A 556,243-nucleotide genomic window follows, 5' to 3' on the forward strand; every position below is an offset into this window, starting at 1 on the left:
GCATGGCCTAGGTGTCTTGCCTTGGAGTGAAATAATGAAAAAGGAATGGTGTTGTTTCTGCACTGTGCATAGAGAATTAAGAAGTGATCTCTTGTAGTCTCTTGACCATAGTGATATGTTGAGATGGGTGGGCTCTGTGAGTGGTTGGTGATTTGTTGAGATTTTTGTCACCCACATTAGCAACATATATGCTGTAGAGATGTATATGTGTGTAAGCAGTATCTGAAGAAATGTATCCCTTACAGCTACCTGGAAGTGAGGAGAGTCCCTGGGTGTGTCTATGTAAATAAGTGTGTTCCTGCTTTGCTTAGATGTACTAGATATTCAGCAGCTGGAGTGGTATTTTGCTTATTGTAATCAACTTAATTTGTGATCCAACATCAGCTATGTTTGTACTAAATGCAGGGACAGCTAAAATATGGTTAGCAATGTATGTAGTTTTTGGGGGAATACAGAAAGTGTCCGTCTGCTATGTACATTGGACAAACATCTCAGACACTTCGCCAAAGGATTAATGCCCACAAAACAGATATAAGACAAGATCACAAAGAGAAAACAGTTTCTTGCCACTTTAACCAGAAAGGACACTCTCTCAATGACTTAGCCACCTGCATTCTGCTACAAAGACCTTTTACATCTGCACTTGAAAGGGAATCCTCTGAACTGTCATTCATGTTAAAATTCGACACTTGTCACCAAGGACTTAACAAGACTTTGAACTTTCTCACCCATTACCAAGACAGTTTCCCCAATTATCACCTGTAATACCATTAACTCACAAACATCCCACTCTCCCTACCTTTAATATCAGCAATTCACAGACACTTACCTTCCTTCCTCCCCCTTCCCACCCCCCCGCATCCCCCTTCTGTTCTGCAATGTGATTTGTCCTTTTCATATTTGTTCATTTTTTTTAATTGTATCCTTTGGTATATATGGTTGTGACTACTTTCTTCCACTATTTGATCTGCGGAAGTGGGTCTGGCCCACGAAAGCTCATCATCTAATAAACCATCTTGTTAGTCTTTAAAGTGCTACATTGTCCTGCATTTTGCTTCAACTACCCCAGACTAACACAACTTAAGAACCTGAGAGTTCCCTCTACGATTTTCCATTCATGAGCCAAGTGAGTTTTGTCTTATGCATCAATATTGAGGTCACGTGCTTGCTTAGATGTGTGCCACCGTGGCACCCACCAGTTTCTAACTAATTAATTATATAAAACCCACCCACCCTGAAAAACACCCATCTTGGCACCCAGTCTCACTCCCACCCACCCTCGCTCCCACCATTCCTGCATCCATGGGTTCCCCAACCCCTTCTTCCCCATCCTGTGCATGTGCACCCTTTATCACTAACCCTGCATTGTGCCCCCTTTGCCCCTAACTTCCACACAGTGCCCTCTTCATCCCAACCCCTGCACTTTCCTCCCAGCTGTGCCCCCAAACCTCAAGCTGCACTTCCAGCATGTCCTGCCACACTGCCTCCCTGCCCAGCACCATCCACCTCGTTTGCCCTGCAACCCCCATGCCCAATTGCTCCTTACCCTCTGGCTATGGCACCCTAGGCAAGGGTGCAGTTTGCCCGGCCCTAAGGCCTGTCCTGCCACAGGGCAGTCACCAGCCATACGGCCCTGCTGGCCACCACCACGCAGCTCACCCTGACTGCAGCTCCAGCCCTGGCAAAGGACAGAAGCTAGGAACAGAGCCATATAGTGGCTGCCCAACTGCTCCTGAGTAGGGGTAGCCAACTGTCATGCGGCCGATGCCCCGCTCTGGAGCAGCTGAGCAGCCACTGCTGAGGAGATAGGCGGGGTTCAAAATCATTGTGTGTGCCCACTCAGGCACACACCTTAGAGGGAACTATGCTGCCCAATCTATTTACATAACCATAAGAACATCAGAATGGCCATACTGGGTCAGACCAAAGGTCCATCTACCCCAGTATCCCTATCTTCTGACAATAGCCAATGCCAGATGCCCCAGACGGAGTGAACAGAACAGGTAATCCTAATACGATGCCTCTCCTGTCATCCATTTCCAGGCTTTGACAAACAGAATCTAGGGACACCATTCTTACCATCCTCACTATTAGCCAGTAATGGACCTAACCTCCATGAATGCCTCTAGGGGTATGTCTACACTACCACCCTAGTTCGAACTAGGGTGGTAATGTAGGCAACCGGAGTTGCAAATGAAGCCCGGGATTTGAATTTCCCGGGCTTCATTTGCATAAAGCCGGGCGCCGCCATTTTTAAATGTCCACTAGTGCAGACTCCGTGCCGCACGGCTACACGTGGCATGGAGTCCGCACTAGCGGACATTTAAAAATGGCGGCGCCCGGCTTTATGCAAATGAAGCCCGGGAAATTCAAATCCCGGGCTTCATTTGCAATTGCGGTATGCCTACATTACCCTCCTATTTTGAAATAGGAGGGTAGTGCAGACATACCCTCTCTTCTTTCCCTAACCTATTTACTATTAACTATTTACATCAGGGGTGGAGACCTTTTTTTTGGGTCGGGGGCCACTGACCCACAGAAAAAAATCAACCAGGCAAGGGGCAGCAGAGGCTAGAGCACCAACGCGGGCTCTCCATATTCGGGGGGAGGAGACCTGAGCCCCAGAGACCAGATCCAGCAAGCCGTGGACCACATCTGGCCCCAGAGCGTAAGGTTCCCCACCCCTGATTTAGATAATATTCCTTGATACGCCTACAAATTTGACTACTGCTAGGTGGGCAACAGCGGCAGCCAGTGTGGCTGACGCGATAGCCATCTAAGCAGTTGGCCCCCACGCCAACTACTTGTCAGTCACTAGGGGGCCAAATAGAATTGCTGGATCCCTGGACAAGGTGTGTTTTGGGGGAAGAGGGAGCTCTACAGTCCCAGAAGGGGCAGGGCCTTGCGTGGAAAAAGCGGGACTGGAAGCAGCCAGCCCTCAGCGCTGCCCAGACTGTGCTGTGTCCCCCTCCCCCACTAAGTGTCCCTTAGTGCTGCCTGACATGCTCTGCCCAGGGCTCTGACAGCAATTGAAAGGGCCATTAAAGTAGCAGTAGCAGCAACCATAAAGCCCAGGCCCTTTCGAATCTCTGGATCCAAGGCAATTGCCCCTTTTGCCTGCTTTTTCCTCCCCTGCCCCACCCTTGGCAGCTCTGTGAGTCACATTGATCACTGCAGAAGTTATTGTTTGAACTTCATGAAAAACATGACTTCCACGACCTCCGTGACAGGCAGGGAGCACTATATTACACCATCTACTGGCTGTTACGGAGCCCAAAATATTTGGCTATGCGTTCTTTGCTTCAGAAATATGATTTTTAGGTTTTCACAGATTCTGATATGTGACTCACATTGCTTTCCTAATTCTGATCAGATGATTATGTCACATCCTTCAATTCTGCTTTGCTTTTACACGGCCAATAGGACTCTCCAGCAACAAAGAATTTTGAAGTTGTAACGCATTGCCTTTGCTCAGCAGTATAATTTCCCTCTACTATGTAATGAAAATATTTCATTTGCACTTTGTGATCTGTATGGGATGATGCCAGATTCTCCTTGTACAGTTATTACATTTGATAGGATTTGAACAATTTTACAAAATATATTGCTTCATGGAAGTAAAATGGGCCATAAAACTACAGTATCTTCCGAGTTTGAAAGGTCTCTGTCCTCATACCAACTGCCCAGGTATTAAATGTCCTTTATTTTATGCTAAGAAACAACACACACAGCAAAACTTCTGGACGTATTCCACTGTGATTTATAAGTATTATGCTGACTCTGCAACCCTGATAGTAGCATTTCCCACATTTCACTGACAATCTGTATTTAACTGTAGTTTCTAAGGAAACTATCAACTGATATAAATCATTATAAGACTGTGGGCTAATCCATGTCAATGGTGCAATCTGGAGCAGATGTTCTGAAGCTTTGTAATTTTTCTAATAAAGGCTCATCTTCTTAGAAAGCTCACACACTTCGCTGGAAGTCTTTAAAGTATGTTTTAGGGATTAACATCATGATTATCTGCTTTAAGAAGTTTCTGAAAAGCTCAGTGCAACATTTTAAAATCAGGTGTCTTTACGTGGTGAAAAGTTCAGATATATGATTGCTATAACTCAGTGATGGAAAAAAATGTATCACAGTTAAACTTCCTTTGTGGTGTGTTGGCCCTTTGCAGAATGTTGAGCTGAGCTAAATTCAAACTTCTGAAAACCAGGAAATACCCATGAAATCTACATTCTGTCCTCCTTCAGCAATATCCCAATGTGCCCCTTTAATGGGGCAGACTCACCACCACAGCACCTCCTGGTGGTGGTTCTGAGAATTACTGCAATTCAGCTCCTGTGCACTCTCTCCAGGCTATGTTTCACCCATTGTCTCTTCTGCTGTCTCCATCTTCTTCAGAATCTTGGATCTGCATCTCTCCCAGACCATGGCATTCTCTTCAGCATTCAGTCCTCTACCTGTGCCCCAATTGCATTCCCTACACTAGGGAACCTGCAGTTCTCAGTCATTGGAAGGGGGGTTGTACAGGTAAAAACAAGTATTCTACAGGTAAAAACATTTGGATTAAAAATGTCAGTGTCCAGGATGTTCAGCAGGACAATAGCACTAGCACATTCCTTTGAACTATCCGGCAAGCATAGAGTAAGAGCACTGAAACACTCTCATGAGTTTTTTCTTCACTGATTCGTATAACCTGCAATCCTTCCAAACTGCACATCCATGCAAACAAAGAATATGTTCTTCAATATTGTTCATAATTTGGGTCAAAATCTTGATGGAGGCCATTTTTTACCTGTTACTGCAATAGTTTGAACTCAAGCTTGGGGTGAGGGGGGGGAACCCCACAAAACCCATCAAACTAGAAACTTTTGGAAAATTTGATTTTTTTTAATTTATTTTTTTAGGATTTTTATATCCACAACTTCTACCTCAAATTACTATAAATTTGTGCCACTAATCTTGCACCCTCCTGAGGCACACAAAGGAATCCTACTAAGCGTATCACTTTCAAGGATTTTGAAAGGTCAACCTTTAAACAGAAGTTGTGAATCTATCTTATTATAGTGGTGTTCCTATACTATGGTAATCTGCAGGTAAGGTGGTACAAGGCCTCATCCTATTCCTTCTGAAGTAAAAGGCAAACCCCCCTTTAACTTCAGGTGGGAGGTGGAATATTAACATATTAACAAACAATGAACTACCAACAGCTTTAATCATCTCATCAACTGATGTGGGATCATGAATTAAAATCTCAAGAAATGTATTTCACAATGTGTTTGTTGTGTGAAATATTTTGCTGGCTATTCAGAGAAACTGAGAAATTGGGGGTGGACGTAGTAGGAGGGAAGGTGTTATGCAAACATCTAATATATAAGATGTTCACTACAAAAGAAGAGCAATGAAGGTTCACTCTCCCTTGCCCATTTAGTCTTTGGCCTCTCTAAACATGTTGTCAACAAAGGCCAATTACTGTCTAACGTGGTATTGTGGAAATTTGTTCATTTTAAAAACTACATCCAGACGTCAAACACTACCAGACATCAATGTGAATTGCCTTTCAATATCCACTGACTTGGGCTGAATTCAAACAGTGTTCTGGAAATGAAAAGTTCCAAAACCTTTGAACTATCCAATTCTACCGTATGTATTATAGTGTTCAGTTAGTGGTGAATACTGCAGTAATGGTGACAAACCAGTTTTAGTTATATTTTCATTGATTGTAGCTGTCCGTAATATTCTTTCTGGGACTGAAATCTTCCTTTAATTTCAGATAGACAATTTGAGAAAAATCCATTTATATGATTTATAAGTTATGGAAAGCTGGAAAAAAACAAACAAAACCTCTTTCTAAAGTAGAAAAATGCATTATTTTTCATACAGGGTGTGTCTAAATTACAGGGTTTTGTTTTTTTTTTAATGGCCTTTTTTTGAAAAAACTGTACCTGTGTCTAGACTACCGCCACATTCTGTTGACAGTAAATTGAAAGAACACGGTGGTTTTGTCAACAGTGGTAAACCTCATTTTATGAGGAATAACGCCTTTTTTCGAAAGTCTTCTTTTGAAAACAGGTGCTATTACATGAAAACAGGGCTTTTTCGAAAGAGAGCATCTAGACTTTCTTTCAAAGAAGCGAGCTGCTTTTTTGAAAAATCTTCTTGTTGTTTAGACATTCTTTTTCGAAAGAGGCTTGCAGTCTAGATGTAGCCACAGATATCTGAAAATGGATGATCTTTGAAACTTACTGGCATGAAAATGGAATAAGGTCTAGATCTTATATAACTTCATCTAACTTTAACTATACTGATATTGTAAATGCAGCGTAATTGTTATGTGAGGAAAAGCCCTCAAAAGGACAGATTCTGATACATTTACTTACCTAAAGCCTCATCCAGAGTCCAGTGCAGTCAATGGAAAGATTCCCTTTGATTTCAGTAGGTTTTGGCTTAGCTCTTTAAAGTAAAGTAGTACGTTATTGTTTTGAAAGCAGCTCTATTGATTTCAGTGGGTTATTTAGAGAGTGTCCTGTTACTCTAGGTAAGAATGACAAAATCTGTTTATTAGCAAAAAAATATATTTGGAATCCTAAATTACATTTCCCTGTGCCTCCTTGATAATCCATGTTCACTGCAACACCTAAGAAGTAATATGTTATTAGGTAAATAAAGATTTAATCATAATGCTAATGAATAATAAGAAAAAATTAAGACTGGACATTCACCCTTTGGTATACTTGACTTTTGAGATTTTAATAATACAGTGTTAACTTTGTCATAACATAGCTTTCTAAATGTAGTTCATATGTATTTATATTAGATAAGTGTGGTCCAATCGTCCAACAACACCCCCCATCCATTCTCCACATACAATGAGAGTGAACATGTCAGAAAAAATCTGCATTCGAGGTTTAGTGTTGCTAGTTTGTTCTAAATAAATTTCTATACAAGTCTGTTCAGTGTGATTGGAACATTTGCCACATTTGCAGACCTAGTGCAGTGTGTAAATCTGATTTCTGATGGGCTCTCTTCAGAGAATTCTAGATATTTGACTTTGAAGTGAAGATTGTGAGTTTCTGTGGTGTATCTGATTTGCCTTTGTGTCCCTACAAAAGCATGTAATAATATTCATTCATGCTAGATTAATGGCTTGATTTGTTTTATTGTGCAGAAAATCTGAGAAATAGTAGGCAATGTCTTGGGCTACTGGTATTCATTTCAATTAGCTCTGCCATGAATGTCTCAGTGGTTTTATTGCACAAACCAAAATCACCTCTTTCCAGGCCTCCACCCACAAAAAGAAAGACTGTATTTGTTTTAGTGAAACCTTCAGTATTTTCCAGGTATTATGATAGTGTTTTTCTGATACAGGAAATATAGGAGTCAGTTTAGTGTTCTTTCCTCAGGTAAAAGTTCCAGTGAAAGGAAATTCAGTGGGCAGTCTGCCCGACTAAGGACTGCAAGACTGGACTTGCTGATAAGTGCTGTGGCTAATGACATGCGTGATGAGTTCTATAACCAGTCTCCTGTTAGCTCTAGCACTAGTGTTAATTAAGTATGTGTAAAATGATGTAAATGATTGTTGGGCTGTAGGAGTAAACATAAATAGGGTTTCTGAGCCTTTACTGCTGTGGTTGCCCTGCTCTTATTTTCAGGCATGGTCAGAAAGTGAAAATTGGGATAAAGGAAAATACATTTCAGCCTTGCTATAAGAAATACCCAGGGATATTGCTGTCACTGCCTTAGGTGGCATTCTTTGAGTGAGCTAATCTTCAGGTTTGAAATATCTAGACTTCCTACAACTAGATTCCTATAATTCAGTGTTGCCAAGATCAATTTGGCCTTCATTCTTCCAAAGGGGATTAAATGGATTTCCTATGCTTTGTTATGTGTAGCTCTTTCCAACAAAATGTTAAAAACCAAGCTCCTATCAGCCTACAATAGGGGTTTCCTCCTGTGTTCTGGCCAAACCTGCCTTTCTCCTTATTGTGTGCACAGTACTATGTGCCAGTTTTTCTGGTAGATGCCAACCTCAGTCTCAGAGGCTGTTAGATTACAGTGACAAGTGAAGTGACTCTGGATAGACCCGTATTTCAAGCCAATCTGTCATCCATTGCTCATGGAAGGACAATTCATGTGAGTGAAGACTGATAATATGATTAAGGCTGCAGGATCACACCTCTAAAATTGTAAAATGCTTTGAGACCCTTCAAGAAGAAATATGCTGCATTCAGGATTTTCTTTTGCTCTGTGTGGCTGTAAAATAAAATTCCCGATTGATTCTTTTTTTTTAATGATGTATATTTAATTTCTGCCTATAGATTTGGTTCTCCAGGGAATCATTCTGGCTTTGGTTGTTCCCCCATATGGTGAAAGCTGAATGCTATCTGGACAACAAAGGAGATAAATATTAATATTGATGAGGATTCAACTTCTGCCTTCTGCTAAGCCATTTCTTTTGTAATGATTTAATAAGACCAGCCAAGTGCTGCTAACTAGTGATGTGAGTATGGCTGCACACAATCATCACTATTATAGACAAGCTTTTAATTTCTAATTATTTAGAGACATTTAGTCAGGGGCAGAATACTTAAAAAAAACCTGAGGACCTTCAAGCCCTACCAGCAGCAGGAAGAGTTGGACGTATAATAAAAAGGAAAATGGTTATTTCTAAAGAATCACTGGACAACAAAGGACTTAGTTATTTACCAGCCATATGATGGGGAAAATGGCGTTTACTATGGGAGAGTAGCTCTCACAAGTCTTTTATAATTATGCAGATTCTCAGTAATACTTTTTTATTTTTCTGATAGTAAAGAAGGTCTTTTCAAAGCTTCACAGAAGAATCTGAATGCAAGATTTAGAGGTTTTCTCTTGGCAGACATTGCTATTTATTCCAATCGATTATGGAAAATTTTATATTTTTCACAACTCTGCCCTGAGGAGTGAACTTACTAGAGGGTCCCAAAATATTGTACTTAAAATTCTTATCCTGAAACAAAAAATATGAATAATTCACAAAATAAATGGCAAAAGAAGGCAGTATGAATGGTTAACGGTGAGCAGTGGCCAAAGCAATTAAAACAAGCATGCCCATCTATCTTGCTACCCATGGCTTGCCTCTAATAAATCAACACATATGTCATTGGCATAGGAGGCTGCAATCAGATATATTTATAAAAAAACACTTTTACATAAAAAATGCTGAGCAAAGAACAGACTGAAGGCAAGATATGAATGGGACCTCTTCAGTAAGGGTACGTCTACACTTGCCCCTACTTCGAAGTAGGGAGGCAAATGAAGGTGACCAAAGTTGCAAATCAAGTCCTGTGGCACCTTAAGGCACGTCTACACAGCAAGGCAAAAGCCAAATTAAGATACATCTTCAGCAACGTCAATTCTATGGCTGAAGTCCAAGTAACTTTACTTGGCTTTTGGTGCTGTCTACACAGTAGGAAGTCCAAGGTAGAACACTCTTCCTTTGACTTTCCTTACTCCTCATGAGGGTTACAGAAGACAGCGTAAGAAGCCTATTATTTCGAAATTATTTGCTGAGTAGATGCACACTGTTATTTTGAAATAAAGTCAGTTATTCCAAAGCTGCTGTGTAGATTTATTTGGTCATAAGCTTTTGTGGGTAAAAACCATTTAGTCAGATTGGACTCCTTGTTTTTGCAGATACAAACTAACATGGCTACCCCTCTGAGAAATGTTTTAAGAACGAGTCATACTGAAGTTCATAATTTAATCAATAGCTGAAACTATCAAACACGTAAAACACATAACACATACACAATTTATTTCAGCATTTGTGATGTTAAAAATACATTAACATCTGGTGAGACTATTCTGTAGAGTATAAAACTCTCTTAGTCCTGCTTTATGTGAAATCATAAGGAGACTTCATACTTCTTTCTTCTATCTGAAGCCAAAAAGAGAAGTGTAAATAATGTTATTGTTGTCTTATATTTCAAGCAATCTTTCTCGTGTTCACACTCTTAGACTGCATTGACAGATACGCATATGCTTAACTAAAAAGGCCACTAGAACATTACAGTTCAAACTAGAAACTGGAGGGGAAAATGAGAAGTCAGTCAGTTTATAATTTAAAGTAAACCAAATATTCATAAATGCCAAGGTCAGAAGGGGCTATTATGATTATCTAGTCTGACTTCCTGTATAACACCTATCATAAAATATCCTCAATATAACTCCTAAAGCATAGCTTTTAAAAAATATCCAATCTTGATTTAAAAATTGACAGAGATGGGGAATCTACCTCATCCCTTGGCAAACTGTTCCAAAAGTTCATTACTCTCACCATGAAAAATGTATACCTTCTTTCTAGTCTGAATTTCTCCAGCTTCAACTTCCAGCCTTGAGATTGTGTTATACTTGTTTCTGTATGAGCCCTGTAATGGGGCAGTCATCCCACTCCAGGGAAATAAAGGTTAAGCTCAGCCCTGAGAGAGAGATGGGACTGTGGACCAATCAGAAAAGGTCTAAAGACAGCCAATCAGAGGCTGGATAGGCTCTATAAGAAGAGTTCCTGGAGAGAAGGATCACACACACTCTTGCTCCAGCTGCGGAGCAGGAAGGACCTGTCTGCCTGAAAAGCTAGAGAGGGTACCTGATGCAGAGCAGTGCTGGGGAAAAGGCAGGCGAGCTGGAAAGCTATAGCCAGGCAACTTCCCAGACTGAGGCCTTTCTTTCAAGGTCTGAGGGGTATTAGGCTGCAGGAAGGCAGTAAGTCCACACCAATGGTAGTATGGCAGTATTTCAGATTGCAGTTTGCCTTTGAGGCAAGGGCTAAGTGATGACTGGCAATGAGTCACTGAGGCAAGGTGGGTATAGTGGGTTGGGGTTCCCTGGACGGGAAGGACCCCAGGGTATAGGGCACTGCTGAGGGGCAGTATCTCAGTGGAAGGGGCATTGTGGACTGGAAGGGACATGGGGCCTGAAGTGGAGAATAACACAGGTAACCAAAGGTGAGACACCAGCCAACAGGAGGTGCTCTAAAGCTGGAAGAGCTAATTCTCAGATAGACCAGCAGAAGGTGCTGTTCCTGTAAGTCCTTGGACCATTACAAGCCCATTATAAAACATTTGTTCCTTGGGTAGCAAATCACTGTAATCAAGTCATCCCTTCTCTTTGTTAAACTAAATAGATAGAGCTTCTTGCATCTATCACTGTAAGGCTTTTTTTCTAATCCATTCTTGTGGCTTTTCTCTGAACCCTCCCCAATTTATCAATATCCTTCTTGAAATGAGGACACCAGAATTGAATATTCAAGCAGCAGTCACACTAATGCCAAATTGGCAAAATAACCTCTTAGTCCTACTCAAGATTCCATCTAAGGGCAGAATTAGGCCTTTTGGCCTCACCATCACACTGGGAGCTTGTGTTCAGCTGATTATCGAGCATTACACCCACATTCTTTCACAGTCACTGCTTCCAGGATAGTGTCCCCCATCCAGTAAGTACTGCCTACATCCTGTGTTTCTAGATGCATACATTTACATTTAGCCACATTAAAACATGCATTTTTATGCATGCCAATTTTACCAAGTATACAAATTGGTCTGAATCAGTAACCTGTCCTTTTTGTTATTTACCACTGCTTCAATTTTTGTGTTATCTTCAAACTTTATCAATGATTATGTTATAAAGCATCCACTCAATGAAGAGTCTTATGTTTTGAGACCTATCAGTTAGCTGGTTTTTAATCCATTGAATGCCAAGGAGTAATGGGCTTAAAGTGCAGCAAGGGAGGTTTAGATTGGACATTAGGAAAAAATTCCTAACTGTCAGGGTGGTCAAATATTGGAATAAATTGCCAAGGGAGGTGGTGGAATCTCCCTCTCTGGAGATATTTAAGAACAGGTTAGATAGACATCTGTCAGAGATGGTGTAGACGGAGCTTGGTCCTGCCTTGAGGGCGGGGGGCTGGACTCGATGACCTCTCGAGGTCCCTTCCAGTCCTATGATTCTATGATTCTATGAATGTGTATCACTTTAATTCTATATCATTCTAGTTTTTAATGAACATGTGCAGTAGCAAATCATGCATCTTTTAGAAGTCTAAATATATTATGTGAACATTCTTATCTTCATCAACCAATGTGTAATATTAAGGAAAAAAAGATAAGTTAGTTTGACAGCATCAGTTTTCCATAAAATCATGTTGATTTGCATTGATGACCCTCCTTTGTTTCTTTATTAATCAAGTCTCTTCATTATCTTCCTGGATTTAATATTAGCCAGACAGGCCTATAATTATCCAGGTTATCCCATTTACCCTTTTTAAAAATTAGCACATTACATATCTTCCAGTCTTCTGAAATGTCCCAAGTGCTCCAAGACTGATTAAAAAAATCAGCATTAATGATCCAGTGAGCTCCTCTGGACCGCTTTTTTAAAACTCTTATATGTATGTTATCTGGACCTACTGACTTAAAAATGTCTAACTTTAGTCGCTCCCATTCAACATCTTTCAGAAAGATACTAGTGCAGTGGTCCCCAACCTTTTGAGGTTGTCGGGCGCCAGGGGGCGTGGCCGTTTGCCCGCCGGGCGCCAGGGGGTGGGGACACTAGCGCCCAGGGGCGGGCCCCCCCTTGCTGCATGCCCGGGGGCGGGCCGCCCCCTTGCCGCGCGCCCGGGGGCGGGCCCCCCCAGCTGCGTGCCCGGGGGCGGGGCCCCCCATAGCCGCATGCCCGGGGGCAGAGCCCCCTCCAAGGGCCACGTGCCCAGGGCCGGCGCTCCCGCCGAGTGCCGCGCGCCCGGAGCCGGCGCTCCCCCCACCGCGCGCCCAGGGCCGGCGCTCCCCCCCGCCGAGTGCCCGGGGCCGGCGCTCCCCCCCGCCGCGTGCCTGGGGCCGGCGCCCACCCCCGCCGAGTGCCACGCGCCTGGCGCTCCCCCCCGCCAAGCGCGCTTCCCCCGCAAGCGCCCGTGTGCCATGTGCCCGGGGCCAGGCCAGCCCCGAGCACCTGGCGGGCGCATTGAAATGCCCCCGCGGGCGCCATGGCGCCCGCGGGCACCGTGTTGGGGACCACGGTACTAGTGGAATAGAAAGTGTTATCATCAGCATATAATTTAACTATATTATCTGGCTTTCCTCCAAATACAGAACAGAAATGCATTGAATATTTCTGCCTTTCCTACATTTCTGCTAATAAGTGTACTGTTTCCATTTAGTAATGGACCAGAATCATTGTTAGGATTATTTTTGTTCCTAATCTAATTTTGAAAAGTTCTTATTGTCCTTAATTTTTCTGGACCTAGATTTTTTCCCCTTGTGTCTCTTTGCCTATTTTATAGTTTGTCTACACTAACTGCTGATTTATATTAATTACCATAAACTTTCAGCCAATTAAACAGTCTTGTAATCCTTTTTTGCCTACTCTGAACTTGAAAATGGGTTGTCCTAAAACTTTTGAATGGGTTTTGTATATTATTTTGAATGAGAACTGAAGAAAAGAACTTTTGATAAATTTCACAAAAGCATAACCATGTTGTATAGGCATAATCCTGGTTTGTCACTATAGGGTTTCTGTATTCTAAGTAGAAGAGTAGAATCTCAGTACATGGAGAGTGTGCTGCAACTTCTCTGGTGTGATCTCCATTTCTGATCTTTCTCAACCATTGCAATCAAGCACTGTTAGCCCATGTACTCTACCAATACCTATTTAGAAACATGGTGGGGTAATGCACCATAGAGCTATTTGATTTCCAAAGCACACTAATATATTATGCACTAATTGATCCGTGTAGACCCTGGTGGTGCTTACTAATGGTTACCTAGCATACTTTACCTATTTGAAAAAGCACCACATTAAAGCACACGAGACAGCTTTTAGAGCAGATCAGCAGGGTCTGTAGGGAACAACTGACAGACAACACATTTAGTACTCTTTAGAAATTACTCTATTGGCCACATCACCCTACTGTGTAAACATGCTCATAACTACATCTACTTCAGTGTCAAGCACACTGACAAAACCAAAAATATCTGCACAACCATTTGATCTCTGCCCATGACCAGAAAGCAATTAATGACCCACAAAACAACTCCAGTCTTTGACACGTACTCCAGCCTAAAACATCTAAGATGGTTAAGCAGACCTAAAAATCTGAGGAAATATGCTTGACAACATTTTCACTACAGCCTTCTCAGTAACCTTCCTGACTTAAGGAAAATTTGTGATTTTTTTTTTTTTTTTTTTTTTTGTCATTGAGTGGTTTATTCAGCCAGCCTATAAGTGTCTACATCCGAATGGGTCTTGCATTCTTTCAGAGAATGAGCACTGACATCTCTAACACCATGGCAAAGTGGCAACTGGTTAACACATACACATTTATCTGAAGACTATTCTGGAATTCTCACTTTTGATAAATACATTCACATATAATCAATTTTGAAGTAAGAAACAATGCATTTAATCAAATACAGCCAGAAAGGCCACACTAGCTGACAGGCCAACAGTCTGCTCATGACAAACTGAATATCTGTCAATAGACAAGGAGGATAACAATGGCTTTGCAGGTCTCAATAATACATACAACTTATAGGCTTCATTCATGATCACGTTATGAAGAGTTATAATCCTCAAACTGTATTCTTAGTAAGGTATGGTTTCTCTCAACAAACATTCCATACGCTTGCAATCTCATTCAGAGTGAAATTACACATCGTAACCCGATTAAGTTAAAATTCATGATGCTTCATAGCACTAGCTGACCAGACAGGACTAAAGAGCTGTGTGATTTGACTAGTGATTGAGCTGAATCAGTACAATTTTGGCTTAGCTGGAAAGATAAACTAAAAAAAATACAGCTTGTGAAAGCATAGTATTAGTGTGGCAGTGACAGCTACTGTATATAAATCTGTAAATTAGAGCTCTCACAAACAAAGCTATTAACCAGGAAGATAAATTGATTTCTAATACATTTCCAGCTTGTCTGGACAGAATACATTGGGAAATCAGTTCTTGTAAGTAGAAGGTTGAAAGATATGGATTAAAATACGGGAACTGGTTATTGCAGTGACTGTAAGTATAAATGGAAAAGGGTTGTTATGTAATCAAAATAAGAAAGTAGTCAATAGTAAATAAGTACCATACATTATACTTGAAATCCTTTATATTCATACTGAATTCTCTAAACTGTGTGATAGATTAATGCTGAGACCTTTGTACAAACTCCTGCTTTGTATGTGTTCTAAAGAGTCTTCAAAGTCTCAATGCGTGGATGAGACGATGGCATAGGGAAGAGGGATTTGGATTTATTAGGAACTGGGGACACTTTTGGGAGAGGGGGAGCCTATACAGGAAGGATGGGCTCCACCTAAACCAGGGTAGAACCAGACTGCTGGCACTAAACATTAAAAAGGCCGTAGAGCAGTTTTTAAATTAAGAGATGGGGGAAAGCCGATTGGTGCGGAGATGTACATAAATCAGATGGAGACTTCTCTTAGAGGAGAATCCATTGATAGAGATTCTCTAAGCTGTAGTCATAAAGAGAGGAGGGGAAAGGACAAACCATGGACCAGAGCAGACAAACAACTGCATATAAAGGAATCCAATGCATCAGGGAAGGGCAGACAAATAAGCAGTGGCAAATTTTTAAAGTGCTTCTACACAAATGCTAGGAGTCTGACTAATAAGATGGGTGAACTAGAGTACCTCATATTAAAAGAGGAGATTGACATAATAGGCATCACTGAAACCTGGTGGAATGAGGAAAATATGTGACACACAATCATACCAGGATATAAAATATATCAAAAGGATAGAGCAGACTAGGTGGGTGGCGGAGTGGCACTGTATGTGAAAGAGAATGTAGAATCAAATGAAATAAAAATATTAAATGAATCAACATGTTCAATAGAATCGCTATGGATAGTAATTCCATGCTCCAATAATTAGAAATTAGCAGTAGGGATATATTATCGACCACCTGACCAGAACAGCGAGACTAACATTGAAATGCTGAGGGAAATTAGAGAGGCTACCAAAATAAAGAACACTATAATAATGGGGGATTTTAATTATCCCCATATTGACTGGATACGTGTCACCTCAGGAAGAGAAGCAGAGAGAAAATTTCTCAATGGCTTAAATGACTGCTTCTTGGAGCAGCTGGTACAGGAACCCACAAGGGGAGAGGCAATTCTTGATTTAGTCCTGAGTGGAGCGTAGGATCAAGTACAGGACATAATTGTTACAGGACCGGTTGGGAATAGTGACCATAATATAATAATATTTAACATTCCTGTGGTGGGAAGAATACCTCAGGGTATGTCTACACTACCCCGCTAGTTCGAACTAGCGGGGTAATGTATGCATACCGCACTTGCTAATGAAGCCCGGGATTTGAATTTCCCGGGCTTCATTAGCATAAGCGGGGAGCCGCCATTTTTAAATCCCCGCTGCTTCGAACCCCGTGTAGCGCGGCTACACGGGGCTCGAACTAGGTAGTTCGGACTAGGGTCCTATTCCGAACTACCGTTACTCCTCGTGAAACGAGGAGTACCGGTAGTTCGGAATAGGCACCCTAGTCCGAACTACCTAGTTCGAGCCCCGTGTAGCCGCGCTACACGGGGTTCGAAGCAGCGGGGATTTAAAAATGGCGGCTCCCCGCTTATGCTAATGAAGCCCGGGAAATTCAAATCCCGGGCTTCATTAGCAAGTGCGGTATGCATACATTACCCTCCTAGTTCGAACTAGGAGGGTAGTGTAGACATACCCTCTGAAGTCCAGCACTCTGGCATTTAATTTCAAAAAGAGGAATTACACAAAAATGAGGAGGTTAGTTAAACAGAAATTAAAAGGCACAGTGACTAGAGGCAAATCCCTGCAAGCTGCATGGAAACTTTTTAAAGACACCATAATAGAGGCCCAACTTAAATGTATACCCCAAATTAAAAAACATAGCAAGAGACCTAAAAAAGAGCCACCGTGGCTTAACCACCATGTAAAAGAAGCAGCGAGGGACAAAAAGGCATCTTTTAAGAAGTTGAAGTCCAAACATAGTGAGATAAATAAAAAGGAACGTAAACACCATTAAATCAAGTTTAAAAATGTAATAAGAAAAGCAAAAAAAGATTTTGAGGAAAGCTAGCCAAAAACTCAAAAATAAATAGCAAAGTGTTTTTTGAAGCAGGAAGCCTGCTAAAAAACCAGCAGGTCCCCTAAACGATTGAGATATAAAAGGAGCAATCAAGGACGATAAAGCCATTGCGGAGAAACTAAATGATTTCTTTGCTTCAGTCTTCACGGCCGAGGACGTTAGGGAGATTCCCAAATCTACACTGTCCTTTGTGGATGATGAATCTGAGGAACTGTCCCAGATTGAAGGGTCTGGGAGGAGGTTAGGAGGTCTGATTAGAGGAGGTTTTGGAACAAATAGAATAACTTAATGTTAACAAATCTCCGGGACCGGATGGCATTCATCCAAGGGTTCTACAAAAACTCAAATGGGAAATTGCACGTAGAAGAACATAATTTGTTGGGCAAAAGTCAACATGGTTCCTGTAAAGGGAAATCATGTCTTACTAATCTATTAGAGTTCCTTGAAGGGGTTAACAAACATGCAGTGGTGTCTGCAGTTCTTCCCTCTGCAGGGGTTTATTCTCCAGTACCCATACTGGACACTGTTATAGTATACTTAGATTTTCAGAAAGCCTTTGACAAGGTCCCTCACCAAAGGTTCTTGTGTAAATTACATTGCCATGGGATAAGAGGGAAGGTCCTTTCATGGATTGAGAACTGGTTAAAAGACAGGAAACAAAGGGTAGGAATAAATGGTAAATTTTCAGAATGGAGAGGGGTAACTAGTGGTGTCCCCCAAGGTCAGTCCGGGGACCAATCCTGTTCAACTTATTCATAAATGATCTGGAGAAAGGGGTAAGCAGTGAGATGGTAAAGTTTGTGGATGATACCAAACTGTTTAGGATAGTCAAGACAGAAGCAGACTGTGAGGGACTCCAAAAAGATCTCACCAAACTGAGTGACTAGGCAACAAAATAGCAAATGAAATTTAATGTGGATAAGTATAAAGTAATGCACATTGGGAAAAATAACCTCAACTATACATAAGTTTGATAGGGGTTAATTTGGCTATGACAAATCAGTAAAGAGATCTTGGAGTTATCATGGATAGTTCTCTGAAAACTTCCACACAGTGCTCAGCGGCAGTCAAAAAGGCAAATAGGATGCTAGGAATTATTAAGAAAGGGATAAAAAGTAAGACACAGAATATCTTACTGCCCCTGTATAAAACTATGGTACGCCCACATCTTGAATACTGTGTACAGATGTGGTCTCCTCACCTCAAAAAAGGTATTTTAGCCTTGGAAAGGGCTCAGAAAAGGGCAACTAAAATGATCAGGGGGTTGGAACGGGTCCCATATGAAGAGAGGTTAAAATGACTGGGACTTTTCAGTTTAGAAAAGAGGAGACTGAGGGGGGGATATGATAGAGGTATATAAAATCATGAGTGCTGTGGAGAGGGCGAATAAAGAAAAGTTATTTATTAGTTCCCATAAAAGAAGAACTAGAGGACACCAAAGGTACATCTAAACTACATGCCTCCGTCGACGGAGGCATGTAGATTAGACAGATCGGCAGAGGGAAATGAAGCCGCGATTAAAATAATCATGGCTTCATTTAAATTTAAATGGCTGCCCCGCTCTGCCGATCAGCTGTTTGTCAGCAGATCGGGGCTGTCTGGACGCGCCGCGTCGACAAAGAAGCCTTTCTTGATCGGCACAGGTAAACCTGGTTTCACGAGGCATACCTGTGCCGATCAAGAAAGGCTTCTTTGTCGATACGGCGCGTCCAGACTGCCCCGATCTGCCACCAAACAGCTGATCGGCAGAGCGGAGCAGCCATTTAAATTTAAATGAAGCCGCGATTATTTTAATCGCGGCTTCATTTCCCTCTGTCGATCTGTCTAATCTACATGCCTCCGTCGACGGAGGCATGTAGTCTAGACACACCCCAAATTAAGTTAATGGGTAGCAGGTTTAAAACTAATGAAAGAAAGTTCTTCTTCACACAGTGTGTAGTCAACCTGTGGAACTCCTTGCCAGAGGAGACTGTGAAGACTAGGACTATAACAGAGTTTAAAGAGAAGCTAGATATTTTCATGGAGGTTAGGTCCATAAAAGGCTATTAGCCAGGGGATAGAAATGGTGTCCCTGGCCTCTGTTTGTCAGAGGCTGGAGAAGGATGGCAGGAGACAAATCTCTTAATCATTGTCTTCGGTCCACCATCTCTGGGGCACCTGGTGTTGGCCACTGTTGGCAGACAGGATACTGGGCTAGATGGACCTTTGGTCTGACCCAGTACGGCCGTTCTTATGTTATGTAAGAACACAACCTTCTGCAAAACTAAGATAAGAAGCTTGTAAAATAATGCAACAGCTTCCAGGTGTTGTGTTGTACCTGGACACTACATTATACATTGAGCTACATGAGAGAAAATCTATAAGACAGAGGTGGACAACTTGCGGCCCATTGTGGTTTTATGTGTGGCCTGTGAGACATCTTGTTTGCCACTGCCCACATGCAGGGTTGCCAGATTCTGCTGGTTTCCATCTGTGTAGTTTTTTTTCCTCAGCAGTACTACTAAAGTGACATGCACATAAAACAAGGGTATGTAAAGTAAGGTGTGTGCTGATTTCTAAAACATTGATTGTGAGAACCATGTGCTCCTTCTGCATCCAATCAAAGCACTGCTACGGTTCAATCAACACACTCTGCAAATTCCAAGTACACAAGCATAGTCAGCAATACTACCTTATCCTAGGAGACCATCTTAGTTACAACAACCTTGTAGACACTGAGATGAAGGAGGGCCACTCATGTGGCCACTCACTAGTCTAAGTTGCCCATCACTGCTGTACAGTGTATATTGTTGGCCAATGTTAATAGTATGGATCATATTAACATTATATAAAATATTACGTTTGTTTATTGAATTGTCCTCATGTTAAAATCTTCCCAATATAGTCTCTCTTATGTTAAACTGCCTAATCAAGGGAGATGTGAAGTGTTATAATTTCAAGGCTAGATACAAAAGCAAATACTTGTTAGCTTAGTGATATCTCTAATACTATTCCTACATTTTCTAAATAAATTATCTTGTGTCCGCGCAGCTCTGTTTCTGCATAATGTAGGTATAAAACTGTCAACGTGTATGATATATGCCAACTAGAAATTTACAATATATATCACAATTCCCGGTAGGCAATTATTGATGATTTACTGTCTGTGAAAAGCATGTCAGTGAAAATAGATAAGAAATAGGTATTAGGTAAAGTAATACAATCGAAAAATACAGGAAAACACTTCCCAGACAGGTATAAATACAGAAGGGATAACTTGGCCTCCAGACAGTTTGGTATGGATTGTTATGCATTCTTCCTTGTGCTGTATTAACCTTTGACTAATTCTCTGTATGAAAGGCCATCTGCTCCGCACTGGGCCTACAAGGACTAAAACCAGTCTAGGGAGGCTGAGTGGCAGGCAGCCACAAACGAGACTGCAGATAATTAGGGAAAAACTGACCCTGATAAAAGGGAAGCTGCAGACTAGGGCAGGAGAGCCTGCTGCAAGGAGCCTGAGAGGGAAAACTGGCTTTCTGGGTGGCTGCACAGCTAGCACTAGGAACAGCCTTGATCATCTGGCAGGCCCAAGACTCGGGGAGGAGAGAGCTTGGGGTAGGAGCCAAGGGTGCTGCTAATGTGGGGAAGTGGCCCAGAGAAGCAAGGTGATGTTAGGGTTGGAGGAGAGGCTGTCACTAAAAGGTCAGTGGGTTGGGGCCCAGGGTAGTGAGTGGGGCTGAGCTCCCCCTTCACCTTCCTATACTTGCCAGTGATGAAGGTGACTAGGATAGACTGCAGTTTGCCTTTGGAAGGAGAGGCTAGACTGAGGACTGACGTGGGCCTCTGTGGTGAGTGAGAAGACAGTGGGTTGCTGCTCCTCCAAGAGAGGGAAGAGGCAATAGCAGTGGGTCTCACCCTGAGATCTTGTGCCCTAAGTTGGATGCCAGGGATCGGGACTGACACAGGTTCAGACAGGGATTGGTATAGAAGTGATGGTGGTGAGACATCGCTAACAGAGGGCGCCCTGAGGGGTCGATAGAGCTAATTCCCAGCACAACTGGCAGAAGGCACTGTGGCAGTGAGTTGAAACTCATGCCACTAGTGGAGAATGCAGGCAGATGGTCATCCCTGATGTGAGGAGAAGATTGAGAACTGTGAGGGCATTGCACAGGAGGAACGGGTACAGAAACTCTGAGATGACAGAGGCACGATGTGAGGAAGCCTACTTTGCGAAGAGTTTACATACTCTCCTGGTATGGGCACTGGAGAAGAAGCCCCTGCAGAGGGAAGAACTGCAGACACCACTTCGGCAATTACGGAGGGCCTCGCACAGCTAGTGTGACCTATATGACCTGGGTACCGAAGCAGCAGCTAGCTCTCCTCTGGCTGCTAAGACAGGAGATTTTTTCCAATTTCTCTATCACAAAAGTTCTCAAATTCCATTGTGTCCCCAACCCACTTCAGGCAACAAAAATTACTACATGACCCCAGGACCAGGGGAGAGGCAGAGCCTGAGTCCGGTCACTCCAGACTGAAGCCCTCTGACCTTAGCTTCAGCCCATGGTAGTGGGCTCAGGCTTCAAACATTCTGCCCTGGGCCCCAAAAAGTCTAACATTGGCTCTGGAAGCCTCATTAAACTGAGGTCATGATCCGTTGAACCACAGAGTAGGAAACAATGGTCTATCAGCATCTCTTCAGCAGATGTCTTCAGGTGCAGCCTCGGAATCAATCAAAGATAGGCTCTCAGAATTCTAGAACCGGAAGGGACCTTGAGAGCACATCAAGTCCAGGCCCCTGCCCCCACAATCTAGGGACCAGATTATCCCTGTCAGGTGTTTACCTAACCTGCTCTTAAATATCTCCAATGATGGAGATCCCACAACTTCCCTGGACAATTTATTTCCAGTGATTATTCATCCTGCAGTTAGGAAGTTTTTCCTAATGTCCAACCTAAACCTCCCTTGCTGCAATTTAAGCCTATTGCTTCTTGTCCTATCATTGGAGGTTAAGGAGAATAATTTTTCTCCCTCCTCTTGTAACATCCTTGTAGGTACTTGGAAGCTACTATCATGTCCCCTCTCAGTCTTCTCTTTTCCAAACTAAACAAACCCAATTCTTTCAGTCTTCTCCCATTTTTCCAAACCTTTAATCATTTTTGTTGCTCTTCTCTGGACCTTCTCCCATTTCTCCACAACCTTCCTGAAATGTGGTGCCCAGAGCTGGACACAATACTCCAACTGAGGCCTAATCAGCACAGAGTACAGTGAAAGAATGACTTCTCGTGTCTTTCTTACAACATTCCTGCTAATACATCCCAGAACGAAGTTTGGGTTTTTTGCAACAGTGTCACTGTTGACTTGAATTTAGCTTGTGGTCCACTATCACCCTTAGATCCCTTTCTGCAGTGCTCCTTCCTAGACAGTCGCTTTCCATTCTGTATGTGTGAAACTGATTGTTTCCTAAGTGGAGTACTTTGTATTTGTCCTTATTGAACTTCATCCTGTTTACCTCAGACCATTTCTCCAGTTTGTCCAGGTCATTTTGAATTATGATCCTGTCCTCCAAAGCACTTGCACCCCCTCCCAACTTGGTATCATCTGCAAACTTTTAAGTATACTCTCTGTGCCATTATCTAAATCATTGATGATGATATTGAACAGAACCAGTCTCAAAACTGATCCCTGCAGAACCCCACTTGTTAAGCCCTTCCAACATGCTGTGAAGCATTAATAACTACTGTCTGAGAACAGTTATCCAACCAGTTATGCACCCACCTTAAAGTAGCACCATCTAGGTTGTATTTCCCTAGTTTATTGATAAGAAGGTCGTGTGAGACTGTATCAAATGCCTTACTAAAGTCTAGGTTTACCACATCCACTGCTTCTCCCTTATCCACAAGATTTGTTATCCTGTCAAAGAAAGCTATCAGATTGGTATGACATGATTTGTTCTTGGCAAATTCATGTTGACTGTTACTTATCACCTTATTATCTTCCGTATGTTTACAGATGAATTCCTTAATTACTTGAGTCATTATCTTTCCTAGCACACAACTTAAACTGACTGGTCTATAGTTTCTTAGGTTGTCCTTATCTCCCTTTTTATAGATGAGTACAATATTTGCCCTTTTCCAGTCTTCTGGAACCTCTCCCATCTTCCCTGACTTTTCAAAGATACCTCCTCAATCATCTCCTTGAGTATTCTAGGATGCATTTCATCAGGCTCTAATGACTTGAAGACATCTAACTTTTCTAAGCAATAATTTAACTTATCTTTTTCCTATTTCTGAACCTACCCCCATTTTCATTGTCTTTGTTGAGCAATGAGCCTACCCTGTCCTTGCTCTTTGTGCTTCAAATATCTTTGTAAAATATTTTCTTGTTACCCTTTATGTCTTGAGCTAGATTGAGCTCGTTTTGTGCCTTTGCCTTTCTAATTTTGCCCCTACATACTTGTTATTTATTTATATTCATCCTTTGTACTTAGACCTTGCTTCCACTTTTTATAGGACTCGTTTTTTATTTTTAGATCACTCAAGATCTCCTGGTTAAGCCAGGATTGTGTCTTGCCATACTTCCTATCTTTTCTTTACAGTGGAATACTGTGCTCTTGCACCCTTAATAATGTCCCTTTGAAAAACTGCCAACTGTGTTCTATTGTTTTCCCTTTTAGTCTTTCTTCCTATGGGACCTTATCTTCCAGAATCCTAGGGTGTGTCTAGACTACAGAGTTTTGTCGACAAAAGTGGACTTTTGTCGACAAAACTATACCTGCGTCTACACTACCGCTGAGTTCTGTCGACATAACGTCGACAGAACTCAGCAGTTTTGTCGACGCTGGTAAACCTCATTTTACGAGGCATAACGTCTTTGTCGACAGAGTTCTGTCGACAAAAAGGGCAGTCTGGACGCAGAGGTTTCTTTTGTCGACAGAAGGAGACCTCCAGGGAAGCCCCCTGCTGGAGAATCCTTCTTTAGGAAAAACCTCTTCTTGGTCCTGTCTGTAGCCATGTTTTAAAGGCACAGACATCCCTGGCAGGCATTGTGACAGGAAGCTGGCCACAGAGAGATCCTGTCAGCCCAGAGCTCTCCCAGCGTAACCTGCACGTGGCCATGTGTGCAGCTCCAGCGCCACGAGGCCCCCAAGGAGCTTTGAGGGAGCCAGCCCAAGTTCTCTCAGGTGAGAAAAAGAGAGCCCCAGCCCGGTCAGGGACAGAGGTCCTGACACTGTTAGAACTGTGGCGGGAGGAGGAAGCAGTCCAGGCCCTGCACACCCGGCACAGGAATGCCAACATCTATGGCCGCATGGCTCAGGGGCTGGCCGATAAAGGGCACCATCCCAGGACACTACAACAAGTCCGGGCAAAAGTAAAAGAACTTCGCCAGGGGTACATGAAGGCCTGAGAGCAGAGCTCGGCTTCAGGTGCAGCCTCAGTGCACTGCACCTATTATGAGGAACTGGACCACATCCTGGGAGGCCAGGAACCAATGTCTGCATCGGTGCTCGTGCAGACAGGCTTGCACACACCGGTGCAGCATAGCTGGCAGGAGGTCCCCAGGGAAGATGTCAAGGAGGAGGAGGAGGAGGAGGAGGCAGAGGAGCAGATGGAGGACACTGTGACCCTGACTCTGCAGCCTGTCCCAGAGACAGAGGAAGCCTCGCAGGCACCGTCCGACGCTGGAGAAGGAACATCAGGTGAGTGCAGGCAGGGTCACAGACACAGCACAGGGGAGGTGGGAGCAGAGAGGATGCAGAGCAGTGTTCACATCTTGGTCCTCCCTCCTGGACAGCTTGCATCTCTCTGTGCATGTACAAGTAGGCGGGCAGGTGGTGGGTATGTAGGTGGGGGGCATGGGAGACCCAAGGTGCAGCAGGCCCCTGTCCTACTGTGGCTGCACATTGATCTGGCCTGGGCGGTCACAGTGGAGGGCGGGAGGATCTAGGGGGTGGAGGTGGACAGTGTCCTAGCCACAACGGGTCCCCTGCGCAGCCGAGGCGGCTAGCAAGGCCAGAGGTGGCCTACCAGTAACAACATTCCCATCCCTTGTTGTATGGACTTGTGTGTGAATTGCTAACACTGATCGGTTCTCCCTCTTCTTCTCCACTGCTGGACCTGCTGCTGCTGTCTGCCGAGCAACTCCTGTGCCACCACCCACCCGGTCCCACAACACCCGCAGGCATTGGAGGACCTATAATGACCTCCTAAAGCGGCATGTGGAGGCCATGGAGAAAATGGAGAGGACCATAGCCAAAATGAAAGAGACCATGGCTGAAAGAGTGAGGGAGGAGGCTCGGTGGCATACTCGCCTGCTGAAGGACTTCCTCCCAGGGTGTGTCTAGACTACATGCCTCCTTCGACGGAGGCATGTAGATTAGCCAGATCGGAAGAGGGAAATGAAGCCGCGATTAAAATAATCGCGGCTTCATTTAAATTTAAATGGCTGCCCCGATCTGCCGATCAGCTGTTTGTCGGCAGATCGGGGGAGTCTGGACGCGATGCCCCGACAAAGAAGCCTTTCTTCATCGACACAGGTAAACCTGGTTTCACGAGGCTTACCTGTGTCGATGAAGAAAGGCTTCTTTGTCGGGGCATCGCGTCCAGACTCCCCCGATCTGCCGACAAACAGCTGATCGGCAGATCGGGGCAGCCATTTAAATTTAAATGAAGCCGCGATTATTTTAATCGCGGCTTCATTTCCCTCTTCCGATCTGGCTAATCTACATGCCTCCGTCGAAGGAGGCATGTAGTCTAGACACACCCCCAGAGTGGAGCAGTATGTGTGCCACCGTCCGGGAGTCCCTAGCTGTGCTAGGTCCTCTCCCCCTGGGGACTCCTCCTGCCCATCCAGCTCCAGCCCCCTCTGACCCCCCATTCTCCCCCTCAACCCACTCTGACCCCCCTTCTTCTCCCTCTGCCCCTGCCACCCCTTCCTCTCCCTCAGCCCCTGCCACCCCTCCAGCCCTGCCCCTCCCCCCCACTGCTAGGGCAGAGTCATTGTCAGCCCCCACTCGAGACCGAGGACGGCTGGGTCCATGGACCAGGGGTGGCAAAGTCTTGCGGCCCAGGCGAGGCCGCCATTTCCCTTAAGGTATCTGCCCTCCCTCCCTCCCTCACTCCATGTTGGAAATCCCTCCTCCCTCTCTCCCTCCCTCCCTCACTCCATGTTGGAAATCCCTCCTCCGTCCCTCTCTCCCTCCCTCCCTCCCTCCAGGTTGAAATCCCCCCTCCTACCACAGTTATAAACACAGGTTATTAGTTAAAAAAAGAACTTTATTTTTCACTGTTGTTGAACAACTTTATTTTGTATAACAGATCTAATTTCTGACGTTACTCCTTGATAAACATATTTTTCAAGTTTAACATGGTGTGTGCGCCTTAACTGTTCAGAGGCTGATGCAGGGATGGATTGTGGGGAAGGTTTTGGGATGGGGGGGAAGGCCCACAGACCCCATTGGGGTTGCCTAAGAGGGGTTGCCTAAGTCCATTGGCGACCCCCCTCCCCCAGTGATTGCTCCCAGTAGTATGATGGTGTAAGGCAGAGGAGCCCTCCACCACCTCCCCTCCATTGCCTCCCACCCACCCTTTTTTGGTTTAAGTCCCCTTACGGACTGCCCTTCCCCCATCCCCAAGGGACTTACCTCCATCAACACAGCACCAACAGTTGATCTCCCCACACCAAACTGGTGTCCCACTGACCGGTAGCTATCAGGAGTGGCCAGCTTCCAGAGGGCAATAGCTACCCTCCTCTTCAGCGGGATGGCAGGGCGCAGGTGGGTGTCCTGTCGTTGCAGCATGAAGGCAAGCCAGTTGCAAAGCTCCAGGAAGGTGGACTTCCGCATCCTGAAGTTTTGGAGCCAAGCCTGATCATCCCACTGCTCCATTACGAGCCAGTCCCACCAGTCCGTACTTGTTTCCCTCCTCCAACATCGCCTGTCCGGGAAAAAGTTCGGAGGCAGGAACAGTGCTGCTGCATCCTGAAGGAGGGGCTCCAGTCTGGGCTCAGGTTCCGTACCAGGCATTAACAGCATGAAAGTCTCATGCAGTTGCAGCAGCATTTGAAGCACCGTGGAGTGGGGCCAGCGCCTGGCCAGGGGAAGCTCTTGCTCCATGGTAAACAAAGGTTAGGAAAAACCTTCAAAAAAAAAGAAACCTCCACACTGCTGTGCTGTGCCAGGAAGCAGGGCACTCCAAACAGGCACTGCAGAACCTTTGCTATCCCTCTAGGCAGCTGCAGCACCAGAGCAAGGGCTAGTCGGGGGGGGGGGGTGTCCCTTTTAGCATACGTCTCTGCAAAGTGCAGGCAGCAGAACAAGGAAGTACATGCTGCCCCTTTGACCTGGCAAAGCAGTTCCAGGTACTTTCTTCTGTCGACAGAGCGTCCTGCAGTCTAGCCGCTCTCTGTCGACAAAGCAAAAAGTTTTGTCTATAGTTTTGTCTATTGCTTCAGTAGTCTAGACGCGCTTTGTCTACAGAAGTTTTGTCGACAGATTCTGTCTACAAAACTTCTGTCGACAAAACCCTGTAGTCTAGACGTACCCTTAGGGTGTGTCTAGACTACAGGGTTTTGTCGACAAAAGTGGATTTTTGTCGACAAAACTATACCTGCGTCCACACTACCGCTGAGTTCTGTCGACATAACGTCGACAGAACTCAGCAGTTTTGTCGACACTGGTAAACCTCATTTTACGAGGCATAATGCCTTCTGTCGACAGAGTTTCTGTCGACAGAAGGTGTTATTGCATGTAAACTGTCCTTGCGTCTACACTACCATGTCGACAAAGCAGCTTGCTTTGTCGACAGAACTCAATGTAGTGTAGACACTCTTTGTCGACAGAAGTTTTGTCGACAGTATCTGTCGACAAAACTTCTGTCGACAGAAGCCTGTAGTCTAGACGTACCCTTAGTTTGCTAAAGTCTGTCTTCTTGAAATTAATTGTCTTTGTTTTGTTCTTCTCCCTCTTCCAATTCCTTAGAATCATGAACCCATCATTTCATGATCACTTTTACCCAAACTGCCTTCTACTTTCAAATTCTCAACCAGTTCCTCCCTATTTGTTAAAATCAAATCTAGAACAGCCTCTCCCCTATCAGCTTTGATATTGTTGATAAGATAATAATTGCAAATGTCATAAAGCTGGAATTGCTACAATCAGTTAGCTAAGGCTTCTATAGCATAAAGTTCAACCTGTTGTGCTATTAGTTCAGGTTCTGGGATGTCCTTTGTTGCTCTAATCCAATGCAAAACAAACTTTTGAATGCTTAGTGGCAATGTTAAAATCACTTTTCCTAATAAATTGAGGCATATATTATCCCCCAGGAAATCAAATAACTGTGAAGTTAAGATTATAAAGTGTTCTACTGTTTGCCTTTTACATGGTGCTTCTCAAAGTGCTATCATTTTGACTTAGGGATATAATAAGAATATGAAATCAAGGGGAAAGCTCTCATATTGGACTAAGATGTGACCAGCACAATGACAGTGGAACAAAGACAAACATATAAGAAAGCAACTGAGAAACAAGACATGGTTCAAAAAATCATCTATGTGGCTGCCAAAGAACTGCCATCCTTATGTAAAATGATAAAAGTTCAGCACCATCCCAAATAAAAATAACTGTTGAAATTAAGAAAGATACTGAGTTCTAACTGGAATGAGACAACTTACTCAAGAATTTCAGACAGAAGATGGTATGACTAAAATTCCTAAATCGTGGGAACAGCTAGCAAAGTCTGTATCTCAGATACTCAAAATATTTGGACAACTCCAGATACCTTAGCACCATCACCTTAAACGCCATTATTCTTGGCACTATAGTTTTTCCAATGATGGAAATTATGGGATTGACTGACTACTATGACATTGCTCCTTGAGCAAATACACTTTAGAGGAGCTAATATAAGGCTCACCAAAAAGTGAAATCTACCCAGTCTAAAAAGAGCACTAAATTGCCACAATGCTAGGAGAGCAACACCTCATGATCCCTTTATATCGCTTTAGGGAAACATCATCATTTAATGAAAACAAAGAATGATAAAAATAGGTTTATGAATCACAAACAAATGACAGCCATAGCATCCCCAGTGGTGAGCCAGGAATGTGGTTTACTTGGATATTGTAATACTTATTCACCCCCTCCTTGTAACTCCCTGGAATATTATTTATAAATGAAGCCAGAGGGTATTGCACTAGACCCAATTACTTAAGAAAGATAGACATAAAGAAATGCGAGACCTACAGAGCACTTCGATTAACCTAGCATTGGAATGATAAAGTACTGATGCATGCCATTCAAGATGACAGCAAGAGAAAGGAGGAATCAGAGTTGCTGTTAAATTGGCAGAATTTGGAATAACATTTTCAGAGTTTGTGACCAGCATTGTTTTCATGAATGTACACTGCTCATGCATTCACTGGGAAGAATTAATCTATTCTTGAATATATAATAATTTAGCCATATACAGGATTTTAAAATATTAATAGCTATTTGTTTCTTTCCACCTATTGTTTTTCTTTAATAGACATATCTACTGTAATAATTTCAAGTAAAATTATACTCATCTTTAATGCTGGATTTCCCTTCTGTTCCAGGTTGTGACAGAAAACAGTCAGTGGCTGATCATGAATAAAGCCATCAAAACCCAAGAATTATTGAAGAATAGGCATGGTGAGTTACTAAGTGCACATTGTATTTTTGCGTTTTAGGGAATTAAAAATGGAGTGACTATTTTTTCTTGACCTGTAGCTATCTGGCATGCACTTCTGTTCCATCTGTGCTGGGTAAGTAATTTGCAGTGAATAATTTGCACAGAGCATCTAGCTTCTACTTCTGCTCCTGGAATGGCTTCAAAGAACTCCTTGCCATATCTATGTTTTGTATTTGAAAATATTTTATTAGTTGTTTTTACCTTAAGAATGGGCATTGTGGGATCCGATGGGCTTTGCTGTATCTATAAGAATTATATAGACCGCCCTGCACTGTGTATCAGCCTCACTCTGCCGATCTTGGTGAGAAAAGCCCAGGGCTATGACTTGGCCTCCTTCTCAGTCCTTCCTGCCTTTTTTGGGGGGAGAGGGTGGGGAGTAATTTCTAGGAACAAAAACTGAGCAGCTTCTGCTTTTGGGGTGCTATTGCACACTTCCTTGGAATAAGCAGCACAAAAGGGTAAAAATGTTTGACTCTACAATCAACTCCAGTGTGAGAGCAAACATCCTGGCTCAAACACTCCAGCAGATCTCATGTAATGCAACAAAGGGCAGTGATGATCATACCCATCTTTCCACTTAGGGGAAGAGGGAGGTTCAGGTTTCATTAGAATCATTACTATGGAAAAATTCTACTGCCTATTACTTAGGAAATCAGTTCAGGGAAATTAATAATTACAACTTTGTGTCTGAAATTAGTACTAATTAATGAATAGTTACATTCATATATGTCATGAATTAGTGCACAGTTGCATTATTTGTTTATTCTTTAATGTACTTTCTTATTATACATTGGTATTCATGCAGACCCAACCCTTTGTATTAAAAAGAAAAATTAAATAGCAGAAAAAGAAACAACGCATTTAGTATGATTCATCACATGCCAGATTCCTCTGTGCTCTCACAATTGATGTCATTTGAGTTATGAACTGGGGTGAATTTGGCCCTTGGCATTATTTACTACTAGTCTAAAGATGACACTTTTTTGTTGCTCTAAAATTCCTGTTTCTCTTTGTTAACACACTCTGATTTTACAGAGTATCTAATAAAACATGTAAGCAAAGATTTTAACAGTTGTCATACATATATGCATGTTTATATGTATGTTTGTAGATGAGGAGGAATATTCAGAAGGCTTTAGCTGAAATATCTGCAAAAATGTGAAGCATTTTGCAAAAAAAAGTATCTGTCTTAGTTACCTATCACAATACAAAAATATTTCATATACATGAAACCCATTGTAACAGGAATTATAAAATAGTCTTAAAAAGAACCTTATTAATCCCTGTTTGATACAACCTTCCATTTCCCCACACTAGAGACAAATCATATTGCAAGAGTAAGATTTTTTACAACTTTAGAAAGCATTAAAGAATAGGAAAATTACAGGCACAAACTTGGATGCTTGGCCTTCATTTTTGCCATGAAAAATTATCTAGACTATATACAATATTACTTACTAACTACTGAAAATATAAAATGCATAGCTATTTACGAGTTAGAATTTATTATTACAATTATTATTATTGACTATTAGACAATAATCAATGGTAGGGAAAGTTTGAAAAGCTACCTCCAAAATGTCCCTTTGAATTAAACATTTAATCTCCTTACTCAAAATCCTTTTAGCATGTTAACACACCCCACTTTCAAGTGAGAATCTGAGATACAGACCTCTGGAAATATTTTAGTTCTGCAGAGGGTACTTCTGCAATCTGAGGTTATACTCTCTCAAAATAGAAGGGGGGACCAGATACTGAGATGGCCATCAGTCACTATACGTGTGTCTAGACTACCTGGCTCCATCGACAGAGCTATGTAGAGTTGTTTACTCGTCAAAGAGAAATGAAGCGGCAATTTAAATAATCGCCACTTCATTTAAATTAAAATGGCTGCTGTGCTGTGCCGATCAGCTGTTTGGCGGCACAGCGCTGTAGTCTGGTATGCCTCGTGGGATGAGGTTTACCAGGGAGATCAACAAATGCCTTTGATGTCAACCGCGGAGCATCCAGACTACAGCGCTGTGCCGCCAACAGCTGATCGGCACAGCGTGGCAGTCATTTTAATTTAAATGAAGCAGCGATTATTTAAATCGCCGCTTCATTTCCTTTTGCCTACAACCCTAATCTACATGGCTTTGTCGATGGAGCCATGTAGTCTAGACGTGCCCTATGATTCCAAAACAAGATTATAATCAGTCCCAGAATGCAATCTGTAAAGGCAGACTGAGATTCTACATGAGACTACTAACAATACATTGAGGCTACATCTAGACTGGCATGATTTTCCAGAAATGCTTTTAATGGAAAAGTTTTCCGTTAAAAGCATTTTCGGAACAGAGCATCTAGATTGGCACAGATGCTTTTCCACAAAAGCACTTTTTGCGGAAAAGCATCCATGGCCAATCTAGATGTGCTTTTGCGCAAAAAAGCCCCGATCACTATTTTCGCGATTGGGGCTTTTTTGCGCAAAACAAATCTCAGCTGTCTACACTGGCCCTTTTGCACAAAAGTTTTGCGCAAAAGGAACTTTTGCCTGAACGGGAGCAGCATAGTATTTCTGCAAAAAGCACTGATTTCTTACAGTAGGAAGTCAGTGCTTTTGCGGAAATTCAATCGGCCAGTGTCGACAGCTGGCAAGTTTTTCCAGAAAAGAGGCTGATTTTCTGGAAAAATTGGCCAGTCTAGACACAGCCTGAATGTTTGTGGTCAGTGGAAAATGGAGAAAGGACAGAAAGTTCTTCAACAAATAGCATATGTAATACAAGTACTAGGGCTGCTAGGAATACATAGGTGATGTATAATGGAGGCATGTAGGATCTAGTGCCCTCTTCCAGGTTTCTGCTTGGCCTTCAGGAGTGGGAGGGACAAGGGTTCCCTTCTCACACTGCACCCATCCTCCAGTTTGTTCAGCCAGTAGGCAGTCAGGCCCAGGAGGGGAGTAGTGGGGGTTGGGCGTGGCAGGCCACCACCTCAGCCAAGCTTTCTCAGGCAGGTGCTACCCTGGACAAAGTCAGCAACACAGTGGTGCCAGCTTTAGCTGGTGTGAGAAGTGGCTCCCTCACGCTCCTCACTGGGCCCAACATCCAGGGAGAGGGGACAAATATGCCAGAGGGCGGCATACCAGGAGAAGGCCAGAAAGTAACTCTGGTGGCACAAGGAAAAGTATGGCAGGCCTGAGCTGGGCATGGGGGGAGATTGCTGGGCAGAACAGACATGAGGGTCAGTCACGTATCCTCCCCTTTAAATTGTGTGCTCCTAGTATCAGGAGGCACAAGTAATTGCTATAGTAATACAAGGACTACAGTTGGGATCAAAACTGGAATGAATGAATGGCAAAAAGCAAACTATACAGGAGATATGCCTACACATTTTCCGAGAACTGGGTAAGCTTTAAGGGGAGTACAAAATACAAGCAATGCCATCAGCAACTCCCTTTGCTCTCCCAGCGACATGCTGCATCCCCATGCCTTTGCAAGGGAAAATCAAAGACAACATGAAAAAGAATGGGAGATATGGGAGTTATTTCCCAAATAGAAGAACCCACTGATTGATATGTGGGCATGGTTGTAGTACTGAAACCCAATGGCCAGATCCTCATTTGTGTGGACTGTACACCTCTTCATAAAAGCATGTGTAGCAAGACATGTTTCCCATAGCTGACCATATGTTAGCTCAAATTCGGAAGCCAACGTGTTCTCAAAGTGAAAGACTGGAGCAGGCCTCTGGCTAAAGAACTTACTCCCCTTGCTAAAGAACCTATGCCACTAACTACATTCAGGCCCCCATTTGGAAGTGATCATTTTAACTGGCTTACATTCAGCAGATTGTCAGCAACAAACTTCCATCCTTGGCTCAGAAACAAAACACTCACTGAACCAAGACGAGGGTACAAACTTTAGCTTAAAAGCACCCAGACATTTGGATCTTGACAAATGGTTCCTAATTCAGACTCCAAAAGGAGTTGCCCAACACAACAGGGGATCTGAGACTTCTACATACTCTGTCAGAAATTGGGCCCCCATCCCGAAGGATCTCCATGTACAAACTGAACTCAAAGGAGAACATTGATCATATCCCTTCAAAGACCTGATCATTAGAATACTTCTCTGGACAATATTGATGCACTTTATATGATGGGCACATAATACAATAAATATCTCTAAAGAATTTTAAGTTTATTGTGAATTATGTATACACACACAGAGAGACACACATAGGCGACCGTTACACTACGAGTTTTCTCTACAAAAAATATGCTAATGAGGGACTTGGGAAGGCCTCTTATTTCAATGGTAGTATTTGTTTCTGAAGAGTAATGCAAATCCCAATGCAACAATCAAAGTGGTTCTTCAAATAGCAAGCTTAATTAATGGCAGTTAATGCCACATATTCTGCAGAGCTTATTTAATTTACAGGTACAGGTAAACAACATCTGGGCCTCTGAAGGATGTAAAATGATTTATTTTCTATAGTTACTGCAATTTCACCTTCAATATACTAATTGTAACCTCTAATTTTTGTTGCAAAATTATATGCCTTTGTGAGATGAAGCAAAAAAAAAAAAATCAATCCTTTAGTTTCTTAGGTAAATATTCCTAAGCTTCTTTTGTTGATATTTTTCAGTTAAATTTAAATAATGCTACATCATCACTACTGATAACTTTACCCTATAATATTAGCTACTGTTTGCCACTCATGTATACAAAAATCAATTCTCAAATGAAGAGGTGGAAAATGAAGGGTGAAGTCTGAATATCAACTACATCATTAACTTTACCCTTTCCTAGATTCCTTGCTAAATGAGTTTTGGACCAATTTTAATATGTCAAATAAGATCTATTGATGGAATAATGGGATTTCCTGTGGTACTTAGTAGACCATATGTTGATGTGATGCAAGGAAGCATTGCCTGAAAGGATATGGAGAAGCACCTCATGAGTGTGAATAAAGAAAATGCTTCCTTGTCCTTGATGCCCTTTGATAGTTTCTCAGATTCAATGATGCATGGATTATTATTATGGATTATAAAGGGACCACTGTGACCATCTAGTCTGACCTCCTGTATAACACACCCCGCAGGACTTCTGTGAATTAATTCTATTTGAACTATGTAGTGGGTAGACAAAGAGCCATGCCTTAAGCAGCAACTAGAAAACTGAATGTGTTTAGTAAGCATTCCCTGCAACACAACCTGGTTATCTCCGGTAACTGAGGACAAGAAACCCTATAATTAGTCTACAACTCCCCTTTTAAAAAAGATAAAAGATTAAAATCTAAATTTTAAACTGTATGGCTACATCTACACTATGCATTTTCTCGGCAAAAAGTATGATAATGAGGGACTCATTTGGATGAGTCGTGATCTCATTTGCATATTTTCTCCTGATCCGTTTTTGCGCTATTGTTTTTGTGCAAAAACAAGCAGTGTGGACCTTTTCTTTTTGCACAAAACCCCCTTTTTCCACAAGATTGGTAAACCTCCTTTTTTGGGGCATAAAGATCTTGCGGAAAAAGAGGTTTTTGCACAAAAAGAAAACATCCACGCTGCTTGTTTTTGCGCAAAAGCCCTGTTGTTGGCTCCTGTTCAAAAAGTGATAAAATGGTTGGCTGGAGGGGAGGTTGCAGTGGAAAAAAGATAAAGGTATAATATGACTGACAATGGGTGCCCCTATTTTTATTTTATTTCTTGACCCAAAATATAATATCTCAGCCTTTTGCTCATGAAAGAATGACCCATGGGGCAAATAAGAACTTGAGCTTCCATTACTAAGATCAATGGGAGTTTAGCCATTGATATCATTGGACATAACCAGAGAGTCATCAATTTAACTGTGTGTTATCTTTAAGCTGTCAGCCATTGGTGTGGGAATTTGCTTTCTCCATTTTTCAACAGCCTAACTCTGAAGATTTTCAGTCCATGGTGAAAGACTAATTTATTTGCTCCAGTTGTTCCCTGAGAGAGACAAACTTGATTGTGATGTAGCTGGAGTTTCTTTTTTGGTTTATTTTGTGGTTGTGGTCAAGTGGTTGTGATTATGGTAAGATAACTTGGGTGAATTTAACAAATTGAAATATTAATTAAATTAAAATGTTAACAAAATTAAGCAAAATACAGGACTACACCAGACTAACATGGCTACATTTCTATCACTATTCAATAAAATTAAGAGTTGCAATACAATACAAAACAAATATTGGTATTTTGTTTTGTTTTGAAATAACAAATCCCTGCTATGATTAAATAGTATAAATTTGTGCCCTTTCTGCAATGGAATCCAATGTTTTTATTCAATAAATAAATTGTATATAATAAAAACTGTTTACATTATGAAGATTAGGTAACAATATAATGTAAATTTGACTAACACAGAAAGCCTACTATAAAAGAACATTAACATTACAAAGTCAAATTCTCAAAAGTATGCTACCTTAATTGGCCATTTCATGGACATGAATTATGACACCATCTTTAATTACATGACTGCATAATATTTCTTCCATAAGACCCCCACCTCTTTCAGGGCACAAGATGGATGGTGTTCACCATCTATTAAACAGCTATTCAATATTTAATTTCTTCCTTATTATTCAGTGCCTGGCCCAGAGCTTGTTTAATGCACACTATTAAACCCTTGCTCTGTATACAGACTTCATTTTTTCATGGGCTTTTCTATGGGGCTCATAACTATCCTGAGGTATCCCGGAAAAACTCCGCTGTGTCCAAGGAACACATTTGCTTTTCCACTTTCTTTTGTGGAAGAGCAAACGCACTCTTTCAGGGAGCCCTGTATTCCTCATTCTACAAGGTATAAGGGCTCCTCCAAAAGAGGAGGCTTTTCTGCCATTTGACCCCATCTAGACTGGGAAAATAGTGGAAAAGCCTCTTCCGGAAAAGAGATTGGAAAAAGCTAAGCAAATTGTGGAGCGCAATTTGTGTAGCTTTTTCCAAAAAAAGCTTATAGTGTAGACCTAGCCTGAGATAAGGAAATATTCTTACTCCTATTTTATAGTGGGGGAACACAGAGCACACATGGAATAAGTTCAAAAGAGTACACTAACTTGAGGTTCCTAATTTGAAATACCTATTTGTCAGAGCACTTTCTATGTTTGAAGCTCAGACCCAATTAGCTTCAGTTACAGCTGTGCGTGCGGAGCACTTCAGCAAATCAAAAGCCAAGATCACAAGTTTGAGGCCCAAAAAACGAAGGCCATGTGATTAGTAACCACCGGTGAGAAGTTATCGGGTGCAACCTTCCCCCCGACACCACTGCAAGATCTCAATGCCAATTTACTCCTTCTGCCACTACCATCACCATCTCACCAGTGTTTAAAGTAGCCTGAAAAAGTGGTGCTGTTTCTCATCACTGTCACATCTCCCTACCCATCAATTAATTCTGCCCCCAATACCCAAATAAGTTCTATCCCATACGTTTTGCCACAGTAGGCCATGTCTACAACTACAAGATCAGATTGAATTTATTAAAGTCTATTTCTTACCACAGGATTTTGTAAAGTCGAAGGTCCATGTCCCCACTGTGCACAAAAATTCAACATAATTCAAAGTAACGTGTCCAGTAGGGAGACTGCCATCAACTTTGAGAGTGATGCACTGTGAGTAGCTATCCCTCCGTGTCTGTACCACTTTGCATTCTGAATTATGCTCCTGGTGCACTCTGGGACCAAAATTGTGCAATAGGTGGTTCTTGGTTCATGTCATCAGTGTCCCATAATGCACTCATCTACTCCCTCCCCCGTTATTTGACATCATTGGGAAACAGTCTTTTCACACCCTTTTGGCCCTGGTTACCCACACAGACACCATAGCAGCACAAGCATGGCCTCCCTCATGAATCCCCTTATGCAGCAAATGATTGTGATGCTGAGGTCTACTTTGGTGAGCCTAATGGTGGAATATGTTGAAAGGATATGCTCCGCTCTTCACGAAGAGGACAAGGAGGAATCTCAGGGTGCCATGGGCATGCTTTTCAAGCAAGCCCTTGAGCTGAGTGAATTGGAAATGCAGCCAGCAATCGATCCTCTGGACACAGTGGAACACCGGTTGTGGTGCCATCAGACAAGCACAGACTGGTGGAGCCGCATAGTGCTGCAGGTATGGGACAATTAGCAATGGCTGCAAAACAGCAGAATGTGCAAAGTCACTTTCATGAAACGTTGCAAAGTGCTTTCCACCCTCAAGTTCAGGGACACCTGACAGTGGAGAAGTGTGTGGCTATTGCCCTGTGGAAACTTGCCACACCAGACAGCTACCGGTCAGTCGGGAATCAATTTGAAGTGGGAAAACCTACTTGTTATATAAGTAACCATAGCAATCAATACCATTCTGCTAAGGAAGGTAGTGACTCTGAGAAACACAGATGCCACACTGAAGGGCTTTGCCATGACGGGGTTCCCTAACTGCATTGGGGTGATAGGAGTACATAAACCACAAGGAGTCTGTCAATGATGCTGCAGAAATGAGGGAGGGGGGGGGTCCAAAGGACTGTTTCACTGACATCCATGTAGGATGGTCAGGAAAGGTGCATGACATGCATATTTTTAGGAACACCTGCTTCTTCAGAAAGCGGCAAGCTGGAACTCTTTTCCCAGACCAGAAAATTACCAACAGAGACATTGAAATATCAACAGTGATCATTAGTGACTGAGCCTACCCCTTGCTCCTGTGGCTCATGAAGCCATACATGGGCAACCTGGACAGCAGTAAGGAGCAGTTCAACTCCAGGCTGAGCAAGTGCTGAATGGTGGTTGAATGTGCTTTTGGGCATTTAAAGGGAAAGTTTAGGAGTCTCCTGACTAGGTTAGACCTCAATAAATGCAACATTCCCTTTGTGGTGGCAGACTGCTGTGTGCTCCATAATATTTGTGAGAGCAAGGGGGAAAGTTATGTGGCAGAATGGGGGGGCTGAGAAATTTTGAGCAGCCAGACAGGGAGAGCACAGTGAGTGGCAGTGAAAATCAGAGGGGCTTTGAAAGAAAGTTTTCTCAATGGCCAGTTTTGAGAGTCACACATGTTGGTCTCAAAGAGGTGCCCCTGCATTCAGTGTGTTTGCCCATAATCCCCCACCACAGCTCTGCAATACAAGCAATAAAGAGACTATTGTTCAGAGATCATGCATTTTCATTTAGGAAAGACAGCAGGGAAAGAAAAGATGCCTAGTAGGACCCAAAGAGGGGGGGGATCAGAAATGCAAGAAGGATGGCATTTTGCCTCGCAAGTTGAGGCAAGGAGTTTGAGTGTGAAGCTGCCCTTGAGTTCACCTTACCCCCATGTTTTGGGGCACCTGGGAGTGGAGACTATGGAACTGGGGAAAGTTATTCTGCAAGGGTTAGAGTGGACCCTCTCCAAGGTTGCCACTATGTCTCCAGCACAGCCACGAGGGAGGGAAAGACACAGTCCTGGTGCTTCACTTGCAGTTCCCTGCACATTCTCCTCTCCTGCTGCTCTGCTTGCATCTCCTGCAGTAACATCCCTCTACTCCATTTGCTCCTTAAACATGTCTTCCCTTGTCCATTGTTTACTGTGAATGTGTACGAGCTGGACAGCTGCTGGAGCTGGGAGAGTATGCAGCAAGCTCCTTGTTGTTCCCACTGTAACAAAAAGTTACAAGGGCACACATTACAGGAGATACATTATGGGACCTAAAACCTAATCTGTTAACATACAGTGAAGGTCTCTGAGAAACATAGATGAAGACATAAAGACAATGGAGATGTGTTCTGTGCAAGGCCAAAGTTACCTCAGGTACACAACAGACTTCTCAAGGGAACATGTGGACTTATGGGCTATGACTATACTGCCCCTTCTTGTGCGGATAATATGCAAATGAGGCAAAGAATGGAATATCGCTGCATCTCATTTGCATAATTAGTGAAGCTCCATTTTTGCGCAAACCCCCCTCTTGCGCAAGAGCCATTCTTCCACATTTTTTTCAGGAGGAACAGCTCTTGAACAACGGTGGGTGGGGTGGGGAGAGTGATGTGCAAAAAGGAGCCATGTAGATGGCTCCTTTTTATGCAAAAGCCTCTTGCACAAAAATGGAGCCTCATTAATTATGCTAATGAGGTGCAGCAATATTCCACACTTTGCCTCATTTGCATTTTTTTTCCGCCAGAGGAGGCAGTCTAGACATAGCCATGCAGTTTTGAGACAGGGATGGTAAGAGGTATGCCAGGAAATGATCCTCTGGGTGGGAAAGGGAACGGGGCCTGGTTGTGCCACTGGGAGAAGGAAGCAGCTCATGCAGCTTCCTTACTCTATGTCTGCCACACCCCACTGCCTGGGAGAAAGCTACTTTCCCATCCCACAGAAGACTGTAGGCGGGCGGGGGGAGGGTCCAGGCATGCTGGCAGGACAGGGCAGTGGCTTATGTGGCTTCCCTCCTCTGTGTCAACCACAGCCCACTTCCAGGGAGAGTGCTGCGGGTGGGAGTGAAAGTAAGAAATGCTTTACATCAGTAGTTGGCAACCTGCAGCCTGCAGGCTGCATGTGGCCCACTCAAGTTCTATGAGTGGCTCTTGAGACATTTTGTTTACCATTGCCCATGTGCAGGGATGCCACATTCCTCTGGTTTGTGTGTAGTTTTTTCCTACTGGTATTACTAAAGTGGCACACAAATAAAGCAAGGACATGTGAAGTGAGGTGGGTACATGCCGATTGCCCACAACATTGACGGTGAGAGCTGTGCACTCCTTTTGCATCCAATCAAAGTGCTGCTATGGCTCAATCAGAACACACTGCAAATTCTAGGTATGCAAGTGCAGTTAGTAAAACTGGTCTATCCTGGGAAACTGTCATAGTTATGACAATCTTGTGGCCCACTGTGATGGGCCGGTGGCGGCCCGCACTAGAGTAGGGCGGGCAGCGGCCCCAGCCCCGGCAGGACGTGCCAACCGAACGCCGCCGGGAGCAGAGTCCTGCGGCGGCGGAGAATAGAGCCAGCCGACGGGCCGAGCAGGATGTGCGCGGCCCCAGCGGAATACGCTGGGGCACGACTCCACCCTCTGTGTCCCGACGTGGGGACACCCGCAACGGCGGAGGCGGGGGCAGGAGACTCAACATGACCTCCAGCGGGAAGTTTAAAAGAAGGCCGTGAGCCATGGCCAGAGGAGGGACGCCGCAGAGACGATCCCTCCTCCCCCCCCCCGGTGGAACCGGACGAGCATGACGCCGGAGGAGCAGCGGACCAGAGACCTCGGCACGGCAGACGAGGAGGTGAGGACCGACAGCTCAGGCATGGGAGCCACGGCCTCGGGGTTGGCTAGGAAGCAGCCCAGGACACGGCCCTTCTGGAGCCCATGGGCTGACGCGCTGCGGGTCGGAACCCCGTCAGCCGGGTGAGGGAGTAGTACCCAAACCCTTAGGGTATGTCTACACTACAGCGCTAATTCGAACTAACTTAGATCGAATTAGTTAATTCGAACTAAGCTAATTCGAACTAACGCATCCAGACTAAAAAACTAATTCGAATTAGCGTTTTGCTAATTCGAACTAGCATGTCCACATTAAGTGGACCCTGAACCGGGTTTAAGGATGGCCGGAAGCAGTGCAGGCAGGGCATCAGATGAGGACTAAAGAGAGGCTAAAGAGACTGGGACTTTTCAGTTTAGAAAAGAGGAGACTGAGGGGGGGATAGGATAGAGGTCTATAAAAGCATGAGTGGGGTGGAGAGGGTGCATCAAGAAAAGTTCTTCATTAGTTCCCATAATAAAAGGACTAGAGGACACCAAAGGAAAGGAATGGGTAACAGGCTTCAAACTAGTAACAGAAAGTTGTTCTTCACAAAGCAAAGAGTCAACGTGTGGAACTCCTTGCTGCAGGAGGCTGTGAAGGCTAGAACTAGAACAGAGTTTAAAGAGAAGTGAGATAAAGTGATGGAGGTTGGGTCCATGGAGTGGTATTAGCCAGGGGGTAGGAGTGGTGTCCCTGCCCAAAGTTTGTGGAAGGCTGGAGAGGGATGGCACAAGACAAATGGCTTGGTCACTGTCTTCGGTCCATCCCCTCCAGGGTACCTAGGGTTGGCCGCTGTCAGCAGACAGGCTACTAGGCTAGATGGATCTTTGGTGTGACCCAGTACGGCCATTGTAAGCTCAGAGCTCAGGGTCGGGGGTCTCAGTGGACCACCTTGATTTTCATGCACACCTGCTCCTGGGTGGCCAGGTTGGCAGCTCTCGTGCCCTAGATGGCCACTTTCCTGTGCCTAGTGCAGAGGTCCACAATGTCCGCACTAGACCAGGCGGGTGCCCGCCTCTTGCGGTCCCGGGCAAGCTCCTGGGAGCCGCCAGCCTGGTCCCAGGAAGAGGGGGAGGGCTGGGGGGCATCGAGTGGGTGGCTCGAGCTGTGCCAGGTGCAGGGTCTGCTGGCTGGGTGCTGGCAGGCTTGCACCTGGCATGGGCACCGTAGCCAGCCCGTGCCCCTTTAAGGGATCCGGGGCCAGGAGGGGGGCAATAGAGTTTCCCTGGTGTTGGCCAGAGTGGCCACCAGGGAAAGCTGGGGAGGGCTAGCCTCCCACTAGTTCGAATTAAGGGGCTACACAGCCCTTAATTCCAACTAGTAAGTTCGAACTAGGCTTAGTCCTCGTACAATGAGGTTTACCTAGTTTGAACTAAGCGCTCCGCTAGTTCGAATTAAGTTTGAACTAGCGGAGCGCTAGTGTAGCGCCTATCAAAGTTAATTCGAACTAACGTCCGTTAGTTCGAATTAACTTTGTAGTGTAGACATATCCTTAGGGTCCCGGGCTGGGACCCAGTGGAGAGGGCGGGCCCGGGTCCCCCTAACCCCACCCTCCAGCTCACTCCACAGTGTAACCCCAACTGGGGCGAAAGGCGGGTGAGGGAAGCGGGAGATATCCCACACCGCTTGGTGAGGGAGATTGGTCTGTAGCCCCGAGAGAGGGGCGGTGAACACCGGTCTCGCAGGGCCCCGCCTTGCCCACCCCCTCCCGGGGGAGGAGGGGATGGTGGGAGCTCACGCCCATTAAAACACTGAGAACCAAAGGGACAGACGAAGGGCTCGCTGGGCCATGACCCCAAGAAGGGGGCCACGGGCTCGCGCCCATAACCAGAACCGTCACACCCACCTAGATGAAGGAGGGCCACTCATGTGGCCCACTGACAACCCTAGATTGTCTATTGCTCCCTTTTATAAAGTGAAGATAAAAAAAGAAATGTCTGGCAATATGGAAAAACAGCAAGAAATATCAGTGAAACATCATTCTTCTTTCCCTCTCTTCATCTCAAGTGGTCCATGACAGTTTAGAAAGGCAGCAGACTTGTCCCTGGTATCAAAAAATCTTGATACTACCATCATCTGTTACCTATTTCCTTCTACTCAAGTCAAACTACAATCTATATTTGGTCACCTAAATAATTGACTTTGGTTGAAGTGGAAGGCTCTTAGCTCCTTCGGAAATCAAACCACTTATCTAGATACTTAGTGACTATTCGCCAGGTATTCATGATTTATCTAGTAGTTATGTTTGTTTTCTGCAGTAGAGGGATGTGTTATAGATCAAGTGATAATGAAGGCTTGGATGAGAATACTTCGATGAAAGTGCTCTTCCTAGACAAAGTTACTGTGCTGTCCTCAGCTATGCATGTATGTATTCCCATCACTCATAGCTCTTTATTATTTTATATTCCAAAACTGCAATGAAATTACTGTGATTTTACAGATCCTGGAATAAGTTAAGAATGAAAGTTATTGCTTTCATATATATCTGGGGTTTTATCTGTGTTTCTTATCGAAGTGTTCCTGATAAAACTCAAGCAGCAGCATTGGAATCTGCCAGCCAGATTTAGTCTAGAGGAGATTAACATTATCAGTTCTACTTCTTTCTTGGTTCCTCAGCAGCAGATATCTTCCTGCTACTAGATATGTTTTCTTTTCATTCCCTCTTAGTAACATATTGTTTTGTTTATCTGTGTCTTGATTTCTCTTATTAATCTCTTATTCTTATATTTGAAATGTTAGTGGGTCAGTAAATGACAAAAGCCACATTCAAGCAGTGATTTTTGAGGGCAACAGCTTTATTGCAAATATGTATTCATTTTCTAATCTGTTTTCCATTTTGACTTTGGATTGAATATTTGCGCTCACAAGGATGTGTGAAGGTTCCCAGGACTAGCAAATCAAGTCTTCTGTTTATGTTGAATAAACACAATTGTGCAGGCTTAGTGTAGTTTAAGATTTCACATATTTACCAATGACCATATCAATCCCCACTTCAGATTAGTTGTGCAAGGTGTTAATTGAATATTAGAAGCTAAGAAGAAAAAATGCATTATGTCTCTGTCCTGAAATCTGCTAACAGCAATAGAATATAGTTAGTGGCTAGTAAGTCCCCAAACCATTTTCCCTAGAACATAAATTTTGCTGTTGAAGGTAGGCCAAGAGAAAGTTCAAGGATCCAACCCTCTGGATTGAGATATACTTTTATTGGCAAGACTTTTGTTGGTCATGAGTATGAAAAAATACTCCAACAAATATAAGTTTTGCTATCAAAAGTGCTGGTCTAGACAACTCTAAGTCAGTAGGAGATACTCTCTGACATAGTTACCATTCCTTGTGGGATGCTGGTTTAATTATGTCACAGGAGAGCTCTCTCACACTGCCATAGAGCAGCTACACAAGAGATCCTACAGTGGCACAGCTGCAGAGGCAAAGCTGGGCCACTAAGATCCACAGTGTAGACATAGCTAATTAAAATATTTGAGGATCTGAGCTAATATGTTTCAAATAATAAACCCCCTGCTCAGATTGGTGATCCAGGTTCTCTGTTCTGTCTTCTCTTAAAGGTAGTCTGATACTTTGCTTCTGAATTTGGAAGGCCTCATATTCTTAATCTATAAAGTCATTGTTTATAGATTAAGAATATGCTACTACTGAGCACATCTCAGTGTTCACTCTATCTCTGTATAGAGTTTTGGGATAGAGTTAGAAATTTTCAAGTGGACCAAAGGTTCCTGAATTACGATACCTGTAAGAACTATGTTCCTCATAGTTCAAGTGACTCCTAATATTTTTTCTTTTGGGGGGGCTAAGAGGGTGGAAACACCACATTTTGGCATTTTAATACAGGATTTTACAAAACTACAATCTCTAAAACTGTTCTCTACTTTTATTTCTGTATTCAGGTCTTTCAAAAGTGCTGGAATTCTAGAAGGACAATCTTCCTCAGAAACAACAAAGGCCATCAGCACCTGGCTACTGTTGGTCTGCAGTTCTGCAATCCAGAGCTGTGCATTTCAAACACCAGTAATGATTCTTTTAAACTTTGAATAAAGATACTGGAAAGGAGAACAGAGGTATAAAGTATTAAATGGGGATTTTATTTTAAGAACATGCCTTCTCCCTTTTTACTTTTTCTATAGAGAAGTTTGTTTTTAATCCCGTCTTTTGACAGTCTGTTAAATAGTAATAATTGTGGTATATTTGGGAAGTGGAAGGGGTGAAAAAAAAAGTTAGTCCAAATGAGCTGTAATTGCTGCTGCTGTTAAAATCTGATCCCACTTCCTAGAAGACATTAACACACGAAAGAAAAAAGAGAAAAAAAAGAAAATGCAGCTTCTTTCCCTGGGGTTAACTCTCTTTGGTAGCCACACAGCTAGAAAAACACGGACACAGCACATGGTCTTTGGAGCCTCTTTAAAACTTGATAAATGTGTACCAGAATCATGATAGAAATGTAGCCGTGTTAGTCTGGGGTAGTTGAAGCAAAATGCAGGACAATGTAGCACTTTAAAGACTAACAAGATGGTTTATTAGATGATGCGCTTTCATGGGCCAGACCCACTTCCTCAGATCAAATAGTGGAAGAAAGTAGTCACAACCATATATACCAAAGGATACAATTAAAAAAAGTGAACAAATATGAAAAGGACAAATCACAAAGTATTACCAGAATCAGACTGTTTAATACTTTCTACTTAACTTTGCTGTAAGCCTGGGACCAGTAAAGCAGCTGAGAACTACGTAGTCTTGGCCAGCTGAGTCAGATGTTTATTAGCCACTTAAGCAGGGACTGAATGAGCTCTACTGACATCTAGTGATAATGTAAGGAAGAGGATTCCAGGAGCTAATCTTGTCTTCATAGGCACACCCACTGTGCCTAGGTGCTCAGCATCATGGGGCTTCTTTGCCCACATGATCACTTTTGGCTGGAGTTGAATCCCTCATCTTTTTGTTATTGAGACAAGGTAATGAAGTGGTTTTATCCCCATTGAGTGAATCACGGGCAGCAGAATTGTGTGACACAGCCTGGTTGAGGGATTCACCCTCAACTTTATTGCACTTGCTAGGCAAGTGATATGGGTGCCAAAGCCCAGTGAGTTGACAGAGGGTAGAGGAGGTTTGTGTTTTGTGGTGTGGGCCTTGCTGAAGGGTCTCCTTTGGTCCTGCCTCACCCCACTGTGTAACTTTTTTTTTTCTACACTCAGACTCTGTGGCTATGTCTACACTGGCCCCTAATTCCGGAAAAGTCATGCAAAGCAGTTAAGTCAGAATAGGGAAATCCACGGGGGATTTAAATATCCCCCGCGGATTTAAATAAACATGGCCGCCACTTTTTTTCCGGCTTGAGGAAAAGCGTCTTGACTGGCGCGATCCTCCGGAATAAAGCCCTTTTCCGGAGGATTTCTTATTCCTACTTGAAAGACAGAAGGGGAAAGGACAGAAATAGGAAAGAAATAAAATAGTAAGGAAAAGGATGGAGGGGGAAGGGAGGGAAAGGGGCAGTGACAAAATACCATTGTGGAGGTGATATTTGGGACTTTGTTAGAGCTGACAGAGGTGATGATCTCATCTGGATCCCTCTTTCTGCCCAAATCTGGTTAGGACATCTCTCAGCACCAGGAAATAAAATGTTACACAGCATCCCTGAGCTGCAGGATACGGATGTGGTGGCAGCCCTGATGGTGAAGAATCATGGAAGATTAGAGTTGGAAGAGATCTCAGCAGGTCACCTAGTCCAACTCCCTGCTCAAAGCAGAAACTACCCCAACTAAATCATCCCAGCCAGGGCTTTGTCAAGCTGGGCCTTAAAAACCTCTAAAGATGAAGATTCCACCACGTCCTAGGTAACCCATTGCAGTGCTTCACCACCCTCTGAGGGAAATATCCAAATATTTTCCAAATATCCAACCTTAGTATCACCCATCACAACTTGAGACCATTGCTCCTTGTTCTGTCATCTGTCACCACTGAGAACAGACAAGCTTCATCCTCTTTTGAACCTCCCCTTTCAGGTAGTTGAGGGCTCTATCAAATCTTCTCCTCTGCAGACTACACAAGCCCAGTTCCCTCAGCCTCCCCTAATAAGTCTTCTGTCCCAGTCCTCTAGCCATTTTCATTGCTCCAATTTTTTTACATCCTTTCTGTTGTAGAGGACCCAAAACTGGACTCAGTACTTCAGATGTGGCCTCAACTGTGTCAAATAGAGGGGAATAATCACTTCTCTCAATCTACTGGAAATGCTCCTACTAATGCAGCATAATATGCCATTATCCTTCTGTTGACTCATATTCAATTTATCATCTACTGTAATCCCCAGCTCCTTTTCTACAAAACTGGAGAACCACTTCTCCATTTGGTCCCAAGGCAGAAGCACAGCATGGGATTTTTCTGTCCAGGCGTGCAGTACTCTGCATTTGGCCTTGTTGAACTTTAGCAGATTTATTTTGGACCAACCCTCCAATTTGCTGAAGGTGTTATCCATCATCCAGATCATCGATGAAGATTGTAGTGGGGTCAACTCACTGTCATGGAAGCAAGAGAGGTTAGGTATAGAGTGCTGCTAAGGTTGTTTGAAGGGGATATCAAAAAGAAGATTTGTGAAGATAAAGTATTGTTTGCTAGATGTTACTTAGTGTGAGAGAGAGTGAAAAACAGCCATCTATGGGTGTACACATAACATATAAAGATTAGAGACTTCAAGATATGATCCAAAACTGCTAGCAATCTTTCTGGGTTAAACCCTGTAATCTCCCCACCACACACACACACACACACATGCAGACATCTCCATCCCCCATCACTCCCCATGAGATGCTGTAAGAGTCAAAGGTTGGACATGTAACTGCTATGTATAAGGGAACTGTGAGGTGCAGTAAATGTGGAGAAAATCACTCATGAGAACAGGGTAATAGAAAGCACAGAACCTAAATGTTGTAATTAATGGGGAAATATGATTAAACATGTCAAGCATGTGCAGGAGCAGAATGAGCTAAAGAAGTATAAAAAAATCATTTTTTTTTAAATTATATATGGAGGCTATAAAGGGGTATCAGAAAATAGAAAAAAAGCAAAATATGCAAGTCAGAGAATACACAAGTGGGACAGCAGAAGACATCTCTGGTCAAGGAGGGGAAAATGGGAGGAATATGAGATGATGGATTGCTTGTCAGTAAAGAAAATGTTATAGTATTCCTTATAGAAATAATTAACCGCACTTTGCAGATACGAGGGAAAACTAAAAGGATTATAATCATAACAAAAACCACAAAAATAGATCTAAAGATAGATAACCTCTCAATGAACCACATTCATGCATCTTAAATGAAGGCACTGATACAGCTTAAATAACATGGTTCTAACAATCCCTAGCCAGCATGAGCATAGTTTAATAATACATGGATAGGCATTTCAGAAAGTCATCTCTGAAATAGGAGGAAAGCCTAACTTAAATATGTAAGCAAGAAGCATGGCTAATAAGTAAACCTGTGTTCAATCTAGCAGGATATCATAGGATCATAGAACTGTAGAGCTGGAAGAGACCTCAGAAAGCCATCAAGTCCAGCCCCCTGCCCAAGGCAGGACCAATCCCAATTAAATCAACCTAGCCAGGGTTTTGTCAAGCCAACACTTAAATACCTCTAGGGACTCCACTACTTCGCTAGGTAACCCATTCCAGTGCTTCACTACTTCCTAGTGAAATAGTTTTTCCTAATATCCAACCTGGACCTCTCCCACCACAACTTGAGATCATTGTTCCTTGTTCTGCCATCCATCACTACTGTGAAAAGCCTTTCTCCATCCTCTTTAGAACCTCCCTTAAGGAAGTTGAAGGCTGCTATCAAATACCCCCTCACTCTTCTCTCCTGCAGACAAAATAGACCCAACTCCCTCAATCTCTCCTCGTAGGTCATATGCTCCAGCCCCCTAATCATTTTGGTTGCCCTCTACTAGACCCACTCCAATGCATCCACATCTTTCCTGTAATTGGGGGCCCAGAACTCGACATGATACTCCAATTTGGCCTCACCAGAGTCGAATAAAGAGGAATAATCATATCTCTGGATCTACTGGCAATGCTCCTCTTAATACAACCTAATATGCCATTAGCCTTCTTGGCTACAAGGGCACACTGTTGACTCATATCCAGCGACTCATCCACTGTAATCCCCAGATACTTTTCTGCAGAACTGCTACTTAGCCATTCAGTGTCTAACCTGTAACAATGCTTGGGATTCTTCCGTCCCAAGTGCAGGACTCTACACTTGTCCTTCTTGAACCTCATCAGATTTCTTGTGGCCCAGTCCTCCAATTTGTCTAAGTCATTCTGGATGCTATCTCTGCCCTCCAGAGTATCTATCTCTCCCCCTAGCTGAGTGTCATCCGCAAACTTGCTGAGGGTGAAATTCATTCCCTCATCCAGGTCATTAATAAAGATGCTGAACAAAATCGGTCCCAGAACTGAACCTCAGGGCACTCCGCTAGAAACCAACTGCCATCCTGATGTCGATCCATTGATCACTTCCTGCTGGGCCCAACCTTCCAGCCATCTTTCTATCCATCTTACCGTCCATTTATCCAATCCACATTCCCTTAACTTGCTGGCAAGAATATTGTGGGAGACCGTATCAGAAGCCTTTCTAAAGTCAAGGTATATCACATCCACTGATTTTACCATATCCAGAAAGCCAGTTACCTCATCACAGAAGCTAATCAGATTGGTCAGGCACGACCTGCCCTTCATGAATCCATGCTGACTATTCCTGATCACTTTCCCCTCTTCCAAGTGCTTCAAAATGGATTCCTGGAGGATCCCCTCCATGATTTTTCCAGGGACTGAGGTAAGACTGACCGGCCTATAGTTCCCTGGATCATCCTTCTTCCCTTTCTTAAAGATAGGCACTTTTTCCAATCATCTGGGATCTCTCCCGATCTCCACGACTTTTCAAAGATAATGGCCAAAGGCGCCTCAATGACATTTGCCAAGTCCCTCAGTATCCTCGGATGCATTAAGTCCGGATCCATGGATTTATGTACCTTTAGCTTTTTAAAATAGTTCCTAACCTGTTCTTTCCCCACCAAGGGCTGTCCACCTTCGTCCCATATTGCATCACTTAGTGCATTAGTCTGGGAGCTGACCTTGTCCGTAAAGACAGAGGCAAAGAAAGCATTAAGTACTTCAGCTTTCCCCACATCATCTGTCACTAGTTACACCTCCCTCATCCAGTAGGTGCCCCACATCCTCTCTGATCACCTTCTTCTTGCTAACGTGCCTGTGGAAACCTTTCTTGTTATCCTTTACATCCCTTGCGAGTCACAATTCTTATTATGCTTTTGCCTTCCTGATAACTCCACTGCATTCTCAAGCTATACATTTATACCCCTCCCTAGTCATCTGTCCAAGTTTCCACTTTTTGTAAGCTCCCTTTTTGTGCTTAAGTTCACCAAGGATTTCCCCGGTAAGCCAATCCGGTCTCCTATCATGTTTGCCTCTCTTGCTACACATCGGAATGGTTTCTTTCTGTGCCTTCAATAAGGCTCCTTTAAAATACTGTCAGCTCTCCTGGGTTCCTTTCCCCTTCATGTTAGCATCCCAGGGGATTCTGCCCATCAGTTCTCAGAGAGAGTCAAAGTCTGCTTTTCTGAAGTCCAAGGTGTATATTTTACTACTCTCTTTTCTTCCTTTGGTCAGGGTCCTGAAATCTACCATCTCATGATCACTGCTTCCCAGGTTGTCACCTCTACTTCCCCTCTTAGTTCCTCCCTGTTTGTGAGCAGCAGGTAAATCTGCGCACGGCCCCTGGTTGGATCCTTCACCACTTGTACCAAGAAGTTATCCCCAACATTCTCCAAAACCTTCCTGGATTGTCTGTGTACTGCTGGGTTGGTCTCCCAACAGATGTCAGGGTGATTAAAGTCCCCCATGAGAATCAGGGCCTGCAATCTGGAAACTTCTCTCAGTTATCCGAAGAAAGCCTCATCTACTTCATCCACCTGATTCGGCGGCCTGTAGCAGACACCAACCACAACATCACTGCTGTTGCTTACACCTCTAAACCTGACCAATAGACTCTCAACAAGCTTTTCTACGATGCTATATTCTGGAAGGATAGCGAGGCTACTAAGTCAGGGGGTGTCTGCATATTTATGAAAAAGGAGCTCACTTCAAATTTAAAGTGTAGAAACTAAGGGTATGTCTACAGAGCAAAGTTATTTTGAAATAACTGTCCTAGCGTCTACGCAGCCATTCAGTTATTTTGAAATTAAGTCAAAATAGCAGAGAACTTATTTCAAAATTGGTAAACCTCATTTCATGTGGAATAACACCAATTTCAAAATTGCTATTTAGACACTTATTTCGAAATAGGGGGCCTCCAGCCTTTCCAGGGTGCTCTGGGGGCCTCAACCAAGAACACTCCTCTTCACCTCCCCGGAGCCTTCACAGGGGCAGACTCTGGCCACAGTGCCTGTGCCAGCTCCAAACCTGCCAGCCCAGAGCCAGCAGTCACTGCCCCAATGCAGTGGCCCTAAAACATGAGCCAGCAAGCCACTGGCAGCCAGCCCTCCACCACTCCCCAGGAGCAGTCTGCCAGCTCCCAGGAGCCTGCCAGGGCCTGGAGAAGGCAAGCACCTTCCTGGTCCAAGGTGGAGATCATGGACTTTATTCAGGTTTGGGGGGAATGCCCCCAACGTCCATGATCTCCACACTAGATAGAGGAATGCGACCATCTATGGCAGTATAGCTGCCAGCCTGGCCACCAAAGGCCACGAGAACCCAGGAGCAGGTTCGCATGAAAATGAAGTTGGTCCAGCGAGACCCCCAACCCTGAGCCCTGAGCTTCCCCTCCCCTTCTTCCCCTTGCTTTCTCCTTCCAGGTTTCTCCCTCCCCTCTCTCACTCTCTCTCTTCCCCTCTCCTACCTCCTTTCCCCAGTCTCACCAGAATTCCATTCCCTCCCCCTGGTCTTGTTAAATAAAGAGAGTTTGTGTTCATGAAAATACATGTCTTTTTTTTACATCAGGAAGGGGGGTTAGGGAGAGGTAAGTGGAAAGAATGGGAGTGAAAAGGGGAGGAATGAGGCACAATCTCCCAGTGGGGCAGACAAGAGAGGCTCTTAGTGCTCCTCAGGGTGGAAGCTCTCCTGCAGGGCCTCCTGGATACTGACAGCCCCCCAGATAGACCTCCCAGATGGCAGCCTGCAGAAAGTGCAGCCAGGCTCGCAGCAACGCATCCACGAGAAGCATCAGAGTGCCCAGGGGTAGCTCTGGCTCCATGTTGCAGAGTGCTATGGTCTCCCAAGTGAGGGCAACCAGAGCACACAGAGACAAACTGCTTTGCTGTCCCTCATCGAGGTATGCAAGCAAGCAGGGAAACCTGAGAACTGGCTTCTCCAGGGGGGGTCCCTTTAAGCATAGGCCTCAGATAGCCTCAGACAGCAGCCACACAAAGTAACTCTTGACCTGATGCCCTGATGTACCTGGTTCCTGCTGGCCTTAAATGCGATTCAGCATGCACTCAGTGTGTACACGCTATTTCAAAATAGCAAAATGCTATTTCGAAATGCATTTTTGTATAGACATGTTATTTCGAAATAAGCTATTTCGAAATTAGATATCTCAAAATAATGCTGTAGTGTAGACATATCCTAAGTTTTGAATATAGTTCTGTTGAGATTCTCATGTAGATCAAAAGCCACATACAGATTTACAGTGTTTATAATCCATATACAAATTTGTTTTAGTGTTAGAATACCTAGTGTAAAAGCCCATTAATAATGTGCAGTGATTTTAATAGTCATAATGAGCTATGGGGAGGTAAGAAAACTGACTTGAATAGCAAATGCTTAGAAAAAATTTAGAAATATGAATAACCAGTAATATTCTAAAGCACCTACTAAATTTAATGTAGCGTTTGAGATCCTTTTCTGTTTTGGATTTGGGAATCGCAACAGATTTAAAAAAATAAAAATAGTAAATAAAGAGATGGACTGGGCATTGATCACTTCTTTGGCCTTGGTAATCAGAATAAGGAAGTGTCAGAAACACAAAATTCCTAATCAGAATCTTCAAAAAAGGCTAATTGGGCCTTTCCAAGATTAAATGTGATGAATATTTATGTACACATGCCAATCTAGAAGTCTAAAATATAATAAAAGAAATAACAGTACCAGCTGATCCGTTCATTTGAAAAACATATTGTCCCCAACTTAGAAATCTGCTTCTCTAATGGGAATGAGTATTGCAAATTAGCAATCAAGAAAAGACAGAAGGCATAGAAGCAAGAAAAAACACACAAATAATAGTAAAGACTTACTGAATTATAAAAGATGCAAGGTGCTGGCACAGAGAAGTATAAAAAAATAATAAGAAAGTTGCTGAAATGGAACAAAGATTCATCACTTTCAGAAGTAAATGTATACCTGGGTTTATTCTAAAACTGAAACTAAGGTCTGTACCTAAGGAAATGCACATATTTTACAAAAGAATTCCAAGAGGTCAGCAGTAATATAAATCAAAACAATGAGTTTCAGGAGTAAAAAAGGAGGTTTTTTGAGGAAAATGGTGAACTATGAAACAGCTAGAGAGGATATACTGATGCATTAAACAAAAATATTTAGTATGCAGGAGCTTGTTGAATCCCTTAGAAAATGGAAACATTCAACTCCAGGAAAGATAACATAAGTAAGGACATGCTCCAACATTAGTTGTGCCAGGGCAATGGGATGTGTCTAGAATGCAATTGTTTTTCATAACATGGAAAAGGAGAGGGCTCCTAGCAGAGACAGTTATACTGTGTAATGACCACAGGGATGGCAGCTGGGTCAGCTATAATCTCCATTGGAACAGTAGGGAACAGGGGTGGTGATAAGTTTCCCACCTGCTGCCTGGCCAGTGCAGCCCCCACTGTGGCCATCTCTGGGGAGCCACTGCCCAACTAGCATGGCCCCCCACTGGCTCTTGCAACCCCATTTCCCCAGTCTCCTTCTCTGATCCCCTCTTCACCTCCAACCTTGACTCCAGCAGCCCCAACAAACAACAACCCCCTGCCCTAAACTCCTCCTCTCCCCCAACCATGATGCCCAACACCCTCAGGCCCTGCCCTAAGCCTCTCTTCACCCCCAAACCCTGACTCCTGCACCCTCCAAAGGCACCCAATCCCCTGACCTGAGCCCCCCCACATCCTCAAGTCCTAATTCTTACACACACACCCATACACAGCCCCCTGTCCTGAGCCTGTCCTCACCGCTAACCCTGACTCCTGTATCCACATGCCCTAGCCCACTGCCCTGACTCCTGCACTCCCCACACTCCCCTCCTAAGGACCTGAGCAATGCCGGGTAAATCTTCTAGTAATGATACATTGGGTCGAGAGGTCTACTGTCAACAGAATGAAAATAAGCTTTGTGAAACCAATTAGGAAAACAGGCAACGTACAAAAAAACCTGATGCTTATTGCCCTCATATTATGTATCGGGAAAAATCTAACTGTAAGTCTAGTGCAGTACTTAGGAACAAAGTAGTTTTAGAAAAGGAAGATGCACAGTTGAGTATATAGTGAGTCTAAAATTTGAGGAACAAAAAAAGCATAAGAAATTCATGATAATCTTCTTAGATCCTGAAAAAGCATAATATGCTATGAAGAGGAGGTCTATAGAAACTTGCACGAATTGGAATAAAGTAATTTTCAAGTGACAAAACTCTGCTACTCAAAGTGTAAACAACTTGCTCAAAAACGTAACTACACAAAGGAGTGTATAGTGGTGCTGTAGCCCACTCCAGAAGGAAGATGGTTAAAAGCAGGCCAGAGGAAGTCCATGCAAACCTGGCCAATCAGGATGAGGAGCAGTCAGCCAATCAGGGCCAGACTGGGTCTTATAAAGGACTGCAGACCAGAGGGGAGCTCACTCTTCCCCTAATCAGCTACGGCCATGGTGTCCAAGCAGTTCTGAAGCTGTAGCCACTATAGTGGCTACTGCTATAGTGAATTAACCACACTCAACTGTCCAAATAGCCACATTGTTCAAGCCAACTAGTCACACTCAACCAGCCAAATAGCCACACATGGCTAGTGGCTAGTGTGTTGGACACCATGGAGCTTCGGAGAAGGAGCTGGATCCCAGTATGGGAGAGAACTAACGGCACGTTGGACAGAGCAGTGCTGGGAAGGCTCAGGGGAGCTGAGAGAAGCTCCAACCTGATACCTGCCAGACTGCAAGCCTTTATACAAGGGCTGAAAGGTACAAGGGAAGAGGCCCAGAGAATGGAAGCAGCCAAGGAAAGTGAAAGAAGGCAGGACATGGGTAGTGTCAGAGGATTACTGGGTTGGGATGCAGAGGAGTGAGAGGACCTGGGTCCCTCCCTTTCATTTTGCTTGCCCCTCAGGTTAGGGGATAGGCTTTGGGGGTGAAGTTGGCTGCTGATGCAGGTGCATGTACTAAGGGGGGGAAGAGTGAAGTGCTGGGCACTGCTGGAAGGCAGTGTCCTGAAGCTGATGCTACCAACCATGGGAGCAACACAGGTTCAAAGCCAGAGGTAGAATTCAGATAGCAACATACATTTTGGAACTAGGAGGAGTGTGTGATGATAAATTTCCATGGAAAGGTCACACGGATAATAGTATATAGAAATGTAAAAGTAGGATGAACTTAACAGTGTAGCTGGAAACAAATAGGGTACAGGCAAGAAGGTATTTATGATGATGTACAGAGCATTGGTAAGGCTAGTTTTAGACTATGAATGCCAAGCTTTTGGTTCAGCCTAAGGAAACCTCAGTAACTTGGAGCTGCTCTAAGTTCTGGCTCTGCAACTGATACGTGGTGCAATGATAACACCACCATTGTGTGTGCTGCAAACCATCACTGGAGAAGCATCTGTAAATCTAGAGATTTAGATCTAGCCTGTTGGGCAAAGGTGAAAGGAAATCACAAAAACAAGAGTGCATAGACTTATGAGGATTGCTAGGACCTTAGTAGACAAAAACATATGGAATGCCACAGACTATTTCATACTTTCATGGTCTAAATATGGATAAAATATATGTGGAAAAAGAAATTGAGAACTAAAAATATCAGGCATAGGGCAGTCACTTGGACAGTAATTCCACTATTCTTGGTTCTGGACTTCTACAAAAAAAGAAAACCCAAAACATTTATGACCTATGAAATTTCTGATTTTTTTATGATAAATGGGGCCAGCGTTGCCAAATCTAAAAAGGCAGAACACAAGATTGCAGCATAGGCAGAGTGGGATCAGACTTCTGTGTTCCTAGTCTTAGAATCCAGAAATCTAAGGTTCACAAATTACGCAATTGCTCTGACAGCTGGACTAATGGAGATAACGTTGGCACTAACCTAGATTAGAGATGTACACTTGGTTGCAGCTGTAATTGTATTTGATTTCTTGACAGGAAGTATGATAAAAACAAGGACTTCAGAAATACCATATTAAATGTTCCTAACTGCAGATAAAATGCAAACAGGTATTTGTGCAACAATAGCATGGAGTCTGGTGCTCATCAGAATACATGGAAATTAAAAGGCTGACAAAGCAGCCAAACTAGCTCTTTAAAATGATCTTAAGCTATTGTTAAAAAGGCAACAATTTACGTATGGGCATTAAGGAGCTTGCAAAAGAATGGTAAGAACTATGGAAACAAAGGGATGAACGTCTATGATGTAGGCTTAAAAACTGAAGATAGTATATTCCAGAGTCATGATAAAAACACAGAAGTTACTTTTAAAGTATTAAGAGGTGATTGTGCACTAAATAATCTTAAACCTATCTTAAGAAGAATACGGACTTCAGAAAGATGGGCTGTGAAATGTGAGCAAAACCGTTGATAATATTCTATGGCACTGTGGACAATGCTCTATAGAGAAAGAGATTCTTTAAGAAAAATGGAGTCAGCTTGGAATTAAAGATTTTTTTTCTAAAGAGGCCATAGTGAGAATGTCAGAAAAATGGAATGGTTTAAAAAATAAAAAAATTAGGTTCAATGAAAGGGGGCAAAAAGGAACTTAGCTAAAAAGTGACACCCCACCCCACACTGCCTATCTCTACCCCCACCTCCTTCCTCCATTCCTACACCTCCATCCTTCCCTGACCCCTCCCACCCCCACACTGCCCATCCCCCTGCCTCCATTGCTATACCACCCTCAACCCCACCATCCCTCCTTACCTCACCACCTATCCCCCCTCACACCCTATCCTCCTTCCTCCCTCTCTACATACACCCTACCCCACCCCATGAATTCACTGAGCTGTGCACCCCTGGGCTGGACAGCACAAATGGCATCCGGAAACAGTTTTTATTGGGGCGAGGCAGCAGAACTACATTGTGCAAGTGGGCTTTGGGCAGCGTGTGTTGTGTGAGTGTGTGTGTGAGTGAAGGGGCTCTTGGTGGGGAGTGCGGAGGAGCTGCAGCTGGTAGGGGTATGGGAAAAGAGGCTGGTCAGTGGGAAAGACTTCAGGCAGCAATGCATGTGTGGTGCATGAAGGAGCTTGGCTGGGGGAATGACTGAGGGGCTTTGGATGGGGTACAGAGAGGCTGCAGCTGGCAGGGATGTGGGTGGCACACAGAAGGGCTTGGCTGGGGGGTTAGGGAGTGGGTGGCGAGCAGAGGGTCTTGGCTGGGAGGGGAGCCAGCAATAGTAGTGTGGTGTGAGGAAGCTCTGCAGCCTGCAAGGGAAAAAGCCAGTCAGTGCAGAAGGCAGCCAAGGCCAAGGTGTGGGGGCAGGAACTGGAGGTGGGATCTAGGGTGCTCCCCCAGGGGAGTGGTGCAAGGGCCACAGAAGCAGCCTGGAACTGAGGGCGAATAAGCCAGAGGGACCGCGCTTTGGCATGGACTTATGGTACGTGGAGATGATGCACAGAGTGTAGCAAGACCCTAAGAGGGGCTATTGCGGCGCTGTAAATGCAGGGAAAATGAGGAAATGAAACCATTAAAGCACACCCCGGTCTGTTTTGTCCTAAGGGAGCTTTATAGAGAAGGGCAGTATCTCCCAGCCAGGCTGGCTCTGAATACCAGGCGCTCACTAAGAGCCTAGGGGAACTTACGTGAAGTACAGCTGCACGGCCGAGCTTCTGCAGCACCTTGGGCATCATCTCCCCCTACCTATCCATCACTCCATCGCTCGCCGGAAAGCACCATGCCTGGCAGTGGCAGGGAGCATGGGGAAGTGCACGAGAGCTCTGCAGCCGCCCGGGCAGCCCTGGGTCTTCCCACTCACCCTGCGTGTGGGCGGCTGATGCAGCACAGGACCGGGAGCACTTCAGCATGGTGCCGTGGCCCATTGCATAGAGGGGCTGAGCGCTGGCCCTTGCAGACTGCCAGTCCCTGTGGACTGCTGGGGTCTGGTGGCTGAGGTGGTGTGGAGCTGGCAGCACTGTGCACGGGGCCAGGCATACCCCCACCAGGGGCAGAGAGCTGCTCCCAGGCAGTGCCCCACTGCATGTTGTGAGAGCTGCACCAGGACACTGCAGGGATGTCTGAGCTCCTCTTCCCTAGGGCAAGCATCTGCAGCAGCCTGGGAGGCAGCTGGGAAGGTCAAGGAAGGAGAAGAGAGAATTTACCCTCTGGGTTTAGCTACTTACCGTCACCTCTGTCACCATGTCTTTTTTTGCAGCTACAAACCCGTAAGCTGTTTGCCTTGGCAGTCGCCCTCTGAGTTAATGGGGTTAGCAGCAGGGAGGCAGGAGACAACGAGGAGGCTGGGCAGCTGGGGGGGGAGGGGCAGGGAGACGCAGTGACATGGTGACACCACTGTCATCCCACAGGAAAAGTAGTTTTCTATATGTATATATATAGAGAGAGAGAAACACATTTGTTTATTATCAAGCTCAGTGTAAATAATTGTCACTGAGGGGAGGAGGGGAAGGGAACTACTGTGCATCTCTCTCTTTCACTGATAAAGGGGGCTGATCTTATGAGCTTTCTCTGTAAAACTTTCTCACAGAGTAAGATCGATTTATTCGGGGGGTTGGTTCTCTTGGGGGCTGGAGTCCTGGGGGCTGCCAATGGCTGTATAGCTGAGCCCTCCCAGAGCTTTCGGGCAGGGAGGCCACTTATCCATGGCCAGCTACATGCAGAGCCCCTCTGTGGTCATGCGCCTCCTAAACAGTAAGAGTTAGGGCCACCCAATTATGTATGCAGCTTCTTATTACTGAAAGCAAGGTAAGTATTTGATTGTGCCAGGTCAATGGGAAGTGTTGCTTCTCATAACATGGAAAGGGAGAAGTCTACTGGCTGGGACAGTTACACTGTAGAATGACCACAGAGAGCAGCAAGGAGCCAAAGATGGGAACCAGGACAGCTACAATCACACTGAGGCATTAGGGGCCAGCGGTGGAGAAAGAGACTATTACCTTCTATATATTTGAGAGAGTTTGTCTGTTTGTGTGTCTGTCAGTCCCACAGCCAATGGACATGCCCCTCTTCCCAGTTACGCCTGCTGCAGCAGCCATGGACAGGTACTTCTCACCTGGCCCCACGCTTCTGCAGCGAGAGAGGGCTGGGGTCTCCCCAGGACAACTTGCATATTGAACCCCTCATCCTCAGCCCCACCCCAGAACAATGGTTTAAGTGAAGTCAAACAAAAATGAATTAAGGACCAGAGCAACACCAGGTAAATCTAGTTATGTATATATTAAATGTGACCAAAAACATCAGCAGTATAAAAAATATTCTGCTCTATAGTCTCCTACTGTCATGTAACTCATTCTTCAATACCTACCTTTCTATACATAGATTCCTATTTCCACCAATCTTCACTCCAGTGGGCACATAAAATTATTTTGTATTCTGAAATACTAATTGATTTTTTGCTGTTTCTCCCTTATGATACTGACTAAAATGTTGCTACTCTACAGTCCAACCACTTTAAAGTTCTCACAACTCTTCTTTACCCCATACCTAATGCACATATAGGTTTTTACTGTAGCGGGCTGATTGAAAGAGCATATTAGATCATCAAAAATCACACATGAATTTCTAATGCAGGTTATTAACCAATGTTTTTCTCGTGTTAGATAAAGGACAGGAGTTTGGATCCTTGCTTTACTATAATGTGGTGATTATGGATTTTGCATAGTGAACAGATAAGATCAGAAAAGACAGAGGAAGGAAACAGAGTCTCCTCTGAATATGGGACTTTGGAGTAGAAGCTACCTGCTGTGATTTAGAAATTTGGTTAATGTGACTATTTTGCTCGAGGTTATGATTGCCTTGTACTTTTGAGTCTGAGAATTGCCATTCATAATTTCATCCTCCCAGCACTTTCCTTGCTCCTGGAACAACTAATTGAAGACTACATTTTGTCCATTAGAAAAGTAATTGTTCCCAAGAAAATAGCCTGGCTTTTTCCCACATTTCTTGGAACAGCACATTCAGGTTTCATTTTACATAGTTTGTAGCACTGTCATATTGCTCTAATACTATGGTTGAAAGAATTTTCTTAAAATCATCTGGATCGTTTATTAGAAATGAATTACATCCTGAACTCACCTAAAAGTACTAGACCTAAATCACAGCTTTCTAAATTTACTCTCCTAAAAAGAATTAGGTTTGTGAAACTCTAAAGATGCTTTTTATTGTGTAAGCAATTGCAGTGCAAGAAGATTAAAATGAAAGAAATGCAAGGTACAGCACAGAGCTATTGTATTATAAAAATGAAAAGATTAGTGACTACCCAGCAGTTTTAAAATTGAACAGTACATAATGAACATCATTTTAATAACTGTGCCAAGAACATTTACTTTAAAAATTAATATTTATTGGACCACATTCCCAAAGGGATTTCAACCCAGTGAAGGTCTCAGAAATACACTACACACTCAAATTAGGCCTACAGGGCTAAATCAGTAACTACTGAGAGCTAAATTGGACTCTTTCTGTGGCTGTATGCAAGTTGCTCAATCTCCATTTTCCCATCTATAAAATGTAGATATTTCCTTTCCAAACACACACAAGCCCACCACCAAGGGTGGGGTTGGGGCGTTAAATTGCCACTTGAGGGCAGCGTGAAGGGCCGGTAGGCACCGGTGGGGGAGGGCTGACTATCCCCTTCCCTTCTGTCTGAGGACCCATCCCTTCCAAGAGCACAGAGCCTCACTCCCCCCACACACACACCTTGTCATGGGGCCTAAGCAAGTCTGTCAGTTCCCCTAACAATACATTTGTACTAAAAATGTTACATAAAATCTTAAGAGGCATTGCAGAGCTAGGCAACTGAACATGGGATTGATCTGGGGCATCTTATTTTTCTTGATAGTAGGTCCACTCCCCACATTTCCATAACTGCAGCATCCCAGATATCACCGTAGGACATTTGTTTAATCAGAAAATAAGAAGTAAATGTAATCCAAGTCAAAAGAACATTGCACACAAAAAATCTTAGTTGACAATAATTGTTACAGAACTGCAAGCTGATGTCCATGGGCCAAGATGCTAAAAAGGTGACCTAAATCACTGGCCTGATTAGCAAAAGGAGACTTAGTGGCTGTCAGGAGTATGTGCAGGAAAAATGCAGGCCACTTCTATCAGCTAGAGGAGGTACACTAATTTACATTGATTTAGATAGAGGTATGCCAGTCCACACCAGCTGAGAATCTGACCTAGAATGTCCAGAACATGAACCTCTAAATTCTAGTGTAAATATTAAAGGCTCATGGCTTGTAGTTTAGAATAATCTGAGCAGACTGCCTCTTGGGTGAAGATGAGGTATCTTCCAGACCCCAGGGCTACCATTTACAAATCTCAAGCATCTTCTCCTCATCTCTGAAGTGCTAATTTACAAACTGGCACAAATATCTATTTATCCTAACTTCCTTCTTAGAAAGGACTCTAATGTTTTCCTGAAAAATTAAAAAATAACAGTGATTTGAGGCATGGTCCAGCCATGTAAAACTTCAACTGAGACAGCAGAAGTTTTGCAAAATTAAAAAGAATAATAATGAGGGTTATTATAATGGCAAGTGTTAGGCAACTTCAGCTTTAGTGCTATGTACTTCCCACAATAAATCAACAAAAGATAGCAATGTAATCTCTTTATTGGTTATCTGCTAAATGTTTTTTGATTGGCAATGTTTCATAGAAATCTGATAGAAGTGGGTCTGAAAGGAGGCAACAGTTTGCTTAGCCTACCTGAAGAGAAAGCTCACATTGCATTGTGTTAGTATAAAGAGTTGTATAATTATGTCAGTGGCTAGAGGTGAGTTTCTATTTGAACACACAAAGAGTAGCTTGCACACAAGGAAAATTTAATCAAAATATTTTACTTTTGAGTGACCTGAATTTCTACTTCTGCTTGTGCCATTGAAGTACCTCATGCCCTCATCCTCCTCTGTAAGATAGGTTGGACTATATTTTCCATAATGTGTTGCAGTAACACAGAAAGATCATGGTGCATTATGGGAGATGGTCTCACTGAGGAGCATGGCCCATAGGGAAGAATGAGGGCTACTCTCACAGGGCACTGCAGTGACTCAAGCAGATACAGCTTAACATCAGCCCAGCCAAAACAGAACAAAAATGTGTCATTTCAAGTTAACATTTCAGAATCAATGTTTGTGAATAAAAAAATTTGTAATTTCTTAATCTGAACAAAGTTTTGATACTTTACTCTCCAGCCCAAATCAGGATGAAAAGCATCAAATACTGAAACTTCCTAAAGGATCGTTTTCCCTTGGCTCTATCCTTCATTCTACTGAAGAAACAAGACCTTTTTTAAATGGAGGTAGAATGCCACATTTTCCCTCCTTCCTCTGACCCCATTAGAGAGGCTAATGACTGACTATCTTGCATCCCTACCCTAATCTATTTCTCCAAGAGGAACATGAGCTTCTGTTCTCATAATCCCTGATTACCCTTCAAAGCCAGCCACAATATCACCCTTGGGCTAAAGAAATTACACGGTATGATCTAGTTGCAAAAGTGTAGGCCAGGAGGACCATTTGATTTTGAGGTCCGGCATTACAAAGTAGTTAAGACTTTTAATAACACGTGTTTATAAAGGAAAAGTATTTAATACCCATTTTAGTTTCTTCAGTGATCATTCCTAATTTTAAAGTCAAATTAAATTAATAAATAATTGGCTTCAGTGAAATTTGGAACATGGAGTGAATATGGATTTAGGCACCTAACCTGGCATGCAAGTATAAAAATTGTGCTTCTTGTACGAAACGCAAACCAGAACAATGATTAAGGGTCATTCTTTTATAAATCACTATTCAATAAACAAAAATGGGCTCTGATCTTGATTGTGTCCCTAGGGTTGTGATAAAATCCTGAGTTGCCAATAATGAGTGCAAGTCTGAGGAATCCATGTCACAGAAGTGACAGCGAGTCAATTATTCCTGACACGTGGCCCACCATAGGCATTCAAAATCATAACACCTTCAAAATCATTGTGGGTTTTTTTTCTATCTCAAGTTTCACCTGCCCTCTCACTCTGTTCATTCAATTTCTGAATAGCAGGAGGATGAAGTGGTGATCACAAGCATCCAATATGAATTTACTGAGAACAAATCATGCCAAACCAGTTGTATTTCTTTCTTTGATAGTGTAACTGATTTGGTGGATGGGGGAATATATGGACATAATAGACCTGGACTTTGGTAAAGTTTTTTACTTAATCCCTCATGACATTCTAAGGAGCAAGCTAGACAAATGCAGGCTTGGCAGAATATAATTAAATGGTTATATTATTGCTTAAACAACCACAAAAAAAGAGCAATTATTATGTAATGTTGGATTGGCATGTGGGCTGAAGAGTGTCCACCGGGTTGTGTTCTGGATCCAAGGTGGTTTACTGTCTTTATTAATAACCTGAATGTAGGTAAAGAGATCATATTGATGAAACTTGCAGATGAGACAAAGGTTAGAGGGGATTGGGAATACTTTGGTGAACAGAGCTAAAATTCAGGAGCACTTCAGAAATTGGAGAACTGGGCTATAGACAACAAAATGAAATTAAATGGACAAATGTCAGGTGTTACACCTATGAAAGAAAAATCAAATGAACAAACACAGAATGTGGGAAAACTAGCTTGGCAGCAGCACTGCTGAAAAGAGTCTGGGAGCTGTGGTGGATCACAGCCTCAACAGCAACACAATGCTGTTGCAAAAAAAAAAAAAAAAAAAAGCAAATGCATGCTATGTCTCTAGTGCTATCTAAAACTGTAGGTCACAAGAGATGGTGGTACCGCTCGAGTTGGCACTGGATAGACTTCAGCTGGTAAACGTCATCTAATTTTAGTCACCATTATATAGAAAGGATGTAGAAAACTGGAAGGGATCCAGAGGTGAGTGGCAAAGATGATCAAAGGGATGGAAAACAAGCCATATAAGCAAATATTGGGAACTAGGTATCTATCTTTTGGAAAAAGAGATTAAGCGGGGATATGATGGTGGTCTTCATATACTTGAAAGGCTGTAATAAAAAATGGAGAAACGCTATTCATGCTTGCCACAGAGGGCAGGACACGAGGCATTGGGCTCAAAAGCATAGCAGATTTAAATTAAATCTCAGGAAAAACTTCCTGAACTATAGGACAATGAAACAGACTGCCTTGGGAGGTTGTGGAAGTTTCTTCACTGGAGGCTTTCAAAAGAAGGCTGGACAGCTACCTGCCTTAGGTGTTTTAGACACAACAAATCCTGCATATTGGCAAGTGTGCAGGATACACGACCCTTGTGGTCTTGTCTATAGTTCTATGATTCTATGAATTCCACCTCAGATGTGGTCATTTCTATTTCTGTATCCTCACTTCCAATAGCCACTGTGCCACTCCCCTTAAACTCCTCATCACCCTTATTAAAAACTGAGGCAAAGTATTTGTTGAGGTATTGGGCTATGCCTAGATTATCTTTAATATCCACCCCCCTCCTCAGGGCTTACTGGTCCCATTTCTTTCCTTGTTTATGTTTATATATCCAGAGAAACTTTTACTATTGGTTGTAATTTCCCTTAAAAGGTCTAACTGTGCTTGGCTTTTGGCTGTTCCCATTTTTTCCCTGTACTTTCCTGGCGGATCCATCCCATCTTCCATTTCTTGTAGGTTTTCTGACATGCTATTGAGATGGTATCACCCGAATAACAATACAGTGGGATCCAGGAGCAAATAGGCAACATCTGGCTCTGCACCTGCTTGTATACAGGGGAAAGGTCTTCCTGCAAACTTGACAACAAATCAGGAAGGCATGTAACAAGTGGACAAGTCTGTAGCATTCCAACAAGTCTGGGACAGTTTTTGAAAGCTTGCAAAAAGTGATGTGTAATGGGGAGAGAGGGGGAGAACTAATTCAATTTGAAATAGTCTACTTTGCAGAAGGACTCCAGAAGTTAGTGCACAGCGATAGGTTGCATTGTTTGTATGGAAGTATTAACTTTATGGCTATGTCTACGCTACAGAGTTTTTTTCAGAAAAACGGCTGTTTTTCTGAAAAAAACTTCACTTACTTCCACACTGCAATCGTGTTCTTCCAAAAAAAATTGAAAGGACAGAGGGGGGTTTTCTGACATTAGTAAATCTCTTTCTATGAGGAAGAAGCCTTTTTCCAAAAGAGCTCTTTCGGAAACAGGCGTGTGAGAATGGGGAAGAAGGAATTCTTTCGAAAGAAGAGGAAAAAGCACTGGTGCCCTTGTGGCCACTCCGTCCATCATAATCACAGCTTACATGCGAGAGCATCCATTCAGTGAGGATGCTCTCTTTCAAAACAACAGATCACTTTTTCGATGCACTTTGGCAGTGTAGATGCTCTCTTTTGGAAGAAGTTTTTTCTGAAGATCTCTTCTGGAAAAACTTCTTCTGAAAGAAGCCTGCAGTCTAGACATAGCCTATCTGACCTGGTTTAAAACCCCCGTGTAGACAAACCCTGAGTCTCTCATATCGCCTGTATTATAATAGTAAAAGTCTACCACATGTGTATGACAGTAAGGGGAATACATGCTTGTCTTGCAGTATTCATACACGGCACTACAGTCTCTTTATATAATGATATAACCTGTACTTATCCTTCCAAATGGTATTGTTTTTCCTCTATGGCTCATCACACCAGGAGGCATAAAACTTCCCTCCAGTCATCTGTTCTTTGGCACCCACAAGCCACTCAGTTTGTACAACAGAGACCTGCTTGTGGTTAAAAAAATTTTTTTAAGGTTTATTTAATAGGAAAATCAGAGTCACAGGTGAAATAGCGAAGACACACAAATACATACGTTTACACAGAAAATAAACAAGGCTTTACACTTCTCTATTAGAGAAATTCCCTTTTTTAATACAAGTGTCTTACTGTTTTTGAACATTTTCCCAATGTGCCCCTGTCACAGAGGGATCTAGTGTCTTTCAGACATTTTCTCCCCCACACACTCTTCAAGATTGTTCTTCACTTTGGGATGAGGCTTTCCATTTCAAACCCCCTTATAAAAAGGGATTTTTTTTCTTTTCCCCTTCTCTCCATCTGCTTCCTCCCCATGATGACTCATGATTACTTAGGGTGGGTGAGGTAAATCTAGCTGGGATATCTCAGTGTCTTCCCATTAACCCCAAGAGTCCATTTCTTGTCTTTTCCTGGATTGCAAAATGCTAGATGCTCCTCCTCCCAGCCTGGTAGATCACCACCCTATTGTAAAGCAGAGCTAAAAGTTGCAGCAATCACATATGAGCAGCTTTACATATACACAAATACATAAATGCCTAGTGACTATAAGAATAGCCATACTGGGTCAAACCAATGGCCCAGCTAGCCCACTATCCTGTTTTTGGCAGCGTCTGATGTTTCAGAGGGAATGAACAGAACAGGGCAATTTAGTGAGTGATCCAGCACTACCCGCCTGTTGTCCAATCCCACCTGGACTATAGGGGTTGCATCCATGATCGCCTTGGCTAGTAGCCATTGAGGGACACATCTTCCATGAACTTATTTAAGTCTTTTTTTTTAACACAGTTATACTTTTCACTTTTGCAACATCCCTGCCAATAAGTTCCACATGTTGACCGCATTATGTGAAATACTTCCTTATGTTTTAAACGTGCTGTCTATTAATTTCACTGGGTAATCTCTGGTTCTTGTATTATGCAAAAGGGTAAATAGCATTCCCTGATCACTTTCTCAAAACTAGCAATGGTTTTATAAACCTTTACCATATTCCCTTTACATGGGTTTTATAATATGCCATTTTGATTGTAAGTTACAACCATCTGTATCATGGTTGGTGTGATACTTTAGAGATTTTTCCCCCTTTAGTGGGTAGAATTGTTTCTTTGTCATGATACCTATACAATGAAATAAGTACTGGCCAAGATCTATTGCTGTATGAAGGATCTGGTGACAGAGTGTAGTGAACATGTTCTATATTTAGATTCTTTTTTTTTTTTTTTTTTTTTTTTTTTTTTTTTTTTTGCAGAGACGTCAAGCAATGTGGGCAGCTAAGCTTCAGAGAACTCAAAAGTAGCTGAATGTTCTCTTTTGCCTGGTTTAACGCATCACCAGCACTTTCATGTAGCCATGAACATTTCTTTCAAGATTTATAGTTCTGTAATTCCATGCATCTTCAGTCACAGAAAGGCAGGGTTCTAATTTAGCCATTTTGGTATTGTCCATCCTCGGAAGATTGCAAAGCAGCTGAATTTTTTAGATTTTATTTTCCATAACAATAATGAGGTTGAGTTCTTCCTTACTGTGCTCAGCCACAGCATCCCTTTATCCATATCCCCAGCCCTCCATTCACTCGTCATGCCCCCCCCCAGATTTCACAGCAACAAAGCTAGTATGACTCTCAGTTTTCTCCTCTTTACTGACAACTAAGTTGGTAGAACAGGCATTCAGCTCATGAGAAAAGAGAGGTATATACTCATTTTGTAAAGGGGGACACGCATGCTCCCACACAAGCTGATCCTGATGCTCCAGACGGGAATCCTTTGGTTCAAGCTTGGACCTTAATTTGGAAAGAATTATTCTCATGCAGCTACTACTACTGAGGTGGTGTTGGAGCAGATACTGAGATGCAAATTTGATTTGGAAAAGGAGTCCTTCAGATCATGTTTCATCTGCCATGGCAGTTTCTTAGTGACCAATCCTGCCTCAGAGTGCCCTATATGATATGTTAGATGAAGTTACGGGAGTCCCAAACTGGGCAATTCTGGAATAATTTACTCACTGGGGAATGTTCTTCATAATCCAGTTTCATTAAGGAATTAATTATCTTTATTTTTAAGAGTTTATTCTGTCTGTAATTTTAAATTGTCTCCATCTGAACACCTAATTCTTTTTATAATCCAGCTAAGATTCTGGACTCAAAAATATATTGTGGTAGTAAGTTCAGCTGGTTAAATGTATGGTATGTAAAATGATACTTTTATTTATCAATTTTAAACTGGTTGCTTTTCAGTTTCATTGACTTTTCCCATCTTGTACTATCAGAAGGCAAGTAAGAATATCTATCGTACATTCTTATGCTATACATTATTTTCTGTCATGTCTTCTCTTATTGATTTGCATTCTAAGCAGTCCCATCTTTTTCATCTCCCTTATTTTCCTTTCCTCTGATAACTCTAGTCTTCTTTCTCTATATCTCTCTTTTCTATTATGTCTGTGACATCTTTGAGGAGTTAGAATAATGTGTTCACTTCTGATCACCCTAAGTGACCATATTCAGTTGATTTAATGGCATTGCAGTATTTTTTACTCCATTGTTTATATGTAGATGCACATATGCACACATATACCAATTTTTTGACCATTAGCACTGTGGCAGGGTCAGATCAGATGGCTATAGAAGAGTAATTGAAGAGATATATTTATTAGCCCTAGATTATATAGGTCTCTATTTCCTGGGTAAACTGGCAGGGGCTGGCCTAGAACCAGAAGGAACTCTCCAGAAGCAGTCTGTACAATCAAGCCAGTTAAAACTCCTGAAGCCAATTAGGAGCCTTCCCTAGCCAGGGGAGTCAGGCTAATAAGACCACCTGGGGTCAATTAAGAACCAGTTGAGGCTGGTTCAAAAGGGCTCCTCTTCTGTTAGTTCAGGTGTGTGTGAAGAGGAAGGAAGAAGCCAAAATACTAGGAGGAATCTGGGTGAGAGCTGGAGCTAGGCAGTGTGGTGGAGGAGCAGGATAAGCTGCTCAGGTACCAGAGGAAAGGTACTGGGTGGGATCGTTTGGGGGATGTGGCCCAGGGAAGTACTTACCCGACAGAGAGTAGAACAAATCCCATCTATTGCTGCTGCCTTAGGGTGCCTGGGCCAGAACTCAGTAGTGGGTGGTCTAGGGTTCCCTTCACCCCTCCTCCCCCATTCCACTACACAGTCTATTCCTGGATAGGAAGGCTAGGACTGTAAAGGGGTTTCACCCTCATTATGGACTAGCCTGTGATGAGCTTAGCTCAGTAGGCTGTGAACCCTGCCTGTAGTAAAGAAGAGGCCACATGGTAGGATACAGCGAGCCTCTTAGATGGAGCACTATTTGCCAGAAGCGCAGTACCCATGAGCACAGGCAGAGCTCTGCCACAGTACTCACTGAGAGGTGATCAGATTATTTTCTTGTCTCTATTGCTGGCCCTGCCAGTGGGTTAATGGAATGGGGAACAACTTGTAGCAAGTCGAAACTGTGTATGCTAACAATGACAGACTGCAAACATTGTACTCCTAAGAGAGATCACTGAATTAATTGACTGAAGTGGGAAAGAGTAAAAATCCAACTTTAAAAGACTCAAGTTCAGCAAGCCAAGAAAGGAGTTACATTTATATGGTTCCAGACTGGCCTCTGTCCTGGTGAAGTCTTTGGTGCAGACTGGAAGTGGATAGCAGGTGCTGGATTAAAAAGGAGCTATCTGTTTGGTCCTAATATATAGAATTATGGTCACATCATTGTATCTGGGGTAACTCTAGAAGCTGATTTGACATGAAGTAGCAAAATGACAGTGACATGAGATTTAGCACATAACAGCATGAAGAAATATGAGCTGACAGGAATTTAAAGATACTATATACTTTTTCAGACCTGACAATGGATTTGTCTGTAGCTGCAACTGCCTCAAACTTTTGCTTGATTGATTTGCCCAATGTGTGAACAAAAGCAGAAACAACCCTCCATCAGATCAATTACTATTGGGATTATATCTAGTCATCCAAAGATGTAAGCAAAACATTCATTATACTCAATTTAGATTTTTAAATAAGTTGTTTCATTGTTCTATAAGAAAATATGTAAGATCCAAAGTAGTGGACATGATCGAAGCCCAACTAGTTTGAAGCTTTTTAATTAGATCAAAATCCTATTAATCTCATACACTTATAGGTAGACAACCCATAATACAAAGCATTACCAATATTTTGGATTTGATCATATTCTATGGCAGTAAAAAGCTTATTTAATCCTTAAAGACAATCAGATGGTTGTTTAGTGCACTAAATGCCCCAGTAAGAACTAGACTATCCCTACACTCTCAAGTGGTCTCACAGACAAATAATAAAATACAAAGAGCACCGTATCTCCCAAGGGTGAACTCTTTTGCAAAGATTCTGTCTACACTGCAGGCTGCTTTTGAAAGAAGCTTTTCCAGAAGAGATCTTTTGGAAAAACTTCTTCCGAAAGAGAGCATCTACACTGCCAAAGTGCATTGAAAAAGCAATTTGCTTTTTTGAAAGATAGCATGCACACTGATTGGATGCTACTCATATATAAAGCCACCCGGAACCAGTTCAACCAGGGCATTAGATCAGCAATTGCTTCCAAGTGCTGTTGCCTAAGCCTAGCTGAGACCTGCCCTTAAGGGAGCCTCCTGGACAGCTGCTTCTCCGCTTCTGCTGCATGCTTGCCTGCCTCTCTGAGGGACAGCAAAGCCTTAGCAGTGCATGCTGTAGGTGCCCATCTTTTGGACACCACAGCAGGAGCCAGAGCTGCCCTTGGGCATACGGCGGCCCCACATTGCCATGCTGCAGTTTGTGCAGGCTTCCTTCATGGCTCTGCATGAGTTCGACACCAAGCTCATCCTTGAGACCCTCTCCCTGTGTGGGGGAACAATACCCTTGTACCCACACCCCATACCCTTGTACCCACACCCAGTGGAGAGGTGTTTCTGGAGGCTGGACACCAGTTCTGACTGGTGGGACTGGCTGGTTATGGAGCAGTGGGACGACCAGCAGTGTCTCCAAAACTTCTGCATGTGGAAGGCCACCATTTAGGAGCTGGGTTAGACACACAAGCCTATATCTGACACCTCAGTCCTCATGTTCAAAGGAAACCTGAATAACTGTCAAAAGATGAGCCTAGAAACTTACATTTGTAACTTTGCAAGACTAAAAATCATGGACTTAATAAAGACATTGGATTTATGACTCATTACAACAATTTGTAACCTACTAACACTTCTTTTTGTCCTATTATTGTAGAAATGTTAACTGGTCATTTCCCTTAAACAGAACAATCTGCTCCAGTTTATATATCACTACTGTGACATACTGAATACCTGAAGAACTCTGTGAAAGTTACAAATCTTGTCACTTTCACCCACAGAATTTGGTCCAGTAAAAGGTATTACTCACCCACCCTGTACAGGTCCAGCGATAAGTCAGACAGACACTGTTTCACTCCAGGTTATGATAGTGATGCTTTTGCGGAAAAACTTGCCAGCTGTCTACACTGGCTGCTTTGAATTTGCACAAGAACACTGACGATCTAATGTAAGATTGTCAGTGTCCTTCCGCAAATACAATGACTCTCCCATTCGGGAAAAAGCTCTCTTGAGCAAATGCTTTTGCACAAGAGGGCCAGTGTAGACAACTGAGAACTGTTTTGCACAAAAAAGCCCCGATGGTGAAAATGGCGATTGGGGCTTTCTTGCGCAAAACCGCGTCTAGATTGGCACGGACGCTTTTCTGCAAAAAATGCTTAAAAGTGCTTCCGTTAAGAGCATTTGCAGAAAATCATGCCAGTCTAGACATAGCCCAGGGCTACGTCTACACTGGCCCCTTTTCCGGAAGGGGCATGTAAATTTCACCAGTCGTAGTAGGGAAATGCGCGGGGGATTTAAATATCCCCCGCGGCATTTAAATAAAAATGTACTTCAAAGTAGGAATAAGAGCCTCCGGAAAAGGGCGCTTTTTCCGGAGGATCGGGGCCAGTGTAGACGCTCTTTTCCGGCTTTTTTAAAAGCCGGAAAAAAGCGGCGGACATTTTTATTTAAATGCCGCGGGGGATATTTAAATCCCCCGCGCATTTCCCTACTACGACTGGTGAAATTTACATGCCCCTTCCGGAAAAGGGGCCAGTGTAGACGTAGCCCAGGTGTATTGTTAAACACTGTTACTATAAATCATGGGTGGTGGGTATAAGAGGCCAGAGGAAGTTATGCCTCCCCAAACAAGATATGGCACACCTCCCTCTGGAGGTGAATTGGCCCACTGCCTGTGGAGCACCACACAAAAAGCGCACCTGGACCATAGCCCCACCCATGTTCTGCCCTGAAGTTCCTCTGCCACTTTTATCCTCATCCCCCTCATAGGTGCATGTGCACAGCTCCCCTTCCTGTTCCCTCTCTCTCTTCCTGAGTTCCTGCTTTTGTTCCACTCCCCTCTGATTCACCCTCCCCCTGTTCTGTTTGGAAATGCACTTTTTAAACAAGATCTTTGAAATTATAGGGTTAATTTCCATGAACTGTAATGGAACAAATAATGTTTTTAGTATTTGAATTTCCTGACGCTTTTTGCTCTTTTACATTTTCTTTAATGACTCTCCTCCTATTGCCCTTCTTTTCTGGTAGCTCATTCCTTCGCTCAGCCCAGAGCTAGGTGCCTCTGCTGTGGGATCAGAGAAGGGAAAATTTGGACTGGTGCTGAGCTCTACACATGAGCTGTTCCAACAGAAAACTACATTACAGGGCACCATGGAAGCAAGAAGGAAAGTGGAGATTTTAAAAGAGCTTTTGCTAGGGATAGGTTATTTCATAATTGCCCTTTCTTAGGATCCTAGCATCTTACACTATCCTGTCATTAATTGGAGGCAGATTACTGGCCCAGACATTCCAGTAGTATGATTTGGTATGGCAATTTCTAAATAGATTGTTGAAAAACAAACAAATAGTAAATTATGTTTTCTATTTAGGGAAGTACTGATGAGTGAACCTAAAATTCAATCCATACTGACCAGTTCCCACAAACTAGCCAAAGTTTGGTCAGTTCAAGTTTTGATGTTGTGACTTCAGAATCAGGCCCCTAATTTGAAACACTATTGGTCACTGACCTGTGTTTGGTGTAGCTAGAGGGAGAAAGTGCTAGAAATATGAAGTGAAGATTATTCTATTGCTTAGCAACTTAACAACTGAGTCCAAACTTAATGGGTAGTGTGATTTCATTCCCAGGAGTTTAACAATTGACATCTGGTGAAGAGAAAGTTCAGCTAATGGGGATATAATGAGATCCAAAGAAACTGAAGGTCAATAATAGACAACAGAGAAGGTGAGGGGAAAGACTGAAGATGAAAAAAGTTAAAATGACCTCAAATGAGGCTGCTCTTCAGAAGCAATCTTAGGGACAGTGGACATGATAAGCAAAAAATGAGTGACAGACATGTCAAACAGGAAACAGAAGAGAGAATAAAAAACTCAAAGGAAATCTCTCAAGCACATGCATTATTGGGAATTTCAGCAAAGTAATAACAGGAAAGTCATTTTTAATTTTATAATTTTCACAGACACATGGCATTTGTTTCTCGTGCATCTACTTTTGAATACTAAAACTCTTGTGAATAACTTAAAATCAAAGTTTCAATCACTCATTTTGGTTCCTATAGGAATTTATCTACAGATCTAGATAAGATACTCTTGCCCTAAGAACTGAGAACACCAGTAATGGGGTCTGGTGGTCACAAAGTTGTCTCTTGAGGTAATAAAGTGAATTCTACAGAAACACCTTTTCATTTCCTCTCCTTTTAATCAAGGGACTGATAATGCAGTAGTATCACTTAGAGTTGGTCTTTTGGATATACATATTCCAGACTGTTGTAAAGCTTTATATGTCTGAAACTAAAACTTTCAGTTCAACCTGGAGACCACTAGTTAGCCTTGGAAATGACAAAGCACCTGCCTACAAATGTATCTGTAAGAAAGATAACACAATTAATAAACTGACCAACACATTCTGCAGCATTGTAAGTTTCCAAAATGTTGTAGGGTGTAGCCCCAAATACAGTGTGTCTCAGTAGCCAAACCTCAAGGTAGCAGAGGCAGAAATAGTGAACATGAGATCCACATCCAAAAGAAAAGGGCATAATCATCTGGAGACTAAAAGCACTCTTGTCCATTTCTTGTTCTTCATCATCTAAAATCACTTAAGGGTCTAATAAATCACCCAAATTGCAAAATTAAGTAACAAATAATGGATGTACTCCTCAGGCATAAGGATCAGTATAGTCTGTCATATCTTCTAATTGCTGTCCCTCACCTACTGCCTCACCTACTGTATCTGGGTTGTGTAGTGTGGTTGAATTACAGCTGCTGTAGAAGCCAAATTCCTGACACTTGTGTATATATATATATATATATAGTTTCATATATATATATATATATATATATATATATATATATATATGAAACTAAACAGTACATTACCTACACCTATATGTACTTCAGTGGGAAGGGACTTTGCGTTTTTAACTGAAATCTTATTCTATTTTATAATATAATTATACAATGTTGAATGAGGAATTCCATGCCTTCCTAATTTCATACCAATGAAGCCTATTGATTGACTGGGAACTGTCCTGAAACAGTTCAAAATGTGCATACAATCATCTCCAAGGTTCAGAAATTCAAAAATGTAAGCAAAGGGAGGAATGGTAATGCATTTTCTTACAGGTCAATCTACAGTATCATAAAAGGAAAAAGATAATGGACAGTTTCTAGGGACACTAGCTTTTCTGAATCATTACTATATGTAGTGACGTTGCCATGTGATATCACCAGTGAATCCTTTGGAGTTGGCTTCTGTGTGGTGGAGCTAAGGGAAGTATCATGAAAATATACTTCTCTGGGCTATTTTTCTAAATATCTTCCCCACTTGATAATTATAACTTGATCAACTTCACAGTGACACTTCTAATATACACTGGGATAAGTAAGATCAGAACTTGGTCCTTGATGTGCTACTCTAACTCAGATCTGCTTCATCAAATAAGTAACCTCACTTTTTTTCTTCCTACTTTGGCATTGCTTCTGCTAAGCACATCCCTAGTGGAAACTGCAGGAGGCTTTGCCAGAATTCCAAACTGGTCTCTACTGGTTTTTCCAGATCTTTTGCTTTCTTCTGGAGAATCTGCAGCCACTAGACCAATTGCTCTGTTTAAAACTTAGCTATTCAGCTGGAACCAGATAAAACTGTCCACAGTTGAGCTGTGTCCCTTGAGGCACTTATTTGAATAGTCCCTCCAAGATGTGCTGGCTAAATACCATGTAGGCATTACCCAGAAGCAAGCATTTTAAATACAGAGAGCCAATTCTCATAACTTCAAATACAAAAACAATACATGCAAACAAACTGCATAACCATATTCAGTAAATACCTTTTCATAGACATCTAAAATGTCAGTTTGTACAAGATTTGTTGCCAGTATATCAGTGGTTGCAACATGGATCTACAGTTGAATTTTAATCAGATAATGTCAAATGCAGTCATAAGGTATAGTAGATCTATACGTACACACTGGCACAAGCGTTGGTGGGATTGTGTTTGGGTATGTCTACACTTACACCCTCTTTTGATAAAGGGATGCAAATGCAGACATTCAAAATTATAAATGAAGCCGGGATTTAAATATCCTGCACTTCATTTGCATAATCGCAAAATAGCGCTACTGTATTTCGAAATAAAAACGCTGTGTAGATGCAGTTATTTTGAAAGAAAAATCTTCTTCCAAAATAACCCTTATTCCTTATAAAATGAGGTTTGACAGTTATTTTGGAAGAAGGGTTTTCTTTTGAAATAACCACATCTACACAGCGCTTTTAATTCGAAATAGTGCTATTTCAAAATAGCGCCATAACACAATTATGCAAATGAAGTGTGGGATATTTAAATCCCTGCTTCATTTACAATTTCAAATGTCTGCCTTTACATCCCTCTATCGAAAGAGGGTGCAAGTGTAGATATACCCTTTGTGACTAATACCTAACATGTGACCCAAGGCTGAGTACTGTTAACAAATTAGAACGTGTTCTGATAAAAAGTATGCACTCTTACAGGCTAGCTTCCTTAGTAAGTATTCGTCGTATTAAAAGAGAAAATGTCACGTAGGGACTCCTGAGTACAGTACAACACCCTGTTGCTCACAACTCTTCATATTCTGTACCAGGAATGCTTAGTTAGAACTTGTAGTACCAGAATAGGTAAAGATACAGCAAAAACAAAATGTTTCTTTAGTTCTGTTAGTTGAGCTATAATGTTAGATATATCTTTATTTTGAATTAAGCTCCAAATCAGCTAAATACAATCTGAATTGCTCATTTTGCTATTTCTTACCCTTCATGGTCTCTTATCGCCAGCCTGTGGTATGAAATAAACTATTATGATATTTGCAAAGGCTTTCAATGTTGCTGGCAATTAATATAAAGCAATCTTGCATCAGATTGTCTCAATAGTGAGTATATTTTGAGGGTTTATTTTTTAAAATAAGTCATTTTTATAGTTAACTGTTGTGATTATATGAACTGAATGAATAGGGGTCAAAGACTTTTGGTGCTAGTACACGTAGGAAAACTGAATAGGAACATGTGGTCCTCTGGCAATTACTGACACGGGATGTTTTTTGCTTCATGGCTGCAAAACAGGGATAGATTAAATTGCCAGCATTTACCTACCAAAAAATTGCATTCCCCATTGAAACTCAGAAGTGGCTTTAGAGCTGTGCCTTTTGTATCTTTCAAAGTAATTTCTGCCTATTGGTACATTGGGTCTATTTAGATAGGCGAAATGGCCAGAAGAACACTGAGTACTCTGAAAAATAATTTTGACAATTTTTGATCCATGGCTTTTTCTGCTTCTTATACCTTTTACAAATAAAGGAAGTTTTAACATGGAATGTAGGGTGCAAAGGCATCAAGTATTTTCACATAAATCACGTATTTGTGGCGTTCCACCTGACCCACTGGAAGCACACTTGGGAGGCTAACCTGAGCTGCCTCCCATGCTACTGTAGCCATGCTGCTCGCTATTTTTAGCACGCTAGTTTGAGCAGAAAGTGCATGTAATCCCATACTGGGAAACACACTCACCTGTAGTGTAGATAATACCTCACAGTATAAAGGAATCTAGAGCTGACAGGAGAAGCGGGTGGAGGAAGGAGAATTTAAAATATTTTAACAGGTTGACGCTTTGCCACCCTTAAAGTCTACTCTATACTATACTCACCAACAGCCTCCAAGGAACCATTCCAGCAGCCAGAATACCTTTCCTTATCTAGCCAAATCATAATGTTCCCAGCTCTATAGAGTTGCCCCAGGGATGTGGAAGGGGATGATTTCTGTGAGCAGCCAGTAATGGGGCTGGATATCACAAGGCCGCCCTTCAAAGGAGCTCTGGGGCACAATTATCCTTAACCTATGTAAGCAGGGTCAGGATAAGCTCTACCCTGACATCTGTTGGTGAACTGTGGCAAGTCAGGGTCAGGATAAGCCCTACCCTGACATCTGGGGGTGAACTGTGGCAAGTGATGCAAAAAAACTTCAGGGGCTGATTCATTTGCATAGGCACGCCCACCCTGCCTAGTATGTGCTCTCAGCAGCCAAATGGTCACTTTGGCCACTGTGGGATCTCAAGTTTCTCTGTTATTGAGGCAGGGGGGATAAAGTGTTGTTACCCTGATTATGTGAATCAAATAGTGGAACTGTTTTGCCATAAACTAAGTAGCGCTCGCTAGACAAGGGGTATGGGTTCCTGACCCAGTTAGACAGAGAGGCTGGGAACAGGGTCTTTGTATCTGGTGGTAGGGGCTTTGTTTGAGGGTCCAAAACACACCAATTGCACTGCCTCCTCTCTTGCTGGTTTCACTGTGGGCTCATGGTGCACTTGTATTGAAGCTCTTCTACTTCAAGCTGAAATCACTGGGTACTGAGGGAAGCCTTTTGCCTTCCTGCTGAAGAGCTGAAATCACTGTTCCTGAGCTACTAGCAAAGCAGATTATGGGATGGCTAGCAGAGCAGTTTGTGGAGGCGACTGGTGGACCCAGGCAAGCAGCTGGCGGGGACGACCGACAGGCAGCCGATGGAGCAGCTGCAGGACTTACTAGCTGGTGGCCGAGGAGCGTGGACCGAGACGGGCTGGCAGAGCAGACACTGCTCTGTGGAGCAGCTCACAGGACAGCAGGTGGAGTGTGGCGGAGTGATTTGCGTCAATCAAATCACTTATTTAGCGAACATGAGAACACAAGATAGTATAAAAGTTTTAGCTGCATGAGTTAGGGATGGCTGCATTACTCAAACACGCAAATGTGTCACATTTGTTACTACTTGCCTACAACATCTGCACACGACAGCATTGCCTAAAAACCACAAGACGTATGACTGATTCTCAAAATACTGTCAGAAGCATATTGTTAACAATCAAATTCTTCCCCTCTCCATGCAATATTGCTCAAAGAATACAACCCCAACTGCATATGCAATAGACAATTTTAAGCCAGAACTATCAACATTAGAGCTGACTGACATTTTCGGAATCTTGCAAGTTCAATGAAATATTCTGTTGCAATTTCTTATTTTGATGAAAACTGGCCAATAATTGAACCCTTTCCCAGCCTTTCTAACCTATTTTGATCTGTTCTTACTTAGACATTTAACCACTATTTTTGTATCCCTCTCCTTATAAAGTCAGACTGACAGGCTTTTTCTAGATGTCAGTTGGGCTCATTCATTTTGATAAGCTGATGTTAGTACGAGTCCAATTCTTCACAGATGCTAAGGCCAGAAGAGACCATTATCACCATCCAATCTTAAGTACGAGTGAGAGAATAACTAGTGCATTTTCGAGCCTTTTAAAATAATCTAGGATAGTGTTTCTATTAAAAAAAACATATCTGATTTTAAATCTGTCACTGACCAAGAACTGCATATGCCTATCCTGCAAGCTTAAGAACACGGAGATCCTGCAGCATACCCTGAAAGGAACAAACCCAGCAAGCTCTATCTGTAGCTGTGGCAGTATAAATATCCTTCACTGACAACCTGTTTAAAGATCCAGTCCTGTTCTCAGTGATGCAGCATCTTGCCCAGTGAATTTAATAGAAGCAGGATCTTGATAAATCAGGCAACCCTTTTAGCTCAAGCTCCTCAACTAGAGAGAAAACGAGATTTTTTTAAAAAGAACTAAGGACACTAACTATAAGGGTTTCACAGATCAAATACTCCTCTTGAATTGCACAAGAATATTAGGGGCAAAATTGAAAGCTCATTACAGTTAATGGGAGCAAACAGTAAGGTAAATGTTAAGCAGATCCCATAGTGTACTGTAAAGCACAGCTGAAAAGCAAGGGACTGATTTAATGGGAGCCACAGACTTGGGATTAGATTTGTCATCTATATTAGGTTATAATTGTTGTTTAAAAGTATTGATCAAAACTTGTGATAAAGTAATTGCTAGACATTGTTGAAGTATTCCATGAAGATAATTTCCCCTTTTTTATTTAAAAGATGTTTTATAATTAAAATGTGCAGCCTCAACGTTTTTCTGCACACCTGGAAAGCCGTGATCAAAGGAACAAAAAGGTCATGATACTGCAAGGGAAGCAAAATGCCACCATATTTTGGGAGTCTGCATTAGCAAAGCTAAATTTAGCACTAGCACACTTATGTGCTGGCTGCATGATATTTTCATCAATCATTTCAGGCTGTTTTTTCCCCCACTTAGTGACCTCCTCCTAGCGGGAGCACCTGCTTCCTTGAAATCTTGAATTTATTAGCTGCCTAGTAAAGCTGTGGGGATTACATTTTCTCTCTCCCTTTCCCAGGTGATGTGGAGATGAGGCACTTCCATCTATCTTTGGAATGATCATTTGTTGTTGTATTTTGTTAGCAGGGTCTGGGTATACCAAAAGTGAGCCATTAGACTATAGTCGTATTCCTTTACAGGCAAAATGAATATTTAAAGTACATCATATAAAGTGAAAAAACCTCTTCACCTTTCAATCCAAGGCACATTACTTTGATCTTGCTTTATTTTAACAATATATAGCAACATGTCTATTAAACAAAAGTTGTCTATCAAAACAAGACATGTCATTGTATACACACTTCCCTCTGGGGAGAAAAAAAGAACAAACACTAGCCCAGTGCAAACCACATTTCTTAATTATAGAAATATAGAACTGAAAGGGATCTTGTTTGGTCAGCTAAATCCATTCATTCCCCCCGCCCCTAACGATGCAGGACCAAGTGTACAACAAGAACATAAGACAAAAAAGGAGAAAGAACAAGTTAAAAAATATTTAGATAAGTCAGTTATATTTAATTCTGCAGGGCATGATGACATTCATCCCGGGATATATAAAGAAATAACTGAAGCAAACTTGGAACTATTTGCAATTACCTGTGAGATCAGATGAGGTTTCAGAGAACTGGAGAAGGACAAACTTACCTATTGTTAAAAAAGGAGGACATGGGGAAGTCAGCCTTACTTCAATACTTTGAAAGATACTAGAACAGATTAGTATGCAATCAGTTTGTTACCACTTTAGATGATGACAGGGTTATAAGGAATAAGCTTGTATGGATTTTTCAAGAACTGATCATTTCGAACCAACCTAATTTCCTTCTTGGACATGGTTACTGATCTACTGGAGAGAAAAGAAGCTGTAGATATATATCTTCAGTTTAGTGAGACTTGACGCAATCCCACTTGACAGTCGTATAAGCAAGGTAGGGAAATGTGGTCTAGGTGAAGTTACCTAAGTTGGGCAGTATAAGTGGTAGAAAAACTACACCCAGACAGTAGTTATCAATGGTTTGCTATCAAAATAGGAAAGAATATCTAGTCAAGTACCCATCCTTCAGGGTATCTCGAACTATTCAGGGTCTGGTACTATTTAGAGTAATCATTAATGAATTGAAGTTTATAAAGTTTGATTGTGACAGCAAGGTGGAAAGGTTGCAAGCACTTGGGAGGACAGAATTAGAACTCAAAATCACCTTGATAACTTGGAAAATTGGCTGTAAATAAACAATATGAAATTCAATAAAGGAAGAAAAAAAATCAAATACATACCCTCTAACCAGTTATTCCCCAATTTGTGGTTAATACTGCTTGGGGGTATAGTGGATCACAAATGGAATATGAGCCAACAATATTCTACAGTTGCAAAAAAAAGTTGATATACTGGGAGGAGGATGAGCAGCTGTGTCATATGGAAGACATGAGAGGTAATGGTCCCAAGCTATTTATTGTACACTAGTAAGACCTTAGCTTGAGTACTGTGTCCCATTCTAAGCATGATTCTTCAGGAAAGACATGGAGACATTGGGAGAGAACTCAATGGTTTAGTCTTTCTAAAAGAAAATGGAGGGTGGGGAAGACCTGGTAATTGTTTTAAATATGTTTAAAGCTGCTATAAAGAGGACACTAATTTTTCTCCATGTCCACTAACTGTAGAACAAGAAGCAATAGGGGACTTGATCTGCAGTAATGGAGATTTAGGTCAGCATTAGGGGGGAAAAAGCTTTTTCTGTGTGCGGGGTTTGTTTTTGTTGTTTATTTGTTGGAAACTGCCCATCCTGTTCTTAAAAACAGCAAGTGATGGGGATTCCACAGCACCTGTCAGGGATGACCTAGGTTTACTTGGTCCTGCCTCAACACAGAGGGCTGGGATGGCATCTTAGAGTTCCTTCAAGCCCTACTTAGCTATGATTGTGATTCTATACATACACCATTCCTAACAAATGTTTGTCTAACCTGAAATTGATAGGGATTCCACAACAGTCCTAAGTAACTTTTCCAGTGCTATTCATATTGTTGGCATTCCCCCCCCCCCCTCCACACACACACAATATCCAAGTTTAATCATCCTTGTTGTCAATCCTAAATCAATTACATCCTATCCTACCCTCAGTGAGTATGGGAGCCACAGACCACTGTCTTCTGTATAACAATCTTTTACATATTAGAAGTCTCTTACATTCCCCCTCAGCCTTCTCTCTTCTAAAATAAAATGTCCCGTTTTCACCTTTTCCTTATAGGCCACATTTTTTCTTACTCTCTAATTTTTGTTGCTGTCCTCTGGTTTGTATTTATCCACATCCTTTCCTAAAAATACAGTACTTAAAACTGGAAACAGTACTCCAGATGAGACCTCACCTGTTTGAAGCAGAGCAGCAGAATTGCCTCCCATGACACTTCTGTTAATTAATACATTTGAGAATGACATTGACTTTTTAAAAACACCATCAAACTGTTGATTCATATTCTATTTGTGATCTATCGATCCTGTTTTGAAGTATGGCTGCCTAGACAGTTATTCTCCATTTTTGAATATATGCATATAATTTTGCCTTCCTAAGTGTCACACTTTGCACTTGACTTCAGTAAACTTCATCTTACCAATTTTAGACTAATCTATCAAGATCATTTTGAAATCTACTCATATTCAACACATTTATAATGCCTTTCAGCTTGGTGTTGTCTAAATTTTATAAGCCACTCACCACTCCATTATCTAAATCTTTGACAATTCTGTACTAGTTCTCCAAAAAAAAAAATCATACTTTTATCTCCTCCCTGTTTGACAAGCATGAAATAAAACTATATGGAATAGAACCTTACACCACGTCTACTATAAAGGTCAGTCAGGGCAAGCTATGTCAGCATACAGCTGCCATTTTTTGTGTATCACTCGGGTGCATGCACACCTGGCTGTTTATGATGAAGTTGCATGTACAGCAGAACCTCAGAGTTATGAAGTGACTAGTCAATCACATATATCCCTTTTGGGATATTTTTGCAGAACTTTGTGGGATAGTTCTCATTTTCTCTGCCCTGTAATACTTTTCATATCCCATAATTTTAATGTTTTTTAAAACTACCTTGGTCCCAAGCAATGCTTTCCAGTCTCCACCGTTTCTCTGACAGAAGCATAGATGCCGTAGACTCAGCAAAGTTCTCCTATACGCAGCTGATGCAGATGTACAATTCTGCAGTGATTGCATAGGAGTATGGCTACAATGAGGATTGTGATGAAGAAGATGCAGAGATGATTAAGCACAATAATTGGGTATTGCTGGACATAGTGGAAAATAATGCCAGCTCTATAAAGGGGAGTGTGTGTGTGGAGACAGCGGGGGGGGGGGGGGGGGGGTCACAGAACATCTCAACACTGCAGATCACTGCTCCTGGGCCTGAGAAACTAGCACTGACTTGTACAACTGTATCATGATGCACATCTGGGATAAGTGATTGCAGAACTGCTGGATGTGAAAGGACACATTCATGGATCAGTGTGCTGAACTCATGCCTGTTCTCTGTGCAATGCCAAATTGCTACCATCCAGTGTGTAATCATTTTGGAGTTGGAAAATCCAGACCGAGGGCCACTGTCATCCACGTGACATTAAAAAAATCTGATACATAGAACTGTGACTCTCAGTAACATGCAAAAAATAGTGGATGGATTTCTACCAACAAAGTTCCCATACTCAGTACATCTACCAAAAGTAGTATTTTTCCAGTTACATAAATACTAGTAGATTACTGGGGATTCTTCACGGATATCAATATGGGTACATGCATGACACTCACTTTAAGAACACAGGATTAAAAAAAAAAAAAAAAAACCCTGCAAGCAGTGATATTCTTTCCCAGCCAATGGAATACCATTGACAATGTTGAAATGCCAGTACTGATTCTGAGGGACCTAGACTAACTCTTGCTCCCGAGGCTCAAGAAGCTGTACACTGGCTACCTCCAGCAGTGTCAAGGAAGACATTACTACCAGCTCAACAGTTGCAGGATGACTGCTGAATGTACTTTTGGTAGGCTGAAGGGATGCTGGTGGTGTTTACTCACTTGATTGGATGCCAGTGAGAAAAAACATCCCTGTTTTGTACTGTATAACATATGTGAGGTGAAGAGGGGAAAGTTACCACGGGAGAGGAGAACGGGTCAAGGTAGACAATCTGAATCAAACAAGATGTTAATGCTTCCCTTGCCCAGGAAGCAGTGCCATTCTGCATGAAATAAATCAGGGAAACATTACATGCAATTAACATATTTTGTTAGCTAGTACCAACTAAAGTTTTATAAGGAATTGCCACTTGGTTTCCTAGAAGGCCTTAAGAAGTCTCTAAAAAGTCACTGCTTCACTGGGCTAGGCACTGAGGGACAGATACCTAGTAAGCAGTGTAACTTCAGTGCAACTGGTACTGTGTGGCCTGTGGGGTAGCTACATCTGAAATCAAAGGGCTAGTTGGGATTACACTATTGATATTTACATCAGTACAACTGCACTACAGCTTGAACCTCTCCAGTCCTGCACCCTTGGAACATGACTGGTGCCAAACCAAAGAATTTGCTGGACCATAGGAGGTCAATATTACAGCAAGTAGGTCTCTCTATATTGCTGTGGTGAACAAACAGAACAATGTTGCTTAATAACACACAGCTGTACTGACATGCCCTACATAAGCTTATGCCTAGCAAAGGCTGATCAGTTCTCTTCATAACCAAGTGTTAATGGAGTTACACACTTTTAGGCTACGTCCACACTGCACATTGTTGCCCAAGAAGATATGCAAATGAGCCATGGCGATATTAATTTGCATACCTAATGAGCTGCCATTTCTGCAGAAGGGGCTCTTACACGAGGAGCTGTCTACACTGCTCCTTCTTGCGCAAAAACCACCTCTTGCGCAGGAGCCGTTCTGCTGCTTATTTTCAGGAAGAATGGCTCCTGCGCAAGAGGAGGTTTTTGCGCAAGAAGGAACAGTGTAGACTGCTCCTTTTTGTGCAAAAGCCCCTTCTGCAAAAATTAGGTATGCAAATGAGGCATGGCGATATTCATTGCCGTGCCTCATTTGCATATCTTCTTGTGCAACAATGCGCATTGTAGACGTAGCCTTATTGTATTGGCACAAGGAAAGAAGTAGATAGAGCATAAAAACCATGCTTACACTTAGCAGCATTACCAACACTTCCACTGCTTGCTGGGGTCTCAGACATTTAGGGTTAACAGAACACTGAAAGTCAGGATGGGCAGATGCAAACAAACTTTACGGGGCTGTAGGAAACTTGGCCACATCCAGGATAAGTGGACATCCAGCTATCTAAAATCATGCTGGACCACAGATGTTGCCAGACTGGAGTGGTTCAATACATAATCAAGTCACTTTGGTGTAAACAGTTGGATTATTTCTTGTTCGTGCTTCATCACGTGGGATAAAGGTTTGACAGGCCAAGCTCTATGCTCAGTAACATCCAGGAAGAACAAGTTATTGAACACAGAATTTGGCTTGCAACTGCAATTCAACAACTATTTTGACACAAGCCAGAAAAGAACTCAGCTCATGTTGTTTTGTGTTGTGGTGGCTTTTTAGGACTAAAAGGACCACTGAGCAGAATTTTTTCCCCTCCCACTAAAGTCAATTGCTAGGCCTCAATACAGATCATACAGCAAATAGACCTTTGAGTACAATACCAATTCCATAGTCACTTTGAAGAGTGGCAGCACACTGCATATTTCCCCCAAACTCAAATAATTTATATGCATGTATTCCATCTTAATGTTTTCTTCATCTGGAAATAATCCATTAATTTCAAAAATTTCAATCCCTTTTCTCCATTAGAAGACCAGAGGTCCAGAAACCAGAGGTCCATTTGAGTAATAGACAAAAATTACATACAATAAATGATTTCCCAAAGGCTCACTGAAGCAGTGTGTTGACCTGAAAAGTACAACCTTGAGGCAGATGGTTCTCTTCCATAAATGCTCAACCAGCTGAGTTGCACACACTTTACAAGCTGCTGAAAGAAAGGCATCAATCTTTCTAAAAAGGAGTGCCTTTTATTGGTAGGCTATAGATGTTTGTTTCTAGCCTGAGAGCTAAATGGATCATGCAATCAAGTAGAAAATGTGAAAAAGACATCAGCCATTTAAGAGTTAATAGGATGACATTAATATGTAAAAGATAAACAACTGAAATATATACATGATATTTGCTCTCTTATCTTAACCTTGGTCTGCTCTCATATTGCAGAATTTGTAGTTTTTCATTGCTGTTTAGAAATATTGGTAAGAAAGCAATATACTGCACCTATTACACAGGGCTAAAATTGACTTATGTTTCCTCATATAGTTTATGTTTAAAAATAAAAATAAGCCAACAGTAAAAGAAGGAATGAAGATGAATAATAATGATTTTGGGTCCAAAATCAGGTCACATTGATTTTTAAAAAATCTTAATTTGAGGGCATACTTAATCTAAAATAAGGCATATTACCACCAATATGAACCATAACATTTAATGTCTTGCTTCTAAAATAGTAGCTTAAAAGCAAGATGTATGTAAAAATAAATTAATGACTTTGAAATTTAACTGCTATTATCTTGAAGTGGTAAAAAAGGCAGGATTTGAAAATTCCATTTTCCACTCCATTGCAAATTTCACAAACAGGTTTTCAATATGCAAGTAATATATGGCCCTCGTTATGTAGGAGTTGTTTGAACACTGTTACTCAGATCTGAAGTCACAATTCATCTTCTTCACTGAAAGAGTAACTGAATTGCAGGGGCCTGTCCATACTACTTACATTTTACACATTCTTTAAATAGCAAAGGTAGCTTATTAACTGTGTGCGCAGCAAAACACAATACTGATCACTTTCTTTTTGTTTTAAGTTGGGATTTCAGAGGTAGTGAAAGAAGAGAGATCTATTCAAATAGATTGGCAGCACAAGATATTTTGTGAAGACAAACTGACTTTACATTAGTATTCAGCCTTTAGGAATACATTTCTCTTTAATTTAAAGCAAGATATTTTACAAACTCAGAAAGTAGCATGCTCTTGTTTCACCACCACCCATTATTCCATCTCAAGAAGCTATGAAAATAGAAGACAGAAATGAAATTTTACAGCTTGCAAAGCACTGATAACTGATTGACTAAATTGATGGGAATTGTAGGGTAATAATGGTTAGACTGGGGAACAACTGATCATGACTAGATCATTGGGATCAAACAGATGATAGCTTATCTGTAGCTCTGGGCAGATCACCAGAGGATTAGCACAGTGTTTCTCAACCAGTTGTACGAGTACCCTTAGAGGTACTTGAGAGAAGTCTGGGGGTTACACAACTGAAATTTGGAGAAAACTGAATTTTTGTTTTAAGTTTTAGAGCGCTTTATTAGTTTGTACTTTTTAGACCCCAAAATTTCATCACCCACCCAGCTACAATTAAGTTGTTTAAACAAACGTGTTGCAACGGTAGAAAAAAAAGTGTGTCTGAAAACTGTAGGTACTAGAGGTACTTATAATATTTTTTTTAAAGGGGTACTTTATAAAGAAAGGTTGATCAACACTATATTAGCACATAGAGCAATGGTGGGCAATGAGACATTTTATTTACTGTTGCCCATGCAAAGGGTTGCCAGATTCTAAAGGTTTTCAGCTGCATAATTTTTTTCTGTGTTAATAAAGTGACATTCACATAAAGTAAGGACACATGAAGTGAGGTGCCTGCTGATCGCACACAACATTGACCGTAAAGGTTGTGCTCCCTCTGCATCCAAAGTGCAGCTATGGTTCAGCTGGCACACCCCACAAATTCTAGGTACTCAAACAGTTTATATAAAACTACTCTATCCTAGGAGGCCATCTTGGTTACGACACTTGTAGCTCACTGAGATGAAGGACGGCCACTCATGCGGCCCACTCACTAGCCTAGGTTGCCCTTGCTGACAGAGTGTCACCTCATCTGACTTTAAATGTCAACATAATTCTACGCTCTCTCAATTTCCCGAGCTGATTGCTTACTTTCCATAGTGTTGAGTATCTGAGGGGTAGCTGTGTTGGTCTGAATCTGCAAAAGCGGCAAGTAGTCCTGTGGCACCTTACAGACTAACCGAAGTGTTAGAGCATAAGCTTTCGTGGACAAAGACCCACTTTGTCAGATGCATGCATCTGACAAAGTGGGTCTTTGCCCACAAAAGCTTATGCTCTAACACTTTGGTTAGTCTGTAAGGTGCCACAGGACTCCTCTCTACTTTCCATAGGTTTCCCACTTTAATTTTTAACTTTTCAGACAAAAGAAAATGAAGTTGCTGGTATCAAACAACTCCATCTTGTATAAAGATAAAAGATATCCCAAGTTCTTTGGGCTGTACTATGGACTGCTTGCCAATTAAACTTTGCTGTGTAAAGAGGGAAGTGAGAATTGGAGAGAGAATAAGATGACAGTCAATCATAAATCAGGAAAAAATATTACCAACAACTGTTTCTGCAAACCCCTCAGATTTCTATAACTTAGTGATTAAAGAAAATGTCTTATTTCAGTTTATTCTGTACATTTGCCAGTTTTATCATATCCCCAAACAGTTGGATTGTGCTGTTTTTGTGGGAAGTAGAAGCACTCCAAAAAGGAAAGAAACAAAATATTCAAGTACGAAAAAATCATTGTACTTCATTAGCATATTAACTGGGGCCCAAGAGCTGCTACACACTAAAATTATCCAGTCATTTTTTAAACTGACTAGATTTAAATTTACAATCTTTTGCTGTCCCCATTAAAATCTACATGAATTCTGTCGAGGTATGAGCCTCTGAAAGATGCAGTTTACATTAGCTCAAGACCAATTTAGCAAATAAACTCTCCAAAGATCCCATATATATTGGGGATACTCCTAAACAGAGGGATAGACAACTGAGCAACTGGTTCCTGTTGGCCATAAGGGAAGCTGCTTTGGCACTGAGCAAAAATAAATAGCAATGAAGAGGTAATTTAGCGCAACTGCAATGCAGAGAGGTACCTGGAATATGGACAATGACCCCCTGGAAATGCTAGAAGTGGGAATGTGTGGCAGGAGAGGGAAGATACATAAGTGTCTTGGACCTCTAGAAAATACTCCTCATAGAACTTGAATAAAACCCAAGATTTCTGAGAACATTTCAGTGCTGTCAACAAATAAGTGTGTAACCCACTGGAAAATCATGTGCACCATTCCATTTAATGCTCAGTTAAAACTTTATTATGAGTTAAAACGTATGTTGTGGTTTTAAGGACTTTAACCCTGCTGAAGTACAAGGTGGGTGTCAATATGCTCTTTGTAGATGGGATTTTATTACCATTCAGAAGTTGTTTAAAGGCAATGTTAAGATTGTCCATGCATGCTTAATTTGGCCTCCTTGTACATTATGACCATTTTTAGTCAGACGCTGCACATGGCCAACACACACACACCCCACAGTGCAAAAAACCCAACTTTTTCTATTCTATTTCTTAACCCTTCTTCCACGAACTTTGTCTGTCAAAGTGGAAGGGCATATTTTCATACATTTCCCCTAAACTGTTTTACCAGGAGGGCTTTTTTTTTTTTTTTTTTAAATCAGCTATAAAATTATCCACCACTATCCTGCACTTACTCAGCTTTTCCTTTTTTTTTAAATAAACTGGTGCATTTTTAAAGTAAATTTGATCATGATTAAATCTGTAGAAGACAGAATAATGTCAGTAATCCACACAGGTGAACAGAACCACATTGCAAAGGTACTTAGAAAGTTAAAGATCAACATCAGAGCTGTGGGGAACAAAGAGATTTGTTACTTATAAATGTGCAGTAGGATTAATCAAGTGTACAGAATTTCATTTTGAATGGCATTTGATTGTTAGGCAAGTGAAAGAAATATATATCCAAACCTTGCTGTATGTCTTTGATTAACACATTCATACCAGTTGTTCAGCCAGAGTTACTATTTCTACACCCCCCATTTGTTAATGCTTATCTATATCCAAAATTCAGTTCCAAAGTCCCTGAAGTCCAACAGTGAATAAATGCATACACAAAAATGAAAAACCATGAATAGATATGAAAATTACATATTTTCATTTTGTCATATTAATACTATTAGGTTTTCCACTACAGTTACTACAGGAAAGGTGTACATTAGATATTGAAAGAACTGGGCAAGGAGAAGATCACTTTCATATTGTGGAACTTTTAAATTTTGAGAGCCAGTAGCTTAATACAATTAAAAATGCAAAATAGCAGTGAATGGTTTATGTACAGGTAGCAAATTCTGTTCTTTCAAACTCATCTGGAAAGCCAAAATACAGGTTCTCTGTACAATATTTTACATCTCATCAAGGCATCTAATTTAATTCAAAGCTAATCAAAATCCACTAAATAGTGAGGTCTTCAGATACTCTATTACAGCCGTTATAAAAGTGTCAGTTTTACAAGCATCTGTTGTCTTATTACACACCCATTATGCTATACTATAAGTTGCTTTACTGTGCTGTGCAGCATGACCATGATACGGCTGAAAGAAAATCTAAGTAATTTGACATTAAAAGCACATTTCATCTTGAAAATCATTTCTACATAATAAAAAGTTGATCTTACTGACAAGATGAGAAATGAAATTTCCTCTGCTTGTAGCACAAGGTTTCGTCTGAATGTTCCATGGAGGAAGCTCATGGGAGCAAGTCAAAATTTAACTGCACTTAACAGAAGCAACATTTTCTTTTCAAATAATTTATTTCAACATTTAGAACAACCAACACAGAATTATACAGCTTGGGCACAGAAAAAAATGTGTACATTAATGCAACTGTAGTGCTCTGGAATGGTACTAGATAGACATAACTTACAGCGAGTGAGTGTTTGCATTTCCCTCTTGCCTACCATATAACAAGCACAGACAATAGCAGCCCTATTACCTCATTATTCTACCAATATGACTTAACTGTTTAAGTTGAATTGTGTATAGAAATTTTATATTTCTATATTTATTTTCCATCTTGGTCAATACATTAGGAAGTGTTGTCTCAAAACATTACAATTTTCCAAATCGTATGTTTTTATCATATGATTATAGATACAAAAGGACAAATCCTGATGTCTAGTTAGCCACATCAGAAAGCCAGTAATCAGTATTAGTTTTACATTTCTTGAACAAAAGACTGTTTTAATTGATTTCAACTAATTCTGCATTAGACTGCCTTCTAGTGGCAGTCTCCTATTCTGGACATTCTTATCCACAGATGACCAGCATTTCTCATTTCTAATCACAAAAATTAGTTGGTCTAGAAACATATTTTGATACAAAAAACTGAAAGAATTCATCTTAATTCATAGTTAATTAGCTCTAGAAAAGGAATATCAATAGGTTAAGATAAAAAAGGAATTTTATATGAAAGCTGCATGGCTCCATACACACCAGAGAATTATTAGCAGAACTTGTTTTAGATATTATGCCATTAAGCTTTTTAACATGTTTTACCTTGCTGTTATAGGCTATAGCATGTTTTTTTTAAATCTGTGTTGAAATGGTTATGTCTGGTGTACCAGAAATCAAGTAAAATTAACTTTTAAACTATTTTCTTTTTATGTTAAGGTTGTTGGGAAAGTAGCCTGTTAATAGAGCTATGCGTCATATGGTCAAAAGCAAAATGGAAACACTAATAACTTTCGTTTCCCATGGCAATCAAGTGTTAAACAAATGTATTGGCCAATTATTCCAAATGTAGTAACTCTTATGGAAATCTGTTTGTTTTTTAAAAATTAGTTATGACTAAATTTAAAGTATTTAAATGACCACCAGAGACAGATGAATAAATGGTTCAATTTTGTTTTTTATTATAAAAACATTTAGAGACACTTTCTAAAAAATGTGTACAAGTGAAACTATATTAGAAATTTAAACATAATACTTTTTAACCAGTTTTCTATTTACACATACTAAAATTCCCAAATTGGAACAACAACAAAATGTGAAACACATTATAGGAGTATACAATATATACAAACTTTCAGAGATTTGTTATCTCTGAATCCTTTATACTGTACATACAATTATTACAAAAGAAGCAAATTTCTGCTTGTCTGATTTGAGTAGTTTCATTACATTAATGGAACTCACAATAGGTCTCCACTACTGGAGTATTTATCCAGCAGGGCTCGAGTTAGCAGCTCTAGTGAAGACCCTGCTAAATTGACTGTCAAATGCACTCCTGTCAACTGCGGTACTCCGTTGGAACAAGAAGCTTAAGGTAATTCAAACGGGTGAGTTTCTCTTGTTGACTCAGCATGGTGAAGACGCTGCATATAGATGACCTAAGGAATGTTGATTCCAGCTAAATTATATATAATTTCCACAGTCTGCAGTTATGGCAAGTAGACAAAAAGACAAGAGTTTTGGTAGCCTGAAGCTCAGCCAATGGAAGACCTATCAAGACAGCACCTTTCCATTTTCATAGGCTCAGGATTTTTCTGGTTTAAATAGTCAATAGCATTAGTGTAACCTATGAGTTACATCAGAACACCACCACCACCATCTGTATTTCATGTCTTTCTGCAGCAGAGAGGGCATAAAAATACTTCAGAACCTATTTTATTATTTATAAAGATGTCTGACCAGACATCTATCTAAATAATAGGTCCATACGCTTCCCACCTTCCCCAAAAAGAAAGCACATGGCTCTTTTCCTGATTTTCTCTCTTCATATTGTTTGTAACTTTCATCCCAAAAAGTATCACCTAATTTTCATCTAATAAAAGGCACTTTTTCTGTAGATGAGACTACCTTCTCCTCTTACTGTAATTCTACTGTGCACAGAGAGCTAACTTCAGATATGCCACTTGTGACTGCAGATGGGATACTATTAGTAGATGCTGTTCTCCAAGCTTGGATGGTCTCAACAACTTCTAATGGATTGCTTGGACCCAAGTCGAAGAGTGCATACACTGCTGCTAACTGTACTCCCCAAGGAACATCTGCAAAGATTTGGTAAATTAGTAATTAGGAAGGAAATCCACAGGGGGGGGGGGGAAATCAGTATTTAAAAAGATATTTTACATGTAATAGCCTTTTCATCATTTAACCTGAATTCAGAAGATTATTAATTGTCAAATTAAAATAATCTATGAGAAAAAAAAATCAAAAGGAAGCCTATAAACAGAAGTACAAGTGTTACTTGGAAAATAGGATTAATGTATCTGCTGTATTCCAAAGCATATCTGATAAGCAAATGCTTATCGGATAGTTGACACACTAGTCAACTAGTCGCTTCATGCTCTCCCCGCCCCCCGTTACCTCTATCAGAAAGAGACAGGGGAGAGGGATGAGGAGGGGGTGCTTCAAAATGACAGTGCTGCGTAGAGTGCCGCTGTACTTGGCGCTGTCGCTTTGAAAAGCCATGTGGAGCCTGACGCCGGGCTTCCCAGTGTTTCGAAGTGGGAGAGCTACATTTAGCCCAGGGACTCCCACGCCAGGGCCCTGTGCTCCCCACAGCGCTTTCATGTTTCAAGTGTCCTGGAGTGCCCTTATCAACTAATTGAATAGTCAATGCAAAATAATTGAATTAATTCAATTAGCCAATTAAAAAAAATTTTACATCCCTATTTCAAAGATACCGTCACACTGTGTGTAATTTAAGACATCTGATTGCCCATTAAAAAAAAAGTGTCAATGTCTTAGAAAAAACTTCTAAATTCAGTGCAGCTATGATTTTCAAAGGAGCACCTAAGGGCGTTAAACATGTAATTCTCTTAGCCTCCTTTGAAAATCTAGACCTACAAACATAATTATTTCACATCCACTTTGACTACAAGGGAAACACCATCATTTAATTTCTCATATCATGGGATCTCATACCTTTAGCATGGTCATGCCTAACTCCAAAGCGAATGCCATCTCAAAGTTATTATAGCACAGGGCTACTCAACTTTGGAAGCCCCAGCGGCCACAATGATACTCACAGCATATGACGAGGGCCACAACTTAAGTGTGGTTGCATATACATGCCAATATATGCAAATAGCTTATTTCACACTGACAGGCATGAATACAAAGATTAAGACAAGACTACACAACACACAGACCCATTTAAGTCAGTGCTACTGATATTAATAAAATGCAATTCTACCCAATTTCCACCTATATGACAGCACTTTTAATGAGCAATGACTGCCCAGGAATTTAACTACTAAAATGCATATCAACAAAAGACCATTATATTGACTACTTTTTTGTTTTGGCTCCCACCCACAGGTCATCTGTTGAGCCCTGCGTAAACCCAAACTGCACCGTGGGCCACAAACAACACGGACTGTGTGTTGCATAGCCCTGTTGTAGCAGCTAGGAATCGAGGAGCTGAGACATATATAGCATCATTCTAACAAAATCAGTTATATACTTGGTCAATTGTCTCCCCTCAACAACAACTGAATAAAATCAACTCCTCATCTGTCAGACATATTTAGAAGCCATTTTGTATGCCATTTGTATGCCACTGCTAATTGATTTACGTAATGCTAAACCTGGTATTGAATGATAAGTTATGTGGCATGATTCTGAAAACCTTTACGAAAGTGAATAACCTTCCCATGTGAATTGTCTTCTACCTCATGCATACAGAAGGACTGAGTTTGAAGGACTGAGTTCATAGTTCCTATCCTTCATTAACATACTGGCAAAACCCCTTGATTTAAGAATCAGCAGTTACGTTTTCTACATGAACGTTACCTACCTTCTTCTTTCGCATGCAGTATAAAGCGCCCAATGACAGAACTGATATTTTTCACAACAGACAAAAATCCTTCCTTCAATCCTATTTGGCCTAAGCGACCTAAAAGAGGAGAAAAACATTACAGTGCTTCTGTATAGGTGATCACGATAGCAGCTTTATTTTTAGACATAGCCTTCCTTACATATAACAGAATGTACAGCACAACAACCTAAGAATTATGAATACCAAAGTTATGAAGTGACCAGTCAATCACAGACACTACTCGGAACCGGAAGTACACAATAAGGCATCAGTGGAAAGACACACACACAGGCAAATACAGTACAGTACTACATTAAATGTAAGCTATCAAAAAATTAAGGGAAAGTTTAAAAGAGAAAACAGTTTCTTTGATTGCTATATTTAAGATAGTTAAACAGAATTTTCTTTTGAATTGCAAAGCTTCAAAGCTGTATTAAATCAATGTTCAGTTGCAAACTTTTGAAAGAAAGTAACTCTGAAAATGTTATGGTTGAAGGACCTTCATTCCTGAGGTGTCTAACAACACTGAGGTTCTACTGTTGAAACCAAAGTCTTGCCTATGTACAAGATGAACAATCCTATTTCAAATCTGAAGCCACAAAATATTGGACTGTGGACTAAAAAGAGGGACTATATTAATATACAACTTATGACTAAATTTAAAAGCACTTTTCAAATTTACCAAAATGTATAGGAAATCACACTCATATCAAGGTAATGTTTCTGTTAGGAATGTGGCAACAGTTTAACAGTGCACAGCAACACTACACAATAATTTAAAATGAAGGAAAACAGGAAGTTACTGCCATATAAATGAAGGTTCTTTGAGATGTGTGGTCCCTATCTATATTCCAAGTGTGAGGATGTGCAATTTCTGAAAGGAAGGAGTCCCCCTTGCTGCGGGTAAGGGTTTGTCACATGGGGTAGAGTATGCATGGTCTATACTCCACTCTTATCCAGATACCAGGCTATGAGGTGAAAAGGGTTCAAATTTGGATGACAGAGCCTTCTCTCATCTTGTATAGCAGATTCAGGAGTGTTTACGTGCTGAGCGGTGTAAGGGTGGAATATCTGAGGAGGTCCAGAACCAGAACTGATGGGGCCAAAATGTGGCTATGAGTATGAGGGTGGCTTTGTCCAAATAAATCTTCTATAGCACCAGTGGCAGGAGGAGAGGGCGTAGTGAAGGTCATCTGTTCAAGGGAGGAAGCAAGCATCTCCCTGAGAGCCCTCCCATAATGTTCCTCTCGAGCAACAAGGGGCAAGCTTTTTGTTCTTGTGAGTAGCAGAGGTCCCATTGGTGGGTGTGGGTGTGTGCACTCCACTTCACAAAGTAGTGCACAACCATGTTATCACGTAACTCCAACTTGTGATTGAGATAGGGAGTCCCGCCGAGTATATTGGCCAGGGAATTGTGGGTTCCAGTACACAGGCAGCTTAAAACATTGTATGGTTCTTGATGCACGAGCTACAGAGCCAGATTAACTCAGAGCGGTAGGCAGCAGACATGATACAGTCTTGCTTGTTGATGTATATGACTGTTGCAGTGTTGTTGGTGAGCAGTTGAAAGTGGAGGGACCCAACAAGCAGGAGGAAGATGGGACTGTGGAAGTTAATTATGTACATCCTGACTTCCCAATACTGTCCAAACTCCTTGATCACTGTGCTGGCCTAAGTGGGCCCCATAACCTATGAGAGAGGCATTTATTGTAATGGGGCTGTGTAGTGTTGGAGGGAGTCAGGGGGTGTCAATCATGAACTTGGAAGGACTAGACCACCGTGTAAAGGAGAACAACATAGTCTGGGGTACAATTTAACCTTAGAGTCTCTAAGGTCTCTGTTGGGTCTATAGATGTAGGAGCTGCCAAGCTTGAAGACTACACATATGAAGATGTGTGTGCAGGCTGCCATATGGCCAAAGAAGGAGAGAGATTAACAGACTAAATGGTCTTTGACATGTTCAATGAGAAATGTCAGTGCTACAAAGCTATCTGCTTGGAAAAAAGCCCTTCTATAATGGAGCTGAGTTGTGCCCAATGAAATGTATCATATAAGCAAGAGTTCACACTGACTTTTTCCTCATTGACACAGTTAGATACCTAGATACCTAGCAGTGCCTGGAGACCAAGATGACAGAGATTATAAAGATGGCTTCCTGTCACGATAGCATCACTGGAAGCCGATCATCAAAGTAAGGAAATACTAATTAACAGAGGCAATGCATCACTACATGGTTTATGTGAACACTCACAATGCTGTCATGTCACTGTGACGAAACGAAGGACCCAAAACCGATAATGTTGCAACCCTATCTGAAAGAGGGAAATTGTACTGGGCCAGATGAATGCTGGTGTGGAATTAAATGTCTTTCATGTCAAGAGCTGGGATAGTGAGGAGATAAGAGGCCAGCATGACTATACTGAGTTTGTACTTTTTCAGGTGTTGAGCACATTTATCCAAATCTATAATAGGGCAGTGCCTTCCACACTTCTTCAGGATGAGGAAGTACATTAGGTGGAAGCCTTGTCTTCTATAATGAGGTATGATAGGCGCTAACACCTCTTCAAGGAGCAGATCATCTGCTTTTTGTTGAAGTATCAGTTGATGGGATGAGTCCCAGAGGGAGTCAGGGATTGGGGGAGGAGGGTGCAGCTGAGCAGCAGGAATGAGAGGAACTAGACAGAATATCTGAGATGAATGATCTCCAGGAAACAACTCTCTATGGTGATCTTGTCCAATTGTGGGCAAAAAGGGCATAATGGCCTCCAAAGATGATATGGGGTGCTACAGGTGACACTGATAGACATTTGCAGGTCTCGGACCAGAAGGTCAAAACTGTGATTTGGTCTAATATCCAGCTTAGATATCTCTCTCACTGCCACTTGAGACCATCTATCCTGGTTCTGGCATCTGTCAGGCTGCTTCATTGGGCTGAGGAAGGTAAGGCTACTCTAGATGGTCCCTGGGGGTGGAAGCTGTCCAGGAGTAGATGTTGTGGATTCTGAACCTCCTCCAAGTAGATGCCAAGATCTGACTATACCCTTTTTAGCAAGTCCTGGTATTGGCAGTGACTATCTAATAGAGAGAGTGGAAGGAGAATGATCAACTCAGGCAAGCAGGATACTATACTGGGCTGTCAGCTGCCCGTGTGCTCCGCGGCTTTGCTCCCTGTCCCCCTGGTCTGCAGACCAAGGGGACGGGGAGCAAAGCAGAGCAAAGCCGCGGAGCCTGGGGTTCTTAAGTTGAATCTGTATGTAAGTCAGAACTGGCGTCCAGATTCAGCCGCTGTTGAAACTGATCAGTTTCAGCAGCGGCTGAATCTGGACGCCAGTTCCGACTTACATACAGATTCAACTTAAGAACAAACCTACAGTCCCTATCTTGTACGTAACCCGGGGACTGCCTGTATGGCTAAAAGGAAGGGTCCTTCAGATGTGGTGGGCCCCAGAGGAAACAGTACCAAGGCCTCTGTTAAGTCATATGCCAGACAGCATGGGATGTAGGTCCAGACTACACTGTGAAAACAGTGAGAAAGTGGGTTCTGGCTCCAAAAACTCCTTGGACGCTGAATAAGGTTTGTTAGTGCTGGCTGTTCCCAGTGTAGTAGGTGAACAGGCATCTCTGGCAACAGCAGGACTTCATTCTCCAGGGTCAGAATGTCATGAATGAGCAGGAGATAGAGAGAAAACAGGGGAGGATCACTCTTCCACAACAGAAAAGCCTCTGATAATCCAAGGGTCCGCAGTGTGTGGGAGAAGATTCTGGATGGGCATGGCAGTAACTGCAGAGCTGGTTTATCTGGGAAGCATATGGGTACTGGTGGAGCAGGCAGCGTGCACAGCAATGAGCATGCTGCTTGCGTGCCAGGATCACTGTTGGATCCCATATGTGCCTGACCTTACCAGCCTCAAGCAAAACTCTTGGGTGTCAATCCAGTCAGATGTACATGCAACTTCTCACCTGACATGACATGGCTCCAGGAGGAAATGCTGCACTTGGGAGCATTCTGCAGTGAGAATCTACTCTTCCCATGAGTGATTTTTGCTCTATGCCGAGCATGTGTGGTCTTGGGAACAGCACTCACCACCAGTGATGGCAGGTCTTCTGGTTGAAGATTCAAGTGTGCCCTGGATCTCATTGTTTCCTCCATCAGGCATTTACAAAGATGAAGCTCGCAGGCTTCCTGGGCCTAGGGTAAGAAGGATTGGCAAATGTTGCATGCCTTGCTAAGACATCTGTGCTGCTTGTTGCCCACAGAAAAGGAGCATGGAAAGGAAACAGTTTTTGAAGCCTGGAATCTGGGACATAGTCCTTGGGGGTGGGGGAACAGTAGAGGGAATATAGTCAGTGAATGAGAAAAGAACTACACTAACTATCACTTGAAAAAAAAAAACCCTTTATGTACAGCAAAAGCTGTGTTATCTGGCCCTATATCAACTGGTCCGATCTATAAACTGGTATTTCTAATCTTCATAGAAGGTTCAGTTGTTGCCTGGCTGGTCTTGGTAGGGGCACAGTTTGGTGGTTCTGCACACTGACCCTGCTCAGCCCCAAGCATTGGCTCAACAACTCCCACTGGCTGGGAACCGCAGCCAATGGGCGCTGCAGGGGCAGAACCTGAAAGTACAGCAGGGGTGGTGAACAGTAGGCCGAAAGGCCAGATGCAGTCCCTGACTTGCCTGGATCCAGCCCCCCCGTGCCCACCACCCGACTGATTTTTCTGTGGGTCAGTGGCCCCTCACCCAAAAAAGGTTCCCCACCTCTGAAATAGAGGAAGCATGCAGATCCACCTGGCCACACCTCCACCAGGAGCAGCTGTCCAGCATGACTGCCTCTTGGATCCAGCACCTCAAAACCCCTCCTACATTCCAAACCCCCTTCCATACCCCAACTCCCTCTTTCCTAATCAGAATTTTAAAGAAAATGTTGGAGAAATAGGTGAGTGCCAAGAACATGTCAGATAAATATTTTACTATACTTATATTCATAATGAAGCAGGGAGTTCCAGCTTAGGCCATGTGGCTGTAAGAGGAACTGGAGAAACTCTGCCTTGCACTAGTTCTTATACCTTTGACTGGGAGCGAGACGAGACCACTACATACATGCAAGTGAATGGAAATGAGTAAAACAGCTTCCCGGCTCATTCACACCCCCAGATGTGCAATACACACAGGCACCATCATTCAATGAAAAACCAATAATATTGTATGTACAACTGAAACTGCAGAGTCAATGTTTAGGAATGAAGAATACTTAATTTACAGTTTATACAGGAGACTGGGGACAACATTATTTCTCTGCCAAAGCACCGTGGGATCTTAAATATCCACAAATAGGTTAGATAGCTCATGTGAAAGAGCCTCTGATTAGCGTGCTGTCTCAGTACTCAGCCAGAAAAGAGCCACCTACTAAATTAATAGCTTTTCATAGCACCTATATGTTCTTTGGAGAGGTCTCATATACATGCTGCATAGGAATAATCCTGCTTTATATGCTGTGCTATTCAGAAGACATTAAGCATGCATTTCACATAGTGCATCCTGTGAACAATGACATTTAGTGTATATTTTACCCAAATAATTCGTTAAAGAACAATAATCAAGTGTGGCAGCATTATTTTTCTTCCCTTTCTGGTTCTCTCAAACTTTAAGGGAGAACACCTATTGCAGATACCCTAATTGACTATGTCTAGACTACATGCCTCTGTCGCCAGAGGCATGTAGATTAGGCTACCAGGCATAGGAAAATGAAGCGGCGATTTAAATAATCGCCACTTCATTTAAATTTACATGGCTGCCGCGCTGAGCCGACAAACAGCAGATCAGCTGTTTGTCGGCTCAGCGCGGTAGTCTGGACGCGCGGGTGTCAACATCAAAGGCATTTGTCGACCACCCAGGTAAACCTCATCCCAGGAAGCATACCTGGGTGGTCGACAAATACCTTTGATGTCGACACCCGTGCGTCCAGACTATCACGCTGAGCTGACAAACAGCTGATCAGCTGTTTGTCGGCTCAGCACGGCAGCCATGTAAATTTAAATGAAGCGGCGATTATTTAAATCGCCGCTTCATTTTCCTATGCCTGGTAGCCTAATCTACATGCCTCTGGCGACAGAGGCATGTAGTTTAGACGTACCCTTAGTATTTACTGAAGAAATAGCTAACATTTGAGGGAAGAACTTGATCAAAAGGATTTATGGAAATGTAAAAGTTGATCTAAAAAGCTTGCTTCTTCCTCCATGTAGGAGATGCATGAAGACACCAGAAATCAGCTACAATCACCATATCTGATGATTAATGTTATTCCAAAAAGCTAAATCAAAACTTGCTCCCCTACTTCAAAGTGAATGTAAACAAAATTCTGTTTAAAAACAAAATGACATTAAAACAGGTGGATAAGGTAATGTATTTTATTGGACCAACTTCTGTTGGTGAGACACACAATCTTTGAAGCTTACTTAGAGCTCACTGAGGAAGAAGAGGCTGGTGAGGGTAATCTCTCCTTCTGGACTAAATTGAACCCAAAAAAGGTATTATCTTCACTGTGTTCCCATATCTTGATACTATTTTGTTTTAATTAGAATAATTTTATTTTCTACAGTCACTCTTAATGTGCTCTATACACTAACTGCTAAACTACTGTAGCAAGTTCCAAGACATTTAACATATTTTATAAATACATTAAAAGCAAGAGGAAGACCAAGGACAGGGTAGGCCCACTGCTTAGCGAGGAGGGAGAAGCAGTAACAGGGAACTTGGAAATGGCAGAGATGCTCAATGACTTCTTTGTTTCGGTCTTCACCGAGAAGTCTGGAGGTGTGCCTAACGTAGTGAATACAAGCAGAGAGAGGGTAAGTTTAGAAGATAGGATACACAAAGAACAAGTTAAAAATCACTTAGGAAAGTTAGATGTCAGCAAGTCACCAGGTCCTGATGAAATGCATCCCAGGATACTCAAGGAGCTGATAGAGAAGGTATCTGAGCCTTTAGCTATGATCTTTGAAAAATCATGGCAGACAGGGGAGATTCCAGAAGACTGGAAAAGGGCAAATATTGTGCCCATCTATAAAAAGGGGAATAAGAACAACCCAGGAAATTATAGACCGGTCAGTTTAACGTCTGTCCCAGGGAAGATAATGGAGCAGGTAATTAAGGAAATCGTATGCAAACACTTGGAAAGTAATAAAGTGATAGGGAATAGCCAGCATGGGTTTGTGAAGAACAAGTCATGCCAAACTAATCTGATAGCTTTCTTTGAAAAGATAACGAGCCTTGTGGATAAGGGAGAAGCGGTGGATGTCATATACCTAGACTTTAGTAAGGCATTTGATACGGTCTCGCATGATATTCTTATTGATAAACTAGGCAAATATAACTTAGATAGGGCCACGATAAGGTGGGTGCATAATTGGCTGGATAACCGTAGTCAGAGAGTTGTTGTTAACGGTTCTAAATCCTGCTGGAAAGGGATAACAAGTGGAGTTCCTCAAGGGTCTGTTTTGGGACCCGTACTATTCAATATCTTCATCAATGATGTAGATATTGGGATAGAGAGTACTCTTATTAAGTTTGCAGATGATACCAAACTGGGTGGGGTTGCGACTTCTTTGGAGGATAGGGACATAATTCAAAATGACCTTAGCAAGTTAGAGAAATGGTCAGAGGTAAACAGGATGAGGTTTAATAAAGAGAAATGCAAAGTGCTCCACTTAGGAAGGAACAATCAGTTCCATACATACAAGATGGGAAGCGGCTGTCTAGGAAGGAGCATGGCGGAAAGGGATCTAGGGGTCATAGTGGACCACAAGTTGAATATGAGTCAACAGTGTGATGCTGTTGCAAAAAAAGCAAATATGATTCTAGGTTGTATCAACAGGTGTGTTGTAAGCAAAACTCGTGAAGTCATTCTGCCGCTCTATTCTGCACTAGTTAGGCCTCAGCTGGAGTACTGTGTCCAGTTCTGGGCACCACATTTCAAGAAAGATGTGGAGAAATTGGAAAGGGTACAGAGAAGAGCGACAAGAATGATTAAAGGTTTAGAGAACATGACCTATGAAGCCAGGCTTCATGAACTGGGCTTGTTTAGTTTGGAAAAAAGAAGATTAAGGGGGGACATGATAGCGGTTTTCAAATATCTAAAAGGGTGTCACAAGGAGGAAGGCGAAAATTTGTTCCTCTTGGTTTCTGAGGACAGGACAAGGAGTAATGGGCTTAAAGTGCAGCAGGGGAGGTTTAGATTGGACATTAGGAAAAAATTCCTAACTGTCAGGGTGGTCAAATATTGGAATAAATTGCCAAGGGAGGTGGTGGAATCTCCCTCTCTGGAGATATTTAAGAACAGGTTAGATAGACATCTGTCAGGGATGGTGTAGACGGAGCTTGATCCTGCCTTGAGGGCGGGGGGCTGGACTCGATGACCTCTCGAGGTCCCTTCCAGTCCTATTATTCTATGATTCTATGATTCTATATTGTACAAAAGCAAAAAGTCACTAAAATTAAATTAAAAAAATATATTAAGCTAGAAGTTTTCATTCTTCAGAGGTCACAGGTGTTCTCAAATTTTTTTAAGCCCATTTCACAATCTGATCCACTGGGACTCCACCCAATTCCTATTCTTGAAGCCTCCTTTCACACACTGATATATTCTTTACTGTTTGTTCCATTTCCCAAAGCAATGAGTAACTTACTGAAAGTCTCAGTTTACGAGTGTTTCATGGTACTACAACAGGAGTCTAATAATAGTTTCTGCTATAAACACAGATCAGAACACAACAGGGGAAAAAATGCAAAAAAGTTCGACACTACAGGTATGTAGACTTCATTATGACTAATATTTATATGCCTTTTTTCTCCGTCGGCCACAGGGCTGGGGTAGGAAGCAACCCAGGGTAAGGGGCAGGGAACCCCCCAGTGGGCTTGGCGTGTTTCGGGGAGAACCCCCCGCCAAGCCAGTGGTGGGAACCACCCACCACTACTAGGGCCCTGGGTTGGGGTCCGGTGGAGAGGGAGGGCCCGGACCCTCCTACCCCATCCCCTCAGGGCACAGAATAGGCCCCAGGGCTTGCTTTGATTGCTAGACTAGGCCCCAGTGCCTGCTTTGACTGCTGTAAGCTCGTGGGGGAGAGGGCGTGGTGGGGGGACCCCGCCTCAGCCCCTCATGTGGAGTCTGGCCAACGTGACGACATACGTCAGAGGCCATATGTCCGAGAATTTTGAGACATTTGCATACCGTCATGGTAGGAACTGATCGCACAGTCATGATAACGTCGTGAATGGTGTTGAATCTGTGTTCAGGCACAGTAGCTTTGCTGCTTCCATGTCGATGAAGGCCCCTATGAACTCCAATTTCGGCACTGGAAGTAGGGTAGATTTTGCATGGTTTATATGAAAGCCCAGATTGACCAGAAAGTGCAATGTGGTGTCAGTCATGGCTTTGGTTTCCTGAAGGGACGACCCTTTTATGAGACAGTCATCAAAGTATGGGAAATCATGACCCTTGATGCCCAAGTGAGGCCATTATGACCGCCAGGGTTTTGGAAAACACCCTGGGGTCAGTTGAGAGGCTAAAGGGAAGCACTCGGTACTGACAGTGTTGTGTGCCCACCATAAACCGCAAGAAACATCTGTGAGCAGGATAGACCGTGATATGGAAGTAGGCATCCTGGAGGTCAAGAGCCGAAAACCAGACCCCTTGATCCAATGCCGGGATGATTGTTGCTAAGGTTACCATTTTGAAATGGTGGTAGGCAATGTACTTGTTGAGTCTTCTCAAATCCAACATGGGTTGCCATCCTCCACTCTTCTTCTGGGTTAGGAAGTAGATTGAATAGAACCCCCAACCTTGGAATTCTGGTGATACTTGTTCTATGGCACACAGTTGTAGAAGGTGTGAAACCTCCTGTTGGAGAAGGGTTTTGTGAGATGGGTCCCTGAAGAGGAATGAAGTGGGAGGGTGGGAAGGGGGCAGGGAAGTAAACGGGATAGCATAGCCATGTTGAATCAGTTCCAGGACCCATTTGTCTGATGTGATGAGGGACCATTGGTGGAAAAGTGTCCAGAAAGGGTGATGGAATTGAGAAAGGCTGGTTGCAAGTGGTGGTGAAATGGCTTTCTGACTCTCGATCCGTTTTTCAAACCTGCTGTTTGTTTGCAGGTAGGTGGGTTACGGAGGAGTGCTGTTGGTGTTGGCGTTGAGGTCTACGACACTGTAGTCTTTGTTTTTGACAGAAGGCATATCTGGTCTGTCGTCTAAAGGGCTCCCTGGGCCGCTGGTAGGTCTGGTACCTCGTTCTCTTAAAGGGGGGAGTGTACATTCTCAGGGTCCTGAGGGTAGTACGGGAATCCTTCATGAAATGCAACACCTTCTCCGTCTTAACTGCGAATAGGTTGGTCTTATCGAATGGTAGATCCTCGACCTTCTGTTGTAAATCCCTCGGGACCCCGATGTCTGAAGATCCTTTGCATGCTGGATGCTGTAATACGGGCCGCGGTGTCTGCCATCTCCATAGTGGACTGTAGGACGGTGCGGGAGATGGTGTGGCCCTCCTGCATAATGTTGAGTAGAGTTGGTCTCTTGTGTTCTGAGAACTGTTAGAGCAGATTCTGTAGTTTGGAATTATTGGCGTTGTCGTAGTCCGTGAGCATCGCTGTATAATTTGCTGCTCTGAGGAACGAGGTGGCGGAGGAGTAGACCTTGCGGTCCATGATGTCAACTTTCTTGTGGTCTCTGTCCTGTGGAGTGGTTCTAAGGTTAGGTTATCTTCCTTTATGCTGAACAGAGTGCACTACTAATGAGTTTGGAGGGGAATGAGTAAAAAGTAGAGTCCATGTTTTTGGGGGCGATGAAATATTTGCGGTCAGCCCTTTTGTTTGTTGGGGTAATGGAAGCAGGAGTCTGCCAGATGTTATCGGCAGGGTCCAGAATAGCCTGGTCCATGGGGAGTGCTATTCTGGAGGTAGTGGAAGATTGCAGTGTGCATAGAAGCCGGTATTGTTTCACCTGCATCTCCGGAAGGTCACACTCCTGCGCCGAGGCCACTCTTTTGAAAAGGTCTTGGAACTTTCTCGCGTCGTCGCCAGATGGTGGGGCTTCGGCTGTGACCGCCTCATCTGGAGATGATGATAAATTGTGTAAAGGGTATCTAGCCTCTCCTTCGGACAGAGAGTCCTGTATCTCAGAGTGAGCTAGAGAGTTTGGCTCAGTCACTGAAGCAGTGATAGGAGGTGAGGCCGGTGGTGATCTCGAGATGGCCTTGGGACGTGGCTCCCATGCTTGCCATTGAGGGGTGTATGGTGGTGGGTAAGCATACTGCTGTGCATACCACAGCAGTAGAGGAGGAAGGTAGGCGTACTGTACTGAGCCAGGTTGCCAAGAGGGCAGTCTGTGGGCCAAGCTGAATTGTTGGGAAGAAAACCTGCTCCTTGATTCCATGTTGATCTCACTGGGGGAGTGAGAAACAATGGAAGACCTACAGGACCTCACCGACTGTATGGACAAATCCAGTGAAATCGGTACCATTGGTGTATGACATCGCACCAGTGATCGGTACTGGTCTCGTCCATCGGTGCCGGGTGGTGTAGCTTAATTGGTGCCGAAGGCATGTCGGTACAGGGCTTCTTTGGTGTGGATACCGGTGCTGTTTTTGTATAGTGCTTCGGTGCCGATCGCTCCGTGTTGGCCCGCCCGTGTATCCGGTGCCATAGACTGCAGTGCTGCTGATCTCGGTTTCGGCTCTGAGTGGGTTCGCTTATGTAGTGCCGATGTCTTAGGCAGTGATAAACCAGATGTTCTGGGTCTATCCTCGGTGATGACCTGTGTGGCAGTCGGTGCCGAGGGTAGTGAGCGAGTTGGGGAAAGGCCTGTTTTCGACGCCGCGAGGCTGGAGTGGGTAGAGGGATGATCTTTGTCCATACCCTTACTCTGCGAGGCCGGTTTTGGAGCCATAAGAGAGTCCTCTGAAGATGGGAGAAGGGACTTCTCGTAGGAGTGTCCTGAGTCTGTTAGCCAGATCACAACGTGCTCTTGCGGTGAGTTTAGAGCAGTGGGGTACTTTTGTGTCTGATGTGACTCCCCCAGACACTTTATGCACTTAGAGTGTCTGTCAGAAATGGGCACAGCATCGCGGCAAGACTCGCACCTCTTAAAGCCAGGAGAACCGGGAATGAGGTGCTGGGGGGAAAAGCAGCGAGCCGCAAGGAAGAACTTTTTTTTTTTTTTTAAACTGACTGGGAAGGAGGAAAAGGGGCTGAAAGAACTTGGATAATGAGGTAACTATAGGGATTAACTGGGTACTTGTCTATTTTTTAACAGAAATTTGAGAGAACGAAAGGCTACATCTGTTGCCGAGGACGGTAGAGAAGGAACTGAGGAGCTGCACCGCGCACGCGCCTAATGGATTTCAACAGCACAAGGGAGCGCTGCAGCACGTGTGCGGTGCAGTAGAAACTGCTAGAAAAAGTCTCCAGTCACTGGTGCAAGGACGCACCAGCACCCAGAGTAGAGCCCCCACAGGGACCACTTGAAGGAGAACTTGCTGCTTCCACAACAAATGACTGATGTGGTTGTGGTAGTGGAGTTTAGCTCAGAGACTCAAAATATATTTCTCATTCCCTTAATTCCCACAAGATCCCTTAATTCCTCAAAAAATGAGGTTTACAGGACCATGCAAAAAAGGGTTTTTTTCTGACAAACAGCCCCATTTACACGGGGCTTTTTAGTGGAAAACCTCGTCTGCAAAAAGGATTGGCAGAAGATATGCAAATGAGAGCACGATTTGCATATTTTCTGCTGAAAACCCCCTAGCAGTGTTAGACATAGCCTCTGTTTAAGATTTCCAAAAGGGTCCATGTGAAATGTTTTAGAGGTTTACAAATGAAAAGAAGGCTGATAAACTGCTGTGCTAGAAATTTTTACTAACTCAGAGCAGAAGAGTGTCACCTACTGGAATCAACAAAATGTAAGCGTATACAGTAATAAAATCTATATGGGATGAGCAAACGCATAGGAAATATTTTAATTTGTACAGAGATTTCCAAGTTACGGTCCACAGAAAGCTGGCTAGTTAAATGGTACTAAATTATTTTAGTTTCCAGCTGCAAAAATGTTTTACAAAACAATGAAGATATACTAAAATACTCTCCCAATATGTGTTTCCATGTAAGAAATTCCTTTCGCAGTCAATGATGTATAATTATGACAGGAGGAAGAGATTGTTTTATGCAAGTTTAGGAATCTACTAGAAAATGTGAGGGAAGTTTGAAAAACCCTAAAATATAGGGACATCAGAATTTAATGTGTACCTTTTCCACAAAGAGAAAAAACTCTTTACTTTCCAGTAATAAACATAGATAGTAATTGAGTCATTAGGAATCTACTATATAGCCTTCCACAAGGCCATAGCAATTTCTGTTCACAAGACTGAAATACAGATCAGTATCACTCATCTTCACAGTCAGAGGGAATAAATCTTCGATAAAAATTGTTGACTCAATGGTGAAATATCACATTTAAAGTAACAATGAAATTGAAAAGCCATTCCAGCTTCCAGAAGTCATCCAGGCATTTTCAAAGAGTGTATTTATAAAAAGTAGGAATTCAACCAAAACATGTTTTACTCACCAATTAGCCTGAGTGTTGATGCTACAATAATATCTGGGGTAGGTGGAATAGTCTCATGTCCTTTCCTATGCTTCACCCACTTATCCATGACAGGCCAAAGCTCTTTACTGTGGAAGAAAATTGGAGTTGAAAACATCAGACTTGAAAGACTCTGTGTACAGGTATGGTGTTGTTAATCATGTGATAAAACTGAAGAGCGGTGTGATACATTTTTATCCGCCTTTTATAATCTCACCTGCTCAATAATTCATCTACTTGGAACTTGTACATTTTCAATCCTTCAGCAGTTGTTTTGTTTATCTTTTTAATAGCCAGTTAAAGAAATTACTTGCCTCCTGAAGAAGAAACCTAAAATACTAGACTCGTCACACTGTGTCTGGGTTACAGCTGTTCAATACTGAAGTAGTTTTGGCTACAGTGCATTTCAATTTTCAGGTGCATTTTCTAGTCATTCTTTTGTCTGATGGAAATTAACCACTGTCTTTAGAAGATCAAGCATTTCATTTCCACTCATACATTGGGCTGAGGCGCTACTAAATCTATTTACAAAGCAAATAATTTTTGACCAGTTGCTATTGCTAGTATGGACTGATACTACCAAAAAGAGTAGCCATTTTACGTACAGAATCGTCATCAGTTAGAGAAACATAACAGGATTTTGTTTTTAAAGCTCATTAGCTAAAAGCAAAATCATTGGCTTTTGAATATAACGAACAAGAAAACATAAGGAGTAAGTAGCACAATACCTTATGATATTGTCATGGGTCCAAGTCCATTTCAAGTGACAGCAGAGGAGATCAATAGCAAATATATATTCCCAAGTGCTTTCACTCAAGTCTTCTCCATATTGCTCACTCAACTGGAATTCCATTTTTGGACACAACTGTATTGCCAAAAGCAGGCTTGAGACCATAATGCCTGTATCCAAAGGTGGAGTCTGGAAAGTTAAAATTGATTTATCTTAAAATAGGAAAAGGAAAGTATCCCAAACTAAGGATACTTTTCTCAGTATTTTACCTTAAAAATGGCCAACAGACAAACCATAATCCATGATTCTTACAAGAATTCACTTGGTATGAATACTGTAATTTGATCACTTTGGGAATTATAACCCCACTTACATATCCTCGGTATTTTCCTTTTCTATATATGGCACCATTCCAGACATGATTTTTTGCAATTATTACATTTTCATTTGTCTGAATTACGGTAGAATGAGAAAACGTTTTTCACTGCAAAAAGACAGTTGCTCACAACTCACATTAGTGAATTTTTGAGTTAAAATGTTGCGGTTGTCTAATCCTTACTAAATGCTAGTTTCGAAGCGAATGTGTCAAAAATATTTTAACCTAGCAAAGTAACGTGACATAAAGCTATTTAGCACATTAAACTGAAGCTAGAACTATCAGCAAATTTAAATGCAGCTATAGTCTTTAAATATCCAAAATATTTAAATGCTGCTCTCTCAGTACAAACTCAACAGATACAGTTTTCTCAGAACAGATGTTGATACAATAGAATAGCAGTAAATTCTGGAATGAGTATGCAATACACTAAACTGATACTATGACTTAGAATGAAACTGGGATATTTATACTTTTATAGACAGGGTGAATTCTGATTGGATAATAAGGATCCTTATATTAGGCACTGTTACTTACCAGAACCTATTCTTCAAAAGCTGACTATGTATTTCCACCTAAGGAATATGATGTCCTTGGCACTGAGAGATGGAACTGATTTGAAAAGCCAAATCCACAGAGGGAAGAGAAGGTGATCATGAGAGTCCTAGCATGAGGATAACATCTTCACCCTACTCCACCTAAGGGAGTGTCACCATCACCTCAATTCCTTCTTTCTATCTGCAGCACCCTGATATTATATACAGCTCCAAGGCAGAAAGGAAGATGGGCAGACAGCCTGAGTGCACAGAGGTGACTTCCAAAGAAAAAAATGGTTATCTACCTTTTCATAACTGTTCGAGATGTGTTGTTCACTTCCACTCTATCTTAGGTGTGTGCATGCTCATGTGTGCCATCTCTACAGATTTTTGCCTTAAGAGTATTCATAGGGTCAGCTCTGAAGCCCCTTTCACAGTGCTGCACTCACACGCTGGTGTATTTGGCGCCAGTAGATTAGTATAACTGGAGACCCTAGCATCAGAAAACGGAGTCTTCTGACCAGGGTTGGGGGGGGGGGGGGCTCCATGTGGAGCACCCTCAAATGAATATCCTGCTCCCTTTGAGTTTGAGGGCAAATGTTTTTACAGGTACCACACCTCTACTTTCTGTGGGGCCCCCCCATGCACTTTAAACAGCTATTGTGAATGTCACTATTAGGTATCAGCCAGTTGCACCAGCCAGGACTTTAACTGATCAACTACTCTAGCTTAGCTTAATGGTCTAAGTAGCTAACAAGGCAAAACAAAGGAGACAGAACAATGCAATGTAAGAACTGCTAATGGCCTTGTGATGCAAGACAAGGTGCTTAGACCAATGGTCACAGGTGGTAAAAAGAAACTGAAAAGTTGTGTAGGCAGGGTCAGCAGTACCTAATATACCAGCATGAACCCAGCACAAAAGGAGGCACCACAGCAAACCCTACAGATGACACTAAGACAAAAATCTCCAACTGTGTGTGTAGGCACATGCACACCTAGAATGGAATAGACATGACCAAGCACTTGAACAGCTATTGATGAGTAACCTCTCTTTTGTAATTGAGAAGCTCTGTAGTCTCACATGAGAGAGATTAGAAAGCAGTGTACTACCAAGACGACTGCAGGGAAGGAATTCTTAATTAAATATGGACCACTCTCTGCAACTGGGGAATCAGAGCACAAAGCTAAATCCAAAGAGTACTCATTGGTGAACATTTAGTCTTAATTTCAAGCTGCTGCATTATACATCTTCTCTAGGGAAACTAGCCAGAAATATGCCACTAATACAGTGGTGGCTCTAGTGGAGTCAATCTTTAAATCAGGGGACACTAGTTTCCTAACAAAGATGTAACAGCATTTCTGTGTGGTAAGGCAGTACTGCCATTCCACTTTTACAGATTGGGCATGGAAATTACAGAAAGAGTAAGTGACTTGCCCAAGTTTCACATTATGGATGTTAAATATGGGTAAACTGAATAGTCGAGTAACCTCATGAATTCTTATCGGTTAGTTGACTATTCTACAGTCGCCAAAGGTGGGGCTGGTAGTCAGTGCACTCTGGCTTCACCCTTGGAGCCCTCTGCCACTGGCGAGGGGAGCCAGTTTACAAAACAGCTCCCGTTGCAGACTGCCTGCCTGTTGCCCAGTGCTGCTGCCTCTAATAAAGAGGCAGCAGCACAGGGTGGCAGCACCCCTGTCTAGGGGATGCCTGAGCTCCCAGACTCAGTGCAAGCTGAAACTGAGCTTGGCTGCCCGCCTATGTGGCTACTAAAAACAGCCACAGCAAGTGAAGGTTGGCCTGGACCCGGCGTGAGCCAGGACTGAGCCGGGCTGCCTGCCTGCTAAAAAATGTACTGAAGGAGGCAGGGGAGGGAAATGCATGTAGTCTATAATATAAACCTATAAGGTTTTGCTTATTGGTTAATCGACTACACTATTACATCCCTATTTCACATAGTAAGTTTTTGGTACTTGAACCCAAATCTCCTAAGTTCTAGGTTAGAGCCATAACTAGTGGAGCATTGTTCACTGTCCCATATTCTACACGTAACCTATAGAGTTTTCTAAGTGGCCTGGTATTTTCCAGGTAAAAATAATCATTTTTACATCTAAAATATGCAGAGGAACATCCCCTGGCTGGGACTGGGATCTGGCGGAGAACAAGAAGTGGAGCAGCCAAAGCTTAAGCTCATTTACCCTCCTAGCAGATGGTAATTTTGATGGAAATGTGCTCAAGAGGACTTGTTTAACAACACTTGACTAGATACATTAAAAGTCCCAATCGAGGAAGACAGTTCTACTAATTAAAAACAACAAACAATCTGGTTTAGAAGTGAAGTGAAGTGAAGCTGGCTATCAAAAATAATATATTACAAATGGAAGAAAGGAGAAGTTGATTGCAATGAATATAAATTAGAAGTTAGGAATTATAAAAAGTTAAGTGAAAGAACACAAGGAGAAATTCTATGGCCAATAGATCTAAGAGCAATGACGGAACATTTTTTAAAGTATACTAGGAACAAACAAAACTCTGACAAAGGTATTGGCCCATTACTAGGTAGAAAAAATAGCAGAATTATCATTAATAATGGAGAAAAACAAGAGTGTTCAATAAATATTTCAGCTCTGTATTTGGAAAAACACAGACGACAAAAGTCTCTTCATATGATAATACTTTTTCCACTCCACTAGTACATCAAGAGCATGTTAAACAACAACTATTAAAATTAGACATTTAAAAATCAATAAGCCCAGATTAATTAAATCTAAGAGTTTTTAAAGAGCTGGCTAAGAGCTCACTGGACCAGCAAAGCCAATTTTTAATAAGTTTTGCAGCATTGGGGAAATTTCAGAGATTAGAAGAAACTTAATGTTGTGTGAATATTTAATAATTGCAAATATGATCACCTAGGTCATTTATAGGTCTATCAGTCTGACATCAATCTTTGGCGAGATATCAGAGTGGCTGATCTAGCACTTTCATAATAAAGAACTAAAGAAAAGTACGAATGCCAACCAACATGATTGGAAAACTGATCCAATTAAACTGATCCATTATGGAAAACTGATTCAGTTAAATTAACCTGATATCTTTTTCAAATGAGATTACAAATCTGGACAATAAAAGGTAGTGTTGATGTAATTATACTTGACTTCTGTAAGGCAATTTATACGATACTGCACAAAATTTTGAGTAAAGCACTAGAAAGATATGATGTTAACACGGCACATATTAAATAGATTAAAAACTGGCTAATAGGTCTCTAAATCTAACTGTAAATGGGAAATCAGCATTGAACTGGTGTAGTGGGGTCCCACAGAAATAAATGTGTGGTCCTATACTATTATGTATTTTTATTAATGACCTGGAAGCAACAATAAAATCATCACCATGCCATTTGCAATCTTTATCAAACTGGAGTGGTAAATAATGAAAACAAGTCACTAACACAGAGCACTCTGGATTGCTAGTTAAATTGTGCCTAAGAAAACACCACAATTTAATGTGTCTAAGTGTAAATATATAAATGTAGGGACAAAGAATGTAGGCCATACTTACAGAATAGGGATCCTATCCTGGAAAACAAAGTTTCTGAAAAAGATTCAGTGGTCATGATGGACAATCAACTGAACATGAGCTCACAGAGTAACACCATGGCCAAAAAAAACCCTAATGTAATCCTGGGATGCATAAAAAGGGGAATCTTGAATAGGAGTCAGAGTCTATTTTACCTCTGTATTTGGTACTGGTACGACCGCTACTGGTATACTCTGTCCAGTTCTGGTATCCACAATTCAAGAAGGATGTTGATAAACTGGAAGAGGTGTGGGAAGGCTAAGAGGCAACTTGATCACTCTAAGTACCTACATGGGGAACAAATATTTAATAATGGGCTCTTCAGTCTAACAGAGAAAGGTATAATATGATGCAATGGCTAGAAGCTGAAGCTAGACAAATTCAGCCTGGAAATAAGGTGTACATTTTAAACAATCATAAAATTAATCACTGGAATGAATTACCTAGGGTCATAATGGATTCTCCATCACTGAAAAATTTTAAATCAAGATTGGACATTTTTCTAAAAAGATATACACAACAAATTATTCTGGTGAAGTTCTATAGTCTGTGTTATTCTGGAGCTCAAACTAGATGATCACAGACTCCTTTCTGGCCTTCAATTCTAGGCACAATGTGCACCCCAGTACAGAATAAACATATCAGTGATGATTATGATTAAAAAGGGATCAGGCAGAATAAAGGATTCCTCCTTGAGAATATTATCCCTATTCTATTACCAGCAAAGCTGTTTGAGCCCTTGAGGAGCAATAGTCTGTCTCCTCTGAAAGCAATGCTTATGTTCTGCCACTTACATCTGCAATGATCTCATGTTCAGACTAGAAACAAAGTGACATAGGTCAATGAGGACATCAGACCCAGTGGTCTTAAAGGCTGTCGTCTGCACTAATTGTTCAAAAAATTCTCCTGTCCTTAACAATTTTCTGTGCCAATGGTGCAATCTGAGGGATCCACTCTCTGTCAAGACCCAAGAAAATTGTGGTCTCAAGACCTTGGGAGAAGGTGATGCTGAATCCATAGCAGAGGGATCTCTCTTGAACTATACAAGAGGATTTTTGCACAATTTCTTCTCATTCAGTACCAATAATAGACCCAGTAGAATATCAGGCTCTAGGCACTGAAAGGCAAAAGATAAGGTTGCACCCACATCATCTCACCATGGTCCAGAGAATGGAGGCAGAGCAAGCTGAACATCACATAGCAGAGAGGGCCTTTTCTCATCCATATAGTAAGGACTGGATATGGGTCTCAGATTCTGGAACAATTGTGGGCAAGAGGTACATCTCTAGCAGGCTTTAAGGGGCTCAACGTGCAACACCATCTCAGTAAGGGGCCCACACCCAGCGGAAGGCTATGACTATTCTACAATTAATTAAACTATACTACACTATTTGCAATATAATATACAAGGCTAGGGTCTCGTCTTGAGGGCAAAACAGAGCTAGTTCTATTCCCCATTTGCAGCAGTGACAAAGCAAAAAGCTCATGGAGAGGGTGCACTCCCTTACATAGAACAGTTCAATGATGTCATCTTCATGCAAGATCTCACCTCCTCCCACATTTACTGCTTTTCAAGACAGTTCAGAAGCTCAATACCAGAGGTGTCAAATCCTATGAATAGCAATTCAGAAGCTCTTAGAGTCAAAACACCATTTTTAAAATTGCCCTTGTAAGCTTAACTCTACCCTCTTCCATGTCCAATCAGTGCACTGAATGAGAAAGGTATTCTACTGGGGAAAAAATGTGTGATCATGTAATTAAAGACTGCATCATAATGCAAACATACAAAGAGGCAAAATTAAGGTTGCAAAGGAAACTGTAATCTACCATTTTAAAATTTCTGAGTACTGGACCTGTATTCTATATTTTAAAGAAAGATTTTTTAAAAAATAATTTCCTAAGGTTTGTTGGGATTTTTTAAAGGGAAAAAGATAAAAATTTCTAGTATACAATCGTAACTACTGGCCCTTCACACATCAGCAGCATGCTTGAATCATGATCCTCCAGCACTGCATAGACTCCTACAACTTCAGATATGGAATGAATAAGACTAGCAGTTAGTGTGAGTATCCTTATCTCAAAGCAGGAATAAGTCACCAGCACACAAAGGTTATACCTTTAAATACAACAGTATAAAAGCAGCACAGCTTGTCTGTAAGCAAAACCTTTATGAAGATGTAAACAGATTTAAGAGCTTATAATGGAGGTAACTCATTTTAGTATGTCAAATGGGATATAGTTAATGAAATGTAGTAGTTTTATGCACCAAAAAAACATTCTATAGTTACATTAGATATGAAACATACTGTATATGAATATAAGTGATGATGTGTTACAAAGATTTTAACAGCAAGAGTTAGATGGCTGTATTACTTCTTATAGGTCACCCCAGAAAAATAATCGCAGGATGGGGAGGACGACAATGGCTTTTATTTCTATAGAGATATATGGTGGGAGAGGTATGGAATGGGTGACAAGTTTCAGGATGCAGCAAAGAACGTGGCTATGGGGTCACATATGAAAGAGATGTTAAGAGTTAAGATGGGGGGGAGATTTTATAAAATCAGAGTTAAAACAGGAAAGTCAGGGACAAGTTAATGGACTTGCAGGCAAAGTTTTAAAAGAGAACAGGTTTAGAAAGAAAAAAAGAGACATATGTTTCATCCAGGTTTTAACAAAATGACACCTGACAGTAGTAAAAGCCAGAAAAAACAGCAGTATTAGGTGAAAAATTCAACAAATGATGTGGGGGATTTGTAGCTGTATAATTAGACTTTGATCTTTCATAGAACTCAGTGCAGACATGGGGGCCTGCCCAAACAGTAAAAGTGCAAGTTACCTTTTCCCAACTGAGATATGCACTCAGACAGGTCAGCACCTCTCCTCTTGCACGTTGTCTGACAATTAATTGCATGGCTTTGTTAATCACACCTTGGAAGGAGAATATATCAATCCACACACTTGTGATAAACAAAATTAATTTGGCAGATTCTGGGAAGTCTAGAAGAGAGAAGAGAAAGGACAAATTAAAAATGAGAAACTTCTGAATACTCAGATTATGAATGGTAGCACCTTACAGGCATTTTATCTAATTTTTGCAGCACATAAAACAGGTACATAAGATAGATTAGCACACTTTTTAAAAAGTTTGAGCTACTTTACTAAAATCATTTTCAGAAGATTATTCTTCGCATATACATAACATCTTCAAAATCATTCATCTTTCAAACAGGAATTATAGGAACTGGTAGTGTAATTTACATTAATTATTTTGGCAAATTAAAGTTACACCCAAGATTATGAGATTTGAAAAAAAAATATTTAATTTTATTTTGTATAATTGATACTTACATTATTTTCCCTTGTGTGGGATTTTATTTTTGAACCAAGTAAGGTGTCTGGTGTTCAGAAAATCCCCTGACATTGTATGGAAAAAATATGTCCTTAGGTTTGTTTTAAACTGGCTGCCTATTAATTATGTTGCATGACCCCCTAATTCCTGCGTTACTGAAGTGGTCAACACCACAAACATCCGATCTGACCCCCACACACTCAGGTCACAATTTCTCCCATGAACTGGATTAACACTTATCCTTTACAGAAGGGGTGGGCAAAAGCCTCGCAGTGGGGTAGATCTGGCCCACCTAAGGCTTTGATTCGGCCCGCGTGGCAGTTTCAGGCCCTGCCCCCTAGCATGTTGCCTGGCAGCTGCAGGGAATGCATGAGCCCTTTAAATAGAGCAGTTAAAATGGCTCACACGTCCCAGCTCCCTTGCAATGAGCTAGCAGCACTGGCAGCTGCAAGCCCTTTTAACTGATTCTATTTAAAGGAGTGGCGCCTGCCAGGAAGCTGCATTGCCTAGCAGCCATCCAGCAGGCACAAGCCCTTTAAATAGAGGCAACTGAAAGAGCTTGCAGCACCTGGCCCAATGCTAGCCAGGGACTCCCAAACCCTTTCAACTGCTTCTAGTTAAATGACTCATGCCTTCCCTGCGGTTCCCAGGCAACAGCCCTGGGAAAGGAGTGAGCCTTTTAAATAGAAGCAGTTGACAGGGCTCTAGCATCTCCGCATCCCAGGCAACGTGCTAGCAAGCAAGGCCAGGAGCAATGAACCCTTTAAATAGCAGGAACTGAAAGGGCTTGCAGCTCCTGCCCCCCACTATTGTGATGCCTGGGAGATGCAGGGGAGGCATGAGTCCTTTCAACTCCTGCTATTTAAAGGCCCTGCCCCTTCTGTGGCAGCCTGCAACCCGTTCAAAAATGATTGCACACCCCTGATTTAGAATGAGATCTAACATCACCTTAAAGACTAAGTGAAGGTGATTCCCATCACTAGCCTCTGGTAAGCTGTTCCAATTGTAAATCACTCTCAATCTTGCAAAACTGTATCTTATTTCACAGTTCAACTGCCAGCCAATTAATCTTGTTATACCTTTGATAGCAAGACTGAACCCCTGTGCTCCTATTATCAGATATTTTCCCATGTACAAGTATATATGCCTAGTAACCATGTTACCTCTCAACTTTCTCTGTGATTAGCAGAGTTCCTTAAACCTCATATCGTAAGTGTTGTCTTATTCCTTTGAGAGTCTGTGTACAAACTCAGATAAAAATAGTCATATTTGGAGAGCAGGACTGGTAATTAATCACCTTCATCTAGAAGCTAGCTGGCAAGTACACCTTAAAATCCAAGAAACCCGACTTCACCAGGTCCTTCCTGCACGGATTTAAGTTTGGATCTCTCCTCAGATAATTATATTTATGTCCACATGGGACCAGTCCAAAAGAGAGAGGATGATGAAAGTTTTCTGGAGTATGTCTATACGCTCCAGGATGTTCAACAGGGCAATGGATGCTGAAGGAAAAAAAACCTGAGATGGAGGGACACATGGTGGGGGTATGTGTGTCAGGAAGGGTGTTCCTTATATAGGCACCTGGTCCATCTATAGAGTCTCTACCTGGGACATGGGCAGTGCAATGAAGGGAAGCCAGGGTTACACTGCAACAAGTCACCATATCTAGACTCAGACCATTTTGACTTAGACTCTCAATATTCTGACTTGGAAGAGCCTGACCAGACCATGGAGACAATGGAGGAAGCCAACCAAACTGAAGAGACTCTGAACTAACCTAATTGGAATGGAGAAGGGCAGACAGAGTGGGATCAGATCAAAGAGGTGCCTAAAGATAACACCACCAGCTGTGTGGCGCTCAACAAGACAGCGCAGGGCACTCGTCTGGCTCAAGTTATAACAGAGGGCTGCCTGATGAAAGAAGAGTAAAGACTGAGGGGTTTGACCACAGCTGCTGTGGGATGTGCAGCAGGATGTTCTTGGAAATATATATAATATAGGGGGGTAGGATGTAATATTTAACTGAGAGATTTCTTGACTAAGAAAAGGGATAAGGTCACTCTTTCAATAAGTGGGGGAATGGTGTAGCCCAAGGTCTAGTGTGCTTTAGCAGCAACCCTGGGAACTACAACTGTGGACTACAAACTATGACATGTCAAGAGAACTTCCTGGTTCCTGCCAGGATGTACCCTCTGCCCCCAGCAGGGTCTCAGCAGGGCTGAGCTGGAAGCAGCACATATGCTGCATTCAGAGAGGAAAGACTGTTGAACTGTCATCTTGATTTGTGTTCTTTACAGGTAGGATCGAAAAGCTCAGAGCACCCTGAGAGAAGTTTAAGTGACACAAAGGGAGAACATGGATTTGATATTCGTGGGGCTTAGTTGCTGTGGGAGTTAAAACATGTTTGTAAGGGGGGTTGTGTTGTACGATGTACCCTTTGCCCCCAGCAGGGTCTCAACAGGGACTGAGCTGGAAGCAGCATGCAAACTGCAAACAAAGAGGAGGCTGCTGAACTGTAATCTTGTTCTTTGTTCTTTACAGAAGAAAGCCTCTTCATGGTGGTTTGTCTGAGTGGGTCTGGCCTGAGGTGCGTGTGCACGCTCACAAACTCTCTCAATGCAGAGCACAAAGGAGGCTCAGGCCTAGTCTTCTAGAGTTGTGTAAAAAAGTAAGAAGTTTCCCCTATGTTGAATAACCTCATACTAGGCCTGTGGTCACCAACCAGTAGATCGTGAGCTACTGGTAGATCTCAGGGGCTCTAAGAGTAGCTCTTGAGCCCTCTCTGAACTGCGAGCCTGCGCAGTACATTTACATTAGATTTCCTCATTTGAGGAGCAGCTACTCACTAAGCAACAACACAGGTGAGTAGCTGCGAGCAATGGTGGGAGCTGGGAGGTTGGGAGGGCTGAAACACCCCAGCCAGCTGACTGTGGCTTTCACAGCTGGAGCTAGGCGCAGCCTCCCTGGGCTGGCGCAGAGGAGAAGCTGGCTAGCCAGCTGGCTGTGGCATTCAGCCCAAAGGAGGCTGAACCGCGCTCCAGCTGATTGGGCAGCTTCCCCTCTGCGCCTGCCCACGTGGAGCTTTGTGGCACCCTGGCTGAGCACCATGGCCAGCTGGCCGGACAGCCACTTTTCTTCACTCCAGCCCCGCTGCCCTGCGGTCAGTCCGGAGGGAGCGCGGGTCGGAGGCTTCCCTCCGTGGCTGGTGTAGGGAATTCCCTGCCCCCAACCTTGTTCCCTCTCCTCTTCCCCAAACATGTCCCCCGCCCTCCTGGCCCCCTGTTCCCTCTCCCTTGTCCCCCCGGCCCTGCTGCAGAAACCTGCCCCCCCTGCAGAAACCAGTTCCTTCTGGCACCCTGTCTCCTACTACAGAAACCTGTCCCCCTGCTCCCCTCTGCAGAAACCTGTTCCCCCCAGCTCCCTGTCCCCTGCTGCAGAAACCTGTCCTGGCACCCTGCCCCCTCTCCCCTGCCCCCACTGGTACCCTGTTCCCTGCTCCAGAACCCACTAGCACTCCTCCCCAGTACTGTGCCCCTGCTCCCAAATGACTTTTCTATGTGTCAGTGACACCTGACTCAAGGCAGGTTCCCTGCCATTCTCATAAATAAAGACAATGCAGAAACTTGTTGTGTTTAACATAGTATTCTATTTAAAAATGAAGCCTGGCCAACAAACCCCCAGTTGGGGCCAAGCCCCCATCTGGCCACAACCACTCCTGCACTCCCCCTTTCCCAGACCCTAGATCTGAGCCTATCAAACACTGGAACCTCATGCCTTAAGCCCCTCACATACCCCAACCCAAATTCCTGCACCCTCACATCCGCAAGCCTGTGGCTTGCTTAGAATCCCAACACTGCCCAGCCTGGAGCCCCCTCCCCGAGCCAGTGTCCCCTTCTCCACCTCCTCCTGCATCCAGATTTCCTACCGGAGCTTGCACCTCTCACCCCTTCCCACACCCAAATCCCTCCTTCCCACCCCAGAGCCTACACATCCTGTCTCAACACAGCAAGGGTCCAGCTAGACTGCAGGAGTTTTTCAGGATTCTGGAGATATCCCAGAAAAACTCTTCTGCATCCAGGGTTGTGTTTGTTCTTCCGCTTTTTTAGTGGAAGAGCAAACAGGCTCTTTTGGTCACCCCTATATTCCTCTTTCCACAAGGAATAAGGTGGCTTCCAAAAGAAGGGGTTTTTTTTTCTGACATTTGGTCCTGTGTAGACAGGCCAAATGTTGGAAAAACCTCTTCCTACAGAAGAATAAAAAAAAAAAAAAAGCAGTAGTATAAGGATTGGGGATAGCAAGTGATGGAGAGGAGGAGAAGAATAGAGAGGGCGGGGCTTCAAGGAAGGAGCGGGGCTTCAAGGAAGGGGCGGGGTGGTAGATCTTGGCTTGGTCTGTCATTTAAAAAGTGATCTTGGGTGTAAAAAGGTTGGAGACCACTGTACTAGGCAAATAGAACAGGAGGGGTTACATTTATGAGGGCCACATTTTTTTTTTTAATACCTGTCATGAAATCCTCTCTAGACACACTTTCCCTGACTCCCACTGTGCAACCCAAGGAAAAGAAGGTGGGCAGGCAGCAGATAAACACCTAATATAGCTAGAAAATGAATAAACTCCCATCTTACAGTCAGTGGAGGAAGTTGATACTGGGAACTCCTCTTTAATCTGTCATACCAGTGACTTAGTATGATGGCCAAAAATGTCCACTCTTGCACACCAGATGTCCATACAGAGTCTGCTCATTGAATAGGCACAATCACCTGAAGAAGAGCTTGGTATCAATAGAACATGCTGAACGTGACCTTGTCTTAACAGTGTACTATATACTGTTAATGAATAATTTCTTCATACGTTAAAGACATTATGCATGAACATAAATGCTGCTAAATCATATATGAAGAATTTTAACTATAATGTCCTTTGTCATGAAGAAGCAAAGAAACACAGGTTGAACCTCTTTATCCTGCACCCTCGGGACCCGACTGGTTCCGAACCAGAGAATTTTCCAGACCACGAGAGGTCAATATTGTTTAGCAACATTACCAACACTAAGATATAGTACTGGTGGATGTAAACAAATTTTATGGGACTGTGGGAAACCTGGCCACCTGCATGAAAAGTGGACATCCAGCTAACTAAAATCATTCCGGATGACAGATGTTTCTGGACCAGAGTGTTCTGGACTAGAGAGGTTCAACCTGTACATGCACATATGGATGGAAGGGATCAGATACTTGTGAATATTAACTTCATGATCCTTCTGATTTACCAGTAAGTTATGCTGAAATATCTCAGCTGCAACATGCAAGCAAGTGCTATGTTTGTTCTCAATAGGACAAGTGAAGATGAGCAAAAAGTTTCTTGACACTCAGACAAGATTGCAGGAGGAAAGTCAATGCAAAAATAGGCTGCTGGGTAAGAAAATCCTCGTGCTCCCCAGAGAACAAGATGAAGATTCTCAGTGAGTCCCCTTAGTGATTCTGATGAGATAAATGTACCAAGTAGGACAGAGATTCTAATAATGTTTAAAAGAGAAAGTTAAGCAAAGAAATCATTTGTTATATTTCTGTATTAAAAGGATTTAAATAACTGTGTTATTTGCACACTGTTTACTCTTTGCATTTCTCAACACTGAAAAATCAAGGTTCAACATTAAAAAAATCAATTAAGACAATTTTAATTTTTTTAATTCACCTTCACATTTTTAGAACCACAGTGCATTTTGGCACTGTTTACTTAGACAGCTTTCATTGGAATTTAAGATAAATGCCTATAAAAGGTGATGAAAACAACCTAGAAAGAAAAAAAACATACAAACACAAAATGCCTATATGACACCATACCTTCCTTAAGTAAACTGTAGCAGAACAGGCGGGCTCTTTCCAAATCTCCAAACTGCCGACAGATTCCTATGTATACTCTACAGAGAGCTTGAGTGAAATTATGGTTCAAGGACATCTTCTGAATCTTCAGTTCATCGAGAATAGCATGCAGCAGTGGGTCTGCTAAATGCTACAACACACAACAGCAATTTTTACTAACATTCATTATCCACAGTACAGCTGACAGGGCTTCACAAGATTAAAGTATTACTCTTAGTGTATGCTGAGTGAACACGGTTGTGAGACTGCCCTTGAAAGAATTATCATGCTCTTTGTAATTGTACTAAAAGGTTGCATGGTGATACTTACAACCATTTTAAAAAGATAAAAAATAGAAGTAACCAAGATGAGGACAAGACCTACCAAAAAGTATAATAAACTATAAAGCACAGTGTGGCTTTCCATTGTCCTCCTTTAAATAAAATGAAAATAAATGTGTTCAAGTTATGAGATATCACAGACCTATAACAACTTAAGAAATAAGACTGGCACATAAGATCATGGAGAAACACTGATGAACAATGAAAATTTGGGTAGGCAAATTTTGGGCTACTTTAATTAACACAAGATTATTACTTCAAAAGTTTGCAGCCTTTTGCTATGGCCCATCATGCCAGCCAACTTATGCTCTCACAAGGACTATAGCGTGCCTTTGTGAAAGATTCAATCAAAGGTGTCTGTCCCATACCTGCTCTCCCCTTCCCCTATACTTCAGGATTCTTAAATGGATGGTATCATAATTCTCAGATGGAGTGAACGAGGAATAAGGAAATGCCTTTCCCCCAACATAAACGATAGTAACTTAAGGGGACCATAGTCCTGTAGAGAAGGAAAATTCACTAATCCATAATTAGCTATGTTAGCAACCACAATAAAAGTTTGCAGACCTCATCTAACAATGCTAAGGTGAGATAAATAAAACAAAACTAATTTACTCATGGTTTTGTATCTGGATACCAAATAAAACATTGTGAATGTCAAAAGCTACAAGATAAACGCACTTAACTTGTCTTTATGTTTTCTTGGTTTAAATTTCTATGGTTTTAGAAGGTGCCTTCTAATCTTTCCATTTTGGTAGTATACATATCTGCATTACAATTGGCCAGTCTGCTAATTTAGTCTAAACTTTTCAGATTTATATTCTCTCCATTTGGACAAAGGTGATTATTAAAACAAAATTCAGAATTACACTACATACCTTGTTCGTGATACTGAATTCATAAACAACTTCTTTCTCTACATCAGTCATTACCGGGACCTTCGAAATATTTCCCACAAATATATGACTCCGAATAACAGGTAACAAGTCAATACAGGATTCAGTAATTTTCTTCAATGCCAAAGTCACAGGATCAATTATACTGTCTACTGATGAAGGCAATTCTGAATTACAGGTGTTTGCTAATTGCTTAATTTCACAGTTGTTGAGTAAGACAGTTTTACTTGCAACACTCTGTACTTCAATACTGAAGTCTCCTGTAACTTCGTCTGCAACATCTTCTTTGGTCTCCAAATGCGATGATTCACTATCTAGCCTCAACCTCTTTGCACTTCTTGGCATAGAGGTTGATAATATCCTTTTTCCAACATGACTCTGACCCCCTGCATCTTTTTGATCTTTACTACTGTGAGATTCTGAATTACTCCCTGTTTTAACAAAAGCAGTAGCTGTAGAAGAAATTGCTTGAAACCCACTGAACTGACTCAGTGGCCCTGGTACATTCTTGTATTCTGAAGGAGCATGCCTGTTGGGCTGAATGTTACCTCGGAGAATATTAAGCGTTCTTGCTCTTGCTGATAGCTCTGGATACATAGTGTCCAATATTTTCACAGAGTTCTGCTGAGGAACATCTAAAGCAGCACTACCAGCTGCAGACGGAGGAAGTCTTCCTGGTACAGGAAGTGCATGCTTTGGTGTGGCAGCACAGAACTGCAAAGGTGAGGACAGGATTCTTTGACCTACTGTTGTCTCTGAAGGAGATGGAGTGGAAAAGATAGGGGGAGATTTGTACTTTGGAGCATCTGACAAAGGAGACATTAGTGGAGGAACTGGAGTTACTCTTAAAGGAGAAATCAAACCATCAAGAGGAGATGGCAGAGAAGATTGGCTAGATGAAGACATTATTGGGGAAACAGGACGTCGAGTTCTTGGAGGAGTAGCTATCAGAGGTGGGAGCAGGGGAGGTAAAGGTGGACCCACCTCTTGTCTAATTTTATTGATGATCTCAGGGGAACGTTTGGTTGGTGTAGAAGTATCAGCATTGGCTAGAACTGGCTGGTTTAATTGGGCCTGCAGAATTTTTGTTGTTCCTTTACCTGGAGGTAATTTCTGTGTTAGCCTGTCCTGGTATGCCTGGGTTGAGGTCTTGGCTGAAACATTTAAGGCATCAGATGGTTCGTGGCTTTTTGAAGTATTGTTATTTTTAGATACAAAATCTACAGAGGGCTCTGAGTCCACAATGTGTGTTTTCTCAAATATTGTTTTTGGTGATTCAGAGGTTTGACTGACTGGTCTAGGGTCAGACATTTCATCAGATAGGATTCGATGCTGATCACTTCTGACAGAATTCTTTCTACTTTTTCTCTGAAAATCTGTCTCATTAAGAAAAACATCACTGTGACTGCCACCAAAATCAGACTGACAGCCATTTTGAATAATATCTGTGTTATCTGCTGAGGCAAAAGCAACACAAGTTTCTTTTTGTTTATCATTTAATTCTTCATTAAACACTGTATGTGCTGCAGACACTTCTATGCCAGCATCACATGACACACTTTGTTCCATATTTGATGCAAGTTTTTCATCACCATTTATTTGTAAGAAATTGCCTGACTCACTGGTGTCTAATTTACCATTTTTAATAACATGTTTGTAGATTTCTGGACACTTGGCTAACATCTGCTTTGGTGATAAATTAATTTCTGGAGTAGTCTGTTTTGTTGGGAGCTTTTCTGAAACTTCAGCAAGTGTAGACGATTCTTGTATTTTTATCAAGCTATTCTCATTATCAGATGCTGACTCAATTGTTTTGGAATTTTCTCTGCTTTCAGCAGCTGTCTCATTTTCATCATTATGAAATACAGTTTCAGGTGTTGAGAAAAGTTCAGATTTAGAAATCTCTTCTGTTAAACTTGACGGCTCCTTCATAATGCTTGGAGACTGATTAGTTATACAAGGTGCTGCCATATCTGCTAGTGCATCTGAGTACACCGAAGGAGGGATTTCATACATTTTGTCATTATTTTCTTCAACAGTTGGGTGCAATGCTGGCACATCTTCTAGATCAGTCCTGAAAATTCTTGAGTTCTCATTGCAGACTAAAAAACGTTCATGCTCTTTTATATACTTGACCTTTCTAAAAGGAAAGTATTCCTCTTCAGATTCATCTGTCTCCTCTGGAACCTCAGAAGTACTTTTAGAAGATGTATTTTCATTTTTCTCCCCATGTAGCTTAAAGTTCAGTTCTTTGTCTCTGTTCTTTGTTGTTCCATCAAGTCTATGTTCTGTAGGTCTCACCTGACTTTCAAAAGAGCAAAAGGACTCCACTATGTGAGGTGAAGTGTCTTTTATTTCAGAAAGAGTTGTGCTAATTTCCTTCAGGTTACATGTTCTACATTCTGCTTCTTCAGAAACTAGACTAGCTTCCTTTTCTACATGTGTACCACTGTCCACAGAACTCATACCTAAGATCTGTGTATCTACCATTGTTTTTTGTGATTCTTTGGCATTTGGCTGCTCCTTTTCTTTTTCAGTTTCTGCTCTATTTTTATTTTCATATTTGTCATTGGGACAATCAAGCTGCTTGATCTTTTCTCTCTCATTGTGGATAGTCTTGCCCTTCACCAAATTTTCTAGGGAGTAATTAGGCACACTTTGGATAACATGATTATATTTTTCATTTTTTCTAGTTAGGGATGAAGCAGTCCTAAGTGCTATACTAGAATCTTCTTCCCTGCTAGTGTTAAATACTTGGCAATTCTGTTTGAAAGGTTCATCACGCACCTGAGAGTTGAAAGTTGTAGTCTCCAAAACAAGTGTTGCTGTGACAGGCGAGTTTATTTCTTTAGTATCTATACTTCCAGTCTTCAAGACATCTTCCATAGGTAAAGCTGGTTTTTCAATAGCATCTTTTTCTGACAGAGCCTGGTCTGAGACATCTGAAATCTGGGTTCTCATCTCTACTTCCTCCACTCCATTCTCTTTCAGATCAAGTGACTTGTGACAGTTCTGAATCATCACTCTCTCACACGGTTTGTCATTTATTTTCTCTTTTATTTCATCGCACTGAGAACTTTCAGGTATTGAACATGAAACCACAGGTTGCAACAACTGTGCACAAGAGGACTGTTCACTTTCTGTTATGACAGATTTCATATTATCCATTTTTTCAATTTCCAATGGCCCACTGCTTCTCTCTCTAAGTTCCAAGTGGTCTATTTCCATTTCAGTCTCCTGAGGTTCAAATACTCTAATGGAGGTTTTACATTCAGAAGAACTGTTCTCAGATGAAATATATGTATTTTTGGCCTGCCTCATTTCACTAGCTCTTTCTGTGACATGTTCTCTGGCAACTATTTCCTCAAGTTCTAGTGGATCATTTTGTCCTTCAATACCAAATGCTGGGTTTGGTGACATAAGGGTAGTTTCAAATTCTGTTTTCTTTTGCAATAGTTTATTAGCATCTTTTTGTTCATTATCTAGGTTAGCATGCAAATACTTTTCCTCCTTTGGCTCTTGTAATTCTCCAACTTCCATGACATGGCGTGATTTAGCAAAGGTACTTGTTTCTAGAAAGTCTTTCCCATCTACTAACCTACCAGTGAAAATACTTTGTTCAGGCTGAGTTATGATGACCTCAACACACTGTTTTCCAGTTCTGTGCTGTTCTCCATCTCCATCTTCTGCAGACACTGAGCAAACAGTTCTGCATACATCTGCAATGTGGTTTTCCCCATCCACATATAATGAATCACTGCTTCTTTCAGTGGCAAGTACAAATGAGTCATGTCTAAAAGCATTGTTTCCCAGTCCATTTTCATTTGCTCCATGTTGTGTTATATGCTCAAGTTGTTTATCCAGTGTCTCTTCATTGCTTACTTCTTTTTCAGAGCATTGTGATTTAGTGGCTTTATCTTTAGCTTCAGTATCTATTTCAGGCTGAGTAAGTGTTCTCTCACCATTATACTGGCATGACAATTCATTATCTTGCTCTGCTCCAGAAAAGTGTTTAGAATTTCTGAAACCAGATCTTGCATCTTCCTCTTCATTATGATGTAGTGTATTTCTCGTCTCTATACAGAATCCTTTTGTGTTTACTGTAGCTATTGTTCTCTCCTCTGTGGTTACCTTTTCCATGTGCTCTTCTTCACAGAGCGTTTTATTTACTACATTAGATTTTGTTTGTAGGTCACTGGATTCATTTTCCATTTCTTCATTCCCCATCACTTCCTCAAAATTCTCAGGCGTTACCAACACACTTTCAGGTGTAAGGATGGGTTCCCCGATTTGCAAGTGATCACCACCCCTGAGAGTGGATTCTGGTTTTGGTGTTTTTACTTTTTCAGGCAATTCAGTTTCCTCTGCTTCCATTAATTCACTAGACATTTCGTTCAAATTTTGAGAAATAGCTGTAGTACTTAAATTATTAAATAAAGTCTTCTCTGTCTGTACTAGCTCGCTAGATTTTTCTTGCAAGTATTGGAAGTTGGATGACATACACTCCATTGAAGAGGTTTTATCCTGTATTTGTATGTGATCAGTATGGACTTCCTTCTCATTGATGGCTTCCAGTTTAGGTGTTGCTACCTTCACTGTTAGGTCTGTCTCTGCAGAGCCTATATTCTCAGAAACCTCTTCCGAATGTTCTTCATTGGCCAGTGTGTTTATACTTGAAACAGTCAGCTCAGTTTGCTTTGCTTCAGCATCTTTCTCCTCATCTCTTAATTTTGCTGTGAAAGTGTCTATACAATTTGGTATCTCTTCATTCTCTCTCAATTTAGTTGAGATCTCTCTACCATGAGGTTCATGTGGTTTCTCATCGTCACTGCTCTCATTCATACTGACGAAGCTACAATTATTCTGAGATTCTACTTTTCCTTCTCCTAACATGCTTTCCACAAGATGAGCATTATAATCAATTTCTTCATCACTGGAATCAGTCAACTCTCCAAACAGAGTATCCTATAATTAAAAGATACAAAAGGAGAGTTTTTTCAAACTATGGGTTTTGGGTTTTTTTTCAAATTCGGTATAATTCTATGGATATTACATTTTTAAGTGAATGCACTGACAAGCACTGGAAACTTACGCAACTTTAGCATTTAAACAGGTATGCCTTAGACAGCAGAATTATATGCCTCTCTATCGAGGTTTCCTAATAATGGCATAGAGAAAAGTATGGCAAAAGAACAATTCAGTTTCTGTGTCTACCTTCACTCTAAGATACTAACTAGTGAAAACTTTGGAATAATGAAAGGCAGGGGGAAAGGCAGCAAGTAAAACAAGGAGGCTTGAATTACTGGGCCAAATTTTCAATGCTTGAGGCTTCAAGTTAAGAATTGATTTTAAGAACCTAAGTACGTCTCTAGGCATTCATGTTTGACAGTTTTGCTCTCAGTCAGATTTCTGATGGCATCCTTTTTGCAACAGGCAACGGTGCCTAATGAAGCAGTTATAGAAACTAAAAACCTTCCAAGTCCATAAGAAATATTGGATACACAGAACTTTAATGAGTGTGGAGGTGACTTCTGAGTCACTACTTATATTCTGATTGTAATGTATATTGTACAGTATATTTTTTGTTCATCATGCCATGATTTTAGTCATGCACACTTAACACATTACAGGAGATTGTCTCTCTCTCCACAAAATTCAGTGTAATTAAAAACTCATCAAAAGTGAACTTAAAATTTGGATCTAAACATTGTGACCAAGACCCTGGAAAGTGATTGAAAACAAACACTGATACTTTAGACAAGCCTCTCAAACCCCTTTAATTATTTTTGTGACACTAGAGAAGCTGAGTTATTGCCAATTCAGACAGTCTTACTGTAACTCACCTGCGTAGCCAGTGGTGAAAAACGTAATGGAGATAGAAGAGGAGGGAGAGGCCTGACCCAGTTCAATATATCAAGCAAGTTTTCACCAAGCTCTTCTTGTTCCTGATCAGAGGACTCTGAACTACTGTCCGTTAAGTCTGTCTGTACGACCACCTCTATAGTTTTGTCCTCATAAAAAGCACTGTTACCATAATAGTCCTGCAGACCTTCTTCAGTGGTCTTGCTCTCAAAGTGATCACTTCCAGAAGGCTTCTTGTCTACTTCTATCTGCAAAGCTGTTAAAGAATTTTGCTTTTTAAGGATTTCTGGTGAAGAATGAGAGCGAATCATTTTGCTGCCAGATTTCCTAGATTTTCGGGAGGTAGGTGCTTCTAGAAAAGACAGGAAAAAAATAACAGGTTTCCATTTTTTCATTCTGCTTTATCAAGTTAATAATACTGTGTGATTCAACATATATTGATCATGATTTTCTAAATGTTTTCATTTGGTGCCATCAAGGAGATTCATTTTCAAAAATATTTTTCATGGACTATGATTAAAATACAGACTTTTATATATTCTCAAATATAATTATACATTATGTCAAAAAGTTACTAGGAAAATTAAGGACATAGCTAAGGATTCGAATGAGGAAAAGCCAAAATTCAAGTGTCAACAATTTTAACACTATCCATTTTCATATGTGCACTAGAACTACATCTTGTTGAATTTCACATCTATTTCTACTCACAAGTAGCATCTTGTAATTTTCATTGTTTTAAATTAGGACAATGTGTGTAGTATAGTGTCTTTACTGATACAGACCCAAGATTCTACAGAGAAAAAGTATGCAGAGGGGATGGAAATTTGAACACTTCTGGAGAGGGAGGGAAAGGGAAGACAGTGTAATTTAGAAAAGAGGGCAAAGCCCTCTACTTGGGCAAAATTACTGTGCATTCACAAAATTACAGTGGTCTATGGCATTATTCCAGTGGTGAAATGTCTCTTTGGATGGAAAACTACTGGTTGCCTTAACTTTTCACTTCCTTCCTTTCTAGACTGTGTGTGATGTTAAGCATTGACCCAAACTTAACTGACACACAAAGCAATGTTTTAATTTATTATTTCATAATATCAGTGCCCACAGACACCATTGTGCTAGGCACTGTACAAAAAAAGCAAAGACGGATCTCTCCATCAAGAGGTCAAATGAAAGATTTATGCAAAACAATAAAATAACTAACATTAAAGTACTCATTTCACATTGAGGTGGCCATCGCTAAGGAGCCAAAACCCTAATATAGCATAACAAATGGAAAAGTTACATAAATCACAGTATTTGTGGTTCCTTAGCAATGTTTTGTACACACAGCTCCCGCTTGTAGTGCAACATCTTGTGCACGAGATGAGAATTTTTAAATAGCATGTCCACCTGCATTGCTATATGCCATTATGCCTGCATATACAGGTCACGTGGGGCAGAGCAAGCAGGACCACCCCTCAGTTTACCACCTATGGCACTAAGACAGAGCAATGTCTGCCTGCTACCCTGTAGTACCTTCAGAGCAGCAACTGAGTTAGTCTGTAACTGGAAAAGCTTAAAAAACAATAGTCTAGCACAGGGTTACTCAACATGTGGCCCGCAGCCTGTGGTGCACTTTGGATTTACACGGGACTAGACACACAGCCCATGGGTGGGATTCTTTGAACATGGTCTCCACTGAGAACAACAGCGAGATATCTCCCAGGCAGATTGAGCACTGAAAGACATAAGCAGACGGGCTGGCTGGAACAGACAGGAACAGGGTGTTGGCGTTTCTTGCCCCTAGGGAGGAGGCGCCGGGAGCATAGGGGCATTGTGGGAAATGATTTGTATTCCTGTCCTTCAGTGTGAAAGAAGCTATTTGCATATATATTTGCATGTATATGCAACCACACTTAAGTTGCGGCCCTCGGCATTTGCTATAAGTATCATTATGGCCCCCAGGACTTCTAAAGTTGAGTAGCTCTTGTCTAGCAGCACCTTAAAGACTAATAAAAAACACATGTAGATGGTATCATGAGCTTTCATGGGTACAACCCACTTTTTCAGATGAATTTGTAGTACCTTTGATTGATATTTTAACCACAGAGATACTTGCTTAATATTCAGCGAGTATTTAAGATTCAGCATAACATTTTTAGAATAGAAAATGTGTAATGTTTTGAGAAAATACAATAGTATTTAGCCTGAATAAGTCCATTTATTTTTAAATAGAAAAAACATCAAAATTCTATTGCAACATACCTTCTGTAAATAACTTGCCTGTTTCCTCTGGCGTCCTTGAGTGACCATGAATAGAAGCTGTTGAGAAAAAATAATTACTATATTTTGTTCTTCATGAGGGAAAAAAAAAAAAAAGATACTTTCAACAGCATTCCAAAATCTTTGTGTTCTCTCTCTCACCGAAGATGTAATCATGTTCTGGGCTCTGTTTTTTTCCTGTTGTGCTGTCAATGCACATCCAGAGTTCCTCCAGCAACAGTTTTATTTTTCCTGTTAAAAATAAATACTTATCAATTAAATAGCTTAAGTTTGTGAATACCATATCACTTTTATTCTAAGCATATGAACACAGTAAAATAGAGAATACTAATATCTAGCAATATATATTAACTACAGGCTTAAAAAAAAGTAAAGCAACCATTTTATCTGAGGAAAAAAATAGAATCAGAGAATATTAGGGTTGAAAAAGACCTCAGGAGGTTATCACGTCCAACCCCCTGTTCAAAGCTGGACTGACCCCAAATAAATCATCCCAACCACTGCTTTATCAAGCATGATCTTAAAAAGCTCTAAGGATGGAGATTCCACCACCTCCCTAGGTAACCCATTCCAGTGCTTCACCACCTCCCGAGTGAAAAAGTTTTTCCTAATATCCAACCTAGACCTCCCACCACTGCAACTTGATACCATCCTGGTTCTGTCATCTGCCACCACTGAAAACACTTTAGCTCCATCCTCTTTGCAACTCCCCTTCAGGTAGTTGAAAGCTGCTATCAAATTCCCCCTCATTCTTCTCTTCTGCAAACTAAATAAACCCAATTCCCTCAACCTATCCTCAATAAGTAATCTGTCCCAGCCTCTAATCGTTTTTACTGCCTTCTGCTAGACTCTCTCCAATTTGTCCACATCCTTTTTGTAGTGGGTGGCCCAAAACTGGATGCAACACTCCAGATGTGGCCACACCAGTGCAGAACAGAAGGAATGATTGTGTCCTTCCATCTCCTGGCAATGCTTCTACTAATGCAGACCAATGTGCAATTAACCTTCTTGGCAACAAGGGAACACTGTTGACTCATCCAGCTTCTCATCCACTGCCATCCCCAGGTCTCTTTCTGCAGAACTGCCACTCAGCCCCTAGCCTGTAGCATCCTAAGTGCAGAACTCTGAATTTGTCCTTGTGGAATCTCATCAGATTTATTTTGGTTCAGTCCTCCAACTGTCCTTTAAGCAGGTGCTTCTCAAAGATATCTACATAGTGCTATTGCCCAAAACAAACTGCTTCTTAATAATAGCAAAGCCCTGGCACTTCCTGGAACTGAATGTAAGTAAGTATCCATTTTACCAACAGGCACCAAATTAGAAAGAGAAGGATGAAGTGAAATACAAATTGACTAGTTTACAAAACCCAACAAGGAAACATGCCAGACTACTTGCAAGGGTGGTGGTGGTGGGGAATTGTACTTGAAGTCATATATAAATACTCTAAAATGAGAAATTTAAAAAGAGGAAAGTGTTTCCTTTTTATTCTTCTGTTTTTCTGTTCAACAAAATTCTGTCCGTTTTTTAAAAAATAAAAGAATTGGTTTCCCGAAAGAGCAAATGTGAGAGTGCATATAAGAGTTGCAAAAGGGCAACGAGTCAGGCAACCCTCACATTCAGTGTGGAATCTCTCCTCAATGATTAAATTGCATCCTGGAAGATTGTCCTGACTCTGTACTCATACTATCTGTTTGCTTTGCTAGCTCAATTATTTCCATCTGGAATTAGAAAAATGAAGAGCAGAAGGGCCTACTGAATATTCAGCAGATGTGTTAATTGCATGCAAGGTATAAAACAGAAGTGATTAGTTATGATGAAATATTCCTTATTTCCTTCTTTTAGGTAATTCTCTTTGGCCTCCTTGGGGAAGGTAGCTGTCAGTTTGATAAACAATAGCAAAGATTTTGTGACAAAGATTAAATTCCTATTTTTAATCATTTACTTTCCTCGTCATGATCTGAACCCAGGACACCGAAAAAGAGATAATCTGCCTAGCACAGCGTTTCCCAAACTATGGGCCACGGCCCAGTATCGGTCCGTGGGAAAAAAATACCGGGCCTCAGCATGGCTGCCAGGAGGGGAGCAGAGCGGGGTGCACTGGGAGGAGGAGTGGAGGAACCGGCCGCCGGGAAGCAGTGCTGGGGACAGTGGTGCTGTGCCTGTGGAGATCTGGGCAGGTAGGTAGGCGGCCAAAGCAGGGCTGGGAGCAGTGGGGCTCTCCCGCGGAGATCCGGGCGGGTGGCAAAAACAGGGACGGGAGTGGCGGAGTTGTCCCACAGAGATCCGGGCAGGCGGGTGGCAAAAGCAGGGCTTGGGGCAGTGGGGCTGTCCCACAGAGATCCGGGTGGGCGGGCGGGCGACGAAAGCAGGGCTGGGGGTAGCGGGGGTGTCCCATGGAGATGCGAGCAGCGAAAGCAGGACTGGGGAAGTGGGGCTCTCCCGTGGAGATCCGGGCACGTGGGCAGGCGGGTGGGTGACAGAAGCAGGGTTGAGGGCAGCGGGGCTGTCCGGTGGCGGCGATCGGAAAGGGCAGGCAGTGGAACCAGGGCTGCACTGGGGGAGGGGGAGCTGGCCGGGGGAGATCAGGAGGAGGAGGATGGGAGAATCAGCTGCCGGAAGCAGGGCTCGATGAGGTCAGCAGGGCTGGGGAGGATCGTCAGGGGAGCGGGGCTGACCAGGGAGATTGGTGGGTGGGGGGAACCAGCAACTGGAAGCAGGGCTGGACGGGGGAGATCGGGAAGAGAAAGGGGGGGGGGGGGGAGCGGGACTGACCTGGGCTCATGCAGACCCTGGCAGACGAGTGAGTCTGACCGGGGATTTCATTTTGCCCCTTCTCTCCTCACATACCCTCCCTGGATTAGTTGCGAACTGCCTGGCAGGTAGACACACACAGAGAGCATGAGCACATCTACCAGCCAGGAAGCTAAGGACTAATACACCTAATTATAATAAAATGTACCTAATTAGAAAATACCAGGCATTTTATATGTCTGGTAATTTCTTTCCCAGACAAAACCTTCAAATACCGGACTGTCCAGTACAAAACCGGACACCTGGCACCTACCCTTCTTTGCATCCTCCCTCTTAGCCAGATACCCTACTCCCAATCTGCTCCTGCTCCCGCCTCCTGAAGTGTTCATGTGGCGCTGGGTCCTCCAAGCCCTGGCCCAGGCTGGGTGGAGGATGCAGCCAGGTGAAACACTGAAAATTTATTCATTTTTCATTTTTTTTATATGCTTTTATATTTTTGGGCTGCAAAAGACAGTACTGAAAAAAAACAGGTTCCAACTAAAGTAAAAAGTTTGGGAAACCCTGATCTATCCAGCTTTCTATCCATTTTACAGTCCAGTTATCCAATCCATATTCTCGTAACTTTCTGGCAAGAATATTGTGGGTGACTGTATCATAAGCTTTGCTAACGCTGGCTGTGGGAGGACCAGAAACAACTTATCTGAATATTCGCCATTTGATTATTGAATATGCAAATATGCAAATGAATGTTACCGGGCCTCCAAAAGCTCATGAATAGATTTACTGGTCCCCGTGTCAAAAAGTTTGGGAACCCTCGGATGAGATGGAGGGATAGCGTATATTTATTTGATGAATTTTGTGCAATTTCTAACTGGTGTTTGCACATGAAAAATTATTTTAAAAAAGTGATTATAATTTAAAATATCAGAGACTTCTTAGCATGAAGTAATGGAAGTGAACAATTGGATATCAACTATAATGGTGTATATTCCATCAGACCAGTGAACTAATTTTCATTTCTAATGTCAATTAATTCTGCTCTATTAATATATATTCATTACAAATTTATTTTCAGTCATCTGCACTGTTAAAAATGCTGCTTTCAAGACAGTGAAATATATTCCTGCAGAATTATAGTACATTTCAAATAGATTTTTTTCAGTGCAAAATAAATTAACAGAAATGTACCTTTGTCTATGTTTACTATTGGATCTTCTCTTGTACTCTGGGTCTCTGCATGTTTCAACACTGAAAAGAAAGTATATAGTTTAGTAACATACTGAAAAAAAGGGTTTAAATACAACTATGTATCTGAAAGCAAACATACTGGATACTCACCCTTTTTGCATTTCTCTTTGGGAAGGTCATCACGTTTTTTCTGTTTAACATTAATAACTGTGTTAAACTGTTATGCAATACATACGTATTTTACAGTATTTACACTAAAAAGACCAGTGATTTTTGGTCAGTATTTATTTCAAGCACACTAATTTATAAATTATGTGTAGAGTTTGAAACTGCAATAAAAATACTAAATGTTGTAACTCAATATCCTCAAGCAAGTTCAAGATGTTAGTAGTAAACACATGAATATCTTAGGCTGAGAAATTCATGTCTGCAGTTATTGTATCTACTTTTTTTTAAAAACGAAATACTTCAGAAAAATTCACACAGACCCAAAAGTTGCCAATTACTACCTGTGCCTTCTTTAGCTCCTTTTCAAGAACTTTCTTTTCAGTCTTCAACTGTTTGAAGTCTTGCGTATGCTTTGTTGCTGCCTCTTTATTTAAATAAAAAAAAAGATCCATAGGCATGAGACTACTAAGGAACACGTCAAAGTATCTAAAACCAATATAAACGTAGAATAAATACCATGGAAATCCTGCATTTTTGGTTTGCTAAATTTTGCAAGTTTATGTGGGATTGATGTTTGCACGATTACTTCCGAAGTATTTTACCAGGAGAAGAACAGACCAGATGCATATTTATAGTTACAATAAGACAACACCAAAGCAGCACAAAATGAACTATCCTTTCAGTATTTAAATACAACCCCATACCTTCCAGATAGAAAAGGTGGGTCCAAGCTGAGTGATATTTTTCACATGCCCTAATTATCGCATTTAATGAAGCAGCTAGGGAATTAGAAGTTAAATTAAAAATGTATTAATGTTGCAAAGGTCAAATTCAGTCCTAGCACATAAAATGCAAGTTCCTTTTACTTCTATGGGAGTCATGCTCACTTGCACCAAGACTGAATATGGTCTTCTTGCAGCATTGGCACCAATGGTCTTTGTACTCAAACACTGACCTGTAGAGTTGGGTTTTTTTATTAAGTGACTTACCAAAATTGTAAGAGCTGAAACCAAAGATATTGACTGTAATCATTTATTAATTATACATCCCTACTGTAAATTCTAGCGTTATAGTCTAATTTCTGCATTTTGTAAATCATCATCTGGAACCTCTTCTCCACTATAGATGTTTGCATTATGGCTCATTCTCAACTTTATAACCCTTCAGATATTTCAGCTCTATAGCATCTCCAATAAATATGGGCAAAACAGAGGCTATAACCTTTCTTCCTAAACCCTTTTCCTACTTTACTTCTCCATTAAGACTGGCATTAATATATCCTCCATGTTGCCCAGGTCTAAACTGGAGGCCATCTTCAACTCCATTCTTTTTCTTTCCCTCCAGACCAGTTTTTTCTCTATAATACTTCTAAAATTTGTTCCTTCCTTGCTGAATATTGGCAAAATTGCTCAAACACACCATTATCTCCTCCTCCTCCCAGCTCTTTTTGATAGTAACAGTGAATCCCTCTAAATGTCAAAAATGCCACTAAAAATCCTCTCAAATCTGTTACTCAATTGGATAGCCATTCCAGGGCTGTGATTTGAAATAATACAACAACATGGGTAATAATGTGAGTAATATGAAGATCCCATAGTTTCCATGTTTAGAAGTCAAACATTTTATTAAGCAGTCTGAGTACAAGGCAGCTCTATCTAGACGTTTAATCAAATTTGGGACGTTGACCCAGGAGTAAGCTGGAACAAATGTTTAATGTCTTAGGCTAGGTCTAAACTACCAGGTTATTTCAAAATAATAACTCCCAAAATAACTATTTCAAAATAAGCTTATTCCTCTTCACAAGCAGGAATTATTATTTTGAAACAGCGGGCTTGGTGGTATGGATGCTCACCCTGTAATTTTGAAATAACTGCCCAGTGTAGACATGCCTTAAAAGTTGTTGATAACAATCCACATGAAAAGATGAGAGAAGGATTTGGACAAAAAAGGCTCATCTAGATTAGTGGGTCTCTAGAAGATATCTTCAATTTTCACAAAACCAAGAAAATGTTATAAGTTACTGGATAGACTTCATTTAATATCACTCACATTTTTGCCACTAAGGTTGCACTCTCATGGAGTACTTGCAGGGAAAGGGGAATCTATGTGTACCTGTCATGACTGTGTCCAGGAATCTGATTAGTTTGTGAGAAAGTTATTTATGAGATTCATTTTATGACAAAATGCTGGCTTCCCACAGAATCCTCTGACACACTTATCTGATACTTTAGTAAATGGGTATACATTTTAAAACAATGAATTTTTTTATTTTTAGCAGTTGGAATATTGCACATAATTGAAAAAAATGGTACTCCTACAGAATTATGATACAGTAAAATATGAACTGGCCTTGTAATGAAAATTATTTCATACCAAGACACACAATTGAAAACTCCAAACGAAGCACAGACGTTTTAATAATCAGGCTACCCTTAGTATTCTAGTCAAAGAAGGCACACTCTCCAACCATCAACCCAGAATTTTAGCCAAATTCTTTAAAAATTAACCTGATCCTGAATAAGTTCTGTAATATGTTAAATGCTTAATTTTAACTTTGTCTTAATGAAGGTTTAAGAATGATTAAGTGAACTGTTAATATCGTAAACTGACTGCAAAAGTGACAATTACCTTCCAGTTTTTTCACTTTGGCTTCCAGTTTCTTCTTCCTGATCATAAAAATAACAGAATAAAAACTTATTTTATGTTTAGATCTCTCCATGCTACATAAGATCCCAGCTGAAATACAAATCCATTTATGTGTATAAACTACACAGCACTTCATACATTATTTAAACCAAAATCTTTTAATATGGGTGCCTAAAGTTAAGGATTTAAACCGGGGCCTGTTTCTGAGAGATACTCGATGGCAGGGGGAAAAGGGAAGTGAGAAGTCAGGCCACTAATTTACATAGCCAAATGTGGATTTAGATACTTTACCAGAAGCAACCATTTCAATATTTGGGCCTAACTTGTCTGGCTTTAGCAGCCCCATCTATAAAACAAATGATATTTGATACAATAAAACAGTCATCCCCAAGCATTTTACTTTGTGCCCCCAGGTCCAAATACCAGTAAGCAGTGCTTTTTTTGTGATGGTACTGCCCAGTATGCAGTACCAGCACCTCCACACATAGCTTACCTGGAAAGAACAGAGTGTACCAGTACCTCTATAATGAAAATGGCCGACAGTCGGCTGGGCCTTAAAGAGTACCAGCACCTTTTTAAAAAAAAAAAAACCAAAAAACGCACTGCCAGCAAGGTTAGAGCCACAGTCGCAGCCAGGCTGGGAACCATGGGCAGAGGCCAGGGCCAAAGCTAAGGGTGGGTCTGGGAGCCAAGAGCAGAGTCGCAGATGGGGACCAAGGGCTAGAGCCACAGCTGGAGAAGGGACTGAAAGCGGAGACATGCCTAGGATCTGGAGCCAAAGCAGGACTGGATGGCGCTCCCTTTGGGGGCTAGCCCAGGCTCCATCACAGCTCCCCAAACATTCCTCCACCACCCAAAGGGGAGCACACCCCACAATTTTGAGACCTCCACCCTAAAATGTGGTGAAACCTTAACAAGGTTTGAAATGCTGCTAAATTAAGAGAGGTCCCTGAAAAGGGGGGGAAAAAACCCTTAGTAACTCTTAAGTCCCACAGCCTCTGACTGAGTATTTGAGAACCTAGATACGGCAGTAAGTGCTTAAATTTTGGTGCCCCAATTTGCAAAAATTCTGACTTTAGTGACTTCCCAAAATGAACAGATCAAAACCTAGTCTTCTAATGCCTTCTTTAACCAGATCATACCTCTCAAAGTTTTCTTCACATTGTTACATTTAATTATGACTGATAACTAGAATAAAAACAGCTTGCTCACCTTCTCAAAGCGGAGGCCAACAGATAACAATGTACTAAGAGTAAAGTATTTGTGCATTTCCATAAGAAGAATGTACAAGAATAAGTTTTTAGAAAAGAATGACTCACACAGCATCATTTCTAGCAATTTCTTCTTTCACCCGAGCATATTCCAGATGAGTCTGCTGATAAATCTTGAGAGAACTCTAAAGAAAACAATAATAAAACATTGTCCATATAGTAAACAAAAAACTTCAGGTTGGCATAGTTTTGCCTGTTATACAGTATATAAATGGACAGCAATCAAGGAACATACACTACCCGGGAAATTGGAAGACTAGAAAAGGAAGTGTTTCCCCTAAGATTCCTGTTCTCTAGGGTACAAGCTACAATAGCTGTATTTGTCTGTGTTTCCAGCAGCTAACTAGACCAAAAAAAAAAAAATCAATGTTAAATTGGGGAGTGCAAATACTATCGATGGAACATTCTGCCCTTGCTGAACAGGTACCAGCACCTCTTAACCCTTGCTGACATTCAGCTCATCTGAAGAACTGGGTTTTGTCAACTAACGCTCATGATATTCCTCCCCCCCCCCCCCACCACCACTCAACCCAGGCTGTCAAGCTATTAAAATTAATCATGATTAAAAATGAATAGTTATTAATCTCAATCCTGCAGTAAATAAAATGCCATTTATGTAAATAGTTTGTGTATTTTCTACAGCTTGAATTACAAAGTTTACAGTGCTCACTATTTTTTATTACAAATATTTGCATTGTCAAAAAAAAGAAATAGTACTTTCCAATTCACATCATACAAGTGTGTAGTGCTCGCTCTTGTGAAACTGTACCTTACAATTGTAGAATTATGTACAAAAATAACTGCATTCAAAAATAAAATTGAGGAAAACTTTAGGCTATGTCTACACTGCAAGTTTCTTGCGCATCCATGGCCATGTTGACACTCTCTTGTGCAAGAAAGCTCTGATGGCCATTTTAGCCATAGAGGTTTCTTGAGCAAGAAACCCGTTGCCTGTCCACACTGCCCTCTTGCGCAAGAGGGCTTATCCCTTGTGGGGAGAGGAATAACCCTTGAGCAAGAAGCCCTCTGATCCAATGTCTGACTGTAAATTTACTTGTGCAAGAATGCACGTGCTTTGTAGATGCTCCGCAAATTTTTGCGCAAGAACAGTTGTTCTTGCACAAAAAGCCTGCAGTGTAGATGTAGCCTTAGAGACTACACTCTATTCAGTCCTACTTTTAGTGCAGCCAATTGCTCAACCAAGTTTGTTTACATTTGCAGGAGATAGTGCTGCCTACCTCTTGTTTAAACTGTCACTTCAAATTCCCATGACAGTCTTATAGCTGGCACAGCAAAGTATTTATGTACCATGTGCACTAAACAGTCACATGTCACTTCATGCTTCAGCCACCATTCCAAAGGACATACTTCCATGCTGATGACACTTGTTTAAAAAATTGTGTTAATTAAATTTGAGAGTGAACTCCATGGGAGAAAACTACATGACTCCTGATCCATTTGACCAGGATTTCATGGTATAGTAGTCTTGGCATGATGACCCAGCACATATTAAGGATGTTAAATAATGGTTATTTTACTAGTCGACGGAATTTCCCTTGACTAGTCGATAGGCACTTCCGCATTCCTTCCACCTGGGGCTCTTGTACATTTCAGAGGAGGAACGCGGAACTCCGCATGCCGCCTGGGGCCAGCAGGAAGTCCAGCTGACTCCGGGCTGCAAGTGGCATGCCAGCTTTGAAATGCACAAGAGTCCGCAATGGAGGCTCTTGTGCATTTCAAAGCGGCAGCACAGCAATGAGCCCGGGGTCAGCAGGGGACTCCAAGTGCCCCATTGACCCCAGGCTCCATGCTGCACTGCCGATTTGAAATGCCACATGGAGCTGGGGTCAGCTGGGGACTTCGCAGATGATCCGAGCTTCCACAGAAATGCTGCACTGGAGCTCAGGATCAGCTGGGGAGTCCCCAACTGACCCCAGGTTCTACATGCAGCAGCGCCACACAGCTAATTCCGGGATCATCTGTGTGGCGCTTTGCCTTTCAAACACTGAGGCGGCGTTTCAGAGGGAAATATTTCGAAATAACAGGTGGCTTGTGCAGACGTGAGGTAGCTATTTCAGGATACATCCGGTATCCCGAAATAGTTGTGCAGTGTATACGTACCCGAAGAGTGGCAGAATTTGAACATTTGGCTCCGAGTTGCCAAGCAATTTGAGGGAGAGATGAAACCGTTCCAGTATGTTGCTTAGTCACAGCTAAAGTTAGGGTAGAGGCAATAAAATTCTCTAGTCTGTTGCAACAAAACTTTTATTAAAGATTTCCAACTCCAACAATCCTCCCACTTTTCAGCATACCTTTTTCTCTTCCAATTCTGCTTTCAGAGACCCCAATTCTTGCTGACACTTTTCCAGAGGAGAGATTTTTTGTAGCATTTGTTCCACTTGATGACGAAGAGTACTATTCTCTCTGAAATGGACAAAAACTACAGAACATGTAGCCAAAAAAACCATGGATTTTTGTTCAAGTGTAAACTCAGTGCTATATTTCCTAAAACAGCAACTACTTTGCTATTCCCTACAGGACAGCTGAAAATGCTCTCCAGCTACTTGCTTGCTTTACTGTTGTAGCTGTGTGTGTCTCACGATATTAGTGACAAGAGGGTTGTGGTAACACATTTTGCTGGCCCTGAGGTGCCTGCCATAAACTCAACCACTTGTCTTTCACAAGCGGAAGTTGGTGCAATAAAAGATCTTTCATTTACCTAATCCCTCCAACTACTTGAACATATCTGGCGTAAAAGCCAACTTAGCATATTATAGGGGAAAACGCTATTTTCATAAATTAGGAACAGATTCAAAGAGAAATGAGTGGAATGTGTAATTCTATGTCTCCATACTGGCTCACTGACCATAAAAATAAATGTAATTCCGCCCTCATCACTGAATGCATTTGAGTAGCTAGAGAACCCTTACTTTGAACTCATAACAAAAGGCAAGATCCTCACTTCCACGTAGGCCATTTAATGTCATGTAAAAAGGCCTCAAAATCCTGAATCTACCTATTGGAAGGATTCCCCAGCATAGACCTAGCATAGGATCCTTTGTAGCCTTGGCATAGTGGGGACATGTCTAGAGAGGAGTTATAGCACTGCAGAGTTTTCAAGTAGAAATGTGGACCAAGGGCAACCCGAGGCAGCAACCATTACTAGGACAAGGTCATTTAGGTCTAAATTACACAGGGAGAATATTGTAAAATGGAATTAGTGATCATGTGAGTATCCATTATTTTATATTGATAAATACCCCTATTTCCTACTCCAGAATATATGCCAAACCAAACAGATAATACAACTGAATTTTCTTCTTACCTTTCAGCCAACTGAAGCTGTGATATCTTGTTAAGGAAAAAATTAAAACAGTAAGTTGACCACGGTTATCTCAAAAGCATAATAAATGGAAAAATGGGTTGGAATCCCAACAACTAAGAAGAAAAATCAAGTCATTATACTCTTCCCAGGGGAAATTACTCAGAGGAACAAAACTAATGTTTAATGGTAAAACAGAATTGATACAAGGACAAGAATGAAGTGAGTATGTTGAGGAAAAAATTCAATACCTATGTTGAATCACTGACTTTGTTAAGCCCCTGATGAAATAATTCTTAATCCTTCATTACACTTAGACAATTTTTTAAAAATACTGGTGAAACAGCCAAAACTCAGGTGTATTCAGTTTCCATTTCTAAAGCCCAATATTTTTTCCATATACTCTATAGATTAAGTTGTTCAATACTTTTGAATAGCCATTCTCAAACTGTGGATCAGGACCCCACTTTAATGAGGTCATCATGGCAAGCAAACTTACTGGGGCCGGGGCCAAGGCCAAAACCTGAGTTTCTCCACTGGCAGAAGCTCCAGGTTACAGACCCCATGTCTGGGGTGGAAGGACTTGGGCTTTGGTCCCCCATCCACCAAGGGAGAGCTCACATTTCTGTCCCTGTATAGTAATATTTGTTGTCAGAAGGTGGTTTAAATGCAGTGACGTTTAAGAACCCCTGCTTTAGAATAAGCAGTACTTGCTACAAACAAACTTGTAATCTTAATTTCTAACTTCACAAATTCCTCAAAACCCTGTTAAATGAAGTGTTCACACATAAATACAACAAAATACTAAGAGGAATATAGAAACAAAGGATATCATCACACTTCTGTTGATATTCTGTCAGCAAGTGGCTGTAGAAAAAAAATAAGTTGCTTATATGGGTGATCTTTCAGTTTGTTTTTGCATCCAATGTAGACAATCAAGTTTTATACAGTAATACCACTTCTTATTCATCATACCGAAACACAGAAAGCTTTGTCTGTTACAAACCCAGATTAGCTACATACTAAAAATAAGTTTAATTTAACAATGCAAGCATCAAGTTTAATTTTATCTGACTTTGAAAATATCAAATCTGAACACAGTTCTAGGCTTGTGTATGTGACGTCATTAGCTATTTTTTCTTACTTACCTATTTAAGCTTCTAAATTCAAAAAGTTGTTAAAGGTTAAGAGATAAGAGACTTTCCTAATTAAATTACACTTTGGCTCATCTGATGTATTCATCTCATTCTAGTAAAATATATTTAACACAATATACAACTTGTAACAGGGATTAGCATCTTAATGATAGAACTAACATTTTCTTCAGAAAAAGTAGACTTCAGAAATCTTAACTGTCAGATTCTGCTTCCAAAGATGTTTTCTACTAAATTTGCTTACTGAATGCCGGCTAAAAAGGAACTTTCTTACTTTAAAACATTTGTTTGATGTAAGTAAATTTAATCCTGGGGAAATTCTGCATACTGTATCTAAATAATACTATATGATCAATTATTTCAGTAGTTTATTTCAAAATACCTGTCAGCAATTATGTCTCTAACAATACAAACAAAAAAGAATTCCTCCAAGTGTAGAAATTAAGAAACCACTGTTTCTCTACTCCCCCATTTCCAGAGCCTAGCAGGAGAGAGAGAGGGTATGTCTACACTACCCTGCTAGTTCGAACTAGCGGGGTAATATAGGCATACCGCACTTGCAAATGAAGCCCGGGATTTGAATTTCCCAGGCTTCATTTGCATAAGCCGGGCGCCGCCATTTTTAAATCCCGGCTAGTTCGAACCCCGTGCCGCGCGACTACACGGATTAGGCTTCCTAATCCGAACTAGCTGTACTCCTCATTCCACGAGGAGTACAGCTAGTTCGGATTAGGAAGCCTAATCCGAACTAGCTAATCCGTGCCGCGGGTAGCCGCGCGGCACGGGGTTCGAACTAGCCGGGATTTAAAAATGGCGGCGCCCGGCTTATGCAAATGAAGCCCGGGAAATTCAAATCCCGGGCTTCATTTGCAAGTGCGGTATGCCTACATTACCCTCCTAGTTTGAATTAGGAGGGTAGTATAGAAATACCCAGAGACACTTGTAACCTCTTCCCCTTCTAGAGCTCAGCATGTGAGAATGGCCCCCTCTTGGACCATTCATATGCATTTCCCTCTCCACCAATGCACTCGCATCTCCTCCTGACTAGAACCCTGCTGTGGGTTTGGCCCAGACACTCACACCGTCTCCACCTCCAGAGTACAGCCATGCTCCCAACACTTGTATCTCCTAACTCCCAGGGTTCCAGAGGAAGAAACGTCCTGATATCGGATTCCAGGTTTGTTTGGAATTTCCTGCATGTCACTTCCTTCCTTCAGGGCAAGCCAAGGATCATAGCAGCCAGGAATCATCCAGATTCCTTCCCTCCCTCCAGCAGTGTCTGATTTGTGAGCTGGACTCTGTCAGATCCAGCACCCCTAGTCGTGGCCAGCAGATTTGCAGCCTATTTCTGTGAGAAAAAGGAAATTCTGCACACAGCATTAATTTCTGAGCAATTTCTGCACAGGTACGGCACACAATTCTCATAAGAGTGTCGTACGTAAAAGTAAGACTAATAGCAAGTCTAAAATAAATGAAGACATGCTAGGGTAAGCGTCAATACATATTTCAGACAGTATAAGCAACAAGGAGTCCTGTAGCACCTTATAGACTAACAGATGTATTGGAGCATAAGCTTTCGTGGGCAAAGACCCACTTCGTCAGATGCATGTACAGTAGAGAACCTATCATCCAACCTAAATGGGACCGACAGGTGGTCGGATTACCAAAAATGTTGGATGATAGGGACTCTACTGTAGCCAGGGCTGCTTGTTCCCATCCCTGCCTAGCCCTGGCCCCTTCCCTCCCTGCAGCCCCCGGGCGCCCGGCACTGCACACTGCCCCATCGCTCTCTTGGAGCCGCTGTTGCCACTCCTGCTGGTGCCGCTTCATCCCTGGGAGCTGTAAGCATCAGCGGCTCCAGGAGAGCGACAGGGTAGCGAGTGGGGCCATTCTCCCTGCCCGCGCTTTATCCGACCCTGCAGCTCCTGCGGACAAAGCGGCACCGGCAGGAGCGGCATTAGCGGCTCCAGGAGAGCAACCAGGCAGCGAGCGAGGCCATTCTTCCGGCCAGTGCCCTGGAGCCGCTCCTGCTGGCGCCGCTTTGTCCCTGGGAGCTGCAGGGTTGGATAAAGCGGAATGTCGGATTACCAAAGGTCAGATAATCCGGACTCTACTTTAGTAGAAATTTCCAGAGGCAGGTATAAATATGCAGGCTAGAGACAACGAGGTTAATTCAGTCAGGGACAGTGAGGCCTACTTCTAGCAGTGGATGTGAATGTGTGAACATGAAGAGAGGAGAAATTGTTTTTGTACTTGGCTAGCCTCACCCTCCCTGACTGAAGTAACCTCGTTGTCTCTAGCCTGCATATTTATACCTGCCTCTGGAAATTTCCACTACATGCATCTGACGAAGTGGGTCTTTGTCCACAAAAGCTTATGCTCTAATACATCTGTTAATCTATGAAGTGCCACAGGCCTCCTTGTTGCTTTTGCAGATCCAGAGTAACGCGGCTACCCTCTGATATTCAGACAGTATAATTTAGGCCTGAGATCTTTCCCGAGAAAGCTATGTACAGCCGGTCCACGACTTGGAATTATGTTCCAAGCACTTGGTCGTAACTCAACGTGTTTGTAAGTTGGATTATATTCACTGACATATGGCCACGCTGTTCGTAAGTGCGGATTTCGTTCGTAACTTGGGTTCTGGCTGTATAGGAGGTTGGTCGTAAATAAGAACTGTCATAAATCAATGTGTTCGTAACTCGGGGACCGGCTGTATATTTTGCTTTTTTTGTGATGACCAACATCCACAATGTACAATACATTAAAATAGTCATTCAGCTATAAAATGCATTTTATTTAAAAAGCCTACCAACTTAAACAATAAAAATGCATCGGTGTAAATTATATCACTTGTACTTACTCTGTGTCTATTATTTTTTGCTTCAGTGCAATTAATGCAGCTACATATTCATTTAAACTCTGTAAAGAAAAAAAAAACTCAAGTTGGCAAAGGAATTTCACACCAAAAATAGTACAGACAGTACACACCCTCCTAAACTTAGGAAACTTGTTAACTATTAACATCTGCTATATATTTAAGAAAGTTTGTGTCTGTCCATCCATCTGTCTCTTCAAGAACTCCTACTAAATGGTAAGAGCAAAGACCACCAAATTTAGTGCACAGCTTCCTCTTATCATAACTTAGAGCAAGATAAAGATTTGGTTGTTCCAGGTCAATGGGATGTGCCTGGATTGGGATTGCTTCTCAAACAGAAAGGGAGGGGTCTGCTAGCAGGGATACTTATACCACATAATGACCACAGGGAGGCAGCAAAGAGCCAGAGACGCGGACCAGGACAGCTATAACCCCATTGGGGCAGCAGGGGGCATGGCTGGAGAAAGGGACAGCTATCTACTGTATGTTTGAGAGAGTCTGTCTGTCCCGCAGGTGGGGCACCTGCTCCCTTCCTCTGGCTATGCCTGCTACAGCAACCATGGCAAGGTGCTTTTCACCGGGCCCCAAGCTTCTGCAGCAAGAGAGTGCTGGGGCTGTCCTCTCTCCCTGAAGCAGCCTGCATACTGAACCTCTCATCCCCAGCCCCACCCCAGGGCAATGATTTAAATGAAGAAAAACAAACATTTCAGTTACAGTCCAGAGCAATGCCAGGCAAATCCTCTAGTTCTATATATTTTCAAGTTGACAGTAAACTAAGCATCTTTTTTCTTTTATGCCGCACACTAAATCCTGACAAACACTAAAACAACTGAAGTGAATCCTCATGCTGCTTTCCTAATTTATCTAGACCACTGATTTCCTATTTACAATTTAAATATTTCTGAGAATGCTAATGCTCATTTCCAATTCAAACTTTTTTCCAAAAACGTCCTATGGGAAAAGCTTCTCGCTCTCATCTAATACATGAAATGGATTTACTGAGCAATACTACAGAAAACGTGGGACTTCGAGTTTTAAGAAATTACAATGGAAACTTGAAGATCCATATTTCCACATGGACCATTTTAAATTAACACTTCTCCCAATCCAAAGGTATGTGAATTGAAAGGTTCCCCTTTGAAAAATGAGGGAAAGAAGACGGTTTACTGGAAAACTTCTGTGCTTTCTAGACTCTAGAGAGTTAGACTAGTTTACACTTTTTTTTTGACAAATAAATTTCAGCCTCTTAGAAATCCAGCACCACTTTTTACTTTTCAAATACTATGCCCAAGATCTACTGCCTGTGTTTGTGTCGCTTGGTCAGAAAGAATTAGTAATACTATTTAAAATTGTAACACATACAGAAAATACAGAGAAACCCAAGGTACCCTTCAAGATGCATGCACTACTAATTTAAACTATAATCTTATTGAAGGATGTAACCGGTTAACTGATTAGCTGAGGACAACCCCAGCTGGAGCAGCCCATACCTGTGGGGCTGGGTACTGGCAGCTAAGCCCCACGATCAACCCTATTTGTATATAAATATTTACATGCCTAACGTTAACACCTTCAGTCTTCCTCACTGTAACTCTTCCCAATTCTTAATTTAAACCCCAATTCTGCAATGAATTTCTACATAAAACAACAACTGTTGACACTCTACAGTCTACACAGACTGCCACTAAAGTCAATAGGAATACTGTAGGAATAGGAATACGTGCACGTAAGAGATTGCTCATGCACAGCATACTTCAAGACTGAGATCCTGAATTAGTAAAATAGATAAATTAGATGGAGAAGGGACCGAAGCAGTTTACAAAAAGAAAATCTGTTATCAAACCCAGTGGAAGAGGCGCATGTTATCCAAGAGCTTTAGGAAAACCGGACTCACAGAGGAAAGGGCGACACGAACAGAACTTTGAGAAAAACGAGAAGCAAGACCAGGGCTCTTCTCTGACTCTCTAAGCGACAGGTGTGAGGAGGCTTCTTCTCATTTGCTGTTTACTTCTGCGACTCACAGTCCTACCCGCTGTACTTCTCCTGAAATGCTACAGGTGGTGGGGAGGGCGCGTCACCTGCCGGCCACAGCACAACACCCAGATACCTACACGGCATGTTCAACTGACTCTTTCCAGGCCAGGGACCAGGGCCATCCTTAGGCATACGCAGAGTACGCAGTTGCATGGGGAACCAGAATCTCTGGGGCACCACTCTGCCGGGAGAAACCGGAAGCAGTGAGCAGGCAACAGCCGGGCTGCTGCTGGGTCCTAGAGAGAGCCCAACGTGCTGCCTGCAGCACAGTCTACTCTGAGGGAGGGGATTGGCTGCTGGGGTCTCTGGGAAGGGGAGGGGATTGGGGTTGGGGTAGAGGTGGCTCCCTGAGATGCACAAGCAAGGAGGAGGCTTCCCCTCCCCCTCACTCTCTTTGGGAGGAGATATTATGCATGTTGTGATTACATATATATTTATGTCCCTACGAGCGTATCTGGATCTTTAAGTGGTAATTGGGGGGGGAAAGGGGAGAGAGGTTAGAAAATAAAAGGAAAATATACATAATATGATGTAATTTTTCAAATATGAAGGGGAAAAGGAAGTTTGTATTAATATCAGAAGGAAAGTGATTAAAACATCAGATAAAGTTTTTTGGTGGTTATTTGCAAGTTTTCTGTCTTTTGCTAGAATAAAAAGGGGTGCGGGTACAGGAGTGAGGGCAGAGGGCTGGGAGACATGGGAAACTTAGGGCAGGGGTTGAAGGGTGCTGGAGCGACGGCAGGAGGTGGGGGGATGAGGGCGCAAGGTTTGGTGCAGGGAGTTGGGGCAGGAGTATAAGGTTGCAGGGCTGGAGTCAGGGCAGAGATATGGGGGACTCGGTAAGGGGTAAGGGTTAAGATGTGTGGGCAGGGGGCTGGAAGGTTTGTGGGGGCAGCTCAGGGCAGAAGGTGATAGAGTGAGGGCAGAAGGGGTGGATTCAGGGCATAGGGTCTGATGGGGAGGTTAGGGTAGGGAGGTGGGGGAACAGGAGTCAGGGCAGGAGGTAGAGAGTGCAGAACTTGGGAGGGAGCTGGAAGAGATTACGGGGCTTACAAGGGTGACAATACTGTGCTGAGGACTGCTCCTGGGGGGACAGAGCTTCGCTTTCCCAGCAGCGGCTCCTCCGAGGTGGGGGGGCTGAATGGGCTGGGCCTGGCCTCAAGTTTGTCTGGGGTGAGCAGGGCCAACCCTAGCCTGCAGCTGGCCCCCATCTTGCAGCTGGTGAAGGAGGGCAGGGTTCTGGGAGCCCTGTAGCCTGTCCAAAGGAACATAAGAACATCCATATTGGGTCAGAACAAAGGTCAATCTAGCCCAGTATCCTGTCTTCCAACAGTAGACAATGCCAGATGCCTCAGAAAGAGAGAACAGAACAGCGAATCATCAAGTGATTCCTCTCCTGTTATCCACAGGACCTGGCGGGGCCCTGCGGGGGAACAGGAGGGGAAAGGGCGCGGGCCCCTGCGGGAGGTCGTGATGTGTGGGCGTCCATCCAGAGGGTGTGGCCAGGCAGCCCCAGCCCCTCCCCACCTGGTCACCATGCTTGGCCGTGCAGGGCAGCAACGTCTAAAAAATGTTTATCACATCTTTAGAAGCAGAAGACACTACAGGTTTTGGACTTCTTCAAGCTCTCCTTGATGAACTAAAACGAATGGGATTGTCCGTAACGAACATTAGAGGACAAGGCTATGATAATGGTGGCAATATGAGAGGATGCATTTCTGGTGTGCAAGCTAGATTGTTGGCGGAAAATCCACGAGCCTTTTTTGTTCCATGTGCATGCCATAGCCTTAATTTGATTTTGTGTGATATGGCCAAGTCTTCTGTAGAAGCTATATCTTTTTTTGGTTTGCTGAAACGCATTTACGTGCTCTTTTCAGCTTCCACTCAACGATGGCAAATATTCAAAGCACATATCAATGGCATTACAGTTAAGCCTCTATCTGAGACACGCTGGGAAAGCAGAGTAGAAAGTGCAAAAACACTGAGATATTAATCTGAGGAAGTTTACGAAGCACTGGTTGCAATTTTGGAAGAAGTCAGAGAACCAAAAGCTAAAAGTGAAGCAGTCATTGGCCTCTGAAATATCCAGGTTCAAGTTTCTAACATCTGTCATAATCTGGTATGACATTCTTGTTAAAATCTCAAGTGTAAGCAAAATAATGCAGAGTCCAATGATGCAGCTTGATTCAACACTTAACTTACTAAACAACACACGAGACTTTTTAGTGAAGTACAGAAAAAATGGATGCAAAGAAGCACAGGTTACAGCAAGAGAGCTTGCACAAGCACTCGGTGTAGAACCAAATTGTCCATGTCCGAATGTGACGCGAGTTTCAAGGAAAAAATGGCAAGCGGAATATGAAGGAGCAGATGAGCCCATAGACGATCCAGAAAAGAAATCTGAGGTTGAATTTTTTAATGTTGTGATGGATAAAGCAATATCTGCCATTGATGAAAGGTTTAATACCTTAAAAGTACACCATGAACCGTTTGGATTTTTGTACGACATAACTAAATTCAACAACATAGGAAAACAAAAGCAGCTAATGACAAAGTGCAAGAATCTAGAGAGCCTCCTGAAGCATGGTGATAGTTTTGATTTAAATGGACTTGAACTGTACGAAGAATTGAGTACATTGTCATCAATGCTGCCATATGCAAAATCGATGATGGACACTGTACAGTTTATTCATACCACCAAACTTGTTGACATATATCCTAATGTGTACATTGCCACTCGTATTCTACTGACAATTCCTGTAACAGTAGCATCAGGAGAACGGAGTTTCTCCAAACTAAAGCTCATTAAAAACTATCTCCGTTCTACAATGAGTCAGGAACGCTTGACTGGTCTTGCTCTTCTTGCAATCGAACAAGATATCACTTTGTCTTTGTCATATGATGACATTATTACTGACTTTGCAGCCAAAAAAGGCAGAAAGATTGCTTTTAATTAAAAACAAATTCTTGTTTCAATACCTCTTCATATAAATTTCCAATAAAATGTCAACTAATTAAAAAATATATATGTGTATAATTCCGTCAATAAATCAGAATTTGTTTCTATAGTGTACTTCTTCAGTGCAAATCCATCAGCATTAAGTTAAACTGTTTTTAATAAGGTGCATGTGGCAAGTTTTCCAATAGCGTAAGCTTATGGTTGTGTTGCTAAGAGCAAGTCAGGCGTAGGGGCACCAGTTTAATAACCCCGCGTAGGGCACCATAAATCCTAAGGGCGGCCCTGCCAGGGACCCTCCCAGCCAGCCCAGCGAGAACCGATGCGGAGCCACCACTGGCTCCGCCGGGCCGGGGGTTACGCGCCCCAGCAGCCAGGTGCCTGGGCGCTACCGGGCATAACGGCCAAGGGGCGGGGCTGCCGCTACCTGCTGGAGCGCGCTGCAGTTCGCACAGGCCGTGGCGGCCTCGGCCGCGATCCCCGCCGCCGGCGCCTCTCCGGGCATCATGATCCCCGCGGCGCCGGCGCCCCGACGTCCTCCAGCCGCTTCGCCCTGCACAGCCGCCGTGCCCCGCCGCCGCGCGCCTCCATCCGCCCGCCCTCCCGGCAGCAGCGCCGGGCCAGCGGGAGAAGACGCGGCGCAAACGCAGCGCGCCGCAGTCCCGGGAAGGGCCCGCCCCAGCCTGGTGCCCGCCCAGATGCCTGTCCGGGAGCGGGAGCCAGCAGCCGGCTTGAGGCGCCGTTCGGCGGGGGTCAGGGCGGGGGCTCTCCCCTAAGAGCCGCTCGGACCCAGAATAACAAGGGGTCCCGTTGCCAGCGCTGCGGCCGGGGCAGGAGCGTATTTGTAAACCGGCTCCTCCCTGGTGCCCCACTAGGGTCCTGCGTTAGTCTGGGTCGCTGCTGGGGCCGACCGGCGGCGCTTCAACTACAGTCATTACAGGGAGGGGAGGAGCTACTGGGGAGCGGACGGTGAGGCAGTCTGAGCCGCCCAGTCTACAGGTCCCATCGTGCAACGCGCCTAGCCTTCTTGAGCAATGCATGCTGGGAACTGTAGTTTCCTGGGGCATTGTACTAAGGTTGCTCTGAGGAGCGTGGGGATCTGGGGGATGGGGTGGGAGCAGTTTCTCCCTGCCTGTGTGGCCTACGGGGGGCAGGGTCCTGGGTGTCCCGCGTGCTAGTCACGCTGGTTTCCAGCAGCCTTGGTCACTGTGTGCAGGGTGTCCCTTACACGCGCCCCGAGTCCTCAGTTTCTCCCGTTAGCCTGCCTGCTGCGCTGCCCAGCCCGCGTCTAGCCAGCTCAGCTACCACAGCCCATTGCTCCTGTAAAGGGTCACGAGAGTCTGCTAGTGTGAAAAGATAAACTTAAAAAAAACAAGGAATAGTCAGGCAGTGCTTTATAGACTCACAAAACATGTAGATGGCATCATGAGCTTTCGTGGGCATAGCCCACTTCTTCATAGTCATCTGAAGAAGTGGGATATACCCCCAAAAGCTCATGATGCCATCTACATGTTAGTCCAGTGGTCCCCAACCTTTCGTGGTTGCAGGGCACCCAGGGGCAGGGCTGCTCACGCACCACACTTCTGGGGGTGGGGCTGCCCATGCGCCACGCGCCCGGGGCCAACACCATGCATGTGCCGGGTGCCAGGGGAGGGGACAGCTCAGATGTTTCATGCGTACATAAATGCCCCAGTGGGCGCCATGGCGCCCGCAGGCACCATATTGGGGACCACTGTGTTAATCTTTAACAAGCTACCAGACTATTTGTTTTGGCGTTTTTTAAGTTTATCCCGTACAGACTAACTCAGCTACTCCCTGATGCTACTGTAAAGTGCAGGCCCAAGCTGCTCAGTTTCAACTCACCACTGGCTTAGTTTTGATAAAAATAAAACAAGTGAACTACAAAGAGACATTCTACATTCAAATAACAAGGCATTACATTCAGAAATGGTTAAAAGGAAAATAGAGATAAAATGCTTTCTATTAATTAAGTTAAAACTTAAATAGCTACTATGTTCTTCACCACATGTTCACAGCTACATGGCTGACTACATTTTCAGCTCAGGATCTCCTCAATTTCAAAGGGCTGGTTCCTTTGTTGTCTTAGGTAAAAGAGACTGGAAAGATAGGGGGTGATGCTTTGGAATGCTTTTTATCCTCACTGAATTGTTCAGTTACTCTTTTGAAATGCATTCTGCCAAGGGTTACGGCTGAAAGTGAAGCATTTTATTCAGTAAAAACGGTAATATGGATTCTGGTGGTGAACATGGCTCCATGCTTTTTCTTCTCCCTTATGAATGCAGACCTGCAACCTTGCCTTATCACCTAGCATTCCCATCTTGCTGTCTCAAGGACCCTGTTTACTATTTGCATGTAAAATAAGTTTAAACACATTTCGCTTTGTTTAGGCTAGATCTAGTTAACAACTTTTTGGCTAGTCAGGGCTGTGTGTGCTTAAACATATGCTACCAATGTCTTATGGGGCAATTCATAACTATATTCCTACATCCATTTCGCCATGGGCCTGTCTACACTGAGGAGCTATTTCAAAATAACTCCCTTTATTCTGAAATAACAAGGAGAGTGTTCACACAACTAAGCCTGTTATTTCAAAATAATGAGCTTGTTATTTTGAAATAATAGCTTCTGCTTGTGAAGAGAAATAAGCTTATTTTAAAATAGTTATTTTGCGGAGTTATTATTCCAAAATAATTTATGTCAAAATAACCTAGTAGTGTAGACATAGCCTAAGATGTTAATTACCAGCAAGTTATTAGTTTTCAAATGATACCTCACAAGCAGTGTTCCCTCTAAGCTGAGCACTTGTGTGAGTATCCAGGAGAGATTCAAATGCTGTGCATCTGTTTAGCAGAGCACCCACAGTGCCCAGAGCCAGCAGCATGTGTTTGGACTGGTGGTGAAAATCTGCACATGCCTTGGTGCACATAACATTTATTCCAGACATGGATGGAAAAGCTTTGAGGGAACACTGCTCACAAGGCATATTTTGTAGATCATAGCAATGATGTGTAGGGTATGAATATGATGGGGGAGGAGGGGCTTTCACTGAATCAAAGAATAAGATTGGAAGAGATCTCAAGAGATCACCTAGTTCAATCTCCTCTTCAAAGCAGGAGCAACCACAACTAAAACACCCCAGCCAGGACTTAATATTTTTAGATCTCACCGCCTCTTTAGGTAACCTATTCCAGTGTTTCACCACCCTCGTGACCTTCCTAGTGAAATAGTTTTTTCTAATATCCAACCTAGGCCTTTCCCACTGCTTCTTGAGACCATTGCTCCTTGTTCTGGCATCTGTCACCACTGAAAACAGCTTAGCTTCATCTTCTTTGGAACCCCCCTTCAGGTAGTTGAAGGCTGCTATCAAATCTCCTCTCACTCTTCTCTTCTGAAGACAAAATAAGTCTGGCTCCCTCAATCTCTCCTCATAAGTCATGTGTCCCAGACCCCTAATCCTTTTCATTGCCCTCTGCTGGACTCTCTCCAACTTGTTCACATCCTTTCTGTAGGGGAAGTGGGACTGGATGCAACACTACAAATATGGCTTCACCAATACCAAATAGAAGGAAATAATTTGCTGGCAAAGCTCCTACTAATGCAAGCTAATATGCAGTTACCCTTCTTGGCAACAAGGGCACACTGTTGACTCATATATAGTTCCTCATCCATTGTAATCCTCAGGTCCTTTTCTGGAGAACTGCAGTTTAGCCAGTTAGTCTCCAGCCTGTTAAAATGCTTGGGATTCTTCCATCCTAAGTAGTTTATATGGTCGTCACTCTTGACCCTATCCTTACCGCCCAGTCCTTGCCTCCTGCTTTCACAAATATTGTGAAGGACACAACATGCCATCACCCCTTGGGGGATGTTCCACTCCCCAACATCCAGGCAGCTGAGGAGGCAATGGAAGCTCCCCTTGAGATGCCGGAAGGTGCACTCCACCACACCCTGCTGATCCTGGCACTGAAGCATCCCTTGCTTTGGTCCAGGTGTCTAGTGTATGGTTTCATTAGCTAGAGGAGCAAAGGGTATGCTGCGTCCCCCCACAATACAGACCCTGGTGGTTGATGTATTCAGTTGCCTGGTGGTTGGGAGCCTGGATGGGGATATGGATGCTGTCAATAGTTCACCCACAGTTGGAGAAACTCATGGCAGCAAAACTAGCGATGATGGGGTGCATGTCACCCAGGTTGATGACTCTGTGCAGCAGGACAGCACTGATGTCCTACACCACCTGTAGAAGGAAACAAGCAGAGAATCACAGGGTTGCCAGGACCCTTGGGAAATCCATGAGCCTACCCCTTCTCTCCTTCACACACCTGGAGCAACCCCCTACTTACCTCATCTCGTTAGGGCTTTGTGAAGGCAAGACCTCCCAGAGAGGGGGCTTCCACCACCACCGCCCCTTCCCTAGGGAACTCCACTCCAGCAATTCATCCCAAGTGCACAATACCTGCATGAGCACAACCCCGATGCTCTCCCCCCCTCCCCCCACGCCAAATTGGTTCCTGATGGATCTGTAGCTGTCTAGTATGACGAGCTTCCAGATGGTGATGACAACCCGCTTCTGAAGGGGGATAGAAGGTTGCATGTGGATGTCTTGTCACCTGAACCACTCACACAGCTCCAGGAAGGTCTCCTTCCACATATGGAAATTGTGGAGCCGCTGCTGGTCGTCCCACCACTCCATGACTATCTGGATCCACCAGACAGAACTGGTGTCCAGACACCAGAAGCGGAAGTGCACAATGGGCAGCAGAGGGCAGGTGTGATCATACTGCATGAGCAGTGCCCACAGAGAGATGAGGAATTTCCCTGCAATGAGCTGGGGGTTGTGTCCTTGCAAGGCCAGGAAGGCAACCCACAGAGTGCTGTAGGGAGTACAGCACAACCTGCAAGAGCTGTCGACCGCTGGGAGGCAGGTGCGGCTCCATGGCTAGAGAGCTGTGGTGTCCGCAAGAGCAAGCACTGCAAGCAAAGGCTTTGCTGTCCCTTGAGGAGGTAGGCAAAAGTGAAGAACCTCAGACATGAATGTGCAGGGGGCAAGCCTTTAAGCACGAGCCTCAGGAAGCAGCTCCAGGAAGTAACTGCTGTCCTGATGCCCAACTACAGCGTTTCTGGGTGGTCTTAAATGCGATTCAGCATCCAATGAGTGTGGACGCTCTATTTATAAATAGCTCAGTGCTATTTCAATGGGCATTTGTAGTGTAGAAATATTTTGAAATGAACTATTTCGGAGTTTTTCTTCTGAACTAGCTTATTCCAAAATAATGCTGCTGGGTAGACATGCCCATAGAGGCTTTTATAATTAGGCCTGCTTCTTTGAGCTTTGACACAACAATTCACAAGTGTTTCTTATGTTCAGATCAAGTACATATGCCTTTGCTGAGTCTGGTGATCCATTTAACATTTGGTTCATCTGCCTCTGAAAACTGGCTCCTGCGTTAATTAACTCAAATGGAAACATTTTGAATTCATACATTCCCATACTACTATTGATTTAAAACAAATCTGTGTATCATCAAAGGGAGTTTTCCTGTATCCTTTAGCAAAGTAAAAAAGCTGGGATATTTATCATCAGTTCTAGGCACAAGCATTGTTTCTCCTATTGTCAGCACAAAACATTACACTCTTGTCTTTCTTAGGGACCAAGACCACAGGTGATGCCCAAGAGCTCTGAGACTCTTTAATTGCTCCCAGAGCCATCATCCTTTGTATTTGTGTTCATATGCTCTTGGACCTTGCCAGTTATATGGTAGACCTTGTGGGGAGATGTTTCTGATTCTATAGTAATGATCTTAAGACTCAGCAAGTGAATCTTTTCTGATTTTCTACAAAACACTCACCTGTGTTCTTGCAGCACAGATATCAACTCTGCCTTTTCAGATGGGGTTAAATCATTGCAGATATTGATGCTTTCTAGAGATGAGTCAGATTGGCAATCTGTCATCAAATCAATAAGGTGGGGTGCCTCAGTTTCCCCTTCTGCACAACAGATCATGTTCACCATGAATTCCCTCCTGTGATAGATTAAATCTGTTTACATGCACCAGCTATGGGACAGCACTACAATGAGGTCTTTTAACATGATATGTACCTTCATTCATCTGTACTTTCACCTCCAAAGGTCCTTCCCAAGAATTCTGCATATTGTAATTTTTTTTTTTTTTACACAGGACTTAATACTAACACAAAGTCCCCTATTTCAAAGGAGCATTTAATCATAAGGTTAGTAGTCTATCTTTAACTCATTTCTGGACCTTTATACCATTTCAATTACTGGGTCTCCCACTGCCACAGTATCCCCTTATCAGGTGTCTCTGATAAGATCTAGGAGTCACCTAGTTTCTTCTCTGTACAGAAGATCAAATTGAAAGAACCTTTTTCATTCCTGAATCACCTTCCAATAAGCAAATAGTTAATGACTGGTTATCTACTCTCATTTCAATACATTTCTTGCATAGAGTTCCACCAGACTATTCATCTCTGGGGATGCATCTACACAGCACCCTTACATCAAAATAAGCTATAACTTATTTCGAAATTTTGAAATAAAGCACTATTCCGACAGGTCCCTTAACACTCATGGAACGAGAGTTATAGGGATGCTGGAATAGCGTGCCTGTTATTTCAAAACATATTTAAAGATGGAGAATTGCTATTTTGGGATACTTCCGGTATCCCGAAATAGCCCTGCTGTCTAGACGTAGCCTGAGTGATATGGGGTGGCTTTCAGCTGTCTCACCCACACAATTTCCATAACTCACTGAATAACTGAGACATGAAATTTGACCCACAGTGAGAAAAAATCTCTTTAGAGAACCCAACACTGCTAAACACAATGGAAAGGGCTTTCCCCACAGAATTAGCCTTTGTAGTAGTTAGAATGATTTCCTTACCTCGCCAGTGGCAAAATCTACCACCAGGACTAGATTAACTTAGTGTTACTTGGGTCCTTCAGGTCAGGGAGCAGGCAGTGTGGGTGGTGCAGGCATCAGGGCAGATGCTTGGGAATGTGGCTATAGCAAACATTATGTCATCCTTTGCTAGATCATAAGATCCCCTGGGCAGACATAGAGCTCCAGTGGCAGCACAGCCTGCCCATCCACACCCTGCTGGCCTCAGGGATCAAGTGTCAACATGAGTGTTGGAACTCTGCTTCCCTTAGAGATTTATTGTCAGCAGCACCTGGCCACCCTCTGGCCTCAAGGATTTAATGTTTGCTGCCCTCGGCACCCACGGACTCAGCCCCTTGCCAGCCCCTGGGCTCCATTGTCTGTGGCACCTGACTTCTCCCACTCCCAAGTGACTGCAGAAATAGACACTGTGGCATTTGGATTTTCCACGATCCTCCCTTGCCTGATCCAAGGATCCAGTGGCGGTATTGCCCATTGGCCCCACTCCTAGGGCTGGCCTTATAGATCCAGCACCTGGCTGTGTTCATCCATGTCAGGGATTTAGTGATGACATCATTTGCCTGTCCTGCCTCCAGGCATCTGTGTGGCCTCAGAGATAAAGTGGTTGCTACATGCAACTTCTCTTCCTTCCCCGCAGCCAGCTTCAGAGACCTAGTGGTGGCAGCACATGGCAATTCCCACCATCACTGCCACACTCAGAGATCCAGTGGTGGCAATAAACTGCTGCCTCCACCCTCACCTGGCTCAGAAATTGCACCCAGGCAACCAAGCATCCTTCAGGGTGCCAGTGTCAGCAGCCTCCAGCTGCCCCTATCCCTCTGCTGCCTTAGAGATCCAAAGACAGTGTGCCACTCAGCTCCTGCATCCTCCACCCTACTGGCCTCTCACATCTAGTAATGGTGGAACATGGAAATTCCCCCTGATGCCCTCAGGGATCCAATGTTAGTGGCACCTGTCTGCCCCCTCCTCTCCCTGTTGTCCTAAGGGATAAGGCTGCTGTAGCATCTGGCTTCTCCACCTACCCAGTGGCTGCTTTCGGAGATGAAGTGGCTGCAGAACCTGATTGTTATGCTCTCCAGCTGGAAGGATTCTGTGAAGGGAGCACCCATCATCCCCAAACCAAACAGGCCTCAGAAATCTGTAAATGGCTGCACCAGGTTACCCTAACCCTCCAGATGACCCGATGGATCCAGTAGTGGTGGGGCACCAGGCCCCGGCCAGTGCATTGGCCAGTCTCAGAAATCCAGAGGTGAGGCACTGGCTGCCCACAATCCATAAAGATGGTTTCAGGGATTCAGTGGCATTTGCCCCACTCCACTCTCCCATACCCATACTCTTCTGGCTGTGGTGGTGGCAACCAATTGCACCCATGCTCCCCTCCATATTGACCTAAGGTATCCAGCACCTACTGACCTCAGGTATCCAGCTGAGAGGTCCAGCTCCAGCACCAGCATCTCTTCCCATCACCCTTGGGTTTTCTGTGCAAAAGTACCCAGCTATCCTCAGCTGTGGGCATCCAGTTGTGGTGGCACCCATCCACTGCCATCCACCCATTGGCCTCAAGGATGTGGTGATGGTGACATCTTACTGGCCCCCGACCGCCTGTTGGCCTTAGGGATTCCATGGAAGCAGCACAGATCTAGTGGTGGTGGTAGTACCAGGCTTCTACTAACACATGAGTCAGTCTCAGGAATTGAGTGGCAGTGGCCTCCTACACCAAACAGCAGCCGCCTCAGGGCAGTAGTGGCAGCACATAATTAACCCCCTCATTAGCCTCTATGAAAAGATGGTTGTGGCATCTGACTCCTCCCCCTCCTGTCCAGGGATCCACTGGTGGCAGCACTCAGCTACTTCTGCATTAACTCTGTGGCTTTCCTTAGAGCAGTGTTTCCCAATGGTATTTGGCCACGGAACCCCTAGAGTTGCCTTAAAAAAAAAAAGGCCTCTGCCACATTTCTTTGAGCAAAAGAAAAAAAAAGCCCTTGCCATGGCTCTGTGTCTTTAACAGGGGGCGGGGGAGTGCCGGCTCTTCGCGGAACCCTTGCTTTCGCTTCACGGATCCCCAGGGTTCCCCGGAGCACTAATTGGGAAACACTGCCTTAGAGATCCACTGGAGTCGTCTGCATTCACCTGCCCACATTACATCCCATCAGACTAATGGTGTAAGAAGAGATGTCACTGATGCTCTTTAATACCCTTCAGAATTCCATTGCTTTTTGCTCAACAATTCTGTTCTGGGGGGCTTTCTTTTTTCCTCTACAATTCTGGTACGGCTCTTCGCATTTTTTCTGCCGCTGTTTTGGCTCTCTTTGTTAAATGGGTTGGCCACCCCTGCTGTACAGTGAACACCAGGGGGCAGCAAGAGGCCAGAGACTGGAACAGCTATAACCACATTGGTGCAGCAGGAGGTGGGGTGGAAAAAGGGACAGCTATCTACTGTACATTCCAGAGAGTTTGTCTGTGTGTCTGTCCCTCAATTGGGGCAGCCTACATACTGAACCCCTCATCTCCAGCCCCACCCAAGAGAAATTATTTGAGTTAAGGACCCAAGCAATGTCAAGTAAATCCTCTAGTTATTACTATTCTTGATTTTAAATTGCATTTCTAACTCTGTGTAAGAAAATTAAGGGTGACATTTTTAATAGGTAACAGCCAACACGGATTTGTAAACAACAAATCATGTCAAACCAATCTCATAGCTTTCTTTGATAGGATAACAAGTCTTGTGGATAAGGGAGAAGCGGTGGACAGGGTATATCTAGACTTTAGTAAGACATTTAACACGGTCCTCCATGACCTTCTTATCAAAAAACTAGGGAAATACAACCTAGATGGGTTTACTATAAGGTGCAGACATAACTGACTGGATAATCATTCTCAGAGAGTAGTTATTAATGGTTCACAATCATGCTGAAAGGGCATTACAAGTGGGGTTTCGCAGGGGTCTGTTTTGGGGCCGCTTCTGTTCAATATCTCCATCAATGATTTAGATGGTGTCATAGAGAGTATGCTTATTAAGTCTGCAGATGATACCAAGCTGGGAGGGGTTGCAAGTGCTTTGGAGGATAGGGTCAAAATTTAAAAAGATCTGGACAAACTAGAGAAATGGTCTGAGGTAAACAGGATGAAATTTAATAAGGACAAATGCAAAGTACTCCACTTAGGAAGGAACAACCAGTTTCACACATCCAGAATGGGAAGTGATTGTCTAGGAAGGAGTACTGCAGAAAAGGATTTAGGGGTTATAGTGGAGGACAAGTTAAACATGAGTCAACAACGTAACACTGTTGAAAAAATCAAACTTAATTCTGGGATGCATTAATATGAGTGCTGTGAGTAAGACATGAGAAGTCATTCTTCTGCTCTTCTCTGCACTGATCAGGCTTCAATTGGAGTATTGTGTCCAGTTCTACGCACCACATTGCAAGAAAGGTGTGGAGAAATTGGAGAAGATCCAGAGAAGAGCAACAACAATGATTAAAGGTCTAGAAAACATGACCTATTAGGGAAGACTGAAAGAACTGGGATTGTTTAGTTTAGAAATGAGATGACTGAAAGGGGACATGATAGCGGTTTTCAAGTGTCTAAAAGAGTGTTACAAAGAGGAGGAAGAAAAATTGTTCTCCTTGGCCTCTGAGGATAGGACAAGAAGCAATGGGCTTAAACTGCAGCAAGGGAGGTTTAGGTTGGACATCAGGAAAAACTTCCTGCCTCTCAGGCTAGTCAACCACTGGAATAAATTGCTTAGAGGAGTTTTAAATATCTCCAGCGATGGAGATTTCCACGAGAAGGTTAGACAGGCACCTGTCAGGGATGATCTAGACAGTGCTTAGTCCTGCCGTAAGGGCAGGGGGCTGGACTCAATGACCTTTCAAGGTCCCTTCCAGTTCTAGGAGTCTATGGTTTCTTAACCATATGATAGAAATTTGCTCCTGGGCACACTATGCAATGTTTTGTAATTGTGTAGCTCCAAAGTACTCGTTGAAGGTTGGCAAGAAAAAAACTCCCTTTGAAATGTCTACATTTATTTAGGTAAAGTAGTGGTATTTTCCTCTTCCATTAGAAAACTGTGAACTATATAGATTAAAAAAATAATAAAACAAATACTGTGGCTGAGGTATAATAGTGTAAACAGGATTTTAATTATCTGTCACTGTATATAGGGAAGATTTTTCATCAAATAACACATGTGGAAAGACCGCTACCCACTCTATATGGCCTCTGTCTTCATGAATTATTTGCATCAACATCTATTTATATGACATGGTATACTATTTGGAGCATTGCGGTTTAGTCAAGGTCTTGGATTGACTTATTTATATATATATATATATATATTTTTAAATTAGCAGTTTGTAGCTTTTGCTACTACATTGTATTCAACTTGTGAAAAATTCTGTATATTCTTGTAGAAGTTATTTGCAGTTTTTAATTTGTTCCAATTTAATACCTACATAATGTAATGGTGTTCTTCCTACAACTTATTTACACCAACCTTTTCTCTGGATTTGATGGCAAAATAGATGACAATATGAATTTTTATGATTCACCAGTTTTTGTCAATTGTTTCTATACTTACATTTGAAACAATACACATAACATCAATAAAATTACTTGGTTTGTACTGATAGAGTTTATATTGTATATCTTCCCAATCCATTTTTTTCACTTCAATATCAGCAAAAAGGCATAGAACAAACAATGGTTTCAGACAGTTTTATTTATTTTTGAACATCTATAGAAACAAACAAAAACATTAAGTTATTTCTAAACATTTACAAAAATATTTCATCTAGAGATAAAATAATGATCTTACAAATATTTCATCACAAACAAAAGAACCTCAACTAAGCACAACTTAGAATATCCATGTCTGGCAAGTACTTAGGCTGTAATACCAAAATGTACCTGTAGCCATGACTCATTTTCTTAATTTTCATAACTATTAGTTTCAAGGATTGTGATACTTTATTTTTTAAAAGTACTAAGTTAAAAGACCTATTTGCATACACTGAAAAATTCTGCACACTGATATGTACCTCTAACTCTAATCAATGGCAGAGTAGCTTACAATAATGAATAAAGAAATGATGGATTTTGTTCCACTATTTGACCAGATATTTTTTAGATTCTTTGAAGTACATAATCATAATGCATATTACATCAACGTACTTTTTCATCTCTCAGTTTAGAAAACATAGTTACTTTTTAGATATATAATTATTTTGGAAATAATTGCCTCATGTAGTATGTAGTATTGGTTCTGCTTTGTTAATAAATTCAGATTAATTCTGAAAAAGTGTTTAATCACTTAGTACTTTTTGAAAAAATAGTTATGAACTAGGTTAACTAGTTTAGCAGATTATTATTACAAATAATAGGAAACGTGTTTCAGTTTTAATATTTTATGAGCTTTGGTACACAGAACTACTCTACCACATATTGCAATATTCTAAACCAGAGAACTGCAAAGAAAGCGTACAACAAAAAATGTGCAAGTTTAAGCAATACTGAAACAAAACTACTGTAGAAATCTTTCAAAAAGGGGCCTGGACCATACAGCATTTATTTCTAAAGTAGCTATAAATATGTGTAAAAATATTTATTTATAAAGACTATAAGCATAAGATAGCATTGTAGAAAGACAACATAATGTAAAATGGAGTGGACAAGTAGAATATTTCTTTAATATATTTTGTAAGCCATTTTTATCTGTGACTGAATATATACTTCATCAAGAAAATCTGTAGAAAAATTATTTAGCTGAAATGCTTACTGAAAATATATTGGCAGATCTATCATTTAAAATATGAAATTATGTACCCCAAACAGTATTACAAACATTTTATTTTACACATTACATCTTGTCTTTAGTGTACTTATGCCACACCCTTTAAATTAGTATAGCCCCATGGTACTATTTCAATATTTGTGGCCAGATATTTTCAGTATCACCAGACACTTGGCAGTTGAAAACAGTTTTACGATGCAATTTACAAACTTAATTTTATGGCCAATCATAATGCACAGAGGTGTATTACTGACAAAAAGTTTAAAATTACTATATCAAACTAATAGTTACAAATTAATTACAAACTTTAATAGTTTACGCTCAACTCAGTTGATAAAGAAATTCTTCATTTATTTATTTTAAATGAAACCTCACTTTTCAGAAAATCAGATTCGCTTTGAAGAAATAAAAATAATATAAAGAAACAGAGTGACTGTCCTTGCATTTAACTTAAAGCAGAAGAGTACTCTTAATTGGGCAAAGCGAGCCTCCTTAATTCCCACACTTCAGTTTTATCATTTGAATTTGAAAATTTGAACATGCTGCATGTTGAAAATTAATCAGCTGCCACAAGACAGAATCACAGACATGGGATACAGAAATGACCCATTATCCCTATTCTCTTTCCCATCACTTGCTACGTCCATGATCTAAAAAGGAGATGGTTAATATACTCCAGTCCTGACCGCTGTTCACAAGACTGCTCCAAAATGCAACTGCCCCTTGAAGACATTCGCTAGCTGGGGTCACTGGCACACAGTGTACAAGCATGAAAGCAATTGTGTGTGAAAGGGTAGACAGAATACCTTCATTTCTACTTGGAGATTATTCCTCACACAGCTGTAGTGCAAAGGGGTCATAGATAACTCAGTGACGTCAGCAAAGTTATCAAAATAAGTTTAAACAAATGGTAATTTCAAAGAATTATAGTAATAAGCAATGATTGAATTGTGAATTTTTATTTAACCAATTTTGAAATCTAGTAATTCTTTCAATTTCCTTTTATGTCCCATAATCAAATGTCAAATGTCTGTATATATTTCTGAATCAATATGTACCAGAAGACCCAAGATGAAACTGTGATCAGACCAGTCACAGAAGCACCGCAGCAGCATTTGTCGAGGACAACATAATCAGATCAGAATTTCTTGCCAAATATTGCATATTTTGTTCATACACTTAAGAGATTTTAACATAATTTAAACATCCTTTTGTACAAACAAACTAATACAATTAATGTTACTAAAAATGCAGGTTTCTGTTTTTATGCTGATTATGCAGATTTAAAACATGAGTTACTTTATCTGCCATAAAAAATTACCTTTCCTTTCTTGGATCTCAAACCAAGATTGTTTTAAAAATGCCCTCCTGATCCTCAGCATTTATTTAATACTACAGTAAATGAATTTCTTTTACAAAGATAAATATATAAAGGAAATAATTTCAAATAAATACCTTTAAAAGAAAACAGAATACATGATCAGAGGATTAAGCTGGTATATCATTTCAAGTACACAGGCAATTTCATTTCAATGGTCAGATTGCTGCAGTTTATCTTTTCACGTTCAGTAACAGCATTAGGAGTAAATGGTGATCACTTCACGTCCACCACCTCGCACTAAGAGAACTCTGTTCAGACCTTCTGTCAAAACTTCCAAAAACTCCATGTCTGGAGACAATCAAGTCAAGGTTTTAAGATTATAGGGGAAAAAATCACAACCCTTGAACATAAAACTATAAATACATACATACATACGTAAAACCTCAATAAATTGTACTCTTGCATCCAAAGTGCAAGTGCAGAAGCCTCATCTGAAACTTGTCTAAAGTACTGCACCTAACACATTCATCTTTCATTTGCGAAGTGCTGACTCAACATGGTAGCAAACACGCAAGTAGCTTGCTAGCTCAGATCAAGAAGGAGGAATACATGTTGGGATCTATGCATTTCTTGTAGGATCCCACAAGAAGCGTCAATCAATAGATAAAATATTAAAATATTATTAAAGTATTTTATCTAACATTTTAGATAAACTGAACCCAAAGTATCAGCGTTACCCTCACATTGCTATCATCAAAAAAATCCACTTTTGGGCTCATGAAAACATATGCTGCAAGAGCTGTTCTTTAAGGCACACTTCCCACAAGTAAAAATAAAAACAAGAAAACCACAGTCCAAACACACACACACACACACACACACACACACACACACACACAGCCCCTATACGTATACAAACAAATACGTACATCCTCATTGTACTCATTCATATCAATTGCAACTTAATTTTTGAGATTGTTAATATATATGATATTGTTACTTTTTTGTAATACAGCCTATTTTCACCATTAAAACATTACAGCATAGGATACAGTTTTCATCCCCTTTTTTGTTTTTAGGAGGTCCAGGCATATTCAATAAAACTAGCTGAGCATGTTGTGACTTATTTAATATTACTCCATTGAGCTTCACAGCAGTGTGCATTCTTCTCACATTTGACTGATTCCTAGTACATAAACAAACTTTCTTAATGGAAAAATATTATTATAACCAATAACTATTTTAATCTGTACGCCTTACTTACATTTGTGAACTATGACAATTAACTGAACATGTCATACTTTTGATGGGAGATATTTAAAAGGGTAAAACTCAGATCACAGTACAGTACAGCCTAACTTCTCTAATTATAATTACTCATTGATTAAAAAGCAAATCCAATCTTGACATTTTATGAACAGAAGGGCTGTAACTTTTAACCAGTAATGTTTTCCTTGAAAATAAAATGAAATATAAACATAAGTATTGCTTTCAGGGTAATTTTCTTTTAAATGACATTTAAGCCAAAGAGTGGACATAGATTGATAGTCCTTGATTCCTAGAAGTCTAAATTAGGGAAGAATTCAAAACCAGGATTTATAATGGAAATTCAGGAACAATCTTCGCTATAGTTTATCTAAATGCACTGTGGCAAGATTAGGCATATACACTTGGATTTTCCTTAAAATTCCTTTACAAATCCAATCATAAGTTATACTGCAGTGCTACAGGTTGGACCTCTCTCGTCCGGCACTCTTGGGACCTGGCTAGTCCAAAATGAGGGAATTTGCTGGACAATGGGAGGTCCGCTGACACCAGCCCCTCAGCTTGCTGCCCCTCCCCGCTACCAGCTCCTTCAGCCCGGCTGGGTTGTCTGTGGGCCAGCCCCAGCCCTGGGTCTGCTGCCGGCTGGGCAGCTCCAGCCCCCCGCAGAACAGCATGTTGCCTGATCGGGCTGCTGCAGCCCCAACTCCACTGCCAAGTGGCACGTGGCCACGCTGATTCTGCCAGGCTGCTGTGGCTGGCTTCCCATCTCAGGCTGCTGCCGTCACAACCCCAGCCCTGCTGCTGCATGGTAGGCAGCCCCAATCACGCTGCCTCTGCCACCACTGCTGCATGGGCTGCTGCAGCCCCGCCACCTCACAGGCTGACATGGCCCGGCCAGGCTTCTCCTCTTGGGCTGCTGTGGTCTCAACTGTGCTCTGCCCAGGCTGCTGCGGCTCTGCTGCAGGCAGACTCATGGAGCTGCACCAGGCTGCTCCACTGCTGGCTCTCCTGCCCCGGGACTCTCTCATCCAGGAACTCCTGTGGTCACACCAGGCCATGGATGTTGCCGGACGAGAGAATCCTGGAATTGGGAGGAGCAACCTGTACTATAAAAATCATTAAACGAAATTCAGTTTGTAATGGGAAACTATCTGAGAAAGTAGTAAAGTGGTTAGTTGGCAATAACACTGAAAGGCACAGCCAGTAACGTTTTTAGTTCATCATCTCACAACGGGGTTGTTATAACACCTTTTCTCCTTGGTGTTTGTCTGTCTCTCTAGAAAGAAGTCTTATGGACAGGCATTTGCATTCATTGGTGTGAAAGGACAGAAATGGGCATAATAAATACAATGACCAGATATCAGAATTTACCAGGGAGTCTTGGGTATTGCAGAGCTGTCTCATTCTTCTGGGTGGTCTTACTGAAGTCAGTTTTGTCCTGCCTTCCGTAAAAATTATTAGACAGCTTGAGTGATTCTCACTGTGCTGATCAGTGACTCCCTCTAAGTGTTTTGTTTTCCACATTCACAGCTATCACTTCTACTCTCAACAGCTATGAAAAAGCTGCTTACAGTTTGCTTACAAAGGACAGGGATACCGGCATCTAAATGGCCACAGCCGAAGCTTTAAAACTCTCGTCAGAACTCTTTCATGGACTGTGGGTGCTTTTGGAAGGAAGCCTCTTTCTCAAGCAGAGATGGTGTCTTACATCAATGGGGATACTGCTGTGCTGCTAATTTCCATGTTTTTATTTAACATTGTCATTTTAATTAGATATCCCACAGCAGAGTTGCATCTGGGTGATGAGGCCCTGGCATGCTGGTCTAAATCAATGCCTTGGCAGAGTGAGGGCTGTCTAATAGGAAGGAATAGGTCATACCTCTCTAAGGGCTCATCTACACTGCAGGGCAAAAGTTGAATTAAGCTAAGCAACTTCAGCTACCTCAATTGCATTGCTGAAGTCGAAATAGCTTAATTCAGCTTTTGGTGCTGTCTGCACAGCAGGAAGTTGAAAGAAGTACAGTCTTTCTTCTATTTCCCTTATGCTTCATGAAAGGAGGCTTAAAGGAGTCCAAATAAGAAGTCCTCCAGCTCGACAATTATTTTGAAATAATGGCTTGCTCTGCAGACAAGCATTTTGTTATTTCAAAATGTCAGTTATTCTGAAATAACGCTGCTATATAGGTGTACCCTGAGTCTCCAGAAAAGCTACATATAAAATACAGCGTCTCTCAAATTTCTCTTGAGGATGAAGTTGAGAAGAGTAAAGGAAGGGAAAGACACTGACCACTAAGGTAAATTGCATAGCTTATTTTGAGTTAATTTCGAAATACAGCACTATTCCAAAATGTCCCTGAATTCTCATGGAATGAGGTTCACAGGGATATCGGAATAGCAAGCCCGTTATATCTGCAGCAACACTAGATTATTAGCAAAGTCTACAAGTGAGAGACAGTCCCACTACTTAAGAATGAAGGGGAAAGCTGGTAAAAGAATAAAAGAATAAAATAATAAATAAATTGCTCATTCCTCACTTTGTCCTCCATTTCTTTCTGTTTCTTTCTTTCTTGATGTTTCAGTGTTCCTTCAAATATTCTAAAATCCTAGTCTCCCTCCCCTCTCATATCCCAAGTCTGGCATAAACATCAATAAAAAATAACCCCCAAGTTATTTGCCTTCAGACTGTTGAGCCCTTAGGATTCTTCTTTTAAAACTTTTCTTTACATTAAAGTTGAAATTCTCAGTTTAATCACAATATTTTAAGAAAGATACTGTATCAGAAGGATTAGCAATACTGAATCCCACAGTAAACCCTACTTTTGGGGGCAGGAGGCAGTGGGGGAGTCCACAATAGCATAACTCCTTCAAAAGCCACAGGTGGAAGTTTTGAGGCACAGGGCCTATGCATTTTGCACAGGCTTAGAGAGCCAAAATGCACAGGTTTAGAGAGCCAAAACCTTATGCCAATTCCAACTGAGTCTCCCTCCACTCACATGCCTTCAAATTACAGCAAAATTCTGAGAACTGGATTTCTCATCCCACACATAAGTTTTCCTATAAAAGGGATATCAACACATGAAGAAATTATTAACTGGGGAAATTATTGGATAGGATCAGTGATGATGACAGATGACTGGCACTTTCTGGAACAAGAAAATACAGTAGAACTTCAGAGTTAAGAGTGCCCAGTGGAGCTGACAGCCTCACCAGGCCCTTGGGCAGAAGGCCTGCTCTGCGCCTCCTTGAAGGATGGGGCCTCGGGAGGAGCAGGGCTGGGGCTAGGCAGGCCTCTGTGCTGCCTGTAGTGCGCCTCACAGCACCCTAGCAGCAATTTATGAAACAGCTGCTAAATGTATTTGCCTCTGATAGTCCAAAGGTCTACTCACTATTTTGTGAGTATGTGGTTACATTTCTGGAGGAATCCTACTGTTTATCAATTGGGAAATGAAGGGTTTTTCAATCATATAATTTTTTAAATAAATCTCAGGAGACTTTTTTCAGCTCACAGTGCTATGCCATACCATAATCACAAGTCAAAATACATTTAATGTTTTAGGATATTAATTAGAAAAAATGCAGGTCACTTACTTTGGAACCAAATACTGTCAGATTTTTAATGAAAGACTCTGCAATCGGCTATAAGGACCATCATTTTTGAAAAACTTATCAGTATACTATGAATTATTCTAAAATGAAAAACTGATGAGGTTTAGGAACAAAAACAGAAAAAGATGACAGGAACTGCTACACTAATGATATTCACATGCCAAATCACAATATGCGCACAATATGCATACTCTAAATCACGGGAAGCGGCTACTTTAAAGAAAACATGCAATAATAATAAAACACAAGCACCAGGGAACACAGCCTATATTAAATCAAATTGGACTTACAGATTTTCCCATTCTCTACATGGAAGAGAAACAAACATGTATAAATACATTGCTTTATGCTCTCTGGTACATTTTTAAATATAGCAACTTGAGCTGGTAACACACTGTACTTCTTTAATGATTTAGACAGACCTTTCCCTCACTGACAAGTAGTTTAATTTTATAGTAATACCTAATTTAAAATGTCAATCTATGTTTTTGCATGATTCAAAAGGTCTGGTAACAGAAAGGAATTTTAACACCTCCCCCCCACCAACCGTTTAAATAAAATAAAAATCAGTCTTTTCTAGAGCTTTTGAACAGAATAGAACTTTAAAGCAAAACTCTGCCATAAACAAACTGATATTCTGAATTTGTAATTGATAAAAGATTTCAAAAGAAGCCACTTTCCTAAGTGACTTAAATTTCATGTTTAATAGCTTCTTAGTCCATTTGGTTTTCAGTTTTACCCAGTATTATTAAAGGTTAGTTCTTTTTTACTTAGGGTGCATCTACACTGCACCCTTAGCTCGAAATAAGCTACGCAATAAGAGCTACACAAATTGTGTAGCTTATTTCGAGTTAATTTCGAAATAGCTTATTTATAAATTTGGTGCTGTCTACACAGCGCATATTTTGAAATAGAGCACTGTTCTGAAATGTCCCTTAATTCTCGTGGAATAAGGTTTACAGGGACGTTGGAATAGCGTACCTCTTATTTTGAAAGTTATTTCAAAATAACGGGTGCACTGTCAAGATGTGGAAAATGCTATTTCAGGATAGTGGAAGTATCCCGAGATAGTGCCACTGTCTAGTGACACCCTTGGGTACATCTAGACAACAAACACTCCTCCCGCTCCCCACAGCAGTAAGACTCAGAGTCTAGGTTACCCAACATGGGTTTCCAAAACGGGGCTATAAACAATATAGATTTCCCTGCTTGAGCTGGAGCCTGAGCTCTGAAACCTGGGCTGGAAGAGGGACTCAGAGTCTGAGCAAGGAAGTTTATTCTGCAATTTTTAACTGTGTACTGCATACCGGAGTCAGATAACCTGGCCCCTGATACTGCTGTGGCAGTTTTTTTGCAGTGTACATATATCCTTAAGGTCTTTAAGGTAATCTTTGCAGCTTACATTTGTGGAGAAAGTCTAGTACCTGGCTAGAAGGGCACAGGGGACCCTCAACCCATTGTAACATACAAGATTGGGCCTAAGTCTATTTCATTGGAGTATATGACTGAATAGGGCAATGTTTACTTCTTTACAGTTACTTTCAATTAGAACAATGTGCGTGTATGTGAAAAAGGTTCCTTTAAACACTGTCGTAAGTAATGCAAATGTGTCTGTCACCTGTGTTAGTACTTACTGCATTAAAAATTAGCCTCCCTTGTTACTTTGCTCAGGGCCTAACATTGCAGTTAATTATGTATTTAAATACTTCCAGGGACTTAGTGGCACTACTCGTGTGTATAAAGTTACTGGAATGCATACATTTTTACAAGATAAAGTCTCAAATAATACCAGAAAAAAGAGAAAACCAGAAACTTATTAAAATCACACTTGTACTTACGGTTTCATGTTGAAGATATCTTTAAAACCTGTTAAATTTGTTTCTCTATTTTTGTGCTTTTCAGCTATTAACTTTTCTTTAGTCCAGGTCATCTGTACTTTTTCAGGAGCAGCAGCAGTAGCATCACACTTAAGAACTGCCGCTGAATGAGATGCAGTGTTTCTATCATGGATTAACTGAGCCTGACCAAAAAATAAATGGAGAGAACAGATCAAAATATAGTAGCGCTAGAGCGTTAAGTAAATTAAAATCACTGATCCCTGAACACCTCAATTAATGGCAACTGACAGACTTTAATTGGAGCAGGATCAGCCCCAAGAGCTTTACAAGCAATGGTGCCTTATACTGCAAACACATGCTTAACTCTAACATTGAAGCCAACAGTACCCGGATCCTTGAAATTATTCATTTGTATTTACCAGGCTCTCAGTGAGAGGCTTACTTTTATAATTAAAACTAAAGACACTTTGCTTTATCAAAAAATTGAGTCCAAGTTACAATGAAACTTTGGTTTCAATTTACAGATTTTCTTGGGAATTTCCTTAGGTGACTAGAGTACCCATTAAGAGTGGAAAAATGACCAAAATATATCTGCAAATATTTTGCAATAAGTAGCATTAAGAGAAATAACAGAAACAACACTGAAATGGTATCTGAATGGAAAAAAAACAGTATCGCTGTTTAGAATAGCAATAATGTCTTTTATTGCTATGGAACAGAAGTAATTTAAGATCTACAATCTTAAATCTACAATCTTGCATTAAAAATGCAAAGGGCGAAACAACTTTGTGTTAGAAATACTTGAATTTTATTTCACCTCTAAATGGAAATCAACACAAATATGCCTACAGCATCTAAAGTAGGTGGAATATAAAGAAACACCAATGTAATGCCACAAACTAGGATACCCATTTTTGGACATAAACACTTAAAGTGCCATATTTTCATCATAATCAAACTAAGAAGTAAATTGATGAGTGATGTTTACAGTGTAAAGGCTCTGATGTTTCACTAGATAGATATAAATATTGATGCTTTTTTTGAGAATATAATGTATATCTTGCGGGAGAAGGGGATTACACTCCAACAGTGAAATTGACTTCAGTGGGGACCAGAATTTCAAGATAGGTTTTGGACTATTTAAATGAATTTAGAGATGCTTTAGCACTTGCTATACTCTGCCATATACACAATAGACTTGTAAATGCAATCTTTATTTTAAATATTTTGATGGAGTAAAATATGCATCTCAATCAGACTCCTCAAATTCTAGAAATTACTTAAAGGAGAAGGGAGAATTTGAAGATATCTTTGCTACTTCTAGAAATTCACAAGCATTACTTCTCAGGAAATTCTAGAAAAGAGAGATGTAATATAGTGACAATTTGTGCTACTAAGTTTATGGACAAGAGATAGTGCCACAATAATAAAAATAAATCCTAGTTGGTAATACTAAAATCTATATTTACTCAAGATTTCTTTTCAGACGAGAGAAAGAAGATGAGAAGACTGTTTTCTATCAGCATTAACTTTGTTTAACCAAGATTATTTATTTATAGGAGGAAAATGGGCAAACACGTTGTAAAAAGTTTGAAAGCTTTAGAGTAACAGTTTTCAAACTGTGGGCCAGGACCCCAAATTGGATTGTGACCCCATTTTAAGAGGGTTGCCAGAACTGGTGTTAGACTTGCTAGGGCCCAGGGCTGAAGCCAAATCCTAAGCCTCACTCCTTGGGTCAGAAGCCAAAGAAGGCTTTAGCTTCAATCCTTGGTGAGGGTATAGACCTGCTGATCAGAGATTCAGCACTTGGCCTCTGGCTTTGGTTCCCCCATTTGGGAAAGCAGGGCTCAGACTTTGCTCCCCCCTGCATGTAGTGTAATAATTTTTGTTGTCAGAAGGGGTCATGGTGTAATCAAGTTTGAGAAATGCTGTTTCAGAGAAAAAAACCCTGCAATTTCATTTCCAATCTTTAGCACTAGAGTGGCACTGTAAGTGTTATAGTGAGAATGGAATATCCAGTCAGTACTACTTTGGACTACCTCTTTCTCTGGATTGTCATTAGGCAGCAGAGCCTGTATATCTTGACCAATGGACTGAGGACTAGAGTAGCTTTTTCTTTTGATTGAGCCTCGAGACTCATCAGTGATGCTCTGAATCTGGGACATGAAGGTCACCAAGTACAACCAGCATATAAAAGAAGGATATAATTAATTATGCTACTCAAAAGGCAATTTGTCTTTATTTACATAGCTGAACGTTGGAGTATTCTGAAAACAGAATACTTGTGCTTGCCTTTCATAAACATAGTGCTCATTTTCACAAATTAGCATAACGATGGATTTCTAAAATTGATCTGAAGCACTACATTAACTTAACAGAAATAGATAAAAGAGCTATTTTGTACTCAGACATGCAGACTGTACACAAAAGGAAAAAGCTAATTACTTTAATAAAAGGTTACACACGTAAAAACCTCTCTCCATAATAAGTTAGTGGGTTTGTTTTCTTGGTAACAAACAAAAAATTTTACATTAACCCCAAAACAATTGTAGAAAGTGCACACATGCACACACGCACCATATATTGAACAGTCATACTCAAATACTCTTTATAAAGTTTTTTTAAACAATTAGCGTTATACGTTGTTATAACTAATTTAGGCTTTGTTAAGGCACATTAAGTATACGAACACCTGACTGTGATATTTAATTAAAGCGCAAGAAGAAGGAGCTTATCAATCACTTGGGACTTATCCTGACCTCACCTCTCTGCCATAATGACCTACCTATTACCCAACGATTCCTTCCAAATTCTTATAGACTACACCCAAACACAAACTTTTATCTGTTCTATAACTTTTCACATGAAAGTGAGTATTCCCTTACAATGGGCTCCTTTTCAGTACAGAAGGGGACTGGATTCAGAAGAAAGCCTGGGCATTAATTTAAGGCTCAATAGTTGCTTGCATGTGATTGTGGATCTTAGCTAAGTTCTGTACCTTGGTTAGGCTTTGAAATAATAAATCTGAGATAGATTGGCTGTGGAGTTGAGCACTGAAAGCAAGAAAGGCCAGCAACACATAAAGGATGCATGTTGCTTCTTCCCTTTACAGAGCTGTGAGGATGGCTTGCTAGTAGAAGTTATCCCACTTAAAGTTACAGGTTTAATGAAGTCGCAGGGACCCAGTCAAAATATTCTCATGTCTGTCTTGGTTTTCATTGACAATTTGCAAAGTAGCCCATCCATTATAGCTAGTATTCATTTACTTGGTGCCAGACACAACAGTGCAACCATCTTTATTCTTAATCATAACTATATTTGTGAGGTGTAAGGATTTATTGAAGGTACAGTTCTTCCTGCCTGATAAAGTTCCCTCATGGACTTGCAAAGTCTCTTATCCTTCTGAAATCAGAGACTGTAAAATACTTCTTTGATTATCTATTACCATGATAGATGATGCCCTAGATGAGGTAGCACATCAATCTGTTTTTCCATACTGAACCCTGAAAGTGGGTATTGGCTGATAAAAGAGGATCCAAAAGAAAGGCAGAAGACAGAAATTAAAGGGATGTGGCAATTTGAAGAAGTAACTTTAGGTCTGTATAATGCCCCTGCCATCTTTGAAAAGTGTATAGAGAAGGTATTGACTGGCAGCACCACAATGTTTCAACGGCTTGGGTCTCAGAGAAGCCTTCTTTCCAGACTATACTAGGCCCTGTCATAACAGCTAAGCCCATGGCAAAAAGGTTCATCTCTCTTCCTCTCCCTTTTCCCACTTCCAGCTGCTACCATACTGAGCCCTACCTCTGCCACTCTAGAAAACAGGAACCAGAGGAAGAAAACTGTGAGGAAAGGAGAAGAGAGATGTAGAGGGGGAGGAAGATGAATCCTCCAAAATGGGATTTTCTGCAACTATGCCAAAGGAATTTCCCTACCAGTTTGAAAATACCCTTTGCAAAATGTTTGATGGCCAGGCACATCTTGCCACAGAATAGTAACTGAAGCCTCAAAGGCCCCTCAGAAAACCCTGAACATTCTGTCTCACAGCTCAAGCACTTTCATAATTGAGCGTGGTGCCTTTTCAGTTATTCCGCCATCCTGAGGTGGACAGGGGAAAACCTATTAGTAAGGCGTTGCATGAATTTTCCCATTGTTTGGCTCCAAGAACAGCTCACAGACTTGCCTGAGCCCAAGAGGGAAGCATAGACAGGCCAGCACTATCACTGATAGCAGGATAAAAGGGAGATCAGATTTTGGGATTATAGAGATGTACAGGAGGCCCAGCAGCAGCCCTGCATGTTATCAAAGAGGCAATAATCCCACATCATATAATTCTGGTGCTCCATTGCTGGAATAATGCATTCAGTTGTAGGCACAGCAATACAAATTATACTGATATTTGAAGGAAATTCAAATGGGAGAAAAATATCAATGTGTTAGATTTACATATAAAGAATAAAAGAGATATGAGATAGCATATGCAAAGATAAATTGGAGATAAGATAACAGTTTAGACATATGTAAAATGTGTATAAACATCATGAATGATCATTGGATTTAGTACACAGGATATAAATACAAGTAATGGAATTAAATTTAAATTGAAGATAAAAGTAGGCTGAATATAAATTAAAACTTCCTGGTTCAGGCTCCCCCTCATCTCCTTCTATCCCCAGGCAAGTGTTAGAAGCACAAACATATGCGATTTTTAATTTTGGCAAGATAAAGCACTGGAAAATGCACTGTAGGGGAAAAAGAAAAACTGCTGATTGTCAAAGAGGTACACAGGATGACCTCAAATATGTTTTTCAGCCATAAGTCCTATCAGCATAGGCCTTGCCATGCAAAGCACCAGTCAACCAGTGACAATAATGCACTCTGCTACTTCACATGCCATTCTATCAAGGGCACTTAAAACTTTGCTGATGTTATTGTCATGTGCAATCTAGTTTGTGCAGCAGAAAATGGAAATTACATAACTCATGGCTATGACATTACCTGAGGTGCTATCTAGAGTGCTGAATACCTTTGTCTCATCAGTTATCCAACCTGGGATGCCTTTTACACTGTTTTACAGTGAACAGCCACTCCTGACCAGTTAACACACAGCCTCTAGTATGTAACTTACTCCCAGATGCACAGCATTAAGTGCCCTTGGCTAGCTAGCCACTCCTGTATTACACTGCAGAACACTAACACATTCTTTACAGACTTTCCCCCATAAATGTACATTTTGCATTGCCCAGCACACTGCTGAATAATGCAAGCTCATGGAATAGTATGTCATTTTGTCAAGGGAAAAGGATATGCAGCAGCTTTGTTATCCCAAATGGAGTTTTCCCCACACTTTAATCCAAATACACCAGTTAGATAAAAGAGTGAAAAAAGTATATTAACAGAAGAAAGAAAAGAGATCAAGTTATGACAAGTAATGAGGCATCAGAGTCATAACTGGTTACCAAGAAATCAAAAAGATAAAATGCAAACTAAATACATAACTTAACAAGTTAAATGGATTTAAAGCAAATATCTTTCTCACCATAGGATTTGTAGTTCTTTGGCTGAATTTTGTTTTACCAAGAGCTCTCCTCCCCACTTCCACACACCAAATTTAGTTCTTTGAAAGTCATTGATGTCAGGAAATCAAGCATTCCCCCCCTCCTCACACACTTTTAGAATTCAGTTTCTTGTGTTAGTAATATCCTCACTCAGTCATGTTGACCAAACAATCTCTTGTAGACATGAAGTTTGACCTATTCTTGTAATAAAACATAAATTTCTTGTTCACACCTTTCCCTCCCAGAGAACGGCCATTTAAACATTAACAACTAGTCGGGGTGCCAGTGTGAGTCTGTCTCTGAGGAACTGGTTTGCCTCATCTTTCTAACTCTGGAACATGTTACAGCAATGTTATACAGTAAAATCATATAACTTTGCACACAATGTTGGTACATAGATTTACTAGGACAATAATGTTCTGCAAATTATGAGTTTTCAATCATACCTGACAATGTATATTTTCTACAAAAGTTGTCAGAATTCTGTAAAATTGGTGAACATAATGATATAGACCAGGAGTAGGGAATCTTAGGCCAGCCCCCGGCTTTCCTGGATCCAGCCCCTGAGCTCAGATACTCCCCAGCATTAGGGAGCCTGACTGTGCTCCAGCCCCACACAGCCTCACCATGGAGCTGGAACACATGAAATCTATTATGCTGAGCTACCCCACTAAGCTCTGGTGTGCGAAGGAAATGTGGGGAGTGTCTTTATATTTCTCATTCAGCAGGGATCATGGCAGTAAGGGTTTGGGATTTCTTTTCTTCTCACTTGTGCGTGGCCCCCAACTGATTTTTCAATGGGTCACTGGCCTCTGACCCAAAAAAAGGTTCCCCATCCCTGACTGTCAGCATGACACATTAGTGTTGCTTTGTTATATGCCTAAATGCAATCATCTATTTATAAGATTCATATCACCAAGTAGGATATACCATTTTGGGAGGTGAGAGAACAAGCCATCAGGAAGAAGCAGGAAGCGTGAAATCATTTTGGGTCTTCCAGACATAATGTGTATTCACATTAACACAACCACAAATAAGAATTAAAAAAAAAAGATTGAATCTATTTTAATGCCAGAAGGGATGATAATCTAGTTGGACTTCCTGTATAACATCAGGCATAGAATTTTAATTTACATGGAATTTTTAAGATTCAATTTACAGAGGATCCACCACTTATGTAAACCTAGAAGTGATCCATGTTCTAGGTTGAAGAGCAAGACAAAAAGCAAAAAAATCAAACAAACTAGGGTTTCTGCCAAACTTAATGGTGAGGGGAGAATTCTTTCAAGACCCCAAATATGATCATCAGAGACTGAGCATGTGGGCAAGACGCACCAGGCAGACAGCTGGGAAAGAGTTTTCTGTAGTTACTCAGAGATCTCCCCAAATAGTGTCCCATCGCCTATCATTGGAGATAATTGCTATTAGCAGTCACAGGTCAGCTACATGCCATTGTAGGCAGTGTCACTGTACCATACTCTCCATACACCTACCAGCCTCCGTCTTGCAGCCAGGCAGGTTTTTTGCCCCATCCTGTCCTTTCCTCCCCACCCCAGTCACTTTTGGAAGGCTGTTCCAGAACTTCACTCCTCCGAGTTAGAAACCTTCATCTAATTTCAGGCCTAAACTTATTAAACAACTCTCCCTCCATATTGTTTCTCTCACACACTTGCTCTGTGTCAGGGGTCTCCAACCTTTTATAAGCAGGAGTTCACTTTTTGAATTTAAGTGCAATTGAGGATCTACCTCAAACCCAAACACCCTTGCTCTGTCTCCTTCCCCAATGCCCCACCCTGCTCATTCCATTCTCCCATCCCCATCCTCACTCACTTTTATCAGGCTGAGGGCAGAGGATTGGGGTGTGGGGCAGGGGGATGCAGATGCTGATCTTGGAGTGTGTGTGTGTGGGGGGGAGGGTTCTGAGCTGACCTAGGGCAGGTAGTTGTGGTGCAGGAGGGGGTTCAGGGTGCAGTTTCCAGGAGGGAATTTGGGTGCACAGGGACTCAGGGCTAGGGCAGAGGTCTGGGGTGCAGAAAGGGTTCAGGACAGGGAGCAGGGTTTGGAATGCAGGCTCCATCTGGGCACTGCTTACCACAGGTGGCTTCTGGATAGTGATGCAGGGGCTAAGGCAGGCTCACCCCTACCCTGGCCCTGCAGCACTCCCAAAAGCAGCCAAACTCTCTCCATCCTTGCCCCTCCCACCCCCAACATTAGTACCCCTTCTCCTCCTCTTCCCGTGCCCTGCACAGCAACCGGGAGACTCCCAAGAGCAGGGGGCACCTCCAAGACAAAGGGTAGGAGCAGCATGGTAGTGCTAAAAGGGACAGATAAACTTGTTAGGATCACCTGTCAGAGGCTCTAAGATCTACTGATAGATCCTGACCTACTGGTTGGTGACCACTGCTCTGTGTAAATAAATGAATCACCCCTCAGCCTCAGGCTAAACAAGCCAAGCTCTTTGAATCTCCTTTCCTAAGTTAGGAGTTTCAAATTTCCCTGATTGATCTTCTGGCATTCGATTTAGGAAGTCTAGCTAAGATCAGCTAAATCGAACACTAAGGGTGCCTCTAATCAGTGCCAGTATTCCTCGCAGTTGCGAGGAGTAAGGGAACCCAACGGGAGTATTTGCTCTCATCGGCTTCCCTCTGTGAAGACGGCGCAGAGCCTGGCTTAAGGTAAACTGACTCAAGCTACATATTTATGTAGCTGGAGTTACGTACTTTAACTCAATCTTCCAGGTCTAGTGTAGACCTGGACTAAGTAGCCCTTTTTCCCATCTGCTCCAGTTTGAATGAATCTTTCTTAAACAAGGGAGACCTGCACTGTACACAATATTCCTTGCTTACCGCTGAGGTCAAACTAACAGGCCTGTAGTTTCCTGGATAATTTTTCTCTGCTTTCTTGAAAGTAGGTACTTGTAATATTCTATATTATTTTGGTCACCACTTTTACAAGACTATGATAAATTTTGTACAAAGTATGCCTTGTGAGATATCATTTGAAACTCATAATCCGATGAATATTGTTGTCCTGATAAAATGTGTGTATCAACATTATATCAGAAGTTATTAGATTCTACTATATATCATTGTTATAACTTGCTCCAGTGTTAAGACACGCAGACACAAATCTGTTATGGAAGGATAAAGACACACTAGCATCCCACTCAGATGTTAAACAGCTATCACTGGCCTATGAAGCCATTCTTCAACAAGAAGGCAAACAGCAAAATATTTACATATCTGCACAGAGATGGTTCAACCCTCATGTGCACAAGACACTATGTGTTGCCGACACCCCAGCTCAAGTTAATCCTCAAAGAGGGGAGCATAATATAAAAACAAGAAGAAGTGGGACAGCAAGGCTCGTACATATATAATTGCCTTTGATTAAATGATGAATTTTCTCTATGAGCTTGCATTACTCATTAGTGTTTTGGACAGCACAAGATGCACATTTCTGGGGGCGGAAATCTAAGACCAAGCATTTGCAGGTATTGCTTTGTATGTAACTCATGAGTGACTGATCAGCATGAGCATGTATTTAGCTGGGAGTGAATCTGTATGTGGAAGGCTGCATGAATAGGCCAAGAGTGGCTGTTCAGTCATGAAATTGTTGGAGAATAAGGCCTACCTAGCATTACCACTGTCATTGACTTACACTTAATTTTCATTAAATTTATAGTCAAGTTAAATTGATTACCTCTCTTTCCCTTTCATTCTTAGACAGCTGCATCTGTTTTAACATTTGCGATCTCTGCTCCATCATAAGAGTCTTCTCATACGTGAACGCTGAAATATCATTTTCAAACTGCAAAAATAAGTTTGTCATCATTAAAAGGAGAAAAATCTCATTAGCAAAAAAATCCCTGTCATTTGGCTAACATACTGGGGTTTGCTTTCATTTGTGGTAATTTATATTCTAACACAGGAGTGGGCATTAAAATAGGGGCAGCTCACCAGGGTTAGCCCTTGGTGACCAATGTCACTATATCTGCCTGCACTTCTGCTAGTATGGGTGATTGCAGCGCCCATTGGCTACAGATCTCCTCTTCCCAGCCAATGGGATCTGCGGGAAGTAGCATGGACCAGGACACTGCTTCCTGCAGCTCCCATTGGTCAGGAATGGTGATCTGTGGCAACAGAAGTTGCAAGCACACATACCTGTGAAGACACAAGCAAATATAGCCATTGGGGAACCAGATGCGGCCTGTGGGCTGGTATTTGCCCACCACTCTTCTAATAGTATTTCCGAGTCTAAATATCTTGTTTTCAGTGCTTTTGAATCCTAATTTTCAAGTCTATACAGGGTAAAGAGACAACAATGCAATAAAGAATAAGCCTTGAGGGGTTGAACAAAAATGAAATGTAACTATATAACAAAATAGAGAGAAGATTCCTAATGAAAACAAACTAAACAAACATATCTATTTAAAATATGCAAATATTGTTAGGTTATCATGGATAGAAAAGGTAGCAACCTTAATCAAATTGAAAGTACATTAGTATCAAAGAATATCAGAAATAGCTAAACACACAAAAGTGACAACAGGCATTTTGGCAAATAAGGAGCACAAAGAAGTTTTAAAATGGTAATATTTTGCAAATATGTAGTTATGTGGTGGTTCTAAAGAACTCAAGAGGCAAATCACTACTCACAATGAATCTTCGAAAGAAATGGCTTTAACATGATTATGAAAGGACCACCTGACTTAAGACTGAAATTAATAAATGCCAGAAAACAGCAATTTCTTCTTCATTATTGTAAATACATTTCTAAATCTGAAAAATTCACTAAAAACTCAAAACATGATGGAGTACCCTTTCAAAAGACAGGAGTAAAAAGACTTTACAAAACATAGACATTTAAGAAGAAAGATTACCCTATCTAAACTCTCCCATCCAGTTCAATATTCTTGGAAGCTCTATATTGTAAAGATACATCAATGACAGAGCCCTCCATGTTTTTATTGAGGTTTACTTAAAAACAGCCTCTCCTCTTTACTTCTTGAAGTTTGTCGGTATCAAACATGCTAAAAAATACTGACTTCTGGTAACAATAGCTTAGTTTTTTCTATCCACCTAAATGTTCAATTAAAACTAATTTAAAAAAAAAGACTTTTCTTCTACCATACCCATATGGCCACCAACACGCTGTGACATAGTGACCATTTGGCAGCAGCTGGCAAAGGGTCAAAGCTGACACAGGGTTTATTATTTTGTGTCAGCAACTCCTATCAGACATCATGGTCTCACTACATCCGTGGTTCTCAAACGTTTTTGCCTGCAGCCTACTCTGTACAATGCAAACCTTTCTGTGGGCCATCAGCCAACTGCCCATGATGAAAAAAAGTGTCTTTGCTTATCTCTAAATACCTTAAATACTAAATTATTCATATTAGGCTAGTGGAGCATAAAAACTTAAATATGCAGCTGCAATGTAAAGTGGTGTTTATAACTGGTAAGAAAGGAAATATTATTTATCAAAATCAAAATAATTAAACAGATTAAGCACTTTAACTTTATCATGTTAGTTTACCAAACTTCATTTTAAATAAAGTAAAATATTAATTTACATCCAAAACAAAAGGTTTCAACACTGTCTTTATGTATGGCAGGGGTGGGGTGCCTCTTTTGGATCAGGGGCCACTGATCCATAGACAAATCAGTTGGGAGCCACAGAAAAATCAGTTGGGAGCCACAGAAAAGCGAGAGACAATCCCTCCCAAAAAACCCAACCCTCACAGATGTGGCCTCCAACTGAGGCACCATACTCTCCAGGCACTCCCGCCCCATGGGGGGAGGAGGGGAAAGGAGAACCTAAGTCCAGGGCTTCCCACAGGCCAGATTAACTCTTCTGGAGTCCCAGGGTAAGTAAATTTTGTGAGCCCCTCTAGGCTATGGGGTAGGACCAAAAATGAAGGGTTCAATGTATGGGAGGGAGTTGCCAGGGAATGGGATAGGGATAAGGGTGTAAGAGGGGATTAAGGGTGAGAGGTCTGGCCTGAAAGTTTGGGTGCAGGAGGCAGGAGTATGTGAGGTCTGGCCAGGAGCCAGGGTGCAGCAGTGGTCCAGGGGTAGGATGTCTGGCCAAGAGGGATTGTGCAGGAACAAGGAAGGGTTCAGGAGTGAGCTTTTGGTGTGGGGTCTCTGTGGGGGGGGGGTATGTGTGTGGGATGAGAGTGCGGAGTCTAGGCATGAGGGGAATGGGGAGAGTTGCTTACTTAGCTTTGTGCCTCCTGCCGCTTCCAGGTGCTACTCCCAGGCACCATATCCAGCTGCTCCCATTGGCCATAATTCCAGCCAATAGGAGCAGTGGGGAAAGCCTCCAGGCAGTGCATCCATATGCTGCCATTACCCCAGTCAGGGGGAGGGGGAGTGGTAGCACATGGAGCCACTTGCTCCCTTGTGAGCAAGATCTAGCAGCAAGGCTCAGGGCTTCCATGTCCCCAACGGGAAGCTGGCACTCTAATCTTGTGGTGGGGGAGAGAGTGTGGAGCTGGAGCAGCAGCACAAGCTCCCAACTGCAGAGAGGGTGGGGACTGAGCCTCAAGCCACAGTCAACCTGAAAGATGGCCATGAACCACAAGTAGTCCATGGACCGCAGTTTGAGAACCACTGATTTAGGGAGAGTTCTTGAACAAACTGACTCGCAGACACACAGACGTATTCTAACATACATAAAGTCCAGTCCCCTGCCCTCACGGCAGGACCTAGTACCATCCCTCCAAATGTCATTTATTTTGTCATTAGGCAAAAGAAATTTCAGGAGGCTGAGGAAGTTCAAGGTTTTCAGGTAATAGGTAAAACAAACAGGAGCTTACCATTTCAACAACCTCCACCTCAGCATTAAGGCGAAGATGATACAAAAACATCTGAAGGTCCTTTTTCATTTGAATACTGTTGTCGTCCATTTGGGCAACAGTGAAGATACGCATTTTGCATTTTCTCCACACCTATTTAAGGGGAAAGGTATTTTATAATTTTATATGATAAATGTAGCAGTAATTTTGCCCCTCTTATTCTCAGTCCTTTAAACAGTTAAGTAAAAATGTTTAAGAATTTATTTAATAATTTTATGTAATGCATAGTGAAAGAAAAGTCATTGCTGTTCATTTTTTAAGAGTTCTCTTTTTGAGTCATGCACTTTACCTTGTGCTGTCGAAGAAGGAAAGGAAGCAACATCAGCATGCCGCCATCATGAACAATCCACCACACATCCATGTTCCCTTCTGAAAAGCGCTCTTGATTTGCTGGGAACAAATCAATGTTTTTAGCAACCAGCAGAGCGTGTTGTGCTGCTGTTGTTTCTCGTACTGTATCTGAGGGAATAAAGAGGACATTCAACAAACAAATCAGAAAATCTGAATGAAAATTGAAGTTGCTGAAGAAGATGGATAAAAATATCCACAATATCACCATTGTGAAACAGGCTTACTTTGGTTAAAAGCTAATCCTGCTTAAGTGAGGAAGCAAAAGCAACAATCTCACACATCCACATTCACACAAAAATAATTAATAATAAAAATTAATGATATTTTCAAAATTGATTGTTTAATTTAAACTTTTAATTTAAATACATTTTTCTTTATAAAATCAAATATGACAATCGATTATAGTACCTTAAATTGCTATAATCAATTACAATAAAAGTACATTAAATTTTAAAAAAACAACCAAACAGTATACGTGTTCTGCTCAAGTTTTAAAGCAAGTCAGACCACAGAACTGGAGGAAGTTGGTGGCTAAACACCTGGAAACATTTTTTGGAGTTAAGCTGACTTTGAAAGTTGTATCCTCTTTCACATGTGTGGAACAAATATTATCTTCATTTCAGTTTATTTATTTAAGTCAGTCCAATGACTAGTTCATTCAAGTTGAGAAACTAACTGGAAGTTCTAAAAGCAGTAAAACTAGTTTCCCTGTTCCACTTTATGAATATAGAGTAGGTACAAGAGGATGAGATCAACAAGTCTGAAAACTTTGACAGGCGTGAATACCAGAAACAATTAGCTCAATTCTCTAACTGTAGATAGTACATTGTTTAATAAACCAATAAGTTTTCAATGCAAAACATGTTCTTACAAATTTACATTTTTTTCTTTTGTATTCAACGTGCTTAAGTTAGTTTTAATTAACTAATAAAAGCATTTGGAAATAGTGTTTTTGTTAATTTTAAATTGATTCCAGTTTTCACCCAAAAGCAGCTTGTCACAACTCATGATTAAAAATGTAATCATCATCTAGTAAATAAGAAATTTGTCATTCACCATTTTATAATATATAAAAAGTGTTAAAAATAAAAACCTTAATCTATGTTAAGCTATGTTACTGCTTAAATAAATGTGTATAGCTACAGGCCAAATCTATATTACACATTTTTGTTGATGTAAGTTATATTGGCATTTAGCCGTCAGACTTTGTATACCACTTGTGCATACCTAGCTGCTTGTATTGGCACTATGTGTACTCATGAGTACTTGTGTCAATCCACAGTGTACTTTGTCACAGGTACATTACAGATACATCCAGCATGCTACTTTTTTCATCCCATATAATGCCATCCATATCCCATAATTTTTGTGCTTTTAAAAGAAGATTTCCACTGAGCACTTATTGGTGTCCATCCTCTTTAACAGACACATGGAGTCCTGCAGAGCTCTGCACTATTCTCACAAACACTGGAAATACAGGACACACTATACCCCTGTGTTTCAGACCCCAAGAAGTACTGCAAGAATGGGGGATATGATGATTCTTCAAAGATAGTCTGGTCAGGGACACAGCAAACAATAATACAAGATTTTTGGAGGAGTTCACAGAGCCACTGATGACAGTGGAGCAGCATTTTGGGGCCTGAGAAATGAGCACTGACTGGTGGTTTGCATCACAATTTAGGTATGGGATGACAAGCTGCAGATACAAAAGGTCACATTCACGGATCTATGTGGTAAGCCCATCCCAGCACTGCAGAACAAGGACACCAAAATGACAGCTCCATTGATAGTTGAGAAGCAAGTTGCAATGTTGGATTGCTACTGGTCAGTGGGAAATCATTTTTTAGTTGAAAAATCTAGTGGTGGCCATTGTCATGCAACCCATTAATCATCTCCTACTACACAGGACTATGATTCTTAACAGTGTGCAGGATACAGTGGATGAATTTTCAGCAACTGTGGTTCCCGAAGTGCAGTGGGGTGACAGCATATATAATCCCATGTCGGCACACAGTACAACAAAAAAAAGGGCTATTTTACTATGGATACCCAAGTGTTGGTGGATCACCAGGGACACTTCACCAAGATCACTATGAACTGGGCAGGGAAGGTACATGATGCTTACATCTTAAACAAAGGACTAGTCAGACAGTTGCAAGCAGGGACAGTCTTTCCCAACTGGCCATCTACCACTGACAATATGGCAATGTCAATAGTGCTTCTAGGGGACCCCGCCTACCCCTTGTTTCGCTGGCTCATGAACCTGTGCACTGGCTACCTCAATAGTGCCAAGCAATGATTGAACCACCATCTTAGCAGCTGGTGCCCAATGCAGTTGAATGTACTTTTAGTAGACTGAAGGGACACTGAAGATGTTCACTCCCTGCACTGAATCTCAGTGACAAAAATATCTCAGTGGTTATTACTGTTTGTTATGTCCTGAATAATAAGCATGGGTATGTCTACACTTCCACCCTAGTTCGAACTAGGGTGGTTAATGTAGTCAATCGAAGTTGCAAATGAAGCCTGAGATTTAAATATCCCGGGCTTCATTTGCATCTTGCCGAGTGCCGCCATTTTTAAATCCCTGGTAGTTCGGACTCCGTGCCCATGGCTACACGCGGCACGGAGTAGGTAGTTCGAATTAGGCTTTTTTTTTATAGGCTATGATATCGATCATTTGGTAAGCAGGTCCCATGAAACAAAAATTCATTTTAACAAACCCAAATGTAAATGTATACATGTATGAACAAAGAACGTTGGCTAGACCTACAGAATGAATGACTGCCATAATAGTATATCAATATCTGTCTCACCAGTAGTTTACAAAAATAAATCACATACCTACTTCTGTTTATTTCTCCTTGTTTTATAAGGAAGGACTGTGTTAGCCCTTTCTGCCACAGCATCACACTGAAAGCTCCTGTTCAGTTGTTTGTCAACCAATACTCCGTTTCAGAATCACTTTTTTCCAAGATTTGTGGTATACAGTATTGTTGTAACAGTGTAAGTTCCAGGGTATTAGCAAAACAAAGTGAGAGATACAATATCTTTTATTGGATCAATTTCTGTTGGTGAAAAACAGAAGCTTTTGAGATAATGGAGATTCCCTCTCACCAACAGATGTTGGTCCAAAAAATATATATATTATCTCACCAAACTTGTCTCTGCTTTTTAGAAGACAGTCATTCATTCTGTTGGTATGGCTGTAGAATAAAAGGACAAAAGGTCTGGCTTTCTATAGAATCTGCCTGGACAGATCTTCTCAGAAACTAGACTACTGGTTCCTTGGTCCATATTGGATTCAGTGACAAGTGAACCCAGTCATCTTGGAGCTCCAGCACACTCACAGTCCCTTAAGAGTACACCCTGTATTCTGCATTTCACTTCTAAAACCTTACATTGAGAACATATTTCCCAATACAACCCAATCACTGCTCCCACCAGTACAAGTATGAAGTTAGGAGGAATACATTGTCCACAAAGTCCTCAATTCTCAGATAAGTGTGGCAAGTAATGGTACCTAATTGACTGATTGAGAAGATTTTGCCAGAGGCTGGCACATGGAAGAAAACATTCATACTCCTGCCCTGGTTTAGGTCTTCTATAGGAATCACCCTGAGAAACCTGGACTCATGTCGCCTAGAGGGTGCCCATAGGAGAGAGGGGTGATGTCATGACCAATGGATTGTGAAGACCAAAACTGAATTAAAAAGAGAGTAAGATGAGTTAATGAAGGACAGGTCAATTAACAGCTATTAACCATGATAGCGAGGGATTCAACCCCATGCTGTCAGTGTCCGTAGCCTCTGACTACCAGAGTTGGGAGTGGACAATAGGGAATGGATCACTTGATGATTGCTGGTTCTGTTCATTCCCTTTGAAAGACCTGGCATTGGCCACTGTCAGAAGACAAGATACTGGGCTAGATGGACCATTGATCCAACCCAGTATAATAATTTTTCATGTTTTCATGAGGCTTGAACCCAGAGCTGCAGGATTCACATGAGCAATTTTGCTTCAAACCTCTACCTGGCTGCCTGCTCACAACTACTTACCTACGATCCATGAAGACCAGTCCCAGTTTAAGATTTTTCCTGTGAAGTCCTACTAGTGGAGTCCAAGAACAGCTAACTGGCCTGCTTACCTTCTTTAAGCCAGTAGCAAAAGTGGGAAGCTTTCAGAACAGCTGGACTATTTCCTATTTTGGACTGTATGCCTTATGCATCCTGCTCCCCCTCGTGCAGCTTGATTTTCTGTCACCCTAGTATCTGATTCATGGTTTTTGTTTCCTATTTTCCTCCTGCCTTTGACCCTCTGGTAGCCTGACTTCTCATTTGCTGGTATCCTCAGTTATCTGATTCTCAACTCCTGTTTCATCAGCTTCTGGTTCCAAACACTAGGTCTGGCTGCCCATGACCCAGCTATGAGATCATCTACATGTTTTGTTAATCTTTACGGTGCTACTAGTCTATTTGTTGTTTTTAAAGTTTTTCCTGTTACAGACTTACGCAGCTTCTGAAACTAATAATATTCTCATTCTTTAATTTCCTGTATCATTTTTTTCCATTATTTTGTCTGGCGTTGATATCACATTATAACATATCTGTAATTGCCTGGGTCAAGCCATATGCTCTTTTTTAACATTATTAGTCTTCTAGATTTTCCTTCCTTGAACTGATAGATCACTGCAGCTCTGTCACTCTGCGGCTTTAGATGACTCATTTGTGTGTATGTGTTGGCTTGCTTTAACCGGTAACATAACTCTCATTTCTTTTTCATATTTAATAAACATTTAAATAGTTTATTTCAAGTCTGGACACAGGCACTGTCTTTGGTGTAATATACAGGTACCAATTTATCTGTTGGGACTGGTAGCAACCTGACCATGGTGTGATTTCTGGAGTAAGTGGCCATTTTTACTAGTAGGTCTAGTTTGGGGAGCAAGAAAGACTAGAGAGTCTAAGGGGACAGTCTGTAATTCCACGTTAAGATTGCTAGAGGGATCCATAAGTTCAAATGTGTTACTGGCTTTGAGAAATCACTTGTAGAACATACCTACAGTCTGGGTTGTCTGCCCTGTTTTTGACAGTTTTCCCCAAAGTAGGCACTTATGGTCAGGAGCCACTCCAAATAGTGCAAAAGGAGGCTGTAACGTAGCACCCTCATATTTTTATGGAAATATGTTTTGAATATGAATATGCATAGCTCAAATATGCTTTATGAAAAATGTGGCATTGAAAAGCTTGTAATCTGCTGACTGTGTAGATTCTATGTGTGTGTGTATGTGTAGTTCTTGCATGTGAAGTTAGAAATATGAAATACAAACCCATTTAGGTATCTAGATGTGCTAGAACTTAATTGCCCAGTGCTCAAGACAATGATTTGTGAATAGTCTTGTTTTTCTTATAAACCTGGACTATGTTGGTCCTACAAAGAAAGTCCCATGCTACCTGGTGCTGAAATCCATCTTGAATTTGGTACTTTTCCATGGAGTGGTAGGAACAAAGACTTCCCACCCTGGGGATATTCTAACAAGGAATGGGAAACAAACAATTATTGTCTTCAGCTAGCTTCACAGAACGCTCCCCACCCCAAGAGGATACACGAAAAGACCTGGAAACAAAAGAACTCTAACGGGGGTGGAGATGAGCTGCTGGACTCAGGTCAGAAAGAACAGTTCTGGGTCTGAAAAAGACTAAATCTGAAATAAGAACCAGGTTGAGAAATTATGATTTCTAACAACTTCTCTTAGTATATTAGTCTTAGATGGCATGTTTTTGTTTTAGTTTCGTTTAGTCACTTACTTTGATTTGTCTGTTATCACTTGTAATCACTTAAATCCTACTTTTTATATTTAATAAAATCACTTTTGTTTATGATTAATCCCAGTTTAAATAATTGATACTGGAGAGAGGGGTCTAACAGCAATGCTTATCTCTCTTTTACTAATAAAGGGGGTTAACTTTATGAGCTTGCTCTGTGTAAACCTTTTATGAAGAGTAAGATGCATTTATCTAGGATTTTGATCCCATCGAGTGCTGTGTCAAGTTCCTTAGCTGAGCTGTTCTCAGTGTCTGTGTTGCTGTTACCCCAACTGTATGCCTTGGCTAGGGGAAACCAGAGCTTCTGGTTCAACAGAACAGGATAGTGGATGCCCCAGAGGACAGGTGGGCAGGCTTAGTGGTATGATCAGCCCATCAGGTGACAGTCTCAAGGGAATCTCTGTGACCCAACCTGACACAAAGGCAATATTAATAGCATGAAGAAAAAGTATAGTTGCAATGGGGAAAATGGCAGAAGCTTTACATTAAATAAAACAGATTTCATAATGTGATTATTATTTCTGAAGTTTGTCTATATATTTATTTTGTCCAAGGAAGAATTACTGTTTGTAAGAGACACAAGCTTTTGAGCCGCACAGTGCTATTCTTTAGGTCTGGGAAAGGTACTCCCAGACTTAAAGAAGAGCTCTGCACAGCATGAAAGCATCTCTTTCTCAACAATAGAAGTTGCCTCTCTAAAAGACATTACTTCAGCCACCTTGTCTCCTATATCCTGGGACCGAAACAACTACAATTACATTATATAAGAAGGGATGTATGTAGGATTTAGTTATAACTTACATGATTTACAGAGGAAAAATAATAGAAGGCAGCAAACATTTCCAGAAGGTCTTGTGGAAACCTAAGTAACTGTTCAAATTTGAATAATGTATGCTGCAGACTACAGACTAGACCTTCAAACATGATATTTGTGTGGTCACTGCTTAAGAGACTTGACACCTTTTAATTCTTTTGAAGTTAGACTTAGAAGGTGAAATATGTTATGAAAAAGATAATTCCTGTGTTGAAATGTGAATTTTTACAATTAATATTAATAAGGAAAAGCATTTGTATAATTTAAATAATTACATTTTAATGTTATGTTAGTAACAGCTCCCATTGGCTGCAGCCCAAGCCATGCCGCTTCCCGCAGCTCCCATTGGCAGGAAATGGCAAACCACAGCCAGTGGGAGCTGAGGCTCTGTGGCTATGGACACTTGAATAATCCAAGTGTTGCAGGTCTGCCAGTGGCTTAGGGTCACGGGCCTGCCTGGGTAAGTTTGAAAAAAATATTTTTTTCCTAGCACCAGAATTTAATAATCAGTTCAACAGATAACGCACAAGAAACAACAGAATCCATTTGTTTTCCTCTCTTATTTTTATTGACTCAGCAGGTTAAAAGGAGTAAAGGCTGATAAAAGAATTAGGTAATAATTTGAACGCATACAAGAAGTAAATTCCTTGAATAAGAAGGGGCCAATTGTATCATTATTTAAGCTAAACTTGTCACACATAGGAGCCTGAAATTGGGCTCTAAAGTCCATATTTTGAGATCTAAATAAAGTGTGCTGATTTTCAAAAGTGCTGTGCACCTACCAGTTTTCATTCATCTCGATGGGAGTAATAGCCTATTATTTCCACACTCTTTGGGTTAAAGTATAACTGCATATAAATTACTTACATTTTACAAAATAACATTTAAAACACATTGTCATTATATATTTTCAATAAAATGGCATTAACAAAACCAAATGGATACATACCAACAAAGTTTTTCCATGAGAAAGGATTATCTGTCTGTTTCCATGACTGTGGCCAGCCCATCAGGACTGTATTATGAGTCATCCCTCCCAGACCAGCAGACTGAATCAAATGGGACATTCCAGCTCTAAGACTGGGAGACACCACGATCTGGCAAAATCCTTTGGTCTTTTCTAGACTCATTAAGGACTTAACATTCTGTGAAAAATAAGAAATTGAAGATTATAGGTGGAAATATATTAAAGGAAATAATTATAAATACCATAGTTAATTGTTGCACTAAAGTACTGATAAAATGCTGTACACTGGCTGGAATATGACAATAAGGAACATTGTTTTGCTCTTTCAACATAATGAATGAACAAGTAGTATGAGAACTACAACCCAAGTTTTTACATCATTCTGTGTACATATAACCCAAACACCTTCTGGGTGCGCTGTACTGTCCTATGCAGTGGCACTTAGACCATTTACAGAGAGAAGAAATGAGTGTTTTTTACAGCCTTAGCCTAAGCTGGCTTTTCGCTCAAACTGTGGAGCAGGGGTTGGCAACCTTTTCAAATCAAAGAGCCAAACTACATCAAGATTCAGAACAAGTGGTCAACAAAGAGCTATATAAGAATGAGTTGAATGACTGAAAATATACAACTTAATATTATTGATAATTGACATGATGATTAATAATAGCATAAACGAAACATTGTACTCTCAGACTTTATTTAATAGGACTTTTGCTGCTGCCGGGGGTGCAGGAGTCAGTGTATGAGAGGCTCACGGCAGAGGTTGGGGTGTGTGGGAAATAGAGTATGGGGGGAAGGGCCTCTGGAGCCAGATTCCCTTACCTGACCAGGGCTGGGCTGCTGCACACAGGCTGCAGTGGCTGGACAAGGGGCCAGGCCAGGATTGCCACAGCTGGATTGCGGCCTTCCCTCCTACCCATGCCACAGCAGGAGGGGGGCTGCCACGGACAGCCCTTCCTGTGGCCAGATGGGATCTAGACCACTGGGCCTGCCCCAGGATCAGGGCTGGGGACCAGACACTGCAGGCAGATGGGGTTTTGTTGGCCACGCTTCGTTTTAAATAAAGTAAAATAGTATGTCCAACACAAAGGTTTCAACATTGTCTTTATTTATGGCAGGGATGGGAAACCTTTTTTGGGTCAGGGGGCTACTGACCAGAGAAAAATCAGTCAGGGATCACACAAATAATAATAATTAAAAAAACCCTCCAAAATCCCCTAATTGAAACACCTCACTTCCCTGGTGCTTGAGTCCCATGGTGGTGGGGGAAGGGGGCAGGGAGAAATGAGGTTCAAGGCCTCGGGCCAGATTAAGTCTTCTGTGGTTCCAGGGTTAGTGGATTTTGTGCCTCCCCACCCTGGCTCTGGGCTGGGGCCAAAAATAAGGGGTTCAGTTACGGAATAGGGCTGCCAGTGAGTGGAACAGGGATGGGGTGTAGGATCTCGGCAGAAGGTAGGGTGTAGGGGGGTGAGGTCAGGATGGGAGGTAAGGTGCAGGAGCAGGCTGAGAGTAGGGTGTCTGGCCAGAGGAAGTGGGCAGGAGTAAGGGAGGGTACAGAGACTGGCTAGGAGGGAGGGTGAAGGAGCTAGGGATGGTGTATGATTAGTCTGAAAGGAGGGTGTCTGGTCACGGGGGAGGGAGGATGCAGGACCAGGCTGAGGGCAGGGTGTCTGTCCAGGGGGGAGGATGCAGGAGCAGGGTGGAGGTAGGTGTCTGGCCAGGGGGGAGGGTGCAGGAGCAGGCTGGGGGTAGGTGTCTGTCCAGGGGAGAGGGAGCAGAAGCAGGGTGTGGGTGGGGGGTCTTGGCAGGGGAGGGGGCCATGAAGTGCTGGTGGTGCCAGGTCTGGGCATGAGGGGCTGGAGGGGCACTTATTTGTTTTCATGCCACATTCTGCTCCCAAGCACTAGACGCTTTCCCTACTGTTCGAATGGGAGCAGTGGGGAAATCCTCCTGGACATGTATCTGTGCGCTGCTATTCCCCCAACGAGGGGAAGGGAAACAGCAGTGTGCGGAGCCATTTCTGACTCAGTCTTCTCCCCCACAAGCCGGATCCAGTGGGTAGGCACGGGGCGTCTGCCCCCAGCCCCCGCCTGCAGGAAGACAGCACTGGTGTTCCAATCTTGTAGGGGGGACATGAGGTTGGAGCACTAGCATGGGCTCCCTGCTGTGGGTGAAGCAAGGGGGGCTGAGCTTGCAAGCCATAGGTTGCCGACCCATGCTGTAGAGGCTCCTGCGCTAAGCTCCAGATGACCCAGGTTTGTTTCAGCCTGTCGTTACACAAACAGAAATCTTTGTTCCTTAAGCAGGAATGGAATATAAGAAACAAGATGTTTTAGTCACTTCGTCCAGTATTTGATAATAAATAATGCTGAGTGTGGGTCATTGCTGGCCCCTCTTTGCAAAACCTTGCTGGCCAGTGAAGGCCTATATTGGGTTGAGATATCCAGTATTTCTGGAAAGTGGAGAAGAATGCTGGGAGCTCTTTGGGAAAATGTTGTGAGGCCAATGCTCAAGAAAGCAACTTCTGATACAGACAATTTGGTTATCTGATGACCAGTACCCAGTCTCTGATTCAGAACGAAGGTTACTAAGATGACTGGAGCAGTGCAAATCTGAGGGCTTTCGGAGTCCTTAGATTTTCTTCTAGCTAAGTCAACTGAGGTGTGGGTATAGAGAGTAGAAACTTCATGACTACACTAGTTGTGTTAACTTCTAGAAAGGGGAAAAGACAATGTGTTTTTGCTGATTATTTCATGTCTGTTAGCAGTCTTTCAGACCACTGCTTTTATTAAATCGTTTGACCATGATAGCACAAATGGGTGAAGCCTCACTTGAGTTGCTCCATTCTTACCTTAACAAAGTTTAATTGTAATTGTTCTTTTGCCTAGAATAGCCACAAGGAAAGTGTTACATGAATATATGAGTTTGCTGGATGCATGGTCTGTAAAGGCATCCAGTGTGTTGATGACAGTCACCTCTAAGTCTTCATCAAAACTGATCTAGCTGGAGATATAGAATTACCAAGTTTCAAAAAAACTTTGAACTTGGACTGGGGCTTCTTGATTGATGTCTGGAGTCAGTCTCCATTTACTGTCTGAAACTTAATACAGACAAGATATCGGATATCATTGGTGGGCTGGGAAAAGCTGCCGAAAAATGCGGAGGAATGTATTACTGCATCTCTTATAAATAAAGGGCACCCTGCTTCAATAACATAACTGCATAATTTTTTGTTATTAAATTCTACTCTGGTTTTTTATGTGGCCAAGAGAACTTTTTTACATCTGTATCTCATGAGAAGTCATTGTCATAATTATCTGTGCTTTTGTCACCTCAATATTAGACGACAGTTATCATGCGCTGTACATTAGGCTGTCCCTCAGAAATATAAGAAATGTAGGCTAGTGAAGAATGTCATAATTAATGTATTCCACAGTTATATGTTGGAAACATATTAAACAGGTGTTTAAGATCTGGAATCCACCTGGCTTCTAAAAAGCTTTTGGATGGAATCAAAGGAATCAGTTCTGATCAATTAAGCCCTAAATGGTTTTGGACCTAGTCACCTGAGAATTCACTTTTTCCCCCATGTTGTGCTGTCACAACTGAGACCAGCAGAGGCACTTCAGCTGGAGCCCACTTGATTAAATATGAGAGAGAGCCTGCTGCCAGGGTGTCCTCCATGAAGTTTTCTTAACCTCAGAATTCACTCCTGACTGGCATTGTCTAAGTTGCTGGCTTCTACAGATATGCTGCAATGCTCATGCTTTTTCTTGTGTTTGTAAGAAGGGGTGGTCAGAAGGCTGAGTGAATCAAGTGCAGTGGTTCCCAAATTCATTATTAAGTTGACTTTCTAATCACATTTTGCCTTTTTTTGGGATCTATTATTACCTATCTATCCCCTGCTTCCTGCTCCACTCTTCCTAGCCCAGGTCTCCTGCTCAGTTTCCCCAGATTTCTTCCTATTGCTGTCTTAGCCCTTGCCCCTTCCTATTGCAGGTCTCAGCTGGCCCTTCTCTTTCCCCATGGCTGGGCTGCTATCATTCCCAAGTGGTTGACTGTCCACTTGCTGGCTCTGGCTGCTTCCTCCAAACTGCTGTTGCTGCCTAAATCCTGCTCTCCAAGTTTCTGTCTGATGCCCAGGGGAAATGAGAGTGGGATTTGAGTAGCAGCACCAGTGTAGAGAAAGTGGCTGGCGTCAGCAAATGGGCACTCAGCCACCGATCTATTTCTGTAGTTGGACAAATAAATACTAAGATTCATTTAGGGATGCAAATTGAACAAGTTTGCCCTGAAATAGGTATTTTTATATGTCTTCAAATTTTGCCAAGTTATGACAAAGCAATGACTTTTTAAAATAAAACTTTGAGCTGTTTTATTTTAAGTAAATAATGAGCCAAATGCTACATGCTATGCCATATTCGGCACTTCTATTTGTCTGGGTTTATTCATCACTATTTTTGGGAAAGATTATTTTTGAATTTTATATAGATATCCAAAATCAGGAGCTCAAGCCTATTTCTTTGTATAATACAACACTGAATAATACTACAGCATACGGCATATACTGCTATAATGAATAATGTCTTTGTAGTACAGGCAGTCCCCGGGTTATGTACAAGATAGGGACTGTAGGTTTGTTCTTAAGTTGAATATGTAAGTAAGTCGGAACTGGCGTCCAGATTCAGCCGCTGCTGAAACTGATCAGTTTCAACAGCGGCTGAATCTGGATGCCAGTTCTGACTTACATACAGATTCAACTTAAGAACCCCAGGCGTCCCTAAGTCAGCCGCTGCTGAAACTGACCAGCGACTGACTACACGAAGCCCGAGGCAGAGTTGCAGGTGTCCCCAAGTCAGCTGCTGCTGAAACTGATCAGCGGCTGATTCCAGGAAGCCGGGGGCAGAGCAACTCTGCCTCGGGCTTCCTGTAGTCAGCCGCTGGTCAGTTTCAGCAGCTGCTGACTTGGGGACGCCTGGGGCAGAGCAGCTGGGGTGCTGCTGGGTTGCTCCAGTAGCGCCGAGGAGCGGCGCTACTGGAGCAACCCAGCAGCACCCCAGCTGCTCTGCCCCAGGCGTCCCCAAGTCAGCAGCTGCTGAAACTGACCAGCAGCGGCTGAATCAGGACGCCTGGGGCAGAGCAGCTGGGGTGTTGCCGGGTTGGTCCAGTAGCGCCGAGGAGCGACGCTGCGGGACCAACCCAGCAGTGCCCCAGCTGCTCTACCCCAGGCGTCGTGGTCAGAAAAGCCTGGTCTGCTGGGGGGGAGAGGGCACTAGCTGCGCCCCCCCCCCCCCCCCCCCAGCAGACCAGGGAGACGCGGAGCAAAGCTGCGGAGGATGCCCGCAGCGGGACAGCCCAGGCGCGCTGCGGCTGTCCCGCTGCGGGCGGCCTCCGCGGCTTTGCTCCCTGTCTCCCTGGTCTTACCAGCAGACCAGGGAGACGGGGAGCAGCTTTTCTCGCCCCGGAGGACGCGGGCAGTGGGACCGCAGCTCATCTGGGTGTCCCGCCACTCCCGTCCTCCGGGGCGAGAAAAGCCCCGTTTGTAACTGCAGATCCGACGCAAGTTGGATCCGCGTAACTCGGGGACTGCCTGTATTCCCTTGTGTGCACCAGTATGGTCTACCCAGACCAATTAATGCAAATACATTAGTATGTGTTTCCATTGTTCCTCTCTTCCTCCCTCTTCTCTTTACAGAACTGCTAATCAACCAGGTTGAGAAACATTGTTCCAGGGTAATAGTATCAGAACGGATTTTCTTTTAAAGATAAAAAATAAAATTCATTAAATTGAATAAATTAATTAAAACCAGAATGCTCATATTGAGAACTCAATTGAGATTCATATACAGGTTGGACTTCCCTGGTCCGGCACCCTCAGGACCTGTGCTGTCCCAGACCAGGGAGTTTGCTGGACTAGGGGAGGTCAGTGCTCCCCTGCTGGCTGCCTGCTCTCAGGCGCCTCTCCCTGGAGCTCCCTGCCCGGTCTTGGCCCCTCTAATGCTGGCCCGGCAGAGTCTCCTCACACTGCTACCTGCAGGCTGCCTCAGCATCCCCCAGTGATCCCAGCCAGGACCACCTGGCCACTGTGGCCCCACTGCTGCAGGGTGTACTCCAGGGTTTCTCGGAACGGCCTGCCCAGCTACTCGGCCACTCTGCTATGGCCAGCCCCACTGCAGCTAGCAATTCCCTGGGGTTCCCTGATGGAGCTGCCCCTCTCCACCAGCCCTGCTTCAGCTGGGATGTTCTTAGCCAGTGTTGCCCAGTCACCCTGCCCTGCTGCCACTGGGGGTTTCCTGGGGTTCCAGCAGGGGCTGCCGTGTTCCCTGGCTGGACCTGCCACCGCTTGCAACCCCTCTGCAGCCGGGGGTTGCTCGCCTGGGGCTGGGACTGCCTGGACATCTGGCCCAGCAGATGCTGAGGATTCCCCTGCTGGGGAAGGTGCTCCTCAGTTACAGGTTCCCCAGCTAGGTTGGGGACCCCAACTGCTGTCTGGTCCAGTCTGAGCTCCCCAACACTCATGTTGTCTCCCTCTGCTGCCCGTGGTGCTCTTTGGTGAAGCAACATCTGTGGTCCTGCCAGATCACAGATGTTGCCTGACCAGAGAGTGCATGATTTGGAAGATTCAACCTGTAGTTTTACTAAGGTATTTTACAAGAGATGCATCTGTTGTTTTAAGTGGAAACCTTTATTTAATAAGATATATGAACCCTTAGAGTTTCTGAACTATGTAATTGAATTTCTTTTTGAATGACGTAGTTATTGTATTATACATCCCCAAAGTTTTATCTCAGTCCAAGAAAATAAAATAAAAAGTTAATCAGCACCATGTTACAATTAATGTTGAAGATAAGCTCTTGGCAATTCTTCCATGAAAATTTAGGTATAGCTATCGGCTCATAAAACAAAATAATACAATTAAATTAAGAAAAAATGAGAGGGGACAAAGAATAATGAAAACCATGAGCCTACAGAGAAGGAAATTACTGAGATAATTATCACCTCCTTTACCTGAAAATTAGATTTACACCCTAATACTAAAGTGCAAATTAATCAGGCCAGTTCCTCTAACAGAGAATAGAAGGAAGTACCTGACAGATGTGCCAAACCCTATTTGAGTCTATAAGTAGGATAAGTTTTATAAATATCGAAGCTGTCAGGCACATTCAAAACAAATTGCTACAGCTATGTCTACACTACAGAGCTTATAGCTGTACCACTGCAGATGTGAGTTCTCCTGCAACCATTCTATGCTGGCAAGACTATTTTCCTTCTAGCATAATTTAATCACCCCCAACAAGCGGCGGTAGCTTTATCTTTGGATGATGTGCTCCCACCAACATAGTGTTGTCCACACCAGCGCTTTTGCCAATTAAATTTATGTCAGTCAGGGACAATTATTTTTCATAACTGTGACCAACAAAAATTTTGCCAATAAAATTGGCAGTGTAGATGCCAGTGTGGCCTGGACTCCCCAGCTGCTGACCTGGTCGGGGAGCTGGGTGGCTTGGAAAGAAGAAGAGGGGAAGGGATGATAATAGAGAGGTAGCCGTGTTAGTCTGGTCTTGCTGAAACAAAAGACAGGACTATGCAGCACTTTAAAGACTAACAATCAAAAAAAGTGAACACACATAAAATTGACAAATTGACCCCGTTGCCAGCTTTGTCCACATATTTACTCTGCTGATACCATCATTGGACCTAACCATTTCAGTTACAAGATCAAGAACACATATTCCTGCTCATCCAGAAATATAATTTATGCCATCATGTGCCAACAGTGTCCGTCTGCTATGTATATTGGACAAACTTCTCAGACACTTTGTCAAAGAATCAACGCATACAAAACAGACATCAGACAGTTTCAAAAAGAAAAAACAGTTTCTTGCCATTTCAACCAGACTGGGCATTGTGTCTTAACGACCTCACTACATGCATCCTGCTTCAAAGAGACTAACACAAGACTACAGAGGGAAGCTTCTGAACTGTCATTCATGCTTATGGGCCTCAACAAAGATGCTAATTATCTTACCCATTACAAAGATAGCTTCCCCAATTATCACCGCTAATATCATTATCTCATAGACACAAACCTCTCCCCCCCCAATTCCCCCTCTGTTCTAAAATCTGATTTGTCAATTTTATATGTGTTCACTTTTTTTTTTTATTGTATCCCTTTGGTATATATAGTCATGCCAATTTTCTTCCACAATTTGATCTGAGGAAGTAGGTCTGGCCCACGAAAGCTCATCACCTAATAAACCATCTTGTTAGTATTTAAAGTGCTACATAGTCCTGTCTTTTGTTTTAGGGGAAGGGATGGGTGTGATAGGTTGAATCATAGAAATCCTTTGGGTTTGCCCCGTCGTGTGCTGATCATGCCACTGATGCCCACCTTCCTTCCCTCTCAGGCTCCCCACCACCCTGTCCTGCTAGACCAGAAGCTCTGATTTCCCTCAGAGAAGGCTCAGAGTTGGGGTTCCACATCCCTTCCCTCGCAACACCGATGCTGGACCAGTACAGCCCCAGGAGGGCTAAGCTGTAAGGGGTCAGCACATAGAAAATGATTCCCCCAAGAAAGAACCAAAACCCCAAATAAATCTGTTTTACTCTATGTAAAAGCTCATAAGTTCCACCCACTTTATCAATGAAAGAGAGACATGCACAGTGGTTGCTCCCTACAAGCTAAGAATTATTTACACTGTCCTTGATAATTAACAACAGTGTTTTTATAAAACGTAGGATTTAAGTGGTTGCAAGTGATTAAAACTGTCAGAGCAAAGTAAATTATTAAATTAAAAAGAACAAAAAAATACTTAGTTATTTCTAATCCACTAAGAAACTAGTTACATACAAATTCTTACCCTAAACAACTGTTCTTATTTGAGGTAAAAACCTTCAAGTCAGAGTTGATCTTTACTCTGGCCCAGGTCTACTGCTTCTTCAAAGTTCTTTGTATCCTCTTAGGGAGGGCCAAGCAGTTTCAAAGACCAGCTAAAGACAGAGCACTAATACCTTCCCATTGCTTAAATAGATTTCCCCCCAAGGCAGGAAGCCTTTTTTCAGCACCCTCTATCTCCAGGGAAAAATACAAGGTTCAAGATGGATTCCAGTTCAGGGGGCATGGTCACATGTCTTTCTCGGAGTAATCACGGTTGGGACTTACAGGACAAACATGATCATTCATAGGTTATGGGTTTGAGTACCAAGTCATTAAAATATGCATCAGTAATGGCCCTCACTAGCACATTTAGAACTATAAACAGATCCACACTTCATACTTTTAACTTCACACACAGGAATAATACATGCACAAAAATAGGATATGCAGATTCATCAGATTGTAAAACTTACATGAATGGTTTTGCATAAATCATCTTTGAGATACGCATATTCATATCCATATACCAATTTTCATAAAGCATGGGGGGCCCACGACAGTGGGGTGCAATGGGAAAAGTGGAAGGGCCACATTCCCCCTGGCTATCCCTGATACCTCTGTGTGATAACTTTGTTCATATTCAACTTACATCCTTCTGCTTCCCTAGATTTCACAATCAGCATGACAATATCACTTCCTATTACATGAGGAAGGTTACAGTGACCTCAGGAATGAAGACCTGGTACCAGACTAATCAGATTTCCTCAGTTTTTTAAAAAATAGCATTTTAAGAACTATTTTATAAAGCATTTGATTTCCACTATATGTTTTAACTAAGTAAAATATTAGGGTTGTTCCACAGCCAAATCAGATACATCAATATTTCTCCTAGAGCAGTATTTCCCAAATGGTGCTCTGCGGAAGCCCAGGTTTCCATGAAGCAAAAGTAAGGGTTCTGCGAGAACTCGATTGCTTCCACACCTCCCTCCCACCAAAAAAAGAGAAACCAGTGCACAAATACACAGGGTCTTTCTCTGGTTTCCAGCCGGCTTTCAGACACCTCCCTTCCTCCGCTGCCACTCTGCGTTTCCAAAGCTCACAAGTCTCCCTAGTCCACTTCACGTATTTTTTTTTGGCTAGACAAATTTTCCTGGTGGTGTTTTTGTTTTTTGTTTTTTTTTTTTTTGGCTCAAAAATCTTCTGAGTTTAAAAAGGTTCTGTGCCAAATAAAATTGGGAAACAGTGTCCTAGAGCAATATTTGCATGGCAGAGTAAAAGTCTTACACCTCTTCTACAGTGGTTGACACTAAACAGTATGATGTATCCTCATCACAAAACTTCATGTAGGAATAGGGAAGCAGTCCTTGCGATAAGGTCTGTGTCACACTGAGATACAGGAGTAAGTTACTGTGTTTACACAGTAACTTAGCATGCACAAGTTAGGGTGTACAGTCTTGAATGCATCTGCATGTCTCTCACTAATTGCCTGCATGGATCTGCATGGACTGACTTAGAACTGTATGAAACAGGACAATACCAGTGCATAATAGGCTACCTTTGGTGTGCACCAGTAGTGTTCACATAGTGAGTGACAAGTTAATTCACACTAGAATTTACATCCTACCTAGTGCAGACCAATGCACAGTGTAGACAAGCTCACAAAAACAACTTCAAAACCTTTCAAATTGATTTTTTAAATTAATTATTACTAATGAATTCTCTAAGCATTCCCTATGCTAAATCAGAGGGAGTACTGCAATAATATTATCCAGTTTTCAAAGGTGACCACAATAAATATTTACACTTTTTAAGAGTCAAACACTATATTTGAACCACTCTATGAATATCTAGGGGGGGAGGAGGACAGCTCAGGGGTTTGAGCATTGGCCTGCTAAACCCAGCATTGTGAGTTCAATCCTTGAGGGGGCCATTTAGGGACCCCAGGCAAATCTGTCAGGGATGGTAACTGGTCCTGCCATGAGAGCAGGGGACTGGCCTCAATGACCTCTCAAGGTCCCTCTTCCAGTTCTATAAGATAGGTATATCTCCATATGACATGTCTTGCTACTCCATAAGGGAGAACAATGAGCCTTCCTGATTCTGCTTTGGATTTATCCTGAGAGAACTAGCAAAATAATATTTAGGTATAACATCTTTCTAAATTGTATGAAGAATCTTCATAATTTGCTTCCAATCACTAAGTTCATTTTTAGTATTTAAAAATATTAACTTTTTTTTGTCAGAACTTAACTTTGCTTAAATATTTTACAGTAGCCAATATTAATGCAAAATGCTCGTGGCACCATTTCAATAAAACTTGAATCTAAACAGAAACAGTAAGTACAGTTGCTTTTTGCTTACCTCCTCAGCTTTTTGAGCTTCTATATATCTATCCAAGTAGATTCCCTGGAGTACAGAACCCACAATAGTCAATCCTTTACCAGCCTTCAACTGAGAGGTTAAAGAAAGCAATCTAGGGTGTTTAACTGTCTGTTCAGAGTCCAAATTCAACAAAACCAAGACTTGAGGTCTGCAGTATTTAAAAAAAAAAGGGTGTCAGAAAGACAACTGTAAAATTAAAATTATAAGAGAATAATTAAATAACCAGATGATCTAGTAGTTCAATTGTAAACCCGATCAACTATCAAACAAGGAAGTTCAATTTTTAGCATTTGTCACTTTATTAGAGAACTGATAAAGTATCTTTAGAAATATATAGCATCATATGCTAACTTTCTGTTTTGACTTGACCCTGAAAAATGGCATATTGTTAGTTATTCAGCAATCTTCTTTCCGGATCAAATCTGCTTACTTTGCTGACAAAATTATTTTTCCAACTGTGGATTTTTGTTAGTGCTATGAAGACAAAATAACTATTAGAGAGTACTTTCTTCTTCAATATCAGCCTAACTGCTAATTAAATTTAAATGGAAATAACAAATTCTATCTTCCATTACCCCAGTACAACAAAAGAACACATCAGGACTATATACACTCCACTGAAAGTCTGCTGATTTCAGTTGGCGCTAATTTGTCCTGATGTATTGAGATCAGAACCTATTCCACTGTGTTCAATGGGGTTGTACAGATGTATCAGAAGATAGAATTTGACTTTCAGAATCTTTATTAAAAGTGACAGTGCATAAACAAGAAAGACCACAGCTTGCCCTTCAGATCCCATGCTAACTTTCTGAACTTTACCCTGTAAATTCAACAAATGTTATATGAAAATAATGAGGGTAAATAGTGAATGCCACAATGTCACTTTCACAAAGCCACTTTTCAAAGTAAAACGGCATTTAAACAACATTACATCTAAAGCAATCTATCAAAACATCATTATTAAATCTAAAATAACTCCAGTTATGGTAGTATATTAGCAGTAAATAGTTTGAAAAGCTCCAGTACAAGAAAGTTTGAAGAAACATCCTCTAAATTTGTATTTAATATGTTTTGTGATCTCAACTGAACAAAACTATTTGGACAGTACACAAAATTGCTTCTTTTCCCACTGACTAAAAAGCACATATATGAATGTGTATATTTATGCATGCCTTTTTTTGGATCTCAGAACAACAATAAAAATAAATTTGACAGCACTTTCCAAGACATGCAGTGCCATGACAAATATCCTGCCTGCAGAATTATGGCTTAGTTATTATAAACAAACTAGAACTTACTTCCTATTTTTAAAAAAAGTATCTCATGATTACATGGGTCTATTTGTAATTCATACATTTTAAGGTCAACAGGGACCATTATGCTCATATAATCTGACTTACAGGAAGTAGAACTTCACCCAGTAATTCCTGCACCAAATACAATAACTTCTGGTTGAGTTATTGCATACCTTTTAGGAGACATTTAGTCTTGTTTTCAAGAGTTCAAGCAATGAAAAATCTACCCATTTAAATCAGTAAATAATTCCAAAATTAAATAGTTTAACTGTTGAAAACATGCACCCCATTTCCAGTTTAAATTTGTTGTTCCTCTTTTACAGAGAATGAAGTCACAAAGCAACTCAGCAGTTTAATAGTAGAACTAGGAATAAAACCTAATTTCCAGCTCATGCTGCCTTTTATTTGTCTATTTACCATGAATGAATCTACTGATGCACTATACGTCACAGGAAAAAGGTTCAATAATAGTGCTTTTATGTCCAGGTGTGTTTTAGATAATCCACAGACAAAAAATGGATTTTTTTTTAAATGAAATATATCCTGAAGTGCTATGTCCCAGGAAGTTCCTAAATATATTGCACTCAGAAGGCTAATATTCTAACATTAAAAACTGTCCAAATAATGTGAAATGATCGTGTATTTTATCTCAATTGTCATTACCAAAGTCTAATAATCATGACATGCGATTATACTAAAACTATTTAAAACATGGATTTGGCCATTAACATGAAGAAAAAATAAAATCACATGTTAAGTAAGTGTTGTGGACCCATTTATGATCAATTTGGAAATAGCTGAAATTGTATTAAATAAATTGGTAAAAACTCCTTGTGGCAGAGCACAGGAGTCTAAAATTATCAAGCCCTGTGGTCACTTCAGCACCAATTAGTTCTCCTGGAGAAAATTAATTGGAGAATATGCAGTTAATTGGCTGACCAGTCTGAGGAAGGGGAAATCACTTAGCCACCAGATGAGAGCTATAAAATAAGATAGAGGAAGGAAGTGAGGCAGAAGGAATTGGGTTAGTTGAGCACAGTATGTGTGAGATCCCAAAGGAGAGAGAACTCTGTTCCTCTTTGGCTCTGTAAAAAAGGCAAACAACTATTTGAAAAGATAAGAAAATATTTGGCTGCACAATTCTGCATTGGGGTTGGTGGCCAGAATATAAGTAAATAACGTGGAGGTACCACTCACTGGAGAGTCATACATTTCTAGTCATGAGCTGGTGAGAATAGAGCATGTGCCATTACACACTGCAAAGTGAAAACTCCAAGTCTAGTTCCAGTTAACTTTGGTTATTAGCTTAGTTGTTTTGTAAACATTCTAGTTCTCTATGAATCCTACTGTAGTTTTAAGATCACTGAAATCTATACAATTTTCCAGCAGCAACAACATTTCTACCCTGAAAGCTATTCATTTTTAAAATAGAGGGGCTTCTTGGATTCTTACCTCCAGTTTTTTGTGTGAGGAGGACCATGTTCAACCCGAAGTAAAGCGTAGCGAGCTGCATTCAAGGATAAACCCCTGATTCCATCTCCCCACTCTTTTTCCGCTCTTTGAGGTATAGGAAAAGAAACTTCATTAACAAAATAAGTTTTCTAATGCAATATAAACCAGTATCTTTATAACTAAGGGTACATCTACACAGCAGGGCTAAAGTCGAATTAAGCTACACAACTTCAGCTACGTCAACTTCGTAGCTTAAGGTGAAATAGCTTACTTCGGCTTTTGGCAGTGTCCACACAGCAGGAAGTCGAAGAACACTCTTCCTTCGACTTCCCTTACTTCTTATGAAATGAGGGTTACCATGAGTCAGAGTAAGAAGTCCTTCAGCTCAACATTATTTTGAAATAAAGACTTTTAATGTAGACACACATTTTGTTATTTCTGAATAACGTCAGTTATTCTCTATTCCAAAATAATGCTGTAGACATACCCTAAGTGACTTGTTTAGCTGACAGAACACCATCTAAAAAACATTCTATATGAAGGATTGGACAGTGTAACAACTCAGTAAATCGCAATTCATCTCAGAAAATTGGTCCTCTTCCTCCCATTACCTCCAGATTTAACAAACTAAAAACAATAATCATATTTCAGATAGGAGAGCTAAATAAAAAGGTTAGCTATTTGAGCACTGGCAAAAGACAAAAAAAATTATTCATCTCACTACAGAACTGGCAATAGAACCTTTGCCGCCCCATGCCTCCCACTCGAGCTTAACACAGTCATGCTTGCACTACCACATTAAAAATAATTGTGAAAATGTTGCAGCTTGAGGTAGAGCTCAGGTTCTAAAGCGTAGAGGGGAAGGGCTGTAGGGGGTTAAGATCACAAACTCCAGCCCAAGATGCAATTGCAAAGTATTGCATGCAGGGATATTTTGAGCCCCATAAGCATGAGTCTATTAACCCTGTCTGGGAAGATCGATTCCATACACTATGTTGACATACCCTGATGCATAGCAATCTGGATCACCTCATAAAGTGGGCCCAGGTAAACAATATATGTTTTAATATGGCTAACTGTAAATGCACATTTCTAGGAACACAGAACATAGGCCATAGTTCTGTGATGGGGGAGAACCCTATTCTGGGAAGCAGCAACTGAAAAGAAAAATTGCATTAGCTCCCAATACAATGCTATGGCCAAAAAGGCTAATGAAAACCCTGGATACATAAATAGAGGAATCTCAGGTTGCAACAGAGAGGTTATTTTATCTCTGTATTTGGCATTGGTGCAATCACTGCTGGAATACAGTGTCCAGTTCTGGTTTTTACAGTTCAATAATGTTGATAAATTGAGGACGCTTAAAGTGTTAGAAAACATTCCTTATGGGAATATACTCAAGAAGCTCAATATATTTAACAAAGAGAAGATTAATATGTGACTTGATTAGTCTATAAATACCTCTATGGGGAACAAATATTTAATAATGGTCTCTGCAAGATACAATGTAATCCAATGGTGTGAAGTTGAAGTTAAACAATGGCACAATTTACCAAAGGTTGTGATGGATTCTCCATCACTGACAAGTTTTAAATCAAAATAGATTTTTTCCCCCTAAAATCTGTTATACACATCATTTTGGGGGAGTTCCATGGCCTGTGTACTGCAGGAGGTCAGACTAGATAATTATATTGGTCCTTTGGGGATTTGGAATCTATGATCTATGAATGGGAGATTTGATTGGTTAAAGAACTCAATATAGAATCTAAGGAGGTACCTTTTTTACAAGGTTTTTCCTTAACAAAAGGAATGAATGGAAATAAAAAGATTTTTTCCATCAAAACTGTTATTGATATTTCTTGGGAATCACCTTGGAATAACTTTATTATCTGGGGCCTATAACTGTAAGAAACTTTTAATCTTCACTGCTCATAGAAATGAAATGATCACTGTATGCTCATTCAGCCTCCTCCATTCTCAGCTTCTCCTATCTACTGTTATATCTGAACTGTAAGAACCAGAAATGGGGTGACCAGACATCCTAATATTATTGGGACATCTCAATATTACAGGCTTTGTCTTCTATATGTAACTGTATACTCCCTGCTCCCCCCCCCAAAAAAAACCCCAAAACAACAGTGTCCAGATTTTTCATACTTGCTCTTTAGTCACCCTAACCAGAAATAAGTTTGGCCCCAGATGTGAGGAAATGATTGCAGACTTGGGCTATAGTGTGAATTTTTCTGCAGTAGGGAATTTGATTTAGTATATAAAACTCTTCTTTATTCATTCTTACTTTGGCATCAGCAGGCTCCAGATACTTTTATTCTTCTCAGACAACTATGACTTGTTTTTAATAGGGTTAAAGATAAATGTGCTAGCCATAATGAATGGATGGTCTGCTACAGAACTGGCCAAAACATGGGATTTCTAGTTTTCAGCAAACTTCTCATTGTGTAAAATTTGATTTTGTTCCAAATCAGAATAAAATCATGTATGTTTTATTTAAATTTTTCCAAGAATCAGGAATAGCCCCAAAATTCACTTTAGCAATAACAACACAAGTTGTTTCTGAAAATAAACTTTGAATCCCTAACCTGACACTGCTCATTGAAATTAATATTTTTGTTCGCTTCATTACTGCTAGCAGCATTCAGAAGCTGCTGTGGGTCTCTAGAGCAGCTCTAACTTGCAGATTGCTCTTGTCTAGAGACCTAGTCAGTTGGCCAATGCTGTGCACAAGGCAGCACTGCCCTAGAGCTGCAGATCCTGTGATCTTTTCTCTGCATTATGTGTTTGTATAAACAAACAGTAAGTATCTTGGCACTTTGACATTCTCTCTGTCTTGCAGAAAGGAATGCCCTTTTTATACATACTCAATTATGTAATTTTGCTTGAAATTTCCTGCAGAACAGGTGGAATTTTAGGGCTTCAGAAACATGTAACTTTCTTAAGTTTGCTTCTTGACATTAACATTCAAGCATAACATTTCAAATTTTCCCAGTACTAATTCTCCAATAAAAATAAATTCAATATAAGGAATAAAATACATCATCTTACCCTCTATATTCTATGTACTTGTAAATACATCCTGCAATTAGCATGGCAATCAAAGCATAGTACCAAGAGCAAATGAACATCAAGGCAAAACATAAACTCATCCCCAGGAACGAAAGAGACCTAAAAAGAAGCACATTTTCTGAGTTCATAACATGTATGCAAATGTTTTACAAAGCCAATTCTTTCATTAAACTAACTCCCAGAAAGACCCCCTAACAAAAAAGATTTCATAATTTAAATGCATTGGCAAGAACTTCAATAATTGTTCTGAAAATGCTGAAAACTGAACTCAATATTCCATGCTCGCAATGTTCAATTCAGAATCTCTCTACTTGTGCCCATAACTCTCCTCAAGTTTTAAACAGGTCTTTTATCCCTCAATGTTATTTAACACCCATAAACTTTGAAGTGAATTCTTCATTATTTATATTATTCCATATAAATGCAGGTAAAACAGCCAATATTAATAATATTCTTGTTAAATTCAAGTACTGAAGTATGATATATTTCTCTACTGATATGCTGCCATAAGTATGTTATGTGGTAATACAAATTGGTGTATGATAAGTATCTAATGTAGTAAGAAACTATAGAGAAACCTTTTTGCTACAAAGGCTAAAAAAGACACTTTAGGATTTAAAATAGTAACAAAAATAAAAAAATAAAAAAAAATTCAGGTTGAAAAAACAGAAGAAAGTAGAAGTTTTAAAAAGACAAATATACATCAATAAGAAGTGGTCATTAACTAAACAAGGAGAATTTTTTCTGTTTTTGTTTAAATCAGAGAGAAATAGTATGAGATTTATAAACAAAAGATTATATGTTGAGCACCAGCAATGACTATTTTTGGGCCGTCTACTATATTCCTTTATTAAAAATTCTTACACTCTTTTTCAAAGAGCCCTTATACTTGCAGCAAGCCTTTGAAATTTGGCAAGTGGATTGTCCTGGAGTCAACAAAATGCCTTTTGCTGGCTTCAAGAAAATCAGTTTAGATCTGGCCAAGCCTCAAACGTGTAAAAAATTTTAATTTCCCACATGCATTTCACACAAGGCATAGCATGGTTTTGGTTTGTTGCCAAAAATCCCCAGAATTGCATTAGCACTCTGGGCAACCATCTCAGGGGATCTCACTTCAGCAGCTCACACAAAGAGCTGAAGCCTCATCTACAATAAAGGGGAAGGTCGTCTTAAGATATGCAGCTCCACCTACATTAATAAGGTAACTGGAGTCAACATATCTTAAATCACCACCTACATAGCAGAAGGTCAACAGGAGCAAACACTCCCATTGGCTTCCCCAACTCCTTGTGAGGAGCAGGAATACCGGTGTCTATGGGGACATCCTCTCAGTTTGAATTAGTGGGTCTTCACTAGACCTGCTAAATTGAACCACAGAAGCAGAGGCGGACTGGCCTGGTGGGATACCAGGAATTTCCCGGTGGGCCATCCTCCGAAGGGCCAGCTGGCGGCTGCTGGAGGAGGAGGGGGATTGTGACAGGGCACCGCAGCCCTGCACTTTAAATTCCCTGGCGCAGGCCATTTATAGGGCACGGTGGGGCCGAGGGAGTGCAGGCGTGGTGTGCTCAAACACCACGCAACAGGTGAGTGGGGAGACGCCCGGGCGTGGTGTGACGTCATGGCCCAGGACTTTAAAACCGCCTGGCCAAAAGTTGCATCATGTGACCCAGCTTCAGGCCCGGCAAGTGGTCTGGAGCCTCAGAAGCAGCCAGGGCCAGGGCTGCGGGGACTTCTGGGGCCCAATCACAGACTCCAGCACCACAAACTGGAAGGCAGAAGGTGGGGGAGGGGAAGGGAGGGAGGAAAAATAGGGAGAAGAGGTGGGAGAGGAAGGGACTTTTGCTGAGGGGAGGGGGCAGATCAGGAGAAAAAAGGGGAAGGCACCAAGGGACAGAGTAGAGGAGAGACAAATGCCAGGGGGCCAAGTGGAGACAATGAGGAAAAGGGCAGGAGGGGAGGTGTCAGTGGGGGAGGGGACAGGGTTATGGTGGGAGAGGAGAGGGTAAAGGAATTGGAAGCTAGAGGGAGGAGGTGCTGGAATAAGGTTTGAAAGAAGGGGTGGGCATGAGGAAGGCGGGGATGGAGCAAGTCAGGTGTGAGGGCACAGGGGCATGAGGGGAATGGGGTCAGAGAGTTGTGAGGGGGTGGGCATCAGGGAAAAAGAGGGCAAAGGGGAAAGGGGCAGTGAGGGAAGGAGGGGCACCAGAAGGGTACAGGGGTAAGGGAAGATGCAGGTGCCAGGGGATTCTGCGGATGAAGCAGAAGGGCAGATACCTGCAGGAGAGCGATCAGCACCAGAGGAGAGAAGCAGGGCAGGTATGTGAGTGAGATGTTAGGAGAGGGGATGAGGAGGGGTATCTCACATGATCAGAGTGGGGCTACTGGAGGAGTGGGCACAGGGAGGAGAGAAGGACTGGTGGAGGGGGGCAGGTCGCAGGAGGGCTGAGGGCAATGAGGGCAGGAGTCAGGACAGCAGAAGAGGGTGAGGTTTGGTGGGGAAGCAGGCACCAGGGGAGCTGATGGAGTAAGGGGAGGAGACAGGGCAACAGAGGGAAGAAGGAGAGGTTTATAAGATCTTTTTAATAACTTGAGTACCACAGTGGCACATTCAAACAAGCCACATGAACTCAGTACTGGTGCACAACACAAAATTCATTCTGCTCATGGGAGGAAACTCTTAGAGGGAACACTTCCCCCAGCCTCTACACCCCCGAGTTAATGTCACACACATTGGGTTAATGCAATTGCAGGATAGTTGTATGAGGGGAGTTTGGTGGGGGCCAAACTAATCCCTATTGTAGGAGGATAGTGGGAAAAGTCCTTAGAGAGGGGTCACATGACACCTTTTACTTCTTGTCATGTGTCCATCTTGCCACGAGAGTGCTACCTCCAGAGGCCTGGCTAATGGGAGTCAGGGGGTGTGGCTAATGGGGGCTAGGGCATGGTTAACAGGGGCGTGGCTAATGGAGGTCAAAGAGTAAATTTTAAAAAAATTCTTTGATGTGAAAAAGTGGGCCATTCTCAACCCATTTTCCAGGCCTATTTTGATTGCCAGTCCACCCCTGCACGGAAGTTTGACCGCGGCAGCGTTAATTTTCCATGTAGTGTAGACATGGCCTGAGAGTCCAGGTGGGATATAGATAAAATACATATTGCTTTTTTTGCTTTTTGTCCCAAACAAAATACCCTTTAGCCTAAGGCAATGTTTCTTAAACTTTTTAAGATTGAGGAACACCAAACCATTTTTTTTAAAATGAGGAACACCAAGGATTTTTGTTGAGCAAAAAAGGTCGGGAGGAAAGTTATTAAGGAAAAAAAAAGGGTCACCTGCCCCTTTAAGGGTGGCCATTTTGAATTCTGTTGTTCTCTGCCGCACACCGGTGTACCACGGAACACAGTTTAAGAAACACTTGCCTAAGGGAAATTCACCATGTTTGAAGCAAGACCTTTGCCCCTAGCAGGGGAAATCCTAGCATCATATTCCCAATGATTTTAAGGGGACTAACATTTCATCACCTAGATGTAAACTCAGTACTACAACTGGGTGTTAACAGTTCTATGAACTTCAAAAAGCTCATTACTGAGTAAGGCACCACAGTTCACACAAATTGGGAATCCAGATCTCAAATACGGCAGATTCAAGCCTGAGTCACTTACCAAAGTCAGAAATTTTGCCAAATACAGATTGAACCTCTCTAGTCCGGTACCCTCAGGACCTGACCTGTTTGGAACCAGAGAATTTTCCGGACTACAGGAGGTCAATATTAAAATTAAAACTAAATAACAGCACAGAACACTGAGAGCTAGGATTGGTGGCTGTAAGGAAACCATATGGGACCACAGAAAAGTTGGTCACATCCATGAAAAATGGACATCTGGCTTACTAAAATCATTCTGGATGACAGATGTTTCCAGACCAGAGAGTTCTGGACTAGAAAGGTATGAAGTATATGTTCTTGGCTATGGTGTCTCTAAAAGCAACTTACTTCAGTACATATAACTTTCTTTCAATATGTTACCTGTCCTCTTTCAGTGGTTGGTCAAGAAAAGAAAACAACCTTTTCATACTTCCAGCTAAAGTCCTTGAACTCAAGTAACAGTGTAGCAGTACTAAGATTTAGTAGCTGATTGAGGTTTTGGGGGTGGAAGGGTGAGGGGGAAGTGAAATATTTCTTTACATTTTACAAAAAACAAGGATGTTTACTCTTAGTTTGCAGCAAGCAACAGTGTTACTATTGACATGAGCACAGCACAGTGGGACCCATTCCATCTACCACACGGACCTTTGCCCCTAACAGCAGAAGTAGCCGTCATGGGATGTCATCCTCTCTCCATCAGCACTAGGGGGGGTTCAAGCACACACTGGCAGTGAGTTTGACAGATATTTGCTGGGAATCTGCATACTACTTCAGGGCAGTAACCCACACCGTGTTAGTATAAAATTTGAATAATAAAAAGTTCAAATTCTCTAATTGCCTCTTTCAAAAGATAATAAAATGCTAAGTAAAAGAAAACCCATGTAAGGGAATAATGTAAGGAGTTTTAATCTTTGCATGTAACTGAAAAGGGTAGCACAGTACATATTCCAGATTCAGGTTGGGTGTTAACACAGTATGTTTTAAAGCACAGATTTGTGCCTTTCCTTGAAGTTTATAAGAATTAAAAGAACCATTTAGATATGAGCGCTGACTCCAAGCAACTATTCATTTTCAAAAGTATGTGCACTACCATTACCACCCATGTAATGACTGCTTAGGTAACTGCACATGCACTACAAATTACCGGTTCATGCAAATTCCAAGTTGCAGCATATATTTGAAACAAATGTATGAACAAATTATATGCAAAACTGAGCAGCACAATGTTTAAAATCAGACTTCTAATTTACTTAAGTTTAGTGAGCCAATGAAAATGAGTTTATAGCCAATTCCATTGTTCTGGAATTATAAATAGTGCATTAATGTAATTATATGAGTTTTCCAAAATAATGATGTAATAGAAGACCAAAAGCTTTCAGCTGCCACTGAAGTTGAGTGGAACTGTGCACTGACCATTAAGTACTGTAAAAATACTAAGTATTCTGAAAAATCAGAGCATAACTTCCTCAAATTAGGCATCCAAATTAGAGGACACTTTTGATAACTTTGGCCTTAATCTCTCTGTCTCAGTTTTCCATGTGCAAAATTGGGATAACAACATCATCTAACTTCAATAACGTTTGTGAAGCACCTGGCTATTACAGAGAGAACACCGAAGAGACTCCAAGAAAGAAAAAAATATTTTTTTATTTATCTTTTGAGGGTTTGGATGGTGTGCATTTAATACAACCTGGGATTACACACTGAATGATAAAGGTAAACATAAATATTGAATTAACTATCCATTCCCTGTGTCAGGCAAGGGTCCAGTTAGGTCCTGAGTTGCACCAAAATACTGTTCTGGCACATTTTTGAGCGGCCAAAATCAGTACTTCTTAAAACCATTCAGTAAACATAACTGCAGGTGAAGAAGAGAAATCTTGTAATGAAAGTGTGTATATGAATAGGTTAATTTTATGTCCAAAATTACTATTATTTGAATGGCAAAGTCATGTACTCCAGTGACTGGGAGTGTGAGGGGGAGAAGTTTAGGACTACAGCAATGGTTCCTATAGAAATGAAATTGTGTATGTAAGTATGTAATTAAAGACTATAGTAATAAATACATTAAGGGGACTGAATTAAGGCTGCACAGAGGTTATGTTCATAGATTCATAGAGTTTAAGGTCATACGGGACCATCATGATCATCTAGTCTGACCTCCTGCATGCTGCAGGCCACAGAACCTCACCCATTCCTGAAATAAACTCCCATGTGGCTTTAACTTCAACTGTCATTTTGTGGGCTCTTGTTCATAACTATTTCTGTCTTGCTTACTATCTACATCAAACTTAGAAGTAACTGAAATCAACAGGGAAAAATATTTTCCCAAACTCTCTCCTTTACTCTATTTTTAAAATTAAGCCATTCAATATTGCTCTTCTAAATAAGAAATGTACATGAAAAGATTTCCTACCAATGGTAATACTTGAAACGAGGTCTCCAGTTTGGAGTGCATAAAAGAGTTTGCACTGCACAGGCCAAGTTCACAAACATGTAGCACATTAGAAAAAACCTGTAGAGAAAGACATATCTTTCAGAGCAGAAACGAACTCAATAATCTCACATATAAAATCTATCATGCACATAGGAATACATAAATATATTTACAGAAAGTTCAGTTTGGTATAGCAACACGGGAAATACTAAGTCAAATTGGATAATAGTTTGATATTGAGATGAGAGATGATAATCTCTGATAGTGGTGAGTACCAGATGTTTCAGAAGATGCACTTTAGTAGACAAAGAATGAACCATCATTTACACTTTGAAACATGAAACAGGGTTTATATCTCTCAAAAAACTTTTATCAAAAATCTTTATTGTTGTAATTTTAGGTATTTTTTGTTACTTATATAAAACTAATCCTTTATACATTTTACTAATCTCTTTGTAGCATTATACTGTACAGCCTAAGTTCCACATGTAGTGTATTTTGTTAAAAATGTTTATTTTTTAAGTTTTAAATTTAGATATTTTTATTTTTACTGATTGTCCTTTTGATACTGTATTTTAGAAAAGATTAATAGAAATGCTCAGTCTACATTCCCTGTAGCATTATTTCACATACTTTTAGCGGATCCTGTTTATTTCATTTCTCCTTTCTAAAACAGACAAATACCAGATTAAAGATGTGCCATAAAGTGTATCCTTCTTAGACAATTTTCTTGCAACTGTTAATACAGACATAATTCTTTTGGTTTAAAGATATCACTGCGGACAGGAAAAATATTTTAAAAGAAAAGTGCTACTGATGCTCTTCAAGTTTTCAGGCAAGAGACATTTTTCATGTAACAGCTATGGTCTCTGGTATATTGTAAGGCTTAATCTATCTTAATGTAGAGGAAAAACAACCTCACATTTACTGAAATTACCTATAAAATAGGAAAGACATTTGATATTAGAAATATTTTAAATAGGAAAATATGGAAAACAGCTGCTTATTGCAACATTGTGGGTGAATTACTAGAGCAACTATCCTAATTGAAAGAAATATTAAAGAGGTTTTCAGGATGAGTTATTGAGTTAAATATGCATTACATCACTATCTTCTAAGCCTATGATGTCTTGTTTGAAGAGGTCTTTGTCACTCAAAAGCGTGTCTTATTACCTTGCCCACCTTGACTCTCTAATGTCCTGGGGTTAGGACACTACAACACAAGAAAGCCTCACAAACTGTCAGGCACTCAGATACCACAATAATTAGGGCCATGTAAGTACAATAGATGTTTTGGTAGCACTGGACTCAGGTCTGACTTATACCATATATAAAGGTAATACACTTCTCTGAATGTCCATCATGTTTCTTTACATAGACCATGTCTACATTATGAGAAAGGGTCAAATTTATTAAGGTTGACTTTTTAGCACCCGGTTCTGTAAAGTTGATGGTGCATGTCCCCACTGTGTGCAAGAATTTGACAGAGATTGAAGTAGTGCATCCCCAGTAGGGTGGCTACGGTTGACTTGGAGAGCAATGCACTGGGGATAGCTACCCCACAATGCCTGCTGCCCCTTTGGCATTCTGGGTTATGTTTCCAGTGCACACTGGGACCAAAGCAGTGCAGTGGGTGGTTCTGGGTATATGTCATTAACATTCCCTAATGCACTCATTTCCACACACCCTCACACCCAACTTGAGAGCAAGACCAAACAGTCTTTTTGCATCCTTTTTTCTCTTGCTTATCCATGTAGATGCCATAGCAGTGTAAGCATGGGCCCCATCCTGAATGCCACTGAGCATCAAAACAGTATGATGATTTTAACATTGGTGGGCCTACTGCTGGAGTATGTCCAGAGTCTGCAGGAATACAATAAATCTCAGGAGGCCATGAACATACTCTTCTGTGAAGCACTTGAGCTGAGTGACTGGCAAATGCTACAGGCATTTGATCCTCTGTACATAGTGAAATGCCGGTTCTGGTACCATCAGACAAGCACAGACTGATGGAACCTCATTGCGATGCAAGTATGGGATGATCACCAGCGACTGCAAAACTTCCGTGAAAGTGGCCTTGTGAATATGGAAGTTTGCAAATTGCATTTTCCTCCCCTGAAGCACAAGAATATCAGAATGAGACCCTCTCTGACAATAGAGAATTGAGTAGCAATTAACCAGTGGAAACTTACAATGCCAAACAGCTACCAGTTAGTTGGAATCAATTCAGAGTGAGGAAATCTCCATGCCCTTTGCAATCTTGGCATAGATATCTGCATTTGTTTTGATGGTCTGTGAGAACAGATTCCTCTCCCCACCAGGATCTCCTGCATGCTCCATGCTGGTGCTCATCTGTGGCACTGAGAACTCATGGTCACATGCGCTGACTGTTCTGAGGTCTGCTCACCTGAGAGCAGTATGGTCAAATGTCATGGCCAAACCAGTCACCACGGGGGACTGTGGGACACCTCCCAGAGCCCATGAATATCGACTTTCAAAGCGCTGCATCTGCACTACTGCAAAGTCAACCATGCAAGGTTGAATTTAGTGGTTACTCCTTGTGAAAGCAAGAGTACAGAAATTGACTTTAATGGCCCTTAAAGTCAATGCAACAGGCTTCATGGTGCAGACTTATTGTTTAGAAAATCGACCTAATGTGGCTAAGTTTGACCTAAACTCCCAGTGTAGACCAAGCCTTACATATCCAAGAAACAAAGATTACAGGCCATTCTTATTTGATGGGGAACTCTAGCCTGGGAAGCAGTTACTCTGAAAAAGATTTGGGGGTTGTGATGAATAATCGGTTGAACTTTAGCTCCTAATGTGATGTTGTGGTCAGAAAAGGCTAATAGAATCTCGGGTTGCATAAATAGGGGAATCTTGAGCAGCAATACGGAGGTTAATATTATCTCTGCATTTGGCATGTGACCACGAGCTAGAATTCTGAGTCTATTTTTGGTGTCCACAACTCGAGACAGATATTGATAAATTGGAGATAGCGCAGAGAAGAATTAGCAGAATGAATAAAGGATTAGAAAGCATGGCTTTAAGTGACAGTCTCAAGGAGTTCAATCCATTTACCTTAGCAAAGAGATGGTTAAGGGTTTACTTGATTAAAGTCTGAAAGCTACATGGGGTACAAATATTTAATAATGGACTCTTTAGTCTAGCAGAGAAAAGTATAACATGATCCAATGGCTAGAAGTTGAAGCTAGACAAATTTAGACTAGAAATAAGGTATGTGCTTTTGACAGAGTAATTGGAACTGTTCACCAAGGGTTGTGGTACATTCTCTATCATTGACAATTTTTAAATATAGATTGAATATTTATCTAAAAGATATGCTCTAGGAATTATTTTGAGATCGCTCAATAGCCTAAAATATGGCTCTGCTGGAAATCAGACTGGATGATCATAATGATCTCCTCTGGCTAGCAGTTTATGAAAGAATTTCATTTACTCACTTAGCTATTCTATCACACAGGGAGCTCATGGTTATGCACCATAACCTCTAAGCCCTTTTCAGAGTCACTGCTTGTCAAAATAGTCTTCCATGCTATAAATGCAATCTACATCCTTGATTCCCAGATGCACGATCTTGTATTTAGATGTGCTAAGTATATTTTGTTCAAGTGAACCCACTTAGTCAATGTGACCTACCCTGATCTATAGAATCGACTTGTCCCCGGCATTATTTATCATATAACCTATTTTCTGGCATCTGCAAACTTTACCATCAATTATTTTATATTTTTTCCTGATCACAAGTGAAGATATTCAATAGCCATAGGACAAGAATAGATCCCTACTGGATCTCACTAGAAATTCCCCTATTATATAATAACTCCATCATCAGAACTGATTTGTGAAATCTCCCATTTAGTCAGATCTCAGTCCATTTGATACGGCTTGTGTTGCTTTCAGATAGTGCTAATATTTTAATCAGAGTGTATGCAGTACTAAGTTAAATAAGTTATGGAACCCTATTTCAGTTAAGCATTCATTTAATTTAGCATTTAATCACATATGGTCAGTCTAGGTTCTCTTCAGGTTAGCTGTAACCATTACTAACTATAAGATCTGAAAAGTATTTCAAAGACAAGAAAAAAGTCTTGGCAACTAAGTTAAATAATTTCAATAATATGTATGTTTTTTAAAAAAAACAATTCTATGTTTCACATGCATACTTACATTGAAAGAATTGGTGCTACACTATCCAATGAAGCTATGAGAATTCCTATCTCACATATACAAGCAGTGAGAAGTAATGCCCAAGTTGGTTCACCATTTGCTTTTCCATGACCAAATACCTAATTCAATTAAAATATTCAGTAAAATGAGTAAATCTGTTCAATATATAATTCTCAAAATAAACCAAAGAGAAACCATCTTTAATAAAATCCAACACATTTACTGGTTAAAGTCATTTTAAAAACAATTTAAAATCTACATGCATAAGCAGATTCCCTTATATATTAAAAAGCAAATTTACATGCATTAAGACTTGACATAGCAAAGCTACATTTTTTATAATGCAGAATCTACATTTCAGTGATGCAGGAGACGAGCAACATAACATTACTAATCATGGGTCTAATTCTTGATACTGCCTTAAAGGAAGAAAACAACAAACAAGGGAAACAGCATGGAAAAGCTTATAGAAAAGCCTACAATAAATCAGTAGAAGGAGCCCAGTAGCTGAGATATGGGATAAGGGAGAACTTATGGCCAAATCCACTGAGGAAATTTTACTCACAAAGGTGTTGTAAGGTAGAAAGATCAAAGACTGCTTTCAATGTTCCAAAGAATACACATAACAGTATATGTTCCCTCCTCATCTCGCCACACAACCATAACAACAACCACAACAATCCAGTTTCTCCTCTCTCTCATTCCCCATTCCACACCTTGCCTTCCCTCATCCTTCAATCCCCCCTCTCTTTTATTCAAACTCTCCTTCTTCTTGTAAACCCCCATTTTTCTCAAACATATCTTGCCATATTTCAAATGTCTTAAGGTCTCTTGCACCTTTGCATATTTTTCTGCACCTCCTAATATTAGTCATTTTCCATGTTTGTCCAAAAGAGTGAAAATGTATCAAAATAACAGGAGATGACTGAGTTAACATTTTTGCATCCATTGTAACCCTGTTCTCCTTTTGATTTTTATTTGCAGTTTTTTATAGTTTTCAACATTTACTTTGGCTGGAAAAGAGACTGGCCTGTTTGGGATGGGGCTCTGCCCTAAAACACTGCCAGGGAAAGACCTCTGCTCTCTGGACTCCCACCCTACTACCCCCAGTCCTAACCAGAAATTTCCTCCTCCCCCCAAAGAGAGGTCAGAGCTGGGAACCATGCCTTTGCCCGAGACAGGCTGCAGGCTTACAGGCCATTGGGGGGACCACTGCAGGCTGGGACTGTCCCTCAGAGTCCCTGTGAACAGACTGCAGGTATTCATTTTATTTTCCAAAAAATAAAAATTAATTGAGTTAAGGATCAGAGCAATGCCAGGTAAATCTTCTAGTGTACAAATAAATGTCACCTGAACTCTAAACCTACTCTGGAATCTGAACATTAACTTGTTCATTATTTGCTGGCTTGCATATTTCCAACCATAACAAAATTCAGCGGGTCCAATTCTGCCTCAGTTTCACAGTGCACATCTTGATTGATCGAAGAATAAAGATAATAAATCTGCACACAGATACATAAGGACAAAGTGTAGGCTGCAAATGCAACTTGATTTACCTTTTTTAAAAATTAAATTAAAATCTAGCTTTGGCTCAAGTTATGTTTGTACTGCAATCCAAGGTGTGACTTCAGTTCAGACAAACATACCTCTACTAGCTTTAGTCATACTAGGTTTGCTAAAAATAGCAGTGTAGTTAACGGGTTAGGTGCAGACTTTACAAGTTCACCCATAATCCTGAATACCAACTTGCATTGCTCAAGCCTACACCACCACCTCTACCCTGATCTTTTTGGTACTGCTCACACAGGTAAAGCTAGCACCCCATCATTCTTTCATGGCTCTGCAGCACTAACAATAATAAAAAGAATTGAAAACATACTAGTGTCAACAATATACATGCAATGTAAATGTAACTGCATTTAAAATACTGAAGAAAAAAAGTAGCTCACTTGAAGAAATGGTATTATGCCATCTCTCGCAATAGCCTGCAATAGCCGAGGTGCACCAGTAAGACTCTGTAGACCAGCACCACATGTAGAGAAGAATGAACCAATTACAATTACCCATGGAGAAGGCCATGCCAGTGTACCAATCACTAGGTTTCCATTAACTGCTTCTCCAAACCTTGGGGAAAAGATAACATAAATGAACAAGAAAGAATAGTTAATGCTAAAGTGATAAGTCTTCTGCTATGCTCAATATGCACATTTCTAAATTTTTTAGCACTCGATGAATGATACTCAATACTTTAACAAGATAGTTTGGGTTTCCCTAACTGATATATCCTCTTTCTTATTCTATTAAAGAATGGAGCAGCTCAGTTTTACAATACAGCTGTGAAGTAATCAGATTTATTACTACATGTGTCTTTGCAAGATATGACTTCCATATTATCTAAGCACATCACTTTGTTTATACCAACACCAAAATATTTACGTATACGCTCTCTACTCCTTGTGGTATTGAACTCATTATCCTGTAATGAGAACCAGAGCCACAATACTAGGAGCCAGATTTTCAAAGTTCTGTGCTGTTACGAATGCTGTCAGAGACAGAGACACAATAAGGAGATACACATGAAGGCTACGTCTACACGGCAGGCTTTCTGCACAAGAACGGCCGCTCTTGCGCAAAAACTTGCGGAGAGTCTACACTGCACGCTTGTTTGTGTGCAAGTAAATTTACAGTAAAGCATCGGAAAATAGGGCTTCTTGCGCAAGAGTTATTCCTCTCTTGTGCAATAGTGTGGCAGGGCAACAGGGGTTTCTTGTGCAAGAAACCCCTACGGCTAAAATGGCCAACAGAGCTTTCTTGCGCAAAAGTGCATCCACACTGCCATGGACACTCTTGCACAAAATCACATCCCTTGCACAAAAGCACATGGCAGTGTGTACACACTCTTGTGCAAGACCTTTTGCGCAAGAACTCTTGCGCAAAAAACAGGTCTTGCGCAAAAAGCCTGAAGTGTAGACATAGCCGAATATTGTTTTGGAAATAAATGGTTGAGTGTACACAGTGCATGGGTACCAGATGATGTATGAGTGTCAGTGGGTGACGTACGGTTATAACCTGGAGATAGATGCGAACTGACTATTTTTAACATTGTTCAGATAAGCTTAAGAATCTTGGGCATGCGAATGTATGGAGGCAGCCTGCAAGCAGTCCTCCATTAATTGTTGTTGGATTAGCTATCCAGGTTAATGCAAAATAGCAAATGGAAGAGAGAGCGGGACAGAAGTGCTAAGGAAAAAATGGCAAAGCTGTGACGGTTTTCTTTGAGGTAAAGGAAAGTAAAAAACCCCATAAGGGTGGCAACTAGAATTAGCCAGTCATCTACACACCTATGCCCTTCACCTGACACACTGTCTGAATCTGTGCAATTTTTGAAAGATGTTTATCAGGAGAATGTGCAAAGGAAATCAAGAATAGGAGCCAGGTGCTTTCATAACAGCAACTGATGCCCAAGATAATTTCAATGGTTTCTTGAGATTAGTGATTCTGTCTTGCCTGTGGATCCATGCATGAGTCCCGAGAGGGCTCAGTTAAGGTGAGAGAGTTTAGGGGAGTCTTAAGAAATGAGAGATGTCATCCAGCAAAATCAATGCAGATTTTTTTTTAAAGGGTTCACATTAATTTACTTTTTAAAAAATGGCAAGTAACTTAATGTTTGAAGATTATTAGTAAAAATGTATTTCATATAAATGCATTGTATCTAGGCTATTATTTTTCATTATTTTCAGGCTTGCTAGAGCAGTTGGCAGAGAAGAGGAAAAGGTAAAGCTAAGGCAATCACGTTCTACATTATTTCTTCTCAGGTGCAAGGGCGTGGAGCAGCAGAGACACATATAGCAAGAAGCCTGATGCACTGAAGTCAGTTTTCAAAATCTTAGAATTGTGCATGCCCAGGCCTTGGATACACTCATCAACATTTTGAAGTTATAAATGCACACCCAGCTTAGAAAACAAGTCACCTAACTGAATGTGCAGAAAAAGGCATACCAGATGGTGCCAGCATATATTAACAAGCCACCCTGTAAATTGGACTCTTGGGGATATGGCACAAACTGAAGGGACAGTGGATTTAGATTCTTTGCTCTGTGTGCCCCTGTTCAGTGATCTACTCATGCAAGGTTGGTGGATTGGAAGGGCCTGTGAAAGACTGACACACCATAACCAGGTGAACAAGGGGCTGTAAGTCTGATGCAAAACACTAGGCACCCTGGAGTGTACTTAGCATATTTTTGTTATTTTTTCATCTTCAGCTTTGACTTATCTGTTTTAAATTAAATAATAGGATGAAATTAAGAAAGTTAGCAATGTTAACCATCACATAAACACTCACCATTTAAATTAAATTTCCAAAATAAAACCTATTCAAACATATTTTTATTCCAATATAATCATCATTTATGAGCGTACATAAAACACGTATATTTTATAAAGATGAAAATTAAACATACATACTTATCTCTTAATATTACACCTTCTATACATGCACCAAACAATACAATGCAGGATAGATCTAATATTGAGACTGAAGGAAAATAAAAACACATTATATTGTTGTATAACTTGGAGAAGACAAACACCACATTACATAAGAATCTGTAAAAAATTTAAAAACATTACTTTTTTGTGGTCTTCTTCCAGCTCTTTCACAAAATAATAAAATTAATCAAGGGTTGGGGAATTGTGCCATACTTAATGATGTGCTATATTTATTCCATGCTTTACTCCAATGTTGTGTGGAAAATAGCTATATATATGATATATTTAAACACACCACCATAGGGATATATATTTTCTCATATTTTAAGCAATTTCAAGTGACCCAAAATTTGGCATTTCATAAACAAAGACTTTCTGGTTCCTAATTTTGTAATGCTGTATAACCCCTGGTCTACACTAAGGAGTTATTTTGGAATAACCCCGCTTATTCCAAAACAACAAGCAGAACAGACCATCCACACTACCAAGCCTGTTACTTGGAAATAACAGGCTGGCTATTTTGAAATCTGTATTCCTGCCTTCCTCAGGGAATAGCGCTTATTTCAAAATTCTTATTTTAAAATAATAGTGTGAGTGTGGATGATCTGGTGCTGCTAATTTGAAGTAATTGGCCTCCAGAGGCTACTCAGAGTTGCACTTGTGCTAGCCACACACCTGTCAGCTCCACTGCTCCCCTTCTCCAGAGAAGCTTACAACAGCAGGCTGCTGGAGAAGGGCTTGCGGCACGTGGAGAGCTTTGCCATCCCTGTGCCATACAAGGCACAGCAAATGGAGCAATGGCCGACCCCACCACTCCCTCTGAGCCCCCCATGGCTGCCAGTACTCCCACAATTCCCTCAGTTGTGATTGGCAAGGGATGCAGGAGAGCACTAGCCTGGACTAGTGCAGAGACGTTGGACCCCATCAAGGTCTGGGATGAGGAGACCAACCTCCAAGATGTCTGCACCACAAAATGCAACATGGACATTTATGGCCAGATGGCCACCGGCCTGGCTGAGAAAGGTCACACCCAGACCCTCAACCAGGTCTGGATGAAAATCAAGGAGCTCCCGCAGGCCTACAACAAGGCCAGGGAGCAGAGTGGACACTGGGGCAGCACTGCACACATGCCGCTACTATGACCAACTCAATGCCACCCTGGGAGTGGGACCGGTCACACTCTCCCATCGTCATCAAGTCCAGCCAGGACATGCCCGGTGTCAGCTTCCATGAGGGCAGGGTTGTGGAGGAGGAGGAGGAGGAGGAGGAGGAAGAGGAAGAGGAGGTAGCCAGCCAGGCGACTGTGCACATAAGCCAGGAGCTGCTCATCACCCTGGAGCCAGTCTCCTCCTCCCAGGATGTCTGCCAGGCCTCAGACAATCCCGGGGAAGGCACTTCAGGTGAATTCCATCATTTTTCCTATATACACTTGGGGGCAGGCGATGAGTTGTGAGGGGCTGTGTGCTCCTTGCTTGGCCTACTTGGCCTGGCGACTGCACAACAGCCTGTGCACATGGGTGCACATGGAGCACCAGTCCAGACCACTCAGCTCCATGATGCTCTCACACAAGAATCCCTTGCTCCTTCTCACAAGGTTCCCGGAGAAGCCTGCCTTACTCCGGCCTCTGTGGTGGGACACCTTCCCACGACAAGCCACCACTAAGAAGGCTGGGGTCATGGAAACACACAGCAGTGCCACACATAGCACAGGCTCATGCCCGCAATCGGGCACCATCTGCCCCCGGTCAAGCACAGTGATGCAGAGGAGATTGATCTCATGCATGGGAACCTGCTGGGAAGAGGAAGAGGTAGGGACACCAGTAGCACTCTCTCTGGCAAGTGGCCTCTACCACTCACACACATCTCCCCCAAGCCTCCTTCTCCCCCCGTCCTCCAGTGGGTAGAGATAGAAGTTCTCTCTCGGTGGGATGCTGCCACTGCTGGACCAGTGTGTGCAGGCCTCAGAAGGACACTGAACTCCCTGTCCCCCACTTCTACCCGCAGACTCCTGGCCTGGCCGGCATCTTCCCATGCCTGATTGTCCCCAGGCCATGGGTGCAGCAATGTTCCCATAGGACGTCCATGCCCCTGCTGGAAAGCACTCGCTGTCAAGGCAACATATGGACTTGCTCACAGCACACTGCCATCATCTGAATCAAAATCTTGGGTGTCGGGTCAGAGATTAGGGCTAGGCTTCAAACACAGTGTCTCCTGGGGTGACTGCCCTTGTAACTTTTCTTGACAGCTGAGCCAGCTGCACGCTTGGTGCATCCCACACCATCTTCCTGACTCCACAGGATCCACAGGTGGAAATGCACTTGGGAAGACCTCATGAGGGAGCAGATGGCCTCTCTGCAGTCCCTTGTCTGGGGGCTCGATGAGGAGAGCCAGGAATGGGCTGCTGACCAGGAGGAGCAACGGGCTAACCAGGAACAGAGGAAGGCTGCCTGGGACCAGCTGACAAGCCAGCATGAGGCCATGTGCTCCTCTCTCACCTTGGTGATGGAGTGCATGGCCTTGTCCATGGAGCAGATCACCAACTACCTCCCCACCCCCACCCCGTGGTATCCCCTCCTAGTCACTGGGGCCCCAGAAAATAAGGTGGTGGGACCTCTCAGGCAGCCAAAGCCTCCTGTGCTGACAGAAGCAAGAGTCACTCCCACTCCCATCCCTGAGCCCCCTCCTCCTTCCTTCCCCCTCCTCCATTCCAGGTTCTTTACTCAGTCCCTCCCCTGTTGTCTAACCCCCACATTTAAAAAAAAGAGAGAGTTGTGTTTTCAAAACAAAAAGGCTTTTTTAATTTTCTCTGCAGGAGTGAGGAAAGCTGGAAAGGGAAGGGTGGGGGAGAAAAGGCACACAGGAGCCCGTTGTTGAGAGGCACAGGGGAGAGTCTCACAGTTGGCCTTGGCTGAAACTCTCCCTCAAGACCTTCCTGAGGAGCACAGCCCCTTGACGTGTTTGTTAAATGGCACTGGGGTCCAGCAGCTTGTAAGCCCTGGCCAGCTGTTCAGCCTCTGCTTCCCACCCTGGCAGGAAAGTCCCCCCTTTGCTCTGACAGAGGTTGTGGAGCACATAGCAGGCTGCCACCACAAAAGGGATGTTGCATGTGCTGAGGTCCAAGCCGGTGAGGAGACTCCAGAACCTCCCCTTTAAACAGCCAAATGCACATTCCACCACCATGCAGCACCTGCTTAGCCTGGCATTGAAATACTCTTTTGTGGGGCCAGGCTGCCCATGTAGAGCTTCATAAGCCAGAGGAGCAAGGGGTAGGCTGTGTCGCTCAGGATGCACCTGGACATCTCCACCTCCTCAACTCTGATAGTGTACTTGGGGAAAAAAGTGCCGGCATGCATCCTTTGGAAAAGACTGGAGTTCCAGAAGGTTCAGGCATTGTGCACCTTCCCCAACCAGCCAACACTGATGTCAGTGAAGCATCCCTTGCGGTCCATGAGGGCCTGCAGCACTGTAGAGAATTACCCCTTTCTGCTTTTGTAGTCTGAGGTAAAGTGGTCGAGGGCCAGGATGGGGATGTGAGTGCCATCTATGGCCCCTCCCTCCCACAACTGGGGAAGCCCATGGTGGCAAACCTATTCACGATGGTGTCCATGTTGCCCAAAGTGATGACCCTCCATAGCAGAACTTGGTTTATGGTCTTGGTCATAGAGCTCAAGGAAGGTGGCTTTCCACATGCGGAAGTTCTGCAGCCACTGCTGGTCATCCCATTGCTGCAGGATGATGCAGTTCCCCCAGACCAAACTGGTCTCCCACCACCAGAAGTGGTGTTTAATGGTGTCCAGGGAATTGAGGGGCATTTGCAGCAGCAGGAGCACCAGGACCTGGGTGAAGGGAGCCTCCGGTTCGGGCTGGTCATCATCTTGCTGGAGCAGCAGGCAGGCAGCACGGAAATACTATGCCATGAGGCGCAGCATGAGGCCCGTGAGCCTGTCACTGCTTCGCAGCAGCTTTGACTCCATATTGTAAGAGTTGTGTCATCCCAAGGGCAACCAGAGCACACTGCTTCCATTCTGTGTCCTGCGAGAGGGTAGGTAGTGGAAGAGGAGTATGTGAGATGCAGCCGTAGGGAGGAGCCCCTGAAAACACGTGTCACAGCTTGCCTGACCAAGCAGCCACAGGAAGTAACAGCCCTCTTGGTCCCCTCCCCAGAGTGCTTCCAGGGGCGTTAAATCCGAGGCAGACTCCAATCACTGTGGACGCGCTATTTTGAAATAATTCTGAGTAATTTTGATGCTCCTCTGTAAGGCTGTGTCCAGACTCCATGCCTCCGTCGACGGAGGCATGTAGATTAGCCAGCTCGGAAGAGGGAAATGAAGCCGCGATTAAAATAATCGCGGCTTCATTTAAATTTAAATGGCTGCCCCGATCTGCCGATCAGCTGTTTGTCGGCAGATCGGGAGAGTCTGGACACGATGCCCCGACAAAGAAGCCTTTCTTCATCGACACAGGTAAACCTGGTTTCACGAGGCTTACCTGTGTCGATGAAGAAAGGCTTCTTTGTCGGGGCATCGCGTCCAGACTCTCCCGATCTGCCGACAAACAGCTGATCGGCAGATCGGGGCAGCCATTTAAATTTAAATGAAGCCGCGATTATTTTAATCGCGGCTTCATTTCCCTCTTCCGAGCTGGCTAATCTACATGCCTCCGTCGACGGAGGCATGGAGTCTGGACACAGCCTAGTGGAAATGCGCTACTTCGATTTTGTTATTTTGGGAGTTATTATTTCAAATGTACTAATTTTGAAATAATTTTCTAGTGTAGACATGCCTTGACATTAGTTTCTTTCCCTGGTGTTTTTCAAATGGCCATATTTACTGGTTAGCCCAGGGTGATTTCAGGATCTTGTATTATCCACCCCAACAGCATCAATTTTGATTTGGAGTTTGGGGATTCAATAGAAAATATTGAGAAACTTTTGCAGTTTAGGTTCTGTTTTGTTCCTGCTAAGTTTTGAACTCAGTAAACTTGAATGTCTTCCTAGAGAAACCTCAAAGCAAAATCCTAAGGACTGTACACTTCCACCTTCATAAAGTGGATTGAAAGAAAGAAAATAATTAAAACACATTACAAAGGATACAGATAAAGGATGTAGTTGAAATTGCCAAAATTGTTCCAGTTGGGATAGATTTCTGAGCATCCCTTAGGTCTCCAGATCTGTTTGAACCTGCCATAATACCTAAATAGAAGGGAAAAGAACCAACTTCATACCATAAAAGTAATGAATAGTTATTACTTTATGAAAAGAATGTTAATACAGAATTTATGTTTAACAACAGGAAACATTTGACATTCCATTATGTGGATTACAGAACATTTGTTCAGTTTAAACTCACCTTGTTTCAGAAATTTGAACTGTAACACAAATTGTATAAAAGGAAATTTCAGGGGGTCCAGAAAAAGAGTGATATAAAACAGAACAGTGATTGGGGTAAAAAGACTGTTCAGAAGGCCTATGAGCCAATGGGTCTTGAACAGTTTTACCTTGTACCTATATGCCGTAAAATACTGGTTAATAGACTGAAAAGCCCTGAGATATGTTCACAGACAGTAAACTGGCTAAGGAATACCACTTGGGCTGATAGCAAATATAAAAGGGAGAACCTACTGCAGCAGGAGAGATACCACCCCAGATAACTCATCTCCCCCAGAATTGCCCAGTTTGTACACTAAAGGAGTGGGGGGGGGGGGGAGGAGAATTACACAGCCAACTCATTGGCGAGTACAACATACATGTTGCTGATTCCACTCCTCGGGCACCAGTATATATTATTATTCATTATGTGTATTAACAGAACACCTAGGAATCCTAAGTCATGCACACAACATCATTGGGCTAGGTCAGGGGTGGGCAAATGGGCCTCTGCAGGCCTAATCCACCTGCTTGGTGGGTGGATCCAGCCTGCCAATGTCCAGCCACTCCCCCGCCCCGGGTCAAATCAGCACCTGGGGGCAGGAGGAGCACACGAAGTCTCTCACTCTCTTCCTCTGCCCTGCAAGCGCCACGCACTCCTTGCAGAGCAGAGTCAGGTAGCAAGAGACTGCTTGTGCTCCTCCCACCCCCAGGTGCTAATTGGCCTGGGGGTGGGAGAGCATGTGAAGTCTCCTCCTGCCCTGCAAGGAGCACGCAGCACTTAGAGCAAAAGCACTACCCTTGCAGGGCAGGGGCTGGAAGCATGTGAGGCCTCCTCCCACCCTGCAAGGGGCACGCAGCACTTTCACTCTAAATCCCATATACTCCTGGCAGGGTGGAGGCAGGGAATGAGAGACTTCACGCACTCCTCTGGCCCCCATGCCCCAAATTGGCCTGGGTTGGGTACAGCTCATCACTTCCTGCCCTACAAGGGGGTGGGTGCTTAAAGGGAACCACCAGATGTTCAGGACAGTTGGCAGTTCTCTCTAGGGGGGGAAGGTGGGGGCAAAGACTTCACATGTTCCCCCACCCCCAGGCCAATCACAGTGTGTGAGGGGGGGACCATGAAAGTGTCCTGGCCATGCGCCTTCTGGGGAGACCCAGGGCCACTTCAAAAATTAGCGAAGTGGCCCCCTGTCTAAAATTATTGCCCACCCCTGGGCTAGGTGCTGTGTACAAACAGAACAAAACACATATGTTCATATATCCTGCTATACCTTATGGGTACAGATACACCAGATCGCCTGGGGTGGCAGGTGGAAGTTACTGAGTGGATATTGCAGTAGTGGAAGAAGAGAGACACTGCTCATATCCTAGTCAAACCATATGAGGTGAAACTTCAGCCTAAGTTTGCAGACAAACCCAAAAGAGTAGCTCAAATGGGTAAATTACCCTCATTCATTTCAAGAAAGAGAAAATTATATTCTGGAGATATACGCAATCTTTGTGTTAGCACCAATTTTGGTTAGGCCGTTAGCAATATGTGGAGGCCTGAGAGGAGACAATTGGTTTAATTTTCTTGAAGGGAACTCAGCTTTCAAAAAATTAGGAAATGCTATTTTAAATGGTTTCTACTTCAGGCTATAGCTCACTGAACTAACAAGGTAGACTGTGCCTCCCCTCTACTCTGACATATAACTTAGCCATAATACCTATAGACCAAAACTGAGGGAGCAAAGTGTCAACAGCAAAACTACAATTAACAGCAGTGGTATCTTTTCATGCAAAACTGTTATATTTACCTGTCACAGATGGGAAATAAATCCCTACTAGCATTGTGAAGTAGGTCATAATGTCTGTAAAAACATATGGAAAGCCTCCAGCTTTTGTCTCTTCTATTCCACTAACTGATGGTTGACCTTGTTTTTCAACAATTGACCCTTTGTCCGTATAGACACTCCACAAGTTATCTGTAAGGAAATAAGTGAGAGCTGTAAAAACAAAAGTGGCCTAAAAAGAAGATCAACCTAGTTACATCATTCACAGCTGTGAATAATGTCACGTCCTGTGTGTGATAAGGTCTAGTCACAGAAGACCGCTTCAGATTATTCCCCAGTATGCTGATCATGCCACTGACACCTGCATTCTTGCTTTCAGGGCCAATGCACCACTCTATCCTCCTGGGCCCGATCCTCTAGTCTCTCCCAGACAAGGTATGGGGTTAGAGTATCTGCTCCCTTGCTGAGCAATGCAGACACTGAACCACATCAGCTCTGGGAGGATGCAATTCTAAGGCACAGTCCTCAGGATCCAAACCCCAAATAAATCCATCTTTCTCTGTGTACAAGTTTTACACAATGAAAACTCATCAGGTAAGCCCCGTTTATCAATGAAAGAAAGATATGCACAGTGGTTGCTTTCCCCCAGGCAACAATTTTACACTGGGCCTGACAGCAAACAAAAGTGTTTTTAGTAAGTACAAACGGTAGAATTTAAGTGGTTGCAAGTGAAAACAGACAGATCTAACTAAGTTAATAAATTAAAATGAAAATAAAATGCAGAGCTAGTTCTAATTCACTAAGAAACTCGCAAGCAGGATTCTTACTCCAATGAGCTGTCTTTATTTCAGGCATAATCTTCAAGTTAGAGACCAATTTTTACTCTGACGGGTTTCCAGCCCTCTTTGTATGTTTTTGGAATGTGACCAGCCATTTCCCAGGCTATCTGAAGACCAAGGGCTGAAAGCTCCCCATTGCTTAATTAGACTCTCCCCAGGGGTGGGACTCTTTTGTTTTACATTCCCCATTCCACGGAAATTTATCACAGTCAAGATGGGTGTCAATACCAGGTGGTATGGTCACATATCTCTCCAGACCGATCACTTTCTGGACTTGCAGGACAAACCAGGCTGTTCACAAGCCATTAAGTTAATCATTAACACATGTAAAACTAGTAACAGGTTCATATTACATCCTTCCAACTTCACATACAAGAATGATATATGCACCAAAATGGGATATACAGATGCAGTAAACTGTAATATTAAAATTGACAGGTTACATGAGGTATTTTGTTCACAGCATCTCCAAATTATGCACCTCTATATTTACAAGCCAATTTTCATAAAGCAAAGGGTAGGGATCGTCACACTGTGTGGTATAGCTAGGTCGATTTAATAATCCCCACTGTAGATGTAGCTAGGCTGACAGAAGAACTCTTCCATCGACCTAGCCACCGCTTCTCAAAGAGATGGATTTACTGTACCAACAGAAACACATTTTGTTGATGTGGGAAGAGTCAACAATACAGCACAGGAGCTCTGCTGCAATTGTGTCTGAAGTATAAATCTACTCCATTTTTTTTCTCCCTACTATTTTTACATAAGAAACATAAATTTCAGACAATGTTGTAAACTACAATCTACACTTAGCATCAGATGACCTCTCTGGGTATAAAACCCTTGCTTGACATTTTGGGAACATTTCTGAAAACACCAGGAATATAGCATTAGTTTCCCCGTGGTATCTTCCATCAGCTTTTTTTTTTTTTCTGATGGGTGGCCACACTTTATATCTATACTATGAGTGCCAGCTAATTTCCGTAGCTATTGTTCATGGGCAGCCATTCAGCTGCTTTCAAAAATACTTGTTGACAATCAAGAAACCAGGAGCAATGGTCTCAAGTTGCAGTGGGGGGAGGAATTAGGTTATTAGACATTGCAGTGGATAGTAGGAAAAAATATTTCACAAAGAGGTTGGTAAAGCACTGCAATGGGTTACCTAAGGAGGTGGTGGAATCTCCATCCCAAATATGTTGCTCAATTAGACCCCAAGCATCTGAGTAAAAATAGTCCAGAGACAAGTGGGAAAGAATTCTTTGTGGTAACAGCGCCCATCCCATCTAGTGTCCCATCTCTAGCTATGTTTTCAGACTTACCAATTAGGACTCCACTAGCAATTCCAGGAATCCCTTGAATTTCTGTAACATTATTTAGGCTGAAGTACTCATCACAAGTGGCATTGAGCGAGGGACCGTCGCAGAAGAGACTCCATAGCTTTGTTGTCACTGTTTCATTGTTTACCTCAATAAATTTGGCACAAATATCAAAGTTGCGTCTTGATAATGTACGGTTTCCAAGAAGACAAATACTACATGTGAAACAAATGAAATGGGGGGGAGAGTTGGTTATATATAGTGAATTTGTTCTCATTTAGCTTGGTCGATAAGTCTATTCTCTAGCAAATTCATTTACCATATGACACAAGTTATGCACATTATAGCATTATTAATTCTATGGCAAACACTAAGTTAATGCAGAATTGTAAAGTGCTCAGTGGTATGTTGCTCCCTTGCACAATTCTGAGTTGAGCAAAACTTAAAAGGAGAAAATAAGGTTGGCCCTTGCAACTTCAACTCTGCCATCTTTAAGCAACACCCCAACATGTTCCATTAATACACAAGCCTTTACAATGCCAACCTCACAGTTGCTGACACTATGTCTAGACTGCAAGCTTCTTTCGGAAGAAGCTTTTCTGGAAGAGATCTTCCGGAAAAAATTTTTTAGAAAGAGAGCATCTACACAGCCAAAGTGCAACAAAATAGCGATGTGTTTTTTCGAAAGATAGCATCCAATCAATGTGGATGCTATCTTGCATTTAAGTTGTGATTAGTATGAACAGAGTGGCCACCAGAGCACCTGTGTTATTTCCTGGAGGCCTCTTCTTTCAAAAACAAAACAAAAAAACAAAAAAAACTCCCTCTTCTGCATCCATACACTCCTTTTTCCGAAAAAGCTTTTTCAGAAAAAGGCTTCTTCCTCATAGAAAGAGGTTTACCACTGTCAGAAAAACCCCTCTGTTCTTTCAACTTTCTGTCGAAAGAACACAATAGCAGTGTGGATGTAAGTATAGTTTTTCCGGAAAAAAGTCCGTTTTTCCAGAAAAACGCTGCAGTGCAGATATACCCTAGTATAAGATCTTCACCTTTTCCAGCCCAGTCATTTCACCAACAGGATTCCATCTAACACTATTAAAGGGGGAAATAAAGTTATCCACACTGCCATCACTCTACCCTTTTTGAGCAATGTCTTAATATTGACATAACACGTACTCATGCTGGTTTTTGGCACTCAAACTCAGGAGGTGCCAGATTGTGGTGCACACTCCAACACCTAGCCAACTCCCTAGGAAAAAAATACTATACATATAGGCTGTGTCTAGACTTGCCAGTTTTTCCAGAAAATCAGCCACTTTTCCGGAAAAACTTGCCAGCTGTCTACACTGGCCGCTTGAATTTCCGCAAAAGCACTGACGATCTCATGTAAGATTGTCAATGTTCTTGCGGAAATACTATGCTGCTCCCGTTCGGGCAAAAGTCAGTGTAGACAGCTCAGATTTGTTTTCCGCAAAAAAATTAAAATATTATTTCACTTACAGAAAGTCTGGTGGGTCAAAAGCAGTTTTAATAACACCAGCATAAATGGCAAAGATGGAAAGAATCACACATGCTAGGAAGACCAGTGCAAGTTTGTTAACATATTTGACTCCTACAAAGACTACTATGGCCATCAGAGCAATGATACACGTCCCGTAAACTCTCATGTTGTTCAACATGGCCTCTGTTTCTCCATCAGCATCTTCTGCGTTAAATATAGCCGCACTGGGAGAAATATATGTCTACAAAAGAAAACAAATTAAATATTAAAACTTTTCTTATAAGGCGCCCAACCTTTTACAATAATGTTTTCTTGGGTTTAGAGATATTAAAAATGTATTAAAGAATTTATCTGCAATACTAGCTTTAGTATTTCAAAAACTGATCCCTGTATCAGAGGAAAAGATATACCAACAGTGAAAAAAGGACATGGGATTTGAAGAAACAAAAAAGCTTCTCAATCTGTTGAAGGACAATATGATTAAGAAAAGGGTTATTTCCAACAGTTTTTTATTATCGAGTCAAAACTATGGCTTCGATGTTGAACTGTAAGAAAGGTTTCATAATATACCCTTTTATTAGCCTCCTGAGGCTTCACAAAAAAGATTAATTAAACCTGAAAATTACCCAATTTATTCTTAGGCCAAAGAGATATCTCTGCAGACTGTTTTTCAGTTACAGGTCATTAAAAGTAACCTGATTTGAAAATGTGACCAATTTTTAATATTGCTGTGTTTAATATTTGTTATATAACACAGACTATTTCTAAAGAAAACAGCTTGTAATTAAGCAAGACATTCTTAATCCAACAGTAAAGGTTATAGCATGAAAAAGTATTTTGCTGTACAATAGCTATTTAATGAAAACATAAAAACCTGTTCTTTTGATAACAGAGTCAGACATATAATTGCGTTCAAGTGGTACCACTGAGAAAAACTACAAAAAGCTACAATTTTAACTTCAGATGCTGCAAACATTTATGCATGTGCTTAACTTTGGGTATATGAAGTAGTTCCAGTTAAATCATGGGACTATTCAGCTGACCTAAGTTAAATACCTGCTTAAGCTTGCATGATGAGGGTCTTAATTTTCCATATATTTTGTAAAATTCAAGTAAGATATCTTCTTAGTAGTATTTTTTAAAACAGTAATAATAACTTAATTCATTATAAAGTATAATCTGAAGTTGCAATATCATTATTTTTCAAAGTAGTTTTACAAGCCCTCAACCTGAATTAATTATTTTAAAAAAATCAAATGGTTTAAGTAGGGTACTTAAAACATGACACCCAAAAAATTAAAATGTTTCTTGGAAGAAGCATCAAATTTAAAGTAAAATTGGAGTTGCATTATAAATCTGATTTTCACATTCTTTTATTTTTTGAGAAAACTTATTTCCAAAAATATGACTTGATACAGAAATGTACAATGTATGAAGTTTGCAGTTATTCAGCACAAAAAAAGGTAGGAATTCTTCTGCACCAGTAACTAAGGCATTAAAAATGATTCTTTATTACAACATCTGATAAGAATATCTGATCAAATAGCAAAAAAGATATTATCACAGAATAATCAATTCACAGGACTGGAAGGAAACTTGAGAGGTCATGAAGTCTGGTCCCCTGCACTCATGACAGGATCAAGTACCGTTTAGAGATCAACATGTCTAACCTGCTTTTAAATATCTCCAGCCATGTACATTTCACAACTCCCTTAGGCAATTTATGTCCATGGTTATGAAGTGTACCACAAGGATTTTAAAGAAAACAAAAAAGTTAGGAACCCATAGGAACTCACCACTTGCCGGTTTCTATTTAGGTTTTAGAGCAGTATTTCTCAAAGTGTTCCACTTCATTTGCACTGATGTGCACTGCTTCATTTACTTAAAGAGTGTTTAGCCAGCCAAAGACAATGGGACAGCTACCTTCCAATTGTTTTGCAGATTCCACTTTGGATGGGAACCTGTAGTTCTCTCTCTCAATTTCTATGGAAAATTGCCTGGTCAGATCCTACCAGTTGGGATGGTCACATGTCTTCCTCAGACCAACCACTGCTTAGACTTAAAGGACATGGAGGCTGTTTACAGGTGATTACCCAGACATTGAGGTATCCTGGCAGTGGAAACACTCTTAACTGCTTCATTTGTACATTTAAAAACATAAACCATTTCCTGTCCCTTATTTCTAACTTTACATTCAAGAATGATACTAACACCAAAATAAGATATATAGCTCCAGCAGATGGTGACATTAAGATTGATAAGTTACATGAGGTATTTTGTCCAAATCTTCTTATGCATATTGTATCCATAAATCAATTTCATCAAGCATGGAGATGGAGGGCGGGGGAGGTGAAACCATCACAATACAAGGCAGTAAAACTGTCAAATTCCAATGCTCCTATTTACTCTGATGTCAATCTTGAGTTAGCATTGCCAATTTTAAAAAACTACATTTACTATGGATTACATTCCTTGCTAGATAGTTTCCCATGCCTTTTACACAACAACAGATCTTCCAAGTTCCAAGGGTCACATTTCATCTAAAGTCAACTCCAACATTCACTGCAGTCACATTCTCTATTATTGCTATTTTAAAACTACAGGTTGAACCTCTCTATTCCAGCACCGTCGGGACCTGACCAGTGCCTAACTAGCGATGTTAAATTGTGTTTAGTCAGCTAATCAAGTAGTCAATGGAATTTCCATCGACTACTCGATTTGTTGATAAGAGGGGAACTGCAGAGCCTCAATGGGGTTAGCTTCTGACCCCGAGAGCAAACCCTGTTGCTGCTCTACCTTTAAAATGGAGTAAAAGCAGAGGCGTAGCATCTGTGAACGGTGCAATCTTGGGAGGTCAATAATGTTTAGCAGCATTACCATCACTTCCACTGCTTACTGGGCTATTAGAAGGCATTTAGGGATTAATTAGGCCTCAATAATAGCACAGAACAATGAGAGCTAAGGCCGGTGACTATAAACAAACTTTATGGGACCAAAGGAAACTTGGCCATACCTGTGATAAGTTTAAAAAACAATGGAATTTAGTTAATCTTAAAAGCTAAAATACTTACCAACAAAATTTCAATGGTACCAAGAATATACATGGCTCCTGCAAAAGTTGTACCCAAGTAAAAACAGAGTCCCACTGCTCCACCAAATTCTGGCCCTAAAGATCTTGAAATCATATAGTAAGAACCACCAGCTGTGAAATAAAAAAAGTAAAATTAAAATTAGGTCAGAATCTGAGAGATGCACATCACATCCTAGACAATGCATTTGCGTTGCCAGGTCAACTTTGGTCCCAAATTTAAACAAATTATTTTGTAAAAATCTGTGTATTACAGTTTTAATCCAGCTAGCATGGGTAACAATAGCAATGTAGACTTCAGTGGAGGTAGTTCAAGTCTGGCACAGACCCAGGATATGAAATTAGCTCACTAGCCTACTCTTTGCTATCTTCGCTATTGTTGTTACCAATACTAGCTAGATTCAAGGTAGCTTAAGTAGGCCTCCAAAATGTAGCTTTTTTGCTGATCAATCCTTCTTTCCATTCCCCAGAGACACACTGCTTCCAATAAACTTTTTGATATAAATATTCACCCAGTTGGGTCTGGAGCCTCGCTCTACATTTTTTTTCTCCCTGTCTTGGAATGTAAAATTCAGATAGTTTTGTACTCTTGATTGAAAGAGTTTCTAACCCTCCTCCACATTTAAGACCTTGAGCTCTTCGATCCAACTGATTTCAACCAATTTCTTTCATTTTTCTTTTGAAATCACAAATCAGACACACCTATTTCCATTATCCTTACATTTAATTTAAACTAAATCAGCTCAAGAACTTTGACCCAACTTTATTTCCCACAACCAGCTCTGCTGGGATGTTCTCACTATTTACCCAAAACAAGTTGAAAATTTAGAGCTGTCAAGATATTAATCACAGTTAATTGCACTGGTAAACAACAACAAAATACCATTTATTTAAATATTTTGGATGTTTTCTGCATTTTTAAATATATTGATTTCAAATACAACAAAGAACACAAACTGTATAGTGCTCACTTTATATTTATTTTTATAACAAATATTTGCACTGCAAAAAGAAACAAAAAACCCTAGTATTTCAATTCACCTAATACAAGTACTGTTGTGAAATCTCTTTAACTAATATATTCTTTGTTAAAAGATGTTTTGATGTTGCTATTTCTCAGCTTTTGATTCAACATATGCTTATTTCTCAAAGTGGAGTACTTTTTCCAATAAGTTTGTGATCTCATTTAATCACTGAACACTGACTGATACAGTGTTAAGGACTTTCCCTTTGAGCAAAGGAACAACTTTGATAAAATCTATATTTTTTCCTCTTCATTCCAAACACTGTTCATCCTCCTGAATATTCATTCAATTGGGCTGTTTGTTCTATATAAACACATACTAAATTCTACTTGGCACAGCAAGAGATGTTGAAGAAACATTAAAAAACTTAACATTTTGATTGATTAAATGAACAAATAGGACATTTCAGGAGTTCTGAAAGAAGTACAGTAAGACTCCGATAGTCCGGCATCCAAATGTTCAGCACTCCCGTTACTCCGGCATCAAAATGTCAAGTGCTCCTGTCCAGCTAATTTAAAAGCCTGCTGCTCAGCACGTGCTGGCTATACTGGGACCATGCACAAGGTTGGGGGGAAAGAGTGGGATCATGTTATAGTATGGAGAAGAGCATTTTGCTTCAGTGAAAAGGAAGGAGAGGGGAGGGGGAAGAGAATCAGGTTACAGCACGGAGGAGAAGCGAAGAAGAAAGGGAAGAGGAGAGGGAGGGAGATTGTGTCCTAGCCAGCTGTTAAGCCGTGCAGCTGTACCACAACCTCCCGATACACCGGCCTATCTGATAAGACGGCACCACCTAGGTCCCAAAGGTGCCGGATTATCAGAAGTCTACTGTATCTAGGATAATAGGGGGCATCATATGATAAAAAAGGACATAGGGTCACTTTTTGCATAAAGATTTCATTTATTTTTTCTATTGAAATTTTATGTTTTGTGCAGTAGTACTCTATATATATTACATTATTATACAGACTCATACTTTTTAATAAGAGACTATTATGATAATCTAGTCTGACTACATGCATGTTACTAGTCATCCAGTTTCACCCAGTAATTCCTGTATCAAGCCCATAACATAGCTCTGGTTGAGCTAGAACATATCTTTTAGAAAGGAACCAATCCTGATTTAGCAGTTTCAAGAAATGGAGAATGTGTCACATCAATATGTAAGTTGTTCCAATGGTTATGGTGTCCCAAATTCCAAAAAAATTGAAAATTGGAAAGAATTCAGAAAATATATTAAAGATTTCTGGTGTGGAAAACGTGCCTTAAACAGAACTTCTCAATCTATTTAGTTGTCAAGTCTCAGAGGGGTAGTTGTGTTAGTCTGTAACTTTATAAACAACAAGTAGTCCTGTGGCACCTTAGAGACTAACAAAAATATATATAGTATCATGAGCTTTCGTGGGCAAACCCCACTGATATATATATTAGCTCTAAGGTGCCACAGAACTATTTGGTTGTTTTTTTTTTAAATTTTATCCAAGTGAAGGCTCAGAAGTGACTTGATCACCATCTACATGAGGAAGAGGTTTCTTAATTTTAGATTGCTCGTAATCTAGCAGAAAAAGGCATAACAACAATACAGCAGTTGGATGCTGGACAATTTTGGACTAGAAATAAGGCATTAATTTTTATGCCATGCGGGCAATTAATCATTGGAACAATTCACCTAGGAATATGTTGGATTTGCTCTCTACCTTTAAAAGTGCATTTATAACAACTTTAGGTTTAAAATTCAGGTTAAAAATTGTAATTACCTGGAACTACACCGTTTGTTGCTATTGCACTCATTGAAATTGCAGTTAGCATAGTCTGTGGAAAAACCATTATTGACAATGTTTAATGTAACATAATAAAGTTCTTTAAAAACTACCAACGATGGACAAGCCCAGTGGTCTGGTGCAGATAAACTGGAATTTGGAGAATATCTTCACAGCTTTGTGATGACAGGAGCTCAAGAATACATGCATTTTTTCCCCCTAACTGATTCTGATGTCAGTTGAGCATTGACCCTTACACTAAATAGCTGTTTAGTACTTAAAGAAGTATGGGTCAGTTCAAAGCAGAACCTTTGAATATATAACTGAGAAGAAAGGAAAACCTTGAGGAATTTCAATATTAACCAGAAAACAACCCAAATAAAATATTGTTCTAATTAAATAGTAAGTAGTAACAAATGACCAAGCCTCATCATTATCATCGTGTGTTTTACTTCTAGCTCCACATTCCACAACAATTACATTTGGGCAAGAAACGGTTTTCCTATCCAATGAACACTTTTTAAATTTCGAACTACTTTTCCATTCTGCACTGGCACAAAATTAAAACCTTTTCAAAAATCCTCAAAAAAAGAGTTTTCAAAAGACTCAGAGATACCCCATCCTAGCCTACACTACTTATTCTAGTGCCTTTGCCTTCCAGATCCCATGTGAGTGCCATAATGTCCCATCTTTAACACCAAACTGGAGAAATTCCAAGACATCCATTCCAGAAAAATCTATAGCTTTGCAATTATGTAGCTAGTCACAAGGGATGTGAAAATTTTAAGTTTAAGTTGCTGCTTTCAATCAGGGAGAGTAAGGACTTGAATCAGCATCTTCCCAGGTGAGTGGCCTCACCACTGAGATACTGACTATTCTGGATTAAACTGTGTGTTTTAGTCTTTTTTACCAGAAAGTCCATCCTGAGAATCTAAGAAACATTTCCCAATGAAAGCTGTCTTTAATCTGCTACCTTTTCACAAAAATTTGTCTCAGTGAATTACATTTTCTGGCCATCCTGTCAGAAAATTCCTGAGCAGTTCTAATACGCAAAGGGACAGCTGTGTGTCCTATCAATCAAGGCAGAGAAATAGCGTGGGAGGACTCACTTTGTTGCACCACAGCATGCACACCAACTGCCAGATAGTGCTTGCAGCTACATTTCAAGATACAAACTGCTTACAGACGATAAGTAAAGGAACATGCTAAAAGATGCAGAAGGTAGGCTAGTATTTTAACCCAGTGTAACTCCCATCTGTGCTACTCTTTGAGCTCTGTAAAAAGTTTCTGCCTGCTACTTGTCCCAAGGATGAGAGCGGGGAATAGGTGTGGCAGTAGCATAGAATCGGATTTAATCAGTGGTAAATGCATAAGAAAGTAAATTTTACTTACACAAGCACAGCACATGAACACAATGATGAAAGATTCAAGAATTCCAGATGTTCCAACAATCCACGTCAAACGTAGGAAAAGGATTACTCCCAAAATATTTTGCAAGCAGGGAAGATACACACCAATAAAAGTGCCCATTCGTGGAGCCTAAAACAAACAAAATATAAATTCCACATAGACTATTCCTTTTCAAACAAAAGGCCAGATATCTCACTACAATCTAGCAAACTCACAATGACTTGTAACATAAGGCTTTTTTAGTAAGGAGTAAGCAAAACCAGAGGTGAAGTTCCCAGGATTTCTAGTTTTATAGATAATCGGTAATACCACGGTTTAATAAAAATAGAAAACAGTTTATGCACTAAGATAGTCTCTATTAAGAATTAAGAGGAGACCTTAATATAAGTCTCATATTTTTTACACCTCCCTCCCACAAGGTTTCTTGTACTTTTCTCTGAAGGATCAATGTTGGTCACTGTTTGAGACAGGATGCCGGACCACAGAATTGATCCAATATGCCACATCTATCTATATATTTTAGTAATGTCTGTCTGTCCATCTGCAAGTCTGCTTGTTCAAGAATTCCTCTTAAACAGTAAGAACTAGGACCAACAAATATGATATGCAGCTTCCTCTTATCCTAACATAAAGCAATGCTAGGGTTTGGTTGTGCCAAGAAAATGGTATATACTGGGAATGGGACCATTTTCCATTCCATGGAAAGGGAGTCAGAGAGAGGAGGGATATGAAAGGGAGGGACACAGCGAGGAAAGATACAATTATGGGAGTGGTCACTGGGAGCAGCGAGCCTGCAAGGGAGAGCTATACACAGAGTGGCCACTGGGGGCAGCCATACCACCAATATAGTGGCCAGCAGGGCTGCGGCTCCACCATTTTACCTGCCACCAGATTGGGTAAGTAGCCTCCCTGCCTCAAAACATTCCCTCCTCCCCATCCTTTGACAGCAATGCCAGAAGTAGGTGGGGGAGGGGCCCATGATGGCTGGGTGGAGTTGGGAGGATACAGAAGGCTCCTGGAAGCTGGGGGGATGTTTTCTTCAGTTCCATAAGGGCTAAAACAACCCGGTATTTGTTATTTCTTTGTTTTTGTGGCTTTTTTAAAAATGAAATGAAAGCTTCATTTCCATAGAAAATGATGGTGTCCAGTCTGACTCCTCAATTAGGCTGCCATTTTTGTGTTTGGTCTGATAGATTAGATTTCCAAACATGAAACAGAGAAATAACTTCACTTGATATAAATAAGCCAGTGAGCCTTTACTTCTACTTTGAACACGGACATTTCCTCTGATTAAAGAACATAAATCAAATAAAACCTGAGGAAGTACGAGTGTCTGTTAAAATCTAATTCTAATTCCTTTTAACTCAACACACAGATTAGAACGGAGTGTAGCAAGAGAACCAAGACAACTGAGAATGAGAGAAGAGATCACTTGAAACAACAAAGAAGGGGGGAGAAACATAATTATAGACCCCATATTCATAACCCAAAAGTAAAAAAATCATAAAGCATATTATTTTAAAAAATACTTTGAATTGTTTGTATTTGCCTTCTTATTTTGAGCTTTTAGAAGTAATGGCAAGTGTTGGGAACACTGGATCCCAGGACAAGATACCAGGGCATGAGGAAAAGGGCAGGCAAAGAAGTCAGAAGGGGCAAGATCAAAAGACTCAAAACATGTTTTCATTAAGTTTTTTAGATGAGATATTTCAAAAATTCCAGAGTTAGCAAGAAAAATATGCTGTCGTTATTTTATTAATGTATGTACAGTAAAACTCCATTAGTCCGGCATCCAATGCTCCGGGACTCCTGATGGTCCGGCACCATCAGGAACCCAGAAGTGCTGGGACAGCCGGACAGGCTTCCCCCATTCAGCTGCTGCTGAAACTGACCAGCAGCTGAATCGTGGAAGCCGGGAGCAGAACAGCTGCGGTGCTGCCCGGTTGGTCCCGCAGAGCCGTCCTTTGGCGCTGCGGGACCAACCCGGCAGCACTCCATCTGCTCTGCCCCAGGCGTCCCCAAGAGCAGCTGGGGTGCTGCCGGGTTGGTCCCGCAGCCCCGAGGGGCAGCGCTACGGGACCAACCGGGCAGTTCCCCAGCTGCTCTGTCCCAGGCATCCCCAAGAGCAGCTGGAGTGCTGCTGGGTTGGTGCCATAGCGCCACCCCTCAGGGCTGCGGGACCAACCCAGCATCACCCCAGCTGCTCTATTGCAGGCATCCCCGATTCAGCTGCTGCTGAAACTGAACAGCAGCAGCTGAATCAGGGACGCCTGGGGCAGAGCCGGACTATCGTAAGGGGGGGCTATGAGGGGTCTGGGGTGGCATTCCCTCCCACCCCACTCCAGACCCCTCATAGCCCCCCCCTTTTGATAATCCGGCATATCTGATAATCCGGCACCCCCTGGGTCCTAAAGGTGCCGGATTATCGGAAGTTTACTGTACAAAGATTTTGTTTTATTCTTCTTTTACGTAACCTTTGTATAAACATTGCTTACAATGCTGCTACTCTCCTCAGTTTAGAATACATAAATGGATCTCTCTTTGGACATGTCTATACTAACATGCTTACAGCTGCACAGCCATACCAATGCAGCTTTGCCACCATAAGATCACTCGTGTAGCCACTGAGGATGTTTAAAAGGGGGTAATTGGATAACTGTGTAACTGCTGAAAACTGTGTAACCATTGTGAGGTGTCAGCGGAGTCTCTGGGAGCCGATGCATGATGGAAGCCAGCTTGTTAGTGGGCTCCCAGCACATATCGGCTCCTGTCCCATTCCCAGAGAGCCGTCTGCTATCCCACGCTAGAGCTCTGATACAAAAGCCAGCAGCGTGGGGTGGCAGCAAGCGCAGTCAGAATTGGGTAAAAGGAAATAAAAGATAAAACATATATGAATACCTTATTTAGCGAGCTAAGTAAATGTAAAACATACCAAGTGTTAGGTCACTATAGTTATGTCTCTCGGGATGTAGATTTTTCACACTCCTAAGAGATTTAGCTATGGCCATTAAATTTCTAGTATAGAGCAGGCCTACATTGCATTGGGGTGAAATTTTTCACAACTCCGAGTGATGTCGTTAAGTTGACCTAACTTTGTAGTGCAGATCAGCCCTAAGAGGATTAACTGTTCAGGATAAGAACCATGTCTACCTTGTGTTTACACAATGCCTAGCACAGTAATGAAAATACTACACAATAATTATAATTTTCAAAGTCTGGGTACCTTGATTTCTTTTCGCTTGCTGTCTTCATCTGCTTCATGTTCTACTACTCCCTGAGTTAGATTTGTATAATTTGCTAGCTTATTAAGAAGAGATGATACCATGGGGTTGCTATCCATTTCTTCCTGTTGGGATTTTGAAAAATATTAATATACAGCAATACTTAACTAGTAAATAAAAACAATTTAAAACATTAGCCATTTCATATAAGTTTTTCAAAGCTTCACATTCCAAATCCTGATTAATTGTAATACAGTACCTGTTGCTGGAAAATCTAGTCGATTTTTAGCAAAAATTCTGAAGCTTCTTTAAGTGTACAGTGTGTACAATTCCACAAAATAAAATTGTGACACTTTATTTTCTAATTCAGACTATTATATACTAAATGATCAAGGAAATGGACAATTACATTTTGTTCAATTAATAAAAGATTTAATTCCTATTTGGAGATGTGTCTTCATAGATCAGTCTGCAATGGACTAATAGGTAACAGTTCACTGAATAAACATTCTGGTTCCAAATTCCTCCCTCTAATATACATAACTCTGCTTTAATATTATTTTGTAAGTGAAGTTTTCTTATGCACAATAGGGTTTTCTTCTTACTGTTCCTTTCTGGGAGAAGGGAAGCCCTGTATTCAATAATTAAAAACACAGCAAACTTCAGATCTGAGAACTTCAGATTTGAGAACTCTTCAGAGTTGAGAAGATGTTTGAGTCAGAGTTTTCTACTACAAAAATCATAGCTGTACATAGCTAAATGTATACAGCTTACAGATCACGTAGGCAATTTTATGTGATTTTAACAATTCTTGTGTTAACAAATTGTTTTGCCCTCATGTCTTTAACATTCAGTGTATGACTGCACACTGGCCCCGTTCAGTGATAATCATGAACGGTCCTAAAAAAGAATGTAATTGATGCCTTTCCTCTCTGTGATCTTTTCTGAGTCTACAGCACATGCCCAGAGTCTCTTCTGTCTCAGGGACAGCCATCCTCTGGATAGATGTAAAGAAATAATCACTCCTTTTCCCCACCCTTGGAAACAGAAGCGGCTCTATAGGACAGTGTCTGGGAAACTGCTAGAGGTCTCCAACCAGGGCTCTGTGCAGAGCCTACAATGGACATCTTCAGCATAGAAACCTTGAGTTTCCAGGTTTGCAAAGCAGACTTCAGTACCACCACGCGCATCTATAAACAGGTGAAAATCAAAAAGCCTCTGGGTCAGACATCAGATAAGCAAAAGGTCTCTTGAATCAATGAAGCTACTATAGCACCAAAGAATACTAAGACTCTGTCTTCTGCTCAGATTCTGTCTCCTGCTCCACATTTGTGCCAGATGCTGACTAAGGCATTTCAGTCTGTGCACCTTTCAACCCATTAGGCCAGATAAGATACTGTATGTATGATAACTATGCTTTCCAATTCACATCAATCCTTCACTTCTAGGCATGAGCCACAAGGAGCCTCCTATGAATTCAACGTGATATTGCATTCCCTTGCCAACCACACAGGTTCATAGTGTTCTCTGTTCACTCTATATAGGGGGAGTTGTTGGATCCCAAAACTTTAATCAAGTGCGCTTCCTTCATCAGTGCTTCTAGGTAGGGTTGCCAGATAGTTTCACAAAAAATACCAAACATGTTGGGGAAAACAAAAATACAGGGACCAAAGTTGTTGCGCCTTTAAATCCCGGGCCAATACCGGACACTTGGCACCTACTTCTAGGTGTGAGTTACCAAATAATCTATTTCAGACTGATAGTGTATGACAAACCATATTGTTGTAGGGTGTGAGGTGTTGTTTTATGTTACAGCTATAAAATAATATAGATTATAGCAAGGCAAATACTGCAAAATTGCTAAATACTTTATGGAGAAAATCCTTCTTCATTAAGTTACTGCATATGCTAATATCATTATAAATATACAGTTGAATTAATAGAAAATGAATCCAAGTATTTTTTCTCACTTCCTTTAAAGTGCTTACTATAAAATAACACATGGCCTGCTCAGTACAGTTTTACATTAGGAAGTAGAAACATCTGCACTATGAAATACATTACAAGTATGTGACCTAACATTACAGCTGAGCTATATCTGATCAATAACCTTTCTGTTTCATAATTTTCTTGTCTTAGAAGAAGTCTAGCTATCTTTGCTGTCCTATATATTTAGCCATTAATGTACTGTGGTACTCATAAGGGGTTTGATTCTGTTCCACTGAAGTCAATAAAAGTGCCTAATTTTCAGCAAATGCAGCTCTAGCTTTCTAAAAATAACCTGAAAGTGCTCTGTAATTTAATACACAAAGTAACTTCTTATAAAAATTCTGAAAGTTACCTCAAAGAGAGCCATATTTTTCCCTTCATAGATGTTTTCTCTGTCCATCTCAGCACTGTTAATAAATGGGCTACTTTCCTTTGGGATCCCATCTCCTGGTGGAAATTAGAAATGGTTAGAAAAAAAGGAAGAAGCAATGCTTATCCTCAGAAAAGTTCTTGAAACTTGGAACCCTCAGAAAAGTTCTTAAAACATTAGCTAATTTTGCACTTATTAAGCCTCTGTATTGGCGTAACTTATACCAAGTATAATCAGACCAGTTACTTAGCTGGCCTTTGAAGCCAGGTAAAAAATGTGGAAAAAATTGCTAAAATATAAATTAAAGCAAAACATTGTTCAATGACACTTAAGGTTAAGTTTGTATCTGTACTCAGCTTACCCAACCATACATTAACCGTATAGAAATGCAAATGGAACAAGAAAAGACTCCACTTGCACTTTTATACAAAACTTATTGGTGCCTTCATACTCTCTTGTTTACTCAGTTTGAGAGTTAATCTACATTAACATTGCTGAAGTCATAATTAAGGTTTTTCATGAGAGCATTAGTTGGATGAAGCTCAGGTATATATTGCTTTTCAGTGACTTGTCAGAAAAGAAATCATATGCCTTAGGGACAGTTGGCACTGCAGTAAAGTGTTATTAAGCTTCTTTTGTTTTGTTTCAAACTCCCTTGCCTGATAATAATACTCAAGATAGGTACATGACCCAGCACAAATGCAAGAATGTTCTGTAAATTATTTCTATATGTAAAAAGTAGATCTATTCTGAACCAACATTTATGACTATCAGATCACAAAATATAGTATCTTTCATTTTCATGTAATTCTTCTCTGTAATCTAGTAACAACACAATATTTTCAAAACCATGAGTCATTTTTCCTTTGTTTTCATCCTGCATTGTAATCCTTTTCTACCAAGCATTCGACAGGGGACCTAATTAAAGTCTCCAACCATGTAGATTAATCTCGTCAGTTTTCAGGGACTTTTAAGTAACATGTCTTCCTCTTTTTTTAAAAAAAAAAGAGTAATTGACATTTTAAAAATATATGTAATAACTTGTACTACAAATATTTCTATTTTAATTGCTTGTAAATTGTTTAATTGTATTCCTACATATAAAACTATATTACACTATGGGCTCAAGTTAAATCTCCAAGTTTTAATGAACAGATAAGTTGTACTTTCAGTTCTTATTAGATTAAAAATCAATAATACTTTACTACCTTGACTGCTGCTCATAACTCATGAATAATAGAAGTGGTCCCAAAGGATTAATACACACTTGTAATTTCCTTTGAAAGATGGCAATGTGCTTAAAAAATTTACTGTAGCAGTTAAAATTTTCTAAAATTAAGTTTTTTTACTAGATCTTCTTTCTGTTGTAGAAAAGACCATAATCGTCTGTGTTAAAAAAAAAATCAAGTAAAAATTATCAACAGATTTTTTTCAATTAAAAAATAATTTTTCCATTAAAAAAAATCTTTTTTTTTTTTGTTTGAGGGAGAAAAACTGAACACATGAGTGCACACATCTTGGGTTATAGCTTACAAATTAAGTGAGTTGCCAGTTCTCAGCCTTCAATATTAGAAAAACACTGTGATTTGTGCAGATTAGATGAGTTATCTTTATCTTTTAACAGGACACTGAGATACATATAGAATGATTTGTCAGTACAAATGTAAAAGCTGTAAAAGGAAAAAAATGAACATGCTTCTTTTCCAATGCCTCGTTGCTTAATTACTATTTCAAATGTTAAGGTAACTTGCAAAAGAAGCATCATCCCAGTACTGAATATAACTTATATTATAATGTATTTAAGATTAAAAGTATGTATCAGTATTTAAGGCAAAAAATTCTTTTAGTTTTATAGGAACAACATCTCTACAATGTATTTTACCCTAAATTACTTATACGTACTCTCAAATATAATTCCATTAATGTAACTTTGGGAATTCCCTGGGCTTTTTAATTATTAAAAAGTTCATGTATGAATAGTAAACAAGAAATTTAAAAGGGAATGCTTCACTATGAGATTTCTAATTATATCAAGATCTATAAAAACCACCTTTAATAACTTTTCACAATTTATCTTTTAGGCTTTGTCATTCAAGTGTAGACTCTAACTGCAGTTGATGGTAATTTGTTGCTGTTATTCTTCATAATCAAACATTGAGGATCACGAGAATGGAGGCAGTGGCCATCTTCACCAACGGCAGGCAATGACCTCTGTCTCACTGAGAACAATGGAAAATACTGGCTATTTTGAGAAGGGCATCCTGTCTAAATGCAGATTGTGACCTCAGTCTCATGCAGATGACCACTATTTTTAAATAGGGCAGTCTTTCATGAATTCTCCGAAGAGAACATTGTTCTTCAATCTCTGCTGAAAGAAGATTTTTCATTTATGAAGAATAATTTGAAAACTGACCATTAGTGCTAAAAATATCTTTTTAGAAACACATTTGTGAGATCAGATCTGCTCAAGACTTGCATTCGGACAACTTTTGTCTAGAAAGACAACTGAGCTGACACTCCTCCCTCACCCAAAACAAACACAGCTAACAAGAATAAAATGTCAGATGAAAAAGAGAAGTATATTTCTTTTGAGCCATTTTTAATTAATATTAATTTCTAAACCAATGTATTTACCAGTAAATACTCTGAAAAATCAATCAGTGCTGTAATTTTGAAGAGTTACTCTTGTGGGAATTCTCTGTCACTGAACACATGCAGAATTCATGAGTCCTGAAGATTTTCTTCTCCACAAAAGAGACAATCTATCCAAGAAGTTCTGCAGTTCTGCTTTCATCTACCGAAGGCCACTGTGGGTGCATCTACACTGCATCCAGAGTTCAAAATAAGTTATGTAATTTGAGCTACACACATTGCATAGCTTGTTTTGAGTTAATTCCAAAATATCTTATTTCAAAATTTGGCACTGTCTACACAGCACTTATTTCAAAATAAATCGCTATTCTGAAACGTCCCTTACTCCTCGTAGAATGAGATTCACAGGGATGTTGGAATAGCGACTCCATTATATTTTGAAATAATAGGCATGCTCAAAAGACACAGAATAGCTATTTCCGGATACTGGAATTATCCCGAAATAGAATTGCAGTGTAGACCTAGCCTGACACACCAGAAAAGCCAACAGCATAAACTCAGTCTGTTGTTCTGGCGCCACTGCTGCCTCTAGTAGGCAAAAGATGGAACTGTAGTACTTCATGAATAGAATGTATTTTCTGGGGGAAAGGATACTCTGTGCATGCACTGTGGTGCAAATTTCCCCTGGAGTAGAAGTTCATCACAACACCTGCCCGCAGAATCAGAATAGGACAGACAGAATGGGTCACATAGGGATGCTTGGGGGGTGTCACAGAGCATGTGACAGCATTAAACCAAGCACTGGATAGGAGTGGGAGTCTAAAGCCACATGGAGATAGGAGGGGAGGGTCTTCAGGGACACACGGGAATGGAGAAGGAGGCTGCAGAGACACATGGGATGGCAGTGTGGGGACGAAGGAGTTATACCTGACTGAATGGGAGAATCTTGGGCTCAGCCAGGGTCTGCACAGAGAAGCACCCCCAACTCCTTAACGATTCTGCCTCTTCTCCCCAAAAAACATTGTTCTATACTTCTCCCACCCTCCTGGTTCACTCCAGGTTCCTTTCCTCTCACTCATCTCCTCTGTCTCCTCTCATTCCCCCTAATACTGCTTATGACAGGAGCAAGAAATACAGTTCTGTATTGCAAATTAAATGAACTACTCTCAGTTTTGTGTTAATATACCTAGTAAGTAATCTATTTTTTTTAAATTACCAGAATATTTTTGCCTGCATTGTTACAAACATACTTGCTATCTTGATATTTTTAAAATACATTACCAAAATAATTGAAACTGGCTTGATTATACTGTGTCGTTCTGACAACTAAAATTTGCAGAATTTTAAAATACTGTACGCAAAAATTTCAATATTTTGCACAAAATTCTCTTAATGTACAGAAACCACAAGTTCAGATGGAAAACTAAGAGACATTTGGCTCACATATGTGGGTAGTGGCTCAACAACAAGAAAAATCACTTTACAAGGAGTTTTCTACTCTACGAAGAGCTTTTCATTCACCCAAAAATACCACAGAACTTTTCTGGAGATTCAAGAATCAGAAAAAAACCCAGAACATTCTGCCATGGACAGACAGACAACAAGACAGTACACTGCCTTCCCGGAGTCAAGACACCACATATCACTTGAAGACTGGATAGGCATCTGAAGATGATGGGCAAGGATCCATTACTGATGGTTCATATTGGCACTAATGACATGGCATCGTGGGGTATCTCACAGACAATAGATGACAAGAGAGAAGTTGGAAATGTGCTGAAGAAGCAGACTACCCAAGCAATCTTCTCTGAAATCCTTCCAGTTCCATGAACAAAGGAAGACAGAAGACAGAAGTTTCTGGAAGTGAGATCTGGCTAGGTAAGTAATGTCAGGTGGCGTACATTAGTTCTGTGCTCCTACTTTATGGAAAATGGGGACTTAATAATTTAGAAGGCCTCCACCTCAGTAGAAAAGAGGCCAATCTCCTTGGGGCCAGGCTGGCTAAAAAAAGTCAGGAGTTTGTTAAACTAATAGCAAAAGGGACATATAAAAAGAGATTGAGTGCTTCAAACAATATTGAGATTATGAGAATAAACAGTGTATGAACCTAAAGCCTTGACAGAAGAAATTCTTTAATTGCCTACATATCAATGCCAGATGTATCTAACAAACACGAGGAATTGGTCATTTAGTAGAATAAATTCAACCTAATTAGTATCACTGAAACTGGGCAGGATGAGTCACACGGAATGTTAAAATCAATGGTTATAACCTATTTAGGAAGGATTGAGAAGACATAAGAGAAGGGGAAGGGACAGTGGCACACTACAGTAAACTTCCGATAATCCGGCACCTTTAGGACCCAGAGGTGCCGGATTATCAGATATGCCGGACTATCAGAAGGGGGGGGGCTATGAGGGTTCTGGGATGGGGTGGGGGGGATGCCACCCCAGACCCCTCATAGCCCCCCCTTCCGATAGTCCGGCTCTGCCCCAGGCATCCCCGATTCAGCTGCTGCTGGTCAGTTTCAGCAGCAGCTGAATCGGGGACTCCTGTGGCAGAGCAGCAGAGGTGCTGCTGGGTTGGTCCGATAGCGCTGCCCCTCGGTGCTGCAAGACCAACTCGGCAGCACCCCAGCTGCTCTTGGGGATGCCTGGGACAGAGCAGCTGGGGTGCTGCCGGGTTGGTCCCACAGCGCTGAGGGGCGGTGCTACAGGACAAACCCGGCAGCACCCCAGCTGCTCTGTCCCCGGCTTCCCCGATTCAGCTGCTGGTCAGTTTCAGCAGTGGCTGAATGGGGAAGCTGGGCGCAAAGCAGCTCCAATTGTCCGGCTGCCCGGAGCACTTCCTGGTTCCCGATGGTGCTGGACTATCAGGAGTGCTGGAGCATTGGATGCCGGACCAATGGAGTTTTACTGTATGTCAAAAATAGCATCACCGATAACATTGAAGAAAATTATCTTGAATGCTTATGGATCAATGACCTAACACAGAAATTCCTATCTGCCAGTCCATGGACCGGTGCCAGTCCGTGAACTGCTGGCTGCTGGGCTGCAGCAGCTGCTAGAGATTTTGCTCGCCAGCAGCGATTTTGGAAGGCAGCACCGCTTGGGCTGAGGCAACGGCAGGAAGAGACAGAGCAGGAGGCGCCTGCCTCCCTCTTCCCACCTCTCACCCAGGTAACATGGCAGCCTGGCTGGGGCTCCACCACCTCCTCCCCTCCGCCACATGTTCACAAGCACGGAAGTGACTGAGGAGTGTAAGTCACTGAGAATCAGTGGGTTGGAGGCTCCTAAGTGCCTCAGTCTTTTGTGAAAATTGTACCCTAAGTGACTTAACAAAGAACTCTCCGGAAGTTTGTGGCAAAACAGGGAATCCAACTCCATGGGAATCTTTCTGCTGACTGGAGTCAGATGTGCTTGGGGAGGGGAGGAGGCGTGAAGGAGGGGGGAGCCTATGGCAGTAATGGTCACCATCCCTAGAGGGGGGAAGCCTCACCCCAGTGAGTGTGGGGGTGGTATGAGGGGGCAAAGGGGTGTTGGGTGAGGGTGTAGTGGGGTCATGGGGCAAGAGGGTGTTGGCATGGACTGGAGGGCTCAGAGGTTAAAGGGTCAAAGGTCATGGGCACAGGGTTGGGGGTCAGAGGGTGTTAGGCACTGGGGAACAAGGACCTGGGTTGGTGCTAAGCGTACAGGTAACATTTTATTTGCATATTTGTATATTCACTATTTGCATAATTAATGTGCAACTACAGGCTGCCCCCGATTTGCGACGCGATTGGCTCCAGGGATAGACTTGCAAGACGGGGGCATCATAACTTGAGCCCGCATTTATGACAGGCGTCGTACGCCATCGTAAATGTGGGGCCGAGGACATAAGTCAGGGGATTTCGGCCTCTTCCACACTTATGGAAAAGGTCGTAAGTATGGGGGGGGGCCATAAATCAGGCCGTAGTAAAGCGGGGGCTTCCTGTAAAATGTTACGGGTCCACCAAAAGTTTGTAAATGGGTTTGCTGGTCTGCAGTATAAAAAAAGGTTGGGAACCACTGACCTAACACAAAGAGCAAAATGTGGCACTAGTTGGTATCTATTACAGACCAACAAATCACACTAGGGAACCCAATGACTGTTTCCTTACACGCTCACACTCAATGCTTAAACGGCCAACTTTACAAAGCCAAAAACAATTATGAGGTAAATCATCTGGAGGATGAATTTAATCAGAAAAACGTGAATGATCATTTGTAATTACTTACAAACACCTTACTAGATGCTCAAAAAGCCACAACTCCACAATCAGTTTAGAAGTCTGTGCAGACGTGGAACCCATACCACCCCCATACTAAACGTGCCGTGAGTAAAACTCAGGAATTTCACCAGAAAAAGAATGTTCTGCTGCTGAGAAAGGAACTCCACCTCAGGAATGTTCCTAACAAGAGCTATAATCACCAAGGGTTGTAAAGCAGAGACATATAGACACAAGAAGTTTTAGGGAGGATACAGAGAGACTCAAACAAATGGCAATAGATAAGATAAGCTCTTCCCAGAGGACTTCTGCTGACCACATGCATAAACAGGGAAGGTCATAAATAAGTTACAATTTAAACATAAGAAACAACAGGCCTGACACATTATTTGAACACTTGAGAAAATAAATATACTGACCTGTATTTTATTTTAAATCATTTAGATTAAACAAAATCAAGGCCTTGATCCTGTGGCACTTTTTGACATAAAAGGAATTTTAAACCCAATATCTTGATTTGAAATTTGTCTAAGTAGTACAGGTTAACATTATGCTTTTGGGCTAAGAAAGAAAGAGACTAGAAATAGTCATGACACTGATTTTATGTTTCATCCAAAACATTTGAAATGAAATTATAATACACACAACATAAATATTGATACCATTGCATTCAAATCAAATGCACATTGCTGAAGTTATATGTCAAAAATTCAAACTGTGTTAAAAGACACCAAATATTTTTAAGATACAGTTATAAAGTCTGATCTAGTTTGCTTTGATGTACATTCCTCCTATTAAGGAGATAAATCTTATAGCTATTCAGAAGGTTGTAAAACATTTCCAGAGATTACAGAGATTTGATTTGATGGACAAGATCTTGTTAAGCCCACAATCCTTTGTGTTATTTCAATAAATCATTTCTCAAGAGACTCCAAAAACACATCTTCTGTGCCTAGGTAAATATGCAGTACAAAGCACTGTTGGGAGTGGGGGAGAATTTCCATAATCTTTCTATTCAAGTCATTTTCCGTACTGGTAAGAAACTATGCCCTCAATGTAAAATTGTGCCAGGCCTTGCACTTGCTTGCATGGATCCATCTAAAACAGACAGGCATGTGAATGTTTTTACTCTGCAGTAGCATCTCCAAATTTAAAACTGAATTCATTTCCTATTACAGGAAACCCTCACCATTCGGTAATCCCTATGGTTGCACGCCTCTCTGAGGCCAGCAGATGGGATGCAATAGTGGGGAGAGGGCAGGACAGTGGCAGAAACGGGCAAGGCTTGAGAACAGAAGAGAGCCAAGAATATGCAAAATTGTGAATAGCAATTCTACAGACTGTAAGGGTCTCCTATATAAACCTAATTTTGACTTATGTTTCTTCAGATCATTTCAAAAAAACATGTTCAAGTGGAAAAGCGTGTGATGGCTTAGAGGAAAGGGGTATGATTTAAGAGGCTATAGGGTTGCCAGATGGTTCAACAAAAAAATACTGAACACCTACCACCCCCCAAAAAAAGAGCAAGCACCGGGAAAAATTTATGTTGAGGGGAAAAAATGGGGGAGCCAAAGTTGTTAAGCAAAAGTTGCACCACTCCCTTCAGTTTGGGACCACACACTAACCACCAATGCCCCCCCCCCCCCGCCGCCGCCGAGCCAGGCTCCCCCAGTCTCTCCATTCCAATGCACTCACCCCTGCCTCAGAGCCAGGCCCCCCTAGCATCCCTCCATCCCAGTGCAATCCTCTCTCCTCCTCAGGCAGGCATCTCCAGGGTCAGGAGCCCCTGTTCCAATCAAATCTCCCCTGCAGAGCCAGGCACAGAGGAACAATCTGAGTTTTAAAGTGGCTGCTCCTGCCGCCCCGCCACCACAACTCGCATTGTAGAGAGAAGGAGGCATCACGTGGCCCGCTTCCGGTCTCTGCTGGTCACGTGGGCCAGAGCAGCATGCACTCCGCTCCCACTCCAGCCCGGCACCTCCCTAGTGTGGTACCTGGCAACAGCCCCCTCCTGCTTCCGCTTTGCTAGACTCTGCCACGCTCCTCACTCTCCCGCCCCTGCCAGATGCAGCAAGGGAAAATTGTCCTCACCGGGCTTCCGTCCCAGGGAAACAGGAAATATCAGACATTGCACATGTCCGGTATTTCCTGTTTTTTTTTACCGGACGGAGCCCGCAAATACCGGACTGTCTGGGTGAAAACCAGACACTTGGCAACCCTGGTATAACTTAATGGAACAAGGCATATTTGAGATATGACAATTTGAAAAATAAGGCAGATGAAAAGTCAGTTCATTTGTAGTATCTGTAAAACAGCTTGCTCTGTAAACTCAAACTTATTTTATTCAATTCTAAAAAATTCTGAACATTTTTTTGGGAAGTTAATTATGTAGCTAATTATTAACACTGCATCTTGGAGAAATCAGAATGTACTGAGTGTTCATACTTCAAGGTGAGTCTATTATAACTTATGACATCTACAGGAATTTTCAGGAGATTTAAGCTTTGATTAAACTGCTGAATTTAAAGCACTGCCATGGCAGAGAGGTCACGGCACCAGAGGTCTAGGTAAACTGCCTCCGCGAGGGGAGCAAACAGCCCTGGGAGCCTGTTTACACTGGCACTTTACAAATCTGTAACTTGCTGCACAGGAGGAGGGTTGCAGCACAGTAACTTGCCAGTGTAAACAAGCCCTCAATTGCAGAACTGAACCAGCCACTGTATAGGCCATTATAATCCCCTTCAACACCTGAAACTGTAAAGAGATTGAGATTGATTGATTGATTAGATTGACTAACTGACTGACTGGTTGGTTGATTGATGCCCAGTGTAGCACATAGAGATGATATTTGTTTATGTTAAATAGAAATGTGCTAAAATGTAAGTACAGAATAGGTTTGGGGGCCTGAATATTGGTTTGATAATAATACAGCTTAGGAAAACGAGTGAAGTGAAACAGTTCAGAGGCAAATTAAAAATAAATTAGGGCATGATGCCAGGTTACACTGTAAACATATTTTGGTTTTAACTGGTAATTTTTTGATGTTTTAGAATAGCAGGAATTGCGCAGTACAGACTAACTCAGCTATCCCCTGAAGCTACAGTTAGCAAATGTCAGACAAGAAAAGGATGAATCTCTTCGTGCCTGTCATGGAAGATTACCAGCTGCCTTGGAATGGCACTAACATGCACAGAGATTACAATCTTCTCAATATGTGGATTTACTAATTAATAACGCTTTGCCTGCTATTAAAGAAAAGGTAGATTTGCATGTGAACAAGAAATCAAGTGACCCAGGAGTAAACCATGTTATACAAGATTGACTAGTTCATTGTCTTCACAGTTATTCATTCTGCCCAGAATTTCAGCTTTTACGCCCAGTAAGGAAACACAGCAGGATTTATTTCACCTTGTTTTTGGAAGAAGTCGTCTATGGCTTTTACACACACACACACACACACACACACACACACACACACACACACACACCTTTTGATCATATAACTTGTTTTTGATCATATAACTTGTTTTGATTTGGGTTTTTATTCTGTTAAGAGAACTGATTCAGGAAATACAAGATATAAAAATAATACAAAACTAAGGATGTTAGTGTGTCCATTTTTCTATGCCCTTACATAGAACTCCCTCCTTATGGAGGGAGACTAAAAGACTTTTGAAGTGTTGGCCATAAACTATTGGCTGAGAAAGCTTTGTGGAACAGTTGTGTAAAACAGGAAGAACCATTGAAATAGGCCTTTTCATTGAAGATGGAAGCACCTAAAAGTTACTTGATAACACCTGCAGTCAAGCATCTAATGAAGAGTCATTATAGGTTGAAGTTGTAGGAATTGAATAAACAAATATACCATTGACTCAAGTTTTGTTTGAGACTCTGGACTTCAATCAGATTTTGAGAGACACCAAATGATTCAAATGGAGGATTGTACAGAGACAAATCACAGGTTATGTTGTATAAAAGAATGCTGAGGGGGCTAGAGATGGCCAGACTCATTTATTCAATTGGTTGGAGTCTATTAGAACAAACCCATACCAATGCCATTTTTAATATTAGCTGTAAACTGAAGAAGTTTCTTGACACACAAATAAAAAGTTTTAAACGCATATAATAAAAAGTGTACAATGATGCCTTACACATATTGATTTTAAATTTCTCAGCAGCTGAGCTATGGTTCTTCATGCTGTCCAGGAGTGGGGCCTGAGTGCACTGGCTGCCCACCCCCAGGGACTATAGAATAGCCAAATAACCAATAAGAATTCATGCAGTTACTGGACAATTCAAATACCCAATAGCTAACATCCCTATTCTTTACAGACTAGCCAATAGTCCGTCATAAGACAGGATTTCCGGGTCTCTCCTCCACGTCCTATTCCCTTTCTATCTCGCTCTTCTCTCCTGAGCCTCTGTAGCCAGACAGGCCACCCATCTGTCACATCCATCTTGCTTGCCACTCTGAGGTGCCTGCGTACAGGGCAGAGAAGGAGCAATAAAATCAGCATAGTCTTTGAAGCCTTGACAAGAGGCCCGGATATGCTGGCTCATCTGACCCTGGGTAAGCTGAAAACATAGATATGAGAAGGAGCGATCAAGGCAATAAACTGACCTCGAGGCTGCGAGAACTGCCCTGACTGGCACCTATATTGATACGATCACACACAGTCATCCCTGGGAGAGGAATCTCCCATGGAGAAAAGAATGTCCAATACTCCCAATTTAGTTATCTCTCTTGCAAGTGTAAATTAAGTTCACAACTCCCTTGTAAGAACTGGCATCACAAAGACGGACCAGCACCATTTGGCATCACAGATAAGAAAGAGAAATATGTGACCCCATGGGTATAAAGATGAGCCCAGCAGCACACTCACTTTGAGTGCCAATCCACCCTTTTCCTGCTGGTCGGGTTAGGTGCATTGCCCCGAGGTCCACAGGGACGCCCACCTCGTATTTTGTCTGAGGAATTGTGGGATCGATCCTGGCCTGACACACTGAAACCGAGCGATGCAGAAGGGGGTAAAAATTGTACCCATATGTGTCCTTTTGTTTTTACTGCATGCATAGAATAGAGCTCTTTAAAGATTAAGCTGTCACTTAGTACCATTATTTTCTATTTTCCTTTTTCTTTGTAACCATTTAAGATCTGTATTTGCTAGCAGTTAAGAAATAGAGCAATAGCCATTGTAACCATATGATTTATAAGCTTCTTTAATAAACCTGTAACTGTTTAAGCTTTAACCTGACTCCTTCAGTAGCTTAAATTGTGCTTGGTTCTGTTACAAAGAATTCTAGCTGGTCATAAGGGACAGATATAGGGAGAGCTGGGGCGTTTCGATCATGTCGCTTCCAGAGGACAGATCCGTGGGGCATCTCTCAGCCTTCCCTAGGCTGCCCGCTGCGAAGTGATCCTGTATCCTAGCAGTTAAAATCCGAGATGTAATAAGCTCTTCCTATAAACTCTGGGGCATCTGTCGGCCTGTTGGCTGCCCGCCGCAAAGGGATCCCGATCCTAGCGGTTAAAGACACGGACGTTAAACTCCTCGGGGCGCCCATCAGCCTCCCTAGGCTGCCCGCTGTGACGGGACCTTGTGTCCCAGCAGTTGAAGACTCGGGTGTAACACACACACATACACTGCCCTGACCGCCGGCTGACAGCCTCCGGTCTCTCGCTCTCTCTCTCTCTCTCTCTCTCTCTCTCTCTCCTACTGCCTCCCCCCCCCCCTCTCAGCTCTCCTCCACCTCCTGCCATGGGGACAGGGGACTGGACTTGACCTCATGAGGTCCCTTCCAGGCTTAGTACTCTATGATTCTATGATCCTGCCTGTCTCTCCATCTCTCTCTCTTCTCCCCCTCCTGCCTCTCACTCTCTCTTCGCTTTCCTCCACTTCCTCTCTGTCTCCTCTACTCTCCTCTGTCTCCATCGGGGATGCATGCTCATCCAGGCCCTGCCCCCTAGCCATGTACATCACCACCCCGCCCCCCTTCCCCTCCCGCTGTGGTGCTCAGCTGACTTCTGTGCTGCTCAGCCGGGCCGCCATGGGGGAGCAAGCGGCGCATGTGGCCGTTTCGGCCCCGCACTCCTCAGGCAGCACGGGCCACCCAGAGGGAACAGCCAGCATTTCAGCAACAGTGCCGCCCAGAGGGAGCAGCCAGCATTTCAGCAACAGCACCACCCAGAGGGAACAGCCAGCATTTCAGCGTTACAGACTCTCAGACATTGGGCTAGTATATATATGACTAGCCAATTAGCCTGTCATAAGACGGGATTTTCAGGTCTCTCCTCCATGTCAGTCTTCTCTCCTGAGCCTCCGGTCTCTCTCTCTCTCTCCCCCCTCCTCCTATTGCCTCCCCCCACCTCTCTCAGCTCTCCTCCGCCTCTTGCCTCTCTCTCTCTGTCTCTCTCTTCCTCTTCTCCTCCCCTTCCTGCCTCTCACTCAGGGGACTACAGAGCCCAAATAGCCTTTTGGGCTCTGCGCTCCTCGTGTTGCATAGGGAGCGTGGAGCCCAAATGGTCGCTTGCGCCACTTGCTCCCATGTGGCAGCCTGGCTGAGTGGCGCAGAAGTCAGTCAAGCGCCATTGCAGGAGGTGAAGGAGAGCGGGGCCTGGAGCCGCTGTCACACTGCACATCACCGCCCCGCCCTCCTTCCCTTCTCTTCCCGCTGTGGCGCTCGGCTGACTTCTGCGCCACTCAGCCAGGCTACCATGGGGGAGCAAGCAGCCGTTTGGGCCCCAAACTCCCCATGCAACACGGACCGCCCAGAGAGAACAGCCAGCATTTCAGGCAACAGCGCCGCCCAGAGGGAACAGCCAGCATTTCGGCAATACAGACTCTCAGACACTGGGCTACTATATATATGATTACAGCCGGTCCCCGACTTACGAATGAGTTACGGACCAAACACTAGGTCGTAACTCGATCTGTTCGTAAGTCGGATTACATTCACTTACTACGGCCGTGCTGTTCATAAGTGTGGATTTCGTTCATAACTCGGGGACCGGTTGTATAGGAGGTTGGTCGTAAATACGAACGGTCGTAAGTTGATGTGTTCATAACTCGGGGACCAGCTGTACAAGTTTTCCTCTAGGCAAAACTTTAAAATGTAATTTAACATCATTTTTTTTATAAAGGCAGGTATTCTACAAAATTTTTTATTGTGCACAGAGTTTATTTTAAAAAAAAACACCAACTGTCAATAGCAACATGTGACACACAAGGATTGGTTCATGAAAATATCTAGTAGGATGTAACATGTGACTGGCTCAGCCATGAGGCATGGTTTGCCTGAGATTGCCTGACTTTTGACAGACTACTTGTTATTTGATTAGAGATAGCTGAAGGGGTTGCACTCTGTGATCAGTGACAATGCTTTTTAAATCCATTATTTCTGTATCCCTCCTCTTCTGGAGCTGCACTGATGACATTTTCATCATATGGACCTGTAGGATTTCAACAATTTCCACCCCACTATCAACCTCAGCTTGGACCAATTCATATAAGAGATCCACTTTCAGGACACTACAGTACAAATAAATGATGGTCACATAAACACCACTCTATACCAGAAATCTACTACTGATTGCTGTATTTACCTACACATTTCTAGCTTCCATCCAGGACACGTCACACAATCCATTGTTTGCAACCAAGCACTAAAATACAATCATATCTGCTCCATCCTTCAGAGATAAACATCTACAAGATTTTTATCAGGCATTCTTAAAGCTTAAATACCCAGCTGGGGAAGTGAAGAAACAGACTGACAGAGCCAAATGAGTACCCAGACGTGACCTACTACAGGACAGGCCCAATCAGGAAAATAACAGACCACCACTGGCCACCAGCTTAAATCCCTCCAGTGCATCATTGACAATCTACAACCGATCCTGGAAAGTGATCCCTCACTCTCACAGACCTTGGGATACAGTCAAGTCCTCACCTATAGATAGCCCCCCAACCTGAAGCCAATACAGGCAGTCCCCGGGTTACGTACAAGATAGGGACTGTAGGTTTGTTCTTAAGTTGAATTTGTATGTAAGTTGGAACTGGTACATATTTTTGGGGGGGACGGGGAGCTGGAGTTAGGTGGAAAAGACCATGATTCTCATACAACTTCCTTATTCTAAGAAAAACACATACTGTTTTGATATGAAGGTTTTTTTGGTTGATATTTTAATTAAAAATTGATCATAAGTTTCAGTGTTTCATGCTATATCCAAATCTTCCTTTTGGGGTACCTGAAAGATCCCAGTTATTCATTTAATAGTCAGAATCTTTGTTTTTTATAACTAAAAAAAGTTTATTCAATGCATATTACTGTTCCAAATAGAATTTGCTACAGATGGTTCAGTGAAATGGGTATTAAGTGTAATCAATAGTCATTGGAGAGCACAGTGAAATATTGATACAATCAAAGCTGTTGTTGTATTCTGCTGAGCAGAAAATAGAAATCCCTTCCTGTGAAGTGTGTGTGTGAATTTATCCACAGGATTTATTTTAAAGAAAAATTCTGTGTTGGGAACAGGAGTTTAGCCACAGGTGGGTCCTCATTGTCCACTCACCCACTTTGCAACCGGACCCATCCCCTCGGGGCTTACCCTGCTCCGCTCCAGCCAGGGTGTGGGGTTGGGCCTTATCCCCTCTTCCCTTCTGTCCTGCTCCTCCCCATTCTTGCCCACTCACACCACGGGGTAATTTTTCAGCTTCACCTCTGCCAGGCTGGAAGGGACTTGTTAATTTCATGTGACGCTAACAAGATACTTGCAGCTCGAGTGCTGAAGAGGGAAAGAGCTGTTGCTCCCAAGGTGGGGACTGTAACACAATGGGTCTCACTGCCTGCTGCTCCTGCTGTTCCCTAGGAAATTAATTTTTCCGCTCTGGAGTGCCCCCTTTTGGCTGGTGTCTTGTTCCCCCGAGCAGACCCGCATCCTCCGTGATGAGAAAAGCTGCTCCGTGTCTCCCTGGTCTGCTGGGGGGAAGCGCCCCCCGCGCCGCTGGAGGCGGCGACAGTGGGGGAGGCACCCCGCACTAGCTGCGCCCCTCCCCCCCGTTTGTAACTAGGGATCCGATGTAAGTCGGATTGATGTAACCTGGGGACTGCCTGTACTCACCAGCAGCCACACACCATACCACAGGAACACTTACCCAGCTACCTACCCCTGCTACAAACCCCATTGCCAATTCTGTCCACTTATCTATACAAACGACACCATTTCAGGACCTAACCACATAAGCTACATCATCAGTGACTCAGCCACCTACACATCCACTAATGTGGTATATACAGTAAACTTCCGATAATCTGGCACCTTTAGGACCCAGGGGGTGCCGGACTATCAGATATGCCGGACTATCAGAAGGGGGGCTATGAGGGGTCTGGAGTGGGGTGGGAGGGGATGCCACCCCAGACCCTTCATAGTCCCCCCCTTACGATAGTCCGGCTCTGCCCCGGGCTTCCTGGAATCAGCCGCTGATCTGTTTCAGCAGCGGCTGAATCGGGGACCCCTGGGGCAGAGCAGCTGGGGTCCTGCGGGGTTGGTCCCGCAGCACTGTCCTTTGGCGCTGCGGGACCAACCCGGCAGCACTCCATCTGCTCTGCCCCAGGCGTCCCCAAGAGCAGCTGGGGTGCTGCCGGGTTGGTCCCGCAGCCCCTAGGGGCAGCCTTACGGGACCAACCCAGCAGCACCCCAGCTGCTCTATTGCAGGCATCCCCGATTCAGCTGCTGCTGAAACTGACCAGCAGCGGCTGAATCAGGGATGCCTGGGGCAGAGCCGGACTATCGTAAGGGGGGGCTATGAGGGGTCTGGGGTGGCATCCCTCCCACCCCACTCCAGACCCCTCATAGCCCCCCCTTCTGATAGTCCGGCACCCCCTGGGTCCTAAAGGTGCCAGATTATCGGAAGTTTACTGTATATACCACATTAGTGGATGTGTAGGTGGCTGAGTCACTGATGATGTAGCTTATGTGGTTAGGTCCTGAAATGGTGTCATTTGTATAGATAAGTGGACAGAATTGGCAATGGGGTTTGTAGCAGGGGTAGGTAGCTGGGTAAGTGTTCCTGTGGTATGGTGTGTGGCTGCTGGTGAGTACAGGCAGTCCCCAGGTTACATCAATCCGACTTACATCGGATCCCTAGTTACAAACGGGGGGGGGAGGGGCGCAGCTAGTGCGGGGTGCCTCCACCACTGTCGCCGCCTCCAGCGGCGCGGGGGGCGCTTCCCCCCAGCAGACCAGGGAGACGCGGAGCGGCTTTTCTCATCGCAGAGGATGCGGGTCTGCTGGGGGGAACAAGACACCAGCCAAAAGGGGACACCCCAGAGCGGAAAAATTAATTTCCTAGGGAACAGCAGGAGCAGCAGGCAGTGAGACCCATTGTATTACAGCCCCTAGGCTGCCCGCTGCGAAGTGATCCTGTATCCTAGCAGTTAAAATCTGAGATGTAATAAGCTCTTCCTATAAACTCTGGGGCATCTGTCAGCCTGTTGGCTGCCCGCCGCGAAGGGATCCCGATCCTAGCGGTTAAAGACACGGACGTTAAACTCCTCGGGGCACCCGTCAGCAGCACCCTAGGGCGTTAAACTCCTCGGAGCGCCTGCAGCACCCCAGCTGCTCTGCTCCCGGCTTCCCCGATTCAGCTGCTGGTCAGTTTCAGCAGCAGCTGAATGGGGGAAGCCTGTCCGGCTTCCCCAGCACTTCCGGGTTCCTGATGGTGCCGGAGCATCAGGAGTCCCGGAGCATTGGATGCCGGACTAATGGAGTTTTACTGTATATCCCATCAAGTGCCAGCAACACCCCCTGCCATGTATCTTAGCCAAACCAGACAGTCTCTGTGACAAAGAATAAATGGACACAAATCAGACATCTAGAAACGTAACACACAAACCTGTAGGAGAACAGTTTAACCTCCCTGGATAGTCAGTAATGGATTTAAAAGTAGCCAACCTTCTACAAAAAAACAAAAACAAAAATCAAACAAAAAGCCCCACCCCTTCAAAACCAGATCACAGAGGGAAATAGCTGAACTGAAAATAATTTGTAAATTCAATAGAATCAAATTAGGACTGAATAAAGATTTAAATTTATTATTGTATTATAAAGGCAATTTCCCCTCTCTTGGTATTCACACCTCCCCATCAATTGCTGTGAGTGAGCCAAATCAACCCAGGGTTAATTAGCCTCATTAACACTGGTCCTACATTTGATAAGTAACTTCCTTATGGTGTGTGTGTGTGTGTGTGTGTGTGTGTGTGTGTGCGCGCGCACACACACCAGCCTCTGTAATTTCCACTCTGATTCATCTGATGAAGTGGGTTTTACCCACAAAAGCTTATGCTCTAATAAATCTGTTAGTTTCTAAGGTGCCACAGGACTCCTCATTGTTTTTGCACATACAAACTAGCACAACTGTGCCTCAGATTTTTGAAACAGCTATTGCTTTTGCTGGTAAACCATTAGACTAAGGTATAAAAAGGCTAAAGGAAGGAAAAATAATAAATGACTATAGTCATCGGCCTCTACAATTCTGAAGTCAGAGGATAAAGTACATTATTTGGCATTTTGCCAGTTTAACAAGTAATTTTCATTCAGTATAGTAGATTCCATATACCTAGTGTTTCCTTATAAATTAAAATTAAGATTTTTTTTTAAATTCTGATTATTTGTATGCTTATGTTATACATAAACAATTACTTGGATTTACTCCAATAGCAACAAATTCAGAGCACAACGCCACTAACAAGATTAAGGTTTTACGGATGCTTTACAGATCAATCTTGCCAAACATACCTACAGGCTTCAAATAGAAACACAGCACTTAGCTTTTCTACTCCTCATTGAATCACTCCTTTGACATCCCATCTGATATCATGCCAAATTTAAGCTTATCACCACCTTTCAAGCTCTCTACAGATCACTCTGCCCCTTACAGCTTATTCTCCATTGTCAAGCATCCTGTTGTCATTTCTTCCCTGGTCTGCTAGTGCTCTCAGCCCAGTCATTTTACATCACTTATACCCTGCCCCTACATATCATACAATCTCTATAATCTTATTTGCAAGGTCCTTACCGTGTCTATAGTAAAGTCCTCTTATAAAGAATCAGTTCTGAAAAAGCTAACATATATAAATCGTATGTTGGCCTTGGTCTACATTAGAGCATTATTTTGAAATAACCTGCCCGCCGAATTTATAAGCAGAATGTCCACACTACCAAGCCTGTTATTTCAAAATAGTGTTTTTCAAAATCTTATTTTGAAATCTGTACTCCTGCTTTTCTTGGGGGTTAACACTAAACTCTAAAAACCCCGGACACACTTCATGGGGGGAGGGGAGGACTGGCCAGGAAGGGAGCGGAGCTGGCTGGGAAGGGGGAGGAGGGGTAACAGGGCTGGCTGGAGGAGATGGGGGGGCCAACGGGAAGCAGGGCTGGTCGTGGGCGGGAGGACTTGGGCGGAACGGGGCCGGCCGCGGGATATCAGGAGAGAGGGGACTGGCCGGGAGGGGGCGGGGTTGGCCGGGAGGAAGGGTGAGTGGAAAGCAGAGCTGGCGGGGGGGGGGGTGCAGCGGCGCTGGCCGGGAGGAAGTGGGGCAGGAAGCAGAGCTGGCGGGAGCGAGGAGAAGTGCAGTGGCACTGGCCGGGGGAGATGAGGAACGGGTCAGTGGGAAGCAGAGCTGGGAGGGAGTGCAGGGGGCTGCCCGGGGAAAATCAGGAGGGGAAGTGAGGGAGAACCGGCCGGCCGGAAAGGGGGGGGGAGGTTTTGAGCAAATTGGCTGTCGAGGAGCGGGACTGACCTAGGCACTTCCTGCCTGTCCCGCACAGGTTCCCAGCGATGTAGGAGCGAAGAGGCGGCTTTCCTTCCTCCTCACACTCAACTGACTGAGGACTCCCGGCGGCAATCACGGCCCTGCCTCCCAGCTGGGACTCCCAACCGCTCCTCCCACCATGCCAGGCTTCTGTTCAGTGCACAGCCGGAAAAATCAGAAAATACCAGATATTGCACATGTCCAGTATGTTCTGATTTTTTTTTAACCGGACAGAGTGCACAAATACTGGACTGTCCGGTACAATACCGGACACCTGGCAACCCTATCCATGCACCCAGCATGCCCGTTCTTATCTTCTCACCCTAATTTATGTGCCTGTTCTAAACACTGAACACACTTATTCTCAGCTCCCCACATGTTTCAGCTAGAGATGTAAACATGTAAACAGGTACACAGTTAACCAAGGAGCTTAGGCTCATCAGTAAACCTTCATGGTTACACATAGTAGCTCCCTCTCCGCCTCTCTTCCTCTCCCACTGCGCTGCTGCCTCAGTGCGGGGGGAGGGGGGAGAGGAGAGGTAAGTGAGAGCCAATGTGTGCAAAGAGATAGCTTTGAAGCTGACTCCCCGAATCCACAAGGACCAGGGGAGCTGCCTCCCCCCACCCTGTGTGTAAAACATATAACCTCTGACATTTTCATCAGTTATATGTTTACCTAAATAAAAGCATTTTACCATCCCTAGTTTCAGCACTGTTTTCCTGTGCCATGTACTAAACCTAACTCTTACCAGCGTCCAGAGCAGACTTCAGGGAGCCTATGTCAGCAAAGTACTGATTTATCCTCGCTAGGATAAATATTTCTAAACATATCTTTGGTGTAGTTCTATAGCTTCCCCCAGAGGCAATCCAACATTGATTTTTCCCTGCTCTACATCAGAACTGTTATGAGAATCCAAAGCTGTTATAAACGTTCATTTTAGAGGGGGTGTGGGGGAAACCCTTGACAAAATGGCCCCCAAATTGCTCAACAATTGCCACAGCATTGCACTGGGAGCTCACGTTCCGTTGTTTGGCCACTATGGCCCCTAATCCCTTTCCAAACTCACTGTTTTGCTTTGTCAGCATGGTCTGCATTCTTTTCTCTAGAGGAATGGTCTTATATTTAGCTGTACTGAAATTCACTTTGTTTGAGCCCAGCTCACCAAATCTCCATCCAACTCCTATTCTTCCCCTATTGCGACATACCAATTTTCAAGCCAACCTCCCCGTGCCGGTTTTAGAGCAATTTGAATATTGAGACCAACTCCTTGTTGGGGAAACATTATCAGAGTGATCCCTGGACCAAATGCCCACAAACTTGCACAGCTAACTGCCTCTGACCCTGATGAGACAACAGCTTTCTACACAATCTGAGCAGGTGGATTTTAGAGCATACTGAAATATCAGCTCTTCAACCAAAAGTTTGTTTTACTCTCAGAGCAAACTTCCAAGAAAAGCCACTTTGCAGCCCCTCCGCTACTGCAGAATGCAGCTGGAGATCATTAATGATGAGCATAACACACATTCTCTGAGAGCAGTCAAGAGCAGAACTTGAATTCATAGTACTTGCATAGTGAATCAGGTTTGATGGCCACAGAATGCCAACTCAAACCACTGAGTTATTCTGACCTCAAGCTGCCTGCAAGCATTTTAGCTTACAGCAGAATTCCCATACTCCTGATGCGTCACCAAGACTAGAGTTACACTGTGGATCCAATTTTTAAAATACGATGTGATGGGGCATTCCATACTCTAAGGCTGTAGTCACCAACCAGTACATCGTGAGCTACCGGTAGATCTCAGGGGCTCTAAGAGTAGCTCTTGAGCCCTTTCTGAACTGCGCACCTGTGCAGTACATTTACATTAGATTTCCTCATTTGAGGAGCAGCTACTGAGCAACTACACAGGTGAGTAGCTGCGAGCAATGGTGGGAGCTGGGAGGTCGGGAGGGCTGAAACACCCCAGCCAGCTGACTGTGGCTTTCACAGCTGGAGCTAGGCGCAGCCTCCCTGGGCTAAGCGCAGGGCAGCCGGGCTGGAGGGAAGAGAAACAGCTGCCCGGCCAGCTGGCCATGGTGCTCAGCCAGGGTGCACCACGCTCCATGTGGGCTGGCGCAGAGGGGAAGCTGCTTGGCCTGCTGGCTGTGGCGTTCAGCCCAGAGGAGGCTGAACCGTGCTCCAGCTGATTGGGCGGCTTCCCCTCTGCGCCTGCCCACATGGAGCTTGGTGGCACCCTGGCTGAGCACCATGGCCAGCTGGCCGGGCAGCCACTTTTCTTCGCTCTAGCCCAGCTGCCCTGCGGTCAGTCCGGAGGGAGCGTGGGTCGGAGGCTTCCCATTGTGGCTGGTGTAGGGAACTCCCTGCACCCAACCTTGTTCCCTCTCCTCTGCCCCAAACTTTTCCCCTGCCCTCCTGGCCCCCTGTTCCCTCTCCCTTGCCCCCCCCCCGACCCCGCTGCAGAAACCTGCCCCCCCTGCAGAAACTTGTCCCCCGGCACCCTGCCCCCACTGCAGAAACCAGTTCCTTCTGGCACCCTTCTCCTACTACAGAAACCTGTCTCCCTGCTCCCCTCTGCAGAAACCTGTCCCCCCCAGCTCCCTGTCCCCTGCTGCAGAAACCTGTGCTGGCACCCTGCCCCCACTGGCACCCTGTTCCCTGCTCCAGAACCCACTAGCACCCCTCCCCAGTACTGTGTCCCCTGCTCCCAAATGACTTTTCTATGCGTCAGTGACCCCTGACTCAAGGCAGGTTCCCTGCCATTCTCATAAATAAAGACAATGCAGAAACTTGTTGTGTTTAACATAGTATTCTATTTAAAAATGAAGCCTGGCCAACAAACCCCGAGTTGGGGCCAAGCCCCCATCTGGCCACAACCACTCCTGCGCTCCCCCTTTCCCAGACCCTAGATCTGAGCCTATCAAACACTGGAACCTCATGCCTTAAGCCCCTCACATACCCCAACCCAAATTCCTGCACCCTCACATCCGCAAGCCTGTGGCTTGCTTAGTATCCCAACATTGTCCAGCCTGGAGCCCTCTCCCTGAGCCAGTGTCCCCTTCTCCACCTCCTCCTGCATCCAGATTTCCTCCCAGAGCTTGCACCTCTCACCCCTTCCCATGCCCAAATCCCTCCTTCCCACCCCAGAGCCTACACATCCTGCCTCAACACAGCAAGGGTCCAGCTAGACTGCAGGAGTTTTTCAGGATTCTGGAGATATCCCAGAAAAACTCTTCTGCATCCAGGGTTGCGTTTGTTCTTCTGCTTTTTTAGTGGAAGAGCAAACAGGCTCTTTTGGTCACCCCTATATTCCTCTTTCCACAAGAAATAAGGTGGCTTCCAAAAGAAGGGTTTTTTTTTCCTCACATTTGGTCCAGTGTAGACAGGCCAAACATTGGAAAAACCTCTTCCTACAGAAGAATAAAAAAAAAATAAGCAGCAGTATAAGGACTGGGGATAGCAAGTGATGGAGAGGAGGAGAATAGAGAGGGCAGGGCTTCAAGGAAGGGGCGGGGCAGTAGATCTTGTCTTGGTCTGTCATTTAAAAAGCGATCTTGGGTGTAAAAAGGTTGGAGACCACTGCTGTAAGGGAATATGCTTATGAATATGAATATGATGCCACTGGAGTATGCTTTATGTGAAATATTATTGGAAAGGTTGTAATCTACTGAATATGATTATCCCATTTGCATGTGTGGTTGCATTCCTGTACTTGAAGTAAGGATGTAAGAGATCAGTCAAATCGACTAGTCGCTTCCCCACCATCTTGCTGCTTCTATCAGAGAGAGGCAGTAAGGAGGGAGCAGGAGCCAGTGCTGGAGGGAGCATTCCCCTACTGGCCCCATGCTCCCTGCACGCACTTGGTTTCTGAAATGTGCAAGAATCCCAGAGGGGTTCATGCACATTTCAAAAGCAGGACGTGTGGAGCCAGTGGGAGACTGCTTGAGGCTCCCACTGGCCCCATGCTCTCTGCAGCACTTCTGCCTTTAAAATGTAGCAAGATACAGTAAGATTACCAGGTGATTTCAAAAAAATACCAGACACTCTTGATCTCAGAGGGGGGAGAGGGCGGGCAGGAGGGGAGCGGGGCTGGCCGGGAGGAGGTCGGGAGGAGTGGGGCTGGCTGAGCGAGATCCGAAGGGGGGAGGGGACCAACCGCCCGGCAGGGAGCGGGGCTGGCCCGGGCACACACAGATCCCGGGATGCTGCCCGTTCTACTCACGGTCCCGGTGGGGTGCACAGGCAAATCCGGACCAAGGGATTCCATCCTACCCCAGCCCCACTTCCCTCCTCTCTTCTGTGTAGTTGCGTACTGCCTGGCTGGCAGACATACTCACTCTGTATGAGCATGTCTACCAGCCAGTCAGTACGCAACTACATACTGATACTCATGATCAGAGGTCGACAATTAGGGCAATTTACTCGCCCGTGGCAAGTAGATTGTAGCCCAGCATGGCGCCACAGTGCGATCAGAGCATGCGCAGTGCTGTCTGCGCATGTGCAGCATGCCAAATCGCAGGGCTTGCCGCCGCTTGTCAAGCCCTGCTCATGATAATAATAAAACTTACTTAATTAGAAAATTAAGTATTTTCTCAATTTGTTTTCGGACAGAAAGCTCAAATACCAGACTGTCCGGTTCAAAACTGGACACCTGGCAACCCTAAGATCCAGCGGGGCTTTTGCTACATTATAAAGGTAGAGATGCTCTGATGAACTAATTGAATAGTCTATATTTACCATCCTTAATTTGAAGTTAGAAATATGAAATATAAACCTGTGCAACTAATGCAATCATGCTAAGTGAGGGCTATTAGTAATCCTCAAGAGTCAATACGCAGGACAATGATCTGTGAATACACTTGTTTTTCCTGAAAGATTGGGAAGAGAATTTATGGTGGGTTATACCAAAACATGTGGCTCGGTCACCTGATGCTGGGATGTATCTTGGATGCTGTATTTTTCCACAAGAGCAGAGGGACAGTTTACCCTGAACACAAAGGATTCCTGCCTTTTACAAAACCTATTTAAAAATAGGAAGTGAGGTGATTCAGGTCATCAGTTCTCTCTGGTTAGCTCACCCAAGAAACATCTGGAAACATCTATGGCTAAAAGGAGGAAAAGACTGGACCCAAACTGGAAAGTCACTCAGACTCTGCAGAGATTATTGGAGTCTGAGTGAGACCTTAAGTGTAATCAGTCCCCCTACTGTATTAAGATTAGTTTGTGTGTTCTGTTACTGGGGTGGGTGGGAGGAGTCTGTGAATCTCTCTTTTTACATTGAGAAAGAGGGTGAACTTCATGAGCTTATACTATCCAGATTTCTGTACAGGGTAACATGAGTTTATCTAGGGTTCAGGTCCCAGAGAGGTTGTGTACATGAGTGTTAAGGAAAGGTCTCTCACTGCACTGCTTATAGTGTGTGTCTGCAATCTTGGGGGCGTGACCCTGTCTCTGTGTCTTGATTGAAGCAGGCTGGGCTCCAAAAGACTAAGTTACAGGGTGCCCAGGCTGTCAGGGAAGGTAGGTTCAGTGGGGGGGTCTCAGCACATCAGAAAAGAGGTCTCAGGGGCTCCTGTTCCATCAATATGGCTTTCTCAAAGGGAGAGCAGGTGCTAGAAATTAACTCAGATCAACTGTAATGTGATTGCAACAACAGATATTTGGGGGGGATGACTCACATGATGGGAGCACTGTCATGGAAGGGTATAAACTATTCAGGAAGGACAGGCAGGGGAGAAAAGGTGGAGGAGTTGCACTGTATGTAAGAGAGCAGTATAATTGCACACAGCTCTAGTATAAAATGGGAGAAATGCCTGTCGAGAGTTTCTGGGTTAAGTTTGGAGGCAGGAGCAACAAGGGTGATAGTGTGGTGAGTGTCTGTTATAGACCACCTGATCAGGTGGATGAGGTAAATGAAGCTTTCTTCAGACAACTAACAAAAGTTTCCAGATCACAGGCCCTGGTTCTCATAGGGATCTTAAATCACCCCAACATCTATTGGGAGACCAATACAGCAGTACACAGACAATCCAGGAAGTTTTAGGAAAATGTTGGGGACAACTTCCTAGTACAAGTGCTGAAGGAACCAACCAGGGGCCATGCACAGCTTGAGCAGCTGCTCACAAAGAGGAAGGAACTGGTAGGGGAAGTAGATGTGTGTGGCAACCTGGGAACCAGTGATCAAGAGATGGTCAAGTTCAGGATCCTGAACTAAGGAAGAAAGAAGAGCAGCAAAATACAGACCACAGGCTTCAGAAAAGCAGACTTTGACTCCCTCAGCAAACTGATTGGCAGGATCAACTGGGATGCTAATATGAGGGGGAAAGGAGTCCAAGAGAGCTGGCAGTATTTTAAGGAAACCATACTAGCGCGCAGTAAGAAAAACAAATATGGTAGGTGACCAACTTGACTTAGCAATGAAATCCTTGGCAAACTTAGACATAAGGAAGCTTACAAGAAATGGAAATTTGGACAGATGACTAGGGAAGAGTATAAATATATTGCTTGAGCATGAAGGGTGTAATCAGGAAGGCCAAAGCGCAACTGCAATTCCAGATAGCAAGGGATGTGATAGGTAACGAAAAAGATTTCTATAGGCATGCTAGAAATGAAAAGATAGTCAGGGAAGGTGTGGACCTTGCTGAATGGGGGAGGTAATTTAGTGTCACGTGATGTGAAAAAAGCTGAAGTAATCAATGCATTTTTCTGCCTCTGACTTCACAGACGAGGTTATGATGAGGTGGTGGGCAGCCTTCAGCGGAGAAAGAACAGGTTAAGAACTATTTAGAAAAGCTGGACATGGAAAAGTCCATGAGGCTGGATTTAATGCATCTGACGGTGCTGAGGGAGTTGGCTGATGTGACTGCAGAGTCATTGGCCATAATCTTTGAAAACTTGTGGCAATCAGGTACACGTCATGCCCTCTTTAAAAAAGGGAAGAAGAATCTAGGGAACTACAGACTGGTCAGCCTCATATCAATCCCTGGAAAATCATGGAGGGGATCCTCAAGGAATCAATTTTGAAGCACTTGTATGAGAGGAAAGTGACTGGGAATAATCAATGTGGATTCACCAAGGGTGAGTCATGCCTGACCAACCTGATTGCTTTCTGTGATGAGAGAACTGGCTCTGTGGCTATGGGGAGGTCAGTGAAAGTGATATACCTTGACTTTAGCAAAGCTTCCTATATGATCTCCCACAGTATTCTTGCCAACCTGTTAAAGAATATGGATTGGATAAATGGACTGCAAGGGAGATAGAATGCTAGCTAAATTGGCAGGTGGTATCAAGCGGAGTGCCCCAAGGGTCGGTTCTGGGGCCGATTTTGTTCAACATCTTTATTAATGAGCTGGATGATGTGATGAATTGCACCCTTAGCAAGTCTGCAGATGACACTTAGCTAGGGGGAAAGGTAGGTATGCTGGAAGGTAGGGATAGGATCTAGAGTGACCTAGACAACTGGAGGATTAGGACAAAAGAAATCTGATGAGGTTCAACAAGGACACGTACAGAGTTTCTGCACTTGGAATAGAAGAATCTCAAGCACTGTTACTGGCTGGGGGCCAACTAGTAAAGCAGCAGTTCTGCAGAAAATGACCTAGAGATAACAGTGGATGAGAAACTGGATATGAATCAACAGTGTGCCCTTGTAGCCAAGAAGGCTAATAGTATATTGGGATGCATTAGTAGAAGCATTGCCAGCAGATCTAGGAAAGTGATTATTCCTCTTTATTCGGCACTGGTGAGGCCACACCTGTACTAATGTGTCCACTTCTGGGACCCCATTACAGAAAGGATGCAGAGAGAGTCCAGAAGATGGCAACAAAAAATTTCAGAGTGCTGGAGCACATGACTTACCAGGACAGGCTGAGGGATATGGGTTTATTTAGTCCACAGAAGAGTGAGGGGGCATTTGATAGCAGCTTTCAACTATACGAAGGGGAGAGGGTCTTCAAAGAAGCTGCACTCAGTGGTGACTAATGCCAGAATGAGGAATAATGGTTTCAAGTTGCAGTGGGGGAGGATTAGGTTGGTAATTAGGAAAAATTATTTCATTAGGGACAAGTCTACACTAACAAATTATTTTGCAATAACTAAATTCAAAATAACCCTCAAAATAACCATTTTGAAATAAGCTTATTCCCCAAGGAAAGCAGGAGTTGTTATTTCAAAACAAACAGCCCCTTATTTTAAAACAACAGGTTTGGTAGTGTAGATGCACCGCTTGTTATTTCAAAATAAGAGGAATGGGTGAAGCAGCACTGGAATGGGTTACTTAGGGAGGTGGTAGAATCTCCATCCCTAGAGGTTTTTAAGTCCTGGCTTGACAAAGCCCTGGCTGGGATGATTTAATTGAGATTGTTCCTGTTTTTACTAGGGGTTTGAACTCCATGACCTTCCCTTCCAATCCTATGATTCTCTGAGCAGTTGATATCAATTTGGGACCAGGTCAGAGCCATGTATTGAACCCTAGACATATGTAAAAACAGTTGTAAGAACCATCACATTTTTATATCACGTGATCTTTAAAACAGGGAGGGGGACTGTTTGTTTGTTTCTTTGGCTTGGGGCATGACTTGCATGTTAGAATCAGATGGGCATATCTCACTTCATCAATCCCTTGCCACTGCATAGGCATCGTGGCATCTCAGTACCTTTCTTACTTTCTGCCAGCTTCACATGACAGTTTAGTCTCCTGAAGACTGAAATACTTTAGGGCAGGTCCACATTAGGAAATTAAGTTTCCTTAACTATTTTGTTCAGGGGTGTGAAACACACACAACCCTGAGCACCATAGTTAAGCCAATCTAACTCCCAATGTAGACAGAGCTAGCACTAATTATGGAAGAATTCTTCCATCAACTCTAACTACCACCTCTTGTGGAGGCAGCAAACCCCTCCTGTTGGTGTAGGCAGTGTCTACACTAAACCACTACAGCAAGTCCAGACAAGCCCTTAGTCTGCCTAAATATTAGGCTCTGCCTAGGGGTAATTTGGTAACATGTGATATACAGTAGGTCAGACAAGATGATCTAATGATCCCTTCTGGCCCTACACTCTTTGAAATCTAGTTAGACTTTCTGTTTCGGGTTTGAATAGTGGTTATTTCTTTTCTGTTTGGTGGTGAAAAAGCTAGGCTCACATTCCCTGCTCCTGCTCCCCTCCCCCGAACACTCCCATTTACTGATAGTTTGAAGTGTTGAAGGAAAATTTGGGACTTATTATAGGAAATCTTTCAAAATAAACGAAGCTAAAATGGCATTTCCTATTATTATAACAACACAAAATGAATAACTAAAAAATGGCACCAGAAAGACTTACTATTAAGTCAACCACAATGCAGTTTCTGGAGCATTAGTACAAGAAAATGAAATCTTACATAGGAGAAATGAATATGAAATATCCCTTGTAAAACTTGAATATGAAATATCACTTGCAAAACTCTAATTTAAATGTCTGTCTCCTCTGGGAAGTGACTGGAGCAGAATTTTGGAGTTGCATATTTCATTTCTTTCCTTGGGAAGGATCCTGAAAAATCAGCTTGAAATATGGTAAGTCAAGCAATGTTCTTTTTTATTCCCACAATACCAAACAGACCAAATTAAACACTAATTTAATCCCACTGACTTCAATGGTGCAAGATTGGGCTGTCAAGCATTTTTTCCCCCCTGCCTTTCCACTAAAAGGCGAGCTCACCTGAAGGAGGAGATTTCTAAAAATCCCCGTTAGCAAAACGGAATGCTGCTGGTAAATGTGTTTTCCTCACTGGCTCAACTTCAATCAATTCTGGGATAATCCAAACTCCATTGAAGGAGTTTCTGGTTTTCAGGTTGAGTAGGTGGGTGGATGGATGGAGATAATTAATTTTGAATGTTCCTTCCCTGCAATAGGTGATGAACTTTCCCCTTGATTGTTCTTTAAATTGCCTAATGTGAAATAAAAACTATGTTTTTAAAATATGTACATTGTTCTGGAACCCAAAGCTCCAATCAGGACTGTTACAAAATGTGACAATTTACTGCAATATCCTTGAAGACCTTCCTGAATTAAGTGTAAGCATTTTGGGAGTACATTATATTAAATGCAAAGCTTGTGTTTTATTGTAGGCTGTGACTGTATGTACCTGGTCTAGGGGAGATGTGGTGTGAGGTTTGAGAGTTCAAAGGACTATACTGAAATTGTGCCAGAGAGGAACTGACTTTTGGGACAATAAGCGTTAAGTGGATTTCCTAGGGATTACTTATGAAGTGGTTAATGTAAATTTCCCACCTCTGGGTTATGCAAAAACACAGTTCTATAAAGCTACACTATGATAAATGATTGTCATCTGGCTACCTGCCCAGTCTCTTTTCTGGTTCGGAATCTGAGATTTTTATGAAATTGTAACAATCACGAAAACCTCAATCAGTCGGTTTCTCCCAAAGCCATCTCTGTGCTTCCTCCTGAATTACCCCTTACTGATGGGGAAAAATTTCTGACAAAATTCAAATAACCACTATGTCATCCTCCTTCAGACTCCTTTCAAACCCAGCCTGATGTTCATGGTGCAGCAGGTGATAAGCTGTGACTATTTCTTTTCCTCTTCTTTCCTTTTCCTACTCCCTTCTCCAACCCCTGGTTATTTAAACTAAGTCTACACTAGGGGATACATTAGAATTATGATACAAAACTCCAGCTACGTTTATTGCATAGCTCAAGTTGGAGTATCTTAACTCCCATTTTGGTGCTGTCCACACTGCAGGAGGTTGATGGAAGCACGCTCTACCTTTGACTTCCCTTACTCCTCATAAGAACAGGACTACCAGCACCAATGGGAACACCTGCTCAGTTCAAATTAGCATTCAAACCCCACTAATTTGAACCCCAGAAGATTGACTGCAGCAGCTTCAATCTTTTCTGTAGCGTAGACAAGCCCTAAAAGACAAAACAAAACTGTAGCAAGGAGGTGTGGCTTTCCTCTGAGGAGGATGCTGAGGGCCGGCGATGACAGCCTACAAAAGCAAAAACCTACACTTTCATCAAAGCTGTGCCAGTTCTTCACCAGATTTATTTGCTTACATATTTTATCCCGCCACTTGTCCTTCCCCTGCTTGCACTTTTTAGATTGTAAGCCCTTTCAGGCAGAGATCCTTTGTGTTTGCCCAGTCTCAAAATGCCTAGGATTCAGTTCTGTTTAGGGCATTTGGAGCTACCTGAATTAATTATAAGACAATTTCTATTTCAGTTTTATAGCACTACTAACCGTCATTTGGATCTAAGATAAAAGGCTCATTGGCAAAAATCAGATTCAGAATTTCAGAGCACCCAGTGGAAGGTTTAGTTTCCAAACAGCCTAAGGCTTTATCTGTTCTAGTGTTTTTGTTACTATTGTTGTTTTGTATTTTAACATGTCTCTATTTGCCCCTCAAAATGGTTGGTAAGACATCTTTGTTTGTTGAAAATCTGTATTTGTGTAGCATTGTTTGTTAATATACATATTACTTATTCAGAAACAATCCTTTTGTAAATATAGGATTGCATTAAGTAAGCTTTAGTAAGAATGTATTATAACTGATCAAATTTATCTATGTACTTTAAAAATTAATTAAATATAGAATGATACAGTCTTACTGTTGAATTAATATTCAGGTTTGGTTACCCTCAACCTTGCAGTATTCAGACCCTTACATCATTCTAAATTAAAAAGCAGCTTTCCTGGCCATGTAATAACTTTCTTTTTAATGTTACAAGTTTTGCCTTTTAGCAGTCCTGGCTACAAATGGAAAAAATCCTGGTCCGGCATAATCATCTTTTAAAACCCAAATTACATTTACAAGAAACTGTACATCAGATGCACAAGATGGTGTTTTTCCTCTCTTCCTCGCTCCCACCTCCCCTGTATTTTTATTGTTTAAAAACTGTAAAAATAATGAAACATTAAAAAAACTAAATGTAGTTTGAAATATAAGCTGATAAAAGGAAATATAAAGTTGTGACAGAAACTGTTCTCATATCTCACTTCATCATGACTAAATATTTCAGATTCCAAGACAACATTTTTATGATGTTAGATGCCTGATACCTTTCAGTGTCTAGGCACAATAGAGAAAATTATAAGCAAGCTTAGCACAGCAATGAAATTCAAAGTTAAATTTGTGTCCTAACCTAAAGTATTTTTTGCATGTAATTATATATTGGATTAGTTTGTATAACAAACCAAAATTCAAAACAGCAATTACCAGGTTTAAATTTCAAAATTTAAAGAAAACAAAAAACCCCACAAAAAAAACCATTCTCTTCAGAAAATGTGTAAGTAAAGAGTTAGTGTATCTATTTTGCCTGTGTTTATTTATGAACACTAGAGTTGAGAGGTTTCATCAATCCAATGCAAGTTATTCAAGCTAAAGTTAAATAACTTTACAAAGATATTACCATAATCTAATGCGCACACAAAAACTGTGCAATACACAATTTAATCAGTGACTAGCATTGTTTATTTAAATTGTACTGAAAAGTAGAATTACAAATACTTAAGCTGTCTCTCTCTAAGCCTTTTACATAATGGAGGATTCTGATACTGCACCGCTCAACCATCTTGTCAACAGTAAAAATTTATTTTTTTTAATTTACTAAACAAATTGATATTAAAATCAAGTACAGTATACTTTTAATGAAAATAACCTGTAAAAATGCCTAATCCTTTGAAGTACCTTCTGTTGGACTCCCAGCTACTACAACTGTATCAACTGTCAAATATAAAGCACTTTTATTTTAAAAAATAAAATAAAAAGACTCACCCATGCTTGGCCCGCCTTCCTCATAATCCTGTTCATTCATAATAAAATAAAGTAAAACCTGCTACCTCTTCAGATATCAAGAAATGAAAGAGCAGGAAGCTGACAGTTGTCCCCTGACTCTCGGTTTTGTGTAAGACCTCAAATCCTATCTCTCTGTAGTAGTGGATTAATCCTGAGGCAAGTCATCAAGGCTTCATGCAGTTTAAAGTATGCATATGACACAAAGCCAAGCTGCACTCTCACAGCAGTCCACTCCCAACAGAATTAAGCTACATGATCTTTATCAATGATAAAGACATTTGACGTTAGTAACTTAGGCCCTGCCCTTACCATGGGGTACAGTGTTTTGAGTAGGACGATTCAAACTGCACCTGCAGCTTACTATATTTATTACTTCTACTAATAGAAATCTTATTTTAGAAAATATTTCCATTAAGAAAATATAAGAACATACAACTGGACAGGACCTTCTGGGTCACTGAGTCCAGTGCCCTGCTATCCCAAGCAACAACTTCATAGAACCTTTGTGTATATAGGCAACAAATGATATTACTACTGTAATCCAATAGGTATTTCATTATGCAGAGGCTAATTTCTTTTGGGGTCAAATATATAATCCTAATTATATTTCATGTTAAAGAGCAAATATAGTTAAACCTGTTGTTTGTAAACAGTTTTCTTTAACTGCAAGCATTATTCTGATTTTAAGTTTCTATGTGAAGTCATTCTGAATATATTTAAACAAATACTCAACAACTTTAATCAGTTTATCACAAACACTTGAATTGTTCTTAAATGCATGTTATTACTTTGAAAAGGTGATGCCCTATGATCAAATCTTAGATTCAAATATTAAATCCGGCTCTTCCTTTAAGCATGAATAACCTTTAACCCCATATTCACTGTTACTCCTTCATTGATAATAAATTTATTTCACACAAAGACTTTCTAAATGGGAGATTTAGAATAATGTATAATACATCTGTATGGAAGGCTAAAATCTAAGATGGATGATAAGAATATCTACAAATATAGACACAGATTCCACAGGGTAAAACAATTAAAAATTTAATTTGCTATCTGATATATATTTAAAAACATGACATAAAGAAGCGATGAGAATTACATTTGAGTACAGTGATGGTGAACAACACTTGCACGTTGGTCCAAGAGAACCTGACTGTAAGCCAGATAAAAGAACTAACTCAGGCAGATATTATCTGAGGTACAAAATGATCCATCTGGGCTCTTTCGCATCAATTAAAAAAATGTGTGCGCTTACAGTTATGAGTTTCCTTCTGAGCAGCTTAAGGATTTAAGATAGATGCTTCTCAAACCTCTATCCTCTCAGAAGTAAAGGCAGATCCTATGTCACAAGCTAGACAGGTGCCCTCATTGTATGTACAACAGCAACATTTCTATGACAACTCCTTCTCTAATTCCTAATGTCATAGTAATACCCCTTGAGGAGAACATATCTGTCTGAAATTAATCAAAGGATTACATTCTGCAGTGTATGTAATCCTGTCCTGTCTGAAAAATATCAAAGTATTCCAACACACCTAGGAAAATGTTACAGGCCGTTTTACCTAGGAAGTATACTGGAGTAGGCCCATCTCCAAAACAAATTTGTATCCAAATGCCGTTGATATGATTATTAGCAACAAAATAGCACATGAAGACACCAGTCTTTATGAAACTCCAGCTGGTACAAACTGATGAACACCACCAACACAGGCTATCGCAAGCACATTAGACCTGTACACCAGCTTCCCATAGAATATCAATCAAGTGCAAAGTTTTGGTCCTTACCTTCAAGATGATCGACAGCCTGGGGCACAGGGTATCTAAGAGGCTACCTTAGAGTCTACAAAGAAGACTGGCATCAACAACTTCACTCCTCAAACATAATGGCACTCCCTATACCAGGGGTAGGGAACCTCTCACATGCCGGCTGGATACAGTTCACCAGGGCTAGCTGCTGGCAGGCCACCAGATTGTTTATTTACCTGAGCAGCTTAAGGATTTAAGACAGATTTACCTGAGCATCCACAGGTATGGCCACTTGCAGCTGCTATTGCCTGCGATTCACCATTCCTGGCCAATAGGAGCTGCAGGAAGTGGTGTGGGCCGGGCCACCATTCGCCAGTGGGAGTGTTAAATTAACCCTGGTGAGTCACATGAGGCCTGTGGGCCAAAGGTTCCCCATCCCTGTCCTAAACTAAGGGCAAAATTTGTCTTTATGGAAGACAGAGCTTTCCTTGGGGCTGGTCTGAAACTACGGAATGGTATCTCCCCAGAAATAAGAACCAACAGTAACTTCCCCAGGTTTCACACCAAGTGCAAGGTTTACATTTTTTATTAAGTGTGCTATGATGATCTGGGGAATCTCTGGACACTTTATGAATTCTGTGTGAGATTATGAAGTGTATCTCTGAGTGTATCTGTATCAAGCTGCAAAGTCTGTTTTGAATGTGCAGTCTTCTGTCTTCTCAGTTGTCCTTTCAATTCCACATTGGAATGAAATGCCAACATGGGTAGGGGCAAAGCCTACAATTACAGGATGAGTTAATTTCAGGGCTTGACCACTGAACTGTAATCACTCTACTCCACAGATTAGCTTCTAAACAGGAAAACAGGTGTAGTAGGGGAGAGATTGTCTGGCAACTGTCACCTGATAGGGGTTTCTGCTGATCTGATAGAGGACACAGAGATTTAAAAAGAGCAGCACCGATCTCTTCTGGCGCCATTTTTCTCCAGCTCAAGATGAGCATGCAGCAGCCTCCTGAAGTGGGGGTCCTACTTGCCTGGACACTGATGGCCTCCAAGGATCTCTTGAAGGAAGGCTGAGATAGTCAGGAGACTTGCATTTTGGATTGTGACAGTGTATAACTGACATATAACCATGTATATCATAAATACTGCCACTGTTACACAATTCCAATAAAACTTATACAAAGGATATCATGTAAGGTGTCAATAGGGAAGTTATAATTTGCTAAATAAAATTATCCTGTTTAAATACATGTATCATTGCTTTATCTGAAGTTATGAATATTGGCTATATACCTGTATCTTAAATATATTTGTTCCTGGGCTAACAGTAGTTTACATTCAGTCTAGCCAGCCCATTGTGAATGGACTAGTCAAGCTGGATGGCCCATTAAGGACACTTCACTCCAACAATGATTCACAGAAAAAACTCATTCCGGCCACATGGTCCTTCCTGGAGACACCTCAGCTTCCAAGGGGCCAATAGTAACCCCCTTAGGGATCAACAAGTCAATGTAAGCATGTTATTTGCTCACGTGACCTTGGATGCCAACTTTCCACAAACTGGGCTGTGAGCTTTGTTGAAACAGAAAATTTTGAGGCACAAAGCAAAGGATACAAAAGACCCTGGAATGACTCCACTGTGCCTCTTTCATGCCATTATTCTCTAGGCTATGGATTCACAATCAGGAGTAGCATATTGAACTCCTTATATTGAACTAAGGATGTTACCAAAGAGACTATACAAGCTAGAAGTCTTGCTCCAAACATGGTATAAAAAGATTGCCATTACTGTATGTATATGAGCTATTACCATTTTACTCACTTATGTTCTTTTATTATTAACCTTTATATTTTATTTACTAAAGAATTTGCAGTAATGTGATTATTGGATAAGATTTGTGTTATATATTGACTTAGTTATGTGGCTGACCTCTTGAGATTAGACTCTATATGGGTATGTCTACACTACAGCGCTAATTCGAACTAACTTAGTTCGAATTAGTTCATTCGAACTAAGCTAATTCGAACTAACGGATCCAGACTAAAAAACTAGTTCGAATTAGCGTTTTGCTAATTCAAACTAGCATGTCCACATTAAGTGGACCCTGAACCGGGGTTAAGGATGGCCGGAAGCAGTGCCGGCAGGGCATCAGATGAGGACTTAGAGCATGGAGCTGCTGCCTCAGGCTAGCCGAGGGCTGTGCTTAAAGGGACCCGACCCCCACCCCGGACAGACAGTTCTCAGGGGTGCCCCGCTTGCAAAGCAGTCCTGGCTTGGAGTGCCCTGAGTGCCCACATTGGGCACATCACAGCACTCGGCCATCAGACTGGCTGCACTTGCCGCAGGCTGCCATCAGGGGAGAGGAGGCAATTGGGGGGCTGCAGGAGAGCTTCCACCCCCAGAAGCCCGCAGAGCCAGCCCAGTCCTCCCCAACGGGGGCTCGTTCCTCCCTCACCTCCTTCCACTTACCCTTCCCTAGCCCCCCTTCCTGATGTACAAAATAAAAGAAAACGTGTGGTCAAAAATAGAATCTCTCTTTATTGAACAAAACTCGGGGAGACTGGGAAAAGGAGGTGGGAGAGGGGAAGAGAGAGGGTGGGAGAGGGGAGGGCAACTAAAATGATCAGAGGTTTGGAACAGGTCCCATATGAAGAGAGGCTAAAGAGACTGGGACTTTTCAGTTTAGAAAAGAGGAGACGGAGGGGGGATAGGATAGAGGTCTATAAAAGCATGAGTGGGGTGGAGAGGGTGCATCAAGAAAAGTTCTTCATTAGTTCCCATAATAGAAGGACTAGAGGACACCAAAGGAAAGGAATGGGTAGCAGGCTTCAAACTAGTAACAGAAAGTTCTTCTTCACAAAGCAAAGAGTCAACCTGTGGAACTCCTTGCTGCAGGAGGCTGTGAAGGCTAGAACTAGAACAGAGTTTAAAGAGAAGTGAGATCAAGTCATGGAGATTGGGTCCATGGAGTGGTATTAGCCAGGGGGTAGGAGTGGTGTCCCTGCCCAAAGTTTGTGGAAGGCTGGAGAGGGATGGCACGAGACAAATGGCTTGGTCACTGTCTTCGGTCCATCCCCTCCAGGGTCCCTAGGGTTGGCCGCTGTCAGCAGACAGGCTACTGGGCTAGATGGACCTTTGGTCTGACCCAGTACGGCCATTCTAAGTTCAGGGCTCAGGGTCGGGGGTCTCAGTGGACCACCTTGATTTTCATGCACACCTGCTCCTGGGTGGCCAGGCTGGCAGCTCTCCTGCCCTAGACGGCCACTTTCCTGTGCCTAGTGCGGAGGTCGTGGACGAGGTCCACGATGTCCGCACTGGACCAGGCGGGTGCCCGCCTCTTGCGGTCCCGGGAAAGCTCCCGGGAGCCACCAGCCTGGTCCCGGGAAGAGGGGAGGGCTGGGGGGCATTGGGTGGCTGGCTCAAGCCGTGCCAGGTGCTGGGGCTGCTAGCTGGGTGCTGGCAGGCTTGCACCTGGCACGGGCACCGTAGCCAGCCCGTGCCCCTTTAAGTGGTCCGGGGCCAGGAGGGGGGCAGAAGAGTTTCCCTGGTTTGGCCCAGAGTGGCCACCAGGGAAAGCTGGGGAGGGCTAGCCTCCCACTAGTTCGAATTAAGGGGCTACACACCCCTTAATTCGAACTAGTAAGTTCGAACTAGGCTTAGTCCTCGTACAATGAGGTTTTCCTAGTTCGAACTAAGCGCTCCGCTAGTTCGAATTAAATTCGAACTAGCAGAGCGCTAGTGTAGCGCCTATCAAAGTTAATTCGAACTAACGTCCGTTAGTTTGAATTAACTTTGTAGTGTAGACATACCCTATGTGATTAAATTGGTTTTCAGTAATCACTCATCATAGTGTCTGGGTGGTGAGATAAGGGCTGCAATGCCTAAGGAGACTGTATCTCTGACTTCTTGTTAAACAATGTGATGAGACAGAAATTCAATTTTGTACTGGCTTGGTAGAATCTAATGATAGAATAACTACTAGTATGGGGTACATCTGATCTATTTCTCAGGAGTTTGTCCTGAATCTTGCATCCTTGGCTTTGACCCACTGAGGCTATGTCTACACTACAATGATCTATCGGAAAAAGGTACGCAAATTGCCTACTTTGGGGGGGGGGAAATGAGTAGTTGCTACTCCAGTTGCAAGATCCCTACTAAATACCGCCATAAGCAGGGTCTGAATGAGGGCTGAGGACTATTTTCTCTCCTGTCCAGATATGTAAATTTCCAAGCAACTGAAGAGTAGTACTTAAGTCTTTCGGTGTATGGAGGGAAGTGCCTCACTTGTCTGCAAACAATTTTGTGCCTTCAAAGGGAAGTTCCTCCACAGTTGTTTGCAATTCTTTAGAAAAACCCGATAAGTGCAGCCAAGAGGCTCATTACATCACAATGGCAATGGAGATGGAACATCATCTTGCACAGCCTAGAATGTCATCTTAGCCGCTAGTTGACCCTCATTCATGATGGCCTTGAATTTGTCTTTGTGAGAATCTGGGAGTTGCTCAATAAAAGAAATGATTTTTGAACAATGGATATAATCAGATTTTGCAGTTAAGTCTTGATAGTTTATGATATCAAACTGTAAGGTGGCAGATGAGTAAGCCTGTCTCTCACTGAGATGAAGGGACTTTCAATTATAGCATCGTAAACTCACAGAACAGGAAGGAATACTCAGAGGTCATCAAGTCCAGTCCCCTGCACTCATGGCAGGACAAAGCACCACCTAGACCAGAGACCAATTTTTGGGTTATGGCTTGTAAGGGTACGTTGCAAGCTGGTGGCAAGATGCTTTGTTTATCTGAGCATTGTTGGCTCCTCATAAGCCATGCCAGATCTTTGAGAGGCACAATGCCTATGTGCCTGCCAAGGGTCCTAGTGCCAAGGCCACTATGCTGGGAAGGATGCCAGTGATTGATATCATGGTTACTCATACCAGGGAGGTTGTGGGTCAGAATGACAGTCAATTGAGATCCATGTTGGTAATGGGTATCATAGGGTGCACTGAAGGAGCGATGGGAGACTACATCTTCCTGTTCCCTGTCTGACTCACTACTAGAGAATGGGGGTGCACTACATGATACTTAAATGGGAAATCTGGAGATCAAGGCCAACTTGGTACCTGAACATTAGATACCGAAGGGCTCGAGTATAGGAGGTCTAGCAGTGCCATAAGCATCAGTACCAGGAGTGGCTGACAGTGCTGGAATATTTGTATGGAAAGAGTTGAAGATGGCAGTGCTGACTGAACCATTTCCCACTGTTTGGGGTGCCAATGAAGGAACTTCCACAGGGCAATTGCTATCTTCCTCTTATTATGCTGGTACTGATGTTTCCTTGCCTACGCCCACTAGGTCTATAGGCAGCTCAATGTGCTCTGGTGTATTCAGACAATACCATGCAAGCTCTGGGTATTGGGTTTAGATGGCCTCAGTGTCATTAATTCTGAAGATACTGAATGGGCCAGTGACTGTTTGGGTGTGGTTGGAGCTCACTTTGAGGACTCATGGCTGTTTTCTTGGAAGCTTTTGGGAGTGGTTCTTGGTTGTCCTCTAAGATTCATCTCCCTTACATGTAGAGGGTTGTGGAGAAGAGTCCAATCATCCTGATTCCTGGTATGGGTCTGAAAGTGTTTACATTAGAAGAAGTTTGAGTCTCGGCTCTTTCTCTCTTTTGGATTATGGTTTTACCTGAGGACATAAACCGTACTTCTGGGGAATGTGATTTTTTTCCAAGGCAACGGACACAATGGGCAACGGACACAATCCATCTGTGACCAGGATGGATTCTTTACAGCTGAGATACTTCTTGAAGTCCAGTGAACTAAGCATATCCTATTCAAGGACTTTCCCAGCCTAGAGGGACTGGGTAAGGGAGGCTGAACAAAAAACAAAGTTTAAATTAAAGATTTTTAATTAAAACAATAAAAGAAAGCAAATATAAAGGAAACTCTAAGAAAAGGAAAACAAATTAGTAAATCTTTTGAAAGTTAATGATCTGCTAATCAGCAGCTAAAGTTCCATATGTAGCCAGGGCAGTTGAGAAGGAACTGAGGGGGGATTTGTGCATGCAATTTTGGTTAGCCTCACTGCCAAGCATAAGGGGAGGATAGCTCATGGGCAGTAACCCACTACCTATATTCTCTAATAAAAAGCACAAGGATGCAAATATGGAGCATTCACAGGGACACTACTTGAAGAAAAATTAAGTGTTCAGTGGTCTTTAGGAGTACATAGTGCTTTATGGACCAATATACATAGTCCTTTCACCAGGGACATACAACTTGTGACTTTTTGGTTTCACCAACACTACTTACCAAACTTATTCTCAGACTGCTATTCAGTTAAAGCCACTCCAGACGAGGAAGACTCCAGAGAAGTGAACTTTAAGAGCCTACAACCACCAAAACATTATACTCCAGTCATCTGAAGAAGTGGGTTTTGCTCATGAAAGATCATGATACCATCTACATGTTTTGTTAGTCTTTAAGGTGCTACCAGACTATTTGTTGTTTTTTAAGTTTTTACTGTTATAGACTAACTCGGCTACCCCTCTGAAGATTCAGTATCTAAGGCAATAGTCTCCAACCTTTTTAAGCACAAGATCACTTTTTTAATTTAAGTGCAATGCAGGATCTACCTCAGACCCAAATACCCTTGCCCTGCCTCCTTTGTGCCCCTTCTCCCAGGCCACGCCCCTACTCACTCCATCCTCCCTTCCTCATTCACCCCTCCTATTCACCAGATAGGGGCAGAGGGTCTTGGGCTAAGGGATTTGGAGTCTGAGGGGGCTCTGAGCTGAGCCTGGGGCATGGAGTTGGGGTACAGGAGGGGGTTCAAGGTGCAGCCTCTGTAAGAGAGCTTGGGTCCAAGGGGTTCAGGGCTGGGGCAGAGGTTTGGAGTGCAAGAGAGGGTTAATTACTAGGGCAGAGGATCGGAGCTGGCTCCAGCTGGGCACTGCTTACCACAGATGTCTCCTGGGTGGTGGTGCAGTTGGGCTAAGGCAGACTCACCCCTCTCCTGGCCTTGTACCACTCTCAAAAGCAGCCAGAAAACTCCTTCCATCCCAAGCCCTGTTGTGCTTTGCCCCCTCTCCCCCCGTTCTCTGGAGATAGAATACAGAGTGGGAGAGGGAGCACCCTGACATCAGCATCCCCTCCTCTCCCTTCCCTTCTCTGCACCGCAAGCAGGAGGCTCCCAGGTATGGGCAGCTCCAAGGCAGAAGGCAGGAGCAGCATGACAGTGAGTGGAGGGGCAGCTGAAGTGCTGAACTTGGTAGCCTCTTGGCCAAACCAGTCAGGATCACCTGTCAGAGGCTCCAAGATCTACTGGTAGATCCTGATCTACTGGTTAGTGATCACTAATCTAGGGCAAAGTTTTCAGTGGACTGATTAGTGTAGGTAGCCTAAACCTATGAAGTCAATCCATACCAGCAAACCCTTACCCCTACTCCAAGAGAAACTCTGGAGAACATGACTAACATCTCATGTGTAAGAAAAGTATTCCCAACAGGTGGGAAAGTAATTCAAAAATTGGGTCAGCAGGACAAATTTTTAAGAGCCGCACAATGGAAAGTGGCAGGGAGAAGTTTCCCTAAAACTACGCTTGCTAAATGTGCAAGGATGTCTATATTTAAAAGTATTGAATTCACCCATAAAACTGCGAAGAGCAGCAAGAGCTCCTGGTATAAGACCCTTCAAGCTACAGAGAATCATTTCTTTTTTCTCCCCATCTTACAAATTCTAACACACTCACCCTTTTCACAACTCACCACAAGAGTACACAGGCTAAAGCTAAGTCTTCATACAGGGCAGAGGCTACATCAGCAACACACAGAGGCTTGAGAGCAGAAAATGGCTCTATAATGTGTCTCTGTAGCTCTTTGCAGCACATAATATGAAAATACTTTGTGATTAAATTATTAACTGATCTAATACTGTGTGGTTTAATTATTAATCAAGCAGGAATCCTTTGCTATGTTATTAATCAATTATAGTTGAAAAAATATTAAGACTTGATCAGTTACTTTGCTGTGAGAATAATGTATGCTACACATATATAAGATAAATATTTCCCATCATATTGTTTAAATATGAATATATAGTGCTACATCAAATGAAACAATGAATTCACACTCTGTTGGGTAATGTTGATTGCTAATCTGGCTCCTGAACTACTGATGTCTGAGTATCACTGGACTAAACACTCTGATGTCAATTATGAAGTCATTAGTAGGTGAGCTACAAAAACATTTTACTTTGAAGTCAGTGCAAGGCATCAGTTCTTCACTAATGAAGACAAAAGATCTTCTCTCTATCTCAAGAAATGGAAATCCATGCTGGTGCTTATTTCACCCACAGATTTTCCCCAAAGAAGAGTACTCAGGGGGTATGTCTACACTACAAAGTTAGTTCGAACTAACGGACGTTAGTTCGAACTAACTGTAATAGGCGCTACACTAGCGCTCCGCTAGTTCGAATTTGAATCGAACTAGCGGAGCGCTTAGTTCGAACTAGGTAAACCTCATTTTACGAGGATTAAGCCTAGTTCGAACTAGCTAGTTCGAATTAAGGGGTGTGTAGCCCCTTAATTCGAACTAGTGGGAGGCTAGCCCTCCCCAGGTTTCCCTGGTGGCCACTCTGGCCAACACCAGGGAAACTCTATGCCCCCCTCCCGGCCCCGGACCCCTTAAAGGGGCACGGGCTGGCTACGGTGCCCGTGCCAGGTGCAAGCCTGCCAGCACCCAGCCAGCAGACCCTGCACCTGGCACGGCACAGAGCCACCCACCCGATGCCCCCCAGCCCACCCTCTCTTCCCGGGACCAGGCTGGCGGCTCCCGGGAGCTTGCCCGGGACCGCAAGAGGCGGGCACCTTCCTGGGCTAGTGCGGACATCGTGGACCTCGTCCACGATCTCCGCACTAGGCACAGGAAAGTGGCCGGCTCGGGCAGGATAGCTGCCAGCCTGGCCACCCAGGAGCAGGTGTGCAAGAGAATCGAGGGGGTCCACTGAGACCCCCGACCCTGAGCCCTGAGCTTAAAATGGCCATACTGGGTCAGACCAAAGGTCCATCTAGCCCAGTAGCCTGTCTGCTGACAGCAGCCAACCCTAGGGACCCTGGAGGGGATGGACCGAAGACAGTGACCAAGCCATTTGTCTCATGCCATCCCTCTCCAGCCTTCCACAAACTTTGGGCAGGGACACCACTCCTACCCCCTGGCTAAGACTACTCCATGGACCCAACCTCCATGACTTGATCTCACTTCCCTTTAAACTCTGTTCTAGCTGTAGCCTTCACAGTCTCCTGCAGCAAGGAGTTCCGCAGGTTAACTATTTGCTTTGGGAAGAACAACTTTCTCTTACTAGTTTCAAGCCTGCTACCCATTCCTTTCCTTTGGTGTCCTCTAGTCCTTCTATTATGGGAACTAATGAAGAACTTTTCTTGATGCACCCTCTCCACCCCACTCATGCTTTTATAGACCTCTATCCTATCCCCCCTCCGTCTCCTCTTTTCTAAACTGAAAAGTCCCAGTCTCTTTAGCCTCTCTTCATATGGGACCTGTTCCAAACCTCTGATCATTTTAGTTGCCTTCCCCTCTCCCACCCTCTCTCTTCCCCTCTCCCACCTCCTTTTCCCAGTCTCCCCGAGTTTTGTTCAATAAAGAGAGATTCTATTTTTGACCACACGTTTTCTTTTATTTTGTACATCAGGAAGGGGGCCTAGGGAAGGGTAAGTGGAAGGAGGTGAGGGAGGAACGAGCCCCCGTTGGGGAGGACTGGGCTGGCTCTGTGGGCTTCTGGGGGTGGAAGCTCTCCTGCAGCCCCCCAATTGCCCCCTCTCCTCAGATGGCAGCCTGCGGCAAGTGCAGCCGGGCTGATGGCCGAGTGGTGTGATGTGTGGGTACTCCGGGCACTCCAAGCCAGAACTTCTTTGCAAGCGGGGCACCCCTTAGAACTGTGTGTCCGGGGTGGGGGTCGGGACCCTTTAAGCGCAGCCCTCGGATAGCCTGAGACAGCATCTCCATGCTCTAAGTCCTCCTCTGATGCCCTGCCGGCACTGTTTCCGGCCATCCTTAAGCCCTGTTCAGAGTCCACCCAATTCGAACTAGTTTTTAGTTCTAGACGCGTTAGTTCGAATTAGCTTAGTTCGAATTAACTAATTCGAACTAAGTTAGTTCGAACTAGCGCTGTAGTGTAGACGTAGCCAGGTAGACTGAATTAACTATTTTTACAGTCCTCAAAGCTGACTAAGAACTTTCACCAGAATTAAAACTATGGTTGTTTCATTTACTATGTAAGTAGATGGATATCATGAGAGAAAAGAAATATCTAAAGATAATATTTCTGCTGTCCACTCTTGGCCTGCTCATGCGCAGCCTTCAGCAAATAAATCATCCCCAGCAATATGCTATGAGAGTTATAATCCAGCCATTAGAATTACAACAGCAGGGCGACAAGAGCAAACTCCCTGTCCCACATCATGGCCCCGCCTGCCTGCCCCCCCGTTAATGTGTGTCTTCTATTGACCAGCTGCTCCTGGACAACACAAGTTCATGTAACGCTTGTCACTCATTAATATAAAGTGATCTGCACAAATCCCATTATCCCAAATGAAGTTTCTCAAAGACTTCAATCCAAACACACACAGGTGTAGATAATAAACTTGGTTTATTGTTTTACCTACATGAAAATAGATGTGAAGAGATTACAAGTAATGAGTCATAACAGTCAGAATTGGTTACAAAGAAATAAACAGTAGAAAGCACACTATTACCCAACTTAACAAGCTAAGTGACTTTAAAGCAAAAGAATCTCATCTTGCTGGCTGGATCTCTCACCCAGGATCTCTCCCTAGTCTAGTCCAACCCAGTCTCTTCCTTTGCCCTCCCAGTGTTGTGGATGCCATGAGTGGAGATGAAAGGAGAGAGGATTTGGGATGCCCCTTACCCCTGTTAATATATTTTCCTCATCAACAATCATTTCCAGCTTGGGTTCAACAGACAGAAAGTCAGTGGGATAGGAACTTCCAACTACTTTTTTTCCAGCAGGGAAATCTCTCTCTCCCACTCTTTTTCCTGCCCAGGAATGTCCACTAACCCAGGTGATAGTCCATTTGATTTTGTAGACACCTGACTGAGGCATCAGTTTGCCTTTTGAGGAACAGGTTTGTTCCTGCTTTTCTTAACTCGGAGCATGTCTAAGCCATGTCATATAGTAAAACTGTACAAGTTTATATACAATGGTGCCACACATTTTACCAGAAAAAAAAACCTTAAAAATGAGTGGTCTGGTAGAACTTTAAAGACGAATAAAATATAGATAGTATAATGAGCTTTCGTGGGCACAACTCACTCCTTCAGATGAAGAGTGGAACAAGAGGCACACAGAAACCCCCAAAATGTAAAGTATAAAAAGAAGGGAGAAAGGGAAGGGGGAAAAACCTATCAATTATAGTGTTTGTGCTAAATGAGGCTAATAGAGTGGGCTGTAAGTATCCAATACTTAGCTTTTGATGCCATTTGGGTGTTGAATATAACTGCCCATCCAGGAAACATCTTTGTTCAGCTCCTGCAGTGTGACTGTGTCTATGCAAATTTGACACATTTACCCAATGAGTTGTGCTCACAAAAGTTCATGATATCACCTATATTTTTTGGTTACTCTCTAAGGTACTATAGAATCACTCTGGAATTTGAAGGTTTTTTCAAGTTACAGACTTACACAGCTACCCCTCTGATATGTTACCAGGAAAATGATGATCAGTACATTATGAGTTTTCTAATTATACCTCAACAAGGCATATTTTGTACAACATCCTTTATAGTTTTGTAAAAAAACGATCAACGTAAGGATGCAGACTTTCATACTAACATAACTACCAGTCCTACATTTTTCCAAAACCATTCCCCTAAAGACACAAGAACACATCGTAGCTTATTTATTTAACTGGAGGTAAATGCATCCTTCCCTTCAGGCACAGCACTGAGTTCGTATATGGCAGGCGTGGGGAACCTAAAGTTCAGGGGACAGATACAGTATGACACAGTAATATTGTATAACATCATTTGATTCAATTACTTATCACTTGAGATTCAGTCCCTCACCTTTATAGGCCCATGTGTCTTCAAAATGGACTTGTCTGAGAAATTAAGTTCAGACCAAGCTTTTCTTTCCAGTTGAGTATAGATGCCATGTTGTCTTCTCCCCTAATTGTTAGTACAGTGGTCACCAACCAGTAGATCGGAATCTACTGGTAGATCTTGGAGCCTCTGACAGGTGATCCTGACAGGTCTGGCCAGGAGGCTGTCAAGTGCCAGCACTTTATCTGCCCATCTCAGCCCATCCATGCTGCTCCTGCCTTGAGGAGTCTATTTACTGCTTATATGTAAACTAAGGTAAACACCCATTCCTTTGTTCAGGATAGACCTGTTTAACAACTACCCCAACATACCTGGTTTGAACACACTTTAGTTATAATTCTAGCATATGTGGTCATAACTCTTCATATCCATTACATACATACATCACACAAAAAGATTAATGCTTAGCAAGTTATTAGCTTTCAAAGGATACCTCTCAAGCATATTTTATACAAAGATTATTAAAACAGTATGTAGGGTGTGAAGGCAGGAATGTTTAGTATCAAAGAGATCAACATGCCAAAAATAACTTCAGAGCAGAGATGGTAGATATACAAAGGCCAGTAGAGTAAGAAATTTATAGACGTAATTTAAATCAATGGTAATACAAACATCTTCAGGACCAGATAGCTTCTCAGTTGAGTTTTACAAAAGAACATCAGATATCACTGCAGACAAATTAGCCACTCTATTTAATTATCTGTTTTTAAGAAAGCCAGGGGATTCTGAATATTATGGGAGAGGCAGGTGTAGAAGTAACAGCAAAGCCAGAAGAAGTTTGCAGATACCACCAAGCTGGTAGGGGTTGCAAGTGCTTTGGAGGATAGGGTCATAATTCAAAATGATCTGGACAAACTGGAGAAATGGTCTGCGGTAAATAGGATGAAGTTTAATAAGGAAAAATGCAAAGTACTCCACTTAGAAATGAACAATCAGTTTCACAGATACAGAATAGGAAGCGACTGTCTAGGAAGGAGTACTGCAGAAAGGGATCTAGGGGTCATAGTGGACCACAAGCTAAATATGAGTCAACAGTATCATGCTGTTGCAAAAAAAGCAAACATGATTCTGGGATGCATTATTAACAGGAGTGTTGTGAGCAAGACACAAGAAGTCATTCTTCCACTCTACTCTGCGCTGATTAGGTCTCAAGTGGAGTACTGTGTCCAGTTCTGGACACCACATTTCAAGAAAGATGTGCAGAAATTGGAGAAGGTCCAGAAAAGAGCAACAAGAATGATTAAAGGTATAGAAAACATGACCTATGAAGGAAAGAATTGGGCTTCTTTAGTTTGGAAAGGAGAAGACTGAGAGGGGACATGATGATAGCAGTTTTCAGGTATCTAAAAGGGTGTCACAAGAAGGCAGGAGAAAAATTGTTCTCCTTGGCCTCTGATGGTAGGACAAGAAGCAATGGGCTTAAACTGCAGCAAGGGAGGTTTATGCTGGACATTAGGAAAAACTTCCTGTCAGAGTGGTTAAACACTGGAATAAATTGCCTAGGAGGTTGTGAAAGCTCAATTTCTGGAGATATTTAAGAGCCGGTTAGACTGACATCTATCAGGGATGGTCTAGATGGTACTGGGTCCTGCCATGAGGGCAGGGGACTGGACTCAATGACCTCACGAGGTCCCTTCCAGTTCTAGTGTTCTATGATTCAAAGTCAAGACGCTATGAAGTCCATTCCTAAAGTAAAATGGGCTTTCCTAAAATCATCACTATGAGAGAGGAATTTTGAAAACAACATTAAGATTTGGATAAATATTATACAGCTATTCCTCCACTATAATAAAAGCTAAGGGGATACAAGGTCAAATAAAAAAAAAATCAAATATAGCTACAACTACAAGGTTGTCTTTTATCCTTTTTATTTACCTTCTTTATTGAAAATTACATATTTTACCAGGAGTTCAATAAAGAAGATTCACAGCTATGTTTTCACTATGCTCCCCAGCAAACCGTCCTTGTAGAAATTGCTATGTCCTCTGTTGTTGTGGTCTTCCGGTAGGTATGCAAATCCAAGAGGTTTGTGTCGCCTGTATCTGCAAAGTTCATTACAATATCAGAAAGTTCTGTGGGCTCCATGCTTCTGTTATAGATGGCAGAAACTGAAAAGTGCCACACAATTTGTGGGTCTTACGTTTAAAAAGAAACAGAAATGATGAGATATGGATTGCATTACAGAATGGAGAAAGTTGTGTGACCTCTAGTACCCAAAGATGCCTGGGCAAGTCATTTCTATTACTCAACACATTTAAAAAATTTCCCCAAAGGCTGTGTGTTAAACAGTAGCGCATAGCACTCCAGTATACCAACCCAAGGTATCCTCATACTCAGGGCTTGACAAACGTCGGCAAAATCTACTCGCCAGCCCCACACTGCACGTGTGCAAGACCCGCATTGCGAATGCGTGTGCTGCCGGTGAATGGGGAGACCGGCTGAAATCTACTCAATTTGTCAAGCCCTGCTCATACTTTACATGGACACAAGTGCTTCTTGCATTGATAGGCAGTACCAATAGAGGCAACCAAGAGTACATGGATCTGAACAATATACAATCAGAGGTGGCTGCATGCCAACTTAACTTGCATTGACCACTGTTTGTACTGTAGACATGACCAAAGTTAACTATATTAACGGAAGCATTTTTCTGTTGACATAGCTAGCCCTACACTGGAGGTTAAGTCAACATAACTATGTCAGTCAAGGGCCTGTTATTTTCCAAACCCTGACCAATTTAGCTATGTTGATTTGACAAAAGTAGACCAAGCATAACGTTCACATGTGGAAAAGCCCCAACTAAAAAAATGTAATACAGAAAAAGCATTTTCCACCCTCTACTCTCTTTTTGTTAGTTATTCTGTGCTACTTTTTAACTATACATCAGTTGACTTTTATCATCGTGATTTGAGAGTAATCAGTTCTCATCCTCTAACACCTAGTTTTTATTCATACTTTGAAAAAAGAAAACATTTTGTCCTGCTTTTTCAGCTTCAATTGGTTTCTTAGCCAGTGACTACCTCTAGTTCAGTGATTTTACTCTTTAAAAATGTCAGTGGAAACATGTACTGCTTGATTTTCTTCTTAGTATATTACAATAATTTAGTCTTTAACATAGGTTGCCACAATTTCAAAATAGGTTTATTTAAAAAAAATCTATTTAAATGATTTGAATATAATTATTTGTAATCCATCAAGGACCTACCTCATTCATTTGTAGAGGCTGCTAATGCCAATGCCCCTCTGCATGGAGGTGATAGAATGATTATCAACACCATCCCAAAACGTTGTGTGGGAGGAAAAGATCACAGCAAACTTGGCCCAACCCATATAAATACTTCAGTAGCTGGAGCACAAGCACTGGCCCCAGTGTAGTGGGGCAGTCATCCAGCTTCAGTGAAGTAAGAACTCCAGCCAAGCAAACCTCCAGGCTGAGGCCTTGCTCTCAAGACCAGAGTGTAGTAGTGCTGCAGGGAGACAGGTAGGGCAAGAGAAGGCAGCTGGTCCACATCCCCTTATCAACCATGAGCAGCCATTTCAGACTGCCGTTTGACCCTGAAACGAGGCTAGATGGCGACTGGCAGTGGGCCACTGAGGCAACGTGGGTATAGGAAATTGGGGACAGAGTGTGGGGACACTACAGTACCACAAGGGAAGGGGCACTGTGCTCGGGGAGGGATGCAGGACCTGAATTGGTGAAGAAGACAGGTAACTGGGGAAGAGACAATTAATTTCAGGGCTGGCAGAGCTAATCCCTGGCTTAGGTGCCATGCTGGTGAGTGCACAAACTTGTTAGATGGTTCCTGCTGATGCCTCTCTTAGGAGGGAAAAAAGGGAGCCCACTTTTCAGTAGTAGATGCAGTTGGGGAAGGGGGAAATGATGTTCCACACAGCACTGTATTTAGCATCTTACCTTTTACATTTCCTGTTATTAAAATAGATTGTGCAACTATGTTTCATTACCAAATACACTTAATTCACTTAAGCCTTTTTCTTTAAAAAAAAACAAAACAAAAAAACCAACAAAGCACGCATTAGTGTGCCTTGTGAGATATACATTTAGGGTGTTTTGGGTCCTTAAATAAACCTTCTAACAGATCTAAGGACTTAATGCCTGATAAAAACAATTGCAAGTCAACAGGTGTTTGATTATGCCCTTAAACTACTAAAACACACCTTATGAAATAATGTACATCTGCAAAAACAATCAAAGTGTGACTATGCATCCCCACATTGTCAGTCATTGCTTAGAGCACAATGCACAACGTTCAATAGATGCTGTCCAAGATTTACAGAAATTATTCATGATTGTGTGTCTCATCCAGAAACAATTCTCAAATTCTGAGCACCTATCCGCTGAGAAACAGACCCCTGAGAGACCCAAACCTTTAGGAACTCAAGCCAATGCTCTTTCTAATTTTTCCCATGCATGTGCACCAATATGGAGATGATGTATGGAGAGGGTGGGACAGAGGATTTGAGAGTATGGGATGGGGGTTGGGCAGAGGGTTCAGGTGAGGGACAGGGGAGAGCTCCAGCTAGGGTGCAGGCTCTGAGGTGGGGCCAGAGGGGTTCAGGATGTGGAAGGGGGCTCAGGGTTAGAGTACACAAGGGTGAGGTTCTGGCTGGGGGTACCGACTCAGGGGTTGGGCTGTGGATGAAGGGTCTGGGGCTGGCCCAGGCTGCAGTAAGGAGAGAGGACTTCATCCAGCTCTCTCTTCCCACAGCATGACTTGTACTCAGAGGGAGAGGCATCTCTCTCTGACTATAGTATCTCCAAGGCTGGAGTTGTGGGAAAGCTGGCAGCGCCCCAGCTGCTGTACCACAGGTGTCTGGAGCAAAGCCACGGAGCACGGGGGCAGTGGGACAGCCCAAACGCGTCTGGGCTGTCAGCTGGCAGTGCGCTCCGCGGCTTGGCTCTGCTTTGCCCCCCCCCCCCCATCCCCCTGGTCTGCAGACCAGGAGGACGGGGGGGGGGGGAGCAAAGCAGAGCAAAGCCGCGGAGCACGCGGGCAGCGGACAGCCCAGACGCGTCTGGGCTGTCCCGCTGCCCCCGTGCTCCATGGCTTTGCTCCGGACGCCTGTGGCACAGCAGCTGGGGCGTTGCCGGTTGGTCCTGTAGCGCCGCTCTGGGCGCTACTGGACCAACCCGGCAGCACCCCAGCTGTTCTGCCCCAGGCGTCCTGATTCAGCCACTGCTGGTCAGATTCAGCAGCGGCTGAATCAGGACGCCTGGGGCAGAGCAGCTTGGGTGCTGCTGGGTTGGTCCAGTAGCGCCGAGGAGCGGCGGCGCTACTGGACCAACCCAGCAGCACCCCAGCTGCTCTGCCCCAGGCATCCCCAAGTCAGCCGCTGCTGGAACTGACCAGTGGCTGACTACAGGAAGCCTCTGCCCTGGGCTTCCTGGAATCAGCCGCTGATCAGTTTCAGCAGCAGCTGACTTGGGGATGCCTGGGGTTCTTAAGTTGAATCTGTATGTAAGTCAGAACTGGCGTCCAGATTCAGCCGCTGTTGAAACTAGTCAGTTTCAGCAGCGGCTGAATCTGGACGCCAGTTCCGACTTACATACAGATTCAACTTAAGAACAAACCTACAGTCCCTATCTTGTACGTAACCCGGGGACTGCCTGTATCTTGGTTCATGAGTAACACACAATCCATCTGAGAACTGAATCTGTGATCCAAGACTCTCTTGATGTCAACTGGGCTTGTTAACAGAGTGCATGAGGAGAGAGGATATTGGAAACTCTATTAAGGCCTTGTGGTTAAAGGCAGGTTGTCCAGAGGTTACATGTCTAAAGACAAGTTAGAGAGACAAGGTGGGTGAGGCAATTATCTTTTATTGAACCAACTTCAATTGGTGAGAGACACAAAGTTTCAAGTCAGAGCTCTTCATGTCTGGGAAAGTTCCATCAGACAGGAGGGAAGCGATACTCGTCTCTTGGATTGACCATTGTACATTGTGTGTCTTACAGTGAGATTCTATATGCATGAGTCAAATGCTGATGAAGAGACTGGGAAATTAGCAGGCAGAGGTGAACAGTGCAGGGAGGAACCCAAAGGGAGTTGATAGAGTTGGAGTGTGCATGATGGACAGTGAAGTTTGCATGGACCAAGAAGGAAGTGCTTCTGATGACTATTGCTAGGGAGTGTCAGGAAACTGAACCCAGCAACCATAAACTTCATGGTAAGGACTAGGGCTAATGAGACGCCTCATACTGCTGGGTGCCCCCAGGAAGCCCTTTTTTCCCCAACACCATTCCACTGGGAGCTCTTGTTCAGTTGGCTAACACATTAAAAGAGTAGGAGTACACAGATAATACTACTATACCTTTGCTTATATTCATTAGCGAAACCATTACTGGAGCAGTGTTTCTCCTATCCATGTTTCAATAAGAATGATGAAAAATTGGAATGGAATCACTAAAGAGCTACAGTAATGTTAGTAGTTTGGAAAACGAACCTTAAAATATGAGACTAAATGAAATCACTCTGCTTAGCTTATCAGGGTTTAAACTAGACATAAGTGAGGGTGGCTAAACATTGAAACAGATCATGGGAAGATGTATTTCATTTTTCACAGTCACTTGGATCTTTAAATCAATACTGGATTTCTTTCTAAAAGATATTTTACTAGAATCACAAATTGTTGAACTAGATACTAGAATTGCTAAATGAAATATGACAGCATGGTAAAAAAGGGGGGGACCTTGAACTTGTCAGATGTGGCAGGCTGAAAAATCTGTCAGTTTTATGATTCTCAGATTTTTCCCAATTTATGTACCGCTAATAGCAGTTATGTCCAACTGCTTTTGAAGTACTCACACAATGTTCCCAGGTATCCACAAAAGAAGCACCCAGGAAAAACAAAAGGAAGAACAAAAAAGAGCAAAGAAACAGGAACAGAAAGCAAAAAAGGAGAAAAATGGGGAAATAGTGTGTGCGCAGGAATGAAAGAAGAACTGTGTGGCAAAAATACCATTTTACAGAAAATATCTTCCCACCCCCCAACTATGTAGGCTGTCTTCAGAACTGTCCCCCTATTACCACTAAAAAGAGAAGGCATGAAACTGAGATTCCTTCCTCCCCCAAAGCCTGGTAAGAAATTTTTTTAGCCACTACTAAATCAATGTGTAGCAATCCTCAGAGTGCTTACAAAACATTGTTCCTTCTTAGTTTTTCTAATGAAGTGGAGATGCAAAGATCCTTTGAAGATATTCTTATTGAAAAGATCGAAGAAATTGTCATGACTAATAGAACACCTGGTGTCAATCACTAGTTACCACCTCTAAAAGTAACTCAGCCAAGTAATATGACTCAGCTGGTAATGTTGGAGCCTTAGTAACTGAGGTCATTGTCCAACTATCTTTGTAGTCAGGAGATATTTCTAGATGCATTTATCTAAGTAAAGGTCAGAAGTGATTTGGAAGTAATTCCACAGACAACAAAATGCAGATGCAGAAACCTAATACTGCTTTGTTAGTTTTTAGATACTATTACTAATCTTCTCCTAAACTAGTTTATCTTGCAATGCTGCTAAATTAAAATAGAAACAAAACTTCAAAATAGTTACTCTCTCATTTTGATTGTACAAATTAAGTTATCTCAAATATGCTACCGTAAATAGGCTTGGCAGAACTATTTTTTTTCTAATTTTAACAAGATCAATTTTTATTTCAATTTTTAACTTATTTACAGTTGCTGGGAAATAGGGACGGAGGAGAGAGCAGCACTGACAACAGGGCCACGGGAGGCTCCCAATGGACCACCAGAAGGCTTTCTGCATTGCCAGAGACACAAAGAGCAGGTAAGGCTGTAGTCTTTGCCAGGAAGAGCAGAGACCTACCCCCTGCAAAGAAGGAGGAGAGTCTTTAGCTAGCAGCAGCTCAGGGTGTTCTCTGTAATAGTCCCAATTCAATGAGGAAGAACGGCTCTTTCGCAAAAGGTGGTTTTTGCGCAAAAAGGAGCCATCTACACAGCGCTTTTTTGCACAAAAACCTCTTGCTCAAAAGGGATCCGAGGAGGAAATGCAAAAGAGAGTGCACCATATGCAAATGAGCGCTCCACTTGCATTTCCTTTTGCGGAAGAGAATCGTAGTATAGATGTAGCCTTAGCTGGGGGGAGGAGGGAAGGAACTATCACTGATCAATATTTTTTGTTTACCAACATCTCTCTCTTGGAATTGAGCCCTGACTACCCTATATACCAGAAAGGGTTGTAAGAAAATTATTGAACTTGAAGAAATCAAAAAAGGTCCCATCTAAACCAAATAACTATTATGGTAGTATTTGTTATCTTTACTGGGAGACCAGAAAAAGTAATTGCATTTGCACAGAATTCATAGGCCATGAAATTTGTAAAAGCAAATAAAACATGTTCCAAGTTGTTTACATCCCACCCATTAACTTTACAAATCTATCAAAAATCAGTTTGCTGTAATAGTTAGTAATAGCCTAGTACCGGGAATGCCTGGGATTGCTTGCTTGCCTCCTGAGCTCATAAGCAGAACACCCTACCAAACATTTAACAAGGGAGGCTATATCAGGATATTCACAGTAACACCCTGTAGTGCATTTAGTTACAATAGCCAAACTTTTATCCTTATACTAAAAGACAGGCAGTGACCAGCACAGGATGAAATTGCAAACAGTTTCTACCAGATTGTGACTCTTCCCCACTCCATACCTTATGATAATTGGCTTCTGAATATGCGCAATTCAAAGATGCTTTATGCAAAATAGGTTACATAGCATATCAATTTTACAGTTACAATCTACTGGATACGTACAACCTATTTTTGTGCATGTATCATTCTCTTATATGAAGATAGAAATATGAAGTGTGGATCTGTTTATAGTTGTAAATGTGCTAATGAAGTTTACACTTACTATAATGTGGCAAATTCAGATTTTAAAACACAGCAGGTACCTACACAAATGTAGAAGTCTTCAAAAAACTATCCACTAAATGTGTTTATTCTAGTGTTAAATATGGGGGGAAAGGGATTAGTACAACTATCTGAGAATCTATTAGTACAACTATCTGAGAACTATCATAGTTCACTACCAGAATCTAAGCATGAGACATAGTTTATTTCTTTGCCTCCTTAATACAACTTTTTGTTTAACAAAACCATGTGATTTATAGAGTAAAAAGTCTGTCCCCCAACTCACTATACATTTATAGTGAGTAGTAACTGTGATGTAGTGGGGGTACCTGGCTGGTTTCTATGCTGCTGGCTCTGGGGTAACCCCCACTGGCTGCCGTGGGTACCACGACCCAGCAAAACGGGATGAGTCACTATGCAAACCAGTATGGCCAGACACCCCCCATGGAGAGGAACAAAGGAAGGTGGAATGCTGCCCTGGCTGGGGGGCAGGGCTGGAAGAGAGTGAGTTAGTTGCTGCCTGGGAGCATGGAAGAGACAGCCTAGGGAAGGGGCTGGAGTTTAGGGGCCCAGTCTCCCCCATCTGAAGGGGGCCTGAGGCATCCTAGCCCAACTCTGTGACTAGATTACATCTGTGCTGTGCTGTGTCCTGGAGAGGCAATAAACTTCCTCTATTCCACCGGCTGGTGCAGTCTGTTTGTGCCATTTCGGGGTGCAGGAGACGGGGGACCCCCAACGTGCCGTCACAGTAACCCAATTCACTATAAAAAAAATTGATCATGCAAATACTGATCCAAGCACAAAATGCTACATTAAGTCCATAATGTACTGAAATTGGAAGATAAAGTTAGATTACACCTTTGTCTTCTGACTTTAGTTATATTATGGACTTAAGGTAGCACCTGACTCACAGGAAAACCCCATCCAAGCACAATCTTTATAGTTAGGTTACTGGATTCATTTGTTTTTCTCTCCAGGTATAGGTCTCTTGGATGAAGGAGCATGAGGTATTTTAATTACAATAATTGTTTAGTTTGTCTTTTACAACTGTATGTTTTGTAGAGAGGTAACAAATGACACCAGATGGTCTAAATTGCAGGGAAGGACTGGCAAGCATGTTTTTTTCATTTTCTAACCATTTCTATTATACAATTTCATAAATAGGATTCTTGAGAAAGTGAAAGGATATGTTGCTGAAGATCCTGTTCTTCATCATAATATTCAGTGAAGCCAGGACCTCTACTCCTATATAGTTACATAAACCCCCAAAACTAGAAAATCTTACTCCCTCTGAACTGTGCGACATACTGCAATTTCAGATGCAGAAAATATTACACAACCCATGTCTTGTCCTGAACTGTCATCTACAGGCTAATGAGGAGTTATGGGGCAGTTGCAGGGTAACAACAAGGATATAGAAGTAGAAATTACCACATCCAAATGGATGTCAAACTCAAATAGCTTAATAGGATTAAATCAGGGGGCAAAGAACATTAAAGGAACTGGCACATGAAATTTCAAGCCCAAAAGCAAGAGTTTTTTGTAAATTTTTAAATTCGGGGGTCATACCCTATGACTAGAAAAAGAACTGTATTAGTAATTCTCTAAAAGGGGGGGGGGGGGGGGCGGGAAGGAAACTGTTCCAGGAAACTGGAGGCCTGTTAGGTTGACTTCAATTTTATGCAGTATCTTGGAACAAGTTTTGAAAGTAGTTAAGGACAGAGAGGTGAGCAGTAATCAGATAAAATACAACGTGATTTTACAAAAGGTGGATTGTACCAGACCAACCTGAAGTCCTTCTTTGATAAACTGATTTTTTTTTTCTACAATGGCAATGCAGTAGATCTAATCTACCTGCATTTCAGCAAGGCATTTGATATAGTTCCTCATGGGAAACTAGTTAAATTGAAGATAGGGATTAATATGAGAACTGAAGGGTAGATAATGATCTGGTTAAAGGGGAAACTAGAGCAGGTTATACAGAAAGATGAACTGGCAGGCTGAAAGGAAGCTATTAATGAAATTCCTTAGGTACTGGTTTTGGAATCAACTGATTTAATACTAGAAGGTTTACCCAGTGTTTTGGTCCTTAACTCAAGTTTTGTTTTTCTCCATTTAAATAATTGTTCTGGGATGGGACTGGGAGGGAGAAATTCAGTGAGCAGGCTGCTCCAGGGAGAGGGGACAACCCCAGACCTCTCTCACCACAGCAGCTTGGGGACCAAGGGCGAACTATGGCTGCTGCAGCAGGCACAGCCGGGGGAGGGGGTGCATGTCCCCCAGCTGGGGGATAGACACAATTCTATGAAATATAAAATAGATGTCCTTTTCTCCACCCTTGCCAGCCCAGTGGGGTTATAGCTGTCCCAGTCCCCATATCTGGCCCCTTGCTGAATCCCTGTGGTCATTCTACAGTGTAACTCCTTCCTACCATAGCCCTCCCTTTACATTGTATGAGAAACAACTGAATTCCAGGCAGATCCCATTGCCCAAGCACAACCAAACCCTGACCTTGCTTTACATTATAGTAAGAGGAAGCTGCATTCCAAATTTGTTGGTCTTAGCTCTTACCATTTAGGAAGAGTTCATGGACAGACAAACACACATTTTTAAAATATGTATTAAGACTTCTTTTACTGATCTTGGCACAAAAAATAAGTGTGCTAATAAAATCTGCAGATGACACAAAGTTGGAAGTTATTACCAATATACAGGAGAACTAGAATATCACATCCAGAAGATCTGGATGATCATGTAAACTGGAGTAATAGAAATGGGATGAAATTTAAAAGTGCAAAGTCATGCTTTTGACTAGCAATAAGAATTCTTGATATAAACTGAGGACTTATCAGTTAGAAGCAACAAAGGAGGAAAAAGGCCTGAGCGTTTTGGTTGATCACAGAATGACTATGAACTATCAACATGATGTGACCATGAAAAAAGCCTCTGCGGTCATAGGATGCATGTGGTGAGGTACTTCCAGTAGAGACCAGGAAGTGTTAGTACCATTATACAAGGTACCAGAGAGACTTCATCTGGAATACTGTGTGCAATTCTCAGCACCCATGTTTAAAAAAGACTGATTCAAATCAGAACAGGTGCAAAGAAGGGCTACTAAGATAACGAAGAATGGAAAACCTACCATGCCAGAGGAGAGTCAACAAGTTTGGCTTGCTTAATCTAACCAAAAGAAGGCTGGGAGATATGACTGCTCTCTATAAATACACCAGAGGGATAAATACAAGGAAGAAAGAGCAATTATTTAAGTGAAACACCAATGTGGACACAAGAACAAATTAATATAACATGGCCTTCAACAAGTTTAGGCTTGAAATTAGGCAAAGGTTTCAAACCATCAGAGGACTGAAGTTCTGGAAAAGCCTTCGAAGGAGAGAAGTAGGAGCAAAAAAATCTAACTGCCACCTTCAAAAATTCTCAAATGTTGAACATAAGATGGGGAAGGCTCTCAGGGCATATCTCCACTAGGTCCCCTGCCCTAGGTCACAACCACCTGCTTCAGCCCAACTCCCTCCCAGACTCCAGTCTCCCTTCTGCAGCCCAGTCCCTTACCCCAAGCTCCCTTCTGCACCCAACCTCCATTCCAGACCCCGCATCTCCTCTATTAACGTAATGGAAGAGTGCAACCCTCAACCACGTTCCAAAATCTTGGCGTGCCTCCCCCCCCCCCCCCCATCAAAAATTATTGCTCACCCCTGGACTAGATCATCATGATGGTCCCTTCTGGCTTGAATGTGTATATGTCTATCTGCACAATGTACTGGAGAATGAAATAAGCCATTATACAATATGTTTTTATTGTCTAATAGTGATGCGCAAGGTTCAGTTATTATGAATCATGTTCATAATGAGCTTCTTGTTAAACAATACACACTGCAGACATCCCAAACACTTCCCCCACACACTCCAAACTCACTGTACACATGTCTATTGTATTTAATTCCTCAAATAGTGATGCAAAATGTTTTATGCTTGTTTATTCTAAAATACAACTTTTAATCAATCAGAACTTGGAAACTAATTAATCCAAGTGTTAGAAAATTTGGGGCAGATGTACTACTTAAAAAAATAAAATAAGGAGGTTGATTAGGACACCAGTCTAGCATTAGGAAACCTGGGTTCAATTTTCTGCTCCACCACAGACATCTTATGTGATCTTTGTTTTTCCATGCCTCAGGTTCCTACCCCAACTGTCATCAGTAAAAACTAAGATAATACTTCTTTTTTACATCACAGGGGTGTTTTTAGGATAAATAAAGATTGTCAAGTACTTTGAGCTCCATTGATGAAGAATGCTATATAAAAGCTAGGTATTCGTATTATTATTCCCACTTTACAGTTGTTTTTTCTGTTCCTGCACATAATGACAGCTTTGCTACTGCTCCAACGTAATTAGAAAAAGAACATAGAAGGATAAAGAGAAAAACCCTCCCCCAATATTAAATGATAAAAATAAATCTCCCCTTCCAATTGAAAGAAAGAACTCCCCACAGCTAAAGTAGCATTTATTCATAAGAACAGAAGATCAGAATATCCTTTAGGCCCATAGATTCACAGTAAGAACCTGTCTACATTAAGAGGTTTTGCACTGGTGCAGAGATGCACTGCATCAGTGTAAATTGAGGGTTCCACTTCACAGTGATATCACACATTTGCATAGATGGATTTGCGCTGGAGGTAGGCACCCCTATGTAGACAATCTTTAAGCCTAGAAAGTCCACCTCAGTCAGTTCAAGAAAAACAACCACCACCTTGACCACACCAGAAGAGAGAAAGCAAGGTCATCTGGTCTGAATGTATATGTTCTATTATCCTTAAATCAAACAAAGATAACTGAAAGTCACCCTTTGTAACTGTTCATATGGGATTCAATAGGCAGATTTAACATTATGCTCGTTAAAGCAGTAGGGGAAGCAAAGAAAAAGTGAAATGATGCCCACTCTATTATTTCATTATGGTACCATATTAATTAGGGGTTTTGGACAGCTTTTATCATAAGGCAGTAAGAGGATACATAGGACTTATATTCCATTTTCTGAAAACTTTTTTCTACCTGAAATTTCTCATGCTTTACTTTTAGACAAGAAAAATATGAATATTTTTGGTTAATCAAATAAGTCAAGTTGAACTGAACCACTGAAAACACTGGTAGGTTTTCACTCCAAATACAATTCCTTCCTCCCCCGCCCCCCCCCCCCCCAAAAAAAAACATGTGAAGGATATATTAGTCTAAAATGTTCACATCTGTTTTAAATGCTTTTTAAAGTAAATACTAATGTATGGAACTGTTTATTATTGAGATTGAGTTGACACTTTTAAACTTTGTGAGTTTTTGTTATAAGTATTACAGTATCGTGAGTGCAGAGTTTTTTCAGAGATAGGAAGATTGGAGTTAATCAAATAAGTATTTTGGAGAAAGTTTAGCAGAGGGGAGGAAATAGGCTTTTCCCTTTTCAGAAGCTAGAGTTTCTTGAAAAACGTCCTAGTCTAATTTCCAAATAAGTTTAATTCATTTCTCTTCAGTAAGATCCAGTATACAAGCAGAGCTGTAACTAGTCATTTTAGCCCCCAGAGTAAGCAAGCATATTTTCATCCCCTGTCAGGTTCCTCCCCCCCCCCCCCTCCCATTTCTCTGCTCTACTTTTCCACCCCCACAGTTTTGCACCCTGGGCATCTGTCCTGCTCATCCCGCCCTGGCTATAGCCTTATGCACAAGACTATGTTTAGAAGGTCGGTTGTTACTTTTGAAGTTACACACAAAGTATGTTAACCTCGGAGCTCTACAAGAACTCTGCAGCACTTATAAAAACTTTGTCCTGGATCTTGCAGAACTTACATATTCTGCATGTGCAGGGGCGGATGAGAGTGCTGCGGGGCCCAGGGCAGCACCGCGGGGCCCCGGGCAGCAAAATTTTTCAGGGCCCCGCCTTTGACACGGCGCATGCGCGGGGCCTCGGGAAGTGCGGGGCCCGGGGCAGTCGCCCCGCTCGCCCTGCCCTAAATCTGCCGCTGTGCATGTGTATGGAGTTTGCAAACCACCAGAATCCAACAGTTTTGGTTCAATGAGAATAAAACCACTGAAACACCCCTGCACAATTTATAAATTCCAAGAGCTCTGTAGTAATACAGCTTTCTCTGGCCCTTTGTGAACTTCATGAATAACAACTCAAATTCAAGTTTGAATACTCGAAGAGCTCTTCAATTCAAATCTTACAATACTCGGACACTATGGGTACACGCTGTAAAAAAACAGTCACGGAATGAAATTGTGGTCGATTGCCCTTCCAAATTCACACACAAATAGAGTGGAGTTCAGATGGGATTTTTGAAAAGGTTTCGGCACTGACTTGACTGATTCCACTCAAGTCAATGAAAGATTCACCATATATTTTATGATACATCCACCTTTCGCGATTATTATGATTCTGTCATTTGAGTGTTCAAGCTCTGCAGTCAAGCCACTGAATCACAGAAACATAGAAGACTGGAGTTGAAAGATCTCAAGAGTAGGGATGTTAAATTTAGATCAACTGGCTAATCGAGTACAGGCAGTCCCCGGGTTACGCGGATCCGACTTATGTCGGATCCGTACTTACAAACGGGGCTTTTCTCGCCTCGGAGGACGCAGGCGGCGGGACCGCCCAGACGCGCCGCGGTCCGTCGCCCGAGTCCTCCGGGGCGAGAAAAGCTGCTCCGCATCTCCCTGGTCTGCTGGGGGGGGGGGGTCCCCCCAGCAGACCAGGGAGACGCGGAGCAAAGCCGCGGAGGACCCAGGCGGCGGGACCATGGCGCGTCTCGGTCCCGCCGCCCGCGTCTCCCTGGTCTGCTGGGGGGGGGGGAGGGGCGCAGCTAGTGCGCCCCCCCCCCCCCCCCAGCAGACCAGGCTTTTCTCGCGGACGGACGCCTGTGGTAGAGCAGCTGGGGCGCTGCCGGTTGGTCCCGCAGCGCCGCTCCTCGGCGCTGTGGGACCAACCAGGCAGCACCCCAGCTGCTCTGCCCCAGGCATCCTGATTCAGCCGCTGCTGATCAGTTTCAGCAGCAGCTGACTTGGGGACACCTGGGGTAGAGCAGCTGGGATGCTGCTGGGTTGGTCCCCGCAGCGCCCCAGCTGCTGTGCCCAGGCGTCCAGATTCAGCTGCTGTTGAAACTGATCAGCGGCTGATTCCAGGAAGCCCGGGGCAGAGAAACTCTGCCTCAGGCTTCCTGTAGTCAGCTGCTGGTCAGTTTCAGCAGCGGCTGAATCTGAACGCCAGTTCTGACTTACGTACAAATTCAACTTAGGAACAAACCTACAGTCCCTATCTTGTACGTAACCCAAGGACTGCCAGTAGTCAATGCAATTTGCATAGATTTTTGATTAGTCAATAAGGGCACCTCCGCCTCTGAAATGTAGCAACAGCTCTAGGGCTGTTGTTATACGTCAAAGGTGAAAGTGCTGCGGGGAGCATGGGGCATTTCAAAGCAGCAGGTTCCATGCTGCACTGCCGCTTTGAAACATCATGTGCAGCCCTGGCCAGCCGGGGACTCTCCAGCTGGCCCTGGGCTGCATGCAGCATTTCAAAGCGGCAGCACCATGTGGAGCCCAGGATCTGGCCCTCAGACTCTATGTGGCGCTGCCACTTTGAACCATCCACTCCTCTTTCTTCCCCTCCCCTTGCTGCCTCTTTCTGATTGAGAAAGCAAGGGAGGGAGGAAGCAACTAGTTGACTATCTGATAAGCATTTGCTTATCGGATAGTCAACTAGTCGTTCACATCCCTACTGAAGAGGTCATCTAATTCAACCCTTGCTCAAAGCAGAATCAACCCCAACTAAATCAGTCCAGCCAAGGCTCTGTCAAACCCAGCCATAAAAACCTCAACGGATGTAGATTCCACCATCTCCCTAGGCAACCCATTCTGGTATAACATCACCCTTCTAAGTTCTAATATCCTACCTAGACCTCCCCCACTACAACTTGAGACCATTGCTCCTTGTCCCATCACCTGCCACCACTGAGAACAGCTTCTTTCCATCCTCTTTGAAAAACCCATCCAGGTATAGCTGAAGGCTGCTATTAAATTCCCCCTCACTCCTCTCTTCTGCAGACTAACCAAGCTCAGTTCCCTCAGCCCCTCCTCATAAGCCCCCAATCAATTTCACTGCCCACTGCTGGACTCTCTCAAATAAGTCTACATCCATTTTTGTAGCAGGGTGCCCCAAACTAGACACAATACTCTATATGTGGCCTCAACAATGCCAAAGAGAAAGGAATAATCACTTCCCTCAGTCTGCTGGCACTGTTCCTACTAATACCGTTCAGTATGGCATTAGCCTTCCTGTAACAAGGGCATACTATTGACTTACATCCTATTTCTTGTCTACTATAATGGCTGGGCCCTTTGCTGCAGAACAGATGCTTAGCCTGTCAGTCCCCAGCCTATAACGCTACACGGAATTCTTCCATCTTAAATGCAGGACTCTGCCCTTGTCTTTATTGAACCTCATCAGATTTCTTTTGGCTCAATCCTCCAATTTATCTAAGTCACTCTGGACACCCTATCCCTACCCTCCAGTGTATCTACCTTTCCCCTTAGCTTAGCGTCATCTCCAAACTTGCTGAAGGTGCAATCCATCCCCTCATCCAAATCATTAATGAAGATTTTGAACAAAATTGGCCCCAGGACTGACTCCCCACAGCACTTTGTCTGATGCCAGGTGCATTTAGACACTGATCACTGCCTGTTGAGCCCGACATTATATCCAGTTTTCTTTCCACCTTATTCATTTGCCTTTTTCCATTTGTGTGGGACCTCACCCCATCACCACAAGATAATGGCCCATGACTCTGCAATCACATCAGCCAACTCTCTACTGCATCCAAGGGTGCTGAGCAGTGTTCCCTCTAAGCTGCGGGGCAGCACAGCTTCATAGGTCAGCTCTGTCATGGAGCCCTGAGTCTCTGACCATAGCTTAGAGGTAACACTGGTGCTAAAATATCCAGATGTACAGATGTAAAATATCCCTGACTTACAACCACCTCACCTCTGACCCCCAGCATTTATGGCTGCCCTGCTCCGGGAGTCATGGGGCTGCCTATCACCCAGCACAGCTGCTGGCTGGCTCTGGGCACTGTTCATGCTGCACCCTGGGGCCACCTATCATCTGGAACAGCCCTCGGCTGGCTCTAGGTGCTATTCTTGCCATGCCCCTGGGCCACCTACCGCCTGGCTCAGCCCCCGATCAGCTCTGGACACCGTTTGTGCTGCTGGCTCCCAGAGACTACAACTCTCAGGAGGCAAAGCAGGCCAGGAACAGAATCCCCATTCATAACATCGCCCCTTTGGGCAACCAGGGTTTGACTTACGATGGTTCTCCAGGAACCAATTAGATCGTAAGCGTGGGGATCGCCTGTATCTCCTTCTCCTGCTGAGACTCCTGAGTCTTTCTTCTCTCCACTCTTTTCCAGGATGTCTGCAGAATTGATCTTCCAGGGTCTGTGGTAACAATCTGATATAGCACTATCTTGCTGGACACAATCAAACATATCACCATAACTCTTTCTCTTCCTTATCTGACTTAGTCTTTCCATGAGTGTCAAGGGGGAAACCTCTCAAGGTGACAAAGGCAGCAGTGGCTGATAAAACACAGAGTGTTAGTATATTCCCAATAAAAAGCAAAATATAAAGATTCAAAACTCCTTCCTACCATGCTCCATTAAAGAGTTAAACAAGACAAGGTTATTGGCATTTCTGCTTTGGAGTCCCTGATCCCTAGTACCACTCTCAGATCAAGCCATGGTGAATAGGAGCCACCAGAGGTGAGGGAAACAAGGAATTAACTGTTTGCATAAAACTATGAGCGTAGGACAACAGCATGACATTGGCACGGTTTTTCACAGGCAGTGGTGATTTTAGCTGCTCTCTCACCCTGTAAGGTAAGAAAGCCAGAGAGGGCACAGCTTCTGCTGACATCCCAAAGCCAACTGGGCTCATATGCTGCTAGCCTCTGTACTGCAATGGTCCTGCCAAAGTTAATGCTGAGTTCAGTGGGGAAAGTGTCCTACTACAGAGGAAGAAATAAGGCAGCCCTGCCTAGAAACTTGGAGGGAGGATTCCAGAGCACTGCCATAAATGTTTCATTAAGATCTCTCAGAAGCTTTCAAGAGATATCCCTGTTGCCATAAACAAACTGCTGCAAGTGTCCCTCCCCTGGCCTAACTCGGCAGGGCAATGAAAAGCAGAAGGCAATGTTACCTCTCTTGGTTGTACACTCTCTCTTCTAGTACAATTACATTAATGCAAAGTCAATAGCTACATCTGCTATGGGGAAATACATTTACATGCTTACCCAAGGATCCTTCCCCTCCCTGAGGATCGTCCATGCTCAACTGCCAGGACTGACTGGACTGCAGTGAAATTTCAAACAAGTCCTGGTTGTGGCATAGCTGGACCCCTTCATCAAATATCCCCTCATCTTCCTCCTCTTTGTCCTCATGTTCACGCCAGGGGCCTCTGACTCATTCTCCTCAGTCTCAGTGGTATCTGTGGTGGTGTGCAGGGTGGTGATGGGATCTTAAGCTCAGCACCAGGTCAACTGTTGACCTCCCTGGGCTTCTGATGGGCCAGGTATCGTTCCTTCACTTTCACACAGCACTGCTGCAGGTCCCTGTCATAGTGGTAATTCTGCATCCTCAGAGCACCGCATTTCTATGGCTGGTCCATAGTTGTGCTTGCCTTCTCCCCATGACCTCAGGAAATCCAAGATCTCCTGTCTATTCCAGGCCAAGGGAGAGCTGCTAGATGTGCTTGATGAACTGGAAAATCAGGAAAAGCCATTTAAAAAATTCACTGGGCTTTAAAGAAATGGGAGGCTTCTGGTGTACGTGATCCCTTGGATCAGAGTTCCCAGTCATGGATCATTTGATGATTCCCTGTTCTGTTCACTCTTTCTGAGGCATCCGGCATTGGCCACTGTCGGAAGACAGAATACTGGGCTAGATTGACCTTTGTTCTGACCCAGTATGGCCGTTCTTATGTTTTTGTATGGTCACGATCAGGCATTGTGGGACAACTGCTGGAGGATTGTTCAGGTCAACATAAATAACAGTGTTTGCATTTATGCTACATTGAACTAAGTATATCAATCATGGCTCTGTGCTGCTGGAGAAGGTGGTGTTATTGTGAGAGCATGGCAGGGCACTTAAATCACTGGTAGGCAAGTTTAAGTATAGACATATACACAGCCATGTCAACACAAGGCAGCTTACGTCAATCTAACTTTATAGTGTAGACCAGATGTATGGTATTTTGCTGTTCGTTTTATAGTTTTTAAACAAAGAAAAATGTTTGTTTGGGGTCATTTTCACTCTGACCTAGGCTTTCAGTTTGTTATCACGACTAAGTAATAACTTTTACATAGTGAATTTCATTAGTAGCGCCCGAGGAGCTTTACATCATTATCCCCATTTTACAGATGGGGAACTGAGGCACAAAGAGGTAGAGCGAGTTGACCAAGGTAAACAGCAGGCCAGTGACAGAGCTAGAAAGAGTCTCAGTCCAGTTGTCTTTCCAGATACTCTGCAGTTATGTGATTCCTCAATGTTCCTGCCCCCTCCTGTACATTTTGTTATAGTGGAATGGCTATAATGGTAGTGCTTTGCAAATGTTTGTCATGTGTAGTTGCTAAAAGTCTTAATGAGAGAAATCTCATCCATGTACTATGTCCCAAAATGTTGACAGTTTTATTATATGGTTACATAACTAAGCACATGACAAACGACTGGTGCCCTAAATTCCCTGCAAGCTGCACGGCCACTTGGCTGCACAGCTCCATATTAATCCCTGTTCAGGCAGGGAAAGATGCCTCTACCCCAGCATGGATCTTGCAGTGCTGGGAGAGAAGGAGGGGCAAGAGGCACCTCTCCCACTGGCCCTGCCACAGGCCTCACCATGGCCAGGGGAAAGGCATCTCTCCCCACCAGCCACAGCAGAGCATGTGGCTGATTAAGGAAGAGCACCCCTCCCCAGAACCCAGTACATATAGCCCTAGACTTGCTGTGGCGGGGATGGGAGAGAGAGATGTCCCTCCCCCAGCCCCAAGCCAGCCCCATCACAAAACTGTCACCACCAGAGAGGTGCCTCTCAGCCGGCCTTGAGCTGCTGTGGTAAGCAAGGACTGAAGGAATCCTCTCTTCCCAGGGCAGCCACCCAGCACCACAGCCCCCTCATCTCCAGACCTATCCCAGAATTGGAAGTCACCACCCTCTGCACCCAGACTGTATGCCCCAGCCTTGAATCTCCTTCCACACCTCAAATCCCTGATCCAAACCCCTGCCACACACCCACTCCATTCCAGGCACAACCAAGCTTTTATCTTGCTTTAAGTTATGATAACAGGGAGCTGTATACAGTAATTTAGTGTTCCTAGCTCTTACTATTTAGGAGTTCTTAAAGAAACAGATGGATGGACAAACTCTCTCAAATATATACTGGATTTTTGTGCATCTATCTTTCTTGCACTGAAGTTAGAAATATTAAGTAATATTATTATAATAAAATAAAATGTTATTTTATTACTCCACATATTATAGTAAAAGCCATTAGTGATACTTTAGGAATTTAATGGCTGGGTGATCAAGTCAATGGCCTATGAATGCTTTTGTTTTTCCTGTAAACCCAAATTGTGGTTGGTCTTACAAAGACACATGACCATGTTGCTGATGCTGAAACCCATTTTGGATCTGGTAATTTTCCACTTAAGGTGAGAAAAGTCTGAACTGAACACAAATAATTCCTGCCTTGGGCAAAAGAGATATAAAAGAGGGAAACCAAACAAAAGGCCAGAGGCTAGGAGACCTTGTCTTACCACTCAAGATACCTGCTGGAAACAGCGAAGACTGATCGGGGGAAAGATTGGGCATAGCTTGTGAAAGAGATAATTAAAACAACTATTAAGGTAAAAATTCACATGTAACAAGTTTCTTCCTGTATTAGGATTAGCTGGTGTGATTTATTTCTTTATTTTGGCTTAGTTACATACTTTGATTTGTCTATTTTCACTTGCAATCACTTAAATCCTGCTTTGTATACTTACAGCACTTTTGTTTATTATCTAGCTCAGTGTAAATAATTATTACCAGGGCTTGACAAACCCTGGCGAGAGCTACTCACCAGCCCCACAACGCGCATGCGCCAGACCAGCACTGCTCACGTGCGCAGTGCTGGTGAATGGGGTGCACGGAGCAACTGGCTGAAATCTACTTGCCACAGGCAAGTAGATTCAGCAGTTTGTTGAGCCCTGATTATTACCATGGATGAGCAACCACTGTGCATCTCTCTGTTTCATTCACAAAGTCGGTGAACTTACAAACTTTCTCTTTGTAAAACTTTTATATAGAGTAAAACAGATTTATTTGTGGTTTTGGTCCTCTTTCAGGCTGTCAGTGGCCTTGTAGGTGAGCCCTCCCAGAGCTGAGCTGTTAGCAGCGCCTGTGTAGCTCTGCTGAGGAGCAGTTGTTATCTCAACTCTGTGCCTAGGCTGGAGGAGACCAGAGTTTCTGGATCAGCAGGACTAATCTACCATGAATTTTGTTAACTGGAACTTGAGCAGCAAAACAAAGAAAACAAATGCCTTATTTTCCAGCTTTGTGGGAGAGAGAACTATAAATCAAGATTATAATGCCAGAATTGACAGACTTAAACCAGCTGCCTCAGAAATCTGCCAAAAGCTTTTCTGAAAATATGTTCCTCATGTAGGCAACGGAGCTATGACTTATCACACATCTACCCACCTTTATTCGAACGAAGCTCCTTCTGATCTGACAGCTTAGGCCATGGGTTCCCAAACTGGGGGCATGCCTCCCTGGGGGGGAATGAAGAAGTGTCAGGGGGGCTTGAGGCAACCCAGCTGCTGCCCCTCTCCCTCCCCCCCCCCCCCCCCCAAGTTTTGCTACTATTTTTGTTTTTCAGTCGTGGTCAGTTCCTTTTTTTTTTTTTCAACAAGTTTTGATGTTGAGGGGCAGCGGGGCATGAGGGTTTCTCAAAAATCAAAAAGGGGGCATGATGCTGAAAAGTTTGGGAACCACTGGCTTAGACATTACCAGTTTCATCCAGAACACTTATAAACTTGGAACCTAAGCCTATAGAAACCTTAATCATTCTATCAAACCCACTGAAGAGAATGGGACTATTTGCATGACTGTGGACTACTTTTGTGGTAAGAGTTTCAGGGGTCTGTTCTGTTCCTATAAAGCAAGCTCACTCTCCCATTGAAATGCTGTGTTTAGGTACAATACCTAACACAGTTTAGAGTACAGTCCCAGGTAAATTTGTCTTTTAATAAATCATACATTAGCTGAAATGATTCCTCCCCCAACACCCACATTCCATATAAACAGACTGAATACTACATATTTGGGGAGGGGGGGAATGAGTAGTTAAGAATGTTGATGTGTGTATATACAAGTGCCCATTTCATCTAGGGATGTCAACATATAGTCGACGACAGGATTAACCAATAAACCTAGGCTTATTGGTTAATCCTGTCAACTACAAGCACTTTTAAGCCAGCTCCCCATGCATATCAACTCCCATGGAGTTGCTGCCCCCTGCCACTGACTCCCACAGATTTGGAAGGGGGGGCGGGGTATCAGACAGGAGCCAGTGCTCAAGGAGAGCCAACTTAAAAGTTAGCTGCTGTGGAGCAGCCTCTGTTGATGGTGGCCCCAGGCTTGTGGACAGAGGCTGCTCCGTGGGATGCCAGCACAACCTCTGTCTACTGGGAGCTTGAGCTCCCCGCAGAGGGGCTGCTGCTACCCCATCCTGCTGCCTCTTATCAGAGATTTTAAAACCGGCTCCTCTCGCAGACTGACTCCTCCCTGCCACCCCACACTGCTGTCTCTGATACAGAGGCAGTGGCGCAGGGTACCAAGGGGTTCCCCAGGACTGGGACAAGGAGCACACTGGCTGCTGTCCCCACCCCGGGACTATCAAATAGTTGTGTAATCACTAGATTTGATGTGGTACACGATAATTCAGTTACATGGTATCTAACATCCCTAATTTAATCACTACAGGAATCTGAAGAAAGTTTAACAGCCTCAATTGTTTTCTTCATAAATCAGTGTGTACATGAAAAAAAAAATACATGCCTTCTAAGAGAAAACAATCAGTCCACACTTACCGGTAAAAAAAATTCCTTACCACTTGTGTTCAGATGAGCACTACAAGACACATACACAGTCTCATGAGCACAAGGATACCCTCCACATTATGACCAACAATACATAAATAAAGCTCAAAGAGGAAAAGGTTCACAGATTAGCAAACTAAAAAATCTGTTATCTTTTAAACCACCCCCTCACATACCAGGTTCATGAACATTAATAAGTTAACCCCAAAGGAACACTGAAGCCCGTTAACCTGACTGAGTGCCAGGTATGCCCTCAGGCTCAAAGCAACAGTCAAACCTGAACAGCTAAAAATTAACCTTGCCCATTTAATCTAAGCAGAGTCATGTGACTGTGACTGACTCTCTCTCGCCTGTTACACAATAGATAACTAAGCACCAGTGGAGCATAATGTTGACACACAGGGTCTCAGATACATGGTGTGATTTTTCAGAATCTCTTTTGGGAATAGTCATATATGTGAAATTGCTGGTACTTATGATTATGCTATTCCTATGCATGTATACTCATCTTGGTATGTGACATTATGAATATTAGCTAGGTTTAATATTTGCTCCTGTGGTAATGCCCACAAGGTATTTAGCGAGCACATAAAGGACAAGTCAAGTTTAATTGCCCATTAAGGAACCCTTAGCTCACAGTGGACCCTGAAAAACACTTGCCTACTCTTAATGGACTTTTCCTGTTTAACAGATGCAGTTTATGAAATTGAAGACAGGGAAGGAGGCTGTCACAGGTGACAGCAAAAGCGTGAAGGCCCCGACCTGGGGACAGTTTGGGGAAGAGTCATAAGGAGAAATCAAGTCACATGCCCTCTTTGTGCCTGTACTGTGAGTACAGTACCAGCAAGAAATTATTTCTATTTGTACTTACCACCTTGATTATGCAGTCCAAGCTGTTACCCTCACTTTTGCTACCTACCAGCTGGCATCCTGCCCCTGTTTGCCAAGCCATGCTCTGGGTTTACACAATGTTCTTCTCCTCTAAATTAGGCCCCTCCCCCACTTACTCTGACCAGAACTTTCACCCCACATAGAGTGAATGTTCATCTTAACTATTCATTTTCCAGATTTCAAATTTTTATGTTACCTAACTTTCCTCCACCCCCAGATGCCAGCTTACATGGAGGAACCGGGAGATGCGATGAGACTCCACAAAGGCAGCAAAGTCCCTCAGATCCCTGCAGGTAGGGAGCAGGGCTCAGACCCCTGCAATAGGGTTGCCAGATGATTGAAACACCACGATCCATACCCCTTTTCCCAGAATGAGGGATAAAATCCAGGATTTGTGCTTACCAATATAATTTGGCACTAAGAGGTGGAGTGGGATGCTAGCCTCAATGCTGCCACTTCTGCCTAAAGACCAACCCCTTCTGGGGGCCTGGAGCTGAGTCCCGCCCCACCACCCTACCCGACCCCAATTTGCTCAGGGCCCAGCAAAATCTGTTGCTAGCCCTGGGTGGATTACCTTCACTGATGGGAGAACCCCACATGTCAACATTAGTAATATCTACACTGAAGCACTGCAGGGACACAGCTGTAGCATTTAAGCAGAAACCTACCTTTAGGCAATGTCTGTAGTAGACATTATCGCTTATAACAGCACAGCTGCACTAATGCAATTGTGCTGCTATCAGGTCATTCCTCCCTTAACTGGGACTCTCTGGTCCAGCAACATCCATGATCTGGCAGAACCACAGATGTTCCTGAACCGTAAAGTCCAGGTATACAGAGGTCTGGCCATGGAGCAGGAGTGCAGCAGGGCAGCTGAAGACTCATCCAGGAACCCACCTCGGGAACGGGGGGGCGGGGGCGGGAACGTGCAGCAGGGAAATCTGGCCCCATCATCTGGGCAGTAGCAGGGGGCTAGCGGAGGCCATTAATTCTGGCCCTGGTGGTAGCCAGGAAGCTCCAGCCACATATGCGTAGCTCCTGCCCTGGAACCAGCTAGAGAGCTCTGGCTCCAGCCATGCAGCTCCAGCCCCTGCAGCGGACAGGTAGCTCCAGCCCAGCAGCAGTGGGGCTAGCAAGAGTTAGAGAGCTCTGGCCCAGAGAGTGAGCAGGCAACAGCGGAGCAGGCTGGAGCCCTATTGGGGAGTGTGGGTAAAAGGTGAAGCAGCAGCTTAGCACAGGCCAGGAGACTAGAGACCTCCCCTAGTCCGGCAAATCCCCTAGTTCGGGACCAGTCAAGTTCCGAGGGTGCCAGACCAGGGAGGTCCAACCTGTAGTTCCTCTATTCTGATGGGAAAGAGCTCACCCATCAACATTATAAAACCACCTCAACAAGTGGAGGCAGTTATGTCAGCAGGAGAAGTTCACCCCCAGAGGGATGTGCACAATACCATTTATGCCAGAAAAAATGTCACTCGAGCAACATTAATGTTGCTGACATAAGTGGCAGTGTAGACATGGCCTTAATGAATAATAAGGCTAGCAAACTTCATGAGAATTTAAACAGACCTTAAAAATGAGATTTGAATTCCTTATCTCCTCTTTTCCAGCTCAGGACGTTATCTCCTAGGCTCAGAGGTATTTGGCAAGAGTTTTTGTCCCTCCCTGCTCATGCCATAGCAAATCTATCATCGGTTTCAGTAAGTTCAGCCTCGCACACAAATGTGCAGTTATAGCTAAAATATAACAACATAATCTAGAAACTATTATTACCAAAGTATAACTGATATTTGAGCAATTGGCACAAAAAATAATGCAGACATAGAACACACTGCAGAGAAATGTTACAAAAAGGTTACAAAGAAGGATTAAATAATCTAATGCAATTGCCAAAAGGGATGAAATTTGTACAATTCGTCTATCAATTCATTTTTGCTCAATCCACCATGAAAAAGTCAAATAGTACTCAAAGTTTATAATAAAGGCTTAAATCTCCTGTTAAAGTTACATCATAGATTCCAAGTTTAACTGTGCTTCAGTTTAACTACCTCTGCACCATAACAGAAAACATTTGTAGTAACAAAATTAAACAAAACCTAAATTCTAGTATATAAGCCCTAGGTACATAAGTATAAACTATTCACTAGATGTACTACAGAATACCCACAGAAGTCACTTATTAAAATTCTGCCACAAAATTTATGGAAAAACAAACAAAAATACATACAAAAGGAGTCTTGAACCACCACCTCCCATTTCATGAAATGTCAGAGTATTCTGTTCCTGTTTTAACTTTAGTGAGAAAACATTGGCACTATTACTCTAATATTGCTGTACTAATACTTCCCTGTATTGTTCATTGTTTCATCCAATTTGCTAAACAAAACAAACTGTTTAAAAAGGTATCCAAGATGCTTCTGATAAAAAAATGTGTGTTTTTAGTCTTTCATTGGATGAAATGGCCATGAAATTAACACAATCTGTCTGGCACACAGTTAAAAAAAACAAAGGCAAAAAACACTTCAGAATACTGACTGCAAACCATACAGAAAACTAAGGGAAGACATTACTCTTTGCTAGGATCATTCCACAATAGACCAATAGACTAAAGTTTAAATTATCAATTAACATGACCTATTTTTTAAAAAAGTCAACTTGTTTACTTTTCTTATCTGTGATTCTGACTGGAACCACCAATGTCAAGAAGATGGCAGAAGTTAAATCCCTTTTCTGCCTGGGATATTTGAAGCTGAGAGGAGTTAGATGTTTTGACAAGTTAATGACCACAGTCCTTTCCCCTTCTTCTATTTGCCTTTGATTTCCTCTTTTTATTTGACAATAAATATATTATTTTTCAGAGAATATTCTTTAGCAGAATTAGCCCCAGGTAAAATACGTTTTCATTATTTACATGCAAAAATTGTAGTTTCATATATACAAAAAAAAAAAAAAAAGAAATATTCTCCCGTAAGGCATTATTCCTTATGTTCAGTGTTTGATCTATAGATGTTGCTTGGTAACAGAATGATTACTTCACTTTTAGCGAAATCTGGTGCAAAATGATCTTGGAGTATAAGGGCAGTTAGATAGTATGCAATGCTTTTCATATCCAAGTTCTTCTTCAATTAATAGCAGAACCTTTTAAATATAGCCTGGAATAAAAACAGTCAAACTTGGAAAGAACAATGTACCCAACAAATAGAAATTCTAGAAAGTACAGTTAAAATAGATACCTGCTGGAACAGTTTTTAAGAATTGTAAAAATGCTTCAATTCAGACCACCAAAAGTCTTAACTCAGTTTATACTCTACCTAGAGAATCTTCAAGCACATGTAGTTGGAAATTATTAAACTGATTTCTCAGACATTCCTTTATCCTACTACCCCATGCCTTCATACTATGATGCCCGTAAAAATGTATAACCAACTAGCGCATTTACCCAGAGTTGTTCGCATCCTTAAGGAGGGGCTGGGGACATGGGGGATGCAGGAGTCAGGGTTGGGGGGTGAGAAGGGGACAGAGGACTGTGTGTGGGAATGTATAGGGAGGTGGGGGGTGGAGCACATCCAGGCACATCCCGTTTTCCTAACGTTCTAACATTTCCCAGTATCTACTGCTGAGGCAGGCAAAATACAGCCTGCAATAGCTTTAGCCAGGCTGAGAAACCTGCTGGGCTGCTGGCTGGGAGCCATTCTGGTAAGTGCCTCCTGGCCAGAGTTTGCCTCTGGCACCCCAAACTCTTCCTGCCCCCAACCCTCTGTGCCCTTGCTATACTCCTACCCACTCCTAGATCCTGCACCTCAATCTCCTGCCCCCTACACCTCAGCCCCAGGTCACAATCCTCTCCCAAATGCCATACTCCCTCCTGTACCTCTCCTCTCGGTCACAACCCCCTCCTCCATCCCACATTTCCTCTTGTACCACTTTACCAGGTTAGAATCTTCCCCTGAACCCCCTTCTGCACCCCAGTCACCTTCCCCAGGTCACAACCTCCTCCTTCACCCAGACTCTCTCCCAGATCCCACATCCTCTCCTGCATCCCAATCCCCTATCCCAAGCTTCCTTCTGCACCCAACCGCCATCACAGACCCTGCACCTCCTCCATTTCATGGAAAAGTGTGGACCTTGAACCAAATTATTGGAGTGCCCCCACATGAAAAATTATTTCTCATCCTGATCTACAGCAGTTTCTAATACATAGGGCCCTACCAAACTCACAGTCCATTTTGGTCAATTCCACGGTCACAGGATTTTTAAAATTGTAAATTTCATTATTTAAACCTGATATTTCAGAGAGTTACAATTGTAGGAGTTCTGAGCAAAAAAGGAGCTGGGGGGGGGGGGCTCAAGGCTACTGTAGTGGGGTTTCAGTACCTCTACCCAAGAGGGATGACAGACTTGCCAGAGCAAGGTAGGAGGGGGCTGGCTCCACACTTTTAAAAGAAGCAGGGCCTCTGTAGGGCTGAAGAATTAAATCACCCTTTTAATGAAGAATATCTACCAATATTACTGTACACCTACAATGACTTTGCTGTAATTAAACAATCTTTTATTATTCAGGAAATTATGTACCAATGTGATGTTATGCAACCTCATGAATCACAGACCAATTTTTATGAATGGGAATTTATAAATGAAACAGTGTTAACCACATTTGGATACATTTATTAGTAGCTTGTCAAGAAGCGCCTTTGAAGAATCTGTTACTACAATTCCTTTTTAATACATTGTAACTAGAAGTGACTCCATATTGTAAATGAAACCCCATTTTTAACTTTGTGTTGCTTCAACTCTGTTTAAAGTTGGGTGCATGTGTAGTCTTGCTTAAAAGTGTTAATGTGTTTGTGTGGGGGGGGGGGAATGTAATGGGATACGCCCCCAATGCCAGTCCATCTCAATGACCAGCTGCCAGAACCACCCTCGTGGTCAAAGAACAACTTGGACAAGTCCTGCAAAAGAACCCACACAAACAAAAACTATCAGGGTATGTCTACACTACCACCCTAGTTCGAACTAGGGTGGTAATGTAGGCAACCGGAGTTGCAAATGAAGCCCGGGATTTGAATTTCCCGGGCTTCATTTGCATAAAGCCGGGCGCCGCCATTTTTAAATGTCCGCTAGTGCGGACTCCATGCCACGTGTAGCCGTGCGGCACGGAGTCTGCACTAGCGGACATTTAAAAATGGTGGCGCCCGGCTTTATGCAAATGAAGCCCGGGAAATTCAAATCCCGGGCTTCATTTGCAATTCCGGTTGCCTACATTACCACCCTAGTTCGAACTAGGGTGGTAGTGTAGACATACCCTCATGGAAAAGAGCAAAGTTGCATTTGCCATTAACAAATGATTCATGGTCATACAATGCCCTGGGGCAGTGGGACAGGACAAAATCTATGGGCTAAAACATATTTTTAAAAATGGGTGCAAAATAGGGATGCTTGAGTGTAACTGTTTTGACCATTTAACCGATAAGCGGATGCTTATCAGTTAACGGTGTCGGTTACACTCAGCAAAGCTTCCTCCCTGGGAGAAGAGCTGGGCTGTCAAGGGCTGCCAGCTCCCCTCCAGAGGAGGTTTCACTGCCACAGCAAAGCCTCTTCCCCGGGAGCAAAGCCAGGCCAGGCTGGCAAGGGCCTCAGCAAAGCCTCCTTCCTGGAAGTGGAGCTGGGCTGGCAGGGGCTGGCAGCCCCACTTACAGGGAGGTTTCACTACGGGCTCTGCCGTATAAAGCTAAGCTATATGCTGCAGAGCCCTCTGCATGGGTAATTGTGTAATCCCTGAGAGTTTCAGCAGTTACATGGTTACCCCAATACACAATTTTTAATATCCCTAGTGGAAAACCATAGGGTTGGGTCTTTTGGTTCTACAATCATCCTCCAGGAGCACTGGTGTGCACCTACATGACCTGGCTTCCCTCCTCATGTCTAGATTGTCTGGTCAGTGGACTATCATGAACAACTGTGGCTGGTGCGTGTGTGTGTGATAATTTTAGCTAGGGACAGTAAATGAATTTGCCTTATCCCCCAAACAAGAATCTGTTCAATCTAGTTCTCTAAGACTAACATCTCAAAAGGGCTGGGTTGGGGAACAGCCCTCAGCACCACCCAGAATGCACCATGCCTCCCCCCCAAATCGCTATCCAGCCCTCAGAATCACCCAGAGCACACTGCCCAGTGCTCCAGTAGTGATTTAAAGGACCTGGTTGCCACAGTAGCAATGGCCAGGACCCCAGGCCCTTCTTCAAGATGTGTTGCTCATGTCCATTCGACTCCCCCCCGCTTCCCCTTCGTTGGAGCATCCAGCAAGAAGGAACTGAGGTGCCATGGTGGCACCACTCCAAGGGGCACCCTGCCAGCACTGAGGGTACTGCTAGGGAAAACGCCTGGGTCCTGGGGCAGTTGCCCTTTTGCCCCATCCTCCCTGTCAGCAGGCAAGTCTCTACCCTTACTTTTGCACTGCTGCTGGCGACAGCGCTGCCTTCAAAGCTGCACTGCTAGAGAGCACTAGCTGCTGGCTGGGAACCCACCTCTAAAGTCAAAGTCACCACCAGCAGCACTACAGAAATAAGGACAGCATTAGGGCTGTTAGATATTGTGTATTTTAGTATTTATGTAGCCACAACAATTTTTAGCAGTTATGCGGTTACTAAAATACTTCCCAGGGGTGAGGCCAGCAGCCAGTGCACTCCCAGCCCCATTCCTGGGGAGCTGCCTCTGTATGAGGCTCCCCCCACAGACAGGCTCCTGCCTGCTGCCTCTGATGGAGAGACAGCAGCGTGGGGTGGCAACAGCCCTTGTCCACGTGGGGACCTGAGCTCCCCATAGACAGAAGCTGCACCAGCATCCCACAGAGCAACTTCTGTCCACATTTAGCCTGGATCTGCTGCAGACAGAGACTTCTCTGTAGCAGCAGCCCCTGTAAACAAGGTCCAAATTCCCAATGTTCAGGGGCTGCTCTGACATCCCACCTGTTCTCTTCCCCAACCTGTCCACTCCCCTCCCCCCCGGGAGGGCAGTTATGTGTAGTTGTTTGGATTAACCCAGGCTACATGCCCAGGCTTATCGGTTAATTGTTTAAATGGCTATCTGCTAACATCCCTAGATAGCATGGTATGGTATTGCCACCCTTATTTCTGCACTGTTGCCTGCAGAGCTGCTGGCACTCTTCAGCCACCCAGCTCTCAAGTCAAAGCGGCAGAAAGAGTGGAAATACTCTTTTCTTTAGGTCAGGACCCCAAATTTGAGAAATGCTGGTCTCCCCCTTGAAATCTGGGTAGTAAAGAATAAAACCACACAAAAGACCAGATTTTATAGGGGGACACCAAACTTCACAGTCCATGACACATTTTTCATGGCCATGAATTTGGTAGGGCCCTACTTATATGGAAAAGTAACACAAGGAAAGTATTCAATGTATTTACAGCTATCTTTAAAACAGTTTAGAAACTGGAAACAAGGGGAAGATCCAGAACCATGTGACCTATCAATGATCCAAAGACGACAGTCTGAAAATTGCTGCTGTAATATGCTCCAAACAGAGGAAATAATTTTAATGGAATTTAAAATTAAAGAAGGATGATTTGGTGGAAAGTATATGGTTCAATTACTCTCTATCAATTTCAAGACAATCTTCAAGATGACTATTTAACCCCATTACAGAATTGGTTAGTTTCCTTTATCTGTCTTTTCCTGTAAACAAGTGTACTGTCTTGCTCTTCCCTAACACCTGAATCACTAAAAGCGACGAGGAGTCCTGTGGCACCTTATAGACTAACTGAAGTGTAGGAGCATAAGCTTTCGTGGGCAAAGACCCACTTCGTCAGATGCATGTCATGCACTTCGTCATGCATCTGACGATGTGGGTCTTTGCCCACGAAAGCTTATGCTCCTACACTTCAGTTAGTCTATAAGGTGCCACAGGACTCCTCGTCGCTTTTGCAGATTCAGACTAACACGGCTACCCCTCTGATACCTGAATCACTGCCATTCAGGCAGATGCAGTTTTGGTGGCAGCACCTAGTAGTCTTAATTACTGGCATCCACTGCGTAGTGTAAAGAGGCTGTCCAGCACCGCAGGAAATAATCTGTGTATAGTCCTTGCAAGCGGTGTACATTGTTGAACACATATGTGGCCTAAGGGCAGTAGCATTGTGGACCCCATCTTTACCAATGATAGCCTATGTACCATCTCCCCAACATTTGCTGACCACTTTCCCTACTGTTCAACCCCTTTCCTCCTCTTTATCTCTGTAGCAAATTACAGCAATTGCTCATATGGGCATCTAATATTCAGAACCATTTACATGTGTCTTTTTTGGGGAGGAGAGGACAACAGTTAGCAACATGGGTTACTCTTGCTCTTCCTTATACTTCCCCACTCCACACACACACACACACACACTTACTCCCTTTCTCCCCACATACTTTTAGCACAGTTCCCACAGCTTCTTCCCCTTAAGATAAATCCCTGCTGCTTGATTCTTTAATCTATGGTGCGCAGCTGACCACTGGCTCATTCCCTCTACTCCCTTGGGCATCCTGCCCACTGCCTCATTTCTCTTGCCCCCCGATGGGCAGCAGCCCCAGCGCAAGCCCAGTCCCAGAGAGCACCTCCTTGCCTGCCAACCCAGCAGGCGCGCGCCCGGGGAGACGTGGCTGGGCTCGCCGCTTGCTGTCTGTAGCTGTTCTAAGGCCACCTGGAGGAACAGCTAGAAACAAAGAGAATCCAAAAGCCCCTGCACTGGCCCCTCCCGCGCGGCGCCCGGAGACGCCCCCACCCCAGCCCGCTGCCGCCAGCGCCCAGCGACGCTTCCCGCTCACCTGGCTCGCGTGTGAGCCAGGCAGCTGCGTGGCCCGGGGAGCAGCGCGCGCGGCTGACGGGCCCCTGCCGAGCGCTGCTGCGGGGAGGGGGCTCCGGAGGCTGCCCCCAAATGACCGAAAGGCCCCGCTGCCCGCCCGCAGGGCCAGGGGCTGCCGCCCTCAGGTGCGCGGCTCCCCCGCAGCTGCAGGGGGCTGCGGCCGCCGACTCACCGGGCTGCCCGGAGCTGCTCTCCGCCGCCTGCTGGCTCTCCTCCTCCGGGGGCCGGCTGGGCTGCGGCTCCTGCCCCTCCACGGGCACCACGGTGAAGCTGGTGGGCATTGTCTTCCGGCTGGGCGCTCGGCGATGGGGCGTTGGCGCCTGCTGCTCCCTCCCCCGGCAGGGAGCGGGGTGAGAGTCCCCGGGCTGCCGCCTCCCTCACGTGAGAGCCATTTCCTCACCCGGGGGGGGGGGGGCGGCCGGCGCGCTCTGCACGCCGCCTCGCCTTTGTTCCTGGCCTCGGCTCGGCTCGCCGGCTGCCCGGCCCCCCGCCTTGCCCCAGCGCCGATCCGCACGGGTCCCCCCAAGTGATTTTCTCCGCCACACTCACCAGCGGAGCGGGGTGGAAGCCCTGGGGCCAGAGGAGCCCACGGTCTCCCCTCAGGGGGGCTCAAGAGCAGGGCAGCTGTTGGAAAAGAGACCTTGGGGGGGGGGACTCTTCTCAAAAGGCCCCACGTGCCCAGCTGCCTCCCCAGGTACCTAAGGCTTTGTCTGACCAATAGAACTTTTGTCGCTTGTGGGTGCTTACCCCCCCCCCCCCACACACACACACACACACGCGCGCACACACAAGTTCTGCCAGACGCTCCAGGCGTGAATAGTGTTTTGTCAGCAGACGCACTCTCCTAGCGACAAAGCAAAAGCAGCTGGTGGACCGACAAGTATAGTGTTGGCAAAAGTGCCGACCAACTGTTCACATGCGCCGACTTTCAGCAACAGGGCTATATCCCCACCGCCTCCCTGCTAAAAGCTATGTAGTATAGAAAGAGCCCAAGTCCCAGATTTTAGGTATCTCTAATATCAGCAAAACTCCACATCAGCTGCCCCTGAATGCTTTAGGCACAAAACAAAAACACATGCCATGCAGGGGTCTCTGGTTCGCGATGGGCATTTCAGCATCCCCTCTTTGATTTGGGGATGTTTCATTGTAGGTAATTGACTAATCGAATAGTCAATGCATTTTGCATCTGCTATTTGACTAGTTGATAGGGCATCTCTGCCTTTGAATTGTAAAAACAGCCCTAGGGTGAAAGCGTCACCCGAAGCCCGGGATCAGCTGGGGACTCCCTGCTGACCCCTGGTGTCAAGTGGCACTGCTGCTTTGAAACACCGGGGAGGAGCCCGACAAGGGGCTGCCACAGCGGCATTTCAAAGCAGCAGTGTTGCGTGGAGCCAGGGGTCTGGCCCCAGGCACCACACAGCAGTACTACTGTGAAGTACCTCCTACTTTACCCTCCACCCTGTCCCACCCCCTGTTGCTGCCTCTTTCTGACAGAGTGACCAATGGAGTGTCTAATGGACAAGCTTGTAGACCAGTGGTCCCCAACCTTTCGTGGCTGCCGGGCACCCAGGGGCGGGGCTGCTCACTTGCCGGGTGTCTGGGGATGGGGCCGCTCACGCACCGTGCTTCCGGGGGTAGGGCCACGCATGCACCGCGTGCCTGGGGTTGGGGGCTGTCCACGCACCCTGAGCCCAGGGCCAGCACCACGCATGTGCCGCACCCTGCACCCGGGGCTGGCATTGTGCATGTGCTGTGCGCCTGGGGCAGGGGCCACCCACGTACCCTGGACCGGCACCACGCATGTGCCGTGAGCGTGGGGTAAGGCCCGCCCACGCACTCTGAGCCCAGGGCCGGCACCATGCATGTGCCATGCACCGGGGGGGGCAGCCCAGATGTTTCAGCGGGCACACATAAATGCCCCGGCGAGCGCCATGGCACCCGCGGGCACTGCGTTGGGTACCACTGTTGTAGACTATCCCATAAGCGTTTCTTATCAGATAGTTGATTAATCCTTCACATCTCTAGTTTGAATCTTTTGATTTGGAAAGAATGTTCCTGTTGCAGCTTTCTATAGAATCCAGTTTCCTGAAGATGCAGCGATTATGCACCTTCCCTGACCATACCATGCTGCAATCAGTGAAATGAGCTTGAATACATTAGAACAGGAATTGGGGAACCTTTTTGAGTCAGGGCCGCTGACCCACAGAAAAATCAGTCGGGGGGCGCACACAAGTAAGAAGCAAAAAACAAAAAAAATCCTCACTAATGTTGCCCACAGCTGAGAAGGAAAAAGACATTCCCTGTGGGAAGGATGGGGGTGGGGGGGGAGGCTGGAGCACGAGTGCAGGCTCCCTGGTGCTGGGGGGGAATCCTGAATCTTGGGATCTGGATCCAGGCAAGCCAGGGGTGGCATCTGGCCCCTGGGCCTTAAATTCCCCACCTCTGCTTTAGAGAAGTAACCTTTTCTATCTATGTATTCCATCACAAGATGTCCCAGTGCCAAAATTGGGATATTTATGCCACCTATTTCCCCACCATAAATAAGGCATCCCATTGCCACAAAGCCATGCACTATTTCACACACATTTCCCAGAGTCTCAGTTCATTATAGCAGAATGTAATGAATGGCTCCTACACAGATGCATTAACCCCCTCTGCCTTCCCTGGTGGAGTTCCGAATTCCAAACGGATTTGTGACTGACCAACTTCAACACAGCAATTGCCATGTGCTTCTCCACAAAGAGGGCTGCTCTTATGCTGGTGTCCTTATGCTGCAGGGCTGGGTGAGCTCCACATAGGGTACATCTAGATTACATCCCTTTTCTCAAAAAAGGAATGTAAATTAGACACTTTGAAATTGCAAATGAAGCCGGGATTTAAGTTTCTTGTGCTTCATTTGCATAATGGCTGCAGGGTTTTTGGTTTTTTTTTCGAAAAGGGGCTTTGCAAAAGAAAAACGGCTGCTTAGACGGGGATCATTCGAAAATAAAACCCTTTTTCGAAAGATCCTCTACTCATTTTTTCAGGAGTACAAGATCTTTTGAAAAAGGGTTTTATTTTCGAACGATCCCCATCTAAACAGCCATTTTTCTTTCAAAAAGCCCCTTTTTGAAAAAAAAACACAGCAGCCATTATGCAAATGAAGTGCGGGAAATTTAAATCTTGGCTTCAATTGCAATATTGAATTGTCTAATTTACATCCCTTTTTCAAGAAAAGGGATGTAGTTTAGAAACATCCCTACAATCCCAGGAATGGAACCTTGTGTGTCCAAAAGTTTGGCAGTCATACTAATTCTTAATTGTCCCTGATCACGTGCTTACCTTTGTTGTGCACTTACCTTTTTTGTGTTAAATACATAGGCTACGTCTACACTGGCCGCCTATTACGAAATAGGCATGCTAATGTAGAACTTTGGAAGAGGCAAATGCGCGGGGGATTTCAATATCCTTGCAAGTAGGAATAAGAGATCCTCTGGAATAGGGCTTTATTCCAGAGGATCGCGCCAGTCTGGACGCTTTTCTCCGGCTTATCTCCAAGCCGGAAAAAAGCGGCAGCCATGAAAATGCAAATGCCGCGGGGGATATTTAAATCCCCCGCGCATTTGCCTCTTCCAAAGTTCTACATTAGCATGCCTATTTTGTAATAGGTGGCCAGTGTAGATGTAGCCATATTGTATGATGTGAAGTAGTGATAGCAATAAGCTTTCTTGAAGAAATCCAAAACTTCATATAGGAACATGTGTTAGAGGATAGCACTCATCCAGTCCCATGCAGATAAGCTGCCATTATCACACCAAAACACCAGTAACAACAGAACCTTATAGAAACAAAAAGCAAATGCCTGAACAAGTGCAAACAGTGAAACTATATGCAAGAGAGAAATCCCCTACTGTGGTATGTACACTGGCCAGCCATTCTCCTTTCCTTGTTTCTCCATTTGCTGGGGAGAGGGGTGGAAGCACCCACATAGGAGGACATGAGCTGTCTCTATTGCAAGTCAAGGGCAGCTGAGCCTCCCCAAACAGCCAGACCCTATCCATGCCCTGCCCCAAGGCACCCTCCTGATTCCCTGTCTTTCCCTGGGATTTGGACTAGGACAGGCTTGTCTGCAGCCTGGGACTCAGGGTAGCTGGGGTGGTCTGCCAGGAATTCAAGGGTTGTGGGTGCTGGGGCTGTGCCAACTGGAGTTCCAGAGCACTTGGGCTGGGACCTGCCACCCAGTGCTTTGGGGCTGGGGACAGTGGGGCCATACTACCCGGTATTTCAGTAGCCATGGGGTAGGAGAGAGGGGGATTGGGGCTCCTCGGGGGGGGGGGGGGGGAGGGCCTTGGGCAGAAGGGGTGGGGCCAGGGGCTAGTTTTCCTGAGCGCATGGTGCACATAATACCTGTAAAGGAAAGGGTGCATGAGGCAAGATTGCTCTGCCCAACCACTCATGGGGCCAAATTCCCTAGGCCATAGAATCTTCCAAGATACTTCTGGCTGGTCATTAATGATATGAGCCACTAAAACAGTTTTTGCTGCTGAGTTCTGTCCTACTCTCTTAACTGCAGTTTCTAACCCAGGAACTGCAAAGCAAGTGCCTTATGCTAAAATCCTGTCCTCAAGATGTGTAGCTAACCTGAGCCTTGTCTCTTGCCATGCTTGTCCTCTAGTCACACATCCCTCTGTCTTTGATTCTGGACCTGCTTGTTGGCCCTCTCCACAACTTCAACCATAAGTTCATCATGGAAATACTTCCACTTGGAACAGTCAGTGAAGCTAGTTTTGGTCAGGCTTGTGCAGTGGAGATACTGCAGCCAATAGAAGTTAAGGGGCCTGGAACAGGACAAAACACAGAGGGTTATTGTCTCACATAGTTCAGTGCAGGAGTTCAAAAAAAATCATTGTGGAATTTCAGTGACATAAAATGATATTTTTACAAACTGAACTTAAGTACACTGTGAACAGGATGCTTCAGATCACAGAAGAGCCCTGGAACATAGTTTGATTAATCACAGCAAAAGAAGTGCAAACAGAATGGCTTCTATCACAGAGATCACCTTGAGACTGTCACTTGATGCGCTGAAAATATCACTGATCTCATCTACCTGCCCTCTTCTGCACTTGACCACTCTGTCCTGGAGAGCCAGAACCTCTGGTTTCCCTCAGGAAAGGCACAGAATTGGGGTCACAGCCCACAGCAGAACAACACAGACACCAAGATTCACTCAGCACTGGAAAGGATCAGTCAAAGGGATTTTACACAGCAATGAGGTACACAGCCCCAATAGGACCAAAAACCCAGATAAATCTGCATCATTAAGCATAAAGTTTATACAGTCAGCTCATAAGTTGCTCACCTCCTTTATCAATGAAAGAGAGATATGCGCAGCAGTTGTCCCCCAGGGCATCAATTATTTACACTGGGTTTAATCAACAAAAGTGATTTTATTAAGTATAAAAAGTAAGATTTAAGTGATTGCAAATAATAACAGACAGATCAAAATAAAACAAAACATGCTATCTAAGCCTAATTTAATAAGAGTTATTGTTAGAAATCATAATTTCTCACCCCAATTCTTATGTCAGGTAAAATCCTTCTCAGGCTAGAATTGTTCTTTCTGACCTGGGTCCAGCAATTCTTCTCCAAACCTGTCATTACAATTCTTTTGTTTCCAGGTGTTTTCTTGTATTCTCTTGAAGTAGGGGGGCAATCTATAAAGCCAGCTAATGAAAATGATTGTTTACTTCCCTTGCCTTATCTAGAATTTGCCTAGGGTGGGAAGCCTGTGGAAAAGTACAGCATTCAAGATGGAGTCCAGCATCAGGTGACATGAACACATGTCTTTTTAGAACATCTGCAGGGAGACAGTTCCCCTCCTCCTCCCTCGTCCCCCCCCCCCTTTCCCCACACACTCAATTGTCTCTTGTTATTGGTCTATTAGCTCTGTGTCTGGCCTCTTCATTTTTATTCCTGATGGGCTCGAAATAGATTTTTCCTAACATGATCACATTGATAATAAATCTACAACCAATATTCTTAATTTCAGATACAGAAATGGTACATGCACATTCAGGGGATTACAAGCTTTCCAGAGATAGGTTACATGCAATATTTTGCATAAAGCACATTTGAGTTAGGCATATTCATATTTATAAGCATATTAGAAGACTTACCTGGCATTGCCCAGGTTCTGCACGGCAGGAGGCTGGCGGTGTGTGTGGAGCGGGGGCAGGAGTTAGGGCAGGGCCTTGGGGTTGTGGCGAGGGAGGGCTGGAGTATGGGGGGGTACTGGAGTCAGGGTGGGGGGTTGAGGAGAGGCTCAGGGTAGAGGACTGGGGATGTGGGAAGGAGATGCGAGAATGGGGGCTGGGGGTGAGGAGGGGCTGAGAGTGAGGGGTCCCATCCAGCAAGGTTTTATCTCCCCCCGATCAGTGGGGACTTTTCCCCACCGCAGCCCCACTGGCCAACAAGAACCTTCTGTCCCACCCCAGCTTCCCCAGCTGGTACGGTCTGCTCTCTCTCCCTAGCTCCCCTCCCTGCTGGCAGGGGCCTTCTCCCCCCATCCCTTGTCTGGTAGGGCTTTCTCCCTCCCCACCCTGGCACAGCAACAATGAGCTGGTGGGAAGGATTTGGAGCAGGAGGGGCTACTTACCCAGTCTGGTAGCAGGCATCATGGCAAGCCCCAGCCCTGTTGGCCACTCTATTGCTGGTGCAGCTGCCCACAGTGGTCACTTTGCAGTATAGTTCTCCCCTGCATTCATTGCCCACAATGGTCACTCTCAATATCGTAACCCTCTGAACAGCCCCATCCCTTTCCATGTTATGGAAAACGGTTCCATTCCAGGCACTTCCCATTTTCCTAGCACAACCAAAGGCTGGCCTTGCTTTAAGTTAGGATAAGAGGAAGCAGCATACCAAATTTAGTGGTCCTAGCTCTTAGCATTTAAGAAGAGTTCTTGAATAAATATGTTCGTGGAAGGACAGACAGACAGACATTTCCAAAATATATCAATAGATTTTAATAAAGAATATGAAATACGCCATCACAATAAGTTAAACATTTCAGAGCTACTTGGATGTGGGAGCATGGGGAGAGGACTGCCATCAGTGGCCATGCTACAAAAGTTTTGTCTTTTATTTCAGATGTCCCATATTTTGGAGGACAAAACCAGGGCTGGATTACCCATTAGGCAGACTAAGCATGTGCTTAGGGCACCAACAAAGCAGGGGCACACAAAAAAAAGAGATTTTACTGCATAGTATTGTTTTTATTTTGAATTACATATGGGGGGCACCATAATCTTTTCAGTGCTTAGGGCCTCTAAAGATCTTAATCCGGTCCTGGACAAAACCATCCTTGCAGTACCCAATTGGCAAAGGGAGATTTTATTCCAAGCTGTTGGTGGGAAACCTGAAGTTTACGCAACCAAGGTATTCAAATCTGTAGTGACTGAGCAGCACATCTCTGAGTGGAGAAGGCTGGTCATCTATAGAAGTGGCCTGGGAAAATGCACCCTTTCCTGAAATGTGACCACCTACTTAGAGTTTCTGCTTCAGAACAGGTTTGCACCTGGGATTGGGTCAGAATCTATGAGGGAATCAACATGACACTGCATGCAACCATGCAGAGCTCCACAGACTTCCTCCTCCTGCCTTGTCCCTTGAAACACTTTGAGACAAAATTTCAAACCGCAGTCTTATTTGGTGTCAAGTATCAGAGGGGTAGCCGTGTTAGTCTGAATCTGCAAAAGTGACGAGGAGTCCTGTGGCACCTTATAGACTAACTGAAGTGTAGGAGCATAAGCTTTCGTGGGCAAAGACCCACTTCGTCAGATGCAGGTAGTGGAAATTTCCAGAGGCAGGAATAAATATGCAGGCCAGGATCAGGCTGGAGATGACAAGGTGGATCCAATCAGGGAGGATGAGGACCACTTCTAGCAGCTGATCTGGAGGTGTGAATTCCAAGAGAGCAGAAGCTGCTTTTGTAGTTAGCAAGCCATTCACAGTCTTTGTTTAATCCAGAGTTGATTGTGTCAAACTTAAAGATGAACTGTAGCTCAGCAGTTTCTCTGTGAAGTCTGGTCCTGAAGTTTTTTTGCTGCAGGATGGCTACTTTTAGATCTGCAATTGTGTGTCCAGGGAGATTGAAGTGTTCCCCTACAGGTTTTTGTATGTTGCCATTCCTAATATCAGATTTGTGTCCATTGATTCTTTTACGTAGGGACTGTCCTGTTTGGCCGATGTATATAGCAGTGGGGCATTGTTGGCACATGATGGCATATATTACGTTGGTGGATGTGCAGGAGAATGTACCAGTGACAGTATGGCTGATCTGGTTAGGTCCTGTGATGGTTTTGCTGGTGTATATATGTGGGCAGAGTTGGCACCGAGGTTTGTTGCAAGGATTGGTTCCTGAGTTTGAGTTATTATGGTGCGGTGTGTAGTTGCTGGTGAGAATATGCTTCAGGTTGGCGGGTTGTCTGTGGGCAAGGACCGGCCTACCTCCCAAGGCCTGTGAAAGCGAGGGATCATTGTCCAGGATGGGTTGTAGATCACTAATGATGCGTTGGAGAGGTTTTAGCTGGGGGCTGTAGGTGATGGCCAGTGGTGTTCTGTTGGTTTCTTTCTTGGGCTTGTCCCATAGCAGGAGGCTTCTGGGTACACATCTGTCTCTGTCAATCTGTCTCCTCACTTCCTCGTGTGGGTATCACAGTTTACAGAATGCTTGTTGAAGATCTTGTAGGTGTAGGTCTCTGTCTGAGGGGTTGGAGCATATGCGGTTGTACCTCAGTGCTTGGCTGTAAACAATGGATCGTGTGGTGTGTCCGGGATGGAAACTGGAGGCATGCAGGTAAGTATAGTGGTTGGTAGGTTTTCGGTATAGGGTGGTATTGATATGACCGTCACTTATTTGTATCGTGGTGTCCAGGAAATGGACCTCCCGTGTAGATTGGTCCATGCTGAGGTTGATGGTGGGGTGGAAGCTGTTGAAATCATGGTGAAATTCTTCCAGAGTCTCCTTCCCGTGGGTCCAGATGATGAAGATGTCATCGATGTAGCGTAGGTAGAGAAGGGGTGTAAGTGGACGAGAGCTGAGGAAGCGTTGTTCCAGGTCAGCCATAAAAATGTTGGCGTATTGTGGGACCATGCGGGTGCCCATAGCAGTGCCACTGGTCTGGAGGTATATGTTGTCACCAAATCTGAAATAGTTGTGTGTGAGGATAAATTCGCAGAGTTCAGCCACCAGTTGTGCTATGGCATCATCAGGAATGCTGTTGCTGACAGCTTGTACTCCATCTGCATGTGGGATGTTTGTGTAGAGAGCCTCTACATCCATGGTGGCTAGGATGGTGTTTTCTGGAAGATCACCTATGCATTGTAGTTTTCTCAGGAAATCCGTAGTGTCACGAAGGTAACTGGGAGTGCTGGTGGCGTAGGGTCTGAGCAGAGAGTCCACATAGCCAGACAGTCCTTCAGTAAGAGTGCCAATGCCCGAGATGATGGGGCGTCCGGGATTTCCAGGTTTGTGGATCTTGGGTAATAGATAGAACAATAGATAGTCTTATTTGGGACAAATGATTTTGTCACTTTGATGGAGAATACAAGCCCCACACTGGGAATCAATGGTTAAGGAACTACTCTGGCACGTGGACCCACCACTCACCCATCTCATCCACCTCTCCAATAGTAAATGCTCCAACTGGAAGAGGAATTAAAAGGGAGGCGCACAACTCATTTTCAGGCAGACGAGGGAAGAGAGGAAACTTACAACCTGCTGCTCCAATTGAGGAGAGCTGAGGAAAGAGTATCCCCACAGCAACTGCCTAAGAGTCCCTTCATAAGGGCATATCTACACTACAGCATTATTTCAAAATAATGCATGTTATTTTGAAATAACAAGGCGAGCGTCCACACAGTAAGTGTGTTGTTTTGAAATTATTTCACAATAACAGGCTTCCTATAGCAAAATAATTACTCCTCATTCTATGAGGAATAATGCCTATTTTGAAATTGCTATTTCAAAATAGGAAGAGTGTGGACAGGGCCGGCCCGAGGCATTCTAGCGCCCCGGGCATGGGTGTGCAGGCCCGCCCCCGGGGCACACGGCGTATGCGCGGCCCGGCTACGGCCACTGGCACGCAGCCCACAGCCTGCTCCCGGGGCGCACGGCACAAGTGCAGCCCAGTCCAGCCCGGCCGTCGCTGCTGGCGCATGCGCGGGGCTGTGTAGGGTGCTGTGGCTGTGGGGGGAAGTGCGTTGCTGGCCAGCACCGCGGGGATGCGGGCGGGCCGGTGCTGCGGGAGCCGGGCGCGCGGCTCCACATGCTCCTTACAACTGCCGTCAGGCGCCCCCCCCCCCCCCGATCAGTTGGCACCCTGAGCAGCTGCCCGGCTCGCCCATGCCTTTGTCCGGCCCTGAGTGTGGACACTCAGCTGTGCTTATTTTGAAATAATTGGCCTGCAGGGCTTCCCATAGCTCCCCTGGTGGCCACTCTGTGCATATCGCTCAAAACTCTATAGTTTCCCTTCTCCTGCACTGTTTAAAGCTGCAGGCAGAAGGGAAAGGGTTTGTGCCACCACATCAGCCTTGCTGGCCCCGTACCTCACAGCAGCACCCAGCACTGCCTGCACTGCTACCATGGCAGACCCCAGCATGCCTTCCGAGCCCCACATGGGGCTGCAAGCACACCGGCAGCCACTCTGAAGCCCCTGGCGGGGGGAAGAAGAAGGCCCCATCCTGGAGTGGTGCAGAGATCCTGAATCTCACAGAGGTGTGGGGCAAGGAGTCTAACCTCCAGAATCTCCACACCAGATGCCAAAATGCTGATGTCTATGGCCAGATGGCTGCCAGCCTGGCTCAGAAAGGCCACATGTGCAGCTGGAGCAGGTGCACTTGAAAATTAAAGAATTGTTCCAGGCCTACACCAAGGCCAGGGAACAAAGTTCTCACTCTGGAGCAGCACCCCAGACTTGCCGGTTCTATTCCCATCTAGATCCATCCTGGGGGAAGAGGGTAGTCGCCTTCCACCTCCTTATCATGGACTCCAGCCTGGCCATGCCCGTCCTCAGCCTCCAAGAAGGCAGGACTGAGGACCAGGACAACAAGGAGGAGGAAGAGGAGCAGACCAGCCAGGACACCATCCCTGAAAGTCAGGAGGTGATCATCAGCCTGGAGCTGGTACCGCCCTCCCAGGCCCTGGACGATGCTGGAGAAGGCACTTCAGGTGAGTTGCATTATTTTCCCTATACACACACGGGGGAGGTGGCGGGCTGCGAGGAGCTGTGCTCTCCTCACTCAGCCTTCTTGGCTTGGGGCTAGCACAGCAATCTGTGTACATGGGTGCACATGGAGCGCCAGGCTGGAGCACCCAGCCCCCTGAAGCTGCCACACAGGAACCTGTCACTCCTTCTCACAAGTTTCCTGCCCAGGCCCTCCTTACTATGGGACATCTTCCCACAACAAGCCACCAGTAAGGAGGCTGGGGTCATGGAGACATGCAGCAGTGCCGGCACTGGCTCATGCTCACACTCTTGGGGCAGTATCTGCTCCAGGTCAAGAGCAGCAGGGCAGAGGACACCAAGCCCCTACCAGGGGAACCTGTCAGGTGGAGGAAGAGGAAAGGATCCCTGTAGCACTCTCCACAGAAAGCAGTGTCTGCCGCTCACACACACCTCCCCCAACACCCTCTCCCCTCTCTTCTCCCTCTGCGGGATACCCCTACTGCCGGACCAGGCACGTACGGGATATGGAAGGAAGCGAAGCTGCCCTGTCCCCACCTCCCTCCTGCAGGCTCCTGGACTGGCCAGCACTTTCCCATGCCTGTTTGTCCCCAGGACATGGAGATAGCGAAGCTTCACTAGGCTGTCTATGCCCGTGCAGGACAGTGCCGTACCACAGAAAGAGGCAGTTACAGTGATTACAGAGCAGCATACTTACAGGCTTGGCAAAAAATTATTACTTTTAAGAAACAAAAATGGCCCTTCCAAAAATCTTTGCCTCTCCAGTAGAAATACACTTTAAAGTTCTTTACAGTTTGCATTTACTGGCCATCATTTTGAACTCAACATGGTAGAGGGTAGAGGAAGGGGGAATGCCAAGAGACTGGCATACAATCTGCCATTAGTGGATACGTGCTGCTAGTTGGGGCATCTCATCACTTGCATTGATTCATAGAGTGGAAATCCCTTCTGTTACTGAATTGCTAAACATTAAAATGGAGACAGAAACTTCCTGGTCTCAGGGTCAGCTCCTGTTTCTTCTGTGTCTTTTGCAGGCTCTCTTGCAGGCTATTCCATGGGGGGACATCAGACAGCTCCTCTAGATGTCCTACTCCAAAGCTAACTCTGGGACCAATTTCAGCAACAGAGTGATTTATTCTCATTCGGTGCCTTTTACTGGCTCCCATGAATCCCCATGATGCATGGTGAGCAGGTCAACATGCATTGCTTTTGGCTCCATGGTGAGTGCAGCGACCAGCACCCAGTGAAACTCCTCATAACATGTTCATGATTCTGGCAAATTACCTGAAGTGCGGTTCTGGTCCTGGAACTCTTTTCAGGATCCACTTTATCTACCCCCTGCACTGGTTACCTGTTCGGTAAATTTGCAAAGTTACTGGTTTCTTCACTATTTGCTGGTATGTGTGGTCATTCCTGAGACTCTTACTAAAGTTCACAGTTCTGCTGTTCTTGCACTAGAGATTCACCAAAAGCTGGCTGTGCTCTCATGACCATGAGGCAACTTGCTTTACAAATGGCTTCTTCTATTCAATATCCACTGCAAAAGCCACAGAAAGCTCTCTGATGCTGTGTTTGCTGCTCAGTGGTCAGAAAACAGTGAAGATTAATGCTGACTCACTGAGCTGCTGCTGTACACCAAGGGGAACTGCTTCACTTTTCTCTGGACTCTATTGAAGATTTGTGGGTCAGAGAGGAAGTTAGTATGCTACATCTACTATGCCAAGTAATAGGGCTTGAATCCTGAGTCACAGCTTGACTAGGAATGGAGTCTGGGCTCAAACCCGAGTCTCAGCCCAAGTTTAAATTACAATGAAGATATACCCTAGGTCATTACATTTACCCTTTTAAAATATTGGCAAATTAACTTTTTTCCAGTCCCCTGAAACTTCTCCAGGATCACAAGATTTGTTAAAAATCAGCCTTTATATTTCACAGAGTTCCTTGGGTAATTACTATAGTACTCTTGGGTAGAAGTTTTGCAGTGCTGCTAGTTTTAAAATATTTAACATTAGATAGCGTACTCCATTGTAGCATATGAAATAGAAATTATTTCATTACCATTGTAATATATAAATATGCCACCCTGCTCCCTTCCAAATGCAGAACAGCAGAAATATTTACTGAACATTCAGTAAATATTTTTGAATGATTAAGTTACTATCCTTGCTTAGTATTGGACTTATGATATTACTAAATATTTGTCTTTAATCAATTAGATCGTCCATTGAGACATTTAGCTTCAGCTGTCAATATGCATCATTACTCATTGCTATTGGCTTCCCTGTTTTATTCATTTGTTCATTTTTTAAATAAAAATGTATTGCCCTTTCAATTCTCCATTTACCCAGAAAAGCCTTGATTTGTGGCTACAGAATTGTTTTTCTGAGCATCTTATATTCTTAAACAGCTCCCAATGACCATTAACACTTATTTCCTCCCATTCAATGTTGCTCATAATGTGTGTCAGCTTTGGAAAATTAACCTGTGTGAAGTCCCCAAAGAAAGAAAAAGAAAGTACACACACACACAAACTGCTCAAGGCCATGTTCTGTTTGCACATAGCAAATGAAATTAAATCATGAGCACTTGCATGGCTTAAACATCAGCTATCTACCAATTTTTAGTTAGTGATCAACTCGTCTTTGTATGTCATAATGAAGTCCAATATACAACTATCCTGAAAATGTCAAGGTTCTTTTATTAGTGACAGTATAAGACCTCCCAGATTAAAATCTCCCATGACTGTGTGATTTTTCTTTCTTCAGTTTAGAAGTCTGAGGAGTTTGTCATCTGTTCCTTCTGTGATTTAGTGAACTGTAGTAGAATGGTTTCCCTTTCCCCTGCAAGTGATCCATAAGTATTCCAGCTCCTGTTCTTCTGAAGTGTCAGTAATTCTAAAGAAGGCAATAGTATCTTTAATGTAGAATAGCACCCACATTCCTCTTTTTCCTACTCTTTGCAAAGTGGATGTATCCAGAGTATCCCTCTAATTTTTCCCACCCATATTCACAATTAATGTTGTTATGTGCACCAATACGGAGGTGATGTGTAACATATCACCTCCATATTTGCACTCATAACCAAATTTATGTGGTGGGGGTAAAACCAAGAGGTTCAGAGTGCAGGAGGGTGCTCAGGACTGTGGCAGAGGGCTGGGGTAAAGTGGTGTGTGGGCTCTGGCTGGGGATGTGGGCTTTAGGGTGGGGCAGGATATGAGGAGTATGGGGTCCAAGCTGTCCCAGGGCTACAGTGGAGAGACAGGACTCCTCCCTTCTCTCTCTTCCTGCAGCAGCAGGTGGGCAGAGGGGCAAACCTACTGGGCTGAGGCTTAAGGATAGGCACCCTTCCACCAGCTGCAGCAGATCTGGGCCACCTCAGCCACATCTGGGTTCAGACTGGGAGAGGGAAAAGATCCGGGCCATGCTTCAGTTTGGGCTGGGGTACTGGCAAGGTCCGGGTACCCCGGCTACAATCAGTATGGGTTGCAGCAGGTCCAGGCTGGAACTGGGTTTGGGTTAGGATTTGCCAAGGCGGGTCTTCAGGCAGGATTCCTGAGCACCTCTGCAGTGCTAAATAGGCTCCTGCATCACTATACCACCACATAGCTTACAGGGAATTTTGGTATCCAGCAATTTTAACATTCCAGTCAGGTGAATCATCACACTAGGTTTCAGTGAACTTGTCCTATCAAGTTTATTTTCATATATGAGTATGTCTAATTCCTCTGGTTTAAGTAGCATTTGGTATAGAGACAACTGAAGAATTTCTTCTCTTGGGCTATGTCTATACTGCATGCGGGTTCTTGCGCAAGTAAATTTACAGTAAAGTGTTCGAACAGAGGGCTTCTTGTGCAAGAGTTATTCCTCTCCCCATGATGAATAAGCCCTCTTGTGCAAGAAGGCAGTCTAGACGAGCAACAGGGGTTACTTGCACAAGAAACCCATATGGCTAAAATGGCCATCAGAGCTTTCTTGCCCAAGAGAGTGTCCACACTGCCATGGATGCACTTGTGCAAAAGCACAGCTCTTGCGCAAAAGTACATGGCTGTGTGGACACGCTCTTGTGCAAGAATTTTTCATGCTTTTTGCACAGCCTTGATGTATTAATTCTTTCATGTTACCTGAGTAAATTACAGTTGAGCATATGTACCATGTTTACCTCCTCGCACTCCTCCATACTATCATGTCTTTTTAGAGGCCAGCCCAAATTTAACATCAAATGGTCTGGTAGCATTTCATAGACTAACAAAACGTGTAGATGGTATCATGAGCTTTCATGGGCACAGCCCACTTCTTCAGATGACCGGACATCTGAAGAAGTGGGCTGTGCCCACGAAAGCTCATGATACCATCTACATGTTTTGTTAGTCTATGAAGTCCTACCAGATCATTTGTTGTTTTTTCTGTACAGACTAACTTGGCTACCCCCTGAAGCAAATTTAACATATACACCATGATGAGTCCTAAACAAAAACTAAGAATGTTAGTTTAATAAGAGTTTTCCCTGAAGCTGCTTGCAAACATAGAAGTGAGGATTTTGGTTGCAGCTATGTATATGTTAGAGAGCAAGAAGCTAGCAGAAAATAGGAGAGAAACTTTGGTGAATGTGACTGCAATAGGGCATCTGCCCTGCACTGGCTCTTTAAGGGTAAAACTCAGCCCTGGGAGAGGGCTAAGTGCAAAGGCCACAGCTGAGACAGATACAGCCAATTAGGGCCCCGCTGGGGGCTATATAAATAAGGACTCCCAGAGGAAGGAAGGGAGGTGTTCTTGCTGAGAAGCAGAAAGGACCTGGTTGCTAAGGAAGCTTCCTGAGCAATGCTGGGGAAAGGCAGTTAGGGCTGGGGAGCTCTGGCCCGATCTCACTCCCAGGCTTCAGGGCCTGAACGTACTAGGGCTGTAGGGGAGCACCTACGATAGGCAAAGGCAGCAGATCCACACACCCCTGGCCAGTGATGAGTGGCCATTTCTATTCCTGCCACTCCACCTGTGGTAGCAGTACCCCCTCTTCTTAGGCCAAGAGGCCTGCATTTGTCTGTTGACCAACAGAGCCAGCATGACAGACTGGTGTGGCATTTGACTAGGGATGCCAGATGGTTTCAATAAAAATACTGGACACGCTTGACATTCCATCACAGTCTACATTACATCTTATTTAGAAAATACTGGACATTTACATTTTCTCACTTATACTTTCTCAATTTGTTTCCCAAACAGAAAGCTCAAATACTGGACTGTCCAGTTCAAAACCGGACACCTGGCAACCCTACATTTGACCTTGCCTGAGCCCTCCCTAGAGAGTTGGGTGTCTAAACCCAGCTTTCCCCATAGCCTGTTCTCTAGATGCCTGACCCTAGTTGAGGCTCTGGGCCCTGATCTATTTGAGCTGCTACCCTGCCTAAAAGTTAGAGCTGGAGACCACTAACTTCCCCCTTTATTTAAACTCTGGTTTCATGAGCATGTTAAAGGGTATGGCCTTCCTCTAAGACTGACCACAAGCGAGACCTACTTGCTTACGTAGTGTGGAAAAGAGGAACCGCATTCATTGTCAACCCACCACCAGCAGAAGCAGCCATGGATTACAACAGGCTGGTGAGATGGTGGACTGAGAGTCAACCACCACAGTAAGCGGCACAGCTCCAGCAGCAGCAACTATGTGAGCCCAACAGCACCTCATGTAGGATCTGGGGGCCCAGGAGCAACAATGGTAGTATACTTAGAAACTGCCCACTTTACTGCCTGGCTCCTGTGGCCCCACCACTGGAGGCGCTGTGGTAGTGCAACCCCCTTGGTGCTGCTCCTGCTCATAAAAGATTACATTTGAGCGCACACCTCAGTTTCAACCTGGAACACAACTCAATGGACCACGTAGTTACCTCTGTATTTAACAAGGGCACCCCAGGACATATATTGTGCCCTTCCTGATGAGGCATATGAATATCAGGCTGCAAAAGCAACAATTGTAGATGCATTGGACATCACCCCTGAATCCTTGTGACCCTAATCTTAGGGGAAAACCTCCCCACTGATGGCTCAGCCCCAAGATACATGCTGACAGAGGCTACAACTGGAGTGATGCTCTGCCACTGAAGTAGCTGAAGAGATCATCATGGAGCAGTTCCTACATCTTCTCTCCCCTCTGGGGAGAACCTGGTTCATGCAGCATTGCCCTACTACTTTGAGGGCAGCAATGTTTGATGGAAGACTTCCTGGCAGTGGAGAGCCCACTGTCTCCCAGGACTGACATAAGGATTCGGGCCCCTCCTAGTCCTGTCCCACCTGCCATTCCACAAGCAGCTGTTAAGTCTAGGCTGCCTCATTAAGGCACTTGCAACCATAGCCCTGAGGTCTATCCCACAGCACCCGCCCTGGCCATGGAGGGGGAAGGAGATTTTTACAGCAGTGCCCCCCAGAATGCTCACCAGGAACCCAGCACCTGAGCAGTACACTCTGACATCCTTGAAAAGCTCCTCCTTTTACATGTGGCCAGTTTGTCATTGAAGGTGCCAAGTGCCCCATTATGAACTACGCATTTGGCCAGGTAAACTCTGGAAAGACGTCTGCCTGGCAGTGCTCTATGCTGGTGGTGATACTGAAGGGACTTGTCCAGCTTAGGTGGTCCTTGGGAATTTAGAATGCTTCCTCATATATTCATAGGACTAATGCACTACTCCTGGGTGCAATGATCAAGGCAAATTGCGAGTCAAAGTGTTTACAATTGCTGGCTAGTCCCAAGTCCTGCCTCTTGGTAGCTAGGGCCTGGACCTTTCCCATAAGTGGACAGACTTGACCTTGTCCGAGTGTGTATCTGAGAGAGGGGGTTTCCTGCCATCCAATCTGGCATTTGGAAGGGGGGAGTGTTTTCAGTTGCCCTGGCTGCTCTTGGGATGGCTGCAATCTGGTTTAGGTGGTCCTCCTAGTGGCAACTGTAGACCACCACATCATCGAGGTACATAGCAGCATTGTCAGTGTGGGCCTGTATTAGGTGGTCCATTCCTCACAGGAAGGTTGTAGGAGGGCCTTTGAAGGCTGAAGAGCATCCAAGTGAATTGGTAGAGCCTGTTTGAAATGATGAAGGTTGTCTTTTCTTTTCAATCCTGGGTCCAGCGGGATCCTCCAGTAATATATTGTGTTGACTTTCCAAAAGTTGATGAAGAAGGTCACTTCTGGTTTTGGGACCAGCACTATGGGGCTGTGCCATTTGCTCTGCAACATTTCAATAACCCAGTGTCCACCATCTCCTGGATTTTCTCCTGTACTATTTCCCACTTTCCTCAACAGAAGTGCCACATCACCTCATAGATTACCTCTCTTGGCATTGCCACAGTGTTCTACTGGACCATGGTGTTTTATCCCAGAAAAGCCATTAACGTCTAATGAAAGGCCTCCCACAGGCCTCTGGTCTGCCTTCACTCCTACTAAGCGAAGGTGTCTCTGATTAGAGGCTCCTCCAGAATCAATAACCATAGGAACCAAGGCAGTGAAGTCCAGCTCAGACTGGTATAGGGTGATCATCTGCCCCTCCTGCTCATGCCACAGCTTCAGAAAGTTCACATGGTGCTGCTCAGTATTCCCTCAAGCTGCAGGGCTGCACAGGTGATTAATCAGCCCTGACCAGTCAGTCAGCTATGTGCGTGGAGCCCTGAGCCTCTGACTGGGTGAGGCTGATTAATCACCTGTGAAGCTGTGCTCCCCACAGCTTAGAGGGAATACTGGTGCTGCTACCACTTTTTCTGTCAGGTTGCCAGATCTCATAGATGGCAGGTCTACCTAGCGGGTCACTTTGCCATTGGGTTGGGAGGGGACCAAGGGAAGTATGAAGAGGACCCAGTCGCTGTCTTTGAAAGTTTGTCTTTTGTCTTCCTGATTCTACATTCTCACCTGTGATCCTAGGTGGCCTATAAAGTCTCCCTCAAACATTGCAATTCTTACCCATAAAGCTTAACAGAAATCACAAGTCAAAATTTAATATTGTGGTAGAAAATGCATCATTCATAATTTTCAAACACAATTAAAACCTTTCAAAATGAATAAATATATGTTAAACTACATAGTTGCTAAAATAAGTGTAGTGTAACCTGGCTCGCAAAGAAGTACCAAACTAAGGGTACGTCTAGACTACATGCCTCTGGCGACAGAGGCATGTAGATTAGACTACCCGGCATAGAAAAATGAAGCGGCAATTTAAATAATCGCCGCTTCATTTAAATTTACATGGCTGCCGTGCTGAGCCGATCAGCTGTTTGTCGGCTCAGTGCGGTAGTCTGGACACTCCGCAGTCGACATCAAAGGCATTTGTCGACCTCCCAGGTATGCCTCATCCCAGGAGGCATACCTGGGAGGTCGACAAATGCCTTTGATGTCGACTGCGGAGTGTCCAGACTACCGCACTGAGCCGACAAACAGCTGATCGGCTCAGCGCGGCAGCCATGTAAATTTAAATGAAGCGGCGATTATTTAAATTGCCGCTTCATTTTCCTATGCCGGGTAGTCTAATATACATGCCTCTGTCAGCAGAGGCATGTAGTCTAGACATACCCTTAGAGTGACAGCTATATTTAATTTCAAATAAACAGGTATAATGGTGATCGAGCCCTGGGGAGTTCGTGGGAATCAATTTATTCATCTTTAATACATTTATTCACATGAAGAATTCATAGAAATAAACGTATTCATGTCTATGAATACTGTAGTAATGAGAACCATAGAAAAGCCCCTGAAGAAATTACTAATTTTACCTATAGAGCAGGGTTTTAATGGTGTGCTGCAAATAAGGCATAGAACACACAAACAAGGAGAAAACAAAATAATGAACAGCTACTCATTAAGTAAGGACTATCATTCCTAATCATGGAATAAGGAAAAAATTAGCATATGCTTACAAGAAGACTGTTTCATAATTTATTTGTACAAGGGGGCCAAATTAAGGTTACAAAAGCAAAATTCTGGCATTTTTAACTTATTCATGAAGACTTAATCTTAATAGACTGGTATAATTAGTATTTATACTAAGGTTCAGTCAGGAACAAGGGCCCATTTTACCAGGGAATATACTGTAGCATAAAGCACAAAAGACAACATATTATGTAGCAACCATATGGGTAGAATTGGAATCCAAATATTTATATTTTTTAACAATACACAAACATAGATTAAGAACAAAAGGGACCATTATGCTCATCTAATCTGAACTGCTGCATAGATTCAATAGAATTAACTTTTTCATCATGGCTATACATTCTGTTTGTGGTATGGTAAATAGCATTTTCTAGAAAATATTTCATCAGGCCTACTAAAAAAAAAGGTTATATAGTTACTAAATAGTTTAAATTTGCTTTGAGAATTAGAGGAGGCATTAAGATGGAATGGGGAGATATAGTTAAGAAATGAATTATAAGAACAACAGAGGAAGGCGAGGGAGAGGAATATTTGGGAACCAAAGAAAAGTGTGTTGGTAGGAGAGGGACAAGCTGAGAAGAGAAACAGCCAGTGACAGGACAGAAAAACTTCTGTTGTTTAGTATTCCTTAATCCACTAGTTGGAAGACTGTGAAGGTGACTCAACTGTGGCATAGGAAAAGGGAATAGGGAAGGCAATTTTCACCAACTCCTTACACTACCTCAGCAACTGCTGTTGAGTAGAACCACTGTTCTACTCTCAGCTGGATTTAGTTGTGCAAGTGGATGAGAAGAGAGTGGTGGAACTGATTTAAAGATTTGTAAATTTTCATAGCAGCTGAACTACATGAGCTAATTACTTTATTGGTGTCTCAGACTATGTCTAAACCTTGAATATTGCAAACATGCAACATTTTTACAAGAACTGGATAGGTCAAGGAACTGATAATGGCAATTAACACTCTTCATCATAACTTTTACAAGAAGCATTAAGCTAAGTATGTTCTGATTATTGGTGAATACTGCCTTAATCACAAGGAAAATCTAAAATGGGACTTCTATATTTATCTGTGTGTGAGAGAGAAAGAGAGTTAACAAGTTTGTTTGCAGGAGAACCATGACAGTTCTTGTCTCAGGGGTAGGCAATAAAACAGCAGCAGTTTGCCAGGCTTAGCCCCTGGCAGGCTGTCACTGCTATATTTACTTGCACCTCCACAGGTACTGATGATTGCTGTTCCCGGCCAATAGAAGCTGCTGGAAAGAGCACAGACTAGGATATCACTTCCCGCAGCTCCCATTGGCCAGGAATGGCAATCCATGGCCAACAGGAGGTGCAATTGCCTGTACCTGCAGAGGTGCAGGTAAATATAGCGGCAGCCTGCCGAGGGCTAACTCTGGCAGGCTGGATACAGTCATTAGGCCAGTATTTTCCCACCTTGTCTTATCCTTATTCAAACGATTGGTAATGAGGAAGCTTTTATCCTGATTAAAATGAGCGATAATGAGCAGGGAGTGAATGACATTTCTGCAGATCTCTTCAACAGATAATCAAATCTAAACCATTATTTGTATGGTGTGACACAAAGTGGCCAATTTGCCTTTTTCTATCTTCCAAATCCTGGTTATGTCACATGCTGAATCCTCAGCCTCAAATATATAAATCCTTAACTTAGACCTTTCTTACCTGAGCGCTGCATTGCCTCAGGTAATAACGGTCTAAGTTAAGGATTGATATATTTGAGGCTGAGGATTCAGCATGTGACATAACCAGGACTTGGAAGATAGAAATTTTCCAACAAAGACTGGATTGATGAAAATGTTGACATTCTCGGGCCTCTTCTTGAAGAAACTACAACTACAAGAAAAATGCAGAGAACAAAGAAAGCCACTGTTTATAGCATTTGTGGACTTAGCAAAGGCATTTGATACAGTCAGTAGATCAGGACTGTACAAAGTGTTAACTAAGATTGGCTGTCCACCAACTCTACTCAAGCTCATGATATCTTTTCATGAAGATATGAAAGCAACAGTATACTATGATGGATCTACATCTGAACCCTTTGTGGTGAAAAGTGGAGTCAAACAGGGATGATGTGTCCTTGCTCCTACTCTCTTTGGTATATTCTTCTCAGTCCTATTAATTTGTGCATTTCTAAACTCACACTGTGTTGTATTTCTCCACACAAGGTTAGATGGTTCTCTTTACAACCTAACACGACTCAAGGCTAAAACTAAGGTCAAGAAAGTTCTCATTAGAGAACTCCTATTCACAGATGATGCAGCGCTTGTTGCACATAATGAAGACATGCTACAGGCACTGATGGATTCTCTGTTCAGAGTTAGTAAAAAGTTCTCTCTTTATATAAGTGTGAAGAAAACTGTTGTGTTTGCTCAAGGTGTATCTCAACCACCCAAGGTCATTTTGAATGACAATCCATTAGAGGTAGTTAAACAATTCTGTTACCTTGGGTCTACTGTCACCACAAATCTTTCCATGGATGAAGAACTGAACATCAGAATTGGGAAGGCAGCTACAACATTTGGCAGACATATGAAATGAGCATAGAACAATCCCAAACTGACATTGAAAACAAAATACAGGACTATGTAGCACTTTAAAGACTAACAAGGTGGTTTATTAGATGATGCGCTTTCGTGGGCCAGACCCACTTCCTCAGATCTAAGGATGTGTCTAAGGATGTGTCTACACTGCAGGGCTTAACTTGAAATAAGCTGTGCAAATTAAGCTACGTCAACTGCATATGTTATTTCAAAATAGGGAGCATCTACAAAACACTTATTTTGAAATAGAGCACTCTTTCTCTGATTTTCCTTATTCCTCGTACAATGAGGATTACAGGAATTGGAGTAAGAAGTCCTCCAACTTGACAGTATTTCGACACTATTTCAAAATAACTGCCTGCTGTGAATACACAGACTAAGTTATTTCAGAACAGCACTAGTTATTTTGAAATAGTGTTGCAGTGTAGACATACCCGAACTGTGGTATGTAACCCATCACTTAAATCTGCTTCTGTATCAGATGACTTAGTAACACCAATTTTCCTAAAATTCTAATGTGAGACCAATTTTTTAAAAAGGCTCCAGAGGTAATCCTGGTAATGACAGACCTTAAACAAGAACTTAATGTCAGTACCAGGCAAAGTGACTGAAACTGTAATTAAGTACAGAACAATCAGACACATAGATGAACACAATTTTTTGGGGAAGAATGAGACATGGATTTTGTAAATGGAAGTAACCTATTACAACTTTATGAGGGGATCAGACATATGAACAAGGGTGATCATCCAATGGATATAATGCAATGGGACTTTCAGGTCCAAGGTCCCTCAACAAAAGCTCTTAAGCAAAATAAGGTATCACATGATAAGAGGAAAAGTGCTCTCATTGAATAGCAACTGGTTAAATGACTGATGTCCTTCAGGGATCTGGACTGGGACCAGTGCTGTTCAACATATTCCTAATTGATCTAGGAAAAGGAATAAATTATGAGGTGGCAAAGTTTGTGAATGATACATAATTACTTAAGATAGTTAAGTCCAAAGCTAAGTGCCATGAGTTACAAAGGGATCTTTCAAAACTAGGTGACTGGACAATCAAATGACAGATGAAATTCAGTATTGATAAATGCCAAGTTATGCATATTGGAAAACATAATCCCAATTATAGCTACAATATGATCGGATCTAAATTAGTTGTTACTACTGAAGAAAGAGATCTTGAAGTCATTGTGAATAGTTCTTTGAAAACATCCGTTCGGTGTGCAGTGGCAGTCAAAATAACGAACAAAATGTTTGGAACCAAAAAGGAAACGATTAGATAATAGGACAGTAAACATCACAATGGCACTGTATAAATCCACAGAACTGTATAAATCCCTTCAAATACTGGCTGCAGTTCTGGTTTTCCCAGCTCAAAAAAGATACTACAAATTGAAAAGACAAAGAGAAGGGCAAGAAAAAATGGTTAAGGCTATCAAACAGCTTCCGTAAAGGGGAAAGATGAATGAGACTCAGACTGCTTAGGTTGGAAAAGAGATGACTAATGGGGGTTATGATACAGGTCTATACAATCATGAATGGTGTGGAGCAGGTGAATAAGGAAGTGTTATTTATCTCTTCATATAACACAAGACCACAGGTCACAAATAACATTAATTTTGGAAGGGTAGCTGTGTTAATCTGCTTCAGCAAAAATAACAAGGTACAGCCAGTCCCCGAGTTGCGAACAGTCGACTTATGACCATTCACAGTTACGACCGAAGCTGTTGTAACTGGCGGACCCCAAGTTACGAATGCGATCCGCGCTTATGAACAGCGTGGTCTCGTGTAACTCTATGCGGTCTGACTAACGAATGAACCAAGTTACGACCAATTGCTTGGTCCGTAAGCGGTTTGTAAGTTGGGAAGAGGCTGCACCTTAAAGATTAACACATTTATTTGGACATAAGCTATTGTGGACTGGAGCCCACTTTGTCAGTCAACCTGTGGAACTTGCTGCCAGTGGATGTTGTGAAGGCCAAAAGTATAACTGGATTAAAAAATGAATTAGATACATTCATGAAGAATAAGTGCAGCAATGGCTATTAATGATACTTGTCAAGGATGCAACTCCATGCTCTGGGTGCACCTGTGCCTCTGATAGCCAGATGATGGGACTCGATGACAGTGGATGAATCACTTGATTGTTCTGTTCATTCCCTTTGAAGCAGCTGGCATTGGCCACTGTCAGTCGAGAGGATACTAGGCTGAATGGAACATTGATATTGTCTGACCCATTCTTATGTTCTAATCCCCAACTGCCAGATTCATAGATTTCAAGGCCAGAAAGGACCACTGTAAACATCTAGTCTGACCTCTTGTCTAATCAAGGCTCTAGAACGTTCCCAAAATAATAATTCAAGATACTTAAGTCAAAGCAGATTGTAAAGAGTTACAAAGCACGCTCATAAATCTGATAAACCATTGGTCTGATTCAGTATGGTCATTCTTATGTCCTTAACCAATGTATAAATATCTACACATTATATCCAAACACAACACATTTTAACTTGTTTTATTTAGGACAGCGGTTCCCAAACTTTTCCAGATGGGGACCCATTTTGACAATTCAGGAAGACTTGGTGACCCAAGGCAATTCAAAAACGAGGGGAGGAGAGGGGGCAGAGCTACCCAGGGAGACACTTGGAGACCCTTTTGAAATGTAATGGCAACCCGTATTTGGGTCCCAACCCATAGGTTGGGAAACCCTGATTTAGGATTAAATTATAAATTGGCTTTACTGGGAATCATTTACACTAAGCAGCTTTAATAACTTGAGAAGGCAGCTGACTTTGGTTAACTATCAACTCCAACAGTAACAGGGCATTATTGAGCTGTGTACTAGTTGATAAATTTATATGCCAGGCAAACAGTTAATACAAGCTGAAATATTTGATTTATGGGTAAATGTTTCAAAAATGCCTAAATGATTTCAGAGACAAATCTCACTGAAAGTCAGTAGGCAATAGAAATCTAAGTAGACCTTTGCAAAATGTTTCAGCTGAAAACATTTTTATATGTTTAATTCAAATTATTTTGATTGATACAACAGTTTTGAAAATAAAAGCATTTGATACATTTACATGTTTTGATTCAATTTTTTTCATTTCCAATTTTAGCTCAACACATTAAATGTTACTTAAAATAAACTATTGTTTTTCCTACTTTTGGTATGCTGAACATTTTTAAAAATGTATTTCTAGTAACACCTGAAATGAAAATGCTTTTTCTTCTCCAGTTTTGGCAGCAACGTGAAACATCTGTTGTTTGCACAGCTCTGTGCTTAACTCATCTAGGCACTTTTGAAAAATTTACCCTAAATCTGTAATAACAAATCTTCCCAAAGTATAGATGGTTAGATGATGACCCCCAAATAGTGTTGCATGATCTATTTTAATGACTCAGAGTATTATATCTTGTTACAGAAAAAATGCAAATACATTTCAGTGAATATAATTCAAGATTTGACACATACCTCCCAACAAATAAAATCTTGCTATATATTTTAGAAATGTGTGTCTGTCTGTGCATCAAACTGTGAGTCTGTTTGTTCAAGAACTCCTACTAAATGGTAAAAGCTAGACCACAAAATTTGGTATGCAGCTTCCTCTTACCATAATGTAAAGCAAGGTCAGGGTTTGGTTGTGTCAGGGTAATGGGATGAGCATGGAATTCAATTGTTTCTCATAAAATGGAAAGGGAAGAGTTTGATAGGAGGGAGTTATACTGCAGAATGACCACAGGGGTGGGTGGGTGGAGGGTGGAGGAGCAGTAAGAGCCTGGAGATGGGGACCAGGACTGGACAGAGATTAAGAAAGGAACAGCTATCTATGAGGAGACAGGAACCTATGAGGAGAGGCTGAGAGAGTTGGGTCTGTTTAGACTGCAGAAGCGAAGAGTGAGGGGGGATTTGATAGCAGCCTTCAACTTCCTGAAGGGAGGTTCTAAAGGGGATGGAGAAAGGCTGTTCTCAGTAGTGACAGATGGCAGAACAAGGAGCAATGGTCTCAGGTTGTAGTGGGAGAGGTCCAGGTTGGATATTAGGAAAAACTATTTCACTAGGAGAGTGGTGAAGCACTGGAATGGGTTACCTATGGAAGTAGTGGAGTCTCCATCCCTAGAGGTGTTTAAGTCTCAGCTTGACAAAGCCTTGGCTGGGTTGATTTAGTTGGGATTGGTCCTGCCTAGAGCAGGGGTCTGGACTTGATGACCTTCTGAGGTCTTTTCCAGCTCTATGGTTCTATGATTCTATGATCTACTATATATTTCCGAGTTTGTCTGTGTGTCTGTCCCACAGCTGGGGGACATACATCTCTTCCCAAGCTGTACTTGCTACAACTGCAGTGACCATGGACAGGTTTTCCTCACTTGTCCCCAAGCTGCTGTGGTGAGAGAGGGCTGGGGTTGTCCTCTCTCCCCGGGGCATACTGAACCCCTCATCCCCAGTCCCACCCAAGAACAATGATTTAAATGAAGAAAAACACAAATAATTTGTGTTATGGACCTGAGCAACACCAGGTACTTCTTCTAGTATTTGTATAAGTGATCTTTTGGGCAAAGAAATAATTTAACTTAGTACTCTGAAGTGTTTGAGAAACTATTTTTTGGTACGCTAAGAAATGTATTGGCTTTCATCCACACATACCACATTCTTGTGTACATTCACTCATACTTGCTAACCTGATTATAAGTACAAGAATGTTAAGGTAGAAGTATCCTTCAGCTAACAGTGGATATTTACATAGAATAATTGTCATTATTCTTATACTTTCATTCAGGTTCAGCAGTCTGGTATATGGTTGAAAATATTAGCTGGTAGTTCTCAAATTAGTGGGCTAATGCTGATCTTGCTGGCTGGCTAAATGTTACTAGCATGTACATGTTACATCTTAGATGCTGCTGAACTCCTAGCCTTTGCTGTCCACACGGGGATGCAGAGGAAGCACAGACCTCTTTGTCAAGCAAGGTGACATTGTATGGCCAGAAGCAATTTTTCCCCCTTTAGATGATGGCTGAGTTGGTTCCTTATCTTTATACAAACTAACCCGATAGTAAATGCTAGTTTAGACTGACATTTGTGAATTTCCATCTAAGAATATAGAGCCTGTCAATCTGTCTATAGATTCCAAAATAGGCAGTCCAGGAGTTTAATTATAGTTGTGTCCTTAGACATTCTAAACCATCCCATAAAAGTTCCAGCTATGAAACCCCCAAAATAACAAGCTGACAAAAACTTTGAACCAAAATAATGAAAATACTCAGCCATCCAACTAAACACGCAAAGCAAAATTTTCTTATCCTTAAGAAACTGTTCTTCTGTTCTAAATTTCCCTTTTTATAATTGTAGCAGCTATAAGCAGTCCAACTTTGAACAGGCTTTTTGACAGTCTGGGTGAATAGTTGAACTTCTAAATAACTCAATGTAAAATAAAATCTATGTAAAATCATGACGTCAGGTTTAATTTTCATATAGAAGCCTCTGTCAGACTTACATTAGCTAAAGCATTATTTCTTCCCTGATAGTTCAGGAAATATGAGACTCTAAATTCATCCTTATCCATGTCTTCCTTAGAACTTGTGTTTAACTCCTTATGCTAAACTATCTGTTAGATGATAAATTTAGCTTCGATGTTTAGAGTACCTTTTCCAGACCTGAATAAGAGCTCTGTGTGGCTCAAAAGTTTCTCTCTCTTACCAACAGGAGTTGGTCGGTCCAAAAATACATTACCTCACCCACCTTGGCTATGGCTACACTACGAACTTTTTCTGGAAGAGGAAATGCAAATGGGAGCTCATTTACATATCTTGCACTCTCATTTGCATATTCTCTTCCTATCCTTTTTGCGGAAGAGGTTTTTGCAGAAAAAGTTCATAGTGTAGCTGTAGCCTCCGTCTCTGTAGTAGCAGAAGGGCAGTTCTGCAGGTGAATGCTGTTTCCACACTGAAAGCATGCCTTCTTTTGCCACGCTGGAGATCGACATTCTGGAGTTTAATTTATTGGGCCTAGTACAGATCTGTAAATTGAACACTGAGGGCAGCTCCAGCCAGGGTCTATACTCCTTGCAGTCACAAGGAGTAAGGGAAGCAGACAGGAGCATTTGCTCATGTTGGCCTTTTTCAGTGGGGACAGTGCCAAGCTCGACTTAAGGTAAGCCGACTCCAGCTACGTATTTTACATAGCTGGAGTTGTGTACCTTAAGCCAACCTTCCAGGTCTAGTGCTATGCTACTATACCACAGCACAAATGACTATGCTGGCAAACTGCTCCTAGCATAGGCCAGGCCTCAGGTTACTTAGGCCTGTGGGCTATAGGAGAGGAGGCATAAGAGAACCTAGTTTTTCTACATTCTCGTCTCTGTCTATACACTTTATTTCACTCATTCCAAGGTTATCAGGGGAGAGAAGTCCCAAAGATATTTGTCAATACTGCTATTCAAAACTCAGTCTACTTTGTTGCAGAGCAAATAAAAAAGAAACAAATTGTAATTCCATTTATATGCAAATATATATTTTTTTGTTAAGTTTGGTCAACATAGCAAGGGCACTCACCCCTAGAAAACAATGTTGTTTCCAAAAGCCGTAGAAGACTTCATTTCAAAGTCAGAGTAAGCTAAAAATTTTTAATTCTAATAAAAAGAAAGAATTAAACTGGAAGGCAGAGAGAACAAAAATCCTAATTTGATTGGTTTTCTCCCTGCCTGCCACAGTCAATGAGAAGCAATTATGGTTTTTGTAGTATTAATCAAGTCATAGACACTTTCGCTATATGAAATTAACAATTTGTTTTTAAACTCCATCCTTTGAAGAGCTTTAGTTAATAAATGAAAGATTATAATAGGTAAAGACATGGAATACTTGTGAATTCTTCTTACAATCTACTCTAATCAGGATGCACTTATAATCAGGAAATCCTCTTAACTGGGACATCTCCCAGGAAACCAATTTAGCCTAATGATAATGAATGTCAAGGATGATAGGCTGTTCATGTGGGCATTCAATTTATAAGGATTCTGCTGTCTTTCTATGCTCTTTATCACCCGCCTCCTCTTGCTAAATAAGTAGAAGAAAAAGTTAGGTTCATTAGCAACATAGAATGCTGGCTTCTATGCAGTTTGAGAGTACCTTATATAAGGATTCTCTTTTATGAAAGAGAACACAGCCAGATATCTCATTATCAGAAGGCAATATCTTAATAAGCCATTCCAATTAAAATACAGCACTATAGAAAGCTATCACATAAAGTACTATTGGTTGAATGAACATACAGAGTCATTAACACAAAAAACAAAATCAGATTTTCTAGCACACTTTGACTGCTTTGTACAAAACTCATGTTACACAAAGTACCCATAAAACCTGGATAATTGAGTTGGCCTTGCAGCTGCTTTGCATTACAGAAGAGCAAACCAGTAGGTATGAGACTGTTCATAATTCCATTTTATATCACAGTTTCCACTTAAATACATTTTCCGATTTTATGAATACAAAACTTCATATAGTACAGAATTTAACTTTTCCCTGAAACAAATGTAGAAGCCCCAGTATAGTTCATCTATCTTTCCAGACTGCCTCAATATACTGGTTATTTTAACCCAACAGATCAATTTGCAGCATAAGATAAATATTTAATACTAACATCCTTATTTATGATCAATAATGAACTGGGTAAGGCCAAAACCAAAAATGTTTTCTGTGTATCAAGGAAACCTCTTTCCAAGATATGTTAATATAACTTCCTCGGTTTTACAATCATAATCATGCATAAAGACACAAGTTGCAATAGACAAAAATAACACATTTGTAGTTTGCTCTGAGGCACTAGTAGAATATTTCTGCTACGGGGCAATGAAATAATTATTCTTTTGGAATGTGTGAACATGTTGCTGAAACGGTAGTATTTGTATAATTGTGAGAAAAGAATCAGTTCCTGACACATACTCTTTGTTTGCTTCATTGTCTTGTCTTCGGTGAAAGCACTATGGTAATTTTTTGGTCATATTTTCTAGAAAATTGGATTCTGTCTCTTTGGAATGCAGATTTTGAAATGAAAAATGTAAACAATTACTAAAAGAAGGTGAAGGTATCAATTTAAAAAGTCCATGAATAGTAATAGCAAAAATGTAAAACAAAAAAAGCATAGAAGTAGTAAAGGTCCATTACTACATGAAGACAGTAAAATGTCAGTGGTGAGGACAAAGCATTATAAAATATGAATACATAATACAATTAATTTTCAAAAGTAGAACAGAAATATTTGATATTTGTTTATAAATTGTTTGATATACTTTTTATTCCAATACTAATTGAGATTGTTAAACAACCTCTACTGAAATTGAATACTTTAATATCAAGATTTCTGTATATCTTGTACCCAAGGGTGCATCTACACTGCACTTTAGGTCGAAATGAGATATGTAATTTGAGCTATGCAAATTGCTTATCTTATTTGGTTGTTATATCGAAATAGCTTATTTCGAAATTTTGCGCTGTCTACACAGCATTTATTTCAAAATAAATCACAGTTACAAAAGCCTCTTACTCTTCGTGGAATGAGGTTTACAGGGATGTTAGAATAGCAAGTCCCTTATATTTTGAAGTAACAGGTGCGTTCAACAGACGCAGAATATCTATTTTTGGTTTACCTCTGGTATCCTGAAATAGCTCTGTAATGTAAATGTAGATTTAGATTTTTAAAGGAATTGGTAGAGAAGCTGTCAGAACCAATGGCTAGTCTGTGTTAGGCTTGAACTTTAAAAACAACAAACAGTCCTGTGGCACTTTAGAGAGACTAACAAATACATATATAAAAGAAAGCAGGCCAGTTCATTTGGGGCTGACTGCTGGGAAAAAGGATGTACTTTGCTGGTTCCAGCCTGGAAGAAGCAGCACTCCCTGACTGCAGAAAATGGAGGTATTGATACCCTGATGCCAAGAGGGATCAGAGTCACTGTGAACCACGCATCTGAGAAGCCTGAAGATCCTGACGACACCTTGATGGCAGTTTCAAGAAACATGGAAGGAAGTGGCTTGTGGAAAGGCTAGCTATAGCCCTATGGGAAGTTGATGTGTTTTGATCGGAGTCCTGTGCAATGGGGTGCAGTTGCAGAAGTCTCCTTGGGTTTATACCCCAGTGTGCTGATCATGCCACTGACACCTGTCTTCTTGCTCTCTAGGTCTCCCTACTACCCTGTCCTTCTGGGCCAGATCCTCTGGTTTCCCCCAGACAAGGCACAAAGTTGAGATTACCACGTCCCTGCAGAGCAATGCAAATTCTGAATCACTTCAGCTGTGGAAGGACTCAGTTCTAAGATCTCAGTACCCATGAAACTAACCCCTAAACTGGGTCAAAACCCCCAAATAAATCTGTCCTTACCCTGTGTAAACTTTTACGCAGGAAAAGCTCATAGATTAGCTCTCTTTATCAGTGAAAGAGAGAAATGCACAGTGGTTGCTCACCCGAGTAGCAAGTATATATCCAGGGCCTGATAATAAACAAGAGGTTTTTTTATTTATTAAGTATAAAAAGTAGGATTTAAGTGGTTGCAAATGAAAACAGTCAGATCAAAGTAAAAACTTAAAAAACAATAAATAGTCTAGCAGCACTTTAAAGATTAACAAAACATGTAGTTGGTATCATGAGCTTTTGTGGGTACAACCCACTTCTTCAAAGTAAGTTACTAAATTAAAATGAATAGAAAATGCATAGCTAGTTCTAAACCACTAAAAAACTTGTTATATGCACATGCTTACCCTAAACAACTGATTTTATTTCAAATATAAGCTTCAAATCAAAATTGTTCTTTTACTCTGATTTGGGCCTACAGCCTTCTTCAAAGTTGTTTTGTATCCTCGTGGGGTGTGTCCAGCAGTTTTCAAAGCCAGCTAAAGAGAAAGGACTGATTGCCTCCAATTGCTTAAATAGACTTTCCCCCAGGGCAGGAATCTTTTGTTTGTCATTCCTCCTTCCTATAAAAAAATACCAGGTACTAAATGGATTCCAGTACCAGGTCGTATGGTCACATGCCTTTTTAGGGCCAACCACCGTATGGGCTTACAGGACAAACACGTATATATAGGACATTGAATTGATCACCAAGTCATTAAGTTTCTGGGACATCGATAACACATATAGTTTATCTTCAAATTATTTTTTGGTCTTTCTAGCTATATTTTTACATTTCATTTTCTAGAATAAATGCTCCTTTCTTCATCAGGATTTAACTTCCGTTTTTTAAAAGATGCCTTTTTGCCTCTCACTGCTTCTTTCACTTTGTTGTTTAGTCACAATGGCACTTTTTTGGTTCTCTTATGTTAGGCTGTATCTACATTGGCATTGCGTTAAAGTATTTGTGCAAGAGAGCATCTACACTGGCATGTGCCTTTGCACAAGAGATGTGCTTTTGCGCAAGAGCATCCGTGCCAGTGTAGACGCTCTCTTGTGCAAGAAAGCTCCGAAGGCCATTTTATTCATGTTGCCTGTCTACACTGGCCTCTTGCGCAAGAACAGTTGTGCAAGAGGGCTTATTCCTGAGCAGGAGCATCATAGTTCTTGCGCAAGAAGCACTGATTTTACACATTAGAACATTGGTGTTCTTGCGCAAGAACTCTCTACCAGTGTAGACAGGCAGCATGTTTTTGCACAAAAGCTGCCGCTTTGGTGCAAGATCATGCCAATGTAGACACGGCCTTACTGTTTACACCATCATAGAGGCGCAACTTAAAATGTCATTAAATAGTTTCCATGCAACTTGCAGGGATTTCACTTTTGGCACCTTTCAATTTCTGTTTAACTTCATTTCTGAGTAATCCCCCTTTCTAAAATTAAATTCTACAGTGCACTGCTGTGGTGATGTCCCCACTATAGGGATGTTTGATTTAATTATTTTATGGTCACTATTACTAAGCAGTCCAGCTACATTTACCTCTTGGACCAGATCTTGTGCTCCACTTAGGACTAAATCAAGAATTGCCTCTCCTTTAGCTGCTCCAAGAAATCCTCAGTAAAAGTGTCAAGAAACTTTATTTGTGTATCCCATCTTGAGGTGACATGTACCCAGTCTAAATGGGGTTTATTAAAATCACCCATTGAGTTTTTTTTATTTTTCTAGCCTTTCTAATCTCCCTTAACATTTCAGTTATTATCAACATCTTGGTCAGGTGCTCAGTAATAGGTCCCTACTACTATATTATTATTTTGTGAGTATGAAATTGCTATCTACAGAGATTGTATAATACAGTTTGGTTCTTTTAAGATTTTTACTTCATTTGCTTCTATGCTTTCTTTGAGATAGTACCACTGCCCTGCCAGCACGACCCATTTTGTCCTTATTATATATTTTGTACACTGGTATTATTGTGTCCTCATTCCATCAAGGTTCTGTGATGCCTATGATATCAATATCCTCATTTAATAAAGGCACTCTAGTTGACACATCTTATTTAGATTAAAAACGTGTTGCTTTTTAGCTGTCTGCCACTACATGATGCAACTGAATGAGATTCTTTTTCATTTGATGGTTTCTCATCAGATCCTACCAGTATTTTGTCATCTTTCATCCTCTCCTCCCTACTAGGACAAAGAGACTCTCCATTAATAGACCTCTCTCCTGGGTCTATTTTTTGAGTTGTAAACTAATCCAATGTCCAGTTATTTCAGAGTCCCTGGAGAGATTAGCTGCAAATTTACTAGAGCATGAAAGATTCTCTTGAAGTGGAAATGAGCCTTTCTACATAAAAATTGCTGTATACTAAATGGCATTCATAATATACCTTAAACAGATTGATAGAAATAGCAACATTTAAATCGAGTCAAATGTTTTAACACAGTACATAGCCATAGTACGTCTTTGCCTTCCACAATATTTTTTAGCTAAAGACAAACTGTGAACCCCTTATTGAAATTGGTGAGCAGTTACACAGGTAGTCTTGTTGACTTAAATGGGACTATTTATGTACTGGGAAGTTATTGTAATATGTTCATCCTAGTAAATAAATAAATAAATATGAGATTTTGGTGTCCTCGGGGCTAAATTAAATTCTTGGACAAGATTTAATCAAAAGGAAAAGGCATAAAATCAAAACTTCCTCCTGTTTTCTCCTTGCTCTGAAAGTGAAACAATTTACTGAATCTCACAAAATATTCGCTCCTGTATCCTAATACCCAGTGGCTTGATTTGTTAGGGTGGATGAAAGCCAATGTACTGTCCCCTTCGTAGGTACTGGAAGTAGGGGTGGAGGGATGCTGCAACACCCCCTGACTTGAAGTGGTTTCCATTATATACAGGGTTTATAGTTTGGTTCAATATCTCTCAGCAACCCCCTATAAAAATTGTTCCAGCACCTCTGGCCCCTTTCATACTGCTCTCCATCCACTTACTTTCCAAAGGGGAACAGCATCAGCAGCCATCCTGGGCCTATGTTTCAGATAGGATCTGAAGCCACAAAGGGTGTATATACACTAATTAAACCCCTGGCTATTTAATTGTAGTATAGACATTCAGACTGTGGCTCGGGCCTGGGCTGTAAGCACTTGTGAGGGGGAGGATATTAACATGCTACACATCATTGTGCAAGTCTTGATACAAAATATCCCTTGTGAGGTATAATTTGAAAATAAATGACTCATTGATCAATAATACGATGAAATATATGTAAAAGTTATGCATTTCCCCTGTGATGTTGGTAGCACGTGTTCAAACCTACATAGCCTTGCTTACACAGAAGTCATTAAGCAGGTCTTTTTTAAACAAAGGAATCTATGTTTAATTCAATTTACATATCAATAGAAACGCATATCCTTGAGATAGCAACAGGAAGACAAGGCAAATCTGCATCTCAGCATACAGAGGTGAGAAAAGAGCATAGTGGTACCTTTAGCCCCAGACCTTTACTGTGTGAATAAAATTTGCTTTGAGAATTGTCAAAAGAATCCACTTTTGTTCCTAATTTAGTTTAGAAAAACTCCTTCTTATGATCTTTAACTCTGCTAGCCATACATTTCACCTTGCGTCCCTTGGTTGATTTATCAGTTGGCTACTGTTCCTAATTTCTAATCTATATTCATTACACTCAGCTGTCACATATATAATCTGACTTCACTTCCACTCTAAACCAGATCATTGTTTTTAGACCAAGAATGGCTTTCATCCTCAGTTGGGGGATTGTGGCTTTTTGGCCATCTAATAACATATCCTTAAATTATTCCTAATTATTGGTAACATTTTTTGATTAATTTTCGGATTCTGTTATGTGGCCTGAAGTTGTGCAGTATAGAATTTGCGGAGAATTATGTTGATACATATTACTTTTATCAACCAAACTTCTGATCTATAAATCATTTTAGGAGGATTGTTTTGACCATTTCCCTAATGTAAAACCATTTTGAAATGCATTGTTTCCATTTCTAATTTTTGCTTAGTCATTGCATCCTGTATCACATGCACAGCTGGGTTGGGATTGATGCATACTGAACGAAGAGGTGCCAGCTTTATCTTGCTAGGCACAACCTGTTGCATAAATTGCTAGTTTCGTCCCCTTGGAGGCTAGTCTGATTTACCCCAAGAAGAGAGTCACACTTTCAGGCTGGGTCCAACTCAAGTTTATTGGTTGCAACCAAGGTACGGCTAAGGAACTCAATGTTCAAAGCAGAGCCGACGACCAACATCTCATAGGCAGGGGTTCTTATAGGGTTAACATCCTTCCTGGTTTAGGTGCCTTAACATGATAGGTTACTTCATTTTTGACGTTTAGCATTCCTATAGGTCAGGTTAATTTTCCAAATGAGGTTAAATACAGTGCCTACTTGCTGACTTTGCGGTTATAACTGTGTTACATTCATTCACTTTTGCTGAACAATGGGCGAGCCATACTTCCCTTTTTCCTTTCCTGCTTGAGCCGGTCACAAGTTTAAAGGATGTGGAATCTATCCATATCTCTACTTAACAGAAAACTGGTTTCACCTCCCCTCGTCTCCTTATTATAAGTTAGTACTTGTGACAGGCCTTGACCTTTGTCATGTCTTACTCCTATACAAATAGCAAATATATCTAAGCATTAGCAATGTATGTATATTGTACGTGCCCCTCATAGGGGAATCAATGGCTCCGGGGGATTTGACTTCCCTTTTACACATCAATTCCCCCCTCAAGAGGCTTTCTCTTTCTTATACCTCATCAGTTTCTTCTTTGGCTAATCTTTGGTAATGTACAAGCATTTCATGGTTGACAGTAGTCAATACAGTGCGACGTATAGAGGCAATTATACAAGGTATAAAACAGGGCATTAAGCATAATATAATCACAACAAAACAAAACTAAACAGGAATGTGTACCAACATAGCACAACAAGAGTTTTCCTCTTTTTCTTTGAAACAGTCGTGGTTCAGCATCATGCAGGGGAGAGGTTACTAGCACATCACCCTGTAATATTTCGATTCTTCTGGTGTCCAACAGGTGGGAAAGCAGGACCAGAAGAGAGAGGCTTATCAGCAGTCGGGGTAGGATCATTTTGCAATGGGAAGCATTGGCCAACAGTCAGTTCTTGGCACTTCACAGCGCTGATGGACATAAGAGTCTTTATTCTCTGAGCCAAAAGCCAGCTAGCTCTTTTGGAACCAAGGTTATTTCCTAGGAATAAAGCAAACCGTAAAAACAATCCCACGCGGTTGCTTGATACCGGCCTTATCAAAGTGAGGCCTTTTTGGCATGTGGTTGCCAGGGGAACCAGGGTCGCAGTTACTGCTGTAGCATACGCTTCTCAGGCTTACTTAATGATTTGAGTTTGTCAGTCCTTAGCAAGATACCATGGACTGCCTCAGTTTACTCCTATAGTTCTTTTCTCTTGACTTTGGGGTTCTTCTTAATCTACTAGGTTAAATACAACAATTTAAGGGATTTTAATTTACTCTGGAAGTGCTGGTACAGCACTATCATTATTATAAATGTTAAAATCAAAACTCTCTACATAATTTGGCAAACACTATTCAAATCCATCCCCAAGATATTTCGTCGCCTTACTGGCACTGCCCATGATTATAGGTTTGACCTCTACTGCCTGGTTGAGTGCTGCAGAGATAGGTGTTTGGCATTATCCACGGTGTTTCCCTATCTGTGTGTACCTCAGACGGCCAGCCCCGATATATCTTTGGGCATTGGCCACCAACTTCTTGATCTTTGCCTGCAGGGCCAGTAAACCCTCCTCTTGGTGCTTACTTCCGCCGTGCCACTCAGCATCTCATGTGAGGTTATCTCCACTACCAAAGTGCGATATATCCACATTCTATTGACGGTTAGGCCGCTTGATGAGGGTCCGTTATGCACACAGAGGATATACAGAGGGGCAGGATGGAGTGATCTGTCTGGGTAGTCAAACACCAGTAGGTACCGTTCATTTGGACCAGCTCAATGTTCATTTGTTTTTCTATGACAACCAAATCAAGCCTAGGCAGATTCGTCATGATGTTAAATGGGCAGGTACATAAAATTTCCTTATCAAAGTGGGTGCAACAATCTCTGGGTATAGGGAGGCTCCCACACCTTCAGAATAAGCAATGCCTTCTATTCTATCTATATGCCCTTGATTTGGTACAAGCAGGGAGGTTACCATTCTGATCTGATCTGAGTGAGGAATCCTCAGAGGGACCAAAAACAAATGGTTGTACTATGCCCTGTCCAGGTGGGCCTTTGGGTCCTCATGGATTCTCTCTTTCCCTACTCCCATGGGTAGGCACAGGGGAGATTGGGGACTCACCACCTTAAGAACTAAGTGGTAGTGGCTAAAGCTTACCTTATTCTTCAATACTGGCCTTCTAATTTCTTTATTTTACTTCCAATCCAATTAGCTTTTGGTCCAAACATCAGGTTAGGTCTACAGAGCTGGACAGATCCTTCAAACTATTTAGGATCAATTGATTAGCTTGGCTGGTGTGTAGGCCTTTACGGGCACTGGATATTACTGCATTTACAAGTCTGGATTCTCATACAATTTCTGGGCTATGACATAAGTGTTGCTGATAGGGTTACCAGGCTCAAACCAATCTGCGATGGTATCTGCTAAACCTTGTCATTGCCTAATCAGGCATTTGCCAATTTGATTAACCAGTTTAGCACACAGCTGGTCTGTACCAGTGTGGAACATCATCAAGGTAAGGATCAGTGACAGTTGTCCTGGTTCTGGAACAGGGGCCTGTTCAGGGCATGATGCACAATTGGGAGGCTCTATTTTGTCCTTAAAGTCCTGGTTGATGATATCCAAATGAGGGCAAGTTAGCAATGGCCATTAAAACAAAACTAGTCTGGTGGGAAGGAGCTAGTCCTGTCTCCCATCCTTCTGTTCACGTGATGTACTCCTTGCTTCCTTCCAGTTCTTTTTGTTCACCTGTGGAGACATTGTTAACATGCTCCTAGCCTAAACAATTTCCTATTCACAACATTTGCAATACGTATTACAATTAAGACACACAAGACAAACTTGGACAGAACACAAACTCATTATGGGTTCTTTTTTGTTGTTGTTGTTTTTCTTCAACTGGCACCAGCACTTTCTGATTATCTGAAAGACAAGAAAACATTTCTCCCCCCCCCCATCGGGGTGGCCTATTATAACTTAAAATACTGCCTAAGATCTGTTAGGGGAACGGGTTACAGCTAGTTCCTTACCATTTTCATGTGCGAGTGAGCTGCAATTTTCTGAGAACAAGAGCGCTTCATCGGTACTCGTGACCTTCCACTCCCTTGAATTACCTTAGAGTTGCTAGCCCTCCCCAACAGTGGCATGGTTCAGTTTCCCTCTCGTATTGCAGACCGGACTCTTTTTTTTTTCCTCTTATGATCGGTCTTGTTCCTGCTAAATGACTTTTCTTAATTACACAGATTTGTCTAGCATTAATTTGGTAAGGAGAGTGGGCTTTCTAATTAGCCCCCACACTTCCTAATTCTTTTCAGTATATGATTTTCATAACATCCAGGCTGCAGCAGTTGAGTTATGCTGCTGGCTCTGGGGTGAATCACTTGCTCATGTTCTGTAAGGAGATTTATGTTGCAGAATGTGTCTCCTTGTTAGGGCAGATTTAGTTTTTAGTGATTACATCTTCACATTCAATTTCTACTGGTTGACATTTGGGTGGCTTTTAAGTTACCTTCCCCCACGCCCTCAAGCCAATTATAACGGCGTGTGAGGGAAAGGTTTTAACTGTTTGTTATGTTTTTTCCTCTGGATGTGGCCCCCACTCATATGTTGTGAAACATCTTTGGGTTGCCTGCGTTTCTAGCTGTAGAGGCTGTCGTTATCTATTTGCTAAGAAGGGCTCGAGAATTTCCTGAAGTTGCTTGGATTCGATCCTTGCTCAAAGCCCGCATTCCCTTTTCAATCTCATAGCTTAGGAAGGTGCATATTTGGGCCTTCTCTTGTGAAACTTTATATCCCTTCTTCCCTAGGGCATTCAACAGGGGCTCCGTTGCCCTTTTTCCCTTTTGCATATCAGGACAGGTAATCAACAAATCATCAATATACTGGAGGAGAGCTACCTCAGGGTGCTGCCCCCTCCAGTCTTCTAAGTCTTTTTGCAATGTCGTCCCAAAAATATGGGGGGATGACACAAAACCCTGGGGCAACACAGTCCACAACAGCTGGGTTTTGTGATGGGTGTCCGGGTCTTCCCATTCAAAAGCAAATAATTTCCAACTATCTTTGTGTAAAGGTATAGAAAAGAAAGCATCTTTCAAGTCTAATACCGTAAACACTGTTGTGTCTGCTGGAATTTGTGTTAAGATAGTGTGTGGGTTGGGGACCATAGGATGGTCTACAAGAACTTCCTTATTTATTGCCCGTAAGTCTTGCACGAGTCTATAAGAGACGCTATCCAGTTTTGGCATCCCTAAAATAGGGGTGTTGAAGGGAGAGGAACTTTCTACTACCTAGCCATATCTTTTGAATTGTTCGATTAATGGCTTTAAGCCTATCCAGGTGGCTCTTTTTTCTCTCTCAGGGGATATGGCTTTACACCCACAGAGCCTTCTCCTTCAATGAGAGGAATTCTTACTGGAGTCACAAACTTTGCTCGGGCAGGGGTCTCATCTGCCCATACACATGGATTGACTCCTTCTATGACTTCAGTCCCTTTTGTCTCTAACAGCATCTCAGCTGCACAGAGGGCCATCTGGTAATTTGAGCCCTGTTTCACCGGCAGCTGCACTACATTCTGATCACTACGGAAGAAAATTTTAGCTTGAAGCTTAATTAGCATATCTCGCCCTAGCAGGGCAACTGGGCATGCAGATGAAACAACAAAGGCATGCTCTAGCATAATTTTTTTCTAATCTTCGTGAGGAGGGGTCTACATACGGGTAGCCTGCTTCTTCTCTCAATTCCTTCTATCGTCACATGCTTTCCACTTTCTTTAGCTGAAGGGGGTTTTATGGGGATCATAGAGAACGTGGCTCCAGTATCCACCAGAGCCTCATAGTCCCTGCCACCCACCCTTATTTTCACCATGGGATCCTTTCGAACTTTAGCTCGTAGGGTGGTGGCCTTAGATCCTGGTCCCCTTCAACTAGATTCTTCTCCGGAGGATTCTGCCCGCATCTGGCGGTTCTCCGGTTGTCTTCTCTTCCCCTTTGCCTTCAATTTTTGGGCAGTCTCTCTTCCAATGTCCTTTTTCCCGTTTGTGCACACATTCATCAACTGCTACCCGTCCCTTTCCTTTCTGAGGGGGCCCCTTATGGTCCGGCCTCTGATTGCTGGAGAGTGCTGCAGCCAGCACTGCCATCTGCTTCTGCGCTCTCTTATCTCCCCTCCTCTATTACTTCTCTAAGGGGGTACTGATGGTATGATGATCCCGGATCTGATGGGCCTTTTCGCAAGAAGTAATTTTTTTTTTTTTGCCCGAATGGAGTAGTCCACCCTGTTGGCTCAGCCCCCCTCACTTCAGCCTCTGCAGGGGGGGCTGAAGTGAATCCAGGACCAGCAGGAGTCTGATAAGGGGGGGGTAACTTTTCAGATGTAAGTTCACTTATGATTTCAGAGTTACTGTTTCCTCCTGAAGTGGCAGGAGAGGAACAATTCTCATTCTCCCTAATAGGGCTAGACCCTCCTGAAGAAGAAGGGGGTTTCCTCTTCTTTCCATAGGGCTCAAATTCCTCATCACTAGAGGGAGCCAGTATTCCAGGGCTTTTACCTCCCAAGGTCTTTGCCTTTGCAGCCATGACCTTACACACACCCATACTACATTTTAATATCCATTTTGGTCGATCCTGGACGTGGAATAACCAACAATCAATATATGGGAAGTGATCCCACTGTCCGTCCCGTGTCACAACGCTATGTGTTAGGGATACCAGGTTTACATCAAAGGAGCCCGTATCTGGCCATCCGACACCAAAAGTAGGCCACTCAAGTTGACAAAATTTAATTAACTCATCTTTTGCCATTTTTACTCTATAGTCACTTTTAAAATTACTAAAATTCTGTAACATGCATCCCAATGGGGTTGCGGAGTTTTCTATCCGGGAGCTTCCCGAACCCATATCTATCTATTTATATATATTGCGCGCACACACACACACACACACACACACAGTCAACAAGCTTTTATCGCGGCTCCGTGTGTCGATGGAATGACACCACACCAGCTTTTAGCGTCCGAACCCAGAGGGTCCAGCGCTTGGCTGTCTCACTAGAGACACCGGTGTGCCCTTGTGGAACCGTGACACTTAAGACAGGCCTATCAAACAGTAACAAATATAGACAAACAGGGGGCTTAGAGACTCGCTGGGTCACGAGGTTCGGCTGACCCCCCTTGCAATCAAGAAATCCTGGTCATCGGGTTTCCCCTTGCAGGATTCTTGGGGCGGCTGGAGTCAGCTTAAGTCCCAGAACTGGTCAGCGACAGTCATGCTTACACACAAACCTGTGGTTTCACAATTTAGGTTTCCAACAAATCATTAAAACAAAGAACAAGAGTACTCCTACTAAAAACAAAAGCAATCCACTGGAGTTTTCCTAACTCCTCATAACTTCCCCACGCAACCCACGGGTTCATGGTGTTCCTTCTGGGGCTTACAGAGGTTTCTACCATTTGGGAGCGACCCAATTCCACAATATTGTGTTCTTTCCAATGTTCAGACCTATGTGCTGAACGCAACGCCCCCGGGGGACAAACAAATACTCAGACTTATATGCTGAGTGCAAACTTACAGATCAATATCTGCTAGAACACAGGAATAGGTATACTCACTCCGTCTATACCCCAGCGCCTTCCTCTTTTCTTCGGACCTGACAGCCTCGTGTGACTCATTCAATAGAGACTCCTTTAACTTTCCGGATATCCCGACTCACGCTTTCGGTGCCGTGACGGACTCAAACAGTCCGGTGCGCACTTCACGGTCACCTACGGCGAATCTTGTCGTCCGACTCTGGAGTAGTCCAAGGGAGGTCCCATCCGGGGTGCCAATTTGTTGCATAAATTGCTAGTTTTGTCCCCTTGGAGGCTAGTCTGATTTACCCCAAGAAGAGAGTCACACTTTCAGGCTGGGTCCAACTCAAGTTTATCGGTTGCAACCAAGGTACGGCTAAGGAACTCAATGTTCAAAGCAGAGCTGACGACCAACATCTCATAGGCAGGGGTTCTTATAGGGTTAACATCCTTCCTGGTTTAGGTGCCTTAACATGATAGGTTACTTCATTTTTGACGTTTAGCATTCCTATAGGTCAGGTTAATTTTCCAAATGAGGTTAAATACAGTGCCTACTTGCTGACTTTGCGGTTACAACTGTGTTACATTCATTCACTTTTGCTGAACAATGGGCGAGCCATACTTCCCTTTTTCCTTTCCTGCTTGAGCCGGTCACAAGTTTAAAGGATGTGGAATCTATCCATATCTCTACTTAACAGAAAACTGGTTTCACCTCCCCTCGTCTCCTTATTATAAGTTATTACTTGTGACAGGCCTTGACCTTTGTCATGTCTTACTCCTATACAAATAGCAAATATATCTGAGCATTAGCAATGTATGTATATTGTACGTGCCCCTCATAGGGGAATCAATGGCTCCAGGGGATTTGACTTCCCTTTTACACATCAAACCAGAAAAGCAACATGTGTCTGAGCATCATAGGAACCATGTTAGGACTTCAGAAGATGCTAGAGTATTGGTTAGGCCATTCTGACATCCTTGTTCCTCCTAAAGAAGATAGGTTAGCTCCTCTGCCTATACAATAAATGTTGAAAATGCCAGTGCAAATGAGTCTAAAGGTCCCAGTCTCCCCAGATAACAGGCAGCAGAGAATTGGAACAAGGCAGGGTATGTTTAAGGGCTTAACTATGCATATCACATTTTCAGAAGCTGCATATTGATTCAGTCTAATTTGACTTCATCTTGACAATGGTATGTAGTCAACTTGTATTCATTCAGAAGATACCACTTTTGCTATCTCCCACTTGATATTATAAGAACCCCACAGATCTTCCATTGGAAAAATTAGATTCCTCAACACCTGGGGGAAATGGCAATTTATATTTTAGTTTGAGAAGTCAGAACGTCTCATAATGTCAATGAAGGTTCCTGAAGTAAAATTAAGAGAGGGAAAATGTTAAATCTAACACAGTTGGGCTTTTTTATCAATCACATCTGACTTAGCTGTCTAGATTCATATTTGGTGGCCATCCCTGCAATAATTGAGTATAAAATCAAAGCAGTGTAGATGGGCCCAACACCGCGTACATTTTCTCTTCTACGAATCTGGAATTTTGTTTAATTATATACAAATATGTACAAAATAGTATGCAAGGGAGTGGAGATACAGGGTAGAGGATAGATCCCAAAAATTCCAAAGTAGTAGTATAAGTGCCACCATTTAAAATGCATCAGAACAGTTGTGGCTCATGAGAACAACCTCCTTTTCGAGTAAATTTATATGTAACTTGTATTCTTTATGCCTAACCAACTCTTTATGAACAGCTTATAATAGACTGAGTGGATATGAGATGAATCATAGAAGATTACAGTTGAAAGAGACCTAAGGAGGTCACCTAGTCCAACCCCATGCTCAAAACAGGACCAATGCCCACTGAATCATCCCAGCCAGGGATGACTTAGCACAGAAGCAACTAAAGAATCTATTTGCCACATCCCCAGTATTGGCATTTGTTGGAAATAAGCCAGGATACTCTGGATGCAGGTGAAAACAAGCGGAGGATTTATTACACCAGCTGATGGAGTGACACGCAGGGGTTACCCTGGTGAACACTGGTTAATTAACACTATACAATAGGTTATATAGTCAGCAGGTGGACGGAGGAAAAATGATTTGATAGGTCTAGCAGCAAGACGAAATGAGCACATAAGCCAATAGAACTACTAAAGATTACATAATATCTCCGCCCATTGCAAAGTAACAGCTCGTTAATTAATATACAGGTGGTTATTGTTCAAATGCCAAAACATGTCAGCAAAACAGTAATAACATTTTAGTCTGCATAGATGATGATGTTGCTATAGCAGGCGGGTATGGCCTTGAGTTGGTGCAGCGCTTGGTTCTCAGGCTTATTATCTAGGAGTGAAGCAAGACAGTTTAAGCAAATTTTATGAATGTTATCTTAAGCAAAATGTGTTACGTTACCAACTGAGACCCTGTCCGAGTGTTTAGAACGTGGTTGCTATGGTGCCCAGGGTCTTTTACTGTCTGCAGTTCTTATCCTGACTGTGGTGTTCCCAGGCCTTAATCCTAGAATGGAGTTATGCTGTTTAGAGGCCTACTAGCACATTTAGGGCTGCCTCAGTTTACCCTACAGCATTTTTTAATGTTTTCAAATCTATACCCATTTTAGCTCAAGACAAGCAACTATAGTCATGGCAGGGGGCTAATCTAGCTATACACAGATTATTAGTTTTTCTTAATTAGGGATGGGAGTAAGACCCAACCCTAATACTGAGCTATCTAAGGGCATGGCTACACTAGGAAATTATTTTGAAATAACTAAATTTGAAATAATAACTCCCCAAATAACTATTTTGAAACAAGTTTCTTCCGCAAGGAAAGCAGGAGTACAGATTTCAAAATAACCGGCCCTTTACTTGGAAATAATGGGCTAGATAGTATGGACGCTCCACTTATTATTTCAAAATAAGGGGGGGGAGGGAGTTATTTCAGAATAACTCCCTAGTATAGACCAAAGCTATACTAAGTTGTTCGATTGTGAGAATTTTAAGTATAGTGCAGAAAAGTGAAATGTTCTTTAACATTCAGCATTCACTTTTTGCAGCTCTTCCTGAACAGATATGGTGTCCTTTGCTGCACTATTATTACTTTGTATAATTTTTTAGGCTAAGGAAGATTAATCTATATACATAAAGCTGATCCATGTTCTCCAACAACATCTGTGATTCATATGAAATGCTTGTGTTTGCATAACAGAACTGCAATCTGAATTGCTGAGCTGGATATGGCCATAATATGGTTCTGAATAAGTAGTGCTTGTAATCCCTGATTCAAAAATAATGCCACAGAATACAGATCACCCTTCAGTTTATAACTAAATCTACCTTAATCCTGTTAGTCTATGACGTCATTGGTTCAAACATTTGATTTTTAGAGATCAGTGTTTCAGCTCTAAATTTAAACAGAAGCGACAGGAAGCATAATGCACTTTAACACTCGACAGACCTTTTCAGCTCAAGCATAAGAGAAGCAAATGTTGAAAACACCAGGGAAATGAAAAGTGAAGTTTCCCAAATTAATATTATTCAGTCATACTACAGTACACTTATCACATTGCCTCTTACATATGGTTCTTGAAAGTTGCCTATGTAAATAGTTTTTGAAAGATATAACATATGCATTCAAAAGCCCATCCTAAGCTGCTCTGCTTTAGAGACAGATGCTTCTCTCATTCTTTATGGCCTAAAAGCACAACTATTAATTCTTGCCTCTTCCATAAATTCCTTTAATTGTATAGATAACCACTTCCTTAAATTCTTACATAAATTCTAAACTTCTGAGTAGCACTCTTAATTATTCTGCATATTGTAAGGGGACAGACCTCAATAATGTAAAAATGGGCATTAATAACATTAATTTATTACTATTTTAGGTTATTAAAAGTATGCCTTCATTTATTTAATTTTAGGAATTACTTGCAATTACTTCCATATACATGATGGTTGATTGAAAATAACTATCATGCTTGTGTTTCTGAGTGTTCATTTAATTAAATAAACATTTTGAGATAATTCAAAGAATTCTAGGGAATGTTTTGTCAACTAGTGACAGGTGCTAAAATTGTCAAACAGGATGACACCTCCTTAGCCCTAAAGCTATATTGCCTCCAAGTAAATTTATAGAATATACCCCCGTGGTCACCAACCAGTAGATCGCGATCTACCAGTAGATCTCAGGGACTCTAAGAGTAGCTCTTGAGCCCTCTCTGAACTGCGCACCTGCGCAGGACATTTACATTAGATTTCTTCATTTGAGGAGCAGCTACTCACCGAGCAACAACACAGGTGAGTAGCTGCGAGGAATGGTGGGAGCTGGGAGGTCAGGAGGGCTGAAACACCCCAGCAAACTGACTGTGGCTTTCAGCTGAAAGAGTCTGCCCCACGCTCCAGCTGATTGGCAGCTTCTCCTCTGCTCCTGCCCACGAGGAGCTTGGTGCCCTCTGGCTGAGCCTGATGGCCAGCTGGCCGGACAGCCACTTCTCTTCCCTCCAGCCCGGCTGCCCTGCGCTCAGCCCAGGGAGGCTGTGTCTAGCTCCAGCTGTGCTGGAGCAAGCTTCCCAGGCTGAGCGCAGGATCACAGATGCCTTGTACGACTAGCAGTCTCAGACTACAACTCAGACTTCAAGACACTGGCAGATACTGTTCAGTCACAGGTGTCACACTGAGACTTTGTTATTGGAAGAAAAAATATATAATTATCAATACTTGATTTTAGATTTACAAAATAGCAGAGAACAAAATGTATAATTGTAAATGCTTCATTTGACATTAAATAGCATGAATTAAAAACAGACCATTTATTTCATAACTATAAACATGTGATTTTAATTTTATATATTGCATAAGGACTGGGGATAGCAAGTGATGGACAGGAGAATAGAGAGGGCGGGGCTTCAAGGAAGGGGCGGGGCAGTAGATCTTTGCCTGTTCTGAGACTTAAAAAGTGATCATGGGTGTAAAAAGGTTGGAGACCACTGATATACCCCATAATATAATTTACTTTAATATTTTATTTTGCAGTCTCTCTTTATGTATATAAAGATGTATTATTGTCATCTGTGCTTTGTATAGAATATTTGATAAGAGTCTAATCTGCTATATATTTTAGCGTTTGTGCATCTGTCTGACTGTGTCTGTCCATCTGTCTGAGTCCATTTATTCAAGAACTCCTCCTAAATGGTAAAAGCTAGGACCACCAAATTTGCTATGCAACTTCCTCTTATCATAACTGAAAGCAAGGTCAGGCTTGGGTTGTGCCAGGACAATGGGATGTGCATAGAATGTGATTGTTTCACATAAAACAGAATGGGAGACAGGGCTGGCCTTACCATGAGGCAAACTGAGGAGGCCACCTCAGGTGCCAGACTGGGGTGGGGTGGGGGGAACGCTACTAGGACCCAGAGTGTAGAAAATTGTGTCTGTTGCTGGTGCATATGTAGGTAGTAGAGCAGTACCATGAGAGGAGTAGAACAGGAATAAGGCAGAATTAAGACCTTTCAAAGTTTTGGCCCAAGCGAGGGGGCATGGGGATGTCATTTGAGCTACCTGCCTCAGGTGCCAAAATGTTGTGGGCCGGCCCTGAAGGGAGAGGTGTGAGAACAGGGACAAGTATACTCACAAGTGACCACAGGGGGTAGCAAGCACACCAACCTTGGGAAGAAGTTGCTGGCAAGCAGCACAATCCCCACCACTCCGGCCTGCCCCAGGGTATGTCTACACTGCAGGCTTCTTGCGCCAAAAGCTTTTTGCAGAAAAGATCTTCCACAAAAACTTCTTGCGCAAGAGCTCATCCACACTGCAAAAGTGCATCAAAAAAAGATGTGCTTTTGCGCAAGAGCGAGTCTAGACAGTATGGATGCTCTCTCGAAAGGAAACTCTGATTGCTATATACAGAATGGCCACCAGGGCACCTGTGCTTTTTTTCAATTGCCTCTTTTTGCACAAAACCCCCCTGTTCCCCATCCTCTTGCGCAAAAAGGAATTATTCCTCAGAGAAACAGGAATACCTACACCGGAAACCCCCCCTCTGTTCTTTCATTTTACTTGTGAAAAAACACATTTGAGGTGTGAACGCTCCACAAGTTTTTGTGGAAACACGGCCATTTTTGCACAAAAACTCTGTAGTGTAGACCTAGTCCCAAGGAGCAGCTGATCACTGCCACACGACTCCTGTCACTCTGGGCTGACCCTGGGGAATAGCCACCAAACGAGCTACGCAACCCTTGCTGCCCTGGGTCAGTTCCAAGGAGAAGCTGGTGGGTGACTTGCAAGACCCACCCTGCCATGGGTTGGCCCCTGGAAAAGCTGGCAGGCAGCCTGTGCAACCCCTGCCATCTCAGGCCTGTCCTGGGGAGAAGCCAGCGAGCAGGCCAGGCAGCCCTGCACTGCCCCAGGCTGGCCCTGGCCTCGGACAGTTACAGGGAAGTCTTCTAGTTGTAAATATATTAGAAATGGTAGATTATAAATATAGGAACCATTTCATTAAAAGACAAACTACCTACAAGAGTGTCTTCCCTAAAAAAAGCACACATCCTGTTTGTATAGGTCCCCAGCCAGATTGTAGATTCATGAGCTGAAGACACCATCACGACCATGCACTGACGGTGTTGAGCCAGTGATAGACTACATTTGAGTCTAGTCTAGATCTTTTTCTCAAGGAAAAAAACACTTCTTGAGATATTCATGGCTAGAGGGAGATTTAGTTTTACAAAAGTGTGTAAAATATTCTCTATTTGGGATATTTCCAAAGAAGAATGAGACGTGTTGAGATATGTTGGCTATAAATTACTTGGAATACTTGTAAAATCTGTGATTTCATCAGTGCGGCTAGTCATGTCACCAATGCACCGTTTTCCACACCGTTCTGTTTTGTGCAGTTCTCGTCCATATCCTTTCATGAATCCTCCATAGTTTATATGGCTATAAATTAAGTCATAATTAAACAAGCCTCTTAACTCCTCTTCTTTTACAAAAAGGAAAACTTTTATTTTTAAACCCCTACAAAGAATTCTACATAAGTTTATTGCAATTGATTTCTTTTATACTCTGTCATGCAGGAAAGCCTTCGTTCTTTAAACCTGAGTTTATATCTGGTTGGCAATTTTTTTTGTACAAAATTATTGGTTACTTCTAGACTCATGTTTTCACTTAATGGTGAAAACCTTGGTCAATCAAATATTTCCTTTCGATATGAAAATTTGCAGATGTTTTGTGTCTAATAGCAGGCATTTAATATAATGTACTGATATCATTATGTGAATAGTAAGGTGTTTTATGTGCAAAAAAAATAAGTGACCTTTCTGTCACTAATTACTAATATTAGAAGCCATTTGAGTGTACAAATATTTATATTAATTGGTGTTCTAGCAATGCTTAAGGTACTCCTTACCAAGATCACGACAAAAGAAAAACTTCAAAGATTAAGAAAATTAAAAAATTGCTTAAATGACATATTAAGTTTAAAAACACTGTGCATCATTTAAGTACAAATAACTATTTTTAAGAACTGAAAGTCTTAAAGAGAGGAAATAGGAGTTTCTGGACTCATTTGAAGCAAAATTGCAATTCCTATTGAAATCTGGGTGATAATGTTTCAGAAAATGAGCGGAATAACATAAAAAACTTAAACAACGTTCTGAGAATATTCTGCCACAAAAACAACAAAGCTATTAAACTGAAGGAGAATTAAAGCCTTGCTCCGTATTAACAGATTGTAGATTCATGAGCTGAAGACACCATCACGACCATGCACTGACGGTGTTGAGCCAATGATAGACTACATTTGAGTCTTGTCTAGTTCCTAGAAGAGGCCTCTCTCCTATTTTCAGTGAGACTATTAAAAATAATAGATTATTAATTCCTTTGAAATGAGAGACTTTCTTTGCTCACGTTTATGTACTTGTGTTCAGTGTGTGTTTAATCTCATTCCACCTTCAAGAAGCAAGTAAGTAACAATATATCTAAGAGGAACAAAACTCACAATAGAAATTCAAGTGGATGCAACCTTCCAGCGAAGCAACATAACCGTATCATCAAGACCTCAACACTATTGATGGACCATTGTTTGCAAAGCATTGCCAAGAGATGTGATATAATTGTTCTTTAATTATTTAAAGGGATATGAAAATGCTATTGTAACTTAAAATATATTGGAAGTAGATATACAAATTCCCGCAGAATTTGAGCACTTCAGCATAATCTAGACACAGCCTGTGTGATCTTAATTAAAGCCTATGAAACTGAGCTAAATATTTAAAATTACTTAAGTCATTCTAAAGTCAGTTTATAGAATTTAAGGAGCAGTCTTGAAGTACGCAAATTAGTGAGTATTAAGAATCTTAAAATTAAATTCTGTTATTTTTCCTCTATTTACCAAGCTTATTTCACGTCTTGCCTCCAGGAGTACACACTTTAACAAGATGGTGTTAAGCAGAGCTTTCGAAAGTGAAAGTAGTCGGGATGCGTTTTTTTCCAGACACCCCCCTCCTTTTTCGAAAAGCCGCTCTTCCTCAAAATATTTACATGGCTTTTCTAAAAAGGGGAGGGGGGGTGCCGAAAAAAATGCATCCCAACTACTTTCACTTTCGAAAGTTCCGCTTTCGAAAGTGAGAGCAGAAGAAGATATGCAAATTCCCGCGGAATTTGCATATCCTCTTTTGGCACTTTGGTGTAGTCTAGACAAGCCCATAGTGCATTTCCAAATAGCATAAGTTATACAGGCAGTCCCCGAGTTACGCGGATCCGACTTACGTCGGATCCATAGTTACGAACGGGGATTTCTCGCCCCGGAGAACTAGAGCAGCGGGACGCCTGGTCCCGCCGCCCGCCTTCTCCGGGGCGAGAAAAGCTGCTCCCCGTCTCCCTGGTCTGCTGCCGGAGCCAGCAGACCAGGGAGACGGGAGCAAAGCGGCGGGGCACCGGGGGCCGGACCCGCGGCCGCTTCCAGATCAGCTGGAAGCGGCGCGGGTCCTGCCGGGTGCTCCGCCGCTCTGTGCAGCGTCTCCCTGGTCTGCAGACCAGGGAGACGCTGAACAAAGCGGCGGAGCACCCGGGGCCGGACCCGCGCCACTTCCAGCTGATCTGGAAGCGGCTCCCTGGTCTGCAGACCAGGCAGACGCTGAACAAAGCGGCGGAGCACCCGGGGCCGGACCCGCGCCGCTTCCAGCTGATCTGGAAGCGGCTCCCTGGTCTGCAGACCAGGCAGACGCTGAACAAAGCGGCGGAGCACCCGGGGCCGGACCCGCGCCGCTTCCAGCTGATCTGGAAGCGGCTTCCTGGTCTGCAGACCAGGCAGACGCTGAACAGAGCGGCGGAGCACCGGGGGCCGGACCCGCGCCGCTTCCAGCTGATCTGGAAGCGGCGCGGGTCCAGCCGGGTGCTCCGGGTCTCTGCGCAGCGTCTGCCTGGTCTGCAGACCAGGGAGCTGCTTCCAGATCAGCTGGAAGTGGCGCGGGTCCGGCCCCGGGTCCTCCGCAGCTTTGCTCCACGTCTCCCTGGTCTGCTGGGGGGGACACAGCTAGTGCCCCCCCCCCAGCAGACCAGGGAGACGTGGAGCAAAGCCGGGGGCCTGTGGTAGAGCAGGTGGGGCACTGCCAGTTGGTCCCGCAGCACCGCTTCTTGGCGCTACTGGACCAACCCAGCAGCACCCCAGCTGCTCTGCCCCAAGCGTCCTGATTCAGCTGCTGATCAGTTTCAGCAGTGGCTGAATCAGGATGCCTGGGGCAGAGCAGCTGGGGTGCTGCTGGGTTGGTCCAGTAGCTCCGAGGAGCAGCCGCGCTACTGGACCAAGCCAGCAGCACCCGAGCTGCTCTGCCCCAGGCGTCCCAAAGTCAGCCGCTGCTGAAACTGACCAGCAGCTGACTACAGGAAGCCCAAGGCAGAGTTGCTCTGCCCTGGGCTTCCTGGAATCAGCTGCTGATCAGTTTCAGCAGCAGCTGACTTGGGGACGCCTGGTGTTCTTATCTTGAATCTGTATGTAAGTGGAACTGGTGTCCAGATTCAGCGGCTGTTGAAACTGATCAGTTTCAGCAGCGGCTGATGCCAGTTCCGACTTACATACAGATTCAACTTAAGAACAAACCTACAGTCCCTATCTTGTACGTAACCCGGGGACTGCCTGTACATGATAAACCAAACAGGAATAATTGATTTAAAATTTTCTTGCCGTACTAAAAACTGCTTAGTTACCTTTTAATCTCAAAGGCTGTGTCCAGACTCAGGGTTTTTTTCGAAAAAAGTAGCCTTTTTTCGAAAAAACTTCACCTGCGTCTAGACTGCAGCCGCGTTCTTTTGAAATTAAATCGAAAGAACGTGGCTTTTCTTTCGACGGCAGTAAACCTAATTTCAGGAGGAAGAACGCCTTTTTTCGAAAGTGCTCTTTCGAAAAAAGGCGTTCTTGACTGCAAACAGGGCATTTTCGAAAGAGAGCATCCAGACTGCCTGGGTGCTCTCTTTTGAAAAAGCGGCTTGCTTTTTTGAAAGTACTGCTTGCAGTCTAGATGCTCTTTTTTGAAAGAGGCTTTTTCTAACGTATCTTTCGAAAAAGCCTCTTTCGAAAGAGGCTTGCAGTCTAGACATAGCCTAAGGGTATGTATACACTTACACCCTCTTTCGAGAGAGGGATGCTAATGAAGAGATTCGAAATTGCAAATGAAGCAGAGATTTAAATATCCCGCACTTGATTTGTATAGTTGCGTTATGGCGCTATTTCGAAATAACAGATGCTGTTAAGACGCGGTTATTTTGAGAGAAAACCCTTCTCTCAAAAAAAACCCTTAATCCTCAAATAATGAGGTTTACCAGTTATTTTGAGTGAAAGGTTTTCACTCGAAATAACCATGTCTTAACAGCGTCTGTTATTTCAAAATAATGCTATTTCAAAATAGTGCCATAACCTGAATATGCAAATGAAGCTGGGATATTTAAATCCCGGCTTCATTTGCAATTTCGAATGTCTTCATTTGCATCCCTCTCTCAAAAGAGGGTGCAAGTCTAGGCATACCCTAAAACAGGATCAGGACACTGAGGCTACATCTACACTGCAGCACTATTTCGAATAGCTGTTCTGCATCTTTTGAGCGTACCTGTTATTTTGGAATATAACGGGCTCGCTATTCCGACGTCCCTGTAAACCTCATTCCGCGAGGAGTAAGGGATGTTTCAGAATAGCGATTGATTTAGAAGTAAGTGCTGTGTAGACAGTGCAAAATTTCAAAATAAGATCGAAATAAGATATTCAATTTGTGTAGCTTAAGTTGCTTATCTTATTTCAACCCATGGTGTATTATAGTCATACCCTCAAGGTCCAGACACTCTGGGGGACAACAAGGGGTCTGAACCTGAAGGAATAAACAATTGAATTAACTGATTGTTGTATATAATTGTATGCTTCTCTGCAAGCCCACCAACAGTAATTCTGGGCCCCATGGTAGAAATCAGTGGGTACCCCAGCCTCTTCCCCGACCTGCTGGGATGAACCCCATGACAGTCCCTCCTTCCCCAGACTGAACCCACCTGCTCTGGGGAAAGCGACAGCAGTGTCTATTGATTGAAAGATACTTTTGAAATACCCCAATGCAGAGTCTGAGGCCCAGTAATCCTGCACAGGGAATATAAAAAACATCTTTCAATTCAGAGATGCTTTTCAGCAGAGCTACAGCAGCAGTAATCAGGCGGTTCAGGGCCCTTTTACATTTCTGGGCCCCTGGGCAATTGCCCACTTTTTCCTCTCCTTTCCAGTCAGTGGGCTGGCTTCACTGACAGCTTGCTGGAAGTAGGGAGAGACCCTAAACATGTCTAGGTAAATACAGTTTGCTCCTGTTTTGCTTAGATGTGCTAGATATTCAGCAAATGGAGTAGAGTTTTACTCACTGTAATCAACTGTGACCCAATACCAGCTATGTTAGCACTGAATATTGTTGGTAGAGTGAAATGTTGTTACCAATGTGTAATTATTATGGGAATAAAAAAAAAGCAGGACTGTGCTTAATCTGTCCCAAAGGAAAGGGTTCACATTTAGCAGAAAGGTCCTGACTAATTAGAGGCTGGTGTGCTAGAGCTCTGAGAGTATGGAAAGCTTGGGGCATAGATTCTGGTCCTTCCCCGGGGGATTGCCTGGACTGGTTTGACCTCTTTTCTCCACTGTTAAAAGAATAGAGCTAACTAAGCTTCATTAGAAACCTCTTTGTTGTTTTAATTGTGGTTGAACTGTGTTTCTTTTACCCTGCCTGCTAAAAGCTAAAATCACTGGGAGCTGAAATCACTTGAGATGTGACATTGTTTCTGTCCAAAATTACTCAGACTAATGTGCAGAGGTCACAGCTGAGAGGTGGATGACAGCAGATGCTGACTGACGGCCTGCAGGGCAGCTGGTAGAGAGGCCACTTCCCATCCCTCTCCCTACCCACGCTTCAGGGTTGGAGGTAACTCTACAGGTGCACATCTAAACTCTGGGTTTGCACTGACCAAGGACAGCAACTGTGAGTGGAATGCAGAGAAGGCTTGGGCTTGTAAAGGAGACCTCTGGCTTGCTGGACTCAAGAACCTAATGCGGAAAAGACACTGCCCAACCAACTTGAGTTGGATTTTTACTCATGGTTTGTTTGTGAACCCTCTTTGCAGTAGTTTTCCAAATTAGCACGGAGTTAATTTCTTCCTTTTATTAAGTTTCTCTTCATACTCTGCTTGCAAAGCGGGGAAGTATTGTCTCTTAGAGGCACCCAGGGGTGGTATGTAAATGTCTCAGGTTACTGGGTTGGGGCTTGAGCCAGTCCTGCATTGGATCAATAGAAAGGAACCCCTAGATATTGACCCCAGCTCTGGCTGTTGCTGCCTCCAACAGGCAGAAGGGTTACATAATATTATTGTACTATCGAAGTATATTGAGCAAGCTTTCTTATGAAAGCTGGCCCTCTGAAACATTTCTCCCTAGTCATGAATATACTTACAAGCTCTGTATAAAGAATTGTGCACGTGGTAGAAATATGTTCTATGTGTTTTGGAGGCAGTGTATACATCAAGTATTCCCTAGACAAAGAAACCTGGATTTCTCAGTCTGACTGGCTTGATTACTGGCAGAGGACAATGAAAATATATTTGCAGCGAAGGTAAACAAAGCTAACGTAAATCAAAACCAGTGGAGGCAAATTAACATGAGGATATGAAATCACCAAGGGAAGACACTGGAGTCTAAACTATCAGAGATTTTCCTGGTTGATGAAGCAAAAACAATGGACTTTGAGAAAGTATAAAGGGGACAAAAAGTTATCCATCACTTACTTATGGTATTTAGGGAGCAGCACCCTCTGTGTTTATTATTATTTAACTACCTAAATCCAACAAAAGCTGTGGGACTAATCTCCATATCACCAAGCTTTATTCCTCCAGTTTGTCAGCCTTTTTTCCCAGACTGTGTGACAAGCTATTACATTTAGTGTGATGCTTTGTCCTGGCTTACTTGCTCAGTCATGCTTCTGACTTCCACAGTGGTCCCTGGGGTCACGTCTACACAGCAAGGCTAAAGGCAAAATAAGCTATGCAACTTAATCTATGCAATTGATGTAGCACAAGTCAAAATAGCTTATTTCAGCTTCTGGCACTGTCTATACCGCAGGAAGTCCGAGAAAGAGCATCCTCGTATAATGAGGGTTATAGGAGTCGAAGTAAGAAGTCCTCCAGCTCGCTATTATTTTGACATTATGTCATAATAACTGCTTGTAGTGTAGACATGGACTTTATTATTTTGGAATAATGTCAGTTATTCCAAAAAAATGATGCTGTGTAGACATAGCCTCGGAAAGAGGAAACAATGGATTTTTTTAGTTCCCTTTGTGCTTACTGGAGTTCATCTTCACAAGTTCCAAGTTAGCCAACACTTCCTGGCATGGGCAGTGGGCATAAGAGGCCCAGAGATGCTAAGACTCCTCAAACAGGATATAACGCACCTCCCAGTGAAGGCATGCTGCCAGCCCACCTTTTCAGAGTGCTGTCACTGAACAAGCCCTCAGATAATGGTCCCATCCATGCTGCTTCTGTTCCTGTCCCCATTCTACCTCTTCCCCTTGAGCTCCTGCCCTTGCTCTGCCTCATCCCATCCTCACTCCATCTCTTCCCCTGCAGCCCACAGCTGCTCATGCTTCACCACCCCTTCTCCCACAACCCCTTCATTGCATGAATTGCACCTCTCCTCCCCTCCATCACTTACCTCAACTGAGTTGCTCTGGCATCAGCACACACAGCAGCAGGAGGGCCAACCAGTGAGAGGCAGAACCACTTGCAAAAGTAATAGTGCCCTTGCTCCCACCCCCACTCCTTTCTGGTGCCCCTGACATGGAATATCTCTCATCTTACCTCAGAGATGAAGATGATATTTGAAACATTTTTGGAGTGGACTCCAGAAAACCAGTATCTGGAAAAAAATGGCTGTGGAAACCAGAGGTACACTCAGAATAAATAAAGATTGCAATGATATTCTAGAAAAGGAAATAAGTGACTGAGATTTAGTCTTAATTAGCTGTCTGCTGCAGAGATGTATTGGGTCCTGATTGGCAGGAAGAATGTTTATTAAATCAGCCTAAGAGTTCTATAGTTTCTAATGGTAACAACCTCAGTACATCTCCTACTTTGGAGCTTGGGACAAATGCAACAGGATACATGAATAATCAAGAACTGCTTTTGGTCAGCAAGTTCATTTATTTACATTGGAATACTACAAAAATTAATTTGTACAGTAAGCAGGCAGAGGAGGTTTTCTGCTTTCCTTGCAGACAGTTTTCCAGTGTTTTTGTAGACCATGCATTCACCAAAAACTGACTAAGGGACTCAAAAATACAGGCAGTCCCCGGGTTACGTACAAGATAGGGACTGTAGGTTTGTTCTTAAGTTGAATCTGTATGTAAGTCGGAACTGGCATCCAGATTAAGCCGCTGCTGAAACTGATCAGTTTCAACAGCGACTGAATCTGGACGCCAGTTCTGACTTACATACAGATTCAACTTAAGAACCCCAGGCATCCCCAAGTCAGCTGCTGCTGAAACTGATCAGCGGCTGATTCCAGGAAGCCCGGGGTAGGGGCTTCCTGTAGTCAGCCACTGGTCAGTTTCAGCAGCGGCTGACTTGGGGACGCCTGGGGCAGAGCAGCTGGGGTGCTGCTGGGTTGGTCCAGTAGTGCCGCCGCTCCTCGGCGCTACTGGACCAACCCAGCAGCACCCAAGCTGCTCTGCCCCAGGCGTCCTGATTCAGCCGTTGCTGAATCTGACCAGCAGTGGCTGAATCAGGACGCCTGGGGCAGAACAGCTGGGGTGCTGCCCGGTTGGTCCAGTAGCGCCCAGAGCGGCGCTACGGGACCAACTGGCAGCGCCCCAGCTGCTGTACCACAGGTGTCCGGAGCAAAGCCATGGAGCATGGGGGCAGCGGGACAGCCCAGACGCGCCGTGGCTGTCCTGCTGCCCTCGGGCTCCGTGGCTTTGCTCTGCTTTGTTCCCCGTCCCCCTGGTCTGCAGACCAGGGGGACGGGGAGCAAAGCCGCGGAACACGCGGGCAGCGGACAGCCCAGACGCGTCTGGGCTGTCCGCTGCCCGCGTGCTCCGCGGCTTGGGTCTGCTTTGCCCTCCCCCCTCCGTCCCCCTGGTCTGCAGACCATGGGGATGGGGGGGGGGTGCAAAGCAGAGCCAAGCCGCGGAGGACGCTGCCAGCTGACAGCCCAGTCGAGTCGTAAGTCGGATCCGCGTAACTCGGGGACTGCCTGTATAGGAAAAAAGCCTCTTTAAAAATTCCTCTTTAAAAAAAGGAATAAGGGATCTTTTGGAAAAGGCTTTATTTTCCGAAAGAACCCCGTCTAGATTGGTGCTTTTTTCCGGAAAAGCCCCGAGCCGGAAAAAAGCGGCAGCCATGTTTATGCAAATGAAGCGGGGGAGATTTAAAGCCCCGCTTCATTTGCAATTGCGATGTGTCTAATTTGCATCCCTTTTACGGAAAAGGGATGCAGTCTAGACACAGCCCAGCAGTATTCTGAAAGGTGGCACATTTTTTAAACAGTCAAAAAAAGTGGGCTGCATAGTGGCATAGTTGTCAAATTCACACAAGATTGTGTTACATGAAAACATATTGCTGCAAATGACTGCGTTACTTAAGATATCATCCACATATTGAACTCTCTCGTTTATAACAGTCCTGTCTTTTCCAGCATAATTTTACTGTTAAACCATATTACCTAATGCAGTTAAACATGAAATCTCATTGTGTGATTATACTATAAAACAGCGGTTCTCAAACTTTTTGGGCTCTGGAGCCCTTTACATGCATAAAAATGTATGCAGAGCCCCAGGGCCAGACTAAAGGGTGGGTGAGCTGGGCAGCTGCCCGGGGCGACAACCGATGGTGGGCGCCTGATGGCAGTTGTAAGGGGCGCGTGGCGTCCCTTGTAGCTGCCATCAGGCGCCGCTTGCCCGGCTCCCACAGCGCACCCCCCATCCCAGTGGTGCCAGCCAGCAGCGTCCTTCCTGCCACGGCTGCGGGGCCCTGCACAGCCAGGTGCTGCTCACCAGCAGCGGTGGCTAGGCCAGGCTGGGCAGCGTATGCGACATGTGCCTCAGGGGCAGGCCCGTGCTCCCTAGGGGCGGGCCCGCGCATGCTCCGTGTGCCTGGGGGCAGCACCGCGTGCCCAGGCCCTGGGCGCCAAAATGGCTCAGGCCGGCCCTGCAGAGCTCCAGCGGTCCACTGATTGTATGTGTTGTACCTATCGATGTTTCCAGTTTGTCAACTTTGCGGAGCCCCTGGAGATGTCCCATGGAACCCTGGGGCTCCGTGAAGCACAGTTTGAGAAACACTGCTATAAACTATTGTACAGTTTTAAAAAGATGCAGGGACTTAATCCACTTTACAGCAATTTTTTGTCAATAATTCTGATTTACAACCTCATTAGAATCTGACTTATGGTGTAGTATGTTGCAGGTATCTTCCTCCATCCTTGATACACACCTAAGGCTGCTGACAGGGGTGAGCAAAGGGAGTAGCTGCCTCTGGGCCTGGCAATTTAAAGGGGCCTGTGGCTTTGGGCTGCTGCCACTGCTGCAGCCAGAGCTCTGGGCCCTTTTAAAAATCACCACTGGAGTCCTATGCAGCATGGTCTGGTGGTGATGAGGGCTGGTTGCCTCCCCATTCCTTCCACCTGAGGTACTGTCTATCTGGAGCCTAGAGCCAAGCCCTCTCGCATTGCCCAGTGAAGTCCATCACCAGCCCTGTACACATCACAGTGCTGTCTCTGTTGCTCTCCCTCACCTATGATCTCAAGCAATTCCTTCCTCCCTCATAACACCACCATGACCTTCTGAATCTTCACTGATCAATTATTGTTAAATCAATATTTGTTCTTTTTATTTGTGCATGTACAAGTGTCAAGGCTGCTCCCCACTCTGGCACTTCAAGTGTAGAAAGTGTGGGCCCTTTCCACCTCTTTCAATGATTTTAATACATGTTGTACAATAACTGTGTTGTAGAATAGTTTATAGTCCAATAACTCCGTGAGATTTTATATTTAACTCTGTTAGGGTACCTGTGTGTTTCTTGGGAAAATGAACCCTTAGAGAAAGATATATTGTGTGGAAAGGGTGGGGGAGGTTTACGAAGACTGTAAAGCTAATACCACCCCTTGTCATCTGCTGCTGAGGGGAGCCATGCCTCCCCACTGCAGTGCTGCTGGAGCTGTCCTAGAGTATGGGAAACAGTAGTTTATAGAGAGGACAGGATGGGGTTTGCCCCTGTCCTTCCCAGCAGAGCACCGGAATTAGTCCCACAAGGTGCAGCCCTTCCATCAGGCGGGCCCATCAGAATCAATCTTCCTAGGCTCCAGGCAGGACCGAGCAATCAATAATCCAGGCTCTGGTCTCTCAGCCAGACAGGGCAATGGTTAGCAAGAGACAGTTTCTCTAGTCCTCAGGGTGGAGTGACTTGCCCCCAGGGCTCTGGTCTTTCAGTCAGACTGAACCAATTCCAGTCAAAGTTCCCGGCCATTAAGCTGGGCAGGGTAGTTAGCAATCCAGGATCTGCTCTCACAGTCAGACAGAGCCAATTCATTAATTTTTGTGATAAAGTAATTCACGTATTGATAAAAAATAAGGATAAAAATAATGAGACAAAGTATTGTCATGTGAATGGCATTAATGCAAATTTAGATTTTTTTAGGTGATAGAGCCTATTTTAAAAAATAAGGATAAAAATGATTTTTGCACTTTAATCTCAAAAAATAATTTCGGTATATATATGAAAAAAAGATGTAGTTAGGAAGAATGGACTTTTTGCTAAAATCTAAACAACATTTTTTTTTAGATGAATACATTATTTTTCAACTAATTCTTTATCAGGAAAAACTCAAATTTTTTTCTGTCAAAATGAGAGGAAAATAGACAACGGGAATACATCTAAATATGTTACAAAGATGGAGAAAAGAATATGTAAGCAGGATCTGAATGAGCTCTCCCCTGACACCTAGCGATGGACTCGGGAAAGACTTCAGGAATAGATCATATTTGTATAAACCGGTGTTTCCTAATTTTATTTGACCACAGAACCCTTTTAACCTCAAAAGAATTTTGCGGAACCCCTAATAACAGTCTAATATATGGAGCTGAAAAAGTAGACCACAAATAAGTAAGGATAATAATAAACAAATGCTAAAGCAGGTAATGAGATCAACATTTAGTTTAATTGCACATGTTTAAAAACAAAAATCACATAATATTTTTTTTAAATCATAAAATGCTGTAATGGAATTTTCTCACAGAACCCTTATTTTCACTTTGAGGAACCCCAGGGTTCCTGGAACACCATTTGGAAACACTGGTATAAACCTGCCTATTCTGCCTCTGCAGATAGAACTATTTTGCCCAAGTGATCAGTTTTGGGTAATATTGGGTTACAAATCAGTAAAGGACATCAGAACAGTACTTAGCCTGCTCTGAATGAGAGAATCACCCAAAACCCAACTTCATTTGCAAACCAGAGGGTAACCATGCCAAACCACTGAAAGAAAGAAAGGGGGGGGGGGAAATATCTAAGATCTCCTATCTAATCTTGGAGCCTTTTTTTTCCCCTATTGGTTAAAGACTGAGAGGCTTAGACTCACTTGAGAGGTGTTTTGTTTTCAGTGATCACTAGAGCTCATTCACTGGTAACAGAGGGGGAAGTGGAACAAGGCAGCCCCAGCAGCTTTGCTCCCTTGGCAGCCTCATTCTGTTTCCCACCAGAGAGTGTAGGGTGGTCCCGCCCCAACTCTGAGTGGCATATCAAAAAAGGAAAGCTGCTGCGGCCGTTTGCTCAGCTTTCCCCCACTGCTGCCTATGAGTGTAGGGAGGGGTTGGACCTATGCTGCACGCACCAGCCCCTCCCCACCACTAGCCCTCTCTGGTGGCTGCTGGTTGGCCTCTTCCACCCATGGTGTCTGGGGCATGTGACCCTTCATCCCCCTCCATTATGTCTACACTACAGACGTTAGTTCGAATTAACTTTGATAGGCGCTACACATGCAAACCGCTAGTTCAAACTTAATTTGAACTAGCGGTGCGCTTAATTTGAACTGGGTAAACCTCATTCTACGAGGACTAACACCTAGTTCGAATTAAGTAGTTCGAATTCAGGGCTGTGTAGCCACTTAATTTGAACTAGTGGGAGGCTAGCCCTTCCCAGTTTGCCCTGGTGGCCACTCTGGGCACCACCAGGGAAACTCGTCTACCCCCTCCCGGCCCCGGAGCTCTTAAAGGGGCACGGGCTGGCTACGGTGCCTGTGCCAGGTGCAAGCCTGCCAGCACCCAGCCAGCAGACCCTGCACCTGGCACGGCTCGAGCCAGCCACCCGCTGCCACTCAGCCCTCCGCCTCTTCCCGGGACCAGGTTGGCAGCTCCCAGGAGCCTTCCCGGGGCCGCAAGAGGTGGGCGCCCGCCTGGTCTAGTGTGGAGATCGTGGACCTCATCCATGACCTCCGCACTAGGCACAGGAAAGTGGCCGTCTAGGGCAGGATAGCTGCCAGCCTGGCCACCCAGGAGCAGGCTGGCATGAAAATCAAGGTGGTCCACTGAGACCCCCGACCCTGAGCCCTGAGCTTAAAATGGCCATACTGGGTCAGACCAAAGGTCCATCTAGCCCAGTAGCCTGTCTGCCGACAGCGGCCAACACTAGGTACCATGGAGGGGAAGGACCGAAGACAATGACCAAGCCATTTGTCTCGTGCCATCCATCTCCAGCCTTCCACAAATAGAAGCCAGGGACACCATTCCTACCCCCTGGCTAATACCACTCCATGGACCCAACCTCCATGACTTTATCTAACTTCTCTTTAAACTCTGTTCTAGTTCTAGCCTTCACAGCCTCCTGCAGCAAGGAGTTCCACAGGTTGACTATTTGCTTTGTGAAGAAGAACTTTCTGTTGTTAGTTTGAAGCCTGCTACCCATTCATTTCATTTGGTGTCCTTTAGTCCTTCTATTATGGGAACTAATGAAGAACTTTTCTTGATGCACCCTCTCCACACCACTCATGCTTTTATAGACCTCTATCATATCCCCCCTCAGTCTCCTCTTTTCTAAGCTGAGAAGTCCCAGTCTCTTTAGCCTCTCTTCATATGGAACCTGTTCCAAACTCCTGATCATTTTAGTTGCCCTCCCCTCTCCCACCCTCTCTCTTCCCCTCTCCCACCTTCTTTTCCCAGTCTCCCCGAGTTTTGTTCAATAAAGAGAGTTTCTATTTTTGAACACACGTGTCCTTTATTTTGTACATCAGGAAGGGGGGCTAGGGAGGGGTAAGTGGAAGGAGGTGAGGGAGGAATGGGGTACGAGCCCCCAATGGGGAGGACTGGGCTGGCTTTGCTGGCTCCTCGGGGTGGAAACTCTCCTGAAGCCCCTTGATTGACCCCCCCCTCCGGATGGCAGCCTGCGGCAAGTGCAGCCGGTCTGATGGCCGAGTGCTGTGATGTGCCGAGTGTGGGCACTCAGGGCACTCCAAGCCAGGACTGCTTTGCAAGCGGGGAACCCCTGAGAACTGTCTGTCCGGGGTGGGGGTCGGGTCCCTTTAAGCACAGCCCTCGGCTAGCCTGAAGCAGCAGCTCCACACTCTAAGTCCTAATCTGATGCCCTGCCAGCACTGCTTCCGGCCATCCTTAACCTCGGTTCAGGGTCCACTCAGTGTGGACATGCTAGTTCGAATTAGCAGAACGCTAATTCGAACTAGTTTTTAAGTCTAGATGCGCTAACTCAAATTAGCTTAGTTCGAATTAACTAAGTTAGTTCGAATTAGTGCTGTAGTGTAGACATAACCTATGTTACTTATGGGCATGAAAAAAACACATCCCTAGGTGCCATAGTTATGTCTATCTACTCTCTAGTGCAGACAGCCATGCACCTGCACAGATGCAGTGTTTTAAGTTTAGGCCTGCCATTAGGCTTGGTATGGAACAGTATTGCAGTGGGCATGTCTACACTACAAGCCTTTATTTCAAAATAATGTTGAGCTGGAGGACTTCTTACTCTTACTCTTGTACCCTTCATTTCACAAGGAAAAGGGAAGTTGAAGGATGAGTGTTCTTCTTTCAATTTCCTGCTGTGTAGACAGCTCCAAAAGCCAAGTTAAGCTACTTTGACTCAAGCTACGCAATTGACATAGCCCAAGTTGTGTGTCTTAATTCGATGTTAGACCTGCTGTGTAGATGTACCCAAAAAGACTACACAGCCTGCACTAGAAGTGAAGCTCCCTGCTGAGAGCTGTGTTATGTGCTGGAACCTCAGAATGTAACACTGCAGATGTTGCAGTAGCAGAGTGAATGACCACAGCAGAGTGAACAGCAGCAGTGGCCAGCAGTATCAGGGTGAATGGCAGCATTACTTGATGCCTCCCCACTTCCCTGCAACCTCTGGTGGGGGAGGTGAATTTGAGAATGGACCTAACAGAAGTGGTATCTGCCCCATCCCACCCTCCCCTATATCCACCAGCCTCTGGTTTCCGGAGGTGTTGGTGCCTATGCCCTTATCCTCCACTCCAAAGAATCAGTGGGCATGGTACTCAGCTGCATCCCCCTTCCCCAACACCCTCAGGTAATCATTTGAGAAGTTCAGCACCAGAACCTCATCCTCAAAGATACTGTGATGGCAGCACCCAGCCACCCCCACTACTCCCTGTTGGCCTCATGCATTAGGTGGTTGTGGGAACCATCCATTAAAACACACACATTGGCCTCAAGGATCCATCCACTTGTGCCCCTCCCCAAACATACGCTGGCCTTAAGGATCTAATGGAAGTACAACACCATCTCTTCTTCCCCCATCCCAGCTTTAGAAATCCTGGGGTGCTGTGCTACTTTTTCCAGAGCCACTTGTGGTTTATTGTGAACATAGCACAAATCCTGATAATAAACACAGATACATGCATACAGTTGGAGCCATGATGGCCAACTGACTCTGTATTGCACACAGAAAAAAGAAAACCATAGTAACCACTATACAAAAGCTGAACCAATATAAGCAACTGCTTAGGAAACTATAACTGCAGATTCACATAAATAGGTTCATCATTGTGCTCACCTTGAATCTGACAATTGGTTGAAGTGGCAGGGCCAGACCATACTGGGTATGGTATAAGACAAAGGATCCATTTGTGCTCTAACACTTGCTGGCAGCCAGGTATCAGGTCCTCAGCAATCACACCCCAGTACTGTAGTTTGACCTATGTGTATGGGATGATGTGCTCTGGTCCCAGCTTGATTCGATTATTTCTGCTTTATAAAGGTAGATTTGGCTTTAATAACCTGAGATTCTGCACATAAAGAGCATTGCAGAATGATTGCTTTGTTGTGGCATGTATCATGTTTTGCTATACTAGCAAGAAGCATGATAGATCTGCAGTAATGACCCTTTCTCATCTGTCATAGATCACAGGGCTTGCTTACAAGTTCGTACAAACCTTGTAACCAAGCCATTTAAATGTAATGCTGTTGAGGTGATGTCAAATAATATGTGTCTTCTTGAATTACTGTACTGAAATTCTTCTAAACTAAACTGAGGACTGGTGTTACTGATTACTTGTTCTGGCAATCCATTTATTGCAAACAAACTTCAAATTATTTTCTGCTGTCTGTGCAGCTGTGGTGGTTTTCATGCAACCCTCCACGCCCAGCCTTCTGGCCATTTTGATTGGGCATCCACCACAACTAGGTACATAGTTCCTAAAAATGGTCCTGAAAAATCTATATAAAAACATTACCAGGGAGTTGATAGCCATTTCCAGGACTGTAATGTTGCTGGTTTAGACATGTGCTTTACTTGTGTGGCCTCCCAAATATTCCTTAGCAAGATGCTCCATTTATTGGTCAATATCTGGCTACTACAGAACACTGGTAAATGCCTCCATTTTACTGCATCTAAGTGAGCTACATGGACGTCTTCTAATACTCTTTGTGCACAGTTATGAATTTCCCACCTGACATGTGCTTGATATATGGCAAGATCTCACACTCTGGTTGGGAAGCTGGGTGGGCAGAGTGAAGCAAGACACCATGCCCCAACATCACTCCCAACTGGGAGGAGTGGGCTAAGCTTACTATTGTAGAGATAGGTCCTTAAGCCTAACCTATTTAACATTTTTCAGTGACCAGAAAGACAACATGATATCACTGATAAAGTTTGGAGAGGACACAAAAATTGAGCGAGTGATAAATAATGGAAAAGGACAAGTCACTGATTTAGAGTGATCTGGGTCGGCTGGTAACTGGACACAAACAATACAGATGCTCTGGTTTCTCTTCAGCTCGTATAAATCTTTTGTCTTTTACTAAATGCTAATACTGTATCTAGGAAAAGATAATGCAAGCTATATTTACTAGATGGGAAGCAGTGTCCTGGGAAGCAGCGACTCTGAAGAAGATTTGGCTGTGCAACGAAGTATACAAACCCCATACTAAACAAGGGATTTTAGGAGCTGCTCTGGCTCGGTCAGTTCTGCCCTAACTACGGATGGAAGTGACTAGTGGACTACCCAATAAGCAAATGACGGTGAAAAACAAGTTCCCCCCTGCACCGTCTCTGTGGGGGTCAGGAAGCAGCTGGGAAACAGCGGGAGCAGGGACTGAAACAGTCCCACTCGCGCCGGTCCCACTGCTGCTCCTCTCCCTTTGGAATGTACAAAAGCCACCTGTGGTTCTTGTACATTTCAAAGATAGAGGCATGAGGGGAACCTGGGCTAGTGGAGACTACTTCGGTTCCTGCTGGTGTAGGTTCCCACTGCCTCTATCCCTCTGAAATGTACTGCCTCTATCCCTCTGAAATGTACGAGAACCGGGGTCAACTCTTGTACATTGTGCAGTGGGATAGCATGCACCCCCTTTTATTGACAGAGTAGTCGATGGAAATTCCATTGACTATTCAATTAGCTGATTAATTGAAATTTAACACCCCTAACTCAAACATACTTGCAAGACATGCACAGATCGAAGAATAAAAGGAAAGCATAACAGCTCACTTATGGGCAGAGAACTTCAACCCTTAGCTATTGAGGAAAGAGCAAAGAGAAGACAGGAACTTTCCCAACAAAAACTTTCGAGAGATTTCAGGGCTTGACCCTGAGAAGCAGGCACACCTCTGCCAGGTATTTAGTTTATGTTAATTTCCCTTGCTTTTTGTTAATGAATACCCTGAAAAGGGAGAAATGTGGCAGGTGAGCCGAGTCACGGGAAAAGAAAGACCACTGCAGAGATGGATCAGTCACTGGCTGCAGACCTGAGGGATGAGGGAGCAGTTATACCAGGGCTACTCAACTTTGGAAGCCCCAGCAGCTACAATGATACTCACAGCACATGCCAAGGGCCACAACTTAAGTGTGGTTGCGTATACAGGCAGTCCCCGGGTTACGTCAGTCCGACTTAAGTTGGACCCCTAGTTACGAACCAGGGGGGGCCCGCTAGTGCGGGGTGCCTCCCCCACTGTCGCCACCTCTGGCGGCGCGGGGGGCACTTCCCCCCAGCAGACCAGGGAGACACAGAGCTAGTGCCCCCCCCCAGCAGACCAGGGAGACGCAGAGTAGCTTTTCTCACCGTGGAGGACGCGGGCGGCGGGACTGCCGAGAAGTGCGCGGTCCCACTGCGCACATCCTCCGCGGTGAGAAAAGCCGCTCCGCATCTCCCTGGTCTGCTGGGGGGGGGGGCACAGCTAGTGCGCCCCCCCCCCCCCCCCAGCAGACCAGGCTTTTCTCGCCGATGCCTGGGGTAGAGCAGCTAGGGGGCTGCCGGGTTGGTCCCACAGCGCCGAGGTGCGGTGCTACTGGACCAACCCAGCAGCACCCCAGCTGCTTTGCCCCAGGCGTCCCCAAGTCAGCTGCTGCTGAAACTGATCAGCGACTGACTACAGGAAGTAGTATCCTGGTATCAGCCGCTGATCAGTTTCAGCAGCGGCTGACTTGAGGACACCTGGGGTAGAGCAGCTGGGGTGCTGCCGGGTTGGTCCCTGCAGCGCCGAGGTGCGGCGCCGCGGGAACCTACCCGGCAGCGCCCCAGCTGCTCTGTTCCAGACGTCCAGATTCAGCCGCTGTTGAAACTGATCAGCGGCTGATTCCAGGAAGCCTGGGGCAGAGCAGCTCTGCCTCGGGCTTCCTGTAGTCAGCCGCTGGTCAGTTTCAGCAGCGGCTAACTTGGGAACACCTGGGGCAGAGCAGCTGGGGTGCTGCTGGGTTGGTCCAGTAGCGCCGAGGAGCGGCGCTGCGGGACCAACCCAGCAGCACCCCAGGTGCTCTGCCCCTGGCATGTCCAATTCAGCTGCTGCTGGTCAGTTTCAACAGCGGCTGAATCTGGATGCCAGTTCCGACTTACATACAAATTCAACTTAAGAACAAACCTACGGTCCCTATCTTGTACGTGACCCGGGGACTGCCTGTACATGCAGATATATTGTAAATATATGCAAATAGCTTCTCTCACACTGATGGGTGTGAATACAAAGATTAAGGCAAGACTATGCAAAACACAGCCCCCATTTAAGTCAGTTCTGCTGATATTAATAAAATGCAATATCTACCCGATTTCCACCCATATGACAGTCCAGAAATTTAACTACTAAAATGCATATCAACCAAAGATCATTATATTGACTACTTTTTTGTTTTGGCTTCAAAATTTTAACAAATCAAACTAAAATTGCCAATACATTATTTACTGGAGTATAAGCACAATCTATGTGAAGATTGTGTCTGCAAACTTTTTACCAGCTGTTTTTCACATCAGGCTTGTGTTCTGTTGTAGCACCACGGAGATAGGCAGTCAGATGTCTGTCAGTAAGAGAGGTGTACAGTTTTGAGTTGATTCTCACGGAGGAGAATGAACTTTCACAGACATATGTAGACCCTAAGCAAGTTAGCGCATTTAAGTAATGAGGGGTAAATGTCTTCCTGTACATAGAATGCAGGACAATGTAGCACTTTAAAGACTAACAAGATGGTTTATTAGATGATGAGCTTTCGTGGGCCAGACCCACTTCCTCAGATCAAATAGTGGAAGAAAGTAGTCACAACCATATATACCAAAGGATACAATTAAAAAAAATGAACAAATATGAAAAGGACAAATCACATTGCAGAACAGAAGGGGGATGCGGGGGGGGGGGGTGGGAAGGGGGAGGAAGGAAGGTAAGTGTCTGTGAATTGCTGATATTAAAGGTAGGGAGAGTGGGATGTTTGTGAGTTAATGGTATTACAGGTGATAATTGGGGAAACTGTCTTGGTAATGGGTGAGAAAGTTCAAACACTTGTTAAGTCCTTGTTGGCAAGTGTCGAATTTTAACATGAATGACAGTTCAGAGGATTCCCTTTCAAGTGCAGATGTAAAAGGTCTTTGTAGCAGAATGCAGGTGGCTAAGTCATTTAGAGAGTGTCCTTTCTGGTTAAAGTGGCAAGAAACTGTTTTCTCTTTGTGATCTTGTCTGATATCTGTTTTGTGGGCATCTGCACTTGAAAGGGAATCCTCTGAACTGTCATTCATGTTAAAATTCGACACTTGCCAACAAGGACTTAACAAGTCTTTGAACTTTCTCACCCATTACCAAGACAGTTTCCCCAATTATCACCTGTAATACCATTAACTCACAAACATCCCACTCTCCCTACCTTTAATATCAGCAATTCACAGACACTTACCTTCCTTCCTCCCCCTTCCCACCCCCCCCCCCCCCCCCCGCATCCCCCTTCTGTTCTGCAATGTGATTTGTCCTTTTCATATTTGTTCATTTTTTTTAATTGTATCCTTTGGTATATATGGTTGTGACTACTTTCTTCCACTATTTGATCTGAGGAAGTGGGTCTGGCCCACGAAAGCTCATCATCTAATAAACCATCTTGTTAGTCTTTAAAGTGCTACATTGTCCTGCATTTTGCTTCAACTACCCCAGACTAACACGGCTACATTTCTATCACTTTCCTGTACATAGGTCATCCAAAATGTTTCAGTGTCCTCTTCTTTTTACCTAGCTTTTAGGAATACAGTAATTCCTCATTTAACACGGTAGATATGTTTCAGAAAATGATCGTGCTAAGTGAAAACATGTTATGCAGTGTCAATTTTCTCATTGAAAATAATGGAAAAGGTGGGGATTGTGTTTCAAGCGCACGTGCGTTCGCAGCTCCAGCCTGCATTTGTTAGCAGCTGGGACCGGGACATAAGGTTGGGGGAGAAAGGGGTTTGGGTTATAGGAGGGAGGGAAGGTGTTTGGCTCTGGAGAAGGGAAGGGAAGGACAAGGAAGGGGGCTTGCAGTTGGCAGCTGGGTTTCCCCAGCTGGCCTGTCACCGGTAGCTTCACAGGGCTTCCTCTGCCTCCTTACAAAGCGGCAGAGGTTTGCCGCTCGCTGCGCCGTTCCCTGGTGACCCCCTCTGGCCAGATGCTTTGCAGGAAGGCAGGGGAAGCCCTGTGAAGCCCTGTGAAGCTACCGGTGACAAGCCAGCTGGGGAAAGCCTCGCGCAGCTGCCAGCCGCCAGCCAGCCCTAGGGAAAATCGTGTTATTGCAGGGATGGAGTCATGTTGTTTGAAAAATATTCTCTAAAAAAAAATCATGCTATCGTGAAAATGTGTTAAGTGATGAATTACTGTACTATTGTTTTGCATTTCTATCATTTCTTCTTCAAACGTGGCCCTTTTGACTCCAAATCTCACTGCTGAAAGTGAGACTGCCTTTACCTCAACTGAAAATGGATTTTCAGTAAATTCAAGAACTGTCTTCAGGGATTTGACATCTAGAAAATGAGAAAAAAATCAGTTTTCAGCTCTGAGATGTACTCCATAAAAGAAAAAAAATCAGGCAAAAAAGAATCATATTCACTCAGCTGTGTCACTTGGGAGTTGAGGATGGGAAAGGGAGTTAAGTCTCTTACAAAGCTGATCTGCAAAAAGGGCCTGTTTTATGTGATGTTTCTGCATTTGAACATTGAAGTTTAAATTGAGTACATTTAAGTGGCGTGTCATATCAGTGAGAAAAGCAGGAATGTCTCTTTGTCTAAACACGACAGTAAATCCTGCTGATCCTTTGCTTCCAAAAACACTTGTTTTGTTGTGCACTCATGTGGCTTGTTTGCATGTGCCACTGTGGCACCCAAGTTATTAATAAATATCTTATGAACCTCTACCTTTTCCCTCTGCTGCCATGTCTCCTCCCCTTGCTCCATCAGCTCCCCTGGTGCCTACTGCCCCCCAACTCCTCACCCTCCTCTGCTGTCCTGACTCCTGCCCTTCTCACTGCCCTCAGCCTTCCTGAGACCTGCCCCCCTCCACCAGCCCTTCTCTCCTCCTGTGCCCACTCCTCCAGTAGCCCCACTCTGATCATGTGAGCTACCCCTCCTCATCTCTGCTCCTAACACCTCCCTCTACACACCTGCCCTGCCTCTCTCCTCTGGTGCTGGTCCCTCCCCTGCAGGTGTCTACCCTTCTGCTTCACCCCCCAGAATCCCCTGGCCCCTGTACCTTCCCTTACCCCTGCACCTTCCTGGCGCCTCCCCCTTCTCTCACTGCCTATGCCCCCTTTGCCCTCTTTTTCCCTGATGCCCACCACTCCACCCCCGTTCCCCTCATGCCCCTGTGCCCTCACACGTCTTGCTCCATTCCTGCCTTCCTCATGCCCACCCCATCTTTCAAGCCTTCTCCCAGCACCTCCCCTGTCTAGACCCCAATGCCCTTCCCCTCTCCTTCCCAGCATCAGCCTGTCTCCCCTCCCACTGACACCGCCCCTCCTTCCCTTTTCCTCATTGTCTCCAGTTGGCCCCCTGGCATTTGTCTCTCCTCTACCCTGTCCCTTAGTGCCTTCCCCTTTCTTCTTCTGACCTGTCCCCCTCCCCTCAGCACAAGCCCCTTCCTCTCCCACACCTGCTTCCTATTTTTCCCCCTTCCTTTAGGCTAAGCCAGCTTTCTGCCTTCCTGTTTGTGGGGCTGGAGTCAGAGCCAGCCTAAGCTACAGGCCGGCCGGGTCCTAGCCCGGGGCGCCTCACTTTAAGGGGCGCCTCACGGTGCTGCCGGGCAGGGCCGGGCCCCTGCATGCAGAAGAGGCGCTGCATGGTGCTGCCGGGCCAGGCAGGGCCCGGGGCAAAAAAATGGCTCAGGCTGGCATCTGTGGTCGGGTCCCAGCTGCTTCCGTCACGCATGCGCTCTCTCTGTGCCAAAATGCCCCGTAGATGGCCGCAGGAAAAGTGAGGGGTTGCGGCACACCCCGTGCACATGCCTATGTTGTTGAGTATGGAAACCTTCCAGTAAGGAATATATCTTAGTTTTTCTTAAATTGCTGTCAGGTAGATACAAGTCTTTGAACTCAGGGCAGCCTGGGAAGTGGCTCAAGGTACACTGGGGGAGGCTGAGGATAGAAACCTCATCCTACGGCCCCACCAGTCCTGCGTAAACTCAAACTGCACCGCGGGCTTCATGCAAATGTGCTGCGGGCCAGATGTGTCCCACGGACCACATATTGAGTAGCCCTGTGTTATGCCATGCCCAGCCATAAGAAAGCTTACCCTTTCATAGGAGGTTGCTGTGGATAATCAGCCTAACATGAGCTCCCAATGTGATGTTGTGGTCTAAAGAGCAAATGAGATCCTTGAATGCACAAACAGAAGACTTACAAGTAGGAGACAGTCAAATTTTCTCACACTGCACCATACACTAAGGCAGTGATTCCCAACCATGGAGGAACCCCTGAAATAATTTTTCATATCCCGAGGAACCCCTACATATGAAAACATTTGCTTGGCCAGAAAAAGTTGACAGCGGGGAACTCAATTCAATTACTGCTAAATTATTGTCAAGAACTTTTTTTGTAAAGAGCTGTTATATATATTTATCAGCTTACATTGTAAGAAAATTCTTTTTTATTCATTCATTCCACGATTACTCACGGAACCTGTGACGATGGTCTGCAGAACCCTAGGGTTCTGTGGAACCCTGGTTGGGAAACACTGCACTAAGGGCTGAAGTGGCCATATTTTGGGAGGGTACTAGGGTGTCTAGTTCAGAATATGCAGTGTAGATGATGGAGTCCCAGGCTAGGGCCCAATGTTCAACAATTCCTACACTGGGATTTCAGGTGAGTGTAAATGCTCCACCCCTATATTAACAAAACACAGGAAATGCTAACTCATGATCTGATAACACTGGGCTTACATCGCAATGCAGACACACTCAAAGAGCTCAGTTTGTTTAGTAAGGATGTTAAATATCAGTTAACTGAATAGTCGAGTAACCTCATGAATTCTTACTGGTTACTCGACTATTCTATGGTCCCTGAAGGTGGAGCTGGCAGCCAGTGTGCTCCGGCCCCACTCCAAGGAGGCCCCTGCCACTACACGCTGCTGCCTCTGTATTAGAGGCAGTAGTGTGGAATGCCAGAAGGGAGCTGGTCCGTGAGGGAAGCCAGTTTAAAAACCAGCTCCCCTCGTGGACCAGCTGACTGTCACTCTGTGCTGCTGCCTCTGATACAAAGGCAGCAGCGCAGGGAGGCAGCAGCCCCTGTCCCAGGAGAAGTGGGGTGAGCTCCTGGACCCAGTGCGAGCCAGAACTGAGTTAGGCTGCCTGCCCACCTGGTTCCTAATACACTTTAAATGCAGAGCTGCAGCAGCATGAGCCAGGACTAAGCCAGCCTACTAAAAATTTACTGGTGGGGGAAGAGGAGGAATTGCATGTAGTCTGTAGCATTAACCTATAAGCTTCTGCTAATCGGTTAAATTAACTACACTATTAAATCCCTATTATTTACCTTAAAGAGAAAATTAAAGGGGGAAATGTGATTACAGTCTATAAATATCTACATGGGTGCAATGTTTTAGGGTTCAGTCAAAAATCAGTCAAGAGTTGTGTCACTGCCTGCCCAGCAACAGGGAGCCTTAAGTGCTATGCTCCAATGACTCAGTGCCTGGTCATCAACAATTATCATACAAGCAAGCAGTTCTAAGCCCAAAGTCATCAGAACTTGAGTTAGTATTTCCTGAGTTTGTTAACACTGGGGGCTGAGCATTTACATCCTGTCTTCCACCACCCAGGTACTGTTTGCAGAGTGACACCAACACACTTTGCAAGTTCCAGGTTTTCCCAAATCTGCAGCATTCAGCCCTCTCCTGGAACACAAAAAGAAATTAACTTTGCCCCTCCTTTAAAGAGACAGAAATAGCAGCTTGTTATCTCGACAAGAGTTAATAATCACTTCCATTCTATCTAAGGGATGGGTTGGTTTAAAGTAAAGCAAGTTTATTGGATCAAAAAGAGGGAGATTTTATGTGAATGAGACCATCTGGGATTAAGAAGAAAAATGTTACAAACAAAAGTAAAAATACTGAATGGCTAGGGCCTAATTTAACAAGCTATAGACTTTATTCAGAGTGGTTTCTTCACCAGTGTTCTTCTTCTACCCCCAAAATGGCTGAGTAGCTCTTAGTCAGGATCCTCACTGAATTCACAGTGCTGGTTTTCCTTATTTCTTCAGGTGAAAGGTAACTTAGGTGCTCTGTGCCAGACTCTTTAAAATCCAGTAAACTCTTGTAAAGTATATTTCTCAAAGAGTTCACTGACGTTACTTCAAGAGGCAAGAAGGTTTCCTAGCTGCAGACTGCGTCCCCTTTTGCGATCATTTTTACCCCCTTTGCTTTCCTTATGGAATTGTGTATCTGACATGCTAATAAGCTTTTCTTGGTTTTGGTCACACCTTGTTCAATTTATATAGTAGACATACTAAAGCTGACAAAGCCCACATTCCTTTGTCTGGAAAAAAAAACTATCAACTCGCTCATCCTAATTTTATATAATCCTTTGTGAGTTGCCCAGATATAGATCATGCCAAAATATTAATGACTTCAGAGTTATTAATTTTCCAATGACATATTTATTTACATCTTTTAACTACAGATTATAACAGGGAGTGGAGGTAACTGAACTGATCAGGTCAGCTGAAACTCACTGCTAGAAATCAGGGAGCCCCTTGACTGGCACAGGAATGCCCTTAAAGCAACAGTGGGGAATGTTAAATAATAGACTCTTCAATTATTAAATAGTTAAATAGTAGAGAAAGCTGTAACACAATTTAGTGGCTAGAAGCTAGTTAAACAAATTCAGACAAGAAATAAGGCACAATTTATTAAAGGTGAGAGCAATCAACCACTGGAATAATTCACCAAAGATCATGGTGGTGAATTATGATTACAGGCAGTCCCCGGGTTACATGGATCCGACTTACATCGGATCCCTACTTACAAACGGGGTGAGGCAACCCCGCACTAGCTGCTTCCCTCCAGCAGACCAGGGAGACGCGAAGCTAGCGCCCCCCCCCCCCCCAGCAGACCAGGGAGAGGCGGAGCGGCTTTTCTCAGCAGAAACCTCAGCTTGAGAATAAAGGACTGAGGGAAGTGAGGTGTGGGAGAATAAAACTGAGCTCTGGAGAAATGTTTGGCTAGAGTTTCCCCTACAATATGTACCAGTTCTGACTTACATACAAATTCAACTTAAGAACAAACCTACAGTCCCTATCTTGTACGTAACCCGGGGACTGCCTGTATTGAGAATTTTAAAATCAAGATTGGGCATATTTCTAGAAGATATGCTCTAGGAATTATTTTCAGGAAGCTCTATGGCCATTTATACAGGCGATCAGACCATATAATCAGAAAGTCCCTTCTTGCCTTAGAATCTTTTAATGTAGGGCTGCTAGAGCTTTGGCAAGGAGAACACCCACTGCTAACAATGGCAGGTTTCTCTGCAGCAGCCTCCAGAGCTCCATTTGGGTACCGGGACCATAGGACTCTGAGCTTTCCTCGCAGAAGTTTCTGAAGTTTCATAGAGCCACAAAACCCCTCTCTCCTGCACAACCATCCAGTCGTGAGGGCCCGTATCAAGTAAGGGGGCACTCCAGCCCTTGGGAAATGGCTCCACTGGCTAATTACACTAAACAATCGCAATTGATTTCCAATCCGGATTAGTCTCGCTGCGAGGTAAAGCAAGGAGCTCGCAGCGCACAGGTGTCTGCGAGACGCAACAGCCTATTTGTAACTCCCCCCCCCCCCCCGGGTACTTACAACAGACTGTAACTCTAGCTGCCTCCCCCCCGGACTTTGGCTTTGACGAGCCGAGTCCATTGCGCTCCTCGAGGAGCGTGTTCTTCCCTTGCCAGCCGGGCTGCTCGCAACCCCCGCAGCGTGCCTGCTCCCAGAGCCATGGGCGCAGGGCTCACGGCTCCTGTTCGCTTCGGGGCGGCTCGCCAGTAACCGGCCCAACGGGCGTCAGGTGAAACGAACCCCACCCCGCGAAAGCTGTGACGTGGCGAGCGCGCTGCCATCCGGGAGAGAAACGAGCGGGGAGGGGGGCGGAGCTAACGAGCAGCCTTGGCCCCGCGGCCCTCACGTGACGTCATTCGTTCCGGTTTCGTTCCACGCAGAGTTCGGGGAGCCGCCCGGCAGCCGCCGCTCCGTCCTTCCCCTCCTTGGCCGCGCGCTCTTGGCCCCTCCTCCCGGGGTTTTTGGGCGTGGCGTAGGAAGCGCCGAGAGTTCGGCGAGAGAGGAGGGCGCTCGCGTCTGCGCGTGCGCGGAGCCGGCATGGCGGAGGCGCAGCCGGGCTCAGGTAGGGCTCGCGCGGGTCTCGGCGTGTCAGAGCCCTCCCCCCCCCTCCCCCGCGGCGGGGGCAGCGGACTGCGGCGCAGGAACCTTCCCGCCTTCAGAGCCGGCCCGCAGCAGCCTCCGCCTCTGCCCCCACCGGCGCGGGAGCCCAGCCCCACCGGCACGCGGCCCCGTGCGGGGGGCGGTTTCCCCCCTTGGCTCCCACGGAGCCGACTCCCCCCCCCGTACTGCAGGCCGGGTCCTGCCCGCCCACGCCGCGGGGCCGGGCCGGCGAGAGAAACACGTTCCTGGGGAAGCCGCGGCGGGTCCGCGATTTGCCTCCCAGAGCACTTGCTGCGCCCCTGAGCGCCCATCGCGGCGCCTGCCAGCCGGTGTTCTTCCCTTCTGCTAATAAACCCTCTGCTTCCCTTGGGGGAGAGGGGGGGTGAGGGATTTTTTTTTCTAATATTAATTAACTGTAACTTTGCCTTGCTCCAGAATGTCATGTGCGGGGCCAGAATATGATTCGCCACGCATTGTAAGCCAAGGCACTCCCATGCAAGAAGTCCAGCAACACAATTATAACACTGAGTATCTCAAAGGAGCTTAGAATCCTCTTCTTACAGCAACCTGAGTACATAAGGCAGCCCCTCTTCCTGATGGGGTAAACACTTGTTTCTAAGACCTCCTAACTAGCGAGGCGTTAGTGGAGGCTACTGAAATTCATTTTTAACAGTTGTAATATTTTCTGGGAATTTTGTATTACTTCATTCTACAGTTGTATCCATATGAGGGAGTGGATAGTGTGTGATGGTTGGGAGGAGCAGGCCCTGGGCTTTGGCCCACAGGGGTGGGAGGCATATTGCAAATAGCAGTGAGAGTGGCTCATTCTCACCACACAGCAAGAGATCCTGATCCATGGGACTGAGCTTGGCTCAGGTCACCACTCTGAAACTTGGGTTCTTCAATCTAGTAGAGATGAGCATAATACAATCCAAAGGTTGAAGTTGGATAATTTCAGAGTGGAAATAAGGCATATGCATATATATATATATATATATATATATATATATATATAACATAAACTGTAATTAACCATTGTCACGACTATTCTCCTTCAATGGCAACTTTTAAGTCAAGATTGGATTTTTTTCTAAAAGATACTCTAGGAATTTGTGACATTGTCACCTGTGTTCTGCAGGTTAGACTAGATAATCACAACATCCCTTCTGGTCTTGGAACCTATGAATTTGTGATGTGAGTTTATTTCATGTTTGGTCTTATTTTAAGCTATCTATGGAAGAGTTGTATTGAAAACGTTATTTAGCTTTGTATTTAATACTGTGTTGTGTTAGGTGTGTGTCTTATGGTCATATAATGAAAGACTGGTTGTCAGAGGTACAGGCTCTATTAAGATGTTTAAGCCAATAATCAAAAGCTTGTATGTTAGGTACTTAAGATAAATATACCCTACTGCTTTATCAATCTTCTGATGGTGGTTTTTTGTTTTTGTTTTTTTGAGGGGAGGGCAGAGAAGGGAACTAAGCAAATTAGTTCAAGTCTGTCTGAAGTAAAATTGTTCTTATTCTAGTTTCTTTAATAATTAGCTGAGCAAAATCACCAGTAATGTAAACTGAATAATAGACTCCAGAATTTAGCTTTCAACAAACTAGTGCAGTTGTTTTCAAACTTTTTTTTTTCTCATGACCCAGTTGAAGAAAATGTTTGATTCTGTGTCCCAACACAATTTGTCTAGAGTGTGGGCTCTGGGATGGGGCTGAGGATGAGAGGTTTGGAGTATGCGAGGGGGCTTTGGCTTGAGTGACAGTCAAGGCTGGGATATGAGGGGCTTACCTGGACTAGCTCCCGGTCAGCAATATTGCGGTGTGTGTGAAGGCAGGCTTCCTGCCTCTCCTTGCACTAGGGATGTAAGTGACGAATTGACTATCCAACAAGCATATGCTTATTGGAATGTTGACTAGTGATTCAACTAGTCGCTTCCCCCCACCCTTTACTGCCTCTATTGAAGAGGGGCAAGCCGGCTTAAAAGACAGCTCCTACCAGCACTGCTTCTGTGGGGGCACAGTGGGGAACTGGCGGTGTTTCTGCCTTTGAAATATAGCTAGAGTTGGTGGGGCTCTTGCTACATTTCAAAGGCAGAAGTGTCCTTATCGACTAACCAAATAGTCGATGGAAATTCCATCAGCTTCCAGCCATGGCCAGCCCACGGCTCACCAGCTGCATGCAGCTCTTTCCCCCCCATTAGGGTGCAGCTCACAAAGCTCCTCCCTCCCATGGCTCGTAAAGCTGCCTCCAAAAACCGCCCTCTCCTCCCAGCTCCCTGTGCTGACCTGGGCAGGGATGGAGAATTAAAGATGGCGTCGGCCAGTGGGATCCTGATGTGGCCAAAAAGCCTCTAAACATGTTTTCTTAAAGGGGCAGAAATGGTTCCTGCCCCCTTTCCACCAAACGCAACCGGGGACTCCTTTTAAAGGGGAGTCCTTTCCCCCTCCACAGCTTTGCCCCAGCTCTTCACGCTGCATCCATTGATATCTTGGCTCTTTGCCCAGAATGGGTTGGCCTAGACTACCCATGGCCAATAGTCCATGGTTTGCCCTGGACTATTGGTTTAGTTGATTAATCTAAATTAACATCCCTACCTTGCACCACAGACCATGCTGTATCCTAGAAACAGCCAGCAGCAGGTTCCCAGCCCATGAGAGTATGGAGCAACTGCTTGGGACAGGAGCAGTGTGTGGAGTGCTATGTGCTCTCTTCCCCCCCACCTAGGAACTAGGCCTCCTGCACAGTCTGCTATGCCAGGATAAGTAGGTAGTCTACCTTAGCACTCCCCCTGGTCACTTGAACCTCTTGCAGCAATGAGACTCCGAGGCAGTAATGAGTTGCTGCCCCTAGTTTGAAAACCACTGAACTAGAGCGCCCGTTTTATGAAAAATATTGATTTCATAGTTGAGTATTTGAAAATCTAGAATGCAAAATCAAATGTAAGGTTTTCAATCTTTTTTCATTAATCTGTGATTCAATTTAGTGTTTTGTTGAAGTCAAAGAATCTAAAATATAAAGGAGAATGTTTGTATGTTTGTGCGCTAATAACTTGGACACTACAACAGCTACTGCAACCAAACTTTGCATGGGATAACCTTTTAACCAGGAGAAGGTTTTAAGTTACTATGGGAGGGAAGACATGAGAGATGGACACCTCTCCCCGGGGCTGTACAGAGCTTGGCAGTGCAGGGAGAAGTGGCTTTCCGGGGGAAGCGGCAGGGACAGTCGCCCACTAAGGCCGGTGGAGGGATAACTTGTCATCCAGGAGAAGGTTTTAAGGGACTGTGGAAGGGAAGAGATGAGAGACCGACACCACTCCCCGGGGCTGCACTGAGTTTGGCAATTTGGGGAGAAGTGGCTTCCCCGGGGAAGCAGTGGGGCCAGTCACTCACTAAGGCCAGTGGAGGGACAAGGAAGTGGAGGGCGGTCTCAGGCGCCGGCAGCAGGCACGTGGCTCCCTTACCCCTCCCTCCCTTCAGGCTCCTCACCTCAGTTATATCAACTGTCAACTTATATTTCAACAATGTATACTGACAAAGCACAAGGACAGTCACTTAAAGTAGCTGGAATTGATTTGGAAACATCTGCTTTTCACATGGACAACTCTGTGGCGTGTTCAGGAGTTGGAAGTGGAAAAAATTGGTACATATTTGTTAAGAATAATGAAACAAAAATTATAGTTTACAATAAAGTTTTTGATAACACGTAAAATTGGTTGTTCTATACTTTTTTTAAGTATATTTTAATCCCTATAGCACTCAATGCAACTTTTCTACTATTCAAAAAATAATGGACTACAGGCAGTCCCCGAGTTACGCGGCTCCGACTTACGTCGGATCTGCACTTACGAACGGGGCTTTCTCGCCCCGGAGCTCGCAGGCAGCGGGACCGCCCAGAGTGCAGCGGTCCCGCCACCTCTACCTCCGGGGTGAGAAAAGCTGCTCTGGGTGCCCCTGGTCTGCTGGAGACTGTCTCCAGCAGACCAGGGACACCTGGAGCAAAGCCGGGGAGGCGGAGGGGTCCCGCTCCTCTGAGGCTTTGCTCTGGCAAAGCCGGGGAGGCGCGGGACTCCGCCGCCGCTGTGGCTTTGCTCCCGGTGTCCCTGGTCTGCTGGAGACGGTCCCCAGCAGACCAGAGGCACCCGGAGCAAAGCCGCAGTGGCGGCAGGATCCCGCGCCTCCCCGGCTTTGCTCCGGGTGTCCCTGGTCTGCTGGGGACCGTCTCCAGCAGACCAGGGACATGGGGAGCAAAGCTGCAGCGGCGGTGGGGTCCCGCGCCTCTGAGGTTTTGCCACAGCAAAGCCTCAGAGGCGCGGGACCCCGCCGCCGCTGCGGCTTTGCTCCCCATGTCCCTGGTCTGCTGGGGGGGGGGGGGCGCAGCTAGTGAGCCCCCCCCCCCCAGCAGACCAGGCTTTTGTTGTGGACCCTGGGGTAGAGCAGCTGGGGTGCTGCCGGGTTGGTCCTGCAGGGACCTACCTGGCAGCCCAGCTGTTCTGTCCCAGGCTCGAGATTCAGCCACTGTTGAAACTGATCAGTGGCTGATTCCAGCTTCCTGTAGTCAGCCCCTGGTCAGTTTCAGCAGCAGTGGCTGAATCTGGAGCCAGTTCCGACTTACATACAAATTCAACTTAAGAACAAACCTATAGTCCCTATCTTGTACGTAACCCGGTGACTGCCTGTACTGTTTTTCTAAATTTTGTTCCTCGACTTTCCCGAGTAACTCTGGGTAACTCCTGCTAGTTTCTAATAAAATAAATAGTGATTGTATTCTTTTATTCTGAAGTCTTTCTAGATAGTTTTATTTTTAATAGGTACCGGTTGCTTTAATGTTGCTCTTGATATGCTTGCCAAAGATGTCTAATGTAAGACAAGATCCAAAAAGTGGACTGTATTTGTACTTATTTTTCCTAGAAGTTGTTGGCAAAAAATAAGCCTTTTTTCAGTGTACTTATGGGGAATATGATTTTTGTCTCTTCTTTCTGCGTTTTTCCCAGTTGTTTTCCCAGTTTTTGCACTGTTGTGTAAACAAGCAAAGGGGCAGATGTACTGTGTGCTGCTGGTGTTCCTCAGGAGATGGGCTACTGAGTTTTGGACTAGACAGTTTTTTCTTTTAGGTCAGTGGGCTCATTGCCATTTACAGTTAATTGCAGTAATACAGTTTGGAACTCAAGAAGGCACTCTCATGAGCTCATCAGACAACAATAGATGTACCATCTTTTTGTTAATTGCAGAATCAAGGAAGTACAGGCAGTCCCCGGGTTATGTACAAGATAGGAACTGTAGGTTTGTTCTTAAGTTGAATCTGTATGTAAGTCGGAACTGGCGTCCAGATTCAGCCGCTGCTGAAACTGATCAGTTTCAACAGCGGCTGAATCTGGACGCCAGTTCTGACTTACATACAGATTCAACTTAAGAACCCCAGGCATCCCCAAGTTAGCTGCTGCTGAAACTGATCAGCGGCTGATTCCAGGAAGCCCGGGGCAGGGGCTTCCTGTAGTCAGCCACTGGTCAGTTTCAGCAGCGGCTGACTTGGGGACGCCTGGAGGAGAGCAGCTGGGGTGCTGCTGGGTTGGTCCAGTAGCGCCGCCGCTCCTCGGCGCTACTGGACCAACCCAGCAGCACCCAAGCTGCTCTGCCCCAGGCGTCCTGATTCAGCCACTGCTGAAACTGACCAGCAGTGGCTGAATCAGGACGCCTGGGGCAGAGCAGCTGGGGTGCTGCCGGGTTGGTCCAGTAGCACCCAGAGCGGCGCTACGGGACCAACCGGCAGCGCCCCAGCTGCTGTACCACAGGCGTCGGGAGCAAAGCCGTGGAGCACGGGGGCAGAGGGACAGCCCAGACGCGCTGTGGCTGTCCTGCTGCCCTCGGGCTCCGCAGCTTTGCTCTGCTTTGCTCCCCGTCTCCCTGGTCTGCAGACCAGGGGGACGGGGAGCAAAGCCGCGGAGCACGCGGGCAGCGGACAGCCCGGACGCGTCTGGGCTGTCCGCTGCCTGCGTGTTCCGTGGCTTTGCTCCCCATTCCCCTGGTCTGCAGACCAGGGAGACTGGGAGCAAAGCAGAGCAAAGCCGCGGAGCACGCGGGCAGCCGACAGCCCGGACGCGTCTGGGCTGTCCGCTGCCTGCGTGTTCCGCCGCTTTGCTCCCTGTCCCCCTGGTCTGCTGGAGGCCAGGGAGACGGGCCCCGTTCGTAACTGTGGATCCGACATAAGTCGGATCCGCGTAACTCAGGGACTGCCTGTATTCAGAGGAAGCCCCAGAGTATGAGCCCGCTTCCCCTCAGAGATTTAAACTTTTAAGCAAGAATTAGTGGTGACTGAAATATGACTTTGATAGAAGATGGCTGCAGCGTCAGCTGTAGAGAGGGATATGTCTTCGCCATGTAAGACAGGAGTGGCAAACATATTGCTTGCCCAAAGGACCCACAGGTCCTGCAGAAATTAGCAAAGAAATCTGCTTATTTCTGCCACATTATAAAAGAATTGGGAGGGAGCTAAAGTCAAAGGTGGTGAAGTATAAGAGGAAGATTGTGGTCTTAGCTCCTACCCTACCTCCCACAGTGCAACTAATGCCCCTCAGGACTGACTCAAAAGAGGGTCTTCCAGGTGCTTCCAGTCCATATAATAGTCACCTCTTGTCTCTTCGCTCACCCCACTCCATTCCTGCTGCCACCAGTCTCCTAGCATTGGGATCAGAATATTTTTTTCAGATTTCTCCCTCACTGCCAATGCTGTTCAGCCTCATACTACTAGGTACAAGGAAAAGGAATCTTATTACTATCCTCACATCTTAGTCCAGGAACCAGGACTTGGCAGAGAGAGAGGAGGAGGAAGAGTGAAAAGAGGAATAAGCAAGTGGGGATGGAGGAGTAACAGGAGAGGTCAGGAAGAAAGTTGGTGTAGGGTGAAAGAAAGTTAATGAGAAGAAGAGGACATGGAGAGGGAAAATGCCAAAGTGAGGTTGTGTGGGAGAAGAGGGGAGATGGTGTCAATGTCCAAAGCGGTCAATGGGTAGGGAAAAGAGGGAACATTCATATAAAGAATGGAGGTCATGAGGATGAAGTGAGGTTTCAGAATAGCCAAAAGCTTCTTGTGAAAAGTGTTTTAAATATGATATTTTACTTGGCTACCTAAAGGACAATGCTGTCAGAAGACTGCAGCCTTTTTTTTTCCTTAGTGAAGTTTTTACCCACAGCTGGTAACTGAGAAGATACAGAACAAATTTAACATGTCTGATATAAGGCAAACAGAAAATAACTGTTTTTATATAAGCAATGAAAACTTCCTGGGGAAAAAAAAACAAACTCCTTGATCAGGGTGCTTATTTTGCTGCTTAGGGTTTAGAGCAGCTGCACTATTCGTCCCATTGTGTATGCAGTAGACTGCTGTGGTACATCATGACATGAATTTTAATACTGACACAGCTCTGAACATCAGTAACTTTTTTTGTTTTGTTTTGCTCTTTAGGTGTATTACATTTCAATCCGGATGCAGCTGATTTTATTCCAAGAGAGAGAGAGATTCCTGATGTAAATTGGAGAAGTCTGGGTAGATTGGAATCCAGTAGCACACGGAGGAGAAATGATAATCTGTCATTTCATAATCAGACTTCTGATAGAGGCGCTGACTATGAAAGCTCTTCTACAAAGCAACACAGCTTTTATAGACCAGAAAACCAGTTCTGTGGCCAGCAAGATTTTCTCCAGTTTTCTGGTACCAGTAAAACTCATAAGGATCACAGCTTTCAAAGCCAGCGATGGCACAGATCTAGAAGTGATAGAACATATACTAGAAACAGGATAAGGCAAGCATCTACTGATGGTACAAAAGACATGACTGTTTTAGATAGTGCAGCAGTGCCTAGGTGGAGAGTCAGTCCTAAAGAATATAATGACTTAGGTTCTTCAGAGAGTGATAAGGAGGTATCTAGTGCAGATAATAGAGGGGCAAAACCAAAGAAAACACACCTGATGCCTACATCTGGAAGAAGTCTCAAAGAGAAGGGGAAGCAATTGCATGAGCGGGATAAGAGAGTGACATCTAAACAGAAGGATATGTTTGAAAACATACCATCTTTGGATCTGACTCAGTCTGACTCTTCAGAAGTGTCTGTTGGAAAAGCATTGTACGATGGATATGCTGGCAATAGTGATGAGCAAAAAAGATACCCATTTGCAAACAAGAAATATTCCAGGAAGCCCATGTTGAGTAAACCACCATTAGGTAAAGAAATCCAGAAAAGACCGGAGACTCACCGCAGTAAAAGTACAAAATTGGTTAAGAAGCCTCCTCTTACTTACACTCCAAAAGATAAAATTAGTGAGGGGAGTAAAGATTCAGGTATTCACAACAATGATAAAAACATGACCAGCGTAACAAAGACTCAGCCATTAGGAGAATCAATTACATGTGGTGGAAGAAAGCTCCAACTGCATGTGGGACACACAGCTTCCCTTCACTTCAACTGGACTAAGTATTGGAAAAAGCATACTGATGTACCAAGGAACAAGGAAACTCATACAGGTAAGTTTTGTGGATTGGTTTTGACCTCCAAATTAAAGGTCTGGTCCTGTGAGATGACTGATTTTTAACTGCTTTTGAAGTTATAGTTGTTTGGAGATGATTGGCATTTCACAGAAGTTGCTTCACACATCATGGGGCCTGTTTCAGGGGATATAAATTATACTGAGCATATCTGGATTGTATTTAAATGAAAGTTTGCAATCTTTCTGTCTTTCCATAATTCCTCCTTCAATGTAGAAAGGTGCTAGCCTTTCCATGGGTTTTGTTTAAAGCTGAATTTGCATCTTTTGTGAATCAGACTTCACATTTTCCCCACAGTTCTACCCTCCATTTTGAAGTGATTTGAACAAGCATCCTGAAGCTGGAGAATTCTTAAATACAATTTTAAAAGTTGCAAATGTTTTCTAACATTTTATTGCACACAGAGAGGAGCCAATTAAAGGATGAGTAAAACAAACCTCCCGTTGCTGGACTCCCTTTGCCGAGATGAAGCCCATACCAAAATATGTAATGTTGGAAATGCAAAAAAAACAGTTAGGCCTTAGTATTGGAACAGTGGAGTGGAGCGGAATATGACATGACATTGACCATTCATCAATGAGTAGACTGCAGAATCTAAGCACTGTGCTGGTAGTGGAACTTGTGAAAAGTCTTTTGTACCAGTTTTGGAACCTAAACAGATGAGGAGCGGACAAATCACAATCCGAAACCACAGCACTCATTTAAGTACTCTTCTGCAATCTCCTTCAGCCACACAGATCCTCACTGAGCTCTTATAATGGTTCTTATGTCTGCTTGTTCAGAGTAATCACATAGCCACTCCCAGAGTAATCACATAGCCACTCCATCTGTGCCTTACACCCCAGTGGCATCTTTTCCCCTTTGCTTCAGAGATGTTATGAAAGACCTAGGCAGCTATAATCAGGGTAATGTTTTTCTCACTGCAGTCTAATTTAGTGAGCAAACATTGCCAGAATCCCTTCAGTCCACCGAAAGCATGCTCAGCTGTTATTCTGCTGAGTTGGTAGTTGAAACTTTGGTGTGTCTAGTGGGCCAGTGTAAGGCTTCGTGATTAAATTGATTTCTAAAGATGCTCTTGATTTTTTTTCCTCTTCTCTTTTCCTTCTGCACTCTCACGTTATAGCTATAGGGCAGAGTTAAGTTTCCCATAACACAAGAACAAGAGGTAACTTAAAGAAATTACAGGTTTAAAACAAACACAAAGTACTACTTCTTAAAATAAGTATACACAGGCAACCTGTGAAATTCCTTACCAGAGGATATTATGAAGGCCAAGAACATAACGAGGTTCAAAAAAGAACTAGATAAATCATGAAGGATAGGTCCATCAATGGCTATTAGCCAAGATGGGCAGGAATAGTATCCATAGCCTCAGTTTTGTCAAAATCTGGAATGGATGACGGGTGGAATCACTTGATGATTACCCGTTCTATTCATTCCCCTATGAGGCAACTGGCATTGGCCACTGTCAGAAAACCGAATACAGGCAGTCCCCGAGTTATGCGGATCCGACTTATGTCGGATCCGCAGTTACGAACGGAGTTTTTCTCGCCCCGGAGGACGGGAGCGGCGGGACGCCCAGATGCGCCACGGTCCCGCTGCCCGTGTCCTCCGGGGCGAAAAACGGTGCTCTGCGTCTCCCTGGTCTGCTGGGGGGGGAATCCCCCCCAGCACACCAGGGAGACGCTGAGCAAAGCTGCGGAGCACGTGGGCAGCAGGACAGCCCAGACGCGCCGCGGCTGTCCCGCTGCCTGCGTGCTCCGCGGCTTTGCTCAGCGTCTCCCTGCTCTGCTGATCTGCTGGAGACCAGCAGACCAGGGCGACGCGGAGCAAAGCCGCGGATGATCTGGGCAGCGGGACCGCGGTGCGTCTCGGTCCACTGCTCGCGTCTCCCTGGTCTGCTGTGCGGAGGGGGGGCGCGGGCGCAGCTAGTGCGCCCCCCAGCAGACCAGGCTTTTCTCCGGACGCCTGAGGTAGAGCAGCTGGGGCGCTGCCGGTTGGTCCTGTAGCACCGCTCTGGGCGCTACTGGACCAACCCAGCAGCACCCCAGCTTCTCTGCCCCAGGCGTCCTGATTCAGCCACTGCTGGTCAGTTTCAGCAGTAGCTGAATCAGGACGCCTGGGGCAGAGCAGCTTGGGTGCTGCTGGGTTGGTCCAGTAGTGCCGAGGAGTGGCGCTACTGGAGCAGCCCAGCAGCACCCCAGCTGCTCTCCCCCAGGCATCCCCAAGTCAGCTGCTGCTGAAACTGACCAGCACTGACTACAGGAAACCCGAGGCAGAGTTGCTCTGCCCCGGGCTTTCTGGAATCAGCCACTGATCGGTTTCAGCAGCAGCTGACTTGGGGACGCCTAAGGTTCTTAAGTTGAATCTGTATGTAAGAACTGGCGTCCAGATTCAGCCTGTTGAAACTGATCAGCGGCTGATTCCAGGAAGCCCGGGGCAGAGAAACTCTGCCTCGGGCTTCCTGTAGTCAGCCGCTGGTCAGTTTCAGCAGCGGCTGAATCTGGATGCCAGTTCCGACATACATACAGATTCAACTTAAGAACAAATCTACAGTCCCTATCTTGTACGTAACCCAGGGACTGCCTGTATTGGGTTAGATGGACCTTTGGTGTGACTCAATATTCCCATTTTTATGTTGTTTGGCTGCCCTAACTATATATACACATCTCAATGTATTTTCTAATTTTCCTCACCATTTGTTTGTAGTTTCTTGCTCCTTATATTTAAGGTGCACTTCCCTCTTTGTTTTCATGCTTGTTTGATGTTACTTTGCCATAATAAGGAACCCTTGTAGTGGGCAACCATCCCTCTGGCCTGGAATAGTTGAATGTGGCTCCTAAAATAGCTAGTTCGAAAGTGTTTATTGTTGTCAGTGGAGTATCAGCTGGTCTCTGTTACAGGCAGCATGCCCAGGGTCTATCTAATAGCTGTGTAACCACTAAAATTTGATGTGATTACATGACTATTCAGTTACACTCTATCTGACATTTCTAATGGAGACTTCTGCATGTTCCCAGTACTGTATCATTCTGTAAAAAATGCACAGGCACAGGACTTTTTACATTTGATTTAGATTGAGCTTTGTATAACAATGTACATTTTACAGTGTTCTTTGTCAATAGTTGAATAACTAAATTCCTCCACTTCAGGTAGCTGGAACAAATGACTGGTACATTTTTTTCATCTGCCAGAGAAGAATCCCTAATAGGTTTAAAGGAAACACCTTAAAAGGCTAACACATACAAAAGCAGGGAATTTGTATCAAATTTTTGGATTGGAATCTTTCCTGTTTTTCTAACGCAAAAATACTTTGCATGTATCCACAGGAAAAAATATTCTAAAATTGCATTTAAAATGTAGCCTATTTTAGTGCCATTTTTAGAGTGTGTAACTTGTGTGTATTGCCTTGATTAGTTTAGGTGTATAAGTATTTAATTTTTGTTTCAGGCTCTTTGATAGAACAGCTGACCACAGAGAAATATGAGTGTATGGTATGCTGTGAGGTGATCCGCACAATAGCGCCTGTGTGGAGCTGTCAGAATTGTTACCATGTGTTTCATCTGAACTGCATTAAGAAGTGGGCAAGATCACCAGCATCACAAGCCGAAGGTAGGTATTTTTTCATCTAATGTACAGAGAAATGCACATTTTATCGTATATGGAAGACAACACATTCTAATCCTAAATTTACTGTTCATTTAAGCTGATTATTACAACTGCTGCAGAGTTAAGAAAGGTTTAAATCGTAAGCGGGCAAATGTATGGTTCATCAAAGTATAACTTTTGTTTTCTATTCTTGTGGTATTCTTGGTGTGCCAGCCTTATTTTAATTTCATTTGCATTAAGACATCTATTTAATGGTTTCATATTCTAAGTTATCTAGAATTGATGTGCTTAGCTGGATTTACTTGACATTTGGTGTGCTGTAGGGCTAGTGACCCATTTGGGAATCTTATTTATGTAGTGTTCTGGCAATATGAGCGCTAAAAAACAGCCATTTTAAAGGAAACTTATTGGTGGTGTGTTTTTTCTGTTCAGCAGTTGAGATCAAACTGTTGATTATTAGTGAATCAAAATGGAGTCAAGATTTACCCAAGGTAGTGATAGCAGCCTGAGAGAATTACTTTGTGCATTTTCTACATTGCACATATTCCAATACAGATAAACAAAGTGTTTATATACTTGCCATTTTATATGGTTTAAAGTTCAGTATTTGTAAGCTGTCTAAAATCTATTTATTTGGATTACTTCAAAATTTGATTACGGTCATGTGGTGGAGTTAGTGGTTTATATTTGAGATAATTTGACTTGGATTCTTGAGTTATGGGGCTTACTCCAACGTCCCATCTACTTCTTCTGCCTTGTACTATTAAATAAGAACTAATCACTAAGACTTGGTTTTAGTCACAAGTGTTTCTAGTAAAAGTTAACGACTGGTCATGGGCAGTAATTAAAACTTCTTGGATCTGTCCATCAATTATACTGCATACCCATACTAAACCTTGGGCCGGGGAGGGAGAGGGAGCTGCAGGTACTCTGTGGGAGAGCATTCCTAGGAGACTATTCCTGCTCAGGGTGGGAGGTAGCCTAGGATCCCTGCTGGTGAGGGTGCGAGGGGCTGTGCAATGGCATGCAGCCTGGGACTCTCTGCTGCTCTGGGGGCAGTGCAGTAGTGTACAGCTCGGGACCCCCATTGGTGCCAGGAGGGATGATTGGTGGAGTTGCCAAGCACCTGCTCCAATCCAGCTCTGCACAACTCCGTGGAAGTTGCTGGCATGTCCCTATGGCTCCGAAGGGGTGGGAAGGCTTGGGGGGTTCCTCTGTGTGCTGCCTCTTCCATAAGCTCTAATTCTTCAGCTCCCAGTGACTAGGACCTATAGCCAGTGGAAGCTGTGGGGGCAATTCCTGCAACAGGGTCAGCACTCAGATCCCACTGGCCATGCTTCGGCCTAGGAGCTGCAGGGACATGCTTTCCCCACAGGTTACCCTGCATCCTAATCCCTGCCCCATTCCTGAGCTCCATCCCATAGCCAAACTTCTTCAGCTATAGCTGGTTCAGCAGCTGCTTGATCTTAGGTAGCCAACTACACTGACTGCTGCAGAAGATATGGAGGTCACAGAAAGTCATGGAATCCATGACACACAACCTTACTAATCACTGGCAGAGTTGCATGACTTGTTGAATTTGACGGCTGAAATCATCATTGATGGCTCTGAACTCTTCATTTAACTATACTAAGGTTAAATTAATCGCAAGCTCTTATCTAAAACAAAAGGGGTTTTGAATGGCGTGTCCAGATATTGCTACAACTTGGAAGTCATGGGTGGCATTTTTTTTGAGGGGGAATGTAATCCTAGTATTTTGTGTGTCTTTGGGGGTGGGGAGGGGATTAGACAGACAAGTGTTTCCTGGGAGGCAAGGAGTTAATGAGGATAAATGGGAATGTATGCAAGGGGAAATGTGACATTATCTTTTTATAATATTACCATAACAACCATTGTTAGTACCACTGTTATATAATTGCATCAAATCTTGTACCCAGAGTGACACATGGCCAGAAAAGGGTTAAGCAGATTCCAGGCCAAATGACCAGAGAAAAGCTTTAAAAGACAGAAAAGTTTGTAATGGTAATTAGCAGGGCTTGACAAACCCTGGCGAGAGCCACCTGCCGGCCCCACACTGCGCGTGCGCCAGACCGGGACTGTGCATGCGCGAAACGCCGGTGAATGGGGCGCTCAGAGCAACCAGCTGAAATCTACTGCCATGGGTGAGTAGATTCAGTGGTTTGTCAAGCCCTGGTAATTAGAATAATTCAATACTAATCAGGCTAGAACTTTGAAATGCAAACTATATTGCTAGAATCTAGAGGTAGTACTAATTGTGCATGTTTAGCTATGACTATGATAATAAAAGGACTTGTTTATATGTGTCTTTAAAGTTTGTGGTAAATTGTTTAATGGATAAATTACCTTATGGTAATTACCATGATGTTTGGGAAGAAGAAGGCTACATCAAAAGCTTATTGTTCCTCTAAAACTGTACGATCAAAAGGCTGACGGGATAGTATCAGAAGGCCATTGGGTCCTGATCTGTCATCTCTGATCTGCTTAAGATTTCATGCAGGGAAAACCCAAGCAGTGTTCCTTCTAACATTTTCCATCCTTGGAGAGGTTGAATTTTTTGGGGGTAGGTTAAATTTTCTTAATGTGGAACACCAATATTGAGGTGATGTGCACCTCCAGTACAAACAATCCTAGATATGAATATATATTTAAAACAGTTTGTAGGTATAGACTATGAAAAACATTAAAACAAGTGGTAATTAACAAGGAGCAATCAAATGAAAATTAACATTACCCTTGGACTACATGTATTTTATTATCCTTTCTAAGAACTCCATACCAAATGGAACATACTAAAAACAGCTATATAAATAAATCCAAGATATGGCCATTAAGTAAAAGCATAAAAAATATGCAGCAGAGCCCTATTTTAACAACCTATTCCCATAGACCACTACATCTTCAGAATCTCTACTAAAGTAGCTCTCAAAAAATGAAGCATCTGCCAAAACATTATCATGTTACTGACTTTTGCAGTTAACAAAACTATCCCTCTTGCATGCATATTATCCACACACAGTTTAGCTCTAAGGTGTTAAACAAATCTGAGTCAACTAGAAATAGTTATGCTCTCCTTGCAAATGTTAATTAAATATTTAATGACACTGGAAAAGAGAGTAAAAGACATTCACTCAGGCTTATACCATTTCTTGGATATCCACTCCTAATTCGACAAGTAGTGCGAAACATAGAAGGGTAAATTAATAAAATGACACAGCAAACAGCCACAAACAACCACTGAATATATAGGAAGGGAAGTAACATACTTTAAGTTCTTGTATATTCATTTATTTACAGATGGCAATAGTGGCTGGAGATGTCCTGCTTGTCAAAATGTTTCAACGCGCGTTCCTGCAACTTACACCTGTTTTTGTGGTGAGTGTATTTCATATTTACAATTGGTATTCCTTCCAATATTGTTGAATCTTTCCTTAGATCCCCAAAAGCTCTTATAGCTACTTTGTTAATGATATTGGAAGATCACCTCCTGACTTATGTTTCGTTCCTGTATAAAATTATATAACAAGTATTTAGTTTAATGTTAAAATAAAACCTTCTTTTAGTAATGTTATATCAGGATTGATAAGACATTTAGTAGGGAAAAAAATCTAGAAAATTACTAGCATACCTTGTTCAAGGTGGAGGTAATTACATCTATTATAGTACCGTCTCTACACATATTAGTGCAACTTTTTTAACGTAAATTTAACCCAACATAGTTAAACCAGTGCATATTCCTGTTTGTACACTCTTATTTTGGTATAAGAATGACTTTATTATTTTAGCATATGTTGACTGGAAACAGGTTTAATTTAATGGAAATAAATGACCAAACTGTAACTTAAACTGGTACACTAGTTTTAATTACAGCATAAGTTAAACAGGTGCAACTTTCCTGTGCAGATCCAGGGCCTAGCTTTCTATTTTGCCATATATAGGATGCTGCACAAAAAATTACAGAGTGGTTGGATAAATGCATTAACTGCATACTTTTTGGATATCTCACCCGTACTCTGACCAGTGATTCATATCTTTGAGACTTACACTACATTTCTAAGCAGCTTAATTCAGCTGCCACTTCTTAAAATAAGCTCATCTTGGAAAAGTCTTTGATTTTCTAAAGGAGCTTAGAATGTCACCTAACTAAATGTGATACCTCAAAATTCATGATTTTACCTCCCTCATCACTCTCAATATCTTTACCTTATCTTTCTTTATTGTACAGTACTGAATTTTACAAATGTTTTATATCTGATTTTTTTTAAGGTAGGGTAAACAATCCTGAATGGAATAGAAATGAAATTCCACACAGCTGTGGAGAGCTTTGTAGAAAAAAAAAACCAGGTCAAGGCTGTCCACATGCTTGTAATATGTAAGTAAAAGTGTTTTTCATAATGTTTACTAGTGATCTACAAACATTTGTGAAATCTGTGGAAGCAAACATCTACTTGGATATTTGCATTTTTCCTTTCAGTTTGCTGGTAACTTAATTCTTAAACCACTGTTTTGATGTTTTTTTTAATGAATAAACAGAAACTTTGTATGAAAATGATTACTATGGAATATGATTCTCTGTACCCATACGAAAAGTTTTCAGAATTTCAGTGACTAATGCGAGCTACTATTTGTTAGAAATTTTCGGGTTCTTTTTAGGAAAGTGAAGCAATTAAAGCTTTTTCAATCTTTTTAATTCTGACTATAAAATGTATTACATTACTGGATCAAGTATATTTTTCAGTAGAAGCATGGAAATTAGTAGTGTGACACTTTCTGTTCCTCTTCACTTTTTTTTTATAGTGAGGAGAAATAATAAACAATTTTTCAGTTCAGATCTCATTTTAAAAAAAAATTGCAGTGTAACGAGAGATTAAAAATGTGAACATTTTTAGAAAATTTAATATTTGTTTAAAGGCTTATGCTTGTGGCTAAAATATTAGGATGTTAAGTGTAACAATTCATCTTATAAAACTGATTTTATTTTTTGTGTTAGGAATGAAAAATATATTTTATTTATTTGTTTGTTTGTTTATTTTTAGGATTGGTTAATTTTTGTGCCAGCCTGCCAAAATAGTGCCTTCTAAATTAAAGTATTGCCACTAAGGTTAAAGATTATGCATCCTTTTAACTTTTTTTAATAATCATACACTTAAAAATGTTGACCACTGTGTGTTGTTTACTGTGTTAAAGACAAACTTAGTAGGTAGGTCTCTAAATTTTTTCACTTTTTAAAACTGCTTTGAAAAATACATTTTGTAGCTTGGTAATATAGTGATCAGTTATAGCTGCAGGTTTGTTTTCCCTTAAAGTGAGAAAAGATGGCCAGTGGGTCTCTAACCTTGAATCAGGCATTTGAAGTAGTAGTAGTAAATAATGAAAACAAGAAAAAGTAATAAACACTAATATAGAAGTGCAAAGTAAAGAGCTTTGTTTAGAGGTCTTCCCTACTTGTTTTAACAGTGTATAACTAGCTTAGTACCCATTCATACTTTTGTAAGGCCAGAAGGGGCAATTATGGTCACCTAGCTCGTGGTTCTCAAACTTTTTGGCCCATAGCCCACCTGGCTCAATGAAAACGTTTCTGCAGACCACCAATTCTCCTGGGCCATTTTGCTAGTGCTCCAGCTAGAGAGAATGGTTTAATTTAAATTATTAAACGGATGAAGCGTTTTAACTTTCTCATGTTACTTTAAAATGAAGTTTGTTGAAGTAAAGTATTAACTAATGTCCCTGCTGGTGCCAGTTCCCACTGCTGGTGCTTCTCCTTTTGAAATGTTTAAGAGCCCTGTGGGACTCTTGTACATTTTAAAAGCAGAAGTGCCACAGGGAGCACAGGGTGAGTGGGGTCTCAAACAGTCCCTACTCACCCTGTGCCCTCTGCAGCCCCCCTCCCCACTTCTTTGCTGCCTCTGAAAGGCACCAAGGGGAGGCATAGGAGCTGGTGCTGGGGGGAGTTGTCTTAAAAGCCGGTTTCTTCAGCATCGGCATAGCAGCCTGCTCAGCAGCTCTTGCTACATTTAAAATGTAGAGCAGCAGCGTGGGTGGCTCTGGAGCCATCTCCTAGAGCTACCTCCGCTGTAGCTCTGCATAGCAGCACGATACAATTAGCCAGATAATTGCATTTTAACATCCTTAGTTTCTTGTGGTATCCACAGCCTTCTCATAGGCAGGCAAGTTTCTAAACCTGTGTCCCCTTCAAAGACATGTCAGAGCTCCAGTGCAGCTGATTCATGGTTCCTTCCTCTGCCCTCAGGCTGTTCAGCATGTCTCTCTCCTCATCCTGGGGAAAAACTAGCATGATCACCATATTTGAAATGTTAATTTTTTTCCTGATAGCCTATTTTTGAATTATCCATGAGAAAGTATCACTTTTTATGAACGAAATGTGCATAGTGTTTCTTTTTTATTAGTAACTCAAATAAGTAAAAGGCTTTTCCTCAAATTTTATAAAACACCTCCCCTTTGGAGAAAATCAAAATATGAAAAGTAGTGAGCCTCAAAAGAGAATTTTTCACAAAGTTTTGAAGGAGGGAAACTTGAATTAGAGCCTGAGCTGTGATACTCACTGTGGTGAATACTTCAATTATAGTCGGGAAATAGAGAAAGGTGTTGGAATTTCAACTTCAGTATGGTGAAAAAGGAGAATGAAGATTTTGAGGCAGAAGATCAAGGCCATATTCATACTGTACAGTGTGATTTTTTTTTTCTGGTGATTTGTAGTGATGAAATGTAACAAGACTAGTTATGACCTTTTAAAATGTGCCACGTGACATTTTTTCCTGCTATCTGACGTTTTAAGTGGAAACTTTTCTGAATACTTTAGAAAAGTTCCTGGTAAAGATTGCAGTATGTCTTTAAATATATATATATATGTGTGTGAGTGTGTGTGTGTGAGTGAGTGAGTGAGAGAGAGAGAGAGAGAGAGAGATCATCTCTAAGGTGCTACAAAGACTGCTCGCTTTTATTCAAGATTGTCACTGTTACTGATAACAGATAGTGGTTAGTGATGAGAGTTAATGTTGACACAGTGTTGCTGAGGACATAAGCTATAATTATAGCATTAGTATTATCTCTACAATGGCAGAGGGATTAGGAGAACATAGTACATCAGATACACAAGAGAACTTTAGAAAAAAATGTTGTAACCCACCCTAACTAGTTTTTAGACCGCAAGTAGTAGCTTGAGTCTGCACCTGGTTCTTTAATTCAAGTAGTAGAGACTCATGTTTTTAGATTCAGAGAATGCTGTTTCTGTATCTGCAGATGCTTTTACAGGCAACCTGGGCTGAACTTTTAAAATCTGGGCTTTTTATATCTATAAAGTTTCTTCCTGTGGGACAACAGAATGACGTCGTCATGTCACTCTGTGTTCCACAGGAACATGCCCCACCCATCCCCAGCCTGGTCCTTCCTAGGGCCCATATGGAGGTCTGGGGCTGCCTATGGCCCCAGTCTTCCCCTCCCCTTTCCAATGGCCGGAGGGAAAGTATGGCCCAACATGGCTCAGACCTGGGGAGAAGGGGGCCCTGACTGGCACGGCCACAGCCTGGCCCTCCCAGATGGGTGGGGGGAGAGCCAGGGTTGCCTGTCCCCACAACAGGGGGGTTGGTGAGCACAGCAATCAGGGGGCACAGCCTGCTAGTTTATTTTTATTGATTTTAAATGTTCATGGTTGTGCAAAATTGTGGATTTTAAAACTTTTTTTTATTTTATTTAAATTTTCACCATTGCAGGAACTAATAGGTTGGTCAGATAGAGACGTAGCCATGTTAGTCTGATTGCGGTAAAACAAAAAAAGCAGTAATGTAGCACTTTTAAAGACTAACAAGATGGTTTATTAGGTGACGATCACCTAATAAACCATCTTGCTAGTGAGGACTTGGTCAGTAATAATTATTTACTAAAAGAAGGTCTTGAAATTCAAGCAAATTGTAAAGATCACATGTTCATATATACAAGAAATATGAAATCAAACTAAATTCTCAGCGTTTTTTACCGTAAATGTCTGTACATTTCAATTATGAAGGAAATATTTTTCATCCATTTGTGTGAATACAATATAATCAATGTTATCTGAAATTTACAAATAAAATCTAATCCTTCCAAACCTATTTATAGGATTTAAAGCGCTGTGAACTTCAGTTCAGAATGATAAAGACCCTGCCAAAGAATGGGTACAGTTTATAATGGTGACATGGTTTTTTGTTCTCCTTTAGTAGCTACATATTGTGTAATGGTGCCTCTAATCAGGTCACCTGTATGGAAAGGAATCCTGGACTTATGGATTTAAAAGAATCCACTATTAGTCTTTGAGCTAAATGAGTCTTTAAGGAAAAGACAGATTTCACAAAGGATGTACACTCCAATCAAAGGTGTGATTGCAGCTTGTGTAGGCATACCTACACAAGCTTTAATCTAGCTAGCACAGCTAAAAATAACAGTAAAACTATGGTAGCAAGAGCTTCATTGCAGGGTAGAAACGTAAGACTATACCCAGGATCCCAGATGGTTTTATACATTCTTTGTCTGCTGAAGTTTGTGCTGCCATGGTTTCACTGCTATTTTTAGTTATGCCATGAGTGAGTTAGATTCAAGCTAGACTAGATATGTTCGCAGTCTGCAATCACTCTTTTCTTCAATATCAGTGTAAACTATGCCTGCTAGGATGGGGCATTCTCATGGCAGTGACCAGAGTTCATCAAACTGGGAGTCCTGATCTGAAAGGCAGTTGCAAGGGGTTAAATGGTTATTTTAGGAGGAGTTAGCAGGTAGGGATGTCAATGTGTTGTCACATACATGATTAATTGATACACCTGGATTTATTGGTTAATCCTGTTGACTATATGAACTTGCCCCACCCCTTGCAGCCTCTTTATTATACGCAGTGCGGGAGGGGAGGCTGGAGCCAGTACCTGTGGGGACTTGGCTTTCAAGACTAGTCCCCCTGAGCACTGAATTCTGTGGAGCCACTTGACCCACCCCCCACACTGCTGCCTCTGTCAGAGGCAGCAGTGCACATGGTGAGGGGGGCAGGCAGGAGCTCGTATTCGCAGAGAGCTGGCTTAAAAGCTGGCTCCTCATACATATTGGTTTCCAAGCCACTTGCCCCCTTACACTGCCGCCTTTCTATCAGAGGCACCAGCCTGGAGAGTGGGGCTAATGCAGGCGCACCAGGCTGGCTTCTCCCTCCTTCTCCCCAGGCGCCACTAGCTTCTCCTCCCACCCCCAGTGCTGTACCATGGCACCCTTCTGTGCTGCTGCTGGTGGGTCTACTCCCCCCCTCCACATATCTCCTTTTTGGAACAGGACCCTTATAATTTCAATATTTTGAAATTTCAGATTTATATAGTGGAAACAGTGATATTTAGGATTAACATCCTATGACCATGAAATTGACCAAAAATGACTGTTAAATTGGTAGGGCCCTATTAACTGCCATGTGATAGTCTCATACACTAAGCTTCAGAGATCGCAGGTTCAATCACATCTGCCAGTGACTGAGGTCTTTTGTCAGTACACTCGTACTCAAAGATAAATATTAGAGTTAAAAACAACTGTGGAGTCTGAAAGAATACTTATCCAAATATATGCTAAATGCCTAAAATGTTATGAGGGTGGGGTATCACAGAACAGCAGATTTGAAGATCTGAAAGATAGGCAAAACTTTTGTGAGAGTCCTGAAGTGTGTTATCAACGATGTTCTAGTGGATGTAAAGGTGGCAAAGAATGCTGCAAACCTTGCCCTTAACTTATTTCCATGTTCTCAAGGATTTGGGTGTGTGGTATAGGTCCTCAATTGTCACTTACATTTTTTCTGTAAGTATAACTTTGTAAACACTTTAAGAATAAATATACACAAATGTTCTGAGAATGTAGTGTTGTCCTTTTTAAAGTTACAGGCCTTTTATAACACTGCAGACTGTAGAAACTTCCTGTCTCTGCCAAATTAAATAAGTGTAAAGGTTAATACATTGTTACTTATTAAAATGGTTTTTTTTAAGCCTCTGCCATCCGGGTCCTTGCCCATCGTGTCCTGCCTTTATGACCAAAACATGTGAATGTGGGCGAACAAGGTGAGAGAGTTTTATTTTACAAATAAAAATGGGGAATTTTATAAATACAAGTTGTAATAAGTTTCTGTTCTTTGAGATATGCTCCCAATCTATGTATTGGGAATGTCCAATGGTGTGTCTTAAAACTTTGCTGAAAAGTAGATGCAGTATATTTGAAATCTACTCTTTTCTTAACAAAATTAAATGGGGAGAGATGTAGTACCTGAAACTGAATCTTGTTGGCAACTTACAATCACATTTTCATATATTTTAAAACTTCCTTTCCTTTTTTTTGTGAGACCCACAAAAATGGAATGGAAGCTGAAATTGATTGATATATATGAAATAGAATTGTTTTTCTAATTTTATAGTAATCTTAAATGTTGTTTGTAAAGGTAATTTGAGATACCTTGAGTTAATGTAAACATGTTGCTCTAAACCAGGGCTTCTCAAACTCTAGTACACCATGGCCCTCTTCTGACAAAAAAAATTACTGCACAGCTCCAGGAGTGGGGACTGAAGGCTGAGCCCACCTGAACCCCACTCTTTAGGGCAGGGGGAACTGAAGCCCAAGAGTTTCAGCTGCAGGCATGTGGCCTGTAACTTGAGTCCCATTGACTGGGGCTGAAGCACTTGAGCTCTGGCCACAGGTGGTGGGATTTACATTTGGACTTTGGCCCTGGCGAGTCTGACAGCTCAGGCTACTCCACTCACAGTTTGAGAACTACAACTCTATATCCTGGAAAAAGTCTTAAAAATTCCTATTGAGGCAAAAAATGTGTTACTGGTTTTTAAAAATTCAAATAATGCCATATTTTAACAAAAAGTCATTACTAATATCTTGTAATGACTCTCTATGAGAAACAAAGTATACAGGAATTTTTAGGATTTTAGGAAAGTTGTAGATAAACGTTAAAATATACTCTGGCATTTCAATAGTTCTGGTAAAAAAAAAATCATAACGAATCCCTGATCTTGGTTCTGTTGTTAATTCATTACTAAAAGTCTTGTAGTTTTAGAACCCCAGAGCTTGTTTGACCACATCGTCAGATCTTCAGAGAAAGTAGTGGGGATTAGGGGGGAAGTGAAAGGGGGCAGTTGCCCTGAGACCTGGCATTTGAGAAGGGCCCAAGCATCCCAGCTGCTGCCTGCTTCTATGGCTACATTTGTTTTCCAAATTGCCACCAGAGCACCCCAACCCTTCTCAGAGCTTGGTGCTGGCTCCTCCTATACCTTACCCAGGCCCTGCAATACTCTTGACCTATCTGGGTTCCCTAAATCTTGCACCAAAGACAACGCCTGTAGCCTATCCTGTAATAAACTATTGAAAGGTTTATTAACAAGGGTGGAAAAAGGAGTAAGACAATTATTACAAGTTAAAGCAAGACAGCTCCTGAGAGTGTCAGAGTTGTAGTGGTGTGTCTTTCAGGGCCAACCCAGGAGTCTCCTAGGGACCCTCAGAGTTTGGACAGCCAAAAAGATGCAGTTTCTTCTTGACAGGGATTTGTATTGCCTTGGCCCAGAGTTCAAGGAGTGAGTGGGGAGCAATAAAAAGAAGTCCTTTCATGTTCCATAGTGGTTTGTCTGGGGCCTATGGGCCTTTTTTTGTTGAACAATAGATAACACTTCTTGTGGCGAACTAGTATTTTATATTTAGTAATGTTTCTCCCCTGACTGGCAGGGGCTGGGAGTTTGCAGTTAGAGCAAACACTTCAGTATTACCTTCTAACATGGAGTATAGATATAAGTGAGACTGATACATGCAGCAACATACAGACATTTATTTCATAGAGTCTAAATTAATTCTTACAAGACCAACATCTATTCTTAGCAAAACTGACTTATAAGTGACCTTGTATGGCCAACACTATATTCTAAAATATCCAAGCCTGGTATCAATCTAGTGTTCTTGCAGATATATGATATCATTTTATATGAACTTCCCCTGTAAGCACATCTTTCCCAGTTCCCTTAAAACTTGAAGTTACTGTCTGGAAATTTGCTCTTGCTAAGGCCGTAGGTCTCAAAGCATTATACTAACTGTTTAAGCTAATGTTTTGCAGGGATATAGACCTGTAGGCTCATTGCTTTATGTCTTAACTTATGTCTGTGCTTTAACTAGAAAATACTTATGCCTATCGGCTACACAGTGATGCTGTCTCAGTCCCAAAACTTATAACTCAGGAAATTCAGAGTTAAGGCCCCACTTAAAATAAATCAAAGTATCTTAAGGTAATAAATGCACTGTTGTCCCCAGACTATTGAATCAATTGCAAAATCATATTCTGCAGTTTAAATACTACACTGCACCTCATTAGTGTGATGTCAAATTCTTTTCTTTATGTTGTGATGTGTGAGGAGTCTAAGACCATAGCATTACTCTTGATCAGAATTATGACTGACCTTAACAAATAGAACTTAATTTTTGAATGCTGCACCATATATTGGAAAGGGGTTATTTGTATTTCAAATATGTTAAATCCTTAAATCTAATTAAAATATATTATACTAACAACAGTATCCTATTTATCTACAGTCATTCAGTTCGCTGTGGCCAGTCTACCACAATTCATTGTTCTAATGTATGCGGGAATACATTAAATTGTGGTAGGCATACTTGTGCCCGGGTGTGCCATGTGGGAAAATGTCATCCTTGCCAGCTTACAGTACAGCAAGGTAGGTATCAGAAAAGTGGAAATGTACTTTAGATTTGTATGTTCAGTAGAGGTGTTTTCTAATTTCTTTAAGGTAGCTAATGACAAGTTGGCAAATAAATTAGAGTATAGTAGTGAGCAAAATAACAGGTAATCTTTAAATCAAGGTGTTTTTTTTTAAATTACTGCTGAAGTTGCATTTAATTTTAAAATAGGTAAGAATAAATTATCTATGCTATTATTAATATATTCAAATATATCTTAAACCTTGCACTTCTGTGATTATTTCCTGAATACTGAAATAATTTAATACTCATTCCCAGATACCCTAAAAACAGGTCCCATGTTTGTCCTTTTGCTGATGCAGCTATATAAAGATCTTTCTTGTTATGGTGAAACCTGGAATTAGGTACTTCACTGGCTGGGCTTTAATCTAAAATTTGGGTAGTACATAGGGTCTCTTCCAGTATAATGGGAGTGTGACTGCTATAGTTTTATAACCTTTTTCAGTTGCTTAACATTTTGAATTTCATCTTTTGGGATTGCATTTTTTGAGGCTCAATTTTTACCTGAAGATAAATACCTCGTGGAAAGTTTTTAAGCAAAAAATAAGTTACTTTGACAAGGGGAAAAACAAAATTAAAAAACAAAACATGGAAATATTATTTTGATTTTCAGTGGTAAAACTGGTAGGAAGTTTACAATTAATTTGGAAATAACTCCTCTAAAGAGAATGCTTTTGTTCCAGTGAAATTGGGTTTTGTGTTATGAGTCTTTTAAAATTATAGTCTGAGTATATGAAGAATAATTTAAAGACTGATTTTCTACTAAGTTTATAAAATTAACATCTAAGGAAGACTGCACATACACAGCCTAGTTTTCTATACAGTGGAAAAATATATTTATGGTGCTAAAGGTGGAGACAGAGCTATTTTCATCTTTTTTAAATAGTGGCACTATGGAGCTTGTTCCATGCGTCTTGAGGGCTCTACAGCTGGGGAAATTGAGCCAGCCTGCCTTCTCCTGTTGTGGGCCTCCAAAATGTGTGGACAAGAGTGGAGCAGGTAGAGCAGCCAGAGAGTGGTCAACAGCCAGTCTTCATTCTGCCTCTGCTTACATTGTGGCAGTTGCTTTTCTTACTTAATATTGCAGTGATGATGAACGCGTGATGGTGAGGTAAACCAGTTTGTCTTGCTGGCCCCAATTTTAGGGATGAGCACAAAAGAATAAGGGGAAGGAGACAAAAGAAGGCAACTTGCCCCAAAGATGTGGAAAGTAAAAAGGTTTTAAAATTATACTGTATGATAAAATGTGCATCCAGCTTTTTAGGGAAAACTATCTATTTGCTTGAAAAGTAACATCATCCTTTCCCCAAGGGTACACTAATCCTCTACCAACAAGCATTTTAACTCATGAGACAGGAGTTTTCTTTGTATAAATCTAGACTACTATAGTCAGTATTTTTGTACTGTCCTCTAACCCATTTTGTTACCTGTTTAACTTTGTGATTGAACTTATATCTGTACTGTTGTTGCTTAAGCATCCTTACTTTGTTACTTCGGAACCTAAAAGATATTTTCATTAAGGTCAAGCACAGCCTGCCCTAGGACTATCCCCTTGCCAAATTTTAGTGTTCTATGTGAAATTGAATGATACCAAGAAAAGAAAAATTTTCTGTAATGGGTAATGGCAGCTTAATTCGGAGTTGGTGTTGTGCCTCTTTTAATTAATTTTGTAATTGGATTTGCTATCATGACAAATTCTATCAATTAGTAGTTCTGTAAATTGTGTGAGTAGAGCTAAAATGTTTGCATCTAAAGACTGAACACATGCTTATCTTTTATCAGTGAGATTACTTCCAGATTTCAATAAAATCTTGCTTCAGACAGAACTTAATTTTATTTATTTTACTTTTAAAAAAAATTATCTGCTAGGGTTTCTGTAGGTCAAAATGGGAGATATACCAAGTAACAAGATATTCTAAATATTAATCTTGAATAGAAAAATCTTACCTCTGTGCGACTCCTAGGACTTTTAAAATCAGTGGTTTGAAAAGTAACATAAAACTTTTACAAAAATACACTTAAATAAGGGACCTACAATTTTCAAATAACTAAAAGTATTTTACCTCTGTCCTGATATCTTTTATGGTTCCTATGTTGTACAAAATCATAATAATATTGGTGTGTTTTTATGATATTTACAAAGTAAATGCTTGAAAGTTCTCATTAAAATTAATTTTCATTTTTAAAATGTCAAGTGTTGCTATACTGATTAAGTCTTCATTTGCCCCACTAGTTTGTCCTTTTTATTGTGTGTCACTTTTATTAGCAAGAGGCACTAACAGGAAAAAATATAGACAGCCTCTATGCAGCAACAGACCTGCACACAGTCTAAATAATGCAACTAAAGTACACTTTTAAAGGTTGTTTTGAATATTTATGTTCAGTGTTTCAAATGTAGTATTGTTCTGCATGTTCAGTGTTCCTTGTATGTAGTTTGTGGTAATAATCTTTTTTTTCTTATTCTCCCTTAGTCTGCTACTGTGGGAGTACCTTTCGAGATGTATTGTGTGGAACAAATGAAGAGTTCTCTGATGGATTTGGAAACTTTTCATGCCAGAAAATATGTGGCAAGTAAGGGCCTCTTTCTCTCCAAAACCTAAAGGAAAAATCATGTCATTTTAACAGTCAGTGACGCTGAATATACTTATAATTCTTTCTATGTCTCTTTTTTTAGAAAATTAAGTTGTGGAAGGCACAGCTGTACACAGATATGCCATCCTGAGCCTTGCCAGCTTTGTCCACGACTTCCCCAAGTAGTGCACTGCTGTCCTTGTGGGCAGACTCCTCTTAGCAGATTACTAGAACTAGGCTATATTGAGCGTAAACTCTGCACGGATCCCATCCCATCATGTGGAAGAATATGTGGCAAACCTCTATCCTGTGGTAGCAGTGGTAACTAGAACTTTTTGCTTTAAACACTTACAAACGCATTCCATTATTAAAGACACAGGCAATCCAGATTTATATTTTAAAAAATAGGTTAAAAATTAACAAAAATTCTAGTGTGACTGTGTGGTTGTTGTCAAGTTGGCTTTATAAAGGCATCTGTAGAATTTGCAACCTGAATGTTGTGTAATTATAATTGTACTTTTAAGAACCAGAAAGTGCAGCTGTCTAGAAACAAATAAAACCAACCAGCTTTTTAGCATTGCCTACATGGATCCACAGTGTAGGTGGTACACTTGATATTGTGGGAGGTAAATGCAGAAATTTCTAGAGAACAAGTGTCCAGTGGGATTGCATATGATTCCTGCCTATATCCTTAGTTCCTCCAGATATTTCTAACCATCCAGCTGAGTTTTGCAGTGTTTCCCTATGAGGCCCTTTCCTCCTTTACAGGAAAGTTAACTATAAGCAAACATGTATATACAATACAAATAAAACTTTTAAATGGCATTTAATTTGATGTATTTGTGGGCCTTCCCACAATGGCCTTGCCCCTTTTTCCTTGCTACTCCCAGGGATGGAAGGTGCAAGGTCCACATTGAGATCACTTACTGCAAATATTTCTGTTCATCATGGATTAGGAAAGGTAGCACACACTTACTCTTTGCTGATGGGTCCCTCCAGAGATAAGTCCACCCATAAGGAATAACATTTTCTTAGATCTGTTGAGCTACTTGGGCTCAGTTGCCCATGTCTCAAAAAGCCCACAGACAGTCATGTGGAAGGAAAGAGAGAAAAACACTTAATAAGATCTCTTTTGCCTAAAAGGCAAAAACAGATTCAGTGCCTTCTCACCAGCAATTCCCTCCTCCAGCCCTCTTTAACGTCAGTGTAATGGGAAGATGAAGATGCTGCTGTTAATCTTACCTTTCTTTATTGTCAGCATTGGTATACTCTTCTTCAGTGCTCTCTAAGGGTTTTTAAGAGGTTTTTTGGGAATTTAATTTGACGGTCAAATGAAAATTGCGCATCCTCTACAGATCTGTTATATTAAGTCATCCACCTATTTATAATATTGAAGGCAGAAGCAATCCTGTCAGTCTCTGGAAGGAAGATGTATGGCCAAGCTGATGAAGAACCAGTCAGTTCTTATGATTGTACTTGCACTACTGCTGGCAGTTTTAGACACTCTGCTGCAGAGAAGAAAATGAAGGGGGGGAAAAAAATCTTTAATCTTCTGTTCCAGAATTATTAGAAGTGTGCTATCAGGTTTACTCTGTGACAGGGGAAAAGTCCTGCTTTGTGTGTAGTTTCAGCAAGACTATGCTTTTCTTTATGGAGCAGTATGTAATGGACAAGACCAGGAGGAAAACAGAATTCACATTACCGGCCCTTTGCAGGCAGCCAGGCTAACCAGGGGACCCCATGGTCTCTTTAACACACACCCGGTCTCGTATATCATTAGACTGCCAAAAGCATGTTAAATAAACTTCAGTGTCTGGTATTCCTTCTCACCCTCATGGTGGGTAACACAAAAAAGGATGAACTATGACTTACCTTAATGTTTCTATTTCCTTCAGTGAATAAACAGACTTTTTTTTTCTTTACCTCACATTTCCTCCTTGGACACGTTGCCTTAGACCCACTCCTTGATACAGTGTATATTACAGTCTTCTTTAATCCTCTCTCTGTCATCTGGGTGAGGCAAAAGGCCTAAACTACCTAAGAAGAGCCAGAGAGATTTCAAGTTTATAAAGTAGTGGATTGAGGGAGGATGGGTAGCATGCATCATAGGAGTGGTCATTAGGTCTTTGTTTTACTTATTGAAAGTTCAAATTGAACGCCTAGTTCTTATCTGACCCTTAACGTGGAAGAGGTGCATTAGTGTATAATCCCCCGGCTAACAGATTAATAGGAGGCCTTGTACTCCTTGCTAAGCTTGGATGACCAGGAAGCATCAGTTTCCAAAAATGACTTTGGACTTCTCAGGAAATATCCCTTCTTCTGGGATGAGTGGTCACAGTGATCTCTGCATTTGTCACTTCCAAGCTGCATCCAGACAAAACAGGTTCCAGGTGGGACAGAAGGATCTGCTCACCTGTTCCATGGCTGAAGCTGTTGTGAGCGTGAGCACAAGCACAAGCGGGGAACAAGGCTATCCCCCTGGCTCCTGGTCAGCTTTCAATGCCAATTTAAGGCATTGGTCCTGATTTTCAAAGTAATAAACTGAGAATTTTGCTTAAGCTTTCAGTTCTATAAATAGTTATTCTTGAAATGAATTCTGTATTATTCTATTGACCATTTGATGATTTTTTGCTATATAGTAGTGAGATGATTTCCTTCCAGGGACTGACAGGTCTGGTTTGGCTTTCAAATGGAAAATTAGGCTGATTAGGCTGGAATCCCACTGCAATGGATCTGTGGACCTTATTGTTCAGAGGGGAGCATTTCAGATGAACTCAGACAAAGTTTTGCCTGTTTAGTATTCTTCAGATGAATCCACTTTCTCCTTAGAGCAGGACTAACATTTTTCTTCCCTAGTGCCAAATTCATGCACACAAGACATTGTGCCTCTCCTATAGTGTGGATCTATGCCAGCAATCATTTTGATGAACTGTAGGCAATGTGGAAAGTGGTCAAGTTTTCCATTTTTTCCAAGCTAAACAGCATACAGAAGATCAGTACTGGCAGTCCCCGAGTTACGCGGATCGGATCCGCAGTTACGAACGGGGTTTGCTGCCCATCTCCCTGGTCTGTTGGTCTCCAGCAGACCAGGGAGATGGGAAGCAAAGCCTCGGAGGATGCCGGCAGCGGGACAGCCGCGGTGCGTCTGGGATGTCCGCTGCCCGTGTGCTCCGCGGCTTTGCCCAACGTCTCCCCAGACCAGGGAGATGGGGAGCAAAGCCGGGGAGCACGCGGGCAGCGGACAGCCCAGACGCGCTGCGGCTGTCCCGCTGCCGGCGTCCTCAGAGGCTTTGCTCCGTCTCTCTGGTCTGCTGGTCTCCAGCATACCAGGGAGACGGGGAGCAAAGCCGCGGAGCACGCGGGCAGCGGACACCCCAGCAACCCAGCAGCACCCAAGCTGCTCTGCCCCAGGCGTCCCCGAGTCAGCCGCTGCTGAAACTGACCAGCGCTGACTACAGGAAGCCCGAGGCAGAGTTGCTCTGCCCCGGGCTTCCTGGAATCAGCCGCTGATCAGTTTCAGCAGCGGCTGACTTGGGGACGCCTGGAGTTCTTAAGTTGAATCTGTATGTAAGAACTGGCGTCCAGATTCAGCCTGTTGAAACTGATCAGCGGCTGATTCCAGGAAGCCCGGGGCAGAGCAACTCTGCCTCGGGCTTCCTGTAGTCAGCCGCTGGTCAGTTTCAGCAGTGGCTGAATCTGGATGCCAGTTCCGACTTACATACAGATTCAACTTAAGAACAAACCTACAAGTCCCTATCTTGTACGTAACCCGGGGACTGCCTGTATACATAGTAAAAAATGAATTTGTTGAATTGTTCTCTGTTTTAAAAAAATCTGATTATATACAGGGAAATTTTTTGTTTTTTAAAATGGTTTTTAACATGCTGCTCCTCAATAATTCATCTGGTCAGACAGCACCATGTTAAATTAGAAGCTTGATTCTATATATTTATATGAAAAGTATTTAGCAAAGTGTCTCCGTTTAATACTAGTAGTATAAAAATTGTGCAAGTGAAATACTAGAGGCCGTAGATTTATTAAAATGAACAAACACAATTATGAGCCTTTTTCATTAAATATTTCAAAGCAATGTACAACTTTAAGTTGCAAATTTTATAAAAGACCTAATTGTTATACTTTTTCTGACATAAAAATCTGTAACACATACATGAGACAGACCGAGGCCATGTCTACACTGAAAGATAAGGTCGAATTTATTAAGGTCGATGTTTTAACACCTGATTTTGTATAGTTGATGGTGCATATCACCAGTGTGTGCAACAATTCAACATAGTTTGAAGTATTGTGTTCCCAGTACGATGGCTGTCATCAACTTGAGAGCGAAGCACAGTGGGTAGCTATACCACAGCATCTGTGCCTCTTTGCATTCTGAATTATGCTCCCAGTGTATGCTGGGACCAAAACTGTGCAGTGAGTGGTTCCAGATACATGTTGTCAGTCTCATAATGCACTCCTCCCTCCTCCCCTGCTCAATAGCGACTGCAGACTTTGCACCCTTTTTTTTGCTTGATTATCCGTGTAGACTCTAGCAGCGGAAGTGTGGGATCTGTAGTGGATACAGTTGAGGATCAGAGCATTATGATAATATTAACCATGTGCACCCAATGCTGGAGTATGTCCAGAGCATATCCAGGGCCTGCCAGAATGAGGACAAATCCTGGGATGCCACGATCATACTTTTCTGTGAACCACTTGAGTTAAGTGACTGGCAAATGCTGCTGGCGTTTGATCTTCTGGGCACAGTGTAAGGCTGGTTCTGGTGCCATCAGACTAGCACAGACTGAGCGGACTGCATTGTGATCCAGGTATGGGGCAATCAGTAGTAGCTGCAAAACTTCCGAATGCACAAGGCCACTTTATGGAAGTTTTGTGAATTGCTTTTCCCTATGCTGAAGCCCAAGAAGACCAGAATAAGACCTGATCTGACAGTGGAGAAGTGTGTGGCAATTGCCCCATGGAATCTTTTAACACCAGACAGCTACTGGTCAGTTGGAAATCAATTCATGGTGAGGAAATGCACAGTGAGGGCTGTTATCCAAGTGGCCAAGGCAATCGATACCCTTCTGCTACGGAGGATAGTGGCTCTGGGAAATGTGGAGGGCTCTGCTGTAATGGGGTTCCCTCACAGCGGTGGGATGATATATGGAATACACATTCCTATCTTGGCTAGGAGTACATAAACCGCAAGGGGTACTTTTTCATGATGCTTCATCCAAGCACACTGAATGAAGGGGCGCCTCCTTGACAGCAACATGCATGACTCTCAAAACTGGCCATTCATAAAAACTGATTTGCACTGTCCTCTGCTGTGCTCTCTTTATTGCCCATGTGTTTGGCTGCTCAAAATCACTTACTTTCTAGAGTTCCTCGGAAAGGAGGTTATGACACTTGGCGAGGAGGCAGTGTGGGTCCGCAAGGGCTGGAGGGGGCCTGTGCATGTAGGTATCTTGGAAAGTCCCTATGCGGTCCATCACATGCACTCTGAGTGACACAGACTCTCCTTGTTCCTCACTTCCGGTTCCTTGCATCTTGAACATCTCATCCCTAGTCAGTTTGTGACAATTGGGCAGCTGGCAGGGATGGAGGAGTGCTCAGCAGGCTCATTGCCACTCTCACTGTAATGAAGGGCAGATTTTACAGGAGATAGTGTAGTGTGTAATACTTAATCGGTTAGATTAAAAGGAAGGTCTGCCTAAAGACAATAGGGATGTGCTACGTACAAGGCCGCAGTTATGTATTCAAGAGGTCACTATGCAGCAGGTACACCTCAGAGTTCTTAGGGGAGCAACTGGACTAGGTTTGGTGGCAGGCAGCCATGGTAAAGAACAGGCTGTGGCATGAGCCTACAGGCTGGAGGGGTCTAGGCATGGCGTAAGAGCAAGGGTCACATGGTGCCCATGTGTTTGGCATCCCTGTTTGCTGGGGGATGGCAACTTTTCCTTCCCTTAGGAGTAGGGGAGAGGGGGTTCGGGTATGGCAGCAGGGCAGAGGAGGGGCTTATGTGGAGCCCGTGTATTCGGCACCTCCCATTTGCTGGGAGAATGCAACTTTCCCTTCCCACAGGAGTGGGTGGGAGGGAAGCAGGAGTCCGAGTAGGGTGGCAGAGTAGGGGATCAAGCCATGCTTCATTGGGGATGAGCAAGCAGATTTATTTTAGAGGCATTCTCTCCCCCTACTTCATCCAGGTTGCCATGCGCCAGTTGCTATGCCATGCCAGTCTTCTCCGAATCACACAGAGTGGTTGCAAGTGTATGCTGACTGACTATGGTCAGAAACCTGAACCTTTTCCTACAATGACACCAGAGCATTCACTGCTGGCTTGGCGTGGGAAGGTGTCCTACCATGCAGGGTGGAATAAGGCAGGCCTCCGCAGAAACCTTGTGAGAAGGATAAAGGAGTTCCTCTTTAACAGCTTTAGGAAATGTGCAAGGAGGATATCTACTCTGGCTCCAGACACGTTAACAAGCTGTTCTGGGGGCCCCCCAGCTGTGTAGGTACAGTGGCCACCACAGATCACACCCAATTGCCTTAACCCACTTTTAGCAAGATAAAACATGAATTCACCCAAAATGCCCTTCCCGGGATCAGTGCCTGAATGTGAGCAGATTGTCTCCAAGATTATAAAAAGTTCTTGGCTCTCAGGGTGTGTCTAGACTACAGGTTTTTTTGAAAAAGGTGGCCTTTTTTTCAAAAAAATTTCCCCTGCGTCTAGACTGCTGCTGCAGTCTTTCGAAAGTAAATCGAAAGAACGTGGCAGTTTTTTTGACCACAGAAAACCTCGTTTTATGAGGAAGAACCCCTTTTTTTGAAAGTGCTCTTTCAAAAAATGGTGCTATGTAATGCAAACTGTGCTTTTTCGAAAGAGAGCATCCAGACTGCCTGGGTGCTCTCTCAAAAAAGTAAGCTGCTTTTTCGAAAAAGTACTGATTGTAGTTTAGATGCATGGTTTTTTTTTTTCTTTTTTGAAAGAAGCTTTTTTGAAAGTATCTTTCGAAAAAGCCTCTTTCAAAAGAGGATTGCAGTCTAGATGTAGCTTTAGTGACAACAGTTGCCCTGCTTGCCTGGTGACCATTCTCCTCTTCCTCATCCATGTTGATCTCCACGCTGCTGCCTGAGAAATGTCTTGGGAGGAATCCTCAGACTGGGTATGGAAGCTGGTCAGCCCCCTCCGCCTCCAAGGATCTCAAGCAGCCGCTCATAGAAGCGGCATGTTTGCGACAGTGCTTCAGTCAGTCTCTTTGCCTTCTTTGTCTTTTGGTAAGACTACCTCATCTCTTTTATTTTCACTTGGCGCTGCTGGGTTCCCCTTCCATATCCTTTCTCCCTCCATGCTCTTTGCGACCTTGGTATAGGTATCTGCATTTCTTTTGCTGGTTTGTAGTTCTTCAAGAACAGATTCCTCTCCCCATACAGCAGTGAGGGTATGTCTACACTTGCAGCCTAATTCGAACTAAGGCTGCAAATGTAGGCATTCGGAATTGCAAATCAAGCCCGGGATTTAAATATCCCGCGCTTGATTTGCATGTTCCCGGCCAGTCGCCATTTTTGAAACTTACAAGCCCAAATTAACTGCCCGCATCTACACGCGGCAGGGAAATGGGCGTTCGAAATAAAGCCTTATTCCGAACTATCTGTTAAACCTCATTGCAGGAGGAATAACAGGTAGTTTGGAATATGGCTTTATTTCGAACACCCGTTTCCCTGCTGCGTGTAGACACGGGCAGTTTGGGCGTGTAAGTTTCAAAAATGGCGACGGCCGGGAACATGCAAATCAAGCGCGGGATATTTAAATCCCGGGCTTGATTTGCAATTCCAAATGCCTACATTTGCAGCCTTAGTTCGAATTAGGCTGCAAGTGTAGTCATACCCAGAGGGCCAGGGTCTCCTGCATACGCCATGCTTTTGCTTGTCTGTGACCCTGGGAACTCCTGCAACTCATGGTCAGATGTGTTGCTCAGCTGTGGTCCCTGCTCTGAGGTCTGCTTGTCATGCTGGCCACACAGGAAATGAAATTCAGATTTTCCCAAAGGTTTTCTGTTCACCTGGAGAGCAATAGAGTTGAAAGCTGTGGCCACAGCCAAGAACATCAACATGCACAGTGCTGCGTCTGCACTGCTGTAAGTTTGATCATCCAAACTGAATGTAGCGTTACGCCTCATGAAAGCAGGAGTATAGAAATCGACTTTAATGGCCCTTAAAGTTGATGAAATGGGCGTGGTGGCGCCAACTCATTGTTCAGAAAATTGACCTTATGTAGCTAATTCAGATCTAACCTCCCAGTGTAGACCAGGCCTGAAAGGGTGATTTGAAGGCACTGTCTCGTCCCTGAAGCTGCCTTCTCATGCAGAAGCTTCAGTGTGGTCCCCATGTTCATGTGCAATAGATCTTAAGTACCATCTATTAAATTAAAAGGTTCAGTTTACAAATAACTTGTACAATTTTATTTTGATAGATTTCATTCATACATGTGAAAATCTTTGCCATGAAGGAGAATGTGGACCGTGCTCTCGTACCTCAAATGTTTACTGTAGGTGTGCCTTCAAAACAAAGGTAAAGTTCATACGCTATTCTCCAGCAACAAGCTATCTCTCGTACTCTTAAAATTTCTGGGAAAAGGGGTGCTATAAAATGTAGTAGTAACAATTACTACTAGGTAGTAGAAACAGCAGAAAATAGCTAGCTCCACATGATGGAACATAAGTAAATGGCCCACAAGTTCAGATGTGTGCTTTGTAATTTATAAATACATGAATGTATTAATTAATGTAGCTGTGGAAAATCTACATTCTTCCCCAAAGCTACTAAATTTTAATTAGTGTTACTTCCACCAAAAGGCATTATTAAAAGTACACCATATGCATGGTAGTTTGATGTGGAATTTTGGAGAGTATGTGTCCCTGTCGTGAAGTGTTAGTGCTGCCGAGGTAATGCTCCTAACACTGCTATTCTTGGAGTTCCAATGCTACTGTACTAGCAGAAAATGCAGCATATTGATTTATCAGACCTCCATCTTCTTCATAAAGATAGTCCACAGGCTAAGTTTGATGGCAAAGGTACTTGGCCAGATTTACTGTTTACAAAGCAGAGTCCTAATGCCTCTCAGGAGGTCAGAGACACTACCCTGTTTACCCTGACAAAGTACTTATTAACACACCAGCATGCTGTCCTCTAGATTAATATAAAGATGTTGTGCATGACTGTATATTGATACGAGCAAGTTAATATTACATTCCATGTGCCTTTTGTTACAATTCTGTACCTTATACCAGCTAGCTCAAGCAGCACCTCTTCATCCATTATCTTGTTCTTCTTAAGAACATAAGAATGGCCATACTGGGTCAGACCGAAGGTCCATCTAGCCCAGTATCCTGCCTATGACAGTGGCCAATACCAGATGCCCCAGAGGGAGGGAACACAACAGGTAATCCTTACGTGATCCCTCTTCTGTCATCCATTTACAGACAAACAGAGGCCAGGGACACCATTCCTGCCCATCCTTGCTAATAGCCATTGATGGACCTAACCTCTATGAATCTATCTTGCTCTTTTTTGAACCCTGTTAACATCCTAGTTTTCACCATATTCTCTGGCAAGGAGTTTCTACAGGTTGACTGTGTGCTGAGTGAAGAAGAACTTCCTTTTATTTGTTTTAAATCTGCTGCCTATTAATTTCATTTGGTGGCCGCTAGTTCTTATATTATGGGAACAAGTAAATAACTTTTCCTTATTCACTTTCTCCACACCACTCATGATTTCATATACCTTTGTCCCCCCCTTAGTCTCCTCTTTTCCAAGCTGAAAAATCCTAGTCTCTTAAATCTCTCTTCATATGAGCTCTATTCCAAACCTCTAATAATTTTTGTTGCCCTTTTCTGAACCTTTTCTAATGCTAATACATCTTTTTTGAAATGAGGCGACCAAATCTGTACGCAGTATTCAAGATGTGGGAGTACCATGGTTTTATATAGAGGCAAAAAGATATTGTCTGTCTTACTCTCCCTCTCCCTTTTTTAATGATTCCTATCATTCTATTTACTGTTTTGACTGCTGCTGCACATTGAATGGTTGTTTTCAGAGAGCTATCGACAGTGACTCCAAGATCTCTCTCTTATGAGGGGTCTGTGGGTCCCTATACTATCTCCTAGAAATTGTAGAGTTGGAAGAGACCTCAGGAGGTCGTGTCCAGCCCCCTGCCCAAAGCAGGACCAACCCCAACTAAATCATCCCAGCCAGGTCTGTCAAGCTAGGACTTAAAAACCTCTAGGTGGTGGATATTCTGCCACCTTCCTAGGGAACCCATTCCAGTGCTTTACCACCTTCTGAGTAAAATAATTTTTCCTAATATCCAACCTAGACTTCCCCCATTGAAACCTGAGACCTTTGCTCCTTATTCTGTCATCTGTCACCACTGATAACAGCCTCTCTCCATCCTCTTTGGAACCCCCTTTCAGGTAGTTGAAGGCTGCTATCAAATCCCCCCCTTCCTCTTTTCTTCTTCAGACTAAATTAGCCCAAATCCCTGAGCCTCTCCTCCTAAGTCATGTGCTCCAGCCCCCTAATAATTTTTGTGCCTTTGTGTCATTGGCCTTTCTTGTGTGACTGTTCATGAGCCAAAACTGTGGTCTACTAAGCCCTGATGAACCAGTGAATACTAACTTTTTCAGTGAACATATTCACTGGCCTTTTTTGGTGGGCCAACAATAGGGATGTGTGTTCAATCAATGATCTTCAATAGTTCAGAAGCCTCAGTCCATGGTGTTGCCAACTACTGGTTGGTAGATCATAATGGTGATAACCTTGCACACTTGTGCCATCACTGCCCCAACAGTTGATTTTTCCAACACCCATCTGGTTTATAGCTGACTAGTAACTATCAGGAGTTGCCAATTGCCAAACAGTGATAGCCTCCCACTTTTGAACTAGTATGGGTTTTCAAAATCGAATGGTTTGGTACTGGATCATTGATGCAAGATCAACATAACTTGTGGAGGTGTACTCTTTCATCCTGAAGTACTGAAGCCATTGGTCCGAGATTTCCAAGATATGGTCCTACCACACAATGCTGGTTTTCTAGGACCAGAAGTGGCAGTTCACACATGGCTATGCCATTGCATTCTCAACATTGAAGACATCTGTTCCATGGACTTTGATTTTCCCTTCAGTTTTTTTGGCATTTCAAAGTTCTCTGGTACTGGACCTCATGAACATTTGTCCTGTGAGCACGAGCAAAGGCAAGTCCTCGTGGGATTGCTGTTTGTCTCTAAAGTAGTTTAGAAGAAGGGTGAAATTAGCAGGGAGCTGTTATTGTCATAATGTGTGAAGACAGCTTACTGTGCCAACAACAACTAGAAAGCTGGTTCCCAGAGTGTCACCCATGACAAGTGTAGATGTTCTCTAATAGATAAAGGTTTGCACACTAGGAGCAATAGCTAAAGGTATTTTGGTAAACAGCACCTTTGTATTTTGTTCTTGCATGCAAAAAACAGTTCCAGACTCCCTGGAGTTGCAAAAAACTTTATCCTAACCTCCAGTGAACAGTAAAGGTTGTTTGAGCTAGTGCACCTCCTTACATTTGAGGCAGTCACTGGGTAGGAGGGAGGGAAAGTGAGGGATTACTCCTCATGCTAATCTGTTTTTCTGTCTTTGGAGAAGTTTAAAAGTTGTGCTTTTTTCCTCCTGGTCTGTATAGGCAAATTCATACAATTCAGGACCTTTCTAACTAGGTACCTACTTACCCTCCTGATCTTGGTATGTGGGTGTCAAAGTACTGATGAATTTGTTCTTATGGCACCCCAGGGGGTAGTTTTGTGTTATGTATCTCCTTTGCAAATAGAGATATGGAATTTGCCAGAGAGCTCTCTCAAAGGATCTGTGTTTGGAGATAGGAGTTGGGCCTAGAAGTTCTGAGTTCCACTCCCAGTGCCTTGACTTTGAAATCAACACAATTATTACTGGTTGTGTGAAGTGAGACCCAACAATCTACTTGATGGCATTTCTCCTGTGTTTGATCGATTTTAAAAAACTCAGGAAACATTCTAGACCTCTTCCCCTCATAGAACAACCTGTGACAGCTGACAGTGTGGTGGGACAGCCCTTGCATGGCTTGAGTCACATCCATCCACTTGCTGCCCGCCCTCACCTCTAGGAAAGCCAGGACCCTTCCAGGCAAATCCCAGCTGTTCCTCTGCCTCTCCCTGCCTGGAGCAGCTCAGCCTCTGTAGGCGGGGGTAGTGCTGTACCATCTGACCAAACAAGCAGAGTGGGGTGGGGTATATGACCGTCTTTTCTTGATAGACTGCTTGTTACTGCATCCAGCATGGCTTTCTAAATGTCATGCATATGAGAATAGACAGTGTAAAAGTTATCATAACTTCTTTGAAAGTTTCTTGGCTGAATTATGATGCTTTTGTTGAGTGCCTATTGGAGATAGTTCAGGCACCACAATACTGGTTGCCACTGTAGACATGCTGGTGTGGTTAACCTTTCAGTAATGATTTTCAGACTTGAGGATTTCTTGAGACGACAAGTTTCGGGTAAGATTTAAATGGACTATAAATGGGAACTTTGTGTTTTGGCATATGTAATCAGATTCCTAGCAGTGCAGCAAAATGCTATTGAAGGAAAATAACCCAACAGATTACAGTAGAATTTTTAAAAAGCATGCATTATTTTATTATTGTTAATATATCTCAGGTGAAAATGCAAAACATCTCATGGCCAATTAAAAGAATAATATAAAAAAGCCTCACTCTTCTCTCTCTCTTTTTTTTAAAAAAATGGATTTGGATTTATTACCTAAATCCTGGAAAAATAGAAGACAAAAGGAGTTAAATGGGCTGTGGCATTTTTTTTGAAGCAGGGAAATAAAATGTTTTCTGGATCGGTAAAAGGGATGGTTTGGTAGGCTTGCTTTGCAGTGTGGGTCTGTCCCCTTCAGCGATGTTATCTCCACAAGTATGGCTAACATCTCTTTGGGAATGAGGTCAGGAGATTAAAAAAAACTCCCAAAACTACGCACTACTCTGTGTTGGACTACTAAGAAAAAGAGCAGTTAAAATTGGCATAGTATGTAAATAAAAAAAAAAAAATGGGCATCTTGATATTTTGAGATTCTTCTTTGACTACCATGTCCTATGTGTATCGTATACATGGGTACACATGCACCTCCTATACTTGAAATTGGAGGTTTCTAGCAAGTGGTGTCCATTGGCCTATACCTGTGCAACTGTTCTTCCTGTGTTCTGAACCAAGGGCGTAAGGGGTGGGGCAGACTGATGCCTCTTTCATTCCTTCTTAATGGTGTGTGCCTTGGGTCAGAATCTGTGGTGTCCATACACTTCTCAGTGCAGCTTTTTTCTTCAAACTGGTAAATATACTGTACATAGTGTTTCTTTAATATTTTAGGATTGAGTTTTTAATCTTAGTTTATCTTTGTGTGTCCCTACCAGTTCAGAATACTCTTATATGGACTAGCAACACCATTTTCACAAAGGCTTTCTGAGTGAAGTGGTGCAAATGACACATCATAGCTTATATATCATTATAAGACACACAGTCTCATATCTGGATGACTGGCTCCTAATGGGTCACTTAAGTCAGGAGATCTATTTAGTGACTCTGTTTTTGTTCCAATTTCTAGCAGACTTCGGTATCTGTGTTAACTAAGTAAAGTCTATTTTGATTTCCACTGGGACAATAGACTTTATAGGAGCAACCCTGGATTTGATCTGAACAAGGGTGTACGTTCCACTGGAAAGATTCCAGGCTATGAACAATTTGATAAGACAGGTCACTTTCAGACCACAAACCACTCAAGGTCTTCCTTTCCCAGTTAGGCCATGTGACTTTGTGTACTTACATAACACTGTCAGGCTTTCCCTACATTGCTTACAAGCCTGACTCTGTTCTATTTACTCACCAGAGACCACATAAACACCAGAGTAACAACTTGCACCAAGATTACAGCTTTTCTTGCTTGATAGATTAATCCAGAACAGGTATGTGTGGGAGTTTCTTTAATTATCTCCATACCTGATGTAACCTTTCTTTTGATGCTGTATCCCTGATTAGAGACCACCTGGAAAATGCAATGCACAAAGCACTTGGCCTCCTCAGGAGGCAAGAATCCATAGCTAGAGCAGAGAGCAGTCCATCTTGCTTGCAATGCATTCCTCCCACTTATTGAGTCCCACAATTTTCAAATACTGTCAGGTATCATAATGACTGACCTTGACAAAAACAAATTGGAGTAAAAATCCCTTCCTCTCTGGTTAGAAGCTGTTAATATATGGAATTGGTGCATCAGAAATCACATTCTCTTGACTATGTACCTACCAGATGTACAAAATTCTTTAGCAGACAATCTCAGCAAGCACTTTGCCATAGATCACGAGGAGGAGATGCACAATTCTATTCTGAGCAAGATCTTCACGCTATCCTGGGGTCTGTTCACATCCAAAACAAATAAAAAGTTCACCCTTTACTATTCCAGAGCAGACCTGGACCATGGTTTCAGGGGTGATACTTTTGTTATCTTGGACAGACCATCTTGGGGCTTTTCTTTAATACCTTGCGAGTGTAACAAGCAGCTATCCTTTGTCCTTTAGGAGAACGATATTCAGTTCTTACTGACCCAACAACAATTAGATCCCTGAAAAGACTATGATAGGATCTTTTCATTAGTGGTGAAAACTGCACCACAATGGAACTTCAACCTTGGACTATCAGTACTTACCAAATCACCATTTGAATCACTGGCAGCATGTTCCACATCCCAGCTTCCCATAAAGGTCACCTTTTTAGGCGCTATTGCATAAGCCAGATGACTGAGCCAACTGGGAGTACTTGTGGTTTTGCTGTGTTCATCAGAAAAAGGTTTCCCTTTATGCCTTAGCTGAAATTCATCCCTAACATAACTTCTGAGCTTTGCATCAGTTGACTTATCTGCTTAATGGCATTCTTTCCAAAATCTCATACTTCCAAAGAGGGGAGGAGAGTTCACTCTTCAGACATAAGACAAGTCTTGGTCTTGGTCTATGTGCAAAGTACAGAATCAGTTAGTAAATCACTAAGACTACCACTGTAGTGAAGCAGTTGCAAGGAGACTCTATAGCTGAATCTGTTGCTGTATCTCTTGTGTCCATTTGAGACACACTCCTCCCCTGAATAGAGTACAAGCAACCTCAACACCATCTTTTTGACAGGTACCTAAACTGGACAAGAGATGGAGGTTACTGACCTGTAATTGGAGGTTGTTCAAACTATCAGGTCTCTATCTGTATTCCATTATGCTGTTTCCTTCCCCTCTGCTTCAGATACTTCTGCTATGGAGAGAGGCATTGGTTAGCACTGCCTATTATACCAACAGTTCGCAGCATAAAAAGAAAAACTTGCTGGCCGAATGGACACTACTTGTTAGAAATCTCTGGACACAGGCACATTGTGTGCATGTCTATAGTTGTGTAGAATACAGATAGGGTTTAGAATATCCTGTTAGAGGTCAGTAACCTCCTTCCCCCCCCCCCCTTTATGATGAGGGTTCTTTGTCCCACTTACTGTGTGTGTAAATATTTGTAGTGGCTAAAAACCAATTGCTTGAGTTTTTTCCCCTTACTATATGTAGTTAGCTTTTTAGAGCATTAAGCTGTAGCGTCCTTTAATTTGCTGTGATGTAATCCTATCCTATCTGTTTCTTAGGAAGTCCCATGTGCCCTCCTCAAAAATAAAGGTAAGTAGTTGTACTCCTCTAACGGCGTACGTCTTTATAAAGTAGAAGCTTTAAAAACATTCTACTCAAACTGATGTGGTTTTTTGGAGTTTGTTACTTTGATTTAATATATGAAGTATGTGGACAAAGAGATTAGATGCGGATGAAGATTGTATGAAGAATATAGTCCATTTCATCCACTTCACAATATTTTGATTTAATGTGCAAAGTTGGCAGGCTTTGGTTTTGTGTTACTACTTTCTTTATATTATTTGTCTCGATTTGTTTCAAAAGTTTATTTTAGATGTTTAATACTCTTCACTTATATAAGATCAACATCTTTAAACTTTGGAATCAAATTGTGTGTGTTGGCTGCTTCATTAAATCTGCAGAAGAATACATATAATAGTACATACATTGGTATACTCTTTTACGTGCTTTAAGTGTTGGAAATTTCTAGTGCAAATAGTTGGTTCCTTCTCCTTATGGTCTGATATTTTATTAAATCTGTGTTTGTGATCTAATGGGGGAAAGTCCTTTAGAACTTTTCAGACAGACTTCTCCAGTTACTTAACCTTATTTTCTGAAGTTTGCACCCTTTTTCTAGGATTTTCACTATTGTCAAAATACACTTGTGCAATCTTAAACCTAAATGTAGTATTTTATATAATAGAAGTTATTAAAAGTTAACAGAAAATGTGCAGCATAAAATGTGTCTAAGTTTTAGTTTCACCTCCTAAAATTCTTATTGTTTCAAATTTTCATAAGCAAAATTTTCTAAGTGGGTTGTAATGCCAATCCATATTAAGCCCAAACACTCTATTAAGTCTTAAACATTTAATTCCTTAGTAGAGTATACTGTGTGTCATGGGCACAGAATGGGAGAAATTTAAGCTGCCACCACCAGGAGAGGCCACTGCAATGGCAAGGAATTGATTAGGTGAGATCCGCCCAGATGATTTCAGCAGGTGAATCCCATGCTACAGAGATAGGCAAAAAAAAAAAAAAAAAAAAATTAAGGTTCCTGTCGATCTGGCAGAGAAGTCGTCCTACCCAGCCCCAGATTTCGTGTTCATAATCTGTATAACCTTGAGCATTATGACCAAGACACACTAGTCAGACTTCTAAAATGGATTCTGTGTACTGTCTCAGACCACTGGTCCCTCCCTAGCTGATGTCCTCTCTGTAGCTGTGTCCAATCTCTGATGCTTCAGAGAGAGGCAAAATAAACAAAAAAGCCCACAAAATATATCTAGTCAATTGCTTATTGGTAATGGAGTCTGTTATTTCTGTTGAATAGTCTGTTTTGGATGGATGCCATAGTTTTTAACTTTTTGATCCTTTGATTTTCTCTCAAAAGAAATGTCCTTTGTTTTTGTTGTGGGAGACTTTAGTCAATGGTGTTTAACCATTAGGAATAGTGAAGACAGCATGTCTTATTGCTTAGAATTTCTCATTTCAGACACTTGTAGTCAATGTTTAATGTGCTTGGATGACGGATATTTTCACATTTGGGGCTGCTTTTCCTGAGTTTCGCTAATCAGGTTTATGATACAGGAAGCCATGAGTGTACTGAGGACAGGTGCAGAGTAACAACTGATTCCAGGCCATTCTGGATATGGTGAATTTAGGAGACCCGAAAGTTCAGTTTTGAAAAATTCTTAGTTTTCAGGCAGTCTGGATTGTTCTGTAGGCCACAGAGTTCTGCAGTATTCTTACTTAGTGCAAAGTCATTGGAAGAAAAAAGATCTATACCACTGTTCTTTGTATGCACACAAGACTGAATTCTTTTAACCTGTACTATCCATCAGAATTGTATCTGTGTCCTACAAGTTTTTGTGTCCCTCAAATGAGAGGTAGAGTAGAAAACTCTAGTGCTGCTTTCCCTGCTGCTAAGGCTGATGTGGATTTGTGATTCTGTTTTACAATTACTCTGCTGTTGATGGTTTTGACTTGATGAGCTTATTAGTTATTAGTGCTCCCCAAAATACTGGAAGTTCCCCCCCCACCCCACCCCCAGATCCTGTTTTATAATTGGCTTCATTTCAAACTGCCTTAATTCAGCTTGAAAGGAGCCATTTCTTAGAGAGAGGCTTCTCCACTGTCTGGAGAGCAACAGAATGTGGGTTTACCTCTCTTGCTCTCAAAGCTGGAATTTTTTTTGTGGTCTGATATGGTACCATGATGTTTTGGATTTCCTTTTGTTGGAATTCAAGAAAAGGTATCAAAGATCAGTGATTCATCTGGTGATCCCTCAGTGGAATTTGAGCCTCATCCATGTAGATATTGCTGCAACCAACTCTCATCAGAGGTCTTAAGACAAAATTATTTCCTTTAAGCTGTTTTTTTTCTTATTAGAGTGATCTCAGGTGAGTGAATAAGTTGAACTCTCATCTTCTCTCCTCCTTATCTCCCCTGTTTTCCAGAAGGATGTTTTTTGGCTTCTTTCAGAATTTGTTTACAGGATGAATACCATGTTCTACCTATTATTCTTCTCTCAGTCCTAATCTAGTATTCTCCACCCACAACCAGAAAATGCATTTATTGGCTGATAAGCGTATTGCTAGCTTTTATCTTATTCTCAGAGATGAGAATGTCAAAGGGGAGTTACAATGATAATGCTGCAGCTACCATAGTTTTTGCCAGATGAGTCTTACTCTGTATTCTTAAAGCATATGACCAGACTGTCCGATAAGCTTGTTGGAATCTATGTAGATAGAGAAATCTTCATGAGAAGTGAACATGCTGAAGCTTTTATGTACAAGGTGTATAAGACAGCAGCATGATCATCTCTGCACTCCTTTATAAATTGTCATCTATTAAGTATCACCACTTCTCAGGATACTTCCTTTGGCGGCAAGGACCTGATAGTGGTATATTAAGGTAGTCCCACCTCGTGAGGTCACTGATTGCCGCATCTTCTTTTTGTGCCTTAATCCAATGTTGTAGGATAGAAGAGAGAGATGTACAATCAAGAGGGGAAATGACCAGTAATTCTGTCCATCTTCTCCTCTTCTATACTATATCTCATCCACCTCTCCTTTGGGTGTTGTTTTGCTGCTTGTTTTATTTCTTTCTGTCTTTCATACTGTTTCCTTCTCTGTAGATATGGAAGTTCTCTTCCTGATGGGATGCAGTTTTGGCTGAGACTTATGGAATCAGGGGCAGGGTTTTAGAATTCTTTGTCTCCCTGCTTCCAGTAGGTGTCACCATAACACTGTCTTTGAATTCAGTGTTGTAGGATGGGAGTTGAGGAGACTACAACAGTGTTACCGGTAACTAATATTCCCTACTTTATGTAGCAACATAAAGACGGTCAAATTTTCAGATTTTTAAAATTCATTAGCTGTTTCATAAACTACTTTCTTAATATGTTTAAGTAGTTCTAAGTATCTTAATGTATTGATACTTCCAAATTATGCTTTGATCAGTAATTGTCATTATTCTGCAGGCATGCTTAGGTACTGTTGTAGGTATTTGAATGTAAACTCAAATGCTACAGCCTCAGCCTGTGGAAGTACTTCACTAGTGACTCCACTTCTCTTGTAACTTACCATTTACAGGGACTTTTTGCTCATAACATTTAATCAGTGTATTGTCAGTTTACAATTTGAAACCTGTTTGAACAGTCTAAGAACCAAATATTGGTGATATTTTCTTAGCAGGAATGTTCCTCTTAATTAAAGACGCGTGGTGATCATTTTAATATTGATGCTAATGAGAAAAAAGGCAAAAATATGCCATTAGGTTTGTCTCAAACGAAATATAAAAGACAGTTTGGTCCAGTGTCAAATCCTTATTATAATAGCCTCTCTGTTTAGTGATTTGTGCTGCTTCTGTAAGAATGTACCCTATTTTCTTCATTGCATTACTTACATTAATTTTAGTGTGGTTGTACTACATGCATTTTCTTATTGCTATTACGTAATATGTAGTCAAAGGTTAAATGTTGAAATTATAAAGACTAACACATTATTTTTTTCTCCTTGAACAGCCGATATTACATTTATGTGTGACAAGCGATGTAACAAGAAACGGTCATGTGGACGACACAAGTGTAATGAAATTTGTTGTGTGGTAAGTTCATTTATACAGTGTAAAAATAATGTAGTGTTAAACTGTACTTTTGTTTTTTTTAAAAAAAATACCATGTTGAAAAGGCGGCTCAGAGATAGATTCCCTGTTTTGTAAGGTTAAAATATTTATCCTTACACTTGGTTCAAAACATGTTTGGGATTATGGCACCCAAGTGTGATTGTGTAACTAAGAGCTTATCAACACACAAGCTGTACCACTTGAACTATACTAGTATACTTAAAGCAGTACAATCACCTAGTATGGACACAATTATGGGAGTATAAATGTGCCTTATCCCATATGGGAAGCAGAGTAAATTGTGATGATATAAGCCATCCATATCAATATAACTGTGACTATGCTAGGGATTGTACAAAATAACTTGGGTTTAAAAAAGAATTCTCACCCCCTAACCAAATACAAATCCTATACCAGCATAAAACATTATGTATGCTAGTCATAAGTTGATATTGTTCAACTGGAATTTTGAGATATTGTAATAGATCCACAGAATTGGTTCTGTGACCCCAGTTTTGAATAGTCTCAGGGAGGACCGCTTCAGCGTGCCAGAGACCTTGGGGTCTCTTCCTCCAGGCTAAGCTGTGCAGTTTCACTGTCTCCTTAGACTGACTTCTTGTCCTCCCAGCACTCTACTTCACACCATGAGCTCTGTTCAGCAAGTCCCACTGAGACAGACCTTTGAGGGAGATTTGTACAAATCTTAGAGAGCTGTGCACCTCAGCCAGCATCTTCAGTGATCTTCAGCTGGCGTCAAACTAGGGTTAATTAGATGATCAGAGTGCAGCATAGGAAAGCCTTAGCATTGAAAATGAATAGGTCCATTCTGGTCAATACCACATTTTCAAATTTTTACATCTGAAACTTCATGGAGTTGTAACCATGGGGTTCTAAATCTAAAAGGAGATTCACGATAGGCCACAAAACTGTTACAGGTCTGTTATGGGATTGCCACTCTAAGGGTATGTCTACACTACCCCCCTAGTTCGAACTGGGGGGGTAATGTAGTCATACGGAGTTGCAAATGAAGCCCGGGATTTGAATTTCCCGGGCTTCATTTGCATAAAGCTGGCCGGCGCCATTTTTAAATGCCGGCTAGGTCAGACCCCGTGCCGCGCAGCTACACGCGGCACGGACTAGCTAGTTCGGATTACGCTTCCTATCCGAACTAGCTGTACGTGGAACGAGGAAGCCTAATCCAAACTAGCTAGTCCGTGCCGCGTGTAGCCGCGCGGCACGGGGTCCGACCTAGCCGGCATTTAAAAATGGTGCCGGCCGGCTTTATGCAAATGAAGCCCGGGAAATTCAAATCCCGGGCTTCATTTGCAACTCCGTATGACTACATTACCCCCCCAGTTCGAACTAGGGGGGTAGTGTAGACATACCCTAACTTCTGCACTGTGTTCAGAGCTGTGCTCTGAAGGCCCTGCAGCTTTTTGCAGCTGCAGGAGATTGTTGGAGGTGGGTCTGATTTTTCGCTGTGCTGCTGTGCGTGCTCTTGGCTTCTAGTCTCCTCCAAGCTGGGGTGGGTCAGAATTTGCCCTTCCCTATATGATAGCTCTTGAGGAAAGATCAGACCCAACCTCCTGCAGCTATAGGAAGCTGCAGTCCCACAGCTTACTGTAGCTGTAGTAAGTACCCAGACGTGGGTCTGATGCCCACACCCCAAAAATAGCCGAAGAGAAAGAGTAAGTCACGTACCTCCCAGCCAGAAGGAAACTAGCAGCTGGAGCCCAAAGCCTTGAGGGATCTCTCTACTGGTGCATCTCCACACCTGCCCTTTCTCTCCATTTCCTTCTCCTCCAATAGCTGGATTTCATAGGGAAGGTCTGATTTCAGTCTGTGATGCATTTGTCATGAATATGAATTTGGTAGTGCCCTAGAAATGAAAGTTACAGCAATCCTTTCAGATGCCTCAATCTGACCACCTCAGTCTGACTTCCTGGTAAACAACCCCTGATTCGTATAGAGCTTAACTCTCATCTAATACTGACTCCATTGTTCAAAAGGTAGGAAAGTGCTGTTGTCTTACTGGAGAGAGGTGGGATCATCTGTGATCCTTGGTTGTCAGGTTTCAATATCCAGGTGATTTGTTGTTGTTGTCACTGTTTCTCCACTGAGAAAGGGGATTAAGGTCCACTTAGGCCCAGACAGCTAAGTGGTGGACCAGCCGGTAACAAGGCACCACTCTCACTTGTGTCTTTAGCCTGCCCTGAGAACGTACAGACCCTCCTCCCTAATAGTTACCATTGCAGTATATGGAGAAAGTGAGGTATACATAGTTTTCTTGAAAATACTAGAGAAAATTCCCATTTTATCTCAGATGTTCAGTATGTCATATGACAAAAATCTTGACTGTTAATTTCTTTGATCCTTGGTACAGTAACATAGCCATAGCCAGTAGTGGTTTTAATCATGTTTTGCCATTTTGGATGGCGTTTTAGAGGGTGGTGGTGGAAAGCATTGATAATGTAGAAATTTTTGATAAATATTTTCCCCAGGACAAAGAACATAAGTGTCCCTTGGTTTGTGGACGCAAACTCAATTGTGGCCTTCATAGATGTGAAGAACCTTGTCACCGTGGAAACTGTCAAACCTGCTGGCAGACAAGTGAGTTTACTGCTATGTTCATAGGTTCATTTCTAGAGATTAGTGTACTGTGGACATTTTTAACTCTGATTCTTTAAGAGATTTATTCCTTAGTATGTGCATTATTGAAAGTACATATATTTCAATAATTCAGATACTAAATTATGTACATGATCATGATTGGTTTGCGATAGGTAACAGTTGTATAATTGAATAAAATGGACTTATTTTATTTGTTAGATTTAATAATTGCACTATAGGACTTATTTTTTAAAACCTGATCCTACAAACACTTATGAAAAAAATTAACTGCACAAACACAAGCAATTCTGCATAAAAACTAAGGCCTCAAATGTGTTAAATCAGTTTTTCTTTTCATAAACACTGCTTATTTTAAAATAAGGTGTCAGGTTGAAAACATTAAAGACTGAAGTCTTTGTTTAGCTAAAGAATCTGACTGTTTAAATTTTCACAAACTGGCCCAGTCACATACCTTAGCCCTTGCCTACTGGGTCCACTTATAAGAATGTGATTGCATATGTCCATTCCACTGTGGGGGACTCACAGGCAGCTCAAACTGAAGAGGGGGTTAGAGTCTATTTGAACAAGGATTGCAGGAACACCTGCCCAAATCTGGCACTGTCACTAGACAAATGACTGATGGTATAATGGGAGGTATATGTGTGGATCAAAGACCAGGATGCCACTTTACAGATGTCCAGTATGGGCACCAAAGCAAAAAGGTCATGAAAGCTGTCTCTGATCTAGTTGAGTGAGTCACCAATTTAGATAGACATTCTATATCCATAGAACAGTAGCACAGACATATACAACCAGAAATACAGGAGAAGATTATCTGAGAAGACACTGGATGGCCCTTAGCTATCTGTTGCAATTTCAGAAAGTAATGAGGCAAATACCTGAATAGTCTAGTCTGATACAGATAAAAAGCCTGGAGCTGACAAATATTTCTGAGATCTAGAAAATGCAGATTATCTTCCCACTTGCCTCAGTGAGACTTAGAAGACTAGTAAGTAAACTTCTTGACTAATGTGAAAAATAAGAAGCCATTTAGTGAGGAATTTCTGCTAAAAATCAAAGGAAAACCTTATCTTTGCACAACACTGTTTAGGGAGGTTCTGACACCTGGAATCACTGCTCTCCTAATCTCTTAGGCAAGGTAATCATGACTAAGAAACACTTTCCTTGATAGAAGTAACAGGGAACAAGTTGCTTGTGGCTCAAAATGGGGAGCCATCAAACTTTGTCAGAACTAAATTGAAGCTCGGGTGTAGCCTAGCCAACCCCTTTAGAAATATAATGGACTGGGTTTGAAGATATTGGCTATTCATCTACTGTACCTATACTGGAGGTTAGGTCAGGACAGCTATATCAGTCATGAGTAGTTTTTTGCATATCCCTGATGGATAGTTATTTATGTTAGTCTAACTTTTAAGTGTCCATTAAATTCCATCATATAGAAGAGATCTATTAAATTCATACAGATTTGGACAATTACCAAAAAGTATTATTATTTGATGGCTGTGTGCTGGTGTTGGTGCAGTAGCCAATGGACAAGTGTTGAGTCCAGAGAAGTTTCCTTAATTCAACATCTGAGCAAAGAGCCCAAGAATTCACAAGGCATGGAGATGACCTAAGTCACATTCTTATCATAATGCCACTATATAACTCCATGATATGATTATACCTTGATTGTGCTTAACTACCTTTCCATAACTGTTGTTCATTGAGCTATGTTGCATACGTTTATTCCATAGCCCATTGTCCTTAAGAACATAAAATAGGAATGATCAAGTTGTCATAGCAATGGTCCATATAGCACAGTATCAACATCAGCCAATGCCAGATGTTTCAGAGGAAATAAACAGAGCAGGGCAATTATCAAGTGACCATCCTCTGTCATCCAGTCTCAGCATCTGGTAGTTAGAGATGAAGGGACACCCAGAGCTTGGGGTTGCATTACTAGCTATCTTGAATAATAGCCATCTATGGGCCAATCCTTATCTACCATGATTCTTTCTTGAACCCATTTAGTTTTGGCCTTAACATAGCCTGACAGTGAGTTTCACAGGTGAACTCTGTGTGTTCTGCAAAGAAAATGCTTCCTTTTGTTTGTGTCAAACCTGCTGAGTATTCATTTCATTAGATGAAACCCTCGTCCGATTCTTGTATTATGTGAAGTAGTATTTAATATTCCATTATTCATTTTCTCCACAACATTTGTAATTTTTATAGATTTCTATCATCTCTTCCTCTAGTCATCATTTCCAAGCTGAAAAATCCCGGTCTTTTTCTTCTCCCCTCATATGGAAGCTTTTCCATACTTCACATTTTGTTGTTGTTGCCCTGTGTACTCTTTCCGTTTCTAATATCTTTTTTCAGACAGAGCAACCACAACTGCATGCAATATTCAAGGTATAATCATACCATGGAGTTATATAGTGGCATTATGATATTTATTGACTTATTATCTATCCCTTTCCTAATGGTTCCTAACATTGTTAGCTTTTTTGACTGCCATTGAATATTGAGCAGTTATTTTCAGTGAGTTATCAACAATGACTGTAAGACCTTTTTCTTGAGTGTGGTAACAGCTAATTTAGAATCCATCATATTTTATGTATAGTTTGAATTATGTTTTTCAATGTGCATTACTTTACATTTATCAGCATTTAATTTCATCTGCCATTTTGTTACCCAGTCACACCATGGGATCCATAAGCATGATACCCTGGGTAGAGCAATTTAATAGAGTTGCTTTTTCCACCCAAGAGAATAATTCGTTTTCACTTGACCGCCATGAGCTACCACTACTAGCAAGGTTATCCTCCTCCACCTCCTGAGAAGGCTGTTATCCCTGCTTCTGGGTGACCACAAGAGGTTTTGAGAGCTGCTACATGGCAGAGGAGCTCCAGATGTCCTAGGACAGTGTTTCTGAACCTTTTTTTTTTTAATAAAGTACCCCTTTTTTTAAACAAAAAAATGTAAGTACCCCCAGTACCTACAGTTTTTAGACGCACAATTTTTTTCTACCATTGCAACACATTTCTTTAAAAATCTTAATCATAGCCAGGTGGGTGGTGAAATTTTTGGGTGTAAAAAGTACAAAAATAATGAAGCACTATAAAACTTAAAACAAATGCAGTTTTCTCCAAATTTCAGTTGTGTTGACACATCCTCCCCCTACCCCAGACTTCTCTCGAGTACCCCAAGGGTACTCGTACCACTGGATGGGAAACACTGTTCTAGGAGATTGTCCGGGGTACACACAATGCGAGGTCCTGAACATCCAGCAGCACACAAAGTCCAGCCAGAGAGTACTGGTCAATGGCAGTGTATTGGAACCAGTGAGGAATGTACAGTATAGGGATGTTAAATAGTGTGTAATTTAATAGTTGTGTAACTGTGTCAAAATTTAGTGGTTACACAACTATTAGATAGTCTTCATAGGCAGGGCCAGCAACCAGTGTGCTCCCAGTCCCATGCCTTCTGCTGCCCCATGCTGCGCTGCTGCTTCTGTATTGGAGGCAGCAGTGCCGGGTGGCAGGTAGGAGCCAGTTTAAAAACTGGCTTTCCACCCACACGTGGTGTCCCAGCTTAGAAGCCAGCTCCCCACTCATATCGGCTCCCGCCTGCCCCCCTTACCCTCTGCTCTGCTGCCTTTCTATCAGAGACAGCAGCAGGGGGTGGGGGATGCCAGCTCCTGCCCCCTCCCCCCCCATTGCTGCCTCTATATGGGCAGCAAGGGGGGAATGCATGTAGTCAATAGTATTAACTAAGAAGCCCAAGCTTATTGATTAATTGTAGTCGTATACATGTTGACATCCCTAAAAAAGCATATGTTGGCAACGTGCACCTCTACCCCAAAGAGAGATAAAAAGTACTATTTCTATTTACACCCTTCTAACACCAAACTCCTTATTTGTTCAGGCAGTCACAGAAGGATCTAGGCAGCAACTTCTCAGTCACCCACTCTGGGTATGTCTACACTGCAAAGTTAATTAGAAATAACAGCTCTTCTTTCGTATTAACTTTAATAGTGTCTATACATGCAAACCACTATTTCGAATTAATGTCGAAATAGCAGAGCGCTTAATTCGAATTTGGTAAACCTCATTCTAGCTATTTCGAATTAAGTGCTGTGTAGACACTTAATTCAAAATGGGGGCCTCCAGCCCTTCCCAGGGAGCCCTGGGTGCCACTCTGGGCACAACCAGGAAAACTTACTCTCCTCTTCCCCCCATCACCAGAGCCATTAAAGGGGTAGACTCTGGCCACAGTGCCTGTGCCAGCTCCAAGGCTACCAGCCCAGAGCCATCAGTGGCCACCAGGGCCCCTGACCCAGTGGCCCCAAAACATGAGCCAGCAAGCCACTGGCAGCCAGCCCTCCACCACTCCCCAGGAGCAGTCTGCCAGCTTCCAGGAGCCTGACGGGGCTGGAGAAGGTGGGCATCTTCCTGGTCCAGGGTGGAGATCATGGACCTTATTCAGGTTTGGGGGGAGGGGTGCCCCAATGTCCATGATCCGCCCTAGATGGAGGAATGCGGCCGCCTATGGCAGGATAGCTACCAGCCTGGCCACTGAAGGCTGCATGTGAACCCAGGAGCAGGTTTGCATGAAAATCAAGTCGGTCCGGCGAGACCCCCAACCCTGGGCCCTGAGCTTCCCCTTTCCAGCTCCCTCCTCCCAGGTTTCCCCCTCTCCTCTCCCACCCACTCTTTTCCCCTCTCCCCAGAGGTTCATCCCTCCCCAGTTTTGTTCAATAAACCTAGTTTCTGTTTTTGAACATAGGTGTCTTTTGTTTGACATCAGGAAGGGAGGGCTAGGGAGGGGTAAGTGGAAGGATGTGAGGGAGGAATGGGGCACAAGCCCCCAGTGGGGAGGACCAGGGTGGCTCTGAGGGCTCCTCAGGGTGGACGCTCTCCCACAGGGGATCCTGACAGCCCCCCGATGGACCCCCCGGATGGCAGCCTGTAGCAAGTGCAGCCGGGCTGATGGCAACGACCCCATGAGATGCACCGGCGTGCCATGGGGCAGCTCTGGCTCCATGTGGCCAAGTGCTGTGGTGTCCCAAGTGCGAGCACTCAGGGCACTTCAAGACAGGACTGCTTTGCTGTCCCTCGTCGAGGTAGACAAGCAAGCGGGGAACCCTGAGAACTGTCTGTCCGGGGTGGAGGTAGGGTCCCTTTAAACAGGGAGCTCAGTTAGCCTCAGGCAGCAGCTCCACACACTAAGTCCTAACCTGATGCCCTGCTGGCACTGGTTCTGGCCAGCCTAAACTTTGGTTCAGGGTCCACTGAGTGTGGATGTGCTATTTCAAAATAACTGAATAGTTTAGTTAACACAAAAACTAACTCAAATTAAGTTAACTTGAATTAATGCTGTAGTGTAGATATACCCTTTGATATGAGCAGGCCATGTGATTGGAGCTGGCTGGGAAGGAAGGTTTTTACATCTTCCAGGTTGATATTCTAAACTGAAAGCTGTCTAATGCTGTTGGCCAAGTATCATTTTCTGAATTATTGAAAGTTTCTTGGATTTTAAGAATAAATTTCTCCAACAAGCCATGGCTCAACTTCAGGCTCTTATTGATGAAGGCAAGTTGGTGTCCAGAACTGTGTTTGCAGAGAAACTATAACACTATGCCCTCCAAGACCAACCTTTTCAACAAAATCTCTTTTCAGTGAGATTGCCAGCTTTGTCCACATATTTACTCTGCTGACACCATCATTGGACTTAACCACGTCATTTTTATAAGATCAAGAACACATATTCCTGTTCATCCAGAAATATAATTTATGCCATCATGTGCCAACAGTGTCTGTCTGCTATGTATATTGGACATACTTCTCAGACACTTCGCCAAATAATTAATGCCCACAAATCAGACATCTTCACAAAGAAAAAACAGTTTCTTATTTCAACCAGACTGGGCATTGTCTGAAGGACCTAACTTACATGTATCTTACTTCAAAGAGACTTTAACATCAGACTACAAAGGGAAACCTCAGAACTGTTGTTCATGCTTAAATTTGACACTTTACGAATGGGCCTTAACAAAGATGCTAACTACCTTACCCATTACAAAGATAGCTTCCTCAATTATCACCCCTAATATCATTATCTCATAGACACTAACCTCTCCTCCTCTGTTCTAAAATCTGATTTGTCAATTTTATGTGTGTTCACTTTTTTATTGTATCCCTTTGGTATATATAGTCATGCCAATTTTCTTTCACAATTTGATCTGAGGAAGTGGGTCTGGCCCACGAAAGCTCATCATCTAATAAACCATCTTGTTAGTCTTTAAAGTGCTGCATAGTCCTGTCTTTCGTTTCAGCAAGACCAGACTAACATGGCTACATCTTTATTACTATTCCATTTTAACTAGATTGATAAATTTTTCTTCCTACTCTCTCCCAAATTCCCTTCTCCATCCTTCTTTGAGACCATTCTCCTGAGGAGATCCTTTGCCTGGAGATAGTATCCATCCTTAAAAATATTCCCTAGTTCCCAAAACAAAGGGAAAGTTAAGACCCACTCTCTACACCAACTCAGTGTCTTTTTTTATTTGCAAACTACAGTTCATATGGTTACAATGACATAAATATTTGGATCCCTCAAAAGAAACATAGTTTTCAGTATGAAAGATGCATGCTTTCATGTGGCTATTGACCCCTCCCACATAAGATTTCTGTCAGGTTTATGGTGGATCCTGACTAGTATCCATACAAGGTACTTCCACTTAGCCTAACAACCACATCCAGCTCCTTCATCAAAAAGTTTCCAGTAGTAGCAGTACAGTTCAGAATGTAGCAGCTTCTCCCTTTTCCTGTATTTAGACTATTGGCATCTCATTTTAAAGGACATGAGAGCCCTCACATCATTATCATCATCTCTGCTTCACATTCTTTCATCCCTAGAAGTCTATGTGAACATGGAACATCTACCCTGATTTCAACATAGACTTCAGAATTTATAGGAGCAATTTCGACTCAGGGCAGAGGTTTATCTCCCAATGGCGAGATTTCACACCATAAATGATGTGATAGGCCAGGTAATGTATGCCCTTGGAACAGAATTTCAGACTTCCGATGTCTCTTAGGATGCATCATGGACTTGCATTGCACATTCCACTAGACTCCACTTACATTGCTGCAGACTTGGTTCCAAACAGTATATACACTATCCACTATGAAGACCATAGTGGTACTTTCTTCCAGGATGAGGACATCATTAACAAGTGTGTGTAGGTATTCCTTTCTTAGTTCCACACTTGAAAATATGATTATTACAGACAATTAGATGGTGCAGGGAAGGACTTGGATTCCTCAAGAGCCTAGAATGTACAACAGTCTTGTGGACCTCCAGGCAGCCCAGAAGTTTGCGAAGCCTTTCTTCCAATTTCATTGAGTGCACATAATGTTGGACAGCATTACTTTACATAAACAGAGCTGAGTTAAATCCATCCTCTTTTGTGTGTAGAAGCTGTCACCTTATGGAACTGGTGAATCAAAAATCATATCCCCCATATCAGCAGTGAGTCTCCAGAAATTCAGAATTAATTGGCAAATAGCCTGAGTTTCCTGAGTCAGTAGTAAACTGCATTTTCATGCAGTGGGGAACCCCCATTTGGGGCAGGCAAATAGGAAATGCAATATGTACTTCTCCAGGGGAGCTCAAGAAAAACACTTCAAAGGCAGTGCTATCCTTCTGCCCTGGTCACATAACATCAGCAATGTCTGCCTCCCATCCTGATACCACCTCAGGTTCTATGGAAGAGTTAGTAAGACAAAGCATAAGTCCTCCTCATTGCTCCTAAATGACCTAGACAATTCTGGTTTCCAAGCCTCTTACAAATGTTGTCCTGTTCGGTGATCATCATGCAATCCTTTTCAAATCTCTTGACCCAGGAGAATGGTAGGGCCTAATATCCCAGCCCTGAAACACTTCATCGTGTGTTGGTATTTGGATGGATGACAAGTCTAGAACATACCCACTTTGAAGCCATAAAACTGTTCTTAATAGCAGAAAGGACTCCACCAGAAAATGCTACCTAGTTAAGTGAAAACATTTCTCTCTTTGGGCCCAACAAGAGTATCTCTCTTCAGAGAGAGCAGATAGCCCCACTTTTTAGAGTTACTAGAAAGACATAAGATCTTTTCCATAGCTCACTGAGTTGACCTGGTGGCACTCAGCATTTGTCACCTACCATCAGCCAGTAACCAGATTCTTGAAAGGCCTCCTTGAAAGGTTTCCATCAGTAAACAAACCAAACCTTGACTGTGATCTGAACTCAGTACTTCTGGCACTTGCTAAGCCACCCTTTGAACAACTGACTATGTTTTGTGTGTTTCAACTCAATGAAGATAGCCTTCCTCATTGCTATCACCTTGGCCAGAAGGGTAAGTGAACTCAGGGCTTGAACAAATGATTCTCCGTACACAATATTTCAAGAGGGCAAGTTTTGCTCTGACTATATACCCAAAATTCATTTCTAGGTTAGTTTTGGAATTTCACCTAAATCAACTATTTCACCTACCTGTTTTTTTTTTCCCCCTGAAGGACCTATGCCTTTGTCAAGGAGAAGATTCATTTCCTTGATGTGGGATTTTTATCTGTGGAGAACAAAACTGATCAAAAACTTTTCTTGGATTTATCTACAATGCAGTTAAACACTTGTGATTGGCCCTTCTGCATTGATGGGCTACACTGGTGTTTAACTTGTTTTGTAGATGTTTTGAGTTGGGGTTAGAGTCACGGCTCTGGGACCACACAACGCAGGAGGATCCCAGGGTTCAAGCCTAAGCCCAAACCTCTATTCTGCAATTACAGTCCCATAGCCTCAGCCCAAGTCAGCTGAGCAGTCCATGAAAAGTGGACATTTGGCTAACTAAAATATTCTAGACAAAGGATGTTTCCGGATCAGAGGGCTCTACACTAGAGAGGTTCAACCTGTACTCTCTGTACAGAGTACAAGAAAAGCAGGTACATGGGCATGGACCAGTTCTTCCTGCTTTGAAGAATTTTCTGGTCTCAGGCACATGAAACGCATGTATACCTACAGTGGAATACAAATAGGGACCATGCATCTTGAAGTGCTCCAGTTCTAAAAGTAAGTATTTTCCCTTTGTACATTTCTCTGGATACCCCTCAGGGTCTCATCGTCTTCACTGTATTCTGATTGCAGCCGCAGTCTGAGCCATATTGAATGTACTCAGACTTGTATCAGTCAGAACTGTATTCATGTTTAAGAGCTTGTCAATGTAATTTTATAGCAGTTTTCTAAGGGGAGGGGGAAGCAGCAAAAGACTTTCTACAGAGCCAGAAGCAAGAAAGGAATGTCTCTTAGCTTATCTCTGTATAGACTTTTGCTTCTCTTTTTTTGACAAACTGGATGAATACCTGTTGTTGAATCATGCTTTTTATTTTCCACTTGCTCGTGTTCTCTTAAAACCAATTCATTCTCTGGTGTTTCTGTGGTGGTGCTGCCCTCAGTTGTGCAAGAATTCTTCTCTCTCTCTGATAGTACTGTGGGTTATCAGTTACACACCAAGGCAACAGATCGTTTTCCTCTAATGCAGCCATCAACTTGGATTTTATGTACAAAAAGTCCTTCTGTTGACAGGAAACAAAATGTGGCCTAGAAAGGATGTCGCATAATAACTGTTACTTCACTGGTCAGTATCATTGATTATATAGAACTGTACCTGGAGAAAAAGCTTGCTCGCTCAGTCCTGTTAGCATGTGTAGTTCTCCCTACTAAGGTGTTTGTTTTGCAGCTAGTTTGTATACTTAGTGTAGCAGGTCAGTATGGTTCCTTTTTAACTGGGATGGATTAAGAGCTCATAATTCAAACATCTGGCCTGAACAAAGGGCCAAGATCCCCAATTGCTTGGCCCTTATAGAGACAAATGGATCAAACAATACAATTCATGAAGGCCACATCTCCACTTGTCATAACGGAGTTTGAACTTCTGGCATTCGATTTAGCAGGTTTAATTAAGGGCCTCTCTGGATGATGCTAGTACACCTCAGTCGTGAGGAGTAAGGAAAGCTGACAAGAACGTTGACGCCTGTTGGCCTCTCTGAGACAGCGCCACGCTTGGCTTAAGATAAGCCAACTCCAGCTAAGTATTTTATGTAGCTCGAGTTGCATCCCTTAACCCAACCTTCCAGATGTAGTGTAGACGTGGCCCTAAGTCCAATCAAACTGCAGGTTCTGAAGTTGCTATTTAAACTTCCCTTCACCTTTCCTGTTTGCCTTAGGTCTTTGCTTTAACATGAGTACAATAGTTAAGGTTTTTGTTCAGGGTCTGTTTTCCTATGACCAGTTTTCTAAGATATGGAGAGCACCCATACTAATGCTTTTAAACTCTTGGGTACAAGTGTCTGCTAATTTAAAGGACCAGCCATTCAAAAAAATCATTAACTTTAATAGTTGCTACATAACATGCTTTTTAGTTACTGTTGGATTAAATAATACTTAATCACAATAATATGAATACATTATCCAGGTTGGCTTCAAATACAGAACAAAAATATTTATTGACTATGTCTACATTGTTTACCTTATTATTCAGTTTTATCTTTATCTAGTAATGGGTCTGTATCATTGTGGAGATGTTTTGGCTCCTGACTTTAAAAAAAACAAAAACAAAACCCTTTCTTGCAGATGTTTTAGCACATTGGCCTTAGATATCATACCTTTAACTTCTAATATTAATTTCCTGTATTTTAACTTCTGTTTTGTATTAATTATGATTTCTGTCTTGTTTTCCTTTTGTTATATAATTTATTTTTACTCCTTCTTTACTGTCTTAAGGTGGATGTTATTTTAACAAAGGCAGTGGTTTTTATTATGTACAAATTCTAACATATAGGGTACTTTTTGCAAGATAGAATCTGGAATTTCAATTTCAGACGTGGTTTTCTTTAAGCAACTCAAAACTTCATCTCACACGACTAAACTTCAACTCTGTTTATTAGTTGTTTGTTTTTCTTTTGCTTTGTCAGGTTTTGATGAACTAACTTGTTACTGTGGTGAGTCAGTAATTTACCCTCCTGTTCCTTGTGGTACTCAGCCACCAGAATGTAAAAACTCCTGTACCAGACCACATGAATGTGATCATCCAGGTAAGTCATAGGTACGCCCTCATACCTTTCTTAAATGGTCCAGTATCTAAATTTTTCTATGTTCTCAGATTTATTATTTACTGTAAATGTAAACAGATTAGATAAATTTACATCTCTTCTTTCCATGAATATAATGGTACTTTTTTCCAAGTAAAACGTTGGGGGTTTACACACTGTCCAATTTTAAAGACTTTTTTATCTATTCAAATAATCAAATCTCATTTTAGCTTTAAAGTTAAATACCATATTCTGAAAACTAAGCACATGGTGATCTCCCCTTTTTAAAAAATAAGGAAGATATGTTTTCCCTAAAACTATAATATCTCATTTTATTGGGACAATCAAGACTATGACTTACTTTCTTAATTAGTGCTAGATGTGCAGCAAATGTTATTGTTGTAAAGCATGGTAAAGAACACATTGATCAAGTTACTGACACATGCTTTTTTATGCCATACTCTAGAAAAGTGGTTTTAATCTCTTTTTCATTTGTGAACTCTTTGGCAATCTTAGACCTAAACTGTAGACCTCCCAGAGATCCATGGACCGCAGGTTAAAAACCATTCCTATAAAAGCTAATACTCAAAATTTTCTATTCAGCACAAGAGCTCTAGGAAGGAAGGACTTGTCTATGCAGCTAACATGTCATCCTGATTTTCAAGAATTTAAACCTAATAGAGTATCTCACAAACCTAAATTGTGTGGTCCTCAAAGAATAAATTAGAATATGAAAGGCTCTGTAATATACCTAAAATTAATGCATTTAGGAACTGTTTCCTGATTTTTATATCCCTGTGCTTGCAGTGTATCATACCTGTCACAGTGAAGAGAAGTGCCCACCTTGTACATACCTCACTCAGAAATGGTGTATGGGCAAGCATGAAGTAAGTGTGACTGTTGTTCAGCAAATTACAAATGACATTTTTATTATAATAACGTGGTAGCTTTATGTGGGCAGTTACTTCTAAACTCCATGTTATTTTGAAACTTTGAGAAGCAAATATCAACTGCTTACTCTAAGACTACTCCCCAAATACTAACTAAATCGATACTGACAGAGACTATGCAGTTACTATGTTCTTATAAACACACACACACACACACACACACACACACACACACACACACACACACACACACACTCTGTCTCTGTCGCTCTGTCTCTGTCTGTCTGTCTCTCTCTCTCTCTCTCTGGTTTGGATTTAAAATAGATTGCAAAAAACATAGTTTAAAACCATAAATTATTTTCTTCTAAAAATGTCTAATGTATTAAAATGAGGTATTCATATATGAGCATGATTAAAAGTATTTGAGAAGACACTTCATAATTACACAGTCTCTGATAGTTATAACATGTCTTTCCTTTTCTAGCTGCGGAACAATATTCCATGTCACCTCACTGACATCTCTTGTGGACTGCGCTGCAATCAGATGTTACAATGTGGAATGCACAAATGTAAAAGGATTTGTCACAAAGGGGTGTGTCTCATAGATGAAGAGTGCAAACAGCCGTGTACTAATCTGAGACTGTACTGTAATCATCCATGTATGGCTCCATGCCATCCATCTTTACCTTGTCCTACGACTTCTTGCCATGCAAAGGTGATGACTCTGGAACATGCTATATAATTCACACAGACAAATTGTGCACTAATCATTACAATGAAAGATTATCATAGACATATTCAAGTACTCACATAGAAACTTTCAAGATAATGCATACTGACTGTATGAAGGCTTTAATACAAATATTATATTGATATGTGATAAAGCATGATGTATTTCATGGTTATTTCATTTTCAGAATTACTGTTAGTAGAATGGCTAGTAGCTTGAACAAAAGTATCTGCCAGATTTCTATTTTCTGTTAAAATATTTGTCCCAGATCCTCAGATGTGATCCATTCACTTGTAGCTCCTGCATAAGCCAGCTCTCTATTGCATGGCACGGAGACATGGCAGAGGAGAGTTGTGTCCTCAATTGATGTAAAATCATACTGACCTTAAACTAGTGACATAACATAAAGCAGCTTGCCGGGGCAACCATATAGATTAGTAGGTTTTGGAAGACTAGATTTCCTATATATTTGTTATAAAAAAAGAGGAAAAAATTGATTTATTGCTTTCATTGTATAATAGGTTGAGCTTCAGTGCGAATGTGGAAGAAGAAAGGAGAGTATGATTTGCTCAGAAGCATCTAGCACATATCAAAGGTTTGTATTAGTTATTTTATTCCTTGCGCTTTTGTGGACTTTGTTCTACAGTTCTTCAAAGTTGAGGTTTCAGGTTTGACTTTTACATGGTAACCTATTAGATTCACCTGTCCTGTTAAATATACTTTTCTTAAATTGAATGGGCTACCCTAAATATTCCTTCTCACATTGCTAATTGGAGGTGAGGTACACCAAAACTTTGGTTTCATGCCAGGGCTAGGATCTCTCATCTGTGGAACTCTGCAGAGTTCTAGCCATCCAGAGCAATTTAGATGCAGACTAGATATTTTCATTTATAACAATGAACTTGTGTTTAAATTTCTGCAGTTCTCTTATTTATTTACATTTGGATTCTATTGGAAACACCGGGAGGAGATTGGGACTTTCAAAATCCTAAATACATGTACTATTGGGCAGCACTTTTTTCTCTTCCTTTCAAGACCATAACAAAGTAAAGGGGTCCAAATCCTATGTGGCTCTTTCTGTCACTTCCAAGTCTCAGAGTACAAAATACCTGAAATATGTAGGAAAGAGCTCCCTAACTTGAGTGTGGAAAAGTTAGATGTCTGTGCGAAAGAGTGGTATGTAGTTCCTAGTTGCCATGTATGTCAAGACTCCATCAGTCTGTTAGAACTGGCTGCTGGGCCTTTCCCTTTACTTCATAACACAGGTAGGCGTCTCACAGATCACCAAAAAAAGTGCAAGCATGTGCTGAACATGGTTTGATTAGTCCCTTAACTTCAGTGAAACTACTCATATACTAAAGATTGTATTGAATTTGGGTGCTGGTTTTTTAGAATGCACCATTGTCCAGAATGGTGACTTTCACATATATCATGGCCATCTGTACTAGTGATCACTAGTTGTTTTCTTGTGGGAACACAGGATCATCTCCCACACGTTGTTAGTGATGGCATTGGTCTGATAGCCTGATATACAGGAAAAAGTTACACATGCCATTCTCCCACTGCAAATGTGTGAGTGACAAAGGTAATCTGTATCAGAGCCAGAACAGTTACATTATCAGAGCATGCATCTGTTTGACATTAGCTGGTTACTGGAAACTGCAGCTATCTGAATTTATTACTCATACTCTATGAATCTGATGAAGGAATACTCTGAAAATATTCCACATGTGCCTTTAACAGGTAAAGAAACAGATAATAAAGCATTCTTCTCATTGAGAAGGAATATAAAAGAACATTTACTGGTCCAAAAAGATGTATAAAACAGTTTATATAAATTGGAAAGACCTTTTTTAACATCCTGAGAAGGTGTGAAAGGACGTCCTCCGGAGACTCATAAGCTGTTCTGTACTACTAAGGCATACTTGTAAGGCTTGTTCTGCCTGGAGAGGGAGATGTTTAAACAGAAACCTACCATAGGAAGAAGCAGTGAATAAGAGGAGGGCTGGTCAAGGTATTGACCAGCAGTATTAGAATCAAAACTGTCTCAAACTTTTGCTTATAGAGTTGCTTCTGTTTTATTATAATTGGTGTAATTCTTTACTACTTAAATATTCCTGAAGTGTGTTACAGACTGTATTTTCAGAGTTTGATATCCATAATTAAAATAGTTACACGAGGGTTGAAATGTGGCAGTTGTTTTACATTTTTAACAGAGAAATGAAGAATCATTTTTTCACAAATGAAACTATAGTGATACTAGTTGGATACTGACGTTTTACCAGGGAAGTAAGTTAATATTTTTTACTCTTATGAAAAATTCCATGGGGTATTTTAGTGATTCTGGTAAGAGTCTTAGTTTTACATCACATTTTAAAGTTGACACCTCCAGTAGAGTATATTTGGTAGTATGCCACCTACTGCTTCTCCCACATCACTTTCTGACCACCAGAGTTTCTTGGTTAGCTTCAATCAGAGCATAAGCCAGGCTTCATCCAACTTAGTTTTACAATATAATTATACAACCTTGTGAATTGACACACTTGCATGTTTGCTAAGATGCAACATAAATCTGTTTTGTGTAAAATCTGTAAAAATGGTACTTCCGATATCTTTCATTCCTTAGCTTTTCTGCTAGCAGCTTTGCCTTCCTTCTTTGCATCTGTCTCTTTGTCTTCTCTATCCAAAAGGTAGTTAGAAGTAGGAATGGAAATGGGTATAGGTGATGTCTCTGGCCTCTGTTGTCATAGGCTAGAAATGGGTGATAGAGAGGGATCACTTGATGATTGCTTACTCTGTTAACTGCCTCTGGGTCACCTGCCATTGGCCACTGTTGGAAGACATGATACTGGGCTGAATGGACCTTTGGTCTGACCCAGTATGGCTGTTCTTATGTAGTGTCCTGTTTTTGTGGAGTCTTGCATGTTAGCCACAACTCCCTGTGCCTACAGATGCTTCCAATTCTTAGCTGGTGTATGTCTCTTACTATCCCTGCTAGCCTCAGTTTTAAAAGTCTCCCTTTTCCACACTCCATAACCTTAAAGTAGTGATATGGCATATAATGGCAGGCTACTTGAGATTATTTATTTTTCTAGTGTCTCGTCCAGATGACTAGTAGTTCAGTGCTATTTGCCGAGAGGTCTTTTTGTATATCAAGAGTAAAATCTAATGCTTTTTTCCTTCCAGAATAGCTGCTATATCAATAGCCACTAAACTAACAGACCTGCAACTGGGAGACTCAGTGGAAATCAGTAGGCTGATTACCAAAAAAGAAATGAAGCAAACAAGGTAATTGTGAAGGATCAAGCATGGGAGGGATTCTATCAATCTATAAATGTTGAACTGAAATGTGTGTATTGCTGCAAAAAGGTGTAGTATTGTGGGTAAAGTCCCAAATAAAATCAGGAAAACTTTTAACAGCTTGTCTGTGTTTAACAGTACTGAAATTTTAGGATTCTCATTCAGTTTCCATAAGTATCTTCAAATCTTTGGGTTTTTAAAAACGAACAGATTGATTTCCCTACTCTATTCAATGGCAGCATGCTGCTGTCAGAAATGTATTTCAGATATAAGAATGTAAGAATGGCCATACTGGGTCAGACCAAAGGTCCATCTAGCCCAGTAGCCTGTCTAACAGTGGCCAGGACCAGGTGCCCCAGAGGGGGTGGACCGAAGACAGTGATCAAGCGATTTGTCTCCTGTCATCCTTCTCTAGCCTCTGACAAACGGAGGCCAGGGACACCATTTCTATCCCCTGGCTAATAGCCTTTTATGGACCTAACCTGCATGAAATTATCTAGCGTCTCTTTAAACTCTGTTATAGTCCTAGCCTTCACAGCCTCCTCTGGCAAGGAGTTCTACAGGTTGACTACGCACTGTGTGAAGAAGAACTTTCTTTTATTAGTTTTTAAACCTGCTACCCATTAATTTCATTTGGTGTCCTCTAGTTCTTCTATTATGGGAACTAATAAATAACTTTTCTGTATTCACCTTCTCCACACCACTTATGATTTTATATACCTCTATCGTATCCCCCTTAGTCTCCTCTTTTCTAACCTGAAAAGTCCTAGTCGCTTTAACCTCTCTTCATATGGGACCCATTCCAAACCCCTAATCATTTTAGTTGCCCTTTTCTGAACTCTTTCTAAGGCCAAAATACCTTTTTTGAGGTGAGGAGACCACATCTGTACACAATATTCAAGATGTGGGCGTACCATAGTTTTATACAGGGGCAGTAAGTTTTCTGTGTCTTATTTCCTATCCCTTTCTTAATTCCTAAAATCCTATTTGCCTTTTTGACCACCACTGCACACTGTGTGGAAGTTTTCAGAGAACTATCCATGATAACTCCAAGATCTCTTTCCTGATTTGTCATAGCCAAATTAGCCCCCATCATACTGTATGTATAGTTGGGGTTATTTTTTCCAACGTGCATTACTTTACACTTATCCACATTAAATTTCATTTGCCGTTTTGTTGCCCAGTCTCTCAGTTTGGTGAGATCTTTTTGAAGTTCTTCACAGTTTGCTTCTGTCTCGACTATCTTAAACAGTTTAGTATCATCCGCAAACTTTACCACGTCACTGCTTACCTCTTTCTCCAGATCATTTATGAATAAGTTGAACAGGATTGGTCCCAGGACTGACCCTTCGGGGATACCACTAGTTACCCCTCTCCATTCTGAAAATTTACCATTTATTCCTACCCTTTGTTTCCTGTCTTTTAACCAGTTCTCAATCCATGAAAGGACCTTCCCTCTTATCCCATGACAATGTAATTTACACAAGAGCCTTTGGTGAGAGGCCTTGTCAAAGGCTTTCTGAAAATCCTAAGTATACTATATCTACTGGATCTCCTGTCTGCATGTTTGTTAACCCCTTCAAAGAACTCCAATAGATTAGTAAGACATGATTTCCCTTTACAGAAACCATGTTGATTTTTGTCCAACAAATTATGTTGTTCTATGTGCCTCACAATTTTATTCTTTAGTATTGTTTTGACTAATTCGCCTGGTACTGAAGTTAGACTTACCGGTCTGTAATTACCAGGATCGCCTCTAGAGCCCTTTTTAAATATTGGTGTCATGTTAGCTACCTTCCAGTCATTAGGTACAGAAGCCGATTTAAAGAATAGCTTACAAACCACAGATAATAGTTCAGCAATTTCCCATTTGAGTTCTTTTAGAACCCTTGGATGAATGCCATCTGGTCCCGGACATTTGTTAACATTAGAGGAGGTTTTGGAACAAATAGAAAAACTTAATGACACTTCAATCCAGGGCAGCTCCTCAGATTCATCACCCACAAGGACGGTGCATATTTGGGAATCTTCCCTAACAACCTCATCCGTGAAGACTGAAGCAAAGAAATCATTTAGTTTCTCTGCAATGGCTTTATCGTCCTTGATTGCTCCTTTTATATCTCTATCATCTAGGGGACCCAGAGGTTTTTTAGCAGACTTCTTGTTTCTAATGTACTTAAAAAACATTTTGCTATTTCTTTTTGAGTTTTTGGCTAGCTATTCCTCAAACTCTTTTTTTGCTTATTACATTTTTACACTTGATTTGACAGTGTTTAAGTTCCTTTCTATATGGAAAATGAATGTGTACTTCTGCAGCTATGGCTTCAGCAAACTCCTGAAAGTTACATATTTAACATTGCGTTTTCTTAATCTGGTCAAATAACTTTGTGGTGATCTCAAACCGTTTGTCACTAACAGTTACTAAAAACATGCCTAAGAGTGTGTGATATATTTTGCAATTTAGGACTACTGTCAAGCAACTTATACCCCTCATATGCTCCCTCTTACCCCAGCTGATATGTATTCTCACATACCTGGTCAGGGTGTAGGGATTGTATAAATAGTCTCTCAGCTGTAATGCCTGCTAAACCTGCTGTTTCTGTGCACAGTTAGCAGATTTTTCCTGCAGCTTTGATTGCTGATGCTTGGATTTTGATAGTTTTTACTTCTGAGGCTCTGCTTTTTTGAAGAAGTCAGAGAGATAGTAAGAGCTCCTTGTTATGGTGTCAAGAAGGAAAACATAAGGACCTCCAGTGCAATGTAGCAAGCAACTCCTCTTCCAAAACATCTCAACCTTTGAACAAAAATAAATCTCACTTGGCTCCTCCCTGTGAATCCAGATATTTGATGTGACTTTCATCTTGCCTTTACTCACTGTGGATACGTCTACACAGCACGGCTAAAGCGGAAATAAGCTATGCAACTTGAGTTAGGTCAATTGCATAGCTTAAGTTGAAATACCTTAACTCAGTTTTTGGCACTGTCCACACAGCAGGAAGTCTGAGAGAGAGCACTCTTCCTCCCACTTCCCTTACTCCTCATAAAATGAGGGTTACAGGAGTTGGATTCAGAAGTCCTCCAGCTCAACTTTATTTTGACATTATGTTGAAATACCTGCTTGTAGTGTGGATGTGGACTGTATTATTTCAGAATAACATTAGTTATTCCAAAATAATGCTGCTGTGTAGACATAGCCTTGTGAGAACACTTTCCCCTGCCTTACCTTTATGGAGTTGGCTCTCTCTAAGGTGCTTTGCCAACACAGGAACCCCCAGATTAACTACTCTGTCATAGAACCTCATCAAATGTAATTTCTGTGAACTCAAAATTTCTGAAGCACAATCACTAAAAGAACCCTAGACCAATTATACCTTCAGTACCTACCGTTAATAAATAAATTCTTATAGGATCATCTGCAAAAGGATAAAAATTAACATTAGCCATGGTTTCATTAGCACCTAAGGTAGAGGGGACACGATCTTCCTGTTTGCTTAGCAATCTGGAGCCATTCCTCTAGATTACTTCAGTTTCTTCCTTAGAAGATTTCAAATAGTTTCAAGATATGACTTTAATGGTAATAAGCATAAGGTATTGAGTAATCCAAAGTCCAAGAAAAATGTATCTTCAGGACTACATTCTCTTTTGTGTTATCTTAATTTTTTTCCATCTTCAAGAGATCAGATTGCACTATTTTAATTTTTAAAGAACAATCAAATTGTACCTGGACAGGACTAAATCTTTTGGAAAAATCAGATGTTTTGTCTTCTCGGCTGGAAAGAACAATTTCAAAGTACTGAGACACTCCTCTCCAGATGAGTCTGTTTATATGAAAGGTAAAAAGTGTGTAGTCTGAGAATATTTTATAAGATCTCTCTATTTCTTGGGCACAAACCAGCTGGTAATCTCTACATACATTGACGAACCAATACAACATAAATGTGACAGCTTCTTCTGATGTTGCACTGGGTCCGCCGATCTGCTATTCTCCTTTGAAGTCCCATTTCCTTCTTTCTTTTTTTCTCCACAACTTACCCCCCACTCCTTTGGATGGACTGCTTACTAATTCTCATCAGTCTCTAAAATGGTTTATCTGCATATGAATACAAATATCTTATTGTAGATACGTCTTCTTTATACTGAAGAAACCTCTGGTTATTCCCACATTTACCTTTTGTTAACTTTTGTCTAATTTATTAGGGTAGTTATTTTCAACCTGTTCTCTGCAGACCATTGATAATCTTCAAACGAGGTTTCAGGAATCCCCTAATTGGCTTCTTGAAAATTAGCCATAAAAATCTTTGAAGTATTATGATCACTGCTACTTGTTTGAAAAAAGCTGTGCAAGTTAACAGTTTCATTCCTCTCTGTGATGTGGAAGAAAGGAAAAGTTAGCTATTGTATCAAGCCTTTTTCATGACAGGCCAATCTTCAGTCCCTCAATCCTCTTAGTAGGAAAGTTTGCTTATTATAGAGATGTTGCCTGCTTTGAGCCAGACATTTCTATCTTGGTAAGCAGAGACTCAGAAAAGGTTTTGGTGAATAATCAGTTGAACGTGAGTTCCCGGTGCAATGCTGTGGCCAAAGGAAGAACTAATGTGATTCTGGGATGCATAAACTGGGTAATTTTGAGAAGTAAAAGTTAATTTACCTTAGTACAGTAAAACCTGTGTTATCCGGCATGCTCGGGGATTAGGGTGTTCCGGTTATCTAAAAATTCTGGTTATCTGAGGGTCTCATCAACCTAGGAAAAACCAATGGACAATAATAGTAAAACTCAGGTTTTTAATATTGGTAGTTTTGTAGTGTGAGGCAGCTGGGTCTCTCATTTCTATTTTGAGTTAAAGATGGTTAGTACTTCTTAAATAAAAAACTAAGCCAATCATGGTAAACCAAGCCAGGCCTGTATGCCTGAAGATGTGACAGTATTGTGGCTGTGGGCAATGCTGGTTAACAAAGTTTTCTGATTAACAAAGTGCCAGATAACAAAGGTTTCACTGTATTTGTCATTGGTGTGACTGCTGTGGGAATACTCTTGAGTTCTATCAACATCATTCTTGAATGGTAAACAAATTGAAGAAGGTTCAGAGACAAGTTAAGACATCTGTGACAAGAATTCATCTTCCTTTTTGCTGCATCAGTCACAGACTGTGTTAATTATCTATGTGACCTCTCAGGAAGAAGCCATTGATAGTGTGGCCTAGATCCATCAGTTTCAGAGGATCGATCATCAAAACACACATCACACTGCTCTTTAGTCTGATTTCCTATATGTCACAGGCCCTGCAGTTACCTCTGTACTGGCCTTAAGGAACTCTAGGTCTGATGTAGATAGTACAGACTGAGATGCACAACAGCTGCACTCTTTACCTAGCTTCACAGGCTTCCTATGTGATATTGGACAGTGTCATAAGCTTGCATCAAAAGTGTGTTTAGATTAAAATAATTTTTCCATTGCTTTCAGGGGATAAACTCAGACCTTTTAACTACTTGTAATTGTGTGAATGTAACTTAATAAGCTTGCTGTAAAAGCATGATTGATTTTATTGGGTCATTATACTTGAAATCTTACGTAAGTGTGCATAGATGTTTTAATGTTTTTTTTTTTCTTTGATAATCTAGATTGCAATGTAATGAAGAGTGTTTCGCCCTTGAAAGGAACAGGTGAGTAATGACTTGGTATGCTTTTTCACAAAAGTATTAATTTGATGTATCTAAGCAGTACGGAGAAGATAATTTTTCCATGTGAAGAAGGGAACTGATAAAATGTCCCTCCCATATGCATCCCCATAGCATTCTGTACTAAATTATCAATAAGCTATTAATTTTAGAAACGTGTTTTAAAAGTGTATAACTTTCACATCAAAAGTCTTTTCCGATTATTTCTAGTCTAATGAAATAGCTCCAAATACATTGACGGGGGGGCGCAGAGGAAGGGATTCTGCAAATAGCTATTTATCTGTAGCACTCCATATGATCAGTTTGTCATTGAAAAGCCATCTTTAAACTTAACTTATTTTCTAAATTTTAGACGCTTTGCTGAAGCTCTTCAGATCCGTGATGATTCTGACCCTTTTAATATCCGTACTTCTGGATCAAAGTACAGTGATAATTTGAAAGAAGATGCAAGGTATATGTTGGAATACATTGCTATAATATTGTTACTTTTGCACCCCAGAGCTGTCAAAAACTGTTTTTTCAAGACCGTTCCCCCAATCAAACATACAGAAAATGAGAAGGGAAAAGAAAGAAACTAAATTGTCTTTTTGGGTCAGAGGAAGGTGAATATAATTGTTCTTGAGCTCCAAGATGGAGTTGTGGGCCTTTTTGTATAGGCAAGATCTCTTGATCTAAACTATTTGAGATTAGTTTGGAAAAGATGGATTGGGTATCCATGGCTACTGTTGGACAAAGTACCCCATCTCAGCAGCAAGTGCCAATGTCTGATTGGACAAAATCAAATCTAGGATTGGTGATGGTATCCTGGTTATGGTAAGAAGAAGAACAATTATAGAAGATCTAGAAAACATGATCCAGTACACTTTGAAGTCACTGGGGCCAGGTCTGCACTAAAGGGGAAAGTCAACGTAAAATATGCAACTCCAGCTCCATCAATGACATAGCTGGAGTCAGAGTATCTTAAATTGTGTTTTGGCACCATACACACAGCGAAAGGTTGCTTCCATTGACTTCTCTTACTCCTTATGAGGAGCAGGAGTACTGGTGCTGATGCCTACTCAGTTCAAATTAGTGTGTCTTCACTAGGCTCACTAATTCGAACCCCAAAAGATCAATCTTCTCTGTAGTGTAAACAAGCCCTGGAAGTCTTTCCATTTACTTCAGTGAGCTTTGGATCAAGCTTCTTAATAGCCAAATATCCTGTATGAAGAGGCTATCTGATCATAAAAACCCTTTATAACAAATATCCTATTACTGAGTGTATTGTATTCATAACTGTTTATGCACGTATTACACATCTACTTGTAAATTTCCATAAAGATCAGTCCCTAATTCCCTTATATCTCCCATAATCTCCTTCTGTATTCAGTCCATTTGTATCCCCAATTTTAAACCTTAAAATCAAATATCAAATGACTGATATGTTTTATTGAGTCTCACCTTGAACACTATATACCTTTTGCAGCTCAAAAGGTATTCACTCTGCCACCTGGACCCCGCACATCAATTTCCTTTCATGAGATTAGCAGGAGACGTGCATTGTTTTCTGTTGTGCTTTTAAAGAATTATGGCTTGGACTCATCACATCAAGAATCCAAGTTTGACCTACCAGTGATATTTTGGTGCCACAACCTCCTTTTGTACATTATGAATGTTCCCATTCTCTAGAATTTTATGTATATAATTTTGGGTGAAGAGAATATTTGTATAGTTTTGTCTTCCTCTGTTTCTTGCTATTTTTCTCACTGTGATTTATAGACACCACTGTCTTGTTTTGCATAATAAAAGGGCTACTAAGACAGTTGAGTCCTGTTATGCCTCACTAGTATGCAGGTGCGTGCCAGCTGTATTGGGGATGTAAAATCCAGTTAGAAGGGGGTGGGGAACCCTTCATTGTTTGGTACCCCACCCATCCTCACAGAATGCACCATAAACACAAAAAGAACAAGCTACAAGTTGGCACTGATTTCTCTACACTAAGAGATTCTTGAGCAGCCAGAAAACTAGGTCCCTCATAGTATATCTTTCTGGAACATAATTTGCTTTAGCTCCCTTTCCTGTGAAAGGGTGTGGCACATCCACCCTAAAACAGAGACATCTTTCAGCAGGCCTTTGCCTGTCTAAAGAGAGCCAGAGCACATCTAACACTGTATTGCCTGGACTCAAGACTATGCAGGCAAACCACACCACACTATACTCACCCTTCCTCCTTCCTTCCATGGAGGAATAGATGCAAGTGGTACCCCACTGAAGAGAAAAGCCAGACATACACGCTAGCCTGTAGGAGCAGAAGGAAGCAAAGGAGGTGCTTCCAGACAGTGCGTCCTACAATTTTGGCTGATGATTCTATGCTCTGTGTTGTTTGGTTGTTCACTTTTAACCTTCTCCCACCTAATTTATTCAGTGGTATTGCATTATCCATGTACATATGTAGTAGGTAAATGCTGCCTTTATCTTTTATATACTAGGTAAGTTGTAATTCTTTATTATTTCAGGAAAGATTTAAAGTTTGTCAGTGACATTGAGAAGGAAATGAGAGTGCTCGTGGAAGCTGTAAATAAGGTTGGTGGTCAAAGAATTTGCTTTACATAAAGAGTGTTCATTTAAAAGAAATAATCAATTTATTAGAGTTGATGTCAAAGTCTCTTTAGCTTGAAATTCCAACTATTGAATGTCAAACAAATTCAGACAAAAAAATACTGCAAATTCTTAACAGTGAGGTAAACACCTTACTTAAGGATGTGGTGGATTTTCAATCACTTGAAGCCTTTAAATAAAGGTTGGATGTGTTTTTAAAAGATGCCCTGGTGCAACCTTGATGCAGGAATTGCTGGATGGGTTTTTGGCCTATGTTACATAGGAGGTCAGATTATATCAGGGTAGGCAAAATATAGTCCCCAGACTGGATTCAGCCCGCCACGATTGTCTGGGTTGCCAGTGCCTGATATGGCCCCACTCACTGCTGAAAGTGGCTGGCTGCTGGGGCCAGCATGTTTGTGCAGAATGCACTACAGCTCCCATTGGCCAGACACCAACCAATGGAAGTCGCCTTATCTGTTTTTACAGGTGCAGGCTGCCGCCAGTCCCACATGACACATGCTGCAGAGACACAACCCCCTCCTGCATCCCAGACCACTGCCCTGAGCTCCTTTCTGTACCCAACCTCCGTCCCAGACACTATACCCTCTTCATAAAAAAATGCAGCCTTTGACCCACTTACCAAATTCTTGAAGTGGCCCCAAATCAAAAGTTATTACCCACCTGGACTGGATCATTTTAATTATTGATCAATTATTTGAATTATTACCTGGACTAATTTATTTTAATTTATTGCATCTGGCTTTACAAATCTGTGAATTTTAATATATTTTTATGAAGTAGAGGGAAATAATTCGGTAAAGGTAATTATATATCTTCATTTCAAAGACTATATGTGTATATAAGCGGCAAGGAGTCCTGTGGCACCTTATAGACTAACCGAAGGGTTGGAGCATAAGCTTTCGTGGGCAGAGACCCACTTCGTCAGATGCATGTAGTGGAAATTTCCAGAGGCAGGTATAAATATGCAGGCCAGAAACAGGCTGGAGATGATGAGGTGGATCCAATCAGGGAGGATGAGGCCCACTTCTAGTAGCTGATCTGGAGGTGTGAATTCCAAGAGAGGAGAAGCTGCTTTTGTAGTTAGCTAGCCATTCACAGTCTTTGTTTAATCCTGAGTTGATTGTGTCAAACTTGAAGATCAACTGTAGCTCAGCAGTTTCTCTTTGAAGTCTGGTTCTGAAGTTTTTTTGCTGCAGGATGGCTACCTTTAGATCTGCAATTGTGTGTCCAGGGAGATTGAAGTGTTCCCCTACAGGTTTTTGTATGTTGCCATTCCTAATATCTGATTTGTGTCCATTGATTCTTTTACATAGGGACTCTCCAGTTTGGCCGATGTATATAACAGTGGGGCATTGTTGGCACATGATGGCATATTTTACGTTAGTAGATGTGCAGGAGAATGAACCAGTGACAGTATGGCTGATCTGGTTAGGTCCTGTGATGGTGTTGCTGGTGTATATAGGTGTTGGCACCTCGGTGCCAACTCTGCCCACATATATACACCAGTCCCTACGTAAAAGAATCAATGGACACAGAGTTTTCCTCTTTGAGGAAGTTTTATCACGGTTCAAATAAACTTCATGTTGCTTTTTTGCAAATATTAAACTGCTTATTTCCTAATGCTAAGTTTAATTAAGGTAATCTAAAAGTTTCTTTGTTCCAGTATGTAAAGCCTTTGTTATACATTCTGAAACATTTTGGTGATACTATGTCTCATCTTTACTTGGTATTTGGAAAATAATGTTGTGTAACAGAAGGTTTATTGCTTGTTTGCCAAAAGAAGATGAATAGCATAGCAGAGACAAATTAGTGTCGTTAGTTCAATCTCTCTGAATATGCCCTACTGAAATTCTTCTTGGAGTGATTGTGCCTGATGTGCTAATTATTTGACAATATGCTCTTGAGTCTATCAGAGAAAGCATGAGAAAATGGTTGGCGTTAAACAAATTCAGACTAAGGTATGAATTCTTAACAGGGAGAGAAAGTAAACAATGGAATAATTTCCAAGTTTCTTGGTGGATTTCCCCATCAAAGATAAATTTAAAAATCAAGACTGAATGTTTTTCTAAAAGCTAAGAATTATTTTGGAGAAGTTTTGTGGCCTGTGTTGTGAAGGGGATCAAACTAGATGATTACAATGGTCTTTTCTGGTCTTTGAATCTCCTTGATGTGCATTCATCTTTTGCACCAATGCAGAAGGGTTTCCCTTGGCAATACCTGTAGGAACAACACTGCATCATGCTCCAAGCTGAGGGAGTAAAGGGTAAAACTGCTCCTCCCTACTTTTCAGTTCATCTTGCCATTGGCAGTGGGAGCATGTGGTCATTTGTTCCTCTGTGAATGTGCAATTCTTTTTGAGTGCTGGTCCCTATTTGGATTCCAAACATGGCTGCACCTGCACTCTGTGAACTGGAACTATTCATAATTGTGTTCATTGTCCGCTATGTGTGTGTCATGCATCTGCCACATGGTGCATCTGAGACTTTAAGAGCCTGCACTCCAGTTCCCTCTTACCATCAATGGCCAGATACCCCTGTATCTCAGTGCTCCTAGCTATCAAGAAGTACAGTAAACTTCCGATAATCTGGCACCTTTGGGATCCAGGGGGTGCGGGATTATTGGATATGCCGGAGTACTGGAAGGGGGGCCATGAAGGGTCTGGGGGGAGGGGGGGGGGGAACTGCGCAGCATGGGCAGCACTCCAGCTGCTCTGCCCCTGGCTTCCCCAAGTCCACTGCTGGTCAGTTTCAGCAGCACCGAACTTGGGGAAGCCAGGGGCAGAGCAGCTGGGGTGCTGCTGGGTTGGTCCCGCAGCGCGCCTCAGGTGAGGGGCAGTGCTGCGAGACAACCCAGCAGCACCCCAGCTGTTCTGCCCCTGGCTTCCCCAAGTCCGCCGCTGGTCAGTTTCAGCAGCACTGGACTTGGGGAAGCCTGAAGCAGAACAGCTGGGGTGCTCTGCCCCATGGCTTCCCCAAGTCCGCCACTGCTGAAACTGACCAGCATCAGATTTAGGGAAGCCGGGGGCCGAGCAGCTCTAATTGTCCAGCTGGCCAAAGCACTTCTGGGTTCCAGTTGGTGCCGGACTATTGGGAGTGCTGGACCACTGGATGCCGAACAACTGGAGTTTTACTGTACTGTGGTTTTCACCTGTTTGCCTTGTATATCCTTAATTTCATAGTTTTAGTTAGTTGGTTTTAGATAGAGGCATACTCCATGTTGGACTCTCCCCAGCCCACACAGGACTCTCCCCTCTGGTCTGGGAACTATGCTCAGGCAAGGTGACTTTGAATACGGTTTTGTTCCCTCACTCCTTCTCCATAAGCAGTGAGCACCAAAGCTGCCTTTATTGTGTGAGGAACATCCATATTGGTGCTCACTGCTCCACATGCCACTTTTCCATCTTGGACTTGGGAAGCTCAGGAGCTTTGTCTCCATAAGTTCTTCATGGAAGAAGCAATGCAGCAACATGCACTTTTAGATCCCACATCCGTCTGAGAAATAGCAGCAACAGAGGGCGCTTCTCCCTGCTGTTTTCACTAGGCACCAGTGCCACTGCCTCCACCAAATTTCGTCCTGTTCATAAGATGCACACTAATAGGTACAGGGGCAGCTTCCCCGCAGGAGCCATCACTAAAGACAGCATTATCTCCCACGATGTGCCAGATAGTGAGAAGTTGTGTGGTGACTCTGAGGCTCCCACTTTGAAGAAGCCTCATCTGGAGCACAAATCAAACCATTGCACTCTGCTGGGACTACCCTAAGCCATGGTGTCCATCCTACTGTCACTGTCTGCACTGTGCATATTGCTGGAACCGTCGGGTCTGCCCCATCCAGCACCACACATACTCCAGGATGCTTATCCCTTCCTTACACCAATAGCAAAACGGCTTCTACCCTTAGCTGGCTCTGTTGAGCTCTCTGTGCCACTGGTGGTTCTTTATTCCCCATTTCCAGTTGCAGAACCTCTCCTTATGGACTGCCCTCTGTTCTTCCTCCCCTCCTCTACCAGATCCATCTTCAGAGTTGTACTGGTTCTCAGAATAAGACCTTCCCTTCTCACCTGCTCATTCCTACAGTCCACATGCCACTGCCAGTTCTTTGGCCTAGCAGCCATATTGTGGCTCACTTACCCACAAAGAAACCCATTTGGGGTAGTCGCTGTGTGTGGCCATACTGGTCTGCCTGGGACCCATACTGCTGTCATGGCTTCTCCTGATGCCCCCATGACCTCCCATTTTCACCTTCTGTTGACCTCCATCTATGTCAAGATTCTTGTGAAGCTTCAACTCTTCTGACAGCCTCCATATCACCAGTAGGGTCCCTCCCTCCTGACTGGAGTTTCTTCATCACATGATGATGCCTTCATTCCACCTGCGTTCTCACCTCCAGATTACTATGTTCAATAATAGCTTTCTCCACCACATGGCAACTGCCCGCAACAGTCTTGTGGAAGATGTCTAAGACCCCTCACAATCAGTTCTTGGACATTTTGCAACCTCTGGGTCCTTCTGCACCACCTTGTCCATACATGATGCCATTATCCTGCCATCACAAGTGGTTTGCCACACACCTGTATCCTGCACCCCCCACTCCAAAATGAGCCAAATACAGTTTCCTTTGTCCCAGCTAAGAGTATGGACTACTTGTTCTCTCACCCTCCAAACTCCTTGGTGGTCCAGGTAACCACGGAATGTGCCCACCAGCAGCATGTCCATTCCACCTCTCCACGCCAGGTGGTAAGGAAGCTTGACCTGACTGGTCAAAAGTCTATTTTTACACATACCTTCAGTTCCACATTTCCCGTTAGCAGACCATTCTGGAAAACTACATCTTGCATCCCTACACAAAAATTGCAGCCTTTCAAGCTTTCCTGCCCCCTGATAAAAAAGCCAGCTTGTCAACACCCTACAGACAAAATGCTGAGGTGACTCTTCTGACCACAGTTGATGCTGCCAGTACAGCCACTTGCTCCCTGGCTTTTGGTTTTGTTCTCCAACATGACTCCTGACTATAGTCCAGCAAGTTCTCAAAGGAGGTCTAAACCACACCTGAACGCCTCCCAATCAAATGCTCTTCAGTGATAAAGCTGAGTCCCTCCATTCCCTTAAAGATCCTCAGGAATCTATGCCCCTGTCCCTATCCACTGTCAACATGAGTCATCTTTCCAGACTTCATCCCTGGGCCACCTAGCAACCCTGTCCACAGCACCAACCTGAGTGCTTACCACCATTCTTGCTCACAGTGCCTACAACACTTTGCTGCCTCTGCCTTGGCTGCCTCTTCCTTTCCACAGTGGACCCCTCATATGGACCCCCAAGACAGAACTTTTCCTTCTGTGAGACCATGAACCTTCTACTGGCCACATATGCTTGTCCAACTTTCTGTCTCTCTCCTGGGCCACATGGCTGTCTGCACCATGGTCATGTCATTTGCTTGTTTGCACATATGCCTCCTCCAATTGTGGCTCTGCTTGGTTTACAACCCATAGATGACCACTCTCACCTGTATGTAGGCCACAATTGAAAAGGCCTTGTGCTATTTCTTACGTCTAGTCTGGGTTGGTGATCAGTTCTCTCAAGTTGCACCTGGTCATAATGTCAGGGTTCCCACCCTCACATTTCTGTTTTCTCTGCCAGATTCTTAAAAGGTTTAGCTAGATAGTTCCCTCCTTTGAGGAATCCACAATGGGACTTGAACTTAGTGTTATTAACACTTATCAGTCTTTGTCAAGCCATTAGCTGCCTGCTTGTGGTTACACTTTTCAGCAAGGTAGCCTATTTAGTAGCCATTGGGTCTGAGGAGTAGGGCTGATGCATGCTCTAGTTTTGCATACTGTTTTTGTTCAAATTCAAGCCACACACTGATAAGGACAAACAAAAGGATATGCACTTTGGGTGTTTGAGCTCTGGTCTTTTCTATAGACCAGGGCTCAAACAAACATCCAAAGCTCTTACAGGTCTCTTTCCATCTGTTTCCTATGAAGAATGAAGGATCATCCAGTAATGACATGTTACAACACTGAGGGTGTGTCTAGACTATAGGGATTTGTCGACAAAAGTGGACTTTCATCGACAAAACTATACCTGCGTCTACACTACCACCGAGTTCTGTTGATATAACGTCGACAGAACTCGGCAGTTTTGTTGACTGTGGTAAACCTCATTCGACGAGGAATAACGCCTTTTGTCGACAGAGTTCTGTCGACAGAAGGCATTATTGCATCTACACTGGCCTTTGCGTCTACACTCATGTCAACAAAGCGGCTTGCTTTGTTGACAGAACTGGATGTAGCCTAGATGCGCTTTGTCGACAGTATCTGTTGAAAAAGCCTCTGTTGACAAAAGCCTGTAGTCTAGATGTACTCATAGGGTATTAACCTTCTGAAACAGTTATCTGTATGCTCAACCAGAGCTCATTCAGCATCCACCGCATGTTAGTAATGTCCAGATTGTGGAAATGTGTAAAGCAGCAACACTGTCCACAGTTTACAGCTTTGCCAGATGTTATGCAATTACTACTACATCAAAGGAAGGTTCTACTATAGGGAAAGCAGTTCCTCTCTTCTGAAGAGACTCCTCCTCTCATTTCCTTGGGAATCTCCTTGTCAGTAACCAAGTGTAATATACATATACAGTCACTTGAAGAAAGAGCTGTTGGTTATGTTTTTGTAACACAGTGTTTTTGCCCAAGAAATCAAACTTTCATATGCTCCAGTGTGAAGGAACCAAAGAGTTGGTAGGGTAGTTTCACCCTATTTATCTTCAGCTTGGAGCAGGCAGAGCATGAAGTGCAGGGATAACCATGCCTATGAGTATCACAAAGAAAAACACAGGAAATAAGCACATCTAGTGTAATGGACATATGCAGGATATCTCAAGGAACAGTTCTGAAAGTATTTGCAAGTGTTCTCTAGTTCTCTGAATCTAGTTTTCGAGATTCCTAAGTGCAGTTTTAAAAATGAGCATTTTCTTTTTTAATGGATACATTTGTAGATAGTTCCACCATAGTTGAATGCAATATATGACCAATAAATCAGAGCCAACAGAAATTAGTAAGGATCCTAATGTGACTGTTAGCTCTTCTGACAGCAACATGTTGCGAAGTATTCATAGCATCACTCCATATAAGTTATTTGTAAAGGGCATTAAAACCTTTGAGATTAAACTTCCTTCAGGCTCTTGCACAAACTTCCTCCAAGAAATCCTGAGGAGAAATACAAGTTTATGTATTGGTAGCATGAAACTTCCTTTACCACGTCTCTCACACCTTCAGGAAGTAGGAATCAATCATTACAACTTCCTTCTGAATAACAGGTTAAGAATTTTTGTCCTATATTCTTTCTCTCATGCCTTCCTGGCAACAGCTTTGGTAAGTAGCATTATAGCACCACCTGTCTGGAGGCCAGTCCATTAGCAATAGTTTCCTCTGTCATGGCCTTCCTCTTCCTGTCCCACAAAATATTTTTCTGTTGCTTCTAGCAAAAAAAGCCAAAACAAGAGCAAAGTAGTGGACAAGAAGAACTACTCCTCTCCCTTTACTACTTACGTGCCAGACCCTAGTGTGGTATATTCTCCATCACTTGAAGTCTTTAAGACAGGATTGAATATTTTACTAAAAGTTGTAGCTCAAACAAATGTTTTGTTTTCTTTCAAGAATTTGTGGGTGAGGTTCTGTGGCCTGTGTTATGCAGGAGGTCAGACTGGAAGATCAAAATAATCCCTTCTGGCCTTGAAAACTTTGCAATACAAGGACTCTTTCATTATCAGTGGGATTTGCCGTGATATGTTTAATAATTAAACCTGCCTCCTCTCACTAAGAATACATTGTTCCATTTCAGGCCTCAGACATGCTCCCACAAGCCTTCACCCCCTTAGAGGCTCTCTTTTTTTACTGCCATGATTTTATTCTCCTTTTTCCCCCCCCTACCCCCACACACACTTTCACCTAGCCACTCTGCAGATGCTAGACAGTATTGGAGCTTCTGTGCTTTAGTTATATAGTCCCATCCTTCTGCCCTTGGACCCTCTGAAACCTCTAAACAGCCTTGTTCTCCACCCAAAAAATACCTAGTCTGTAAGGGTTTTCCGGATGCAACTGGAGGAGTTTCTGAAGTCCTGGGCTCTGCATAACATAGAACTTGCTCCCCTTCCTCACCCCCATTTTAGGGCCCATGGGCTCAACATTTAGGTTTACAGTTGGAGGAGATTTTAGGGCCCCTGGAATGCAAAGGTGAAAAGCATCAGCTGTTTGAAATGATTGAGTATCAGTCTGCCTTTTAAAATCTGGAAATATTTGCCTCTTCACTCTACTATACTAAATATTGTGTCATGGGGATGTAATACAGTAAAACAGCAGTGTGTCTAACTCCGACCTGAGGGCATGGGAGTACCTTGTGATACCTTAAAGATAATAGTTGCATTTTTCCCATCCCCAGAGTGGATGCTTAAGATACATTGTCTTTCCTCTTCCTCCCATTCATAGATTTTGTGTCCCTACCCTGGGATTGCACAGATAGGCAAGAATGTATTTCCCTTCTCTGGGTCTCTAACATATCTACCATTAGCCAGCCACTCACCACCTGGTTCCTGCGCAGCCTTCCGGCAGTGAGGGCTCACCACCCAGTTCCTGCGCAGCCGGATGAGCACTCCCCCGTCTCTTCCTAAGGCTATGCAGGAACCGGGCGGGGGAGTGCTCACTGCGCGGAGGTTGGAGGCTCCGCAGGAACAGGGCAGTGTGTGTTTTTAAAAAAAAAAAAAAAGTTGTATACCCCGCACCCGAGTATATTGTGTGTGCGCGAGGAGTTTGTAAAAACAAATATAACCTGTGGGTTATATTCGCTAAATTAGGGTACCTTTATTCCATTTTGTCCTAATCTGGTGTTTAGTGATACACATTAATAAATGTTACTTATCGTTGTTATACCCTTTAGGAAACTTGCTTCATCTTGCCAGAACAAAAGATCAGTAAAAAGGACTGTCTCCTCTCCCCACTGTTAAGGAGCTGTCACACTAATGTGCTACTTTGCATGGAGGCTCACAACTCCATGGTCTCTTCCTTCTATAGCAGCTCATAGCTCTTCGTCTGGGAGCTGCAGGACTCACATGCTGTCCGTAATTGCTGAGAGCTGTCTCCACCATTTGACAGTTCTGGCCATGCTACTTTGGCTCTTAGGCGGAAAATGTCACACAGGTTTCTGGAAGTCACAGAATTCATAATCTTATGACATATATCTAAGAAGATTAAGAGATATATCTGACTCTGCTTGTCTAGACGATCTGTCAGCCCATCGCCATGTCTAATACACTGCAACAATTGTTCCAGTTGTTCCATAGTCGTGTGTGTAAACAGAGTGTCTCAACCCATTCACTTTCTCAGCTACAGACTTCATTCCCTCAAAGTATCCTGGGTACAGAAGTTCTAGAAGTTTCTGTGCTTCAAGGGCTGTAACTAAGGCAAGCTTTGCTTGTTACCTTCTCTTGGTGGGTAAAAAGAGTGCTTCCTGACAGAACTGGAAAACTTTGGCTTCCGAAAGACCTTGACCAGTTTTTTAGATCCATCCTAAACTTATTTACCTTGTGAGCCTGAATGGCCAAAGTGTCTTTCCTTCTGCAAAGCTGCCATAAAGTCACTTCTGCATACATTATCTGCTACTGTCAGCTGAATTTGTCTGTGGGAGACTCTGAATTGGCATAGTAGTACTTCAAAGGCTCCCTGACAGGTGATCTCATCTCTGAGTTCTGCTAGTTGCTACATCTACTGAGCATCTTATGTTTCTGGATAGGATGGGAGAAGACAATACTATGACAAATAAGATCATGGTTGAGAAGCCTTACCTTTTCTATTAATTAAATATCAGAGGCAAAGTCCAAAGTACACAGATATTAGAACAAACCTATTAATATTTACAGCATAATTGTTTAAATGTCTCTTCTGCAGATTTGATTCTCCTTCGCTATGGAATTTCTCTTCCACATCTTAGCTAGAAATGGACATTTGTAGATTTAATAATTTGATTTGAATACTTCCTAGATTATTAGGAATTTGCATTTGTGCAATACTGTGTTAAATTAGTTAATTACATTAAATTTGCCTAGATTTGCACAAGTGTTCTGACTGTATCCTAAGATTTATCATAATACATTGCCTGTCTATTGAAAAAAGAGTATCTCTGCTAGTACTTAATGATTTAGATAAGAATTTTTGCATCATTTGTGAAGCCATTACTTTTTAGCACACTGTTTTTCAATGTGTAATCGGTATGTTAATTAGGCACTTAAATTTGTAAATTACAGATACTATAATGCATTTCAAAATATGTCTGTTTTACTGGGTAATTTTTGGTTTACCTTTATACTAAAGCTAATTGATTTGACTCTTTCCTGTTGACACAGTACTGTTTTATCAAATGCCAGGATTGTTATACTTTGTGAAAGAGATATAATCTACAGGATATGGCAAATCCTTTTAGATACAACATATAAATAAATTGAAAAAGCAGAATAAAAACATTGCATGTTATAATACCAAGTTTACAGTTATCTTCCAATTTGTTGTTCTAGTCCTGCTGGGACAAAATATGATGCAGAGATTTGTCAGACTATACCTGGTCTCATGCATTTTCTGTATCAAGTACTTTAGCTATGGAAATCAGTGGAGGGAGTGTGTATGTATTTGTAATGTGAATTAAATGGAATTTATTATGCACATGGTTTTCATTAACAGAATCTCATTCTCACTGTACGTGCAAACTGACCTTTGTCTATGAAAACAATCATAAGCATACAATTTTATTTTTCTCTTAAATTCAGGGCAAACATTCAAAAAAGAGTCACTGTTATCCACCCATGAACAGAGATCATCGCAGAATCATCCATGAGTTAGCTCAAATTTATGGCATTGAGAGTGTGAGCTATGACAATGAACCAAAGCGCAATGTTGTTATCACTGCAGTAAAGTATGTCATACTTATCTTTTTTTTATTTTATTTTGAAAAGTAATTAACATCATTTGGTAGATACAAATACTGTGTGTTCTGTATTTTGTTCTGAATTTATCTTACCGTTTGCAAATAACGTTCTTTATACTTTGTTAGTTCTATAGTAATAGCTTTTAAATGTCTGATGTGGAGGGGATGCATAATCTCACATGCTTGTATTTCCATCGGTTTGGAGGTATTTCTTCTGATTTCACCTCAGTCTCCCATAAGTATGACAAGACTGCTCCTTTGACTCCCAGCTGTGATTTGCTGTGGTTCTTACCTTTGGTCAAAAAAGGTTGCTATCCAGTAACGCATGGGCCTGAACTCCTGCTGATTGCTTCTCCTCCTGCCAGCTTCCCCACAGTCTGTTTTAATTCTTCAAGAGAAGGGAATGGGGCATTAGCTAGATGCAAGGGGTAATGGGAGGAACTTTTAATGGGGGTATAAAGAATGGAATATGATGGACAACCCTCCACCCCACCATGCTTCATAAAATTAACTTATGGACACAAATATGCATAACTCAAAGATGCTTTGGAGAAAATACTTCATGTAACCTACAAATGTTAATGTCTCAGTCTGCTGGATCTGTAGATCTTATTTTGGTGCATGTATCACTCCTGTATCTAGAATTAGGATTATGAAGTATGAATGGTTTATTGTTTCACATATGCAAATGAAAGCCTTCAGAGGTGTTTCCCTCTGTGTCTCTGTAATCACCTGTAAACAGCCCCTATTTACTCTCTCGATTGTTCAGTTTAAATGATGTATAAGTTTTGACTCAAAGTAGTGCAGCATTCTGATTTAATGTTTTTCTTCTTTGCCTAAAACAATGTGTCAGAAGTTCTTCTAACACCTCGGTGTTAGATTTGCTGAGACACAACACGTTGATCTTGAAGTCATTTACACCATAGTTAAAACTTATTTTTTGTCTTAATCTTTATTTTAATATACTGTATGATTTGTCTATTTAAACATGTGGACACAAACACCACAAAATTTGTTACCATTCTCATCCTCTAGAGGGAAATCCGTTTGTCCAAGTAATACACTGACTTCTGTTCTAGAGAGGGAAATGCAGACAAGGCCTCCACCACCTATTCCACACTACAGACAAGCAGATAAGTACGACCTATTTAGTTATTTAATTTTTTAAATTTAATGTTTAACAAAATGACGGTATGGACCAGAGCCCTCACAACTTTGTCCAGGCATCTCACTCTTGCTATACCATCCTCAAGCTGTTTTAATCTTGGATATCTCTTAAACAGATTGTTAAATGTGACACATTATGATGAAATGTATTATAATTCAAGACATTCATTAGGGGCTACCTGTGCCACTTTGGTTTTTAATCAAGAGCAGTAGTGAATGAGCTTTTGTGATGTTTACACTATGTGACGCATCATTTATTATTTTGGTACAATAAACAATTATTGAAGTATCTTGTGTACATTGATGAATTCTGAACATAAAAGATCCTCTTAGCTATGTACCTATTTGTAACTGACAATATTGTAGAGACTTGAATATTTAACATGAAAAGGAGTTATTCAGCATCAACATTTTACTGTATACCTTTCTCATAATGAGAACAAAAGGTCACTCACTTATTAAATTTATTCCCATTTTATTTGAGTGTCAGCAAAAATAAATACTGCTCTTAAGCTAAATAGTCAATTGTTATTGGCGCAAGAGGTAGACAGTGTAGCTAGGCTTTTAAAATGCTCGACAATTTTATAACCATTCTAACTATTCTTTGAAAGCTAAGATAAATTAGTACATGGCATAGTGTGGTTGTCTGGGGGAAGAGGGGCCATTAGCTATGGGACTTCACATTCCTTGGGTACTGACAGCTGCTGAGGCAAGATACCAGATTCGTTGGCTATCTGGTCTTATCTAACATACCAACACCTCTGTTTATAAGACATGGTGATCTTGAGTGTGCATAGGCTTGTAACATTGTGTACTTCTTCATAACAAGAAGTTTTATTTGTTAGTTTTGTGTGTCAATGTTTTGTTGAATCTGGATTTAAGATGATCATGCCCTTAATGATACTGAGAAACAACAAACTTCTGATGCCAGCAATGTCTTCTGTTCTAAATGTTAGAGTATGTAGCAGAATATGGGCCTAACTCTGGTTGGTGCCTTCAGGAACTATCAGAATAAAATGAATAACAGTAATAGGTTGCTCATTCTTTGAGAAGACTCAATTCACCAGAGTGTAAAATAACAGAACCAAGATTAAAATCCAGTTTAAAACATCTTCAGATATGCCTAAAACAAGGATTTTAAATCAATTGCTTAGAAATGTATATAAAAGTAGCTCGACTTTCAGTTGTGCTTAGACTTGCATCTCCCATTTACTTCACTGGAATTAGCAACTTCTGAAAAATCAGACCACTTATATTTAGGAATTTAAATTTATGTGGCTAGGTTTGAAATTCTTCACCTCTTGATTAAAATTAATTGTAAATACAACATTATTTAATATTGAAATTGTAATCAGAAGCGAAATTTTTGGAAGCCTTCATGTAAATGTCTTCAGATATATTCAAGGGCGTTGACCTTCAACAATCCCTCATTTCAGAGTCCTTTTGATTTTTGCATAGATTTTTGAAATGGACAATATTCAGTACATTGGCTCTTCCGTAACAAAGTTTTCACTTCCAAAATAAACTTCCTAAAAATCATTGTGTTGTAGATAAATTGCTTGTGGTATTCTACCTTAATATGGAGTGGCTGAAATGTTAATATTAATATTTATGAAAAGCATAGTTAATAAAAAAAATAGTTGTTTTTTTTTCATTTCAGTGGGCACTGAAATGTACATTAGAGTGAATATGTAAGATTTTATTTCTGGAAAACTTTGCAACAGCTTTCTAGTGTCTGGTGTTTGTTGATGTTGTGGTCCTGTGGCATAATGTACCATGAGATGTTATGGTGTGTTTACATCACATTGATAGCTTGGGGGGAAATCAGTGTGTTATTTTTTCTTTTGTAATTCTTTCATTTACCTGAAAATTGCTTTCTGTAATATTTTATGGTTTTAATTTCAGGAGTAATGGAAACAGCGGCTTGCAGAAAACATTAAAAATGGAGCCAGTAATTGACTACTTTGATGTCCAAGACTGAAATGATTAATCTGACATTATTATTTAGAAAAACAGAAGTAAAGATGCAGATCAAGCTTCAAGATGCTTCACATTTAATTAGATGATTAATGATTCAATATATTCAAAGTGTAAAACAGTTTAAAAAAAAAGCACTGGTGAGTTAGTGCATGAGAGAGTAGCATAGTCAAGAAATTATCAAAAATGTAACCTCTGAACATTGCAAGATAAGCTATTAAAGGCCAAATTCTGACTTCAGATGGATGTGCAGAACTCTTACTGAATGCACTGAGGACTGAATGTGGTCATCAAAAGTCAGCTTATGGCTTATTTATTATCAGTAAAAGTGATATTTTACATTTGTCGGCAAATTTTCAGCTGCTGTGCATATTTTTACGTAAGTTGCAGGTGCTGGTGTATTTTTCTCTGTGGGCTTGTATGTGTTTCTTTTTTGCTGGGAATCAGAGTATCTTTAATGATGTAAAACTGAATCCATTAATTTTTAGCTCAAAGAAGTGGAAATAAAATTGATTCTATTGAGGTAGTGATATTAGTGGCAACCTTTCCAAAGATTTATAGTGCTGGATCCAGATGTACTAAAATGAACAACTGAATCACAAATTGATACAATGTAATCCTAACAGAGAGATATTCAAAGAATTTTCATGTGATTTTTTTTAATCATTCCATTTCTACTGCAAACACCTAATTTGGGTCTGAGTTATTCCCACATGGAACAAAACTAACAGTTTAGCTCAACTTTCATATTCTAGTGCTTAGGCACTCCGCCACCTGCTATCGAGGAGTACATCTCATGTTGACTTGTATTTCAGGAATTTGGTACCTTCCAGTTCTTATTCTTGAGGTACAGGTAGGAAAATGCTGTTTGTGGGTTATTAAACAAAAGAATAGTTTAGTTTTCTTTGGGTTTTACTTTGTCTATTCAAACCAATTGCAACCATTAATTGAAAAATACAAAAAAATTAAAAACTCTTTGACAGAGCCCCACAAATGGCTCTATTCCACAGAGATAAATTATATGTCTAGAATTGTTAAACTGATAGCTTCAATGGCTTCAATTTTTAATCTTTTCCTCTGTGCAAGCTTAGAGCACTAGTTATGTAGTACTTATGTTGGAATAAGAGTTGTGTTTTCAGCAATTCATCTTCTTAAGAACGTCTGTGTTAAGGCTCTCTCAATGAAAATTGCTCTTTCATAATCACGTTACACTTTAAATATATTGAACAATTCAGAAGCCAACAGAGTCTCCAAGATTTGAAATTGTTTCACATTAATGGTTTTCCTCATGTGAAAGGAGAGTTGAGGACCTTTCCTGGGGAAGTATGATAGTAGATCGGGTCTTTAGCTGATGTAAATTGTCATCGCTCCATTAACTTCAGCTGAGCTACAATTTGTTCAGTTGAGGACTTGGTCACTTACTCTAATAATCTTTCTTCCTCACGCTATTCTGCTTTATCGCACCCCTCTTGAGTGTACTAAAAGTTACAGCCCTAAAAGTTATTCCTGTGTGCAGCTCTTTGTACCCAGGGGCAGCTTCTTTCTGCATGTCCCAGAGAGCTGGTGGAACTTTTCAGAGGCTCATTCTGGGGTGGATATAGACTGTGGCAGGCTGACTTGAGATAACTGTAATGGTCTACATTGTGAGGATATTTGGTTTCTATGGCTTTCTGTTGCATGGGTGTAAAACTTATTTCATTTAGGAAGTGACAATGCAATGTATGTGTTACTAATTAAATGTTTGAGATACATTTTTTCCACTTAAAAGAACACTGTCAAGGAATGATAATTTTTGAGAGTCTTTATATAATGAATTTCACATAATGAAATTTTTCTTTCATTTAGTGAACAGAAATGAACTTTTTTAATGAATGAAAAATGAGCTAGCTGTTAAGATTTGGCATGATAGTACAAAATTCTTCAGGAAGTTGAGCCCTAGTCTTGCAAGATGTTTAATATTTTCAATTTCTGTTGACTTCAGTGAACTGGTTCAGCACCTTTCTAGAAGTGTGATTTGGCAGATATTTACACAACTAAGTAGGCTGAACATGAGTCCCATTTAATTCGTGTCACTGCATGACTGAATGAAGATTTGTAGGATGGGCCCGTAGTTTATGATTCTGCATTAATTTGCTTTCACCCAAGATTTCACTTAAAATAGCTAAAACATCACCTCCATACTTGTTTGACATTTGTATAAGGCTTTTGAAGCAGAATGTATAGCTCATGTACTTTAATCAGTATTTTTAATAAATTGTGATTTTGAAGCTTACATGTGAGGCTAATGAGAAGCGGTCTAGAAGATGTTCAAGTTCTGAATAGCTCTTCTAATTCCAATTTTTAAGCTTAAACTGAGAATTTTCAGTTTGCAATATAATAAATATTGTGAATTCATATATATTGGTTAATCACAATGCCTATAAAATGTTTAACAAATCTTTTCCTCATTTGTGAAAATTCTTGTATCTCCAAACCTATTTTAATACCAAGGAGATCAAAGCCTACACAACAGCTTTTAAAAATCACTGGCACAGAAATATTTATTCAAATATTTTTATTGTAATAGTTCAGTTAAAAAGATAATTTATGCACTTCCTTGGCGAAACAATACCTAACAAGTTTTTTTCTAAAATACAATTTTACAGCATTTATAAAAGAGTTCAACTAGGTTTATTGTGGTGTTTTGCTTTCTCTTATGGTTTGTTTTTGATGCAACATCTATAATTTGTATAGAGAATTGTACTAGCAGCTATAGTTTTGGAATCCGTAACAACTAGTACATCATTTTACTCATAAGTATGCACCTAATGTAAATGCTTTTTTAATATACTGTTTTGTGTTACTACTTATTCTGAGTCAGCTTAGTTATCTGGGAGAGATCGATTGAAGTCAGTATTCCACCTTGAATGTGTCAGTTATGTTATACAGGGCTCAGAACAATACTGTATTTTGTACATTGTTCTGTACTGAGAACATTACAATAATTACAATTCATTACAATAAACAAATTGCCTTAGAGACAGGGCAAATTGATACAAATACCTATAACTTTACCAAGTGCTTTTAAACTATTGTATATATAAATGCAGGCAGAATTTTGGCATTGGGACTGTGTAACTGTTCAGTGATTTTAATGTGTTAAGAAGTGCTCTGATTATTCAGTGCTTAATGTACATTAATCTGTGAATAATCTAAAATCCTAACTGTGCAAGTTAGCTATGGAGACCACTGTTTTGTGGCAGTTTTACAGTATGTGCCTCATAATGAAGTAAGCAAAAGAACATTGCCTAAAACACTGTTTTCATAAGTTATTTGGTGACAGCTATGTGTATATTTCACTTGATTTCTTTCAAGTTTAATGTTGTAACAGGTGACTTACTGTATAAAGCTGTAATAAAATTAAGTTCAAATTGCTATGCTTTGTAGTCGTTTGTAAACTTTTAGGTCAGTGTACATCTGTTGGAAGGTTCTTAAAATGCTATAGGAAAGCAAATATTTAAATAAACATGGGGGGATCCTTCCCCTCAAATTCTAAAATATCAGGTACAATTTCCTTCTTGCACTTCATCATTTTCAAACAAATGTGTGTGTGCGTGGAACTATTTGCAATTTATGTGGAATTCTAGAATAATTCAACTCAAGATTTTATCATGAGTCTCAGGACATATCTGTAAATCATTTTAACAGTTTGTGCTGGTCTTCTAGTTGGTGGTATTTTATAGATTTTCTTTGGGGGAAAGCATTCCCTGTTCCCTGCTCAGATACCAGACTATGCCAAAAACTTTGAGCTTCAAATTTGTCACTTCCTGCCACCTGATAATCCAGGAATTGCTCTCATAAGCATGAGACTCCTAAACCCTAGGATCATCTGGCATTAACGAAGACTGACCATAGTTAACTTCAGTTGTCCACGGCACCATCTTCCTCTGCATCTACATCATCTCCTCCTTTGGACAAGTAGAAACCCTCTTGCACTGGAAAGATAAGATTCTGTTGCTCCTCACAGGACATTTTTGCTCTCCCAGATTCAGAATTGCATTCTCCATCAGGCCCCTCAATATCCAAAGAGATAATACCACCACCAAGGGAGCAGATTGTCACCCGTCTCATTTTGAGAATACAACTCTCTTCCAGGGGCACTTAAAATACTTCAACTGGATCTGAAAACGGCCTTCACTGCATCTGGAGATTCCCTACTACCCAATGAGCCCTCCCCCCACCCTCAGCCTGCATATTCTCCACTGCACAAGAGATCTGAACTGTTGTTACTAATCTCTGTTTCCTCTAACTCAGTCAACTGCTCATCTTACAGGGAAAACTGCTGTAGGGTGCTCCTGATGTCTGGAGCTGCTCTCCCCCCGCCACACACAGGAAAATGTAGGGTCCTCCTGTGGTGGTGTAGAGCTGCAGGGGTCCCCTGCCACCTGGCAGCAGTTGGGAGCGGTAGAGTATCCCCACTGTCCGTGGCCTGTTCAGAGCTCCAGACTCTTAAGGATCTCACTGCACAGCCCCAACACACACACATCTCCCTCACTGCCCAGCATGCCCTCCCCTAAACCCATTTCCCAGTGCCTCCCGACAAACTCCCTCAGAGACCCAATCACCCACATCCTGGACATACTTGTGCTCCAGCCCCTACTGGGAGGTGACTGTCCACTGGGAGGAGTGAGCCTGCAGTGTGGCTGAGGCCAGTAATGGATAGCTCTGGCCCCATGGGAGTGGCACCATCAACCAGGATGGAGCAGGAGTTGGGCCTTCCCAGTCTGCTGTCCCTCAGGATCCATTTGCCTGGAACAGCCCCCTGCATTGGAATGCTGAGCTCTTCTCCAACCACAGGGGGCTGCTTTGTTTTCCATGCTGGCAGGGGTGCTCTAATAGGGCTGTGTGGGGCTTTCTCTCCCTCAATCAGCCCAGATTCAGGGGTGGCAAACTTTGAATTTTTAGGTGCCCATAGAATAACATGCCTAAGAAAAATAGCCCTGAAGCCAGGCCACCCCTTACTTTAAGAGAATGTTAGGGAAGTGGACTGGACTAAAGAACTCAAGGATCTGAATGTAGATGAGACTTGGAATTACTTTTAAGTCAAAGTTGCAGAAACTTTTTCAAGTCTGCATCACCTTCAAGAGGAAAAAAATTAATAAGGAATGGTCGCAGGGCAAGCTGGATCAGCAAGCATCTCAAAAGGTTAAGAAAAAGCACAGCCTACAAAGGATGGATCAGTAAGGAAAGCTATCTCTTGGAGGTCAGAAAGTCTAAGGGAAAGGTGAGTATTACCAAGTCATGTAGAGTTGGACCTTGCAAAGGAGATTAAAACCAATGATATTAGGTTCTATAGCCATATAAATAAAAAGAAAACAAGGAAAGGAGGAGTGGGACAGCTAAGTACTGATGATGGAGTGGAGATTATAGCCGAATACCTAAACAAATGCTTTGCCTTAGTTCTAAATCAGAGGAATTAGGGGTTCTAGGATAGCAGTAAGGAGGCTAATGGAACTGAGGCTACAGAAGTAGAAATGGCCACATTTGAAGTTGTAGTAAGTCAAACAGTTTACTGTGGCTAAATCAGGAGGCCAAAGGGATCTCTCTCCAAGAATATTAAAGGAACTGGCACATGAGATTGCTAAACCAACAACAAGGATTTTTAGTTACCCACTCTCTTGAGTTCCTGGATTAAGTTTCTAGTGCCTGCAACATGAAGAACTTAAAAAATAGCCTCGTAGCACCTTAAAATATGAAGGTCTGACTAGATCGGGGTCAACAACTGATGGCTCACAAGCCAAATATGACTTGCTACTTGAGCTCAGTGCCTCCTTGCCCCCCTGTAATGGGGAGCCTGCGCTGGTGATCTAGCCTCACATCTCTTGCAAGATTGGAACCAGCACCAGCTTCCTGCAGGAAGGGGAGGCGGAGTGGAGAAAGCCCTGAGCCTTGCTGTGTGATTGGGGAAGAAGCCGAAGTCACAAACAGTTCAGCACGCGCTCCTCTTCCCCCTCCCCAACCTGGAGGAACAAATCAGTGACCAATGTGCTGCCTGGAGACATTTCCCCCTGCTCCATTGGCTGGAATCCGGTCTGAGACAAGAAGCCTGAATGCTGTGTCCCTGCTGCTCCACACACTGCTCCGCCCCTGCCTTGTGCTGTCTGTATGTGCTGTGCACTCGCACCCGCCAGAGCCCCATAGGGCTGCTGGACCCTGTCATCAGCCAGAGCACCTTCCTGGTGCCAGCAGGGCTGGACCCTGACCAGCCTGGAGAGCAACAAGGAGCATGACTGAGCAGGCCGGTTCCCATCCATGTCTGGACCCACAGGCCAGACTCCCTGAGCTCCTGGCAAAGTGTGGCCTCCATTCCACACTCGGCCCTTGGACCGCCAACTTATTGTGTAACTTGTGTGGAACAGCAGCTGGCTACTGTGTGGGAGCGACTTGCATTTGTTACAGTGAATAAACCCTGTTGGAGACCCTGGAAAATAAAAAGTGCTGCCAAGACCCTGCACTCCTGCCTCTCCCTGGGGTGATACTCCGCAGCCACCTCCTGCTCTCAGCCTGACACCTACCTCCAGTCTACTCCTGCCCCCTCACCCTGAGCAGCCACCAGCCTGCTCCTGCACCCTCCCACTGGCCAGACACCTTCCTTCCAGCCTGCTCCTGCACCCCACCTCCCACCCAGATCCCGCACCCCCATCCCTATCCCACTTACTGATAGCTCTGTCCTGCACACTGGACCCCTCATTTTTGGCCCCACCCCAGAGCCTAGGGGGCCCCACAAAATCCACTAACCCTGGAACTGCAGAAAAGTTAATCTGGCCTGAGATCTTGAACCTCAGTTCTCCCTGACTCTCCTCACACCGTGGGGCTGAAGTGCCAGGGTAGTGAAGTGTCCCAGTTGGGGGCCACATCACAGACAGCTTGGGGTTTTGTTTTTTCTTCTCACTTGTGTGGTCTCTGATTTGACAGTATTGAAACCTTTTGCATTGGACATACAGTATTTTACTTTATTTAAAAATGAAGCCTGGCCAAGAAGCCCCCAGTTGAGTCCCAGCCCCTATCTGGCTGCAGCATCAACACTCCTGCACACACACACCCCACACCCCAGTCCTGAGCCCCTCATATCCTCAAACTCCTGCACCCCACATCCCCAGTCCCCTTCTGTCAAACTTGCACTCCCCATGCACCTCCAACCCAGACTCCTGCACCCCCATATCCCCAGCCCCCTGCCATAAGAGTGACAGAAGACAGGCTGAGTACATGCATGAAGCTGGATTAGAGCAGTTATAATGTAAACTTCAAAGATGTGCAGAAAAGATGCAGCAGAAGTCCCATTAAATAAAGTCTGTAAGTACGTTTCATTTAGAATCATAGAAACCCTAGAACTTGGAAGAGTCCTCAAGAGCTCATTGAGTCTAGTCCCCTGCCCTCACAGCAGGACCCAAGCACCATCTAGACCATCCCTGATAGATGTCTATTTAACCTCCTCTTGAATATCTGCAGAGATGGAGATTCCACAACCTCCCTAGGCAATGTATTCCAGGGTTTAACCATCCTGACAGGAAGTTTTTCCTAATGTTCAACCTAAGCATCCCTTGCTGCAATTTAAGCCCATTGCTGCTTGTCCTGTTATCAGAGCCCAGGGAGAACAATTTTTCTCCCTCTTCCATGTAACACCCATTTAGATATTTGAAAACTGTTATGTCCCCTCTGTCTTCTCTTTTCTAAACTTAACAAGCCCATTTATTTTAGTCTTCCTTCATAGGACATGTTATTAGACCTTTAATCATTTTTGTTGCTCTTGTCTGGACCTTTTTTAATTTCTCCATCTTTCTTAAAAGGTGGTGCTCAGAACTGAACACAATACTCCAAGTGAGGCTTAACAACGCAGAACAGAATGGAAGAATTACTTCTCGTGTCTTCAGGGGGTAGCTGAGTTAGTCTGTACAGGATAAACTTAAACAACAAATGGTCTGGTAGCATCTCGTGTCTTGTTCACAACTCTTGCTAATTTATCCAAGAATCATGTTTGCTTTTTTAATGCTATTATTAATCTTTATGCCAGTTATAAAAAATATTACATATATTTTCAGTCATGCAAATAAACATTCTTATACTGGCTCTTTATTGACCACTTGTTCTGAATTTTGTTATAGTTTGACTCTTCAGTTTGAAAGGGTTGCTGACCTCTCCACTAGATGATCATGGTGGTTCCTTTTGGCCTTTGAGAATATCTCATATCTCAATAGTAAGAGTGCTTGTCATAGGGTCAGATTTGAAAAGATGCCTCACCTGCTCATGCACTTTAAATTCCTACTAGGCATCGATAACATCTAAGTAACTTTTAAAATTGGGTTTTTAGTAACTAAAAGGAGTTACACACTTTTGAAATGTGTTCCTACTGTGGCCCTCTTGCAGAGCTCAGGCCCCATATAAGTTCACTTAATGCTTCCTGCTTCAAGCCCAAAAACTTCTGATGGAGACATAAATGTGCCCAGTTCTCTACTGCCACATAAATGCTATGACATCAGAATAGTAGTGTTTTATGCCTACCATGCAGACATGTAAGTAATTATGCAAGATGCAATGCAGGGGAGGGAGGGAAATCCCATTTAAAATGTGTTGTCTCTCTATTCTATGATTCTATCAAGTATAGAATAGGAATTTATCTATTACAAATTTTTTTTAGGATTGCATAATTTGAAGAAATTTTTAAAAAATTCAAGTTCCATGTTTGTCATTTTAAAAAAAATTAGTCATTTATTCATATATTTTAAAGCAAAAATAATTAACATTGTACACAATATTAATATTTAAGATTTTATAGTCAAACAGCTTAAGTAATTTAATTTACTAACTGGGACACAAACAATTTTAAAAGCTGGAGTCAGGAAAACTTCTGTAGCTGTAGCTACCTTTCCAGAAGTTCAAGAAGTCAGATGTTTCCACCCAAAACACGTTGTAGTGGAGGAAAGAGTGTGCTAGAGGAGAAAAGAGACATTGTACTTTAAATACTTGTCTGCAAAGTGTCAGATCACCAACAACCTCTCTCTCAGAAGCAGACCAATCTCATTATGCTTTGTGTTATGAGTTCAGAAATTGCCAGACTGCACGTAGCCCAGACTATCCTCTTTCCAACAGTGGCCAAGCCCAGATGCTTCCAAGAAAGGTGCACAGAACCCGCACAGTAGGCTGATGGGGCATAATCAATCCCGTCAAGATCTCATTCTAACTCCTATTAATCAGAGACAGACTTAATTTATGATGTATAGTTTTTTATCCTTTCCAAAATAAGTTTACATATTTTACAGTAATTGTTTTTTCTAGATGTGTTGTCCACATACATTACTCATTAGGCTTGTGCATGACCAAGAATGTAACCTAATGAGTTTTCTTTAAAAAGAATGTACCATAGCTTTGCCAAAAGGCGCACCAGATCACTATGCTCCAATTAGAGTAGTTTTATAGTTATCGGCTGGATCCCAAGTAGTGCTCTCCATATCTCTGAGGTCACATCTTCACTTGCTGCACTGGCGATCAATCTTCTGGTTTTCAATTTAGTGAGGGTACGTCTAGACTACAGGCTTCTGTTGACAGAAGTTTTGTTGACAGATACTGTCGACAAAACTTCTGTCGACAAAGAGCGTCTACACCACATTGAGTTCTGTCGAAGCAAGCTGTCGACATGGTAGTGTAGACGCAAAGGACAGTTTACATGCAATAACACCTTCTGTCGACAGAAACTCTATGCCTCGTAAAATGAGGTTTACCAGCGTCGACCAAACTGCTGAGTTCTGTCGACGTTATGTCGACAGAACTCAGCGGTAGTGTGGACGCAGGTATAGTTTTGTCGACAAAAGTCCGCTTTTGTCGACAAAACCCTGTAGTCTAGACACACCCTGAGTCTAGTTAACACTCACTAAATCAAAAACTGATTTATCTCCGGTTGGTGCTGGTACTCTCCTCGCAGTTGTGAGAAGTAAGGGAAGTCGACAGGAGCATTTTCTCCCATTGGCTGCCCTCTGTGAAAACAGCGCCAAGCTCAGTATTTTACATAGCTAGAGTTGCATATCTTAACCCAGGGCTACTCAATACATGGCACGTGGGCCATCTGTGGCCTGTTTGTTTGGGGCCCGTTGTGCAGTTTGGATTTGTGCAGGGTTCAACATGCTGCCCACGGGTGGGATTCTTTGAACATGGCCTCCACTAGGAATACACTCCACAATGGCAAAGTGTTGCCCAGGTGGGGTGAACACTGAAAGACACAAGCAGATGGGCTGGCTGGAATAGATGGGTACAGGTGTTGGCATTTTTAAGTGCTGGGGCATAGTGGGAATTGCTTCGTATTCATGCTGGTCAGTGTGAAAGAAGCAATTTGCATATATATTTGCATGTATGTGCAACCGCACTTAAGTTGTGACCCTTGGCATGTTCTGTGAGTATCATTGTGGCGCCTAGGGCTTCCAAAGTTGAGTAGACCTGCCTTAACCCATACTTCCATGTCTAGTGTAGACCTAGTCTGAAATGGGTACACTCTGAGAAGGATGCAGTGGGGAGCTGTCTAGTACCAGTGGAGTAAGTCCTAATGTGGATTATGAAATCTAAGTTTGTTAGCTCTTAATGGATGCTAATGAAATTAGATACCCATTTCAACAGCCTGAGTTGAAACAGCCTGACTGTCTAACATGTCTGCAAATGCTACAAAGAGTCTCTGAGAAACCCTAAACAATCTAGTCCTGTGTAGATAGAAAAAAATGGTTCACGTCCATTCCAATAAGATGTGTGCACAGTAGCCATAAGATTTTTCTCCCAGCAGCTAGCTGTAGTGGTGGCCTGATATGGCACTAACACTGGGCTCGCCAGCCCCTCCCATCTTCATTTCTTTCTTGCTAGCTACTCCAAGGCTACGTCTACACTGGCCCCTTCTTCAGAAGAGGCATGCTAATTTCGAACTTTGGAATAGGGAAATCCGCGGGGGATTTAAATATCCCCCACGGGATTTAAATAAACATGGCCGCCACTTTTTTCCCGGCTTGGGAAGTAAGTAGGAATAAGAGATCCTCCGGAAAACGGCTTTATTCCGGAGGATCGCGCCAGTCTGGACGCTCTTTTCCGGCTTTTCCCCAAGCCGGAAAAAAAGCAGCGGCCATGTTTATTTAAATCCCACGGGGGATATTTAAATCCCCCACGGATTTCCCTATTCCAAAGTTCGAAATTAGCATGCCTCTTCTGAAGAAGGGGCCAGTGTAGACGTAGCCCAACAGAAAAGGAGAGTGGGTATTGGATTGGACACAGCTTGAAGAACAACAATGGTGCGTAGCTGTTTTTTCTCAAGTACCTGTTCATGTGCATTCCAAACAGCTGACTCAGAAGCCAAAATATAGGAGGTGGGGTCAGAGTTCTAAACTTGATGGACCACTGCCTGCCCAACAGCTGCGTCATCTCTAGACTTCTGTGTAACTGCATAGTATACAGCAAAGGTAAGTATCAAGGACCAGGTCATAGCCCTGTAGATCTCCAGGGTGGGGATCTGGCCGAGGAACACTATGGAGGAAACCTGGTGGTGGTGGTGGGAGAAGATATATCCAAGAGGCCATAACATTCTCAGATACAAAATATTATCCATGAAGAGATGTGTTGAGATGAAACAGGCTGGCCCTTCATTCTGTCCTCCATGAATAACTGAGGTGATTTCCTGAATGGTCTTGTTCTATCAATGTAGAAGGCAAAAGACGCAGGTCATGAGAATGGAGATTCTGTTCTCAAGCACTGGAGTGGGGTTTGGGGTCAAACTCTGGCACAAAGATGTCTTGGCCCATATGGAAACTGGAAACCACCTTTGGCAGGAAGGACAGATGTGGGCAGAGCTGCACCTTGTCTTTATAGATGGCTGTATAAAAAGGGGGCTCCAACGTGAGAGCCCTCAGCTCAGGTGCCCTACTAGCAGAGGTTATTGTAACTAGAAAAATACCTTATAAGTAAGGTAGAGCAGAGAGCAAGTGGCCCCTGATTCAAATGGGGGCCCCATAAGCTTGAATAGAACTATATTAAGATCCCAGGAACAGGTTAGCAGACCTGGGAGTACAGTCTATCCAGGCTCTTTAGAAATCTACTATCAAGTTGGTGAACATAGAACAACCTTGTGCCCCTGGTAGAATGCTGATATGGCTGCTAAGTGGACCTTTATATAAGGCATTGACAGTCCTTGCTGCTTAAAGCGATAAAGACAATCCAAGATGAAAGGCACATAAGCCAGCATTGGAGAATTACCATACTGTGCTGACCATATGGAGAATCTCTTTCACTTGACAAAGTATGTAGCCCTGCTACCAAGGAAAACTTGTCGGACATGGTCTGTGCAAGACAGTTCTACTGGGTTCAGCCATGCAGCTTCCATGCTGAAAGGTGTAGTGACTCCAGGTCTGGATGGTGAAGACAACCATAGTGCTGAATCAGAAATTTGGACAGAGAGGTAAGAGTTATCGGGTCCCATACTGACATGTTCAGAAGGGATGTATACCAGTGTTGATAAGCCCAAATTGTTGTGATAACTATGACATGAGCTCATTCCCTCCTGATCTTGAGGAGGACTTTGAATGAGCAGTATGGGAAGGTGCATAGTAGATGGTCTGCCCATGAGAGGAGGAACATATCCATGGTTGATCCTGTGCTGTGGTTCTGGAAGGAGCAGAACTGCTGACAAGTACTTCCTGTTATGTCTCATGAAGAATAGGTCAATTTGGAGAAAAGTCCCAGTGCTGGAAGATTTGAATTCACAACATCTGAGCTAAAAGACCATTCATGACCGTGAAATAATCTGCTGAGGTGGTCTGCCATCTTGTTTGTACTCCTGGAAGGTATGTGGCTTGCAGAAGAATCAAATGTTCTATACAGAAGTCCCAGAGCAGAGAAGGGCTTCTCAGTACAGGGGAGAAGAGCATGCCATTCCTGTTTGTTAATAAAGAACATTGCAGTTGTGTTGTCATCATCACTGACATGCTGTGTCCCAACAGGCACAACTGGAAAGCCTGACAAGCTGAGCAAATTGCCCATAGCTCCCTGACATTAGCTCTCTGACACTGATGTGGAGCATTAGATCAGCTGGAGACTAAAGACTCTGAATTTTGAGGTTCCCCAGCTGGATGCCCCATCCCAAGTTTGAGGTGTACATGACCAGTGACATCAAACATTGTGGTGTTGTAAAGGGAACCTCTGAGCAGACCTCCTACAGGTTCAACTTCCAAGTCAGGGAATCGAAAAGTGGGTGAGTCATTATCATGTCTAAAGTAACCCTTATTGGGCCTGGCATGTTGCATCACGTATGTTGCCGGAGCCTTTTTTAATACAGCCGTCGCCGGCCATGACGTCAGGACGCCACGTCACGCCAGCGTCCTGGCATCTGCCAGTGTCCCGCCCTCTGGCTCACACCCCGCCTTCTCACACCGGAGCTGCACACAGGCAGCCTGGCGCTGAGAATCGCCGCACTTCCCCCTTCCTGGCGACGCTCTGCTCCTCCACCGGCTGGCAAATCAGACAGGGCTGCGCCGCCCGTAGTGCGGGCTTCGGCCAGCCCATCACAACAGCCCACCAGGCCAGTCTGCTCCTGCACTCGCTAACTGGTAAAATCTCCCCACGGGCAAGTGTATTTGTCGAGCCCTGTGGATAATTGTGTAGTCAATACCCCTGTTGACTGGGGCTACCACCAGCCTGCACTGCTGCCTCTATCAGAGGGAGCAGTGCAGGGCAGCAGGCAGCCCGTCCACGAGGAAAGCTGGTTTTTAAACCTGTTTTCCTTACGGACTGGCTCCCACCTGCCACCCCGCGCTGCTGCAGTGTGAGGTTGCAGGGGGCTGCTTGGAAGTGGGGCCAGAGCATACTTGCTGCTAGTCCTGCCCCCAGGGACTATAGAATAGATGAGTAACAGATAAGAATTCATGCAGTTACTGAAGTATTCTGTTACTTGATAGCTAACATCCCTGTTCATTAAGCATGTGGATTGAGAGAAATTGGGGGGAAAAACAACTATTTAAACAATAAGCAAGTCCCAACCTCAACCATAGTTCATTCAGCTATAATGAACTCATTAATGGTCATTTGCTCCTGCTCCCAGCCATGGATAAATGTGTATCTGTCTTAAAGCTACTACAGTACCTTTTCAGCAGCTCTAGAAAACCTCCTCTTTTTGACTCTACGTTTTCTTGTGGTCTAGTGGGGATGATTTGTGGTTGCAGTTGCATTTTACCTTCTTTCTGAGTGGTTTCTGTGCCTTGTTCAATGTTATATACCACAGGTTCCCCTACAACCAATAAGAGCAAGAAGAGACCGTTGGACTAAGGGAGCAGAGCAGTTACTTTAGACCAAAATTGTTTTTAAAGGAAAAGCTGAACCAATGTAATAAACATAGCTTTCAAATAATCAATGTGACCAATTCCAGCACAATAAATAATAAACATTCTGATAATTTCATACTTACATAAACTCATATGACTATAGTCCTTCCTAAGGGCTGCAGGATTATTGTATTTCTGCTGAATCTCTTCTGACTGATTTGGAGAGGGATGAGTAAAAGGGGTCTCTTCTTCGCTGAGCCAATACCCTGTAGTATCTCTCTCTGTGCAAAGAGCCGTCCTGGGCTGCTAGAAATAAGGCACATATCTTTAACTGTGAAAATAATTAACTAATGGAATAATTTACCAAGGAGCATGGTGGATTCTCTTCCACTAACTAAATCAGGATATACTTTGGAATTGTGTGGGGGAAGTTCTATGGTCTGTGTTAGATTGGAGGTCAGACTACATGATCACAATTTCTGCCTTAAAATATATGAATCTCTGCTTGCTTTTTTTAAAAAAAAGAGAGAGACAGAGCTGATGCTACAGAAAACAAATAATAAACAAAATTTAAAAAGTCTGAAATCCTCCCCAACAAGGAGAGAGTGAGTTCTACCTAACGCAAAGACTTCTGCATTATTTACATCTCTATATAGCTGCACCATCATAAATGGAACCAGATACTTCAAGTTCCAGTTCAGGTCTTAAAAGTTTAGGTCTTTGCTCCTCTGGCCACTTTCTCCTTCCTTACCCCAGTCGGAACACAGCAGCCATGGGCTCCAATTCGAGTTCCAGCTGGAAGCCCAGGTGGCCAGTGTGACTGGAAAAAAGTCCAGAATTACCTGTGGTCACTCACTCTTCCCTTTTTGAAAACTGAAAGATATTTTCTAATAGGTGACAATGAGGCTGTGACTCCTCTTTAGCGCCTCCCTCAGCACAGGACTAGGCAAAAGGACTCAACTCTGTACAACTATGCAACCCTTTCCTCACCTGAGAGTCAAGAGGCCATTTTACAGCTCTAACTTTGAGCCCGTCTATTCACTTAGTTTGCAGCAGGTTGAAACATATATTGACTCTGTACTTAGCCTTAGTGGATAGCAGAAGTATCCACACAGAGACCTTGTTTGTGGCAGGCTATGTCTACACTGGCAGGATTCTTGTGCAAGAACCCGCAGAGCATCCACACTGCCTGCCTGCTCATGCGCAAGAAGATTTACAGTACGGCGTCGGAAGAGAGGGCTTGTTGCACAAGAGCTATGCTCTTTTCTAACAAGTGTAAGCTCTATTGTGCGAGAGCTCTTGTGCAATAGGGCAGTGTGGATGCGCAGCAGGGGCTTCTTGCGCAAGAAAGCCCTATGGCTAAAATGGCCATTAGAGCTTTCTTGAGCAAGAGAGCGTCCCCACGGCCATGGATGCTCTTGCGCAAAAGCACATGGCAGTGTGGACGTGTTCTTGCGCAAGATATTTTTGCGAAAGAACCTGCCAGTGTAGACATAGCCTAAAAGTTCTATACTGCATTTTGATCTCGCCTCTTTTGAGTAAAACTGCAGTTATTTTTTTTAATTGTGCGATTACACAATTTTTTAATTGCTTGATAGCCCTAATATGTGCTTTCATACATGGAATTCTGAAAATCTGGCTGTAAAAAAAGATATTTATGCATCATGTATTTTCTGTGGCTTACCGTTCTGAAGTCATCGTTTGACTTGCTTCCAGTGTGAATATTTTCAGTTTCAGTTCTAAAAACAAGCCAAATATATAGGGAGTGAAGTCTATGACAGTCACTATAAGCAATTATATAAATAGCAACTACTTTAACCAAGTGACATCCTGACACCCCAATATTTACCATGGTCAAGAAATTAGGACATGTTTTGTACAAAGTATGTCTTGTGAGGTATAATTCGAAAAGCCTTGAGTTGCTAAACATTAATATCTCATTGGATTATATGTTAGTGTTGCATGTGAAATTATGAAATGTGGCCATGTATGTGTTACTGAAATATGCTGCAAGGTTCTAAACAAGCACAAGAAGCCTTTTTGGTACAACAGCACAAAGCACACAATGTTAATGGCTTATTGAAGAAATACACACACGCACAAGGATTACCCCAGAAACTATGTAGAATAGAAACTTCTCAGAGACAGCACTACACAATGGGAACTGTTTGACCCAGAGAACAGCAAAATTGCTTTCCAGCAAGAGCGAAGTAGGTATAAAAGGAGAACATTGATATCATGGAGGGACCTCACTCTCCCTACAACAGTACACTTGAGGAACAAAGCCTGAACCATGGGAAGTGATGGTTCCTGTCTAGAAGGATTTTTTGTCTGTGTAAGAAAACCTGGAAAAGCCAACACAATTTGTGCCTTAAGAATCTGTCAGCCTGTTTATCTCTCAGGATGAATCTGCTAATTTGTATTTTACCTATCTAGCATGTTAAGCTCAGTTTATTTACCCTGGTAATCTGCATTGTTCTGTTTGTTCTCTCTTCTAACAACTTCAAATTTACTTTCATAGTTGATAGTATTATTTCTTGTTTATAACATAACTCCGTTTGTGCAATTCATATCTTTGGAGGGGAGGAAGGTTGAGGAAGAAGCTGTGCATATCTTTCTCCACAATGAGAGGGAGGGTGAATTTTTATGAGCTTCTGCTGTGCATTTCTTTCTATACAGCAAACGAGAACATAATTTGGGGTTTGTTCCCCAGAAGGGTGTACGTAAGTGCTGGGTGAGTTCTCTCACACAGAGCTGACTTCAGTATGTGTTTGCCTGTGTGTGTATGCTGCAAGAGACCAGAGAGTATAATTCAGCAAAGCCAGGAGAGGGAATACAGGTTGATGAAGCAGGAGAGGGGCCCAGTGAAACCCTAAAAGGTGGCATCCCAGACAGGAGGATCTGACTTATCACAGTTTCATTCAATTTTTATATTACATATGGCTTGCAAAATATATACCATAGCTAGGGTTTAACCCCTAGGTTTGCTTTTGATTTGAAGTTTTGGGTTTTCATCAAAAAAACAGAAATCTTGAAAACCAGTTGGGGAGGGCAGGGTTGTTTTTTTTGTTTTTTTTTGTTTTTGTTTTTTACAAAAACCTTAACATTTTTTCTTTATAAAAAAAAAGTAAGAAAAACCAAATTTGTGCTTTTACTGAAACTCTTCATGGGAACAAAAATCATTTCTCAAACAGCTCTACAATCAAAGGTCAGAAGGAATCATTATATTTCATCTAGTTGGTCCTTCTGTATATCATAGTATAATGGTGGGCACTCACCCTTGAAGCAACCTTGTCATCCTGGTGCTGAATCAGTTATGTCTGTGCTTCTGTTTCAAAAGCATTACAGGACATTATAGCTGTGTCTAGACTACAACCCTCTTTCGATAGAGGGATGTAAATTAGACACATCGAAACTGCAAATGAAGCGGGGATTGAAATATCCCGTGCTTCATTTGCATAATTGCGTAATGGCGCTCTTTCGAAAAAGCGCCATTTTGAAAGTAAAACCGCGGTCTACACACAGTTCTTTCGAAAACGGCAGGCTTTTTTGAAAGATCCTGTAAACCTGGATCTTTCAAAAAAGCCTGCCGTTTTTGAAAGAACCATGTCTAGATTGTGGTTTACTTTCGAAATGGTGCTTTTTCACCATTCGCCAAATTGCTTCATTTGCAATTTTGACGTGTCTAATTTACATCCCTCTGTCAAGAGGGATGTAGTCTAGACACAGCCTATTACTGAAATATGGTAAAATGAGAAAATAATGAATTTAAGTCAATCGTACTTACATTTCAGTGTATAGTGTATATATAGCAGTATAAACAAGTCATAGTCTGAATGAAATTTAAGTTTGTGCTGACTTCACTAGTACTTTTTATGTACCCTTGTAAAATTATGCGAATATCTAAATGAACTGATGCACTCCAAGGAAGACTTGTGTATCCCCAGAGTATGGGTCTCCTGGTTGAGAACCACTGGCTTAAAGCTGAGCAGTCTCTTCTGGGCTAACTCAACGTAACTTGCAAGCACTCCCTGCCTGGAGCTTTCACTCTTTCTTTGTGTTCTGGGTTGGTTGGTTTTTGTGTGTATTTTTTTTCCACTAACGGAAAACACTTCTGGAAGTAGATTCTTAGCCAGCTCGTATGAGGAACTTTCTGCCCAGGAGCTTCCTCTCTGTGTTTTGGACTCCATCCTGAGCCCTTTATAAAACCCAAATATTCTTTAACTTAGACTTTACAGTGAGCACCCTGACAAGGTTCCTTCCCATAAGACCATGGTTTGGGCTCTGAAAGAAAGGAAGACCTGGTTCCCACACCAGCCCTTCTTGAGGGCTGTTACCCAGATGCAGGTGGAACCCTGAAGATTGCCTACTTAGGGTCAGGAACCAGCCACCTCTACTATACTGACAACAGGGAAGGAGCTAGAGATCTGGAGCACCAACTGACAGAGGATCTGGCAGCTCTGCCCCTTTATACCAGCATCTGGAAACATGAGAAAGCAGAGGGCATGTATGCCACCCTACTCATATTTGCTATGAGAAAATCCTCTCCCTATTCAGTGCATTGGCTTTATGCATCCCTGAAGTGGAATGGACATGTGTAATCATTTGAGGAAGAACAGTTACAGGTTATTTTTTATATTCTTAATAAACTGAAATTCCCTGACACACAAAAATGGAACTATGATAATATTTTACACACGCCCTTGAAAGATCCCAAAGTACTTTGAAAACTATACATTCAAATTGGAGGTTTGCCATAATCCTTGAGTAAGTGACAGTGTTTAGATGAGCCACCGCAGAAGCAGACTGGAACTCAGAGCTACAACATATCCCTAATTTCTCCCTTGCTCTGGCAGAGAAGTAATCTTTTCCTGTCCTTGACAATTGTGAAGATAGCTTCTCCTTCTGCACTGACTCAGCTGTGCTGGCTGATTCACTCCTTCTATGCAGGTAGCACAGGCAGCTATAGTGGCTCTTTCTCTTCTCTGTGGTGCTACCAAACATACAGGTAGACAGTACAGAGGAATAAAAGAGAAGCCTTATGCTTCCTTACTCTTCTTCAGGGAAACATACAGGAAGTAACAATCTTGCCCTAAATACAGACAACACCAATGAAATGCAGGTTGAAGGTTAAAAATCAACCAGGACAAAAGATTGCACAACAATGGAATCATGGGAAATCTAATGATAAACTAAAACTGTAAATGGTAACACTTGAGGAATACTAACAAGCTTTTTTGTGAACTCACCTATCCAGACATGGCTTTGCATATGAAATTTCTGCAGGGTCTTCCATTTTTCTCCACTTCACTGTCACTTCTGTTTCAACGTTTTCTATCATTTCAATTCTATCCTGGACCTTAAAAATTGATCAAACTTTACATATTTCTGTTCCTTTTATTTTTAATATAAAAATAATTTTCAAAAAAAGATAAATATTTAAGCTAATCATTTTACTTTTTCTGATTCAGCTTTGTATTTTTATAAATGTCTGGCCCTTTATTTTTAAATGGAAACATTAATTTAAACTTAAAGAGACTGTACACTTATATTTCACAGAACCTTCAAAATATAACATGATGAAAACCGTGACATCATTAACATATAAAATAGTAGGCTTGCTAGCCCAACAAAAGACAGGACACCCCAGACAACCATGTTCAAATCTTGCTTAACACAGAGTTGCTTTTAGGGTTTTCGAGATGGTGGAGACAGAGAGTAAGGATCTGACTTGTAAAGGCTTTTAGGTGCCTAGATTCATTTTGGGATGCAAGATGGGATTTTCAAAAGCACATGTGCACCGATTTCAATATAAGTTATGTACCTAAATACTTCTGAAAATCCCACTAGGCATCTATCTGCATCGTTAGGCAGCTAAGTACCTTTAAAAATCTGGCCCTAAGGCCCCACTCTTACAAAGCACTTCAGAATTAGCTTAATTTTTTTCTAATGTAAAACATACTTTTAGAAAAGAATCTCATTACTTGATTTAAAAAAATATTTATTGTGGGGCAAATTCAATTCATGGGGGGAAACCATTTTAACAGATCAATTTAGAATCAATGTTAGAGTTGTATGGTAATCTTTGTATAAAAGAGGCCTTGTGACGTATCATTTAAAATTGATAATTCACTGATTAATGAAATGTATGTGACAACATTATATGTAAAGTTATCCACATAAACTCTCTGATGCATTTACCAGACAAGTCTTAGTAAACACAAGCTAACAGCTCTACTCAGGACTCCAAGTTGATGAGTAGAGGCCATTCGTTAGCAAGGGGGGGGGGGGGGCGGCAGGAATAGAAGGATTTGCATTTTAGCAAACAGCAGCATGGATTCAGAGCAGGGAATTGGCTGGGGGTGGTTGAGCTAGGGCAGAACCTCTAAGAAATGTATGGGGTAGAATGTGGGGCGCTTAGGGCAAGGAGTTGGGGGGGTTCAGGGCAGAGGGTGGTGATGTAGGGGGGTGCAGGAGTCAGGGCAGGAGCTTGGGGATGTGGGGGCTCAGGGCAGGGGTGTGTGTGTGTGTGGAGCGGTGCAAGAGTAAGGGTTGGGGTGTGTGACAAGGGGCTCAGAGCAGAGGTGTGTGCTTAGGGATGAGTGGGGGGGCAAGGGTGCTATTTAGAGATGGCCGGGGGGGGGGGGGGGGGGGAGGGTCGTGTTGAAGCCTCCCTCCCCGAGATTCATACCAGGATGCTGTTGGTTGTTCCCCTTTCTCGCTGTCCAGGAGGGAGAGGGAAGCACACAGATTGGGTCACTCACACTCCCCAGCCCTCTGACCCCCAGACAGGAGTGAGAGGAATGCAGGGACACTACACACTTTCCTCTCAGATACTGATTGCTGATCTTACTCTCTGATGGGAAGAGGAGGACAGTGCACAGCACCCCTACATTCTTCTCTGCCCCCCGCCCCAAACAGTGGTTTGGGGATGGGCTCGAGGCTGGAGCAGTCCTGGACTGGGTGGGAGTGCAACCTCAGTCAGCCCCTTTAAACTGCCTGGCTGCCTGCTACTTAGTGCAGCAGCCTGCAGGAGAGCCTCCTCTTGCAGCTAAGCATCCCAGCCTGCTGGCTCCTTACCAAAGCAGCGCATAGGGGCACAGCCTGCTAACTTTCATCTCTGCTTATGCATGTACTCATTTAAAACCCATATCTTTGTAGATAAATGAATTTGTTTTATTATTTAATAAAAAAATAGTGATTGTCAATACTGAAGTGCATGGGTAAGTACATTTAAAGGAGCAAATTGTTAGATACTACACAGACACTTAAGGTGTGACCTTCTGGGAGGCTGATTAAAAGACTGAGGGGTAGCTTTAAAGTCTGTAACTTTAAAAAAAAAGCTTAAAAAACAAGTGGTCTGCAATTCAAGTAGGAGGTACAAGAGCAAAGCATTATATGAGGCACCCGAGGTTGCAGGGCAGGAGTGACATAGCCCCTCAGTGGTCTGGACTGCATGCTTGAATATCAGACCATTGAAGACAATAGGTTTTGGATCAGGCCCTGTTTGCTTAAAAGTACACACCATGGTTAAGTGTCTTGTCGGACTGGGACCTAAAAAGGGAGAGAGATGGAATTGTTGTGGTGGGGGGGTTGCAATGTAATAATTCCAAGCAATGCTTTTCTACATTCCTTTCTGTGGCCCTTGTACCATAGAACTCAAAGAAAATGTTACTTACAGCGTTACAAGCATCCATATTTACTTCTTTCCCTGTAATATATAATACATTAAATGTTTAGGAAAGAACTCCATCACTTAATTTTTAAATATATTTACTGCATCACATCTTAACTTCATGAAATTAAACAAGCCATTTATATTCAATGTGGGATTTATGTACTATATGCTGAAACTGAGAAACTGGCATATCATCTGTTTGGGTGAAAGCTGTCTTTTGGAATTAGAACTCTAGCCTAGAAAGACTACATAATGAAGGAGGGGCAGTTGGCCTTTAAGACATTGGTAAATGAAAAATAAACAACTTTTAGGTTTTATAAAAATTACCTTTATCTTAAATTATAATATTTCCATTTATAGACAAACTACATTAAGATGCAGCTAAGGTGGAGACCATATATTACAGCAGTTGTTTCCACACACAGATATGGCACTCTTCTATTTTTTTTCTTAGTGTGCGAATAAATATTCAGTCTCAGGAAGACATGCTAGAGTTGTTAATTTTAGTTTATGCAAAAGGTCTGCATAGACGCAGTACTCCTTGATGAGGGAGCTATGTGAGCAGTAGGAGAGTTGGCTCTGTCTTAATCTCTGATTAGAGTCAATTTTTGAAGCAGAACTGCTCTCTGGGAACGGGCACTAGAGTTTGGCTAGGATTTTGGAAAGAAAGAATTGCTCGTCATGAAGTACATGAAAACAACTGTTCCAGCGCTGGTATTGTAATGAGGGGATATGATTTCCTTCCCTTCCTTAATGAGAGGGAGAACCACAACCAACCCCTAGTGGGCAGATCCAGGATATCTGTGGCTGCCCCATGGGAACTGGGAGTATAAGAGGTTGGTCCTCTGGCTCAGTTGGGGCAGAACTATCAGAGGAGCAGGACATCTCCCCCGTTGCTGCTGGAGCCCACGCCTGACGGGGCTGCTACATTGCCACAGGAACTACTGAAGCTGGTAGACACTAAGGACACCAAAAAGATGTTGGGGTTGCTGCTAGCTATCTACCCTAATGAAGTGAAAGACAACCCTGGAGTTGTCTAGGGGTGTGGAAAGGAGCCCAGAGAAGCCAAATAAGGTTTAGCTGTGTTACAAACTGCAAATCAGCCAGCAAGTTTCAGCTGGATTTCCCCAGTGATCCAGAGACAGAGCACACTGCCACTATTAGAGCCCTGGACTGGGCCGCAGGGGAGTGGGTAAGTCTTTGCCCCCCAATCCCTGCCACCCAACTCCTGAGAATGGCAGACTCCCCACTTTTCAGTCAGGAGACCTGCACTGATCTGACGCCTGCCCAAGCTAGGACACCAGATAGTTTTGCTGACTCTCTTGCCAGAGAGCTAATCCCCTCACTTTACTGCTGTATTGCTCTACTTCACTGTACGCCACAGCCATTACCTGAGCTGATTGCTGCCCTGCCCTGATGGAGCTCCTGGAGAAGACATATAGACTGCCTATTGCTCTGCCTGCCTGCCTGCAAGCCAAAGCTATAATGGATTATGCTCCTGCCATGACTAAGGGCAGAAGGCTTATAAACTAATTTCTACCCCATAAGACTGTGGGCCAGAAGCATTCACTGTGTGCTTTCTCGCTCTGTCTGAGAGCTGGGGCTCACAATCCCATTCCTTGTCTAGCCTGGACTGCAGGTTTGAATCTATTAATCATTACCCACCAGCAAACCCCGTCCCCCCCAAATGGAGTTGCTCAAGGAGCATTGAAGTGAGAGGGCACAGTCTCCCTCCCTGACAGACTAGGAGAGAACTGCAACTGTTTTGCAGGTACCTATGTAAATAAAACAATTTATGCTTCAAGTATATCCAGATTGTGTACCACTGATTTCTCCACTGGGAAACCAACCGGCAAGGCCCTATGCATCTACCACCACTTGGCAGACAGGAGATGCAGTGTCATCAATTAGTATTCTAAGTATCCCCCAACACACAATCTATCCAGGGAATTAAGAGTTGAAAATGAAGTATGGAAATGAACAGTCAGGGCACTAAAACAACCTTAAAGCTATCTGCCAGCAATAATATGGGTGAGGGGGAAGAGATAGAATGTGCCTTTAAAATATATTCAACCTTAACTCATAATTTCTAACCACAAATTATGTAATTATAGTTGTATGATTATTAGATGGTATCATTCAAATATCTTATTATAAATTACATGTCTTAAATATATTTCTTTTTAATTTAACTTTTCAAGTCAGATTTACTAATACTTTCTAGCTACTTAACACTGCCCTAGACTAGGGCAAAGCAGCCAGAGCATATTGCCCAGTTAAAGTACTCTCTTCTCCTTGCCTGATAAGTAGATCTCATGCAGTGGTTTTTAAAATAAAATACAGGCAGTCCCCGGGTTACGTACAAGATAGGAACTGTAGGTTTGTTCTTAAGCTGAATTTGTATGTAAGTCAGAACTGGTACATATTGTAGGGGAAACTCTAGCCAAACATTTCTCCAGAGCTCAGTTTTATTCTCACACCTCACTTCCCTCAGTCCTTTATTCTCAAGCTGAGATGTCTGCTGAGAAAAGCCGCTCTGCGTCTCCCTGGTCTGCTGGGGCGGGGGTGCTAGCTTCGCGTCTCCTTGGTCTGCTGGGGGGAAGCAGCTAGTGCGGGGTTGCCTCACCCCGTTTGTAAGTAGGGATCCGATGTAAGTAGGATCCATGTAACCCGGGGACTGCCTGTATTTAGGATTCATGACCACTTTTGCCATCAGTTATAAGTGAAAATTCCACTGTCATCAAAGACTGCTAGATAAAAATGTAAGAGAATTCACAGAGATGTCCATTTTCAAAATGGTTTCCATTGCCTATTATTCTGAAACAGACCATAAGCTGCCCTCTCAGTTGCACTCTTTTGAAATGGTCACCATTTTTCAGAGGTCCCAACAGCTGTGAACCAAGCTGATATCAGGGAAGACAGTGTCTTGATAGTTGCCAGGAGAAACACTGTGAGAGGCAGCTGAATGGATGAAGTGGCAACCTTTGCTAAAGTGAGCCAGTAGCCTTAGTTACAGTGAGAATAATAGGCCATTGTTGTACCTAAATTCCCGACTTCTACATATTGGCTAGTTGGAAGTCCAAGTCAGGGAAAAGCAGTATATTTCTCAACTAGTATTTTATGGAAAAGCCATCTCAGAATAAGAAAAGTCAGTTGGTTTCACAATTGGCAACTGTGCCATGGTATAACATTATACATTTGTTTCCATAATTTCTTTAACCATAATTTTATGAACTTACCAACAAATATACTTGGCTGAAATGAATTGAGTTCAACATACATAGTGCAAACATGAGGATATGGGGAAAGAAAAGTATCACCATGTTTGAATCTCAGTTTTGATACTCTTTCCCACTTACTTAAATCTAGATAGTGGAGTTAAGGCTTAACAATTTAAATTTAAAATTATATAAGATGAATAAAAATCAAATGGCTAAATTTCCATTCACTGCTTTAAAAGTATACCTTTTTAAGACTATGTAATAGTATATACCATACTCTTATGCATTAACTTGTCTGTATAGTTATAAGAGAAATTCTATATGATAAGCCACTGATAAAAAAATGCTGGTTTTTACACCCCAGATTCAAATACAGGTTGGACCTCCCTGGTCCAGCACCCTTGGGACATGACCAGTCCCAAACAAGGGAATTTGCCAGACTAGGGAAATTCCCTGCCATCAGTCTCCTAGCCCGTGACTACCTCTGCTTCTGACCCCAGCTGTGCTTTTGGCCCTGGCCAGACCCCTCTCCCTGGGGCTTCAGGCTGTGCTGCCAGACCTCTTTGCTGCAGTGTTCCCCACACCACCTTAGCTCCCTGCTGCAGGACTCTTGGCCATGCCACAGATTTCCCTTTGGCACCTGATCCTCTGACTTGAGGCTCCCCATGCCACCTGAGCCTCTTGCTCTGGGGCACCCCAAACTCTTATGTCAAACTTCCTGCCTGGATGAAGATGCACCATGTCTGGTAACTGACCAAGAGACTGAACTTCTCCATTGAAAAGAAGGTCAAGAAAACAAGAGAAAATAGTATTGTAAGAACAAAGGGCTACAGCAGGTGCTGAAGCAAAAGCAGTTCCATGCACTGTCACAGGAAGCAAGAAGGAACTGAAATTAGGGAGCGTATGCAGTGCCCCTTATAGCACACCATGGAGGATGCATCTACACAGCAGCATTATTTCAGAATAACGGCCATTATTCCAAAATAACAATGCGAGCATCTACACAGCAATTCTGTTATTTCAAAATACATTTGAAATAACCGACAGCTTATTCTGATTTCTGTAAACCTCATTCCACGAGAAGTAACGCCTATTCCAAAATCGCTCCACTGCTGCCATTTTGAAATAGCTCCTTCCCAGGGCCATTCACACTAATTACTTCCCAGTGCTTCCTGGGGCTCTAAATCGAGGTAGCACATCCACATTAGGGAAGCTTGCTCCAGATTAATTTTGAGGCTTCCCAATAGTGTAGACGCACTATTTCAAAATAAGCTATTTCGGAGTATTTCTTCCAGAATAGCTTATTTTGAAATAAGCATGCAGTGTAGACATACCTGGAGGTGGCACCCCAGGGGTCGCTATGGGCACTCCTTTACAGATACTGCTAAGGGAAAAACTTCTGGCAGCAGTGCACCTAGTGAGCATGTACACCAACTGTGGAATGCACATAAGTAACCACTTAAGCAGCAAGTATTAAAACTGTAATACTTTATCAGAGCTCTTAATGGGGTTTTATGCCAGAGATCCTGGCTGATACGCAGTTCTACTCTTGTCCAGGGCTGCCGACAGAACACAAACATTCAGAGGAACACATGGAGGGAAGGAAGTTGAAGAACAATCTGAAAAGCACCCATGGAGAAAAAATAAGGATTGCTCAGCAACTACCAGACACAGCTGTTCAGTGGCACTGCCTATCAGCTATTTTGCAGCTAGCAAAAGAGAGGAGGGAAGTGCGCATCAGAGATGGAGTCTCAAGGGAAGGAGCAGAGCAGTGACAGGTCCTCAGAGTAGGGGACAAAGTGGTGGAGCACGAGTGGGGCCTCAAAAAAGGGGGTGGAACACCCACAAGGGAAATCAGCTCCTGTGATATCTACAACAAAGCCAGTGAGGATATAATTATGGCTATTTTAGAGAAGATTTTTAAAAGATGGGTTTGCAGGGGACAAAGCTATGATAATTGGGAGAACATCCTGCACAATACAAAAGGTATTCAACAATCAAATTCAGCAGCCAAATCAGCACACATCTTTTGTCTCAAGTGCTGCCCATTCACTGAATCTTGTTGGAGAGCAGCTACAATGGCTGTCCCAAATTGTTCTACTTTTTGAAATTGTTGAAAAACTTTGTATACCCAGTTTTCCACTTCTACTAGTCATTAGGATGTGATGAAAAAGCAAATTTGCATTTACATTAAAATGCCTAAGCATAATAAAATAGTCTGCAAGAGTAGAAATCAGATTGAGGGTGCTGAATACACTAGGCAAGACCAAGGATTCATACAATCATATGCCAGAACTTATGCTGAAAGCAGACATCTTGCAAACAAACATTTCTGAGTTTTCATTTTTTGTTCTTGATGAGATATGGTAGCTATCTTATAAAAAATAATGTTGTGAACAAAAAATTGTAGAGTCCAGTTCTTCAGTCAAACAGCTCACTGTTTACTTGGTGGCTTTGGACATGCTTTATCAGAATTACAGAGTTCTGGGTTTATTGCATGTAAGATGGAAACATTAAAAATATCCACACAGTTCAAAGAAAGGAAGTAATGTCAGGTGAACTTGCAAAAGATGAAAGGTCATCCAATTCTCAAAAAGTTTCTGAACATAAGGTTTTCAACCTTGTCTTAAACACAATATTATCATAACTGGACAATAGGATGTGTAAGTATTATAGAGTGAGTGAAAGAGATGTTTCTATAATAGAAAAGAAACTGAAGAGTTCCAGCAGCGAAGATCAAAAGAGGGGCACTGTGACATAGCGGGGGTGCTGTCTACTTTTTTAACCCAGTGTTCCTGCCAGCTGTATTGTGAGACTCACTTCACTTGTGTATTGGCCGTAGACAACTACGTCCCAGCCTGAGCAGAGAACAACCCTGTTGAGAGAGAGAGAGAGAGAGAGAGAGAGAGAGACACACACACACACACACACACACACACACACACCCCTCCCCCCCCCAGGGTGGAGGGTAGGGCCAGAGAGCTGAGTAGGTCTTGGCTGGGCTATGGAGAATGAGGATGTTTTGGACCAAGGAAGGGGGTGAAGCCCCTTCACCCCCCCCCCCCCCCCAAGAAGAATAAGGCTGTCCGCCCTGGCTCCTGTGTTAACATCGCTCCTACGCTACACTGTGTCTTTGAGAAGCAATAAGAAAATGTCTATTCTACTGGCTGGATGCAAGTCACATCTGGCTGCGGATGGGGGTTCAGGGTAGGGGGCTCCCCAACGTGTCATCACAGATGCTCAAAACATAGCAAACAGCTGCCCTAAGGATTTAAATACTGAAAGTGGAGAGGATGAGATTGAGCTCTTAGCTACATTTACAGAAGTTATAAATAAAAGTTTCCCTGAAGAGAGAAACAACACGGAGTATTTTTTGCTGTCTTCTTACCACCATGTCTGCTAATGAAGGAAATTTTAGTAAGCTAAAATTAATCAAGATCTACATAAGAACATCCCTGGGACAGAAAAGGCCAAACTATCTGGCAGCTGATTTCTACAGAGAATTAGGAAGCAAGGCATCAGATATTTTCAGAGACGCCTAGGAAAGTCTCTTTGTAAGAGTAAATTCTCAAATAAAAATTCTGCAACTGAAGACAAACATAGGGACAGATTCTCAGCTAATGTAAGCCGTATTCAACATGATATAAGCTGTAAGCATGCTGTCTTGACTCCAGTACTGCTTTATGTTAACTGAAGATCCAGCCCTCAAATTCCACATATCAATAATATAAATTAAACAAGCTCCCAAACCTGGGCTTGCTGAATTTTGACACCAAGAAAAGGACACACAGAAATATAGTAGTGTTCTGTAGCAGTGAGATGTAAATGATCATGATTTCCAATAATTATTCAAATACCTTTCTTAAAGATTATTAAAAAGTGAGGAATATTAAAAATTAACATTATATACACGTTTTGATGTGATTGACTGATGGATTGCAAGGGAAAGTGAGATTTGAACCCTCGACCCACACCAAGGCAGAACATCTGACATATGCACTGGAAGACTGAAATGCAGGTCATATTAGATGTTCTGAGGATCCCTTTTGCTTCTAAACTCTATCAAACTAGGAAAGTTCCATCTTCCTGCCATGGGTGGCAAGAAGAAACCTAGGGCTGCTCTGCCTTTTATGATCTCCAAAGAAAGGCCAATGGAGTGCAAACCACAAGTAAAGTGTTCAACCAACCCCGCTGACCAAGAAAATCCAACCTCACATGCATGGAGCCGAGACACACCAGAAGCAGAATCTAGATGGATAAACATTCAAAGTACACTTTAATTCAGAGGCTGCTAATATTTATTTTCATGGACTTCAATCTTTGTGGTGATCTGCCCCCCAGTGAGATCATAAAAGGAATGGAGGTTTTCTTTATAATTCTTAAAACAAAGAATATAAATCTTCCAGAGATCGCTTTAGGTGGCCAAAACCTTAAAAGTTTGAGAGATCAAATGTATTAGTAAAGACTACGTTATATGAGCTTACTGTTACAGTGGTATATTTTTACTTTAAAATGTAAGAAGTTATGAAAATTGTAGATTATCGATCCTTCAAATAAAGGGCAACCACCCTAAAAATAACATTGAAAAACATTGCAGTACACCCAAATAAAAACTCTACAACTGAAAACATAGTCAGATCTTCAGCTGATGTAAACTGCATAGCTCCTCTGACTTCAATATTCATTTATGCCATCTGACACTCTGGCCTATAAATTGCACATACTGATAATTTAAAAAATTTCCCACACTCATTGAATTTATTTACTTTGACACTGAGCAAAGGATACATGGGAATATAGTCAAGTGTTCTGTAGCAAATGGATGTAAATTATCAAGATTTCCAATTATTACTCGAATGGCTTCCTGAAAGATTAAAAATTAAGGTGGAAGATTAAAAATTAACAGAATATGCAAATTCCTACTGGTGAAGTAATTTTAACTAGGGTTTCCAGTGTGGGGATCTTTTTTTATTTAAAAGACTGCCAGTCAATATAATTAGTCGCAGGTTCCTGAGGATACATAAAAGCCGATCAGTGCTGCAAGATAAGCAGCTGATATACACAGAATAGCACAACTAGTTCCTCATCAAAGAGTAAAACAACTGAGATTCCACATCAAAAAGTGGGCCAGGCTCTGAGGTGGGTTCACCAAGGAAGACGAGAAAGGGAAGAAAGGTGCAGCTAGTTCCATGAACATAATTTCATTTTTTTTAGATTTGGCATTTATTAGGCATATTTTTATAGTTAAGATGGAACATTAAAACTTCATTTCCAGGCTCACATTTGTGGTTTAGATGAAAAACTATAGTATCTTAAGTTTTTTAACTGGTGATCCATTTGTTGTCAACCTCAATCTCACGATCAAAAAAGTGTTTTTCTCTGTGAATATGTCATTTGTCAGAATACTATTATCCTGTAATAAACAAAATATTTATTGAGCGGGACACCCAGTGTAAAATTTAGATAGCTTACCTCTAGTTCTTTGGCAGTACTTTCATTATTGTCTATATTATCACTACTGTGAAACAAACAAACAATATATTTAGCCATACAAAATGAAAGACAAGATGGAGCTTCAAGCATTGCAATTATTTCCATGGCGATAAAGTGTTTCAGAGGAATCTGATTTCACATGGAAAATATGAAGCAGAGACAAATAGATTCTTAAAAGGTGAAAGAACAGTTACTTACTGTCATACCCTCCATGCTTTATAACTGACATATGAATATGCATAACTCAAAGATGCTTTAGGCAAAATGCATCATGTAAAAGATAATTTTTAAAGTTATGTGTAAAATGTATGCTGAATGTGTATATTTTACTTCTGTGCATTTATGACTCTTGTACAGGATATTAGAAATATGAAGCGTGAACCTGCTTATAATTCTAGATGTGTTAAAGTGAACCATTACTAATATTCTGAAACATAATGGCTTGGAACACAAGGTAATAGCCGCAAAATGGTTTTGCTTTTCCTATACGCCCAAACTTTGGTTGGTCCTACAAAGACATGTGACCATGGTACCTAGTACTGGAATCCATCTTGAATCTGGTATTTTTCCATGCATAGGAAGACTAAACAAAGGGGTCCCTCCCTGGGGGAAAGTCTATTTAAGGAATGGAAAGCAATCAAGTTTTTGTCTTCAGCTGGCTTTTGATATTGCCTCCCTCTTTAAGAGGATACGTACGAAAAAACCTGAAAAGAATAACTCTAAAAAGCTATAGATCCAGGCCAGAGAGAAAGAACAATTCTGTTCTGAAAGATTTTACCTCAACCAAGGACAAGCAGTGAGGAACATATGTAGCCCTGGAATTTTGTAACTAATAAGTCAGTTAGTTATAATGAATGTATGCTATAGCAAAAGGTTTGGATTAAATTTAAATACAAGATGCAGGCCTCAGACCAGCCAGGCAGCTTTGTTAACTTAGCTCCAACTCTGTTTGATGTTAGCATGTTCTGATGTTAAAGTGAAGGTATGGAATATTGTAATACATACTGATGTTAATATTAGGTAAGGTCTTGTAATAGATAAAAAGAAGTTTAATGTCGAAAGACTTTGTAACTTTGTTAAAGTGACTAGAAGTACTCCTTTGTTCCATGCTGCAATTCTGTAAATGTATTGTTTGTATCAATGAGAGAGAGAGAATGTTTTAGGAGAAGCGTGAAGACCACTGCATGCTCAAATGGCCAGAGGAGGGGCCGGAGACTCAAAAAGCACCAAATAATTATCAACTAAGTGAAAGCACACTGAAGACGCAGACTACCGGGGCAGATTGACAAACCCTGAAGTTAGTGGCAAGCACCCCTTGACAAGGAACCAATAGCAACTTTCACCAGAGAACACCACCCCCGAGGAGTCGTCAGCATATGGATATTAAATGACTGTGAGAACAACTTCTTCCCGATAACCATATGTTGTAGGAAGACAGATTGTGATGTTGAATGACTGATTAAGGCCTGACAAGGCAAAATGCATAGACGTGCATGGAAGGAAAATCCTATGAAGGATAGGGTGTCTTGTATGGCTCTTCAGGTTCTCGTCCTGCATCAGTCCAGACTGACACAAATCCAGCTCCTTCCTTGCACCCGACCTATCTGGCCAATAGGTCGGGCCGAGCAACAGACTGGTAACTATTCCATCAGCTGGGTGTGTGTGTGTGTGTATGTGTATGTGTGTAGACGCATATGCTACTTTGTTATATTGTCAATAAATGTGGCGTGTTGTCTTATCCCCCTGAAAAAGATCCTGTCTGCTTCTTTTAAGCAATAAAACATACTTTGAAACAGTTAGGGTATGAAGCTTAATTGGCGTGTTTTTTTTATTTTGGCTTAGTAACATACTTTGATCTGCTTTCACTTGTAGTCACTTAAATCCTACTTTTCCTACTTAATAAATACACTTTTGTTTATTATCAAGCACAATATAAATAACTGTTCCGGGAGGGGGGGAGGGAAGGGAGGGCAACCACTGTGCATCTCTCTTCCATTGATAAAGAGGGCAAACTTATAAGCTTTCTCTGTGTAAAACTTTTATACAGAGTAAGATGGACTGGATTATATATTATGGTCACTATTCCCAAGCGGTCCTGTAACGGTTATATCCTGGACCTGACCCTGCACTCCGCTCAGGACTAAATCGAGAATTGCCTCTCCCCTTGTGGGTTCCTGCACTAGCTGCTCCAAGAAGCAGTCATTTAAGCCACTGAGAAATTTTATCTCCGCTTCTCTTCCTGAGGTGACATGTATCCAGTCAATATGGGGGTAATTAAAATCCCCCATTATTATAGAGTTCTCTATTTTGGTAGCCTCTCTAATCTCCCTCAGCATTTCTATGTCAGTAGGTTTAAAACTAATTAGGTTTAAAACTAATAAAAGAAAGTTCTTCTTCACACAGCGTGTAGTCAACCTGTGGAACTCCTTGCCAGAGGAGGCTGTGAAGGCTAGGACTATAATAGAGTTTAAAGAGAAGCTGGATAAATTCATGGAGGTTAGGTCCATAAAAGGCTATTAGCCAGGGGATAAAATGGTGTCCTTGGCCTCTGTTTGTCAGAGGTTGGAGAGGGATGGCAGGAGACAAATCGCTTGATCATTGTCTTCGGTCCACCCTCTCTGGGGCACCTGGTGCTGGCCACTGTCGGTAGACAGGATACTGGGCTAGATGGACCTTTGGTCTGACCCAGTACGGCCGTTCTTATGTTATGTTCTTATGGATTTATTTAGAGTTTTGGTCCTCTTTGGGGCTGTGTTCCTGGATGGTATCAACAGCCTTATAGCCAAGCCTTCCCAGGGGTGAGCTGGTTCAATATCTGTGTTGCTCTGTGGTGTTACCCCAACCCTGTGTCTTGGCTGGGGGAGACCAAAGCTTCTGGCCCAGCAGGACAGGATAGCTGGGGCACCACAATGGACAGATAAGTGGGCTCAGTGACATTACTAAAACATTAGGTGACAACCCCAAGGGGATTCCGGTGATCCAACCCATCACACCTCACAAGAACTCTGGTTCTTCAAGATGCATTGTACTCCAAGATTCCAATCTGGCATGATTGCACCCAATGTGCTCTAGGTCAAAGATCCACAATTACTGAAGAATAAGTAATTTTTCAAGTGAATGTGCACATGAATTCCACTCTGGTTGACTAACGCTTATCTGTTTGCTTGGAGATGGGTGCTAGGAGTTCTACTCAAAGTCTGCAAGACAGCCCTACCAAAGCAGACCTCCAATCTGGAAGCTTCTATCAAGAAAGTGTCTCGTAAAGGTGAGGATTGAAATACATGTAAGCTACCCTGCAGATTTCAGAAATGAGCATTTTTCAACCTGGCAAGAAAGGCTATCTGTGCTCTAGTGGAATGAGCTCTAACGTGGCTAAACAGATCTATTCTGACTAGCTTGTGGCACGTTCTTATACAAATGAGACTCAGATAACCTCTGAGATAATAATGCTTGATGCAACAAGGGAGGTTTAGATTGGACATTAGGAAAAAATTCCTAACTGTCAGGGTGGTCAAATACTGGAATAAATTGCCAAGGGAGGTGGTGGAATCTCCCTCTCTGGAGATATTTAAGAACAGGTTAGATAGACATCTGTCAGGGATGGTGTAGACAGAGCTTGGTCCTGCCTTGAGGGCAGGGGGCTGGACTCGATGACCTCTCGAGGTTCCTTCCAGTTCTATGATTCTATAGGTTTATCAACAAAAGCCATGAATGTTATAGGTGTGTTCTTGAATGAGTTTGTCCTGATAAAGTTGTCTGATAAGGCCCTTACTAAATTAAGTGTATAAAGTTTAGTTTAACTTGCTTTTGAGAGAGTTGTGGAAAGAAAACTGGAGATTGACGAATTAGCTCATTTAAAATGTTCAAACCATGTTCACATTTATAATGTGCAAGCAGAATAAAGTCCAAACCAGTAATACATATACTTGCTGTTTTAATAGGGCTAATTTCACAAAGCTGAAAAAATTATGAGCCAAATCAGGTGGGAGGAAGAATTTAATCAGAAAAATGTGAATGAAAGTTGTGAATCATTTAAGAATACTTTACTAGATGTCCCAAAAGCCATATCCCCTCGCTGACTAAAAAAAAAACAATCTGGTTTAGAAGGGAAGTGAAAACATACATACATACATACATACATAACAAATGGAAAGCAGGGAAGTTGAAAGCAATGAATATGAATCAGGAATTACAGAAAACTGATAAGAGAAACCAAGGGGGACACAGACAAATGTATGGCCAGCAGAATGAAGGCACCTGATGCAGCAAGGTCAATATCAAAAGACATACTATCTGCAGTTTTTGTGACACCACTTGTGTTTTTTAGCGATCTGTACCAGGGCACCAGAAGAGGCTTTTTCAGTCTTCCAGCCCTCTGAAGGTTGAACCTGAGATAAGTTAGAAGTCTAATGATTCTTGTCTCAACTTTCTAGGTGCCAAAATCTATAACCTGTTCCTTCGCTTATCCTTAGAGGGGTGCTTCTTTCTGCACTTGTCAGAATACACAGATGCTTGAATAATGGTAAAAGAATGGGGCCTTTTAGTAGATGTGCTGTAGGAGCTCAAGATGGGGTCTTGGCTTATCTGGCACTAATAGACAAGAGACTGACCAGATGACTGTGGTCTGGCTGTACCCTTCCTCTTGGTAGCTGAAGAGGCTTGCACTGATCTCTCAGGAAGGATAATCTTCAATTGGGCTTCTTTAACTTTCAGTGCTCTCAGAAACAAACAGCTCATAGTAAGGATTTTAAATATCAACTAACCGACTAATCAAATAGCCAATGCATTTTGAATCGACTATTCAATTAGTCGACAAGGTGACTCCACCTTTGAAGTGCAGCAATAGCCGTACAGCTGTTACACTTCAAGGGTGAAAGCACCACATGGAGCCAAGGGTCAGCTCCCCACTAACCCCGGGCTCCATGTGGCGCTGCCACTTTGAAATGCCATGAGGAGCCTGATGCCAGGCTCTCCACAGCTTTTCAAAGTGACAGCACCACGTGGAGCCCGGGATCAGCGAGGGAGTTTCAGCTAATCCTGGGCTCCACATGGTGCTTCCCCTCTGAAATGCCGCATGCAGCGTGAGGTCACTGCAGCTGGCTCTAGGCTGCACGCAGCGTTTCAAAGCTTCAGCACCATGTGGAGCCTGGGGTCTGGCTCTAGGCTCCAAGAGGTGCTGACTCTTTAAAGTACCCCCTTCACTTCTCCTCCGTTTACTGCCTCTTTCTGATAGAGGCAGCAATGGGGAGGGAGCGACTAGTCGACTAGCAAATGTTTATCGGATAGTCAACTAGTCCTTCACATCCCTAGCTCATGGACATGTCCTTCTCCAAGGTGACAAAGGCCCTGGCAATGCCACCTCTTAATTGGTATCAAAGCATCACACAAGGGCTGGTAATTGACTCCTGTAGGTTTAGCTTCTGCCATGCTGCTACTCCCCAGGGTGGAGAACAGGCATCTAGTCTTACTGAAACTTAACTAATATACAAATTCCTGTATTTACATAGTTAATTGGCTAAATACAATAAACAAAACTAATTAACAATAACCCCAAATAACCCCAGTACTGAGCATAGAGAAAAGGCAGGCATCCCATTGTCAAGGGTGCTAAGGAGGAATTGAGCAATGGTTGGGTCTGCTCTGCCCTTTATGTCTTCGGGATGATCACAAGGACATATAGAGCATCCATCTAACTGCAACAGACACTGCTGACCAAAAGAACTTGACCTTGCATGCATGCATGTGTATGCACATGAAGAATGGAATACATGCGGACAATCACTTGAAAGGAAAAACTTTATAATTTTTTTTTAAAATCCCAATTCAGAAGGGTCCAGATCCAAAGGCTTGTGATACAATATATTTCCATTTAACATAAGTGTACTTTAGATCAGGCCTTAAAAGAAAATATAAGAATTTCTCCACCTTGACGCTTAGGTGACAGCAGTGGGAGCACTGAGAGTAAGAGCCAGTATTAGTACTCTCACTTCCAGTGCCTAGCACCACAACAGCATCTGTCACCTGAAAGAAGCAATTATAGGAAAAGTCCTTCTCAACAGCAGAATGAGGCACACTGTTGCTCTATGAGATGGCACGTATAAACTCAGTTCAGTCAGCACCTAGTTCAGTGAGGAGATGAAGCACGTGTAGTACAAATGGTATCTCCTTTGGAATAAGGCTGTCAATATAGCAAGCAAACCTCTACTAAGCATGTGGCAACTGATTTTTCAGAGGCTTATATCAAGAGACAAGAAAAGGCACATCCTTAACTCTAGGGCAACCTATCAAATCCCTGCTCCAAACCCCAAACCATAGAGCTTCTCAGTTAAATGTTTGTAAAAATATTTTAACATATTTTTCCTTAATTTCAGCCTTGGACATAGCTGAATTATTTTAGGTGAAAGTTTCAAAAAATTACAAGGCAGATACTCAACAGGAAAACTCCACACAAAACATTTATTTAAAGTTTAGCAAAGTTATAAGCAACTGAAAACTAGGGCTTTATAATGGAAAGTGTTACGCAGTCTTAACTACCCGTACAGGTAGAAGCTCCACCAATAGTAATAAAAGGGCATTGTGCTCAATTCTTCTGGAAGAAAGAATAATGTGGACCATTTCAGTCTCAAATGACTCCCTCTGGCCAATGCTCAGTCTGGCGTTAATGAACTTTGAAGGCAAAATATCTAGTCCTATGTGGCCAGAAATAGAACTAATGCAGTTTGGAAACTTTAGAAGTGGTGCTAGTGCTTAAAAGCAGGAGCAGGGAACTGAAGACTCTCTCAAAATCCTCATTTTATGATAGCAGTACAATATATTCTTACTGTACCTTCATGATGCTGTGGGCTGAAAGTTTGGATTTGGGTTCAAATCTAGAAATAAGGAAATTACTTACCTGAGAGAGTTGCCATATCTGATTTTAAGTTTATATACACTTTTGCCTGCGTGAAGAAACCTTGTTTCAGGTAGTGGATATGTAAAAGGTTTTAAAAACATCTTTTTCAGAATATCAACCTAAGTATGTAAGAGAAATCAGATGTTAAAAAAATTAAATCCATCCCAATCCATGACTACATCTTTCATAGCATAAAACAAGGGTATTATATATACAACTTTTATTTTAGAGAGCTTACACTGTACCCTGGATCTCCCTTGAACCCTAAACCATAATTCTGCACATTTTACTACTAACTGGGGATTTAACTGCTGAGAGGAGTAAAAGGCGGACATTTGTGGCAGTGAAGGGGGACAATATGTTATATGTGTAGCACAGAAAATTTATTGCTACCACAGCTGAATGCTAGAAAAAACCCACCCTCCACTTAAAATCTAGACTTGTTTTCTATCATTACTAACTGCACACATATGAACTGCCAGATTAATATACTTTCATGGCAATTCAAAACTTTCCCCCCCTAATTTACCAATTTCTACTGCTTAGTTATTGAATGGAGCTGACATGCTGCTTTTAATTCCCCTCAGGCAGCTTTAAAATCTTTTGGATCTCATTATCATAGACCTTGATCAACCACAAATCCAAATTAATTCAATGGGAGTAGAAGATGCTCATCACTTCTGAAATATTAGGTCCAATGCATCTGAAGTTGGGAAAACACAAAAGGTGACACCTAAAGATACTGACCACTTCTGAAAGTATTAAGTTTCATATGCCATCTTGAGCATTGCCAACTTTCAAAGAATATTTTTGAAACTATAAAAGAAGTTTCTAAAGGAACCATAGGCTCCTTAAGCAATATACCTATTCCAAATGGTAGCTTCAGTCACTAAGCCTATAGATAGGAATCTGTGGCTCTTGCATGGAAATATTTTGCAAGATCTGCCTGCACATCTAATCATTTTTAATCTTTAGGATCCTAATTCTGCAATGACGTACTCACTCCCTCTCTTCAACATTTCTATCTATGTAGCCCACTGCGAGTAGCTACAATGGGCTCCCATCCTCCCACTGAATAACTCTAATTTGTTTTGCCTACCAACACTTTAGGGATGTTAAACTGTTAAGTATACTGCAAGCAGGAGGCTTACCAGTATGCTTATTGGTTAACCAGATCTTGCCAGTAAAATCCAGTGGCCAGCCACAACGGGCCAGGTGACAGGACAGGTGGCAGGATCTGACAATTGCAGTGGAACCAGTAGCAGGACCTCATGGAGACAACAAGGAAGGCAGCAGACTCTCACAATCATGGCAGGACCCCAATGGCTGCAGTAGGGCCAGGCAGCAGGCCCTAAGTTAAAACGATTAACCAGTTAAGTGCTATTGTTTAACTGGCTAAACATTTTACATCCCTACTGTCAGCTTCTGAGCATTCACATGGGCTGTGCTCCATATGCGTTTCACCCATATTGCAGCGTCTGCCAGGTAGCACCATCTAGATAAGGTCTCCCCACAAAACTAAGGTGTCAGTCTGTCTTGCAGCAGCTCAAGAGCATGAGTACCAACCTTAAGGCATACTCTTAGGAAATTCTCTGCCCACATTGGCTGAGAATTTTATACTTAGATTTTACCAACCAATTGCCAATGTAAACTCCTCAGGCATTAAAACACCCTTAACAGAAAGTCACAGATACTCCAATATGTCTTGCCACTCAGCAAACTGTGATAGATGGTCCCTTAGCAAAGAATATGGCAACATTCAAGTTACTCCCATCCCAAAGGGCCATTTAGATCAGGTCAACTGCACCTTAGATCTTACCCCAAAGACAACACTTGTAGCCAATCCAATAATAAACAATCTAAAAATGTATTACATAGGAAAAATAAATAGGAATTATTTACAAGAATAAAACAAGTAAACATACATACACACATAAATGCGTTTCAGTTTCAAAAACAAATTCCATAATAAGCAACCTCTCAGTGACTTTTAGGGCTAACCCAGGCTAAGAACTAAGGATCTTTTGCTTATGCTTCCTAATTCTTGTCCCTCTGAGTCCAAGGAGTATAAAGATATAGTTGCTCCTTGTAAGAAGTTTTTATCCCTTCCCCACATCTGATTACAATTGCAAATTCAGCTGATAGGAAGAATTAACGTGCCCATCTCTTCTTCATAGTGATGGGGGAGCAGTAGGGGAGAAAAGAAGAGAGCAATAAAGTCTTCTGTCTTCTTTGATGTTTCACAAGAGTTCGTCTGATGTAGATAGGCCTTCCTGTGGGACAAGGCCTACCACGTTCTGTTGGATGCCAACATTTCATATTAATAAATGTTTCCCTTCTGAGTGGTTTGGATCATGCCTACATTATAAAATTAAGTCAACCTAACCTATATCAGCGCACAGTCATGGCAGAAATGACACTGTGTGCGCATGTACATTTTGTTCCTTGTCTTAGTGACGCATATCCTCACCAAGAGCACTCGTATCAATTGTACTGGCAGTGTGGGGCATTATGGAACAGCTCCTGAGCCAATAGCAGTTGGTATATGTAATGCATTGTCAGCTGACTTAACTACATTGACCTTGGCGGAACTCTCTAGGATCCACTGGATGTGTCTACACTGGCAAGTTATTCCGGAAAATCAGCTGCTTTTCCGGAAAAACTTGCCAGCTGTCTACACTGGCCGCTTGAATTTCTGGAAAAGCACTGACGATCTAATGTAAAATCTGTTCCGGAAAAGGGCCAGTGTAGACAGCACAGTAGTGTTTTCCGCAAAAAAGCCGTGATCGCGAAAATCACAATCGGGGCTTTTTTGCGGAAAAACGTGTCTAGATTGGCCATGGACGCTTTTCCGCAAAAAGTGCTTTTCCGGAAAAGCATCCTGCCAATCTAGACGCGCTTTTCCGAAAATGCTTTTAACGGAAAACTTTTCCGTTAAAAGCATTTTCGGAAAATCATGCCAGTGTAGACGTAGCCACTATGTATAGTTTTAAGCCTACACAGCTTTTGGGTCCAGCTGCAACATCATTTGTCTTTGAAAAATGGTATATATCAAGGCTCTACTATCAAAGCCTGCAACTCATTCACTCTCATCGTAGATATTATTGCCACAGGAATTCAGGTATTTTTTCCAATAACATAAAGGATCAGAGATTCCATGAGAGTTTCTAAGGTCATATTAAGGACCCACAAAGGAACCAGTTTACATGCTGGTGAAAGGAGAATTTAGAAATGAATAGATGAAAGGTTGAGTTCATCACTGAATATACTCTCAATGAGCTAAGCTTAAGGTGAGCCAACTGAAGATGTCTTAGATACTAGGCAGAATCAGTTGAACTCCACAGGGCAATGACCACATTGAAAAAAAGCTTCCACTTGGCTGAAGAAGCTATCCTGGTAGAGTTTTCTTTTCCCCGAGTAGGACCTGTCAAACAGTCACCAAACATTGCTGTTTTTCTTCATTCAACCATGAAGCAACCACATGTTGAGACACATGGAGCTGAGCATAGAATACAAGTGATCATTATTCTGCATGAGCACGTTGGGCTGGAACACAACTGATACTGGAGAAGTACTGATGAGGAGTAACGTCAGTTTGAAACACGGAGTTTGCGCAAAATCTTGCCACCTGTCTACACTGGCCACAAGTATTTGTGCAAGAACACTGACATTCTAATGTATAAAATCAGTGCTTCTTGTGCAAATACTTTGACGCTCCTGCTCAGGGATAAGCCCTCTTGAGCAACTGTTCTTGAACAAGAGGCCAGTGTAGACAGGCAGCATTAATTACTTGCGTAAGAAAGCCCGATGGCTAAGGAGCTTTCTTGCGAAAGAGAACATCTACACTGGCACAGATGCTTTTGCACAAAAGGACATCTCTTGCGCAAAGGTACATGCCAGTGTAGATGCTCTCTTGTGCAAATACTTTAACACAAAAACTCTTGCATTAAAAGTATTTGCACAAAATCTTGCCAATATAGATGTAGCCCAGGTGTATTAATTGACATGACATTTGCAGAATTTTAAAATATTGTGTGAAGAACTTGAGGAGTACAGGAGCTACAGAGATTGGAATATCATTAATTGCTCAGGTCTACTGCATTCTGTGGATACCAGAACCCCAAGCTCAAGCCCAGGTTATAAAATTAATGTAGGGTTAAGAATCAATGTAGACGGTCAAGCCCAAGATCTTCTAACACTGGCTCTCTAACACAGGCCCACTAACATTAGGCTTAGCTTGCAGCAAAGACATACCTTGACAGGCTATACTGCATGCTTAGTTCCTCCCAAGTCCCACTGCTTGCCCTGCCTACGTTTTTTTTTTTTTTTTTTAAGGCTCAAAGGATAGTTATGCTAGTCTGACACAAAACAAGGAGTCCTGTAGCACCATAAAGACTAACAAAAATATAGAGAGAGTGCTCTGCTCATCTGAGAAAGTGGGTTTTGACCATGAAAGCTCATGATACGATCTAGGTTAAAACTGTAAAATACAGGACTCTGTCATCCAGCAACATCCGTGGTCCAGGTGCCTCCCAGGCACCTCTGCCCAGGCCAAAGGCAGTAGGGCTGGCAGAGCACTGGCTGGCAGGGGGTGGGAACACAGCCCCAGCTGGGCAGGCACAGGGCCAAGCGAAGCCCCAGCCGGGCTGAAAGCAGTGGGGGCAGCATGCAGAGCGCAGCCCCACAGGCCAGCACAGTGGGAAGTGAAGCCCCAGCCTGGCCAGAGGCAGCAGGGCTGGAGGTCAGGAGAGCAGCTGGCCTGGCGCTCCCAGTGGGGAGGAACATGGCCCTGTTGCGGGGGAGGGGGCAGCAGGACCAGCAGTAGGGAGCAGGGCCAGAGGGGAGCACTGGCAAACGCCATGCTTTGGGATCACTCAGGTGCCAAGGGTGCGGGGCAGGGAGGTCCTACCTGTAACTATAGATGTTGCTAGTCTCTAAGGTGCCACAGGACTAGTCCTTGGGCTGCCTTTTGTTTTTTTTTAAGCAAGAGCCGAGGCCTGGCCACAGCTGCCCAGGGTCAGCCAGGGCTGAATTAACTCTTCCCGGGATGTTGTGGAGCCGCCTACGGCGCCCGTGACTTGCCTGCCCAGTGGCGGCGCCCTCAGGCCGGCCCGAGCCCGCCGGCGGGAATCTCGCCCCAGCCCCGCCCGAGCCTGGAGCCTCCTCCAGCCGGTGACACCCGCCTGCGGCCGCGGGCCCGAAGCACCGAACGCAGGACGCCGCCGCCGCCACGTGAGCTTCCCGCCTCAGCCCCGCCGGCGCGAGGGGAGCGGCTCCCAGTGACACGGGGCTGCTGCGGGAGACGTTAGGGCTGCGGAGCATGCCCAGTAGCTCTGCCGAAGCCCCGCCCACACCCTGCCCCGTGCTCGCTGGGCACCCTTCGCGGGGGATTGAAAGGGGGCTCGAGGCGGCTGCGGGCAGGGTTAGAATCGTGCTGGGGCAAAAATAAGGGGCGGTGAGGGGAGGAGCAGCTGGTGCGCTCCACTGCTGTTTGGGTGCCTTGCACAGACAGGGCAGGAGGGTAAAAACCGTCACCCCAGTGGGCATGAGGCACCAGTCAAGGAGCGGCTGTGGGCGAGGGGCTTTTTTATTTGCTCAAGCCTGCTTTTTGTTTTAACTCAAACTATGCACTGAGCATGCTCAGTAGCTCTGCTGAAGCCTTTGCCCTTTGCTCTGCCCACACTAGGTGTAAAAGGTAATGGCTACGTTTTAGAAGAGGTTGAAATGGGGGCTAAACAGAGGAAGGGGATGGAAATTTACTGGGCAGGGAGATGAAGCATCTGCAGGCTTAGAATCAGGGTTAAGAATCAGAAACTGCTACGGGTAGCACAGTCTTACAAAGGAGATGCTCTCTACAAACCATCGGCATCTCGCAGTGGCTGGAGCCCTGGCTGGGATCATGCATTTCATTTTTCTTTTTGCTGATGTCATGTGACTTTTTGTACCATGTTTCACCAGCACATGTTGGCAACGGCTGCACCGGAGCCACTTGTTGCCAGCTCCAGCCTGTTGCTCAGCAAGCTCACTCCCAGGGCAGTATTCGGTGCTCGCTTCGCCAGAGCCAGGCAGCGTGTAAACGCCCTTCCCACTGCACTGGCACACCCTTTAGGTTTGCCGTGGGGGGAGCAGAAGTCTGGGAGCTGGACTCAGACTGACTCCCCTGGTGGTGGGAATGGGGTGATGGCTCCATAAAGCCTGTCAAACATTTCCTTTTCTACCCACTAGTCAGTGCTTTCTAAACCATTGAAATGAGAATCAGGATCAGCTCAGAAAAAAAATAAATGTAGAGAAGCACCCAGATCAATCAATCACATACAAGATTGTTTGTCTTATTTCCTCCATGTGAAAAGACAAAGAAAAGACCAGAGTATCCTCCCTCTCAATGCCACCTTGCTTGCTTGCTCAATCAGCTTTGAGAGATGGGAGGCCTGGCTGATGTCAGGGTCTCTTTGTGAAATCAACTCCATCCCACCACTTTTGAAACAATAGACCGAGGTCCTTTCAAAGGCCCTTGTGATGTCACTGCCACACCCATCCTTCCCTTGCAGTGCTGATATCCTGCCTCTGGCGAGTCACACTGGGGCTGTGTCTACACTGGCCACTTATTCCGGAAAAGCAATGACGAGCTAATGTAAAATCGTCATTGTTTTTCTGGAAAAACTATGCTGCTCCCGTTCGGGCAAAAGTCCTTTTCTGGAAAAACTGTTCCGGAAAAGGGCCAGTGTAGACAGCCCAGTAGTCTTTTCCGCAAAAAAGCCACGATCGCGAAAATGACGATCGGGGCTTTTTTGCGGAAAAGTGCGTCTACATTGGCACGGACGCTTTTTCGGAAAAAGTGCTTTTCCGGAAAAGCATCCTGCCAATGTAGATGCGCTTTTTCCGGAAATACTTATAACGGAAAACTGTTCCTTTTTAAGCATTTCCGGAAAAGGGTGCCAATGCAGATGTAGCCTGGATGTTTGAACTGCTTTCCCTGGATCATCCCATGCCATGGCTACTCATTCTGGAGATCAAGCAGGCTACAGAGTAAAATATTAGATGCTGCTTTCCATACCACCCTCAGTGTTTCATAAATTAGGAGACTTGATGGCCAGAAGGGACCATTTGAGTATCCAATCTGACTCCTTGCATATCTTAGGTCAGTGTTTCTCAACCTTTTTTTTTTTTATAAAGTGCCCCTTTAAAAAAATTATAAGTACCCCCAGTACCTACAGTTTTCAAACACCCAATTTTTTTTCTACTATTGCAACACATACATTTGTTTAAACAATTTAATTGTAGCAAGGAAGACAATACATTTTTGGGTGTAAAAAGTACAAAAATAATAAAGCACTGTAAAACTTAAAACAAACATTCAGTTTTCTCCAAATTTCAGTTTTGTTGATTCCCCCCCCCCCCCCCCCAAACTTTTCTCGAGTACCCCTAAGGATACTCGTACCACTGGTTGAGAAACACGGTCTTAGGTCTCCTGTCTTCCAAGGAGCTGCTTTTTCACTAAAACGTTTTTCAGAAAGGCCTCTATTCTTCATTAGAAAACATCAAGAGATGGAGAATCCATCAGTTGTCTTGGTAGTTTGTGCTAATAAACAATCAGCCTCTTACAAATGCGGGTCTAATTCTAATGAAAAAATTTTTCCTTTTTGTTTCCAGCCTCGGAGTCTTGTTATGCCTTTCTCTGCTACATAAAAGAGTCCTTTCTTACTCAGTGTTTTCCCTCCATAAAGTTAAAGAACTCACCTCTCAATCTTCTTTTGAATAAATGCATTGAGGTTTTTCAGTGTCTCATTGGAAGACATTATCTCCATCATTCAAAGATGAACCTTTACTGTATTCTCTCCAGTTTTTTAATATAATTTTGAAAATGTGGACATAACTGGATACAAAATTTCAGTGTCAGCCTTATCAATGCTGGATCCACCTCCCTTTTCATACTCACTACTCTAGCCGTCCAAGGATGTATTTAACCTTTCTGAACACAGCTTTACACTGACAGCTCATGTTGAGTGATTTGTTCACTATGGCCTCTAAATCCTATTCAGCATCATTGCTTTCCAGGATGTAAGGTTTCATTCTGCAGGTGACTCATCCCACGAGGAATAATGGGGCTGCCGACAAAGGGCTTTGATGTCGGCAGGGGAGCGTCCAGACGAGCGCACTGAGCGGACAAACAGTTGATCAGCTATTTGTCGGCTCAGCGCGGAAGCCATGTACATTTAAATGAAGCTGCGATCATTTAAATCGCGGCTTCATTTGACTTTGCCGATGTGTCTAATCTACATGCCTCTGACGACAGAGGCATGTAGTCTAGACACAGCCCTAGTGCCCAGTACCTGCTCCCCACCACCCAGTGAGAAAAGATCAATCAGCTCTGCTGTTCCATAGAGGCTAAGTACAGAATAAAGACATGCTTCAGAGCTGTACTGTCCACAGGCTCTGAACAACATGTAGGAGTCAGCAGCTTACAAATGGGCTACAGACCTAGAGATTAGGCAAGCCTCAATTGTGTCTGTCTCTCACTCTGTAAAATAGGAATAATGAACAAAGTTTGCTTAGTTCTATTTTATAGGTGAGGAAACTGAGGCACACCAAAGCAAAGAGATTCATTCATGGTCAAATAGAATAGAGCTGTAGGCATGGTGCCTGCGGGCATGGAGGCAGAACACAGAGAATCCCTAGCTGCCCACCCTGTGCCTAAGGACTGCAGGGTCCTGGCAACCACTCTCTGGGCCCTCAGACCCTTCTGCCTCAACCTGGATCCCCTCTTATGTCCTAACCCTGAGCCCTTTCCTGCACTCCAAACCCCTCATCCCTGGCCCCACCCTAGAATGCACATCTCCAGCTGGAGCCCTCAGCCTCCTCCTGCATGTCAACCTTCTGCCCCAGCCCAGTGAGAGCGAGTGCGGATGGTGGAGAGCAAGCAACAGAGAGAAAGGGGAATGGAGCGAGTGGGGGTAGGGCCACAGAAGGGGTGGGGGCTTTGGAAGGGCTAGGGCAGGGGCAGGGGTGTTTGGTTTTGCGCGATTACAAAGTTGGCAATCCTACACCCAGTCCATCAATTCCTCCCTCCCCCCCCCCCCCCCCACTCCCTCTACTGCCTACCACCACTTTCTGGGACAGCTTCCGCTCCTTGGCCCAGCCGCTTGCTTTGACCCTTCCACCATCTGCAACTCTGTGCAGCAACAGGCCAGGACTTTGCTTGTGAGCTCATATGCCCTACCCTTTCCCCTTCGACATGCCTTTCTCCCAACTGCATGAGGCTGGTGGGCCCCCTACCCTCTGAGGGTATGTCTACACTACAAAGTTAGTTCGAACTAACAGACGTTAGTTCGAACTAACTTTCATAGGCGCTACACTAGCGCTCCGCTAGTTCGAACTTCATTCGAACTAGCGGAGTGCTTAGTTCGAACTAGGAAAACCGCATTTTACGAGGATTAAGCCTAGTTCGAATATACTAGTTCGAATTAAGGGGTGTGTAGCCCCTTAATTTGAACTAGTGGGAGGCTAGCCCTCCCCAGCTTTCCCTGGTGTCCACTCTGGCCAACACCAGGGAAACTCGTCTGCCCCCCTCCCGGCCCTGGACCTCTTAAAGGGGCACGGGCTGGCTACGGTGCCCATGCCAGGTGCAAGCCTGCCAGCACCCAGCCAGCAGACCCTGCACCTGGCACGGATCGAGCCACCCACCCGATGCCCCCCAACCCTCCCCCTCTTCCCGGGACCAGGCTGGCGGCTCCCGGGAGCTTGCCCAGGACCGCAAGAGGTGGGCACCCGCCTGGGCTAGTGCGGACATCGTGGACCTCGTCCACGACCTCTGCACTAGGCACAGGAAAGTGGCCGGCTAGGGCAGGAGAGCTGCCAGCCTGGCCACCCAGGAGCAGGTGTGCATGAAAATCAAGGGGGTCCACTGAGATCCCCGACCCTGAGCCCTGAGCTTACAATGGCCGTCCTGGGTCAGACCAAAGGTCCATCTAGCCCAGTAGCCTGTCTGCCGACAGCGGACAACCCTAGGGACCCTGGAGGGGATGGACCGAAGACAGTGACCAAGCCATTTGTCTCGTGCCATCCCTCTCCAACCTTCCACAAACCTTGGACAGGGACACCACTCCTACCCCCTGGCTAATACCACTCCATGGACCCAACCTCCATGACTTGATCTCACTTCTCTTTAAACTCTATTCTAGTTCTAGCCTTCACAGCCTCCTGCAGCAAGGAGTTCCACAGGTTGACTCTTTGCTTTGTGAAGAACAACTTTCTGTTACTAGTTTGAAGCCTGCTACCCATTCCTTTCCTTTGGTGTCCTCTAGTCCTTCTATTATGGGAACTAATGAAGAACTTTTCTTGATGCACCCTCTCCACCCAACTCCTGCTTTTAGAGACCTCTATCCTGTCCCCCCTCCGTCTCCTCTTTTCTAAGCTGAAAAGTCCCAGTCTCTTTAGCCTCTCTTCATATGGGACCTGTTCCCAACCCCTGATCATTTTAGTTGCCCTCCCCTCTCCCAGCCTCTCTCTTCCCCTCTCCCACCTCCTTTTCCCAGTCTCCCCCAGTTTTGTTCAATAAAGACAGATTCCATTTTTGAACACAATTGTCCTTTATTTTGTACATCAAGAAGAGGGGCTAGGGAAGGGTAAGTGGTAGGAGGTGAGGGAGGAATGGGGTACAAGACCCCGATGGGGAGGACTGGGCTGGCTCTGCGGGCTTCTGGGGTGGAAGCTCTCCTGCAGCCCCCCAATTGCCCCCTCTCCTCAGATGGCAGTCTGCAGCAAGTGCAGCCGGTCTGATGGCCGAGTGCTGTGATGTGCCCAGTGTGGGTACTCCGGGCAATCCAAGCCAGGACTGCTTTGCAAGCGGGGCACCCCTGAGAACTGTCTGTCCAGGGTGGGGGTCGGGTCCCTTTAAGCACAGCCCTCGGCTAGCCTGAGGCAGCAGCTCCACGCTCTAAGTCCTCCTCTGATGCCCTGCCTGCACTGCTTCCAGCCATCCTTAACCCCGGTTCAGGGTCCACTCTGTCTGGACATGCTAGTTCGAATTAGCAAAACGCTAATTCGAACTAGTTTTTTAGTCTGGATCCGTTAGTTCGAATTAGCTTAGTTCGAGATAACTAATTCGAACTAAGTTAGTTCGAACTAAGGGTATGTCTACACTACCCTCCTAGTTCGAACTAGGAGGGTAATGTAGGCATACCGCACTTGCAAATGAGGATTTGAATTTCCCGGGCTTCATTTGCATAATCGGGGAGCCGCCATTTTTAAATCCCTCCTGCTCCCATTCCCTTCTCCTGAATGGTGGGGGAAACCATATAGAGGGTACCTGGTTGATTCCACCGCCGCTTGCTCCCACCTCCACCTCCACCTCCACAACTACCATTTCCATCACCAGTGCCAGGTCCTTCCCTCCTTTCCCCCCACTGAGGGACTGGAGGTGGTGGACATGAGCAGGGACTCTGCTACAGCCATTAATCCTGTCCCCACTACCCTTTGGTGTGCTCCCTCAACTGGGATGAAGGCCAAGGGAAGAAGGAAGGCAAGAGTCTCCCTGTGGAAAGCAAACCCTCCCCTGGTGGAGGACTCACTGCTCCTCTCGCTGTGACCCCTCTATGAGCTTTAGCACCCCCGGTCTCTGCCATTCCTTCCACCAGCTCTGGAAATGCTTATTTATTTGCCCCTCAAGTGGCTGCAGCTTCACTGCTCTATCATCTGCCCTCACCACTTCCCCCAGTTCCATCTACAGTGGCTAAGGCCCCTTTCCCACCCTGACCGGAAAGCACAATACAGGCAGTCCCCGGGTTACATGGATCCGACTTACATCGGATCCCTACTTACAAACAGGGTGAGGCAACCCCACACTAGCTGCTTCCCCCCAACAGACCAGGGAGACATGAAGCTAGTGCCCCCCCAGCAGACCAGGGAGACGCAGAGCAGCTTTTCTCAGCAGACACCTCAGCTTGAGAATAAAGGACTGAGGGAAGTGAGGTGTGGGAGAATAAAACTGAGCTCTGGAGAAATGTTTGGCTAGAGTTTCCCCTACAATATGCACCAGTTCTGACTTACATACAAATTCAACTTAAGAACAAACCTACAGTCCCTATCTTGTACGTAACCCGGGGACTGCCTGTATCCATTGCCACCTGGTGCTCTCGTCATGCCATGTAGAGACCCACATACGGGCGGACATTGGTGAGTGTGGTGGGGCTCACATCCATTGTGACAGTCTCCAAGATGCACGGAACCAGATGTTAATAAACCTCTAAAACCTGATTTGAGAATGGAAACTGTGTAAGAGAATACATGAAGCTCATGGAGGTAGCGGGGAAATATACACAAGACTCTCTGCTCTTAATGGATTGTGTTGAATTCACCCAGGCTTATATGCTGTATGCCTTTAACTTAACTTTGGATCACAAATGTGCCAGTCATTATTCTCTGATTAGAAAATATTGAGAAGAATAATTCTGAGAAGACAGATTCATTTTGTCATGGCATTGCCCTCTACATCAATATGATAGTGTATGTGCATTTAACACATTTTATCAAAGGATGCTTGATTTTTAGATGTTTTAGCTAGCTCTCATAGGGTTCTGTGTTCATAAAACCACTGGGAATGACTGTTAACAACCCCCACTCCTCATCTGGGGAATACTGGCTGGCTTTCTTCTTGCCACAGCATGGTCCAGGAGTTTTCTGAGTCATATGAATTTACCCCATTTCCTAAATCTCTCATGACTTTCTTACACCGTAATTGTGTTTCATCAGAGACATTACAAGACCTGTTTGTGGTTGCCTGTTGATATCATTGTATATTGTATGCTGTGTTTTAAAGAAACATAGTGTTTGTAAGATTTTAAAATTGTATACAGATGACTTACCAGATAATGACCACATGGTGGTGCTGTCTGTAAAAGAAAAAAGTCAGGCATGCTCAAACATGACCCAAACACATTTCAACATATCCAGAACTGTCTTTCTTGTTTTGAGTGTAAAGATGTATTGTATGTGCACCACCTTAAAAACAAATAAAACACACATGGGTTTCTGTTCAAGGAGTCAGTTGGACCTTTTAAACAATCGTGGGGCTTTTTGCAAGATACACATCTGAAAGGCATGAGCTGTGTTTATCTGCCTCTGGTAGGTTCTAGTCTTCTGTTTAACTGTTCTAAGTTCTCTCTGTTGCTGCCAGTGGAAGAAGGCCCATTCAGCTGAGCCATGGCTTTCATAAAAATATCCATCCCTTTAGGCTGCCTCTTGTTAGAGAGAGAATGGGTGATTGTACCCCCCTGACTCAATCAAGCATGTTAGACCTCATAGTCTTCACAACCTGCTATGCAAGGATTCATCAACCACTAAATAAATAAATGTATTTAACAGTATTTCAGTGTTTGTTATCTGGTCTTGTTTCCATCAGCCCTTAGTTTTTTACCCACATGCTCCTAGGCTGCTACACCACAATTTTTTTTGGACCCTCCCTTTTTGGGGTTAAACAATAGTTGTGGACGAGAGCTTTTAAAACCCGAGAATTAATTTTCTCACTCTTCCCCTTTACTTTCATACAGGGCTTACCACCATCTACTTTGTGTTTTAGGGCCTGCAGATATAAACTCCACAATGTGTTTATCTAGTGGTATCTCACTAGTCAGAACCAGTGGTGCCATTTGGGGGAGGGGAGAAGGGGGAGGGAATGCTCCTCTCCTCCCAGCAGTGTTAGGGACCTGAGGTCAGCTCACAGCCCCCACCTAACCCCAGGTGGAGCTCTTTCCTGCAGTATAGCTTAAGCGTGGAATGTGTTAAGTTCTGAGCAGCTGCCAACTCCCTTAGGCCAGGCCAGGGAGTTTGTTTATAAAGAGAGCCAAGGTGATTAAGATAACAAAAGGCTTCAGTGAAAAGATCTGAAACAAAGGGCAGGAATAAAATGGTCAGTTTTCAAAATGGAGAGAGATAAATAGTGGTGTCCCCTACAGGTCTGCATCCATCCCATTCAACATCTTTCTCTCTATATAAAAAAAGGTTTTTCCTGCAGAGAAATAGAATGAGGTAATCAAGGTCTCTGGCCATGAAAGCCACCAGAGAGAGAGGGGTTGGTGAGCATCGTGAGCAGCAGGCACAGCTCCCCAGTTTTCATAAAAGATCTGGAAAAGGGGATAAAGGGCAAGGTGGCAAAATTTGAGGATAATTTAAAATTATTCAAGTCTAAAGTTGGCTGCAAAAAGTTACAATGGGATCTTGCAAAACGGAGTGATTGGGCAACAAAACATCCAATGAAATGCAGTGTTGAAAAACGTGAACACACATGGCAAAATACAATCCCAAATATACATACAAAATGATGGATCTAAATTAGCTGTTAAGCAGCAAGAAACAGATCTTGAAGTCATTGTGGATTCTTCTCTAAAACATCTGCTGAATGTGTAGTGGTAATCAAAAAAGTAACAGTGTTGGGAATTATTAGGAAAGGAATAGATAAGACAGAAAACATATTGCTTCTACAAATACTGTGTGCAGATCGAGTCACATCATCTCAGAAAAGATATATTGGACTTGGAAAAGTTACAGTGAAGGGCAACAGAAATAATTAGGGATATGGAATGTCTTTCATATGAAGAGATATTAAAACAATGGGGACTTTTCAGCTTAAAGATGACTAAATGTATGTGTGTTGGAGGGATATGCAAGAGGTGTATAAAATCATGACCAGTGTAGAGAAAGTAGACAAGGAAGTGCAATTTAATCCTTCTCATAAAACAAGAACTGGGAGTCACTCAATGAAATTAATAGGCAGCAGATTTAAAAATAACAAAAGGAAGTATTTCTTCAGTCAGTCTGTGGAACTCTTTGCCAGGGATGTTGTGAGGCCAAAACAATAATAGGATTAAAAAAGGACTGAGTACATTCATGGAACAAAGGTCCATCAATGGATATTAGCCAGGATGGGCAGGGATACGGTCGATGGCCACTGTTTGCCAGGAGTTGGTAGTGGGTGACTGGGGATGAATCACCTAATTATCACCTGTTCTGTTTGTTCCCCCTCCAGCACCTGACATTAGCCACTGTCTGAAGGCAGAATAGTGGGCTAGATGTACCATTGGTGTGACCCAGTATGGCAATTCTGATATTCTTAAAAATAACCCAGCTGCATCTGCCCTCTCCCCTCCCCCACTGTAACCACTAGCCCCTCCACCCCATTTCCCTCTCAGAACTGGGATAGAACCCAGGAGTGCTGACAGTCTCTCTCTCTCTCGCCCAACAGAGTTAGTAACAAAGTAAAATCCTACATGAAAATTTTAACAATTGTCCCTTAAATACTTGGCATAAGATGTCAGAACAAATTAGTATTAGAGCTCAGTGAGTCTAATATTTATTTAATTTTCTACCTTTTATACAGGCAGTCCCCGGGTTACGTACAAGATAGGGATTGTAGGTTTGTTCTTAAGTTGAATCTGTATGTAAGTCGGAACTGGCCAGTTCTGACTTACATACAGAATCAACTTAAGAACCCCAGGCGTCCCCAAGTCAGCTGCTGCTGAAACTGATCAGCAGCTGATTCCAGGAAGCCCGGGGCAGAGCAACTCTGCCTGGGGCTTCCTGTAGTCAGCGCAGGTCAGTTTCAGCAGAAGCTGACTTGGGGACGCCTGGGGCAGAGCAGCTCGGGTGCTACTGGACCAACCCAGCAGCACCCCATCTGCTCTGCCCCAGACGTCCTGATTCAGCCGCTGCTGAAACTGACCAGCAGCGGCTGAATCAGGACCTGGGGCAGAGCAGCTGGGGTGCTGCCGGGTTGGTCCAGTAGTGCCCACGGGCGCTGCAGGACCAATCGGCAGCGCCCCAGCTGCTCTGCCCCAGAGTCCAAAACAAAAGCCTGGTCTGCTGGGGGGGGGAGCACACTAGCTGCGCCCCCTCCCCCCAGCAGACCAGGGACACGGGGAGCAGAGCCGCAGCGGCAGCGGGGTGCCGCACCTCTGAGGCTTTGCTCTGGCAAAGCCTCTGAGGCGCGGGACCCCCCGCGGCTGCGGCTTCAGTCAGGGTGCCTGTGGTCTGCTGGGGACCGTCCCCAGCAGACCACAGGCACCGGGACCCAAGCGGCAGCAGCGGGCGGGTTCCTGCGCTTCTGAGGCTTTGCCAGAGCAAAGCCTCAAAAGCGCGGGAACCCCCGCTGCTGCCGCATGAGACCCGGTGCCTGTGGTCTGCTGTGGACGGTCCCCAGCAGACCACAGGCACCCGAACTGAAGCCACAGCCGCGGGGGGGTCCCGCGCCTCTGAGGCTTTGCCAGCGCAAAGCCTCAGAGGCGCGGGGAACCGCCGCTGCTGCCGCTTTGACTGAAGCGGCAGCAGCGGCGGTTCCCCGCGCCTCTGAGGCTTTGCGCTGGCAAAGCCTCAGAGGCGCGGGACCCCCCCGCGGCTGCGGCTTCAGTCCGGGTGCCTGTGGTCTGCTGGGGACCGTCCCCAGCAGACCACAGGCACCGGGTTTCATGCGGCAGCAGCGGGGGTTCCCGCGCTTCTGAGGCTTTGCTATGGCAAAGCCTCAGAAGCGCAGGAACCCGCCCGCTGCTGCCGCTTGGGTCCCGGTGCCTGTGGTCTGCTGGGGACGGTCCCCAGCAGACCACAGGCACCGGCACCCAAGTGGCAGCAGCAGCGGTTCCCGCGCTTCCGAGGCTTTGCTCTGGCAAAGCCTCAGAAGCGCGGGAACCCGCCCGGTGCCCCTGGTCTGCTGGAGACGGTCTCCAGCAGACCAGGGGCACCGGAGCAGCTTACGAACGGGGCTTTCTCGCCCCGACTTCCGGGGCGAGAAAGCTCCGTTCGTAAGTGCGGATCCGACGTAAGTCGGATCCGCGTAAGTCGGGGACTGCCTGTATAGGAATTAGTTACAGTGCTTCTGTCAGCTAAGTGTTATGCCAGAAAATGAGAGTTTTCACATATCTAAATAGCCCCTGAAGTCGCTGTTAAAGTTGCCACCCCCTCTCTGTACCAAAATCTGAAATGGCGCTCCTTCTCAAATTCCCCTGAATAATCCCCAAATTGTGTGCACTCCTCTTTACTGACATAGGTTACAGATCAGTATCATGTTGAAAGCACCACTTCTGTCAATGATTTAACAGCTGGTAGAAGTGTAATCTGGCATAAACAATAGTAAAGCATGCTATGGGCATATTGGTATGACTGGAAGGGATTCACCACTTTTTTGCATACTTCCTGCACAACATGGTCTTATCATCATCAATAAATTCACACACCAATACTTATTAATAAGAAAGAGGTACTTAAACAGTTCATTGGGGTACATCACTATATTGGTATTAGATTTGTTTCCTGACCAAATTTTTCCCACAAGGAATTTAAAAACAGCTTTGAGGTTTGTCTTTTTGCAGGCTTTTTCTTAATGCGAGCCTAGACATAAATGCACGCCTTCCTTTACATAGTACAGTACAAACTTTGTTATCTAGCATGCATGGGGAATGGGGATTGTCGGTTAAGTGAGAGTGCTGGTTAATCAAACTTTTTCAAATGCAAAAATGTTTAAGAAATAAAAATAACATATTTAACACTACAACATTTAACACTAGTGTATTGGTATGCACACTACAATTTTAACACTATTACTGTATACTGAACAATAATGACATTTTTAACTGAATGCAAAAATGAATTAAATGAAATAACCATACTTCCACTGCTACTTTTAACACTACAGTATTACTGTATCCAATACTCTCATCTATTGCTCCTCTACTGCCTCAGGGTCATCAATATAATCATCTTCTGCTGTTGATGTTGATGTTGCTGGACCGGTGGCACATAATGCAGAAGCTTTTTGAAGAATCTTATGGATATCTGCCTGCCTGCAAGTCAGTTGCCTTTTCTGGAGGAAATTGTTCTGGATAATGTGCAGCTGCATGACTTTCCTGAGCAGAATATAAAGACTGCTGCTTAGCAAACTTCACCAAAGTTTTCAGACACTGTCCCAAGAGACTTTGGTTTCTTCTGCAAGGTTTTCTTCCTCTGAATCTATTTAATCTGCAGTCGTAGTACTTCTCTCTGGATGAACAACCATTCCTATAATTTCAGAGTCTGTCAGGGTTTTTGTAATAGCTAGACCTTGATTGACATTTCCCCATTCTTCAACTTCATTATCCTCAGTTTAATGATTGAGTCTGTAGGATCACCATTCTGAAAGACATTAAGTATCTCCTATAGCACTCTTCTTTTTGGTCTTATGTTGAAGCCTTGAAATTCTTCTTCATCAGAGGACCCCTCCACAAATATCATTTCTACCCACAATTTTCTCCATGCTCTCTTCAAAGATGTAGTTTTGACAGCAGACCGGGCACATGCCATATTGAAGATTGCATCCTTGATGCTGTACCATGACTGAAACTCTTGGATTGTTCTTTCAAAGTTGAGCAGCTTCCTCATAAAATTCATTCTGTAGATCACTTTTAGGTTTTGAATAATTCTCTGATTCATTGGCTGAATAAGTTAGATGACATTTGAAGGCAGGAAGAGTGTGAAAATATTGCTAGATATAGCTTTGCTTTAGAAGGATGAGCTAAACAGTTATCTAAAACCAGAATAACCTTGTGTCTTCTGGCATTCCAAGTTTTCAGGTGGTCTTTCACAGCAGGAACAAAGATATGTCAGAACCAATACAAAAATATGTCCTTGTCCATCCATGCATTAGGCTGGGCCTCGTACTCTACTGGATGATGCTTGCATGCTCTTGGCCACTTGAATTTTGAAACCACTAGCAACTTGATTTTGTGTGTGCCAGCAGCATTTGCACATGTAAGCAGAGTGACATGGTACTTGTTCCTCTTGGATCCAGATGCACCGACTTCACCTGTATCAGCAAGGGTTGAAAACAGCAGGCAATGCCAAAAGAGTCCTGTTTTCATCATCATTATACATGTTCCCTGTGGTTACGCCATACTCCCAAATCAGCTTCTTAAAAAACACACAGTATTTCTCTGTGGTCTCAGGGTCAGCAGACTGTTTCTCTCCAGAGACATCAAGCCATCTTAAAGCATGCCAACCAGTCATCAGAAAAAATGCAGTCTCGGTCATTTCCATCTGCTGATAAAAGTCACTGACCTTTTCTATCAACATTGGGCCAGAAATTGGAGCTCCCTCAGAACTCAACGAAAACCATTCATAGAACACGTTGTCTAATCGCTCCAAATTTGCCTTCTCTGCCTTAATATCATAGATTATTGATGAGCCAACACCAAAACCTTACGCCATTTGTTTCCTCGTATCTCTACTTTAAAGGCACTAATTAGGTCCAATTTCTGGGTTATAGTCAGAATAACATGTTTTCTTTTCTGTCCTTTGGCTGTTGCTAGTGTACTGCTAGCCATAGTACTGTGGAGTACTAAGAGGCAGGACAAGAGGCAATACTGTGCTCAGACGCAGGACGAGAACAGCCTTTAGCGCTGCAAGTTTGCAAAGGTAACTTCCAGATGGCTACTGGAATTTTTCCAGTTAACCTAATGGGGAATTATATGGTAGATGCCCATTTTCCAGATTACAAGTGCCAGATAACAAGACTTGTACTGTACTCTTTTACATGCTGGGGTTTCTTCCACTCATCTGTGCATTGGGGAGAGAAGTAAAAGGCCTCTTGAATATAAGGTGTATTTTAATATATTCTGAAAACAGACTGTCAGAGGAGTGGTTAAAATGGCAGCATTCAGAAGTCTCAGTGATCCTATACCCTTTGTCTAAAGCTTACACCTCTGTATTATGCGCCAAAGCCCAGTTACAGGACTTTCTCCTCACTGCGCATGCAGGGAGCACTAGTTTACCATTGACTCTATATGATAGAAGAGGAAAACTGAGGCTTAAGAGAATGTACTTTGGCAATGCCAAAGCACTGTCTAATGGTATGCCTAGATACCCCCCGCTTCATTAAAATAAAAATGGCCGCCGTGCTGTGCCGGCTCAGCTGATTGTCGTCACAATGTGGCAGTCAAGAAACAGATCAGTCGACGAGGAAAGCCTTTGTCGACCGATTCTTTATGCCTCGTGCAACGAGGTTTATAGGATTGGTCAGCAAAGGCTTTCCTTGCTGATGGATCTGCATTGTGACTGACGTGTTGTGCCAATGATCAGCTGAGCCGGCAAAACGCAGCGGCCATTTTTATTTTAATGAAGCAGGGGGATATTTAAATCCCCACTTCATTGACCTTGTCGGGTAGTCTAATTTACATGCCTCTGCCAGCCGAGGCATGTAGTCTAGACATACTCTAAGGGTATGTCTATACTACAGCGCTAATTCGAACTAACTTAGTTCGAATTCCTTAATTCGAACTAAGCTAATTCGAACTAACGCATCTAGAACTAAAAATTAGTTCGAATTAGCGTTTTGCTAATTCGAACTAGCATGTCCACATAGAGTGGACCCTGAACCGGGGTTAAGGATGGCCAGAAGCAGTGACAGCAGGGCATCAGATGAGGACTTAGAGCGTGGAGCTGCTGTCTCAGGCTAGCCGAGGGCTGTGCTTAAAGGGACCTAACCCCCACCCCGGACAGACAGTTCGCAGGGGTGCCCCACTTGCAAAGCAGTCCTGGCTTGGAGTGCCCTGGGTGCCCACACTGGGCACATCACAGCACTCGGCCATCAGACTGGCTGCACTTGCCACAGGCTGCCATCTGGGGAGAGGGGACAATTGGGGGGCTGCAGGAGAGCTTCCACCCCCAGAAGCCCGCAGAGCCAGCCCAGTCCTCCCCATCAGGGGCTTGTACCCCATTCCTCCCTCACCTCCTTCCACTTACCCTTCCCTAGCCCTCCTTTCTGTTGTACAAAATAAAGAAAACGTGTGGTCAAAAATAGAATCTCTCTTTATTGAACAAAACTCGGGGAGACTGGGAAAAGGAGGTGGGAGAGGGGAAGAGAGATGGTGGGAGAGGGGAGGGCAACTAAAATGATTAGGGGTTTGGAACGGGTCCCATATGAAGAGAGGCTAAAGAGACTGGGACTTTTCAGTTTAGAAAAGAGGAGACTGAGGGGGGATAGGATAGAGGTCTATAAAAGCATGAGTGGGGTGGAGAGAGTGCATCAAGAAAAGTTCTTCATTAGTTCCCATAATAGAAGGACTAGAGGACACCAAAGGAAAGGAATGGGTAGCAGGCTTCAAACTAGTAACAGAAAGTTGTTCTTCACAAAGCAAAGAGTCAACCTGTGGAACTCCTTGCTGCAGGAGGCTGTGAAGGCTAGAACTAGAACAGAGTTTAAAGGGACGTGAGATCAAGTCATGGAGGTTGGGTCCATGGAGTGCTATTAGCCAGGGGGTAGGAGTGGTGTCCCTGTCCAAGGTTTGTGGAAGGCTGGAGAGGGATGGCACGAGACAAATGGCTTGGTCACTGTCGTCGATCCATCCCCTCCAGGATCCCTAGGGTTGGCCACTGTCGGCAGACAGGCTACTGGGCTAGATGGACCTTTGGTCTGACCCAGGACGGCCATTGTAAGCTCAGGGTCAGGGGTCTCAGTGGACCCCCTTGATTTTCATGCACACCTGCTCCTGGGTGGCCAGGCTGGCAGCTCTCCTGCCCTAGACGGCCACTTTCCTGTGCCTAGTGCGGAGGTCGTGCACAAGGTCCACGATGTCCGCACTAGACCAGGCAGGTGCCCGCCTCTTGCGGTCCCGGGCAAGCTCCCGGGAGCCGCCAGCCTGGTCCCGGGAAGAGGGGGAGGGCTGGGGGGCATCAGGTGGCCGGCTCGAGCCGTGCCAGGTGCAGGGTCTGCTAGCTGGGTGCTGGCAGGCTTGCACCTGGCACGGGCACAGTAGCCAGCCCGTGCCCCTTTAAGAGGTCCGGGGCCAGGAGGAGGGCAAACGAGTTTCCCTGGTGTTGGCCAGAGTGTACACCAGGGAAAGCTGGGGAGGGCTAGCCTCCCACTAGTTCGAATTAAGGGGCTACACACCCCTTAATTCGAACTAGTAAGTTCGAACTAGGCTTAGTTCTCGTAGAATGAGGTTTACCTAGTTCGAACTAAGCGCTCCGCTAGTTCGAATTAAGTTCGAACTAGCGGAGCGCTAGTGTAGCGCCTATCAAAGTTAATTCGAACTAACATCCGTTTGTTCGAATTAACTTTGTAGTGTAGACATACCCTAAGTGTCCCCCAAATTCTTATAGAAAATAATAAGCTATCCATGGAGTACTTTTTAGTCATCTCAACAAAGGGGTAGAGGCTGGTAAAATTGAAGGAATGGATTTGTCTCCTGGGCTGCAGTTTGTTATACAGACAGATAGCATTCATTCTATTTCTGTAAAGGGCATCTCTAGGAACCAAGAGTGGTGCTAGTTTTTTTTCATTTAACCCCCTGCACTCAGTTATCATTGCTAATGAGGCCTTGCATTTGTGTTACCATATCATCCTCACCTCATATCCCTGACTTCTAAGAAATGTAGCCTTAATCAGGGTTTGATTGTACAGCAGTCTGTATGTTGCATTAAGCAATGGGTTGTGATCATTCTCGCCATAGCAGATGAGACAGCCAAAGAAAAAGCAATTGTTAAAATCAAAGGCTGTAGGCTTACATGCTATGATGCCATAGCCATCCAAAAAATGAGATCCCACTTTAAACTCCCCACCATCCAATGCGAATGTTTTCTGTGTGAGCCATGTACGTAAGTCATCGAATGGCAGGTGAGAAATGTCTCTTCTGATGCTCATGGTAATTGGCCAATGGCAAAAGGGCTATGGTCCATAGTTATAAACATTAAACTAGTACATAGCCATGTATATTGACATTCATGTAGCATTTTGAAGGAAAAGGTGTCCATACATTTAGTCACCACCTTGACCCAACCCTACCCTGGATTTTAAACAACCTACTTCTCCGTCATTTTCATTCCATCTTTTCTGAACCAGTCATCAGTCTCTCACAAAATGTCAATGTTTTTCTGTACAGTAATAGTACAGCTTTTTCTAACAATCAAAATCATTCTTGTGATTGTATTGGTACGAGTTCAGAAATTCCTTTGTTGTTTCTGACATGCATTTTACCCAGGCATAGAGCACACATATTTCTGTTTTTCAATGGTGTTAAAATGGAGACTATACCGCTTGACTCAGAGGCTTTGGTAACTTGCTGAGTTTCATAAGCAGAAAATTAAAAGAATCTGTACATCTGATTTCCCACCATCACACACACTGGTTTTCCACCCTACGTCATAGTACTAGATGACCATTTTTAAAGCAGCTCTCTAAAGATAAAAGTGCTGTCATAATCTTTAGTGTTATGAGCAATAAAAGTGAATCATATGTCTACAAAGTACAAACAAACTCACTGACATTTTTTTCCTTAAATTCTCAGTATGGTATAAATATAATTTAGCACATGTACTTCTGTTTCTTACATGCATTCAAAGTCATAAAAATGTAATCCTCCTCTTCTAGAGAATAAATATTATGTATGTACACTCTTGACCATCTATGTTGCCTTTCTTCTGATAACATGGGGGGCATGTCTCACTTTTATATCGAAGCTCATTATAGAAACTGCACTTATTGCAAATACTTCTAATTTCACAATGCAATCCACTGGATGCTTACATGAGTTCTATGTTTTCTAGAATTCAATTTCAAAATCTGGTCAAAAGACAAAACCCTTTCAACAGTGATGCAAAAAACCATACAGTGACAGCCACAGATAAAAGAGTGGAGGTCTTGTAATTGTCTACTGTAAAACACAATGCCAGTGTCATTTTTGTTTTAAAATTTTATAATGCGTACCACTGTTTGGGGAATGTCTGTATGAGTCACAAAATTTTCCATGGTTACACTCTGCCAGATATAATGCAAGCCAGTGTTCACCCAATTACAGTAGTTGTATGGATGCATGTTGACCATCAGGCCTAAGAGACTGTGAGATAGTTTGCTGCCAG

At 42.8% G+C, this 556,243-nt stretch overlaps 4 protein-coding genes and 1 long non-coding RNA gene across 11 annotated transcripts; 1 reads left to right on the plus strand and 4 right to left on the minus strand.

The window, feature by feature from the left end:
- Nucleotides 1–91,850: 91,850 nt before the first annotated feature.
- On the minus strand, nt 91,851–153,456 carry ICE1 (interactor of little elongation complex ELL subunit 1). 3 transcript variants are annotated; one of them, XM_075921506.1, is made up of 20 exons: nt 153,013–153,447; nt 147,581–147,639; nt 144,395–144,430; nt 143,567–143,584; nt 142,554–142,665; nt 140,290–140,366; nt 138,953–138,990; nt 136,666–136,748; nt 136,307–136,346; nt 136,157–136,216; nt 132,359–132,448; nt 132,200–132,256; nt 129,934–130,304; nt 124,073–129,055; nt 122,836–123,004; nt 116,480–116,640; nt 109,150–109,340; nt 108,404–108,510; nt 94,766–94,864; nt 91,851–93,011 (listed from the first exon to the last, which is right to left on the minus strand). In XM_075921506.1, the coding sequence occupies exons 1-20, from the start codon at nt 153,091–153,093 to the stop codon at nt 92,830–92,832; spliced, it is 7,014 nt and encodes a 2,337-aa protein (XP_075777621.1). In that variant the 5' UTR covers nt 153,094–153,447; the 3' UTR covers nt 91,851–92,829. The 3 variants fall into 3 exon arrangements, 2 of the variants coding, with proteins under 2 accessions (XP_075777621.1, XP_075777622.1); XR_012901813.1 differs by lacking the exons at nt 91,851–93,011; nt 94,766–94,864; nt 108,404–108,510 and adding an exon at nt 113,796–113,927 and having other exon boundaries at nt 109,203–109,340; nt 153,013–153,454; XM_075921507.1 differs by lacking the exons at nt 91,851–93,011; nt 94,766–94,864; nt 108,404–108,510; nt 109,150–109,340 and adding an exon at nt 121,618–121,752 and having other exon boundaries at nt 116,516–116,640; nt 153,013–153,456.
- Nucleotides 153,457–164,221: 10,765 nt separating this feature from the next.
- Nucleotides 164,222–330,080, minus strand: SLC12A7 (solute carrier family 12 member 7). 4 transcript variants are annotated; one of them, XM_075921511.1, is made up of 26 exons: nt 329,549–329,600; nt 318,234–318,304; nt 249,206–249,300; nt 246,867–246,989; nt 243,626–243,772; nt 242,231–242,285; nt 239,435–239,565; nt 236,363–236,604; nt 234,866–235,077; nt 232,732–232,899; nt 230,657–230,755; nt 225,541–225,598; nt 223,026–223,200; nt 221,077–221,195; nt 216,865–216,963; nt 210,790–210,909; nt 207,730–207,834; nt 204,962–205,130; nt 193,705–193,900; nt 186,052–186,221; nt 185,724–185,855; nt 182,603–182,710; nt 173,343–173,524; nt 171,795–171,809; nt 167,685–167,818; nt 164,222–166,980 (listed from the first exon to the last, which is right to left on the minus strand). In XM_075921511.1, the coding sequence occupies exons 3-26, from the start codon at nt 249,251–249,253 to the stop codon at nt 166,889–166,891; spliced, it is 3,099 nt and encodes a 1,032-aa protein (XP_075777626.1). In that variant the 5' UTR covers nt 249,254–249,300; nt 318,234–318,304; nt 329,549–329,600; the 3' UTR covers nt 164,222–166,888. The 4 variants fall into 4 exon arrangements, with proteins under 4 accessions (XP_075777626.1, XP_075777623.1, XP_075777625.1 ...); XM_075921508.1 differs by lacking the exon at nt 318,234–318,304 and having other exon boundaries at nt 329,549–330,080; XM_075921510.1 differs by lacking the exons at nt 318,234–318,304; nt 329,549–329,600 and adding an exon at nt 281,647–281,919.
- A 44,148-nt stretch (nt 330,081–374,228) lies between these two features.
- Nucleotides 374,229–406,210, minus strand: LOC142827229 (uncharacterized). Its single transcript, XR_012901814.1, has 2 exons — nt 405,819–406,210; nt 374,229–374,605 (listed from the first exon to the last, which is right to left on the minus strand). It is a non-coding gene; the product is annotated as an uncharacterized LOC142827229 (long non-coding RNA).
- NFX1 (nuclear transcription factor, X-box binding 1) lies at nt 406,179–498,190 on the plus strand. Its single transcript, XM_075921512.1, has 24 exons — nt 406,179–406,359; nt 413,862–414,917; nt 418,389–418,550; nt 421,863–421,940; nt 422,832–422,937; nt 428,564–428,635; nt 431,151–431,290; nt 433,805–433,904; nt 434,008–434,225; nt 442,378–442,475; nt 449,622–449,652; nt 453,626–453,708; nt 456,228–456,336; nt 467,353–467,472; nt 468,277–468,356; nt 468,844–469,074; nt 469,611–469,684; nt 472,276–472,377; nt 478,009–478,050; nt 478,418–478,516; nt 480,561–480,627; nt 491,475–491,620; nt 492,668–492,769; nt 494,705–498,190. The coding sequence occupies exons 1-24, from the start codon at nt 406,335–406,337 to the stop codon at nt 494,778–494,780; spliced, it is 3,417 nt and encodes a 1,138-aa protein (XP_075777627.1). The 5' UTR covers nt 406,179–406,334; the 3' UTR covers nt 494,781–498,190.
- A 5,294-nt stretch (nt 498,191–503,484) lies between these two features.
- MAJIN (membrane anchored junction protein) lies at nt 503,485–537,722 on the minus strand. Of its 2 annotated transcripts, none has more exons than XM_075921514.1 (11): nt 537,458–537,719; nt 532,376–532,494; nt 525,463–525,508; nt 524,779–524,854; nt 520,009–520,134; nt 516,771–516,802; nt 514,341–514,450; nt 510,776–510,830; nt 509,235–509,397; nt 508,913–509,057; nt 503,485–503,742 (listed from the first exon to the last, which is right to left on the minus strand). In XM_075921514.1, exons 1-11 carry the CDS (start codon nt 537,695–537,697, stop codon nt 503,697–503,699), a joined length of 1,158 nt encoding a protein of 385 aa, XP_075777629.1. In that variant the 5' UTR covers nt 537,698–537,719; the 3' UTR covers nt 503,485–503,696. The 2 variants fall into 2 exon arrangements, with proteins under 2 accessions (XP_075777629.1, XP_075777628.1); XM_075921513.1 differs by lacking the exon at nt 503,485–503,742 and adding an exon at nt 506,524–507,709 and having other exon boundaries at nt 537,458–537,722.
- Between the last annotated feature and the right edge of the window lie 18,521 nt (nt 537,723–556,243).

This window comes from Pelodiscus sinensis, chromosome 2 (assembly GCF_049634645.1).
Source record: "Pelodiscus sinensis isolate JC-2024 chromosome 2, ASM4963464v1, whole genome shotgun sequence".
NCBI classification, from domain to species: Eukaryota; Metazoa; Chordata; order Testudines; family Trionychidae; genus Pelodiscus; species Pelodiscus sinensis.

What these genes read in the sequence shown, in the direction of transcription:
- ICE1 (XM_075921506.1), bottom strand. Translation starts at nt 153,093, where the DNA reads ATGATGCCCGGAGAGGCGCCGGCGGCGGGGATCGCGGCCGAGGCCGCC. An exon ending in CAGAATTGGAAGAGAAAAAG is followed by an intron (nt 140,367 to 142,553) that starts GTATGCTGAAAA and finishes TGTTTTCTTTAG; the next exon opens with AGTTCTCTCAAGATTTATCA. An exon ending in CATATCTCAGTTGGGAAAAG is followed by an intron (nt 109,341 to 116,479) that starts GTAACTTGCACT and finishes TTAACTTTCCAG; the next exon opens with ACTCCACCTTTGGATACAGG.
- SLC12A7 (XM_075921508.1), bottom strand. Translation starts at nt 329,657, where the DNA reads ATGCCCACCAGCTTCACCGTGGTGCCCGTGGAGGGGCAGGAGCCGCAG. An exon ending in TGTTCATGTGCTGTGCTTGT is followed by an intron (nt 242,286 to 243,625) that starts GTAAGTAAAATT and finishes GTTTTTCCACAG; the next exon opens with ACTATGCTAACTGCAATTTC. An exon ending in TTCAACTACATCCTTTATCT is followed by an intron (nt 225,599 to 230,656) that starts GTATCCTTTGTA and finishes TCTCAATATTAG; the next exon opens with ATCTATCCTGCATTGTATTG.
- NFX1 (XM_075921512.1), top strand. Translation starts at nt 406,335, where the DNA reads ATGGCGGAGGCGCAGCCGGGCTCAG. An exon ending in ACATGAATGTGATCATCCAG is followed by an intron (nt 467,473 to 468,276) that starts GTAAGTCATAGG and finishes CTGTGCTTGCAG; the next exon opens with TGTATCATACCTGTCACAGT. An exon ending in AATTTGAAAGAAGATGCAAG is followed by an intron (nt 478,517 to 480,560) that starts GTATATGTTGGA and finishes TTATTATTTCAG; the next exon opens with GAAAGATTTAAAGTTTGTCA.
- MAJIN (XM_075921513.1), bottom strand. Translation starts at nt 537,697, where the DNA reads ATGCTCCGCAGCCCTAACGTCTCCCGCAGCAGCCCCGTGTCACTGGGA. An exon ending in ATATGGATGCTTGTAACGCT is followed by an intron (nt 514,451 to 516,770) that starts GTAAGTAACATT and finishes TCAATTTTTAAG; the next exon opens with GTCCAGGATAGAATTGAAAT. An exon ending in CAAACGATGACTTCAGAACG is followed by an intron (nt 509,398 to 510,775) that starts GTAAGCCACAGA and finishes CCTTATTTCTAG; the next exon opens with CAGCCCAGGACGGCTCTTTG.